Source organism: Triturus cristatus, chromosome 9 (genome assembly GCF_964204655.1).
Source record: "Triturus cristatus chromosome 9, aTriCri1.1, whole genome shotgun sequence".
Taxonomy (NCBI): domain Eukaryota; kingdom Metazoa; phylum Chordata; class Amphibia; order Caudata; family Salamandridae; genus Triturus; species Triturus cristatus.
The window spans coordinates 1,159,237,022-1,159,813,737 of NC_140592.1; the positions used below are offsets into that span (position 1 = coordinate 1,159,237,022).

A 576,716-nucleotide genomic window follows, 5' to 3' on the forward strand; every position below is an offset into this window, starting at 1 on the left:
ACTACAGGGCATTTCTAAGTAAACAATGCAAAAGTATGCTTTAAAGCCATTTGTTTTGCTTTCTTTATTTAGATGTACATGCAGGTCTCCATCAACAAAATCAGCCCCCAGCGCAGTGTAATCGGCCCACAGCTTGGCAACGCACCAAAACGACCGGTAGCCAGTCTGGCCTTGGGGGCAGCAGCTGCAGGCTGACAGCCAGAGCACAGGAAAGGCTGGGACAACCAGGGGCCGTAATATGCAAAGTGACCCCGGGGCGCAAAGGGCATGTATGACCCCCGAGGGACTTTGGTATTACAGAAACGGCCGAAGACATTTTTACGCCCCATTTGTAAAACAGATAGCACTCTTGCACATATAGTACCAGCACTATCACTAAAGGGTGTCTCCTCATTTGCATGGGGGCATTGCCCCATGCAATTGAGGGAACCCTTTTGCCTCTGCGCCCGTGCTGTATTATAGATGCGGACAGGGGCGTAAAACAGGCCCCCGCAGTCCCCGCTGTGTGGGGGGGCCCAAGCTACAGGGGGCCCCCTCAGCACAGCACACAGGCTGCAGGGCTCCTGATTGAGCCCAGAGGGGGCCCCCCCAGGTGCCTTGCAGGGAGGCCCCCTCAAGCTTCGTTACACCAGTGGATGCGGGCGCAGAGGCAAAAAAGCTTCCAGGAGGCATCAAAGGTGGCACCCTTGATGGCAACCCTCTAGAAGGGGGAATGGACCATCCAGACATCCCCTTACAGGCGAGTGTAGTTACTCACTGCACCCGCTGGCAAGGGGATATCTAAACTCCTTTAAAAGGGCAGGCGGGTTGCCACCTGCACAGTGAAACACGGAGAGGCTGCTTCCAAGCTGATCTGTTTTTCACTTGAATGTGCTGGCCCTAGGTCAGCGCAGGTTTGCAGCTGCCCTAAGACCAGCCAATTCAATATAATATGGCACACTGTCCTTGTAAGCGCTGAGTGCACCTTTTGAACGGTGCGCTCGGTGCTATGAAGGAGAGGGCGCATATTCTTTCATATGGCCCCTGATGGGCAACCTCTAGGGTAGCCACTTGGGTGCATTACCCTGGCATGAGAATCATGCAAGGGTTTATGAAACACGCTATTTGATACCAAAAATTACATATTTGGGCTGTACCATAATGGAGCTGGCAACCTTGGGGTGCCAACCCATCTTATCCTATAGACCGCTGATCACTTATAGTAGCCCTTAATGCAAAAAGCTGCTATAGGGACATGTAAGCTTGCACTTATATGTCCACACCTTTAATATTATGCTCCCTGCCTTCTGGGTTCAAGAGGCCTTCCTTAGGGGTACCTGGCATATATTAAAAATATTGCATTGACCTTGCCACATATGGTGAGGGCAAATTAGATTTTGAGTAGTTTGCACTGCTCCAGCAACCTCCAAAAGCAGGATATCTGTCATCTGTTTACCTGGGTCACTCAGAGTGGCACAAAAATCTTCTTAAGCCCCTGGTGACCCCTTTAACTCCCATACCCTTGGCACCACTGGTGCCCTTTACCAGGAACTTATAAGGGGGTTAAAGTCCTTGGCAATTGCGGTTACCAATTCACATGCATCAGTTTTAGGGAGTCAGCACTGGCTCTGGGGCCTGGGCAGCAGGCTCCAGTGCACTTTCAGAGCAATCACCATCAGCACTGGGGTAAAATTTGGGGTGGGGGGTAACCACACAAAAATGGTACTTTCTTTCACCAACTGCTCATCAAACACAACCGGAAACTCAGCCATAAATTCACATGGCATCTCACGATTTGATACAAGCATCACACATTTCAGTGAGTTGGGATTCAATGTTATCCCCATATCACTGTGGTGTCTCCATCCCAATGAATTATCACCACATTTGGCCACATACACCTTCCGCACAGTTTCCCTGTCCTTGAATTGAATTTTCATCACTGAGAAGCCCAGGACTTCAATCTACAAACTAACAGGATAAATAACTAGAGGAGACAACTCTTTAACAGCCACACCAAATATACTGTCCCAGTTCTTATCACAAGTCATGGTGTGAGGTGATCCTGAGTCTGCCAGAACCATGACACTCTTACCACCAATTTTCACTTCACACTCTGGCTAATCAATGGCTCACAATCAACCACACCATCATTCCAAATAACCAAATAATTTTCCTCTCATCATCCACACAATTCACCACTGACCCCTTAATGGAACTGCCACGACATACACAAGCATAGTGCTCCTTTTACAGCATTTTTGTATGCTGCAAATCTGGAAAACCATCCTTGACTTCTGGAAAGATGACCCTTGCTCCCACATAGATAACACTTTCACCGCTATAGCCTGTTTCCCTTACTTTTAACATCTTTACTTTCCTCCTTGACTCTCTGCACACACCCTGCTTCACCATTGATGGTCATTACAAAAATGGGGTTACCCAATCATGGTCATGGACCTGGGTTCAATGTGATGCAAAATACAATGGTCCTGGACCTCTATTTTCAAACTGATAGAAATCAAAATCACAGTAGTAAGTATGAAAAGCAGATTGGAGAGCCTGAATGAGTAAGCTCGCAGTAGTCAATACTTCACAGAAATTACTTTAAAGGAGAAGAAAAGTGCAACAAACATAATGCTTTATCATACACCCGGTATTTGTTATCACTAGGTGAACAGTTAAATATTCACTGTATTTTGTTTGAGGCGAGAGAGGGAAAATAAGGTTGCTCCAGTGGGAACGTGCAAGGAAAGGGGTGAGGGGTGCTCAAGTGTTTTAAGAAGTGAAATTAGAATCACAGAAAAATGAGGGAAAGAGCTTTAAAACCATTTACTCCTTGACTGGTTATACATCCCAGTCTTCTGAAGACCTGGTCACATCAAAAAGTAATCAACACTTTTTTCAATATAGTTCATAAACAAAAATGTATTAATTGAGTGGCACGACGTAAGGTAGAGCTAATGATCCAGGCCACTTATAGGGGCATCGACGTTTCGACCCGACTTGGGGCTATGAGGGAGATTCGTGGCCTCAGCCTTGCGGGTCTTCTTCAGGACTAGATGAGCAACCTAGATAGGCGTGATGGTTGAATCTTACACCTGTAGGGAAGAGGGGACCGGGATCAGGAAGTTGCACTAATGAAATGGACCTGTCTGATTAAATGCGTAGAACTCGCTTACCAACAGTGTATGTGTGGGATGCACGGTCATCATATGGAATAAATCACAAGTAGGCATGTCCTTCCAAGGTTGGAGTTCATGGCGTGGTATTGATTCCACTGTGCTGTGAAGGAGGAGAGGATAATTAGTGGTAGGTCCTCCCATCTTGTCGTGAAGCTAGTTAATAACATGAGAAAGGAACCAGCTAGTTCTGAATTAGAATTACCTGGTGGCGGTAATTATGACATCCAAACCATGTAAGGTTAACTTTAGTAGTAAATGAGCTCGATAGGGCGACTCCCTCCGTGAGACCCGTAGTGGCAGAGCCCGGGCAGCAAATGCAGGAGAGCTGAAGGGAAATTAAAAGGGGGGGGTTGTTTAGGGCTGGGAACTTAAAATTGCCATTGGTCTCATGTGTAAACTGAAGGGCCAACAGAGTCCCTGATTGAGAATTACCTTTTTGTGATGGTCTGCGCTCGGCAACCGTCTTCCGCTTGTGTCGGCTGGAGACTGCACCGATGAACCGCGAGGACGTTCTTTAAGAAGTCCTGCTTGCATGTGTCTCACACTGGGTACGCAGTGCGCGTGTTCGGGAGAAGAAAGACTACTTTCTCGTACGGGAAAATGACATGCGGATGCCACCCAGAGTGTAGAAGGATTATCCGCAATTGTAAAACTGAGCGTAGGCATTCAAATAATTACATACAAAATTCTCATAAGGCTCCTTGTTTAAAGAATGAAAACATTTGCTTACGGATGACGAGGCGGATTGCAAAAATTACTCGATCATCTACATGCCTACTTACATACATCACAGGCATATGTCAATACATTAATGTGCCAAAGCTTAAGTAACATCGAAATCGTAAATTACAAAACGAAAAACGTGTTATTAAAACGTATGAGGAAGTTGACAAATCATAGGACATCAGTCATTATAGATGTAACTGCAGAAACATGACCATATTAATGCCAGTGTGTTCGAAAGGTGCATACTCTAAAACATACATGAGGCGGCAAACTAGTCAATAGTAAGTAACATCGTGATCATGAATGTAATAAGGAAACACATAGTAGTCAGTTAACAAGGACTGGCCCCGATGTACATTAGTGATTATACATTTGACTCTAAAAGACTAGATTGTATTAATTCCTGTGTTCTTAGTAGTGCACTATCCAAAACTTGTGGCGCCAACAAAGTCAAGGAACGTAACAACCATCTGTTTGTGTATTCTGACAGGGAAAGTTGACAATTAAAAATTGTATTCTGACAGGGAAAGGTGACAATTAAAAACCTAAGACCAACCTGTGAGATCCAGGTCACGTGTGTTGTATGTATCCGGAATTAGGAGGAAACTGTCAAATAACAAGTGCTTAGCCATTATATAACACCGACACTTGTCTGCTGATCTCCTCATATTTGTTGAGGCCCCGTGATATGGTGTCAAGCAAATCTATCCACCTGCACTCCCGTGTACTGAGTATGTTGCTAAAATTACCACCTCTGAGGTTGGGTTTGGCCTTCTCTATTACCCACCATTTGAGACTGTCTGGGCTATGTCCAAAGGTAGTAAAGTGGTCCACTAACGGGGCACCCTGTACTTGGCATCTTCTGCGGCTGCAGTGTTGTAGAATGCGACATTTGATTTTTTGGGTGCTCTGGCCAAAGTACAGAAACCCACATGGACAGATGATGGCATAGATGACCCCTGTCGTGTTGCAGTTGTTGTGGTCCTGTAGTGTGTAAGTTTGGTCATTGTGGGTGAATTGAGTTCCTTCCTGAGTTAGAGGGCAAGCCTTACATTGGCCACATCTATGGTGACCCTTGATGGGTGGAATACCCCATAATGTTGTTTGACGAGGGGTACACTGAGTGGGTAACAGTGATTTTACAACATGGTCCCTCACATTCTTGCCTTTCTTGAATGCATGTAGGGGTGGTGGCATGCTCCCTAGTTCATCAGAGATCAGATGCCAATGTTTGTTGGTAAATTTCTTTATATCATTACTTTTAGTAGAAAAGGTCGTGGCACACACTAGACGTTCCTCATTCACTCTGTCCCTCTGTCTGGGTACAAGGAGGAACTCCCTGTGATTATGCCATGCACGTTTGCGTGCTTTCTTGAGAAGTCTGATTGGGCATCCCCTCTCTATCAGTCTGGACATGAGGCCCGTAGATTCCTCAAAGAATTCTTCTTTCTTGGAACAGTTCCGTCGCAACCTCAAAAATTGCCCAAAGGGGAGATTGTCCCTGAGGTTGCGTGGATAGTGGCTAGAGTAGCGTAATAGTGTGTTCCGTTCGCTGCTCTTTATACAGGCTGGTGTATAATGAGTGAAATTCCGCTTTAATCGTGATATCCAAAACGTTTATAGAACCTCTGTCAAACTCAAGGGTAAACTGTATATCATTCGAGCATGTGTTGAGCCAGTTATGAAAAGATCTTAATTGGTCCTCACGACCCTTCCAGATGATGAGCACGTCATCTATGTAACGCCGCCACAGTTCTATGCAGTCGTTGTACGGGTTTTGTTCATTAAGTACATATTGTTGTTCGTAGTCATCCATATAGATGATTGCCAGATTTGGGGCAAAGCTTGCCCCCATAGCCACACCCTTAGTTTGTAAATAGTATTGACCTTGAAAGAAAAAATAGTTCTTGGTCATAGCGATCCTCAAAAGGTCCACAATAAAGTCTGTGGGGACCCTATGTGGCACTGGTCGTCTATTGAGGGCCGCTTCTATACTGATTAAGGTGGCAGACAGTGGAATGTTGGTGTACAGCGCAGTAATGTCCATGGTAGCCATTATGTTGGTATTGTGGTCATGTGGACGTCCGTCCACCAGTTGGATAGTTTGCTTGGTACCTCTAAGGTATGTCTCAGTTTTCTCAGCGATAGGTTTGAGGAACACATCAATGTATTTGCATAAAGGTTCCAGGACTGAACCACATCCGGAGATGATCGGCCTACCTGGTGGATCGTGCATGCGCTTGTGTATCTTAGGGAGGGTGTAGATGGTGGGCATCCTGGGGTGTTTGTTGTTGAGGTAATCATGTTCATGTTTGCTAAGAAATCCCTCATCTAGTGCCTTTAATGTCATGTCTGCTATCATGTCACTGATCTCTGCAGTGGGATCTCCCCTAAGTCTCTCATAGTTTCCTTGGACTCCCAACTGTGATAGAATTTCTTTTCTATAGTCCTCAGAGTTCTGGACCACTATTGCACCGCCTTTGTCGGCGGGCTTGATGACTATACTGGTGTTGCTCTTTAGGGATTCCAAAGCTTCGCGTTCCAATCTGCTAATGTTGTATTTAACATACGGCCGGTTTGAGAGAGCTTTGGTAATGTCCCGCATCACCATCTGTTCATAGGCCAGGATTTTGTGTGGCATGGTATGTGTGGAGGGTTAAATTTAGAGGGCGGTCTCAGGCCACTTCCTGAAAAAATTGGGTTGGAAGGTACCTTTTGAAAATAGTGTCTCAACCTTATTTTCCTGAAAAACTGGTGGAGTTCCACCTTCAAGTTAAAACTATTTGGCATCGATGTATGTAATTATTTGAATGCCTACGCTCAGTTTAACAATTGCCTGTGATGTATGTAAGTAGGCATGTGGATGATCGAGTAATTTATTGCAATCCGCCTCGTCATCCGTAAGCAAATGTTTTCATTCTTTAAACAAGGAACCTCATGAGAATTTTGTATGTAATTATTTGAATGCCTACGCTCAGTTTTACAATTGCGGATAATCCTTCTACACTCTGGGTGGCATCCGCATGTCATTTTACCGTAACGAGCTGTCAGTAGTCTTTCTTCTCCCGAACATGTGCACCGTGTACCCAGCGTGAGACACACGCAAGCGGGACTTCTTAAAGAACGTCCTCGCGGTTCATCGGAGCAGTCTCCAGCCGACACGAGCGGAAGACGGTTGCCGAGCGCGGACCACCACAAAAAGGAAATTCTCAATCAGGGACTCTGTCGGCCCTTCAGTTTACACATGAGACCAACGGCAATTTTAAGTTCCCAGCCCTAAACAACCCCCCCCCCCCCTTTTAATTTCCCTTCAGCTCTCCTGCATTTGCTGCCCGGGCTCTGCCACTACGGGACTCATGGAGGGAGTCGCCCTATCGAGCTGATCTACTACTAAAGCTAACCTTACATGGTTTGGATGCCATAATTACCGCCACCAGGTAATTCTAATTCAGAACTAGCTGGTTCCTTGCCCATGTTATTAACTAGCTTAACTACAAGATTGGAGGACCTACCACTAACTATCCTCTCCTCCTTCACAGCACAGTGGAATCAATACCACGCCATGACCTCCACCCTTGGAAGGACATGCCTACTTGTGATTTATTCCATATGATGACCGCGCATCCCACATATACACTATTGGTAAGCGGGTTCTACGCATTTAATCAGACAGGTCCATTTCATTAGTGCAACTTCCTGATCCTGGTCCCCTCTTCCCTACAGGTGTAAGATTCAACCATCACGCCTATCTAGGTTGCTCATCTAGTCCTGAAGAAGACCCGCAAGGCTGAGGCCACGAATCTCCCTCATAGACCCAAGTCGGGTCGAAACGTCGACGCCCCTATAAGTGGCCTGGATCATTGGCTCTACCTTAAGACATGCCACTCAATTAATACGTTTTTGTTTATCAACTATATTGAAAAAGTGTTGATTACTTTTTTATGTGACCAGGTCTTCAGAAGACTGGGATGTATAACCAGTCCTGGAGTAAATGGTTTTAAAGCTCTTTCCTTCATTTTTCTGTGATTCTAATTTCACTTCTTAAAACACTTGAGCACCCCTCACCCCTTTCCTTGCACGTTCCCACTGGAGCAACCTTATTTTCCCTCTCTCGCCTCAAACAAAATACAGTGAATATTTAACTGTTCACCTAGTGATATATCCCAATAAATACCGGGTGTATGAAAAAGCATTATGTTTGTTGCACTTTTCTTCTCCTTTAAAGTAATTTCTGTGAAGTATTGACTACTGCGAGCTTACTCATTCAGGCTCTCCAATCTGCTTTTCATACTTACTACTGTGATTTTGATTTCTATCAGTTTGAAAATAGAGGTCCAGGACCATTGTATTCTGTATCAACATTGATGGTAGCAATTTGTTTAATCACATTCCTCATGCCCTCACCACCATTTTTGCATTCTCTCATCTCACACACCTATGAATCAGTGTTTTCCATGCACTCCATTTCAGATTCGAATTCATAGTAAGACGTTTTTCTTGTACTCTCTGGTTAGTGTTCCATCTCACTAACTGGTCCCTAATCAGTGAGCCAGTGAGATTCTCATAATCACAAGTTATTGCTAAAGTTTTCAAGGATACCACATTATTGGCAATCTTCTCAATGTTCCCTTAAACCCTTGTGAAGAACTTGTGACTTTCTAAAAACCACATTAATCTGTGGCCCAAAATGTTGTCTCAGTATTAAAACCATGATTTCATAGATATTCACAGGATCACCTTCAGCAGTTCCCAACTAAATTTCATCTAAGCTTTCATCAATGTATTCTGCCCTCCACACCAAGGTTGACAGCATGCTTCGTGATTTCAGAAATTATTTCACCTCCAATGGCCAGAGGATAAGAATTAAATAATTGTTTCCCGCGTTTCCAAGGTAAAACTGAACCACCCTTTTCCAATAAAAATTATGATGGCTGAGACATGCTTGAAACTTCCATGGTTGAAGCAATCAGAACAAAAATGAGCACAAAACGTTACCTTGCAGCTGCCTTTGTGCCACTAAATAACAGTTGTATTTTCCTTTATATATATATATATATTCCTAGCACGATGATCAGCAACTCCAACTCTGCATAAAATCCAACCCCAATCAAAAACAATTGCGCCAAGTGAAGAACTGTATTTGATTAACAAAATGATCCTGAGATTTAAAGCATTTCCCAGTTGAAAATGGCTGCCGAAGAAGGCGCATAAGGATAAATATAGTTTCAACATGTACAAGTGGCACTTAAAAACGTTGTCGGTGTACAGTTCCCCAAGTAAAAAATGTTTGCAGCGCTGCAGCGTAATCACCGTAATGACGTCATATTAGGGACGCTGAATGCCTACTCCAAAATGCTGCCCTCAAAAAAACGTAGGCACCCGGCATCCAAGATGACCATTGGGAAGTAGATACTACATTGCACTGCCTTTCACCACAATGGTCCCCCGCATTAGAGATCACCATTGGACGGCACCACAAGACCACATTTTTTTATTACACGGTGCTCCAGAATGTGCACCGGCCAGGCTGAGGATATCTTCCAACATGCGCGTCTCTGAAAAACTTGTGTGCAATGCAATCCATATAACTCAGTCTTGCCAATGAACGCAGCAGAATGGGTCTAGCTTGAGAAAACACTGGTGTCCCTTGAATACTCATCACCAGTGTTACATTCAAGCATCACACCTGATACCGTAAGTTGTTTTATCAGGTTTCTTTTGTACAGCCTAGCGGAGAAACTGCTGCTCAAACCTTCTTCCACTTCCAATACTTTTTATCCCCCAACCGTTGAACCCATCAGGTCACCCACTTCCACCACCCAAGATTCCAACCTCAAGATTCCCTGTTAGATTCTGTTAACACATATGCAGCACAGGTAAAAATATAACCCAGTGGCCTCAACCAGCTCAAATTTAGCATTGCTTCCGCTTACCCGGAATTTTGCAGAATGAATGTCCGGGGGCTTTGCGCTCTCTTAGATTCAGTTACTGGACAAACAAGCTCTTTCCTGTGAGTCTTGTCCAACCTGCTATTCCAGGTGGCATCCAAGCAGAGGGATTTAGGGGCATATTATCAAGGACGGCGTTAAAATTATCGCCGGTTTAGCGGCAGAAAACTGCCGCTAAAGCGGCGATAATGGGCGTGATAATATGCCCTGGAGAATTCCAATAGAAGCCCATGTTCACACCAGAACATGGACTTCTAGTGGAGTTCTCAAAGGCATATTATCATACCCATTATCGCCGCTTTAGCAGCAGTTTTCTGCCGCTAAACGGGCGATAATGTTTAACGCCGTCTTTGATAATATGCCCCTTATGTATTTATTTGCCTCTGCTTCTCCTGCCATGTACTTACCCTTGAGGTGGGACTTTCTCCTCAAAATATACACCCTCTGCAAAGCCATTCGCTTTCCAAACATTCCCCTTACATAAGTCACACACCTGCATGTGATGTAAAAGGCAGACCATTCACTTACTCTTTCTCTTCTTCGTACACTGTTGAATTGCTGTCCGTGTTTTTGTTTTTTATATATTACTGATGTCTTCTTCGGTGTCTTAGTGTTGTAAGCAGGTCCAGCTCTAGGGTGACGCAACTGTTGCAGTTGCATCTGGAGCTGACCTTGGAGGGCGCTGTGTTCAGAATTAACTAACAGGTTTAAAAAGCACCTGCTACAGAGCTCCTTGTGTGTCTAGCAGTTTTCAAGTAACAATAAAAATGTCAAGATAATGCTGATGATTAATGTTCCTGTTGGAAAGAGACCACATGTCTAGGGCAGTTTCTACTCATGATAAAGTAGCACAGAGGATTAATATACCTGCTGCAAAGAACGTGTCCCACACAAATCACCAAACTGTATTTTATGTGGATGACTCAGTAGTCTGAGATTGATGATGGGTATCATCTTTTTGTTTTTCTTTTGGACTAAACAGATGGAACTTAAGAACCCCGAAAGGTCTGGGGAGAAGTGTTGTATCACATGTTTTTGTAGTAGAGACTGTATTTCTTTTGAGATCATGTTGGACATTTCTGCTGAAAATTTTGGAGGAGGATACATAGTTTGGAAAAGCTTTGCGTAGAGCTCTATCACATAACCTTATATTGAGTTTTGTACTCAATGGTCTGATGTTAAGCTTTGCCACTTAGTTGGATAATATAACAGGCGACCACCTACCAGAGGTTAGCCAGTACAAAGACTTACCTGTCTGTGCGTTAGCTCTGAGACTCTGCTGTCCCCGACCTCGATAACGTCTTCATCTTTGAGGATAGAATTGAGGCTTGCAGTCTTGATAATAGGAGTGGTGAGAGTTATTGTTATTGTAGGAGCCTATGTAAACCCAGTAGCGGTAATTATGGCTGTTAAACCAGCCCCTGCCTCTACCAGCCTTTGCAAAAACCCATTGGCAAAAGACTTTATTAAGACATTGCTGTGCCTTATCAATAGAAGTAAAAGCTGTAACGTATTTACTGAGCTCTTTAATAAAAGAGTCGCCAAACAAAAGTCCTTCCATCTTGATGCCTGGGTTTAAAGAAGCCAAACTAGCAAACTTAGGAGCCAACTTGAGGAGAAGACCCTTCCGCCTTTCATGGGTAATGGCGGAGTTTGCATTGCCTGAAAGGCAAAAGGCTCTCTGGATCCATCAGGATAGTTCTTCCGGATCAACAGAATCATTTTCTAATCTTGCTGCTTCGGCCATTTGAAAGATGCCTGCCAGTGACCCAATAATATCAAGCAGCTTGTCCTGGCAGGCGGACCAGGCTTTTTCCACACCTTTACGGGATCTTTCACAAACTTCGAAAAGAAAGTGAGCAAGGTAGGGTTAATTGTGTGAGTGGAGGTAATATTAGAGGGTGACGAAGGCCTGGGACATTCTGATTTCAGTGTGGCCCTGGTTTGTTTGTCTAAGGTCAAGTGCAGTCTGTAAGAAGTATAATTCCCCACATGTTCAGCTGGAGACCATTTGGTTAAGTTAGGGTGGTGTATAAGACCGGGATCAATCATAGGAATGCCTTTTGCGCATTTTGCGATGCAGTGCGCGCTACGAAATTCGTTTTATTTATTTAATTGTTTACTTACCTGCAATTATCCATATTCCGGTTTTTAGAACCCCCCACCCTGCCTCTCCCCGCCCCACGGAACTCCCTCCACGGGCTGCGGCTGATCTTGACTGCGAGCAAGAAAAGAGGGCTGTTCTCAGTCAAGTGGACTGATATAGATGTTACTGTTACCCTATTGGTTCTAAGTCGTTCCGTTCGTCATCCCATTTACTAGTCTTCCCTATGCCCTATGGGATTTGTAGTTTTCGTTTGAGTTTCTTGACTGCTGCTATTAATAAAATGCAAGATTAGAGAAGCATAATAGGAGCCTTCGGTCTTGCAATAAAATGAGGATTACCAGCAGGTATTTCAGCTAATAAACCCAGTTTAGTAGGTGCCTCTTCGACTTCATTTTAATTCTTCTTTCATAAAGGTTTTTTTTTTTTTTTATATAATGTGACCTGGTGCGTGTTTTCCTTCTTGTTCTGTTGCTGCTCCTGTTATGTTTCCCTCTTGCCTGTGTGCCCACCCATCCTGAACAGGAGGTGGGTCTGATAAGGGTGCAGACTTTACAGGCCGCACTAGTCTGGGCCAGTGGAGCCCGCGTGAGCCCCAGGCAGGCCGTTATCGAAATCCGAACGGTCTGAAAATGTGCACAGAAAAAAAGACATTTCCTGCACCAGCTAAAAATACGCACAGCCTGAATGGGTGGACCCCTCAGCCTCAAAACCACAAAACACAGAACCAGCTGCAAATGGCAGAAGTTTGATTACTGACATTGTTGTAGTCTATTATTTGTACATTTAAAAAGGCATACAGCCGGCTCCGAAGCCTGTCATTAGCACATGGCGCATGCCTTTTAAGTTTTTTTCAGCTTGTCATAACTATGTTACACGTACGTTTTATCAGGCCTCGCGCGAAAAAGGGCGTGTCCCCGCTCATAATTTGATACGAACAAATTGATTTTAGTTTCTCGTCTTGCTTTGTACAAGCGCGCGCACACGTGTCTGCTAGTGAAGTGCAGAGTAGCAATGAGAACTACGCGCTACGGCGAAAACAATATATATTATCTGAACACATTTGAACAGAAGAAGATTATTTCGGTCAATATAGTTGTAAACATATTATACTGACGGCTTTTAATGGCCTCAAAATTACTTCTCAGTGGAGCCCCCTGGGTGGATCACTGACAACGCTGCGGTGTAATATTCCAGAGATGTAGGGCAGGTTTAAGCGTGACTGCAGAAACCTATCTAGAATGTTCTACAACTGCGTGGCGCGCACACATAACGTGTGACTGCAGAACCCTATCTAGAATGTTCTACAACTGCGTGGCGCGCACACATAACGTGTGACTGCAGAACACTATCTAGACTGTTCTAAAACTGCAGGATAAGCACACGTAACTTGTAACTGCAGAACTCTATCTAGACTGTTCTGCCAATACAGGGTAAGCACACCTAAAGTGTGACTACAGAACCCTATCTAGAATGTTCTACAACTGCAGGGTAAGCACACATAACGTGTGGCTGCAGAACCCTATCTAGAATGTTCTAAAAGTGCATGATAAGCAGGCGTAACATGTAACTGCAGAACCCTATCTAGAATGTTCTAAAACTGCAGGATAAGCACACGTAACGTGACTGCAGAACCCTATCTAGAATGTTCAAAAACTGCAGGATAAGCACACGTAACGTGACTGCAGAACCCTATCTAGAATGTTCATAACTGCAAGGTACGCACACGTAATGTGTGACTGCAGAACCCTATCTAGAATGTTCTAAACCTGCAGGATAAGCAAACGTAACATGTGACTGCAGAACCCTATCTAGAATGTTCATAACTGCAAGGTACGCACACGTAACGTGTGACTGCAGAACCCTATCTAGAATGTTCCACAACAGCAGGTTAAGCACACGTAACATGTTACTGCAGAACACTATCTAGACTGTCCTACAACTGCAGGGTAAGCAGGCATAACGTGTAACTGCAGAACCATATATGAAAAATTCTAAAACTGCAGGATAAGCACACGTAACGTGTGACTGCAGAACCTTATCTAGTATATCCTCAACGTGCTGGGTAAGCATACATAACGTGTGACTGCAGAACCCTATCTAGAATGTTCTACAACTGCAGGGTAAGCACACATAACGTGTGGCTGCAGAACCCTATCTAGAATGTTCTAAAAGTGCATGATAAGCAGGCGTAACATGTAACTGCAGAACCCTATCTAGAATCTTCTAAAACTGCAGGATAAGCACACGTAACGTGACTGCAGAACCCTATCTAGAATGTTCAAAAACTGCAGGATAAGCACACGTAACGTGACTGCAGAACCCTATCTAGAATGTTCATAACTGCAAGGTACACACACGTAATGTGTGACTGCAGAACCCTATCTAGAATGTTCTAAACCTGCAGGATAAGCAAACGTAACATGTGACTGCAGAACCCTATCTAGAATGTTCATAACTGCAAGGTACGCACACGTAACGTGTGACTGCAGAACCCTATCTAGAATGTTCCACAACAGCAGGTTAAGCACACGTAACATGTTACTGCAGAACACTATCTAGACTGTCCTACAACTGCAGGGTAAGCAGGCATAACGTGTAACTGCAGAACCATATATGAAAAATTCTAAAACTGCAGGATAAGCACACGTAACCTGTGACTGCAGAACCTTATCTGGTATATCCTCAACGTGCTGGGTAAGCATACATAACGTGTGACTGCAGAACCCTATCTAGAATGTTCTACAACTGCAGGGTAAGCACACATAACGTGTGGCTGCAGAACCCTATCTAGAATGTTCTAAAAGTGCATGATAAGCAGGCGTAACATGTAACTGCAGAACCCTATCTAGAATGTTCTAAAACTGCAGGATAAGCACACGTAACGTGACTGCAGAACCCTATCTAGAATGTTCAAAAACTGCAGGATAAGCACACGTAACGTGACTGCAGAACCCTATCTAGAATGTTCATAACTGCAAGGTACACACACGTAATGTGTGACTGCAGAACCCTATCTAGAATGTTCTAAACCTGCAGGATAAGCAAACGTAACATGTGACTGCAGAACCCTATCTAGAATGTTCATAACTGCAAGGTACGCACACGTAACGTGTGACTGCAGAACCCTATCTAGAATGTTCCACAACAGCAGGTTAAGCACACGTAACATGTTACTGCAGAACACTATCTAGACTGTCCTACAACTGCAGGGTAAGCAGGCATAACGTGTAACTGCAGAACCATATATGAAAAATTCTAAAACTGCAGGATAAGCACACGTAACCTGTGACTGCAGAACCTTATCTGGTATATCCTCAACGTGCTGGGTAAGCATACATAACGTGTGACTGCAGAACCCTATCTAGAATGTTCTACAACTGCAGGGTAAGCACACATAACGTGTGGCTGCAGAACCCTATCTAGAATGTTCTAAAAGTGCATGATAAGCAGGCGTAACATGTAACTGCAGAACCCTATCTAGAATGTTCTAAAACTGCAGGATAAGCACACGTAACGTGACTGCAGAACCCTATCTAGAATGTTCAAAAACTGCAGGATAAGCACACGTAACGTGACTGCAGAACCCTATCTAGAATGTTCATAACTGCAAGGTACACACACGTAATGTGTGACTGCAGAACCCTATCTAGAATGTTCTAAACCTGCAGGATAAGCAAACGTAACATGTGACTGCAGAACCCTATCTAGAATGTTCATAACTGCAAGGTACGCACACGTAACGTGTGACTGCAGAACCCTATCTAGAATGTTCCACAACAGCAGGTTAAGCACACGTAACATGTTACTGCAGAACACTATCTAGACTGTCCTACAACTGCAGGGTAAGCAGGCATAACGTGTAACTGCAGAACCATATATGAAAAATTCTAAAACTGCAGGATAAGCACACGTAACCTGTGACTGCAGAACCTTATCTGGTATATCCTCAACGTGCTGGGTAAGCATACATAACGTGTGACTGCAGAACCCTATCTAGAATGTTTAACAGCTGCATGGTAAGCACACATAATGTGTGACTGCAGAACCCTACTTAGAATGGTCTAAAACTGCAGGTTAAAAACCCTTAACGTGTGACTGCAGAACCCTTTCTAGAATGTTCTACAACTGCAGGGTAAGCACACATAACATGTGACTGCTGAACCCTATCTAGAATGCTCTAAAACTGCAGGATAAGCACACGTAACGTGTGACTGCAGAACATTATCTAGGATGTTCTACAACTGCGGGGTAAGCACACATAAGTTATGACTGCAGAGCCCAATCTAGAATGTTCTAGAACTGCAGGATAAGCACACGTAACATGTGACTGCAGAACCCTATCCAGAATGTTCTACAACTGCAGGATAAGCACACGTAACATGTGACTGTAGAACCCTATCTAGAATGTTCTACAACTGCAGGTTAAGCACACGTAACATGTGACTGCAGAACCATATCCAGAATTTTCTACAACTGCAGGATAAGCACACGTAACATGTGACTGCAGAACCCTATCCGGAATGTTCTAAAAGTGAAGGGTAAGCACACGTAACATGTGACTGAAGAACCCTATCTAGAATGTCCTACAACTGCAGGATAAGCACACGTAACATGTGACTGCAGAACCCTATCTGGAATGTTCTACAACTGCAGGTTAAGCACACATAACATGTGACTGCAGAACCCTATCTAGAATGTTCTACAACTGCAGGATAAGCACACTTAACATGTGACTGCAGAACCATATCCGGAATGTTCTATAACTGCAGGGTAAGCACATGTAACATGTGACTGCGAAACCCTATCCGGAATGTTCTACAACTGCAGGGTAAGCACACGTAACATGTGACTGCAGAAACCTATCCGAATGTTCTACAACTGCAGGTTAAGCACACGTAACATGTGACTGCAGAACACTATCTGGAATGATCTACAACTGCTGGGTAAGCACACGTAACATGTGGCTGAAGAACGCTATCCAGAATGTTCTACAACTGCAGGGTGAGAACACGTAACATGTGACTGCAGAACACTATCTAGAATGTTCTACAACTGCAGGGTAAGCAGCCATAACGTGTAACTACAGAACCATATATAGAAGATTCTAAAGCTGCAGGATAAGCACACATAACCTGTGACTGCAGAACCCTATCTGGAATATCCTCAACGTGCAGGGTAAGCATACATAATGTGTGACTGCAGAACCCTATCTAGAATGTTCTACAGCTGCCTGGTAAGCACACTTAACATGTGACTGCAGAACCCTATCTAGAATGTTCTACAACTGCAGGATAAGCACACGTAACATGTGACTGCAGGACTCTATCTAGAATGTTCTACAACTGCAGGATAAGCACACATAACATGTGACTGCAGAACCCTATCTAGAATGTTCTACAACTGCAGGGTAAGCACACGTAACATGTGACTGTAGAACACTATCTAGAGTGTTCTACATCTGCAGGGTAAGCAGGTGTAACGTGTAACTGCAGAACCATATGTAGAATATCCTCAGATTGCAGGATAAGCATAAACACAGCAGAACCCTGGGAAGGACATTTTAGACATGTAGGGTTAACATACATTCAAGGTTAATACAGTAGCTGGGTGAAATGTTCTATGCTCTAGAGTATGCATGCATACAATTTGACCACAGAACTTTATTGAGAGTATTCCTAAACTGCGGGGTGCGCCACCATGTACTGTGACTATGTAACTCTAAGAAAAGTGTTCTAGACCTGCAGGGTACGCACACATACAGAGTCTCTGCAGAAACTTTTAAATGATGCTCTAGACCTATGAGGTACGCATGCATGCAATGTCACTGCAGCACCCAGGGTGGAATGTTGTAGACTCTAGAGAATTGGTTCTTACCCTGTGGTCCGGGGTCCCCTTTAGGGTACACGACGCCTGTTCAGGGGGTCCGTGACTGCATGGAAAATTAAATATTATTAACAGATTGATAAAGTGTATAAATAAAGAAAGAAGGTGTAAAATTGAAACATTGAATACGTTCTGTAAGTGTAAAGGAATTTAAAATTGGAGACTCAATATAAATTGGCGTCCTCATGTTGATTTGTGGGAGCAGTAAGCACGATTGCGTCAAAGAGAGTCGTGTGTGGACGATGGGTGGCCTCAGTTGAAATTAGAAAAGCTCCAATCTTCCCATTAAAATTCAAACTTTGATTTTTTTTTTTATTTGTTTGTGGATTACATAAAATATTTCCTCATTTGGGTATTTGTTTGATGAATGCTTGTTTCTGCAGTTCTATGTATTGTTTTGCGGTTCAAATCATCCCAATCACTTAGGCATGGAGTCCTGGATTTATTGAAGACTCAGTCACCACCCACTCAGATGATCACGGACTCCAATAATGTTTCAGTGAGGGTCCCCAGATTCCAGCAATGATTACGTGGGGGTCCACAGAAGGCAAAAGATTAAGAACCACTGCTCTAGCGTATGCATAAATAAAACATGACTACAGAACCTTGTGTGGAGTGTTCAATTTCCGCATGATACAGTGTGACTGCAAAATCCAGGGTTAGAAGGATCTAGAATTGAATGGTACCCTGATTATTAAGAGAAGCCTGAATCCCTGGAAGCCATTAAAAGGAATGACTTGAAAGATGAATGTATGGAGCACCTTGAGAACCTTAGATCAACCACCTAAATATTAAAGCCTAGTGTGCTAAAAAATCAAGCCATTCTAACTACCTCTGAAATGCAACCTTACCTTGAATCGGTATCAAATCCTAGGCACAGATTCACCCTTAGACGTTAACGAATGGATATTTTTATTAGTTCGCTTTCCAGCAATGAACGACTGGTTGCAAACCTAACACATTATGCTTGTGATACTCTGATGACACAGAGTACTATGCACGTAGTCCTCTTCCGTGAATTATACAGTACTTTGAGAAAACGTTTCATTTTGCCTATTTTAAAACCGCTGAATTTCTCACAATTTTGCCCTGCTTATCTTTATTTGCAATCTTTGCCCACTATGGAGAAATGCTATAGTATGTCAAGATTTTATGGGCTGTATTTTATGCTAGAAAGAACATTTTAAACTGCTCCTGATTAGTATTGGGCTTTGCTTTTTTAAAGAAATGAATAGTTTTTCAGACTGTTTTTTTTTATTATATTGTGTTCAAGATTTTACAATGTAATGTATTGTACTTTTATGATTTTATTATGAAATTGAATAAAGTTTCTCATTGATTGAATGATATACTTGCAGTCTAACTTCAGAACTTAGGACATTATGTTCTAGAACTCAATCAATAAATCAGGTGGGTTTGTGAAGTGCGACTACTCACCTGCAAGGGTCCCAAAGTGCTGAGCGGGAAGGGGGTGGCTGATCCTTCTGGGTGAGGAGGTTCAGTCAAAGAGCCAGGTCTTAAGGTCCTTCCTGAACTGTGTCAATGACGTGGATTGTCTGAGGTGGAGGGGCAGGGTGTTTCAGCTCTTGGTAGCTACATAGGAGAAGGATCTTCCTCTGGTTCTAGAGTTGTGGATCAGTGAGACAAAGGCCAAGGCGAGTTGGGCGGAGCGGAGTTGTCTGACGGGTGTGTGGAAGGCGAGGCGGTGCTTCAGATATTCTGGTCCTGCATTGTGGAGAGCTTTGTAGGCATGTGTGAGGAGCTTGAAGGTGATTCTCTTTTGATTGGGAGCCAGTGGAGTTGTCGGAGGTGTTGTGTTATGTGGCTGCGGCGGGGGATATCGAGGACCAGTCTGGCTGCAGCATTTTAGGCTTTCTGTAGTTTCCTGGGATGTTTCTGGGTGACGCTGGCATAGAGTGCGTTGCTGTAGTCCAGTCTTCTGGTGATGAGTGCGTGGGTGACAGTCTTTCTAGATTCTGTGGGTAGCCATTTGAAAGTCTTTCGAAGTAGGCTGAGCGTGTGGAAACAGGATGAGGCTACTGCGTTGATTTGGTGGTTCATTAAGAGTGAGGAGTCCAGTATGATGCCAAGGTTGTGGGCATGGTCCGTAGGGTTTGGAGGGGTTCCTAGTGTAGCAGGCCACCAGGAGTCGTCCCAAGCTGAGGGGGTGGCTTCCAGGATGAGTACTTTGGACTTGTCTCAAGTTGAGCTTGAGGCAGCTGTCTTGCATCCAGATAGCGACTGCCTTCATTCCGTTGTGAAAGTTGATTCTGGCTGTTGTGGGTTCGTTGGTGAGGGAGACGGTCAGCTGGGTGTCATCAGCGTAGGAGACAATGTTGAGTCTATGGCTTCTGAACTGACTGATGTATGCCGAAAGTGTGTGCTAAACCTGAAGATTAATGTTCTAGGAGTGTAGGATCAGCACCAAGAGGGGTGGCGTTGGTAAATAAATCATATAATATAAAAATATACATATATTGAGCCTGATTGTAGTCATGGAGGTAGCATTTTCCTGACGGGTATAACATGCATACATGCATAGTGACTGAAAACTAAGTGGTGTGCTGTACAACTGTAAAATACACATACAGAGTGACCAATCAAGTGACATAATGTTCTAGAAATGTGAGCATTCATATATACACACACAATATGACAGCAGAACGCTGGGTAGAATGTTCTGGAACTAGGGCATATCATGGAAGTCATTTAGGGGTTACCAGGGGTCGCAGCGACCCCTGACTTGCCCCTTGCAACCCATGGCACTGCTTTTGTGAGCCCTGACCTAAGAGGTGTTAAAATCAGTGCCTGGAATACAGCATCTGCTCTGCCTTTTGGACGGCGTTTGGAGTTCCCTCTCCTTGTTTTTTGTCATTTTTTTATTACACTAATAGGAGTATTCCATTATTCACTATTAGTGTAGTAAAAATGGACTATCATTAGCTGAAATATTACCTTCCCTGGCAGCTGAAAGTAAAAAAAATGTTTTTAAATGTATGTTGCATGCATGCTTGCAGATGAGAGTGTGCTTATGTGAGAGTGCGGGTATGTGTGAATGTCTGCATGTGTTAGCATGTGTGTGTGAGTGAAAGTAAAGCTCAAATGGCGTGTGATGTCACTTCCGCTATCCTTGGGATTTTGTTAAATTGACTTCCATGAGGTATTTAGCTGCCTACAGCTATAGGACTTGGATCCGTACCAAAATTAGAAATTGCCTACAAACCCATGGAAATGCATACAAGCAATGTATTTGCATTTCCTTGTAGTACAATGTCCCACAACTGCAGGAAACGAGCACATGCATAAATACAGAATGCACATGGTGGCATGCGCATGTCATTGTAGAGGCACGCTTTACCTGGACCAACGGCCCTATCCACAAATGACACCCGAGTCAGTGGTGTAATGAAACTTGAGGGAGCCCCCCCCCCCCTTGCAAGGTACATGGAGGACCCCCCTCTGGACTTCATCAGGAACTCTCAAGTCAGGATACTGTGCTGAGGGGGCACCTGGAGCTTAGGGCCCCCAACACCACGGGGGCTGCGGGGGCCCATGTGAACCGGGTAACAGGAGGGCCGGGCTGTCTGCAGCGAAGTCCAGCACAGCATCTTGAAGCCCACGAATACCCCAATAGCAGATGTGCACCCGCTGCTTACCAATCGTTGACTCCCATGAGTCTCTGGGGGAGGGACATGGCTTGATGATGTCAGTAGTCGCCATTGTCCTTCCTCCTATGTTGTCATGGAGCGTATTTTAGTATCAGGCCTCAAAATGTCTGTCCGGGAAACTTAAAGATTAGAATCTAGGCATAATTTAGGGACTGTAATGGAATTAAGCACACTTAGGGCAACTTTACAGAAGCTTTACGCTTGTGCATATAAAGAGCCGGGCAAATCCATCTGTATCAGATTTTCCTGCTAGTGTTATTGAATTCAGCAAATGGCATTTGCACCGGGAAAATATGGCCCCAAATGAATCCACACTATATATGCTGTACTTGCATAGTCCACGGAGACCATGTATCCAGTTTTTAAATGTCAAAGAGGGAATTAGCTTTGAAACAAAACCTGTTGATAATCAGTTTGGCCTATTTTTTTTTATCATTCCTGTTTACGAAGTGCAGTTTTATTTGTTCTTAGTCTCAATGACACATTATGCAGGTTTAGCAATGGTTCTAATTTTTAAATCTTGCGGTAATAATGGTGGGGGCAGAATATGTCTGTTCCATTGCATGTAATACATGTAGCAACACGGTGCAAATTGGTTTTGCACAGCTGTTTCCATCCAGTGCAAAGTCCTGATATACTATCCTTTCTTGGAGGATGCAGGTTGTTGAGACAAACATATCCCTTGACTCGTATTGTATTCTTGTATTTGTATATCCATTCAGGCTCATGACGGTATAACAAAGCCCTCTGATTTCCTTTGGGTTGCTGGTTGAAAAGGGTATCGTTGTAGGTTTACATATATGTAGGGCCACTGAAATTATGCGATTATGCAGTTGTGGCTTTTCCCCACAATTATGGACTTTCTGCATGTGCCGCTCAATCCATAATCTGCTGCAAAATCTGTGAATTTTAGCAAACAAAAAATTGATTCTAGCTCAAACGGGTCAAAGGTTACTACAACGTAGTGACATGTTGCCGCGCACTGGAAGGTCCTTCACTATGGTTGACTTGTCACTTTTCAGTTGCTTTTTGATGGGGTTTGGTATTAAACTGATGCAAAAATGATCCAATGATAAAGTAATATTATCGAAAATGTTTTGCATTACCCCACATAATTTGCCTTTTTTCTTGCCGCCTAATGTATTCATTTGTTAGAGCAAAGGGTATACCCAAGGATCACTGGGACCTGGGTGTAGAGCAGTATAGAAGGATGGTCCCAGAGCACATATACTTAAAGAGCAAAATCAAAAAGAAGCATCAAAAAATAGAAAAGCGATAAAGTAGTGCCAAAGTGTTATTTAATCACACTTAGCAAAAAAATCATTTCTTTTCAGGAAAATATCTACAATACTTAAGCAAAATACAAAGCAACAAAGTGCCCGGAAAAGGCGGGGTGAGGGGGGGAAGTGATATGAGTAAGAAAAAGGGGGGCAAGTGACTTCAAATCTTAACAGTATCACAAATCAATTGTCCGGCATACTATTCTATGCCACATAATCAAACAGAAATGCATTCCTTGGATATACAATCGTTTGAGCAACCATGTACATTAGAACAAACACAGTGCAAAATACACTAATGATGGTACTGGTATCAGTTATATGTCGACGTTTCGACCCTTTAACACAGGTAGGGTGTTTAGGTTCTTACTGACGGGGTCTTCTTCAGGACATGGTGACAGTGGGGAGGGGGGGCACCATATAGAAGGAATAGAACCTAATAGGTACTGACTGGACGTCGAAGACAAAGGGGCTGTAAGGCTCCATGGGCGGTGGAAGTGAAAGACACTTAATCAAGATAGTTCTGGAAAGGTAAACTTTGAAGCAGCGTCGCTGGCCGTGGAAATACCATCGGTTGGAAACGTGAAATGAATCACAATAAGTTTTAGCCTCGTCAATCACACGGGGAGCTTGTTTCTTCCGAGAATGACACTGCCACTTAGGGCCTCAATATGATGGCAGTGGGACGAGCATCCGACCACCATCGCAGCGGGATTGAGACTGCCCGACAAGCAGACGGCGGTCCCACCTGCCATATTTTGATAAGACGGCTGTGTAGGTTGTAGTAAACTGCATCATTCAACTGCGGCTTGTGCTGCAGCCCGTAAAAGGGCGCAGCACAAGCCGCAGTAGAAAAAGGCATGTTTTCAAACATTCATGCACTGTGTGTCAGGCACTATGTGGTGTCTGGCACACAGAGCATTGATGTTTGGAGGGGAGCCACATGTGCCTCCTACTAGCCACTTAGCACTGGACCATGGGGGCCCTGCTTGGGGCTCGCAAAGTCCGTTTCCGTCTGCCTTTTGATGGCGGTGGGACAGCCTTAAAAAGGCATTCAGGAAGGGTCTATTGTGATCCTGACAGCGGTGCCTGAGCAGGCACCTCCTCCATTCAGGATCACGATTCCGACAGCCGCCCCGACTGATTATGTAGATCTTCTCCGAGGTGGCAGTCCATCCCCCGAGATTCAAGGGTCTGACTGCCTGCATCGTAATGCGGCGGTCAGCCCGAAGGGCTGTCTGTTGGTGGTACCACCACTGACGGCTTGTCGGTGGCAGTCCCGCCGGCATCGTTATGTGCCCCTTAGTTTGGTCCTTCCCTGTTGCATAACTCCAGCGGCTCTGCATACATGGAAGTGGTGGGTGTGGTGTCTGAAGTGCAGGGAGTTGCTGCACATAAGTAGGGAGACTTGTAGAATAGTGTGAGAATACACACACCTGGATCCATATCATGTTTTATTCCAGAGTTCATTATTTCATATTAGTGATTAGCCAGCCACGTACCAGGTTTCTAAAGCTTTCTGAAATAAAGATTGTTGTAAATTAGTCTTATTCTGGCAGGAATCTAGTTCCATGTCTTAAATGTTTGAACTGAGAGAAGTTTCCATCAGTGAAAGATTTTCGAAGGAAGAATTGTTCAAAAGTCCATCCAAACTAGATGGAAGAGCGCTGGTTGGTGATAGGTGCGGGGTTTGTGCTATTAAAGGAAGGTCTAGAGCTGTGAGTGGCATGATGAACTGTGCACATTGCGTTGAAAGTGAGACACCTGCTGCCCCCATGGAGCCAGCGTAGAGTCTGATGTGCTGGAGATGGGTGTCCATACATTAAGGTTAAGACACTGTGTTGCAGCTGCACTTTAGATTCTATGGACCTTCTGAATCACATGAGGGATGCTCCAAGGTATGTACCACTGGCATTGTCCACACTGGAGAGTACACAGTTTATGGTGGCCTGGAAGCTTCAAGTGAAACCCAGAGAAGGAATGTTCAATGTAGGCATCTCACCATGTACAAGGATCCACCCGTAACTTGATTCACTTGAGGAACAAGCGAAAGGTTTGAATCTGTTATCACACCCGGATGCTTCAGTCAGCACGATGGGTTTGGAGGTGGCCCAAGTTCTGTTGGCCAGATACTGGAGGATGATAGATGAGCCATTTACCACAAGACAGGATCTGAGTTTCTGACCTGTTTAGCTTGAGTTATAGAGGAGGGGTGATGGAGGTAGATGTTAAGGAGGAGAGGATGATGGAGGAAGACGTTAAAGAGGAGGGGTGATGGAGGTAGATGTTAATGAGGAGTGCGTGATGGAGGTAGATCTTAACGAGAAGGGGTGATCGAAGTAGACATTAAAAGGGAGTGGGTGATGTAGATAGACATTAAAGAGGAGGGGGTGATGGAGGAAAACATTAAAGAGGACAGGGTGATGGAGGTAGACATTAAAGAGGATATGGTGATGGAGGTAAACGTCAAAGAGGAGATGATGATGAAGGTATACATTAAAAAGGAGGGGTGATGGAGGTAGATGTTAAGAAGGACGGGGTGATGGAGGTAGACGTTAAGAAGGACGGGGTGATGGAGGTAGACGTTAAGGAGGATGGGGTCATGGAGGTAGATGTTGAAGAGGAGGTGGTGATAGAGGTAGACGTTAAAAAGCAGGGGTGATGGAGGCAGACGTTAAAGAGTAGAGAGTGATGAAGAAAGACATTAAAAAAGAGGGGGTGATGGAGGTAGATGTTAAAGAGGACGGAGGGATGGAGGTAGATGTATAAAAGGAGGGGGTGATGGATGTAGATGTTACAGATGACCGGGTGTTGGAGGTCAACATTAAAAAGGATGGGGTGATGGAGGTAGATGTTAAAGAGGTGTGGTGATGGAGGTAGATGTATAAAAGGAGGGGGTGATGGAGGTAGACGTAAAGGAGGATGGGGTGATGGAGGTAGATGTTGAAGAGGAGGTGGTGATAGAGGTAGACGTTAAAAAGCAGGGGTGATGGAGGTAGGCGTTAAAGAGGACAGAGAGTTGAAGATAGACATTAAAAAAGAGGGGGTGATGGAGGTAGATGTTACAGAGGACCGGGTGTTGAAGGTCGACATTAAAAAGAGGAGGGGTGATGGCCGATTCTTTGGGATCTCCAGCAGCTGCGCGGGAAGAGGTGAGTGTCAGTGCGAGGGATCTGCTGGAGAGATAGGGAAAGACCGTGCCTTGTGCTCTGATGGTGCCGAGTGCCCGCAGCAAGGTAGGACGATGTGCTGCTTCAACCGCAGAGGGAAGATGTAAGAGCAGAAGCGCTGGTACTTCATCATGCACCATCATCTTGATGCCATCCCATGCCACAATCAATGTTGATCCCTTGCCCGGACCAGGATGGGTGCTGTTGAGATGCCCACGAGTAGACGGCTCTTCTAGGAGGGCTGATGATAGGCTGTGGGCAGCTCTTTCTGTGACTGTGCCAAGGAAAGGACTATTGTTAACAGAACAATCATTAGAAGGAGTCATCGGGGTCCTGCCTGCCCTTGTGCCTTCCTCTGCATCAGAACCCAGGCAGGGAAAAGTTCGAATGGAGCCCAACGCCTGGTGCATGTCTCTTCAAACAAGGGACCTACCTGGCCTCAGGCAGCCATAGCAGTCACCTGTGCCAAGTGCAATCGTGTTCACAAATGCACGTGTTCACATCTATGTGTGCCCAAATAGTGGAAAATATTTGTACATATTCTAGACTTGCAGGATGTTCAAACCTAACAAAGTTGCTCTAGAATAGCACCTCGAAAGAGACTGCTGGACTATTTTAGTGACAGCTACAGAGGCATCCAGAAACTGGATAGCGCCGGAGTAACTTAAGCAGGTATGTTACAAAATGTCCTTACTGTGTGTGTCTGAGATTGAGTCTGCTCACACAACCTCTATGCATGTGTTCAAGAACACACTGTGCTACAGGGTGCAGCCAGAAGGCGAAGAGGACAACCTCAAAATGTTATTATCGTGGCTATATAAATATCAACTGTGGTCCGTGGTGTGCTTTTTGTGTACTCATGCCATCGGGTAAAGAAAGGTACCACCACTGTTGTGCTCGTGTGCGCCAAAATCCCTTCTGCAAAGCGCTTCGAGGCAGTACAAATTGTCGTTTCATTAGCAACCTAAATAAATACAAAATAAATGTGTCTCTCTTGAAATAACACGGCGAGAAACACCATGTGTTCTTAATTTACTAGTTCCTGAGGAGGTGTACTTAAAGCGCCACGCTGTTTGAGCAGCCGCCTCGGCGCGCTTTTAATATGTTATCCCTGCCTATTGAGCGTTTTGTGTCCACCCACAGTAACGCGGGTTATCCGTATGGCACATTTCAGGCAGACAGGGGGATAGAGGAGGACCCCACTGTCAGACCCCGGAGGAAGCAGCGCCCCCCTCCCTCCCTCCCCTTCTGAGGCAGCACATGCCCCCCGCAGCCCTGCTGCCTCACAGGATGACGGTGCTCAGTTTGTGGGCTGAGAGATTGGTTCCCGGGCCGGGTTGGTGTTCTTGCTGCAGTCACTGTGTGTGCATCCCCCACCCCTCTCCTCCTCCTCCCAGGTCTGCCTGCACCGCCTGAGATGCTTGCACTACTCAGCTGAATCCCGCCGCTGCCTGGCGCGCGCAAACAGGGGAAGCCCAGCAGAGATGGCTCTCGGCATCTAGCGTCCAGGAGCAGCACAGGAGGCGGGGGCAGCAGATCTGGGAAAATACACCGGCCCCCCTTCATCGTCATATTCCGCATCATCTTCGTCAGCCCCTGTCCTCGACCCCCTGCTTGAGAGAGGCGCGCGCTGCAAGGCAGAGGCCGGGGTGGATGGTCGCCTTTAACCCCTCACCTCCTGGCCCCTCTGCTCCAATCTCCGGCCGCCCTGACAGCTGCAGAGAGCAGAGTAGACGGGGAGGGCTTCGGCCGGGCTGGCAGACTGGAGTGACATGCGAGAGGAGCCGGGCGCAGAGGAGGCGAGCAGCCCTGCCTGAGGGGGACGGAGCAGCACGGAGGGGCGACACCCGAGGGACCGCCAGGAGGGGTGAGTAGCAGGCCGGGCAGAGGGGGAGGGGGGCAGCTCCAGCTGGGTTCATCCTCCTGGGGGCTGCAGCCATCTCTGCCGCCCAGTGCAGAAGGTGAGATATGTTCATCTGAGGGCGGCATGTCTGTATGTGTGTGGTTTAGAGGTGGACTGGCCTAGTGGGAGAGGGGTCACTTCCTGACAGCCGGTGACCCTGTAAGGACGGTTGGACCCGAGCAGTCACCTCCTGCAGAGGGAGTATAATTCGACTGTATTTGCCTCTGGATACTGAAATGGCCGGAGCAAAGTCAGTTACACGCAGAGAGGGTATGTGGCGGACTACATGCCACGGAGGAGGGCGCATAGGGATGGGGCAGTCAGTCACTGACAACGTGACTCACTGCGCGCAGCAAGCCTCAAAAGACTACCGTAGGGCCGGGTCAGAGTCAGTCAAACTGCAGTGCGTTGATTCACAAGCGGATCTGACCCCAGCCCTTTCAGCGTGCTCTGCAGTAGGCCAGTCCAGCTGTGCCGCTGAGAGTGCCTTGAGGGAAGCCACTCTTTCGTGGAGGGGGGGAGGGGGGCGCTGTATGCACCGGGATTTGGTGGGGAAACCCCTTTGCCTTGTCAGGGCTGCTGCTGGCAGGGGCTCTCTCTTAGGATGTGCTGCAGCTGCAAACACAGGTCGTTCTTACAAGCAGTAGTCACCAGTTTTATTTGGGGGGGGGGGGGGCGCTGGAATGACAATTGCGAGGGAATCTCCGCGCTCACGCCCCCAGAATTTGCTAGCGTAATCCGGGTGTCTCCAAGTGCACAGGCGAAAAGCGCTGCTTGTGAAGTGACTATATGGCCAAACAACGTGCATATTTGTGATGAGTTCATGTGTGTGAGATTCGCGGAAGTGGACGCCGGGCGTTGGACCACGTAGGCCTCTGTATATTTTGGCTGCGCATAAAACCGCGGTCCTGAGGGGCCGTCCGTGCTCATGTGTGGGCTACGCAGGTTTGGTACTGCGGTCTCAGGGACGCGGGGATGCGCGCTACAGAGACAGAGGGATGTGCGCATGGTGCGCTGGGGCAATTGCGGCGAGTTGCCTGCCCCGCCACTCCGTGACCGCCTCCTACCCCGGCAGCAGTAGTGACAGATCCGGGACAGCTGCGCTCCGGCTCCCGGAGACCTTGTTTACCGTGCCCGCTTCTCGGGTGTCAAATATAGTCGCTGCTGCGCCAGCCTCTTCCCTAAATAGGGCACGAGCGGGCACCTACGGCGGAGCAGGAGAAAGGGGTTCCGGGGCTCCCCTGAGAGAGAGTAGGAGGGGGGGTCTGGGGGAATCCTCTCCCTCCGCCAGGAATGTATCACGCAGCTGGCACTAGCGCAGCAGGTGCAGTGATACCGGGGCATAAGGCTGAGAGGGGCTGATTGCACACCAGATATAGTTGGCTTTTACTACCCAACCGATGGCCAGGACAGCATTTTCATTGCTTGCACGAGAGCTCATGGTCCTATCCAATCAGGTGTTCTTTATCCACATTAGCAAACGACTCGAGGCACGTTTTTAAAGGCCGTTCTGTAGGTGCACGGTTCTGACTCACAGCGCTGCGAATCCTGAAGGTAGCTATGCGCGTTTATAAGTCAAGACAAGATAAGATAAGCTGTTAGCAGAAATGGACACCCTCAGGTCGAGGTTCTGATCCAGTGGCCCTCAGGTTGAGGTTCTGATCCAGTGGCCCTCAGGTTGAGGCTCTGATCCAGTGACCCTCAGGTTGAGGTTCTGATCCTGTGGCCCTCAGGTTGAGGTTCTGATCCTGTGGCCCTCAGGTTGAGGTTTCGATCCAGTGGCCCTCAGGTTGAGGATCTGATCCAGTGGCCCTCAGGTTGAGGTTCTGATCCAGTGGCCCTCAGGTTGAGGTTCTGATCCTGTGGCCCTCAGGTTGAGGTTTCGATCCAGTGGCCCTCAGGTTGAGGTTTCGATCCAGTGACCCTCAGGTTGAGGCTCTGATCCAGTGGCCCTCAGGTTGAGGTTCTGATCCAGTGGCCCTCAGGTTGAGGTTCTGATCCAGTGGCCCTCAGGTTGAGGCTCTGATCCAGTGGCCCTCAGGTTGAGGTTCTGATCCTGTGGCCCTCAGGTTGAGGTGTCGATCCAGTGGCCCTCAGGTTGAGGCTCTGATCCAGTGGCCCTCAGGTTGATGTTCTGATCCAGTGGCCCTCAGGTTGAGGTTCTGATCCTGTGGCCCTCAGGTAGAGGTTTCGATCCAGTGGCCCTCAGGTTGAGGTTTCGATCCAGTGGCCCTCAGGTTGAGGCTCTGATCCAGTGGCCCTCAGGTTGAGGTTCTGATCCAGTGGCCCTCAGCTTGAGGCTCTGATCCAGTGGCCCTCAGGCTGAGGTTCTGATCCAGTGGCCCTCAGGTTGAGGTTCTGATCCAGTGGCCCTCAGGTTGAGGCTCTGATCCAGTGGCCCTCAGGTTGAGGTTCTGATCCTGTGGCCCTCAGGTTGAGGTTTCGATCCAGTGGCCCTCAGGTAGAGGTTCCGATCCAGTGGCCCTCGGGTTGAGGTTCTGATTCAGTGGCCCTCAGGTTGAGGTTCCGATCCTGTGGCCCTCAGGTTGAGGTTCCGATCCAGTGGCCCTCAGGTTGAGGTTCTGATCCAGTGGCCCTCAGTTTGAGGTTCCGATCCAGTGGCCCTCAGGTTGAGGCTCTGATCCAGTGGCCCTCAGGTTGAGGTTCTGATCCAGTGGCCCTCAGGTTGAGGTTCTGATCCTGTGGGCCTCAGGTTGAGGTTCTGATCCAGTGGCCCTCAGGTTGAGGTTCTGATCCAGTGGGCCCTAGAGTGAAGTTCTGATCCAGTGGCCCTCAGGTTGAGGTTCCGATCCTGTGGCCCTCAGGTTGAGGTTCCGATCCAGTGGCCCTCAGGTTGTGATTCTGATCCAGTGGCCCTCAGGTTGAGGTTTCGATCCAGTGGCCCTCAGGTTGAGACTCTTATCCAGTGGCCCTCAGGTTGAGGTTCAGATCCAGTGGCCCTCAGGTTGAGGTTCCGATCCAGTGGCCCTCAGGTTGATCCAGTGGCCCTCAGGTTGAGGTTCCGATCCACTGGCCCTCAGGTTGAGGCTCTGATCCACTGGCCCTCAGGTTGAGGTTTCGATCCAGTGGCCCTCAGGTTGAGGTTCTGATCCAGTGGCCCTCAGGTTGAGTTTCCGATCCAGTGGCCCTCAGGTTGAGGTTCTGATCCAGTGGCCCTGGCCCTCAGGTTGAGGTTCTGATTCAGTGGGCCTTAGGTTGAAGTTCTGATCCAGTGGGCCTCAGGTTGAAGTTCTGATCCAGTGGCCCTCAGGTTGAGCCTCATGTACAGATCCACTGGTCCTTGGCTGGAGAGGTTTTTCTTTCGTCAAAAGTAGAGCCTGTTGCACTGAACCTGAGGCTTCAGGTCAGGGGCAGAAACAGTGGCTCCTGGTTTGAGCAGTCAGCTGAACAATAGAACCCATGACCCTACGAAGAAGGATTTAAGAAAGCAAGAGAACTTATTAGGTTGCAGGGTCGAGTCACAAACACAACCTATGACTTTCAGGGTGAAAGACTGAGTCCAGAATCGCAGCTGAGACCCCGATGGTGAGGGACTGGATCACAGAACTTAACGCCCTGAGTTTGAGGGATTGAATAAAGAACTTAACTTTTGATCCCTGCCCGATCCTGTTGAGGAGGCCACGGATCACGCAGGGGTGACTGGGCCAGACCTGTAGGGGGTGAGACCTTTAACCACTGCTTTCTCGGGCCGTGCCTGCTGCCCTGCTATGGCTCTGCAAACTGGGCTACGTACAACCCTTTCTGCACTTGACTCTTAGTCGTAGCCTAGGCGAGCAGCCACAGGCTTCCCAGGGAGGGTGTAGCGTGGGGGTCACTCAGGATCAAAATCAATCCCGCTCCCTCGGCAGCGCAATGAGATCAATGTCCCGCCCAGTGCGTCTCCTTGTAGAAAAGAAAAGTACTTTATCACACCGAAAACAGAGAATTCCACTGCACAATCAATAACGCATGAAGGCCCGCTTCATGCAGGGTCCGCGTAAGTATTTGAGGGGCCCTGGGCAAGACATACTTTGGGGGCACCTGCAAGGCACACATTTGGAATGTTATTACCCATTTCCTGCTAACTCAAGCCCAGTAATTCTACACACGACAAATGTATCTGATAACCTCTGACAAGATAACACAAAAAAAGATGAAATATACCTTATAACCTGACATGGGGTAGAAATGATAGTGTCAGAGGTAGAGAGGAAGAAAGGCTTAGATAGAGAAATAGAATAGACAGAGGTCAAAGAAAGAAAGGTCATTTTCCCAGGAGGCCCTTTGGAAGGTGGGGTTCCTGGGCAATTGCCAGTTTGCCCATGTCTTAAAATGTCTGTGGGTTCGTGGGTATGCGTCTTTGTGCTCTAGCGACTTCAACCAGCTTCTCCACCTGCCCCTCATGGGTACCTCTGTCTCTGGGCTCCCCCCCCCCCCCCCCCCCTCCCTCAGGTTCAGTTCTCAAGGTGGATCGGTGGGCGCAGTTTGCACCCCTCCTTTCCTTGATCTAGTCTTAGCACTCAGACCTGGGCCTGTTAAGTCTCTCACTAACTTCCTAGTAGCGGCGCAGGGCCACATATCGGCCTCCTGCAGCAGCAGGCTCTCACCAGCAGCAGTATCCTCCAGACGGCACACAGCAGTCTTCTCAGGAGTGATGCTCTAGCCGGGCAGTCTTCTCAGGAGTGATGCTGTAGCCGGGCAGTCTTCTCAGGAGTGATGCTCTAGCCGGGCAGTCTTCTCAGGAGTGATGCTGTAGCCGGGCAGTCTTCTCAGGAGTGATGCTCTAGCCGGGCAGTCTTCTCAGGAGTGATGCTCTGGCCGGGCAGTCTTCTCAGGAGTGATGCTCTAGCCGGGCAGTCTTCTCAGGAGTGATGCTGTAGCCGGGCAGTCTTCTCAGGAGTAATGCTCTGGCCGGGCAGTCTTCTCAGGAGTGATGCTGTAGCCGGGCAGTCTTCTCAGGAGTGATGCTCTGGCCGGGCAGTCTTCTCAGGAGTGATGCTCTGGCCGGGCAGTCTTCTCAGGAGTGATGCTGTAGCCAGGCAGTCTTCTCAGGAGTGATGCTCTAGCCGGGCAGTCTTCTCAGGAGTGATGCTGTAGCCGGGCAGTCTTCTCAGGAGTGATGCTGTAGCCGGGCAGTCTTCTCAGGAGTGATGCTCTAGCCGGGCAGTCTTCTCAGGAGTGATGCTGTATCCGGGCAGTCTTCTCAGGAGTGATGCTCTAGCCGGGCAGTCTTCTCAGGAGTGATGCTCTGGCCGGGCAGTCTTCTCAGGAGTGATGCTGTAGCCGGGCAGTCTTCTCAGGAGTGATGCTGTAGCCGGGCAGTCTTCTCAGGAGTGATGCTCTAGCCGGGCAGTCTTCTCAGGAGTGATGCTCTAGCCGGGCAGTCTTCTCAGGAGTGATGCTCTAGCCGGGCACACAGTGTGTTGCTGAAAGGATAGCGGCAGGATCAGAGCCATCTGATGGGGTCCCTCTTCTGAGTGGTGGGCTGCAGACCGTGGTTCACTCTGGCGCTCCAGTGGGTACTTGATTCACTACACGGCTCACTCCATTACTCCAGTGAGTACTTGGCACTCCTTTTTGAGAGCTAAGGGCACACTCCCCCGGGGCGAAAACCTAAATACTTCACAAAGTGCTTCCAGGGCACCTTTCGGGTCACTTAATATTCCAGACTGGGTCTGACCCAATGAGACACTTGTCAGTGCTGCGGTCTTTCAGTCCACTTGTGGGACACACAGGTTACCAGGAGGCGCCTATCATGGCTTCGGTCGGGCCTACCACACTGGCACAGCACTCTCGGTGCCTGCCGATTCTGACAATGCTAAATAACAAGGATCGCACTACCCAATACAGCAGAACTACGAGTCTTTCAGCGCACTTTCTTTGCAAGTCTATGTCGGACATACCCTACACCAGGGTCAATTACAGCAGTCCCTTGTTATATTATATGTATTTGTAAAGCGTGCTGTCGCCCACCCATGAGGGTCAGCAGTTGCATGGGCCTTATCTCGGGGTAGTAGGGAATGGAGGGGTTACTCGAAGATCCGAGCCTACAACTTTTTACAGAACTCAAGTAGAGAGGAGGAGGCTCTGATGTGTAGTAGGAGGTCACCCAGCTGTGCGGAGGTGTCTGGCAGGTTGATGAAAGGAGATGCAATTGTTCAGGTAGTCCGGGCCAGTGTGTTGTGTAGAGCTTTGAATGTGTGAATGTGGGGGGGAGTAGTTTAAACTGTGCACAATGGTGTATTGGGAGCCAAGGCGTGGTGTGATATGAGTGCAGCGTGCTAAGTTGAGGATGAGACGTGTTGCTCTTGTTCTGGATGGTTTGTAGTGTTTTGATGAGTTGCTTGGTTGGTCCGGCATAGATAGCGTTCCTGTAGTCCAGCCTGTTGGTGGCAAGCGTGTGGGTGATGGTTTCTTTGCTATTGCTCGGGAGCCATTTGAAGATCTTCCTCAGCATCCGCAGGGTGAGGACCAGGGAGTTGAGGTGGCTTTGACCTTTGCAGTTAAGTCAAGCTTGTTATCAGTGATGATTCCCTGACCGTTAGCATGGGTGGGATTAGGTGTGGGTCCGAGGTCGGCCAGCCACCAGGGGAGTCCCATGAGGAGATGTTTCTCTAAAGATCACTACTTTTGTCTTGTCAGTGTTGAGTTTGAGACAGTCGGACTGTCTCAAGCTTAAGGAAATTATGACGCAGACTAAAGAGGAGCAAAGCACATAAAATGTCAGACAACTCAGATATGTGGCACCTCGCTTTCAAGCGCTGGTAAAATTGGGTAATATATCACCGATCGCTTACAGAGCTATACATGAGCAAACCAGCGGCTATAAGCACTATATCGTCATATTGAGTTAGATATCATCTGCAGGTGGTGAACTTGTTCCTTGATTAGGGGGATTTGTCCGAGAGGGACTGTATGAGTTGCGTGTCTTCAGCATATGAGAGGATGTTGATGTTGTGGGCACGGATGAGGTTGGCTTGTGGAGTCATGTATGTGTTGAAGAGGGTAGACCTGAGAGATGAACCTTGAGGCACTCCACTGATGAGTTTATGGGCTTCCGAAGTGTAAGGTGCTGGGCTTGCCATTTGAGATCTATCCATCAAAAAGGAGCAGAAACAGCTGTCCCTTCTATGATCCACTTCTCCTGCAGGGTTGGCGCTTCCTTCTCTCGCTCACAGGTAGGATATCTTGGCACCCAGGTCAGTTCAGTAATTCCTCCTTCAGACCGGACTCCAGGGTATGTTTCTTCACCTCAGGGGAGTTGGCTGTCAGTGCTAGTCCAACCCATAGCTGTGCAGTACCCCAGATCTCTGTGGAGTATCCCCTTCTCAGGAAAAAAGACCACAACAACAACAAACAACGATGGGTCTTACGCTCCCACCACTGTACTGGTTTTGCAGATGGAGGGTGTGTATTCCAGGAATGCTTCCTTGGAACCGGTTTAGGTCAGTTCCATGTCAATGTGTACTGGTCAGGTCATTTTCAGGCCCGGCCTCTGTCTGCAATGATGCTCTGCCCAACACGACAGTCTCCAGGTGTAGTGCCCATCTCAGAAGTACAAAGAGGTGAGAGCAGGCGTCACCCAGCTTCTTATGATCCCTTCTCAGAGATCAGGAAGAGAGACACGAATCTGTATCACTTCAAAGCATTCTTTAACTTAACAACAGATACTGCAGGTCCCACCCAGTACCTCTAGCCACCAACATACAGGCAGCTGCATTTCAGGGTAATTTATAGTCCAATATGTCAGGAAAGGCCCTGGAGCGCCTAAGGAAAGCCCGCCTTCTCTTTCCTCACCATTGCGCCTGGTCTCCACCCTCCAATCCAGGAGATGCCAGCAATACACATGTGCTATCTGGAAAACGCAACCTCTCCTCCATCTTCTACTATGGTCTCGTCTTCCAAAGCGGAGCCCGCAGGCCTGTATCACTCGTTCATGGCAAGTTTTTACATCTAGCACACACACACGCACACACACACACACGCACACATACAAGGCACATGATGTCACTTTCAGAAATCCAGCAGTAGAATTTTATATGAATGGGCCTGTAAGTGCGCATTCATGTCTCACAGGTACAAGGCTGTCACCAACCATGGTAGGCTGCCACCACCACGCTCCACACATCAAAACCCCACACAAAGATGGGGACTCCCCTCTGTCACTACGAGGGTTCATGGTGTGCAAGGTCACCAGTTCAGCACTTGGTCCAAACCCTATCATTGTGAAAAGACTTGGCGTAGGTCAAGGCTCACACGTGTCAATCAGTGTGTGTTTATCTGGCAGGGTCTGGTAACAAGGAGCCTTCTGGCTGGGTCTTCAAGGGACATATTGTTAGCTTGGAGAAATCCAAGGTTGGAGGTTTGGGCCAATAAACATTATGTTATTAGCATTTCTGTAGGACTTACTTATGGAATTTGGACTTCTGGGGTGCTCATTGACCAGAGTCAAAGTGGTCTCTCAGGCTTGTTTAGTTGTGTTTCGTTTGGTTTAGAGGTGAGTTGACAGCCAGGTTAGAATAGACTGCTGCAGATGCATTTGTAGTACAATGAGGATCAGCAGTGCTGTTTATGTGCTGTTTTCTGCGTCTGAAAAGCTCATTTGTCATTATTTCGTAACACTCTTTAAGAGGTGCAATGCTCTTCATTAAACCATCAGTGTCCTTTAAGGCAGCAACATTAACAGTATAACAAGGCGGCATCACGTGGGTCAGAAGCAAGTGGAGGGTGAGAGAAGTAGGGCGTACAGCACATGGAACCTGCACACAGGCACCAGCGCCTAGGGTCACCCCAACCCAAGGTCACCCCAACCTTTTATCCCAATCTTAGAGCCTCCTCTGTGCAGTGAGCAGCCAGTGCATCAGTGCATCAGTTTGTTTCTGCCAGCCAAGAGCCTGTTTGTGTTTGCGGCCTCTGGACTTTCATGTTTTCAGCCACCGTGGGATGGACCGAAGGGAAAACATTGGCCTTACAAAACGAACCCTTGTCAACACTGGCCAGAGTGGCTACTCTACAAAAGAAGCCATCAGCCGGCCTGCCACACTTGGCAGCAATAGCCAGAGTGGCTACTCTACAAAAGAAGCCATCAGCCGGCCTGCCACACTTGGCAGCAATAGCCAGAGTGGCTACTCTACAAAAGAAGCCATCAGCCGGCCTGCCACACTTGGCAGCAATAGCCAGAGTGGCTACTCTACAAAAGAAGCCATCAGCCGGCCTGCCACACTTGGCAGCAATAGCCAGAGTGGCTACTCTACAAAAGAAGCCATCAGCCGGCCTGCCACACTTGGCAGCAATAGCCAGAGTGGCTACTCTACAAAAGAAGCCATCAGCCGGCCTGCCACACTTGGCAGCAATGACCAGAGTGGCTACTCTACAAAAGAAGCCATCAGCCGGCCTCACACTTGGCAGCACTGGCCAGAGTGGCTACTCTACAAAAGAAGCCATCAGCCGGCCTGCCACACTTGGCAGCAATAGCCAGAGTGGCTACTCTACAAAAGAAGCCATCAGCCGGCCTGCCACACTTGACAGCAATAGCCAGAGCGGCTACTCTACAAAAGAAGCCATCAGCCGGCCTGCCACACTTGACAGCAATAGCCAGAGTGGCTACTCTACAAAAGAAGCCATCAGCCGGCCTGCCACACTTGGCAGCAATGGCCAGAGTGGCTACTCTACAAAAGAAGCCATCAGCCGGCCTGCCACACTTGGCAGCAATAGCCAGAGTGGCTACTCTACAAAAGAAGCCATCAGCCGGCCTGCCACACTTGGCAGCAATAGCCAGAGTGGCTACTCTACAAAAGAAGCCATCAGCCGGTCTGCCACACTTGGCAGCAATGGCCAGAGTGGCTACTCTACAAAAGAAGCCATCAGCCGGTCTGCCACACTTGGCAGCAATGGCCAGAGTGGCTACTCTACAAAAGAAGCCATCAGCCGGTCTGCCACACTTGACAGCACTGGCCAGAGTGGCTACTCTACAAAAGAAGCCATCAGCCGGCCTGCCACGAGGCTAATTCCTCCATTGGTACAATTCAGGAAATGTCTCAAAACCCTCCCTTTTACACTCTCATACCATCTTAGACCATCTCTCCCCCTCCCACCCCACTGTGATTAGGGATACCCCCTTGACCAGTATTTTACCAGTCTGATCTGTGCTTCCATTGCAATACAGGAACATCATTAAAATATGTTTTTTGGTCTTTAAAAAACTGAAAGCAACAAATACACCAAAAAGCAAAATATTTCTAATGCTGTTTATACCATTTTAAGCGTTTTTAACCTCTTCCCCGCTCATGACGGAACCGCTCCGTCATGAGCCATGGTTGCCGTGTGCTCATGACGGTGCGGTTCCGTCATGCCACGACCGTTGGCGGCCGCTACGCCCACGCAGCGCTGTTTCCCCGCCTGTGCGGGGGGACAACGCAACTGGGCAGAGTCATGACGGAACCGCTCTGTCATGAGCACAGCTCAACCGTGGCTCATGACGGAGTGGCTCCGTCATGAGCACAGCGCCACCGCGCTGCCCCCCGCACCCCCCAGCGCTGCGGCGGAATTCCCGCCGCAGCGAAAGGGTTAAAGCTAATAGAAGGAGAGGGGTATTTGTCAACAAAGCAATCCACGTTTTTCATGTTTTAATGTTATTGCTATTGCCAACCTATGTATGGCCTGGCATATTGTTTTTGAGACGTGTCATGATGTTTACAAGGACTTGGTCCAGGTTGGAGCTCCCTGTTTTTAAATTGGTTAAAACCCCGCACTTTACAATACCACATCTTTGCTGCTACTTTAGAGGTACTTGCTATCAAGGCGACCAACGTTTTTTATGTCCTAATGCTGTTGCTGTGGCCAATTTCTGATGACATGAAATATTTTAAATATTTTATCTATGTATAATTTGTTTTGATAATGAAATGTTTGATTTTGTTAAATGTCATGTTCTTTTGTGGATATTTTTATACCCGAATAAAGATTAATTGACTTGACTTGAAGAAGGAGATTTGCTGTGTTTAAAAGAGTTCAACAAATTTTAAAAATACTTCTGCTTGATTATGAACTCCTGGGCCTCCCAGAAACCCAAACACACTCATATCGGCAGTATGTTTTGTGGAAAGGGTTGTCACCATAACTAAAATGCTCTGGCACGGGTGCCTTCAGTACTTTTAGGCACCTATCGCCTGTACATTATCTGTTGTAATATCTACATATGTAAGCTGCAGACGTTGTTACTGTGTGCAGCACGCTCCTGCCCATTGTAACAAGGCTCACACTTTGCAACACTCCTAATAAAATAACAATTACATATTAGGGTCTTTAGATTATTCGCATCATGCGTGCCTTCAATGGTTTTCGTCCTGTTTGTCCATTTTATACATTTTTTCTAAATCTATCTGCATTTTCTACGGTTTTTTATGTGTTTGGTGTAATTCTTTGGCTATGAGAGAGTTTTGTAGTTAAGGTCAGAAACAGTTATATTAATGCACCTGAGGCTGGTAAAGCCCACTTCTCTAGTCTGTGAGTATCAGAGCCTGTTGATGTGCGTCTGCTGGCCCTGTGTAAAGAATAACAGCACCATCTATTCTTTGTAAACTGGGTCTAATCAGCTCTGCCCATGGATGTAGGCAGAGGAAAGAGGAGACATTTTCCTAGTTAACGAGACAATGGAACTAAATCTGATATCTTTAAAGTCAATCTCCCTAAAACCAGGGCCACTGGAATTATGCGGCATGAAAGCGTCAGATTCTGTGGCATAATGCAGCACATTTTGCAATAGTGTTACTTCATTATTTCATCATTTTTAAATTTAACAGTGTATGGGCATTGTGGCACCTCATTCGTACCCGTTTAACACCCAAATATAGCAACAAGCAACAGAAAGGTGACCAGTCCAGCTTTGCAAAGGGCAACATGAGCTGCTGCTCCTTTAGTAACTTTTGACCCGTCTAAACTAGAAGCAATTTTTTGTGTTAAAATCTGCAGATTATGCAGCAGATATGGATTATGTGGGAAATGCGGCCCATCTATAATTATGCGAAAACTGCCGCGGACGCACAGTCACATAATTCCTGCCTAAGACCTGAGTTCACAGTAACAAGCAGCCTCAATTCCCTTACACCAGCAGGGCATTTGCTTCCACAAGTAGGGAACTTAATCTGGGCTGCAAGCAGGTCCATCTCCAAGCTTCATCCGTCCCAGCGAAACGCACTTATCTGCTGCCTGAAGTTTCCCATGCAGCAGCAGTGTCCCCAGGCACAAGGCATCCATCTACCCACATACACACGCTCGCGCGCACAGGTGCATGTGCACGACTTTTCAGAATTCACTCTACTTCAATGAGTCAACATTTCCCAATACAATGAAGCATGAGCTTTTTATAAAACTGTTTTTAAAGTGCAAGCTTTTAACTGAACCAAAAAAAATTGGTTTGAAAGTTTTAGTGAACATTGAAGAATTAAAAAGACACTGTTCTGAAAGATACCTGAGAAGTCCCACGTCTCTAACCCCTCCCACTGGGAGTAACTATTTCTGCAGATGCTCTCTGGTTAGCGCACAGATCTTTCATCCATGGATCACTTCTGTGATCCTGCTGATACCAAAGCCCTGGTCGCCTTCCCTTGTGCAATCCTCAGCATGTCCACATGGACCCTTCCTGGTGTCTCTTTGGGCTGTGGTAGAAATGGCCCAGAGCCTTGGACTGGAGGCGCCCTCGTGGGACGGCCATGTTCTCCTGTGTCTCAGCTCGGAGTTGGGTGTGCCATGCAGGCCAGGCCTGAACACCTACTTATCCTGCTGAGCTGCTCTCAGCCTGCAGTACCCTTTTTCTCCCTTACGCATCGCCCAGACGATCAAGGTTGTCAGGTAGCACTCAATTTGCTCCTTAAAAGCTAGCATGGGAATGTTAGTGCAATCCATTTCCCAGCCTCCGTGCCCTTGAAGCAAAGCAAGAATGCAATAAGTCGTAGTCCAGTTTACAGGCTTCCCTCTCAGTGGGCTTTCTGCTCTGATGCAGCAGTACGGCTGGATGATGCACGGTGGTAGGGTCGAAGCCGGAACTCTGTCTCTGTGCCGCTGTTGGTTCTGGAAGGCCATCATTGCTCTGACGAGGACTTGCTGGACACGACCTATAGCACTAGCGCACAAATGTGGAGTTGGGGAGTTCAGTGGCGTAGCTAGAGCTTTTGCCACCCGGGGCGATCCCTGAGTGTGGTGCCCAGCGACGGCCAATGCAAGCATGAGTGGGGGTCGGGTGAGAGTCGATAGACGACGATGAGGGAAAATTAAATTAAAAAAAGAAAAACACTTACTTTACACTCACCAAAACTGCTCACCTCACGCAAAGTGACCCCGTGCACCTAATAGTGTCGCCCGGGGCTTACCGCCAATGGGGGAGTTGGGTGATAGCGCCTTCTTCCTCCATGTAGGCTCCAAGAGCAGTGCTGCCAGTCACTAGACAGGTTCACCCACAAGACACAAGACCTGTGAGGCCTCTCTGAGTCTTGCACCCCAGGGGTGCTGAGGTGACTGGTCATGGTGACTCCAGCACATGCGACTTGCTACCGCACCATCCAGCTGTGGTTTAAAGCATACAGCACACAATAGAGAATGAAACACTGGGCATATAGTTTGCAAACACAGTAAGATGCATGTCACCAAACAAATGCAACAGTTTCCCAACAGTGGGATGCTGGGGCCCGCCTCTGGCTCCAACCCTTCTATCTGTCACCTGCCTATGACAGCATCTACAACAAACAGTGAGAAGCAAAGCGTGGCTCCTCATTTCACCCATCAAGAAAACGCTGCATCTTATCACCCTTTGCTTCTCCTGTGTGGAATGAGGCTCAAGAAGCAGAAGTAAGATTTAGTTACCTGTCTGCTAGCATAAAGTCAGATTGCTGAAGCAATCTTGCGGAGATGAACAGAGGGCTCATCAGACTTAAGTGTAGGCATGCGCAGTACTGAGCAGCATTCTCAAACAACCACAATGAGATGGGATTTAGACATTATAGGAATCACACAATGGTTCAATTTCCTCCCAATAAGCAGAGCCACCATCTCAGTATAGGCCACCCCTTTATTGAGAAGTTACAGAGAGGTAAATATTTCTGTATGAGGTATTTATAGCTTGTCAGAAGCTGCAAGGTAGAGGTCCGCTGACTATAGTCAAAGGCAAAGACAATGTCACCTAGTGATAGGAGGGGTATCTGCGTTCTAAGAGCGCAAGTGGAGGGTTACTGCACAGTCCCTTTGTGTTCTTTAATGAGGTGCGACTTCAGATATTTCCTAAATTGGAGCAAAGCTGAGATGATTCTGATGGACTCAGGAAGTTGTTGGAGATCCTGGGTGCATAGATGAAGAAACATGTCCTAAATTGGAGCAAAGTTGAGATGATTCTGATGGACTCAGGAAGTTGTTGGAGATCCCGGGTGCATAGATGAAGAAACATGTCCTAAATTGGAGCAAAGCTGAGATGATTCTGATGGGCTCAGGAAGTTGTTGGAGATACTGGGTGCATAGATGAAGAAACATGTCCTAAATTGGCGCAAAGCTGACATGATTCTGATGGGCTCAGGAAGTTGTTGGAGATACTGGGTGCATAGATGAAGAAACATGTCCTAAATTGGAGCAAAGCTGAGATGATTCTGATGGATTCACGAAGTTGTTGGAGATCCTGGGTGCATAGATGAAGAAACATGTAGGAGACCTGTTACATCGTATTTTTTGTTGTTGCATTTCTTTGTCTCCAGTCTGATGGCTTCCAGGCTGCAGGTGTGCCGAGAGCCACTGGAGGCAGTGAGAGTGTCAGAAAGATCAGCAAGGGTGCCCATCATGGTAGCTTTGGAGGTGATTCAGCTGGTTTTAAAGATGGTACGGGCTGGCAAGTGGAGACAGTGGCGTTCCATCTGGGTGAGGATGTTATGGTCATATTTTTTCAAGCCCTTGGTAAGGCATGCTGTCACATGACGGGTGGGCCAGTGTGACATCTGGGAGTCATGAGCAGGGCACTGCCACTACCTAGATGCAAGAGTACAATGGTTTGAACAGCAATTCTGCAGTCACTTTCTGAGAGGCATGGTTTCACTTTCTTTAGTAGGGAAAGTTGGTACGAGGCTGTCTTGTATTCCTTGGGTATGTGTTCCTTGCGGTTGAGGTCGGTGTCCATGGTAAACCGGAGTGTCTTGGAACTTAGTAAAAGTTAAGATTCAAATTCTTCTAGGTTTATGTATTTGAGACAGTTTTTGACTAGATGGATTAGTTGGTATGTGTGCATATGGCATAGTCACACACGGACAAACCATATAGGGTGATGAGATTTATACGGGACTGGATCCCTGATAGAATATCGGAAACAGAAATATCATATAGACAGAATCTTGTGTCTAAAATATTGAGAGGCAAAATATCGAGAAGGGAAGTGCAGTATAGAATTACTATTCTTAACTCTACATCTACGTACCTTGAATATATATATATATATCAAAGAAACTTCCCAAATGTGCAGTCTCGCACAACGAAAGGAACGGACAACTTCAGTCGCCAGTGCTTAGAAATGGTGTTTATTCAAAAAGTTACGTGCCTAGTCCATGACGCGTTTCGAGCCACTCGGCCCTTGCTCACATGACCGCGTTACGTGCATCACAGTACATTTAAAGTGAAATCGCCCACTAGCACCTGAGAACAATCTGAAAGCATAACTAAGGAAATGGAAAAAACACTATTGCGTGTAAATTCATTGTATTGACGACTCAATGTCACATTGTTAAAAAAATCACAACAAATACTTCTACAACGTTGTAAACTTGAGCTTAAACACTGTCAACAAAATATAAAAATATATATATATATTGTCAAGGTACATATATGTGGAGTTACATATAGTAAAACTTTTCTTATCTATAGAAACTTACCTTCACGATATTTTGTCCCACTGTATTTTTGATTCTGATATTCTTTCTAAACACCCTCAGGACTGACACAGCATGCTCTCTTTATTAAGGGATATTACATCTATATGTCCTTCTGGGAACTACACATCTACTCACAGGATAGAGCACTGTAAGGGAGATGGCTCCTGGATTTCCTAAACTCCTGCATTCGGCTCCTCAGGCTTTCCATTGCTGGTACAGAATGTTCAATTTTCTTTTAAGTGAAGCATGACAATGCCTAATCCAAGATCAACAAACACAAAAAAGACCCATGAACATAGGACATATTATGCTGGTTACCCTGGGAACAAATGGGAACTTTTGGGGTGACGGAGCACCCAGAGATTCCAAGTGGCAACCGAGCAAATGGGGTTCAGAGCCTGGACCCAGTGACAAAGGTAAAGTGGTTCAAACGGTCCTAGAATGAGAGGAACCGGCATCAGCAAACAGGAGCCTACCCAAAATGATAACCTTTCCCCACAAAAGCCTTAATATTGCACGATCACACACTTGCAGCCTTTGATTATCTGCTGCAGGTTCCATGTTAGTGTGTACTTAGAACCCTGGTTCCAAGAGTGCAGATGTATATGATCTTCTAGAAAACCAAAATCCAAGTTAGAGTTGTGTTTAGTGGTAGACTTGTAGTCGTAAGTCAAGTGCTAGTTCGGGTTGGAGCGCATTTGGATTCAGACAGGTGCTGTGCACATTCAATCAGGAGCTCTCAGGACGGAGTACTGTGTGGAGGGGGCCCTCTGGAGCTTGCCCCCCCCCTCGCACCGCGAGGGATGCGGGGGCCTGTGTTACCCCCCTTCGGGTTGGAGCGCATTTGGATTCAGGCAGATGCTGTGCACATTCAGACATGGTCCATTCTGAACTAGCAGTCAGCCTCCGAATAAAAAAGTTTTAAAAACACTTATGATTATTTCATTGGGAATATATCTTTAGTGATTTTATTAAGACATACTGTCGTGTCGTGACACTACTCCAATAACGACCGACACCGTGTTCTGTCACATCAACTCTTTATTGTCAACCTTCCACTTCGCCGTCCCTACTCTAACTGCCGTCCCCTCACACGCTCCTCCTTTTCCTCCCTTACCCGGATACTCCGCCCCTCCAACCACTAGACTGCCACACACGCACACGACTGTACATCTCCCCCTTTGTTAACAAAACAAAGAACACAAGTTTATATTTCTTCAATTAGCCGCTTGGGTTGTCGAATTTCGTGCCGTGGTCTGAGGGACCGGCCTTCTGCCACCGCTCCAAGGTTGCCTCCATCTTCCTGTTCCTGATTAGCGGCACGCTCAGCTTGCTTCTCAGTTCGTTCAGTTCTCGGCGTTGTTAGCCGCAGCTCAAGGGCTTCCTGCAGGGCAGGACTGCATTTTTGAAAGTGCGACACGTTTCGCATGATGCGTCTGCTGTCCGATTCCGCAGTCAACATGGTGCCCTTTTGTCGAGTGACTGTCAGAGGTTCTGCTCTGAACCTACTGTCTGTCTTCTTGCTCTGCTCCTGCTTGACCACTACACAGTCCCCTTCTTGAAAAGAGAGAGACCGGGCTCGTCTCCTGCGGTCCGCATACTCTTTCATGTTCTCTTTACTGGCTCTATCAGCCACCATCACTTCTTGATGAGTGCGGCCTGGAGATACAGGTCGGAGTGCTCCTTCCCATGTAGGTATCCGTGTTCGAACAGGGCGTCCCAGCATAAGTGTTGCCGGACACTTGCCCGTGGTGGCATGAGGCGTTGTTCGGTATGATCGGAGCACATCGTTGAGGGCTGTTTGTGAGTCTCTTTTGTCAAGCGTGGCCTGCTGGAATGTCTTTTTGAGGGTGGCCATGAACCTTTCGGCAGCGCCATTGGCTTGTGGCCATAACGGCGTTATCCGCCGGTGTCGCACGTCCATTAGCTTCATGAAGTCACTGAACTCCCGCCCGGTGAAGGGAGGACCATTGTCTGTTTTCAGTTCCTTAGGTACACCCCAGGCTGCGAAGACTTCGTCTAGCGCAGCGATGGTAGTGGCTGCACCGGTCGATGGCACAAACTGAGCAATGGGAAATCGGGAATATTCATCGATGATTACCAGAACGTATTTGCCCGACTGCATCGGGCCATAGAAATCCATGGCTAACTCATGCCACACTCCAGGGGGCAATGGCGTCATTTGCAAGGGGGCCGGGGAGTCACCATGCCCCACTACCTGACACTGGGGGCAGTCCTTCAGGGTGTGTTCCACCATAGTGTCCAGGAACGGGAACCAGACGCGCTCGCGGAGGGCCCTCTTGGTCGCAACTACCCCTCGGTGGCTTTCGTGAGCCAGGTTGATTACTCCTTGACGCAATTGTCGGGGGATTACAATCCTGTGGTCTCTTAATAGCAGACCCTCAGTGGTGATAGACAGCTCCTCGCTCACATTCCTGAACGCCTGCAGTTCCTGGCGCATTGTCGGGTCACTCTCTTCATGGGGCTCTTCATGCCGCCATCGGTGTGTCTGCACCCTGCGGATCCCTCTTTGCAGCATCTCATCCTGCGAGGTGGCTTGTTGGATGACCTCTAGGGGAACCGCCGGTGGCCGCGCCTGGTCCACCACAAAGTGAATGTACTCGTCAGCGACAGACGGTTTGGAGAGTTGGGATGCCTCGGGGTGCCGCGACATATAGTCAGCGGGGTTGGCTAATTTCCCCGGCTTGTGGACAATGGTGAATGTGTATTCCTGCAGTCGCAGCCCCCAGCGTTCAATGCGGGGCGGCATTTTCGAGCGTGGATTCCCAAAGATAGTGACGAGCGCTTGGTGATCTGTCACCATGGTGAAGTGCTTTCCATAGATAAACACGTGAAAGTGCTCACAGGCCCATACTACTGCAAGGCTCTCCTTTTCAGGTTGAGAGTAGGCTTTTTCCGTGTCGGAGAGACTTCGGCTGGCATGTGCTATTATGTGACGCTGATCTGTGTCATTGTCATATTGGGCCAGGATGGCACCTAGGCCGACTGGGCTTGCGTCTACTGTAATTTCGGTCTTGCGGTCCGGGCTAAAGTATGCCAGGCTTTCAGCTGCTCCCACGGCTTGTTTAATTTCCTGGAAAGCTCGCTCACACTTGGAAGTCCACTCAAATGTCAGTCCATGCTTTGTCAGTGCTCGGAGTGGGTGGCTGAGCGTGGCGTAGTCTTTAATTTATCTTGAGCAGTAACTCACCATACCCAGGAATGACCGCACATCGCTGACATCTCGTGGGCTCTTGGTGTCGTTTAGTGTGCTCACTCTATCAGGGTCAGGCTTCATCCCGGCCCCCGAGAAGATGTGCCCGAAAAACTTCAGCTTTGATTGGTGAAACTCGCATTTCTCTTTATTGAGTGTCAGATTCGCTTCCAGAAGCGCGTGGCAGACTCGGTCCAAGGCCGTGTCATGCTCCTGGACGTTCGCCCCATACACCAGAATGTCATCACTGTAATTCAGTGTGTTAGGGATGTGATGGATAGTTTGGCGAATGGCTTCTTGGAATATCTCAGCGGCTGATGAGATGCCGAAATTCAACCTCTTATACCTGAATAGCCCCAGGTGCGTCGCGAAGGTTGTGATATATCGAGAGCTCTCATGGAGTTCCAGCTGGTGGTACCCTTTGTTAAGGTCTAGCTTGGAGAACACTCGCGCACCGTTGAGCGCCGCTATCATGTCACTCAGGTGGGGTCCTGGGTGACGCTCTCTCTCGATAGCGGTGTTGGGCATCCGCATGTCCACACACAACCGGACCTTTCCGGGAGTTCCTTTCTTTGGGACGATTACCACTGGCGACACCCACGGGGTGGGACCCTCTGTGCGTTCGATGATATCAGCCATCAGCAACTCTTGCAATTCGTCTTCCACAGCCTGTTGGAGGTGAAATGGCACTTTCCGAGGGTGCTGGGCAACCGGCTGGACCTGTTCATTGATGTGGAGGCGGATCCAGCCTCTGATCATCTTGCCAAGTCCCATGAATAACTTCGGGAATTTGTGAATGATGTCGCTGTCATTGCTGACACGGTATAGGATTTCCACCAGCCTGAGTCGTTCGGCCGTCGGCAGACTAAGGAGACAGTCCGCCTCCGGTCCTTCTATGACATGAATCACGGCGGGGACAGACGTTGTCTGGTGTCTCAGCATCGTTGAAAACTTCCCAAGGCAGGGAAGTGGCTTCCTGGACATCCAGGTGTAGACACGGACGTATGCCGGGCTCAGTTGAGGACGAGGGTTCATTTTGTTATACTCCGTCACTGGGATGTAGTTTAGCGACGCCCCACTGTCCATTACAAATTTTGTGTTGTGTTCACCGACACTGATGTCCAGCCGGGGGATATTTCTTTAGCTGATCAGGATCAGCAATCATGTTCGCATACTCCACCGAGTATTCACGTTCGTCTGAGGTCGATCTTGAGTCTCGAGAGGATGATCTCCTCGACTATCACGATGTCCGAGACTCCCTGCTGGTATGCGATGACCTTGATGACGACTTTGGGCGATCACGCACCGCTCGCGCATGATGCCGGCGAGTGTCGCTCCGCGACATTGCGGGCGAATTCTTTTCTTTCTCGCGTCGATACTCTCCGCACATGGCTTCAAAGTGGTTGCTCCGACTGCACTTGCGGCACTGCTGTCCCATGGCCGGGCACGCACCGGAGTGTGGGAAGTCATACCCACATCTGTAGCATTTCCGTGCTGCCGCCTTCTTCACGTGATCATGTCGTCTGCTCTTCCTCTCTGAGTCCGGTCGACGGTGCCCAGAGTTGCGCCGGCGCGATGGTGGCCGATCGTACCGCCCTCGCTCCCTGGACCCTCGATGAGAGCGGCCGGTTCGCACCTGACATATCTGTTCTCGGCGTTCCGTGCGCCCGGCTTCCATGGCCTTGGCCTGTTCCTCAGTCTGGTCATGCACTCTCGTCAGTTCTTCGATTTCGTCTAAGGTGTGACTTTTTTTTTGCAATTTTCTCCGGAGGGTCTCAGACTGACAGCCGTCAATGACGCGCAGCCGTATGGCGTCATCCGTTGAGAATGCTTCAAAATTGCAGTTGCGTGCCAACCTTCTTAGTCGAGTAATGTATGTGCTCATTGCTTCATCTTTTTCTTGGTGCGCCCGCTGGAACACATACCGCTCGTAGTCTACGTTCTTTTTGTGTACGAATTTCTTGTCCAACGCTTCCCGTACCTTGGCATACGTCCCTGCATCCGCAGCTGGGATTTCCTTGATCATTTTGCTGATGTCCTTCCCCACGAGGTTTCGAAGCGCAATCAGTTGATCCTCATCCCCGAGTACTTTGGAGCCTTTGATGTAGTCTTCAAAATCTTCGATCCACTATTTCCAGCGGGGGCCCATGCTACCTCCGACCATAAGCGCCAAAGGCTCTGGAGGGCGCAGGTGTGACAGTCCCATGACGATGGGTTTCGCCTCTTGGCGTACGGGTGATCCCTGATTTGACATTGCGCCTCACGTGGACTTGTCTCCGCTCACTTGTCTTTGCTTGGGCTTGTTTGATGTGTTTGCCGCCTTTGCTCATGCTCGTTCACCTCTTTTACTTGTCTTTGCTCGGGTTTGTTGCAAGATTATCCTGCTTTTGCTCGTGCTTGTTTATTTCTGTGCACGTGGACTTGTCTCCGCTCACTTGTCTTTGCTTGGGCTTGTTTGATGTGTTTGCCGCCTTTGCTCACGCTCGTTCACCTCTTTTACTTGTCTTTGCTCGGGTTTGTTGCAAGGTTATCCTGCTTTTGCTCGTGCTTGTTTATTTCTGTGCTTGTTTTGTGCTTGCCTTTGCTCGTGCTTGTTCGATCCCCCTTAGTAGCTCCTGAGCGCCTGACTTCAAGATGGCCGCCTATCCGATTTAATGGGGTTGTCCTCATAGAACTGCCTGGTTTCAAGATGGCCGCCGGACCGGCACCACACACAGGGCTTCACACGTGTCTCAGCCTTTGTTCACCCGCTAATCGTCATGCTCTGGGAGCCTCACTCACCAGCTCCGTGAGGCCTCAGTCGGTGTCAGGCAGGTGAGCTGCGCTGCCGCTTCCACCGGATCCGCTCGTCTTCCGCTTCGTGCCTGGGGGAGGCTCTCACACGGCGGGTCACTCGCTCGGAAGGGACCAAGCAGGGGGGGGCCAGGGTCTCTCTTTCACCCCGCACTCTCCGCTCCCTCAGGACAGACACTGAACACGGTTGCACGCGTAGCGCTGCTCCCGACGTCTTCTTCTGCTTTTCGCGCTCGGGCAGATTAGGTCGCACGTTGGGGGTTCAGGAGAGCACACCGCTCATCCCACCCTCGTCGCCAGCTGTCGTGTCGTGACACTACTCCAATAACGACCGACACCGTGTTCTGTCACATCAACTCTTTATTGTCAACCTTCCACTTCGCCGTCCCTACTCTAACTGCCGTCCCCTCACACGCTCCTCCTTTTCCTCCCTTACCCGGATACTCCGCCCCTCCAACCACTAGACTGCCACACACGCACACGACTGTACACATACATCAAATACATCCGAGAGGCAATAAGTAGACGTTGATGAAACTATTATGCTCATAGGAGAACCGTCTTTATACAGTTCTTGATCTCAAAACGTTTGATTATTGACAGAAAATAATCGCTAGAGGCCATATGGGTCTGCAGACCCCCTGAATAGGTGGCATGCAGTAAGTAGTCCACAGACATGGTTTAAGGGACCTCTGTTCTAGCTGGGCGGATCAAGTAAGAGTGGCAGCTTAAAACATGTTAAAGGGGAGCAGGAGTTCAGTCAAAAAACCTTAGGGCGATGAGGCGTTTTAGAAAGGCCATGGAAAGAGCCTGCTTCCTGCTTCACCCAAAAGCTATTCTTCTTTGACGATTGCAATGTGGGGTTCGCAGAGTGACAAGATCAGAATCAGAGCTGTGATCGCTCGGCCTGGGGGACCAGAGGTGTAAATAAAGCATCCTTTCTTGTACATGGCCAGGCCTGGTGTTTGTGAATCAGGTGTTAGGCCTATAAAGGAAGTCATCGGCCTTTTAATTAATGTCATGAATGATTTTTCAGCTTCGAGGCGCTTACTCGAAGCGGGCGGAAAGGAAGAGAATAAATAGAATCTGTTCACGAAATTCATTGAAAATTAATTGTTTTGATAGTTTGGTGCGCAGAGCTGTTTTTACTTGTATTTGCTGTTGATCTGTATTTTTTGCATGACAAAGTTTAATGGAATAATGTAACAAAAGGTGACTTTTGTATTAGCCCAAGGACACCACACAGGCTTAGGTGGACCAGGTTATGTGAGACTGAACAGCTTCTACCCAAAGATAGCCAGTAGACGCGCATTCATGTGCATATGTGGTACTTGCATAGCACGAACCTAGCCAGGAGGTGGCAGCTATCATTATAGGCATAAAGGGGAAACAGCATTTACCACACGGACGTACCAGCTTGCCTTTACTACGCATCTGCGTGGTAAAAGCAGTCAGCTCTAGAGATTCAGAGCGATGGGTGGGGAGAATGGAAGGGTCAGCACTTGGTGAGTAGGGATGGGGTCGGGGTGGTTTTTTGGCTGCGGGCCAGATTTTAGGGCTCAGGGCGGGGGAGTCAGGGCAGTTTTTAGGCCTGAGTACTGGTATTAGAGCTCAGGGCGATGTGCTGGGGTGTTTTTAGGGCTGTAGTCGAGGTAGTTTTTAGGGCTGGGGCGGGGATCGGGTAATTTTTAGGGCTGAGAGCCAGTTTCAGGGCAAGGAGCTTAGGTATTTTTAGGGCTGATGTCGAGGTCGTATTTAGGATTGGGGGTCGGTTTCAGGGTGGGGGACTGGGTGTTTTTAGGGCTGGGGTCGTTTTTCAGTGGTGGGGGCTGAGTTTTAGGGCTCAGGGCGGGGGGCTGGGGTGTAATCTTTACCACACATGCCTTTACTAATCATGCCTTTACAACGAAAATCTCTAGGCTCTCAACTGCCAACATATGTCTGTCTCTCCAGCCTGCTGTGGGGGCAGAAGTCACACTACCCTACAACCAGTGAGGTACCCTTGGGTGCACATTTATTCCAGCTGAGCCAGGTGCTCTCGGGCCAGGGTGACGTGGTTCTCAGATGTGCAAAATAACCCCCAGCCTTCCTGCACATATCTCCCATTTAAAAAAAATAAGACAATGTTTTAATCACTATTGGACGTGGTAGCTTGGGCCCTGGGTCAGTGTGGGGGGGGGGGGGCACAGTGTTGACATTCCACAGTGCAGAAAAATTGTTAGCACCATATTTGCTAATGTAATACCAAGTGGTAAATGTGCACCACAAAACCAAACATTATTAACATTTCACTGTAAAATATTTACTATGTGGTGTTGGTTTGCCTCTGAATTTGCTGATAGAATCATTTGTGGACAGTGGGAAGCATGAAACCACATTTAGCCCAAGTTATTACACAGAGGGAGGCTAGAGTGATTAAAATACCACACTCAGGCCCTTTTATCATGCTGTAAACACTATTTCAGTTGGCACCAGCAGACCTTGACGTACAGACATCTTTATCTCCTCCAGGAGTGAGCCATATCTGAAAAAGAAGGGGGCGCGCTACAAAGATGGGTTATGCAGCCAAAGGGAATCTTTTCTGCTTTTAGTGCTTTTGTAAAGGTCATTATATTTTAATTTTGTCTATTGCTGGATGCCCTGTTTGAAATCTTTTTCTCTTACATTTTAACTGTGTTTTATTACGTATGTCTCTTGTAGCTTTTATGACTTGAATAGTCGAAATAAAGCTTAAATAATGAAGATGATGATTTCAATTTTACATACTAAAACTAATATCCATATTCCATGCTTTTTGTTAAAAAAACAAAAATTCAGCCAGTGTGGCCAGTTAGTAAATGGTGCGTCAATTGACTATTTCTTTTTCTTTTTCTGTAGCTTCTTTTTTCCTTTAAATGCTTGATGAGAATTATAATCTGCCGTCCATAAAATTCAAACCTATTTGCCTACTTGTACTTTACAAATGAAATCCTGCTTTAGTGGTTGTTGTGTTTGCAAGTACCAGTGTAGCGCAGGCTTTGGAACTAAACAGAACGTTTACTGTTTTGAAGAGCTGTAAGGTTGTATAGAAAAAATGGCCAAAAGCAAAAAACATGTAACAACAAAAATCAGCGAAAAAGAATGTGTTAAATTTGATTCAGTTGATCCTCTGGATCCATTACGCAAGGCGACAATTTTTCAACCCCGGAGATACTGTTTGGGCTGGTAATGGTGTCCATGGGGGTGGGCCCTTTCTCAGGCCCCTCATAACCAGGGTCCAAGGCTTGTATGCGTATTTTATTGAAAGATTTAAAAAAAAAAACATTTTATTGACTTTATAAGGTACCTCCTTGGCAGCAGCCCTTCATATACATATTGAAATAATGGATAGTTCAAGAGTACCAGATTTGTATACAAAATTGAAAATAGTTTGCATATATAACAACGAAAACTTTGCGCAGACAATCCCATTTACCCGTATATTTTAGTGAGTATGTTTGAGTACCCGCTTCAGCGATGATAAGATATTGTGTGTGGTGTGTTGTGGTCAAGGACGTATGGTTTTATTGGCAGTTTAATCATAATTTGCAGCAGCACCCTTACGCCTTTCTCATCTGATGTCACTATTTTACAGTTGAATTGTGGACAGGCCAGCGCAAGGCAAAGACATTTGAGGAGTCTCTTTTGGCCCCTTCTGGCCTGGATATTTTTAGATTCAGAAGAACTCAGCGGCTAATAGGAGGTTAACATGTTCACGAGTTAATGGAACAGCGCGCGCTGGACAATGTTTAGAACTTTATGAAAGTCCCATGGTATAAATCCTATTAAGATGAGCACAGCTTACGTCAGAGGCACGAGGGCGTTCTATGGAGTATAAAAGGGACCTAACTTTGCAGCAAAATATTTGCCCCCAGCACTTGTCAGATGGCACCACAGCTCTTCGCATATTTTCATTAAAAAAAAAAGTATATTTAGCCGTTAACCTTGAACTCTCAGACAACAGGTAAATTGACTACAATAAAAAATGTTGACAGCAATACTGACTTGGAAATGGTTCAAATAAACCGCAGAGTCCAGACCAGACAATCACTCATGCACATTGATGAAATTATAGCCTTTTAACTGAGGTCTCCAATAACTTGTAATAACTGGGATATCACTGAGGATTTTTTTTGTTAAAAAAAATATACTTTTTTTATTAAATAGTAATTTCTTTATTCTTTCTTACTTTTTTTTTATATGTGTTTGCATATGTTTAGTATTTCCTCTTGTATCACTAATTATTGTTTATCAGTAGTTCTATTGTTTAATATTAATTAAATGTTATTATTTTGATTTTTTGTGCACTGCCGCTTTGACCATTAAGGTTGGAGGGCGCTTTTGCATTATTTTCTTCAAATAAATTTATATATATATTTTTTTACTGTTGTTACCACCTGAAAGACCATTTGCAGGTCAGCCAGTATTGTATTAAAGAAAACCCATAAACTAAAGAGTCTAGTCTTTATTTTTTTTAACATTTGCCATCTTTATATATTGCTCCTATACGATTGTGTAAGGGCGTTTAAAATTATATAATGTTTACATTCAGTAGCGAAAAGAGAATACATTTATAAATCAGAGTAAATAGGAAAACCGGAAGAGAAGATGCAAGTCTGGGAGGATTAAAAAGAAGATTGTAGATTAGGTAGATTCGGAAAAAGGAGGGACATGAGGAAAGGTTTGATCCTCAGATCACCTGGGAGACATGACCAGAAGGTGGCTGCACCTTGAGAGGAGGGCTGCTGTCCAGCCTCAGACGTTCTGCATCTTGGGACTTCGAAGGGATGGTGTTGACCCAAGCCTGAGTCCTCCCACCATTAACTGAGGAGCATAAGCTCAATCCTACAATTAGTTGTCCTCACGATTTACAACCCCAGGTTTTGAAAGACAGGTCAATTGGGACTTCTCTTGTGACGCTGTAATTAGGGTCCATGTCATACTTGTTCTACAACAGGAAGTAAAGGCATTTGCTGTAGGTGGGGAATGCTAGCTTAAAAATCATGTGTGTCTCTTCCCATCTCGCTCGCCGGATAAGCCCACAGGATACAGAGTTTAGCACTGAAGTGCAGCTCCGCGTGCCTCGAATAAGTAAAGCCTTACAGAAGTGCTGGTGAAAGGGATGGATTACATTGCACCTGTCTCATTCGTTGGCAACAAGTTGTGACAGCGGCCTTGGAAGGGCAGTCATTAATTGTGTTTTTGGGCTACGCGGGCTTAAAGCCTAAACACAGTTGATAAGGTTGATTGATTGTTGAATTTGTAACAAGTCAGTGTATCTTCCAGCGGGGTCGTGTGGCGCCTGGGACGATGGGGAAAAAGAAAGAGCAGAGGCTGCGGCTGGTGATAGACCCAGTGCCACTGAGAAAAGAACCTGTTGACGCCACAAATACATCTTGCATATGGAGTAAAAGTAGAGTGGGTTAATGCCATGTTCAGTCCAGGTGTAAACACCTCCAGTACATTCAGGAACATTTGATGTGAAATGGAGCATCAAAGAGGTTGAAATGTGAAACGGCATCACAAATTGTACACATCACATCACATATATTGCTTATACTGCTGCTTTATCAGGTGGTGCATATGTGACTGTTTCATACATGACCACCATCCACAGAAAACAAATGTGTGACATCTTCCACAACACTCATATTTGCAGGATGACTGCGCATTCTTTCTTTGATGAAGGGAATCTAGCACCGTAAACGGTAGAGTTCTTGGTTCACAGTAGGCACTGAGAACAACAGGCATACGTACTGTCATAAAACAGCAGAGGTGTTTAGGAAAATGCAAAGATTTTAACATCTATCTGGTGATTTGCACCTCTTAAGCTTTGGCATATCTACTTTTTAGACTCGATTGCATGGAATTTAATAGGTGCATACTTGTCATTACTGTACTCTCTATTTTAATTTAATGCTAACCCACCGCCTTCACACTGTGAATAGCTTAATTCTGCCCTTGACTCATGTCTTTAATTCACAGCCCAAAAGATTGCACAAGAGAAAGAAGGTACTGTCTTACATTGCCCTGAAATTTCCAGACATAGCCTTATTGCAAGAAACACATCTTTCAACTCAAGAATCTAGTAAATTAAACAGAGATTGTGTGTGTTGTGTTGTTAGTAGTAGAAAACTGGCCTCTGCCCCTTCTGATTCTCTGTTTTCTTCGAAAAGGTGTGGAGTTGCCATCCTGTTCCATAAAACTGTAGATGTCACCGTCCTGAAAATGTGGACGGACCCATTGGGCCGTTACGTCTTTGTAAAATTTAAAACTATTGATCAGATTTTGTTTCTGGGGTCAGTGTACTGTTCCAATCAAAATTGGGCATCTCTTTTTCAATGTTATCCAGGATGTTGACTGAGTTTGGTTCCACCAAGACAATTATTGGGAGAGACTGGAATATAGCACTTGATCCCCATTAGGGGCATATTATCAAGGACGGCGTTAAAATTATCGCTGCTTTAGCGGCAGAAAACTGCAGCTAAAACGGCGATGATGGGCTTGATAACATGCTCTATGGAATTAAAATTGAAGCTCAGGTTAGATGTCCTTCACATCTAACTTGGGCTTCAATTGGAATTAAATAGAGCATATTATCAAGCCCATTATCGCCGTTTTAGCGGCGCTAATTTTATCGCCTATCTTGATAATATGCCCCAAAGATCGTTCTGGCCCGATGGATAGAGCTAACTCTAGGGATGGAGCAATCCTGCATGATGTACTTAGTGATCATCACTTGAAAGATCGACGGCGTTTGACACACCCTAGAGATAGGGAGTAGACATTTATCTCCTGTGTCTAGTGCTTTAAATGGGCCGGTACTCACAGGTACTGAGTACCAGTACTTCTTATTTTTACCACTCTGATTACCGGCACTTCTCTGCTGCCAAGGAGAGTATCGGTACTCATAAACGGTAGGCGCCTTGCCTGACAGTCAAGGCACTTTTGTAGCAGTGAATGGTGCTGAGCCCCCACTGAACTATTCAGGGTGGGCTCATTTGCATAACGTCCGGTATTGACCATCCTGCTGTGTTGCAAACACAGGATTGAGGCAGCCAGGTGACAGTGCAATTAGGAAATCCAAAGAAGGTAACGAGGTTAAAAGGGCTTTAATCGTTCCTGATTCTTTTGCGTGAGTGTCTCTTATCTTTGTCTGTGGGCGGTTTTGTGTGAGGAAAAAAGTGAGAGAAAGGGGGGAGATTCGAGACACTCTTGGGAGGTATATTAAAGAAAATGTGTGGAAGGCTTTGTGTGTGCATGTCTGCTTGTTTCTGTGTGAGTGTGTGTGCGCGTGCACACTCGAGAATATATAGTATTGTGCCAAGCAGCACCAAATAACAGTATGGAAACTTCAAATATAAAACAAGGAAATGTTAAAACATCACCGCGTTTTGCTTTTGTTAGGAGTTAACCTGTTTTGTTTATAGAAACGCATTTCTTGTGTGTTTTGGTACCTGCTGCAACTAGTACTGAAGTCAATAGGTAACAGCATGTCTTGCTCTTATTCCCGCCCCTAGCCACGCCCACTCGCCCCATTTAAATGAGTACCTGCACTATTTTTTTCCCATTTAAAGCACTGCCTGTGTCCATGGCACTTGTTCCGGGATAGATTGTTTTTTAATGTCCCATGCTTTGTTGGCCTTCCTAAGTGCTTGTTCCATCGATCCTGGTGTAATCTCTGATCATGCCCTAACATTTCTGGAATTGAATCTAGGACATGTGTCCCCTGCATCCAAGTGATGGAGGTTGAATCTCTCACTTTTCCATACTCTGGAGAGTAAACAAAAACTTATTGGGAATCTTCATCAATTTCTATTAGATAATGAATCCTCTATAACTTCAGCACAGATGTTATGGGCATCAGGGAAGGCCACCGCATGAGGTATGCTCATGCGTTAATCAGTGATCCGCAAGCGACAAACGCATGATACACAAATTCATTTAGATAAAGTAGTATGCAATTTTACCAAGACGTATGTGAGGCATCCTACAACAGATTCCCTATGGACGTTAGATCGAGCAAAAAAAGATCTTATAATGCATCTTAAACACAAGCAGAATATGCCCTCCTTTGTCTGAAATGGTGTCACTATGAGCAAGGTGAAAAGGCAGGCAGGCTTCTTGTAGCTCTATTGAGCCAGCGGGAGGCATATTCTGCTATTCCAGTGATCCATTGTGAGACTCAAGAATTACTCTCACACCCGGTGAGGCCACAGGCAGGTTTGCAAGCTTCTTCTCTGCACTTTATAGCTCCAAGGCTCTTGTTTATACAGCCTTTGAACTAGATTTCCTGCAGGATCTTCATCTCCCTTCCTTGTCTGAAAAGAGTAGGCAGCACCTTGAGAGGGAGATCACAGAGGAGGAGATTTTGGAGACTATCAAGAGCATGCCTAACAACAATGCCCCAGGAGATGATAGATTCCCATTGATTTTTAAAAGATGAACAGAGAGCTGTTGGTCCAGATTTTTCATAGGCTTTTTAAGGCACTAGAAGGTGATGTCGTCATTCGGCCGTAGTTTAGTAGAGCACTCATCAGCCTTATCTTGAACCCCAGTAATGATCCTACTAATTGTACAAGTTACCGTATTATATCGCTTACTAAAGTGGACATGAGGATTCTCGCAAAGGTCCTTGCAACTTGCCTCATAAAAGTCCTTCCCAGCTTGATGCATAGCTCTCAGGTTGGTTTTGTGCCGGGGCATTCTTTGCTTAGTCACAATAGTCTTTTGTCCAATGCAATATGACAAGTACAAAATGATTCAGATGATAAGCTGCTGCTCTCTTTGGATGCTGAGAAGGCTTTTGACCGGGTTGAGTGGGCTTAGCTTTTTCGCTTAGCTTTTTTGCACCTTAATCAGGACAGGGATAAGTCCCAGCTTTTTGTTCAAAATCCATGACTGATTGTGAGGGTCATTTATCTAAGCCCCTTCATATCTCGTGAGACACGCAGCAGGGTTGCCCGCTGTCACCTTTTCTGTTTCTTTCAACAGTCGAGCCATTGGCGGCAGCAATTTGTCAGTCTCCCCTTGTTCAGGGAGTGGTAACGCCCATTGGCGCTTGCAAGATCCTCTTATATGTGGATGATATCTCATTGACTTTGAGTGAGCCAGCCTCCTTTGTTTGCCAATGTATAAATCTAATCAAGGCTTTTTCAGTCTTCTCTGGGAATAAGATAAATTGGTCTAAGTGTGAGGCATTGAGACTCACGTATAGGGATCGGAGAACTCCACAAGACACTTTTGGCTTCACATGGAAGGCCTCGGGTTTGAATTATATAGGTTTGCTGATAAATAGAGATTTGGACAATATAGCGGCTGATAATATCCAGCCTTTGGCGAATGGAATGGGAGAGGACTTTGCGAGATGATCTGTCTTACAGGTCTCTTTTTGAGGTGGTGTGCAGATGATTAAGAAGGTGACAACTCCCAGATGTAACTATGTTTTTGGTATGCTACCTTTGAATATTCCTGCGCATACCCATCACACTATAAATTAGAGTATAAAGAAGTTTGTCTGGGAGGCAGGAAACCATGACCTGAATATTCAATGCTGCTTGCAGATTCCAGATTGGGTGGTCTCATGCTCCCTGACATGACATGGGCTTTACTATTTAGATCTCAAGTCACAAGTATTTCCCTTAGGAACCACAATATATCAGTTTGCCAACTGTACATTCATACATCCAATGTACAGTTGCCGAAATGGTGTGGTATATTGTGGTTCCGAAGGAAAAACTTGTGACTTGATAGTTTTACAGGGAGCCCTGTCCCTTTGGGGTTGTGAGGTCCCTCACATTGCATTTACTTTTACTAGCTCAACATTTATCACAACTGGCCTTTTTATTGGTTCCTATCACTGATCAACCTAATTGGATGTCATGGGAGCGGAATATTGTGCAGACTTCTCTGGGGTAGGTATCTTGTACAATACTCGTGTCTTAGCAGCCCACGTTGTCCTCCTATCTTAAGGGCTAAGTGGGTCACACAGAAAGGCTTGCATCGACTCTTCAGAGTTAATAGTACAGTTCACAAGGATGCGCTACTTTGGTACAACGAGGGACTCATTGTGGCTTGACAGCCGATCAGTTGGGCTCTTTGAGAAGAGTGGGGAATTAAAGCAAATGGAGATCTTATCAAAGGGGATTCGTCTCATTCCTTTGAGTCATTAAAATTAGAAGTCTTGCTTCCCCAGTCACAATTCTGGAGGTATTGGCAAGTGTGGCATCGCTTGAGAGGTAAGCTCGGACGAGATCCAATGTTTCTCTCGGCTTTGCTGATTCTGGGCTACCTCAGATTGTGGGGCTCTTCCAAGGGTGGAGTGTCGAATATGTACCAAATACTCATTTTCAATGTCTACTCACATGATACTTGCTTTGCGGTTAAAACATATTGGTAGGAGCAGTTAGGAGTGCAGTACTCACAGGGCGACTGGAAAGGAATCTTAGAGTCTCATCATTGTTCGCTTAGAGAAGAGTGCTTAAAGTTTGCTTATTTCTAAATCCTCCATAATTGGCATTAGTCTTCTCTCGAATTGTATAGAGCTCGTCAGGTTCCTAGGGCGGTATGAGGTGAGCGAATGTTGCATGTGATTTGTACCACATACTTTGGTCATGCCCTGCTTTAGATACCTATTGAAGTTATGTATAGGAGGTGCAGCTAGTTTTATTCCTTTTGAGGAGTCATTCAAACTGGCCTTGTTACATGACTTTGTCACTTTGGATAGTACGACTTTCCATTGGCGTAGATTGATGTCAACGGGCCGTATGGCGACTAAGGTCTGCATACTGCGGCACTGGCGTACAGCACAGATGCTCAGACATCAACAGTGGCTAGCTGAGCTTTATACGGTTGGCTACATATCAACGCCAAATTTATATGGTACAAGATTAAATCCAGGTTTTTGGATGAGGTTTTTTTTTTAGCTTATGTGAAATCTGACTGTCTTCCTCTTGTATGGGGCTACTGCTTTTACACAATCAAAAGGGATGATTATTAGAGTGCTTTCATTTGGGATTATAGTCTGGGAGGATATGATTGGGGCATGTGGTGTAATCTGTTTTGTGTGGAGGATGGTTACCTTAGGTATTGCTTAAACTGTGCTGTCTAAGCGAGATGGCTCTTTTGTTTCTTATTGGGTTTTGTTTTCCTTTCTTCTTTCTTTCTTAGGTATTTTTTGTTGAAGTGAGGTACTTTGTGGAGTACTTCGTGTTATATTACAGTTGTTTTTCATGTATAATTAAAATTACAATAAAGAAATGTTAAAAAAGCAAAGATGCCATGCAGTCCCTCTCCCATGCTTTTTTTTAGAGACCCTTGGCAAACACTAGCAGAAGACAAAAACCTTTGCGTGTGTTACGTCACTCGGTGATGAGTATTTGTTAGGCAGCCACAGGGTCATTACTTATGTCTCTTGATCAGAGGATGTGTCACTACAATGCACACATGAGGCTGTGGCACAGTAGACTAGCCATGACACACGTGGGCGAGAGATGGTCCCTGTAAGGGAGAAGGGTACCTTTTACTAGTGAGGTATTGATCTGTTGTGTCCGAGGATATAATCACTTGACATGATTTAGGATTACAAAGTAACACAAGACTGTACCTGACATCTAATGGCCCAACTCAGGCTAGCACCGGAGGAACAGATAAGGCCCCCTTGGGTGTTAAGTCACTTTTCCTGCCTATTATGATCCTGGTCTTGCTGGTTTGTTTTGTCTATAGGGCAGTTTTTGTACCTCAGCTTTGTGATTCTGCCTGTTACACACTATGGTGCGGAAACATGGCAGAAAGTTCCACTGACGCCTGAAGTTGTGCACGAATGTGGACGATCACTGCTGTGGAACCTGTAAATGACTATGCCTAGGATCATCACATCCCCAGTGCCTGTGGCCTTCTTTGACTGAGCTGATTTGCCTTCCCAGAGAGGAGACAACCACCACAATCTTATCAGTGGAAACTTGCGGTAGATGTGACCTCTGAACAAGCTCAGTTCTAACCACAGTACGTGCTGAAGATTCACATGGAAAGTTGTCGTAGATGTGGTGGGATGTGGGACACCAGCTGATGTTTCTCAATCCACTGCAAGGGTTCACAACTGCTTAAAGAGCTAGATTCAGGTCTTCTGGTGGACTGCAGGGGCTTGCCTGCTATCATCTTTGGTGAATGTTGATCCAGCACGTGCCCTGCTATTAAATGTGTGAATCCACCATTTCATAATAAACTATATGGCTTCTATGCTCAAGATATACTTGTATATTGCCCCTGAGGGCCCGCCTCTGAAAAATGGTGCCTCTATGTAGACTCCTTGCATGATGTGCATTTGTATATGACATAGTGATGTCTTGTCTTGAGCCCATTGCTTTCTGGGGGACTTGCAAAGTACCATTCGTAACCTTCATTTCATAGTCCGCATCCCGTTTAAGATAGCTCAGTGAACTGCATGCCAGTGCTGCTTCTAAGAAAATGTTTACTTGGAAGGAATGACATACATGGGATAGGCACTGATCCATTACACTGCTGTCTGCTCCTCTTCATTCTGATTGCCACAATTCCTAGAGGAGAAGCTGTCTCAGTTGGACAACTTCCTCTTAGTGAATCATTTATGAATTACTGCTTTTGTGTTCACCTCTTGTATTTGTCTTGTATTTAAACCATTGATACATGGCATTGGAAGTTGCAAATAGGAGGGAAATGCCCCTTCATGCTTCCCTCCGATTTTGGAATGAGTGGCACATTTTATTTTGCAAATCTGTCATTTGTTTCTTCGCACAAAGTAACTTTTCTAAGTTGCCACATAACATTTTGCTGTCACAAACCTGTGATTATGTAAATCGCAAGCTGGATTTTAGAAATACCTAATTCTTTTACAACTGGCCTACAAATAATACATGTACATACATGGAGAGTCTTTGTGCCTGCCCTCGTCATCCATTCGTTGTTCAAGTGTCCTTACGTTTCTGCCAATGATAGCCTCAAATGTACGGTACTGGCTTCACCCACTTCAGCCATTGGTTCTTTTCCACGCTGTCAGTATTTTTCTTGATCACATTTTCACATCCGCCCAAAAATGTGTGCAGGGAGGGTTGCCCAATACTTTTATTTTCCACTTTATTTTCCAGTTTTTGTTCTTCTTTATTTCTTTAGATCGCCTGCACCTCCCCAGGACCTATTGCTTGTTTTACATGCAGTGTGCCACATTCCTCATTGAAAGTGCTTCTGAAGTATGTGTCCATTTTAAGATAGTATTATGCATAGTCCTTCATTCTTTTCATATACAAATAGCCACCACTTAATTCTAAACATAAGAGCCGGCTTGGAACAGGAAATTATTAGTACATTCTGCATAACGTCATACCAAGATAGCTACCATTTTGATAAGAAATATTGCAGCCGTTGTACATTGTGTTGATTACCACTTGAGTTCTATTTATGGTGCCAGGGTGTGCCCATCAGCATGAAGGTGGGCCATCCCTTCTGCTCCTTCAGTTGATTGTTGATAAGCCTGGACTAGGCCGCAGTAGAACGGAGGGATACCTTCTGCCATCATGCAAAAAGTGACAGCTGTAGATCTGTTGGTTTTACCAATGCTTGTGTATATAGCACTTACGGCTAACTTGCTACTAGCTTGGTAGGCCCAGAATTGCATTAAAGAAAGTTTTGAGGCTCGATTTTACTGAAGAGGACACTAAAACTTGCGAAAGATTTGATTGTTATTTTACATTGACTCCTACAAACAGGCGCTGTATGAAAGCTACACTGTGCTCAGTCCTTTCTGTGCTCCTCACGTCATCCAGCAGCACAAGTGCAGCCCTCCTTGTGGATACAAAAAAACACGAAACAAGAAAGATTTCTGCATACTGTGCCCGAGTCCCTGAAGTGTCTGAGCGAAACTCCCCGGATGGGAGGATTCCCATCTAATCTCGTAATCCCAGTGGAGCTACAAACTCCATGTACCAGCCCCCTCTGGATTACCGGGCCACATTTAATGACGCCCTATATGTGCAGTCACCAGAACTTGTATGCAGTTACCATGTTGAATTACGTGTGGCGCGCTCCACACGCTCACCGCTTGCAGCTCTGATAGGGTGCCGGTGCTATTAAATATGTGGAAGTAAATGCTTGGATGTGTAAAATGTCCCAAGTTCTGTGACTATCGAAAAAGGTTAAATAATGTCTCAAAAAACTTTAGGTGATGAAATTCTTGGTTTAGAACACCTTTTAATATTTATTTTAAACAAATTTTATTAGCATGTTGACAATAACAAGTTGGAGCGACATTAGTGAAACAATGCACTTTGCCTTTGGATACAGCATTTTGCACGGTGAGAATACTCAGCGCCTTACTAACTAAGTCAAACTCCCCCCATACCCCTAGGAGAGCGATGCCATATATTCTTCCACCAAGTCATACTGGTATCTTAGTACAACTGATCGGAGGGCCTGTGGTTAATTTGTAAAAAAAAGATAAGTGTAGGGACTCTCTTCAGGAGGCAGCTTGCACCAAACCATTTCTCCTGATAGCGCCCCTTAAAACAGAACCAACTACTAACCATGAAAGGGGGGGGAGGATGTGGTGTAATGGCCAGAGCTGCCGACTTCGGAACTGGGGAACCAGGTTCAAGTATCTGTGTCAGCTCAACACACCGTGATCTTGCACAAATTATCTCCCTGTGCCTGCCATAAATTGTATTGTGTTATAATTGCATTTATATAGCACTTACTACCCCTAACGAGGCGTTGAAGTGCTTTTTCAGCAAGTAGCACGCTACTCCAGAACCCATAAAGGATTAGTGGTGAATTAGTATAGTGAAATATGAAAGCAATTTGAGTGGCGGATATGTTAGTCAGTTATTTGGATTCCGAAGGATGGTGGAGGGATAGAAGAGGGAAAAAAGGTTGCATTTATATAGCGCTTTAAATGAATGTGTCCTTAACTGGTCCTTCTGAAAAGCACCAGTGTTGCTGATTAAGTGCTGGTGCTGAGCACCGGAAACCACTGTCTCAAATTAAGTACTGCATAGGGCTGCCTAGACAGTTAGCTTGGATAGTCATCATGGGAATTCTGTCGGGCTATTATTAGCATGCTGAAATACCATCAATCTGAATAGGCAGCCTTTCTCTAGAAGCTATTTCTTATAGAGGAATGGGATCACTCGGGCTAGTTTCCTTCTGATCTGTGTTGATCAGGTGATTGGGTCCCACTTAGGGGACTGCCCCCTCAGCATCTCAGGGTGGCCTAAGATGTTGCTCCCGCACACCTTAAATCTGTGGACCACCTCCTCCCAGCGGGCTGAAATCTGCTTTTTGCGGAGGCCATTTTGCTCTTCTCTCTGGAGCACCCTGTTTGTTACGTCTGCCCAGTGCAGCACTTCGTTTCTCCAGATATCTATGTTGGGAGCCGCAGATGCCTCGAATTTCTTACTACTGGCTCTCTTCATCAGCATCAGGGCCGGACTGGGAAACAAAAGCAGCCCTGGCAAAAATGTTCAAACCAGCCCGCGTTGTTGCTCCTTTCTAATCTCTCTCTCGCCTTCCCTCTTCTTTCTCTCTCCAAAGCCCCTGCCAAGCCTTCTGCGGTTGCCCGGGGAGCTGTAGAAGGTGGTAGAGGCACTGGCAGGGCTGCTGCCTTATAAAACCGGCCTCCAGAGCTCTAGGCCACTGGGGAAATGCCCGATGGAATAAACAGACAGTCCGGCCCCAGTCAGCATCCAATCCATATCCATGAACTTTGTGTCCAATTTATTTCCCTTGGACCATGTGTGCATAACTTCCAGGCTGATCTCAGTCATCCCTAATTCGTTCCTCGCTACTGTGCATCCTACTTCGGTTACGACTGCCTGCCAATAATCTTTCAGGAGCAGGCAATCCCAGAGCACATGTTGGAAGCGGATGTCTTCACTCCTCCATCTAGGGTGCATTACAAGAGCACTCAGATAAATCTGGCTCAACTTGTGAGGAGTAAGATAAGCCCTCTACAACAGTACTTACTGCACGTTTTAGAACAAGGACCCACTTTTTAGCATAACAAACTTTTGCGACCCACCGAGGTTTAATGGACATGAGGCGTGCAGTTTGTTGCATCATGTGGATGCGCACTGGCATTTGCAGACAGCATATTTTCGTTTGAAATGGGCACTAAATTTGCACAGCCATACAGTTTTACGGATAAAACTATATCGCATACCGATGATAATGTGTGGAAATGAGATTTTAGTGAATATTTATTATTTGTGTATCCCCAAGAAAAAGGGTCTTGATTTGGTTTGATCTATTATCAATGGAGAATGGATCACTTGTACCTGTGTAACCAGGGTCAGGTATTCCTGCCGTCTTTAAAAAACCTTCATTTACATACATTGGCAATCGGGCGGTATATCTTGACTCTTCGCCTAATTAAAAATGTGACAGCATCATCATTGGGTTTCTTTTGGTATGCTATCCTCCACCTGGAGGAAGATCCACTGGTTATAGCAGTAGTGAAAAAATTATAAAAAATTGCTCAAGTGAGGTGAGTTAAAATTACCTGCATTGCCAGAATTATATCTTTATTCAGTTCGGAATGGAGGAAAGTAAAAGCAGTGTGGTGCATAAGAAGAAAAGTTACCAGTCTAACACACTCATTCGTCCATGTGAGTGGTCGACATTTTTCATACCCATTTAATTGCACAGACGGGTTAAGGGGCTTTCTTCAGGACCTAAGGTTGTGCAGGCTGAGTGGTGTCACAGCCTAGGTGAATATATCACTGACTCACCGAACTTGTATTAGTCATGGGCCAGTTAGTACCTATAACTGTGGAAGCTCGTCATTATTCACAAAGGCTTTGCAATCGTAGATATACAAATTTAGAGAATATGGTGTACAAAACCATAGAAATTCAGCAGTTATAGTTACCGAAGCTAACTATAACTTAACGCCCCCACAATACACTGATTAGGACCTCACATATTACATTACTCATGACATGGTCAGTGACATCACTGACGACATCACAAATGACATTATTGATGATATCATCCTCAGAACCACTCACACACCCACTTACACCCCCATAGAACCTCTCATACACCCACTCCACACTACCCCTCACATACCCATTCACAAACACATACCAGTACTAACACAACCAAATACTGATCCATAGAGGCATTCCCACATCCACTTGCTCATACAGCCACTCACACACCCACTAAATTACCCATACAGCCACTCATGCACCCACTCACTCACCAATACAGCCACTGACATATCCAGTCATACAGACATACATACACTTACACACCCACTCATACACCCTTACAGCCACTCACACACCCACTCATACACCCTTACAGCCACTCACATACCCACTCAAACACACATACAGAAACTCACACAGCCACACACTCACCCATACAGCCACTCACTGCCATTCACTTACAATACAGCTACTCACACACCCACTCACTTACCCATACAGCCTCTGGCACAGCCATTCACACATCCATACAACCACTCACACACCCACTCACCCTTACATCCACTTACACAGAAATTCACTGTCCAATACAGCTACTCAGACCCACTCACTTACCTATAGACACACTCAAACAGCTACTCACACACCCATACAGCCCTTCACTCACTCCCTCACCCATACAGAGACTCACACAGCCACTCAATCACCCAGAAAACCACTCACACGCCTATGCAACCACTCACACAGCCACTAACTCACCCAAACAGCCACTCATAAACCCACTCACACACCCATACAGCCACTCAGACATCCACTCACACACTGAAACAGACGGTCACACAGCCACTCAGATGAGCTATGTCAGAAACAGTATGACTAATTACTAATACAGAAAGAATAGTAATTTAACTTATGCTGTAGCTTAGTAAATATCTTTAAGTCTCAGAAACGTTTATGAAACAAACTCACTGGATGATGTCATCACTGATATCATGAGTGATGTCACTTACCATTTGATTTGATTTGATTTATAAGTTTATATAGCGCATTGAATCACCCTCGGGAGGGTATCTCAGCGCTCTGGATTTGCAGAGAAGCATTGGTCGGAGTGTTAGTCTGTAAACAGGGCAGTTTTCAGGATTTTCCTGAACTTCCAGTGGTCCGGGCATTGTCTTAAGGCGAGGGGGAGTTGATTCCAGATGAGAGTAGCCAGGTAGGAAAAGCTTTTTCCTCCCGTTCTTGTTTTTTTAATCTTGGGAATAGTTAGGAGCGATTTGGAACTGGAGCGCAGAGTCCGGTGAGGGATGTAATGATGTAGTCTCTCCGCTAGATAGGAGGAGCCAGTACCCCAGATTGCTTTGTGTGTAAGACAACATATCTTGAACTTCACGCGTTGTCGAATGGGCAACCAGTGTAGTTGATGAAGGAGCGGTAGCGAGGCAGATCTGCAGGGCGCATTTAGGACCAGGTGAGCGGCGGTGTTCTGTATCATCTGTAAGCGGTCTAGTGAGGACTCATTGGCTGCAATCAGGAGGGCATTGCAGTAATCTAGCTTACTCAGTACCAGGGTCTGCGTCAGGGTCTTTCTAGTAGTGTCGGGGAGATAGGGGAACGCAGTGTCCCAAACAAAAAGATTAAAAAATTAGAAAAGAGGGCTAAAAAAATGTTTTTGAAAAACAATTGTAGCGAATTAGCAGCAAATTATTTCGAAAAAAACAAGTACGGGCTCCTGCGCTTGTTTTAAAAAAAGCCCCCGGGTTGGCCAGGTCCTGGGGGCATGCACATACATTTAGAAAATAAAGGAGGGGGCGCCCGGGCCCCCCTCCTGAGGCTCTTATGAGCCCCAGAAACCACCACCTCCACAGAGCTTTTTGTAATTAAGGAATTGGGCCACAGGGACCCCCCTTCATTGGGCTTTAAGAGCCTCGAGGACTGCCAGCTCAAGTTTCAAGGCATCAAGTTATTCTTGCCCAGGATTCTGGTACCACACTTGGGATCAGTGCTGCTCACTGTCTAGGCCAGTCTTGCCACCTTTTGGGTCTTCCCTGTTGGCCTGATGGAAAGGAACCTCCCGGGGGATCCGGCGGCAGCAGTAGAGATGTCAGAAAATCTTTTCCCTTTTCTATTTGTTATTTGGCAGTCTTGCTGGATGCCGCCGTTGGGGACCTCGTACGGGTGCGACTGAGGAGAGAAGAGAGGTGAGGTCAGGTGGGCGGATCCAGGGGGTGAGCATGTGGCACTGCAGTGTTACCTAGGCCTGGGCTAAATTTCCGTTCCGCTCGCGGAAATTGCGATAATTTGACATTTCCGCGTTCCGCGGAGAGCGCGAAAATGTCAAAATTTCCGCATTCCGCAGCTTAGCGATAATTTGTTTCTTGCTCACGCTTTAAAATAATACATTCTCGCGTGCGCGCGATCGCCTTACCTGAATCCCTGCGTTCGCCGTCAAGTTTTCCCAATCCGGTCGCGTTCTCCACGAGATGTTGAATTGTTGGTAGCCATTTGCACTGTGTCGCGACAGTTCGCGCCCGCAGTAATGTCATTGGTCGCACGATTTACGTCTTTCTTCTTGCGATCATGCACCGCGAGAAGAGTGAAAACAAGATGGCTGCACCCGCGAGCAACCGCATGGGTAAGTTGGCGAGCCGCGACCACGCAGAAAATACCGCGAAAGGGCGGGAGAAAAACTTCTGCATCTTCGCGATATTACCGCGTGTTTGCGGAGATTTTTAACAATTTCGTCATAATTTGCGAAAGTCACTTTCGCAAATTACGCCCACCCCTAGTGTTACCCTCAGAAGAGAATGCGGGACAGGAGACCGGCAGCTTTGACAGTAGCAGCACAAGGTTCTTGTTTGTTTGATGCTTTCTTTAGGATTAGGTGCTGTTTGCAAAAATGACCAATTTAATGGCATTTGTTTAGCCAGGGCAGCAGGTGGGACTAAAGTATGACTAACTAAGAATCTTTCGGTGGCACCAGCAGACTACAGTTATCGTCCCTCTGCAGTACCATGAACTGTTTTACTTCGTGCACATAACATTGGTGGCACTTTTAATTTCAGAGAGCACAATGGTCTTTTAGCCATTTGCCATAATCCTACCCTAATGGCTCCTTCTTATAAACTCATTGTTTTTCTTGTATTTACTGGCTAGTGAAAGAATAACGTTTGTTATGTTCAATGTTTTATTGCCAGTATTTTGCCTGCCACAACACATGACTGCAGCTACCCGATTGCCCATGCTTAAGGGGTTGTTCTTCATCTGATCGCATTCCCTTTGACCTTTAAGAACTTTTTCGGGTGTCTCATGAAGCTTGTATTCAGTGGCACAAAATTAGCTGAAAGTGTAAGGATGGGAATTCTATGCAGGCAGCGCCTCAACAGTAAGGAGACTTGAAAGCATGCTTGAGGGTTCAGGCAAAAGGTGCATGGTAGTGATTTTAAAGTGGGAGGTTGATCTTGGTTCGAGAAAGGGCTCCTGGCACACACCTCTGCTCAAAATTGGCCCCTCCTGGGCAAATAACTGAAACAGACATAATACCGTGTGTACTTTTCTGCATGTGATAACTGCGTAGTTTCAGTTAACTTTCCACTCCTTGTGAAACGTTGGTTGCCTTGGCTGTGATGGTTGGGTAAGTGAGGGGTGAATCACTGGTGATGTTTGGTGAATCGCTGGTGGTGTTTGGTGAATCGCTGGTGATGTTTGGAAAAAATATAGTAATAGTTGTGGTTTGGTCCATTACTCCAAATTCTGCAAGTGGTCAAGAAGAATGAGAGGCTAATTGATGATTCATTTGTCCTTGGTGTGGGTGAATTTGTTGTATAGCTTGGTTTTACGAGAATATTAAAGGAGTAAGGCACTGTTTCCAATTGAGCAATAGGTTATATTGCCAAACCATTGGTGCTCTGGGACCTTTTTAATTGGTCAAACAGTTCCCATATTGAAAACCCACCATTTCAATGTTTAGCATGCTCTGCAAGGTATAACCTACATAACCTTCTCCCACAAGAGGAACATTTCCCAGCCATCGTCTCCTGTCTCCACTAATATTGTAAGCCTACCAGAAGGGACTTTGTATATTTGTTTAATTGGTTTGTGTGTGTCTCCTGATTTTAACTTGGGGACATATGATCTGTTATTTAAAAAAAGTGTTTTTAGGCCATCGAACTATAATTGTAAAGCTTGGTGTGCAGACCTGTCTGAAGTGCAGTTGTAACTCCCCCCTGAACCATTACTCTAAAATTTTGATCTGAGCTATGGGTGTGTGACACTGCGTAATGTTTTCATGACATTTCATAAAGTTTCCTACAAAAGTCCCAGCAATACATAGAATTTTACTTCTAGAGCGAAATGTGGTTAACCTGTACCTTGCATGACTTGTTTCATGCAAATGTTCTTTGCATAAAGTACTGCTTGATATTGGCAGTAGAAATTGTTTAGTGAAATTTTGAAAAATTTCACAAACTACACGTAACACGAAGTGTAGTAAATACGTGAATTTTGATAATTAATATTTTAGTTAGACCTAATCTCAGCACTTAAGTCTGTTGCTTAAATGAGAAAAACAAGACGTGAGATCAGCTATTTTGTCCATTCACATACTAGAGAACAAAGGTGGAACTGTGAGAGATCCATCTCTGGATGGGAGAATTCTCTGTTATGCCAGGATCGCTTCATGGGGTTTGCAGAAGGTTCCCCAACCAGGGAGGTGGATGTCCAGAAGTTCAAATCCTCATGGTGGTGTTCCTGGATGGGTTAGTAGGCCTGTTTGCCACGCCCCCTTGAGAAAGCTAATCCTCTCCCACTTAGGGCATAAGGCTCAAGTTCAGAATGAGTAATTCATTCTCATCCATTACCCTGAGAGTGAGTTGATGTATGGTCAGTCCCTACATCTCAGACTCTTTTTGGATGGATTCTATCTTACAATATTTACAACTTGAAGAATCAGTTTCTTTTCCTGGAGTCTGGGCCAGTTTCTAAAGGGAGGGGATATGTGTGTTCCTTATCAGAGTAAGTGAGGTTATGAAGTTCAGACCGTGGGTAAGGTGCAGTTGGTCATTCTCCAACTCCTGGAAAGCATAGAGAGGGTTAGTGAATACAGCAACATGCTTCATGGTCTCAAAAGTAGGGTTGTTTTGGGGGAAGCTAGCATAGTGGTTGTTCAAGGTGAGAAGTGCCATATTGATGGATCTACACCAGTCTCTTTACACAGCTCTTACTGAAATTTGCACCTCAATGGACAAGGTTACCAGTTTACACTATGTTTCTTTTTGGGCGTATTTGCAGTTCTACAAATTATCTAGCTAGTGATACGGGGGAAGTGTGGCTGGACATGCAGCATTGTGGGACGACCAATTATGTGATCTGGAATGGGTCTGATCACTTCTCGATTTCTAATGCTTGACGCAAATTGTGACTGGTACACATGGGTGTTAAACCAATGTTCATATAGTTGGTTATTAGAGAAGTCCTACCCCCAGATCAGGCATTGGAGGAGTTTGAGACAAATTAATTTACAATTAACAGCAGTCGTAAACTAGTACTACAGGAAGGATGATAGCCAAGGACAACAGGAAGGAGGCTTATTTGCTAGCTTTAAGGCTGCTGTTGCTTGTGTGTGGAGTCAAATCTCAAGGTCAGTAGGAAATTCTTAGAGATGGTGCATAATCTCATCTTGAGGTTTGAAGTCCAACTGCAAAAATGCAGGATCTTTAACAGTCTAAAGTCAAAAGCAGCAATTCCATACCACAGAAAGGGTGATGAAGTTGGTGGCGTCCTGTTACCCGTCACGTGCAATGTGTTATGACTACACCTTCTTTTATGTCCCTGATTGTGAATAACGACTGGCAGTGGAGGAGCCTCACAATATATATGAAGACTGGGAACACGGATTAGAAGCCCCTGAGGAACATGGTTAAACTTTCATCGTCGGAGAGGGAGGTGATGTCTACATGGTACTTTCACCAGCCCCAACTGCACAGTCCACCCGTCTAATCCAACATGTCCGACTGCGCCCACTGTTGACGTTGACGGTGTTTGGATTCTAGGGCGACCCGTCGCAGTGTTGCATGTTGGTGATGTCCATTATGCAATGTGTGCTTAGCTTTGCCTAGTGGATGAACAATGTTTTCAAGACTTCACATAAATCTCCAGCCGCTTTACCTCCAACTCTTGGCATTGAGTGTTTGCTTATCCTGTCCTCTTCAGCTGCCCCCTGTGGGATACCCGAGGGGGGAGGGGGAGTGGGGGAAGGGTTTTGCTTTCTACCAAAGCAATCTTCCGGCTTCGTACCAGGAACAGTCCACTCAATAAGGTGCTAAGGTTTGTATTCCCAAGTCTGAGCCTGCGTGACTGAGAAGCAAACTATGCTTTTGCGTACAGCAAATTAATTTAAAAACGTGAATACAAGGGGAGATGATTAATATGACTTGCACAACGCTGCATCCCCCGTATTTATTTACTTCACCCCTACTGCAGTGATATCACACTCCTGACGAATGCCTCTACAGCATCTGGTCCATTACTGACATGCCTACATTCTGCTCAACGACCGGACTGGTGGATGTAATGTTGTCCCTTTCCTCACTAGTGGTGCCCCCCACAGATGACACTAGGCGTTGTTGTGAGTTGGAAGGGTTTTATTCTTTAAATAACTTTCCTTGCAGGAGCGCCGGCACGGGGCTCCGATCTCATTCGAATCGGCGCGCTAGTGCCGAATCCAAGATGGCCGCCGCCGGATGTCCGGTGACGTCGCACGTAGTGCGCGTTGCGGACTAGACCGCAACACCACATCTCCCTCCTTTATAAACACAACAATCACAGTCCCTCCTTCACACTTGAACAGTCTTACTTGTGGTCTAGGCTGAACTCCTCGAATCTTCGTGGCAGAATTATTCTCCTCCCGCAGCGTGTCCTCCTGCTTCCTGCGCCTGCGGTAGGGGTGGTGCCCCCCCCACTCGGGAACGCCGCTCCACTCGCCTCTCGAGGTTCAGGACCGCCCAACTCTGTCTCTCGGTCACTTAGTCCTGGAGTCTCGACTCCCCCTCCTCTCGGACTCCAGGTCCCTTGGGGAACACTTCCTGCTTCTCCATCTGGTCTCCTACTTTCGCCTTTTCCCGCCAGTGTGGACTCGGCTCCTTCCCTGCTGTCCAGTTCCGTCCTCTGCTCAGTCTCGTCGGCCCTGGTACATCTTGCCATACGATCTTGGGCCCATATTTTCCCGTCGCTCAGTAAGGCTGATGTGGAATAGGGTTCCACCACTTGGAATGGGGGCGTGAACTTACTGTCCCCTTTCCTCCCCGGTGTTGGCAGTTTCACCCTCACCCACTCTCCTTTCTCTAATGCGACTTCCTTGGTGTTATGCCTTGAGTCGTAGTAGTTTGTGTACACGGCTTGCGCCTTCTCCAAGTTCTTGCGCACCACTGCCGGCGACCAGTGACTCTGCACGGTGAGCTTCTTCCAGGCCACGTTGTCTCTGGTGAACGGTTCTCTTCCTCTCAGTATGCGGAACGGGCTATAGCCTGTGGAAGAGGGCGTTATCCGTTAAGCCCATAGCAGACGCTTGAGTTCCTTCTCCCAGCTTGCCCCCTGACCGATGGCCGCTTGCACCGACCCCATTATTACTCTGTTGAATCTCTCTACTGCTCCGTTCCCCGCGGGGTGGTAGACCGGTGTGCGTCTGACGGTTATCCCGTTTCTGTCCATGAAGGCCTCCCATTTGGTCGACGTGAACTGTGGGCCGTTGTCGCTGAGGATTCCTTTGGGGATCCCTTCTCTGATGAACACATCCGTGAGGAACCCCAAGATGGTATCTGTCTCCGCGTTTTCATCCACATGGACTTCTGGCCACTTCGAGTACCTGTCCACGACCACGGTGAGGTACTTCGGGTTACCATTGGCGTCTTGTATGGGGCCTAGGACGTCTATTGAGATTTCTTCCCACGGATTTTCCAGACAGTCGAAGCGTCCCAGCGGTGGTCGTAGTACTCTTTGCGTCTTGTCTGCATTGCTGCACTGCTCACACGTTCTGACATGTCTTTCCACTGCGAGGTCCAACCCTGGCCACCAATAGTCCTCTTTTACTCTTCCCTTCGTTTTAACGATTCCCAAATGCCCTTCGTGGGCAATGGCCACTACTCTAGGTCTCAGCGCCGTCGGGGGTACTACCTTGTTGCCCCGGAACAGGAAACAGGGGTCGTCCCCCAGCGACAGTTCTTCCCTGACCTCCCAGTACTGTTTGAGTTCTTCTCCGAGTAACCTCTTCTCCGGCCATCCCTGTGTCACATATGTTTTGACTGCCTTCACCTTCTCGTCTGATCCGTACTCTTCTTCCCATTCCTGCTTGCTGATGGCTTTTTCGTGATCGCCCATGAACGCCACTGCGTACTCTGCCCAATTTTCTGCGTCTTGCGCCTCTGCCGATTCCTTTGCAGCTGCCCTGCTCAGGTAGTCTGCCACGCGGTTCCCGGTGCCTGGGATGTACTCCACGTCGTACACGTAGTCGAGGAGTCGCAGCGTCATCTTGGCGATTCTTGGTGTTGCGTGCTCATGGCCATTGGACGTGAGAACTTTCACCAGGGGCTTGTGGTCTGTTCGTAAGAGGAACCTTCCTCCCCACAGGAACTGTCGGAACCTCTCCACCGCCCACACGACGGCCAGCATTTCTTTTTCAATCACGCTGAATTTTCGTTCATTGTCAGCCAACGTGCGGGACGCGAAGCTGATTGTGGCTGTCATTCCTCGTGCAGATCTTTGAGTTAGCACCGCCCCTAGGCCTCGGTCGCTCGCGTCTGTGGTCAGGGTCGTGGGAGCTGCTGGGTCGAACCCTTGAATGGGTACGGCTTCGCATATTTCTCTTTTCATCCCCTCGAACTCCCGCTGTTGTTCCTCCTTCCATGCAAACGCGGTTTTGTCCTTCAGGATCGACCTCAGGTGGTATGTCTTTGACGCAAAGTGGGATACAAACTTGCTGTAGAATTCAGCCATCCCTAAGAATGTCCGTACCTCCTCCTTGCTTGCGGGCGTAGGTGCATCCCTGATGGCTGCCACGTTGGATGCCTTGGGTTTTATGCCTTCCTGGCTGATTTCATGTCCCAGGTACGTGACGTTTTCCAGTCCAAACTTGCACTTGTCCCACTGGGCTGTGAGCCCATTCTGCTCAAGTACTGCCAGGACGTCTGCTAGCCTCCGGTCGTGCTCTTCCTTGGAGGCGCCCATCACCAAGATGTCGTCCTGGAAGAACTGGATTCCCTCCATCTTGTTGAACAGGCGGTACATCAATTTTTGGAAGACCGCCGCTGCCGAGGCCAGCCCGAACGGCATCCGTAAGAATTTGTAGCACCCGAACGGTGTTATGAATGATGTGAGATGGTTGCACGATTTGTGGAGTGCGATCTGGTGATACGCAGACGTCAAGTCTACAGTGGAGAACCACCTGGCGCCCTTGGTCTTGGCTAGCATCTCATTGATGCGGGGAAGGGGAAACTTGTCCACCACGATGTTCTTATTGAGTTCCCTGAGGTCCACACACAATCTCACCTTCCCGTTCGGCTTCTGCGCCACGACTAAGGGGGCCAACCATTCCGCATTGTCGATGGCTTCGATGATCCCGTTGTCCTCTAACCTCTGCAGTTCCTCCTGTACTGCCTCCCTGGTGCGGAACGGGATGTTTCGCACTTTGTGGGTCACTGGTCGGGCTCCTTCTTTCAGGTTTATTTTGTGCGTGAATTTGGTTAACTTCCCTATGTCGTCTCTGAAGACTTCGGGGAACTCCTCCTTCCACTGCCTTGCTCCCACTCCGGGGTCCTCTTCCATCATGAGCACTTGTACGCGTCCTCCCGGGTTCAACTTTATTCCTAACTTTCCTTGATCCTTCCATCCTAACACTGATGGCCCCTTTTCTGCCACATACAATTTCCCATCGCACGTTCTGCCCTTGAACTCGAATGTTAGGGGGCAATACCCTACCATGGGTATGGGTTCCCCCGTGAATGTCACAGGATGGATGTCCGTGGGACGCAGTTGGTGTGTAGTAACCGGTGCGAAGTCCTCCTCCCATATCTTCTTCCTTATGATCGTGTAGGGGGAACCCGAGTCTGCGACCATTGTGACTCCTACTCCCCCGATGGTCATGTCGCACCTGGGTTTCTTGTCGACCGCACCGTCGATCCCAAAAATCTGGTCCTCTATCATCAGGATCTCTTCGTCGTCCTCCTGGCTTTCTTGCTCTTCCTCCTTGCTCGTCTCCTGTGCCACGTACTTTACTTGCTGCCTTGGCGTTTTCCTTCGGCATACTCTTTCATAATGACCCATCAGACCACAGTACGTACACTTAGCTCGGAACGCTGGGCACACTTTGTCGTTGGCGGCATGTCTATCACTACCGCATCTGTAGCACGTGTTGGTGCTCCCTTGTCCCTGTGCCTGCTGTTTCGCGCCCCGGGTCATGGGCTTCCTGTGCGGCCGCGTGTTGTGCTGTTCTGCCGCCATCTGTCTCTCGCGGCTCTTCCGATCTTCTATCCTGCACACTGCTTGTTCTGGGAGCCGGTCTTTCTTAGCCGTCTCCGCACATCTCTTGGACATTTCTGCTTTCTTCACCATGGCTACCACTGTCTTAAGGGGTTCGTCTCCGTTAGCCCACAGCTTATCCTGGATGGATGCGTTCGCTGCGTGCATTACTATTTGATCCCTGATCAATTCTTCCTGGAAGGCTCCGAATTTGCACGTTAGGGCCAGCTTCTGTAACGCCGCCACATACTGGTCGATCGTTTCCCCTTTCTGTTGCGCCCTGTGGTAGAAGTTGTACCTGTCGACAGCTACACATATGGTCGGGCGGTAGTGGGCGTCCATATCATCGATCGCGTGCTGAAACACATCATCGTCTGCTGCGGGCCGCACTACCTTCACCAGATCGTCATATACTCTCTGACCTGCAGGGCCCAAATGGTGTAAGAGTATCCTCTTCCTGCGCGTGCTCGAGAACTCTGCGCCGCATTCCTCCTCTAGAGCGAACAAGTAGTTCAAGAAATACGGCTTCCAGTCCTCCCACGGCATCTCCGGAATCCCCGCCTTCGTGAGGAAGGGTACTGGGTTCGGCAATCCGGTCGATGTGGCACTCATACTGCTCCCTACTTCCGTTCGCCGCGGTCTTGGGCTCGAACTTCTCGACCCCCTGGTGCTGTCGAGGCTCCCGTCGCCTGGGTCGTCGTCTCGGTCTGATTTGCCGCCTCTCGCGTGTCTTCCTGTGACCCCCGCCACGTGGACTCTCCCTGGCGCCGTTCCTCGCCGCCGGGCTGCTGCCGTCCTGAACTGGGCTCGGGTGGTGCCCGTCTGACCTGATGCTCGCTCTCCGCCGCTCTCCGTGACACTGCCGCGCTCCTGCTGGTTCGGGGTGGTGACCGTGGGTGTAGACAGCGTGCTCACCACGAGGCACTCACCCTGGAGGCAGCGCAGGGCCGTTTCACCTCCTCGTCGCCATTGTAATGTTGTCCCTTTCCTCACTAGTGGTGCCCCCCACAGATGACACTAGGCGTTGTTGTGAGTTGGAAGGGTTTTATTCTTTAAATAACTTTCCTTGCAGGAGCGCCGGCACGGAGCTCCGATCTCATTCGAATCGGCGCGCTAGTGCCGAATCCAAGATGGCCGCCGCCGGATGTCCGGTGACGTCGCACGTAGTGCGCGTTGCGGACTAGACCGCAACACCACAGAGTTCTCTATTACCCATCTGACAAGGTCTGACCCATGCTATCTTTAGACAAGTACCGCAACCACATTTGTTCAGAGATTTTCCTTTTTTTTTTTTAAGTTCAATTGGTGTGTATTGCTTGCGCAGTAGACTGCACGAGAGTACACCTATTTTCAGCTTCACGTTTTTCATTTACACAAAAAAAAAAAATTTTTCCTCACTTTTAGAATTTCGGTTCTGATGTTAGATTAGCATTTCAAATCTTTGGTGGTTCATTTCCTGGTGTCATCGTGATTTTATTTTTTCCTTTCAAATTTGCTGGAAATTTGCTGTTCAGAGATTTTCTGACTGGTTACCTGTGTGGCAGGCTGCCTAGAAGTGATCCATTCTGTTCAATGTGCTATGCAACGATTTACACTGGTTCATTCATCTTCCATGCAGTCATACCTTTCTCATTTATGCTCATTCAATTATAGATTCGATGACTCACTCATTTACTTATTTGCTCACTTATGCACCTACTTACTTGCACATTTAGTCATTCATGCAATGATCACACACTTGCTCGTGCACTAATTCAATCACTCGTTTGTCCCTTTATGCATATATGTATGCCCTCGTTTAGGCACACACTCACTCAGTCATATATTCACTCATGAACTCACTTATTTCACAATGCGCTCACTCATGCCTTTTCCCATTTATGCTCTGACTCATATTCACTAATTTAGTCAACCACACATTCACTCATGCATTCACTTACTCACTTGTGCACTTATTCACTCATGCCATTTCTCTTTTAATATGCGCTGAACTATGCAGTCACACACTCATGTGATCAATTTTTCTCTCTAAAACACCTGCTGACTCACTTACTCTCTGACACTCATTTGCTCACTCAGTATTCTTTCGCCCTGTACTTTAATGAGAAAATTTAAATAATAGGAAATGTGACCTATAGAAAGAGCTGAAAAGGGAAAGAGAGAAACAGAATGAGAAAGAGAGAACGAGAGTGAGGGAGATAGAGTCAGAGGAAGAGAGAGAAAAAGAAAGACTCAGAGAGAGGAAGCGAGAGAAAGAGACAGGGCTGGGAGGGAAAACGAATACAGCTGGGAAGAAAAGGAAGTTTCTACTGAGGGTAAATCAATTTAAATTGATTTAAAAGGGGACCATATTCTGTGACATTTCGCCAGCAGTTGCAGTTGTTAATGCACCGAGGTTATTGAGTCATCCCTCTGTTTTGGTTCATGCCACCTGCATTTGTCCTGCTCTGAGTGGGCCAGGCACTTACCCACCCACTCATACAGTATTACTGCAGCCGGTGATTTGGATATGGTATTCATGTGGTATTTATGCGCCATGTCGCACTTGGACCTTACCTACAGATTCTAAAATCTAAGCACGAAATGGTTGCTATGACCCTCGAGCAGCGCCGCGGTAATTAAAGTAGAGGTGGGCGCTGTTCTAAGTGACGTATTGGAAGATGAAACATTGCGGGTAATTAACTTGTTTCTTCGCGGTTGCTATGGAACGGGTCTGCTTGGTAAATGACACATTAATGAAAAAACACTGATAGAGAAAGTCATGTTAGAAGAGCGTGGAACTAACAGCTTGACAGAGGGCAATGCAAGATTGGACATTGTGGGGGCGTAAGCAGGAAAAACACATTTTTACAGTACAGTAGATTTTTTTAAATACATAATCTTTACTCAAAGTTGTTGTCAATAAAGTGTCTCTGTTAAGCATAGAAGCAGCGCTAAGGGGCGTGTTGTCGAGAAGGAAACAGTGGGGCCTATTTACAAGGGCGTCGTGCCACTTTTTGTGACGCCCCGGTGGATCTGTGCTTTGCTCCATATTCTCTAAGCGGTGCTAAGCCACTTTGCGTGACTTAAATATGTAAATATGGTCCTCCTCGACGCAGTTTTCTGCTGCAGTGGGTGGTGCAGTGGGTGTTACCGTGCAACACCCATTGCATTTGGATACTGCCCCAGATTTACAAGGATGTGGAAATCTGAGGCAGTGCTAAAAACTTACGAGTGGCGCAACGAGGAGAAACACTTTCATTTCTCCTCGTTTTTTTGCTCTTTCTTTGTGTGCTGCAAAACGCCATTGATGATTGCTTTTGCGCAGGAAGGTGTCCCTTCTGCACAACAACAGTCATCCTTGCAACGCAGGTACCCTTGCCCCATGCTGCAAGGGCGCCTGCACTGGCGCTAGGTTGCTTTTCTTGCACCGGAGCAGGGGTGAGTACAGGAATGTGGCGTATTGTTGTAAATACGGCCCATTCCTGTACTTAGAACATGACGCAGGTCAGCGCAGCGTAATTGCTTGCGGCACCGCGCTGTGCCATTTTCTTGTATATATGCCCTAATTGTCCCGCATTAGTAATTTCCAGATTACTGACCCCTAATCTTCATTACACTAAGTCTCACCCTTTCTCCTCCCAGCCCTTACATCTTGAGTGTGATCCACACTCTCAAACATGCACCTTGTCGCCTCCTAAATATTTACATAAATATGTAACCTACTCACCAAGAGGAGGGTTCAAGATGGCCATCAGAATATCTCATGTATGAAAGAAGCTGAACAAAGGATGGGCCCATGAGACTCTAAATGGGAAGGCGGGTGAGGATGCAGGCCTGGGACGAGGAAGGGTTGAACTCAAGTCTAACCAAGAGTACTGGTAATTGTTCAGGGCCTTACCTCTTCAACCCACTCCTGGCCCTGGTGGACTTAGAAAGGAGTAAATTGATGCTGAATCACACTGATAAGATGCGTCAACACCACAGAGTGCGAAGGTTTAACACATTTGAACCCTAGCATATTAATGAGCCACAAAGACCAATGCAGATACCATATGTGATGCGGTTTGTGATCTTAGCCCAAATGAGAACACCAGAAAAAGGTGTCAAGGAAAGCCCAAGTGGAAAAACCTCCATATATCTACCATACGGACAGCTGCCCTTGCTGTTGCGCCCCCCCCCCAACACCTTACCTGACTCAGCGTAGAGGTAAGTCTGTTCACAGTCCTTTAAATGGTCAGAAATTGCCACCCTCAATCACTTCTTGAGCGGAGCCTGAGAAGGCCCTCAACCACTTCATGAATGGGGCCTGAGAAGGCCCTCAACCACTTCTTGAGCGGGGCCTGAGAAGGCCCTCAACCACTTCTTGAGCGGGGCCTGAGAAGGCCCTCAACCACTTCTTGAGCAGAGCCTGAGAAGGCCCTCAACCACTTCTTGAATGGGGCCTGAGAAGGCCCTCAACCATTTCTTGAGCGGGGCCTGAGAAGGCCCTCAACCACTTCTTGAGCGGTGCCTGAGAAGGCCCTCAACCATTTCTTGAGCGGAGCCAGAGAAGGCCCTCAACCACTTCTTGAGCGGAGCTGATCCAAAATTAACAAAATGAGATCAGAAGATCCAAAAATCAGAAGAGAATGGCTCTCCTCGATCCAGTGAAAGATCTGCCAACACTTCAAGTTTTTATGAAGCAATGGGAAGGAGGGGTAAAAGCAATATCTTGAATTAAAAGAAAATCTGACAGGACTCTGAGTACAGGGAGGGAAAATCACGAAATAGCAGCCCATCTTTGAGCAATGTTAGGAAGCGGCCATTAGAACGGAATGTTCCAGTTCGATGTGTGATTGGTCGATGTCATAGCTGCCAGGAAGATAACTTTGGCGAACAGGAACTTTAAAGGAACAATTTCTGCAATTTGAAAAAGCTTTAAATACTAAAGAGATATCCCAGCAGTGGATCTACATCTCACACTGGGCATGAAAGCTCATAATTGAGGAGTAAATGAGAAAGCTTCTAGCCGACTGATCCCCCAGGGCTCCCTAAGTGCGTAATGGTAGTACATTTGTTTGGGGAGGTCCAGCAAAACATTACATTGGGTCAAAAAAATTGATGACATCCAGGAGGGGTCAGAGCAAAGTTCAGCCTCAGACAGGATAGAGCAGCATGCTGTGAAGGAAGCCAGGTGGTTATGGCATGATGTGAGGATGTCAGCCTCATCACTAGTGTGTCAGCGAAGTCGTGGTGAGAGATGCTATTTTTGCCACAGTGATTTATTAAGTATTGTGTTAGGAGTAGTCACATACAAATGACTGCTGCTTCTACAGACCATTTCCTAAATGTACTCTTCAAAATTCCACAGTTTTGTATTGTTGTTGTTCACCAATAACTTTGCTCATGTAGTACGACAAGCTCACTAGAGGCATTCACGTCCTTCTAGGCACAGGGCATGGTTTCCCACAGCACTATCTGCAACAATACAATCAGGATAACCAGAGATGAAGGAGACAGAATCTCTGGGAACCATGCCCTGTGCTGCTTGGAGTTTGTGCCAGATGTGTTCACTGTCATCCTATCTGTAGGCAGCAGATGTGCACCATTGCCTCACAGAGTTCACCTAACTATATTGTTGAAACAGGATGCCGAATAAAGTCAGCCCTTCCTCAGCCAAATCAGAGAACAAAGGCCTGTGTAGGGCAGGAGATACCTGCTTCAGTGGACACAGAAAAATGCAGGGAAGAGGTTCTTCATGTACCTTCCTCTAGTGGAAGAGAGGGGTTCATTTTACAAGAATATTAAGAAAGCCTCAAGGAGGGTTTTAAATGGACCAGTCGCCCTCATGGCGTAAGGACTCAGCCAAGAAACAGGGGACCAGTGGTTCTAAGAGCCTAAGCGAGGCCAAACACAAGAGGGTGTGTTACTGGTATTCGCCTTTTTAGAGGTGCCTCTTTTGTTTCACGTTCAAGGAATAGGAAGGTGGAAAATGATACAGACTTTTAGACTTCTAATTGAATATGCATAATTTAAGATGATCGCTGGGAATTCCTAGACCGTACCCATGATGGTTCCAGTTCCCAGACACCTTGTTGCCTAAATCACTCATACCAACCCTTAGAAAAGATCATCCCATATCTTGTTAGTGGTGTCTCCTCTCCACTTCAACACTCTCCCTCCCCACATCTATCATTCCCTTACTCCCAAGTTTAACTTATCATCCTCAGCTGCGACCGAACACCACTGTTCCTCTGCTGTAATGCTTTCATCATTTATGTATTAATTTTTATTTATTTATATATTCAGACATAAATATGGTCTCTATAGCATGTGAGCGAAGGACTCAGTTGAACTCAACATTCTGTATATATCATAACAATACTATCAGAACTGCTGCGAGTGAAGTAAACATCATCGCACAGTCACATAGAAAGGAGGTAAGGTAATATTGATGCAATAAAGTTTGCCCAAATGTGAGGAATTTATAACACTCCATTGAGATTTAATGGCTGCTTTCCAGGGGCAGCCCTAGACTAGCTCTCAGCAACAGGCACCCTTGGTGTACCGTTAAGTCGCTTACACCACCTCCTGTTATTATTCATTTAATTTTGTCTCTTATATGAGTTTTCCCGTTGAATTTGGTGCTCCCCCATACCTTGGTGCCCTTGTTGTGTGCTTCACCTACATTGTCAGGTAGCATCTAGTGTTTTTTTGATAAACGACCACCTTTAGGCCTATATGTCTTCAGTTAAACCACCACTCTCTCAAATTTTATTTTGTTGACTAGACTCATTGGACATACTCAGATTGGCATCTACCCAATACCCGGTTTGTCTTTAAAATCGTACTTTCCATCATGTGATGGTCCTCATGATATGTTTGTTCTAATTGCATTATCGCATTTTATTATTTGGCTGCAATACTCTGTAGTTGGTAGCACCAGGACAATGATAACAGCTTTAGCTAATTTTCTATTGACCCACAAGATCACTAAATGTTAGTGATGAGATGGCAGACTTGTTTAAGGTAGAAGAAGTAGACATTTAACTGAACATAGTATAAAAGGAATGTCATAATCTGTGTTTTATGGCAAAATATTAGTTATTGTCTGACACAAATATTGTGTCATAAATATCATTTACAAACAATATAATTCCATTGGCTGTAGATTTTCTGTTATTAACTCCCATGGCACATGTTTTTGTAAACCATATTTTAGAGACAATAATTATATCGGACAACAATCTGACTTTGATATTCTACTACCATCCCATAATCTGGCCATTATTTTATCCACTTTACTTGTTTGGGAGATATATATTTTAACTCTATATCAGTAATTTCTTACGTTAAAGAACATTTGTTTTAATGGTGAATGTTTTTGGCTATATTTTTGCTAGAGTATGTCTTTGAATTCAATTGAAGAAAATTGACCACTACAATATCCTCATTTTTAATCAGAAAATAAATTAAAGCCAAGCCCAATATATTTTATGTCACCTTCATAGAGTGCAACTGTCCTCCTTCTGCTTCATGGTGTTGACAAGAGACAGTATACAGATTATACGGTGAACAACCAGTTTTTCTGGTTGCATTTGCTTTGGGTGTACATCTTTGATCAGACATTGTTGTGTTCCATAGTCGAGGAGCCTGGGTAAAAGATGGACAGTCAACCATGCGAGAGACATTAATCAGTGTTTGAGGGGGAGTTTCCTTGAGTTCTTAATGGACAGGATGCTGACATATTTGCCATATATGGCATTTCTTTTTCTCTGGGAGACCTAGGAGTTCTATGGAAATCCCATACACTATCCATGCAGCAGACTTTCAAAGCTGCCAAAGGCTTCTAAATCAAACAGGCTTAAAGCCAAGGGCACATTGCAGTAGTCTAGTCCAGCTTTGAAGATATTAGTGCAGTGTTTTGAATTCTCTGATCTTGCTCCAGGTAGGGAAATGATTTTTAGAAGGACGGAAAAACCAAATCTTGACTGTAACTGCTCATTGGGGCATAAATGTGGGGTCTGAGTTGAAAAAGACATATTAATTTTTTACTATCTTGATGGGCTGGTGGGAGTCCCCAGGAGGTGGGCCAAACAAGACTAAGATTCAGTGACCTTGAGTTTAATTTCAAGCATTTGTCACACAGCAATCACTATAACACAATCATTCATAGCCTGAATGAAGCTAGAGTGCCAGAAGAGGTGATATGCATTCTTTAACCAATGACAGCATCAAGCCTTAAATGATTCCATGGTTTTGTTTCAGAAGACTGAAAAAATTATAATAAAAAGTGAAAATAGATATCTTCTCAAAATAATCTAATCAAGGGCTAAATCAATGATTCAAGTCAATGGGCCAGATTTCGCTGATTACTGTTTTCAAATGACACCGGCAAGTCAAAAAATACTAGCATTTACACAGAGCATATCTGTTAGAGGTAATACAAACTCAACTCACCTTTGTCATATACGTATGAGAAATATGTAATGCACACCTATTGCATGATTAGCTTTAGAAGATGCATCAGGTTACATCAGACAGAAAAGTTGTCAGAGGTAAACAATCCTGTTAAAATAAAAAATACTGTAAAACTAAAAGAAGCATTTTATGTAAGGTGCTTTAAAATTAAATATTAGAGCTGTTGGTCTTTTTAATAATGCATCAGTGGTTGCATGTCATTAAAGATTGAAATAGTCAAATGTAAGTGTCTGCACCATGGCATTGCAGGACCTGTGAAACAGAATCAGGGAGTTAATCACCATGAGAAGTTTAGAGACAAGTCAGAGGTGTCTAAATGAGGTCAGTTAATTGAAAGGAGAGTCAGTGACAGGATGGCTATAACAAAGTTTGGGACAGTACCTGTTTAAGGGTGCCTCTACCTACCCTAGATGGTTACTGCCCCTATGTCCTCTGCATACTCAATATATGTTCAAAAGCCATCATAATACATAGTGCACTACTTGTCGGCATAGCCTTAACACAGTTACCATACTCTGCCTTGTCCTTCCATACAAGTAGATCCGGTAGTCATGCAGAAGTGCACAAATTAGAAGGAAGCCTCATCTGGCTCTCCCCCCTTGCCATGCTTGTTTCATGTGCAATTTGTACTGTAAAACTTGCATTTGTTTTTATTCCAAATAGGCCTGGGCTTGAAATTCCTTTCCACACGCGGTGTTTGATGAGTTCTGAAAACTCTGCTCTGCGTAGAGTTTTTTCCTCGCTCGCCAATGATAAGTTGGTGAGCACAAGCGAGGAAAATCTTACTCCAGGCCATCTCCTGGCGAGATTTCTCACCGCGGGCGGTCGCAAATGGCTGCCACTGCTCGCATTGAGAAGCCTTCTGTTCGCTTTGAGGAAGCAACCACATGAGTAGAACATCAACTAAAACAGCAGAAAGAAGCAGCATCCTATTGCGCTGCGCATGGTGTCGTTCGCAATGATTTTCCAGCACGGGACAAACACCCAGCGCTAAAAATAATCGCGAACAGCGCGACCTAATGCATTCTCCGCAAAGTGACAAGAAACTCTGCCGTGCTACGCGGAGTTCTGCCTGGCAGAACTAAGCAAACTCTGCCCAGGCCTAATTCCAAATCTGGTGAATCACCCACATCTTGAAACTCTGTTCCACCAGTCATTGGCAAAACTTTAAAGACAGAGAGAATAAACTCTCCTCAGTGGAGATAAATGTCACTGGACCAAGCATGGCAGAGCACACGCAACTGCTTTATCCATAGCTATAGGACTAAGAAATGATAACACCAAAAACCCCTGTGAAGCGCAGGACAGAAACCAGGGATAGACCCACGGTGCTGGGATGTGCTCAACATAGAGGAACAATTTAATCTGACCAATCATTATTGTGACTCAACTACTTCCTACCTAGCTACATGATGTAAAAATATACTACATTCGAAAGGTTAAAGAAAAGATTATAAAGACACTTACCACTGTCGTCATGGGTTGTTTTGTCCTGCCAAGGGCGCTATACAAAACCAGTAAGCAAAAACATTATATAAGTGGATGAACTCCAACATGAGTACTCAGTGTGAAGGGAAAGGAAGAATCAACGATAACCATGCAGGAATCTACGACGTTATTCCGCCGCCTTTTTCCCTGCTTGGAATCACAACGCGGTCGTTACAACGACAGCGTTGTGATTCCGCAAACCATTACTCCGCAAGTCAGAACAACGACTTGCGGAGGGGGGGCGCTGGATGTTGAAATAGTATAATTTACTATTCCAACTCCAGTCTGTGCGGACACTAGGGAAGGTGTTGGATTTTAAATCCAACACCCCCCCCCCCCTTCCCCCCGCAAGACCTTCTTCCGACTTGCGAAGTAATGGTGTGCGGAATCACAACGCGGTCGTTGTAACGACCACGTTGTGATTCCAAGCGGGGAAAAAGTTTCGGGGTAAACGTTGTTTACCCCATACAGGGAAGGCAGCAACAGTGTTGTATCTGTTAATGATTGTTCTTATGGCAGCTAAAGGGTTCTAGGATGTTATTATCCATGCATGAAAAAAAAATACACATTTGAGTGCACTTGAGCGTGTAAGCCGCAGATGATTAGAAATCAACCACAAGAAACAAATTATAAAGAAACTTCAGTAATAAAGGACATATGTGTCCGAAGTAAATCGAGAATGCTTTGGTGATATCAAACTCTTTCGTCATCCAACATATTTTGTGGATGTTTTAATAAATAAAAGGAATTAAATTCAATAGTATTAAGAAGGTTGGATTTTCAATCAAGGATTATAAATACAAGGTTGGGGCTTCATTCATGAAAAACCCATCACCTTATTCAGAAAGTAGCAAAAATAAGAACACTTACCTCCAAAGCTGAGTGTTCAGCGTAGACCTAGGGGCACCAGCTCCATGACAGATTTTGAGGATATCGTCTGACTTTTCGAATTAGATCACACTAGATCATTTCTAAGTAAATTGTATACAAATTTATCTCAATGTATTTTAATGTCCCGGAAATCCATCATTATCCTGTCCTGGAGCGACAAATGTTCTGAAGGAATAATCATAGGAGACGATGTGATTCTTCACTATCGGGTGGGAAGAAAGGGCACAAAATAGTTGTGAGGAGTTGGAAGAATCTGGATATGATGTAAAACTGGATAATAGCAGGAATTAAGATTTCCACAGGAACTGATAGATCAGGTGTATAATCCAGAGGTGGAATTTCCTTCTCTGCGGAGATAGTATAATGGAGAAAACTCCACTTGGGATTGTTTTCTGGATATAGCATTTTCTCATGAATGGTAGGACTTTTCAGTACGACTCAAAGCTAAATGACCAAGATTCTTGGACAACTATAATTAATAATTTAGATGATGTTGTACATCGCCTTTGTTTACAATAAACCAGTTTAAAATACTCATTATGAGGATATAATCTCAAGTAATTTCGTGTTGCACTTGTTATGCAAAATTCCTGAATGTACACTAGTATGCCACATCATGCAATTATATGCCAATCGCTGCAAAAATTGCGCTCAAGTGCATGGGATTAACACAATTGGCCAGGATGAGAGTGGTTGTTGTTTTGTGAATATGTTGTTTGTGTAATTTGTTTGGGTCAAAATGCATTCTTGCATCTCCAAAATGCCTTCTTCATCCAATCTTGATACAAGGAAGCACTTTGCGCTAAAATATAGCACCGAATGCTGTTTTCACATTTTGTATAATTATGCATAATTTCAGGAAATTTTGACCGAAATGTTTTGTAAATATACACAACCAAACTACATTACTTCTGCACACTGCTAGTTTATAGGAGTAGGAAAATACTGATGTACATTAAGCACAGACTGGATGTGGAGTGGGAAGAAATATGCTTAGGGGGAGCTGTCATTTCCCATATCTGTAGATTCCCATCCATGACTGTACTCAGATGTTTCCTTGTTACCTGAAACCAGTTTTTGACTTCAGTGTTACTTATGTATGTAAATAACAAAAATGCTGTTTAGCACAACTTTTCATTTTCAATTTTTGTCAACTGTATTCAACAAGAATTTGCTACGTTACCTTTGGCTATGTTCAGAAAAAAGAATGTGTGATTAAGGGTCTGCAGGCCATGCTGTCAACTTCTATCATTAGCAGTTAACGCAATGGGGAGTCGCAGATCTTCAACTATGGTGCGGTTCTCCAGACCGACAATGGTGGTCCATGAGTCAGACAGGATTGGATCTTACAACCACTCCCCATCTTAGTTCACAAGATGCCTCAACTGGGAGGCCTTGTGTTCACTTCCTCTTAGCATGACCATACCTCAGCAAGGCTTTAAGAATGAATGTACATTTGCTCCATATAAGCAGCATGGGCAAGTTGTACATTCTGTCAATGCATCAACCTACTTCCTATTATGGACCTGATTACAAGTTCAGGTCTAAATTCAGAAGTCTCCACTTAGGTCGCCAGTACGAGCTGTGTGATAATTTTCACATCCTTCTTGTTTTGCATTGACTGATTTCAGCACGTCTAGTCAAACTTTATCAGGGGAGAAAGGCTCCAAAAAAACGAAAAAAACATGGTGATTTTGGTGGGTTACATGCTGATTCTGCATGTTATGTCTCTTTTACAAGTTGAAAACTCCTGGTATTTACTGGGTGTGGTAAATACCCACTCCATGCTGCACATCTTGTAAAAAGAGCCTAAGAGTGCCCTCCTTTGCATGAAGTATTGATCAGCCCAGACTCTTTATAGATATAATAACCCTTGTCACTTGACCATGTGGCCAATGTTATCGAGAGCATAGTTCACTATCTTCCAGTCATTTTGAGATATCATCAAAGGAATGGACTGGATGAATTAATGCTTTCTGAAACTTCTCTCCATCAGAGTTGTCTGAAGATGGTGTTTTTGCATCTCTGCAGTCATGATGCACCACTACTGCCAAGAAAGGTCAACAATACACTCATACTGGTGCTTACACTTTTGGAGGCAAGCCAACGTCCATAGGGCGGGGGAACATGGTGGCCGGCTGAGAGCGCTGGTCGGGAGCTCTCACCCTCCAGTGTCTCTTACTGTGACAAGCAATGCGTGGTGCAGACTAGTGTTGGAAATCTTACCTCCTGCATTGCTTGAGGACTCACACTCTTTTTTAGTCTTTTTTTAGGCTAGACTTGAGGCTTTGGATGATCGTTGGGGGCACGGAGGATCAGCTCTCCCCACAGGAGAAAAGTAGGGCGTAGGTTTAGCAAGCTTTTTGGGGTCAGTAAGCGCGCTGTCAATTAAGTGCAGGCGCAGCTCTGGAAAACAATACTAAACAAGTGCTCCCATGCAATCAAGTTGTACAGCCCCTGATAGTCTGTTACCTCACTGCCCTTCACCCAGACATCCAGTGCTCTGCAGTAGAAATCAACATACTCAACCCAGGTTTGTGAACCAAGTTTAGAGCTCTCCCTAAACTTCACTCTGTGACTCTCTGGGGTGAGACCATACCTCCTGACCCGGGCTTCCTTCATGGCGGGGTACCTGATCTGATCCTCTATTGCTAAGGCCAACAAGGTGTCCCTCCCCTCCACAGTGAAGCGATTCCACAGACCTGCTCCGCAGTCTGTCTCATGCACCCTGTGTGCCCTTAAATCTACTTTATTGCCTGTAAACCACTGGTCAATCTCATCCTTCACAACATAATCCCTCACTAAATTCTTGGGTATATGTACCTTTCCTTCTGAGTGCACTGAAGAAACGGTACCACCATCTGTTATGGATTTGGCTTTTAAATCTAGCTCCTTCAAGCTCAACTCCTGAGCTAAAAACATCTTTCTTTCCTCCATGGCCCATTTATCTTTCTCCTACTCTCTCTTGAGTTTTGCTAGCTCCAACTGGAGCTTCTCATGCCTCATCTTGGGCTTTTCTAGCTCCATCTCATGCCTCCTGACTTCATGCTTGCCCTCCAGGTCCTCTGGGTTCAGACCTTTGGAAGAAACACTGCTGCCTGCCCTGAAGGGTACCTCCCCAACCCCCCAGCAGAGTCCGATCCATCACTTGATCACCAGCCATGTTTTCCCTCACACTATCCATCAGTTGCTCCTCATATTCCAGATGTCAACTTGCATTTCTTACTGTTACCCAGGCCCTCAGTGCCTTTTGGAGCTCCTCCATTTTAGTGAGGCTCTTAACCTGGACCATGAGGTCCTTTCAGATTGACTTAAGTTGAGACGCAGTGTAGGTTTCCAACCTCTTCTCCTCAAATACCAAATCTGTAGGTGCAATTGATGATTCTCTAGATTGAGACATGATGGTGTAGAAAGTCCACCAGTATCCAAAACTCAAAGAGGTGAAAAGACAAAAAGACCAAAAAGAAAAAAACAGTATGTGGTCATGTAATGGTCTGCAATATGGTAGTAGTGTACACCTATCACTGTATGCAAAGTATAAACACAAGTCCTATCCTCACCGCTGACCACCAGTGTTAGCTATGGGATCTCTAGTTGGCAGTTGGTATACACCCTGTTCAATTAGGCACCCTCACTCTAGTCAGGGTAAGTAGGTTACACAGCTAAGATAACCCCTGCTCACCCCCATGATAGCTTGGCACTAGTAGTCAGGTTTATCTCAGAGGCAATGTGTATAGCATTTGTACATACACACACAGTAACACAGTTAAAACACTGAAAAAGGAGTCCACACCAGTTTAGAAAAATAGCCAATATTGATCTGAATAGAACAAGACCAAAACGATAACTCCAACATACACAAGTAAAGATATGAATTTTGCAAGAATAAACTTAAAAATACAGTTTCTTGAAGTCAATAGTAGCAACCGGGGTCATCGCGGCATTGTGGACAGCACAAATCCAGCAGTTCAGTGAGACGGTGTCAGACAGACCTGCAAAACAGTGCCTTTGGAAGTGAAGAGGCCTCGAGGACCTTGCGATGAAATCCAAAGATGAGGCAATGGCGAACGTCGGTTCCGGAAGTTGGGCAGAAGTCGTTGAGGCCTTGGAGTCCCACATGCTGGGGATCGAGTTCTGCAATGTCGTGGTCAGGAGCGCTGGCGTCAGCGAGGTCAGGGCTGCAATATCATCGTGGTTGATGCATTGTACTCTTCACGAGCGGTGACTTCGGCTTCGGTGCAGGCGGCGGTGAGTCGTTGGTGCTGGGGCGGTCATTGGACGACCTAGGGCTGCGATGTGAGACGGGGCGATGCATCGTGCTCTTGACGAGCGTTAGCCACAGTGCAGGCAGCAGCGCCGGAGACGAAGTCAGAGTTGATGGCGCTGTTGTTGGCAAGCTTGGGGCTGGGATATCATAGAGGCGATGCGTCTTGCTCTTCATGACCGATGCTCTTGGATTCAGTGCAGACAGTGGCGTTGATGACGGCATGGAACGAGATCATCGATGAGGCTGTGGCTGCAATTCTGTCGCAGTCTATGCGTCATGTTCCTCACAAGCGGTGCCCACGGCTTCGGGCAGCAGAATCGGTGACGGCTTTAGGGTTGTGTTTGAGCACAACTACTCAGTTTCAAGGGCCTAAGACTGGTTTTAGAGCTACTTGGCTACTCAGGACTCACAGTAGAAGAGTCCAAATTCTGGCAACAATATGCAGATGAAGTTTTGGTGTCCCAGAGACTTCTGCAATAGGAGGCAAGCTCAACTCAAGCCCTTGGAGATCCTTGGAAGGCAGGATTCAAATAGCAAAGTGCAGTCCTTTCACCGCCCAAGAGAGGAGCAGCAACAGCAGGCCAACACAGCAAAGCAACCAGCAATGTGGTTGTCCCTCCTGACAGCAACACAGCTCTTCTTCCTGGCAGAATGTCCTCAATCCAGAAGTGTTCTGACGTTATGGTGCCACCGCTCTAATACTTATACCAGTTTCTTCCTTTGAAGCAGGCAAACTTCAAAGAAAAGTCAGTGCAGTGCACAAGACCCTGCTTTTACCTGACCTGGCTCCAAATACACTACAGGAGGTGGAGACAGCTCTGTGAGAGGACAGGCACAGCCCTATTCAGGTGTCAGTGACAACTCCTTCCATCACTCTAGCTCAGGAAAGCCCATCAGCCTGGTGATGGTCCATGAGGATATGCAAGGCGCACATCAGCTCCCTTTGTGTGACTGTCAAGAGTAAATGCACAAACAGCTCAACTGTCAGTCTAAGCCAGACGTGAATTCTACAGGAAGGCAGAGGCACAGAATGGTAAAGCAAGTAAATGCCCACTTTCTAAAAGTGGAATTTTCAAACATGCAATTTAAAAACCAACTTCACCAAAAGATGTATTTTTAAATTGTGAGTTCGTAGACCCAAAACTCTAAATCTCTATCTGTTCCCAATTGGAAGTTACACTTATTAGATGTTACAAGGCAGCTCAAATGATAACCTATGGGAGAGATAGTCCTTGCAATAGTGAGAAACAACATTAGCAGTATTTCACTATTAGGATATGTAAAACACCACTGTACATGCCCTACCTTTAAAATACATTGCACCCTGCCTATGGGGCTACTTTGGGCTTACCTTAGGGGTGCCTTACATGTAGTAAAAGGGAAGGTTTGGGCCTGGCAAGTGGTTGCACTTGCCAGATCGACATGGCAGTTTAAAACTGCAGACAGAGACACTGCAGTGGCAGGTCTGAGACATGATTGCAGGGCTACTCATGTGGGTGGCACAATCAGTGCTGCAGGCCCACTAGTAGCATTTGATTGAAAGGCCCTGGTCACACCAGATGTACTTTACTAGGGACTTACTAGAAAACCAAATATGCCAATCATGGATAACCAATTACAGATACAGTTTACACAGGAAGCACTTGCACTGTAGCACTGGTCAGCAATGGTAAAGTAGCCAGAGTCCTAAAACCAACAAAAACTAAATCCAGCATACAGTAAAAAAAACAGGCGGTCAGAAGCAAAAGGACAGGGGGGAAAACGGCCAAATATGCCAGGCCCAACAATACCTGTCCCACTCTTGCTCTTTCCTCAGTTCCAGGCTTGTAACTTGTTGTTCTTATGTTGAAGACATACCAATATATGTTTGTGTCAGAGATTGTGCCTTGTTACTTATGCTGCTTCTTGAGCTTTCGCATCATTGTTAAGGGTTTGTGCATGTGGCTTCCCTCTTTTTTTGGGAAACCAAATTGCTGCATGTAGGATAAAACACATAGGAAGGGTTTAGTGGCAATGAGTAAAGACATGTCCCTAGATGCCCAAGTAACAACCATCACCATGAGGTGCTCATGGCAACCAGTGCTCTTTTTTTCTATATGAATCCAAAAGACAGTGAAGCAATAGTCAGGCCTTTGTTAACGCTGGATTTGATTACAATAATGCCCCCATGGCAGACATCCCAGACACGCCCTTGAACCAACTGCAGGTCACTTGGAGTAAGTTGGTGAGATTGCCCTGTATCCTTAAGAAGGATCACATATATCAGGTGCAGAAACCTCCACGGTGGCTGACCATGAGAGGTTGGGAACGCTTTACATTAACCTGAACAAACAGTAAATACTAATATCAACTTGTTCTTGAATACCTACAGAATAGGCTGACCGCCTTACTCCATGTCATTATGTAACTTTTTTTCACTACTGGGCTTTTATGTGACAATTTGCTGCATTTTAAGTAATGTAATCTTGGTTTACAGCCATTAACCTAATTAGTATTACACCTGCAACAAATACTTGCAGGCAAAAAGTCCAGGACTGGAGACAGTGCCCACAATGGCATGGAGTAAAGTGTTTCCACTATTACAGAACAAAATCCAGAGGCACTGTCTAAGTAGGGCTGTTTAATCCGTATAATACGTCTTTTCTTCATTACCTTATATAGGGTTGCCACAAAAGAGAAAAGTATTTCTAATTTACATCCCTATTTGTCTGTAGCACAGCACTCCCTTTCCTACATCTGACGTAGTGCACATCGCTGTTGATGTTGAATAGGCCATTGATAGCTCTACGCTTACCCCAGAAATATATATATATATTTTTAAGAGTTCTATATAGCGTGAACCAGACCCGAGACATTGGGTATCAGAGCGCGTTACACGAGCACCACTTTCGTTATAGATGGACACATTATTTTTTTTTTTTTTTTAGGCATGGGGAGATTAAGTGATTTGCCCAGAATCACAGGATGTTGAGCGCCCCTGGCGAGACTCGAACTCGGCTCTCCGGGTCAACCACTCTAGCCGTAAGGCTACATCCTCTCCCCAACTTAGTCCCTTGTCTAGAGATGATTGAGTGTGTTAGGTATACTATACAAGTTCCTACACTCAACCATAGGCTTTATCCCTGTAGTCTTTATAAAGTTAATATTTGTATGTGAACCACCACACCATATCTAAAGCCAATGAAACTGGGCCATGCCTGCAGGAAAGATAAAAAGAACAGAGCTCGAGATTATATATATTTTGTTCGTGTTCGGGCACTGTAGTCGACTATGATTCCATAAGTTAGCACAAGGTATGAGTTAAAGGTGAAAAAATATGATATTTCTATGCAATGGAATACAGCCACCCTGGCGAAACTGGTAAGCGTGCCTATGTCAATAACTATGTTGAGTGAAATATTGAGCGAGTATCTGTTCCGGAGACAATCTGTGGATGGTAGCAGCCGTGTCTGTTATAAATAGACTGTTAAACCCTCAAAACACCCAACCCAGGCTTTATTCTCTGTATCAATCAGGAAATTCAGTTGATGTCCAGATAGAGTGTTTGTTCAGATATCTTTGTCAGAAATACATGCATATTGGATCCTAAACAGCATGTTCTAAAATATTGTCTCATAGGGTGTAGATTTCTAATACTAACTCTCGAAGGAATGTCTTTTAGAATGTCAGAAGCTACGAAATGTTGGTACCATTCTCCAAAGGGAAGACCACCGAATCCAAAACCATGGAGGCGGCCTCTTCAGCCAAATGTTCTTGCTGCTGAAGGAGTGGGGTTGGCATTGGGAAGGGTTTTGACAAGCCTGGCCTGTATTTTATTTCCCTGCCATTTAACAAATTGGGAAAAAGCCATACAATCCAATACTTTGTTCACCAATTTAAATCTAAACCTACTTCAGCAAACCCATCAAGAAATCACTTATAAAGTGGTTTGCAAGCTGTCTAAATAATATCCAAACGATTATAAAACATTACCATAATAGAAGCCAACACTCAACATTTAACAAAAAAAAATGTACCTACCATCACAATCCACAAACGTGTATTTTTGTCTGATAAAAAAGGCAAAGCTACAGAGGCAGTACAAAGCAGGTGGGTCACTAAAGGTAATTATTTCAGACAATTGCAATTGATTTAGGGAAATTATGATTAACATTAGTAGCACTGCGCCTCCAGATCATCGTTTAAATAAACCTTGGGGTCATAGACCACTCAGTATGACTTCTTAGAAGGTCAGTCTCTTCTTTGTTGCTGTGATTACAGCTACATTTATATCAGTCTGAGGCCCAATACATTTTAAATACTAAACTGGATCTTAAAAGGTAGCTAGCTAAGCTGCTTCAGCCCTGAAAACCCAAGGCACATTTGTGCCACAAAATGGCCCCCTTCCCGCACTGCATTGGTTTCAAGCAGTTTGTAATTAGCAACACTCGTTTACGAGAATCATGATTTGATTAGAGAAATTCGCGTTTGATTATAGATGTGCCACGTTCCCGGAAATGAATGCATTTGATATTTTAATGAGCGCTTGCTTGGTCGCAGCCCATATGGTATTGTTTGCGGATCAGACGGCGGTGTTGATAAAATACACCGTTTGATTAGGCGCGCGCCGGCCAAGTCTTCCTTAAATGTTCTGAGGCATGGGTGGCCATGGGCCGCGCGGCGCGTGCTTGCCGTTCCCGTGATTCATTTGGAGAACTACGGGTGCGCAGAGCTGTTTGTTGCAGTGCACGGCGGAGAACATTGGATCCCCAGAGTCTAGGGCCTGTTGCTTGCATTAATAAGCGTTAGCACATCGTGCATTTTGCTAATTGTTCTCTGCAAAAAAAAAAAAAAAATCGGTTGTTAATTGCAATCCCAGTTGAATAGTAATCCTTCAGATGCAGGCATCAAAGTTTGGAAATGTTTCAAATTAAGCGGTTTATTTTTAGAGTTTTTGAGCATTGTGAGCTTCACTATATCTGGTAGCTCTGGTCCATTCTAGAGCTATTAGGGACATTCGGTATCTAAGCCTCCATGGATTCGTTAATTCATGGAGGATTCATGACTTCATTTATAAAACATAAAAGCACAACTTTTTTTTAACTATCCGCCGCGTTCTGCCTTTACTCAACACAGTGCATTGAGCGCCATGTTGGGAAAAAAATACAAAGTAAAAAGGCAAAATGGGGCAGGGTAAACCCATGTGGAGGGGGAGGATTCAATATTTGCGACTCCTATGCTAAGCCACGGACTGCGGACCATCCCTTGGTCCCATAGACACTCCTTGGCCTCTGGGTTCGTGAATCCAATAGACCCATGAATCCTGTGAGAGGTTTGAAAAGAGCACTAATGCTGCTCTTGGCCAACGGCCACATGTGGGGGTTCGCTGCACGAGGTGGGGTGAAAGCAGGGTCTGGCTCGGGTGACCCCCAGCAGCACATGCCCAAAGGCAGAGGGTATGGTCCAATAACTGGCCAGAGGTAAGACCCTGCTGCCAACCCAAAGCCAAAGGCTGTAGGAGGTTTTCATCCAGTGGTGGGTTGGATGCAGGGCTTGGCCAGGAGCCAGAACCTGTGACAAACCCACGCTGTGCACTGTCAAAGACTGGCCATCTATGGAGTGTTGGGTGCAGGCCCTGGGCGGCGGACAGAACCTGCATCCAAACACTTCTGCGCATGGCCGAAGGCCATTGGCTGCCATTGTTGGCTGCCCATAAAGAGTTGGGTGCCTGGGATGGCAGAGCCCGGGGCCTGCAGTCAACCTTCGTGATGCACAATGGGTGTAACCTGCTGGCAGAGTGTTGGACACCAGCCAGGCCCAGGTTCCAATCCCTATTTAATCAAATAACAACAAAAATATCCTACACCTATATACTTGAATTTTAAGGCTATAAGTCCATATGAATAAAGTAATACCCACAGACTAGGTGTACAAAAATATATATGACAAAGTCATTTAATAAATTTTTTTCATTTTTTCTGAAAGACTGTTATTTATCCATTTTACATAAAAAATGAATTACAACATTTAGACAAAATCATTGTGTCAACAACAAAACACCATGTCAACAGAAGTATAAATACAAGACAGAAATGGTAAACATCAGAACATCATACAAAACTAACAAAGGTACAAAAAAGGTACATATAAAGCAATACAATTTTTATATAAAAACAGTTCATCATAAAAAGTGCAACCAAGTGTAACCGCCAAGACAAGCGCCAACGCGCGTTTCGGAGCTAAACAGTATATAGGCTCCTTCCTCAGGGCGTGTAAGGTAGGTCTTTCAGGCGACAGCACAAACTACGCACATATCCTTGACAAACGTCTGATGGTGTAGAAGTTGACAAAATTTCAAAGTTTGTAACCATAAGTCTGTGGGCAAAAAACATGAATGGGTAAATATGCTCTTAATCTATAACGAATAAGGCTGGAAAGAATGAAGAACAGGAGTAACAATCAGAAAAGATAATAGACAAACGACCCAAAGATTACAGTGACTTTTTTTCTAAGAAAAAATATATATACACACCAAAAGGGGGTCAAGTAGCCCGGTGGTCGAAAAAGTATATAGAACCAATGAATGTGTTAAAGAGATACGAATAGTAAAGATACCAATCACCAGATAGTGCGCTATTAAAAATGAGAATAACCTACTTTTAGCGTACTGAGTTACTGGGAAAACATCCAGACTAAGATAGCTAATCTAGTGAGCTATCTGTTGCTACAAAAAAGAAATAAAGCATAAGATACACTGATGATAATAGAAAAAAACGTAAATCGCTATGATAGTTACTTGCTGGACTTAAAAATAAACAATAGATCCCACTAAGAGCACTAAGGAGCAGATGGAAGGGATGACCCTAGTACGTGTTCAACATAAAGAGATTCCAAATGGACCATACATGTGTAGTTTTTAGAAGACTATAGGCAAGATATAACAAACTAGTGCCGGCCTACTAACGATAGATCTCCTGGTTCGAATGCACAACTATTTATATGTACAATGGACAGCATTATGAAGTAAAGGTATATATACTAGGGGCAAAGAATGAATGACGTCCCGGATTCCTCGATCTCAGTTCTATATAGAGGACTGCCCTATTCTACTAAACTAGTATGTGACAAGATGATTTTTAAATGTATACGTAGGGAGTACAATTCTATTTCAAAAAATGACAAAAGGAAAATTATCTCAAGCTATACTCCTATTGTTATTGAATTTGCATTACGGGATCCAAAATGCGATTTGAAATAGTAACAATACATTAACTTTAGGGATCTAATGGGGCTGTCTTACTTGTGATATCGACATGTTTAAGTTCCGCCGTTTAAGGTGCTTCCACTGGTTAGGAGGCTCATTATGAGATGGTGTAACCAATCAGCTTCTATGGCAAGAAAAAAACGAGTACCAGAAATAATCTATATACAGATCCGTTCCCTACGGTTTAAGGAAGAATTTAACGGAAAGACGTTAGTCGAATTAACTTACCAATAAAAAAGAATGAAAAAATAGAACCAGTGGAATCTGTAGTTACTCAGACCCGTAGAATTATCCCCGTATCATAAGCATCCTAATTGGGTAAATCGGTAAAGTATCTAGAAGGATTAGAATATTATGCACATAAGTCCGCCGGAAAGTTTAATAAAAGATGCCCCAGTGTAGCACTACAAAGAATAACTCAAACACGGTGGGCAGGCTAATAGAAATTTACCTGGATAAGCAGATTGACACGTCTAACGGGTACGGCGGTGTCCATGCAATTGGTAGAGATAGGCCAAGTCTTCCTTAAATGTTCTGAGGCATGGGTGGCCATGGGCCGCGCGGCGCGTGCTTGCCGTTCCCGTGATTCATTTGGAGAACTACGGGTGCGCAGAGCTGTTTGTTGCAGTGCACGGCGGTGAACATTGAATCCCCAGAGTATAGGGCCTGTTGCTTGCATTAATAAGCGTTAGCACATCGTGCATTTTGCTAATTGTTCTCTGCAAAAAAATAAAAAAAATCGGTTGTTAATTGCAATCCCAGTTGAATAGTAATCCTTCAGATGCAGGCATCAAAGTTTGGAAATGTTTCAAATTAAGCGGTTTATTTTTAGAGTTTTTGAGCATTGTGAGCTTCACTATATCTGGTAGCTCTGGTCCATTCTAGAGCTATTAGGGACATTCGTTATCTAAGCCTCCATGGATTCCTTAATTCATGGAGGATTCATGACTTCATTTATAAAACATAAAAGCACAACTTTTTTTAAACTATCCGCCGCGTTCTGTTGCGTCTGCCTTTACTCAACACAGTGCATTGAGCGCCATGTTGGGAAAAAAATACAAAGTAAAAGGCAAAATGGGGCAGGGTAAACCCATGTGGAGGGGGAGGATTCGATATTTGCAACTCCTATGCTAAGTCACGGATTGCGGACCATCCCTTGGTCCCATAGACACTCCTTGGCCTCTGGGTTCGTGAATCCAATAGACCCATGAATCCTGTGAGAGATTTGAAAAGAGCACTAATGCTGCTCTTGGCCAACGGCCACATGTGGGGGTTCGCTGCACGAGGTGGGGTGAAAGCAGGGTCTGGCTCGGGTGACCCCCAGCAGCACATGCCCAATGGCAGAGGGTATGGTCCAATAACTGGCCAGAGGTAAGGCCCTGCAGCCAACCCCGCTGCACACAGCCAAAGGCTGTAGGAGGCTTTCATCCAGTGGTGGGTTGGATGCAGGGCTTGGCCAGAAGCCAGAACCTGTGACAAACCCACGCTGTGCACTGTCAAAGACTGGCCATCTATGGAGTGTTGGGTGCAGGCCCTGGGCGGCGGACAGAATCTGCATCCAAACACTTCTGTGCATGGCCGAAGGCCATTGGCTGCCATTGTTGGCTGCCCATAAAGAGTTGGGTGCCTGGGATGGCAGAGCCCGGGGCCTGCAGTCAACCTTCGTGATGCACAATGGGTGTAACCTGCCGGCAGAGTGTAGGACACCAGTCAGGCCCAGGCTCCAATAACTATTTATACTGAAAAAAAGGGAAACTTTATTATCCCTTGGGCCTTGAGGTGTTTGGAGATGCCTCTTTCATACATTGTTGTTTTCTCCTCTTGGGAGGCGGTCCACCATGTCTGCGTACCCCTCAGCACTGCAGGTCACTGTAGTTTTATTTTCTTTCACTCCACACTTGGCAGACTGATCCTCAACCTGCCCAAGAGCCAAGAGGACCCACATCACCTAGTACCTGAGGGACCTCCACCGGCTCCCTATCCAGAAGAGATGCCAATTCAAGCTTCTGACCCAAGCCTACAAAGCCCTCCACAACCAAGTGCCTGCTTACACATGAACCACCGCTTGAATTTCCACCGACCTCCCAGGAACTGCCTTACATATACCAGGCATCCGCTGCTGCAGCTCTGGAGGACACTCCTGCTCCCATCTCACCATGAAGTCTTGGAACACCCTTCTCCTGCACCGCCGCACTTCACCCTCGCTGACCCAATTGAGGAAGGGACTCAAGACCTATCTCCTCAACTGATACCCGAGCTCAGCGCCTGGATACCCTTTTGAGTGACAAGCAGTGCTATACAAGTGCTGCTTAATTGAATGATTTATTGTCTCATTTAGAATTTTAATTTTACTAAGACCTGTCATCAAGAGACTATGGGATGCATGTGTTAAGTGTATTTTAAATTCTTTTGAATGATTCACCTGAACCTCATGTCCCATAGACTGAACTGCCCGCCCTTTTGAGGCTTACAGGTGGCCCATTAAACTGTGATCCTTGTGCAAACACTCCTATATGTATGTTTTTTTAATTTAATCTGTTTATTGAGTTTTCGTATATGAAAAATCATACCTGAGCAGTTACACCCATTTACAGTATGTATGCAATGGCCATATTCTTGCAGGGGTGTTACATATCCCCAGAGCAGTAATGATCCAGCACATTCACATTTACATGCTTCGTCTTATAACTGGTATTATCTCCCTTCAATTTCTTGTGTATGTTGTGTACATAATTTATTTTTGTAATGACAACACGTTGCTACATTCCTCAGTTTATTGTGCTGATTAAAGTGGGATTGTTAGTAGTGTGTGATATAGGGGTAGCTAAGCTATAGCTCTGTGGGTGCTTATGTGCGCATCTTTTCTTCCTTATTTTGTAATCCAGTCAGCCATGTGGTACCACCTGTGCCGGGTGTAGTTACCTGTGGCGGATACGTTCCAAACTCTCTTAAACTTATCGACTAATAACATCAACTTGTTCCCGGTTTATCTAGACCCTGTGTCTCCCTGGGTTGCTTTTACTGCCTTGTGGTCTTGTATTTGCTTGGTGTGCCTGTGGGCTTCACCCCTGCCAACTCACAGTATATTAGATATTGCTCAATTCACATCGGATACCGCTAACATGTGTTTTAGTTTCTCCTACCCCGTCCTATGCCTGGTCCTCCCCCAGGGACGCATTATTATTATTATTTAAACTTATAATGCGCAGCAGCTACCCAAAAAGGGTTTCCCGGCGCAGGGGCAGATCATAGACTGAGATGGAGAGGCTAGTAGGTGATTGTGTATCCGGCCACGCAGACTCCTGAAAGGGTCTAAGAATCTCATTCCAGCTATCCGCCATAGTCCTAATGTGTCCTCCCTGCGGAGGGATCACTCCTCTATGTATGTTAGCAGCCATTGAATATATTACAGAATGGGCTGGGCTACTCAGCAATCGTTGTCCCTCTGCTTAAAAGTTTACAATACATTTTCGTCTGTTGCATGCAAGAAAGCTGTTGTCGGCACCCAGCATTTTAGTGATTTTTTCTTAAATTGCTTTATCATCTTCAAATGTGCTGACATAAAAGGTGTTCAAGGAAATTACTCCTAGATATGAAAGTACTATATAGTGGTTGGGGTATCAATCACTTGCCTATTAATATCATTGTTTTATTCATGTTTTATTTTATTTTATAGTGATGATTGCTGATTAGCAGTGTTCTTGTTTGATGGATAAATTTAACAAGATGGTTTTAAGGATCGAATTGACACTTAGCACTTTAGTGATATTCGTTTTAAATGACTTTTGACACTTGGCACTTTAATGATGTAGGTTTTTAAAAGTTGTACTTTAGGACTGGCACTTTAGATTGAACGAGCCTTTAAATAAGTAGCTTTAAAAGGATGTCACCACTTGTATAGCACTCTAGTGATTTAGATCAAAGAGGGTGTAGCATCTTACTAATCCACCAGTGAGTGCATCTGGTTGAAGATTTTGTTTTGGCTGGTGGGAAACTCTATTTTAATTTACACCATACCCCTGGCTTTTAGGGGAATTAATTGTGTACATTGGTGAATGTAGATCTTTGTATTTTATTTTATTGTAATGTTTATGGTTTTTAGTAACTGTAAAAAAATTAACCTACCACAGTGTGCAGTGTTCACAGTTATAAGAGGTGTGGTAATTACCAGGTGCAATAAAACTCATACCCTGCATTAATTTTCAGCAGGTCAAATGTGCCAGCATTTAAAAAGGTGACTAGTCCAATATTTACTAGGACTTATGGATTTTGGCGCGGTAAGCACCAAAATCTGCATGTTATTCACCAAAACGTTGTGAAGGTGATAATGATCGCATCCAATAAATTCGAAGCACCTCATTGTCAGGTTTTATGAGGTGCAATAATTATCTCCTCCGATAGGGGGCACTGTAATCAGGCCGTAACTGTGATCGCCTTTCTCCTGTATGATTATCATACATATAAGGATGTTCTTAGTTACATGATGCAAAATTTATATTTTGTATTATAATTTCTACTTTGTGGGTTCAATTTACTACAAACAACACATTTCAATGTACTCTTCAGTCTTCATGTTGTGTGTTGACGTTGACCATTCTTTTGACTCACTGTGTTACTTATTAGTACTCCACTTTAAGAAATAGTAGTCATTATCGAGCGGTGAGGGTACCTTGGGTTAAAGTACTAGATTGGTCGTATTAGCGAATGCTTGGCATCTTTTGACCGCTGGCAGATAAGGAAGCAACCCTGGCATGAAACCCTTAAACACAAGCTGTTTACAAGGATTTTGCTTTCAGTAGCCAAGCCCTGCTACTACTAATTGAGGATTTAGCAGCATCATTTTTCATTCCTGTTTTATGAGTTTATGTATAAACATGCACACTGGCTTCTTTGATAGATCAAAAATGAGCTTCGACTTTATGCAAAGATTTGTGGCAGAGAAAAAGCTAGTTCCCATGAGACTCAAGCCGTTGACCAAGTCTGAATTCCAGAAGTTGACTCTGGAACCTTCTTAAAATGTTTTCAGAAACAAAGTTACGACTGTGCATGCACAACACCCCCAGCTTGAACATACATCTACCTTCTTTTTACTGGGTCAGCTCAGGTTTTTTACATTGTTCTAAGGGCTCAGGTTTGGATGGTGAAGGATTCACTGTCTTGTTAAAGATTGTTCTACATTTGTGGTCACTTTTAATCTGTTTTAGAGTTCTTCCATTCTTGTGTACATGCATTGCCAGGATGCTCCTCATAAGTGGATGCATAACTTGGAATGTTCATCGGTGTCTGTGACTCACACCAGTGTTATAGCTCCTACTCAGCCTATTGCCACCTTCTCCTATGGGGCTGGTGTCATTCAGTACTTACAGCCCATTATGGTGGACAAGAACTAGGGACTTAGGCCTGATAGTAGTCCTTCCCTTAAGTCCTTTTGGCCAGGGTGCCCTATTATTATCAATAATGTAATCAGCATTTCGATATTTACAGATGCTATACTTGACCACTTTTATTCTCCTAGATCCTGGGACTTCAACCTTTTCTTTAATAAGAGCTACTTATGTTCAATGAAAATGATGCTGAGCTACTACTAATGTTTTTGTTGTATAGAGACCATATAAGACAAGGTTACATTAGTGGCCACCTCGTGTAAGATTGTCAGCAGTGTTCACCTCCGTGATTCAGACAGGGTTGCCAGCAGTAATGCAAAAGAGGTTTATCAACTTGAAAGACCTCTACATGGATAATACATACCAGCCGTAGCTGCAATGCCCCTGGCACAAAGGTTGTAATGCGAGTATTAAGCCTCCTCTGCACTATGATTCATCACTCAAATTTCATCTTTTAATACACTTTGGAAGTTCAACTATGTTTCTCCAAATATTGGCTATTTCATCTTGAACACACCCTTTTAAATGTTGGTATACATATGTTGATTCATCCATGCAAAAACATCTAACTCAGTAGGCTGGGCTGCACACAGGAGAGCTACTCACAGGTAGCTGGAGAGCTACCACTAGCTCACAAGCTACTCATTGGAGAAGCCTGTCTAGATTGTTCCTTTTCCATTTTAGGTCCTTTTTGTGTGTATTTTTCTGAGGTTTAAATCATCAAAATTGCTTAAGCTGCGGTCCCCTGCTTCTAGTAATGATCCATTGGAGGTCCCAAGCAGCTATGTGGGGGTCCAAGGATTCCAGTAATGATTACGTAGGAATCCACAGAAGTCAAAAGGTTAAGAAGGTTAAGATCCAGTGCTCTACATGATTCCCTTAGAATCAGTCACAGTACAACATAATTCCGAATCATCCTTTCTGGTTTGTGCTATTTCTTTCAAAGATATAGGCCACCAGGTAATAAACGTATTTATGATTGCAAAGAGTCTGAATTGCTGCTTGCAGCTGCAAATATGTTTTTTGCTATGTACTAAAGTTGTATTAAGGCTGTACATTTTATACCACCTTTCCCAGTCCATACCAAATTGCTATTTGGAAGGGTAATGTTGTAGGCATTCCTTCCAAATAGTGATTCAGTATGAGATATATCAATGTTTTGCAACCAAAATCTGGTCATAAAACATTGACAAACTACTGATTTACAAATTAGAGGTCTATTACGATGGCGGGCGGACAAAGTCCACATGCCACCGCAACGGCTAAAGGGACCGCCCGCCATAGGTGCGGCGGTCCCGCCATACAGATCAGGATGCGCCCGACACACTGGCATTTTGTACATTGCGGTGGGCGGTGCTGTAGGCAGCACCCGCCGCAATGTACAAAATGCATGTAGTGCATTTGAATTCATAACGTGGCAGGCACCACGCGGTGCCTGCCACCTTGTGCATGCAAATGCAGGAGGGTACCATAGGTACCCCACATGTGCACCCCCCATCCCCCCAACATCCTGGGGGTCCACTACGGGCCCCCAACAGCAAAGACTGCATGACTTCCCATGGCGGCAACGCCGCCATGGAAAGGCCAATCTCCGCCTGCATGTTAATATGGATGGCGGTGTCTTGCAGACACTGACACCACATTAAGCCCCTTTTCCGCCTAGTCGACTCGTCGAAAGGCATAAAAGCGGCAGACGGTATTCCCGTCTGCCGCGGACCCCCCCAGCCATCCTAATGTGGCGGGGGGGTCATTCTGGCATGCATGGCGGGTGGATCACCCCCGCCGGGCGGGTGAGGCTGCCACCAGCCCGGCGTGGGCGATCCGCCTGCCATCCTAATAGGGCCCTTAGTGTGGTAATGTATTTGTATAAGGGAAGGTAATGTAACAACAAAAGTTGGTTGGGAAGTAAACTACTGGATGCAAGGACTACTGCTAACTCAAACAATTCCCCAAAAGAATCCTTTTTTTTCAAGCACAGCACAGTTTTCTTTAAAGAAAACAATCTCCGTTAAAAAAAAATTGTTATTGTTATTGAAAAGCAATCTTTGACATGGTTCTCTGCTCACCCTAGCAGGACACCATCCCTGTGATGGCCACCAATCAGAGTAACTTGCAATGTGTGACCTACCTCATTAATATTCATGAGATAGGTCAGATTGCGACCAACTCCGAATGGGAATTGAGCAAGCCAACCTATTAGTGCATAGGTCGGCTCGCTAAATTATTTATTACAATCAATAATTATTACATTGAGCACATAGAATTATATTTTACATAACCCTGGGCGTAGTTCGCATAGCAGCGCTACACGTAGCTACGCAAAGTACACTTCGCACTACACGAGAGACGCGTAACACTACGCGAACTGCGTAGTGCGCTGTTCGCGATTATTGCACAGTGCCGGATGCTTGTCTGCACTGTGCAATCATTGAAAACGGCATCTTGCACAGTGCGAGCTGTCGTTTTCTGCCACTCTAGTAGATTTTTACTGGAGCGGCACGTTTCTCAACGCAGACAGGTAGTTTCTCATCGCGAGCGGTCGCGAGCATACACGACCACTCACAATGAGAAACCTGACCTCCCCGCGTTGAGAATCTCGCCGGGAGGTTTATTTTCCATGCTCGCGATCGGCAACTTAATGTTGCTGATCGCGAACGAGGAAAAAGTCTCGCCGGGATGTCATTTTGCTCGTTCGCGGTTGCCAACTTGACGTTGAGGACCGCGAGCTAGCAAAAAATGCCAACTACTCTACGCTATGCGTTTTTGCACTGTGCTACATGCAATTCCCGTAGCGCGAAGTAGCACAAACTACGCAAACTACGCGAGCATAGCGTAGTTTTCCACCCAGGGTTAATATTGATGTTCCCTTCCGTTTCACGTTTGTTCTTTCTCTATATTGATACCTCTTTTGTATACTGCCTCACATTCTTCATAGTGTTGTTCCCTCAGTAGCCTGCCTCCACATTCTGTGGCATGAGTATTTGTCTTGCAATAAATATGTAAAACATCTTGAGGACAATAATTTTCTCTTAAAAAGAAAGATTTGGAATCTTCACAACATAGTGCTACTTTACCACAAGGCTTATTTCAAAAGGCAGAAGAATGCAATCAAGCTAACGCAGAGCTGTTCTGAGGTCTGACGTCTAGCGGGATCACACTGATGCAGAGCTGTTCCATGGCTTGACGTGTGCCGCGTAGAGTTGTGTCCAAAGCAGTGAGATGAGCTATAGGTATCTCACTAAAGAATAGCTGGTTGACCACAGTGCAGCCATTAAGAGCCACACTGAAGCAAGAGGGACATAGCCAAGAAGATCTACTGGGTCAAAGATGGATGTTGTTCATATGGTTGAGAGGTCAAACTTGGGATTTAGCTGCAATAACTGCCTCTTGGCATCCTCCACTGTTTCAAAGGCTAGTTTCTATCATGAACAAAGATGTGGTACCCCCTTAATACATTTCCACCTGTGGGAGACGTTTGCCTTACCTACTGGATGTCTAGAATTTCATTATAAAGTGACAGTGAATTTTTAGTCTAGCTACTTAGATCTTCTTCAAAGTCACTCAATTTGATATATGCTTCCTTTCACAGATACGCCAGTTATGGCCATGTAGAAAAAGCTATGTTTGGGGTAGGGTTTAGATTAACATTTTAATTTAATTGAAAGAATGTGCAAGTTTGCATGTGACCTATACTCATTTGTTGGGAATGGACACAGCTGCTTATTGCAGTCCGGAGAAAGACCAGAAGGACACCACACTCAACCCTGGCAAAGATGTTCAAACCAGCCCGACACTTGAGCACCTTGGGGCTCTGATGGGTGGTTCTTGGCACTCCATCCAGCTGTGAAAGCATGTCTTACCATCTGTTAGCATGTTCTGTCGATCTTTGGGAACATTTGCAACTTTGGAAAGTTTGCACGGTTTCGCACTTTGCATTTATTCTCAGTAGAATTGTGACTTTTGCAACGATTCATGCTGAATATGTTTTTAACAATTCAAGTAGTCATGCATAAAATATAGTTCACAGAAAATAGTCAGGCCCTTATTAGGAGAGTTATGGTAATCCTGATTCTGCCCTAAACATGGGGTGATGGCTGAATCGAAATTCCGAGTTATAGGGAAACATGGCTCTCCAGAATTTCACCCACACAGTTTTGTGGCCATCTTTGCCCTTATAGAAAAATGAGATGAAAAACAGTATGACATAAAGCCACATCTTTCTATTTTCTCACGAGCATTTTCTGAGAGTTGCACAGCAAACCCACCTTGCATCCAAAGCATTGGTTTCATGGCAGCTTTGCAATGAGAAAAACCTTTCACTGCCATAAGTTTTCCTATGACTGATGCAAGGTGCGATGAGGAAGTGGTTTCTCTTGACTCCTACCTCGTGGTGCAATAAAACCTGAATGTCAATGATCAGTCTGTCCTTCTGAGACTCTGTGGATCATTTTTCCCGAATACCCGTCGCCACAGATACAAGAAGGTACTTTGTCCCTCCTCCAATGTGGTGCTAGATGGGTCATATGGTGATGTAATTGCAGCAAAATAGAAAAAACACTTTTCCTACTGGCAAAGGCCTTGTGGCTGTACCACTCTTGGCCTGTAGAAGGCGATCTCCACAGTACCACAACGTTTATAAACCGGGGGGTCGGTCAACACGTTTAATCTTTTATAAGAAATGAAGATGTGTTACCAAATGAAGGTCATAGAATAAAACGTTGAGGTATTTATGCGGCCAAGTACATGCTCTGGAACCTGGGAGTGTATAGCTACTAAGGAAACTATAAATACACCCAATAATTGACAGGTAGAGGCTTTGAGATCACTCTGAAAGAGAGAGCTGGAAGTGAAACAGAAGGAGATCAAGCCCTTACAAAAGTGTGTAGAGTACAAACCAGAGAATGTACTGTAAGCATTGGAAGTCTGCACAGATTAGGCAGATTAGGATTAACAATATCAGTAATAAAGCAATTTCTATAGAGGGCTGGCTCACTCATTACACTCTCAATTGCCAATGACCCAGTAGTACTTATTTTATTGACATCATATACATGAGAGGCTCAATTGTGTCTGTGTGCTGGGATTGAAAGCAATTTTCTGCAAAGGCACATGAAAGCGGTGAGTGTCTCAGTGTGGCTGATACAGGGAAAAGGATTACAGAAGCCCTATTAATAAAATCAGGGGATTTGAGAATAATTTACCAGTCGCCCATGCGTTTTGGAAATAGTGGTTCACCAGCTGACGGCGAAGGGACAAAGAAGAAATAAGATATTATGTTGTTATGGAGATTTGCAGATTGCTCTATCACCCGGGAGGGTATCCTGGCGCTCAGCAGGTGTGATCTGAGCCAAACCCAGAGCCGAGTGGGACTAGTCGAAAAGTCAGGTCTTCAGCTTCAAGCAGAATTCAAGAAGTGAGGAGGAGGAAGCTCTTCTGTGTGGAGGAAGGTCGTTCCATGCTTTGGGAGCGATTGAGAAGGAGACTCGACCGCCACGTCTGGTTTGTTGTACGCATGAGTCCGGACGAGCAGAGGTGTCTGGAAGGTTTGTGAAAGTAGATGCAATTGTTTAGGTTTGCTGGGCCACCGTCATGTAGTGCCTTGAAAGTGTGGGTGAGGAGCTTGAATTGTGCCCGCTTGTGTAGTGGGAGGCATTGAAACCAGTGGTGTGGTGTGATGGAAACCAAGGCAGTTTTTTGCTGCTATAATTAGTGCCTATAATCAAGATCTCCAATGGATATCCTTGAACACTAACAAAATGCAATAGCAGAACCTTGAGTCATTGGGATATTCTGAACCCTAGTTGGTGTTTCACAAGCTATTTCTGGAGCTGATCATTTTCAGTTGAGTGGCCATGCCGTTCTGAATGGCTTTACCAAGGAAGGTGGAGCGCAATCAGTTTCTGTTAGTTAGATCATTTGATGTTTATAGTAGAAGGGAAAGGGGAAGGGGAGTAATCTGTCCTGCTTCCACCTTTTTACAAAATGTCTCAAGAGATACAGATGCAGAAATGACTTGGAGCTAGCACGGGCCTAGGCTTCAACAGGTCTAATTCACTTATCAGTGTGGATCGGGAGACCTAGGTTGCTTGATGGTTTCAGACAATTTTATTGCCGTTCAAAGGGATGCCAGACGTAAGGAGGGAGGGCATTTCTTTTTCTGGTGAATGTGAAATTGCTTTTTTAAGGGTCAGTGACTTCCTTGTAACTGTCTATGGCACCTTCATTTGGGATTTGAGATACTGCTTCAATTATGTTTTATTAACATTTTGTAGCTGCTCAAAGGTCTCTTATAGTGGTTTGGAGCAATTTTTTTATAACCTTCTTTGAAATATGTGAAAGGCTGTATTCTGTTTGTTCAATACCTCTGAGAAAGATGAATTAAATTATCTTGGAGAGCATTTAGAGGATGGAAGTAGCATGACTTTTGCCGAAAAAAGTAGTCAGTAATTTCAGATTTTTTAAAGTACGGGATATTAATCAATCGATGATGTTATCATCATGTGGTGGTAAAAAGTTTTAAACGATTTAATGTCACTGACTTCCTCCATTGGTTCCAGAAGCATCAAAATTATCAATCATTAAGAATGAATGCAGCACTAAAAAGGACACACATTGTTTTTGCACCTGTTTTCATTGCTGCATCAATTAAGAGTTAAGAGGTAATTATGCTTACTTAAATTCATTGTTTGGTTTTACCATCAAATGTATTCTGGTGATAAAACTGAGGCTATATACATAAAGTGTGGCAGCAGCCGAAGAAAGATGTGCACCAAACCCATTGGATCGCGATAGTCCGCATTTAGAGACATATGCCATGCAGGTACTGCCTTTGGCGTTCCCATTGCGGCACCCTAAAACTCCTAATTTGGCGAGCGGTTTGTACATGGTGTTGGTGGTGCGGGAGTGGGCTGTCCTGCTCCCGCACCGCCAAACTCATAATAAGGCCCTAAGCCTCTTGGATGCAGGCTCATGATGGTTTTCAAAGCTGGTTTTAGCCAAACCTCTGTGGAAGAATGCATTTTGGTTGTACCAATTTACTACATCCACTTGCTCTAAATCATGGCATGGTTAGATAATGTATTTCTTTAAGATGGGGTCCCTATGTCTCCGTGTGCAACAGCTGAATGAGAGTGTGTTTACATTTTTTGATCAATATGGATGTGAAATGTTTTGGTTAAAGGATCTGCAGCAAAATATTGTAGGAGTCTGGGACAGAGGGAGTTAACAGGCCCCAGCCAGCTTATGATATTATGGCCTTGTAGCTGCGTGAACACATTCAAAAGTGGTACTTCACTGGTTAAATCTAGAGTGGCCTCTCTTTGCCTACTCTCTTCACTACTTTATGTGGTTGAGACACCTATATTATCGCACTAGTGGATAATCAGTTTGGAACTGGGGGAAATATTTCGCCTAATGGTGTCCTTAGAGGAGTGACACTCAAAGTATGGCCCGGGGGCCGCTTGTGGCCCTCTTGACCTTTAAATGCAGCCTCCTTGTTGAACAGCAGCACCAGCTGCTGTTTAGTTACTGGCCACTAATATTCAGAAAATAAATGTTAAATAAATAGGCAAGCATTTATTAACCTACAAATAAATGCTTGTCTGTTTATTTAACATGGTTTTGAAGCCCCTTACACAGTCCCTGACCCACCCAGACCCCCTACTGCCACCCTGCTGGCATCAATGCGGCCCTCGGTCACACCACACACCATACTTTGTGGCCCCTGGGCAAATGTTTGTGAGTACCCATGCCTTAGAGTGTTACTGGTTTCCCTTTCAATGGGCAGCAATTACCTTTTGGGGTATATGTTTTCCTGGTTTGCTTTATGTTTAATCCTGAAGCAGTTTGTAGCCTCCTGGCTAGGATTGCACTATACAAATATATAATATATACATGTCCTAAAGCCCAGGTCCCATATTATGTAATGAGTGCGCCCATTCAGCAGGAGAGTGGAATTGGTATGTGGTATTTAGCCAGTGGAGCCTTTTGGAACACACTGTCACATATCTATCACTTTAACTGGCAGCACATTTTCCATTGAAATGGCCACAAATTTCTCACTGATCTGCAGTTTTATTTATAAAACTATAGCACACAAACGATAATGTGTGAAGATTGAGTTTCAGCAAATATAATGTGCACATCACTAAGGGGCTCATTATGATGGACGAAGGACTGCCACCGCCGTGCCGGCAGTGGCAGTCCTTGCGCCATCACAAAGGAAATTCCCACCGCCAAATTAGGATGGCGGTGGGGATCCCAATGTGCCTGCGGCGGACAGAAAGTCTGTCCACCACGGTTTCTCAAGGCGGTCCTTTTCTGCCCGCCTTGCGGAACCAGGACACAGGTCAGCATTGCGGCGGTGCCTTGCAGGCTCCGCCGTAGGGATTACGAAATCCCTTTCCGCCTTTCATTTTGCGGCAGTCATACCACCGCAAGAAGACAGGCAGAGGCTGGATTCGGGGGCCCGTTGCGGGCCCCCTCTGTGTAGGGGGGTGCACTGGGTGGGTACCTATGGTTCCCCCCTGCATTTCCATACACCACGTGGCAGGCACCGCGTGGTGCCTGCCACGTGTTGCAGGGAAATGCACTTCAGGCACTTTTAACATTGTGCGGTACTGCAACCAGCAGCACCGTCCGCAATGTTACAAAACTTACAGAATTATATTTGTGCTTTCCTAAATGCTGATATATTTTTAAATATTTCTACCGCTCGTTTACAGGAATTAAAATTTGGTTGTGTATTAAAAAATGCTGACATTCTTCAGCCTTTCTTTCCCTCTCAGCACCCAAGTATGATTGTCAGATAGTTCACCTTCCAAAATCAGAGGCATAGCAAGGGGGGGCGGGGAAGGGCGGTCTGCCCCAGGTGCCACAAGTTTTACCTGCAGTTGTGGGTCGGCTGTCGCGTGACTTGCCAGCACATCCCCCCCCCACTTTTTCATGCGGCTGACAGGTGGCAAACGCAGTGACCGCCACGGGTGGTCCAACGCTTAGCTACACCACTTTCCGAAATGCTCAAACTTTGAAGTTAGAGTGTAAACACCAAACTCCATGTTAAAAGAATAAGCAGCAATGGGTCGGAAGATATAGCCTTACATTTGATCTCTGTCTTTGAATGCACCACAAGTGTGTCAAGATAAAAACAAAATTACGGCCATTCGTCTTGCTCAATCACCGTCTGAACTTCATCATGGTTATTTTAGGAGTGCAGCACCCCTACTTCCAGTGCCTATGCCTTAAGTCAAAGACAGTAGGAAGGTCGGATAGTCTCAAAAATAGAGGAGAGTCAACGAGGACACAAGCGGGTAAAGTAGTCATGAATAGATAATAGGGCTGTTGCAGTTGAGCGTTCCAGATGATAACTAGATTGGACAGGCGAGAACGTAGAGTGGCTTGGAATGACAGCGGATAGGAATGTGACAAAGAGTTGAACTTTTAAAGAGAGGAGAAAAGAAAAGTGAGAAGCAATAGTAAAGAAGAACATCTGGAATTTGTGTTACTGAGAGGAGGAAGTATGACTTTTTGGAGAAGTGGAAATCCTAAAAGCTGAAAATAGTTTGATAATATTTCTGCTCTTCAATTTTCTCCTTTAATTTATTGTATTTTCGCTTTTAAGATTTACTACACTTTCTCCAATCTCCCCCTCCTCTTCTTTTGACAACACTCACTCATGGAAAGTTTATTTTGTGCATTAATATAACTAGACCACTTGTATTGCAAATGTAGTAATGAGAAGAACCCCTTATTGAGTGGTTAGACAATGGTTTACAAGTTAAGAGTTGGTGAATATTTTGAGTGGTGGTGGCAAATTAGATAGATGAGAGAAAGATTACATCTGCTGATAATGTTGATCTACACCATTGCTGAGTTTGCTACTGATGTCAGGAAGACCAGACTGGCTGCTGAGGGCCTGCAGCAGCAGCACGGATTCTCTCATGGGGTATTGTGGCCTTGTTCCATGTTAGTAAAAAAACTGCTGCCTACGCGTGCATGGTTTTTGCTTCTTCGTACCTGTGTGGACTGCTGCTGACCCGTATCTCTATGTTCCACCAAGGGCCCTAATGTCTGCATTTCAGGGAGGGTCTAGGGCTTCCTCCCAAAACCTGAACTTTGTGGCCTTTACCTGTAAAAAAGCATCCTCACACCGCACAGTTAAACAGGCAGAAAGAGGAGTTTGGAGTGTGTGTGGCTTCTAATTGTGGCTGCTGAGTGTGATGAAGATGGTGATGTAAGGTTCCTACTGAAGGTCGGAGCAAGTCCTCCACCTGTCTCCGTGAGTTCTACCTCACCTGCTATTAACTTGTGAACCTTCTTAAGCATTCACAACTTCTCAGTGGGTATAATATTGAGCACCATCATTGTTAAAGCAAAAAAATGGCAGTCACTAGCACACCTAGTCTAATTTATTTATTCAATTAATTTATGTATTTATATTATTTATAGAGTGCACTGTGACCAGACTGGCATCCTGTCGCTAAAGGCAGCAATTGTCTACAGGGGACAAAGAAAAACAAACAGTACAACAGCCTCACCATTTATTATTTATGGAACAACCAGGTCTTCAAAGCTTTCTTGAATTCCAGCAAGTCTGTCAAAGCTCTCAGATCAGTCGGTAACCTATTCCAAAGCTGAGCAGATTTTACTTTGAAGGCGCGATCCCCTTGTCGAACCTTCCAGAATTTGTGTTCCTGAATAAGATTAGCAGTTGCTGACCGAAGAACCTTCCCTGGGGTATATCTTCTCAGACTACGCTGCAGCAGTGCAGGGTCCTTTTTCTGTGGGGTTTAAATACAAAGCACATAGACTTAAGGAAAATCCTTTGCTCCACCAGGTGCCAATGAAGTTCCCTAAGAGCATTGGAAGCCAAGGATCTCCGTGATCTTTTTAGCGTCAATTTGGCTGCAGCCACCAGGACTCTGTACAGCCTTTTGATCAGGTAATCACAATAGTCCAGTCTACTGTAGATAACACTTCACACAAATAAGGCTTTAGCATGAGAATGTAAGACAGGGAACAGCTTTCTAAGACCACGAAGCAGTGCAAAGCAAACACCAGCCGCTTTGTTAACATGCTTCTTTAAAGACAGACAATCATCGAAGATAACTCCGAGATTGTGTACTGCCTCCGAGGAAGACAGCTCAGTCTTGGTAGTTAATGGCCAAAGTTTGAGGGTAGTGGCATTGGGATCTTTTTCACGAGGAGCATAAAAAGTATGTCTTATCCCGTTTAGTTTAAGGGAGTTTGCACTCATCCATTGTACAATGTCCACTAAACAGGTCAGAAACATTTTCACAGCCTCTGGCTATTTATTGTTGGGAGACAGGATCAGCTATGTAGCGTCCACAGAGTTAACCAAGGAAATATTAGGCGTTTTTGTCAAAGAGATCAATGTATTCATATAAATGTTGAACATCACCGGACTGAGTGCCAATCCTTATGGCACCCTCACTCACGTTTGATGCATCTAAAATCTGAGTGAAACGGGGGTAAGGCCACAGCCTGACAGCAATCTTGAGACTAGGATGTTATGCACTTCTATACGGTCCCACCAACACCCAAATCCACTAGCCCTGTCAGCAGGGTGTGGTGGTTGACTGTATCGAAAGTGACCGACAGATCCAACAGAACGAGAACCGCAGACTGGCCACTATCTATCCTCATGTGGATCTCATCAGTAGCCGTCACTAGAGCCGTCTCTGTGCTATGTCCCACTCTGAAACCAAATTGCTTCCTCAATCAAGGAGTATGACTCCAAGTAAGAAGATAGTATTCTACTAACATAACGCTCCAGAATTTTCACAGGAACGGGAAGGAGGGAGATGGGCCAGTAATTACCTGGGATAGCAATCCCAACACCAGGTCAGTGCTTCAGAGGCTGCAGACAGGGTAATATCTGGAGGAGGCACAGGACAGGCAGTGTCATTGAGATGACTAATAGTTATTGCTTCATGTATGGTCCAGGTCTCTACTGGGCAAAGCAGATGAAATGACTACATTCTCCCCCCACAAATAGCATGTAGTCCCGCTACACCCTATCTGCGCAGCCACCAGAAAAGCCCTGATTCCCAGGACCGACTGAAAATAGTTACGGTGAGATATGTACACCAAAAAAACAGGTTAGGGGCAGAAAATAGTCAATGTCTGAGTCTAACAGAGATCTCAGCATGATGGCTGATACACAGCAAGAACATAATAGTTGGATAAACGAATGACTTCGCTGACCACAAAAACCCAATATGGGATTTCCAACTACAATGTACAATTACATGAAGTGAGGGAACCTTTAAAACTGGCGCTGTATAGTCAGTTTCAGAAACTGAGGGCTACATGAGACCTCTAAAACTTTTAACTCATTTGTGACAGAGGTGTTTAGGTTTGTTCCTCCATTAATTGTCCACTGACAATTAATGGATGAGTAGGAGGTCTGTGCCATCTGGCTGTAAGTGGCTGCGATCTTCCACTGTAATATATCAAATTCACAAAATACTAAATGTTCCTAACATGAAAAGAACAGCCCTACAGCTGACTTCTTGTAATAACTTCTGAACAATTTATTGGTTCAACGTGACATATATCCTTATCTGACATTCAACAGGCTGTAAATCACAAACATCATTCGGCCACAACCGAAGTCACCTGTTTCAACCATTGCATGTCCTACATCAGGGTTTTGTGAGCAGTTGAACTGAGGTGGTATGGAGAAACACAATGCCCATGTTCATCTATAAATAGAAAAGTGTTACGTCCCAATTTTATTGTTATTCCTATTTAAGGAAACCACTAGAGTGGAGGACTATTTGCTTTGTCTCTGTGAACTGATGCTTTTGTGAGCTCTCTCCAGTTCATTCTCTGTGCACTCATACTTTGACAACACACTTTGGCGACGAGGCTCTCGTTGTTATCATCATCATGAAGTTTACTTGGTTCAAGCCAGTCTACATGAGGTGTTCTTGCAGTAGAACACTGAAGGTCCAAGGTTCAGTGGGAGCAGCAGACATCTCCAGCGCCAAGCTTGATAGTGCATAGCCTGGTACTTTGAGGTCCAATACCCTGGTCCGGTGACACACAACGGAGAATCGGAGGCTGTGGGTGCAATCCACAGCATGGTATTGAGACAGAATATCGGAAACACAAATATCGTGGGAAAGAACATTGTGTCAAAAATTTCAAGGTCAAAAATATTGTGAAGTTAATTTTCTATTGGTAAGTGAAGTCGTACAATATATAACTCCACATATATGTACCTCGACGATATATAGCTTCAGTGTAGGTAGATGCGGAGTTAAGGATAGTAAATTTGTACTTACCATTCGATAATCTGGTCCTCGATATTTTTGACACAATATTCTTTCCACACAATATTTGTGTTTCTGAAATTCTGTCAGTGATCCCTCCACAACAGGACTCAGTGTTGCCAAAAGGAACTAATAACAATTGCCTAATGATGACTTCCAAAAAGTAAATAAGATTACAGCCCTGTGTTGACTGGCTGTTTGCTTAAAGCAAATAAACAATGCTTCCTGTTTTCTCCATCTTATTAGATACACACTCTTGAGATGGGCGTATCCCCTGGTGTGCTGTATCATTCTGACAATACCACATTTGTGTTTGGTCCGGGATTCAGGTTGTGGGCGCACTAATACATATATTGGAGGGCGCGTACGTACCTCATCTTTATATTCATTTTGTGACCTTCTCTTTTGGGGGGAAATCTTGGTGGGGTGGTTGCTGGTAGCATTTGCTAACAGTACATTGTAGCTTGGAACCTCTGTGGACTGCTTTGCTACCTTTTTGAATTACCCATTCTAGCTACTACCATGTAAAGTTACTAATGTCTTTAGATTTGCAACTTTTTAGTAGCTAGTTGTTTGTGTCTGTTATTGATGCTATTGATTATTAATGTGTTGCAGACTTTAGTTCTCAGTAAAGGTTGTATTAAGAGACACATACAATCGACTTTTATCCGGAGGGAATTGTGTTGTGATAGCACTTTCTTTGACACCATAGGGGAGGTCAAAGGTCATGTGATGTAATTCTGTTCCCTCTATGACTTTGAGTGACTGATGCCATCATGCATATTTCTCCCAGGGCCTTACTCGCCTCGGAACAATAATCATTATTCCTTTCCTCCCTCCTCCTCTGCTGAGGGGACCCTTCTTCCTACCTCTCTGCTCTTCTCTGCTGAAGAGGGATTTGACCTGAAATGAACTGGCCTCGAGACAATTTCACGTGAATTGTCGAGACAAGGCAAGGCCTGGATTTCTGAGACTAACACGACCTTCCTGCCTTTCAGGGGCAACGTTATGAACTCCAGAATCCACCACAGGGTAATAATTCACCTATGTGAGGCGCACTCAGCCCCTATATGAGCAAACTGCAGTGCACGGGGTGTAGGGGAGGCCGGATGACCCGTGTTTCCCTGGACGGGCCCGGTGTTCAAGGACAGCCCTGGAAGCCCCACGCTTTGTTCAAAAGGAAACACATGCCCCAGTTTTCGTGAGAGAAGTGTTTGAGAGTGCATCAGTTTTATTGTGGCGCGTGATAACTTCTTTCGGTTCTCTCACGACACCGTGGGCACATTTTAGATTCTTTAAAGAGTCTCCTGCTATGTCGCCTCGTTTTATGAACACAGCACAGCAGGTTTTAATGAGGAGTGTGGGCGTCCAATCACCCTGTCAGCAAAGTCCCAGGCTTCCCAGGCTGCCCTTGGAACGTGGAACACATCACAACATGAGGGGGAAATGTTTCCATCTGATGGGTTTTCCCTAACAGAGGTCACCACAATTTGATATATCAAGTCAGAAAAGGAGACATGGTTGTTTTCTTTCCTGTTGCCAGGGAGACATGCAAATAATGCCCATCACAGATCCATAGACACCTCTCCAACCCTTCACACGGCCCCCTCTTAAAGACTGAAATTGAAGCATATCCGATTCGAAATGCAAAGCAGACAAGACTTGATGAGCTGCTCTTGAGTGACAGGAGGCATCTTGAGATCTCGTTCTCTCACTTTGCAAAAGAGAACTTTTGAAAGCACTAAAGTGCGCTAACTCTGAAACACTGCTCTTTTGTCATTCATATATGTATCCCTTTCCTATAGGTTTCTCTCAGGGCCAGTTCTAGGATTTTTGGGGCCCTGGGCAGAAGGGGAATGTGCGAGGGCCCTCTAATTTGCATAGAGTTGACCCATTCAGGGCTGTTTACATCTTAATGGATGCCCCTGCATCTGAAGCTGCTGCCCCTCCCCCTCAGCCACCTACAAGCCCCTCTTAACAGCTCATCAAGGGCTGAAGGTGTGAGGGTTGCTTATCTCCATACTGCCAGGGAGCTAAACAGCAGGGCAATAGCCATCCCGCTGTGCCTGTACATAAGTGGGGGGTGGAGGCCTAATTGCCGGACAAACCTAAGTTTGCAACTGTGAATGGGGAAGGGGGCCCCCTCAGGTTCCACTTGCTACACCATAGCAGTGAGGCATGGGAGGGGCCTCCAAAGATGGCGCACTGGTGCGGGCCCCACGATGGAGGGCTGACAACTGGGCCCTGGGCAGCTGCCCACACTGCCCATGCCGGGCCTGGTTTCTGTAACATGTCAGTAGGGTGTCGGTGGATGTTGTATTGCAGCCCTTGAGCCTCCACGGTTGGTGCTAACATTTAGTCCTACTTCTATGTGTGTGCCAGTCACGGTTTTTGGTACTGAAAATCTGGTCAACCTAAAAGAGGGGGGCTGGGGTATACATGAGGGAAACTGGGGTATAGATTCCCCCATCTAGGCAGGATCACTTTAGAGTCTACAAAAATGGTGTGGAAAACCAGTCACTTCGAAGTCGTAAATAGCGCGGCATCTATCTGACGTAAATAGAACAGAATTGTTATCCACTTCACGAGCGGGGGATAGTTCTATACACACCACAACAGCCGCCAGCACCGGAAGGTAAAGAGAGTGGTTAAATAATGGAAGCTGACAGGTGCTGCAAATCACAGGAGGAAATATCAGAGCAGCCCAGGAGGAGGGCAGCAGTGGGCACTCTCTGGCAGCCCGCGGAGCAGGTGGCACGACATCGGATGAGGCAACTCATCAGGGCCCGCTTGGAGCCAGCTGCCTGCAGTGTGATGAAAGCTGGTGTTTGGACCATAAAATCATGAGCTGTGATAAATCATCCAGCATCAGTGCCGCAATGCCCTCTAAGGAGAGCTGTTGCGCTCGTTGTGTGCTGCACTGGCGGCCATGTTGTAAGGGCTTAAGCTGTGGGTCTGGGCCCTGAGCAGCTTGCCTACTCCTGAGGCAATGGGGAGGAATTCTAGCACTGTAGGCAGAGTGACATTTTGCCATCTGTTTCCCTAATAAAGGAAATTTTGGGTCTGTGGTTCCATCAAAGTACGTCTACCATCTCGGCTAAATCAATGCAAAGCTCTCCTTTCCCCTCAGACTTTTGACCCCCCCCCTCTTTACAATCTTCCTTCCCCCCACTTCCTCCCTTTGCCATGATCATGTTTCTACTACGCTTTGTACTCTCATTACCTAACCTCTCATTGGAAGCACGTGCATGTGTGTTTTATTTGCTGTGTATAGTGCACAGCTCCCTTATAGTGCTAAACCCGCCTATATTGATACTCCTAGCGGGATGACATGCAGCTGACAGATGCTGCAGTCGAAAGGAAAGGGGAAGTGACCAGGAGAGTAACCCCGAGGTTGCAAGGAGAAGATACAGTGGTCAGTGCAATAATCATAGAAGTGCGACAATGCCTATGATTAGGGAGGGATCGCTGACCTTGTCACCGTGGAATATGTACATCTCAGAGCCAACACGACGCGGGCTGGCGACAGAAGAGAGTAACAGTGAGTGTTGAGTAAGCATTCTAGAGTCCCTAGGCTCTTGGTCCATGTTCATGCCCATGCCACAGAGTAGTTACTGAGTCCATCTGAGTCTTCCATGAGTCTGGAGGAATCCCACAAGTAGATGACGCGCTTCCTTCTGGATTCACGAGTGGCCCTGTGATGGGACCAGAATCCAGGAGGCCAGACAGCACACAGATGCGAGTCACGTAGTGTCAGTGCCTAGAGGCCACACTAGAGTCAAGGAACAGCAGGCAGAGATGGAAGAGGCAAGCATAGTTTATGTGGGAAGTTCATTCCACTGTCCAGTAATGGCAGGAAGTGTCCGGTCTGAGCAAAGCTGTGTCAAGGAGGCGATCAGGCCAATAACAGCAGGACAGACAACAGAAGACAAGAAGTGAATGGCAGCACTGCGAGGGATGTGGGGTGATTGGACGGACTGGAAGGTGCTCACTCTGAACTACAGATGGACATGTGGAACCTGGGCAATGTAGTTTGTGTCTTAGTACTACTGTCCAGGCGTACTAGAGACACTCTAGCAACCGTTTGTGCCACAGCATTGAAACAATGTGACTGACGGCGGGCTATCGACCCAAAGAGTGAGGCCACACCAGAAGGACTAATTCATCTGCCAGCACGCGTAACTGTAGAAGTCGTGTTCTGTGTCGTGATACGACTTGTTACTCCCAGGATCTGACATCCAAGTGGAAAGTTGGCCTTGTCCTGCAGGTGCCACTTTAGACCAGGGTTCTCCAAAGTCGGTCCTGGGGGCCGGATACATTCCAGAGTGTTAGCATATCCCCATTTAAAGAAATGTAGTTATCTTAAAAATCTAGCTTGGATCCGGCTCTCCAGGACCAACTTTGGAGAACCCTGCTTTTGAGCAGGTTCTTCCCCCCTCCTGACTCCCTTCTGGGAGAACATATATCTTGTGTGTTTTCTTCTTTTATACCAAGGGGCAGATGTGTGTTTCATAGCTCTTAATGTAGCTCAGTGGATCAATGTAGGGATGTGTGTGCAGCAAGCCAAACTTCAAAGAGAGTATGCTTCAGGGAGTGCGATATATGCATAAGATCACGCTTCCATCCATGCATCAATATCGCTGCCCCTGAGTTAGGCAACAGTAACAACATGCGTGCCGGCTATTTGCAAAATATAATTAGCACACTAGCCCTGTTTCTTGGCGCTGCTACCTGTGCGCCCCCGGCTTCCTCAGTGGGTCATGATGATCACTCCTGTTCTACTGACAAATTGAAGCGCGTTTTGGCGCCATTATACTCTGCACACTTAAATTCAATGTAGAGGTGTTATTTACGGATTTACATTACGTCCACATCTATATATACTGCAACATGTGTCACGATAATAGGATTAACATGTTTTTTAGGTCTCGCCTGACCCAGCGCATGCGCTGGTCTGGCGAGACTTTTTGAGAGGGCTCCAAAAAGTGCTACCAGGCCAGCCTAGAGCTACAGTGAATGTGCGCGGGCGTGAGCGCCGCGATTTTCCGCGATTACTTTCACTTTTGTGCGGCCGCTTTAATGTTTGATCGCGATCACTTTCGCGGGCGAACGGCCGCTTGGCATAGCCAATAGGTCTCGCTTTTAGGACCTTATAAGTATTTAGTTATGCAACTGTTGCATGGCTAAACACTTATAAGGTCCCAAAGGCGAGAACTATTGGCTATGCCAATGCTTGTTTATGTTTGTGTTCATCCAGAATCTATCATGATTTGGGCCCTGTGACAGCAGCACGAGGCTTGCCAAGAAGTCGTTACAGCAGTCTAAGAGGCGCTATCTGCCAGCAATGCCCGGCCTTAGTAGACGTGGGCGTTACACAGAGGCTTATGACAGAGTAAAGGGTGGGTGTGTACAAAGAACATAGCTTAACTAAACTTTATTAAACATCGCAATTACTGCGCAATTGTCAGGACGGGCACTGCATCACCACATTTGATCAGAGTTCAGGTTACAGTGGCGACCTGCACAGGCAAGAGCGGTGAGGCGGGGTCGGGGAAGTCGACAAACAACGGGATAAGTAAAATTAAATAAAAAAAACAAAAAAAACTACTTACCTTGCTCTCGCCGTATCGCCGAATTTCACTGGATAGAAAACCAAGTCCATAGGTTCACGGCTGTCAATCAAGCAGGGCGCCAAATGGCAAAGTCGATGCAAAGTGCACATGAAAATCACGGCAATTGTAGAATCATGACACACCCACAAACACAGTCCTAAAATACAATGGCGAACACCATGTCTATATCACAGCATTGAAGGGAATTGTCTCACCAAGGGGACCACATCAGGTGCACATTCAAGAAAGTTGTGCACCAATACTGTGCTTGCACAGCATTGTTACTCTGCAAAGTGAGCTTAATTGCTGCACAAAGTGAACACACGGAGGACAAATCAGTTATCACCATCAACACATATCATTGTGGACATCGCACCTTTTCCCTTTCAAGCTTAGATCTAATTGTAGCACAAGACATACACACGGCAATGCCACTAACATGACCTGCATCCTAGTGTCCCGTAGACTACAAGGCGAAAGCCCTGAAAACTGCAAACCTACACTACAATCACAGCACCCTGGCATGATGCATATTGAAAGGTAGTAAGTACCACAATACGAATATCTGTGTTGTCGAACGCCTGTCTCTACCTCTGGACAGATGACACCTATTCGGAGGATTCAAGGGTCGTTATCCTTTGCACGCCCAGGAGGCCCCATGTGAATCCATCCCCACCAACCGTCTATCATCCATTTAAGGCAAAGAACACAAATAAATAAAAGCGCAACACAAAAGTGCCTTGAATATGCATGCAGCCATTCCATTTCCACCCCAAGACAACAGATTATAGTGGATTGATGCAGTGGAGTGATGTGGAGAGTACAGCCCTGGGTTGGGTGTGGTTGTGCATCTGTTGGCATAGTCAAGAGTCCAAGAGACTTCCCGATACTCCGTTCAGTGTAGTAAGACATATTAGGGCCTGCATAGTCCTTGCATGTGCATGTGTCAGTCACTCGTTGCCATGGCTAGGGCTGTACCTCTCTGAATAGTGGCAGGCATGAGACAGTGTGCTAGCAACAGGATCATGATACAAACTTACAGTAGTCTCTCTGGCTTCATTGATTGGACTTGGCTCCTAGACAGTCCTTGATGCTGGTATTTACATTATTGATTGCCCTCCGCTGTGGCTCACTCAGTCGAGTATTGTCTCCGCTGACCCCTGGAGCTGCTGTAGTGTGGTGGAATAAGCATGCCTTTAAGGGGTATCTGCTGTCCCCTGTGGAATATGCAATCAAGCAGAAGCTGTTTGAGTAGCAGGGAGTGGCACAGTGTGTTCCTATATCCACGCCTCACCCAGTAGGGCACAGTTTCTGGATCTTAACCTCTGCATACATGTCCTTATGAAACTTATGCAGTGTATACCCGCCTGCAAAGCAACAGAGCTGCAGAGTGTGAGAGTTGTATGACGAAAGGTGCTGTTGAGGATGTCACAGGGGCACAGGTAGGCAAGAAGAAGGTAGCGAGAGACAGTATATGGGTGGGTTTGGCATGGGAAGAGTGGAGAAGCTGCAGGAGGAAGCTGGGAAGACAAAGAAAGAAGAGGGAGTGGGGACTTCTCAAGAGAGGTCTGGCCTAAAGGTCCAGACTCTACTGTGGAAGATGGCTGCAATTTACAAGGAGCTTGGGAAGCACATAGATGACGCAGGGTTGCATTGGTTGCAAACAAATTTATGTAAGTCTTTTGTGTTGTCGGATTGGAGGGGCGTCTGTGAGATCTTCTTGAGAGTAAAGTGCAATCAGAGGTCCTGATGGTGTGTGGGAAGCCATAAATGTTGTGGAAGGCCCTCTGTGCTTGTCAGATTTGCAGTGCTTCTCGGGGACGGTGATATGCTATGGCATCATGGAGTTGAAGCTTGTCTATGACTTGCTATAGAGCCTTGTGAATGGAGGATTGTTAAATGCTATTCGTGTTTACCCCGACCTCCTGAGTGAACCAGTGACACAGCATGAGAGAGCACAGAGCAGCAGTGTCTCAGCTGACATGACTTGCAGTCTGCCCTTCCTGGGTGTTATGTTATCAGTAATGTCATTGGTGAGTGGGATTCCCTTCAGACATTCCGAGTTGATTTAGTCAAGAAGTGCCACAGATGTTTGCATACACCTGAGGTTATGTCCTTCTCGCATGTTTACAGCGTCGTGGTAGTCGACATGCCTTCCACTTGCCTCTCACTCGTTCATCACTTAAGTTAAGTATGGTTGTTTCTGCTGGTTTGTGTTTCTATGGGGGTTAAAGGTCTGTTGGTTCAGGTGTTCATCAGCTTGCGGCTCCATCAGCACTGCCAGTGATGTTGCAGGAGTTTCCATTTATTTGCATAATGATCTGTTGATTTCTGGGTTCATATAATTGCAATGCCTAATATTTGCCTGTATTATTTTTTACACGTGCTTTGCTGTGACTAAACATTTTTATTTGCATTTTTTTCTGTGGCTATTCTCTCTTGGTCATTAGAAATTGTTTAGTAAACGTTTGTTTTCGGTGGCTGGATTTTTAACATGCTTTTCAAGGTATTTGCGACATTGAGATGTGTCTTATGTAAAGCTAGTATTTATGTTTTTATGGCTTTTGTTTGTAATTGTTTGATTGCAGTTTTTGCTTGCATTGGTGTGTGTTCACTAGTGTGTTAATGATTCCTGGAACTTACCTTCGATTTGGGAAGTTAAAGACTGCAAAATAAGCTTCACCTTTCTATTCAAAGGATGTGTTGTTCGCTTTGCGTGAGCGATGGCAGGGGATTTTGTGACCATGCCTTGCAAGGTTATTTTTAATGCACATTACCATTGATTGAGATTTTGGCCAATCTGATCCTTTCAGTTTTATCCATAGGTGCACATATTTCTAGGTATGGCGTTAGGTAACGCATTTTAATTTTGATAAAATTATATATACATAATATACTTTCTCAGAGTAGCTTTCAGCCAGTCACTTTTTCATTCATTGGTCTACTCTTATGCCATTCACATCTCTCTTCCACTTAGGCCAGCAGGGGGCAGTGAGTCAGCCCACTTCTGACATTGTCTAGCTTTACTGTAGGTGACAGCTTTCTGGTCTTTCCCGAGGAGCACATCCGCACACAAAGTAGTTCCCTTCAGTGCCAGGGAGTAGTGTGGCAATGTGTGTTTTATGAGATTCAAATAATTTTTGGTTTTATCCATTTGTGTTAATGTTTGCAAGGGCCCGGCGGGTCCCCAAACAAAGTAGGTTTCACAAAAACCATGACAAAGAAAAGATCGACAAAATTAAAAGGCTGGCAGCCAACGCCCGGTCTATAGTCATTTTCAAGTACAGGCCACTTATGTAGCTGTGTCCATACGTTTCAATAAACATATTAATGTGGTATTATAGCTGTTATGGCAGCGTTTCTTTATCTGTAGTCCGGAGAACCCTGGGGGTCTGCGACGCCTGCTTTGGTGGGGGCCGTGACTGCCTAGAAAATGTAATAATATTTAACATATTAATGAAGTGTATATAAATAAAAGTGAAATGTTTTAAACGTTCTGTTAATGTGAAGTCATTTGAAAATGGAGGCTAAAAACTGAGTTGGTTTCCACAGATTGGTTCGTGGGAACAGTGCAAGTGCATCGAACAGAATATAATATAGACACTGGGCAGCCGGTATTGAATTTAGAAAAGCTCTAAGCATCCCATTAAAATAAAAATAAAAATGGTATATTTGCTTATGAATTTAATTATTTCATAATTTGTCTGTTTGTTGGACGAATGATTGGTGTCTGTATTTTTGTGTATTGTTTTGAGGTTCAAATCATTGAAATTGGTTATGTCAGGGTCCCCGGCATCCAGTAATGACTCATCGGGGTCCCCAGATTCCAGTAATGATTAAGAGGGGGTCCACAGAAGTCAAAATGTTGAGAACCACTGTGCATGGTATGTTTAGTCTTTTCATATCTTAAAAGCAGCATTAGACGGCAGACTAGGGGAGGTGATCTACTCTGCACTGGTGCGCTTAGAGGTTGAGTCAGAAGGCGGTCTTACGGCAGCTTTTATGCGGGGTTTTAGGTTAACACATGAATCAAATAGATGATGACATTAAAGCTCTCAGGAACCACTGGCGCAGAAAATACGTCACCAAAGGGCTACCTGAAAGCTATATGATCGCTTCCAGCTTACATGTTTTCCCTGATAACACTGAGCAAAGAAGAAAATGCTAAAATATTCCTATCAGTCCAATTAATCCTGTTAGGTTGAGAGCAGCGATGCGGAAATTCTGTGTGGTTTCTGCCTTGCGGTTGCTCACTGGGTATGCACTTATCACTATGTTCTTTTAGTAACTTGCTCTGCTAGATTCGTTTTTTCTGCTTTTCATTTTTTTCTATGATTAGTCCTGGTTCTGATCAAGACGTGAAGTAGACAGTGACGTGAAGGTTGGAGTATATATGGAATCCTGGCCGCAGTTATGTTTCGTCTGGCTCTTTTTGGTTTGGTCAGATGAATTATTGGGGATTCAGCCTTCGGGCCATTGAAACTGTGTTCAGAAAAGCGTGCAAGAAAGACTAAATAAAAGATGGGTTGTCTCTTGTAAGTCTGCTGAATTCTCAGAAGAACATCAAGTACTGCAGGAGGAGTTCATCAACTTTCAAAGTTTAATTAGTTCTCAGGGTTATTGCAAATTATATTCCTCTTTGTCTTTCTATCACTCTTTACCACCTAGTGTGTATTACTTTTCCAGATTTTCTTTCTCTTTTGGGATTAGCTGCAGTTTCCCTTTGCTCAGCCTCCAGTTTCTCTTTCCTTGACTCCTGCTTTGTCCCTGTTCATCAGGTTAGATACCCCTGGAATGTATATGTAAGTTGCTAGTATTTTTACAGCACTAATCTAGCCAAAATGCCGCGGATAAACTTGACTATGCGTTCCTGCTGGCTCCCCAGATCAGCGCTATGGACAAATCCGGATTTTACTATTTAAAAATCTTACATAAGTTTCCATCCACTGAGAAAGAAACCACCATTCAAAAAATTGTTACTTCCAAGTTAGGCCATGCTTCTGTCTCATTTAAATGCCCATAAATGCCTCATCTAGGAGCTCCAGTCAGTATATAATGCAAAGGTCTGCCTATGCAGGTGTGCTGACCAAAAGTACCCTTCTCAGGTCAGTCCTCAAATAAAGACACTGGCCTCCCGTAGGAAGGCGAGTGGTAGTTTACCGCCTCATGCACTGGTCCATTTCTACTTACATGTCTCAGGAGCTACATTTCTACGCCCAACCTGTGATCAACCATTTTAAATTTCTGATATGTCGAAGTTGGGCCAACCATCTTCAGTAATGGTCCCTTTGCTCTGGATTCCCCTGTCTCTGCCACTCAAGGTAATTGAAGATGATTCTGACATGATCCAAAACACCTCTGACTTTTCTTGTTCCCTGCCCCTTGAACACGCTGGCCTCTAATGCTACACCTGCCTCTCTGTTCTAGAGCTAAGAGGCCACAAGGTTTACTAGTGTGCTCAGTGAACTTCGGAATGTAAGGATGTTTACCATTATAACCTCTCTGGGCACCTTGGCAATGCAACAGTTACGATCAATGAACATTCTATTAAAATATCTAAATTCTAATATATGTTTTGTAACTCATTTTAAAGTGTAGCATCCTTCATCAGCTGTCGGACTAAGCTTGTTTAGAAAAGACAATTGTCACAGGTTCACAAGATCATTACAAGGGCCCTCTTGTCTTGTCTCAACCGCGTGCCATCGACACGTTGGTAAATTCCACAAACAGGGATAAGTTTCCTATCATATGTTTATTGAGGTCTGGGAGAAGCCCAATCCCAGCCACGTGAAAGTCCGAAAATCCACCATGTTATCTGATTTATTTTCATTTACCATTTTTTGGTGGCATTATGTTTTTGAGCCAGTTCAACATATTTCAGATCCTTCGAGTGTCAATGTTTGGGTTAAGGAATTAGCTTTAGTAATAGAAAATACAGCCCCAGAATTAGCAGAGATGCTGCTAAACTCGGGCAGTCTGTTTCCGGGTTCAAAGCTGGTCTGTCAGAAACATCCACCCTGTCTGGCAACAGCCTTAATAACTGCTTGCTTCTCTTCCTTTCCATGTGGATGGTTGTTCCTGTGCAGAAACCTTTATAGTTTTACATAGATTTTTGTTACAAGGGTGTGCTTATCCCTGTTCCTATTCCTGGGGACATTTGTTTTACTAACCAGGGTCTGGTGAGCTCGGTTTGTTGAAGATTGTCCCTGTTCCGGTAATGCCAGCTGGCCAGGGGAGGCATTAATGAGAGCCAGGTGACTATAGTTAGATGCAAGAGAGGTACCAAGCTGGATTGAAATCTGACAGAAGCAGGAACACTGCTGAGCCATTGTCGGCAGTAAATCCGTTGGCCGAAGAAGAAAGACTAATGAACGGGCATGCGTTGAGGCAAAACACTACAGGCCTGATTCCCAAAAGCATATTCCGCTATAAAAGACCATACAAGCTGAAGGGTCATATCCAAACTTTTTGCCTTCACCCTCCTTTTCTTCTGAAATCATTTTTGTTGGCTTTTAGGACTCCACGCACTTCACCACTGCTAACAAGTGCAAAAACGTTTGTACTCTCTCCTTCAAACATGGTAAAATTGACTTATGCCCAATTGGCACATTTATTTTACTTGTAAGTCCTAAGTTAAGTGGTACTACTTGTACCCATGACTTGCACATTAAATGCTACTGGTGGGCCTGGAGCACCCAAGTAGCCCTTTCAAACAAGTCTCAGACCTGCCGTTGCGCCCTGTGTGTGCGGTTTTAAACTGCCATTTTGACCTAGCAAAATAAAGCTTTTGCCAATTTCCTACACCAGCCATAAAAGGGTGGATTTACGTCTATTAGTTAATCACGAGAGGTTACCCAGCGGACTTAAATTTAGTTACTCCTGTGTAATTGTACTCCAAAAATAAGTACGTGTGTGAGTGTAGTTCCAGTGCAAGAGATGGAATAAAGGTGTGGTTTCGTTAGCCTTGTGAGCTTGTGAATGCATACAGAGATGTCATTACACACTGCTTTCTGACACTTTCCCACCCCGGAAATGGTAGTAGATTTGCTCTGGCCAAAGGATGGAGTAAATTCCCTTCAAGGGATAAGGGGTATAGAGCCCTCCCAAATTGATGAGGCTTAGCATAAGGAGTTTCTGCGCATGAAAAACATATTTCCTGTCGGAGGAAACAATGTGCAGTGATACATCAGCATTATATTTTCCCAAACAGAAAAGGCAGTGTGCAGGTAAGTATGCATTGGGAAAATGTCTAATCCTAAAAAAGTCAAATAATTTCCCAGGAGTATGGCTGGAACCCTCCAGTTTAATACCAGAATTTATATGGAAAAATGTCATCCTGCAAAACCTCTGGAGCAAAAATATGGACTATCACAATATTGTCAAGGTAATTAAATGCTGGTAGGTATAAATTTGCAACTCTTAACTCTATATCTATGTACCATGACAATATATGTATTTCAAGGTACATAAATGTATAGTTGCCTATATCTAGTTACCTTTGTATATTTACCTTGATGATATTTTGGTATTCAGTATTTTGGATATAATATGTTTGAGACAAGCTTACTATGTTTCGATATACAAGAAAACGCGTCCGGCAGGTCTTTGAAGGCGTACTTCTGGGAATGTATGTTAATTGTTATAAAGTGCAAACATGTTGTCGCAGGTGTGTTAATCTCTGCATGTAGTTGTGCACTTTTTGTGAACCAGACACTGCTAATTTACAGACAGGAGTAAAATGAAATTGCATAAGGAATAGTCTGGAATGCAAGGACACCTGTTTGATACAATCGAGTTTGTATCATTACTCATCCAAATTATGCAAAATTGTGCACAAATTGTAAAAGATAAATTAGAAACTTCATGTGCGCTACTTGTGTAACAGGCGATGGGACAAACAGCATTTGTCCCAAACTAAAGTGTTGCACCAGCGCACAAAGCCAAGCCAACTGATTCTGAACTATTGTAAAACATCTTTGACTAATGGGAAACGGAGCAAAAACATTTTTCAAATTGGAAACATGGGGCTAAGTTTGAGGCACCGTCAGTCTGTGTCTCTTCCAACTACAGAAGCCCCAGAAACAGTTCAACGTCCAGCTGCTCCACTTTCATAGTGAAAGTGACTCAAAGAGGTTTTTGTTATAAATCCATCGATGCAGATAGTTGCTACTTAACTCCTGATGTGTTGTATGTTTCTGCAATGGATTCCTTATATATTTTCTATAGTTTGCCTCTGCCACAATACTGATATTTGAGATCCAGCAAACTGCATTGGCGCCACTCCCACTAGCTTGCAAACAGCACAAAAAAGCAAAACATGAAGTTCCCCTGAATTTTTCACCACTGCAAAGTAGCAAACTATGTCCAAGTGTGTATCTAAAAGCATCCCGAGGGCAATGAACAGTGGTGGCTGGGAAGGGAATCAATCTCCCTTGATTCCGTAGCCGAAGGAAGCAGGAAGCACACAGACTCCCTCCCCTCAGCTAATCACAATGCTGCATTGCAGTGTTGTGATTGGTCTCAGCGCCGTGGTGTGCTCTCAGATGGGGACTGTGAGGCTTTGCATGTTCCTCACCAGGCTGTGTGAAGCAAGCCTGATAGGGAAGATGCAAAGTGCACAGGACTGTTTGTCCTGCCCAAGAGGGCCGGCCAAGCAGTCATGCGCACTTGGAGTGGGGAAACCACTCCTCCCCTATAACTCCAGTCCCACCCCGCCCTCACCCGGCCCATAGTGAAAAATAAAATTATAATAACCAGGTTATTATCATTTTATTTTTCCACTGCACTGCTCTTAAAGCAGTGGGGCGACGCTCCTCCGCCTTAGCGGAAGAGCCGCCACTGGCAATGAAGCAGCGGATCGGACGTCATCATTTGACACTTTAGGCGGAACCAAAATCAAAACAGGTTTGATGATATTTGGGTCTCGGTATTATAATATGTGAATCTGGATAATTGTAACAACTGCATCTATGGCGTTGAGGGATAGCGCAACTACTATGAGTATGATGAATAATTTTGTTATCAGAGAAGATTTTAATATTTATTAATATTATATTAATAGTTATTCTTAGTATTAACAGTGATAGCGTTAATAATAACAGTGACAATGGTCATTATAATACCATTAATACAAATAGTAATACTAACATTTATAATTATATTATTATAATTATTGGTATTATTATTAGCAGTAGTAGAACCAGTATTAGTAGTATTATTACCATCATTATCATTATTACCGCTAGCATTATTATTATTACTAATAAGGAGGAGCAGGTGGTATCATGGAAAAGTGCGGGGCAGAGCAGCGTGGGTGGGGGGGCAGATGACAACAACAGCACAATAAAAAAAACGTACATATCGCCCGCTGCATCACCGTTCTTCTGCTCCTCTGCAGCATAGGTTGAGGCTCACAGGCAATCCTATGGCCAATCCAGACGATGCTCTCATGCTGTTGGCAGCAGGAGAGGTGCGCCAGGATTGGCCTGGGCGCCATGGATTTGCGCTCCCACAGGGACTGGGAGCCTGTGCCTGCTGTCTCCAACCCGGCAACACAGCTTGGGTTGGAGACATCTCAGTGCGCATGTCGGTTTGGCCGTCCTAGTGCCCACAAGTGCTCTGTGCAGCAGTGCCCACCACTCCTCCTATGCCCCTCATCATGATGGCCCCGCCCCCTAAACTCGGACCTATGAAGTAAAATAAAATGATAATAAACCTGTGTTATTATCATTTTATTTTACACGTTTTGTATTTGTTCTGGCAGGAGGGGCGACGCTCGTCCACCATAACGGAGGAGCCGGCGCTGCTGATAATAACCCTACTACGAATAATAATGTCCTTATTATTATTATTGTTTTTGTTGTTTTTTTTGTTATTATTTAGAGAAGTAGGAATCGAGTAGTCAGCAGTGTTGGTGGTAAACAGGAATGCGCATCCATATACAAAAAATAAATATCAGAAAATCAAAACCCTAAAATCACGAGCAGATACCGATATCTGGGAGAACACATCAACCTCCAGCACACAACACAACAAACTCCAGGACACAACAGAACAAACCCCAGCACGCAACACAAGAAACTCCAGCACACAACACAACAAAATCCAGCACAAGACACAACAAACTCCAGCACAAGACACAACAAACTCCAGCACAAGACACAACAAACTCCAGCACGGGCAGCAGCCATGCTAACGCACAGGGTAAGGGCAGTTGAAGTCTGGTCAGCACGGCACAGGCTCAGAACGCTGCCAGCCCACCACAGACGGGCTTCGGTGTCACACAGCACTCAGTAGTTGCTTCCAACACCAGGACTGCTGCAAATACAGCTCACAGATCCTTTCCAAACATTCTTAGCTGGGATCACCACTAGCACAGGCAGCACTGATGCCAACAGACCACCAGCAGAGCTTGCTACCAGCACAGCAGAGGCAGGAACGCAGGAGAAAACAGAGATCAGTCTGGGGTCTGGGGCAAAAGGAAACGTCATCAATGCGTCGTGGCAGTGTGGCAGGCAGGGGTGGAAGAGTGTGGAGACACAGAGGCATGAGAAGCACAGGAAACAGGGTTTGGGATGAAGTCTACATTTATACAACACTTGAGAAACAGGTTTGGAAGGCGCAGGACCTGGCACCCGCGATTGTTGTGATGCGCTGCGGAACCGTGGGATTTACCATGAAGCACCAGCGGATGCTCATTGAACAGCGTCCTCTGAGAAATGTTAGTTGTAACGATGCTGATTTTGTGCAAATAAGACGTTTATAAATAATATCCAAATGCCATCGGTCAGGAGTGATTGGCTTGTTGCCCAAAGTATATAAACTGGCACCTGATAGCCTGTAGTTAGGTTAGGAAACTGGAATTTCGCTAAATAAAAATATTGCTTCACTACAGTGAATATAAACACCATGGCAGTGCTTAGGAAGTTACTGACTGTCATGTCTTATGCAAGCATGTGCAGTGGCTTTGATGGCAGTTATGGTGCTCCCTTGCACAGCCATTGCAAACTATAAATTGAGGGGATTTCTTTCTTTATTTATTTAAGCGTTTTATATAGTGCTGGCCAGACCCAAAGGTATCAGAGCGCTTTACAATATTAGTAGCGGGGGAATCACAAAATATAACAGTAGTATACACATTTACTCGTGACGAATCGGAAGTCTCAGAGCGCTGTACTACATTAATAGCAGGAAATCACATAATAAAGCAGTAATATACACATTGACTCATGATGAGACCCGTTCAGGGGGGGTGGGGGGGGGGAGGTAGAAGTCTTAATGTCAAAGTGGCTGTGTGCTGCAATGGGCAAGAATTTGTGATTTGGCGGCGGCTATCCATTCGGAAGAGATCGGTTGAGGAATGAGGAAGAGGTCTTTGAGCTGCCTTTTGAATTTTAAAAAGGAGGTGGTTGTCCTGATATGGACTGGGATGGAGTTCCAGATTTTGGGCGCATTTCCTGAGAAGGATCGGGATGAGGTTTTTTGTTTGTGTGTTTTCGGAGGGATGAGGAGTAGAGTGTTGGTATTCCTGAGGCTTCTTGTCTGACCGGCCTTCTTGAGTTTGGAGGCCAGGTAGGCGCGTTTCCCAGTATGCAGAGCTTTGTGCGTGAGACAGGCAGTTCTGAAGTTAGCACACATTTCGATTGGGAGCCATTTTAGCTCTCTGACTGCGGGCAAGATGTGTTCATATTTCTTTACTCCGGTGACCATTCTGGCTGCTGCATTAAGTGTTGATCTCAGGGAAGCTAAGTGAGATTTTGCTGTTCCTGTGAGAGTTGCATTCCCGTAGTCCAGGCTGGATAACACCAGGGATTGAGTAGCTTGTTTGAGGTCGTTGGGAGGGATGAAGGGTTTTATTTTGTTGAGTAGTTTTAGGTTGAGGAAGGCGCTCTTTGCGGTGTTCTTGATGTGTTTGGCCATGTTTAATTTTGGGTCCAGACTGATTCCCAGCGATTTTAAGGAATTGGCCAAGGTGAGATTGCAGTTGAGAGCATCAATAGCTTTTAGCCATTCTGTGATTTGGGGGTTCTGCTCCTTGTTGGAGATGAGGAGGATTTGCGTCTTGTCTTGGTTGAGTTTCAGGTGGTTGAGTGAAAGCCAGTGTTGGACTTCTCTTAGAGTATCGTTTAGTCTCTGATCAATAGGACCCTGGTGGGCTGTCCTCCGTTCTGCCGGGGCAGAGGAGGGGTGTCCTCCTCTGCCCTGAGAGACATTCAGTCAGCCGTATTGAGAGATCTACACCTGCCTGGTGAAGATCTCCATGCCTTCAGAAGGCTTGGTGCCATGGTGGCTTCTCTGAAAGCACAGAGCGTTTGCTGAGTCGTCGCATGAACATGCCCTCTCTGTCAAATTCTAATAGAGAACATTAATTTCTTTCGCTCTTTTCATTTAATTCACCCTTAAATAACATTGACTTTTAAAGGTAAAGACATTTAAAAAGTCAACGGACATAAGCCTAAACCCAGAATTGTTCTTATCTTATACTGGATGGTGCAAGTGGAGACAAAGACGCGTCTACCTTGGGTGGTGGTCTGGGGGGCAATTCCACATCCAAAAGGAGGGTCAGACAGGTCCCTCGCTAGCGCATGGATCCAAGCCAACCCTGCCACTCCGCAGCAACAGTGCCACTTATCAGTCCTGTGGATCGCAGGCTGTAAAGGGCTGAGCAGGCAACAAATGGCCGACCTGGTGGGTTGGAGTTCTTTACATAATCACTCAGGCAGTATGACCTGGCCTTAAAGCAGACTACTTACTTACATTGTGCTTATTGATGGCTATGGTGTTTACAGACAGCACAACAGTTCCATTTTCTGCGTGTTTCATAAAAAAGTCAACTAATGGAGCAAATCTTTGGACACATAGCTATTTCGCTTAGTGCTTAATATGAGCCAGTTGTTTCCGGTGCTCAGCACCGGCACTTAATTGTCAACACTAGCACCTACGACAGCCTGCCAAATGGTGGTGGTGTTTGTCTAATTTAGAGATTAGCACAACATCAGTTGTTTTATATTTCAATCTGTATTAAAAATTACTAATACCTGCCACACAAAGCCATTCTTATAGCTTTGGGGGCCTGGGATCGTCTAAATTGTCACAACTGTAGGGGTGTTATGGTTGTTAGTTGTATTAGTGCTGCCTTTGGCAGTGCTGTAGGGGCAATGGGTGATGCCAGCTCCAATGGCCGCTTGACGAGGGCCCTGGTATTTATATTATTACAAATTAAGCACTGCCCTCAACGTTCCAGTCTGGAATCTCAGACGGAGCTCCGCCTCCTATTGACAGGCGTAGCGCCTTTTGCCACCTTGAGGTCATTGTGGCGCCCATGCCTGTGGTTGTCATGCCAAGCCAAAAAAGTAAAAATCTCAGTGGAAATCGCCAGACTTTGTAAAACCCTTGGGAATCAGTCAAATCGATTTTCAGGAAACTTTAGAGATAAGCTAGCTGTTTAATAATAATTTCCCAGAATTCCTGAAAGCTCTGGGGAATGAGCATTCTTTCCCCCCCACCTTCTCCATAGACTGAAGGCCCCTTGCGAGCCCGAGTTCGCAGAGAAGGTATCCGAATGGCATTACTTAGCAGTCCATAGAAAATAAAGCGCCATTTTGGTCGGCGGCTTTTCATCAGACAACTGGCAAGTGAGACCCAGAGTCGTGTGCATGGAAAGTCACAGGCAGTAATGAAGCCAGAAGGGCGAACAGCAGGTGCTGTTATCAGATTAAAGCAGGATTCTGTAATTGGTTGTCACCCACAGCGGGTCAGATCTAAGTGGCGTGTACTTACCATGGGGGAGATCCAGGCAATGGAACAGAGCAAAACATCTCCGCATCTTATTATGCACGAGAAAAGCCACACATTTTACACGGTGCACATGGACCCGCTGCGTGCTTCGAACAATTAATTCACATATATTCTAATCACTTCTTTAAATCTGGGAATTTAAAGGGAAATTCCGGTTAGAGATAACAGGCTTTTTAAGAGTCGATTTGTACATCTTTTTGTGCATGCAACTCGAAATTATATGTGCAAAAAGTTGCATCTGCTCTTAAATGCAGAACCCCAAGACGAGAGGGAGTAACGACACACAATGCACCTCAAAAACCTGCACTTTTAGGGGCGAGGGTCTACATTAGCACAGCTGGCAACCCTTAGTACAGGGTCAGATGACTAACCCATCACTAATTTGCATCTCACAGGGAAGACCCAAAAACACATTTGACACAGGTTTGGAAGGCTGCCCTTGTGCCGCCCCACCCCCTTTTGGAACACAACCATAGAAAAAAAACATGACCCCAAACCTCATGACGCCTTACTCAACTGGGCCAGGACCTGGAGAAGGCCCCCTCACTGAGTACTCTAGGGAAACCTGTGCTTGGAAATGGCAGACACTGGATGGCACACCAGAAGTGCCAGCGTGGTGGCATTGCCAGTGTGGTGAACCATAAGGTGTGTAGTTATATCAATTACTGGCAACGCTGTTTCTCACACTCCCTGCAGTCCTCAATGTAGAGTTCAGGAGTGCATTGAGTGACAAAGGGCCTTAAATTCTTCCATTTGTAGAAGGTGTCGAGGAAGATTTGTCTTTAGATGGAAGGATGCTTTATATGTGAAAAAGTGGAAGGAGGGATTTACAAGCCCTAGGTGCACAGTTTCTGCTCATCAAACCATAGCATGTTGTGGAAGAGGTGTGGCGCAGCGGCCAGGGCACCTAACTCCCGACCACGGGGTTCACGGTTCGATTGCCGGTGGCATGTAAGCCCAGCACCTTATGACTCTGGGCAATTGCTCACTTAATCTTCCCGATGGCCCCCAGCGCCTTGACACCCTCTAGTATTTGTTCGCACTTTACAAATACAGGGATTGGTCGCAAATAACTGCCCAGAGAACTCACGAAAGAAGGCCCTACATGAGGAACCATAGTGGCCAGCATCTCCGATCACATGATCTTTTAAAGCATAACCTTGTCCTTCCCTGAACATTGCCCTGACAGGTTAGAGTGAGGCATTCTCAACTAAAAACACCCATTTTGAATGGATTTCGCCTTTAGCATTACATTTCTTGGTTGATCTTTTTCGAATAGAGGTAACATATGCTGTCTACGTAACATGACCAATTGACTTTGAAACTATGCCTGACTTAAGAGGGATATGAGCTTTTAGCTACACTGTATGGCTATGTAGTGAGAAATTGCACCTAGTTTTGTACCGAGGTTGTGGCAACTTTCTTGAATTATTTTTGCATCTAAAAAGTTCATGAGTTAAGGATCCGAAGAGTATGTGCTAATAGCATTGCGTTCGAATCCCCCTACGTTCACACCTACAAGTATATAGATCATTTATTTCTAAGTTCTTTCACTTATGTATTCTGTTTTGTCTTACAACTTTTTTTGTCTTTTCTAGATTCTTGTCCCGGCTACAACAACCATTGCAGCTACGGAAAGCGTGAAGAATACGCCTTTGTATGGCGTGGTTACGGTTGCACTCCCTTCCACTGGCCTTTCTCCACTTTGGCCTGGTTACATTTGTACTGTTTTTACAAGGTTTGTGCGTAGATGCTGGTGCAACTGGGGAGCAGCCGAGCACAGAACCAAACAACACATGTACAGGAACGGACGAATGCAAACCAGGCGTCATTTTGCCAATATGGTACCCCGAGAATCCGTCGCTGGGGGACAAAATTGCAAGGGTGATTGTTTACTTTGTGGCCATGATATACATGTTCCTTGGGGTGTCGATTATTGCAGACCGTTTCATGGCATCGATAGAGGTCATCACATCGCAGGAGAGAGAGATCACAATGAAAAAGCCAAATGGAGAGACAACTACGACAACTATCCGGGTCTGGAACGAAACTGTATCCAACCTGACTTTAATGGCTCTGGGATCTTCTGCTCCAGAGATTCTTCTGTCCTTGATTGAAGTGTGTGGCCATGGATTTGTGGCTGGAGATTTGGGACCTTCCACCATTGTTGGCAGTGCAGCTTTTAATATGTTCATCATTCTGGCAATCTGTGTTTATGTCATTCCTGACGGGGAAGCCAGGAAGATCAAACACCTGAGGGTCTTCTTTGTGACAGCGGCGTGGAGCATTTTTGCCTATATATGGTTGTACATGATTCTGGCAGTCTTCTCACCAGGGGTGGTCCAGGTTTGGGAAGGCTTACTGACCCTTTTCTTTTTCCCAGTTTGTGTTTTCCTGGCCTGGGTAGCAGACAGGCGGTTACTTTTTTACAAGTACATGCACAAAAAGTACAGAACTGACAAACACAGAGGGATAATGATAGAGACAGAAGGAGAACATCCCAAAGGCATTGAGATGGATGGTAAAATGATGAATTCACACTTTCTAGATGGCAGTCTTGTAAATATGGAAGGGAAAGAGGTGGATGAGTCTCGCAGAGAAATGATTCGCATTTTGAAGGACTTAAAACAAAAACATCCTGAAAAAGACTTGGACCAGCTTGTAGAAATGGCAAACTACTATGCGTTATCACACCAACAAAAGAGCAGAGCTTTCTACCGAATCCAGGCCACAAGAATGATGACTGGAGCAGGCAATATCTTAAAAAAGCACGCAGCGGAGCAAGCAAAGAAGAGCTTGAGTTTGCATGAAGTGCAGACCGATCAACCTGAAGAATTTGTGTCCAAGATCTTTTTTGATCCTTGCTCTTACCAATGCCTGGAAAACTGCGGCGCTGTCATGTTAACTGTGGTTCGCAAAGGTGGTGATATTTCCAAAACGGTTTACGTGGACTACAAAACTGAGGATGGCTCAGCCAATGCAGGGGCAGATTATGAGTTCACAGAAGGCATGTTGGTCTTCAAAGCGGGGGAAACTCAAAAGGAGTTCTCTGTGGGTGTCATCGATGACGATATCTTTGAAGAGGACGAACATTTTTTTGTGCGACTTAATAATGTGCGCGTAGCCGAGGCAAACGACAGGTTGGACCACAACAACCTTCATCATCCCAAAGCCATTTTGGTCACACCCTGTTTTGCCACAGTGACTATCTTGGACGATGACCATGCTGGCATCTTCACCTTTGAGTGCGATGTCGTACATGCAAGTGAAAGCATTGGTGTGATGGAAGTCAAGGTTTTGCGGACTTCAGGGGCACGTGGCACAGTTATTGTCCCCTTTAGGACAGTGGAAGGGACAGCGAAAGGTGGCGGGGAAGACTTTGAAGACACTTATGGAGAACTGGAGTTCAAGAACGATGAAACTGTGTAAGTAAAAATCCTCAATTCTTAATCTATTGATGTAAATATTTCTCATTGGCATGTAATGGTTGGTTCTATCACATCTTTAATACCAGGCAAGTCTCTTTTGTTTCTTTCCTCCTACTCTCCTTCATGTTTTTCCTCCTCCCGTCTCCCATCAGCAGCCCTTCAGCACGACAAACCTCAAACCTCAAAAGAAAAAAAAACTAGCATTACTGTTTCTGCAATACATAACATTTGGACCTCACAGATTTGAAATTAACTCCTGGCTTTGTCTTGTGTGTTGACATATTTTCCATCACCAATTTTTCTAAATTGTTTGCATTTGGAAACTTGTTTATTTTTGTACATATGAAGGAAAGTTTGTGAGGTGGAGGGACACCCGGTAAATAGCGACAAAGCATGGTGTGGTACTGGCCAGTTGTGGTAGTTCCTCCCATTGCAGTGATACCACATGTTTTCCACTTCTGCACTGCAAAACTCGGACCTTATGGCATTTCCTATTAACAAATTACGAAAGGTTTCACCGGCCAAGCTTTATGCAGGTATCTGAGCAGTATTTTTCTTGCACAAATTGTAATCGCAATTAGGATCCGATGGAGATTAGCATACCTGTGGGAAGAGAGTCTACATTTCTAAAATTGTCACGCTATATCGTGACCATAAACCTAACAAGAAAAAGATGTAGTTTTGCGGTTACGATACATAGTTTCAACATTATTCGCCCCTAAGATAGAAGCATGCATTTCACAGTTACAGGCGTGTGACCCTCAGTGGTGTGATGTTGACGTGCCACGTGCGCCTTCCGTTTCAGTGACGCTCCGGGGTTAAAAGGTCATTCCTTGGCCTCGATATGTGTGTTCTCTTCGCCGGATACCGTTATCTCTGTGACAGGGTCTACTTCCGGTATGGTCTCAGCTTAGCAAGGGCAGCAAGTTAGTTCTTATCTGGTGCATAGACATTAATTTATGATTACACAGTTTAAGGAACGTTTTGGAAATCTAATATTTATCAGTCAGACACAGTCAGTCACGGGATATATTCTTCTACTAAACAGTACGGCATGGTTTTTAACGACATAAATGTGACCTCCTAATATATTTTGAAGGCAATTGAGTTACTACCACCCCTTCGCTTAGCTGCTTTAAAACAATGTTTAAAATATGTATACAGTTGTTTTAAATTAAGAAAAATCCAATGAAAAGGTAAATGGCAACACACACAGGACAAGAAAAGTAAAGACTGACACATGTCAATAATGCATTAAAATATGAATTAACTATTTGTTCTAACATAAGCAATAACATTGGTCCATGGATTCGTTTTTTAACAAATTTAAGCTGTTGGAAATGTTTTCTATGGGAGTCGAGAGTAAGAGCAGGCAGAAAATGGTAAAAGTTAGGAAACAGGTGGTGAAGGGTCAAAGGGCATAGAGTGGGATAGGCCACACCCCAAATTTACAAGAGTCCATTGGGTGAACATTGCAACAGTAGGACTCAGAACCCAACACGCGTCGCCAGAGGGACCCTCTAGAATTCCTGTGGACTTAGATTGTGGGGAATGCAGGATTGCATGAGGGGAGCTTGATGTGTATATTTTCATTGGAAGTCCCAACAAGGGGCCTTCCAGCGAACAGTGTCACGTTCGGTCCCAAAACCAAAGCAGACAACGTCAAACAAAGGCGCGTTCTAGGATTCCAATCTCTGATCATTCTTGCAGGCACACGAGGCGCTAAGTAGAACTGTTTTTCTTTTCGCTTTAAAACCGAGACCATATATACACAATGGTTTCTGTATTATTTCGAGCTCCGTGAGGCTGGCATCTTCTATAACCTTCGAACCTGCACTGTCTCCTCAAGCTTTGTTTCTACGCGTCCTTCTGCCTGTTTATTAACCTGATCACCCGGGATGAGACACGTACTCCCCTTATTTCGGTGGCAAAGCGTTATTACTTTGAGTAGGCCCACACTCTAGCTATGCTTCATTATGCTACACTGCCTCCGTACTTGCCCGGTGTGCCCAAATAATGAAGCACACAGCATGTGCATTACCAGTTGTGCACCTATTGAACCCCGAGAAAAGCATTAAAAAAGTGCCTGCTGTAGCGTAATACACATAAAAAGAAATGCCTGCTGCTGTACAAGACAATTTAAAAAAAATTGTGTATGCAATGCATGAATGAACAGTGCACTTTTTAGATGTAAAATAGACCTTCATCCATTCCAAAGAAGGCGGAAGGATACAACCAAACAGCCAATAGAATTATGGTGAGACGGGAATACTCCTATGGGTTGATCCAGGATGTGTCTGACAATGTCTCAGACCAGTGGCCGATGGTTCCTGAGCCAAAGAAGCAAATAGCTGAAGGAGCAGCGCCGCATTCTGTTAGAGAATGTTAGTGTGTAGATTTATATAGCACAGCTTGGCACCCCTGAGGGTATCCATATTTAAAATAGAATACATTTAGTATGAGTGGCCCAAGCACCCAGTTACATTCATACTGAGATTGGTGCAGGGGATGGTACCAAGAGCTTACATAAGACCACCTTGGTTTAGAAGGAGAGGTTTTTCATGCAATCCCCATGAACATGTTACCAAATGCCAAGTGCAGACCGATGATGAGAGTCAGTGCCACATTAGCCGTTTAGGTGTTTCTGTGCTTGTAGTGACCCGAATGAGTTTTCCACAGGCCATGTAGAGCACAGAGGGTGGCACCAGGATTCCAGTTTTTCTGCACGGCACATAGGATGACAGCCCTGGTTCTTCCGTAATCAAATGAACACCATGAGCTCTTAGAAGTGGGCAGAACCAAATCTTACAAAGAGCCCCTTTGAACTATTCTCAACCATAAGTAATTACTCTGTGCCATATTTCAGTCCATTTGTTTTTTTGTTCAATCTGCCACTCAAGACAGGGGCCAACCATATTTTTTTTTTCTTATTGTTAATTTGCATTGTATTTTCAAATCACTCTTGGAATCGTCCCAAATGGACAGTCCAATGTCAATTCCTATACCGCGTCCTCTGGGACTTTTGGGGATGCTACGCCTGCTGCCGAGCCTCTTTGGAAATGGCTGGTTGGATTGCTGCACTTGCTTCTAAATTGCTCAATCCGTTTGTTACAGATCCAGCACAGTATATGGAATTATTGGCGGCATTTTAGAGTACAAGATTAGGGTCTTGCTCTCTGAATGTACATTATGGACTACTAATCTGGCACTAATCTCGTGGCAGTGTCCTTCGAAGTGGCGGACCGTCATTTATAGGCAGTGATGTAACAAGGGTGCCATGGGCTCTAATGCAAGCAAGAAAAGTGTCCCACCCATTACAGGTTGAGCAGCAAAAGACAATCATAACTGGGTGTTGTGGCCCTCACACCTCTGGGTGCTGGTGCCACTGTACCTGTGCACTAATGTTAGCTACGCCCCTGTTCATAGAATCAGTCGCACTCCTCCTGTTAAGGTGACTCCTAGACAAAGCCTCTGTTAGGGCTTGCCAAGAAACAAAAATAACCTTAAACAAGCATTGGCATAGCCAATAGGTCTCGCCTTTGGGACCTTGTAAGCGTTTAGCTATGCAACAGTTGCATAACTAAATACTTATAAGGTCCCAAAAGCGAGACCTATTGGCTATGCCAAGCGGCCGCGAAAGTGATCACGATCGCGATCAAACATCAAAGCACATGCACTGTAGCTCTAGGCTGGCCTGGTAGCACTTTTTGGAGCCCTCTCAAAAAGTCTCGAAAGACCAGCGCATGCGCTGGATCAGGCGAGACCTAAAAAGGAACTGTTACTTTGACCGAGGCACCGCCCACTTTTTACTCACGCTAACTCAAATCAAACTAATGTACAGAGGACAGAGTGTGCTGCACCACCTACAAATATGTTTAAAGAACGAAACAGCCTTGCACGTTTAATTTGAGCTCTTTCTTGGCAGTAGGGAGAGTGCGCAGATCTCCTCGGAGCTCATGTGTGTTGTCGAGATGCCCTTCAAGGGACTTGCTAACAGGAAACAGAGCCAAAATGCATCCATTCTCTTCCATCTCAGTTGAGGCGACGCCTCATTGCCAGTTCTGGCCAGCAAGGCTAGAGTGCTTATCTTGAAAAGGAGCCCATTTATAATGGATATCCCAGCTGAATAGCAATGCTATGCTGCACTGCAAGGGATGCCTTTAGGAGCAGTGCAACTGAACGCAGAGATACATTGAGGACTTAGAATGAGACAATGACATTATTTATTGCAATGGAGTGAATTATTCTAGATGTAGGTCTTTGCACAATATCTTCAAACAACTGACTTTCTGTGAATGTACATCCCTCTTTGATAATAGGAAAGTTGCATTTACATGACCTGTTATACAACTAACCATCCATAGGTATCTTAAAGCAAATATAAAAATACAAACATTTACCAGCTGAAAGTGGCGAACCGACAACCCTCAAACATGGAAAAGTTAGAGGAGCCTTTCTAGTCCTAAAGTTAATTTGTTTATCAAAAAACAAGGCATTATCTGTCTATGACATCAACAAGAGTTAGTGCAATGGGAACACAACAGCTGACAGCCTCATGTGAACGTGTAAACAAGCAAAATCAGTGACAATTATTTTAATTAGTAATCAACAAATGGGTCCAAGTAGATATAGGTTTTTGAGCGAGTGAGCTGTTTGAGGATTTGCTCATTGACACACGGAGAATAATTAAGAATGTAGGTTCATCTGAAAAGAAACTCAGCCCTCATTTTGAGATTGACAGCTAATTCAGGAGCACTCTGGCTTTGGATGTGAAGCAGCAGTAAGGATATCCTGGACTGGCAAGCAAGGGGAGAGGGAAGGAGAGAAAAAGTTGAATTTCAGTGGTATTATAAGTTGTCCACTCTGATTATATTCTCGAATCAAAGTTCTCTCTTTTCATTTATACTCAGAAGTGCCTTTTAATGACGGTAGATTGCCCGCAGATGCGTGACTAACACCTGTTGTTTTCCCACCCATCAATTACCTATAACGAGGTGTGTGGTTATTGCCTGAAAGCTAGGGGTAGTGAGGCTGGTAACACCCTTCTGGTCCCCAACGAAAAAAGGGTCAGACTGCAGTGCAAGGGTCCTCTGTGAGTCCATGCGCAGCATGGCGTGTTTAGAGTCACACGCTGGACCACAGCGGGTTCCCTTCGCCACAAGACATGAGTAGACCCTCTTATCACATATGGATTTAGCATGGTGACTGGGGGATGGCCATTAAAATCAGTTTGTATAAGAAAAAAGCTTCTGAATTAAAAAGAGAAACACAAAACGGAGTGTGCAGGTCACGCCTCTCCTCACACACAAGGCTTCATAGACCGCCCTAAAAAAAACATAAGCAAAAGCCCTCTGTTGACCAAACAATCCTGAGAGCTGGGGTCCAGGACCTGTACATGCAGCCATGGTAATGCATCTCCTCCACTCTCAGAGAAAAATAATTAGCACTAACGCCATAAAATAAACAAGCATTGCCAAAGCCACTAAATCTGGCTTGCATTCAAATCCTAAGTAAAACTTTTAAAAATGCCTGCTGCAGTGAATAAATAAAACACAAAATCTTGTTTTCTTTGTACTGTGCATCTAGCAGATAACAATTTTAATCTGTGATGATTCACAGTTCCTTTGAGATATAAAATGGTACCTCATGCATTGCAGTGCAACCACTCCATAGGTTGCAGAATGATACATCAAGTAGCCAATAGCATGAGGAGAGACGGTAGGGCGCCTCTGGGTTGAACTCAAGTTCACACTGGTAACATTACGCCTTGCAGGCAACGGCACTGTCAAGTCGAACCTAAAAGATGGACAAGTGAGCAAACAGTTTAACCACGCCCATCGCAACTGTAATAAATAGGAAGGGTTCACTGAGTGATTGACGTCCAGTTCAGAACGTTCCATACTTTGTGCTAATATCAGTGCAAGTCTTAGCATCTCATTCAAAATATCACCAACGTACTCTGTACTTGGTCTTCTCTATGCATACCAAATTCTTCTACAGCTACCAGGAAGGTATTCCCTCCACCAAGAAGAAATTGTATTTTGTGCGTAAAAAATAAAGAAGCAGCAAAGAAAAGATAACACGTTTCTGACAAAATATCACTTTGTCCCTTACTCTTTGCTTCTCCAGTACACTTTGTCTTGGATAGAGTATCTGGTATTACGCCCATCAACGCCCAAGCTGGTAAAGTGTTTAGATTTGGCCAGGACTTAGAAGACGTTCAGTGACAGCTTTCTTATTATTGAAGTAGGCCGCCCTATGGGCATATGTATGATTCTTGGAGGGGTTCCCCAAATTTGCATTTCATATTCTTTGCCACTCCCACAGCTACGATCACTTTTTCATGCCACTTGGACGGTATGTGCATGTGTGGTTTATGCGCATGCACATTACTCTACCCTCTGAGCCACTTGTGTACACACACGGCACTTATGCATCTGCACTTTGCAACCTTTTCTTGTTGATTATTCTTCTCACAGCGTGCTTTGTGAATTGGCTATAGCAGTCCTAGGCACATGAAAATTCCCAGGTAAAAATTGGCAAAGTCAAAAGCCCGGGCAGCCAACTTTTGCTTTGAAAATGTTCAAGACATTTTTTCAAAAAACTTTACAATAGCACATTTTTTGTGTGTAAGTACACAATGTTCAAGAGCAGAATGAGTGGGCTGCCTCTTGGCCCCATGTTGTATGCTGTGGTGACCGGAGCAAACATTTGAATGACACACTAACAGACCAATGAATGAAGAGAGTAGACCGAAAGCCGCTATAAGTAAATATATTAAATAAGTAAAGAGTGTTAGATGGAAAGGGGATATGTGGCGGGATACTTGAGAGGTATGTCAGATGGAGAACACTGCTGAGTACATAGAACTTCTTGAAAGGGAGAAATGAGAGACATGGAGCCAAGACGTCTGCCTATTTTGAAATTCTTTTTTCGCCACTAAAAATGTATTCAGAAGGCAAAGACTTTATACCTGACTTTTAGAACGTCAGTGCCACTCCCTATTGATATGGGAATTAGTTGTTTATCTACTTAATGATGTCATATGTGATGTACTCAGTGATGTCCTAGATAATGACTCTTGTGACGTCAAGAGTGATGCCATTGGTTAACCATTGAGCACAAGGTCGGGCTGGCCTTTCTTCCACTCTGGCATTTTCCCATTGGGTTGTAGGCTAGGGGGTCTCTTTCAAAAGAGTTGGAGGGGCTATGATGACCCAACCATGGACGCCCTTTGACCTTTTCTAACCTCTGCCTTCTGCAGTGCTGGGGCGATTTTCGTTTCCAGTCCGCCCTTGGTTGAAAGGGGGAAGTTAGAAGGGTGTTGCTCCTTAAAGTTCATATTTCCTGTTTGATCGATATCTCTTTATTCTACACTCATGGGAGACAATAAACATGCAACTCTTGCACAAAGGACTGAATCTCATGGCAGTGTTTCATTTTGCAAACAAGAGTGTACAACAAAGACCCTCCGTGGATGTAATAAATATGTTGATACACAAAGCAAAGCCTTCGCTGTAAACATCAGGGTCCTGCTGATGGGCTCTGGTGGATTGGTTGTCTGTCTTCTGAAGGAGGGAATGGTCAAAGTTTGCTTCCTTCGCTAAGGGATGCTTCAGTATTTTGATGTAAAGGTGTCATAGCTTCAAACTAGTTGGACTTCACTGGAGGGGCTCCAAGGGACCTGGGAAAGAAGAGTTAGCACCAACACTCTCAGCTCATACAAAGTGCTGCTTTTTATATTTAATATTTCAGCATTCATTGTGGACCTTTGATAAAAACCTTTCTCAAGTCATTTTCTCACCAATGTGTATCCTTAACCCCCATGAGGTGGAGATTCCCACTGCGTTAATGGGATGTTTTGATCTACGGTAACAATATATAGGCTTCGATTAGGTGGTGGCCAGTTTGTAGTGGGACGATAGTGCTTTGAGGGGGTGGTACCTGGAAGTGGTGGGACAATGAGGGTGGAGCTGGGAAGTGGAGGGTGGGGATGGGATCTGAGGATGGCAGAGGCTGTGGGCTGACAGGGTTGAGTGTTCTGTGCTCCTCTCTGCCATTTCAGGGGAGTTGAAAGAAGCTAGGAAACAAAGCCAGGCTACACTTCCAGGCAATAGCCTCATGTGAATTTACTGGCCAGATTTTCCAGATGGTAAAATCAGGTCCAATGTTCCAGCACTGGAGAAATCCTGGTGCTTGAACACTGGACTGGTAATGATTGTAGCCATATCCTACTGTGATACTGCTCTCCCAACATATAACCAGGCCTAACTTGAGGAAACGTCATTGAAGCTGGCACACCCAGGCCCCTCCCCTTTTCTGATATGTGTAAGATCAAGAGCCAGTTTCCCAGCCTTTGATATGATGTAAAGGTTACATGGTGGAGCCGAGGTGGAGAATCTTCTTACACACGCATTTATCACACTCTACCGGGAAAACGTGTCTCGTCTCCCTCCTGTGAAGATAGGTCTTGGGAGATCCCACAATAACATTAAATAGGTGCAGGGAGTACATGTAACCAGGCAGAGTGTCAGGTTGTGTAAACAACTCCCCAGAACGTTGATCCATTCCATATTATACATGGAAAGGGAAATCCAGGTTGAAATCGCCAGGCCCTAGAGATCTCGATGTGTGACTGGAGAAGAGTCAAAGAAGGGATAACAGGAATATTTGAGTTTTTATCTGCATCCTGCACTTCAGTGCACAGCTACTACCTTAACATACTGAAACATGTAATTTCAAAGTCAGCTCTCCAGCACTCATGTTTTGCATGTGCGTTGTTCCAGTTTGTCATTTGCTATTTTATTTTGTCATTACTGTATGTTGCCTCTTTACTTTTTCGTTTGAGCTGGGTGGTTTGCTATTGTGCTTAGTTTTTACAATTTTATTTCATGTTCCTCTTGGGTATGTTTTTTTTCTGACGTCTTTGGAATCCAGGAGACACAGGGACAAGTTCCACCTTTGAGTCCAGGCCCAATGGCTGAGATAAGCAGTTTTAGACCCTCACAATAAGGGAAGTTAGTCAAACTAAGCGAGTTCTAGAAAAGTTTGAATTATAAGCACACAGTTTTATTGTGAAATGTTCAATGCCAATGAGCCTGATTTATATATTGACACTAATATAAAAAATGTCAGTTCACAGCGATCTAAATTCAACACCTGCGCAATTACCGCCAGCATAATGGCCGCCACCATTTTATACCATAGCCGCGGTAATTCTGCTGGTAGAATTGGTCTAGCAGTGATTTTGCTTATAGCAGAATTTCTGGTTCCTCTGGAAATCATCTTATTTTGTGTCATCGCTCACCTCTAAATCAGTCCCTATTTTCAGTAGTTTCTTATAACTTTTTATAGCACTTCATAGCCTAATAGTCCCATTTGTAAGCGTTGTAAATTATTTGTTAATATCAATGAGTTTTGGATAGAGCACCTCAAAGCACACTTCTCCCATTCCTAAACGCCGTAGATAATCAATTAAAAAAACAGCACACCATAACACATATCTCCCAAGGGCTGCTGTTATTATTACCAAGACCATGGTGCTCTGTTCACAGGCGTAGGAGGGATGGAAGGCTGAGTTCGCTTAGCTGGAATTCCGACTCAAGACATACAAGTCACTGCAGGTGTCAGGGACGAGGGTTCAACTTGCTGGGTCATCTTGCAAGACGACACAGACGTAAGTGTGTTCTTAGCGTTGTTTCAGAATGCGCAGTGGCTTTTAGATGCTAAAAGCACCTTTTCAAATGGCCAGTTTACTCGCATTGTTTGAGCTTACGCCAGAATACAAAGGGTTCAGAGTGTAAGTGAGCAGGAGTGTTCTCAAGCTGCCAGAAAGCCTGCTTTTGGGGACCAGTGGCTTGTTTAACCAACCATTCAACTGAACAATGACAGCGATTGCTTGTTCTCTGTTTGGCAGAGCCCATCATTGCCCCCTCATCTAGATCCTCCTCGTCCCAGTCCTAGCATGTGGACTGGGACCAGGAGGATTCCGAAACGGGGTGATGAAGATTACTGGTAAGTAATAAGGACATTGCCAACAATCTCTGTAAAACCTGAACCAAGTGACATGCTCGCCGTTCTCATCCACACTCTCGTTAGGCGTCTACCTCTGGGAGCCACTGTGGTCATTTCCATTTTAATTACAGTTTTATCTCTGGAAGACTTAGGGTTGATCACTTTAGTAGATGAGTGGATGAGGCCAAAATTGGTCTGTGGTTGCTTGTGTTGCCTTCTTGAGGTGTTGTCGCTAGGCAGTTTGGCATGGATTGTTCCCATGAGGCGCAGGGTCAGTGCTGATTTGCGTAAGGCAAACTTCTGTCTTGACTGGCACAGGGAGACAAGATTCTGGCTTGGAATGCTACCCAGAGGGCTTGCCAGTGGCTTAAACTATTTGCAACAAGTCCTCCCATCACCTTTTGAGCATTTGATGTAACGCCCTAAGTGGCCAAGATGTGCCCAGACATTGTTCTCATGCTCACTGTGCCACAGGATCCAAGCTACACCTCATCATGAAGTCTAGTAAGGCTGATACTGGATTGTGGTTGCGTATGGTTCCCTCTGGCAGTTTGTGATTGGCTGCTCCCATGATGAGCGGGATCAGTACTGATTTCACGTTTGGTGGGCCTCAGTTTAGAGTGGCACCATGGGTGAGAAACGGGTTATGGTTACCACATAACCTCCACCTTAACGCGCCCATGCATGATACACCCATAACATTTTCTTAAAGTTTGGCCTTGGGTGTGTTATGATTCCCGTGATGTGCTTTAACATAGATGTGTGTTACCCATGTTGTTATTTTTAGGCCACATACATTTTTCCATCAGATCCATCCAGGGTGTGCCCCTGATATAAAATGAGTCATTGGCCTCAGGTTACTGTTCTCATTAAACTTACGTTTTGGTTTTCCTTTCTCCACCCGATTTTATTCAGAGCATAAGGGGAAGCTGCAGCTCTGAGGGTTGTACTTTACATCGGAAACAAAGAAGAACTGCCCATGCTGTGCTCTGTCCCTGTGAAATTTCAGGGGCAACATCTGTTTTGCATTAGCAAGTCTGCATATTTGACCTTTCCTCCCAGAGTCGCTCAGGCACAGCAGACTACAATGTTCATGGCCTGTTCACGTATAGAATTACCACTAGCAAGACCATAGGACTCACTCGCCAAATACCAGTAACTCATGTACATTTTTCATCTTTAATTGGGCCGCAACACACGTTCCCATTGTGCATGTTTGTGTCATGTTCATATTGATCGAGGTAGGAAAATATGTTCAATGAAAACCTTAAGTTAAATATTGGTCTATGATGTTTGGTTGCATAACAATGCAATAAAAAGAATAGAAAATGTTATATTGTTCAGAAGGTGTGGATTTGTAGAAAGCATTGGCCACTGAATAAGAGACACATTTGTCTCCTGCAGTGAAGGCTCTGCAGCTGCTCTCTGCAGTGTTCTGCTAGCAGTGGCCACTGAATAAGAGGCGCATTTGTCTCCTGAAGTGAAGGCTTTGCAGCTGCTCTCTGCAGTGTTCTGCTAGCATTGGCCACTGAATAAGAGGCGCATTTGTCTCCTGAAGTGAAGGCTTTGCAGCTGCTCTCTGCAGTGTTCTGCTAGCAGTGGCCACTGAATAAGAGGCGCATTTGTCTCCTGCAGTGAAGGCTTTGCAGCTGCTCTCTGCAGTGTTCTGCTAGCAGTGGCCACTGAATAAGAGACGCATTTGTCTCCTGAAGTGAAGGCTCTGCAGCTGCTCTCTGCAGTGTTCTCCTAGCAGTGGCCACTGAATAAGAGACGCATTTGTCTCCTGAAGTGAAGGCTCTGCAGCTGCTCTCTGCAGTGTTCTGCTAACAGTGGCCACTGAATAGGAGACGCATTTGTCTCCTGCAGTGAAGGCTTTGCAGCTGCTCTCTGCAGTGTTCTGCTAACAGTGCCCACTGAATAGGAGACGCATTTGTCTCCTGCAGTGAAGGCTTTGCAGCTGCTCTCTGCAGTGTTCTGCTAACAGTGCCCACTGAATAGGAGACGCATTTGTCTCCTGCAGTGAAAGCTTTGCAGCTGCTCTCTGCAGTGTTCTGCTAACAGTGCCCACTGAATAGGAGACGCATTTGTCTCCTGCAGTGAAGGCTTTGCAGCTGCTCTCTGCAGTGTTCTGCTAGCAGTGGCCACTGAATAAGAGGCGCATTTGTCTCCTGCAGTGAAGGCTTTGCAGCTGCTCTCTGCAGTGTTCTGCTAGCAGTGGCCACTGAATAAGAGACGCATTTGTCTCCTGAAGTGAAGGCTCTGCAGCTGCTCTCTGCAGTGTTCTGCTAGCAGTGGCCACTGAATAAGAGACGCATTTGTCTCCTGAAGTGAAGGCTCTGCAGCTGCTCTCTGCAGTGTTCTGCTAGCAGTGTCCACTGAATAAGAGACACATTTACCTCCTGCAGTGAAGGCTCTGCAGCTGCTCTCTGCAGTGGCCACTGAATAAGAGACGCATTTGTCTCCTGCAGTGAAGGCTTTGCAGCTGCTCTCTGCAGTGTTCTGCTAGCAGTGGCCACTGAATAAGAGACGCATTTGTCTCCTGCAGTGAAGGCTTTGCAGCTTCTCTCTGCAGTGTTCTGCTAGCAGTGGCCACTGAATAAGAGACGCATTTGTCTCCTGCAGTGAAGGCTTTGCAGCTGCTCTCTGCAGTGTTCTGCTAGCAGTGGCCACTGAATAAGAGACGCATTTGTCTCCTGAAGTGAAGGCTTTGCAGCTGCTCTCTGCAGTGTTCTGCTAGCAGTGGCCACTGAATAAGAGACGCATTTGTCTCCTGAAGTGAAGGCTCTGCAGCTGCTCTCTGCAGTGTTCTGCTAGCAGTGTCCACTGAATAAGAGACATATTTGTCTCCTGCAGTGAAGGCTTTGCAGCTGCTCTCTGCAGTGTTCTGCTAGCAGTGTCCACTGAATAAGAGACGCATTTGTCTCCTGCAGTGAAGGCTTTGCAGCTGCTCTCTGCAGTGTTCTGCTAACAGTGGCCACTGAATAAGAGACGCATTTGTCTCCTGCAGTGAAAGCTTTGCAGCTGCTCTCTGCAGTGTTCTGCTAGCAGTAGCCACTGAATAAGAGACGCATTTGTCTCCTGCAGTGAAGGCTTTGCAGCTGCTCTCTGCAGTGTTCTGCTAGCAGTGGCCACTGAATAAGAGGCGCATTTGTCTCCTGCAGTGAAGGCTTTGCAGCTGCTCTCTGCAGTGTTCTGCTAGCAGTGGCCACTGAATAAGAGACGCATTTGTCTCCTGCAGTGAAGGCTTTGCAGCTGCTCTCTGCAGTGTTCTGCTAGCAGTGGCCACTGAATAAGAGACGCATTTGTCTCCTGCAGTGAAGGCTTTGCAGCTGCTCTCTGCAGTGTTCTGCTAGCAGTGGCCACTGAATAAGAGGCGCATTTGTCTCCTGCAGTGAAGGCTTTGCAGCTGCTCTCTGCAGTGTTCTGCTAGCAGTGGCCACTGAATAAGAGACGCATTTGTCTCCTGAAGTGAAGGCTTTGCAGCTGCTCTCTCTAGTGTTCTGCTAGCAGTGGCCACTGAATAAGAGACACATTTGTCTCCTGAAGTGAAGGCTTTGCAGCTGCTCTCTCTAGTGTTCTGCTAGCAGTGGCCACTGAATAAGAGGCGCATTTGTCTCCTGCAGTGAAGGCTTTGCAGCTGCTCTCTGCAGTGTTCTGCTAGCAGTGGCCACTGTTTGTAAATGATGCACTCAGGGGTTCTTCCCTTTCATGACACTGACAATAATTCGGCACACGTTCACCATCAATATGGGCAGTCGGTTTTGATGTTTTAATTAGCTAAATCCTTTATTCTACTATGGGTGATGATGAGAAGGAGCTCAGTCTGATTTTCTAAAACTCCCATTGGATGAAACACTTATTTCATGGGTGTTATGTGATTCCACGGATTTATGGAAAACAATTCTCACGTGTGATATCACCGTCTTGGAGGATAGGTATGAAGCAAGTGCATTTTGTGCAATAGCAATGGCGATTCTTGCAGTATACTATATATTTAGAATAAACGATCCAGCTGGGTCTGGTGGCTCAGTGGACTAATGCACCCAATGCAGGGGCTGTGTTTGACCTCTTGGTCACAGGTTCAAATCCCGGTGGGTCCGCTCAGCCATTCATACTGTTGAGGTCAATTAAAATGAGTACCATTGAGTGTTGTAACAACAAGCATCTGTTATTCAGCCCCAAGATGCCCATGGGTAAACATGAGCTTTATAAATGCCCGTTATATTTTGTATAGTATAATGAAGCAATATAATTACTTACAGATTGACCAAGAAACACTCATGATCTAATGAAGGAAGGAGGACCATTCCAGGTACATCTAAGATTGCACACTCAAAGAAGATAACCAAAACATTTACCTAGAGGCATTGACCAAACTTTCTGCACCTTGCTTGGGCCTGTGTCCATAAAAATACGTCTATATTGCATGCTCCCTGAGCAGTTTCTGCACACATTAAATTCGCGAGTCGAACTTACACCAGAGAAATGGCCAGTCCTTGCCAGAAGTAATCTTATTTCTGGCTCTCGCTGTGAAGCCCAGGAGCTCACCAGATCACAAGGAATGAAAGACAATCCGGTTGGTCAGAAATATGCTGAGCAGGCATGGGGCTCCTTTTCCACACAGTAACTTGACGCCTACTGTATTCAGGGGTTGCAGGGTAGCCAGAGTATTTTAATCCTCAGTTCTGAGTGACGGGGGTGGTTGGCAGGCAGGGGATGTCCTGGAAGCTGGCATGGTCCTGAAATAAAAGGTATGCAGGAAAGGCTCAGCGCTGGGGTGTTCTGCGAGACTGGCATGGGCCTTTAAAAGCCTCACACAAGCATTCTTGATAAATTGCTTCCTTGTGGCATTATGTAAGTACATTTTGTGGTCTTGGGACTATCCACAGTTCTCCTAAAAGTGGATCCTTTTTTTTACTCTTCTGGAGCACCTGTTTAGAGTAGCTGCAGCGACTTTCGAAGCTGCGCCTGGCAAATATTGGAGGGATCGCCTGCTGCAAGAGGCATTGGAGACCCTCACTGATCTCCTTAAAGCCCCTACATTCCAGTTAGCCTTGCCCCTGGATGATAATTGTAGTTAGGTACATTTTAGCTTCAAACAGGGAGCGTGTACCACACCATGAGCGCACCAAAGATATACTTGGAACATATGTTTATTATTTATTTTGTTGTTAAAGCTCATACTGCACAACTCAATTGCTTCCCGGTGCTCATAAGAAGACTGCAGAGTCACGTGTATGACTATTAGAGTTCCACATTTTCTTGGCTGCTGTCTTTATTAACTTCGCTATTCTAGATGGCGTCTTCACGATGCGGTTTGCATTCTCTGGGTGACTCAGGTTTCGAGCGCTTGTTTGACACTAAGAGTTTCCATCCTTGGTCAGCTGATATTGTCCACAGAGTGCTGCATAGCACCACAGTCGTCTCAACATTTGAAAACTTACCCGCTTACTACAGTGTGTGCTTGGACCTTGCTGTTGTCCTAAGGAGCCCTTATCTTAAAAGCCGAAACCCGTCGACACCTGTTTTAGGAGCACAGTAACATATTTGTATGGACATTAGGAACATAGGGTTAGTGCCTTTGTTGCTGCCCAGTGGGTGGATATTCCAGAGTTCCTTTGCCATTCCTGGCTTCACAGTCAACTTTCTTTCTTTCTCTATGGATAACCCTTCCACCGCACTTCTATTAAATATGGGGGTGTTTTCCTTCTAGTCTCATTCTAGAAATGCTTGTGCCTTTGATATCCATACTTTTGGGAGCATTTCCAGTTGTTGATTAATTTGAGGGCACTCACCAACATTTACAGCATTTACAGGTAGACCCACCTCTACCACAATGGCCAACTTTTAGCATTTGTAGCTGGGGTTTCCAAGTAGAAAATCCCACCAGCCCCACTTTGTGACTCAGGACTAGGAATTTCTCTGTACATTAAGTGAACATTTTTAGCAGCTTGAGCTTAGCTTCGCGTCGCAGGGAGTGAAAAGCTAGCACCCTACTTTGAGGAATGTTCATCTTAGAGTTGGAGTTAAAGATGGCTGAAGTGTTGCTGTCTTGCTCCTTAGGGTTGTTTCTTTTGCAAGCATTGTGAGTTTAAAAAAAAAATGTGTTTATTCAATTTTTCAAGTCAATACAAAAAATCGACAATGTCGCATAGTTTTGTACAGCAATTCGACACCACGGTTGTGGTATGCACCAAAGCCGGAGCCCCCAAGAGAGGACAAAGGTCTAAGGAGAGGGGGAAGGAAAAAAGGGAGGAAGCATTCAAAGACAACACATCCATCCAGTCATTCATGATCATGAGGAACAGTGCTTAATTTGAGCCGGAGCTTTCCGGTGCTGAGCACCGGCACCTAATTGGTTTCCGGTGCTTGGCACCGGGACCTAATTGTCAACCCCACACTTAGGGCAGTCTGCCACAAGGTGGCGCTGCTCATGTAATTTAGAGATCAGCAGATTAACAGTTGTTTAGGAAAACAATATACATAATACCTGCCTCCCCATCCATTCCTTTAGCTTTGGGGACCTAGAATAATCTGAACTGTTGCATTTACATGTGAGAGAGATGGTTAGTGGTTGTTTTGGCAGCGATGACAGGGGTCATGGGTGGTGCAAGCTGCTGTTGCCTCCTGGTCAGAGCCCTGGCACTTAATATTTTACAAATTAAGCACTGATGAGGAAGTTATACATGAACCAAGGCCAGTTACATTGCAGAGGTCATCTCGCCATCTGCGGACGGTGTAGGTGAGCGCACTGGCAAAACCTGCAGCTGTTTGATCAGACCAGCCTCAGTGTCAGTGTCAAGTATCACCGAGGTCGTCCATCCACTCTCTGATATGGCCGACTCCAGGTCGCTTCCTAGGTCCGTGTCATTCCTGCCCAATATTTCTAGATTATTACCCCAACACTCAAGTTCTCTTTCCGCGTGTTCGTCTGTGTGTATTCTCTGGAGCTGACATTCCTCGGTAGCTGCCCACTGAAAATAATCAGCCCTCCATTTCAGAAGAGTTGGGAGGTTAGGGCTGGCCCAGTGTACGGCGTCACGTCGCCGGGCCAGTACTATGCCCAACTGGGCGAACTTGTATCTAATTTTTCTCCCCATTTGGGAAGAGACAACAGCCCTAATAAACAATGTCAAGCTGTGTGGTCCACCGCCACTTTCGTCAATCTACGCACTTCCTGACTTACTCCACCCCAAAATGTCCGTAACCGTGCGCCGTCCCATGCAACATGCCCAAAATCTGTTGGGATATCACTGCATCTGGCACAGGACATGTAGGACCATATGTAAACGCTTCGGGGTCAAGTAGGCCCTCTAGAGAAAGTAAAAGTGTTCTAACTTACAAGGGGCATTGCTAGCTACTTCCCGCATTTATGCCTGAGTTCCATGCCACTCCCTGTCCGTTCGGGGCGATTCCAACCCTCCATCCCAAGCGGCCCGTTTCTAATTGGTGTTCATCTGCCTTTCCTTCGCACACATTGTGAGTTGACGGTGTGCAGCCAATTGACATACAGTTAACAACCAAATGCAGTACAAACATGGAATTTTTCTTTAAGGTAGCTTCGCACTAGAGGATATATTCCAATTTTATATAGAAATACAGCTACTATTCAGCAGTAACATGGATATGATTGGGAGTATTAATAACCACCTGTTAGTTGTGTCATCTTTTTTATTCTTAAAATTGTTTTATCTGTATCTTTGCATGTGCAATAATTCTGTATGTATGATAAATGCTGCTATTGTTTTTACTTCTGTAAACTTTTTACGGCTTCTTTGCCGAAATAAAATATATTATATATAATCCCCATGATCCTTTATTTCCTTGCTAAGGGGCTAGCTGTTCTGTTTAGCGATGTGTTGGAAATTGACTGCATTGTCTGTGCAGTCACAGCACCATGCTTCCGTTGCCATGGCAACAGGGCAGCGCCGCGCTCTGCTGCACCGTCTCATTTGAAGCCTGAAGTGGTGTGGGGCAGTGCTGGGCCCGGCTGCCATCACGGGGATGCGTTAACAGTCGCAGCACAGCTGTGTGCTGTTCAGCTGTTTGAAGGAGCGCTGATTAACAGGCCCCATCCCCATCCGTAGCTCGTCTCAGCAGCCCGTGTTCTTGGCTATCCCATCACTGTCAGCAAACGTGCTGTGACTCTGTCATTTGCTTTGAATGTATCTCTGACAACAGCAGGAAATGCTTGTTGGCATTTCCTTCAATATGGAGCGTTTTATTAGAATCTTTGGAATAAAGGTTAGAACTCTGAGTTTATAAAGGGAGAGCAGTGCTCAGTAATGGCACGACTGTTTTGCTACAACTACGTTCAGCTTTTCATTCTACTGTGTTCGGAATGGATGGCTCTGGAATAGGGGTGGGCGGAATTTGCGAAATTCACTTTCGCAAATTATCGCGAAAATGTTAAAAATCTCCGCAAACACGCGGGAATATCGCGAAGATGCGGAAGTTTTTTTCCCGCCCGTTCACGGTATTTTCTGCGTGGTCGCGGCTCGCCAACTTACCCATGCGGTTGCTCACGGGCGCGGCCATCTTGTTTTCACTTGTCTTGCGTTGCATGATCGCGAGAAGAAAGACGTGATCGCGCGACGAATGACGTTACTGCGTGCGCGAACTGTTGCGAGACAGCGCAAATGGCTACCAACAATCCAACATCTCGTGGAGAACGGGACCGGATCGGGAAAACTTGTCAGCGAACGCGGGGATTCAGGTAAGGCGATCGCGCGCACGCGAGAATGTATTATTTTACAGCGCGAGCAAGCAAAAAATTTCCGGTAAAATGCGGATTGCGGAAATTTTTACATTTTTGCGCTCCGCAGAACGCGAAAATGTCAAATTATCGCAATTTCCGCGAGCGGAAAGGAATTTTAGCCCAGGCCTACTCTGGAACAGGCAGTATTCGTATTACATTTGGGCTGCTGTAGGCATCTGACTTACTGTGCCACGCTTAGATGCCACAAGAGGGCGCCAGATTTAAAAAATGGCTTTGGTGTTAGAGGAATGTACCATGATTAATCCATAAAAGAATAAAAAAAGTTGAAACATTTATTGAAGAATAAGAGAACAACACCTAACAATGATGACTGCTGCAGCTGGTTTCAGCATCAAGAACATTTGCACATGAACATTCTGTCATGGCACTCAGACAAGACTACAAACCGAGTAACAAATGATAAAACTGGTGCCTCGTAACAATAAAAGAAAATCAAAACAAGGTGATACATAACACAGCGAGTCTGCGAAAGAAAACTCTAAGGAAATTTCTGAACACATAGGGGCAGATGTAACAAGCATTTTTGCATTCGCAAATGGGCAGATTACTTTTCCGATGCAGCAAACCTAATTTTGCGATTCGGTAACCTGTTACCGAATAGCAAAATGGTTTAGCGATTCGGTATTAGGAAGGGGCGTGTTTAGGCCGTCCCTTCCTAATACCGAATCGCATCGGTATGTATGAAAGTTTTGTGACCGCATTTGCGTTCCCAAAACATTTGCATGTTACCACCTACTTCAAGTAGGTGGTAACCAATTTGCAAATGGGAATGGGTCCACAAGGGACCCCTTCCCCTTTGTGAATGTTTGTAAAACATTTTTAAGGGCAGACACTGGTCCCACGGACCATTGTGTGCTCTTCAAAAATGAGAAGACAACTTTTCATTTTTCATTTTGTAAAGCATCTCGTTTTCTTATAAGGAAAAAGGGCTGTTTTACAGAAAAAAGATTGCTTTATTTAAAAGCAATCACGGACATGGTGGTCTGCTGATCTTAGCAGGCCACCATCTCCGGGATTTTTGTAATTCCTAGGGGGTCGCAAATTGCGACCTACCTAAATAATATTCATGCGGTAGGTCATTTGCGACCACTAGGAATCGCAAAAGGTGTACTATACACCTTCATACGTGGCATTTTGCGATTCCTTAATTGCCAATCCTTGTTATTCGCTATTAGGGAATCGCAAATAACTATCCTAATACATCTGGCCCATAGTGAACACTGTCATGAGAAAAACTTCCATCCTTGCACGTCATTTCTTGGGAAAGATGTTTTTCTCCTCTTTGCGATTCAATGCAACTCTTCTCCTCTCATACAGTCCAATAGCACCTTCACCGAATAGCAAAATGGTTTAGCGATTCGGTATTAGGAAGGGGCGTGTTTAGGCCGTCCCTTCCTAATACCGAATCGCATCGGTATGTATGAATGTTTTGTGACCGCATTTGCGTTCCCAAAACATTTGCATGTTACCACCTACTTCAAGTAGGTGGTAACCAATTTGCAAATGGGAATGGGTCCACAAGGGACCCCTTCCCCTTTGTGAATGTTTGTAAAACATTTTTAAGAGCAGACACTGGTCCCACGGACCATTGTGTGCTCTTCAAAAATGAGAAGACAACTTTTCATTTTTCATTTTGTAAAGCATCTCGTTTTCTTATAAGGAAAAAGGGCTGTTTTACAGAAAAAAGATTGCTTTATTTAAAAGCAATCACGGACATGGTGGTCTGCTGATCTTAGCAGGCCACCATCTCCGGGATTTTTGTAATTCCTAGGGGGTCGCAAATTGCGACCTACCTAAATAATATTCATGCGGTAGGTCATTTGCGACCACTAGGAATCGCAAAAGGTGTACTATACACCTTCATACGTGGCATTTTGCGATTCCTTAATTGCCAATCCTTGTTATTCGCTATTAGGGAATCGCAAATAACTATCCTAATACATCTGGCCCATAGTGAACACTGTCATGAGAAAAACTTCCATCCTTGCACGTCATTTCTTGGGAAAGATGTTTTTCTCCTCTTTGCGATTCAATGCAACTCTTCTCCTCTCATACACTCCAATAGCACCTTCACCACTACTTCAATATTATGATTTTCTTTCTTCAGCTAATCAAATACCACTATTTTTGTCTTTACGGATAAAATTTCACTGGACTCAGCTATCTGAGAGTCTTAGTGTCTTTAATCCGGAAATCTTCACAAAAACCTACTCGAACCTTCTGGGTATTAGACTTCACACACTTTTTGTCATTGAATGTCAACTTTTTCTTAGCCTTCTTCTTCAATACTTTTTCCCTCATTGTTCTGTCTCTTCTTCTGTATAATATTGGTGCCAGATGAGGAAGCCAGAAACCAACTAAACACCCCCTCAAACTCTCAAATGGATTCACATCTGTCACTGCATTCGGCAAGACCCTATGCACCTACTACTTGTCTCGCAAAACTTTCCTCAATATGCAGTACCGGCTACACCTATATCTACACACATTTTAGCCACTAGTTCATTCTTCAAAAAGCCTATTCGTTTGGGATAAGTAGAATGTATTCTTTGATTGACATCTGCCATGCTGTCCATAAGCATTCAGTTGAACTCACCTGTCAATAATTATGGTTTTAAGCAATACTTCACTCGCAAGTACACCTTTCAGAAATTGATTTGTGGTGGCAGTATTCACCAAGCTTTCTCACTTTACTTCCACCCGCTTGGAACTGGACTCTGTCAGAACCAGCATGAACCTATTTGTGCCAGAAAAGATACCAAATGGGCCTGCAATGTTTGAACCTAATTTATTCACAGGTTTTACTTTACCAGAGGACAAGGGTGCAGTCTGCCTCACCTTCAATAAACACTGGCTGCACTTTGAATGCACAAGTTCAGCCATCTCCACCACCTTTGCACTTTTACATCCATATTTGGCCACCGATTGACTACTCTTGCTTTAGCCTTTGTAAGACTTCTTCCAGAGCATTCCTCATGTGCTAGACACTTTCTGGAAGAACGAACATGTCATCTCTACATCTCACATTCGTCCTCCTCATATTTGTTCTTATCTAGCCATGTAGCCACATTCTTCTTCACCTCACATTTTGTGTTTTCCATATCCCATTCTTTCTTACCTACACCCACCCATGTAAACTTTCTTGCTTCTCCCATCTCTTGACCTTCTTTACTCTGTACTCCATCTCATGTTAAAAATCGTATTCGGGCACAACAATCGTCGACCATCCCATTCCATTATCCAAGATGTTGCTGCCTCTGAACATTTACAAGAAAATCCTTGAAGTTTTAGTTTATGGTCCAACTTGACAGTAAATGATAAGCCCCATGAAAAGCTCTTAGAATATCGAATAGCTCATCAGGGAGGCCAAGCTTCTCTTTCCACAATTCAGTAGTTTTACTTCACTCCCTTCAAATCCCTTGAATCCAATGCTGTCACAAGATGTTTGACATCCTTACCCACTTATGGCTACAATTCTTCTACATCATTCACACTTGCATCAATTGTCTGCATGCCTTTTGTCTTTACATCAAAATGATCCAGTTATGTTGGACTATTTTGTTCATACCAGATAGTCTCAAAGGCCTCCTGCCACTCTTGGGGCTATTCAAAACTCACACATTTCTTCATTATTTCACTCAAGCATTATTCTTTCTTGGCAGAAGAGCTTGAAAACTAGTAGCCCTAGCCCATGAGTCTCTGAAAAGACCTCACCTGCTCCTTATCTTCATGGATTGGGGCCTTCTGTACTACTTCCACAATATATATTTTAAAAAAATGAAACTTTTTTTTATAAACTTCACAACAAACTGAGCGGTCATATACAGAATCCTTCGAGACATTACCCATCAACTTATTTCCATTTCACGCATGAGAATCCCAAGCACATGGCACAGCTGAATACACTTTACATTTTACCATGACATTTAGCAGCAGATTCATCATCCTGTACACTCGGGGTTGACACCAGCACCAACGTGTGCATGTTATTATCACCATCAGACTCATTTGTCTGTTCACTACCTGGCCCCTTTGGATTCAACAATTCTCTGCATAACTCTCTCCAACTTTCTACATCCTCATCCAACTTTTCGTCCCTGCGGCAGGCCTTCATATGCAGTTCCTCCACCAAAGACCATTCTCCCACATCTTTCATCCAATTTATAAAAGAGGGGGCCCGCTCACCCATCCAGCAGATGGCAACCCTCTGTTTAGCCAACACCAACACTAGTTGTAGTAGCTTGTTGGTCATTTTCCTCTTCTTATGCTGCGGTGCCAGCCCTAGTAGGCACTGCTCAAGCATGGCCTCCAGTGCAATTCTGACCCTCCCACCAAGCTGTGCTACTACCTCAATCCAGTACTGATGGACTTCTGGGCATTCCCACGCCAAATGCACAAACCCTGTATAGGCACCATGACATCTAGGGCATTCATGTGAACAGGAGGCATCAAGGCGATGGAGCCTCACCGGGGTCATATACACCCGTTGCAAGAGGCTATAATGCAGCAGCTTCAACTGGGCATTGCAAGACACCTTGCGCGTTAGCGTACATGCTCTCACCCAGTCCTTTTCCAGCAACGGCATCTGCAAATCCTCCTTCCAAGCATCCCACGCCCTAAGAGCTAGAGATCCCAAGCCTGCCCTCATAGCCTTGTACAATAAAGACACCAATCTGCTCCCCCCTCCACATGTTAGCAATATGTCCAAGGTCTCAGTGGTCCGGGGCATATCAGGATACGTGGGCCATGTCACCTTGGCCATCTCCATCAGGCCAGCAAATTGCAGGTATTGCCCCTGTCCCAAATCAAACCCTTCACACGCCTGCTCAAACGTGAGGTAGACGTCATTTATATACAGATCCCCCAATACCATGTAGCCACCCTCTCTCCATGCCTGAAAAGACATGTTTTCCACCATTCTGCGCACAGGGACCAACTGACAAATGGACAATTCTGGGTGGAAGGGAGCCCACCCCAACACTCGTTCCACAACTTTCTGCCACAAGCAGGCCATTTGCCTAACCACATAAGGCAGCTCCGCTCTCGCCCCAGCACCCTCCATCAAAATCATAGGGAGCTCCTCAGACTGCACTCGCCCATCAAGCAATGGCTTTTCCCCGTCATCACCCTCATCCAACCACTGCACAGCATACTGTAGATGGGCCCCATAATAGTAAAGATCAAATTTGGGCACCCCTAGCCCACCCTCTTCATACCGTTTAGGGAGCACCTGCAGTGCAACCCTACAGCGCTTTCCTGCCCAGAGCAGAGTCACCAGGAGAGAATTCAACTGCCAAAACACTTTCGGGGGGATCGGGCACAACGCGTTTTGCAAGGCATATAGGCATCTTGGTAGCCTTACAATCTTGGCCATCACTATTCTGCCCATTAGGGACAATGGGAGCGTATTCCAGAGTTCCACAGAGCGCCTCAGCGCCTCAACCACCCTGCTCATATTCAGCTGGAGCAACTTAGCATCCCCATGAGTCGCCTGCACCCCTAGGTATCTAAAATGGCCCGTCTTCCACTTCAGTCCCAGGCTAGGCAGCTCCCCATCCTCGTTCTCTCTCAGTCCTGGGGGAACGCCAGGGTTTTGTCCCTATTTATACGCAGCCCTGAATAAATTGCAAACTGGTCCATCAACCTCAGCAATTGCAGTATGGCCTCACGCGGTGACGTAACATAGAACAATGCACTATTCGCTTAGAGTGAGATAAGGTGCGTACTGTGTCCAATTTGTATACCCCAGCGGCCCAGTTCCCGTCTTGCCTATATCACCATGGGCTCTATGGCAAGTGCAAACAGCAGTGGTGACAGCGGGCACCCCAGCTGCGTGCCCCGCCCCAACAACCACTGCACCGATCTGGTTTGACCTAGTCGCACACATACCGCAGGATTAGTAAATAGTTGTTTAACCCATTTACAGAAGCAGGGTCCAATCCCCAGCCTTCCAAGGATTTCTAGCAGGTACCCCCAATCCACTGCGTCAAATGCTATTTCAAGATCGATCGACACCAGCGCCATCTCCTCAGGGGCCTCGTGCGTCGCATGCAGTATATGCGCCAGCCGTCATAAGTTCATAGATGTGCTATGGCCTGGGATGAAGCCGCACTGGTCCTCATGAACCATATGGGCCATGTGCGGTCCCAACCATTTGGCCAGCACTTTACATAAGATTTTTATATATGAATTGATCATCGTCAGGGGTCGTATTTCTTCCACAATATTTAACTTGGAATATACCCCTTTCTTGTTTGGAGGTAGCGTGGGCCAAATAATTCAACGATGGTAGGTACTAGGATTTGTCAGTTTGCTTTATCTAATGTGAGCCTACTCCGCTGTATTCCTTCTGCACATGACATGAAACCACATCAGGTTCTTCTATTCCTTGCCCGTAAACAAGCCATCCAGTTGAACAGCTTGCCATTTCTTTAGCATGTTCTTCAACTGGATGACTTACAAACATTTTGCACAACTTTCTGAAAGGCAGCTGCTGCTGACAGTAAGTCAATGTGTTGAAATCAATAGAGCCCCAATAGTGTCACAAATGACGTGAGATGTTTTGAATCCTCATAGAGGCTTACCTGATGAATGCATATGATAAATCTATCACAGTGTTTACAGCAGCCTGTCCCAGATGTGTCAATACTTGTAGAATATTTCTAAGTGGATGCCTACCCACCCATGTGCTTTTTTTAAAATCTCTGAGATCCACACATATGCAAAAGCCACTTTCCTCACATTAGCTGCCGGAGCCCTTGGACCAACTATTCTGATGATTCTATTTCCTCAATTACTTTTGCCCTAATGTCTCCAGTCCCACCCTCAGTGGCTCTCTCTCAGCCAATATGTCATATTCTGACACTTTTGCACTTAGGGATTTGACCATTTCTACAAAATTATCTGAGGCTCCAATCACTTCACCAGTCCTAATCTGTCTACTGGCACTTCTGGAAATGTTCCCATCATGTTCTTCTCACCCAGTGCCCTAGACACTCATAAGAATAGACTTGGTGCTTAGTGTTGTGTAGTCCAGATCTATTTCTAAATTCCTTTGGTGACCCTACCCTAGCAGATTCTCTGACTTTTTCCATATACACTTAAAATAATATACTCCTCTCTTTAAACCTAATGTTCCTAAAGTTAATTCTGCTTGTACCCCTGTCTACAGGATTAATATCCAGTTCTTTTAAGAAATCTTTTTGCTCATTAAGCATTCCCTCGAACACCATGTCACTCAACAGAATATACAAGAACCCTGAGTTCACCAACACCATAATGGTCTTACCACCCATCAAGACTGCACACTCAGGCATCACCCCTTTCAACATCTTCCTTGGAACTACCAAATTGCAAAACCACTCTCCTCACCTGTTTACTTACCTCATTTATCTGTTCCATCTTCCCAGTTTTATACATTTGGGCAAGTGACCTCTGTTACCACATTATGCAACATAAAGATTTGTTTGGTTAACTCACCATGGTGTTAAAGCTGTGTCCAACAAAAATATCTGCTCCTGCTATCAATGGCCATAACACAGCCTGCTAGGTTGTCACTTCTTCCTTTCAGCAACATATTTCCCTCTTCCTTCTTACTATCTTACATTTCCTACTGCACTTTACTATCTCTTCTAATTTCCTTCACCAAGACAGCCACATGCCTATTAACATAGCTACGACTACAGCTTTTTTATGTTTGGAAAGTTTTTCAACAACTCCACTTGTACCCTTCAATCAATCAATCAATAAATCAATAAGGGATTTATAAAGTGCAGCAAATCACCCCTGAGGGTCTCAAACCGCTGGCATTGCTAACAGCTTTGTGGCGATCTTTTCAATCGAACAGCCAGGTCTTGAGTTCTTTCCTCAATTGCTGGAGCAATTAAACTGTCCTGAGGTGCAAGCGAAGGTCGTTAAAAGCTTTGGGTACCAGGTGTGAGAGGGAGCATCCTCCGCTGTTGCTTTGACGGATTTGGGGGGGTCCACGAGGAAGGGAAGTAGATCTTAGGTGTCTGGTCAGTTGGTGGAAGGTAAAGAGTTTGTTGAAGTATGCTGGTCCTTCATTGTGCAGGGCCTTGAATGCGTGGGTCAACATCTTGAACTGGCATCTCTTCTGGATTGGGAGCCAGTGTAGCTTCCTGAAGTGGGGTGTAATGTGGGTCCATCTGGTGATGTTGAGGACGAGTCGTGCAGATGGGTTTTGTAATATTTGTAGTCTCTTCAGGAGGCGTGCAGTGATTCCTATGTAGAGTGTGTTCCCGTAGTCCAGCCTGCTGGGGTCAAGTGCCTGCATGACGGTCCTTCTGGTGTTGACTGGGAGCCACCTGGAGATCTTGCGGAGCATGCGTAGGGTGTGGAAGCAAGCGGATGAGACTGAGTTTAACCACTTCTTCATAGATAGCTTGCTGTCCAAGATGATGCTGAGGTTGTGAGCGTGGTCTGTCTGGGTGGAGGATGGGCCAAGTTCAGCACTCCACCATGTATCATTCCATGGTGAGGTGATGTTCTCAAGGATGAGTACTTCTGTCTAGTCCAAGGTGAGCTTGAGACAGTTGTCCTTCATTCAGTCAGCGACGTTTATCATGCAACTGTGGAAGTTGACTCTGGTGGTGGAGGGTCTTCTGACAACAAGAGGATGAGCTGGGTGTCATTGGTGTAAGAGATGATATTTTTTTTTTTTTTTATTTTTTTTTTTTTTGAAAACCTTTATTGACCGTTCAAGAAGAACAAGTATGGGCCTACAACCCCCCAGGGCCGGCCGCTAAGCAATCAGAGCAAGAACGACAAGTATAAACACAGGCAGCACTTCGGGGAACAAAATCGTACTGCTTATACTGTGGACAGCGTAAGTAGGGCACCAGGAGAAAGAGGTTTTCATTTTATGATGAAACAAGGCAGAAGGATCAGGTGACAAGCAATTTTAAAACAACGATCACGGATATACAGAATAATGAACGTTGGCGATTTACAGCAATCTATTCGGTCAATGGCGCAAATACAAGAACATCAGGATGGAGAAAAACATAGTCTACAGCTGCGCCCGCAGTCCCCCGCCAGAACTCCCCAAGAACACCCCGGAAGTTGTGAACACCTGGAACGGCAACAAGGCATAGTAAAAGGAGGTGTATCACGCTGATCCCAGAAAAAGAAAGACAAAAAGAATCAGAGAAGAAAAAGGAGGCCATGGAAAAAGATGAAGGAATACAGAGTCCCCTCCCCCAACCCCCCACCCTGCACCTCTGCAGATGAGTACGGCCCCCCCCCCAGCAGTGTGCCTGTCGCCCTGGAACCAGACCCGAAATGTAGGAGAATAGGGAAAAAGAAGTAGGAAAGGACCCCCACCAGACGGGGGGGTTGAGAAAGCATTTATAAACTGGCGGAGGGCCTTCATAACAGACCCCCGGCTTCTCCCTCCCGCACGGTAAGGTTCCCCTAAAGTGAACAAGGAACAGCACAAAAACAATCTTCTCAAACCACAATGGGGAGCATTATGCACCTATTGTGCCAGTAGCCATGTCAGGAGAGCACACCACCCCAAGCCCGCCCGTCCACTAGGCGACCACCCCCGAGGGGCCAGCCTCATCCCTGACCACTCTGTGGAATGCTGCCCATGCCAACCCCGCGACCCAGCACCATACCCAATGTTCCTAGGCAGAGGAATGTCCAACAATGACAGAGAAGCGACGCACACAGGTGGGGTGGAAGTCTCTGAGCATCGACACAGTCCGCCGCGTGAGGAAACAGGCTTCCCAGTGCTGCCCTAGGGTCTGGACTGCACGCAAGGCTCAGGAAGGCAGAAGCAGCCAAAACAGACATTAGTTGCTGGAGTTGTCTCTGGGTCGCAGGAGGGCATGCACGGGATGAGGCCACCACATCCCACTCAGGTCCAACGCCTCCGGGACAGATCAGGCCCTCAGAAGGTCGAACACACTGTAGCATCCTGGCCGGGGCGTCCAGTCGTGTACTAACCTCAGGGGGGGCCGCCACAGCGTCTTCCTGCGCGCAGTGTGGGTAGACTCTGTTGTTCGTGCGGACAGGCGGGCCGCCACTGCCCCAACTCCGACGCCACACCATCGAGCTTACTCCCCAAGATCACGAAACCATGAACCATGGAGGAGTGAAGAGCACCAAGAGCCTCGAGGAGGTCGCCGTACCCCAGCTCAGCTCTCTGTGATCTCGCCGCCACACTCCCAAGAATCGTACGCTCACAGGCCCGCTGCGGCCCAGCGGACAGGATGGTAGGCTTCATCGACCCAAGATGGCCGCCAAGTATGCCCGACCCTCACCGGGGCCGGGACCCCGGGACAAGCGTCGCGATGTCCACGTCGCGGGTGATCGGGTTCCGGGGGCAGGCAAAAAACTATCCGTGGTCACGGGCAACAGTCGTCCCCACCACGGACCAGCTCCCGTAGAAATCCGGGGGCGGCCCGCAATGATCGGGGCAGGATACGGACGGCGGCCGGGCAGCTCACCAGCAAGGCAGGGGCAGTCACCGGAGGATCTAAGATTTGCACCCCCGGTCATGCACTCGGTCAGCTACACTAAGCAGTAGAAGTGACCACGCCGAAAGGTAGGCCGAGTTTAACACCGCTTCGGGGGGCCGACTCCACCCAGTCACCACCGGCCGCTGTTGTCGCACTGCCACCCGGCCACGGCGCCCACTCGATGTCCCGGCTCTAGGGCTGCACAGGCCGCAAAGTTCAGATGCAGTTTTCTCCGGCGATAGCACGGCTAGAAACCTCGGAGTCACACAGTCGGGAGCCCCTCTCCTTCAGAAACACGACCACGTAGCACAAGTTGAGGATCTCAGGCAGGATATCCGTGCGGGGTGCGGAGGTTCACGGAGCCGGGAGTCTACGCTGCCGTCCCGGTCGCCATCTTGGCTCCTCCTGTAAGAGATGATATTGAGTCCGTGCAATCTAACGGTGATGGCCAAGGGGTCTTGTAAGTGTTGAAGAGGGTGGGTCCTTGGGGGATGCAGCAGATAATCTTTTTGGGTTCTGAGGTAAATGGTGGGTGTCGGATTCTCTGGGTTCTTCTGATGAGGTATAAGGTGATCCATTTGAGGGCGTCTCACTGTATTATGATGTAGTGGAGTCTGTTGACCAAGATGTGATGTGAGACGGTGTCGAAGGTGCTGACAGGTCCAGAAAGAGGAGGGCTGCTGTTTCGCCTTGGTCCAGGAGAGCCCTGATGTTGTTGGGGGCTGCGATCAGGGCTTTCTCAGTGCTGTGGTTGGTTTGAAATCTGAATTGAGAGGGGTCCAGGAGGTCGTTGTGTTCCAGGTGTTTAGTGAGCTGCTGGCTGATTACCCTCTCGAGAACCTTCACTGGAAAGGGGAGCAGGGAGATGGGCCGATAGTTCTTTGGATCCACTGGGTCAGTGGATCTTTTTCCAGGAGGGGCGTCACTTCACCCTTGTGTTGCTTGTGCACCTCACAAGCTGATCTTGAATAAGGGATTCAGTCAAATCCCTAAACTCACACATTAGTAACAAATCTCCTTTAAATGCCTGTCTAAAAACCCATGTCTTCTACCTTTTCCTTTAATTATGATTCCTTTCTTCCCTATTAATCTACAAATTGTTCAGTCTAATTAATTACATATGTGGCTTTTCCCTCGCTTCACTACACTGACATTTGACAATAACCTGCACATTTTTCATGATCTTTTCCCCCAGTGTAGTGGTATTTCTCTGCTACACCCAACTACTACCAATTTGTTTATCCCATGTTTTATTGAACCATGTGATTTGTTGAGTCATACAGAAATGGCCCAAATAACTTCCATGCTGGAGTGCTATATAATACTGTTAAATAAATAAATAACATGTTTGCTTCCCTCAATATAGATTACCATGCTTTCTTGCAAACAATTTGCACCTTTCCAGCATTATATTGATTAACAGGGAAAAATGTCTTTCCAACATTTTAAAGAAATTGTCTAGAGCTCCAGTTAATTGTGACACACTTGCCTGGATATTTCCTCCTTATTATATATAGGTTACATCAAAGTACCCACTGTTGCCTTGCCAGAGATAATTTCTCATATCTTATGGCAACCAAATAGCAGTCAATTTCAGCCACTGTTTTGGATTTAGTAGTGCTTGCCCAGCTTCTGACAAAACAACTGTGACGTGCTGGCTGTTGCTATCTGAACACAATAAAAAAAAAATAATAAGAGTAACATAAGAAAACAGCTGTCACAATGCATTAATCTTCTGCTCGAAATCCCACAGAATCTAATGTGTGAGATACGGTCTTATGTCTCTCTTACCTCCACCAATGACCAATATACAGGAATATGAGGGAAAGTGATTGAAATGGGCCAAGGAGAATGGGATAAGAGAGAAAATAGAGACAGTGGACTCTACAACCGCTTGATTAATAATTTGTTTTTTCCCAGTCTTAGCAATTTGTAGGCACATACCAGAACTCAAATGCCTTCTTCCTTGACATGCATAATAGCATTCACAACATAACCCAGGCTAAGAATCCTTCCTGTTCCAAAACAGAGTTCATACAAATGTTCAACCAATAGGTCAAAATGTATTTCCCAACAACATGACTTTCTGAAATACTCTGTCATATTCCTAATGTCCTTCAATTCAAATCCATAGGAAAAGAAATGGGTCTTGGAAAAGGAGATACCAAGATCCTTGTAGTAAGTTTGGGTCCTCATGATTATTTACCAAAGGTGAAATGGCCCATGATGGAAGTTATACACAGATATCCAAGATAGATGTCATCTCTCTAAACTGTGCAATAGTTTGTGGCCTGCTGAGGATTTTAGTTCATTGTCGAGATGATACCACATAGCATATTTGTCCGAGGTTATGTTAATAAGACACAGTGACAAATAATGGTTATGTCTAAAGAATACATCCTATTACCCAAACCTCAGATATTTCCTGTGGTATGCATAATAAATGAGTGGATCTATTGCTGAATGGCTCTGATCCTTCTTCTGTTCTATATTCTCTGCCTGTCCCTCTCTTCCCAGGTAGCAGGGTTCACTGATATCTATCCATTACCGCACCATTCTCCAGCCACGATCATGAGGGCATGGTGCCTAGGACGCACCTGTGACATTTATTGCCTATGTCTAACAGACACATCAACCGCTTGCATACCGCTAGTATTACCCCGTTCAAAAACAGGTCTTGTGGTGGAGAACTTGTGTTGTAGGGATGCGTTCGTTGGCATGTTCCTCAACTCACACCAACTTCACTGCCACACATACCATGTCCTAATGAGTGTCCCATCCCTCTTGACGTTTTTGCAGATTTTAAGTACCTTTACTGTAGCTGCCTTCAGTTCTCCACAACAGTCAGTCATTGTAGTCTGCAATATTTTTGTAGATGTTTCTCACATTCAAGGGTTAAAGGCCTCCACAAAGCTTGCCACCGAGGTGGGCAACATAACAACATGTCAAGTTACTCATATTGTCCAACTTTACTCATTCTCAAAATGTACGTGATTGATCCACAAAAGACTTAAAGAAGTTGAAGAATTTATTTAACACCATTATAAGAGTGTGGCAACACCAAAATGGCAACATTTCATTTTGCCTGGGCCGCTGCAAATCCTGGAACTAGTCACAGTCACGTCATGCCGTCCTATATTCGGAGGGAGGAAACCAAGCTAAGTTAATACAATCCTAGATTTTACTGAGGTGAGTAGGCACAATAAATAACATACAACTACCCATAGCCCCAAAGAGCCTGGGAAATAACATACAACTGTAGATAAAACAAGCAGTGCCACTATATCTTAAATTAAGCATGCCTCTGCCATGCATGACACTATAGCAAACACCATGTCGAGTGGATTTGAAGAAAGACAGGCCTGTTATGAAGATATTGAGTTTAATATCTTAAAAGTTCCTGGACAAGAGCCAGCAGAGATGGGGACTGACTCGGGTGGGTCAGGTGTAAATTAACCAGAGATCAATGAAAAGATTAGTATTGAGTTGGGTAATAACATATATTTCTAATAAAGCACATTTATTACGCCCGGTGAGGATGATCAATACAAACACACATTCAATGCAACGTTTATGAATAGCAACAGAAGCTGTCATTTCCCCAGAAGCTGCAAGTCTAGTTTCTTCAATCGAAGGACTACCACACCCGAATAAAGGATCTATCTGCCCGTTGAAGTCTGCCCTCTGCTGGCAAGGTATCTCAATCAATCAATCAATCAATCAATTAATCAGTAGATCTGTTGATCGCTACTTGTCACCAGGTATCTAGTCCGTCTGGGGAAAAAATGGCCCTTTTGGGTCAGACTGGGTGGGTTTGCTGGTAGGTAGAAGAGAGAAGCGCCTTTGGCACCTCTAGTACATTTAACACAACAAGGTATATAAAGTAGGCGATCGAATGTGATAAACAGCCACAGGAGTCACATGGGAAGACTGCACTGGCCCCACGTGTCTATTTACCACCTGATCAGACATCATCAGTGAGACGCAGGTGGAGGCGTATTTTACGCAACAGAGACTCTACAGCCCTGACCAAGATAGTGCCTGGCCTAGAGTCGTTTAAAAAGCCGCGACCCGTGCAGGTACGAGCGGTACGACCGGGTGGGAGGGGGGTATTTTAACAAGGGAAAATTAATTATTTCTTTTATTTTCCCTCGTGGTCATCTGTCAAATCCCCCCTCAACCTGACCCCACCGCTCTTACCTGCACGGGCCACAGCTGCTTTCAAAGGAATCTGCTGAAGGCGCATGAAGTAAGTCTTGTGGAAACTGTAAAGTTCCAGCCATCAGCTTCTCTGCAGGCACTGTACTTGGATACCAGGAGCAGGCCTGCCTAGTAACAGACAGTGTAAGAACTCTTATGTGCGCCTGGCCATCAAACATGCAAACCAGTCTTTCCTTCCAACTTGATGAGAGCAGCCAGAGAAGCGCTTGGCTCTTCCAGGATGTGACTCCATCTGCTTCCCCCTCCTGGTGCTAGCAGTGATGAGCGCATCCGTGTGAGTCAGCAGATGTGATGCAAACTCTCTGGCAAGTATCTAGCTGTCAACAAAAGCACCTAAAGGCTTGCTAAAATCTCTGCCTTTTTCCTCAATGTGAACGCCAACACAAGTCCGCAAGGGTCTTGGCGCCAAACACCCAATGCCCTTTTTTTTATTGAAAATCTTTTTTGTGTTTGAAGGTCAAACTCAGGGGGCTCTTGCTTCTTGTATGAACACTATTGTTCTGCCTGCTGTGGGCGATAGGAAAGGTTGTGCTGCGTGTGGCTGTCTGCAGGGGTAACCTGTTCAACAAGATAAGTGACATTACATTAGCTGCCCTTTTGTAGTCCACCAGAGACCACAGAATACCCCACGCCCTCTATAAAGCTCTGACTAACAAAGGTGTGAAGTAGAAATGAAAGGATGCAGATAAGAAACAGCCAAGATTATTTAAGACTCAGAAAGGTGGTAAACATCAATCTCTTCCCAAAAAGATGATGCTAGATCGCATCGAGCAAGCCCCAGCATAAATCTTCCTGGCACATATGGTATGCACAACATGTGCTCATGAGCGTTCCCACTAGCGTGACCACCTCTCACCACATCTTTACGAACACTGGGCCCGATTCACAAAAGTAATCTGAGACAAAATCCTAACTTTACGACTTTCGGTATTCACTGAAGGCATTTAGGAGTACTAAAGTTAGGATTTTGTCTCAGTTAAACTTAAGTTTTGGTCTTAAGTTAAATTTAAGAAAAACTTAAGTTTAACTGAGACAAAATCCTAGTCATAAAGTTAGGATTTTGTCTCAGTTAAACTTAAGCTTGTCTTAAATTTACCTTAAGACCAAAACTTAAGATTGACCGAGACAAAATTCTAACTTTAGTACTCCTAAATGCCTTCTGTGAATACCGAAAGTCGTGAAGTTAGGATTTTGTCCCAGATTACTTTTGTGAATCGGGCCCACTGCCTCCAGTCCTAAACTTTGGACATGAAAGTCAGTATTTTCAGGTGTGTTAGTCTATTTTATTTAATGGAAGTAAGACAGTGCAATAACATCCATAATGCATTAGGTTATCACATGAAATTCGAGGGCCTGAAATACTCTTTTGTAATGAGCTGGAGGAAGGTGGCTACGCTAGTTCCTGGCCAAGAATCACAGCTTATCCTCTCCCAAAGGGAAGGTGGGTATGTTCACATGTGCAGTTATCATCATGCATGACAGCAAAGCACTGCAGGACACTAGGAGTGTCTTGGCAGTGCCCCAATGCAGTGTGTCACTAACTATGGCGGCTCCTCAGCTATAGCGGAGGAGCATCGCTCAGCCTACCAGCCTCAAACTTTTAAAAACGAAACAATAATAAAGTGTTTATGATAGTTTTCTTTTTCTTCCATTGGGTGAGTCTTAGGCGTGGCGCCATCGCAGGGGGCAGTCACGAGGGGGAGTGATGGGCAATGCTGTTAGTGCGCATGACGAAGACAGCTGGCCAAACCGCCATGCGCACAGAAGCTGTCTCCAACCCAGCTGCGTTGCCGCATTGGTGACAGCAGTCACAGGCTCCCACTCTCCCTGGGAGCACAAATCGAGGGTGCTCGGGCCAATCCTGATGCTGCTCTCATGCATGAGTGCAGCGTTCGGATTCGCCGCAGGGAAGTCTGGGAGTCTGTGCTTCAGTGAAGACTTGCAGCAGAGAAGCGGCGTTACGGAAGGCGGTGATGCGGCAGGTAAGTTCTTTTTTACCTTTTTATTTTAGTGTTTTCTTCGTCCGTCCTTCCGCCCCACCTTGCTACTCCGCCGGTACACCAGCCACTACAGGTCACTAACTTGCTTAGAAGAGGTGTTTGCAAATGGGCAGCTTGGTCTATAACGGGATGATGCTCCGAAAAGCCTTCAGGTTTCCCCAACTGTACAGAGTCTTTGTTAGACCTGGTACCATTGGCATGGGTCTCCCTTCCATTTTTGCTGTTGCCTCCTCTGTTTTTGCTATATGGTTTGCTGGTCTAGATGCTTTGGGCACTGTGCCACTGCTATTCAGTGCCACAGTGCAAGTGCTCCCTATTGTAAAATGTTGTATTGGATTAGTGACTCCATGATTGGTTTATTTGATTTACTTGTCAGACCCTAGTACAGTGCACCATGTGTGCCCAAGGGCCTGTAAATCAAATGCTCCTGGTGAGGAAATATGAATTTTGTGATCAGTTATGTCCCCTATCGTAGACCCCAACGGCTCCATGTACAACACTACAAGTACATGTATGTTCCCTCCAGTTCCAGCTCTGAAGACGCAAATACATGTGCGTCCACCGTCAACATGTCCTCTTTCAGATCCACCATGAATGGGTCAGATATTCCATTCCTAAGTATGAAAGGCCACCGACTTTATGTGGTTCACTTTCCACATTTTACAGATTCAGGCGAGTAGGCCCTGAATTCTGTCATCAAGCCTTTTCCTGTCTTCTGCCTCTGAAAGCTCCAGTCTGAGCCTGCATCTGTATCCATGAACTTTGTCCTACTCCCTGCGCGGCTAACGGTGCCTGATCTAGCATATTGCCTGCCAAAAAACTGTATTTCACCTTCAAGATTATCTACTTCGCTCCTCATCCGATGCATTCCTGTCTAGCAGTTTAGGTAAACATTCCTCCAGCTACCGTGCAAAGGGGCCAGGCCTCACTGTCCTCGTGCAAGTAATTCATAGCCCCGTTACCATGGAAGATTCCTGCCCCCTCGCATCTCATGTAGACACTTAGACGCCCGTACACGCACTAACAGTCAGTATAGAATAGATTCCGTCCGAGAGACCTTTCCTTTTGGATAATACAGTTCTTTAAACATAGGATACTAGATATGATTTGGGATTAGGTTGACATGACCCTCAGACTTCTGTCTCCACATGTAGAGCTAAATGTCAAGTCCCCTTCACCCTCTAGTTGCACGTCAATCACACGTCATGCGGCTGCGCGCGCATCTCTGCCAAATATTTCTGCTGACATTGCAGGATTCTCTTATGGATCCACCCACTTGTGACATCATGTTTAATGACGTATTTTAGTTACACCCATGTATACGCCTCTATTAGTTACGTATGCACAGTTTATCTGTATTATCAGCTGTTACGCCTCTTGCATCTGTTTCACTGTAATGCATTTTCTATAAAACTGCTTATCTGTCAATAATATATGCCCTTCCTTCCTGAACTTTCGTGGTGATGGAATAGAATGCCTACAATTCGAATTGTATTCCTTTGTATAGGAATAAAGCCTTTTAAAACCTCTAATACCACGGATTCTGCCTCTTATTTTTACTGAGTTATTCTCACTAAGACTTTACCGCATAAAAATAGTACCGGTAACGAAATATTTACCACATAAATTGGCGCCCGAATAGGGACACTTTCTCATCTCACGCGCCGGCGGTGCGTTGCAGGCCCGGTCTCCTGCCACAGCTGAACGGACAAAAACGCGTACCCGCAGGATTTCCTGTATCTCCCTCCGGCCGAGCGGGGGTGACTGAGGCTGCGATCAACACCCAGACGAGGCGGTGAGAAGTGCGAAGTATCCCGACCAGAGCCTAGCTGAGAGAGCAAGATCCGAGGTATACAGAGGCCCACCAGGTTCCGAAGTTCCGAGTCCAGTCGAGTCGAGTCCAGTCCGGTCCAGTTTCAGTTCCGTTCCGAGGCCTTCCGTTCCGAGCTACCCGGTGAGTACCATTACCGGGGAGGCACTTAACGTGCACATAGTCTGTGCCGGTCAAGACGGGTTTGGGTACACAAATCCGGTCTGCACTGTTTCAGCAGTGTATCTGTACTGTTTAGCAGTATATATAGTATGTCTTGCATATAAATAAGTATTATCTAGTGTCCGTATTATGTCAGTAACTAGTTTTCTATTAGTTATCATTGTTCGTTAAAACTGTTAAATGTTAAATGTTTTAATACGTTCTATACATTGTGGTGTGAATGACTGTTCATTATTGTGTTTACTGTATTAAGTATGTTCTAATAATAAGATCTAAAAATGCCGCTCTTTTCGAAACTAAGACAGATCAAAACTAGAAAAGGGGTACTCGAAGAAGCTGTTCCCATTCCACCTAGGGACACTCCAGGATACTTTATGTATCATAAGCATGGCCTAGACGCCGTATTATTTCTTGATTTATGGGTGGACTACACCAAAGAATTACCAGAAAGTCAGAGATGGCCCGCAGCGGGGACCTGGGATGCAGATTGCATCATGAGAGTAGAAGAAGAATTATGGAAAAAGAAAGCCAGACAGTCACAGAAAGATGCCATTGAATTATGGCGTAAAGAATCATACAGACGTACAGAAAAAGCACTCAGACAAGAAGAGAAAGGTAGAGAGAATTCAAACAAAACTCGAGAAAATCTATTACTTGAGGAAGGTACCCGAGTAAACTCAGAACAAATAGATAGACAAAGAAATACTCTTATGAATGGTATGTATCCTCTTCTGGCCGAAGGGTTACCTAAGGCTATCCCGGAAATACCAAAAGACTTAACTTCTCCATTACTCCCGATAAAAGCACATCCCAAAACACATCCCAAAACAGCAAAGGACGTTTTCCTTTCCTCTTATTTAGATGACGTAGCTCCCGAGTATGCTAATGCCATACCGCACATACCGCTTGCCGATGGTGTTCAACACCAAGAGCATCCGTCTGTATCCCCGCAACTACAAACTCCTACACAAGTTCCCACAGGTCCGTCCGTTTCTACAGTCTTTCCCACATCCACAATCTCTATCCTACGTCCAACGAATCCTTTCGTGCCTAGCACCTCAGACGGTGCTACCGGAGGTACGACAGACATGTTTGCTACCCCGCCGAGAAATAAACAGACCCTTAGAGATTTAGCACTCCAACGTACCCCCCAATTAGCGACATCCGACATGTTTAAAGAACAGCTTGTGGATTGTAGATACGACCCAGTACCAGGTAGACAGGATAAACTGCTCATATCATCACTACGTATAAGACGAGCTACATTATATTTAATGACGATACCAGTTATGGGTGAACACCTAGACGAAATATATCGCTTTGTCCAAACAGGGCGAGGTCCAGAAAGTATTAACGAAGCTATGGAATATCAGAAAGTGGATGTCCAAAGACAACTACTACGTTTTTTCATAAATTGTGTAATTAGGAATCAAGACAGGTCCGGGGCAGATCACGATACCATGCAAAGACTTGTCAAATGGGGTCAGAACATATCAGAAGAGAAACACGATAGACAGGCGTGTATAATCGCCATGAGTCGAAAGATCCGCAAGGAAGTAGAACGTATACATAAAGAAAGACGGGAAACAGACAGAGTAGAATCAGAAGAAGAGGAGGAGCAAGATTCAGAACAAGTGGAGACGATAGCTTACGTAGGTAGAGGAAGACCCCATAATAATACTAGAGGCTTTAATGATCAGATACGTCCACTACGTCCAGAATATAATAGACATTTTCCAAATCCTATGTTAAATACAAAATCCCCCGAACACCTATTCCAAGCCGCTGATAAATTACTCCGAGATCGAAGGGGGTACCATGTGCTCGATTCCATGGACGAACAAGAATTAGCTAGGTCAGCAGTACAATGGGCTGACAGTCCCAGCGACTACAATGATGATGTACTTGCACACACGTTTCTGAATCTTGACCCATACGAACAGCGTTTAGCTAGTATATACATGATTCAACACCTCCTTATATTATATAAAAGTCAACACTCCGATCCAGGACCCTTACCTGACATATTGACAGAACTACTCACGAATATATGGAGAGGGTCAGGTACTGATTTGATTAAAGAGATTCTAGAATTCCGAAACCAATATTTAACTTTCGTATGTCCAGAACACGTTCCAGTTCCCATCATGGGAAGAAAAATGTATCACATAGATAGACAGAACCCGTTACGCGAAGTACACCCAATCAGAGGTGACGGTAATAACTTTACACGCGTGTTTGTGTACACGCCTATAACTAAACTAGAATTATTAGAAATGAAGAAAGTAGTACCCAGCCATGACAAGGATCCAGCAGGTTTCCACCGTTAAATAAAGGACATGTTACTCATGGGAGAGTATACCTACCCCGATATTATGAAAATATTAAAAGTCCTATTACCCTCCGGTGTTTATGAGAAACTTAAAGAAAAGGAATGGGAGGTGGGAGACCAAAAGATAGATTGGACAGCATTAGAAAACGAAGAAAAGGCCCGAGCTGCAGGAGCAGGACTTGGGGAAAAGACTACAGCACTAGCAGGACTACTAGTACAGGTACTGCCATGTTTATTAACTACGAAAAAGGAAGACTGGGGTGCAATATCAGCCTGTAAACAAAAGCCAGATGAAGACACTAGTGATTTCTATTCGCGATTTGAAAAATGTTTTGGTATAAATAGTGGCATAAAAGCCAGTAGTGAGTCATATCCACATCTGTTTGTGACAAAATTAGTTGAAAATTCTCTGCTACAAGTTAAGAATAGAGTATTGAAATTCGAAAGTACCTGGCAAGGTAATACCCCATCACAGATGTTACAGATGTTACAATATCATCACAATAGAATTAGAGAAGAACAAGAACACGAACAAAGACGTATGAAAGATACAAAAATGAAAATGCTTGTTGCTCAGTCAGTCCCAGCTAATGGTCATCAAAAGGGTGATCCCGCAGGTCCTACAAAGGGGACATGCAACTATTGTAAACAACCAGGTCATTATATACACGATTGTCCAGTCCTGAAACATAATATTGCTACAGGTAAAACCCAGGAGAGACCACGTCCACCTAGACAGGATCAGAATCAACAACAAATCCCTCAGCATGCACAACCTAGGTTAGCTCCGCAACAACTAGCTCCGCAACAGGGAGCTCCACAACAGACCATAGCACCACCACAAGCGCAGCCTATTGCTGCCACACAAGCAACAACACAACAAATGTATCAGTATGCACAAGCAGATTATCCCGAGTATCAGCGATACACATGAAATAGCCTAGAGAGGGAAGTTGGCTTACCCCTTATTGAGGTTCCTGTAGACCAAGAGGGACCTTATGTACATAGTGAACTATTAGGGGAAGACAGAAAGTTTTTACTTGATACAGGGGCAAGCAGAACAACTATAAGACGCAGTGAAGTTCCAGGGGCACCCCTCTCAGGCTCACAAAATATTTCCCTTGGATTTTCAGGAAAACCTATAATAAATGACGTTACACAACCTCTTCCACTTACGATTGGTCCATTGAAATGTACTACAGATTTATTGCTTACCAAATCCTGTCCAGAAAACTTGTTAGGTATAAAAACACTGAAAGCTCTAGGAGCCATAATATGTTGTTCTCCGGAAGGAGTACGACTATTTTTACGTGACTTTAAAGGTCACTACGTGTCCAGAGACATGGATCACCGACTGCAGAATTTACCTACACATTTATGGGCACAAGGCCCCACTGATGTTGGTTGCATGAATATTACACCATATCGTGTCACACTAAAAACAGGAGTAATACTACCACGAATACGACAATACAAATTACCACCCGATGCTGTTGTGGCTTTACTGCAAATTATTGACGAGCTCATTGCACAAGGAGTGATTGTCGAAACCGACTCCAATGTATGTAATTCCCCGATAATTCCGATTCTTAAAAGAACGGATCCAAAAGCACCACCAGTATATCGATTAGTTATTGATCTGCGCGAATTAAATAAATGTATTGTACCACAATACCCTGTGGTCCCAGATATCTCTTCATTACTAACAGCTATTGACTCAGAAGCAACGTTCTTCACTGTAATTGATCTCAAGAATGCTTTCTTTAGCGTCCCAATAGATCCGGAAAGTCAATACTTGTTCGGGTTCAGTTTAAATGGACGAAGCTTTAAATTCACACGCGCACCTCAAGGATTTACAGAAAGCCCTAGCATCTATAGCCAAGCACTGAAACGAGAACTTGACAGTATCCACATGCCAGTTAACACTGCCTTGCTTCAATATGTCGATGATCTGCTGATCACCGCCCGAAGCGAACATGAATGTGAAAAAGCGTCACTGATGGTTTTAAAATTTCTGGCCGACAAGGGGCACAAGGTGTCCCCTTCTAAGCTGCAATTCTGTGTTCAGCGAGTTGTTTACCTTGGGCACTCGCTGTCCAAGGAGGGAAGGCAGCTTACATCTGACCGCATCCAGTTAATCGCTAACATGCCACCACCCAAGACACAAAAAGAGGTACGGGCTTTTATAGGCCTCACTTCATACTGTAGGCAGTGGATCCCTCAATATGCATTTCTAGCAAAACCACTCCTCCAGTTGACAACACAGGAGGCAGCCACATCGACTGTCCTCCCTTGGACTCAAGAACATACACACGCCTTTGAAAGCTTAAAGAAAGCTTTATGCCAAGCACCTGTTTTAGCAACACCATGTTACAGTAAACAGTTTACACTCTTTGTTACAGAACGCGAAGGTACTGCCTTGTCAGTACTCACTCAGGAACAAGCAGGATCACACAAACCATGTGCTTATTTCTCTAGTACATTAGATCCAGTAGCTCAGGCTCTTCCTGCGTGCCTGAAATCGGTGGCAGCAACAGCTTTAGCAATCAGACAAAGCGATGCCATAGTGTTAGGACACCAATTGACAGTACAAGTACCACATGCAGTAGAGGTTCTCTTGAACCGCACACAAACACAACACTTGACTATAGCGAGACTCACCGGTTACGAACTGACATTGTTTCAGCCACATATAGAAATCAGACGTTGTAATACATTAAACCCTGCCACACTGTTACCAGTGGGCGGAACAGATCCATTGGCACATGATTGTGTCGAAGTCATTACTATCACGACGAAACCCAGACAAGACTTGACAGACATCCCTTTGTCAGATCCAGACTTGACATTGTATGTAGATGGGTCATGTATGAGAACAAGTACAGGAGAGTTAGTGGCCGCTTACGCAGTCACAACAGACACTGAAGTCATTGAAACAAACTGTATTAACACTTTGTCAGCTCAAGCAGCAGAGCTTATCGCTCTGACACAAGCCTGTATTCAAGCCACAAATAAGAAAGTCAACATATACACAGATTCGCGTTATGCATTCGGAGTCGTCCATGACTTCGGCGTACTGTGGCGAGAGAGAGGTTATTTAACTTCTCACGGTGCCCACATCCAACACGGACCCCTCATTCAAGCCCTATTAGACGCGATTCATCTCCCTACTGCAATATCGATTATGAAATGCAAAGCCCATACAAAAGTTACCGATATCATTTCTCAGGGTAATGACCTAGCTGACAGAACAGCTAAACAGACTGCTCAGAATCAGACTCTCACAACTGACATGACAAAGACAATAGTTCCGACACTAACACATTGCATGACAGTTAAGGATCCCGCCCTTGATGTAATTGACATACAGACACATGCTACACCAGAAGAAATAAAGAAATGGACTGAATTAGGAGGGATCCAAACGGATCAAGGATGGATGACGAAGGAAAAATCTATATGGTTTCTTCCCGACTCTATGGTTCAAGTCATCATTAACACAATACATAGTCCAGCGCACCTAGGAGAAAAAGCTATGCTAGACAGCATTCAACACATTTGGTTCAACAAACACTTGCGAGCAGCAGCTAAACAAAAAGTTCGTACCTGTATGATATGTTGTCAGTTTAATCCAGGTAAAAGTATCCCCGTAGAGCAGGGTGGATTTCAACTTCCCGATCATGCTTTTGAAGTCCTCCAGATGGATTATATCCAGATGGAACGATGTCGAGGATTCAAATATGTTCTCGTAGTTGTCTGTGCTCTTTCCCGTTGGACAGAAGCATACCCGGTTTCAGATTACACTGCCCCGACTACTGCCAAACAGTTAGTTCGAGAATTTTTCCCACGGTACGGTTTACCACGTGTTGTCTACTCAGATAACGGCCAGCCTTTCTCATCCGAACTAATGAAACACGTTTCCCTTTTGTTAGGCTACCAATGGAAATTCCACTGTGTCCGCCATAATCAAACTCTGAAAATTAGATTGTCCAAAATATGTAGGGAAAAAGGTGTCGACTGGATAGTAGCCTTACCAGTTGCGCTCTTTTACATGAGAATGGTAGCACATTCTCGAACTGGGCTATCCCCGTACGAGGTGATCTTCGGTAGACCACCAAATATGTGGGGGACGCCTATACCTCGCAAAATAACTGATGTTGACTGTAATATGCTGACAGATTACCTGGCTTCCTTGATGTCTGCACTACAATCTTGTCGTTCACAGGTAACCGCAGCTTTTCCCGATAATACAGAGGGGAAGCCCCATGACGTGGTTCCTGGTGACCTGGTTTTGGTCAGGAATTTCGACCGGAAGACCCAACTGGATCCTAGGTGGAAGTCGCCTAAGTTGGTTCTACTGACTACAAGGACTGCCGTGAAGATTGAGGGTCGCAAATGGTGGTTGCACTCGAGTCATATCAAGAAATTTTATGGACTACCATCCAGTGTCAATATTCAACCTTGTATTCCCTCACAGACAGACTCAAAGCTCCCCTTGGTTGAGAAATCAAAACCAGAACTTTATAAACTAAAATTGAGGTCTAGTAAGTCAGACAATTTGATTGTTTAAGTCCTCTCCAAGGTGAATCGGTTGAATTTGTCTCTGACATGTATCCTCTAGACCGGAATAGAGAAAGAAATCAACAGACACAGCTTAAAAAGCATGCGTATTGTAAATCACTTCGTAGTCATTGCACAGTAACACTATTAATTTTGTTTTTTCTAAGTCTTCTGATCATCGTTTTCAGCGTACTATTGCATATGTATTATCCTATTTCTAAACGTGCTTACAATGTAACCGCAGAACATTCTTTTAGCGAATTACCTCCGCATGAATTGTCCTATAGATTTGCGCTGCGCAACAACACATTCATTAGTATGTTACATCATTCCCATCAGACCAGCAATGCTACCAATTGTTGGATATGTGGCCGACTCCCTCCCTATCAAAACTATAAGGGAGTTTTGCCCCTCTTTCCATATCCGTTCACACATAATGGCTCCTGTGGAGCATGGTTTAGTTTGATTAATTCCTTAGATTCAAATTCCGCAGTTTACCAAGACAACTGGGTGTGGGGAAACCTGAACCTAGTTTTGCTTAAAGTCTGCTACCCTAACAAGGAGGGACTTCCCAAAAGAACAGGAACTGATCTAGAAAATGAAGTATATGGATTAGGTAATTTTACACTTAACCTCATGATCCTGAACGTTGAATCTGAAGCTACACCAATCTTGCCCGCCATGTCAGTATTCCCAGTAAAAGGGGAATTATGTATAAGAAAGAATGGTTCCATACACATGGGCCATAGTAAATTCACCACTGTAATAAAATTCAGTGATCAAGGCAAGTCTACATTTAGAGCTTCCCATCATTCCTACTTCATATGTGGCCAGGCCGCATATATATGTCTACCTCTAGATTGGGATGGTACTTGTTACATAGCATTCCTTCTGCCACCTGTTTTCCTAGCTCCTCCTGATTATCATAGAAATACCCATTTAGTACACAATAGACAACAGAGAGATCTCCCAATTGTCGATTACACTGAAACAGCATGGGAAAAATACACAGATTTCAATAAAGGATTCTTCCCCTATATAGGTACAGTCACTAATAGTAAGCTGATACGTAGATTAACCAGAACCCTTGAAGCAGTAGTGAACGAGACTATTTCCGCCCTAGGCAATTTAACAGAAGAGCAGTCTGCTATGCGGATTGTAGTGCTTCAAAATCGTCTTGTCCTTGACGTCATCCTGGCCGATAGGGGCGGAGCTTGTAGGGTCATCGGATCAAGTTGCTGCATTTTCATACCAGAAAATTCGCCGTCAGTATATAAAGCCATAACCCGCCTTCATAAGATTATAAGCCAGATACACCAGAGTCCAGGCACCTGGACTTGGTCCGGTTGGTTCTGGGGCGTGTTGTCAGCCTGGGGATGGAGAATCCTATCCTTCCTAGGTATTGGCTTTCTCGTACTATTCAGTTGCTGTTTATGTCTACAATGTGGGCCAGCGATTTGTGGTCTGTGTGCCACATCGTGTATCCCACATCCAAGTTTTCGTTCAAAATCCCGGAAGAAGAAAGAAGAACAAATGATGCTATATGAACAGATCGATGGATTGATGAAGATCGATATCTCCTGAGGGTCCGTAGGGGACAAGGAGGGAATGAGGAAATATTAATTTTGTGATCAGTTATGTCCCCTATCGTAGACCCCAACGGCTCCATGTACAACACTACAAGTACATGTATGTTCCCTCCAGTTCCAGCTCTGAAGACGCAAATACATGTGCGTCCACCGTCAACATGTCCTCTTTCAGATCCACCATGAATGGGTCAGATATTCCATTCCTAAGTATGAAAGGCCACCGACTTTATGTGGTTCACTTTCCACATTTTACAGATTCAGGCGAGTAGGCCCTGAATTCTGTCATCAAGCCTTTTCCTGTCTTCTGCCTTTGAAAGCTCCAGTCTGAGCCTGCATCTGTATCCATGAACTTTGTCCTACTCCCTGCGCGGCTAACGGTGCCTGATCTAGCATATTGCCTGCCAAAAAACTGTATTTCACCTTCAAGATTATCTACTTCGCTCCTCATCCGATGCATTCCTGTCTAGCAGTTTAGGTAAACATTCCTCCAGCTACCGTGCAAAGGGGCCAGGCCTCACTGTCCTCGTGCAAGTAATTCATAGCCCCGTTACCATGGAAGATTCCTGCCCCCTCGCATCTCATGTAGACACTTAGACGCCCGTACACGCACTAACAGTCAGTATAGAATAGATTCCGTCCGAGAGACCTTTCCTTTTGGATAATACAGTTCTTTAAACATAGGATACTAGATATGATTTGGGATTAGGTTGACATGACCCTCAGACTTCTGTCTCCACATGTAGAGCTAAATGTCAAGTCCCCTTCACCCTCTAGTTGCACGTCAATCACACGTCATGCGGCTGCGCGCGCATCTCTGCCAAATATTTCTGCTGACATTGCAGGATTCTCTTATGGATCCACCCACTTGTGACATCATGTTTAGTGACGTATTTTAGTTACACCCATGTATACGCCTCTATTAGTTACGTATGCACAGTTTATCTGTATTATCAGCTGTTACGCCTCTTGCATCTGTTTCACTGTAATGCATTTTCTATAAAACTGCTTATCTGTCAATAATATATGCCCTTCCTTCCTGAACTTTCGTGGTGATGGAATAGAATGCCTACAATTCGAATTGTATTCCTTTGTATAGGAATAAAGCCTTTTAAAACCTCTAATACCACGGATTCTGCCTCTTATTTTTACTGAGTTATTCTCACTAAGACTTTACCGCATAAAAATAGTACCGGTAACGAAATATTTACCACACTGGAGGGCTCGCAGCACTGGTTGTGCCACCCACAGAAGCAGTTTGTAAAATGTAACTCAGGCCTGCCATTGCAAAGCCTGTGTGCAGCCTGGGGCTGCCATGCCGACTTGGCTAGTCCACCCACTTGCCAGTCCCTAAACCTTCCCTTTTCTACATATTAGTCACCCCTAAGGTAGGCCCATGGGCAGGGTGCATTGTATGTAAAAGGTAGGACATGCCCTGAGGTGTGTGGCATGTCCTGATAGTGAATTACAGCCAATTTTGTTTTTCACTATTGCAAGGCTACCTGTTCCCATAGGCCAGAATGGGCAGTTTGATTATAACATCTTTTAATCCTAACTGAGTCAGGGAAGTAGGTAGAAATTCGAGTTTAATATGCCTGAACTCAGAATGATAAAATACATCTTTTAGTGAAGTTGGTTTTAACATTCTAATTTGAAAATACCATTTTTAGAAAGTAGGTATTTTCTTGCCTAACCATCCAATCCTGTCTCTGCTAGGTTGTGTATTCTATGTCTGGTTTGTGAGTGGCAGGGGCTGAGGTGGGGTGGTTCCAGGAGACAGGGTGAGTTAGCACAAGGCTGAATAGACCTATCTGCATGAGGAGTAGCACCTGGGCCTGAATAGGGCTGTGCCTGCCATCCACAATGCTGGCTCCATCTCATGTGGTGTGTCCGATGAGGCTGGCCCACACTGACAAAGGAAGAAGTCGTGCACTGGCAGAATGGACCCAGAACTGGTTTGGACTAGGTACAGATACTCTCTGCCTTCAGAGACAAAGGATTTGTGTGTATAAAAAGGGCTACCCAGACCCCAGAACTTTAGATCACTTCTGGGAATCAAGACAACCCTTTTCCAAGGAGAAGATTCAAGGAAGCTTAAGGAGGAGACTGCCCCTGTGCTGTGCTGTTGGGGTTGGCCTGCAGTGGTTACTTTATTGCCAAGGAAAGGAGAAAGGGAACTTTGTGTGTACTTTTGCAATCTTGAAGAAGAATCTCCAAGTGCTTGAACTGTGCTTGCCTCCTGCCTGAAGTCTCAGGGATACAAGACTTCACTACTAGCTCCCCTGAATTCCCTTGCTGAGCAATTCTGCCTGCAGAGGTGCCTACTGTTGTTTGGGCCCTCTGAGAAGACTACGAGTCTCTGGGAGCTGGAAGCGCGACGCAATGAGGAGAGGCGTGTCGCCGCCACAGCAGTTGCCGTTGCATCGCTGAAAAAGCATGCCTCCGCCGCAGCTGTTCGCCGTCGCATCATCGATGAAGCGTGTCGCATCCCCAGGAAAAGTGTGTCGCCGCTGCAGAGGTCGCCGTCGCATCACCGGAGAAGCGCCTCGCAGGGCCTATCGTGGCTCAGAAGTTACCGAGTTCGCCGCACGACCGTCGGGCGTACACGCATCACTTCCAACATTCTTGCATCGCATCAAGATGCCATTTCGTCGCACCGCACCGGATCGTTGCATCGGGGGACCGTCTTGTCGCATCGCACCGGATCACAGTAAGAAACCGACCCATCACCTCCCCTCCGGTAAGGAACCAACGCATCCCCTCTCCTGCACTGATTCACTGATTTTCATCTCTCATTTTTTTCCAAATGTCCCTCGTCTTCCCTTCCTATGCATGCCTCCTTTTCTGAGCACAATCTACTGTCACGTTTATGTTTGCCTCAATCCCCATTATTGTAGTTTTGTAAATTGCTCACATCTCATTTACAAGATCACAACCTCTATTACTTTCTCTGAAAATCAGACCCCTGCAACCTAACAATACCAAAAATTCTTCATCCCTTCTATTAATCCCACCAACTATGGGCTGGGCTCACATACCCCCCTCCCACAACTAATGATCACAACTAACTACTGTTAATGTAATCCCCCACAGAAAACTGAAGTGGATGCTTGAAATGGTTTGCTTGGGCACGAAAGACCCAACAACAACCCATAATACTGGAGTAACCACTAACCTATGGTTCCGGAGCAGCATGCTGCCCGGCATAAAGCGCTTCCACACATCGTCAGGGGTAGTAAGTGCTATATAAAAGCAATTGCAAATACAATACTATCACCATTTTATAGCGCAAGCCTGACCCAACGACATTAGAACACATACAATAAAAAGCGAATTATGTTACACTTTTTTTCCTTTTTTAGGTACAGGGAGATTTGCCCAGAATCAAAGGTTGTTGAGCCTGGTTCCCCCGCATTCCAAAGTCACCAGCTTCAGCAACTTCCCATAGTTCCTCCCCTGTGAAAGTATGAGGCGCAATTAATAGGTGGTGGGTATAATTATGTATAAGTAGATGGTGTAATTAAATTGTACGTTAAAAATACTCATTTAATCAGCCACAAGAGACGCATCACCTCCCCCGAACCAAGGAACCGACGCATCACCTTCCCTGCGACCCTTTTGTTTGTATTGCGTGACGCATACAAGGTACTTTGAGAGTTAATTGTCGCATTTACCATCTACATTGAACTAAGCTATTTCTACCATTTTAAAGTCTATTTTTGATTGCAGTATTGTGGATTTTTGTTGTTTGGTCTTTTGTTAAGTCTAGTAAATAATACTTATTTTTCTAAACTGTTGTGGTGTCCATTTGTAGTGTTTTCACTGTATTGCTGTATGTGTTCACAAATGCTTACACACTGCCTCTGAGATAAGCCTGTCTGCTCGTACCAAGCTACCAAGGGGGTGAGCAGGGGTTATTTTAGAAGTGTGGCCCCTTACCCTGACTAGAAGCAAGGGTCCCTATTTGACATGAAATAAGAAATATCAGTATTTGTAAAGCGCACAGCTACCCCCGAAGTGGTGTCCCGGCGCTGGGGGCACTCGGGAAGATTAAGCAAGCTATTGCCCAGAGCCACATGGTGCTGGGCTAACCTGCCGCCGGCGCCGGGGATCGAACCGTGAACCCCGTAGTCAGGCACCCGGCCGCTGCGCCACACCTCTTACACTATTTGGTCAAAGGTACCTACCTCTGGCAACTAGATACCCCAGTTCTAACAGTTGTCTTAAGGATTTTTGGGGCCCTGGGTAAGACATGTTTTGGGGCCCCCTGCTCGTAATTTTGCTGACCATTTTCTGCTAATTGAAGCCCGTGTGATGCCAAATAAACTTTCAAAAACGAGGATCACACTTTCCAGGATCCCCAAAATGTTTAAGATGCCACATGGCTTCGAGAGAGAGAGACTCAAGGGGGCCCGTTGGAATGTGGGGGCGCTGGGCAATTGCCCACTTTGCTCATACCTTAAAACATACCTGCATCTATAACTCTCTGCTGGTTATTCACTAAGGTTTTATACACAGTGATGCTCACCGTGTCGATTTATTGACCATTATAAAAGCCTGCGGGTGCAGCTTAATTTGTGATGCACTGCACAAGCGCCCAAGCAACCCTTGGTAAAAAAAAAAACTGTCTCTATCACGTGACATCTGTAGGCTTGCTAAATTCAAAAGCTTTCTTTAACACTGACCCAGAAAAATATACCACCTCCTGACGCATCACCAGTAAAAGAAAGCTATAAACGCACCAATCGTACCCAGAGTTGAATTGCGAAATGCCTTTATGGCAGAATCCTCTCTTGCCCCAACCAGTTACCCAAGGCTGTTTTCTACGCCCTGGACCAACACGTTTGCATCCACAGAACATTGACAACATCTCTCCAGTTCTACATAAACTGCCCTGATCTCCACTCTAGCCCAGAATTACATTTAAATTTGACTGACTGACTTACAAGGTTCTACACCTGGGAAATCCACACAGCTTGGCGAAACTCTTTACCGTGTGCTGCAGACAATGAGGTCTTAGCAGCAAAGGCACACTGCAGCTGGAAATCACAACTTTCAAAATTCTCTGGCCCTGAATCAAGAGGGGGCTGCAACCAACCTTCGCACAGAGGTGGGCGAGCCAAAAAATTAACAGGGAGAGCCAAGCCAGAACCAAGACAACGGTCTGGCTCGGATCTTACAGCTAGTGCACGAGCCAAGTCCTGAAAATATTTGCTATGTAAATCATACAGCAAACATCACATAAAATATAATAATTTCTTCAAAATTCAAAAAAGTGTATTTCTTTATCATGAGGAAGTTTGGACATTAATTGGGCATATTATAGCACTGCACTGAGGTTCTTATTAAAAGTGATAGTTTTGTACAAATGATATTCTGAACTCACATATATGAAAATGCTTTCATAACAATGAAATGAAAAAAAGAGTTTTGGTGAAATAAACTGTTTGCCTAAGGTCACACTATTTAAGCGGGAGCTGTGATCTATTCAGGTTTTCTGGTTTCATTTTGTACAAATCAGCCACTACATGGGTAGCTATCTGTCCATTATGTTAAGGCATTGTTTTTACTTCTTAGTGCATTCTTCTGCAGTTTTTGAAATATAGCACAAACTTGACCCAAAGGTATTGGAGTGCTTTACATTGCAGTTAGATTACACAAGGTCACATGCATTGTTTATAGGCATGTGGAGATTTATTGATTTTCCCAGAATCACAGGATGCTGATCCAATTCTGAGACTCAAAACTGGTTCCCCAGATTCACAATCTGCAGCTCTTTGCATAAAATTTGATACGGTCAACCACAAAGTGCTGATTGGCCGTCTCTCCAAGATTGGACTAAAATGAAATGCTTTAGCCCTCCTGAGCTCACCTCTCAGTGGGAGAGTACAGGCAGTGTTATCCGGGGAGTTTGAATCAGAACCCTTTTCACTTCCTTGCGGAGTCCCTCAGGAGTCATCGCTGAGCCCAACGTCATTTAACATTTATGTACGATTATTGGCCAGTCTGATCAGATTATTTGGTTTCTCCCTTACATCCTACACAGATGACACTGAGATAGTAGTCTCCACAACCAACACTGACGAAAACATCAGCAAAGGAGATTCAGCAACTGTATGCTGGCAGGCAGCGAGTGGATGAGCAAGAATTGCCTTAAACTAAACTCAGGAAAGACGGAAGTCACCCTCTTTGGAAAAGAGGTCTCCTTCTGGTCTCCATCTTGTTAGTGTCAAGAACCAGGTAACCTCCCAATACCTGCCAAGAAAGTAAAACACCTTTGAGTTATGGTAGATAATAACTTGCATATGGTGACCAAACCAACGCAACCATCTCCTTTGCTTTCTACAAGATAAAAATAGTGAAGAAAATTCAACACTACATTCCAGAGACCCTACAGAAAACAATTGTGACAGCCTTAGTCACGTAGAAACCTGACTCCTGCAATGGTCTCTATGTAGATGTGCAGCAGCAAATCCTTCACAAGCTTCAGGTTCTCCTTAAATCCGACAGCACGTATGCTACTCGGCATTCCTAAATACCAATTCTTAAGACGTTAGACGCGCATTGTGTGAGCCGCACTGGCTGCCCGTTAAGCAGAGAATAAGTTTCAAGGCTTTGCGTATTGCCCATAAGGCAGTTCATAATACAGGCCCTGCAACCCTGAAAAACAGCCTCAAATGGTACTGTCCTACCAGGAAATTGCCAAAAATGCTGTTGTCTCCAAATTCAGACGTCCCTCATGGGCTGGAAGAAGCTTTTGGTCAGTGCCTCTAAACTATGGAATACTTTCCCTTCACATTTCAGATCCATGGCTGACCACTTATTGTTCAGGAGAGCAGTAGAAACATGTCTCCAGTATATGATCGTCTTTCTTTCTTTAAAAGGTTTATTCGGCTTATACACATAATAAAGCATAAAAGAACAACAATACATTCCATCATTTTGCTAGTGAATGCCAATAGGAGAAATGTCAATAGGGCTGTCAATCCTTGTAATGGAAGCAGCGCTAAAACACCCCATGGTACACGCTGCACTTAACAATAACACCCCATCCTGGCCAGAGGGAGGAAGGCAGACAGAAGCCACATGAAAGCTCGGCTCTTTATGGGCTCAGCGTTCCAACAGAACCTAGAGCTCAGCTCAGCCAGAGCCAGGCTTCAGTCTCGAGCCTGCTCAAGCTTTTCAGTGGCTCGCCCACCTCTACCTTTGCAGCCCTCTTCCTCGCCCACTAGTAGCCGAACTAATGTCCCATCAATGATTAAACTGCTGAAAACATATCTTTTCCATCTGCACCTGAACTAATCCTGAGGGATGCAAGGCTTATCTGTTTTGCATCTTCTACATCTCTGCTGTTTCATGACTATTGCTTTTCGAGTTTTCACATTTTGACAAGTTTTTGCTTATAACCTTTCAATGTTTCGTGTAATGCGCGCTGGTACCCTTTAGGTGCGCCTGGCTATAGAGAAATATCAAATGGAATCCGCCAAATAGTGTGTGTTGTTCTGCACCAGTGGTGGCCTGAGCTACAGGGAAATCAGATTTTTTGAAAGACCAGTGCCAGTAGAAGGCGCTAGGGCTCTGGTTGCCACAGACAGATACATCGTGGTCACCTGACATGAAACATACGCTGCTGAGTTTTGGAGGCCTTTCCGAAAGTCTAACCTGTCCAGTGGCGGCTGGCACAGGTAAACGCGTTGAGGCGGGGGTGGGTCGGTGAGGTGGGAGGTGAGTCGGTGAGGTGGGAGGTGAGGGAAGTTGGCAGGCGACGGAATGGGTATATTTAAATAAATAAATAATGCCTATTCCATTGTCCGTCGACTTCCCCCCTGCTGCGTCCTGCCCCGCCCCTCTGCGCTTACCTGTGCCGGCCGCTGCAGAGCCTTAGTCACTGTCCGTAAATCCCCTATGCATATGTGTGCCCTTCCTTCACTGTGCGTCAGCTGGACTAAGGCTTTTGCTGTTTCATATATTTTTTATTATGCACTACATTCTTATAATCTGTCGTGAAATACTAACTTTTACTTAAAACGACTGATTGTCATCTCTCCTTTTTTTGCAAATGTCCCTCGTCTTCCCTTCCTATGCACGCCTCCTCTTTCGGAGCACAATCCACTGTCACGTTGATGTTTGCCTCAATCCCCATCATTGTAGTCCTGTAAATTGCTCACAACTCATTTACAAGATCACAACCTCTCCTACTTCCTCTGAAAATCAGACCCCTGCAACCTAACAATACCAACAATTCTTCATCCCTTCTATTAATCCCACCAACTATGGGTGGGGCTCACATGCCCCCCTCCCACAACTAGTGATCACAACTAACTACTATTAATGTAATCCACAACAAATAACTGAGGTGAATGCTTGAAATGGTTTGCTTGGGCACGAAAGACCCAACAACAACCCATAATACTGGAGTAACCACTAACCTATGGTTCCGGAGCAGCATGCTGCCCGGCATAAAGCGCTTCCACACATCGTCAAGGGTAGTAAGTGCTATATGAATGCAATTGCAAATACAATACAATCACCATTTTATAGCGCAAGCCTGACCCAACGACATTAGAACACATACAATAAAAAGCGAACTATGTTACACTTTTTTTCCTTTTTTAGGTACAGGGAGATTTGCCCAGAATCAAAGGTTGTTGAGCCTGGTTCCCCCGCATTCCAAAGTCACCAGCTTCAGCAACTTCCCATAGTTCCTCCCCTGTGCAAGTATGAGGTGCAATTAATAGGTGGTGGGTATAATTATGTATAAGTAGCTAATGTGATTATTTTGTAAGTTAAAGATACTCATTTAATCAGCCACAAGAGATGAAAGGAATGAGTTGACCCTGCTGGAATTCAAATCTGTGGCTTCGTCTGTGCACACAGTAGCGAGCACTGAGCTCACTAAGCCATCTTACTTACAACACGCATTGGCAAAGCTAATAGGTCTCACCTATGCAAGAGCTAATACCTTTGTCAATATGTTTTAAAAATGTTGTACACCAGAATGACTGCTGTTCAGCATGGCTAAAAGTTAGTGGGTTAAAGTAGAGTGGAGTACAGTGGAGTGTCAGTGTCAGAGCTGAGTACAGTGTTGTGGCATAAAGTGTTGTGGATTGGTGTAGAGCAAAGTGGATTAGCATAAAGGATGTTGCATAGAGTGGAGCACAGTTGAATGGAGAAGAGCATCATATAGTGGAGTATCATTGAGTGGAGTGTCGTAGAGTGAAGTATAGTAGAGTGGCCTAGAGTGAAGTGGGTAAAGTACAGTGATACAAAGCAGATTGGCATAGAGTGCATTGGCGTAGAGTGCAGTGGCATAGAGTAGAGCGGTGCAGAGTAGATTTCAGTGGCATAGAGTGCAGTGGCATAGAGTGAAGTGGTACAGAGTGGAGTAGAGTGGCATAGAGTGAAGTGGCATAGAGTGGAGTTGTGCAGGGCAGAGTAGAGCAGTGCAGGGTGAGTGTAGAGATGTAGAGTAGATTGGCGTAGAGTGCAGTGATGTAGTGTGCAGTAGTGTGGCGTAGAGTTGAGTGGTGCAGAGAAGAGTGCAGTCATGCGGAATAGAATATCAGAGTGCAGGGAAGTAGAATGCAGGGTCATAGAGAGGTGCAAAGTAGAGTGGTCCAGAGTTGAGGGGTGCAGAGAGCAGTGACATAGGTTACAGTGGTGTAGAGTAGAGTGCAGTGACGTAGAGTGCAGTGGTGTAGAGTGATGTAGCGTGGACTGGTGTACAGTACAGTGGCATAAAGTGGAATATTGTACAGTATAATAGCGTAAAGTGCAGTGGGACCAAGTATCTGGCGTAGATGGAGTGGCATAGGAGGAATTGGTTTCGAGTAAAGTGGTGTAGAGTGCATTGACATAGAGTGCAGTGGTTTAGAGTACAGCTGTGGCATAGCATAGACTGCAGAGGCAAAGAGTGATGCAGCATGTAGTGCAGTGGCATAGAGTGGCGTAGAGTGCAGCTGCATAGACGGCAGTGGTGTAGAAAAGATTGTTTCAGAGTAGAGGGGTGTGGTGCAGAGTAGAGTATAGTGGTGCAGGTTAGAACACAGTGGCTTAGAGTAGAGTGCTGCAGCATTGCATATTTTGCAGTGGCATAGAGTGTAGTGGCTTAGAGTTGATTGTTTCAGCGTGAAGTGGTGTAGAGCTTGGTGGTGCAGGGTAGAGTGAAGTGGTATAGAGTAGTGGCATACAGTACATTGGCTTAGAGTGAAGTATTGCAGAGTGAAGTGGTGCAGAGTGGAGTGGCGTAGACTCAGGTGGAGTAGAGTGCAGTGGTGAAGAGTGCAGTAGTACATATTAGTGTGGGGTAGAGTACACTGCATAGAATAGAGAGGTGCAGAGTAGAGTAGAGAGGTGTAGAGTGAAGTGGTGTAGAGTGCAGTGTCCTAGAGTGCCGTGGTGTACAGTAGATTAAAGTGGCATAAAGTGCATTGGCGTAGAGTGGCGTATTGTGGTGCAGAGTAGAGTGCAGTGTTTTGAAGAACAAGGGAACCCAAATAAGGTGGGTCAGAGACCTTGGGTAATCAATTAGTTCTAAAGATAGTGGTCCCTAGACAAGGATTAATGAGAGCAAACAATAAATATAGACCCAATCAATACTATATTTTACAGCTGTCCAGCCGGGCAGGTGTTTTTAATATATAGTTGCTTAAATATACACAAAATTCAGCAAGAAACAAATAAAGTGGGACACAAGCCTGTATCCAACTTAGTGGGAAAGACGCACAACATGAAACGAAAAGGCTCAGGCAGAGTAAATTGTTTGTATGAGACACATTTTGGTAGGACAAACAAATTATAGTAGAGACACCATTACACATAATAAGTATTAAATAAAGAGGTGTATATTGCGTACAACAAGTCAACGGCGTTTCTATCCTTACAAAAGATATAGGATCATCATTAGGACATTAACAAAGGTATGCCTGTATAGATTTTGCATAGATCCAGGTCAGAGTGACTTAGAGGAGGTTTGTTTCAGGCGAAGACCGAGTGGAAGTCCAGGCCAAGTATAAGGAGAGTAAAGGATGCAGACAGGTGTGGCCGCGGTCTGTGCAGTTGGATGCTGGGTCAGAGTCGACCTAATAAAGGCTGTAACAGCTTAAAGGAGGCGTTTGAAATGTTCACGCCGCGGTGCGGAGCCAAAATCAGAGTGGCCTATTGCAGTGGGCTGCTGTATGTCTTGCCTGTCGGGATCAGGGATATGAAGGAACGTTCCTTAATATCCCCGATTCCGATCCCCAATCCCGACATTCAAGACATGCTGTAACAGAGGTTGTTCACAGATTGGCCTTGACCCCATTCCTTGTCACTAGAGACCGCAGACGCAGCTCACGGGTTACTCGCTTGCCGTTCCTGATATACAGCAGCCCACTGCAATAGGCCACTCTGATTTTGAGACTGCTCCGTGGCGCGAACATTTCAAACGGTTCCTTTAAGCTGTTACAGCCTTTATTAGGTCGACTCTGACCCAGCATCCAACTGCACAGACCGCAGCCGCGGCTGTCTGCAACCTTTACTCTCCTTGTACTTGGCCTGGACTTCTACTCGGTATTCGCCTGAAACAAACCCCCTCCAAGTCACTTTGACCTGGAACTAGGCAAAATGTATACAGGCATACCTTTGTTAATGTCCTAATGATGGTCCTATATCTTTTGTAAGGATCAAAACGCCGTCGACTTGTTGTACGCAATATACACCTCTTTATTTAATACGTATTATGTGTAATGGTTTCTCCACTATAATTTGTTTGTCCTACCAAAATGTGTCTCATACAAACAATTTACTCTGCCTGAGCCTTTTTATTTCATGTTGTATGTCCTTCCCACTAAGTTGGATACAGGCTTGTGTCCCGCTTTATTTGTATCTTGCTGAATTTTGTGTATATTTAAGCAACTATATATTAAAAACACCTGTCCGGCTGGACATGTGTAAAATATAGTACTGATTGGGTCTATATTTATTGTTTACTCTCATTAATCCTTGTCTAGGGACCACTGTCTTTAGAAAGAGTAGAGTTCAGTGGCACAGAGTAAAGTGGCTCAGAGTAGAGTGGCATAGAGTTCAGTGGCAGAGAGTGCAGTGCTGCAGAGTAGAGTGTAGTAGAGTGCAGTGGTGTAGAGTAGAGTGCATTGGTGTAGAGTGCAGTGGCTTAGAGTGGTGCAGAGTAAAGTGAGAGAGTGCAATGGTGTAGAGTGGCATAGAGTGCAATGACATAGAGTATATAATAGTGGCGCACAGTGCAGTGGTGCAGAGTAGATTGGCATAGAGTGCAGTGGCGTATAGAGTATTGATTTTGAGTAAAGTGGAGAAGAGAGCATAGGTGTAGAGTGGAGTGGCATAGAGTGCAGTGGTGCAGAATAGAGTGGCGTAGTGTGGAGTGGCGTAGAGTGGAGCGGCGCAGAGTAGATTAGAGTGACATAGAGTAGATTGTTTCAGAGTAGACTGAAATGCAGTGGTATAGAGAAGACTGCAGTAGTGCAGAGTAGATTGGAGTAGAAAAAAGTGGCTTAGAGTGGACTGGTGTAGAGTGCAGTGCATAGAGTGAAGCTCAGCAGAGTTCAGTGGCATAGTGTTCAGTGGCATGAATGGCAGAGTGCAGTGTTCCAGAGTATATTGTCAGAGAGTGCATTAGTGCATAGTAGAGTGGCGTGGAGTGCATTGGCATAGAGTGCAATGACTCAGAGTAGAGTGGCATAGAGTGCAGTGGCACAGAGTAGAGTGGCATAGAGAGCAGTGGCACAGAGTATAGTGGTGCAGAATAGAATAGAGTGGCGTAGAATGCAGTGTCAGAGTACAATGGGGTAGAGTGCAATGGCACATAGAGTATAGTGGCGTAGAGTGCAGTGATGCATAGTAGATTGGTGTAAGGTGCATTGGTTTTGAGTAAAGTGGTGTAGAGTGCATTGGCATAGAGTGCTGTGGCGTTGAGTGGTGCAGAGTAGAGTGAAGTGGCCGAGTGCAGTGCCGTCAAGTAGATTGTTTCGGAGTAGAATGCAATGGTGCAGAGTAAAGTGGCATAGAGGGGATTGGCATAGAGTGCACTGGCATACAGTGGAGCAGTACAGAGTAGAGTGCATTTGGCATAGAGTGCAGTGGCATGAGTGCAGTGTTGCAGAGTAAGTTGGCATAGAGTGGAGTGGTGAGTAGTGGTGTAGAGTGCAGTGGCGAAGAGTGCTGTGGTGCATAGTAGAGTAGTGTGGGGTTTGGCATTGGCATAGAATACAGTGCAGTGGTGTAGAGTATAGAGGCCTTGAGTGGAGTAATACAGAGAAGAGTGCAGTGACGCAGTGTGGAGTGGAGTGGCGGAGTTTGGAGATGTGTAGAGTAGAGTGCAGTAGCATGGATGTAGTGCAGAGTACGTGGAGTGGGGTAACGAGGAGTATGGATGGTATGGTAGCATACTGCCACTACAGACAACAATTACATTTGCACTCACATACAGTTTTACTGATAAAACGTACACAGCGCACAAACAATGTCATCACTTAGTGTATTGGTTTGACTGATTTTCATTTACAGACATTTGAATTTTGATGTGTGCTAGAAAAAAAAAATAACATCCTAAAGCCTTCCTCAAGCACTTCTCCAGAGCCACCATGATTGTCACATAAATCCTCTCGCTTTGAAGTCAGAGAAAGAAAAATAAACAGCAAGCTCCCTGGATGACACAGCTTGACATTTGACCTCTGTCTTTGAATGCACAGCAAATGAGACAAGTTAAGAACAAGATTTAAAGGTCTGTGTACAGAAAGCAAGTTTTTGGAAGTATAGGGTAAACATGGTTTAGGCACTGGGAAGGACAAACTCAAGCTGAACAGCCTAAAGCAAATAAAGCCATGAAATAGAAAGCCAGAAAATATGAGTTACAAACCACAAAGCCATTGGAAAACAATTGGCGGAATGCATTCCTAGGTCAACTTTCTGTAAGTCCCCAAGATGTCTTTAGCAAACCAGACATTCTGGTAGGCTGTGACCTAAAAAGAGTCGTGGGACGAGAGTGTTTGCTTTGATTGAATCTGGGCCCTGTCTAGAAATCCTTGCACTCGATGAGAACGCCTGCTCCATGAAGCTGGAGTCAGTGAAGCAGGCGTACAGAAGCCTGACAGGAATTAAGGAGACCAGCACTTCCGACACCACATGATACCGTCCCATTCCCCTCACTTGAACAGACAGAGGCGCCTGGCTGCACGCTCAGGTTTCTGCTGAGACTTTTATATTCAGGGCGCTGCACTAGAAGGAAGCATCTGAGAATAGATGTGCTTAGCTGCTTTTTTTCAAGTGTTGAGAGGGTGCCGGGTGCGAATCACCAAGAGATGTGTCCTAGACTCTCAAGTATGCACAACCTGAGTTAATAATACTGTTTTTACTCCACAGAACTCTCAAGTAGGCAGACGTAATTATCACTTGCGCCGCTGTAAAATGAGTGCATGGTAAATGCGCATGTTTTAAATAGCAACACATTGTGCAAGTGAGGATGCAACTGGGATGAGGGGGTGAGTGATAACAATAGTGCACACTGGTGATTCATCACTGGAGGACCTGTCCTACGCACCTCTACCATGTGACTAGATGGGTTGTGAGGGTAGTGCACACTGATAACTCTACAATGGTGCTTATCACTTGTGAACCGTAACTGGGTTGCTGATGTGAGCAATGGTGCGCAGTCTTGACTCACTGGTGTTCATGTCCCGGGAACATCAATTGGGTTGAGTAGGTGCGCAGAGATAAGTCATTTTGGGTGCTCATGCTTGCTGACCCACTTATGGGTTGCGGCGGTCCTCTGTGATGATTGATTGCGGGTTCGCATCGCCTGTGAGCCTTAACGGAGTTGTGTAGGTGCACAGTGAGGACTCAGTAGGGGTGCTTTTGCCTCATAAACCTCTCATGCCCTGTGGACGTCTACTAGTTGCATAGGTGCCCAATGATGGTTCATGAGTCAACACTGGTGACATGTCCGTGAACCTAAATTGGGTAGCGTAGGTGCACAGTGATGATTCATTACTGGTGCTCATGCTTTATGAACCCCAACTGGGGTGTGTAGGTGCGCAGTGATGATACACACTTCCTGCCCCATGAACCTCTACTGGTTGTGTAGTTCTGCAGTGATGATTCACTCTTCCTGGCCCATGAACCTCTACTGGTTGTGTAGTTCTGCAGTGATGATTCACTCTTCCTGGCCCATGAACCTCTACTGGTTGTGTATGTGCGCAGTGATGATTCACTCTTCCTGGCCCATGAACCTCTACTGGTTGTGTAGGTGCGCAGTGATGATTCACTCTTCCTGGCCCATGAACCTCTACTGGTTGTGTAGGTGCGCAGTGATGATTCACTCTTCCTGCCCCATGAACCTCTACTAGTTGTGTAGGTGCGCAGTGATGATTCACTCTTCTGCCCCATGAACCTCTACTGGTTGTGTAGGTGCGCAGTGATGATTCACTCATCCTGCCCCATGAACCTCTACTGGTTGTGTAGGTGCGCAGTGATGATTCACTCATCCTGCCCCATGAACCTCTACTGGTTGTGTAGGTGCGCAGTGATGATTCATTCTTCCTGCCCCATGAACCTCTACTGGTTGTGTAGGTGCGCAGTGATGATTCACTCTTCCTGCCTCATGAACCTCTACTGGTTGTGTAGGTGCGCAGTGATGATTCACTCTTCCTGCCCCATGAACCTCTACTGGGTTGTGTAGGTGCGCAGTGATGATTCACTCTTCTGCCCCATGAACCTCTACTGGTTGTGTAGATGCGCAGTGATGATTCACTCTTCCTGCCCCATGAACCTCTACTGGGTTGTGTAGATGCGCAGTGATGATTCACTCTTCTGCCCCATGAACCTCTACTGGTTGTGTAGGTGCACAGTGATGATTCATTCTTCCTGCCCCATGAACCTCTACTGGTTGTGTAGGTGTGCAGTGATGATTCACTCTTCTGCCCCATGAACCTCTACTGGTTGTGTAGGTGCGCAGTGATGATTCACTCTTCCTGGCCCATGAACCTCTACTGGTTGTGTAGTTCTGCAGTGATGATTCACTCTTCCTGGCCCATGAACCTCTACTGGTTGTGTATGTGCGCAGTGATGATTCACTCTTCCTGGCCCATGAACCTCTACTGGTTGTGTAGGTGCGCAGTGATGATTCACTCTTCCTGGCCCATGAACCTCTACTGGTTGTGTAGGTGCGCAGTGATGATTCACTCTTCCTGCCCCATGAACCTCTACTAGTTGTGTAGGTGCGCAGTGATGATTCACTCTTCCTGCCCCATGAACCTCTACTGGTTGTGTAGGTGCGCAGTGATGATTCACTCTTCCTGCCCCATGAACCTCTACTGGTTGTGTAGGTGCGCAGTGATGATTCACTCATCCTGCCCCATGAACCTCTACTGGTTGTGTAGGTGCGCAGTGATGATTCACTCATCCTGCCCCATGAACCTCTACTGGTTGTGTAGGTGCGCAGTGATGATTCATTCTTCCTGCCCCATGAACCTCTACTGGTTGTGTAGGTGCGCAGTGATGATTCACTCTTCCTGCCTCATGAACCTCTACTGGTTGTGTAGGTGCGCAGTGATGATTCACTCTTCCTGCCCCATGAACCTCTACTGGGTTGTGTAGGTGCGCAGTGATGATTCACTCTTCTGCCCCATGAACCTCTACTGGTTGTGTAGATGCGCAGTGATGATTCACTCTTCCTGCCCCATGAACCTCTACTGGGTTGTGTAGATGCGCAGTGATGATTCACTCTTCTGCCCCATGAACCTCTACTGGTTGTGTAGGTGCACAGTGATGATTCATTCTTCCTGCCCCATGAACCTCTACTGGTTGTGTAGGTGTGCAGTGATGATTCACTCTTCTGCCCCATGAACCTCTACTGGTTGTGTAGGTGCGCAGTGATGATTCATTCTTCCTGCCCCATGAACCTCTACTGGTTGTGTAGGTGCGCAGTGATGATTCGCTCTTCTGCCCCATGAACCTCTACTGGTTGTGTAGGTGCGCAGTGATGATTCACTCTTCCTGCCCCATGAACCTCTACTGGTTGTGTAGGTGCGCAGTGATGATTCATTCTTCCTGCCCCATGAACCTCTACTGGTTGTGTAGGTGCGCAGTGATGATTCGCTCTTCCTGCCCCATGAACCTCTACTGGGTTGTGTAGGTGCGCAGTGATGATTCACTCTTCCTGGCCCATGAACCTCTACTGGTTGTGTAGGTGCGCAGTGATGATTCACTCTTCTGCCCCATGAACCTCTACTGGTTGTGTAGGTGCGCGGTGATGATTCACTCTTCCTGCCCCATGAACCTCTACTGGTTGTGTAGATGCGCAGTGATTATTCACTCTTCTGCCCCATGAACCTCTACTGGTTGTGTAGGTGCGCAGTGATGAGTCACTCATCCTGCCCCATGAACCTCTACTGGTTGTGTAGGTGCGCAGTGATGATTCACTCATCCTGTCCCATGAACCTCTACTGGTTGTGTAGGTGCGCAGTGATGATTCACTCTTCCTGGCCCATGAACCTCTCTGGTTGTGTAGGTGCGCAGTGATGATTTGCTCTTCCTGCCCCATGAACCTCTACTGGGTTGTGTAGGTGCGTAGTGATGATTCACTCTTCCTGGCCCATGAACCTCTTCTGGTTGTGTAGGTGCGCAATGATGATTCACTCTTCCTGGCCCATGAACCTCTACTGGTTGTGTAGGTGCGCAGTGATGATTCACTCTTCCTGCCCCATGAACCTCTACTGGGTTGTGTAGGTGCACAGTGATGATTCACTCTTCCTGCCCCATGAACCTCTACTGGTTGTGTAGGTGCGCAGTGATGATTCACTCTTCCTGCCCCATGAACCTCTACTGGTTGTGTAGGTGTGCAGTGATGATTCACTCTTCTGCCCCATGAACCTCTACTGGTTGTGTAGGTGCGCAGTGATGATTCACTCTTCTGCTCCATGAACCTCTACTGGTTGTGTAGGTGCGCAGTGATGATTCATTCTTCCTGCCCCATGAACCTCTAATGGTTGTGTAGGTGTGCAGTGATGATTCACTCTTCTGCCCCATGAACCTCTACTGGTTGTGTAGGTGTGCAGTGATGATTCACTCTTCTGCCCCATGAACCTCTACTGGTTGTGTAGATGCGCAGTGATGATTCACTCTTCTGCCCCATGAACCTCTACTGGTTGTGTAGGTGCGCAGTGATGATTCACTCTTCTGCCCCATGAACCTCTACTGGTTGTGTAGGTGTGCAGTGATGATTCACTCTTCTGCCCCATGAACCTCTACTGGTTGTGTAGGTGCGCAGTGATGATTCACTCTTCTGTCCCATGAACCTCTACTGGTTGTGTAGATGCGCAGTGATGATTCACTCTTCCTGCCCCATGAATCTCTACTGGGTTGTGTAGATGCGCAGTGATGATTCACTCTTCTGCCCCATGAACCTCTACTGGTTGTGTAGGTGCGCAGTGATGATTCACTCTTCCTTCCCCATGAACCTCTACTGGTTGTGTAGGTGCGCAGTGATGATTCACTCTTCTGCCCCATGAACCTCTACTGGTTGTGTAGGTGCGCGTGATGATTCACTCTTCCTGCCCCATGAACCTCTACTGGTTGTGTAGGTGCGCGGTGATGATTCACTCTTCCTGCCCCATGAACCTCTACTGGTTGTGTAGATGCGCAGTGATGATTCACTCTTCTGCCCCATGAACCTCTACTGGTTGTGTAGGTGCGCAGTGATGAGTCACTCATCCTGCCCCATGAACCTCTACTGGTTGTGTAGGTGCACAGTGATGAGTCACTCTTCCTGCCCCATGAACCTCTACTGGTTGTGTAGATGCGCGGTGATGATTCACTCATCCTGCCCCATGAACCTCTACTGGTTGTGTAGATGCGCAGTGATGATTCATTAATGGCGCTCATGACCCACACTGGGGCGTTCAAGCCAGAGTGCATTTATGATTTAACACAGATGCTTACCAACTGTTAGCCTCTAAGGGCAGAGCAGAATGGTTTATTTAACAATGGCATTCATGACTTGATAAGTTACCTCAACTGGGGAGAGGGAGTGTTCAAAGGTTCATTACTGGTGCTCATGCCCCATGAACCAGAACTGGGGTGTTTAGGGCAGTGCACGTTGAGGACTCATCACTAATGCTCATGCCCCATGAACCACAACTTGGGTGTTCAGAGAGTGTAAATTGATTATTGATCGCTGGTGTGCATGCCTCATGGATCATGAATGAGGTGTTCAGGGCAGAGCGCACTGATAGCGTATCGCTGGTGTGCATGCCTCATGAATGAGGTGTTCGTGGGCAGTGCGCATTGATTACGTATCGCTGGTGTGCATGCCTCCTGGATCATGAATGAGGTGTTCAGGGCAGAGCGCACTGATAGCGTATCGCTGGTGTGCATGCCTCATGAACCATGAATGAGGTGTTCGTGGGCAGTGCGCATTGATAACGTATCGCTGGTGTGCATGCCTCATGGATCATAAATGAGGTGTTCAGGGCAGAGTGCACTGATAGCGTATCGCTGGTGTGCATGCCTCATGAACCATGAATGAGGTGTTCGTGGGCAGTGCGCACTGATAGCGTATCGCTGGTGTGCATGCCTCATGAACCATGAATGAGGTGTTCGTGGGCAGTGCGCATTGATAACGTATCGCTGGTGTGCATGCCTCATGGATCATGAGTGAGGTGTTCAGGGCTGAGCGCACTGATAGCGTATCGCTGGTGTGCATGCCTCATGGATCATGAATGAGGTGTTCAGGGCAGAGCGCACTGATAGCGTATCGCTGGTGTGCATACCTCATGAACCATCAATGAGGTACTCGTGGGCAGTGCGCACTGATAGCGTATCGCTGGTGTGCATGCCCCATGAACCATGAATGAGGTGTTCGTGGGCAGAATGCACTGATAGCGTATCGCTGGTGTGCATGCCTCATGAACCATGAATGAGGTGCTCGTGGGCAGTGCGCACTGATAGCGTATCGCTGGTGTGCATGCCTCATGAACCATGAATGAGGTGCTCGTGGGCAGTGCGCACTGATAGCGTATTGCTGGTGTGCATGCATCATGGATCATGAATGAGGTGTTCGTGGACAGTGCGCACTGATAGCGTATCGCTGGTGTGCATGCCTCATGAACCATGAATGAGGTGCTCGTGGGCAGTGCGCACTGATAGCGTATTGCTGGTGTGCATACATCATGGATCATGAATGAGGTGTTCGTGGACAGTGCGCACTGATAGCGTATCGCTGGTGTGCATGCCTCATGGATCATGAATGAGGTGTTCAGGGCAGAGCGCACTGATAGCGTATCACTGGTGTGCATGCCCCATGAACCATGAATGAGGTGTTCGCGGGCAGTGCGCATTGATAGCGTATCGCTGGTGTGCATGCCCTGTGACGTTTCTCCTTTAGTCTGCACTTCCTTGCAGAGAATGACTAGACCAGCCGAATCAGAAAGGAAGGTGGAATGACTGCAGCCAAAGAGGCAGGGCAACATTGAGTGCAGGGGTGATCGCTGCACTGAGCTCGGGTTCTCATGCAGAAGTCGCCCAGCTGGAGACATTCAGTTGCTCCTGTCAGCTAGAGCGGCAGATTAGGAATGTTCTAAATTTGTGTAATTTCCTAGAACGCGAAATTTCTGGGAAAGTATGCGAAATTACACATAGGGTACATTCCAGTGTAGTTGCTCAAAATTTTTGCTGCACACCGCATATAATTATGTGACGTAGTGTAATAGAGTAATTTCTGGATCTGCTTGTATAAGCATAATGCATAATTACTGAAATTACATGGAATTTCGCCAGCGTAATTTAAGATTTGCCCGGGCCTATTCTTGATAACGTTTGCGGAATGGGGCAAAATGATTCTTAAAGCCTTACACACACACTTTAAGGGGGGCCGCGCAAGGTGTGTGATGGGGAAAGAGCGCGAATCAAGACACTGGGAGACTGACTCATGATACTTCAGGGCGAGGGGGCCTAGCGTTTTAAGAGTGTTCAAAATAGGCAAAGACAGTAAGATCATTTGTTTTCTTATTTTTGTCATGCAGTTGAGAAACAGGCATGTACGTGTGTGCTGGGAGAGGTTCACTGATGAATGATTCTCCAGTACACATACTTCTAGTGAAGGGTCTGCTTCTCACTTTAAGCCTTATTTTATGCACTAGTCATGTTCAGCAGCGTTGATTCGACATGTCCACATAGATGAAAAAGGCCCTGATCTCAGTTAAAATGTTGTGATTTTGTCCCCTTTTAGATTCAGCTTAGAAAATGTATTATATCAGGAATATCGCAGGAAAAGAGTCTTGAAAGCATCCGTGCTCTTTTTATGCACCTCGTACAGCAAAGCTATAATGAATTGTGTGCTTGACTCCAGTTACACCATGTATACAAAAAAGTGACGGATGGAATGCCTGGATTAATCTCAGCCACTGGTAATCACTCGGGCCGCATTCCAACGCATCGTTATTGTGCACATCATGTCATCTCAGTTTGGAATCAGCTCTATGCAAATCAGTCTTGAAGCTGCTCCAATGGGAACAGTCCAGCTCGAAATGCCAAGCCATGTCCTCCCTTAACAGGAGCACAAGCAGTTTCACTCTAGTTAGGGCTCAGTAGCTAGTTATAGCTTGGTTCCAGAGACACCGTGTGCATGGGACCCATGTCTGGGCATATCCCTCCCACTTAGGGTGGCACACTAAGTATACATGTTTACTGATTTGCATATAGCCGGGTCCAAACTGAGGTGGTATGGTGTGCAAAATCCAGGTGCTGCCCATGCAGATAAGTGTGGGGTGGGGTGAGGAAGAGAGGTCGACAGACGACAACAAGGGAAACTTAAATTTAAAAAAAAAAGAAGACACTTACCTTGCGCTTGGCAATGCGGTGAGTGCCAGGTAAATGGTTTTTGTTTTTTTCAATTAAGTTTCCCTCGTCCCCTGCCCGCCCCCCACTACACCGCTCCTACCTGCATGGGTCGCAGCTAGTAAGACTTCATGATCCCACAGGACATGCTTCAATAAATACTTTTTTTCTTTAGAGTTGATCAGGATAGTTTCTCGTCTTCTATATTCACTATCCATATTTAATGTTAGTCTTTTTAAGCTCTCACTGACACAATTAAGACTATCGCACCTCCCATCGCCTTTGTGTTTTTGCTGTACCACCCTGCGTAACAAGGGCATGCCCTGACGTGGGTCCTGTGCTCATTGTGCCCCTGGAAACAAGCTTAATGAGCCCTAATCTGGCCGAAAGTGGTCTTGGGTTGCTTGTATTCAGGGTCAGGGAGGACCTGCCCTCGCAATTTGGGCTGGGCAGTACCTATTTGAGCAGGGTTAAGACTGATTTGCATTTGGCTAGGTCCAAACTGAGGTGGCATGGTGGGCAAAAGAGCAAAGGGTTGGAATGCTACACCTAGCAAATTATTGCAAGCATTCCTCTCATTACCTTTTTATGTTTGATGTACCGCCCTAAGTGGCGCAGGTATGCCCTGACGTGGGTACCATGCTCACTGTGTCACTGTAACCAACCTACACCCTGCTGATGAGACCCAATCAGGGTGAAACAGGTCTTGAGTTGCTTGTGTCCTAGTTCAGGAAGGGCCAGGCCTGGCAGTTCCTTCTGTTCCTATTGAGGCAGGGTCAACACTGATTTGCATATGAGTTGGTCTAAACTGAGGTGGCATGGTGGATAAAAGAATGATAGGTTGGAATACTACCCCAAGCAATTGCCCGTGATTAGATTAATTAAAAGCATTGCTCCCATCATCTTTATGTGTTTGATAACTCAGACGTGTGGCTGGCAGCCCGCAGATGAGTAAATGAGGCCTTTAACAACCATAAAGGTTTTTTTTTTTAAACAATTTTTTATTGATTTCAGTTGCACCACATAACACAGAAACTTAGAGTGGAGATCACATATGATGATACAGACTTTGACAATGTTTCATATATATAGAAAATAAAGCACAGTTTCTATCGGAACATGTCGGCCAACATCTATGGGATTTTTCATATGAAGACCAATGTGTTCGACCCTAGAGTTCAAAATGTTGCATGTTTGTGTGTGCCAGCCTTTGCAAGTTTCTAACATGGCCCATATATCCATGCTGCACTGCCATTCCTGCCCCAGAGGTCCTTCTGGTGACAGCCACTACATGGATATCTTGGCAACCAAGCGGCCCAGGCATATCAATGTTCACATGTATCTAGGGCATGGGTACTCATAGTACGGCCCGCGGGCCGCCTGCGGCCCGGCAAGCCTTCCTTGGCGGCCCGCGGACCTTTCAGACATCGTAAGTGTTTAAAAAAAAAAAATTGAGGAGTGTTCACAAACACTGCCAGTTGCACCAGCGCGACTCTGACTCTGCTCTGTGGGGGCCGGGCGGTTCCAGGGACAGTCAGAGCGCAGAGTGGAGCTGCGGGCCTCAGAAGAGGTGAAATACAACAAAGCCTCATTAACATGCAAATGGTTTGTTTAAAGACCTGTGAAGTGTGTTGTTTTTGTGCCCGGGAAGCTGTCTCAGCCCCTGCTGACACACACGCAGGGTGAGATGACAGAGGGAGGTAGGGGGAGGGAGACAGAGGGAGAGGGAGGGAGAGTGAGACAGTCAGAGGAAGGGAGAGGGAGTGAGACAGTCAGAGTGAGGGAGACCGAGGGAGGGAGACAGACTGAGTGAGAGGGAGACAGAGTGAGAGGGAGACGAAGTGAGACAGTCAGAGGGAGGGAGAGGGAGTGAGACAGTCAGAGTGAGGGAGACCGAATGAGGGAGAAGGAATGAGGGAGACCGAGGGAGGGAGACCGAGGGAGACAGAGACTGAGGGAGACAGAGACTGAGTGTGAGGGAGACAGAGACTGAGTGAGAGGGAGACAGAGACAGAGGGAGACAGAGACAGAGTGAGAGGGAGACAGAGACAGAGACAGAATGAGAGGGAGACGGAGTGAGACAGTCAGAGTGAGACAGTCAGAGTGAGACAGACCGAGTAAGGGAGGGAGACGGATGGAGGGAGGGAGACAGACGGAGGGAGGGAGACAGACAGAGGGAGGTAGACAGACAGACAGAGGGAGGGAGACAGAGGGAGAGAGAGAGAGAGATGGGTGTATGCCGGGTTTGGTGGCTCAGTGGACGAAGGCGTCCGCTGCAGGGACCTGTGTTCAACCTCATGGTCACAGTTTTTTTGTGGCTCTAGCCCCGCCCCCCTCCCCCACTGACCCTGCCCCCACCAGTGCAGCCCTCTGCCACAAACCACACTGTGAATTTGGCCCCCGAGAAAAAGTTTGTGAGTACCCATGATCTAGGGTATCCCTCCTCCTCTATTATTCCTTGTAGCATTCATTTTGGTAACAAAGTTACCGGTAGAGGTGCCACATTGACAAGGATCCATGTGACAATACCTCTGTATTACCATACATGGCCAAGTCATGTGAAAGAAGTCAGCCCTTTCTGTTTGGCAGCTTAATTATATTGGAGATTGGCATTGCTTAATTTGAGCCGGTGGTTTCTGATGCTAGACACCGCACTTAATTGTCACCACCAGCACTTATTATAGTGTGCCGCATGGTGGCGCTGTTTAATTTAAAGTTGAATACAACAGATGTTTCTTAATACGATATACACAGTATACATAAAGAATGACTAATACCTGTTGCCAAAGCCATTCTTATAGCTTTGGAGTTCAGGGGCAGTCTGAATCCTCACACTTGTAGGGGTGTGGCGATTAGCAGTAGTGTAGGTACCGTCAGTGGCAGCAATGGCGGGGGAAATGGGTGGTGCACGCTGTAGTTGCCTCTTGACAACGGGTTGGCACTTATGTTTTTTACACAAATTATGCACTGGAAAGGGGCCTTTGTTCATATTCCAAACTCTCTCTGTAGCGTAGCTTATTCTGTGCATATATATGTGGTGAGCTGCAAAAGTCTGCGTTTTGAAGGGATTGCTAGAGTTCGAGCTGCCATTGTAGTCTCCTGCCAACCCTCCACATCCGGAGACACCGCATCTGCCTCCATGCTGGTTTGAGGGTCGCCATTCTATCTGGGCCCATGTTGCTATGGGGTGCGTTACCCGTGAAACGTATTTCCAACCTTCGATGGGACCCAAAGGGATCTTGCTTCTCACAGGGTAAAGCACGTATGAGCGGAAGGCATTGTTTCGCGTCCGAGGGACACACCTCCCACTCCCTGGAAAGGTCAACAGTGCCCCGTCGCGAGAACCCGACCATACCATTGTGGATGCCCTAAGGAACAGCAGGGGCCTTGCACCACCAGCAGAGTAGCAAGGATGCCATGGGCCCTGGCGCAGCAAAGAATATGGCCCCTTCGGCTGCTGTTGGTCTGGTAAATACAGCAATTATCAGGGTACCATGGTCCGCTCTGGGCCCCGGTGCCACTGCACCTGCTGCACTAATAGTAGCTACGCCCCCGTGCATCTCACCAGCTTCAGGAGTCCCATTCCCCACACTGGCTCCCGCCTCAAATCTCATAAACTATCTCTTGAGCATTAAAGAGTGAATACAACGCTGAGGGTCCCCACTCCAAAGGCAAGCATGGAGTGAGTACGGGTGGTTCCCGAGGTCGCTGGTAAATCCGTGTACGTCCTCCCGTGTAACACCGGTGATAAAACCTGTAAACAGTAATAATTTTAATAAGTCTTAAGGCCTGCTTTCAGCGACAGAGATCGCGATGTTTCTGGATTTAATTTCTTTTTAATTCGCTTTTTATTGCCGCCTGTCAAGCCTGAGAAGATGAATACTGCACGCTGGGGGGAGTGGGGGCTCACCTGCTTCCTTGCAGGATGGCGGCTGCTCCACGCGCTGTGCAGGGAGGCGTTAAATTGAAAAAACAGGTCTTGCATGAACAGAACGCGTTCCGTGTCTCCGGAAATAGTCTGCGGCAGGCGGCGGAGGAGCGTAGACCAGGTCAGCTCTACCTGGAGGACAGAACCCCCTCCCTCCCGCCTGGCGCTACCTGTAAGTGCCCTTAGTGAGCAATTCGTAGACAGGAGTCGCCCCGCCGCCGCGCAAGACGCTTTATTAGGTCTTCTTCGGCGGTGTGGGCACTTACATTCTCGACCTGTCAAAAAGCGACGTGCCGAGAGATGACAGGGTGCAGGGCCGAGCATCCTTAACAGGCACGGCCTTGGAAGCCCCACGCACCCTTTCATATGCCAGTTAGATCTCTGCGAACCCGCCTTGGTCTACAGAGCCGTGCCCCTTTCAGCTGCCCCTGCTGAACACAAAGCACTTAAGGACCCTGGTCAGCAAACTGTGATATAATAGTAGCTCTGATCAGTTTTATATAGTGTTTCATGGAGCAGGTGTGTCGTTTCTAAGCGCTGTAAATAGCAGGTGTTTCTATGAACTAAATGCAGTGGTGCTCAATTTACTCGGCCTCAAAGAATGGAACTTGTGACGTGTGGACCACGCATGTTCCAGTAGCAACTGTTTAACTTTATAAGCCACCCTGTATGTAATGTGCAACTCTCAGATGTGCAACCAAGAGGAGTTCACACTCCAGTCCAGTGCCTGATACCTACTTTGGGCCACGCTTCACATGAGTGTGCGGGGTGCCCTCCTTGCATAAGCACGCCGTAGACCTCCACCCCTGTGGGTGCTGCCGCACATCTCAAGGAATAGACTTTAAATAGGAATTTCTGTGAAATGCACCTTATTTTCCAGCCTCACTCCGAAGGATACCGCTTCCTCCTACCAGCAACATACAAACAGTTGGGTCTGAGACTGGTTCTCCCTCAGGCACCACTCTTATGCGCTCTCGCCTCAAGGAGGATTTCAGGAAATATCTCAAATGACTGAAGACCATCCTTCTCTGACAAGCCTTCCAGCTAGATGATTAAACCCCCTCACCCTTCCATGCTTACCACTACATAGACTCTCCATTTCTGTAGTGTTATCAATTCACAAACAATATTTCCAACCCCAGGAAAAGTCGAAAATCAATATTCTCCATCTCTCTCATGCAAGGTAGGATAATCCATCATCGCGATCCTTTTAATTGTCCTTTCACATTCGCTCTACCCTGATGGAAATTTACGCAATCCGAGCCAGTGCTCGTTCCTTCACACCGGGTCCCACCATGCCCAAGCAGACGTGTATTTTGACTTCGCCACAATCCATGAATTTGCTGCTTCTGTGGCTGTCGCCATAAAAAATAATCACACTTAATTTGAGAGACAGCAAAAGACCGGGTGCGTTATCGACTTTAGATCTTATAGTGAAATACAGTGTCGGCTCCTCCGCAGTGGCGGAGGAGCGTCGCCCCACTGGCTCAGAGCCAGCAGCTGCAAAATAAAATTATATCTTACAATCGTTTTATTTTTTAGCTGTTGGCTCTGATCTACCATGTGCAGAGAGGGGCGGGGCCTGGGATGGGGTAGGAGGACTGGTATGTGCACTTGTAAGTGCGCATTTCAATTTGAATAGCCGTCTCAGGCTGGCCAAATTGACATATGCACTTAGGCTTACTTAGGTTTCTCCAACCCGGCAGCATTGCATAGCTTGATTGGAGAAACAGCACAGACTACCTGTGCCTGAGCGAGCGTTGATCCAGCCCGCTCAGGCCAATCCCCAAGATGCTTTCATGCTTGAGAGCAGCACGGGGATTGGATGGGAGTTGTGATGCTGTCCAGGGACTGCTGGGACCAGGCACTGCAGCATAGTAGCACAAGGCGGCCGGCAGCAGCAGGTAAGTGTTTTTACATTTTATTTTATTTTTATCATTAACCACCGCGTTCTTCCGGCTGGTACCCTTTCCCTTCACCACAACTCCTCCACACACCTACCAGTAAATTTCTGTGTCAGCCGCCACTGCTGATATACCTGTCCAAATCCAGCCAAAGTTCTCCATGGTCTCCTCCACTCGCCAAAAGGTCCTCAAATCCACAAACCAAAAGTCCTTAACCCTCACCCTCAATCCATTCAAGCCTACAGCATTGTACAATTATAGATGACCAAACCCTGCACAGAGAACAACCTCCTGGATCAGAAAAAAAAGATAAAAGACAAATAATTTGGTCCGACGTACTTTGTCTTCGAAGTCAGCATGATCACAAGCCCATTTAATCGTCAGGCCAACAGGAAGACAGGGAAGAGACAATCCTATTGCCACAAAAATAATACAAAAGAAAGGTTGTAAATGTTAGAAAATTTACAACCAGCAAGAAATACTAAAAGCAAATAGTCAATCAACAGTGCTTGAAATGGGGATAAAAAAGGGCCGGTGCTCACTATACCAGACCAGTTTGCGCCTGAGAAGTTCTGGTACTCTCCCAATAAACGTACTGCCCCCTGCTGGATTGTGCTCATACTCTCCTTTTCAACAAGTAGAGTATGTTCTCAGTTCCTGTGAGTACCTGCCTACTCAATTCACTGTCTATTAAGAAATATGTCCAAACGACACTCAAATAGCAGCCTCCTCCACAAACGGAGCAAATGAAGGCTTCACCAAAATTGGCTTTTAGGAAGTAAAAAACTAGATAAGCAAAACAGCCTAATCTGGGTCCAAGTAGCAATCTATCGCTACTCTCCAGGGGGTGCTGTTTCCAAAGTCATGCTATGGTTTTTTAGTGATTCTCAGTTCAATTCTATGTGACTCATAATGTCAGAAGCGGTCAATAAACATCAAATATAAATTATCAATCTGTAGTATACCAGTAGCTAAAATGTAAATTTATAAATTTCGCATTTAAAAATTCCTTAAAAAAGTTAAAGAGATGATAGCAGTTCCTTGATTTGAAGGGGCATTGTTCTACAAGACAGATTATTTAATAGTGCAAATTGTGTTATCAGTAGAGATAGGATGTAAATATTTGTAATGTGCCAGTTTTAGGCAAGGACAACAACAAGTGTTGTGCCAAATCCTGAACCCTTTTTTACACAAATGACATAGGCTTTATTCTAGATTCAAGTATGACCAGTGGATCCATTTTGGCTACGCCCAGAGGAGGTTTTCCTGCTCACCTCCCATGTAGGCTGTTTGGTGTATCAATCCAATGCCTAAGACAACAAAGTGATGGCTGGAATGCTTGAATTAATCTTAGCCACTGGCAATCGCCTGGGCCGCATCCCAATCCATAGTTTTTTGCCCACCATGCCACCTCAGTATCAGCCTTGACTCTGCTCAAACGGGGTCAGTCCAGACTGAACTGCCAGGCCAGTTCCTCCCTGAACTGGAACACAAGCTACCCAGGACCAGTTTCACCCTTATAATAGCCTCATCAGCTAGATATAGCTTGATTCCAAAGGCACAGTGGGCACGGAAGCCACGTATTGGCACACCCATCACACTTAGGGCATCAGAAAACAAAGTGATGGATGGAATGCTTGGATTAATCTCAGCTACTTGTGATCACTCGAGCCAATATCCCAATCCATCCTTTTTCTACTACCATACAACCTCAGTTTAGACTCAGCCATAAGCAAATCAGCCTTGACCCTGCTCCAATAGGAACAGTCCAGACCGAAATGCCAGGCCGGGTGCTCCGTGAACTGGAACACAAGCAACCCAGGGCCAATGGACTGGGATGTGGCTCGAGTAATTACCAGTGACTGAGATTAATTGAAGCATTGCACTCATCTCTTTTTTGTATACTTTAGTCAATCCAATCCCTATGCATCAGGGACTATTTTACATCTCAAAATTACACTGAATCATAAAACATTTAACTCTTTATCACAAGGACGCAGTGTATTCAGAAATTCATCATTTTTGCTTTGTGTTTTTTCCTGTAGCACATTTGTTTTTAAATGTATTAGTAAGGGCTCAAAACGCAAGCCAGACTGATTGGCTTTGCTTTTTTTTCAGATGGGAAAGGACAGAAATAGATAGCACTGGATGTTGCAGAGCAGTGAAGGCACACTACTTTCAACATCCTATGGGTCCAGTGATGCCTAATATCAGGCAGCACATTGCAACATCCACTCCCTCCCAAAAAGGCTGTTGTTACCAGTCTGCAGCCGTCCAGTGGCTGATGAAACGTCTGACCCAACCATCCAGATAATATTTGGCCTGTGCTTAGGCTGGGTGTGGCACAATAAGCAGTGGTGTAACAATCTTGAGGGTGTCCCCCTGCAAAGTACATGCAGGAGGCCCGACGCTCTGGCTCCTGTTGTGAGCTCTCAGGCCAGGGACCTGCTAGTGCCAGAGGCCCCTTCCCCGGAGCTCAGTGGTCCCCTGCACGATGGGGGCTGCTTAGCTTTTGTTACGCCACTGACATAAGGCTTTTGATTATAAACACCTAACTCCAGTGGCATAACCCAAAATGATGCCTTGCCCCTGCAGAATGTAAAGCCGGCAGGGGACGTAACAAAGGCCCCAGCAGCCCCTGCGGTGCGGGGGGGGGGGCTGAGCTCCAGGGGACCCCTTCAGCCCAGTACCCTGTCAGCAGAGCTCCTGAGTGTTGTTGGAGGGGTCCCCCTTCATGCACTTTGTAGGTGGGCCCCCTCAATTTTCGTTATCCCACTGAAAGAGGGGCCCTTGAGTTTCACATATCTCACAGATATTCATTGACCTTGGGTTGAATGGGGGCCCTTGGATAGTTGGTGGCCTCCTGCACCTCAGGGTCTGAAGAGGCCGGCTCTACGCCCCTGCCTAACACACAGTTTAGGATCTTCCTGTCAGTCAGACTTCTTGTTCAACATGGCTGACATGCTAATTGGCCTTGTGGCAAACAATTGCACGGTCGTTCCTTTGTGGTATTGCTTTTGAATCCTGTGAAATGTTGAAACGGTTGAATATGGGTATACAGTCTCTATATAAAACCATACATATGTTAAAAAAACATAAATCCTTAGATATATAGTACATGTACTTAATATTTGTTGAGATCTATTTTAAATAATCAAAGGGGGAGGGATCACTAGTTACTGGCACCAGGGTTCAAGTGGTTGTCTCTGGTATAGGTAAAAAACCCTCAATCACGTTAAACGTATGTCGGGGCGGTATATCTTGATTCTCCGCCGTTTAAATACGTGATAGCATCATCATTGGGTTGATTCCATGCATCCTCCACCCGGAGGGAACCACTGGGTTTTTCAGCAGTGATCAGGGAAAAAATGATAAAATAAAAAAGTGAAGAGTGCTCAAGTGAGTGATAAAAAAGGAGTTATTCCTCATGCTACCTATAAAAAACTTTATTCTGATAGGTGCTGGGGAGACGTTAAAAAGAGATAAAGTTGCAGGTAGGATGAGTAATGGACCCTCTGCAACTTTAATCGTGGTGATTGGTCGACATGTTTCAGCTCATACATAGCCCAAAGGTCAGGGAGCTTTCTTCAGGACCACAGGTGAGTAATGTGAATTGAGGAAGTACATCAATTGGAAGTTCTAAGGTTGATTCAAATGAACTTCAAACAGGACTAATACCTGAATGTTTCAAAGTACGAACTCCGTACGAAGATACAAGGCTGCGTAAATACGCATGGTCCGCTACGACTTGTGCTGACTCTAGTTTATACATTCATGTCAGCCACACAAGCATGGTTCCATATATAAACATTACATATCTTAGACACCTACATGGATATACGTACATTTCACAACTAGACGTTTTTACAAATTTCCAATTAGAGGGAATTTAAGAAAATTATCAAACACAATTAAGCTGAAGTAATGCAAGAGTGAGTCCAGAACCCAAATCTGAGGACGAGCAACTTTGCGTTATTCGCTAGAGATCAAAAATGCCTAATACTCCTGCCACTCCAGCAAAGCTCTGTCAATGCCCTGGCTGCTTGAGTGGCTTCTGTCACGTTCCAGAGAAGGCATATTTAATCAAAAAGTCATGCCTGTGGCTAGGTCACATTAAAGAATGGTTAATTGGAAAAGGATGAGTCATCATGCAAGGTCCATATTCAGGTCACACATCTATGTGCAGTAATTGTGACGACACTGGCACAGATAGAGCTATGCCTGACACTGGTCTTCTATCGCGAGCACCCCCAGATCTGCGAAGCCCGATTATCCGCAATCCACCAAAATCTTGTGACGTTGTGACCTTGCGGAAAAGCATATCCTTCACCCTCATATCAACTTGGTCTTGAGTCCATGACGACAATAATATATGGCAGACAGCCAAACCCTTGGCGTGTATTGAGGTAATGAACATCTCGGGAGAGACTAAATGACCACAAAGACCAATAATGAGTGAGACATGTAATAAATCATTATGTCACCAGTCTGCCTGTGCTAAATGCAAGCAGAGCTCATCACCTTTAATGGTGACTGATGATGCACTGGCTTGTTATACTAAGTGACCAGCGTTGATTGCCACAGAGCAGTAATGATGATGGAGGTTAGAGAATTATTTTATTTCTATCCATTGTTGAAGACATATGCCGGATCAATAAAAATGGTAATGCTTAATTACAACATCACATATATGGTAACATATTACACTGAAGTTGCAATCTTTTGGTCACCGGCCGTTCTGTTCCTCCATGAGTGAATCCTTTCTGTAGACTGACTTTGAGATCTGATATTGATTCTTTGAAATGTAGTGCACAAGGTTATGTTCTAGGTGTTGATGTTTGGTGGCATATTCTTATATGTACCAAAAAATTATCCACTCCCCTAGGTAAAATAGTTACACCAACCCTCACACTTCACAACACAAACAATCCATATTATTGAGTAAATGCAATACAGCACAATATCACAGAGGTTTAGAAAAATATATATGGCTTTGATCCATTCACATAAACAAAATAAAACATTTTTACATTTGTAATTTCATGGGTATAACACATTTATGACTGCAACACATATACATAACATAAGGGAGATCATTTGAAACTGATATAGTCAACTGGTATAGTCCTTCTGCTCCAACATTACAAAGTTTTAATTTAGAATATTATATCCTCAGTGGATGAAATGTTCTAATAGCATTATAGGTCTTCTGCCTTGGGCTACACCGGCTGTTAAAAGCCCACTCTCTCGTTATTGACCCCGGCTAACCGGGTTCGGGGCCTTTAACAAATAGAATAGTCTGAAGCAGTGGGCTTTAATGCTATAGTAGAAAAGGAATGAAAGAAAAAATAAAAACAGGTGGAGCAAACTTCTGAAGGTCAAAACTGGAGGTCTTAGTGCTACATTAAAACATGCACTGCAGAATTAGATTTATTTATTTATAAAGTTTTATATAGCGCGAACGTGATCCCGAAGGATATCAGAGCGCTTTACAATTTGAGGGAGAGGAAGGTAATAGTTGCAGTACAGTCATCGTTTTAAGTTTTCTCCCAAAGATCAACTGATTTTGCTTTGATCGGAAGGTAACTGGACGTGCATTCCATGTACAGCGAGAATGCTGTATCTAAAGAGGACACAATCCACACCCTGTGTTGGGTAAGTAGGCCAGATGGACCGCTCTACCATTAGGGTATAGTTGCTGCATTCAGTCAGTTGATGACAATATTAGGTATTTGGGGCAGTATTAATCTAGCAAGCTATTCCAATGTGCATTCGTTCCTCCAGTTCACTGTTCAGCAGACACTGGTTTTTTTTGGTGCAAAATACAGAGGGATATTCATTTTCATGAAATAAATTCTTATTGTCGTTATATCTTAATGAACTTTATCCGAATTGTCTCAGTAGGATCAATGTCTGGTGCACTCGTCTGAGGTGTAGTATTCCTCCTGGCATGGCATTGCAAGGGGTGATGCCTCAATTGATGTTAGGTGGCAGTTTTTCTTTATCCCTCCACAGTCTATCCAAGTAAGTTTGTTGAAACTAAGCAGTCAATAGAGATACCCTTGCTTAGCACTCCTACCTGTGTTCCACAGCACCCTGACTCTCACACGCAGCCAGGTTATGCAGCTTCATAATCTCAAGAATAAGGCCTCTTCTGTTGCAATTATTCGTAAATGGAAAGGTTGATGGTAGAGTTTTCTGTATTGTTGGAAAGTAATTTTACAAATTGATGCTTGCAATCAAATATGTCCGATCTTTCTGCTTAGTGGGTGCAATTTGGTTTGTATACAATGTCTTAGAACCTGTTCAAATGAGCTGGGCAGCACCTTTGTCATTTTAAGTTTAACCAATAAAAGGAGGTCTTCCTGGCAGAGTGAGGTGCAAGGCTTTTAGATATATTTTAGCGGTCAGGAGAGCGTCACACAAGCAAGTGAAAATATATTCTTAGAGTGTCTTTGTATCCCCTCTTAGTATTGTAGGTCGAGTACAAGACACTTGTAAAGAGCCTCTAAGGTGTGCTAGGAAGAACAATTCAAAAAGCAGTATAGTTACAAGAATAAAGATAGTTAGAAACAAGCAGGCTTATGGAAATGTAATAACTGTGACAACTAGCATTGGTAAAGTCAATAGGTCTCGCCTTTACGAGTCTATTGGCCTTGTCCTTCCTTTTTTGGCCAGGTTGCACAGCAGTGTGGCCGCTGTGCAACATGGCAGAAAGTATAGAAAAAATGCAATGAAGTGGTCAGTGTTGACCGTGTCATGATGCTTTTATTTTGCTTACTTTCGGTGATGTTACACAGCAGGGCCCCCTAAGCCTACACACCAGACTGGGTGGGATGTTCAAAGTGGACATTATGATGAAGATGCATGGAAAAATGTCAAACTCTTGGCGTACCAAAGATCCTCTGGTGGTCAGTGCCGGCGGGCAGGAAATGTGCTGGCCCTTTTGTTGTCATGGGTCTTTTATTCACTTGTGGTTTATGTGCTTGAATATCTTCAGAAGGTGGTGTGTCTGGCTGAAATGAGAAGGAAGCTCCAGGGTCTTCGGTTACGCTTGTGTGAAAATGAGACTAAGAGATGCTGGAAGATTGAAAAAGCTCTGAGAGTAATGATGGACCAGCAGTGGGTGATGAGGTCAGTGGTGAAGCAAATGTGTCATGATCCTAATACAAAAAAATGCTTCCCCCATGTTGGGTAGTAAAATGCTTGCATTGGATGCCTGGGCGTCTCCTACACTTTGCCATTGGACCTTCCACACTAAAGATGGCAAGGATGTTAGATGAAGTCCCACTGGTGATTGGATCAGTCCATAGTTTTGTTGGCACAAACGTCTGCGGAAATAGAATCCATCACTTGGTTTTGTTGTTGAAGATTCTGATCCCCCAACACCTACTCCTACACTTTTAGAAATGTTTAGAGTAGTTGCAAGACGAAATCCACAGAGAAACACTTTGGCCAGTGCCAGTCAATGTTTGCAACTTCTCACAGTTCCTAGCTCTAAACTGGAACATCTATGGGCAGACGGGTTCTCAGCCTCAACTCTTCAAGTCCTGCTGGCTCCTCTAACCATAGGTCCCAAGGCTGGGGTTCCAAACAACAGTCAGGCACACCGCTATCTGCAGAGAAAAGCACCACTTTGGGTATTCCTCGGATAGGTCAGAGTGTTGGGTCTCCCTCCTCTTGAAACCGTTTTAAATAAGGAAATAGACTTTGGCTAGATGTGTTTCTTCTTCAAAGCTGCCACCAAAAGGAGTCTAATTCAATAAATACTGTTAATTTATTGCAAAGATTAAACGGCACAATTTCCTGTAGGCTCAATGTGCACTGTGTGTCACGTTGTCCCAGAACAAACAACGAGGATGTGGCCTAATGGCTTAGGCGGTCAACCTCAAATCTGGGGAACCCGTTCGAGTCTCTGCAAGGATGCTCAACATCCTGTGATTCTGGGCAAATCACGTAATATACCAGTGCCTAACAAAAATGAATGTATCCTTATGTAACACAACTGGTGCTTATGTAAAGTGCTCTGATACCCCATACCTACGGGTCATATTGGCGCTATATAAAAGTACGAGAAGAAACAGACAGCAGATTCAGGCAACTAAAGCAAGGTGTAAGTGTTTCTCCTTTGGCCTATATAGAAGCTGTTTGTTTTTTGCATAACTATCTCCCGTACCCTTTTAAATGTAAAATATCATCATGTCCATGCCAGCAGACTTGTCGTGTGTCAAGTCACATTCTTTTCACCATGTAGAACAATTCTGCTGAATGTGTCATCCTTTAGTCACACATTGACTGCTACAGTAATACAGGAGTCAAGCTAAAAACCTGGAGTTCCAATTAGGCAGAGGGGATTCATCACAGCTATTGTTTTAATATTTTTTGACAATGTTGCTTCCTAATTAATTATCAGCGGAATTTGAGCCTGAAGGGACCTTGGCGGGACTGCATACAGGTTACTTCCATCTGACGTCCAGCGTGGTTGGGACATCATTAGACTGCCTTTGCCACAGGCGTATAAGCTTTTCAAGAATGTCTGTCTAGATAGTATGTCTGTCTAGATAGTATGTCTGTCTAGAAATCACCCACGAGAGTCATAGTGAATGGGCAAGAGGAGACCCAGACTTTTAATCAGGGATGACCACCACGTGGAATTACCGCAAAAAGTCTCTTGAACTGCCACAATCACAGTCCCACACCGCATAAGAGTCAAAACGTATGGCAATGAGTAACACAAATAGAAGAAGAAAATACAACCTATGCTTTCCTGAAAAAAAGTGACCAAACCGAAAAGGCGCCAAGGGAAATACCTATAATTTAGTGGTTGCTAGTCTTGGGAATAGCTTTACAGCACCAGCGATCTCTTTGTTCTTTTAACAGGCCTTTTCAAAGTCACATTGTAATTAGTCTTCCATAGTTTTTTTCTGTCTTTGACCAATCTCTGTTCATTATTATGTTGTAGCCTTGGCTTTTCAATAAAGATTGTTTATTAAAATGGATCCATTGGCCACCACTGGGGTCACAGGGCATATGATGTGTCTTTCAGTGATGTGCACGCGGTGGTCAGAAGCCCTGTGATGTTACTCCAGCTATCCCTCTGATTCAAGTGAACTGACATCACTGCTTGGACAGAGGTGGAGACTGGAGGGAGGTGAAAATAGAACGCGTCCTCATCCAATTACTTGCTATCACTCTTGGACTTCACCTGTCCTTTCCGTCTTTGCTAATCGGCGTGAGCCTTAAGCCCGAGTTGTTATCTCTGGGCTTTTCCTGTAGCATCTTCTTTATCACCTGTGGACAGCAGCAGTCGCCGAGCAGTGAATTCTAGCAATCTATACCGGTCGTGAGACAGGAGCGATGATCACATTCTGAGTTTAAGCAGATTGGATCTCTTCCTGGCTGGGAACCAACTTGCCCGCTCTTCGAGCAATGCGATATTATCTGGTGGATGGCCTGGTAGAGAACACTGACGTCTGCTGAGGCTCCTCACTCTAGCTGTACAGAAGGGTGCCAACATGCTTATTTCCCTGTCTTTTGGATTGTAACTAGAGGCCGCAGTGGCTGGGCATGAGGACCATAGGAACCATGCAAGCTGATGACCTGAGCTTGGTGCATGCGTGGACTACGGGTGCATTGGTCCGGCGACCCTATCCCTATGTAGGAGGGCACGGAAATTGGAAGAAACACACTTTTACCAACACTGAGGGGCGCATACATACAGCACAGGAATATCCGTCTCTACTTTCCTCCCCTCTTTGCCTGAGCCCGTTTATACAATGAATAGAACAGATAGCAGCTTGTGAAGAAGTGCGGACCATGCAAGGCCGCTGGAGCCCGTGGCCGTCTCTGTTTCACCACTACCGATGGCAGGTGCTGTACTTGACATCCCTTGCCATAGGCTCGACGGATGCACCGGAAGAGGTCGGCAGCTGCTTCCTGCAGCACTCCACCTCCCCAACCGAGGAATGCCAGTGCTCCAGCACCATGTGCCTGGGTCCTACGCAGTGGCGGCTCGCAGAGGGAGTGCTGCGGGGCGGGGGAGGGGCAGGGTGGGGGGTTAGTGGAGTCTGACACACGACGGCAAGGAGTAAAGTAAATTAATAAATAAATACAACTATTTACCTTGCTCTCACTGCATCGTCGAGTTGGCAATGCAGCGAGCACAAGGTAAATAGTTTTATTTATTTATTTACTTACTTTACTCCTTACCATCGTATGCTCTACTCCACTACCCCCCACACCTTGCTCCTTCCCCGCCGCCCCGCAGCACTCCCTCTGCGAGCCACCACTGGTCCTACGTCCACCCCATCTCTCTGAGACCAGCCTGCACGGCTGGAAAATACTGCCTGGCACAGAACATAAAGAAAACATGAGCATGGTATATAAGGGAGTGGGCATGGCAAGTTATTATGTGTATGTGAATGTGTGAATGAGAAAGAGAGAGCGACTGGCAGAAAGTCATAGAGAGATAGAAAAAAAGAGAGAGAGGAAGATTTGTCCTGTGGATATGATCACTGACACACAGAACAAGCATTGGCATAGCCAATAGGTCTCGCCTTTGGGACCTTATAAGTGGTTAGCCATGCAACAGTTCATGTTGTTGCACCAAGGATATTGTGCTGCATAACTAAACACTTATAAGGTCCCAAAGGCGAGACCTATTGGCTATGCCAATGCTTGTTTAACTAAAGTGCCCTAAAACCTTCATAAAATAAACAAACAGCCTAGACAGCTTTATCATGGCCACTTTAGCAGCCTATCCACAGCATTTCAAAAGACTCAAACTTCAACTATCAAGAGAAAGCACACTGTAAAGCCCCAAATGGGCCATCATATCTCAGATTTCTTGCCCAAGTGTGGACGTAAAGGTACTTGACAAGTAAGCCTGAGTTGGGTAGGAGGATGGGTCGCATGAGAATCAATGAAACATACCAATACTGGAAATCTACAGTTACAGAGAAGTAATTTTTTTCTTTTCTAGTATTGGATCTATCACAGTCACATACTTGAATCAGAGTAGCACTGAACTAAACAAAAAGGGATGGATAGAATGCTTTAATTATTCAGTCACTGGTATTTGCTCAGACTGCAGCCCAATCCATTGTTATTTTGCACAGCATGCCATCTCAGTTTAGACCCAGCAGTATGCAAATCAATCTTGACCCTGCTCCAATGGGAACAGTCCAGCCCGAACTGTCAGGCCAGGTCCTCCCCGAACCAGAACACAAGCAAGCCAGTATCAGTTTCGCCCTTATTGCCTCATCATTCGTCATCCACCATCTCAACAGAAAGGCAATTACCATGAAATCTTATCCTCTCATAAGCCAAACCTATAGCTGTAGGATGTTTGCACATAGACTTACAACCTTGCTCTAGTCATGTGAAACCATAATAGGAAATTGGTAATGCACAATAAGTGCAACTGAAATAGCATACTTATCCCTGGTCATTCTTTGCCTCTAGAATTATTACCATCCCAGATCTTCTGTGTCCTATGCAGAAACCTCAGTGGGAAAGAGTAAATTAGATGAATGACCAAGGGATAGATACTGCATCCCATATTTTGTAAAAACAAATCACCTGTGGCTACTTCAACAAAACTCGAAATAGTGGTTATATATTTCCCAATCTAGGCTTTTCTCATGCAATATTAAATAAAGCATCCACTTACTCACTGCTCTCCGTCACCAAACGGAATGATTACATAGAAGTTCCACCAATAGAATCTACTACAACCAAACCACTTTCTTTTTCACACTAGATTACCAGACACACCAAATAGGTTATGAAGGAACCCGGTTATTGCCCATGATCAGTATACATTAATCCTTTAAATTATTAGGAAAAATTGATTATCGCCATTAGCCAACCCTGATGTGAAATTGTTTTTTGTGGAGCCGTGACTTTTTGGCCGATCAAACAGCTCTCTTCTGGGTCACTAACCAGTGAGGAACACATCAGTCACCAGATGCACTTGACAGTCCACCAACTGAAGCACCTGTCCGGTCACGTTGTCTCATATTTACTATTGCAGGTACCACATATTCTCAGATGCTGACAGCAATCACTCAGTGGCCACCAGTGCTACTTCAACTTTGATTACAGAAGCCACTGAAGAGCCTGAATTCTCATATTTCCTTATAATCCCAAAATAATGCAAGAGGTAATTAGCACGAATAACCTGTTGACTCCTTTCTTATTCAAACAGCGGAATCTCCTTTCCTACTTCTCTCTTTCTGGACACTAAACATTGTTTTTAATGTGTATTACTGAACCATTAAAACAAACCTTTTGTGAGCAAGTTCTCCTTTAATGGACTTTTTTTGCTGTTTTTTGTAGAACGAAGCCTGGCACAAAAGCATGAGAGCGCTTTACTATAGAAGCAGAGTACGGTACACGTTTCTTTCCTTCTTAGGCACAGGGAGATTTAGCCATTTGCCCAGGATCAAAAAATGGTGACCGAGAGATTCGAATGCGGTTCCCCATTTTACAATGCCAACATTTCTAGCCACTAGGCCACATTCCCAACACTTGCAACATAAACAGTCTTGCGAAGTAATAAAATCCTTTTTTTAAACCCGTAGGGTTAGGTTCGTGATAGGGACGTTATCTCAATACTTTTAATTGGCAATGACACTTCACTAAATATCACAAGCATTTGCAATGCAATCAGTCTCGCATTTGTGAAAGTTAGAGCTATTGGTGTAAATAATAATGTTTCTCATTTATGTTTTTTGTTTGTAGTGAAGCGGATGTATGTTTTTGTAGTGGTATTATGTGGTTTGAATTGGAATTATTAGTGGTGGAACTGTGTGGTGTATTCGTGTACTGGATTTATGTGGTGTGGTGAATCTATAGGGGAGAGAGTTGTATAAAATAGAAAGAAATAGTGCATGAGAAAGAGAGAAAGAAGGGAAAAGAAGGTTATAGATGTATAAAGAAGCTGAGTTTGTGTATGCAGAAGAGACCAAATGAAGAGGTATGATTTTTGTTTTTAAGTTATTGTAAAGAAACTGTGCTGAAACTCAAAGTTAATGAATATGAGAAATGCTGGATTAGTGCATGAGAGGGAGACAGAGAGAGAGTACGAGAACAAGAGAGAGTACAAGAGAGATTATGAGAGAGAGAGTAAGAGTATGAGAGAGAGAGTACGAGAGAGAAAGAGTATGATAGAGAAACAGTACGAGAGGGAGAGTACAAAAGAGAGAGTACAAGAGAGAGAGAGTGAGAGAGAGGGAGAGAGAGGGAGTAGCGGGAGGGGCACTGGGGGGAGGAGACTTCCCTATAAAGGGTAGTCTCATAGATTATTGCCAGGCCCCCTGTACTACTTGCACCCGATTCATGTATACGTAGGTTTGTTTACAAGCATGGGTGAGTAGCATAGAAAACAAACATCAATAAATTACAGTAATTGTGCCTTTCACCTACAAAATGCAGCTGGATGTACAAAATCCCTTTACATGTAACAGTTCTAATCTCAGATCAAATCACTGTTTTCCAGTGAAGTGTTGTTTATATTATTACGCTGCAGACCTGTTAGGCAAGAACAGAGATGGGTGACGCACAGAACTTCAGTCAATGATATTGCATCTCTTCAGAGGCGGACTGGCCACTGTGCCATTCTGTGGCAGGAGCAGCTCCAATCATGGGACCAGCTGAGAGCAGATTACAACTACGGTTATCATCCCGCGCAACCCATGAATCACTGTGTTGGAACAATCGGCGCCTCCGGTTGGGGCCATGCGCAGATGAAATTCTATGTGCGCGCACATGACTTTCCAGCTCTCAAAGTGCGCCCATGCCAACACAAAACAAAAGTTTATGGCATGGGGGCGGGGGGAGGACGCAAAGGCGTGTTCTCAGAGAAGAGACACGAGGTAATTAATGCCGAACATGCGCCGCATGTGGAATACCATCGGGTCACTCACAGGAAACATTTCCATGTGAGAATAAAAGGCGGAGAAAGTGCCCAAAGTGTTAATTTGCTGCACCCTTATAACTCAAACGGGCTGATGTTCCTTCTATGACTGAAAATAGCCTGCGCCCCACAATCAGGCAATGGCGGCGGCCCCAATGAATAACGTAGACATGCGGAGAATCCCTCCACACCACAAAGGCACATGGCTATGGATGCCTGATTTGGCGCTGGGGGCACCGGACAGTGTACAAAGAACACGGGAGTCCACAAGGAGGTCCCCGCTTATGCCCCAGAGTAACATTGCAGTAAACTGCCTTAAGTGACAATAAATTAGATTTAAAGGGACCACACACAAAGCTTCACAGTAGGCTAATTGGGTTGGTATTATGGTGCACAAGCTGCAGGAAAAAAGATACATAAAAAAGGAATATTTAGAAAAAACATACACACTATAGTATATTATACAAAGAAAGCAATCCAAAACATCACGCACAAGCTTCATGAAAAAAGTGGCATTCTGAATTAAAAAACAAATGTGCAGGCTGCAACCGAAACAAGCTTCCGGGAAACAGTGACAACTATCCCAAAACATAAATAATTTGTATGTGCTATAAGGAACAGGAACATTCAGAAAAAAACCATGCAGGTGGCAAATAAGAATAAAACAAGCATTGGCAGCAAACTACTGCGCGTGACACACGCAAAAAAGTGAAGCGGGGGAGAAATAGTAGACCAGGTAGGGGATATAAAGCTACAACAAGCATCGCGGCACCGGCGCTTTACTTTGAACATTAAAAGTAAGGCGCGGGTGCCGCGATTATAGTAAAAGTAAAGAAATTGATTTTTTTTCTATTTCTTTACTTTTGCTATAATCACGGCACCCGCGCTGTACTTTTAATGTTTAAAGTAAAGTGCGGGTGCCGCGATTATAGCAAAAGTAAAGAAATAGATGGTTTTTTTCTATTTCTTTACTTTTGCGAAAGTGAAAGTCATTACGGTACTAATGACCCGTGAAAGACAGATGGCGGCCGGCTGCGCGCGTGCACGCTCGCGTGAACGCAAGCGCTAGGCCAGCCAGCAGCACTTTGAAAACTCACCTACTAAATGTCTCGCAGCGCATGCGCGCTGACTCAGCAAGACCTAAAAATGGCATGAGAGTAGACAGGTGAGTACCCAACTACGAAGGTGTCCAACATACTGCAAGGAGCCTCAGATCCATGCCAGATTTTCGGGACCACTACTGATTGTGTAAAGTTCAGTTAGATTCATTATATGTAAATATACTTTAGGTGTCTATTTTGAAAAAATGGCATATATCTACCTCTCCTTGGACTACACTGCACGTTCCTGTGGCACAATTACTGGAATTATGAGAGGAAGAGATGGTGCTTGCTCAGTGAAAATGAAGCAAATATAAGTTGTGGAGGGTGTGGGTGGTGGTAGTGTAAGTTTTGAAGTGACTTTCTCTTTATGGTTACAGGAACCCTTTTTAACCTGCGGACAGTGGGCTCGTGGGGGTGTGTGATGCCCATTCACGGGGTACGCAGACCCATTTGACCTCTAAACATTCTGTCAATAATCATAAGCCTTTTTAGCTAAATAACTATACAAAGGTGGTTCCTCTTACGAGGATAATAGCTTCTTAACGTAACAATAATACTTACTTGAAGTCTGCTGTATTGCGTTGCCAATGTATTTAATATATGTATTAATAAAATCAATAAAGCGTTTTAAAAGCATTATTAATCAGAAGGTGATTGCTAGTTCACCACCGAGCATGTGTAACACAAATTCTTCTGAGAGTTCAGCTCTCCCATTATTGCTTATTGATTTGTGAATATGACCTGGGCTGTCTGGTGCTGGCTAGTCGCTCTCACATTAAATATGCAGTTGGAGAAGAAAATTCGATGTGCTTAGTTGATATGTTATGCATTTCTTAGTGTAGTTTGTTTTATAATGTTAGATATATGTATGTATGCTTATATATTTATATATATACATATATAAGTGTGTATAGATATATGTGTGTGTGCGTATATATATATCATGTGATCAAGGCTCCACGGAGCCGAAACGTTATGGCCGTCGCTCTGGGCAAATAAAGTAACCAGCACAGATTCCAGGCTCGTGTACTCTTTCCTGTAGCAGTTGAAGGATCCTCAAGGCTGTTGGAAGTGGTATTTCTGATATATATATATATATATATGAAGCAACTCGCAATTCTTTTTCCTGAAGGAAAATTACGGGCACAGACCACTGTTACACCAGAACAGTTTGCTTTTTTCATTTCCCATTTTCGATGTCCAGTATATATATATATATATATATATATATATATATATATATATATATATATATATATCATTTATGCCTGAGTTGCTGGTCTCCAAAACAGGTACGGACCACAAAAGTCTTCAAAATAATAAATCAATCCAAGAAATGGGGGTTACTTCTTAATGCCAGTTTGTTAACATCACCAAAGTAAGTGCAGACAAGTATAGTGATATATATATCACTGAGGTTCAAATCGTAGCAATGGCTTTGGGGTCCCTGGCTTCCAGTTGTGATTCAAAGGGCTCACTTACAGCATACCTCAACCCTCCATGGAGGTTGAGAAGTACCCGGAGCGCCAGGCCGATGAGAAACGCGAATCCGCGGCCAGGGGGCAAGCAGTCCTGGACTATCCGAGGTAGTACACACCAACCTATACCGAGGGTTGAGGTATGCTGTAAGTGAGCAACCCTTACGGTGCTGACAGACATAATACTGGTCAGAACTAGCAAAGCTGAGAGGCCAGTCGACCCTGGCCCTGAAGAAGTTGCCGCCAATTTAAACAGGCAACGAAACATGTTAGTTTTATTGGACAGACACACAGCACAGAATAAAGTTTCATATAGCTAGTGTGGTCTTGCCCGGTTTTAATTGGGAGCGACGTGGGTCCTGATCAGACTCAGTCTCCCTTGTTTTTGGGGTCGACACTCACTTTATCATTTTTTGGAACATAGACACAGTTTAGATTATTAGTTCCACTAGACACTAGTTATTAGGGTTGACATGAGAACTCTTGATTTATTCCTTTTCTTCATTTTGGACGGCAGTTGCCTATGATGAGAACGTGAGGTAGCAGACGAGTACCTGTCTGCACATCCTCGTTGGGGTTACTTCCGTGAGGCACTGCCGGCCCCCTCACTTTTTTGCACTTCTCTCTTCGTGGTATTTGAACAGGTACCATATTACAGGGTCCTGTCGAGCTTTCCTTTTCATATATATCATTGGGGAAATAGATTACCAGGGAAACACTTTTGTAAATACACCTAGACACTCAGGAGTTTCAAGAGCTAGTGACACTAGACCCATTTGGCGATGGGCAAATAGTGCCGCACAGATGGTGCAAATCGAAATAGGTTTTGTAAGTGCCAGGGCCTTTGAGTAGGATGTGTTCACTGTGCTTATAAAAACAAAAATTATTGTTCAAGGCAGGTCTTGTTGTGTATATATTTTTTTTGGCAAAACTGGAAAAAATTTAATTGGAGGAAAAAATAGTGCACCAATGTTTTTTGGGCAAACTGATAGTCATTGAAAATCGATTAATTAAGTACAAATGATAAGCGGCAGGGGACAGCATGAGTAGACTTTTAGGTCGAGGCTGGGTAGCGCCTGCGCTGCTCTGCGTGGCATGCTGTGTTCGTTATATGGGTTATCAGGGACTTTGGACATGCCCACCACTTTTGGTTGGTTAGTTGGCCTGATTTTTAAAATTCCTTTTCTGGTTTATTAATATTGTGCATCTGTCCCATCTTTCGGTGCTTAATTTCTTCCCAGCGGACATCACCAATTGATTATTTTGGTTGGCCAGCTCCTCACTCGCACACCCTCCCCCCTCCTGTCATTGCTGCTGGCATGAAACTATTAATGGGGTAACTGTTCTAATGGCACTGTCTGTTGATCATCGAAACTCGACCTAATAAAATAATTTAGTGAGCTCTCGCCCACACTCTGAGCTCAAATACAGCATCCATCCATGTCGTTATCTAGAGGGGGAACATTGAGGCCCTTTTCTACAGGCCACTGGCCTGCTGTTGAACTTCATGGGCTCCCAGAGGTAAGATCAAGTTTAAACAAGCATTTGCAATGTAATAGGTCTCGCATTACTGAACATTTGACCTATTGGCGTTGCAATATTATTTGCAACGCCAATAGGTCAACCTTTCAGTAATGCAAGATCTTTTGCATTGCAAATGCTTATTAGAAAATGGTGAGCTTTTATGTTAGGACAAAATTATTGTGTCTTTAAAATATTCTTTTTTTATTTTTTATATTTTATTTGTACATTTTCAAGAAAAAGAACAAAGTACAGTTATTCAAAGCAGAGCATTTGGTAAGGCATTCACATATTGTAGAAGTCATTTGGCATAACAGAGCAGTTCACAATTTGGCATTACAGATATACATAGACATGGCAGTAAGTTAAAGTGCATTATACAATAGGTCAGGTAAAACATTATTGCAAAAAGATCGGACATCAGACATTAGTTACCGTTAGCAGATAAGCAGTGAGCAGACCCCAAATATCACGAGGCTTTGATGTTGTGGGCAATTCCTCCGCATAGCACGTGAGCTGATCCCGACAGTATGCCAGGTCCTGTAACCATAGTTTAGTGAAAGGTGCAGACCTGCCCCCCAACCCATGGAGACTCTGTGTTTAGCGAAAAGCAATGTTATAGCTTCAAACTTCCTATGAGACGCCTTAATATTAGCTACCGCGCCCAGTAGGCACAGCTGTCGAGTACATGCTAAGGGCTGCTCTACCATCTGGCGCAGAATATGTGTGACTGACCTCCAATATGCATGTACCTGTGGGCACTCCCAAGCTAAGTGATAGAGATTGGCATCAGAGACACTGCAGCGCTTGCAATGGTCAGTATCTCAACCCATACCTATATATATATATATATATATATATATATATATATATATATATATATATATATATATATATATACGTGTCTTTAAAATATTCTTAAATACAATATTTGTATGATAATTCATTTTGAGTAAGAACCAAGTGTGTTATGTTATGTTAAAATGACTTGTTAGGTGCACATACACCAAACGGTGTGCCTGATGTTATGGTATAATTTACTTGCTGCTTAATTAATATTTATTTCAAGGCTGATGGAGGCATTCTTTTAACTGTATTGATAGCTTTTATGACACTATCTGGGGTTCGACCGTGTGATGTCAGTGGCACAGAAGAGAGAGGCCTGCTGTCTCACCCTATACGGTCTCTGCGGCCTAATGAATTCCTCTGCAGACTGAGTGCATGCCATCACTGTACACTGAGGGAAATCTCAATCGTTTTCCCAGATTAATGGGACTTACGTGTTAAACCTATGACTTTTCCTGTGATATTATCTGGAAATTATGCTTCAAAATGTACTGTTTATTTCATTTACACTTACGTTTGGCAGTAGCGTAGCAAGAATACCATGGGCCCTGGTGCAAACATTTGGTTAATAAATGCAGCAACTATAAGAATTCAATGGGCCCCACAGGGCTCTGGGCCCTGGTGCCACTGCACCTGCTTAATGAACGGTAGATATGCCCCTGGTATTGGGAAACCTCTCACACCACCAAGCACCAGCAAGTATGCAAAGCCTTAGTCAGTAGAACATAATCTTGAAATTTGCCAGAGGTTTCAGAATTGCCCACACCAACTACTTAATTAAATTCCTAGAGAGCCTGGGTCACAAAAGGTACCATTGACCACATTTCGTTTGAAATTGTCTCAGCAGGAGAACCCACCCCAAATCCAACTTCGGGACGTTGGACACATAGGTGTGGTGCTGTTTATGGTGGGGTAGGTGGAGAGGGCACTGAGTGCGGAAGGCGGAGTATGCGGTGTGGTTGATAATAACAATAAAAAATTAAAAGGCCTTACCTTAAATTACCGGCTGCCTCGTGCCTGGGTATTCCTCTGCATCCTGCTCCCAGCAGACACTGGGACAGCAGCAAAGACTCCTTGTGCACTCCCACGCTGCTTTCATGCTATGAGAGCAGGGCGGGGATTTGCCTGAGCAGGCTGGTTTAACAATCACTCAGGCACAGGGAGTCTGTGCTGTTTCTCCAACCTGACTGTGTAATACAGCTGGGTTGGAAAAACCTAACTGCGCATGTGTAGGCAAAACACACATGCGCACTTAGAAGTGCACTTCACTCCACTCCTACTACCCCCTTCCAAGGCCCGGCCTCGCCCAAACCCTCCCTAAACACACGCTGGCTTAGCCAGCAGCTGAAAAATAAAAAGATAATAAAATCTAATTTTATTTTTCAACTGCTGGCTCTGAGCTAGTGGTACAATGCTCCTCTGCTATTGTGGAGTAGCCTCCCCTGCCTACGGCAGTACATTTAAAGGTTCACCCGTCTCTACTGACCACAAGTAATAATACATTAAATGTTGTGCCCAGGAGAGCTTCCTCTGCATCTCTCATACCCAAACTTCTCAGTCTGAAGTAAAACATTGTTTTGAAGCCACAATATTTAAAGTAATAATAACCAAAGGGGACAGATTAGCTCCGTTGACCATAGCTGCACACTCCTCCCATTTGTCGTATCACTGACCTCATGACCGTGCAACAGAGATGGGCAGCCCTTGTAAAAAGGTCTGATTATAGTTCCCAGTTATTATTTGCAAATTTCTACCATCTGCAACGGGCACTGCTAGGGATTTGCTGTCCGCAAACAAACACAAGCCCCGTACATCCACTTTTTAATGTCTTAATTGAAGCCTCTCCAGAATAAAAATACATTGTTTCACAATTATTCTATAAAATTGGCAATTTTTAAATATGTATAAATGCACTTAAACATTGCAGTTATTCCTTTTAAAAATACAATCAAATACGTGATTGCAAACATACTATTCTGGTCAGCAAGGTCTTACTAAAGTGTAAAAGTATCATTTGGAGGCCCTCCCCCTTTGACACCTACTCCCAGCCAAGATATGAACGAGACAAAATATGTTTGGAATGGCCAATTAGAGAGTACCCTAGTCCTTCACAAAACGCTGTCATCAGCATGACGATTCTCTTGCTCAGTGCCTGGCACCCTCCCTGGGATCATTCATGCCCCCCCTCAGGTGGGCCCGCCACCCAGTTTGAAGACCTCTGCCTTAGACCTTCATGATGAATGCCACAGGAATCCCCATTGGGCCACAAAAAGGAATTTTTCCCCCGAATCTAATTTATAAGATTTGTGATAAAAACATAACAGCCCTTTGGCCTGATTCACAAAGGCTTCCTTACACTTTTGTGCAAGTTTGCTATTATTTTGCTATTCACAAACTACGAGTTAATAGTACGTTTACGACTATGGAGATTCTGCAGTCAGGGCAGAGTACTCCGTAGATACAAATGTAGGACAGTCCTATCTTTCTATCTATTCTGCAGGGCTATTTATTAATGGGACTAGGTTCATCCAGCTATCTTCTAATGTAAAGATATGATCAACCCAAACCTGAATACCACAAAATTTCACGGGGATGCGCAGAACCATAGAAAAGTTCTTTAAATAAAGAATCTAGTCACACAATATTGCCGCATGCGTAATCTGAGATTTGCTGCTGCTCTACACCTTTTGTATTGTAATTGTAGTATTAATGTAGTTGTTAATACTCATAGGTGGGGTCCTGAAGTGCTTGTGAGCACAGGTAGCATTCTACACCATGTAGGGTGTGGGGTTGGCAGGGTGTAAAAAAGCCTATCCAGGACAGTGCTTAATTTGTAAATATAAAAATAAGTTCCAGGGCTCCCATCAGGAGGCCACTGCAGCTTGCACCAAACATTGCCCCTGCCATGCTGCTGATGATAGTAACAACCCATCTACCAACCCTCACATGCCTACAAATTTGACAATTCGGACTATTTCAGGCCCCTAAAGCTATAAGAGCGGCTTGGGAAGCATTTTTAATGTATAGTGAATTAATAATTAACTGTTGTGATGGTCCTCTCAAAATTAGCCACACAGTGCCAACTTGTGGCAGACTGTCACAAGCCCCGGCGTTGATAATTAAGTGCTGGTGCTGAGCACTGGAAACCACCGGCTCAAATTAAGCACTGATCCAGGAGGTGATTCAGTGTGGATGATGACCAACAAAGTGTGGTCATTGTGTTATGGGATGCAGTGCTTACCAGTGTGGAGAGTTAAATACGTTTAAAGGATAGATATGTGATTTATGTTTTGAGGGATGCTGGCAGCATTCTTTAGGTCTGCAGGTCCCTCTGTGGTATTTGCAGTTATTATAAGAGAGAATGCAGCCCTGTTTTCAGTGCTTAATTTGAGCCAATGGTTGGTGGTGGAGTCCACAGCCACTCATTTTTGGGGACTGGCACTTATTTCTCTTCATCAGATTCAGAGCATGTGAGTTAAAAAACGCAATTTGTGAAGAAGTAGGAAGAGAAAGAGAAAAACAATGCCAAAGGGAGACAGTAAGGATGTAAAATAACCCACAGGGAGTGAAATAAAGACACAGGGAGTGTCTGGTGATGGATTAAAGAGGCATAAGGTGGAATTAGGACTACACTGTTTTATTATTTGACACTCTCACATGCAATGCACAAACCACAGGCTTCTGAGCAACAGTTAAGGCTCAGCACTCATTATTTTACAAATAAGGCACTGCCTATATCTGTATTGGTTGCTGCATTAAAGTCAATCACACTATGATAATAAAAGGCTGGATAGTGGGAGAGAACTATGAGTCAAAGATTGGCCTGGATTGACTTTGAAACAATCCTCTTATGTTATCAGCATGGTAGTATAATAAGTGAAGATCAGAGTATGAATGAATGATAGTTTTGTAGAGCGCAAACTTTGCCCAAAGGCGTCAAGGCGCAAGGGAAAGAACCGGCGGTCATAAGTAGGAGGGATGGGTTTTAGCTGTTAAAGTGCAAACAGACATGTTTTTAAAGACTTGCGAAAAGGTAGATGCAACTCTTGCCAAGATCGTTAGAGGGAGAGTGTTCCAGAGCTTAGAAGCTGCAACGGCAAAGGCTCTTCCCACCCACCTGGCCCTCCTGAACCTAGGGACTCCCATTCAGTTTTTATTGGCAGACTGCAGCTGTTTGGTGGGGATGTACCATTGGAAGAGTATTTTAATACCTTTGGGATCAGAATTATGGAGAGCCCTATGGACTAGGCATAGGGCCTTACACGGAATTCTATTTTCTAGAGGAAGCCAATGTAATTTACAAATTACTGCAGAGACTCTGTGGAATTTAGGAAGATCCATCACAAGTCTTGCTGCTGCATTCTGTACAAGTTGCAGTTTGTGGATGGATCCCTTGTTGCTGTCCAGGTAGAGAGTGTTACAATAATCCAACCTGGACAAAAGCAAGGCACCAGCTGCCTGCTTTCGAGAAGAGAAAGACATTAAAAGATCTTCCTCAGGACCCTGATAACACCAAAATAGGTAGACACAGTTCTGTTGATCTGGGGGTCAAAAGAGACTGAGTTGTCTACTATAACACCAAGATTGTTTGCTGATACAGCAGGGCAGGGGCATGGGCCGAGCATTTAAGGCCACCATGAGTGAGACCATATGGATTGTTGACTGCCAAAGATCAGGACTTCTGTTTTGTCCCCATTGAGTCAGTAGTAGTTATCTACCATCCAAGTGGCCAAGGTCCACATGCAGCTTTTAAAATTTGCTGCAGAAGCCTCAGTGCTGTTAGTGATTGACACAATTATTTGTGTGTCATCCGCATAGACAACGCCTCCATCCCAAAAGATCTAATTACCTTGGCCAATGGAGAGACATAGATGTTGAATAAGGTTGGACTCAGTGAGGAGCCCTGTGGAACCCCACAGAAGGTGTGAGTGGAGTCAGAATAAAATTGGCCTATTTTTACTATTTGTGACATATCTGTAAGCACGATTTCTTGAAGGTGGTTGAACAGTCTTGTTGGCGAGATGGTATGAAAGGCCGCAGATAGGTCTAAGAGAATTAATGGAGAAGTATTCCCAGCATCTACTTGAGTACGTATGTTATTTACTGCAGATGTTAAGGCAGTCTCCGAGCTATGGCCACTCCTGGAGCCATACTGGGAGCCATCAAGTAGGTGATGTTGCTCCAAGTAGGTGCTAAATTGGGTACTTAAATGCTTCTCCAGAATCTTGCAGGGACTGGTAGCAGCGAGTTTGTAGCTAGTGAGACTGGCAGTCTTGGATTAAGTAAAGACTCCGAACAACGTTGCTTGCAAATTTTTCTATATTGGGCCTACCTTGAAGTCTGTCTGTCCAGTTATGGTAAGGTGTTCAGTTGCAACCGACAGGCATAGGAAACTGTATCATGGAGTCGCTCTGAAGTCATTCCAGTACGCTTGGTAATTGGTCAGGGATACAGGCAACAGAGCCTGGGCCTAGGAAACAGCACATGGGCTATGCCTTTTGAATAGGTGCTGCTAGCCCTTTGAATAGGTGGATTTTACGACAGATAGAGTGCAGATTGTGGCTAGATATACAGAGTCATACCAAGATACAGAGAGAGAGAGAGAGGAAGAGATAGATGGACAGACAGACAGACAGACAGACAGACAGACAGACAGACAGACAGACAGACAGACAGACAGACAGACAGACTTATTAGAGAGGCCAGAGAGACAACAAGCTCAGTCGACAAGAAAGAAAATCACAAAGTCCTGGGCCCTTGCATCTGGAAGGAACTCGAGCCAGCCTTAAGAGACCAACTGAACTAGCTCAAATTTAGGAAAGACCATACACCCTACCTTTCTAGAGATGCACACTCCTACCTTCAAAGGAATCACAGGGCTGGGCCCTATCACTATTGGGAACTCCTATGCCCAGACTTCTTCGCAGCTCACAGCCTTCATTTCAATGTCCGCCCAAACCTCTGCAGTAGTGTAGGTCATCCTGATATGTTCTCATCTGTCTGTCTTGTACTGTACTTCTCCAGACTCTTTTCAGCACCACCTAGTGCTCTGAAGTGGGGAGAAGATGTGGCCTAATGGCTAGAGTGGTCGATCTCTAATCCGGGGAACTGGGTTTGAGTCTTGGCAGGGACGCTCAACATCCTGTGATTCTGGGCAAATCACTTAATCTCCCTGCGCCTAACAAAATGAATATGTCCGCCTGTACCACAACTGGTGCATATGTAAAAGGACTCTGATACCTTCGGGTCAAGTTCACGCTATATAAATCTCCCCCCCCCCAAAAAAAATAGTGCCCACCAGCTGACATGTTGGCGGCATACAAAACTCCAGAAATGAATAAGAGCTAGATAAAAAAGAGACACAGATTTTATTGGAAAAAGTCTGCATATCTAGGTTTATTTCTTGCTGAATGCTAGCTACATTGTATCGTTAAAAAAACACTTTACTCTAATGTTAATAAGGACAGTGTTAAAAGAAGGGTGTTTGTGTGCCTCCATGCAAGATAAGCCGGTATTTGGAAAAAATATTGGAAACTGGAATATAGTGGGACAGAATACTGTGTCAAAAATATTGAGGATAGGAATATTGTGTAGGTCATTGTCTATGGGTAAGTAAACTTTTACTAGTTATATCTCCACATATATGTACCTTCAGAATATATGCATCTTCAAGTATTAAGGCTCAGAACAAAGGCATTGAAGGAAATAATTAGTTGTGAGTAAGTGATAAACACTACATCCCAGTTTCAAGATAGAATTCTATATTTTGTGGTTTAATGTTTTTAAATGCGCAATATAATGTATTTTTTATTTAATATGTTTTAATGTTCTGTGAGCAGTGTTCCAAAGAAACAGAATATAGTGATTAATTGATTGTAAAATTATTTTGCATGGGGCACAGACCTTTATTTAAAAATACGGTCCGTGGATCAGCGATGTACTATAAAGAACAGTTGCAACAATTATGTTTTCGCATGAGCATGCGCACACACTTTTCTCAGGTGATGTCAGAACATATTAAAGCACACAATGCAAAGCTTGCTGAGGTGCGAGGAGTCGTCTTGGTACGGGGGATTTCAGTCAGTGCCGGACAGGGAACCCAGAGCCGCCCTGGCCATTCTGTCGGACCGGCTCCCACCCCCAGGTGCGCGGGGTGCAAGTGTGAATCACTGCTGCTTTGTCACTGGGGGCTGATATTGCAGCATCCCAAACAGGCCCCCACCCTTTCAGCCTCCCGGGTAAACGCCCGACGCCCGCTACGGCCCGTCCGGCCTGATTCCAGTCTATTTTTAGCACAGGGATAAATGTCGGGAGCTAAGAAATGTTTTTTGCTTTTTTTAAAGTATGAAAACAAGCATTTTCATTTGGTAAAATCAGTATTAAAACACATTTTATACTGATATATTGATAGTTAAGGACCAGTCTAAATTACAGGCACATCCCATACTAAATTACCACACAAGCACGTCCTCGCTGGGTTTGGTCACCAGAAATAGTATTCGCAAGACACAGTCAAACTGTTTGTGCGTACAAGAAAGTTGCACTGCACAGTCTTACCGTAAATAGAAACGTTTCCTTAATTTCCATACATACAATTATCAGAGTGACTCATCCATTCCCTTGGTTTTCTGCATGTTTCATGGGTGCAGAGACAGTGCATTCTCTGAAGATGCCCAGCACAAACCCGATCTGAGGATGCCCTGCGGCCCATGCAGTGTCACATGGGTAATGGAAAGGATGGAAGTCTCACAAGTACATTAGAAGATGCACAACACAACCTCAAACAAACAACCCAGCAGCAAAGTCATGCATCGCCGTTACCCCTGGCACCTGAACAACCTCACAAGACCTCACCTCACATAAGTGAGTCAGCTCTAAATAGACTAGACCACACCCACATGTGCAATGCAGCTCTGTAGCTATATAAATGGCAAACAGTATCGTTGAACAGCACTAAAGATTGTATGTCAGAATATCAAGGACTGAAATATTGTGATACAAAGAAATTGTGAGAAGCAAAGTATCATGAAGGTAAGCAGACATAGGTATGTATAGATTTAATATTCTTAGCTCCATATCCACGTAGCTTAAATCAATCTGTGTGTGTATATGTATATATATTATACCTACTGGCAGTCCCCAGTAGATAGTTATTGTTAGGACCTAGTTTCCATAGGAAAAGCTTTTTCTGACTTGCCTATATCTTTGGCGCCCTTAGACAAATCCTCACGAAATGTTCCCAAAAAGTGTGTCAGTGATTTTAATTGTGTAAGGAAGGTTTTGGGGTGATTCGTCAGGCGGGGGCCGAGAAAAAAGGAGGGTCAAAAAGTGTGTTTCCCATGTAATTTCCTATAGGAATTACACCAAATCTGGCAGAAAGGTAGCTCCTGGTTCAGAAAGAGCACTTTTTGTTATTTGGCATACATCCATTCAGAAGTTTCCGAGATACTTAAAAAAAATACATTTGTATGTCAGGTGATGAGGCTCCTCCTCGGATCTGACAGTCCCCGTGCTGAAATCTGATTGGTTGCCAACGCTTCAACCATAAAGTGTTGGCAGCCATCTTGGGACTCGGACTTAGCCGAATCCCAAAAAAAGGTTAAAAATAAAGAAAAGGGGGCAGGGTAGGAATATTCTGCCCCCCTGGGTCTGGTGGTGGGGCTCCCCAGGGACCCCAAGGGGGTTAAAAATACTTTTTTTCAATTTTGAAATCGCAGGTAGATCCACGCACTTTTTTTTATTAAAGCCCCCGGATGGGCCATGTCATCAGTGGTGTCATTTCGGATGACATCAGCGATGTCACTGACCATGTCATGCGTGATGTAATATGTGGGGTCATGCATTCGGGAGTCGTAAGTTATAGTTAGCTCAGGTAACTACATTTGCTGAATTTCACTGGTTTTGTACAAGTGAAATCTGAGCCTAACTATATCCTTTGTTTTTTTCAGTGAATTACTACGTTTTTTTCAATTCTTTTTCCTAACTATAACGTCCTTGTAACCTTTTTTTCCAGTGAAAATATATATATGTGTGTGTGTGTGTGTATATATATATATATACATCAGCGCTACCAACAAAGTCCACACTTTCGGACAAAGTACAGCACTCCGGGGAGATTCCGTATGTTTGTTTATTCAGCAACAAACAATAAGACAGACGCGTTTCAGATTGTCCTTCTTCAGTGTCTCATTACGCTAGCCGCGCGAGAGCATTTTGAAATCAAAATGCCATTGACGTCACTTCCCCCACCGACATAGCTAATACAATATTCAGCTATTACATGGCGGCCATCTTAACAGGGTGAAGTCAATGTACCAGCTCATTAGGATAAACCCTTATCGTTATTTATCACTCGACATTCAAGGGTAAAATCAAAATCATAAAGACAACACATTTGTTACAATTCCAGCTATAAAAAGCATGAATGCAATCACGATATAATAGTATCTATACATATTATAAATATCGCTTCACAATTGTGTGTCATGAGAGGCTACACATGTTCATTAGATTAAGCCGTGGATCGGCGAACATATTGTAGCAGAAAGCTGCATATCGTCAAATTGATCTAAGAATAGATATGCTGTGGATTGGATAATTCATTAAACATTCGAAGCCGTGTATCGGCCTTAGCTTATTGTTCATGATTACAATGATTGATAATCCAATGGCATCTATTGAATGCAAACTCATAGCTGTGTAAAAGAGTCATGACATGCTCAGGAAAAACTGATAATAATGACCAAAAAAGAAATAAAATATTCTTTCATCTTATAATCCATGAAATTCCTGAAAAACAAAGAAGGAAGAAAGAAGAAGAAGAAATGATGTATTGAAATCTCCCTGATTACCTCCCCAGATGCACAGCTAGTTCCTCTCCGCTGTTCAGCCCAAAAGGTGTTTTGGTGTGTAAATCAATTATGTAGCGGGATTCAAGTCTCCGCAAACGTTGCACTCTATCCCCACCTCTTGGATTAGTAAATACACAGTCCAAACCAAAATACTGTAACAGCTCCCTGTTACTGTTATGTTTGAGGGCGAAATGTCTGGCTACTGGGTAATTACTGTCATTATTCATAATTGCACGCTGATGTTCCAAAATGCGCATTTTCACACTGTGGATAGTGCTGCCAATGAACTTTAGTCCACAAGGACACAAGAGGCAGTAAACTACATGTGTGGTGGTGCATGTAATGAATTTATCTATGAGTTTAGGTCTTTTTATCCCATCGATAGTGTAGCTCAGGGTTCTTTTACTGTTAATGCAAGCTTTACATTTCCCACATGGGAAAAAACCTTTCATGTCTTTCAGAACACCTTTAGATTGACTTACAGGTGGTAGGTAGCTCTGAACCAATTTATCCCTCAAAGACCGTGATTTGCGGAAAGTAATCAGTGGCACTACTGGGATATCTTTACCCACTACGGAATCAGTTTGAAGAATGTGCCAATTCCTTTTCATTATTCTCCTCAAAATATTAGCGTCATCTGAGAAGGTTGTTATCATCCGAAATTTGCTACCTTCCAAATTTTTTCTTTTTTTGCTGTTAGTCTGGATGTCAGTCCGGATTAACAGATCTTTTCTCTGGATATTGTTGACTTTCAAAAATGCTGAATTTAAAACTTCCTGACTATAGCCTCTAGTTTGGAATCTTGCCATGCAATTTAAGGCAGCAGACACAAAATCAGCCTCTCTAGAACAGTTTCGTTTCAGCCAGAGAAGTTCCCCATAGGGTATACTGTTTATCAGCTTGGGGGGGTGATTACTGCTGCCATGTAAGATTGAATTACCGGCAGTTGGTTTCCGATATAATTCGGTTCCAAGGTTGCCATCCCTCACCTGCACCTTCAAGTCTAGATAGTTAACTTCTGTGGAGCTGATTTCATATGTGAACTCGAGATTGAGGTTGTTATCATTGAGTTCAGAAATGAAATCCTCCGCCTGTTTGACTGATCCTCTCCAAACTAGAAAAAGATCGTCGATGTAACGGTGCCAAACGACTATGTGTTCTGCCCATTTTAGTCTTTCATTACTAAGAGCCACCTGCTCCTCCCACCAGCCTACGAAAAGATTCGCATAGCTGGGGGCGAAGCAGGTGCCCATAGCTGTCCCGGAGATTTGTTTAAATAATTGACCCTGAAATAGGAAAATATTGTTGTAGAGACAAAATTCAATGAATTCAAGCAGCATGATACTATGTTCTGCGAATTTTAGGGGCCTTTTATTGAGGAAGTATCGAATTGCCATTATACCCTGATGGTAATCAATACAGGTGTATAGGCTAGTAATATCCATGGCAATTAGTATAAAGGTAGGTTCCCAGTGAATGTCCATCAGATGAAAAATAAAGTCTTTAGTGTCCTTAACATATGACTTGAGTTGTATTTCTTCTTCTTCTTCTTCTTTCATGGATTATAAGATGAAAGAATATTTTATTTCTTTTTTGGTCATTATTATCAGTTTTTCCTGAGCATGTCATGACTCTTTTACACAGCTATGAGTTTGCATTCAATAGATGCCATTGGATTATCAATCATTGTAATCATGAACAATAAGCTAAGGCCGATACACGGCTTCGAATGTTTAATGAATTATCCAATCCACAGCATATCTATTCTTAGATCAATTTGACGATATGCAGCTTTCTGCTACAATATGTTCGCCGATCCACGGCTTAATCTAATGAACATGTGTAGCCTCTCATGACACACAATTGTGAAGCGATATTTATAATATGTATAGATACTATTATATCGTGATTGCATTCATGCTTTTTATAGCTGGAATTGTAACAAATGTGTTGTCTTTATGATTTTGATTTTACCCTTGAATGTCGAGTGATAAATAACGATAAGGGTTTATCCTAATGAGCTGGTACATTGACTTCACCCTGTTAAGATGGCCGCCATGTAATAGCTGAATATTGTATTAGCTATGTCGGTGGGGGAAGTGACGTCAATGGCTTTTTGATTTCAAAATGCTCTCGCGCGGCTAGCGTAATGAGACACTGAAGAAGTACAATCTGAAACGCGTCTGTCTTATTGTTTGTTGCTGAATAAACAAACATACGGAATCTCCCCGGAGTGCTGTACTTTGTCCGAAAGTGTGGACTTTGTTGGTAGCGCTGATTTTGAACGCGGGGCACCTCCGCGTCACAGCACCCGCCTACGAGTGCCTTGGCTCTTGGTGTAATTTGGTAGCGGTATATATATATACATATACATATATATGTGTGTGTGTGTATACATATATAGTGATGGATTGAATGCTTGAATTAATCTCAGCCACAGCACAGTCACGTTAAATCCTCCTTGAACCGGAATGCAAGCAGCCCAGGGCTGGTTTCACCCTTTTTATGGGCTGGTCAGCCTGGTATAGCTTGGTTCCAGTGACAGGTGTAAATACAATGGTTGCAGATCTTACTTTCAGAAACGGTTTGGTCGGAGGTATTTAGGTCTGTGATTTACTTGAGAGGATATTATTTTAGATTTATATGTTTTACATTGTCAGACAATTTCTTTGGATGCTTTTAAATAGTTGACTTCTCACCACCCTTAAACACCACCCATCCCTGACCCCTCACACCCCTAAAAGCTACCAATACCTGTCCCCTAAAAACCACTCACCACACCTAAACTACACCTGTCCCTGAACTCTAAAAGACCTTTCTCCCGCTAAACTCCACCCATCTCAGAAACCTAAAAACTTCTCACTACACGTAAACTACACCCATCCCTGACCCCTAACCAACACCCATTCCTGACCCATAAAAGACCTTTCTACCCTTATGTTCCACCCAACCCTGAACCGTAAAAACCCTCACTATCCTGAAACTCTACCCATTCATGTACCCTAAAAACTTGCCTCTATGCCTAAACCTCACCACGTCTCTGAATCTTTGAAACCCCTCACCACCCTAAACCCCACCTAATCCTGAATCTAAAAACGTTTTCCCACCCCTAACCTCTACCCATCACTGTACCTGAAAGACCTTCATCAGCCCTAAACTCCACCCATCTGTTAACCCCTAAAACCCTGCAACACCTCTAAACTCCACCCATCCAGTGGCATAACATAAGCCCCTGCAGCCCCATGATGCAGGGGGGCCCAAGCTCCAGAGGGCGCCTCAACAAAAGTGGTAGGTGGTGAGCCAGGGAGGGGTGCCTTCTGTGTACTTTGCAGCTGGGCCCCTCAGCTTTGTTATGCCACTGTGACCCATCCCTAAATCCTAACACCTCATCCCCTTAACTTCATTCCTCCATGAAAACTAAAAACTTCTCAACACTTCTAATCTCTACCCAATTGTGATACCTAATAAAACACCTAGACTCCACTCATCCCTGAACACAAAAAAACTGTTTCTATGCCTGAACTCTATCCATTTCTGAGCCCTTAAACGCTATGATTAACCAACCTTGAACCCAAAAAAACCCTCACTAGCCCTAAACTCCACTCATGTTTACTGTAATTTTAGATTTTTCTTCAAAATGATGTTTCCTTTAAAATGTTTCCTTTCATTTGCGACTTATTTGTATTCCCTTACAATTCCCTTTCTTTGAAACTGGTTTTCCATGATTTGCTTTTCTCCACTGTGATTTCTCAGTTTTTGTTTTTCCTGTAATTCACATATATCACATAAACAGTGCATCATAGTGGTGCAAGTTTTACTTTTGTTACTTAAATTTTGACAATTGAGATCGTATATGTAAAGAAAGATTGGTGTGCATTGTGATGTGATTGTGAGTGAAAGGGTTTTTACTCCCGCACCCCAACGTCCTCGGCTAGATTCTTGAGACCCTTAGACGTATGTAAATAGCCTGTGAGCCAGAGAGATCTCACTGACCTTCTATGAGCTGAATCGCTGGGACCGCGGTCAGTACTGAGATCAGTTCAGACCTGCCAGAAACTCATGCAGGGTTATTTGCACCATTAAGGCGCCCTAATTTCGAATATGAAAAGTCAAGAAATAACACAATAATATGGTTAGCAGTTCTTTATTACTTGCTAAGCTAGAGCATTAAAAATCACAAACAATTATGGTAATGATCATTAAAGAATTAGCACAGGCGATTATTGGAAATATTGCATAGGGGCTACTACAATATTGTTTCAAGAATTGTGCCCCACCCCCCATATCTTTACTCGGGCTAGCCATACAGAACACAGCGCGTATGTTGCCAATGTTCTGACTTCATTGACAGACAGCTCACAGCTACATTATAGAACTCCCCGTAGTCTCTAACCGGCATATGCATCAAAAGAAAAACCGGTCAAAAGAAAAACCAGTCGCAAACGGGCAGATTCTCAGAATCTGCCCCTTTGCGACCGGTATTTTTGCATTTCGAATGCATCATCCCAAATGCAAAAATCGCAATTTAAGTAATTTCTAAATTGCGATTACTTAAATTACGATTGCATTTAAGGAATCGCAAATTGAGATTCCTTAAATGCAATGCATTAAAGTAAAATAATTAGCAGTTGAACTTCATGGTAATTTGCAAAACCTTTGGAAAATGCACTTATGTGCATTATTCAAAGTTTCATGTTGCGCACACACATGCCCTTAGGGCATGTGTGTGCGCAACATATGTGCACAGATCAATTTCAGTGGTGCAACAGGGTGTCCTTTCGACACCCTTGCACCCTGAAAAGTGCATGCGCAATTTGCGAGGACATATTGGTACTCTCAAATTGCGCTTGCTATTTCCCATTCATTCCTAGGCCCATAGCAATGAATGGAAAGCTATTCCTTATTTGCGACTTGCAATTTGAGGGTCGCAAATAAGGAATGTGTAGGAATCGCTATTATTATAGCGATTCCTACATGCATAGGATTTTGCGAGTCCTTAATTGTGAATCCTTAATATTCGCAATTGAGGACTCGCAAAATCCTAGCTTGATGCATGTGCCTGTAAGGTGCTAAAACTAGACATTTCTAAACACTTTCATATGACCTCACTTTCCTACACACACATTTCAATGACCTCACTTTCCCACATTTCCAATGATGAGTAAATGCTTGACCGGACTTTGTCACCCTTGCAAGGTTGTACATAGGAAATATATGGACATGAAGGATTGAGAAAAGAAACCAAGGATGTACATTGAAACAGTAAGTGTATAACATTATGCCTCTTAGGTACTAAATATGCATCTTATGAATTTCCTATTTCAGAGGTACTATGTAAACCTAGAATCATTATTGCTACGCAATAAGCATCATCAAAATTTGTTCATATATATTTGACTTCTAGGCAGGCCGAATTAGATGATTTAAAAAAAAGAGAAATAAAGGAGATGTAATATGCACGGTATTAACAAGGAGGGGTCCCCTCATCCAACTGCCTGGATCAGAACCCCAAGCCCAGAACCTTCAAATTGTAACGCGCTTGAGGGTACCATAAGAGGACAGTTATGTTACGTTGTTATGATATTGGTGTTTTGACCCATAAGGGTATCCCGGTGCTCTGTAGCAGGTGTTTAAGGCTGGCCCTGGAGGGGCTTACTTGAAAGCTAGTTCTTCAGCTTCTTGGGAATACAAAGAAGAGAGGAGCAGACTCTGATGTGTTGTGGGAGATCAATTAAGGGTTTAAGGGTCAGCGGGAGAAAGTGCAGCCCCCTTCTCTGCTTTTGTGTATGTGTGGTGTGTGTGCTAGTGAGAGCGCGGCAGGGGGAAGTTGTCTGGAAGTGTGGTGGAAATAAATGCGGATGTTCAGGTAAGCAGGGCCAGTGGTGCTGTGGAGAGCTTTGTACGTCTGGGTGAGGACTTTGAAGTGTGCGCCTTTGTGCATCAGGAACCAGTGGAGTTACTTAAGGTGTAATGTGGGCTGGGCGTGGGAGGTTGGGGACTAGTCTGGCTGCTGCGTTTTGGATGATCTGAAATCTTCTTGTGGTCTGGTTGGTAATCCCTGCATACAGAATGTTTCCATAATCTAATCTGCTGGTGATGAGGGCTTCTGTGAGCATTTTCCTTGTGTTGTCTAGTAGCCACTTGAAGATTTTCTTCAGCATCCTTAGGGTGTTGAAGCAGGACGAGACCATTGCATTGACTTAAGTGGTCATGGTAAGTTTGTTGTCTATGATGATTCAGAGGTTTCCTGCTTACGAGCAGGGTGTTGGGGTAGGACTAAAGTCTGTGAGCCATTAGGTAGAGTCCCATAGTGACGTGTTCCTCCCGAAGATTACCACCTCGATTTTCTCTGAGTAAACTTTGAGGCATTTGGATTTCATCCAGGTGTTATGCATGTGGTGACTTTTTAGCTGGTGTTGAGTGTTTTGTCTGAGAGGGACAGTATCAATTGAGTGTCGCCGACATAAGAGAGGATGTTCATATTGTGAGCTCGTATGATGTCGGCCAGTGGAGTCATGTAGATATTGAAGGGCATTGGGCTGTGTGAGGAGCCCTGCTGGATGCGGCAAATGAGATCTCGTGTTTCAGAGGCATAGGGGAACAGTGATAATATGCCAGAAGGATTATACATAGCATGCCCCCTTAAAACAAAGAAAGAATGATGCAAGGAAGTAACAGTTAAACACTACATACAACATTATAGTAAAATAAACATAATGGCTTACGCTGACGGACTTTAATGAGAGCTAATTAGGATGTTATTGAAGCACATATTATTGCATCAAAGTAGTCCTTTTCTACACTCTTGCACTGTAACATCTCAGATTCTCCTTGGATATACTACCTTTTTTTCCTTGGACAGGACATCCTCTTTGGTTTGAGGCAAGTCATTGACTTCCTCACTTTGAAGCAAATACTCTGGCACTTCGACAATGTTTTTACGATTCCACACAGTACCATCGCTCAACTGCAACTTAAAATTACTTTTAATTTGGGGCAGTTCAGAGAAACGTAACCACTCTTTTCCAACCTTCCTACCTCTGTTCACCCTTACCCAGACTGCAGTCTGAAATTCCCAATGAGGGTCAGTGTAAAACTCACACCTGGAAAAGCCCTTTACACTCTTCTTCACTGCAACATCAACACTATCTCACCTCAATCAGCATAACTGAGTTCTCTGCTTCCTACCTCCCATCTATTCATGTGGCCTTTACTGGTGTGGTGCAGTACACCCCAACAGCTTCCTGATGTAAATCCTAAAAGTCACATTCCTCAAAATGTGCCATTTGTATGCCTTCTTTCAAAACCCTGTTCTACCTCTCAACATGTCTGTGATTCTGGGGGTAGTAAAGAGAGGTCCTGATTTGCTAGACACTTCTTCCATCAAGATATTCCTTTATTTCCTTGGAAACTCACAGTACCCCTATTATATGTCACTAAAAGGTCTGGGAGGCCCTCTCAGGTGAATAATGTGTTCATAAATTCACTGGTGGCATCACCAGCCAATGTGGTTAGTAATTTATCACCACCACATCATATTTAGTCAACCCCCCTAGTCTGAAAAATGAATCTCACTTGTCCCCCTTCTCTCTGTTATTCGACAGTAGGAAAGTTGTCAGTTTTCTGTGACTTGTCACTGCATGTACATGGTCCATGCACAATGTCCGACGTTATGCTGCACGTTAAGGTCAGGGCTTGCCACCAGAAACTCTCTGTTATGCGACACCTAGCGCCACTCATCTCCAAGTGTCTCAAATGTGCACTAGTGAGGATCTTTTCCATCAGTTCACTAGGCACAACCAATACATTCTTCCTGAACAATATACCCCCTTCATGCAGCAGTTCTACGATGCTAATTCCTGAATGCTTCCACTTCATCACTTAGCACAACTTTACTTGGCCATCCGCAACAAATTAACCAAAACAGTTCAGACAGCACTCAGTCCTGTACTACAGCACAGGTCCACTCTTCCTGTTAAATATGCCCAACATTCACTTTCTGGACCCTGGCAATGGCCCATTCTTCCACATTTTCTGCAATTCGTCTGTTGGGCTCTACATTACCGGCATTCTTTTTTTTTTTGGAATGTATTTATTTGCATTTTTCCAATTACATTACAAAAACACTTCAAATAGTCAGAGCAACTCATTTTCTTGTTCCTCACATTCAGAGCGGAGATCAACATTACTGTTACACAATCAATCAACATTACCAAAATATTGCGTGTCAACGTGATCTCTTGTTTCCCTCTCCCCTTCCTCACATCCTCTCTCTCCCTCAATTCACTGTGAGTCCGTGAGTGTAAGTCCGTAGTAAGTCCACCAAGGCTTCCATATTGTTTTTTCCCCCAACATATACATGTCCATACTCCTCCGCCATTCTTCTAGCGTTGGATTAGATACAGCACCCCACGCTTTTGCCAAGTCCCTTTTGGCCACCACCAGTCCCAGCTGGAGCAATGTTAGTTTCGCCTTGGGTAGATTTACCGGCATTCTTAATCATTAGTCAACTAAAGCATGTTTCTTCCGTGGTCTATATTCAACTTTGAAACAAAATGCTTGTAATCACAGTAACCTCCTTGGTATTTTTTTATGTAGGTTTGCCCACACCCTTTCTTGGTAAACACTTCAACTGTCGGCTGATGGTCTGTCCTCACCATTATCTCTGTTCCCCACACATACCTCCTGAAATAACCTGCTCCCCACCAACAAGCTAGATCCTCCTTTTCAATGATGAATTAGTTTTCCCCCCATCTTTCAGAGGCCTGGAATCATAAGCAATGATAACTTCCTTTGCGTCTCTAAGTTGCAAGAAACCAGACCTGAGACAATATTACTAGCATCCGTGGTTATAACAGGGTTATTCCTTGCGTCAAATTGCTGTAGTGCCAGCGCAGAGGGCGTGTCCCTCTTCAACTCCCCGAACTTTCTTTCACACATCATGCACTAAACAAACCTCTCATTTTTTCATGAGACCTCTTTTACGCACAGTCTTGTCAGCAAAGTTTGTTAAAATGCACAAGTAGTACTTAGCTATCCCCCCCCCCAAAATCAAAGTTAATCTTTACCCTGAGGTGATGAAGCTCCCTCTATTACTCTTACTAATTTAAGTTTTAATTTAAACTTAAATTTAAGTAATTAAGAAAACCTTAAGGAAGTTACTCCCTCTCCTGCGTAGCACGGTGAAAGAAACTGTCATCTGCGCTCTTATTCTGTCTCGGCTGGACTACGCCAACGCCATTTACGTTGGCATCCCGGGTTATCTGCTAAAAAAGCTCCAGGTGGTCCAAAATGCCGCAGCCAGACTTCTTCTTGAGATTCCCTCCAGGATTAGCGTGAGATCTCACTTACGCTCTCTGCACTGGCTTCCCGTAGCCGAACGGGTCAAATTTAAATCTTTAGTTATGGCTCATCGCGCTCTTCCTGGTCATGGCCCTATCTACCTGCAAAACGCTTGTCTTTTTATGCTCCAGCACGACACTTGCGTTCCATGTCCCAGTGCCTCTCCAGGTCCCTCGCTTTAAATGTCAGATGCTTTGAGGCAGCTCTCTTGCCCGGAAAACTGCTGTTGCATGGAACGCTCTTCCTTTCGCTCTTCGGAACATTCAGGACCCGTTGATTTTCAAGAAGAACCTGAAAACACATCTCTTTGTTTAATACCAGACTCTTGCCCCTCATTGCTCGCACCGGGACACTCTTGAGTATCTGTGCGCGTTACAAATCAAAATAACATAATATAACAATAACAAGTATGGGTGAAGTTCCACTTTTGTCAAGCCTATGCCCCAAATACTCCATCCTGCCCACTCCAGTCCTACATTTTTTCCTCTTTATTATGACCACTTTTCCGTAAAATCTCTAACTCCTCAGTCATGTTGTACTTTATCTGTCCCAAAACTCAAGATGTCATCTTGGAAGTACATCCTTTATATAAATTAAGCCTAGCACGCTGAAACACTGCAGATGCGGAACCCAATCCTAAGGGCATGTATTTATATCAATATGCCTATTCAGGCCTAGACTCTGGGTGGAGATATATATATATATATTTTTCTTTTTGCAGTTTATATAGCGCAAACTCAACCCAAAGGTATTTGAGCGCTTTACATGAGTACCAGTTACATTACACAAGGACGCATTCCTTTTTGGTTGGCACAGGGAGATTAAATGATTTGCCGAGCCAGAATCACAGGGTGTTGAGCCGACGCCTAGACTCGAACCTGGTTTCCCAGTTCCAAAATCGGCAGCTTTGGCCATTACGCCATATCCATCATATCTGATGATACACTGAGCACATTGGCTCGTTTTGTTATTCTCAGCATCTCCCTGATGTTGGGTAAGGGATTTATATCCACCCACATAGTATGTCCTCCAGTTCATGCAACTTGGTTACTGGTCTCACTACCTGTGGGGGGATCCTGTTAGTGGTGTCGTCCTCCCTTTTTGTCACCAGTGAAATAGCTAGAGGCTTCAAAAATAGAGAAACTCATGAGCTTTAACCAGCACATTATTAACGAGGGGGCCAGCGGCCAACTTCCTGGACTAGAAGCCTCAGCCCAGAGGCTTTCAATTGGAGGGCTCCAACATGTAGGATAACAATAAGGGAACAGTGGTATTGTGCCAGCAGGATGCTACACAGGCATACTGTTAATATCTTTATTTGACAGTATCTCAGAAGCAGTCACTGTGATACGTCTATGTCAGTAAATCTTGAACACCAGTATCATATCATAACATCGCCTGTAAAGAAATCTTTCACAACCGATAAATCAAGTACAGAAAACATTAACTCCTGCAGATCGAGGGTCCAAAGAATCGTGAAAATAGGACAATACTGTGGGATGGCAGAGGCAGTGGAGGCCAGTGGAGAATACACCCACAGGGAGTGCGCAGTGGTGATCAGAGGTTGTAGAAGGATGGATGGAGGGCAGACCAATGCTCATCTCAAATGAAGGAGATGAGAGTCAGACTCACAGCTGTCGGGCGGGGGGCTGGGAAGGCCACAGCTGGGAGGTAACAGGTTACTGGGCACATTACAGGTGTAGAACAGGACAGTGGAGATTTAAAAAATGCATGGGAGGGACTATTTGGTCACTGCAGTACTAGCAGGGCAGTGTAAATGTTACAGAGGAAAGAGGAATGTAGTTTGGAGAGGACGGATGCAGGGGGCTGACTTGTGGACGTCTTACAGGGGGAAAATGCAGTTTTACAATAATAGGTCTGAAAAAGATCAGCATCGAGTCGCAGATATAGTGTTCAGTTGAATTACAAGTAGATGCTAAGTGTAGGGTGAAGCTCACAGATTTGGTGATGTCACAGATGTAAGTGATAAACAGCACCGAGATCACTTTTTGGGGCGAGTGGGTTCGGGACGAGAACCACGGGTGCATGGTAAAATAATGTCACAGAGGGCAGCGTGGCGATGGCACATGCTGGATAGGGAACGGGCTGGTGCAGGATAATTGCGATCCATGTGCCGGGCAGAAGATGCTGGAAGGACAGACGGTGTGACTCGTCTCTAGGACACTTTGTCATGATAGAGAGTAGTGATTAATGACACTGGCCTGTTATCACCTCCGCCTCCACCCCACACACACACATTCACTCAGACACAGCAGGGCACACAGGAGCACTCATTGCTGCAACAAAGACACAGGATGCGAGCTCCCAGAACAAGGTAATAAAGGAAGGAGGCAGTCTTCATTAAAGTGCCCTCAACAGCAGATTTCAATGACTGTGAATAGAACTGAGTACTTGTTAGGAAAAGAGATGTATATTTAGTGTGCTTTGTTCTTCTTGTGCTATTTTAAATCAATACTATACTAAAAATGGGAGCAAAAATAGCAAATCTTTCAAGTTCCTAAAATGTGGAAGGAATATCTATTAAATCTAAACGATGTGCATGCATAAAATAGCTTTGAAAAACATGTAACCTACAAGTCAATGGCTTGAATCCCAGTAGAGGCTTACTCAACCTTTCATCCTTCATAAATGGAGAAAAGAATTCCAAATAGGCATAACTGATATAAGATGCAGACTCAGGGAAGGTGGCAACAAATGCATGTTCATGGGCAGACTGGGAACCCAAAGCCGCCCTCGCAGTTTTGTCAGACTGGCCCCCCACCCCCAGGGTTCGAGGGGTGGGGGAGAGGAATGTGAAGCACTGCTGTTCAACAAAACCGACCCCCAGCACTGCTGCTTTTGTTACTCGGGCCGATATTGCAGCATCACTCCAAAACCGGCCTCCACCTTTCCAGCCTCCCGGGCAAACGCCTGATGCCCGCTACGGCAAGTCCGGCCCTGTGCATGTTGGAGAAAGGGGAGTGAGACGAAAGATGTGTGCAGAGTGTAATTTATACTGCACAGTCTCGGCTGGGCAGTAGAGAACAACACTCTACCTGTCCATGTGTGATGGAGAGTGTGGATCCTGCCTCTGAGGAAGTGCGGGGTGCTGGATACACTATATATGTGCTGGGAGGTCCACTGGAGCAGGCGCTCAAACTTCCGAACTATTTCAACGCAAAGGATAAAAGCCTGCCTCCACTTATATAGTTCTGTCTTGCTAGTCCTGTCCTCTAAAACACACCCTGCACCTTCACATGCCACCTATGGCTTCAAGGAGGAGATGTGACTCAGTGGCTGGACATTGGAACTGTGGATCAAGGCTCGAATCCCAGCTTCGGCTCATCCTCCTATGTTTCTGGACAAATCACTTAATCTCCCCCTGCTTAAAAAATGTGAAATGTCTGTTTCCCATGTAAGGTGTTCTAACGCCGTTGGGCCACGTTTGCTCAATATAAAAGAGCAAGAAAGGCCGTAGGCAAGCTACCCCTTCTTTACCCTGCATAAGTCTAAGACCACAGCTACCCGTCCTCGACAGCAGTATGTACTTTGTCTATATATAGGCTCTCAGCGACAGGATACCTGTATGGTGATAGTACGCTTTCTAAGTGTTTTAAATAAATACATTCCATCCACCTTCCTTTGTGCATGTCACCCTCTCGCGTACAGAGCGGCGGCACCCCCGCTAGGGCAGATGAGCATCGCCCTCTGCTCTCAGAACACTGGAAAAGGGAAAATTAAAATGATAATAACAAAGTTATTATCATTTTATTTTTCGTTTCCGCTGGGCTGGGTTAGGGCGCGTGGGACTGGTGACTCAGGGAGGAGGAGTGGACTGTGCACACTAAGTGCACAGGACTGCTTGGCCGGCCATCTCGGGCCAGCCCAACAGTCCTGTGCAGTTTGCGTGTCACCCACCCAGGCTGCATTACAGCCTGGGTGGGAAAGTTGCACAGGCTCCCTGTCCCACTCTTAGCGCCGAACCAGTGTATTGCAGCGTTGTGATTGGCTCAGGGGAGCCTGTGTGCTTCCGGACACTTTAACAACAGGGGGGAAGAAAGGGAGGCACAGCGGGGCGAGGAGGTAAGTATTTTGTTTTTAAATATTTTGTACACCCAACCCCCTGACCCTCTCTGCTTGCCCCCACCCCTGTTCTCTGCCAGCCGCCACAGCCCATACACCAGTCTTAAGTACACCAGCAGTACCACATAGCTCAGCTGACGCAGTCTGCCATCGTGGCCCATCACCTCTGTTCACCTTTTGCCACATCTGCCAATGCTACGGAGTAATAGAGGCCTGGAAATAGTGTTGCAGCTAGAGTAGGCAGAAAGGCACATCTCACTTAAGGGAAGAACTGTAGTGTTGTGGTGGAAGTTGGAGACAGGTGGGCCTCATGCAAAACGAACAAACGCAAACCTAGAAGAACATGAAAACATTGAGACAAAAAAAACACATATTTTTCTTTCAAATTAGAGGGATGAAATTAAGGCGAAATGTACAAAAAATAAGAAAACAGTAACAAAACAATATGAAGGTGATAGTGACAAAATTATCAAAAGGCATGAGCTCACGTCACACTTATTGTTTCAAAAGAGACCATGTATGTGATGGAGGATACTGTTGTGAGTGTATATATGGGCACGGCGTGTAGGCGTTTTGTGAGGGGATCAAATGTGTCATGGGTGAGTGATGTGTGTGAGAGGTGAGAGGTGAATATGGGCAGTATGTGTATTAGTGTGACCTTTGAGTGTAATGTGTGTAAGTGTGGTGCTTCTACATTGGGGTTGAGTGTATTTGTTGGGAGTTTGGGGCATTGATATGGGGATAGTGCATGCTTTGTGTGCTTTTGTTTATGCATGCAGCATGTGTTCATTTGGTGGAAGATGGTGGGTGCGTGCTTACAGGAGCATTTACATTTTTGTGTTAGAGAATCTATCTTTCGAACTTGGAGAGCTACCATCTTTTCACCTGCACCTGGTGAAGTCTGTGTTTAAGGTTCATGAAGGGATTACTTGTGACCAGTCCAAACCCACACCACTATGTCCAAACCGTAGTAATCCACACCCTTGTTACGCTGTCAGGACCCAACCCGCTCCATCTAAACCCTACAAACTCTGGCACATCACATCTTTAGCTCGTTGGCGGTACGTTGAAAATGTTCAAAATAGCCTCTCATGGAATTTTCCACCATGCTCACGAAAGTTTGAACCGGTAAAGGTTTTAGCACACATGTAGCAATATTTGTGAACTTTTGCAAACGTTGGTCCGATATTTCTTTTTAAGGTGATGGTCATAAAATCCAGATTTGAAGGAACTCCGCAAAAATGTTAGCCCTAAATTTGACTAAATTAGGTATGTAGTAGGTTGAACTAGTATGGGGCCGATTCCGATCCTGTATTTTTTTTTTCCGTCCGACTCGTAACGGTACATTTTTCCATACAAATCGTACAAGTCCCGTCCGACCCGTGAAGTACGATTCGTACGGGAAAAATACAACTTTTCCCGATCTGATTTGTACGGATCGGCCCGATCCTTACAAATCGGATCGGGAAAAGTTGTACCAGACGGACCCGGACACTTTTCCGTACAAATTGTAAAAATGCAGTCCAACCGTACTAGTACGATCCGGACCGGCTTTCCGATTTACGATTTGTACGGAAAACGTCCCGTACATGGGGAATACCATTACCCGCTATGAAGCGAACTTTATACGACTCGTATTCCGGGAAAAGTTGTTCCCGGGGTGCGAGTCGTACAGGGGTGCGAGTCATACAGGCATACACCCCCATGCGTTGTGTATGTACGGTGCGTACCCCAACATCGCGTATGTACTGTGCGTACCCCCAACAACGCGTATGTACTGTGCGTACCCCCAACATCGCGTACCCAACATCGCGTACCCCAAGATCGCGCACCCCAAAATCGCATACCCCAACATCGCGTATGTACGGTGCATACATACGCGATGTTGGGGTATGCGATGTTGGGGGTACGCACAGTACATACGCGATGTTGGGGTATGCGATGTTGGAGGTAAGCACAGTACATACGCGATGTTGGAGTATGCGATGTTGGGGTACGCAATGTTGGGGGTACGCACAGTACATATGCGATATTGGGGTACGTGATGTTGGGTATGCGATGTTGGGGTACGCGATGTTGGGGGTATGCACAGTACATACACGATCTTGGGGTACGCACCGTACATACACAATGCACGGGGTGTATGCCTGTATGACTCGTAGCCCTGGGGGCTCTGCTTTTACAGCTGTTTTTGGCTCCCGTGTGATGTTGGGGTACGCGATGTTGGGGGTACGCACAGTACATACGCGATGTTGGGGTACGCGATGTTGGGGGTATGCACAGTACATACGCGATGTTGCGGTATGCAATGTTGGGGTACGCGATGTTGGGGGTACGCACAGTACATACGCGATGTTGGGGTACGCGATGTTGGGGTACACAATGTTGGGGGTACACACAGTACATACGCGATGTTGGGGTACGCGATGTTGGGGTATGCGATGTTGGGGTATGCGATGTTGGGGGTACGCACAGTACATACGCGATGTTGGGGTACGCACAGTACATACGCGATGTTGGGGTACGCACCGTACATACACAACGCACGGGGTGTATGCCTGTACGACTCGTAGCCCTGGGGACTCTGCTTTTACAGCTGTTTTTGGCTCCCGTAAGAAAAGAGCCGTACGGAGTGCCGTAGGGACGAATCGTACTTGCTGGGCTGGAAACCGCTGCTTAAATACATACAGACGTCGCGTGCAAGCTGTTCCGGATCAGAATCGTTGGTTTATTTTAGCTGTATGGTCTTTTGTACGATTTGTATGGAAAGAGGCTTTCTGTACGAATCGTACTTCCTAGGTTGTAAGAAAAGTTTACCGGGTACGAGTTGTACGGGAAAAACGCTCCATACAACGATTTGTACAGCCTTTTTCCAGGATTGGAATCGGCCCCTATATGTTTAAAAAGTGGTGAAAATGGTGCACCCAATAGAGAATAAAATAGACCTTAAATGGATGGCAAATGCATCATAATATCTACAATTTCGCAGTACAATGTAAGGCATTTTAACACAGACCATAAATCATGACATGGAAAGTATCAAAAGCATGAGAACAAAGTGCCTTTTTGTTATTTCTCAACAATTACATTGTCTGTAATGAAGAAAATTTTAAAGTGTTATTCTATTAATGTATTTCCAGTTTTGAGGTTAATTTGAGAAAACAAACTAACTTCCAATTTTTATTTTTACTTTTTTTTAGAGCTATAGAGATCAATAGAGTGGGGTATCATGCAAGAGTAGATAAAGTTATTTTCACTCATATAGCAAAATGTTCTGAACTTCAAAATAGTTTTAGTTAAATTGTATCAATCTTATAGGTGGAATAACTTAATATCTACTTACCAATTTACAAATTACGAATTCGAATTTACTAATAAATTATTAACAGATTAGTAACCCATAGTTGAAATGGGCCTCAAATATTTTAAATTTCCACCCAAAACCCTGCCATTTGTAATAACTCTCTTTTAATTCCATCACATTTTTAATTTTTCGAATCCACTCTTGTATATTAGTGGGTTTTGTACCTCCGTTTCTGAGAGAGTGAAGAAGAGGTAATCAAGGAACCGAAAAAGAGCAGATATAATTACCCTTTTGTCATCCATTCTCTGTTTCACCATCCTAACAGAGATGTTCTACTTTTTGATTTTCCACCTTTCTTAAACATTCAGAATTTGCCTCCAATATTCCTTTAACTTTACAAAATCCCAAAATATATGTTTCCATGAATCAACAGTATTAGCACACCTTCATCAAAGCCTACCATATTCAGCCGAAATATTATATAGCACGTTAGGGTCGTAATACAGTCTGTAAACCCAAAATATTGTATTTGCCTCAGATCTGAGCTCACAGGTATCACGCAGATAACTAGATTTAAATTTCACCATCAGTCCTCCATCATTTGCAATTTTAGCTCCATTATCAATTTTAATGTAAATTTAGAAGGAGCTGATGTCTGTAGATCAGATAGCGGTTTATAGGAAAGATTGATAAGATCTTATTGGAACAGGTTTTTTTCTGTCTTCTTATTTTACTTGAAAATAGTGTCTTAACTTCGTACAATTTAATAATGTGCTATTTTGTCTCTTCCAATTTATCTAACACCACAGAACTAACATCTTGATATACTTGTGAGTATTTTTGGCTCACTTTAGAAACTGTCTATCCATAATAATAGATGTGGCTAACTTCTGATATTTAAGAGTGAGTCACACATAAGGGCCTCATTACTTGTTAGCTCGCCCCTCAATTTAGTAACAGATACCGATGACATTGATAAGTCTGGGGCGAAGACAGCAGGGATTACAGGAGGGACTTTGAGGGTCCCCTTAGAAATGAGTAATTACTGGTGAATCAGTAGTTCTGGTTCTGCTTAGCCCGATAATGTGTCATTTTCCCCTGATAATTCAATTGGAGATGCTGACTGCTGACTGACTTTAGTTTAGTGGAGTCTCTGGGAGAACGACACCAGACAAGTCAGGAGTAAGACAGATCTTCTCACTAATAGGGGAATAATGTTCTCTCTTTTTTTGATAATCAACTTTATTGATTTTGAAAGAACGAAAGGAAGTCAGCATTAACAGCACAGTGCACAGGTCCATGTACATATGACAGTGCTAACATACAGAGAAAAACAGTACACAATATGCACATCGATCGAGCACATCACATGGTAAATCAAGCAGTCCATCAGAAGTAAAGAGCTAATAGTAGGGGCCCCATTATCCCAGTTGGTTCGTCCATTTACCCCATATCTTTTGGTATCTGGCCGGGCAGCCCAATAATGTTCTTTCTTATGACTTATTTTCATATTTTGATTACTTTATTATTGTTTTGTACGGCTCATAAAGAGCCACTAGTGTGAACAAATAGATGCCACATCCGGTAATTTTTAGCTATGACGTAGCAAAAGTGTGTAGCAAAACTTGTTAGCCACTGTTTGTACATCATTAAGGAATTCCAGGCTGCTCTGGCTGAGCTGTGTGAGAGCCTGTCAGTGGAGCACTGCACAGCAGGGCTCACAGCTTCTGAAAGAGAGGGAAGGGAAGGCACAGAGTGGCGGGGGTTGGTACAGGAAGCCATTTAAGAAAAAAAATCTGGACAGGGTGGAGAGGCTGTGTCATGTATAGTTCCCCTGTTACTCCTCTGCCCCTGTGTAGCGGTTGAATGCTGAACAGATGGTTTTGGGGGCCATAAATAATATAAAATGACAGCTGGGTAAACAGCGGAGTGCCAGGATGTTTTCCAAATCAGGTTCTGAGAGACACAATAGACAATGGAGACTCGCTCTTGTTGTCTATTTGAAGTCACTCAAATCTCCTCGGCAGAAAGGATCCGCAATTCACTGTTACCCATCTATAATTCTACACAACATAGAAGACAGCACTGGCCAGTCTGTGATACCTCATGAAACGAGCAGCATTTAATAACATTAAATAAGTGATACACAAGAAGCAAAGCAAAGGAACTTTCCCAGGAGTTGTGTAAATTGAGTGTGTTAACTTTAAGGGAAATGCTTCCCTTCATTATAACCCATTTACCTGAAACATGACAGGAGGACAAGTTTTATTTTTAGCATCCACGAGAAGTTAGCAGCCAGCCATTGCAGAAATATTTCGGGTCATGTTTCGCAGAAGCCTGCAGCTGTGAGAAATGCAGGATCAGTTACTCGCCAGATTTCATTCAAGCAGTGAAGCTGTGTAGTGTAAGTCAGCAGTCCCTCAGACGTTTGGCAAACAAGAACTGAATGTGCTTTGAGGGGAATACACCAAAATAACTGGGCTGAACCCAGGCACTCCCGGTGCTGCCTGCAGTGCAGCCAGTCTGCTACTGAAACTACCACTTTGACATAAGTGGTGTGAGTTTGCAATTCTACATCAAGAATACACTGAAAACATTTGCAATCTGTAGGGGTCAGTGTGACCATTTATGGGACATGTGAAGAAATCCTTCCATGAATTTTCGCAAAAATTATTTTCTTAGGACTGCTTCCCTGACTTATTTCACCACTTACACTCGTGATTAAGTTTACACATGTAGTAAATGCGGGGGTTTTATGCCTGAATATCGACACTAACAATATCGATATAAAAGAATATTGAGGACAGAATATCAAGGGACAAAACATTGAAAGGTTAACTCATATACCGAAGTATATATTTACTATTGGTAACTCCACATCTATGTACCTTGAAGATAATATGTACCATGTAGGTACAGATATGTGGAGTTAGGTATAGAAAAACTAGGCTTTCTTACCTGTCAATATTTTTTTTAGATATTTTGTCCTCGCTGTTCTGTCCCACTGGTATTATGGGTTTGATAATCAACATGCAACCCAATATAGGGTGGTTTATGCAAATGTTTGTAGATACACACAAAATTATGACGCCGTAAATGTTCACATTTTATTTCCTTCTCCCACGGATGAAACAATTTCCCATTCTGGGGTCAATTTAGAATTGAAGATTAATCCAGACATCGTGTAGATTTTCTACAGTCGTAAATGCATTCTCCATGTGTAAACAGCTGATCCTGAGTTCATGGATCAGAATGTGTGAATGTCTCATAAGAGATCCCAGTTTTTCACACACACACACAGCACTTCAGTGTGCTAAACGTCTTGCGAACTGGTCTATAAATAAATTAACAAGCACAAATTTATTTAATAGAACATAGCTATAAAGAGCTATTTCAATTAGTAATTCTTATTCCCTTAGCATCAGACTTGGCCACTTTCCTACCCGTCTATCGAGTGTGGTGCACAGAGTGATCCAAGTGGCTTTCATATCAATCTGTAATTAATCACTGTTGTGTGTACAGGGTGTTCCATGGAGCTCAGAGTTCCCATTTTGTAATTTGCTTGATGATATGATTAATGAACCTAGGGCTTGCTTGTAATTAATAAAATCTATTTTTCCCATAGTAACACATTTTGGAATCTTACCTGACATGAGGTTTTTATTTTCGGTTTGCACAAAAACAACGAGTTCAGTGAAGATTGGGTGTAGGTCATATCCTTGTTTGTCACACGCCGTTAAAGGTCATTATCGAGTTCTGTGGTCTGAAAAATAAATATAAATATATATATATAAATATATATATTTATATATATATATATATATATATATATATATATATGTGTGTGTGTGTGTGATAGATGAATAGCTATTCACTTAAACATACAGAAAAGTACAATTATGGTTAGAAAAAACCTAAAAACCACTAAAATGTACCTTATATAGTTAGGTTAATTAACCATGGGTTGCACCATTGGCATGCACTTCTTCTGACTTGACGTATGACATGTTAAATGACGTTGATGATATCCCTTATGACATCATTCTACAATACCACTACTCTATTTTGTTCACATTGAGGAAATCATTATTAGATACATTTATATTTACCAACTGCACCAAGCCCACTGTGCTTTGAGCTCAAGCCTGGCTGAAGGCCAGGACATGTGGCCAGCCCCCAATCTGCATGCAGCTGAAGGCTTTGAGCAGTGGGGGTTAGCCAGGCAAAAAGCCATGGTCTACGATTAGGCCCAACTATACACTACTAAAAGCTGAAGGCCATGTGCAGTTGTGGTTGGTCACCCACAGCAGCTTGGGCCGCTTGGGCACCGGGCCTCGCCAAAGACTAGTTCCTGCCACCAACCCCTTTTGCCGGATGCAGCGGTCAGGGGTTTGATCTTGGACCAAACCTTCACCCATCTGTGACGATCCCACAACCCCTGTGCCCAGGGATGTTGGCTTTGTGCTGTGGGGGTTAACCAAAGGGCCAGGCCTTCAACTGGGACCTGTGCCATAGCCACCGCAACCAGCCAACCCTTGTTGCACAAGCCCTTCAGCCTTTAGCGAGGGCCTGCACCATTCCTGCCATGCTCTCCAAACTCCTGCTGTGCACAATATGCAGATGTGCAGAGTAATATCCTATTTACTACCATTGTTTAGTAGGGATAGGGACCATAACTTAGAAAAGCCGGAGCTTCTCCTGATGCCTTGATCCTTTTGCACTCCCCTCCTTCAGTAATGGTAATCAATAGCATGTTACACTGGGTGCCATTGCATACGTAGTATATGCCTTTCTGGTTTTCATGTGTATTGTTTAAGAAAAGGTATTTCATTGCACAGTGTGACAAAATCACATTGAAGAATACTTCAGAGACTTGTTACCTATGTGAAGTCATTGTAACATGCAATACGACAGGTAGTGTTTCTCTTATGTCAATTTTGCTGAACTGTGGTAGTAATATAAATGTGAGCTTTGCACTGCAGTAATCTGTGGCTGCCGGTTGTTTAGTACAGATACTGTAAGTTACAAGTGCTACTGACTCACCAGCATTGAAAAGGGGAATTGCCGTGATCCCACAGGACTCCCGAGGGCCTCCCAAGGGACTGGGAAAATTAATTTAACAAAATGTGTGGTAAGATGTTGCCCACCTGTGGGAGTTTGGGTGCAGGCCAAGCCCAGTGCCTATCCCCACACTGTGCATGGCCAAAAGCTGTGTGCAGTGGGTGGAGTTGGCTGTGTGTGGGTAGTTGGATATGGTAATAAAAATCTCACTTTACATTTACAAAAACCTAGAAATTCACTAAAGAAAACAAAGGTTAATGTAATGCTATAGTTAGGTGAAAATGTTAGTTAACACATAAAATTCTAACCTGAAAAAACACTGGAAACAATGAAGTCCACTTGTGTCCTGAGGTCCTCAGTACACAAGAGGACCTCATTGCCCCACCAGCAGTGCACCTGAAGCCATGTTTGCAGAGTGGTGTAAAAAGGGGCGTGGCCTCGGACCATTTCTCTGCAACGCAGCTCTGTGGCACTTACCGGAGGTACCTGGTGGGCTGGTTGGCCCCCGGGGACCCTCAGGATTCAAGGGGACTTAATCCCCCAATTAACAATTGGCCAGGGGGTGATTTTGCACACTTGTCCTATCAGGCCCCGCCCCCTCCCTGCACCACTGTGCAAACGCACCCCCCTGGGCCCCCAGGACACTGCAGGAGCCGGCCCTAGGGGGTGGCGGTCCCCTGGGCCATCAAGGGCTCCAGGAGGGGGGCCACGTGGCCCCCCTCCCAATGTTTGGGAGGTGGTTGTCCCCGGGGCACGTATTAAATATAGAATGCCCGGAGAGGTGGTGGACCCCGGGGCGCGTGGGGGGGCTCGAGCCCCGGACACATCTTTTCAAATATTTAAATAGAGCCCCAGGGAGATGGCGGTCCCCGGGGCAGCGTGGGGGGAATGGGACACCCCACGTATTTTTTTCACAGGGGAGGGGGCAGATCCCGGGGCTGCGGGGGGCCGCAGTGCCCCCCACATACAATGTAATAAGCATCGGGGAGGTGGCGGTCTCTGGGGCTGCAGGGGTCCCCACGGGCTCCCTCTAATGAATTGGCGAGTGCCCCCGGGACCTGGCACACCCGGGGGCTTTATGAAATTTCGTCGGGATTCGCGACCCCAACGCAATTTCTGCCCCCAATTTTTTTTTAATGCTTTTTTTGGCCCTGGGGGTCCTTGTGAGACCCCCTGAGCAGACCTAGGGGGTCAGAGTGTTTATACCCTGCCCCCTTTTCTTGTTTTTTTAACCTTTATTTTGCTGTTTTCTTGTGACTCAGTTCTACCGAGTCACAAGATGGCTGCCAACACTTCCTAGTTTGGAGTGTTGGCAGCCAATCAGAGTGAAGCTCGTGCTCGGGAGGGTTAGCGAACCCACCGCGCCCACAGATATCGATATTTTTTCTTTTTCTAATATCTGAGCAACTACTGAACGGATTTACACCATTTAACAAAAAGGGCTCTTCCTGAACCAAGGGCTACCTTTTTGCTAAATTTGGTGTAATTCCGTTCAGCAGTTCAGGCTGTTGCTTTGTCTAAAGTTTCCTATGGAAATTAGCATGGGGAAAACGTGTTTTGGGACCCCCCTTTTTTCTCGGCCCTCGCTTGACGAGTCACCCTGAAACTTTCAAGACAGGAGCTAACCGGAGCGCCACACTAGTTTTGTTAAGCAGCAGTGCTTCACACTTGCGTCCTCTGCTCCTGGGGGTGGGGGCCGATCCAACAGAATTGCCAGGGATGCTCTGGGTTCCTAGCCTGGCCCTGACTGAAATCCCCCCTTACCGAGAACACTCCTCGCACCCCAGAAAGCTTTGCATTGCATGCTTTAAAAAGTTCTGACATCACCTGAGCAAAGTGTGTGCGCATGCTCGTGCAAGAACATCATTGTTGCAACTGTCCTGCTTTATAGTTATTGTTGATCCACAGACCGTCTACAGTATTTTTAAATAAACGTCAGTGCGCCACCCAAAAAATGTTTACAATCAAATAATCACTTCATTTTGACGAAGGCTTATGCTAAAACGCATCTGTTTCATATTTTAAGTGCACGTTAATAAATCCCGATTTGGATTTACACCAATGCGAGTGCTGGTTCTTACTGTTGTGGAGGCAGTGGAGCAGGAGATATATATATATATATATGCAAAAACTCCTCCAATGCTGAAAGGAAAGAGGCCACACGGGGAAATATCTTCAGAAGCCCTTTATTCACGCAGCTGTCAGGCACAATGCATTTTGGCTTTGTCAGCCTTCCTCAGGTGCCGCTGTCTTTCCAGGATGCTGCCCCACCCATGTTTAAATCAGTCCTGCATCTCTCCCATTGGTGGGAGTACTCAGAGCTCCTGGTCATGTGATCGCCCCTCACAATGTAATGTAGTGAACACTACATCTCCCAGAGTTCTTCTTGCCTGGGTGGAAGTTGCGCGGAGCTGGATTAGGTGAAAAACTGGTGCTATGCAGGACAAACACGGATGACTGAATGGAATTGTCCCGGTTGTCGTACGTCCAAAGCGCTTCCTTGGGTCCCCTTACGTTCCAGCCTCATAAAATAAGTATCCACCGGGCTGCGGGTTTTAATTACAGTGAACAAAACCCCCTGTGAAGTCACAAGCTGCATCTGGCAGCAGCCCTTGCTTCTCCTACTCGTTGAGGCGGGCTGGAGCAAATCCGATACCTCGGAGAGAAAGAAGCGCTGCAAACGCAGAAGCCAGCAACGCTACAGCCAACTTGCAGAACGGGGCCTCTTGACACGCCTCTGGCTGGCGTGGAAATATGCAAAAAATCCTCCAATGCTGAAAGGAAAGAGGCCACACGGGGAAATATCTTCAGAAGCCCTTTATTCACGCAGCTGTCAGGCACAATGCATTTCGGCTTTGTCAGCCTTCCTCAGGTGCCTCTGTCTTTCTAGGATGCTGCCCCACCCATGTTTAAATCAGTCCTGCATCTCTCCCATTGGTGGGAGTACTCAGACCTCCTGGTCATGTGATCGCCCCTCACAATGTAATGTAGTGAACACTACATCTCCCAGAGTTCTTCTTGCCTGGGTGGAAGTTGCGCGGAGCTGGATTAGGTGAAAAACTGGTGCTATGCAGGACAAACACAGATGACTGAATGGAATTGTCCTAGTTGTCGTACGTCCAAAGCGCTTCCTTGGGTCCCCTTACGTTCCAGCCTCATAAAATAAGTATCCACCGGGTATATATATATATATATATATATATATATATATATATATATATATATATATATAAAACAATTGGACTAGAGTTGCAGTATGTTGTGCATGTCTAGGGAGGTCAAAGTGTTAACATTGCCCAGGGTCGCACGGCAAAGGCTACATGGGCACTGTGACCTCCCGAGGACCCCCAAGCGACCCATGCAGACCCCAATGCATTGAGTTCTTTGGACAATATCTAACCTGCTCTTGGTGCCTCTTGGATTCCAGTAATACTCTCTTAAGTTGCTTATCGATACAATAAGGATCTTTTGCCTGCTGCACTTTACAGCACGCAGTGGGAACACCACGGGTTGAAGCTCGTTCTAAAACAGTTTATTGCACAAAAAGGTTATTCGTTTTTGTCCACTGTGTGACAAGGTTAGAGCCCCCACAACCCTTCCCTGTGGCTAGAGTAGTGGAATGAGAGGCACTGCTGGAAAAGCACAGAGAAATCTCAGCACAGAAAATTACGACTGCATGCATTCCTGAAGGCATTTCCAATTGAGAGGACTCCATGCCAGGGAGAGGTGTGGCGCAGTGGCTATTGCGGCTGACTTGGGAGCACAGGGCTCACGGTTCGATCCCCAGCGGCAGCTTAGCACCATGTGACTCTGGGCAATAGCTCGTTTAATCTCCCCCAGCACCTTGAAATCCTTACGGGTGAGTAGTTTGCACTTTACAAATTCCAGATTTATTTATTTATGATGGCATGAGACCGACACATTTTGTGTATGACTGTGTTTTTAGAGCCTTTCTATCGTCCATACACTTCCGCACCAGTCTCGATCATCACCACCCTTTTTACATTCAATGCCTACTCCAAAGTATTCAAGTTGCGTTTTGCATCTTTCCATTTTGAATTGTATTACATTTGTTGCGGTATACACCACTGTCAGGAAGAGAAGACTTCTGCTTGGCCTAGCTACCAGAAGGTGTGCAGAACTTGACTTTAAGTGTTTCTATTCTTTCTAAGGACAATGTCCTCAGAACTGCATGAATAATCCCTTAGAAGGAGACAAATATTATTAGGGTGTAAGGTGATGCAGTTCAGCTAGAGATGCTAGACAGCTGTCAGACTCAGAATTGGACAGACACTGAAAAGTACTTCAAAGATGCAAGTTTCATGGGCTCAGGTCGTGAACAGGCTTTTTCTGTGTGAGTTGTGTTTTCGCTTCTCACATTAAAGAGTCCACTGAGACAGAGCATGGTAAATATTTAACAACATAGAAAGATGTTAAGACCTGGCGGGGTCGCCAAGGCTTGTTGCCCCCTTGTGGGAAGGAACACTGCAGAGGCTGGAAATGAGGTGGGGTGACAGTGTGCCTCTCTCTATTTGCTTATCCTTTCTGCCTTTGGCTTTCATAATATATATATATACAGAGGGATTGGTAGCTCCGGCCCGCCTCGGACTGCAGAGCGGGGACAGGGCTGTTGCCAGGAGCAGCTTGTCACTGCACGAGGAGCCGGGAATCATTGCATCCCGACTCGCGGCCCGCCCGGTTCCTGCAGGAGGGGCTGGAACGTCAGTGGGGGCCTGAGGAAGTCAGAGGACACCATTCCTAAACGGGGCCAGCCATCATAACAGCACTCACCATTTCTCCCCATGGACATTGACAACTATTTTGTTTCCCCCGTGCATTGCCTTTCCCTTACTGGTGAATTCTGGGTACTGTAGTGAAGATCTAAAGACTACAGAAGGTGTGCAATTGTGGGTGGAGCTCTCCGACCAATGAGAGAGCGGTAGGACATTAAAAGGCGGAGATGTAATAGTGATTCGTTTTTGGAGGCATCTAACGAGGCGAAGGGTCGCCGAAATGCATAATCCCCAGTGTCCAATAAAAGGCTTCCAACAGGATTCCCCCGTGTGGCTTCTTGCTTCTCGGCTTCGGAGGGGTGTTTTTGTATATATATATATTCACTGAAAAAACCATAGGTTTCACACATGTTATAGTTAGCTGGACATTTTACTGATAAAAAACCAATGAAATTCCCCCGTTATAGTTAGGCCTGGGCGAAGCACTACGCTACGCTCGCGTAGTTTGCGAAGTTCGCGCTACTTCGCGCTACGCGAACTGCACGTAGCACAGTGCGAACACGCGTAGCGTAGTATTGCGTAGTGCTGCGGTCATTTTTTGCTTGCTCGCGGTCCTCAACGTCAAGTTGGCGACCGCGAGCAAGCAAAATGACATCCTGGCGAGACTTTTTCCTTGTTCGCGATCGCAAGCATGGAAAATAAACCTCCCGGCGAGATTCCCAACGCGAGAAGGTCAGGTTTCTCATTGCGAGGGGTCGCGTATGCTCGCGACCGCTCGCGATGAGAAACTACCAGTTCGCGTTGAGAAAGCTGCAGCTCGAGTAAAAATCTACTCGAGCAACAGAAAACTACAGCTCGCACTGTGCAAGATGCCATTTTCAATGATTGCACAGTGCCGGTTGCTTGTCCGCACTGTGCAATCATTGAAAACAACATCTTGCACAGTGCGAACATGTTACTTCGCAGTTCGCGAAGTGCTACGCGTAGCTCGCGTAGTGCGAACTTCACTTTGCGTAGCTTCGCGAAGTGCTACTTCGCGAACTACGCCCACCCTTAGTTATAGTTAGTGCAGGCAACTATAACTCACGCGACCGCAATCCTCTGCTGATGCTAATACTGTATTTAGACACTTATTTGCCCATGTCTTCTTCCATTAAATTTTAGCTATACATATATTACAAATATTTTTTTTTCATAAAGACACATATGTCATCAGCAGAGGATTGCGGTCGCGTGAGTTATAGTTGCCTGCACTAACTATAACGGGGGAATTTCATTGGTTTTTTATCAGTAAAATGTCCAGCTAACTATAACATGTGTGAAACCTATGGTTTTTTCACTGAATTTGCAAGGTTTTTTAAATGCTAATTCCTAACTATAACGTGTGTGAAACCTATGGTTTTTTCAGTGAATTTGTACGGTTTTTTAAATGCTAAGTTACTTTACGCCATTCGTGGCGTGCGCGCCCACTTAACGCAGTTCGTTCCGTGAACGCACGGTGCGCTTCGCGCACCGTGCGCGCACAGTGAGCACGCGGTGCGCTTCGCGCACCGCGCGCCCACTTTACGCAGTTAGTGCCGTGCACGCACGGTGGGCACGCGGTGCACTACGCGCACCGCGTGCCCACGTTACGCTGGATGGGCCATGTACGCACGATGCGCTTCGCGCACCGTGCGCCCATGGAGGACATATTATGCGCTTCGTTGTGAAAGGTAATGTTTGCTTTTTTACTTGGAAATAATATGCAATGCACAAATGGTACCCTTCGGACACCATTTGCACACGGGGTGTGGAGAGTGTGGATATTTTTTTTTTTTTTTTTTTTTTTTACCGTACGCGTACGGTAAGCGTAATCGGCGATTTTTCAAAAAAAATTAACATTGAATTTTTTGCCTTGGGGCTTCTTAGGGGACACCTTCATCATGGCTAGGTGGTTGGGAGCAGTCTAAACAGCCCCTTTACATGTTTTTTCCCTTTGTTTTTCATCTTCCCCCTCAGAGTGCGAGATAGAAAATGGCGGCCGCAGCTTCCTGGTTTCGACCGATTCGAATGTTTACTAAGATGTAACAGCCAATCAGAATCGCGCTCGCGCACGTCACCTTACGCGTACGGTAAGCTTACCGTAAGCGCACGGTAAGCGCACCGTAAGCTGCCACAGATATATATATTGATTTAAAGGCTATTTTCTCAGGATCTACTGAACAGATTTACACCAAACCTACAAAAGGCACTTCCTTGACCTGTAGACTACCTCTCTGCCAAATTTCAAGTAACTCTGTTCAGCCGTTCGGTCTGTAGCTGTGTCTAAAAGTCCTATGGAAAAATGCGTGGGAAAAACGCGTTTTGGGACCCCCCTTTTTTCTCAGCCCCCGCTTGACGAATCCCCCTGGGACTTTCAGGGTAGGAGCGGAGCGTAGCGCCCCATTAGTTTTGAAAATTTCGCGAAGATTCGTCGACCGGCGCCAAAGTTATTCCAAATAGAATGTTGCGGATTTCCTATGGAAACGTGGTCCTAACTATAACTATCTACTGGCGACCGCCAGTAGATAATATATATATATATATATATATATATATATATATATATATAAATAAAAGAAAGAGTTTGCCCCTCGGTGGGACCGCACTTGCAGGTAGGATTAATGCCATAGCACAGGCAGTCTGTTGAAAACTGCAACCTTTATTTTCTTCCTGCTATACGCGTTTCGGGCCACCGCCCTCCTCAGTAACAGATAGTTTGTGTTTGGCAGCGCACGAGTAACCGCCAGTTCATCCCCGGTTCATATTCCACAGGTGCAACTGCTTGCAAAGATTCTTGGGACTGGTAGTTCATCAAACCCATGTGGGTCGTTGCTGCAAAACACAATTTCAAAGTTCAACACAAGGCACGGCAAAGTTCATTCAGGCGCCCATGCACATAAACAGCACCTCCTGCTCCGCTTAAACACTGCATTCCTTTGCTCAGTAGCGGACCCACAAATATTTCGCAGTAGTGCAGTCCCGCGGCCGGGCCGACCGCTATGTATGAAAGAAAGAGTTTGCCCCTCGGTGGGACCGCACTTGCAGGTAGGATTAATGCCATAGCACAGGCACTCTGTTGAAAACTGCAACCTTTATTTTCTTCCTGCTATACGCGCTTCGGGCCACCGCCCTCCTCAGTAGCAGACACTACGTGTAGTGCGGTCCCACCGAGGGGCAAACTCTTTCTTTCATATATATACATACATACATACATACTTACATACATATACATTCAATGTTGTGGTACTTGCAGCAATATTAACATTACACAATATTGATTTTTCTGCCGCATTGATGCACCCTCTCTCTCCACTGTTTGTTATGATGCCTAAAATACACCACGCTAGGCGAGGGTATTACACAGTCAAGAAGGTTGTTGTTCTGATATTTGTATATAGTTTGTCACTGCTTTCATAGAAGCACAAACAAAACGCGGTTAGTAATGATAATATCATTGCCCTTGAGGAAAGCGGCGCCCTCTGCCTCTTTCAGCTCCCAAAACATCATCCATCATTGAGATGCTGCAGTTAATGAGCCTTACTGGAAATGGAGAACAGCACCCCTCAGTTTACTAAATACAGCAAAGCAGGTTGCCATGGGATTCCAGCCTCTCTGCCATGTATGACCCTTACTGGCTCCCAAAGGGTCCTGTTATGATATGGAGTCTCATAATTTGCATGTATCTGCAGAGACCCTCACTAGAGAGTTCAAGTAAATTGTGCAGGGCTTCTTTTTGCATGGGATTCGACTAAAGCCAAATTATTGAACTATTTAAACCTAAGGCTGAAGAACATTTTCTTATTAAGTGTCCAATTCGGGGCATGTCCAAGATGGTGACGGAATAGGAGCGTCCTCCAGTGGCGTAACGAACGTTGAGGGGGCCCCCTGCCACGTACACGGAGGGGCCCCCACTCCGGATCTAACCCGAGCTCTTGGGTCAGAGTATTGTGCTGTGAGGGCCGCCCTGCAGCTTGGGCCCCCCCCCCGCACCGCAGGGGCTGCAGGGGCCTGTGTTACGCCCCTGGCGTCCTCTCCCTGTTCCGCACCGCACCAGAGGAAATGTCTCCGTGCCCACAAGCCCAGATCCTCCAAACGATCCCCATGGCCCTGCTGACACCTGGGGACCCCGGGGAGAGCAGTAGTTGTGCAGAGGGAGACACAGTTGTGGCCCGCAGGGTTGGATTGGGATTTAAAATAAGCCCGGGCACGCTAAATAAAAGCAAAACACATTTGCATATTGCTTTTTGCAAAACACAGCTTCGGCGAAGTTTTATAAAATGAAGGGGGGGGTGTTTCTGACAGAGGCATGTTTTCTTAACTTTACTTAGATTTTAAAAATGCACGGATTAGTTCACACTGGTGAAACACACCTGAAAACAAGTGAGGCCACTTCTCTTCAGGCCCACTGCCCCCGCTCACATTAATGGTCCGGCCCAGGGAGAGTAAAGGAGTGACATCTCTGCCTGTTTATAAAAGGGAGGTAATGGACGCCCATCTGCCTCCACTCAGGCACCCACTGGGACACTGGCGGTATCCGAACAACACAGACAGTCCAAATCAGTCCCCCAGGCTGCCCAAAAAAGCGGCCCACAGCTGTAACTTGGACACCGGCCCCTCGGCCATTGCCCAAGTGCCCACGTTACCAATCTGACCCTGCCTGCAATGCTGCAGCCAATCCACCACCGGGAAGTACAAGTTGGATTAAACGAAGGCGCAGCAACGGCCTGTAATCGGCCGGGACAGTGGCCGGAGAGGAGGGACAGTGTGGTGCTGCAAAGGTGAAGGCTTGCCTGGGGCCTCCGGGGGTGGAGCCGAGCCAGGGACTGGTGGATGCCGATGAAGACCGGGAGGCTGGGCCTGGAATTGCACTCTGTGGGGCCTTTGATAAGACCGGCCCATTGGTGTGCTCCCGTACCCTTTGGGCGGTTATGATGCCCCCATAGGAGCCCGGGGGTCCAGAGAGAGCTGCGGGGAGGGAATTGCTGGACCTTCAGTGTCACCTCCAGCCTACAGGAAAGCAGCAGACCCGGACCTGAGAGAAGAACAGCACCCATGAGGGCCTAGACCCTGTGCTGCCACTTGTGGGAACCTCCCCTTTGTGTGTAAAAAGAAAGCAAGGACCTGGCTTCACCATACTTGGACTAGGCCGGGCAGAGGTCCCATCGTTGGCCTACCCCCTCGGCCTTCCCTCTTGAGCCTGTCGGACTGAGGAGCTACCAGTCGGCGACCAGGGCTTCCCATATTGACTGACATTAGGGGGGCAGAAGCTGTGACCCTCCAACGCAACTGGACTGTGAAGTCAGTGAGTTAACCGCTGATTGGTCCCCGGGAGTCTTCGGGTGGTAGTGCTGGGACGAGGGGTAGTCCCTAAGGAGACGAGCTAGCTACATTTACACTACTGCCAGGGGAACCATGTTGAATACGGCGGCCCTCCCTGACACAGTGACCGGCTGACAAAGATGGCCTCCTCCAAACACAAGAAGAACGCAAACTTGAAAGACATTCTCACTAAAGTGTCAGTAAAAAAAGAAGAGAGAGGTTGAGACATCAAGGGAGATGGGGAACAGAGTCAAGACCCCACACCTTATAGGTGGCCCCAAAACACAGGTGAGGCACCCCTAACCCACAACTATATAGAGAAACTCTTTGGCAAATTACACAACAACATAGCTGCTTTGCGAGAGGACTTTTCCAAAGACCTAAAAGAGGTGAAACTGTAACTGGGGGACCTTGGGCAGCGAGTTTTCTCTTTAGAAACCTCAGGGGACTCCCAGGAAGGGGAACTCGAACTGCTCAGACAAGAGGTACTCAAGCTCCATGATCAGAATATTGATCTCCAATATCTCCTGGATGACCTGAAAAACAGATCCTGCATATCCAGCACCCATATATGAGGCATCCCTAGCAAGATAGAAACATGCTCACTGGAGGACTATGTGAAGTGACTTTTCCTTACGTGGTTTTCGTTCTTGCACAGGAGAATGTACAGTTTGACCGCACACAGAGTTGGTAGGCCCTCAGACTCCGAAAAGACCCCACTAGATGCTCTTACCTGTGTCCATCATTTTAAGCAAAATGAATTGTCCATGGTGGCATCCCTATAGTTAGAACAATATTCTATAAGGTGGCCACAATACACCTTTATCAGGACCTCTCTATCAACATCCTCCCATGGAGGCGACAGCAGCATCCAGTGAGAAAGGTATGTAATACCGCTCGGGTTTCCTGTTCAACCTCTCGTTTACCATCTCTGACAAGAAGCACACAGTCTTTCGGGCCAGGTTTAATGGTGTAGTTTCGCGTTGGACCTCACCTTTAGTAACCTCTGAAGTGGACCCGGGGAGTGGGAAGTGAGCGTGAATGCGAAGGAAGGTCTGTTGGGCGTAGGCTTGTTGGTTGGTACTTTATTGGAAATGTGTATTGAAGTGGCTCACCTCCCTTATTGCAATATTGTATTATGCACCAGCGTGGTGCCTCTAGTGACCTGAGTTGTAACTGCTAATTTGCGTGATGTCGAAAACTCAATAAACAGATTTAAATCTAAATGTTCAATGCATGTAGAGATGCTAATGACCTGGAACTATAATGTTAATGTTGGGAAACAGATAACGAAGACAAAGGTCAGAGCCTTTCTGCTGGATGCAGGAGAAGCAAACTGTCTCAGTAGCAGAATTTAAGAATGTTATGTTATCCGTACTTGTATAGCACACAATTCACCCAGAAAGTTATCCTTGAGCTGAAGCAGGAGCTGTACGGGCTGTACCATGGCCACAGCCTGGCGAAGAGACGGGTCTTCAGTTTCCTGCAGAATTCAAGAACTGAGGAGGCAGCTTTGATGTGCAGGGGCAGGTCGTTTCAGGCTTTAGGATCGAGGTAGGAGAAGACACTTCCACTGAATGTGGTTCTGCACCTACAGCATGGTGTGTGCGAGTAGTAGTTTTGCTGAGAAGAAGTGTCTGTTAGGTGTGTTGAAGTTTATCCCGTTGTAGAGGTATGTGGGTCACTAGGGTTTGTATGTGTGTCGGAATAGTGCTCATTTGTGGATTTGGAGGCACATTCATGTTGGCTTGGGAACATTTTCAAGTTCCTGCGATGCAGCCTCCGTGGAAACTTTCATGCACCTATTGTTCTTCTGTACTTTTTGTACACAATCCTACAGAAAAAATACGCCATGAAGGCGTTGGGTTTTAGACCTTGTTGACTCCTTTACATGGACATGCTTAGAACATGTAAAACACACTCTCTGAGCTACAAGAAATCAAACAGGTTGTTATCCATGGAAATGTGTCTAGTTTTTTATTTATATAAGGGATAAGGAACTCCCTGTCATACCTTATAAGCATATTGAAAGTCACCGAGGAGTTTTATAACCATATAGAGGAACAAGACTGAAGGCCGAGCTCCTTTATAAGGTAATGGAACTCCGAGGTGACTTGAAATATCTTTATCATGTACGCCGGGGGTCAATTATCCCATATATTACATGATCACACCGTCACCTTTCCATAAGCCACTTTGGTACACAGCTCTTCCACATGAAAGAGCAAGCATGTCTGCAAACATGAAAAGTGAAAATAAACCCTCTAGTGCCAAATAAAACACATCAAAAACCTGTTAGATATTTGTGGCGAAGAGATATTAGAAACAGTTTAATACAAGTTAGGATTTTTTATTTTTTTTAAACTGCAGTAGCTCAGAATGTGTAGAAACATCCAGAAAGATTCTAGCTTTTCCTTAACTATCTAAGGAATGCAAAATGTAAGCATGCTCTCTCTGCTTGTCACTGTAAGCTAGAAAGATAAAGCAGAAGAAAAAAAAGCATTTTTCTGTTTTCCTTGCTTTAAACAGCTGCTTCAGTTATGTTCTGTGACCTGACCTGCCTTTCACTTCGGATGGTGGTGTGAGAACTGGGCTGTGATAACTTATGATAGTCGCGTCCTGACATGCTTCACAAGTCGATTATAAAGACATTAGAGACTGGTGTTCGTAGAAGAGATTACAGAATCACATGTATTAAAAATATGTTATGTATATTCTAGTTAATGAATTTACAGTGTAATTTTGATTTTATGGAGTCTAGTTACTTCTGAAAACATATGTGATTGTTTCATTCTTATCTAAAGGAGTCAAATTGCCTATAGCTAGATGGTGAATATAGCATCAAAGAAGCAGGAAAGACACCCCCTTTATTGAACGAAACCAGCTCATTATCTGTGCCTACAGACAATTTGCTTGCAATTTGAGAGCTTTATAATAATTAAGATGCTCTTGTATCCAAAGCGATGACAGGTTTTTTTATCGATAAAGGGATGGATCCAGTCAGAAGAGGATTTTATTATCTGAAAATGCCATTTCTGCCTTCTGTTGTCCCTGCATTTATATGGACAGATTTCATCTTGTGAAACACGTCCAATGCATAACTTCTGAGACACATCTTGCGGAGCATGGAGCCCTGCAATGAAAACAGAACCTATACAGAGGACCATTTGAATGATCAGGCCTCAGAGCACCAAATTATGTGGGAGCGCAAATTATACGACAAGCTAAAATGGGTTGTGCAGCATAATCATCAACTGGAAGCAAATTATGTTGCACATTAGGTGGCATTGTTGTCTTGCTACTTTGACATTTACCAGACACTGTCACAAAAGCATCCACGGCCCATGCAGGTAAGAGCGGTGAGGCTGGGTTGAGGAGGATTCGACAGATGCCCACTAGGTAAAAGTAAATAAATAATGCATTTTCCCTCATAGTCGTCTGGCGAAATCCCCCCCACCCGGACCTCACTGCTCCACGCTCTTACCTGCACGGGTCGCTGCTGCACAAAAGTTATCCCAGTGATACAGAAGAATACATAGTTTTCTTCTGAAGAACAAAAGTGGCACAATAAACAGATCAATTTAAAGTTGGCATTCACCACTGTTTTATGATTTTACTATGTATGTGAGCACTAGGGGTGGGCGGAACTCGCGGAGTTTCACTGGAGCTGGGTCACCGTCTGCTCTAATGGACTCTCTGATCTTTGTGTCCCTTTCAGTCTCAAAGCATGCAATGTCATACTACTGGGTTACCTTAACTATCACCTAGAGTTCACGTTGAATCCTAACTCTATATCTTTGATACTGGATCTCGTCTTCCTAGGACTGATTACAATTGTGATCCATCTTACACACTCAGCAGACCATTTATTGGACCCTGTATTTCCTAATATTACCAATCATCAGGCAGCAGTGTCTTTTTCGGGATCACTGTGCTGTCCCATTCTGGTCCCTCGATCACATCCATTCCCCAGGAAATATCCATAATAATTTCTCTCTCTCCCACCGTTTGTCTAAAATGTCCTATGCTTCTTTCTCTGTGTGAGGCACTTAAAAATTCGCCCTTCAAACTAAATTCAGGGTTTCTAATGCGGCCTCCAACTTTAATAATTGGATCACCAGTGCGTTTAATGTTATTGTCCCTAAGAGATTCCATGTTTGTTGTGAGTCACCCTCTGTCCTTTGTTTTACGGATTAGCGGCACACTGCTAAAACTCACAAGTCTTTAGGGCTCATAAGAAGAGCTTTTTTACCATCGTGCAGACAAAATCCTTTACAGGCTAGCCACCTGACAATATCATTGGCTCTGCCACATTAACATTGTTTTTAAAAATTGTCAAAAGCTTCAGGCAATCACGGGCTTGCACCCATCCTATTAGCCTCTCGTGGGAACTCTTGTTCTATTCTGACAAACTAGCAAAAATCTACAGTAATTTTGATACACAACTTCCTCTATTTTCCTAGCGTAACACAGGGGGAGGGTTGAGCTATACTGTAAATGGTTGTGGGGGCATTTGGCACTCCGAGCGAAGGACATCCCTCCATCCCATGCAGTGTGTCCATAGCGGGCATCCAACCTGCATCACCATGATGTGGCACCAGCCCAGTGCTTAATTTGAGCCAGTGGTTTCCGGTGCTCAGCACTAGCACTTGATTGTCAACACTGGTGCTTGTGACAGCTGCCACATGGTGGTGTTGTCTGGCAAAAACAGAGATGACCTCAACAAAAGTTAGTTATTCATTGAATATGCATTAAAAATGACGTTTATATTCCACCCAAACCATTCTTATAGCTTTGGGGCATGAAATATTCTGAACTGTTGCACTTGTGGGAGTGTGATGGTGAATAGTTGTGTTGTACCTGTAATTGGAAGCATGGCAGGGGCAATGTGTGGTGCAAGCTGCAGTGGCCTCCTGACAAGAGCCCCAGCACTTACGTTTCTTACAAAGTAAGCACTGCACCGGACCTTTGTAGAGGGTTCCAATGTACATTGCCATATGCCCATCGTAGGCAGCAGTGTACTGTGTAGATGTTGAATAGTTAAGATTGGAATCTTGGTCCTCGAGAGCAATACGCTGTGGTTAGTACCTAGCATATTGAAAGTTACCCTCTGTTTGAAGAGCAACCAATGTAAGCTTTGGAGGGCGGAGGCGATGTGATCCATTTATTTTAGTGCTAGTACTGGTTTTGCAGCCCAGTTTTGAAGTTATTGCAGACCTGGTTACATGTTGTTACAATAATCTAGGAGTGATAGAACCAATGCCAGTGGTCGAACAATGGTTGACTTTGTGGTAGAACATTAACATATGTGCAACCTCTCTAAGACTACTAGGGTACTGTGATCGCATTTATCCAGTCGCTTTATGTCAAGTCGCAAACATTGGACATACAGAGCAGTGTAGGCATAAGGTTAACAAGTGTGATAGTGCTGTGCTCATTGACCCTTCGAATTTAGGGACCATGTTTTCAGGATAACAAATAAACATGAAAAACGAATGTTAAATGGATTTGATTTGTGATGAATTGCGTCATTTCTGGTCACTTTGGACACCCAGATATGGATTTCGGTGGCTAGACAAGTGTAGCCATAAGATAGGTATTATCTCAGAGGTACATAACCATGATCGCTGTACTATTCGCATTCTAGCTTTGCTTTGTGTTTTTTAATCAGTTGACTAAATTGGATATTTGTGTATCGAAAAGAAAGTTAGTTTTTGTTGGAAATGACCATTTGCTTCCGTGATGCTCCCTCATATTTTCGCCCTCTCTGTTTTTCTGGCTTTAGCACTTCCTGCTGTTTACACCTGCTAACCAGTAGAAAAGTGCTTGTGCTCATGTTTTGAACATGGGCGAACGGGCATCCTCCTAATTGGTGCATTTAACTTGCCTATAAATCCCAACTATATGATACAAAGTGTGCACAGAGCCTAGAAGTTAAAAGCCACTACTAGACTTCAGCACCTATTGTGCCATCCACTACAGTAGCAGTGCAAACATGTCTTTAGGCCTACCATTGTAGCATACTTTTAGCAGTGTAAAAACTGCAGTTCAACTTGTTAAAATAAACCATTTTGCTAGGTCAAAACCTTCTTTTTAAATATCAATCAGTCATCAGTATGTAGGCTTTCTGGCCCACTAAGCTGGGTACATAGTATTTAAAAGTAGGACATTTAAAATTGTAATGATGACATGTCTTTACAGTGAATAGCACGCAAAACCTTTTTTCACTGTAGAACCACTAGCTGGCCAAAATGAAACACTGGAAAGCAATATTAAATTATAATTCTGCTGTATCAGGGCAGGGACGAGCTACAAAAGTGATTCAGAAACTGTTTTTAATATTTATTAACAGACCAACTCAATGGTAAAGTCGGATGTTTAATACATTTTAAGGATAAGTAGCTTCTAGCTGTCACCCAGCTCGTGTTTGGCCCTGAATGATGTGTGAAAACTTGTTCCATTTGCATGATGGCCCTTTGGAGTGGGCCCAGGAACTTAATTTACGTGAAAGAGGAATCCCCAAATGTTAGTTGACACCTGGACAACAACCTTCCTTTGTTTTCTCTGTCAGGCAGGCACCAAATCCAATGGGAGGACAGCTGCCCCCAGAACTGGTTTGAAGTAACTGCAGGGCTGCTCACTACAATAGCCACACCTCTGGGTGGGCTAACAGGCTCTGCACAAGGGAAAAAGGGATTCGCCATATCAGATTTTAGGAGTGAAGGGCACGGTGGGATTTTTTGCAGTCGGCTGCCCCTGAGAACTTTTGCATCTTTTGTTAGGGAGGAGCCAGGAGTCACCCCTACCAACAAGCTAGTGCAAGACATAAAGGTGAAATCTCCTGGTACTCTTTTTGGAACATTACTGGAACTGCGGAAGATATGAAGTAAACTTAAGTAAGTAAAATATTTGTAGAGCGCACGAATGCCGAGGTGTTTTGGCGCTGAGAGTAACATCTGTCGTACGTTATCCAGATATAGTAGCAGAATTATTTTGTTTTGACCATTTTCCTAAACTGAAGTCTAATAGGCTATAGCCTAATAGTGACCGGCAGCTTGTTCCAGAGTTTGGCTGCCCGGTAGGATAGGAAGCCAGTGAATCTGCCTGATGCTACTAGAGGTGGAGTGGAATTTAGTAATGTTAAGCAACACTCACGCTGCGGCACTCTGTAGAGACAAGTTTAACTACCTAGTACTTCTCAATGCCAAGAAACAGTACATTACCATAGTCTATTTTTGAGATAATTAGTGCGGCTATTACTGTTCTTCTTAGATCCTGGGGAATAAAAGGCAGAATCTTACGCAGGATCTTCAATAAGTAAAAACGGGAGGAGGTCAGGAGGTTGATCTGTCCTGCAAAATGTAACTGGTCGTCGAACATCACTCCCAAATTCCTAGCCTCAGCAGACAGGAGTGGGCAGCTACCCGCCTCAGTTTGCCACCATGCTTGGTTCTATATGGGTGGACCTTTCCCAAACTCCATGACCTCTGTTTGACTACATGGTAGACAGCGGGAGAGCGGCGGGGAGGTACGTTTTTTTCTTTTTTTTTTACATCCCTCCCCCCCCCCCCCCCCCCATCCCAGGGCGTGCCTCGCCGCCCCGATCTGTGTCGCTGCTACTGTTGGATAAATGCAAAAAGAAAAATTGATGGACAAAATGCTGCACACTGCCAAACATTCACCCCGGTACAGGGAACTGGGCCTTAATCCATCGTGTTTTTGCTCCCCATGCCATTCCAGTTCAGACCTAACCATATGCAAATTAGTCTTGACCCTGTTCCCCATGGGAACAGTCCAGCCTGATCTGCCATTCCAGGTCCTCCCTGGACTGGAAACAAGAATTCCGAGACCGGTTTCGGGGCATCACCCCTTATCATCCAGGCTAGCTTGACTCCAGTGGCATGGAGAGCACGGTACCCACGTATGTGCATACCTGTCCCATTCGGGGTGACAAACGCAAAAAGAGCAATTGATGGACAGAATGCTGCACAATGTCAAACATTCACCCCAGTACAGAGATCTGGGCCTAAATCCATCGTTTTTTTGCTCCCCATGCCATTCCAGTTCAGACCCAGCCATATGCCAACCAGTCTTGACCCTGTTCCCCACGGGAACAGTCCAGATAGGCTGTTGTGACTATCAGATCTGAGCCCAGTGCCCTAAACTAGAGTTGAAACAAATTTACATGAATGAGATTAAATGTTGTGTACAATACTTAATACAAGCCTCAGCCAAAAAAAGTGATTTTAATAGTCGGAAGTCAGACTTCCTCTGCACTCTCACCTTTTTAGGGCATCTCAAAGGACATTTTTCTAAAACTCTGAACAAACAGTATATGCTTGGAAACTGAAATGTGATTTTTTTACAAACGTGCATGCTAAACTGCATGTTTAATCTCAGCCTTACTCCCTATTACAATTCCAGGGGCAATGATAAAGCTTCAGGAGGCTTCTTCTAATACTGAAACTGTAAAAGAGAGAGAGGGGCCATGCCCTGGACAGATATCAGGCTGTAATCCAGAATATATTTTCTGTTGAAATAGAACGAATCAGTTAAAAAGTTAACTTCTGTTTTCTAAGTACTGGATGATTTATTTGACTCCAAAAGATCATCCAGCTTATATTTCTTAAAAGTTACCATGACCATTGATAGATGACTAACCTCCTAAAAATGAATTTAGAAATAACTCAAAAATGTTTTTGATCCCATAAAACCAGTGTAGAAAGTGGCAATAAAAGGTCATAGCCATAACAAAAATGATGCTTTATTGATATGTGATCTAATTTGATCAAACATTGATATGAGACAGCTAAGATAATGTCTTTTGCCGCCATGGATCATTTAATTAGAAGGATTATCCTTATTGCATTGGAGAGCCTGAAGCAATTCCCAGTTCGACCTCTGGGTCCCAGAAATGGTCCAGCTGATGGGTACATTGAAAACCAGTACTTGGCAGCGAGTAGTGCCAATAATATTGAATCCCTCATTGAAACTGTGAGTTTAGCCCTTGGTGCCAAATGAGCTTGGGTTTCTGCTTGGCGGCCTCTGAAGGCATTACCAAGCACATTGCCTTGTCTGAATCTGGACTGACCTACTGGGCACCAGAGACAATACTTACAGAAATGATGTGCAGCATTGTATAGAGTGGCTGGTGTGTTTTGATTTACTATCTGATTTTAGGGGCAATATTGTTCCATTATCATTAGCTTCCGATTAGATTGAAAAGGCATTCCGATACAAAGTTGGACACAGCACATGTTTCTGTGATTGTGTCAAGCAGATTTTTTAGATGCTACGTTTGTTTTACACTGGAAACCTGTATGGTTTATGAAAAATTAAGTTGCTCTGTGTCAATTAAAACATGTTTACCATTAAAGACTGGACAGGTGCTTTTAGTCGACCTAAGATTTTGCTGCTTTTGTAATCGCAAAAAAAGTATCTCAAACACATCTTGGCTAAAAAGGTACTATATGTCATATGGTGCAGCTATAAATGTTGATGTTAAAAAAATAATAATAATCGTGATTAATTCAGATAGTTGTATTCTCATATCACGGTTAACCGATTTTTGTACCTTTTATTTTTGATAGAAGCTTTTGATTTGTGTGCTTGACGTTTATCAATTGCCTGTACTATTAATTGAATTTGATGAGTTCATGTGGATATAGGTTATTTTCAATAAAGAATAATCGATAAAGAAATGAAAAGAAAATCGAAGGTAGTAATATGTCACAAGTTGGTCTGAAATTGCTCAGCGTATAACTATATATTCACTTAAACGTTTTTTGTAGTTTAGAATCAAAAATGCACTAATTTCCAAGTCGGCAAAAGGTTTGCCTGAATGAAAATTTGAAATAATTATTTGTCTTCTTTTCACCACATAATGCTAATTGTCAATTATTGCCAGTCTTCAGTTAGATAGGAACCCCTCCCTAAGACTACAGCAGAGGCAGTGAAGGTGCAGCATTAATGAAGCAAATACTGTTTGTATCACCAATATTAATGTGTGTGCCTTGTGAGCCAGCCCGCGGAAAGGGTTATGGAAACCACGCCTGAATTGCCGCGTCAACAGCATGTTTCACTTCTCATATGTGATCAGTTTCTAAGAGAAACAAGAGAGATTTTAATTCTGGTTGTGTGTCACAATATCCTTGAAAAAAATGAATTACACAAATATCTTGTCCTAAGTATTGTTTGCAAAAACATTGTCCTATTGGGTGAAGACTTTGTATTAATAACTCTATTTTTTGTAAATTATATTTGGGACACAATATGTTAGGCAGATGGTAGTCTGATACCAGACCATAGTGCCATATTACAAGTCCGAAAGTCCCTTTGTGATGGGATCTTCTGCTCAGTGTGTAGAGTGTCTACCCAAGGCTTCAAAATGTTTCAAGATTCTCTCATACATTGAGAAACACACATAGTATGAGAAAGGGGAACAAATAGTGCATTTGAAGGATAAAGTTTTCTAAACTTTCCAACTATTTATTGGCTACCACTGGTGTACTTGCTGTTCTGAAGGCAATCTAATGACATACCCCTTTATGGCGTGTCTCACCACCCAGGAGCAATCTTTCCCTGAGCAGCCAATCATGAGTGTAGTTCTAAGGAAATTGTGTGTGCCAACACAATCCTCAGAAGACACAGAAACTTAAGGATCAGGGGTTTGGAAACACACTTAGCATCATTGAATTTAGAGGGCAGAGCTATCTGTCAGATTGCAAAGATCTAACAGGCACTGGATGTCAACAGTAGGACTATGTCTCCAGCGACACAGAGCATACAAGCTTTTTCAATAGAAAGCTGAGTTATCTCTCACTCTATAACAATTCACTGGTTCAAGGCTCAAAAAGCCAAGCACTCCCTCGTGAGGCTCTACAAAGGGTCAGTCCTCAGAGGGACTATCTCACAAGTTCAAGCCTCAGTCAGCACAGCTATCTTTTTAAGCAGAGTCCTCCTTGAGTTGTTCTTCTTTTGTAAAGCTACTGAGCATTTGATGGGCCAAAACGAAGTGAAAGCATGGTCGCGTGGATCCCCGATGACATCACAAGATGCATACAAAACCCCCCCTGTTATCCTTCAACTACCTTCTATTAGCTGAAGATGGCTAGAGGAAGGCAGGGATTGGAAACAACAGGAAGTAGACATGGGTCTTAGAGTCCTCTGTTACCTGATGCTTCCTTAACAGCTCCTAAGGCCAGGGTGAACAAGGGCACGGACAAGGGTGCCAAAGACCCACCAAAGATTGTAATACTGTATAACTAATTGCTTCACGATATATGTTCTAAAGCGCTCTGATACCTCTGGGTCTAACTAGCGCTATATAAAATTCTTAAATAAATAAATAAAGAGTAGCTCCACTCTGGCTTTGACTGTTTGATTCCCGCGAAAGCTGCCTCTCCTGTGCCAATGTATGCAAATCCCACACCTGCTAATGATGAATGGACAAGCAGCTGGATGCTATCTAACTGTTATTGATAAGACATGACAGCCAAATATGTAATCCTGACCTAGTGAACAATGTAACAAAGCAATTAAACGGTATCTAGATGCCAAGTTGGAAATGTTTGTCTTGATACAAAATGCAAAACAAAAGAGATTTTAAAAAGGGAGACAGTAGTAAGAACTGAAACAAGCCATTTCGAATGATTCAAACCCAGGATCATACTATAAATCAATGGTATGCAGAAGGGTATTCCTCAAAGAGACAGATTCGCCAGTGGCGTAACACAGGCCCCCGCAGCCCCCACGGTGCGGAGGCCCCCTCAGCACAATTCTCAGGCTGGGGATTGAGTCCGAAGGTGGCCCCTCCACGTACCTTGCAGGAGGGCCCCCTCAAGCTTTGTTACACCACTGAGATTCACCTTGGGATACACTTACGCTTACAGTACGTTTGCACAGCCCTACTCTCTCCATATAGTTATGACCCAGCCCCTGCTTGGTCACATGTGGCAGCCGCGTATCTAAAAGCTCCAAATCCTGGGATCACAATTTGCTACTCAGATCATTTAAACTACATCTTATTACATCCTTTCAGGCATCCTGCATTTAATTCCTTCTCACCTCAAGATGCCTCAGTGGACTAGTGCAGCCACTGCAGGGATCTGTGTTTGATCTCATGGACACAGCTTCAAATCCAAGTGGATCCACTCAGCCTTTTATCCCTTTGAGGGCGATACAATGAGTGCCATTGAGTTAGTTAACAATAAACATCTGTTATTTGAACACTAAGATGCTCCTCATGGTGAACTGTGCTTTACAAATACAATGTATATTATCCCACATAAGAGCAGGTCTGGTCCTGAACACATTTAAAGTTGGATCTTTGTCTTTAGGTATTGAAAATTGCAGACAGTGGAGCCAAAAATATATGAATGTATGAGGCTCTGTCATAGGGAATTATGCTTACTGACAAAACTGTCTCCTGAGCAATAGAACATGTCACAAGACAAAAGAGAAGCTGAGTTGCTTCCACTTCTCCCAGGACGGAGCCCCTGAGGAAAATACATTAATGGTGTGTCATTTACAGTTCTTCCACTTCACTTGTCCTCGCTTTTCCTTAGCACCTTGAAGCTCATCTTGACAAGGCTACGTGCTCAGTGGGCGCCTTCAACCTGCCAGCTGCTCACTGAGTGTGGCTTCCTGTGTTACCCACTTCAGGACACTTCTGCAGCCCATCATTTGCAGTATGTCAAACTATTTATGTCAATGCCACAAATGTTGTACCAGCACCTGTTTTCATGGTATCGGTGCAAATTTTAATTTAATGGAGCATGCCATAATCGTTCATAGCCAACCCATTCTAAGATTGTTGGTTATGTGTGTGCATGCATCTTGACACATTTGTACTGGAGCACTTGATATTACTCAGGCCACATTCCAGTTTATTGTTATTTTGCAAACCATGTCACCTCAGTTTCAATAGGAACACTCCAGTTCTTACTACCAAGTCAGGTCCTTCCTGCGCTAGAAAACAAGCAACCGATGACAGGTTTCGCCCTTATTAGGGCTCATCAGTCGTGTACAACTTGGTTCCAGTGGCACAGTGTGCACGGGACCCATGTCTGGAGATAACCATCACACTTTTAAGGTGTTGCACTGAAGTATACAAAAAAGTGGTGGATGGAATTCTTTAATTATTCTCAACAACTGGTAATTATTCGAGGCTGCATCCTAGTCCATTGTTATTTTGCACACCACTGAATATCAGTATACCTTACAGTGGTTTATATCCGGGGCTAGTGGAATTATGCAGCGATGTGAGTCAAAATTATGTGGCAAGGTTGACTAAATTATGCAAGAAAAGGTACATTATGCTGCAAAGAAATGCAAATTATGAAGCATATTTTGCAATTAAATTAAATGCAAATTATGCAATGCATTATGTTTTAGTTACTAAGGGCATGATTACCATGTCGTACAGACCGCGTCACGGATTGGAACTGCCCGACCATAGGTCGGCAGTCCTGACCGCACAATTTGGATGCAATTACCCTATCGGCGGTCTGAAACATCCATTTTTTAAAGGCAGCTTGTGCGAGAGGCTTAAAAGGCCCGCAGCACAAGCTGCCATTGAAAAATGGATGTATGTAAACATCCCTGGTGCAGGGATGTTTAGGTGGGCACCATAGGTGCCCCCCCCCCAGACCCCATAGCTAGTGGCCCCCAAAGTCAATTTCCTACAGCCTACAGAAAGACCGACATGGAAAGGCTGTTGGAAAGTGACATAATTCCAACGACGGAGCCGAGGCTGGCTCTGACGTCATTATGGGATTGTGATTCTTCCCGACGCTCCGTCTGGCTCCTTGAGCCTGTCAGAACAGCTGATCACTCCACCCGATGCCTCGGCCTGCCCCATCATAATGCTGTGGGTGGCCCGCAGGGGCAGATGTCGGGTGGACCACAACCAACAGTCGGTCGGTTCCGGTCAACCCGTCATCGTAATCAGGCCCTAAGACATTTTAAACAAGCTTATTTATTGTACCAAAAGTGTGACTCATCTATTTTGCACATACCTCCTACATTTTAACACTTTTCATCTGCTTTCGATTTAACCTGTGTTGACATCATAAAGTCCGTGGCAGCAGCGACATTGAAAACACTACTGCAGACAGTTTTGTATTTTACACACTTTTTATGATGTCATTCTGGAAGGCCCCATAGGATCAAAGATATTGAACCTTAAAAAGATGCGTTGATCCTTCAACAAGCCGGAGTAACTCTTGAAACTACTACCGTTTCGAAAGTAGTGCCAATAATGTAAACATTCATTTCTGTGAATCGCAAATGTAAACAATTTCAAAAAAGGAATAATTCGTTACACCTAGGTTAAATTGCATTTTTGATTTAACGTTTTTGTTTCCTGCTTCAGAGAAAAGTTATTTCCCAATCTATTAATTTGCGATGTTTGCACCATGTGTGCAGGATTGCCATCGTGTAGCATGTCCTAATACAGTGGCTGGCAGCGGACAGGTGATCAGTAAACCTATGCAAAGTGTGATGCATGGTGTTGTGCCGAGTCGCCAGTGATTTTATAACTTTTGAACCGTTTGAGCTTGAAGCATTGTTGTTAACATCTGCAGATTACAACGTAGAGAATGGCTTATGTGGCAAATTCCTATTGCCACCTCGGAAGGATCATATTTTTTCCAGTGACTTTCCTTATGCTGCATAATCATTCGTAAACTGGATGGGATAGAAATGCATGTTTTTTGAGATCTGGTTTAAAATGTCTGTCACTTTTCTTGCTTTATTTATGGAACACGATTCATTTAAAGGTTAGCCCGGTTGTCTTGTTTCTTACAGTGCATTACTGTGGGAAAACATACTTTGCAAATTCTGCTTCAGTCAAGCAGCATCCCTTTCTCCCTAGACACATACGCACACACTCACTCCCCTTCCTTTTGCAAAATGAAGTATGTCACCATGGAAACCTCATTAAATTTGCATTTTTCTCAGCTTGGGCTTTACCTCTGCAGCAAGTTTTATTTTTAGTCCACGGCAGTTACATAATGCTAGACAGAGGCAAAGGAAGAGAGACAGATAGAGGAGGCTCTCTTCAAAACTGCTCTCCGGTACCTCTGCGGGCATGCAGTGGCAGCAACTGAACAGAATGAGGCCATGACAGACCCTGGCCTGGGCTCTCCTCATTATAAACTACTGGTATCCATCATTCATTCTGTATTTTTAATTGTTGTACTCGGGTGGACAATATTTATGGTTATCCAAAGATTTCCCTGTCAAACGTAGCTGAGCATATACTCAATGCATGTAGTCTTTTTTTGCAAAGTAGTATCAACCTTGGTGGAAAAGCCGGTTGACTTCATTCCGTATCAGCAGATATGGGTTTGTACATTTGTGTCTGGTAGGGACACCAAAGGAAATTCTACTGGTTGAATAAATTTTTAGGTCTCGCCTGACCCAGCGCATGCGCTGGTCTGGCGAGACTTATTGAGAGGTCTCCAAAAAGTGCTACCAGGCAAGCCTGGAGCTACAGTGCATGTGCGCGGGCGCACGCGCCGCGCTTTACCGCGATTACCTTCACTTTAGGGGCCGCACGGCCGCTTTGATGTTTGATCGTGATCGCGATCACTTTCGCGGCCGCTCGGTCGCTTTGCATAGCCAATAGGTCTCACTTTTGGGACCTTATAAGTATTTAGTTATGCAACTGTTGCATGGCTAAACACTTATAAAGTCCCAAAGGCGAGACTTATTGGCTATGCCAATGCTTGTTCTAAGTGTTTTGCTGAAGTGTAGCCTACATCCAATAAGAAGCCAGAATCAGTTGTGTGGGGAAGCAAACTAGGTAGAGACCAAATTTCACCTCCAAGCAGTAAAGGTGGTCCAATTGCCAAGGAATGTGGCAGCTAAATGCCACTATGATGAAGGCGGCAACATTCTAAGACTATCACTGGAGCCAACAGAGCACTTTGTAAAGAATTTCTTTTCGATAGCAGGAGTGCTCTGCAAAGAATGTGTTGAATCCAATGGAGACCAGATTGTAGAAACCGGGAATTGATTGCAAGTGTGTAAGGGTCGGAATAGGCTTTTCGGATGCCATATAGTCGTTTTTGGAGAAATTACTTTTCATATGTTTACAGTTTATTTAGAGTTTTAAGGCATAGAGGAATACATTGATTTGCTCATTACCTCACTAGGGGCCATATGTAGGTAAATTACATTTACCGATTCTTAAATACCGAATTTTACCGATTCGGTATTTATGAATCGGTAAATGTAATGTAGGTAAAATATTACCGATTCGGTGTCTGTCGGTATTTTAGAATCGGTATTTACCGATTCGGTAATGGCAACTGGCTTCCCATTCATTCCTATGGGCCTGGAGGCCCATAGGAATGAATGGGAAGCCAGTTGCCATTACCGAATCGGTAAATACCGAATCGGTAATGGGGGAGGCATCATCATGGGTGGCAGGGTGTCACATTGACACCCTGTTGCACCCCTGATACGTCCATGTGTGCACATGTGGCACACATACATGCCCTAAGGGCATGTATGTCTGCCACATTGCACACTTCAAAGTGCACAAAAATGCTTTTTTACAGCTATTCGTCATTTACCACCAACTTTTAGTTGGTGGTAAATAACGAATCCCCACACCAACGACACACTCCCCCTACATCTCATTTCAGGATTCGGTATTTACCGAATCGGTAAAATTACCGATTCGGTAATTTTACCGATTCGGTAAATTACCGGATCCTGAAATATGCCCCCTACTTACCAAAAGCCTAAATACCGGTCGGTAACGGGATATTTACCGAAAACCGGCCGTTACCGACCGGTATTAGGCTTCCTACATATGGCCCTATGTGCTTAGTCAAGTCAATCAATATCTTTATTCGGTGAAATACAAGACCATAAAAGCACGTTTTAAAACGAGACATAGCAAACTCATAGCATATTAAAAACATAAAATCAAATATGAATATGCACACCTTTAACCCAGTAGCTAATAAGTGACTTCATGATGCATACGTTTTCCATAAAATTCGCACCCGGGTTATGAAATTTGAAACTGAAATGCAGATCATAGTGGACTCAAGGTGCAAAAAAGTCAAGCCCTCTTGGTGTGTACTAAAAGGTTTTCCATTAACGATAGGGCGGAGAAACCGTAGTCTAGGAAACGAATACAATTTGCAAAATAGCATACAGTGCTTAGTAGATTGGCAGGAGACCCCGTCACATGGGCAACTTAGTAAAGAAACAAACCAAGCTCCAGTAACGGGAAATCCCACTAAAAAGTGAATCATATTAACTCTTAATCGGGATAAGTAAAACCTGTGTTCTAGTACCTTTACACATAATAAATAGGGCTCCATGCCTTAAATAGTTAAACGTGGTATATAGGATTGGACTGCTACCTTATCAATTTCTTTCCTGAGTCGCAAATTCTCTTCATATTCTAGATACTTTTTCTTAATCTGAATCTTGGAATGAGAGCTGATATTTCCTGTGTTCTCCCAAAGATTGCTCAAACCTAAATCTCGCAAGGTGCTTTTTACGAACTTGATCCAGGGAATGGCAGACACATTGCGTTGGTTCAAACATTCATCCACTACACTACGTGTGAAGTTTAATTCAGGTGTTGCCCAAATTTTGACCCATAACAGGATGGGAGCGAGTCCTGCCAGATCTTCTAAAAAGCCCACCCCCACTCAATTATGGGGTATGAGACTCGTGGTGGATCTGGGAAGTCCTAAAAGCCTATTCAAAAATCTGTTTTCTACAGACTGTAGAGCGTCCCCACACTCCTGCTCTGTATGTAGCCACCGAGATGCACTTGCTTTTGACGAGCATAACATTTTCTTTGGGAGGCTTGTGTCCCAATTTCTTTGCAAACCTAAAAAAAGTGATTCACATGAATTGATTGAGACCTCTGGTTTATTAAAACTCCCAGGTCAAATTAGCATTAAAAAAATCGCTAGGTAGCTACAATTTGATACTTTGCACATTGGGAGTACCTCCAATTAAAAGAAAATTGTAACAGGTATTCTTTGGGCCGTCAAGTCAGGTTATATGATTTATTGTGGTTAACCTTAAGCTTCAACCCCTGCATAAAGCTATTAAATCCATATATTGGGCTTGTAAACCATTAGCAGTGCGAGCTTAAAGAACTGCGTCATCCGCGTATCAGAGTACAAGGACGACACGCAAGCCAATTTTGGGAACATCAGGTGTGAAAGCACTTAAAAAGGTATCTAAAGCATTTATATAAAATAAGAATAAAAAGGGGGACAATATACAGCCTTATCTTACCCCAAGGGTAACTTGAATGGGAGACATCAAGTCCCCGAGCTGTGTATATCGAACACTTAGTCAAGTAGTGAATCGTGGACTGGTGCTCTAGTATGAATTTTCCAGGAGAAGCAGACTAGTCAAAAGACCACCAACAATCATGGCCTTGAAACCTCCATGTACCCTAGTCACAGACACAATAAACAACAAGAACTGTCCTATAACAGTTTAGCAGAGGTGCAAGTACCCCTTTGGCAGGAACGTATCCAGAAGTCAATGATTGTAACTACCCATCTGCTATTTCCACCAGGGTAAGGTGGCATTACTCCTTTCAAAGCTGCGGTTTTATAGAAGAATGTGTAAAAGGCATAGAAGGCAACCTTCAATGATGCATCTGTTAAACATATTTGAAGTACAATGTGGTTAAGATGCTGGGTGCCCTTTACCAAAAGGTCTCACTACTATGCCTGAACCTGCAATAAAAATAGAGGATCATTTGCACAGGAAAGATTACACTGGTGGGACTTCCAGACAAATGCATCTCGGTGCAGGAGATAAGCTTTAGATACTGGACTGTATGTTTGTCCATCAAGAACATTAGAAGAAATTCTACTACTGGAATTCGTTAATTGTCTATACTTCATAAATAATGCACAAACCTAGCTACAGTTAGAAGTGAAGAGTGTTAAGGATAACAATTTTATTGTAGCAGGAGATTCTTGAACCTATCTACTGTACAAAGATCAGTATGATGTGGGTGGCTCATTTGAGACCAGATTACAGAAGCTTGAAATTTTAGGAACATATTTCAGGTTCCTACAACAGGTGCACTCAGTTTAGCAGGTAGGCACATTCTTTTATAGACGTGCCATTATAATTTTCCCTATGCTTAAATATTGTGTTACATATGTTACATAGCTCTTAAAATATGCATATACAACTCTGAGGGTCTCCTAACACTAGACAACTTAGCAAGGCAAACAGAGGAGTAATTAGTAAGCATAGTAGAAAGCAACAGAGGGGCATATCATCAAGGGCCGGCGTTAAAATTATTGCCGCTTTTGCGTCCGTTTTTGGACGAAAAGCGGTGATAATTTTATCGCCCTATCAGCATGGACACGCTAACGCGTGAATCCATGCTTTAGCGCCCATTTTCTTTTCGCCTCGCCTCGTTAATGAGATGCGAGGTAGGCGTTCCCGTGAGAAATACAGCGAAAATAATCGCAAACGAAGGATCTCCCTATCAACAAGGGAATCGCTAACCGGCCTAGCGACATTAAAAGTAGCACTAACTGCCTATATCGCCGGTTCCTTACGCCTGCTAATTCTTTGACTTAGCCATGTTTAACATGGGAGGTGGATCGTCATGCTGAGTCCACATCTCCCTATCACCAATGTTTTTACTCTCGCTGCCTTTTTATCGCAGGTAATCCTGCGATATTGCCCCTTATCGCCGCTATTGCATGGATTCCTATCGCCTCGGCGATGCGCCTTGCTGATAGCGCGCTCACCGGGCCATAGAATCCGGCGATAGGTGGCGTTATTATTGTGAACGCTAAACACGGCCAGCGATAATTATCGCTGCACGTTGATGATATGCCCCCAAGTTTTTAGATACTTCTTGTACGTTTGTTGGTCTGTGATAAAAACAGGTGTAACCTAGATGATTGTCTTTGGCTCGGGCCTTTAATGCTGGAGTGGGCCTTTAATTGCCAGTATAACCCACTACGGGAAGGCTATAAACAATTTTAAAAATTCTAAAAAAGGAAATAGCAGATCATACATTGGGAGATGGACAATGCCCTGATTCTAAGAATGACACTAGCAGACTGGCATCAAGTCCAGTGAACTAACGGCATTGTCACAGGGTCAAACCTCAGCACTCCAGTAAACAAGCGGGCTGCCACATTTTGAACTGAAGGTGAAGGGGAAAGGGGTCAGTTAAGAAGACAATATGCAAAGAATTTCCATTATTCAGTGTGGATCAGCCATCCTTGACAACCAGGACGTCCTGATAGTGTCAGGTACTAACACATGTTCTAAAAGAAAGCACCTGATGGGCTTTAGACAACTGGACTTATTCAGGCAAGTTATTAATATTTTATCAGCGAACAAGTCTTAACTCAAAGCATCAATGACTTATAATGTAGAAGTCTCTACGCTCTCCGTGTAGTCAATGTTTATTCACTTAAACGCTCGTTTACAACTATCTTTCTGAGAGTAGGTCTGACTTGCTCCTGACTTATGGAGCAAATTGAAGGTGGGTCAGAAGCTGGTGGATATAACAGCTGCCCGTTTAGCCTCATTTAGAGTTCGTGGGATAATGGAGTTCTGATGGCAGACCCACAGCTGCCTCCACCGTCCAGAAAAGTCTCTTGTCAGGGGCACGCACGTGCATACAGGGCTAGATATGTTCACCAACAGTTTTTTTCTGTCTGGGACCACCATGTCTACAATGCCGGCTGCCACAGGAAAAATGCTCAAATATCCTCCCAGCATTGAGAGAAAGTCCATAGTTTGTTGGACAAGTTATGTTTTATACGATGAATGCCCCCTATCTTCGACCTCTTTTTTTATGAAAAAAACAAGTGCTGTCCAATCCGCCATGCCACCACCGAATGGTGGACAGACGATCACTTTCTTTTTACACCCAAGCAGATTTCACCATTGAGGTGGGAGCTGCTTGTGAAAGAATGTATCGACCACCTTTTCTGTAGTAAGGGCTACTAAAGTTCAATGAAAATTATCCCGAGCTACTAATATTATTAGTATTGTATTAACCCCTTCGCCGCGGCAGGAATTCCGCCGCTGCACTGGGGGGGGTTTGGGGGCAGCGCGGTGGCGCTGTGCTCGTGACGGAACCGCTCCGTCACGAGCCACGGTTGAGCTGTGCTCATGACGGAGTGGTTCCGTCACGTCTCCGCCCACTGCGCTAATCGCCCGCACAGGCGGGGAATTAGCGCCGCGTGGGCGGAGCGGCGGCCAACGGCCGCAGCATGACGGAACCACTCCGTCATGAGCACAGCGCAACCGTGGCTCATGACGGAGTGGTTCCGTCATGAGCGGGGAAGGGGTTAAGGACCACATCAGACAACATTACATTAGTAGCCACAATATGCAAGATTACCAGCTTAATCCCCTCAAGTCATCAGGCACAGTTGCTAGTAGTAATTCTAAAAAGGCACTGTTCATGTGGAATCCTCTACATGAGCACTATGTAACAGCCATAGCTGCATTGCCCCTGGCACGAAGGTAATTATGTTAGTAGTAAGTTTCCACATCACCACATACATTTTCGCTCAAATAGAGTTTTAAATGTATTTTGCAAATTCAGCCATTTTGCTCCAAACATCAGCTTTGGTGTTCTAAAAATACACAAAGGTTCATCTCCAATACATGGTTTTCAATGTTGGTATACGTGTATTAATTCAACCAAGCAAAACTACTAATTTTGGAGGCTGGACTGCATACAAGAGAGCTACTTACAGGTAGGTGGAGATCTACCAGTAGCTCATGAGCTACTACTTGGAGAAACCTGCTTTAAAGAGTACCATACTGTTGAATTTCCAAGAGGAAGTCATAAGACACAGATGTATGAAGTGCTTCATTATTTAGCACAATTAGTAAAATATGTGGTGGTGCAGCCAATTAAAATCCTCAGAATGCAGCCTACAGCAATGGGCATTGATCTGCATTATCAACAGCACTGCCGCGGTGATTCATCACCCTGCAGAAGAGAGAGCTGAAAAGGAATCGAGAAAGAAAGAGACACAAATGGCACATTTGCTGATCACTTGTGACTTTTGGTGCATGAATAGAACAGTAGCTATTAGCACCTACGTCTTTGTGGGCTCTGCTCTGAGACTCAAGTTCACTCTATATAATCCTATATTAAGCTTCTTTATTTGCATTTGCATCTTGGCTACAACAGTTGTCACAGAAACAGCAGGTAGTCTTGTACACACTGAGAAAAGTGTGTGGGAGAAGAGAACTGAGAGCTGCATTACACCTAAATTGATGCCTACATTAAATGCACAGCACGTGGCTTTGTTGGTTTCCTCCATGGAAAAGTACTGTAAATAAATAGTAGTAACAATAATAATAATCATAATAACAACACGAATTATTAAAATTATAATATTAACTATAACAACGATGTTAGCAATAACAAAACCAAAAGTATTATCACTTAGTATATCGTTATAATTATGATAATAAAATAATAATAATTATAACAATAAAAACGATAATAACAGTGCTAATAATAATAATCTTAGTTTCTTATCATTATTGTTGCGGTTATTTTTTTTAATTAATATTATTATTAATATTTTAAAAAATAACAATAATAATATTAATAATAATAACAACAACAAATATAATAACACTTATAATAATAATAATATTAATAATAATGTTCTTGTTATTAATATTAATGAATAATACATTGTGCAGATTTTTTTACTTGTCTTGTAAAGCTTCAACATGTGGTCTGCAGTGCCATCATGCCACTGTTACGTGGAGGGACCCACTGCCAGAGGGAAAGGACTGTTGATGGTTTGGTGTCAGTATTTAAGTAAGGTCTGTACGTGACTTCAACGGGGCCCTGTAAATGGCTTGCTCTTCCTTAGAGGTAAGAGGGTACTAGCAATGACTGACTGAGGTGAACAGTCTCCTCACAGCCTTTTTGAAGGGAGAGGTGTGGCACAGCGGCCAGAGTGGCATACTCCAGAGCGCGGGGCTCATGGTTTGAAAGTCGGTAGAAGCTCAGCTCAGCATCATGTGACTCTGGGCAATAGCTCACTTAATCTCCCCGTTGGCCCTCAGCGTCTGGATACCCTTAGGGGTTATATGTTTGCGCTTTACAAATGTGGATGTGGAAGGAAAGAAAGCTCGACAGGGTCCACCTCACTCTAGATGTTTTCGGAGAGGACTGGGCCCTCTATTCTATTTACTTCTCTGGTTGTTTAGGTCTCGCCTAGGCAGCGCTTGCACTGTCTCTTCGAGACATGCAGTATCTGGGATTGAAAAAAACGCCCATCTTTTTCATTGGTTCCTGTTGCTGTCATTTAGAATTCTGGCTTTTCATTGGTGAGTACACTTAGTAATGCCTCCTTTTGTAATTTTTTATCCTCCCATGAGGACTGGCCCTCTTACATTTGTTCTTACTGTTCAGGTTATTTATACTTAGAGAGAATCTTTTTTTTGGTTGGGTTGCGTCTTTGCTCAAGTGTTCTGTTTACTTGTGCAATTAAACTTTTGTTGCTTCATTTGCTTGCAGTCAGTCCTTTCATTTACTTGATCCCTTGATCTCCCTACCCCCCCCCCATCCCCCACCAGCCCCAAAAAAGGTCCCACTGGACACCTAGTGACAGCCTGTGGTACTGCACCTTCACAACACCGCTTGTTGTTAATGCTGGGATATTTTTGGCCCAAAAAATAAATTCTAACAAACATTTTCTTTTTAATACCATGGCAGCCACTTCACGGGCCGCCATGCGCCTAACTTTTATATGCACGGGTACCGTGCTTTGTTTGAACAATGTGCCCTTTTTAGGTCTCGCCTAGCTATTGCGTTTACGCAATCGCTAGGCGAGACTCTAGTAAGAGGGGCATTTCAAAGTGCTCCCAAAAGTGGATTGCATGGCGAGCACGCGCACAATCACGTGCATCGTGCCACCATGCAATCCGTTTGGGGAAGCGCTTCAGCCCACTGGCGCCCTCGGCATCATACTTCAAAGGGTCCGCTCCCCTGCCTGGAATGCGCGCCCCCGCCAAGCGCGCGCGCCACGCTCCGCCGCGTCTCGCCGTGACAAATTTGCTTTCATTTTCGCGCGGCGAGCGCTCGCTCGTGTCCGGAGCACTTTAGAAGCCAGGCTTGTCTTGTTTTCTTCGTAATGCGCATTTGTTCTCTACCTGGCTCCCCTCCTTTTCCTAGGCCTCTGTCTCTCTTACGACCCCATTCCCTTTCGCTTATGTCTGTATTTACTGCTCTCTCTCTCTTCGCTTATGTCTGTATTTACTGCTCTCTCTCTCTCTTCGCTTATGTCTGAATTTACTGCTCTTTGTCTCTCCCGCTCTCCCCATTCTATCCTGCTCTCTCTCATGAGCCTTCCATCATTTCCTATATCTAACCTGTGGTCCCCGTTTACCTCGCGCCCTCTCCCCTCTTTGTGCCCGCTCCCTTTCTCGCGTCGCCACCTCTTCCATCATTGTACCTCGCTGTCCCTGTCTAACCTGCAGTCCTCGTCTACCTCGCGCCCTCTCCCCTCTTTGTGCCCGCTCCGTCGCCACCTCTTCCATCATTGTACCTCGCTGTCCCTTTCTTTCTAGCGCCCCCTCCCTTCCAGATCTCTGTGTCGCTGTGTCTACTTCCCTGTCAGGCCTCTTCTTTCCTCCCGGTGTCTGACATTTGAGGGTCGCTAATGAGCGCCTCCGCAGTCCGGCTCTCACTGATTCCTCGTAGGCTGCCGGGGGTATGGGATCCTTTCCCTGCAAATAATTAATTTAGCTACGTGTTGCGTAAGAGCCTAAAAGGCTTTCTGCTGCTACCGTGCTGCCATTAATATTATATCAGGGCCGGTGCTGTTGCTGTAGTGCAGTTTCATTAAAAATGTGATCTGTAGCTTTAAACATGCAGCTTTCCATGCAGAATTATGCCAAGTAATTCTTGGGCTGCAAACTCGTAATTGCGTACAGAGATTCCCGTCGGTACCGGAAATTCAGAACGCCTGGACGGCTGCATATAGTTCCTCAATACTTTGTTCATTTCTACTAGTTGTGTTTCATCAGCTTTTAAGAGTAGCGTTCGAGCCACTCCTTCCCCCCCCCCCCTCTTATCTAGTCTCTTTCAAGGCCACTTTTTCCTTTTGGCTTGGACATTTAATCCTCGTCTTTTGGCTGCCTCATTCTCTTATTAATATTTATACTATAATATAATTCTTGGATTTGTATAGCGCCGCTAATAACCCGTGAGGGTCTGTAGGCACTGTCCGTAGGCAGGGGGAAGTGATTTGCCCAGAATCACAGGATGTTGAGCACACAACAAGACTTAAACCTGGATCTCTCAGCCCCCAAGTCGGCTGCACTGGCCGTTAAGCCACACCCTCCCCCTTCTGAACGTAGCATTTGGACCACTTCTTTGTCATTGACTCGACTCTGGAACACGTCCAGGGCCGGACTGGTAATTTAAAACAGCCCTGTCAAAAAGTATAAACTTAGACCCCATGTGCACCAAGTGAGTAACCCCCAGCACATTGCTCAGTAGGATTTTATGTAGGATAATTTTGGAAAAGTGAAACCAAAAGGTGCATGTTAACCGCTCAATTTTTCAATTATATTTGCCACTTTTACTGACTGCTCCTATAAGGATTCAAATAAAGATTCCAGTACATTAGTGTTTACCACAGTACCTCGAAGCACCATTTCTACACAGCTTCTAATCATGCATGCCATGTGCCTGGTGAGAAAAAGGACCTATTTGTTGGTACAGTTATGAGAGGTTTTCTTTTAATGCTTCCATTCAAAAGTCTTTGAAGCTCATCTAACAAGCATTGATAATGCAACAGGTCTCGCATTTACGCGAAAAAGCTATTGGCATTGTAAATGACAATGCCTTTTATTTTATGTTTTAAAAACCAAAACATAAATAAAAGGCATTGTCATTTACAATGCCAATAGCTCAAACTCCCGTAAATGCGAGACCTATTGCATTGCAAATGCTTGTTTACATTTATTAAAGCAATTGCTCTTAGTCTCGCATATGTGAGACCGATTTCACTGCAAATGCTTGTTTTATTCGGCGTTGCGCACCTGACCGGTCTGGTATAGCATAATCTGAGTTCAGAAGATTCAGGACCTCTGAAATTAACTGCCTTTAGTGAACCAAATTATGTTTCAGCTGTTACTAAATTAGGCATCAAAGTAAAGTCAAATTGGGCGACATTGAAATGCAAATAAATTACACAATTCTTCCTATGACATTACCTACCTATCTCGAGTTTTTAAATACACTGACACAAATGTAAATCCCAATTCAATAGTAAATACTTTGAGTGATTAAGAAATAAAAGGGGTTTCAGCAGATCCTGTTCAAAATGTTATTCACAAACAATTCATAATTTTATCTTGCATGGACGCCCAGGCGCAGAACTGGATTAACACTGACGTAAAATATTTTGCATAGAAAATATTTAACGTTGCACTCTGCAAAATACATGCAGCACCTGCACACATTTTATTATAGAAGGTGTGCCACTTTTATCCTGCGCATCCATTATTTTTTTTAACTTGTCTCTGGTAGCACTATATTACACCATGATACAAAACTGCTGAACCGTATTAAACATATTTTATTTATTTAGTAGGTATCTAAGTAGGAAGCTCTTAAACATTAAACATGTCATACCTTGTAAGGGGATACATGTTTGGAATGCTTCTTAAAATAACTGTTGCACTGTGAACAGTGCCCATGACATAACTATCACAGTGTAAGGGGTTTTAACATATACTTACATGAACAGTGATATGTAACATTTTCATAACAAAGAAGTAATCATTCTTTACGCTCTAATTAAATTACATTTACATGTTTCCTTGTGCAGAGGATGTTAACATCATCTGGGCACATCTGTCACCTTTTAAATACTAAATACACCAATCAACATCTTAGCGGTGTCCAGTTAACTCCTGACACATATATGGCACAGCCTTGCACTCAATGTGCAGCATGTGTTTATAATATTTGATCTTGCTTAACGTAGAACCAATTATTTTGGCAGAAATCTGCAAGTAATCGAATATGTAGCAAATCCATATTTACACGGCTGCAGCCCTGGAATCTCAGATGCTGCAGACCTTTGAAAACTTTGGGCCCTATGCACAGTGGACTCCAGAGGTTACTCCATAGATGTGTATGGCTTGCACTCTGTAAAGCAAGGACCAGAAACCATGATCAAGACACCTTGCTAAACCCTTGTTAAGAATATTTGCCTTTGAAAGTTACCTGTAAGAACAGGTAAGTCCTCGCTTGTTGTAATTAACTATGATAAAGGGACCTGTGCTCAGTCCTCTTTCGCTAAATCCTCCCATTCATCATGACTTCCACTTAAGTCCCAATATCCATCAGTTATTTGCAGGTGCGAAGGTGAACCAGTAACAATATGTTAATTTGCCAGCATCGAATGTTTTTTTTAATTTGTAGGGGAAAAGTAGATTTCACTTGGGAACCCTCCTTTCTCCAAAAATGTTTTATGGTGTGGAAGAATTCTCTAAAGGTGTTTTCACAGGCAAATCCTTTTGGCCAGAATGGTCATCCTCAAGCAAACAATGGTGAAGGTAAGATACCTTAATCATAATTTTGCACATCGCAAAACAATAAACCGGAAGATGGAGAGGGGGCTGTATAGGTTGCAAGATAAATCATCAGCTTTCTAGTGGAGTTGAATTTGATAGCAGCAAAGTTCAATAACGCCGAGTCCCTAACTCAACACATGGTCTATGGAATAACCATCTCTTCTTGTACCGAAGAAACAACAGCAAATCGTTATTTTGTTCCTCAAAGCCCCATTATCGCCTGTTTGCCTAAATATCTGTAAATTCTCATTTAAAATGTCATTAAAGCATTAAATAAAATTAAAAAGATAAATGTCGGACAATGGCGTGAGTGTTGGTGGGGAAAACTGAAAAAGGGATGCAGTTCTGAGATTTTCCTTTGCTGTTTGGTCTCCAAGTAAGGTTACTTTGCAGTGATTAGTGTTGTTAAAAGAGTTGAGGTTTGTGGTGGTCCTGATGGATAATGGATGTTGTTTCAAGTCCTCGGTGCATAGAGGGATATGAGGAACTGGGTTGTTGGTTGAGGGCGGGGTTGAACTCTCCTCAAGTAGCGGCTCCTCCGCTATGGAGGAGGGGCGTCGCTCCGCTGCTTTTTAGCAGTGAAATAAAGGGAAAATAAAATGATAATACATCACGTTATTATCATTTTATTTTGTCCTACTTCTGTCAGCTTTATGTGAGGGGGCAGGGGAGGAGTGGTAGCACCCTCCTAAGTGTGCAATGACTGCTTGGCCGGCCCTCTTAGGCCGGCCAAACAGTCTTGCGTACTACGCATGTTCTCTATGCAGGCTGCATTACAGCCTGCATGGAAAACATCTGAGCGCTGAAACACGGCGCTCGGACCGATTACAATGCTGCTAAGGCAGCATTGTGATTGGCTGACTGGGAGCCTGGGTGTGCTTCCTGTTCAGGCCAGCGAGGGGGGACTACGGAGGAGAGACATGGCGAGGAATTGGCGAGAAGGTACGTTTATTATTTTAATTTTATTTTTGAGTCACTCTGTGTTGGTTCCAGTGAAGCTGGCAGCTGTGCAGTGACGCTTTGCCAGTTTCACGTGGCTCCACCCAAGGACAACATCAGGAGTCTTGGGGTGTGGCTCGATAAATCCCTGTCATTCGACACACAAGCTACCAAACTTTCCGCCACCTGTTTTGGCCTTCTTAAAATGCTCAAAAAAATTCTTCATCTTTTACCCATGGAGGCAAAACAAGTGGCCATCCAGGGTCTGATCCAGTCCCGCCTGGACTTCAATAACGTCCTATACCTCGCTGCACCAGACTACACACTGCGGAGACTTCAAACAGTGCAGAACTGGGCAGCTCGGACACTGCTCCAGCTCCCACGCCGACAATCCGTCAGAGCTAGTCTGACCAGTCTACACTGGCTGCCAGTCCGCCAAAGAATCCACTTCAAAGCCTTGTGTATTGCCCACCTGGCTTTCTGGGACAAAGGCCCAATCATCACCCGCGACCTAATCTCTCACTACCATCCAAGCAGAAACCTACGGTCAAACCAGACTTTTCTGGCCACCGCACCCACAATAAAAAGAGCCAGAGCAGGCGGTAGGACCTTCACCCATAATGCTTCCAAGCTATGGAACGCCCTTCCTCTTCATCTGAGAGCCAATTCTAATCTTACCTCATTCCGGAAACAGCTCAAGACTCTTCTTTTCAACTCCCCACAATAATTCTGGTAACTATCCCCGCCTCTGCCTATACATCTGTCGGTCCCTCAGCGCTTGGACGCCCCCGGGCATCAATCGCGCTTAATAAATCCACATACAAATACAAAATACAAATTTGGTTGAACCTTCAATTAGGTCAGAAGTAGCTCTCTCTGATGCCAGCCAAAAACCCTGAGCTTGGGAGAGGCACTACTTGAGGATTAGGAATTCACTTCAGCACAGGCCAGCAGGGCTCAGATAGGCCAGCTGCGGGTCCAGTGCAGCAAGTCAGCTGGGCAGTTTGTATCCCTGTATCTCAGAACAGGAGTTCAGTCAGTGGACCCTGGCAGTCACTCTGATAGCCTGGGATGATGGGAGCAGGTCCAGTCTTCCTTTTCAGGCAGCAGGCCTCAGGCAGCAGGGTAGTCCCCTGGCAGCAAGGCAGTTCTTCTTTAGTAGCCACAGGTCCAGGAATGTACTGAAGAGTGGGTCTGAAGGTCTCCTTTTTTTACCTGGTTCCCACTTTGAGGAGGGAAGAAACTTCTAGAGCCTTCCCCTTATGGAAGTGTCTGGAATTTCCTGCTTCCATGTCCTCGTCTCAGTCTGATTGCAGGCAAAATAGGCCAGTGTGAAGTCCTTTGTGTGTGACCTGAGGGCAGTGTCTTTGAAGTGCTAGTGTGACAGGTGACAGCTCCTCCCCCTTATCCAGCAAAGGCCAAATGCCAATTACACTTATTAATGTGACCCAGTAACAGTCTGGAAGCACCAAATGGTTAGGGCAGAGAATGCCAACTTTCTAAAAGTGGTGTTTTCAGAATTGTTACTTAATATCGAACTTTACCATTAAAAAGTTTGTAAGTTACAATTCCTCAGAAAGCAAACATGATATTCATACGTGATCCCAAACAAAAGTTATCACTTATTAAATGTAATATGTTAACCCAATGTTATCCTATTAGAGAGGTAGGCCTTGCAATAGTGAGAAACCAGTTTGAGAGTTTTTCACTACCAGGACATGTAAAACTTAAAACTACATGTCCAACTTTTTAAATACAATGCATCCTGCCCTTTGGGCTGTTTAGGGCCTACTCTAGAGGTGACTTATATGTATTAAAAAGGAAGGTTTAGGCCTGGCAAACTGTTTATTTTGCCAGGTCAAAATAGCAGTTTAAAACTGTACTGAGGCTGCAATGGCAGGCCTGAGACAAGTTTTAAAGGGCGTTTGAAAGTGCTACTGAAGTGGGTGGCACAATAAGTGCTGCAGGCCCACTGGTAGGCTTTAATGTACCTGACCTGGGCTCCTGTAGTGACACTTTACTAGGGACTTCCAAGTAAATTAAATGTTCCAATTTGGTACAAGCCAAATTCACCATGTTTAGAGAAGAGAGCACAAGCACTTTAGCATTGATTAGAGGTGGTAAAGTGCACAGAGTCCTAAAAGCCAGCAGAAACTGGTTAAGAGAATAGGAGGGGTTTGGGGGTGAACCAGCAGAGACGGTGTGGCCAAACAAGGGAGAAGACATTGCACGTTGTTTTTTGCACTTCTTTGTCTCCAATCTGATGGTGCCACTGCGGTGGATGTGTCAAGAGCCGCCGGAGTTGGGGAGTTTGACAACTAGATAAACAGGTGCCAGTGATGTTTCTCCAGATACTGTAGTTGGCTTTGGTAATGTTGCGGGCCAGAAGGAGAACTCGTCATTTTCCATCAAAGTGGGGGTAATGAGTTATTTTGCTGTAAGCCTTTGATGAGGATTCTACAGCTCGGGGTCCATAAGTGGGGCCAGTGCTGTCGATGACCTTTTGAGAATCTATTTTTTTTATTTGGGGTATTACTAAAGCTCAGGCATAGCATTGAAACGTACTGGAGTAAGGCGGCCATATAGTAAAGATAGAGTCTAAAAAACAGTGTTCAGTATGATTGGCACCACTAGCAAAGATTTTAAAGTTTACAGCACGAGGGAAGAGGCCATCAGAGTGTGACTACCTAGCGAAATACAGGTCAAATCATGTTGCAGGGGAAATGGTTGTGTGACACAATTCATGGAACCAGGGGGATATTGAACTTAGGGTGTCTGCAAGGTGGTGTGGCTGCTTTTGTTGAACCGCCTTGAGCATAATGCAGAAAATTGTGACCCAGATGTAGGCTGATACGCAGAACCAGCACAGCTCCTACAAGGTGGGCAGAGAGGCTTGAATTTCCCTCAGCCTATTATCAGGCGGTAGCACTGAAAATTGATTTCTTTGAAGATTGGCTGCGGTGTCTTGTAAATATGTTAGGAGTGTGTGGCCCCTGTCGATACTAGACAGGACTATGGCCCACTATGCAGAAGTCAATGGCGTTGAGGGAGGGCTTTACTCTTCAAAGGAGACTGAGCTGAGATCAAGCTGTTTGTTTCTTTTGCTGAGATGATTTGTAAAGCACAGCAGACGGCCAATGTGGAATTCTGTAGAATCTTGTTCGACAACCTTTGCGAAAGCTCTGATCACAAAGCTGGAGGGTATCATTGTTATGCAGCTGGCGCGTCCAGGTCTGATGTGTCAGTGCCCATCTCCACCGCTTCAGCTATCCCCTGTGATTAGAAATAATGTGAGGGGCGGCTGTCTTAGTGCAAATCTATGCTAACATGTCATCCGCGGATGCCCCAACCCCAGACCTGTCTGCACCCGCTGCATATCAATGGTAGACTCGAGCACAATGTGGTGGCAGCTTGTGCTGTTGAGATTTGTAACTTAACCATATATATTAAGAATGTTTGTAGCTACACGTCAAGTGCTACCCTACCTGTGTGTTCTGTTTCTAAGACAAAATATATATATATATATATATATATATATATATATATATATATATATATTCAGCATACGGTTCAAGTCGATTTCAGCAGAAACCACACTGCACTCCCAGGGGGATTGTTTCATTCGGCTTTTTTATTGATGAGTTCACATCAACGCGTTTCGATGGCCTCTCGCCACCTTGTTCACGATAATGAAAAACCATTCGTTCTTCCTTTTAAAACAGACATGTGACGTACAAAACATAAATGAGGGACTATCAAATTGTTTCATCAACATGGTAAAAGGTCGGTCAAAAGCTCCCGCCATTTTGGAATGTGTTTCCATTTCAATGCCTTGTACTTATTCACTACAGTGACATTATGAATAGTTATTCCAACATAACATTTTCATTGGCGTAAATTACTTGCAATTATTTACACATGCCATTTCTTAATCCTCTATGAATTTATATATATATATATATATATATATACATATTACTTTTTAATGATGTGCCATTTTTATGTAGCTCCTAATACTGATAACCTGCTTTTTATTTCTCACATTATAAGACCTCATTGTTGTTTTCATGGACTGTAAGAAGTGGGTGTTACTATTACCCAGTTTACCTGTTTTGAATTCGTGACCCCGACTTTACAGCAGGTGTCATCAATGAGTGCTTATATCTTGCCCGCTCATTGGGTTTCAGGTTGATTTTGTTTCAAAGTGTTCCCAAGACGTTTGGCAGGTAAGAGAACTGAGACAAAGTAATTTGCCCACGATCAAACAATTTCGCCAACTTGGAAAGGCAGAATTAAAATGATTGCCAATATCCAAGAAACCTCCTTATGAGGGGTGGTCTATGCAACTAAGGAGATGAATACTTGGGAAGGAGAATCCTATGATTCATAAATAGATAAAGAATAACCTAAATCAAGAGCCAACAAGATATTTAACAGTCTAAATATCACCCTTATTCAATCCCAGGTCATTAACAATTAAACAATTGATATGGTCAGTACTAGGTGACAATTTGTTATTGCTACCCTTGGAGAGTCAAGTGTACAAAAGGGACAACTTCATTATTTATTTGTAATAAAATAGTATCTTAGTTCCTGGGACACCAATGGTAAATGACAGTATCAATGTTTATCTTCTTCCCTGTGTCATAAAAGAAAATTTCAGTGATGTTATGTGCAGCTCCCAGGTGTGACGGGCGGGTACAAGTTTTTTGCTCACGCAGCAATGGAGAGAAATAGAGAACCCAGAGGGTGTCTGAATCAAGTTCCCTTTTTTGCTTTTCCACGCCATAGAATTAGCAAAAATTGAAAATAAAGATTGTTTTGTCAACATAGACATGAATCATTAAGCCCTGTGTAGAATACCCTCTGTTCTTGGAGCCACACCACACAGACACAAAAAGGTTGAACAGAGTCCAGTGGCTGGTTCTTATAATGATAGTGGCTTAGAGTCCAATGGCAGTGATGCGCCAGATTCTATACTTAAGGAAAGAGAGGTTGCAGAGGAAATGATATGAACACTGACGTTCTTAAAGGATTATATAGCATCGCGGCTGTGTAGCTGTCACTCATCAACATGGCATGCTAGATAGCAATAGTGCATCTTAAATTAAAAACCCAGAGATAAATGCCTCCCTCTGTTTAACAGCTGGCTATCTATTATTGTTTTTATATTATTTGCTTTCAATTTACAATTTCTTTTTGTTTGTTTGAAATGTGTTCCTGTTTAACAGGGTGGAGAGCTTGTGGTTTTTATTCCAGGTTTTATGTGAAAAAATGCTTTCTACATATTGCATTTTGGAGTTACCCGACTCGAAATGTGCTTATTGACTGCTCTTATGTCACTGCATTGGGGGAAAAAAACATTTGTTCGAAGGTCATGACATGATTTTGCCAATCTTTGTTGTCCTTGCCCAAATTCTCCATGTGCCAATCAGTGTAGGAAAGGTGAAGATTAGCTGGTGTTCCTCCTGGCCTCTAGAGACCTAGAGGAGGAAGAGGTGGAATGGCAGACCATCGCCCCTCACCCATCACCTCCCTCAGTTCTCCAGGGACTCCATAAGGAATGTAGGTGACGGTCCAGCATCACCATCCGCCATCTCCTCTGTTAGTCACCCATCTGGACAGACACTCAGTTTACAAGGACTATCACTCCTGGATGTTAGTGGCCCTAAAGGAGCTGCTGTCAGCACTGCGTCTGTTCCTCAACCTCTCATTGGCATCAGAGTGGACGGCACAGGACTTGAAGGGGAAGTGAAGGCCACAAACGTGATAGGGGATTGTGGCAGGTGGAACTGGCATGAGGATGGGAAATTCGTGTGTGGTTTCACCTTGAATCTTCTCTCTCTCCACCACTGATGCCTGGCATTAGTTTTGAGTGTGTTATATGTCATATACACTATAGCATTTTAGAGAGTTAGCTATTATTAATGGATAGATTTCCACCCAAGGTTTCAGTTTACATCATAGATCTTTGAGCTTCAATATTGCTCACTACGATGTCACTTGGACCTCCATGTTGGAAAGTAACCCTCTTCTTGTTGCTATCCATGTATAATTCAATACTTTTCTTTAAGTGGTTGTGATGTTTATGTCTGCAATGTCAGGACAGCTGTCTGCACACTTATTGTAACTTTTTCTTTATAAATATACATAGAGGGGATCTTTGGCTTCACCCAGATGAGCATCACTCTCTCACTTCATGCTGTTGGCTATTTTCTATGGTATGCCACCTTCTATGACAAGGAAAGAGGGACTATTTTATATCTCAAAAAGTAAAGTGAATAATCACACATGAAATTCTTTATCGCATAAAAACTTATTATAGAAGTAATTATTTTCGTTTTGTGTTTTTTCGTTGCTGCAGGATTTTCTTAAAACTTTTACTCAGGACTCGAAACTCAAGCCAGACCTATTGACATTGCCAATGCTTGTTTTCGTTGTAGACTTGCCTAAGTTTAATACTAGCTTAAGCTTCCTCTGCTTTTAGAAAGCAGAGCCCAGTAGGAAGCATTTCAAAGGCACAACTGTGACGTCTGAGAGGTGAAAACGTAATTTGGTCATTCAATGATATGTTGACAATAAGGTCGGGGACCGCACAGGGCAGATGTGTCAAGAGTGGGTAGAAAGATGGGCCTTACAGGGCTAACCTGGCATCGACTGTTTCTGTGATTCCATTTCAATGCATTCGCGTCCCTCCCTAGATTTAATACTGGTTGTGCAGGCATGCAAGAGATAATTCAGAACCATCTACTTGTTTGCTCCATCTTTCCTGGGTCAGTGGCTGATTTGTGCTGCTGCCATAAAAACTTTTAGCTTTTGTCAGAGGGCCTGGTCCCTTGCTTCCCTGAGTGCTTCATGTCTAATCCTTGGCAGTCCCTTTGCTAGCATGTTCCATCTGACATACTGTTACCGAATAACCAGCAGAGCTTAACAACACCGAGTGCACATCACTTCATTTACAAACTGAATCTCGCAGAATTCCATAAAAAATAAATGCTCAACATTTTTAAGTCAATAATCGCTTGCTTTAATCTAAAAAAATTATGCCTAATAGGATCTTCTGGAGTACATTTGTGGCGGCTATTCCTCTCATCTTTGAGCCCTCCCCATTTGGTCAAAACATGTTAATTCGCATTGCACCCGTCATTCAAACATCTAGTTAATTCCTTTGTTCAGCACAACTAGAAATGCAAGATTTGAACGAGAACATTTCTATACTAATTAAACTCCCTCTACTTCATACAAAATACATTTACGTGCAATGAACAAAGCAAGTCTCGAGGGAGAATTTACTGTCCTCATTGTCAGAGTGAGCGGTTCCTTTCAGGCAGAGTCAATGCATCAGCTCTTCTAGATTACTGGAATGTGTAGTAATCACGCAAGTCCAAGAAGTGATGAGTTGGTAGTTTATTAGCTACATACAGAGCAGAGAGACAGGACCCACTCTGCCAACAGCTCCAGCATTAATGTAATCACATCATTGCCTGGCAACACATCAACATTCTAGAATACTTACAAGAATACAGCTAAACTGCAATACAACATATCTTCTCTTCTTCCAAAAAAAACGAAAATAAAATACAAAATAAACTACATACACATCATGTCCTGTACCTAGCAGGTTTAACAATTTTTCTTGAACTTTTCCTTAGATGAACTTGATCACCCACAGGAAAAGAATTATTCATAAGACGAGAGTCCAAGGTACTGTCACGAACCTTGACCACTCTGTTGAGATTCCACCAATGCCCCCCATCAACCATAACAGCATTACCAAGAATTTTGATGACTTTAACAGGAGGACTAAACTTGCTGTCTCCTTTCTTAGCATGAAGACCACTCTTGATTCTGACAATATCCCCCACTTCCAGTGAAGTCACTTTAACACCTTTGCGAGAATCAAACCACACCTTTTGCTTGGATTGAGCTGCAGACGTATTCCTCCTCACTAAAGACAACAAATGGGCAACATCTGATTCAGACCTAACCCATCTGCTCATCCAAGCGGGTCTGAAACTGGAGTTAGGTTTACGTCCTCTCAACAACTCAAACGGAGAAATTTTGGTAACAGAATGAGGTGTAGTTCTATAAAACCACAACATGGCATTGAGTGCCTTACAAACATCATGACCACCAGCCCTGGCCCACTTAACACACTCCCGTACCACCCTATTCATCCTCTCCACCAAACCATTACTCTGTGGGTGATAGAGTGAGCTTTTATGATGTTTTACCCCACAATCTTTCAGAAAGGATTCAAATTCTGTACTAATAAACTGTTTCCCATTGTCTGAAATCAATGTCTCTGGAAAACCCTCTCTCAACCACACATCTTTAAGAAAATTTATAACTACAATGGTGTTTGCCTCTTTCACCATTTTGATCTCCGGCCATTTGGATGTATAATCCATCAAAACTAGTATACAACGGAAACCACCTGGGAGAACTTCATTAGGACCCATGACATCAATTCCCAGTTTGGACCACGGGCTTTTTGGACATTCAATGGGCATTAATGGAGGAACCGAGACCTTCAAACTTTTGTCAGAAGAGCCACAAACACAACAACTGGAAACCATCAAATCAATCTCAGAGTCCATCCCTGGCCACCAATATACATCCCTGATACGCCGCTTGGTGAGCGTTGAGCCCAGATGACCCTCATGAGCCCTTTCAATAATAGTTTTCCGGAAAATGATAGGAGGAACAAACGTACAACAGAATGTTTGTTATAGAAATTGTACTGCTTTGTAAGCATTAATACACCCAAGGGTTGAAAATTTCTACCTCTAATACCCGCTGGAGCCATACATTCTATCTTAATAATATTCATAAATTATATCTTACTATATATATTATATTTAATTATATCTTAATATTATTCACAGCTGCATCCTATAAATTGTTTCTAGAGTGTGGTAAAGTAACCTTGGCTTAGACTAATGTTACCTTTAATGGCTCAATCCTTGTGTTCTCATGTGTTCAACTCGAATGTTTAATCTTTTCTCTAGGTATTCCCCTTTTGCAAATATATGGGTGCAGATGACGTGGAGTCTCTCCAGTCTGCTGAAGGGGCCCACTCCAAAAAGTACTCAGCAATCCCTGCAGGAGTAGGCTCCAATATCAATGTTGTTGTCATCGGTCACCCTTTCAGTTTACTCGAGGCCTGCTTGTCTGTGGTCTACTTATGGGCATTGAGGATATTTTCATTGCTCAGCTCCGTGGAGCTTACACAGCGCAGGTAAAATTGATTGTGATCCATCATTAAATTCAAGTTCAAAATACTTATAAAGCAGTCCTTCAAAAATCACTGGCAAGATCCGGAAATTAATTCATACTGTGCATCTCAAATAGGATACTAAGATTTTCTGATAGAAAGCTGTTAATTCCTCCTAAGAGCAGGAGGAGGAAGACAAGAGTGTAAAACCATTCTGGCAAAACCATGTTACTTGTAAAATGCTTCCTGAGAACTTTAGGAGCATTGATGTGTTGTTCGGGAAAGCTTCAACGCTTTTCCTTTTTGAGGGTCTTCATGAAGTTGCAGAGCATAGGTGTTGATCTAAAGCGCTATAGGAAACAACTACTTGAATGTTTGATTGATTGGAAATTATCCTGTTGTCAAAAGAACGCCAAGACATGTGCCTTCCCTGCTGTGGATGCTGAGATAAAGAGCATTATGTGGTAGAGTGAAAGCATTCTGAGAACCTGATATGTCGCTTGGTAGGATCCTTGTCGTGGCACAAGTAGATGAGCTGATGCATGTCAGAGCATCATGCATGTAAAATGTGATATTGATTCTCGATTGTAGCCATGACCTTACGACTGCCAAGCATATGTGTCTGGCTGGTCCTGGGGAGTCAAGGTGGTGTGCCCAGGGAAGCAGCGAGGTAGTCGAGCAGGACAGCTGCATACTTTTCCGCCCCCTTTGCCCATGCTACTTTAATGGTCATAGGTGGGCAACGCTAATCTCCTCCACATAGCTTCTAGTTTTCCATGGGTATCAAGTCTAGTCTGCAAGCTGACGCTGCACCATTTTATCCCCATACCAACGGTGTGCCTGGTTCAGAAACTTCTCCCGAGGTTGCGTGAGGCGTATAGCAGATGACGAACTGCAGCATGCCTTGTTTGAGGCTATCCGCGGCCACTCTAAATGTACAGACAGCTCAGTGAAACAAATTGAGGGGCATGCCAAATGGGAGAAGTGAAGCAGATGAAAGCACATAGATCATTGAGCTAGAGAGAAAGCCATGAAAGACGAATCAGGAGGGACTATCAACATGTCACAACAAGCATTTGCGATGCAATCGGTCTCGCCTTTGGGACCTCATATGTATTTAGCTATGCAGCACATTAGCCTGGGTGCTGAAACATCTACTGTTCTTTAACATGGAGGGAAAGTAAGCACCAAACTGCGTAACACTCCAGGTATGGGAACACATGGAGGGAAATATTGCCTTTCAGCGGGAAATGGTATAGTCCAAAGCTCTGTTTTTAATATAAAATCAGGGCATTCGGTGGTCATATCACTGAAAATACAAGATTTGAAAAAAATATTATTGTCTACGGGTGCTCGTGGAAGACAATTTCTATGGACTGGAATATAGAGAATGCTAAAGTGATTCTGGTATTTTACTGACCTCTGCTGGTTGTTTTCTATCAAGGAAGTTAAATAGGGGCAGTTGCCAGAAAAATTAAAATAAAGAAAGTCCCTCAGCAGAAAGCAATTCTGGTATTTTACTGACCTCTATTGGTCTTTTTCTATCAAGACAGTTAAATAGAGGCAGTTGAACAGAACAACAGTCCCTAAGCGGACGCAGACAAGTCCTAGGGCTGATCTCCAGAGCCAACAAAGTACATCCACATATAAGTATATGGTAAAGTATATACAATAGGTCTCAAATGCCCAACCTAAAAACTGACAGAGAGGCACCCAAATGCTGGTTACGTGGCATGCTGTGTGAAGCACAGGATTTCAGTTTACATGTTTAAACTCACGCCATTAAATATATAGCCCGGGCCTCTTTGAAGAAATTGCTAGTAACACTTCTTTGGCCACGCCCCTTTTAGAGACCCTTCCCCATTCCACCTAAAGCAGTGAGTCTGACCTATATTGATATATATGAAATGAATCCAATAGCATACAATTTCAGCCTACATTAACAAATGCAGCAAGCTGAACTCAGATATTGTGATGTTATAAGGCGTAAGGTTATGTGACATGACCTTGTTGGAAAATTCAGGGTCAAAGGGTCTGTGATGTTACACCAGTGATGTTATTCAGGTCAAAGGGTGTATGATGTCCCTTCTGCTATACCTAGCATTTTGGTGAATCACATGCATGGAGCCAAGTAAAATTATCATGACTTCAAAAGAAAATGTAACCTGCATGCATGTTAATAACCCCAACCTGTAATCATGCACGTACTTGAATGTAAATTGATAAATCCACGTTTCAAACATTCCTCCACACCACTACAGATCGCGTATGTCTAGGTGAAAAAGACTCGCTCTCAGTAGTATTAGCACCTTACATGTTGCATTGCAATTTTAGGTATGTTCTTAATAAACGTATCGGATCCGGACAGTGCTTGAAATAAAATAATAAAGAGTAGGTACTTCCTATCCCAGAATGCCTGTTTGCTATTGAGAAGTGCCAGTATGCTACCATTAAAAAGATATTGCACCCCTGCTGAAAAGTGCCTTTGAAATTAAATTGCAGGTACCTCATTGCACCCCACTTTAAGCACTGGATTCCGAGAATTCTTTCACCAGGCTTCACGATCCTGGGTTCCCTGTAAACTTATTTGCGACTCTGCAGAATCGATCTACGAAATAGAGACACATGCATTGTGAGAGTGCTCCTGCCCGAGTTTTGGTGAAGTGCCATGCTGCCTGCACTCGCAGCAGCTGATCTGCCATGGAAATAGCAGTGGTTACTTACAGCACAAGCCATGTGCCCAAGGTGCCCATGCACACTGCAAGGAAGCAAGCAATGGCAGCTCTTTATTTTCCCACCACTACTACGTATTGCTTCTTTATGAAGCAAGGCATAGCTGAGCCTACCTTCGAGGAATACACACAGGTAACTTTACTCCTGCAAGCGCAGCTGACAGGAGGCAGCAAAGCGCCAAAATAACGGGGACAAATCTTTTTAAAGTCCACATAACTTCCGGATTTCGTAGCTCGCCATGGGTCCGTGAGATTGTCCCTTCTCTAGGGATCTGCTTCACCTCTGGTCGCCATCTCTGTTCCATCCTGCCCATCCACTACTGGGAGCCCCTCCATGCACGGAGCGCACTGTGTCAGAAGCCCCCTCCCGTGGGTAACTATGGAACTTTAAAGAATGCCAACCTCAACATGGTCACCTCTGTTGCCTCCCCACACACACGCCCGTTTCCATGTTGGAGCTGGCAACTCCTCTACGTACATTTAAATGACCTTTCATGTACCAAAGTAATGATATCAACGTTGAATTGGGTTACACTTTACAGAGAGCGATAGTTGAGGGAGTTTCATGCTTTTAAAGTTGCATTTTTAAAATTATTGTACAGGCAAGACTTTTTTTAGAATGCAAAAATATTCCTAAGTATAAAAAGCGGTAGGTTATCAATTACAGCCAGATCGTGAGAGAGAAGTATTGCTACCTCACCTGAAACATTACATATGCAGTATTGGGGGGAAGGAGGGGTATTTAGCCTCTCATCGTTTCCATGCTATGGCAAATTAAGTTTTAGAGTATTTCATACTTGGAGCGGTGGTGGGGGTGGGCATGCACTGTTGTGCGAGGGGTGTGAGGTGGAGTGGGAAACGGCAAAAGGAGATTAAGAGATTAAAGAAGCAGGAGGGGGAAGTGTACAGCGCCCGCGTCTGCTGCGATGCAAATGTCTTGTGTCACTATGGGAGGGGGAAGTGCAGCGTCGTCCTTGGAAGCATCTGATGAGTCAGATTTGAGAGGGGTGCCTAACTGTGCTTCCAGTTTAGCAAATAGAGCTGCCGACTTTAGTCCTAAGGAACCAGGTTCGAGTCTCAGTGTCTGCTCTACAACAAGAGGGGAACAAAAGAGAGGACATTGCGGGAAAGCAGGGGGCCATCTGTTTTCACGCAGCCGCATATTTATATTTGCATCGCGCTTTCACTTTCACTTTAAGTGAAAGCGCGATGCAAAAAAAAACACGGGGCTGAGTGAAAACAGATGGCCCCCATAAAGATAAGAAATTGCTTCACGACAGCCGTGGAGCAGACGAGCCTGACCGAATGGGCCATCTGAAAAGGAGAAAGGGCAGGGACAAAAAAAACACATTTCCAATGGCAGGCCACCGTGTAGCATAAATAGTGACGCAAGCCAATGGAAATGAGGGGCGGGCTTTGAGCCCCCTTCTAAAATCTCCTCTCTAACTATAGGTCTCGCAGAGCGAGACAGCGCATGCGCTGCAACGCTAGGCGAGACCTAAAAAGGAGGATCAATTCAGGAAGAAAAACATGGATCAGTGGTTTGAGAGCGGTCAAAAGAAAACATTCCTGTCAGTGCCTACGCATGCGTGCTCACGCACAGTGGCTATCTTGTAATAATGTTTGCTGCAATTTGTTATTCATTTATCATTCCAAGACCGCAGACAACCATTTTAGAATGGCAAATTAAGAAATAAAATATGTTGTGCAAATAAACAGAAACGAATGGATGGTTGGTAATGTGCAGCTTCCAGGTCCCTGCAAAAAATGTGTACAATTAAAAAAAAAGTTTAGGTAGGAATGGTGTGTGCAAGGGAGAAACATACAAAAGGAAAAAGCCAGTGACCCTGGAGCAATGTGCAGCTGAGGGTTCCTCGCAAAAGTAATTTTTTTTAAACATTTAAAAAAACAATGACGCTGCGGGTGGGAAGGCGAGTGGCAGGGGAGCAACGGGCGTAGGCATGGTGTGAAGCAAGAAGGGAGTCAACATAGGACAGAACAAGGAAAGCCACGTGCTCCTGTAAGGTGCTAAAACATAAACTAAATAATAGTTTTGTGATGTCAGCAGTGGAGGGATACACCTCCTCCAGTCAAAACGATTGTAAAAAAGCTAAGCTCCACACCCAGGACAAAAACAAGAATATGGAGAAAAGCCATTGAATTAAGATCATCGAAGATGAGAAATCTATCCAAGCATGAGAAAAATGGCTGACCCAAAGTCTACTCTAAGTCGACACACCAGTATACTAAGAGTTGTGGTCATGGTTCTTCTCAGTGGACCCAATTGATCTACGTCACCTGAAAACAGTGATTTATAAAAAGAGAAGGTCATGGCTGAAGTACTGCATCCTTGGTTGCATGGACTCAGTCTTAGTTAGAGGCCATTTTTAAGCACACTGAGAGCCAAATCATAGCGTGGCATTCAAAGAGTCATATGGCGAAAACTATGAGACAATTTATAGGTCCTTCTCTCTGTTTCCCTATTACGGTTGTTCAAGGCTGTGGTGGATACAGATCATGATGTATTTCGCTACGGTTTTTCCATATGCATGAATGTCTATCTGTTTAATAGGCACTTTGAGCAGAGATGAAAATTCCGTGACAGTGAAGGTTTACACGCTTTATGGAACAAACCACAGGGTAATAGAATATCAATAGCTTCAGTGCTTCATGCTCTATTGTGGTGTTGTGGTTTGATTGATTTTCTAAGCTCAATTTTCCAGCAAATGGGGATCTTACACAAAGCATGGATTGCATCTAAAAAACTGTTTTATTTTAGGAATATGCCATACAGTGTTGAGGCTGGTGTCCTCTCGTAGCCGGATTTGCTCATATACATGGTCTGATTTGTTTACGCTCTTAAACCCAAACCTACTTAACTTTTGCACAACACAAAGAATAGCGTCAATTTACTTACTGTCATAAAGACCGGCACCTGCAGTAGTAAAGTCCCTCGAGCAGCACAAATGTGGGCATTAGTAAAATCAAGAAACTAGCTCATGGAACCTGTTCTAATGGATACTTCCCATTTGTTCTCCTCTCAGGGATTAAATTATCTCTACTTTCTTCCGTATATTACATAAAACAAACAGTTGTTAAATTAGACAAAGGGGTCAGTTGTCTTTTACTTAATAATAACCTACAATACTTAAATGTCTTATACTTGATTTAAAGATCAGTTTTGAGAGGAAAAATGTCCAAAAATATCATTGTCCCTCATGCACTGGGACTACCCTGTGCCTTCCGTGGCCACAAGCTCTATAATATGTTCCCCTTAGTGTTCACCTCCTCAGGGTTATGGTGATAATCAGAGAAGATCTGGCAAATGCTGAAATAACCAATATTATTTCTGCTTCTATGAGACACATCCCCTCCGTGATGGATGGGGCGTGGAGGTTGACCAGCGGTTTTGCATGGGATCTCTGAATAATTGGTGGCTCAGTTTCAGCTTTGCCAGGAGCCTTCAACTTTACATAGCGGCACTACAATTGCTGTGTTCGTAGTTGTGGAGCTACAGATCTTCCGTTTGTTTCTTCCAGTGTTATTATATTCTGACAATCCTGTTAGATAGATTCAATCTGGGCATATCTATTTCAATTTTAAGAACTCTCTGATAAGCTGTCAGGTATTTCAGGGTCTAGCGTGGGAATGCCGGTTGCAGGCAATGGTCTGCTGGCTGAGCATTTGTTCAGCTTTTGGCTGGTGCCAAAACCAGTATTTCTGGCTTGAGAACTGCCCCTTGTCATTGAAGCCCTTCTATCTCATCCGTAATTGACAGCAGTAATGCTAAATTTATATCCATGAAATCTTGTTATCTTGTGACAATGAGATAGAGGGAGATAGATGCCTTGATGTGTAGGGAACCATTCCTAGTTGTGCACCAGGAAAGGTTAGTTTTAAGGCAGACCCTTCCTTTCAACCTAAGGGCATGTGGCTGGCCTAATTGAAATAGTGTTGGATTTTGCTTTTTGTGGTGTCCGTCAACACCAGTAAGACTCCGTTGTCACCTTGGGGAGATGGACCTGATTTATTTGGCTTCGACCTTGGTGGAGCTTCCAATGATAGATGGCATTCATGGTGGATAGACAATAGATGTTGCTGCTGCTATGCTGGAGATGTGAGACTTCCTGTCAGGGAATATTTGGAGAAACCTTGCTCTGAGGCTCCTCAGCCATACTTATATTGGTAGAGCTTGGACTCACTAGATCCTGGTTGGGGGTCTTGTACACATTGGCAATTAATGTTATTTCACTTATGCGGTAACATCACTGGTGAAACCAGTTGAAGTTGTGTGTGGTTTATGGTGTTATCTGAATCCATGACATCTTTGCAGTGGCGCATTCTGTAAGCACAGGTACTGGGAGGAGGGACTTAGGTCTAATGCTTTAATCAGTTAACAGCACACTTCACCAGTCTTATTCTTACGTCCCACCTGCATTTTCCAGTATTTGAAATTTGCAGCTTGGTTGTTTTCGGGAAGTGAGAGACAGGATGTCCTACCTATGGAACTATGGAAGGAGGTAGGTTGGAAGAAAAATTGGTTTGCATTTAATGTCCAGACAAGGTGAGTAAGCAGCATTCTTGTGCACGAGGGGGACCTCCACCTTCAGTAACGATTGTAATGAGGAAGAGCAGAATTTGCAGTAATACCGATGACAAGGCGAACAGTAAACAGAAATCTGCATTTGTTTTAACGATTAATCCTTTGAGGCAGCAGGCCCTGTGGGAGTCTTTAATACATAGTGACAGGCCAAACAACTCCCAGATTACTCGTTCTCTCTCTCTGAAACCTCTCAGTTGAATTAATTTAGTTTTCCAACTATTTGCACGGGCGCCGGGTTCCAAGGGTGTACCTTAACCAGACCAGCAATCAAGAACCAGGTTCACAAGCCTCTACCTTTTGATGTAAGGCCCCATCTCAAATGAACATTTGTGAGGTGAACATTTACATTACCTTAACTCCACCTGAACTGTTACGGTGGTCTTGCAGTCGCTGCTATGAAGAAAACTAGATGTTTCAATGTTATTTTACCAGCATTTTTATAGCACTTTTCTTCCACTGGTAGGGACTCGTAGCGCTTTCTATGCTAAGCACTGTGCCCACTTTGATTGGATGCTACTGACAGATGGATGAAGATGTAATAGCCTATCTCGTCAGTGGAGAACTTCTGCTACGGGTGCGTGGCTGATTACAGCTTCTCAAGCACCCTCTGGATTACCTTGTAAATCCGCCTCCATCTTTAAAACACCGCCGGCTGACCCTGCTCACTCCCCCTGTCAACAAGAGACCCGAACCGAAGTCCCGATTCACTTCAGTGCACTCGCATGTGTGCAATTGGCAGACTTGTGCATACAGCCTACACACAGGCCCCCTTCCAAGATGCCTGCAGGCGCTGGCTCTCCTCGCATCTGTGTAAAGGGCGCGTGCATTTCACCTGATGGACTTAAAAATGCACATGTGCTCATTCAGTGAAATATCACTGGTTTCTTTGCTGCTTCTAATGAAGGTCACTGCCACATTAGTGGTCCAAGGTGACTAGCAGGCCCTTCTGAAACGGAAACAGAGCAGGCATGCAGTTCTGGAATTGCCAAAAGTCAACTGGAAGACGAATTTAAAGCCCAAAGCAGAAATGTCGAATAAAGGGCTATACAAAGAATTTTCAGACACGATTCACTAAGCATTTTATGAGAGTAGTTATGAATTACTCATGAATTTCCAGCCCCAGGAAATGCAAAGGTAGCCCTCAGAAATGGCTTCTGTGACCTTGGCCTTACAAAGAGTGCGCCTCTATCATTTTGGATATTTTTTGGTTCTGACTTGTCCTGTGTCTAGTTGGACCTTAGACAGAGTTCAGGGATTCTGCACATTTCAAGTCCTCTAGCGTCCAGGGGTGGCCCAGACCTCCAATCCTTTGATGATTGAGATCTCTTGTCTGTTTGTACTCCTTAAGAATGGATCTTTTGATCGCATGGCGGGGGAGTTTTTTTTTTATATATCGCAAACTAGACCGGAAGGTATCAGAGCTCTTTACATGAGCACCAGTTGCATCACAGACCGACACGTTCATTTATTGGGGGGATTTTTTTTGTTAGGCACGGGAAGATTACGTGATTTGCCCAGAATCACAGGATGTTGAGCGTCCCTGCTGAGACTCGAACCCGGTTCGCCAGCTTCGAGGTCGACCGGCCTAGCATTTAGGCCACATCCTCTCATGACATTGCGCTATTACAGGACTTTCAGCGCAATGACACAATGGAAATCGGCACTTACTGGAACGCATAATCAGCTGGCTCAATAGCCTCATCGGTAGTTTCGGACAGCGTGCTACTCGCCGAAAAAGTGCTTCAATGCCTCGTCAGGGGTAGTAAGCGCTATATAAATGCAAATACAATACAATACATCTTGCACACCTTTTAAGATGCTTGATTGAACATGTCTTAAAAGCTCACTTTGACTTGGCCTATTACTTATTGTTTTATCCCCTTTTTCACTACTGTTTTTGAGTATGCTGTTTCTATCATGTAAGGTTCTAATTAACTGCACCATGATTAATACATTAATTTATGATATTTCTTGTCACTATATGAAGGTCTCCAGAATGCCTGCTAACAGTCGCACCTCCCAATATTCAATGAGTTTTGGTGGTGATGGCTGCCGTAGAGACAGACCCCTATAATAGCGATTCTTAATAAAAAAAGATTAGCTACTTTTTTCTCTGCTCAGAGCTGTTTTTAACTGCTTTTTCATACTGGCGGCCTTCAGATGTACCTGAACAAACAGTGTCCGCTCTTTCTTTCTCCTTTTACGGTCCCATTTTATCAGGAAAGGCAGCCGCGTAGAGAGTAAATTGGCGTAAAGGAACAACTTTCGCCTGCGTGGCTCCTATTTGCAGCATTATTATGTTGACATATACAAGTTGTAGGCCCCTGATGGGTTTAATCAGCCGAAAGATTATTTTTCTTCACACCTCACCAAAGGCTGACAATTTAAAATTGGTAAAATCCCACACAGTACTACAAGGTGCTGTGAACAAATGGACGTCACTATTTTTGGACAATGAGGCAGACAGGATGTGAACAAAATTGTGCTGGCTCCCCACAGTGGCTATAATTTGAGCATGGCACTTTCTAGTTTTTTCCAGTCTTTTTTGTTTGCCGGAAAAGGGAAAAACTTTGGTTGCAATTCCTTGGGAAAGGCAATGTATCGAGGGGTGTGTTAAATCTGAGTTATTTGCTTTCGCGTTCTTACATTAAATTTCGGGAAAATTACACAAAATTATGCTTAATGATGCAAAACGTGAATCCATCATTTAGCACTATATTTCTGACAAAATGCGTCCTTGGGTGAGCTTTTGAAACAAGGACACATTTTGCGCTGAAAAATAGCACAAAATCACATCTGCTGCAAACAACAGCCACTTATGTTCTGGTTGTTCTTGCTTTTCCCGTGCTCCGAGCTATAATTTTGCAGCAAACGGTGATGGAAGTATGCGGCGTGGTGTAATTTCAGGAATTTTGTATAACAAACAATGCAAAATTCCCCAAATTATGAGAATTACAGCATGGAATTTAAATTTCACTTGGGCCTAATTGTTCCTAGAATCGATGCGATGGCTGTGTCCATTTTACTGACATGAAGAGACATCACAACACTTCTTCAGACGACGTATCGAGAAGGTCTGGAGAACCACTGTCTCTGTAGTGAGTTGCATAGAGACTGAGTGAATGTGATCTAATTGTATGTAAGTATCCTGTACATATGGAATGAATCGGGCCACCTCAGGCCTCCATTGGACAACCCATGCATCATATCCAGATTCTCCTTGAAGATTACCACTCAAACATGCACTAGTTCTACCACTGCATGCAGTTTTACTTCCCACCATGTACTATTGTTATCTTATGGTAAATATTTTTTATAGAGTGCACTTACACCTCAGAGTGATCTCTGTACACTGAGAACGTTACATGAATGAATGCACACATAAGTAAAAAGATTTTAGTGGGAGATAGGGGAAGAGGTGTGGCGCCGCGGCCAGTGCGACTGACTCGGAATCTGGGGATCACGGTTTGATCCCTGGCGCCGGCAGCAGATTAGCCCAGCACCATGTAACTCTGGGCAATAGCTTGCTTAATCTTCCCGAAGGTCCCCAGCGCCTAGAGACCCTTATGGGTGATTGTTCGCGCTTTACAAATGTGGATTATTATTATTATTATAGAATAGCTTTCTGAAGAAGGGGGAGTTTTAACTTACGTTTAAACAGGTAAGGTTTTTAGGTTCTTCCAAAGGTTGAGTGAGTGTGTTCACAGTCTTGACATGTTGAATGATAAAAAAATGTGCCCTTCGCATTTGCCTCATCAGAACCTTGGGGGGATGGGGTACACAGAGGAAACCCATGTGCAGATTGGAAGGCTCTGGAGGGCCTGTTTAATTGTTAGCATTGTTTGAGAAATACTGGTCCCCAAACAGCAATTTGAGCAAGATGTTGGGGGTCATTCAGAATCTGGTGAAGTGGTGATTCCTGCTACAAATCGGCTGCTATCCCGCCCCGCCAAACTCTTGGTTCCACTTCCCAATTAGAGTTGGAGGAACTGTTGATTGTGCGCTGGTGGAGCCTTCAATTGTGGAGCCAACAAACAATCACAGGTGCCACATAAGGACCACCTTTAGCACATCTGGAGGGCCACCTTATTTAGAGTGGTCCCACGATTACTCATTGTTCCTCTGCCTGGGTCCACCGTGTGAGCCATGGGTGACAGTGGCACTTATTTTCAGTGCTTAGACGCAGCAGTAATATAGTACAATTAGCGTTATATAAAAAACAGGTTGTTAATTTTAAAAGTAATCTCAGTATAGGGGCAACCTTCTTTTAGAATTTTTGATTTGCCTATAATAAGACAAAGGCAGAACAAATATCACTGGTCGGTAATCTGCATGAACAGGTTGTGCAAAATGCATGTTCTGCATTAGCTATAGATATAGTCCTGTTCCATTGTGGGATAAGACATTGTTAATAGCAGATATCTGAAAAAGCATTTCAGCAGACGTGGGTATAACACAAAAAATCTTCAAAGAAAAAAACCTTTATTAAACCCAACTGCCTCTGCTTTTACCCATTGACCCATCCCCATCAACAACCCACAGCATCAATCAATCAGGTTTTTTTTAGCGCGCTACTCGCCCGTGAGGGTCTCAGGGTGCTGGGGGGTGGGGGTGCAGCTCAGCCGAAAAGCCAGGTCTTGAGGCTCTTCCTGAAGGTGTGAAGGGTAGGGGAGCGTCTGATGTTGACTGGGCGCTCGTTCCAGGCCTTGGCCGTGACGTAGGAGAAAGCTCTTCCGCCCGCTCTGGTTCTGCGGATGCGCAGGGTCTCTGCTTGGGCAAGGTCGGCGGAGCGTAGGTTTCTTTTGGGTACGTGGAATGAGACTCTTGTTGAGGTATTTGAGTCTGATGTTGTGGAGGGATTTGGTATGTGTGAGTGAGTAGCTTGAACGCCACTCTCTTCTCGACGGGGAGCCAGTGGAGGTCTCGCAGGTGCTGGGTCATGTGCTCATGTCGTGGGGCTCCGAGGACGAGTCTGGCTGCAGTGTTCTGGTTGGTCTGGAGTTTGTGTAGTAGGGATTTGTTGATACCAGCATAGAGGGCGTTCCTATAGACCAATCTGCTGGTTATGAGTGCATGGGTGACGGTCTTTCTTACTTCGGGGGGGATCCACTTGAAGGTCTTGCGGAGGATGCAGAGGGAGTTGAAGCAGGTGGAGGTGACAGCGTTGATCTGGCGAGGCATGGTGAGGGAGGAGTCTAGAAGGATGCTGAGGTTCCAGGCGTGGTCCATCGGGGTGGGTGGGTTTCCAAGGGCCACCAGGTGTTGTTCCAGGCGGTGGGGGAGGGTCCAAGGAGGAGGACCATTGTCTTCGAGTTGAGCTTTAGGCAACTGTTGCTCATCCAGGCTGCAACGTCTTTCATTCCTTCCTGAAAACTGAGTCTGGTGTCTTTGGGGTTCTTCGTGAGGGAGAGGATGAGCTGGGTTTCGTCGGCGTAGGATACTATACTGAGCCCATGCTATCTGACGATGGCGGCGAGGGGGTCCATGTAGATGTTGAAGAGCGTGGGGCTGTGAAAGAATACTTGGGGTACTCCACAGTTTATCTCTGTGGGTTCGGAGAGGAGAGTGGGAGTCTGATCCTTTGGGTTCTGCCGGTGAGGAAGGAGCAAAGCCAGTCGAGGGCGGTTCCCTGTATGCCGGCGTCGTGGAGTCTGGCTGTAAGAGTGCGGTGGGAGACGGTGTTGAAGGCTACGGAGAGGTCTAGCAGGATGAGGGCCGTGGGGTGGCCCTGGTGGAGTAGCACGTGGATATCGTCAGTGGCAGTGAGGAGGGCAGTTTTGCTGTTGTGGTTACTGCAGAACCCAGACTGGGAGGAGTCGAGGATGGTGTTCTCTTCAATGAACGCAATAATATACAAATCGGTCTTAGCCTGAAGTACTGTCCACTCCCCCGCTAAACCACTCCCACTCTAAACGCCGCATCTGAGAATCGCCAGCCCAATTAGGGCCACTTTCAAAGAAAAACAAAAAAGTAATGAACGCTTCAAAGTATTAAAACCCCTAACACATAGGAATCAACCACACAGGTATGCCCAGAGGTGGCTAAGGTAGCTCAACAAAATGATGGACTGGAATGCAGCCCAGAGTAATTACTAGTTGCTGAAACTGATTACAGGATTGCATAAAGCATGCATCACTTTTTGCACAGGATTTTTCTCCTCAAGTACTGTTGCCATAACGAAATTCATAAGTGAAGTAGTCCATGGTATATATAACTATTGACCCTACTCCCATGCAAGACAACTGAAGCAAAACCTTTGAGAGGACAAAAACGGCAGTACCCCATGTCACTCATCATCTCCCCTCGTGATGCACATCCTTAACACCCCCACCCACAACTCCCAGCCTCCCCTTCATTTTCTCACTAACATTTCCATAGCAACAGCCGAATTCCCAAAGACAAGCGCACTAAATATAGCCCTCCGATCTCCGTGCCTCTAGCCCGAGGCCTAAACCCCGCGCCGCCGACAGCTTGAAGACTCGGGCCTCGGTCCGATGCAGGAGGCAGCGCGGACGGTGGTTTTGGCGGGAAAGTGGATTGACAGCCGAGACCCCCGGGTCGTTTCCGACGGCGCGCGCTGACGCAAGGCCTACCTCTCGTCGGCCCAGCGGCTCAGCGCCACAGTTTAATTTCTCTGATTTTTTTCCGGCCCACTGTGATATAATTAATGCTCTGCATTTCAGAGAGCGCTCGTGTGTTTAGTCAGCCTATCATGTGTCATTGAGGGTCGCGGCGCTCGTTGACCTCGGCTCATCTCTAATAAGACGCGGGTGAAGCGCTTCTCTGAAGAGGTAAATAATTGCCTTCACGAGCTGGAAGTCGCCAAGTGTGATTAAAGTCGCCCTTTTTTTCTAATATTGCATCTCTATATTGCGCAAGTCAGGTGAATTGTTTGGAGACAATATCCCCGGGTCTGTGAGACAGGGATTAAAATATTAAATATGGAGTGTTTGCTTCCTCCCCCCTGTTTTGTTGGCTCAGTGGTCGGGTCGGCCTTCTGCCTCGCGCACAGCAGTCCTTGCATGATGGGTGCATTCATTTGCAGAATTATAGCCGCGCATGAATCGCGCCTACAGCCTTCTTTCTAGAGAAACGCTGCCCACGGTGACACTAACTCCTGCCCGAGGCCCTCGCGAGGAATTAAAACAGAATGGACTTAACTAGGAGGAATTATATGGTTAAGGAGATTTTAAAGACAGAACGTGGTTTACAGCCATTTCCCGCAATAATGACTAATATGGGCGGCTCGCTAATTTATTTAAAGTAGTTCATAGAAAAGGCGGTTTGAAGGAATTTGTCACGTTTTATGCCTTAAATGTTCATTGCAGAATGTGAGGTTTGAAATCATTTGTAATTTGATACCCTATTAACTACGGTGTAAGATGTAACACTTTGTAGACTGGAGATCTCCCATCAGTGGCAAGGTACCCTTTGTTTGGGGTGATGGGGGCAAGGGAGGAGTCTTGTTCAAGGGAATTATGTCCCTTCTGTGAGGTTATGTTTATAGCCGAGTTGTATGTGATCAGGTTTGCTTCGGCCTGTTGTTCTTTACAAAAGTATGAGGAGCCACTCAGAGAAGACAGAAGTCCTCGTCCTCGGACCCTCCCGTTCTGCATGGGACAACACCTGGTGGCTCACCGCCCTCAGCAGCCCTCCCACACCCACTGAAAATGCTCGGAACCTCCGCATTATACTCAACTCCTCCCTCTCCGTGACCCAACAGATCAACGCCGTCGCCTCTACCTGCTTCAACACCCTCCGCAACCTTCGCAAGACCTTCAAATGGATCCCCCCCCCGACTCAAGAAAGGCCGTCACCCATGCACTCATAACCAGTAGATTAGACTACGGAAAGGGGATCAACAAATCCCTGCTCTACAAGCTCCAGACCATACAGAACACCACAGCCAGACTCGTCCCCGTCGTCCCCCTATACGAACACATCACCCCACACCTGTGAGACCTTCACTGGCTCCCCGTCAAGAAGAGAGTAACTTTCAAGATACTCACCCACGCATACAAATGCCTCCACAACATCGGACCCCAATATCTCAACGAAAGAATCGCCTTCCACCTACCCAAGTGAAACCTCCAATAACTCCGACCTTGCACTCGCCGAAACCCCACACATCCGCAGAGCCAGAACAGGTGGAAGAGCCTTCTTCTACGTCGCAGCAAAGACCTGGAACGCAACATCCTTTACAACGCATCATTTTACATCGCATGCCATTACAACGCATTTTTAAAACTACATTTACAACGTATTCCATTACATCGCATTATACCATTACAACGCATACCATTCCAACGCATAACATTACATTGCATTTAAGGTAAGTGTTGGATAGTGTAGGGGTAAAAATTACTATTCTTACTCCAGTGGGTGCAACAGTAGGGCAAGTGTTGGATCGTGTAGGGGTAAAAATTGTGTGTTTTGCTATTCTAACTCCAGTGGGTGCACCAGCAGGGTAAGTGTTGGATAGTGTAGGGGTTCTATGTGTTGTGTAATGGTTTTCTTTGTAATGACATGCAATGTAATGCCTGCGTGGTAGTAACATGCATTGCAATGACATGCAATGTAATGGCTGCGTTGTAAAGGATGTTGCGATGTAATGACTGCGTTGTAAATGTAGTGCGATGTAATGACTGCGTTGTAAAGGTCGTTTCCCGTTTGACATAGAGACATGCACTATGAGCAACATCCTGCTGTCAAGATGACCACTCGTAAATGTCTACTGCCTTCTAATCTTGGGAGACGATGTGGCCTAATGGCTAGAGCGTTCGACCTTGAAGCTGGGGAAGCGGGTTTGAGCCTTGGCAAGAACGCTCAACATGCTGTGAATCTGGGCAAATCAGCACTTAATCTCCTTGTGCCTAGCAAAATGAATGTGTCTGTCTGTAACGCAACTGGTGCTCATGTAAAGTGCTTTGATACCTTCGGGTCGAGTTTGTGCTAAATAAAACTCCCCCAAAAATGTGTGAGCCACAGTGGCTTTTAGCAATGATTTGTGACTGCAATTGTGGTAACTAAACACTGCTAAGTTAATCGCACCTCAAAGGCTGTGGTAGCGTATTTGCAAATGAGAAGCGGTTGCCGGGGGACTAGTTCCTCTTTGGGAATTGCGTGTGGTAGCCCAGAGTGAGTGAGGGTCAGACAGTAGTCCAGTAGACAACAGTCTGCTCTCCTCCTGCTACCCAATCGTCTTCACAGTTGGGAAAATATTTTTTTAAAACATCGCCTTTTCCTTTTAGAGACACAAGATGATTTTACAATTTGTTTGCCCTCTGGGAATGCAAACGCAGAAATAATGGTCTGCTGTCCTTTGTAGGCCACAGTTCATGCATTCTTAGCCAGTCGCAGGGAGTCCCAAATGACTGTTGCTGAGTTAAATACCTCAGGCATTATTGAGAATAATAACTTCTGCTTGTCATCGGTCAGTCTCTTCATTTCACTCAACATGCATCTTACTGCATCACTTCACTGTCTGTTATCATTACTGTTTAGCAAAGACCACAACAGTTGTTTCCAAGTTGTTATAAGTGATGGACAAAGTCCTAGAAGGTGGGTTAGAGTTTCCTTTATTTTTGTCTGGGGATGTATGTATTATTCATTTTAAAAAAAGGTAATTAAAGGAACTAGCCTCCGATTCCCCTTCCCATTTTAATTGTGGTTTTAAATAAATTATTAGTATACATATATATTTTATTACTGTTTATTGACAGGAGTACACCACCTATTCCCGTTCCTCACATAATTACAATTTTTAGGTACTGTCAGTCTTCCCTTTTGTTTTTCCTTCCCTCAACATAGACCGTACAGTTTACCAGTGGTTAGTTTGTGCCAGTGGCCAGTACTCAGGAGACTGGTACTCTTTTTGACAGCCAATTAGTGCTGTGTAAACAATGCGAGACTGATGCTGTCCTGTTTAATAAACATTAATGGGCTGTGGGTCTTTGTAGCCTGGCAGAGCATGAGTGAGAAAGAGAGAGACAGTGAAAGAGAGTGTGTGAAAGAAAGCATACATGAACATGAATGTGCTTTATGTGGAGTGAGTGTTCAGCATTTGAAAACAGACTTTGAAATGGGCGCCTACCGGGTCTTGTCTATAAAATCCCTAACTTCACTAGCAAATGGAATCAATTCTTTCCTGACAATGTGTGCGAGAGCACTTAAGGTAATTTAAGTCAACAATGCATTCACTGTTACATCTCACACATTTTACTTCATGTTGCATGGTAGAGATGACCCTACTTCCTAAGTGTGTTTTTCCCCATATGTGCTTCTGCAGTTTTGTTTTTCGTGTAACATATCAGTCTTGCTTCCTGCATACTGCAAATTGAGTTGCCTCTTTGTGTCTGGGAGAGTTCAAGAAACAGAGAGGCATTCATGAGGGCACAACTCTGCGCTCTGGAACTCTGTCTGGAAGCAGTGTGAGTTCCTGAAAGTGCCAGACGATGTGTCACAAAGGTATTCTTACCACAATCTCATCCAGCCCTTGGCCTCTCTTCAGGGTGCACACACTGATGGTCACATTCGTGTCTATAGTAATTAAGATTCTAGGGGATAGTGTGTGAAGGAAATACCAAGATTTTGAAATATGAAAGCACCAAGGGAAATTTATTCTGAATGGGAAAAGTCCCTCTGCATCGCTGACTGTGGGAATCTGTCGCACTCATTTCACCTGCTCGCTGCAATCTAACTCCGGCATTTTCTATGCAAACGGTGGATGCTGCCAGTAAGCAGAAGTGAACTTTAAGAGTGAACTTTAAGAGATCTGCACTTATATATTTGTTTTTTTTACAAATGAAGCACTTCTGTTTTTAACTTTTATACATACCTGTTTCCTTACCATAGTCGTTGTATGCAATTGTTTTCTCATTTTTTTTGTCCCAATTATTTTTTTGCTCCTGAAGAGATTTTGCCATTTAAACAGATTCCAGCCGTAGTAGTTGGAGGTTTCTGTGTTGAATATCAGAGAGGGGCTACTATCACTGATTGGGCTCCAGCTCTTCCCAGTTTATTGCTAACACAACTTCTCTGTTAAATGCCCGAGATGAAAATAATGAGGCCCAACAACAACGTTTTCCATGTGTTTGAAAGAAAACATATGTTTATTCATTACCATGGGCATTTCTTGCATCACTCAAGTCAGATTGGATATAGCAATTGCTTTTCAGGTACTCCACATATGGTGGGCAGCCATTTCTCAGACAGTCTCTTTCAGTCTGGTGAGCCAGGGTTTTTAGAGGAAGCCAAAGGCACTATTACTGTCTCTTAATTTCTTTTATTCAATATGTATCCTCTCTGCTGCTGCATGTTAACTTTGATACAGGCTCCTCATCCATTCCTATATTAATAATGCAAACATTTTTCAAAATAAGTGTTAACTCGTACTGTGACACAGCATCATTTCCTCAGTCTCTCTTTGCTTAGCCATAGTTGTGCCTATCTGTGAAAATACATAACTCAATTAATATTCTAGTCCCTTACTTGCCACATCCAGCAAATCAATGAAGCAGAGTCCATGACAATCAGGACCGGCATAGACAAACTTCACTGAACATCAACAGAACTGCAAAAGAAAACAGATGTCAATCAATCAAATACACAGAAGACTAAATCCACATGATTAAAGGCAACAGCCACAAGAACATGTCATTGTCCTGCTAATCAAGAGCAACAATAGACCTAGAAACGCACCCCTCAGAAAAGTGTAATGCTTAAATGTTATGTCATATACATGCATGGGCACAAGGGCAAGATTTATTTCAACCCTGAACAGACTACAAGTGACTATTACAAACCTTCAAACACAACTTCCAGGTGCCTTGGTGCACCGCCTTGGCTTTGAGGGGATCCGTTTCTTGCCTTATTGCCTGGTGGGCAAATGGTGGAAAGAAACTGATTGTATCCTCTTGGTGACACTCTTTGGGGACCCAGTCACATAGTTTTATAGTGCAATGAGTAGCTTTGTCGCTGCAGTTATTGCAAAAGGCATCTTTGTTTTGGTGCAGTGTCTGGTGTGGTGTCTGGTGTTTTCAGTAGTAGAAGGTTATTGATGTGTCCTTGATCAGTCTGAATCACTCTGTGTATTTCTAGTCACTATCACAATTGAAGTGTATCCTTGACATTAACCCGCTATTCCTCCTATTCCCGGGGTGTCTCGTCAGAACGCCAGGCACAATCGTTGATTTGCTACTTCTATATGCTACTATTACTGCATGCTGAAAGGGAGAATTTGGTAATAAAACCTGTACCGGTATGGTGTATGCATGTAGGTGATTATAGGTGCACTCCACCCAGAGATAATAATGATGATGCCACGTTCTCCTATCAGCAGACAAGCACTTCTTTAAGTTTTCTCCTACTTGCTTACAACATGTCTTTGTTTTGTGTTTTGTATTTGTTTGTTTGCATTTGAGCGAGCGAATAGCTACATTTTGAGTGGAAAATCTATGTGTGCAGTTCATTTTTCATTGCAAATCACGCGTTGGAGTTTGAATATCGGTGGCTTTCAGTGTGATATAGATTTTGCAGGTGGCAGTGTCATTTTGTGGGTCTAAGATTCAAGAATTAGTGCATTGTGTCTCACAGCTTTAGCTTTACCTGACTCACTAGGCTATTGACATAAAAAAAATAATAACACTACATACAGAAAGGGGCTTAGGGACAGCTTCCTTAAGCCAATGCTCGTTTGCAGTGTCTGTCATCCACAGTTTGTTTCAGAAAATAACAAGTCTGGCCCGCTTCAAGCATTTGCTTGTAGGCATTTTGTACGAGAACACAGGACAGTCATTGTCGTTTGCCAGTTGGGTGACAGGATTTTGCTGTGTATCTGTCTGCTGGCCTCTCTCTCTCTCTCTAGCTTCATCACCTGCGCTTCCTCCTGCTACAGCTCCAGTCTACCATGGAGCTCGGGGTGGAGCTGCCTCTCTGGGCACTGTTAATAGGGCTGGCTTTTTAGACTACCAGTGCAGTTTGGCCCCTCACGTTTAATGCAGCGCGCCAAATGTCAAAATGTCCACTGCGTTTTCTAGCGTAGCCAATTTACAGTGGTATTGTCCATCATCAATCATTTTTTTACCATTCCAAGATGGCTGCCAAGTTTACAAGGAATGCAGTGGCCACCTTGGAACAGCAAAACACTGATACACTATGTGCAGTACCATTCCAAAATAACCGTCCAGTTTTTAGTTACCAGAGTGCCATCTTGGAATGGTATTTTTGATATCACTTTACTTTTTAATAATGACTGTCACATTGCTTCTAAACTTGACAGCCACCTTGCCACACTGGGTGCTTTCTGACATCAAAAAGTTTCTGGCAGGGAGTTGTTGTTTGCATCACAATTGTGGTTTGATGAGTGACAAATAGGGTGGTAAGGTGATGGAAAGTGCTTGCCTAGGTGAACCTGTACAGTCAGCAGTCATATTCTTGGTAAAAAGCTTTCAGACATAGGGTTTCAGTGAGGTCTCGAGTATCCTTCCATAGGCATGTATGCTCAATTGAAATACCATTGAATGTGCAACCTGCCTCTATCTGTGTCTCTTATGTTTGTGCCCTATTTTTATTCCATAAGCTTGCGGTGCTGCATGGGCCCTGTGCTGCAAGCTTAATGAATAAAAGAGAGAAGCACCTCAAGCTGAGGAAATAAACAACCATGCACAGAAAATGGAGACACAAAAAGAGACAGATTGCCCCAAACCATGGCATAAATAGCCGGTACACATTTGTATATGCTTGTGTTTGCATGCATTAGCATTTTAAATCCATGACTATTGGCTTTGCTCATGTTTCTTTTAGATGAAGTGATGGCTTTCTTGGGTCTTATCTTATGTTAATGAATACTTGATATAGTGCAACGACTTGTCCCTGAAGGGGCATCTCAGCACTGAGGCAACATAAAAGTCAGGCGCACTTGTTAGAACAGCCAGGTTTTGAGATGATTTTTTAAATCTACAAATTCAGTGCAAGCCCTAATAAAGAGGGGGAGTTTATTCCAGTGGTAAGGGGCAAGGTATGGAGGGCCCGTCCACTGTACTTGGATGTGCGAATACGTCGGGGACAGAGAAGACGCTGACTTCTTGATCTGAGGTTTCTATCCCGAAGATAAGGAACCAATTTGTTCTGTAGGTATTAAGGTCAATTACCTGACGGCTTTATACGTCAGGCAAAGGTTTGAAAATTGCTCTCTTCTTCATGCCAAGGCAAGGCTTTGGGCAGGGGGCTGATGAGGTGCCCTGTGGCTGTTTATTAACCAGTCAGGCTGCTGTATTTTGTACCACCTGCATCTTGGAATGAAGAGATGCATTTGATGCAACCTCAAGTGCATTTCCGTAGTCCAGGCAGCTGATTATCAGGGCCTGGACGAGAGTCTTGCGAGAGGCCAGTGGAAGCCACTGACAAATCCTCCTAAGAAGGCGCATTGTCCCAAAGCACATGCCACAGATAGATGACAGATCCATAGCTTATTTTCGAAAAGAATACCCAAGTTTCTCACTGTGCTTCTGGGAGAGGGACCAGGGCCCAGTTCCGCCGGCTACCAGTTCTCTGTTCAGTGGAGGCGTGCTTTGCCAAACAGTAGAATCTCAGTCTTGTGCCCATTTAACTGAAGACAGTTTTGGGACATCCACTTGGCAACTTGGCATACTTATGGAAATACATTGAAAACTACTGCTCTAAAATTAATTTTGGGGAAGATGGGTTAATCCCCTCTTGCTAGCCTTTTAGATATATAATTCACTTTCCTTGGACAGACAGAGAAATTGCCCTTAGCTCGGTCTGAATCTATTAATGTGAAAGCGACCTTCTTCATCCCTGGAATCCTCAAAGTACTGACACGAAGAAGCAGTTGCCGGTGTCCTGGTGCTCCCCAGTTAGGTTCTTGCTATAGAAATACCAGTGCCTACAGGCAAACATTTTCTCATTATCCGACCCTGACAGGGTTGATGTTAATTAAAATTGCTGATGGATTGCTAATGGATAGAAACATTAATCCATAAATCAAGGATTAAAATACCATGCAACTAGCAATAACTATTATTTTTGAGTAAATATTGGTCTCTTAATTCTTTTTCTGGGCTTCAAATTCATACCTGTTATTACCCCCAGCAAACCCATAACAGTTCAAATTAACACATTAATTTGTTATGGGTAAGTCTGTATTGCAAATTGATTGTAAGACTGTTAGATTGCTTTTCTGATTTCTAATCAATTTAAATCATTTAGGGGGTTGGTTATGTTGTGTGCAGGTGTGTGTGTTTATTCCTACCATAGTAAAAAAAACACATGCTCAGGATTTACACAGAACATTTATAACATTCACAATTATTATTTCAGAAAGACTTGTGTTTAAGCTGTTGATTTGAAACCAAGTGAGTTGCGTTTCAGTCCAAGAATCCTCAATGAATTACATTGTTTGCTTCTAAACAAATCACTTTATTACTCCAGTTCTCCAGTGCCAACAACAGTATTTAATTGCTTTCTAAAAACCTGCATCATCATCAGGGGACATAATATTGTGTCAAAAATATGGAGGCTAAAAATATTGCAAAGGTAAGTTTCTATAGGTTGGCAAAGTTTTACTATGTATAACTCCACATATATGTTCCTTGATGATATGTATATATTCAAGGTAGGTAGACGTGGAGTTAAAAGTAGTACATCTATTCTTACCTATTTGTACTTACCTTCTCGCTATTTTGGTCCTCGATGTTTCTGACCCAATACTATGTCCACATGATATTTATATTCTCAATATTCTGTCAGTAATCCCATCATTCTTTGTAGTTGATTCTGGGTGTAGTCTTGTCAATCAATCAATAAACTTGGAATTGTGGAGCACGGCTAACCACCCACAAGGGTATCCAGTTTCTAAGTTCTTGCTAGGATCAGTCGAACCATCAATGTCACTCATTCATGAACTCGCCTGTTCAGATTATCCGGTATATCCTCAGGGAATCAAGATTATACTTGAGGGCAAACATTGGGCAGTAATAATAATAGCTCAGGGAAAGCCCTCTATGTTGTCGACCCCCGCACCTGCAGACAATATAAATGGCATTTGGTGTTCATTGCTGGTGTGAGGGGTTAGGAGTAAGCAGCATGAGTAGTTGGTCTGATGGTATGGGGAACTTTAGTTTAAACTAGACCACTTGCAACCTTTTGCTTCAGTTAGTTTTGTTTGTCTTTCCATACCACCTAAACTGCCATTCAATGTACACAGAGATTGTTGTATGTTGGATTATCATATACAAAAATATCTTCAGACATCAATATTATGTCCTAAATATCGTTTACAGAAATATTGTCCCAGTGGGTATAGATTTCTATTATTGACTTCGCAAAATTGCAAATAGTTTTGTAAATGATATTTTGGACTCTATATTTATGTCAAAAGATATTATGTACCACACCCACAGAGTGGATGACTAACAAGTTATATCAAAGTACGTTAGTAAGTAGTTACAGGCTGGATAGGCTGGGTAGGCTGGGTAGATGGGCACATTCTCTGCAGAGAAGGTGACATTTCAGATACTCATTTTTGCTGTGAAATTTTCTAATTTGTTTGTGTTTATTTGCGCTATAAACATAACATGGGCCTTGCCATGTGGGCAGCAGGGCATTTCACAGGAACCTACATCAAAAATAACAAATCCGAAGACTATATAGGTAGAGGTATTAATGAATTGAACATTACAACTGATCCATCATGCGTTACAGGAGATAGCAGAATATCTAAATTGACTTCAATTTCAAACGTCTGAGCTTGCTCCCAAGCAATTGATCAGTAGTTAGACCATATTTGAATATAGCTCTACTATATTCCAGTATTGAAGTCTATGGATCGACTTCTTTCTAATATGAAAATTCAGGGTTGTGACAAATTAGGTTGCTGGTTATGGGGGGGGGATCCTATTCAAGCAACAACCACAATTCTTGCCAGGGTGAAACTCAAGAAGACCCCAATTTAACCTGTGCTTAACCCTCTGGTAGCTTGGCACAAAAGCAATTACGCTTAGCTTAGATGCAATGTGTAAAGTATTTATGCAGCACGTAAACAGAAAAAAGTGAAAATACAAGACAAATCCCACACCAAAATAGAGTAAAGTAAAAAAAAGTATTTGGCACCCAAACAACAAATATCCAATCAGTAGAACCACAGATATGCAATTTGAAAGGTTTTGAAGAAACCAGGCGCTAAGAAGCAAAAGGCGCCAACCGTGATTATCTGGTCGCAGCTGACCGGGTCTAAGTCACAATTTCAGGCCAATCACGAGCGAACGTGGGCCTGAACTGAATTCAGTCTGCTAATAAAGTATCGAGTGGCCTCGACATCGAGCTGCGGAGACCTTACGTCAAGCTGTGTGGGCTGACATAGAGGAGACTTCGACGAGGAACTTGCAATGCAAGGTCCAGTGTCGAGATGCATTGCACAGCGGTGGAGCTGATGAAGCTGTCGACAGGAGCTTGCACCGTCATCAAGGAAGCCGTAGATGGGAGTTTGCGTGGACTTGCGTTGTGCTGCGTTGGTACTGAGGACAAGATGTGTCATGCTGGGCCGATGCCGGCGTCGAGGTGCATTGTCATTGAAGTAGCCACCTAGGCTTGTGGGGTCTTGTGTTGTGATGCGTTGGCGCCGAGGACGAGATGATTCGCACTGGGCCGGTGATGAGCTGCTCCACGCGACATCGGTATACGTGGAGTTGCATCAATTTTGAAGAAGCCTGTTGTGTTCCTGTGACTTTGAACAGGGGGCTAGACGACAGACAGATGGAGACTTCTGAGAGTCCTGAGTCCACAAAGGCAGGCTGGGTTCAGCATGGCAGCTCACAGCAGTAGAAGAGTTCTGGGCAGCAACAGCAGTCATTGGTTAGCAAAGCCGAGCTTGGTCATAGAGACAAACCACACCTGGCCAGTCCTTCTTCCTTTTTAAAGTAAAGATTGGTTCTGTCGGGATTTTCAATAACTTAGGGCAAGTAGGAAAAGCTTACTTATAACACATATCAATGATTTGCAAAGGAAGAATAAATATATAACACACACCAAAATTAGAATTAAATAATGTATTCAGAAAAAATCAGTTAATCATGGCTGTCGCAATTTACAATTTCAATTGCAATATGAAATACGTGACTGTGGTGAAAAAGTGACATGTGGTGGTTGGTGATAAAGACAGTACACTATATACAGAAACTATTGAGCGTGCAATAAAAGTGGAAGAAAGATTTTTCCGTATGTCCCTATTATTTTAGCACATATGCTTCAGGATCCAATGACAAATGAGACTGTGATCATGAGCGTTGTGTAGACATATGCAGTATGCCGACGTTTCGACCCTGTGAGTTGCGCAAAAGTAAAATGCGTCAAGGTGGGTCGCATTTTACTTTTGGATCCTGAAGCATATGTGCTAAAATAATAAGGACATATGAAAAAATCTTTCTCCCCTCCTTTTATTGCACGCTCAATTGTTTCTGTATATAGTGTACTGTTTTTATCACCAACCACCACAAGTCACTTTTTCACCACAGTCACGTATTTCATATTGCAATTGAAATTGTAAATAGCGACAGCCATGATTATCTGATTTTTTCTGAATACATTATTGAATTCTAATTTGGATGTGTGTTATATATTAATTCTTCCTTTGCAAATCATTGATATGTGTTATAAGTAAGCTGTTGCTACTTGCTCTAAGTAATTGAAAATCCTGACAGAACCAATCTTTACTTTAATATGTATACCCAGGTTCTGAGGGACACTGGGTTGCCCTATTACGTTTACCACAGTTCTTCTTCCTGGCAGAATCCACAAGTCCAGAAATTATCTGAAGACTTGGATCTGAGGGTCCACTATTTATACCTGGTGCCCACTGTGAAGTGGGGACAGCTTCTAGAGTCCTCCCCCTACAGAGGTGTCTGGGATTTCCTTCCTTCCTACCCTGGCCCCAGGTTTTTTGCGGGGCACAAAAGAGAAGTGTGAAACCCTTTGTGAGTATGCTGAGGCTGAGTCTTTGTGATGTGCAAGTATGGTTACCCCCCTCAGCCTGACAGAGATGGCCTAATCTGACAACACATATTCCGACTTTGACTCATTGTCTGGGAGTAATATACATAGACCAATTGCCTGCTACACCTAGTCATTTGACCTAGTATTCAGGCTGCAGTCCCCAAATAGTTAAGAAAAGAAGATGCTAACTCTCTGAAAGTACTTAGAACAATTGCTCCAGACACAGTGTGCATTTCGAATTCCCAAATTTGAGATAAACAATAATTCAACAATGTATCAAGGTCAGGGCTGGACTGGCCGTAGCGGGCAGCGGGCATTTCCCTGGTGGGCCGCCAGTGTTGGGGGCTGGTTTTGGGCCCCTGGGGAGCGATTTTGTTACAGGGCCATTTTTGCAGCATAGCTGCAATATCGGCCGCTGTAACGAAATCGTCTGAAACCGTCCATGGCAAACAGCTCGGCCGCACTCCCAATACCCCATGGGGCCGGCCAAGCACTTTGCCAGGGTCGGTTTTTGTTCCCAGTCCGGCCCTGATCAAGGTATCTAAATCAAATATTGGTATCTTGACCAAACATTCAAAATGATTGTCCATGTACATGAACTTATATATAATGTAACACACGCAGACAACGTCTTCCATCAGATCATTTTAATGTGCAGGATGTACACTTTGTCAAATGATTTCAAAATAATCAACTAGTCTTGTCATTCTTCATAGACTAGCTGAGAAAAGACTCCCAATGCATTTCGGGCTGTCGAAGTGCCCTTCGTCAGGGGTATCTCTAAACAGAAACATATATACAGTACTTAATATTATGCACAATATAACTCAGAATGTAAACAAGGTGACTAGACAACCTCATATCAAGAGGGACATTCGGCAATATGAGACAATACCGACAACCATCAAAGAAAAGAAAGAGAAGAAACTGTGGAATACATGATAGAAAGTTATGTAATCCTCAGTCTGAATGTGAAAAAAGTGAATAAAGGTCATGGCCCCAGTTAAACTACAAGAGTAAACGTTCGATTCATGCAAGCGCCAAACGAATAGTGATCCACGTGATGTGAAAAGTGGAGAATATAAGAAAAACTATATGCTCGTGAAACAAGTGTAATAACAGGGAGCACTTTAACGCTATCTGAATGGTAGTCGATCACAATGTTGAGGACCGACGATAACACTAATTATGATCCAAGTCTGTGCCTATAAATAAAAGGGTGGATCTTAATAAGGAAATCCTGTACCCAACAGTGCTGTGCCACCTCAAAAACCAATGCAGTAAATCTTACCGAAGAGCTTCACAAGTGTGATACGCACTACTGATAATTGAATCGGAGATCCAACTGTCAACTAGCCAACCAAATTAAAAAAGAAAGAGGAAAACCACATCATTCAATGCCCAAAGTGTAAAACTCTAGCCATTAAACAATAGATAATCGTGGACGAGCGCTTCTTACTTGTCAGTCATCCCGGTGTGTCGGACAAAAAGCCATAAAACGGTGTATAGCGTGAAGCGTGAGGACCCAGGAAACGAGGTTATAAAAAGGCAAAAGTAAAAAGGGACTTGATGGAGAGAGGCGAAAAAGGAAGTGAGGAAAGACTACACAGCTAGTCAATGAAGAATAACAATACTAGTTGATTATTTTGAAAATAATGTGACAAAGCGTACATCCTGGATATTAAAATTATCTGATGGAAGACGTCGTCTACGTGTGTTTCATCATACATGATTTCATGTACATGGACAATCATTTTGAATGCTTGGTCAAGATACCAATATTTGATTAAGTTACCATGATACATCGTTGAATTATTGTTTATCCAAAATGTGGGTCTCCATAGTGCACACTGTGTCTGGAACAATGGTTCTAGGTACTTTCTCTATTTTGAAATGGGGACGTGGGTAAAGCCCCCTCACAGAGTGCACACAAAATTCATTTAAGTGGTCTACTTTTGCTTACACTTGATTACTATTTGTTTATTAGCTGAGTGCAACACTAGACTTTATTTGTTCTCTAACTCTCTGAAAGTGGCATTTTCGGAAGTGTGACTTGAAATCCAACTTTGACATTGACTTACAATTCGTTTGAGACCATACTCGACTTTCCTACCTGCTCCCAAATGAAAGTTAACACTTATTAAATGTAATAAGGTAACACAACGTCATTTTATGCGAGAGGCAGGTCTTGCAGTAGTGAAAAACGGAATTAAGAGTTTCCCACTACCAGGACACACAAAAGTTAAAAGCACATGTCCACCTTTGTAATACACTGCACCCTGCCCTATGGGCTGTTTAGGGCCTACCCTGTAAGTGACTTATATATTTGAAAAAGGAAAGTTTAGGTCTGGCAAAATGTTTGTTTTCCCAGGTCAGAATGGAAGTTTAAAACTGCACACACATGCTGCAATGGCAGGCCTTAGACATGTTTAAACGGCTAATTAAGTGTGTGGCAGGCCCACTAGTAGCATTTAATTTACAGACCCTTGGGGCATGTAGTACCACTTTACTAGGGATTTACCCTCAACCTTCCCACACTACCCACATCACCCCTCACCTCAGAAAACCTCACTGGCTCCCCACTCAGAAGAGATGTCACTTCAAGATGCTGAACCCCACATACAAGGCCCTGCACAACCAAGGACCAGCACACATCAACCATCGCCTGAACTTCCACCAACCCTCCAAACACTTGCGCTACACATCCCTTCACCTCGCTCACAGCCCTCGCATACTTCAAAGCTACAGCTGAGGTCATTCCTTCTCCTCCTTGCGGCCAGGTCCTGAAATGACCTCCCTCTACACCTCCATACTCACCCTCTCTGCTGGAATTCGGGAAAGGATTCAAGACCTGACTATTTGACTGAGTCTCCGCAGCATTATCCTCAGCACCAGGTTACCCTCATGGGTAATTAGCTGCGGTGTACATACATTTAGTTGACTGATTGATTGATTGACTTACAAGTAAATTAAATGTGCCAATTGGGGCATGACAATTTCGATATGTTTAAAGGAGGGAGTTCAAGCACTTTAGCACTGGTTAGGTGAGGTAATGTACACAGTCCTAAGGCCAACAGAGATGATTTCAGCAAAAGAAGAGAAGTAAAGTAAAATGGTTTGGAGAAGACCATGCTAAGGCTGACAGGTCTAACATGTGGTATATTGTAATACGTTAGACCAGGACTAACTATGTTTTAATTAGAATAATGTTTTCATCGTAGCACCCACACTAAAGATTGCTATGAAACACTAAGCATGGTGAAACAGAATCTACTTTGTTAATTATTTTGTGTAATGTTTTTAGGTGTACAGATTTAAATTAGTACTACTAGGCAACTATAAACGAATTGATGTAAAATGTATATCATCCATCTACAGTCTGACTCTGCATTCTGAAATATGAAAAACCTGATGATGCAGCTATTGTAACCTGAAATTTTTTACCTTAGAATCAGATCAGAAACCTCAAAAATCTTCCAAATTTAATATGGATTTTTCTAAGCGAAAGGGGGAATATTTTGTTAATGCCATACCCCAAGACTCGACACCCGCCTATATTGAAAAATATATTCAATCTATACAATATTATTTTAAGATTAAAGATATTGGAATTGTGAATCATGCTACTTAAATTGCTGAATAGATCTATGTCAGTGGCATACAATAAATCAATATCTCCAGATGGAAAGGTGCTATTTCAAATTCTTCATACATCAATTATTTTATTCTTATTGCACAATGATGGGAAAGATTTTCGTGATGACAAAGGACAGCCCCACATTGCCTTTACTTTTCAAATTAGGGTGCATTTGTATTAGCTGACTGATTTTGATTCTAGAAAGTGTGCAACTTTGTTGTTATATATTATTTGGCTGCATGTCTTGGTGTCTTTTTGTCTCTGTCCTAAGATGCAATATATTCTTTGAAAGGGACCTTTGGGTCCTGTGGTTGAAAATAATCATTCTGATCAGTTATCAATGAGTTATACTGGGTTCAGTGACACCAAATAGTTCTGTGGAAACAGAAGATATATGTCTAAGAAAAAAAAACACTGAAATGCTACTAGTTAAAGAATACTGACTTTGATGCAACTGGAGTCAGTTGGAGACTTATTAATACCAATTCTGTAGGTCCGCAAAACCTATATATTGATAACCATTATAAACCATTTGGCTGTCTTTCCTGGATGAGAATGTCATTTATTGATATCTGTGATGCTCTGTATCTAATCTACACGTTTTCTGCTACCAAAGAGTAAATTAAATGAGCTAAATGTGGGAGCACATATGAACTTTGCAGTTTGACAAGTGAACATTCTTAACAAATAAATGCATCTTGCAGTCACCAATAATGTGCCTAGGATGCGAGAGCCAAAAAATGTAAGTTTATTCTGGCTCTGATTTCACATCTTCAGAGCCACTCCGCTCATATAAAATTGATCTTCCATCCCAGTGGAATAGCATGACCTCTGACACTGACAAACAAGCTTGGAAGAAAATGTGACTCTGTGGTGTGCCAGACTGGCACTAGTTTACAGGCTTCTGGTAGCCCTACTAAGGAACACAGCTGCCACATTGACATATAGCCAGTTGGCAGGGCCGGACTAGAACCCAGCCATGGCAAAATGTTCAAACCAGCCCTACACTGCGGGAAGCCCCAAGTAGAAAGATGCTCTGGAGTATGGCCGGACAGTGGCACCTCACTCTGCTCTAAAAGCAGACCCCTAGCCTGAAGCCCAATGGGGAAATACCAGAGTGTAAGATTGGCCAGTCCGGCCCTGGCCATTTTGGTGGAATGGTAGAGCAAAAGAAGGTTCTTCTGAAGACTACATGAAGTTATTGCCATCTCGCCACTGCTGAAAAAACCAGGCCTAGACTCAAACGATCTAAACAACTTTAGACTGGTCTCCAACCTACCTCTTCTTGCCAAAACCTTAGAAAGATGCGTACTCCTTCAACTAACACAGCACATGGATAGCATCAACCTTCTTGACTCCCACCAATCGGGTTTCAGAAAAGGCTGCAGCACAGAAACCGCGATCCTCAACGTCATCGATGATATCCACAAATCACTTGATGCAGACCAATGCTGCCTTCTCATTCTCCTAGACCTATCGGCAGCCTTCGATACGGTTGACCACAAACTCCTCATTAAAGTTTTCAAAGAAAGGGCTGGGCTGGATGAGGTAGTCCTCCAGTGGTTCTCCTCCTTCCTTCACAACCGCACTCAAAGAATTAAAATCAAAAACTTTGAGTTTGACTTACACCTTGTCTGCAGTGCTCTCCCCACAACTCTTCAACATCTACATGGAACCTCTCACCACCCTACTCAAAAAAGCTAACATCCCCTTCCATCTGTATGCAGACGACACACAGATATATTTGGAAACCACCTCCATGTCTGACATCCAGAGACTCAATGACACGCTCAGAGATGTACAAAGCTGGCTTTCAAGTAACCACCTAAACTTAATCAAGACAAAACAGAAATACTCCTCATCTCCAACAAGGAAGAAAACCTCCAAATTGCGGAATGGATAAAAGCGATCGATACGCTCAACAGTAACCTCACCCTAGCAGACTCTGTAAAATCACTAGGCATCACCCTAGACCCGAAGCTGGACATGACCAAACACATTAAGATCTCTGCCAAGAGCGCCTTCCTAAACCTCAAGCTATTGAACAAAATAAAACCTTTCATCCCTCCCAAGGACCTCAAAAAAGACACTCAACCATTGGTGCTATCTAGATTAGACTATGGGATTGCAGCCCTCTCAGGCTCATCAAATACACACCTTGCTCCCCTCAAAACTACTCTGAACGCAGCAGCCAGAATGGTCACAGAAGTGAAGAAATTCGACCACATATCACCCGCATTTAGAGATCTAAAATGGCTTCTAGTTGATATGCGAGCTAGTTTCAGAACAGCCTGCCTCACACACAAAGCCCTCCACACAGGCAAACCAGATAACCTGGCTTCCAAACTCAAAAAAGCTGGCCAGACCAGGTCCCGCAGGAGCTCGAACACTGGCGTAGCTAGGGGGGGGCGGTGGGGGCGGTCCGCCCCAGGCGGCACTATTTTGGGGGCGTCGGCCTTTATAATTTATTTGGGGACACTCACAGTAGTGTCAGTGTCCCCAAATAAATTATAAAGGTCGCCGCCACTGGGGCCCTCGCGCGGAAGAGCAAGCACACCTGATTGTAAATTGTGCTGCCTGCAGTGCAGCATGCGTGCGTGACGTACCTTGTATGTGGTGGGTCCCATCCCAGGGCCGTCAATCTGGTAGCGCGCGAAAGCGCTACCAATGACGGCCCTGGGCATAATGTTTAGTCAACCCTTGCGTTGCGGTAAAAAAAAGTAGCGCGGCAGTGACGTCACACGCTCCACCACCACGCGCTCGCCTCTTTTCCGGCACAGGCAGCACAGGGATATTGGTGCAGCCATCAGGATGATTTTTGTTGATTCAGAATACTTCAGGTGAGTCGTGACCAGAGGCGCAACTAGAGCCAAATTTCGGGGGGGGCTGAGCAAAAATTTCGGGGGGGGCTGAACTTTAAGCAATAGGCAGAGTGGAGCTGCAGGGGCTCTTAGAAGGGGCGACACAACAGCAAGGCCTCATTAACATTCAAATGGTCTTTTAAAGACCTGTAAAGTGCTCGGGTGCGGCTGCTTTTTTGCCCGGGAAGGTGTCTCATCCCGATGATCCCGGGCTGCCACACACGACGGGGGGTGGGGGAGCGGAAGCCCTGTGAGTCCAATGGGTGTTGCGCGCCTGGTCGTGACTATACAGGAAGCTGAAATGTGCCTGTTGTGGTAGACAATGAAACAGTGTGCCATTGAAAAGGAATTCGTTTCGGGTGATTAAAAAAAATAATTTTCTTTATTTAGTTGAAAAATTGTTATTGGTTTTCCACTGAATACACGTTTGTCACTTAAGCATAGTCATTACAAGATGTACGTACCATTAATTGGTGCAACGAGGGGTACTTCCGGACAGAGAAGTGTCATAGGTGGCCTTTTCGCTACCAATCTGTATTTTTAGTAAATCAAACGTAGTTTCTGTTTTGTATTGCCCTACAAACATTTCCAGTCAGCGTGTGCTATGTTATATGAAGAATCAGGTGCTTGCGTGTGTCCGACTATATTAATTCTTTGAGATTCTCTGTATGTTTAAATATGACTATTGTATGTGGACCTAGAGCAGGTGGGGTCTGAAAAAGAGGGCTCTGACATCCCTCAATGTATCACAGACCGCAGCTAATCGCGGACAGCGTTTTTGGTGGGCGTTTTCACACTAAGCTGGCATGGAACTTTCCATTCCCAGACAAAGCATAATGAGAAATAGCTCATAACACTATCTACTATTGATTCCTCTAGAACTTTCTAACTTGCGAGTGGAATGTTTATTTGAAAAAAAACAACAGGTTCTCTCTATCCCTGGTGCTTGAATATATAGTTCATTTTACACTTCATGCCCGTTGCTGAGGCAGTGCAGTACCCTTCACATATTGAAGGATATAAAAATCGAAATATTGAATATAATAAACCGTCAGAGGGTGGGGGGAGAGGAAAGAGGGCACAGAGATGCTTTTTTTGGCAAGATTCTTAGTGATTCAGCACCTTAGAGCAGGGAATGCGAGCACATTTCAGGGGATAGTTTTAGGAAGGGTATGTAGGTACTGTATTGTACTGCATTGATGAATGAATATAGCGCTTTATATCGCCGATGAGGCTGTGAAGATCTTTAGTTCACATCGACTTCCTGGGGCCCTTTCAGACAGCATGGTTGAAGGGTGTAGGTTGCCGTTCGGCCCCCATGGGAGATGTTGGGTATATTGTCAGTGGCGTAGCTAGTGGGGGGGGGGGGGGGGGGGGGCGGTCCGCCCCAGGCGGCACTATTTTGGGGGCAGACGCGCGGCATAGGTGGCCTGTTGCGGCGGCCTTTATAATTTATTTGGGGACACTCACTGACACTACTATCAGTCATTGTAGCGTCAGTGTCCCCAAATAAATTTTAAAGGCAGCCGCAACGGACCACCAGTGCTGCGCGCACGGCCCAGGCTGTTAAAGTTTGAAAGTGCAAGCAGCGCGCACCTGTCCTGACCTGCTTGCTTTTGTTGGAACTGCTGCGCCAGTCAGTCAGTGCGCCTGCAGTGTTGCCAAAATTGCCGCCGCGACGTCCCGCGTTGTTTGTGCGAAAACTTGCTTGTTGGTCCGTCCCAGGGCCGTCATTGGTAGCGCGCGAGCGTTACCAATGAGGGCCCTGGGCTACATTTTGGCCAGCCCTTGCGATGAGAACGTAGCAGTGACACGTCACACGCTTCACCACTACGCGCTCTCGTGAGGAGTCAATTCTGGCCTGGGGCAGTGGCAGTGCTGCTGCTGGGCGATTTTGCTTTGCTGGCTGCTGCAGTGCAGCAGAAGTGAAAGAAGTTCGAACCAATCCCTGCCTGCCATAGTGTGAGACCCTGAAGTGAGTGAGGTAAGAAAGAGGAGAGCAGCAGGAGCTAGCTGAACGTTTTCAGAGGGGTGGAATCATCACCTAGGCTCCGCCACAAATCCACTTTCATAGATATTACGATGAAAACAGTTGCTCATATTAAGCACTGCATTAACTTACCACCGGGCACACGAATAATGCCAGATAATAATGTTTACTGATCCAGCCCTAGAGCTCCCTTCAAGTGACGAGGCCCCAGGGGTTGCATCACAGAACATTTTTGACTGGCCGTATGTCCTTGGGGGAACTTAAAGCAATTCTTGATGCAAAGACTTTTTCCACTGTATCACGAAAGCATGATTCTGGAGGTGTTAATGTGTGGCAAGAATATTTCTGTGCATGTTTGTTGTGTGACATTTTGCTTCGGGGGTGATGTCTACTGTCGTTCTGGATGGTGTAGCATTGTGCTGTCTCCTCCCTTCAAATGATTGCAGCAGGAAACGCGAAATCATCATTCTAAGATGTCTTACTCATGTATAACATTAGTTCAGTGCAATGTTATTAGAAACCCTGCACAATAGGGCTACTAACCTCGGTGTGTGTTTGTGTGTTTGTGTGTTTGTGTGTATGTGTGTGTGTGTCTGTTTTGTGCGTGTCTGTGTGTGGTGTGTGTCTATGTGTGTGTGGTGTGTGTCTGTGTGTGTGTGCTGTCTGTGTGGTGTGTGTGTGTCTCTGTGTGTATGTGTGGTGTGCATGTGTGTATATGTGTGTTTTTTTCCAGAGCCCAAGGACAGCGCATCCATGTTATCCAGTCATATCTATGAACAATTCAAGTGACTAGTAATAGTTTATTAGTTAATTAAAAGCATAAACATGTAAAAAGCGCGCATCTAACATATTTACAAAATTTAAAAAGCTGTGCAAGAATGACATTGCATTTCAGGCTAAAAAAATATCCCAGTTAGAAAAGCCAATGGCGTATTTCAAGATTAAAAAAAGTTACAAATCCCAGCCAGAGAACTTGCCCATGCAGTTGTATTCCGTTTGAAGAGAGCTTGGGTGGAGGGGTACCCTTTGGTCTGGGTTCACAATCACATCATGAATTCGCAATGATCTTAATTAAGTCTGTGGGAAGTGGTGCAGTGGAGCAGAAACGGTGCTTCCGTCTCGGGATCTTTTTATGTGATCAGGTGCCTGCTATCAGTGGAAGAATCTGTAAGATGGTACCCTATCTTGCTAATCCTATGAAAGTAGTAAGCGTGTTAACCGCCCATTGTCATAAGTGACACCTTCATCCATTCTTGGCTTTTTAGCCAAGACCATTTTGCTTCTGTGGATCCTAGAACAGCAGAAAGCAAAGTTCTGTTTGTCACAAAAGCAGGACTTGATGAAGGTGTCACTGATGTCAAAGGGTCACTTGAAGATGTGAAGTACTGCGTCCCTCCTTCCCCATAATGCTTTGTTGCTCTTAAACTGTACCACTAGTAAGTAGTATGATCCGTCACCGGTTTTGAAGCCTGCATCTCTGCAGTGATTTCAAGAACAATTCAAGGAAAAAAAGGTTTAGCCTAGGTCTGGGCATAGGGGCATTGGTCTCTACTCAGTTTTAACCGAATTGGGCCCCCACCCAGTCTTACTGAGAAGCCCAGCCCCCACGAGAAGCCAAAACTCTACTCCTGCCATGGCTTCTTACCTTAGTCTAGCCCGCCTCAGCCTGAGATACGTCACACTACAACACAGAAGGACATTGCCAACTGGGCACTGGGGAGGTCTGTGAGGTCCATATTGTTCTGTGAATAATAATGGGGTTTAAGTCATTTTCCCGTGTGTTTCTAACTGCTTCCCATGCACACATGAGGATTTTTGCTTTTATTTGCTAGTATCCTTTCAATTTTTTCGGGCTCCTCCTGTGAACCCCTTGGCTTCTGTTTTCTGGCATAATCCGCATTTGTTCTCTGTGGTTTGGAACAAAGCTGCAACATATCTAAGAGGAGGCCGAGGTGCAGCACCTCATATATCTAACAACTTTAACCTAAAGTCTAGCTTAACCCAGAATTTGGGCCAGATGTGGTTGATTTCATGTAGCTTCAATATTGCCTTTGACACACTGATATGGACCAACGTTCTTTGTGGAGGTCGGGAGTTTGGAAGAATGGGTTTAAATTTGGTTGCATAGTTTCCCTTTGCCTGGTTGCTTGAGGGTGTTGATGGCACTTTTGCAATTATTTTTTGTATTGTATTGTAATTGAATTTATATAGCACTCACTACCCATAAGGAGGCATCGAAGCGCTTTTTCAGCGAGTGGCACGCTACTCCGGAACCCATAAATGATTAGTGGTGAATTAGTATAGTGAATATTTGAAAGTAATTTGAGTGGTGGATATGTTAGTCAGATTATGTGGATTGAGAAGGATAGTGGAGATATGGAGAAGGGAAAAAAGGTTTGGATTTATCTAGAACTTGCTACCTCTGATGGGGGGGTTGAAGCGTTTTTCGGCGAGTAGCACACTACTCTGGAACCCGTACAGTGTTAGTGGTGAAGTAGTATAGTGAAATATGCAAGTCATTTTTAATAATTTGAGTGGTAGGTATGTTAGTCAATTATTTGGATTAAGAAGGATACCGAAGGGGTAGAAGAGGTAAAAAGGTTTGCATTTATATAGCGCTTGCTACCCCTGTTGAGGTGTTAATGTGCTTTTTCGGCGAGTAGCACGCTACTCCGAAACCCATAAAGGATTAGTGGCGAATTAGTATAGTGAAATAGGACATTTATTTGAGTAGTGGACATGTTAGTCTGTTATTTGGATTGAAAAAGTGTAGTGGAGGGATAGAAGGGAAGGATTTTGAATTTTTTGTTGTTGCTATACCCTTCATTACGAGTGGTTATTCCCCCAGTAATAAGGACTAACATTCAGATCTTGCTGCTTACTGCACCTAAATGCCATCTTCTGCTTTTCTCCTGATAGATATCAGTAGATTTGGCCTGAAAGCATTTATCAAGGGAACATGATTCTCATTCCAAAACTCATAAGTCCAATCAGTGTGGTTCCAGGAGTTACCGCACATAGCAGAATTTAATGAAAACTCGTAAGGAAGGTAAAGACAAACTTACCTTGGAAAATTTTTCAGACAGCATAAAATTGAAATTTCTCAAAACTTTAGCAGCATAAAACAGGATTTCAAAAATTCTAACTTCATGTAGAGGTGATATGGGGTATGCAGTCCTTTCGTGTTGTAATTGTTCACACAGCTCTCTGATGGATGTCGCATGTAGTTTTTCTGAGTCCCCAGATAAATCAAGCAGTGTGTGTGTTCTCTTTTGTACTGCCGGTCACTGGTGTATTCAACTGTGTAGCTTTGGACCGTGTCATGTATGTGCATGTAACTTGCATGATCGAGGTAACTATTAGCAGCGATTACTATGCGTCTCTCGGACCTCTTTCAAGTGCTCGCCGTCCTTTTTCCCCAGCACCCCTCCCCCCAGGGGCGGCAATCTGAGGGATAGCCCCGGGCGCCACAAGCTCTTGCTACGCCTCTGAGCTCGAACACCCTACTTCTCATCCCATTGAAAGCGCGCAAACAAAGAAACGTGGCACGATCCTTCGCGGGTAATGCTCCCAAAATCTGGAACTCTATTCCACCCCAATATTAGAATTATCCCCTCCTTTGCAAAATTCAAAGGTCAGCACAAAACCCTTTTCCTAGATCGCTCTTGGGGAAGGGATAGGAGCCACTGAATCGATGAGGACACCACCTCCGGATTCTCATCTCTCTGAAACTCTCCCGCCTTGTTTTATTCTTGAACTGTTCTCTGTATTCCTCTGCTTCTCGATTGCTGTAAAGTTCTCCGATACCCTCGGGTCTGGCTAGCGCTATATAAAACTTCGAAATAAATAGCGCACACCCTTGTCCCCTGCAGCAGGGAAAGCACTTGAAGGTAATTCTGCTGGAGTTCAACTAGGCATCCTAGGTAGTGGTTGAGGTAGCCAGATAGAGGAGGAAGCACACATTAAAGAGGCTAAGAACACAAGGAGCAACTAAAACATAATTGTAATTTACTAGTGCCTGCTCACCGGGGGATCTGGATAGCCACAGTGCAGAGTATGAGAGGTAGAGAGTAGCAGCAGTGATTGACTTGTTTGACTGACTAGAAGAATAGGTTAAAAATGTTTGCCTCATCTAAAAATGAAACTGATGCTCTGAAATCGATCCATACAACCCTTAAAAAGTTCAATTTCCTATTCAATCAAAGCATTCCTAGGTACGATAAAATAACAAGAATAAGAGGCAAAGATTTAGACAGAAAGGAATGGGTTAAAGTTGTCCAGTGGTTTCTTATATCTTCAAGGATGCCAGGGTAAATGTATATAGGGGCATATGCATCAACAATGCCATTTGCGATTCCTTATTAGCGAAAAATAAGGATTCGCTAATAAGGAATAGCAAAAGGCTATGCATGTAGGAATCGCTATTCAAATAGCGATTCCTTAACTTTCCTTAATTGCGACTAGCAAATAGCGAGTAGCAATTAAGGAATGCCGTCCCAATCATTCCTATGGGCCTCCAGGCCCATAGGAATGAATTGGAGATTGCATGAGCAAATTGCGAGTACCAGTAGGTTCTCGCAAATTGTTCATGCAATTTCAAGGGTGCAAGGGTGTCAAAATGACACCCTATAGCAGCCCTGAAATTGATATGTGCACATATGTTGCACACACACATGCTCTAAGGGCATGTGTGTGCGCAACATGAAACTTTGAAAAATGCACAAAAGTGCATTTTTCAAAGTTTTAGCAAATTACCATGCAGTTCATCTTCATGGTAATTTGCTCCCCCTATTAGCAAAATCGCTAATTTTTTAACTTTGATGCATTGCATTTAAGGAATCTCACTTTGGGATTCCTTAAATGCAATCGCTATTTAAGGAATCGCTATTTAAGGAATCCCTATTTAAAGAATCGCTATTTAAGGATTCCTTAAATAGCGATTTTTGCTTTTGGGTTGATGCATTGGGATTGGGTATTTTTAACTCGCTAACGGGAGTTATTAACGAATCGGTATTTTACCGACGGATTTTTGGCTTGATGCATGAGGCTGATAGTGGCTTACTTTATATTTGGGGCTCCAAAGTTAAATGACTACTTTCTATACCTTAAGGCCATAGGGTCAATGGTGACCGAATTGCTTCTGCTTCGTCTATCTTGGGGTGCAGGGTTACATGTTAGCAGACTGCTACCGTTGCTTTCAAGGGCACAGGATTAAAATTGGCCAAATAGCATCCTTGTGAGGCTGCAGCGTTGGAGGTGAACAGATTACGTCCATTATTGATGTAGGGCTAAGTATGAGCAGGCCGAGTCATGTATGTTTGAGGCTATGGGATGAAGGGAGAAACAGACTACATCCTACACCTTCAGATCACAAGATTCACGACGCCCAAGAAGCTTCCTGTCCCTCTCGCTCTGCAGGCTTCACTATGACAAGCCCACAGACATGATTGTGTTCTTTATTTGAAATACGTTTTTTGAATAGTAGCACAGATGCACAGACAGGAATTTTGACCAGTAACACTGAAAATGCAGGCTTTATTCTGTGTTGCCAAAGTTTATTCACTGAACAAAACAGAAGTAACATTTAAAATAAATGTTTTGCTTCTATTTTGAAATAAGATTGTAGATAGTAGCATTATAATGTATAGTGTATGAGATGCATGTTCACTCAGAACTGTATAGTTGACTAAAAGGTGCAGCTGTCTCACAAAAATACCGATCATAGGGCCATATGTACAAATCAGTTTTGCGGTCGTAAACAATTGGGCCATTTTCCGACTGCAAAATGTGCCAATCACAAACTGTGATTCAGTAACACATTACCCAATCGCAATTTTTGTTTGCGATTCAGTATTTGGAAGTGGCATGTTAAGGGAGTCCCTTCCAAATACAGAATCGCAGTGTATGTATGAATGTTTTGCGACCGAATTACAGTCGCAAAACATTCATTTTTACCGATCCATCAAAGGAGTTTGTAAACATTCGCACATGGGAAAGGGGTCCCCAAGGAACCACTTTGCCTTTGTGAATGTTAAATTAAAAATGTATTTTAAGAGCAGGCAGTCGTCCCACGGTCCACTGCCTACCTTAAGAATGAAATTTAAAAGTTTAATTTCTTTTTTTTTTAAACATATCCTGTTTTCTTTGAAGGAAAACGAGCTGCATTTAAAAAACATGAGAGATTGCTTTATTAATAAGCAATCACAGACATGGTGATCTGCTGATCTCAGCAGGCCACTGTCCTCGTGAGGGCCACGATTCCTAATGGGTTGCAAAGTGTGACCTACCTCAATATACATGAGGTAGGTATATTTGCGAACCCATTAGGAATAGGTATTTTTTAAATCTTTATTTTGTAAATTAGGAATTGCGATGTATTAATTAGGGAAGAGAGGGCAAAGGGGCGCTAGTGGGAGTGTAGGCTATGTTGGGAGAGAAAGTGTAGGGTGATATTTCTAGGGTAGTCTGGAGTAGGGTGGATAGTAGGAGTGAGTGTGGAAGTGTAGGCCATGATAGGTGTGGTGAAGAGGTAAGGGGAAATGTTCAGTGGGCCTTTGGGGTACAGAAGGGGTGAGTATGATGGTAACATCTATTAGAGGAGGAAGTTGATAGACATGGTAGTGTGAGTGCACATTGACAGGGTCGAGAGAATGTAGGCATGACAGTGAAAGTGATGGGGTGGAGAGGAGTGGAGGCTGTGGGAGTAGAGTAGGGGTAATAGTGGGAGTGCAGGTTGTTGTAGTGGTGATCAGGCAGTGTCATTTTAAGGCTTGTATGGTATGCAGACGAGGTGAGTTTAAGTCACTGTAGACATAGGAACTGAGCGACATCACCAGGTATGAGTGTGAGTGTAGCAAGAAATGATGAAGGGTGCATGAGTTTATGGTCAACCCATCTTCTACATACAAATAAATGTGTGATAACAATTTGGTGTTAATGCATAGTTTATTTGGATGATAAACTAATTATAATCAATGCAAAACCTCACTTAAAGGCCGACAGAAAAGCCTCTAACACCCACTCACCTGTCTGAGAACCTATTGATACATTGGCCTGGGTCCTAGAAAACAGAAGAAGACCCTTATATTCGGCATTTAATAAATGCATTAAACAGCCATTATTTCATGGCTAGGGTAGCTCCTCCCAGATGACACAACTTCCACCTGTCTATTATACACCATGGACAGTTAAAACTGGTCAGAGAAGTTTTCTCCCCAGACCACCATTTGTCAACAAGCCCAGGTGATGTTTAGCAGATGGAGGGAGGGAAAGAGGTATTGGTTTTGGTTTCTGAGTTTAGCATGCACCAGTAATTGACATGGGATAACTGATGCAAACCAGGCCTAGCGTGGAGAAGTTGGAAGAACTTTAGCAGTGGATAGTCTTGGGAGTGAACTTTGACCTTTCCTTCCTCCTGCTCCCCCGCCCTTCCTTGTCTTTGATCCTTCCTTTCCCTCTCCATGTGACACGTTGTTTTTCCATCCACAGCAAAACAGTTCAGATCAAAATTATTGATGACGAGGAGTATGAGAAAAACAAGAATTTCTTCATTGAGCTGATGGAACCCCACATGGTGGATATGAGTATTCAGAAAGGTGTAGTACCTGCTGCTCCGGACTAATGCTAACACTCTCTTCTCTCCTCCCTCGCTCCTTACTTCCTCTTTCCTTTCCTCCTCATTTTTTCCTGCCTTATAATTTGCTTTGCCTCTTCGACTGCCATATTAACGCTGCTTTGAATGTTCGATCTTGCCTCATTGCTCCTGTGGTCTTGTGAAAAGAGACTGAAGATAACTGATTGCTTCTGCGCTGGGGGATGGGCTTGCATGTGGGAGGCTGGGCTGCCTGCCTTGAGTTATGAGTAGTAATTTAGGGGGCTCTTTCCAATATCTGCAATGCTTTATCAGAGTAAACTTTCACAGTCAACAGATCATTAGAGGAGCTCACTGATTACTTTTCCCTGATCAATAAGCAATTTGGCGAGGTGTGTAACAAGAACAAATCTGCCCTCGCATTGTTTTAAAGGCACCTCTTGCTGGTGCTGGTGCCATTTTGAAATAGAGCTGAACATACAACTACCCAGAAACCTGCCTTGAATAGGGATTGAGGGATTCCTTGTTGGTTCAGAGGCCTCTCTGCTGCCCATGATTGCAAGAACTGGCAACATAAGGTAGTCACATGTGGAGGGAAAAAATGTGACCATCGTTCATGGCTAGCGGATCTGAAGATTCTCAGTACGTGCACCAGGGCACTCTGTGCACCACAACTCTTTTTTGTTCCATCCTTGGAAATAGTACGCGATGTATTAGCATGCGCTGTAACATGCTATATTCCTTTGATTACCTATCATTTGGTAGCGGTGGTATTCATTTGTAATCCTGGTGTAATTTCAAGTTGTCCAATGGCTACTACTTTGCCCAGCTGCAAAACTTGTGAACATGCAATTAAATGAGTGAAAGCAAATTCTATTTTAGTTGTTACTCCTTATTTGTGTCCAACGGTATCTGTCTTTCTCACATAATACAGTTTTTGTGACCAGTAGAACTTCCCTTAATTTTCTGATAAACACTGGGCTCATGTAAACTGCCCTGGTAGGTGTTTAGGCGGTGATCTCTGCTGATTTGCCCAGTGTGTATAGTTTTGCCCTTGATAACAGACTTCTTTTATCTTCAGTATTTTCAGAGCTAAATTGCTCTGTGTGAGATGTTATTTTTGTCCTCCCGTGAAGTAGAAGTGTTTTTTTCAAGTCAAGCCTATGTCGTGCGAGATTCAACCCATTAATTTCGCACAGTGCTGCCTTGATTCGAAAAGCATTTCTGCTTCATTGGAGGACAAAAAACACTTGTCGCAGAGCAATTTAGCACCACCAAAACGGAAGTTAAAAAGCAGCATGTAATCAAAGGGCAAAATGACACACAAAGGGCACACTAGGACAGATCACGGTGTTTGCACCAACCAGCCTAGTTTGAGCAACCTAGCCCCTCTCTCCAAACTTTAGAAAGCCATATGCGGTAACTGGTCAGCTGGAACTAGCACCAGAACCTTTGAATGCACTAGTTAAAGTCGCCACCTCTCTGGTTTGACCTGAACGGCTGGGTGGGTTGAGCCATTCGGGACAGAAGGAACGCCTGGGTTGGGTTCAAGTCTGAAGTTGTCTTGTGTTCACTTCACAAAGGTATCTTATACCATTAGCCACATGGTACGGCTGGATCTGGTCAAAGCTGAATGCATTATGATTTGAGACTGGCTTGAACAATGTATGGGAGCTTTTTCTTTGGATTCCTGTTTGGGACTGTGAGGGTGTCCACATTGTTTTCCTGAGCAGAAAAAAACTATCTGGAAATGTCCACCCTATGAAGGGAGAATGGCTTGAGGTACTTTGACCGACAGCCCAATGTCTGACAGGCCATCGGCTAAAGATTTCCACTGGCAGACGCAGCAAAGGCTTCATAGTCAGAAACATAGCATTTTCCCTGACTAAATATTGTGGGGACTGTGAATTTGGCAGATGAGAATCCACCACAGTACTCTAGCCACTAAACTGTATGTCAGACCCGTGGTCTTCTGTCCATTGTAGCTGTAGGATTATCACCATTCATCATTTAAGTTCTCTTAGTGAGCATCACCGCAATCCCTATACTTTTGAGCTTATGGCCTTAAAAACAACAATCACCACACATTGGCAAAGCTAGTGTTGTGTAATTTCCACCTATCAGTAGGAACTACCCATTTGGGGGCAGCATAAACTTAGGATGGTGCCAGACTGATTCCATGCACCCCGCAGGAAATGTTGTCCTCTGGACCAGCTAGCTCGCAGGGCCACCATTATCCCCCCAAATCTAAACAGTGAGCAAACAGTTCTGGCAACCACTGAGCATGACAACTCTGCCACCACGGTTCCTGAGGGAACAGACTTCCAACTTTTCGCTCAGTCGCTCGTGCTCTCTTTCAAAGAAATATGCAAAGAATACTCAGAGCAGCCTTTTCAATATTGATTGAACCTTAGTGATGCGTGCATAGAAAAAGTGGGCTGCGATTATTAATGGACAAAAGCAGACAGCAGTTATATTGAATGTCAGAACAGTGAACAAAATTAATAGCTCAACCATTTTGTTGACACAACTTATATATGTATACATATACAATAGTACAACAGTGTAGCACACTCCTAAAATATGAAACCCTAACCTACGTGTTTAGGATGCAGATGTATGTTTTGTCAAGAAGCCTTCTTCTGGATGACCCAACCCCATTACCTGATGGTTAAGAGTTTAAGACCCCGTCCTGGTCATGAACTGGACACCCCTCACAGAGATGTTGGTCAGCTGCTAGGTGAAAGCTTCGGCGTGCAGGGTCCCCCCGAATTCAGTTGAAGTGTCTCCTCTGATTATGTTAGGAAACAAAAGGTCATATATAGAAAATGGTATCCTTGCCTAGGGCCTATATTGGTATCGGCTCGCCTTTGTTTGTATTTCACAGATAGCTGCATCACCATATGGACGCAATAATAAAGCACATTTGTGTCACGCACATGAGGGCCATGTCTAATGTCAAGGCAGTATGATAGTGTGCTCATAAAGTTTTTGGGTGTCAGCAAGGCCAGTGTTTCCAAGAAACTAGTCTAGGAGTCACAAATGCAAATGTGTGCCAAAGGTCAATGTACCAAAGAGAAGGCAACTTTAGGAAAGGACAATGTGCATGTGAAAATTGTGTTAATTCCTACAGGCCTAACTCGGGCACATGACACTAGGTTAACTAGCATTAGGCGCTAGACTAGCTACTGGCATTTTCTTTATTTTCTGTCTTCTAGCATTTTCTTTATTTTCTGCCTTTTAGCTGTTTTACGCAAGGATGTGCTTCTTCCCCTAATACTAAGCTGCAAAGGGGACTACTGTATGTGTAGCCTGTCTCCATGATCCATGGAACTGGTAGTCTATCCTTTATGTCTATTATGTTTGAAACTGATCCTTCATTTGACACAAGGAAAGCATTAGAAGTATAGTTCAAAGCACTCCTCTTTGGTCAGATAGCCTCTGAGCTCATCCCTGTCAGTCCTAAGAATAAACATGCCCCTGCCTGAACAATGAACGCTTTCTAGATGCTTTGCTAGTTCACCGACAATTTACATTGCATGTGCTATTTGCATTTATTGAAATATAGAAGCAACTCTAACAATTTTTGTTTAGAGCATCTGGACAGTATATAAACATGGTATTTCAGATGGGGTGATTACACTGAGAAGAGATGATGGCAAATTAGGGTTGAAACATCAACTCATAATACAAAACATACCATCATATAACCTTTTCTATGTTCAGTAAGAGGGCTGTCAAGTCGGGCTTGGTCAGGGCATTCATGAGGGACATAGGTATAACCGGCGAAGTGACTGAGGTTGTCAGGTGACCAGCCTCCTGAGGGCAGCAAGTAGGGTTTAGGGATTTGTTAGATAATTTCAAGTTGATTAGGGAGGGCCCTCAAGAGAAAGGGTCAAAGCGGCTGAAATAATCTGAACTGACAGGCAGGGGGTTGAGGTAAAAGCGAGGAACACCAAATAAAATCAAGTATTGAGATAGAAAAATAATTATGCCAATTCCACCCCTACCTTCGCTGTACTTCCCCCACCGCCCCACAATCCCGGGAGCCAAAAAGGCAACATCCATGATCCGGGTAGTTTTATCATCAGTACCAAATACTGCAGCGATTAGAAAAATGTTTTAGACATTGAATGAAATGGGAAATTGAGAAACTGGTTGATATTTTGATGTGGAGGAAAGGTGACCTGTCTGCCTCAGATACATACAGACTTGAAGCATTGGGGTTAGTAGGCAGAGAGTGATTGAACCGGTAAAAAATACTTGACAGATCCCTGGACAGTAGAGCTGGACATTTTATTAGTTTGGGTATTAAAGAGGTTGGAGGAACACATGATGGGTTGACTGACTGGAGAATAGTGATCAGATTCATAGGTGAGGTTAAGGGTCTAATTGAAAGGAGTGAATAGTGAAGGAAGGTGCGGCGCAGGATAGAGTAGAGGTGGTGAAAAGGGTGTTGAGTGTTCTTGTTATGATGCAGGTTCTGGCAGAAAAATGTAACTCTACGTCATGTGAGGCTGGACAGATTTTGGATGACTTAAAGTATTTCGGTTTCGAGGATTATGGTCCAGTTTCTGCTTTACTTTTTCTTCTACAGTATCATGAGTTGAGCGGAACTGTTCTCACTACGTATGTTCCCGCCCCATCATATTTCTATTTACTGAGAGCATTGCTGATATTGAAAAACATTAAATATGGGGTGGAACTCTTTTCAAGCGTATATTAGCTGTTTTCCTGAGCTCAGACAGAATTGTTTGCCTTCAGTAGCGATCCGTGGAGGGAGTTCCGTGGGACGGTGAGGCGGGGTAGGGGAGGGGCAGGGTGGGGAAATGTAAACACCGGAATATGGATGAACGGAGGTAAGTACACATTTAAATAAATAAAACGAATTTCGTTGCGCGAGCTGCATCGCATTTTGCTATGCAGCGTGCGCATCGCCCACCCTGCCCCTCCCCCGCCCCGCCTCACCGCCCCACGGAACTCCCTCCACGGACCGCTACAGTTTGCCTTGCAGTCTTCCAAGTCACTCACCTCTGCGGTATTTTAAGAGATGGTGGCATTGCACCTGGTAATCCATTCTTCCCAGTTGGCTGAAAGGGCGCATTTTCCTTTCAAGCACTTTCTTTTTTTCTAATCTGCATAATCAATAATATGTGCCAAGCACAGTTGATGCCAAAGTGGCTAAATTGTTTGCTAAATGACAGCGATTAGTTAATCCCCTTGAAAGTAGCATGAGATCTTGGCCAATACGGCTTTGCCCAGTGTGCTGAAATGATTACCTGTGGACATTGGCAGGTGGTCCGACTTGGGCGGATGAAGCAACTCTAGGTTGTATGAGGCTCATTTGTTAGTTAGGGAAATATCCAAAAAGGCTTGTTGTGGTAGGAGATATCTAAGCCAGAATATTGAAAGGGACAAAATATCAAAGAGGGAAGTGCACAGAGAGAGCTATGGATTTACTATTATGAACTCCACATTTGCGTACCTTGAAGATATATCTCACCAATGCATGTATATGTGGAGTTAGGTATAGAAAATCTATACACACTTAACCTTCTGATATTTAGTCCATCGATATGCTTGGCACGATATTGTGATGCACTGATATTCTGGCTTCGATATTTCCAGCCCACACTAAAAGGCCTACTACACAATTACCCAGAACAGCCCCAACAGTGTATGAACCACTCTTCTTATCATGCAGTAGTCCCCCATAGTGATTGCATTATCCACCAGTAGTCTTCTCAGTAGTCAGTAGCCTGTAATCCGCCAGTAATCGCCCATTAGCCAGCACCCACTTCAGCAGTCACTGGTTGCCCTAAGCCAGGAGACCCACAAATTATTAGTCCTTTACCAGCCAGTAGTCCCGTATTAGCAAGAGGCGAGACCCTCATCAGTCAGTAATTACCCATTACCGAGAAGCCTCCTCATCAACCAGTAGCTACCCTAGTAGACCCCTGCAGCCACTAGTTCCCCATAAGCAAGAATTCCCATCAGCCAAGTCACTTAATTAGTAATTAGCTCCATCATTCACCATTAGTCGTCTCATTAGTCAAAAGCCCCCTAATCAGCCAGCACTCCACCATTGGCGAGCCGCCCCTTTACTACCAGTAGCCCTAATCAACGTGTAGACCACTATTAAACTGTATTCGTCTCATCAGCAAGTATTCCCCCATTAGCCGATAGTTTCTTGTGAGCTAGTGGTGCTCTCATCTGCCAGTAGTCCACTCAGGCACACACCAGCCAGTAGCATCCCAGCCACACCACCAGTCATTAGTGGGCTTTGCAACTCATCAATTAATAGCCTATCCCGCCAGATCCGACAATGCCGTCTCCACCAGAGGTTTCAGAACTTAATGGGGTATGCTCCAGCCCATCTGATCCTTTCTTATGGTGGTGCCTCTATGCTAATTGTCCAATGGCCTTGGTGTGAGGTAGGTCTTGACTTGGACTCCAATGGAACAGGGCTACAGGGCTCCTTGGATATCGGCACTCAACTCCTGTATCAGTGAAAGTGCTTCAGCAGTCTGCCACAATTCCCTCACTGACCCAGAGGGCTACCAAGGGGAAGTGCATTGAGATCGACTGTAACAGAGGGATGTGCTCTGGAGCCACAAGTGGCACTGGCAGTACTGTGCGGGTCATCATCCCATTTCCACCGTTCTGTGTGTACGCTGGACCTTATATAGGAATAAGAAACCACTCCGAGCATGAACACCAGTTCACTGCGCTTCACTCATCTAAACTGGGTGCAGGACGAAGGGATCTGAAGAACTCTTTGTTGGGCCATCTGTGGTCCACCAGGTCTAGGCGCCACAGGATTTTCACTAGAGCTTTCTGTGGTGGAACATGGCTATATTTGGGGGCTTGTATGGATTTGAGGCACAGGACTCTTGAGTATGGGTGCAGGAGTGAGGAGGTGAAATAATGTTTGCCCAGATGTTCACTTGCCCCACGTTTGGTGCAAGAGGCTGGCTGTTCTGGCAGGAACACACACGTATTTTTTCCTGGCACTTAATGTAGCAGAGCAGTCAAGTCTGTGAGTGACCTGCAGAAAATCTGAGGAACAAAAAAGGAACTTTGCAATGTAAACTAATGGTGCTGCAGAAGAGCTCTATGTGTGGTGGGAAATCTGCCTGCAAGATTATTGTCCCACTATATCCCCTCTCCCCCTCTGTTGCGCAACAAACATTTGCTTTACTGTGCTCCGTACCTATGTGGGCCCTTGCTGGTGAGAGCCTTGGGCTGCTGCCAAATTCACACATTGGGTTGGTCATCCCTCCACACACACAAAAAGCATATGTACTAAATGCAATCTATTTAAAGAGTGGGCCTGGTTATGATGCTGACCTCCATCACTTTTCATAGTTAATAACTGCTACAGAAGAGGAAAGTGAGGACCATTTGTAAACATTTCAGAGAAAACTGGAACATGTTCAGCACGTTTTGGTGGTAAGTTTGATTAACTGGGCTGGGCTGTGTTATCGCACACACGCATAATATATATGCGCCTCGGTCACACACTCACGCACACACGCATACACTCATATGCACCTCGAGGGGGGTTATGATGGCTTTCCACTCCCTCGACAATGCTAATAAAACGCCCTTTACATTCTGCGTATCTACATATATGATTTATTCCATGGCATGTTTATTTCCTTCTTTAATTGCTTATTGGTTTAAATAAGATATTTAACCAAAACAGGACTCAAGGTGTTACAATTGTGCCATGAGGTAAATTCACACTGGAAAGGCTTTGTGGCATTAGGTTAATTGTTTCCATGCGTTAAGTGATCTGTGAGACAAGTGAGACAGTAAACCGCGTTTTTTAGTGGTAAATTCGCTCTGCTGTGGTAATAAACTGCAACTTGATCTTTGCACTTTGCAGCAAATGTGTGAATGTGCATTTATTAGTAGAGTTGCTTTAAATAATGTGCTTTTGAGCCACATTTACGTTCACTGCCTTAGCCTGAAATGAATAAATAAACAAACACATAAATACATATATACATATATGATTTGTAAAATATTTAATTGAAAATAAGCTATACTTTTCATTGTATGTAGTCCATCCTCATGGTGTCCATTTTGAAATGCTGAGATGTGTGCGCTTGAAGATAGCCCTCTAAGCTTCTCCATGGACCCCCCAAGGGATCCCTCAGTGCAGAGTGCACTGCGGACGACTTGTAGGGTTCACGGGGTTCAGAAGCGCCCTAGAGATTTGGCGGCAATCTATGTTTTTTTAGCTATTGTTTCCAACCCCACTGCCTAGAGGGCCTTCCCAAGGGCAATCCCGTGTTCATTGACAGTGCCTCATCCGGTGGCAATTTCCCGTCCAGTAACAGGGCTGTTTTGAGTAAAAGCGCCCAAACCAATCACGCTCGATTCCTGGTCAGAGTCTCCTCCAGGGATACTGCTACACCCAGTGATGGATCAGAGGATTGGAGTCATGTTCTCACCCCACCGTGTCAGTCTTACCCGGGTGTGGTATATGGTCATTGAAATAAGGCTCGGTGTGTCTCTTAGTGGTTGGCATGCGCTTGTATGAGTGCACAGGAATGCCAATTTTCCTTGTTTGTGGTGAGAGCACATTTTGTTGAATGGCACTGGATGCCAGTCGTGGCCGCTGTTACTGGTGTCTCTGGGCCTCTCCCTGCATTCTTCACTTAGAGGCACCGATGGCGCGGACACCAGCCACAGCCTCTTTTATAACGTGTTTGCATTGAGGCCTGTGACTCAGCCTCACATTCGTACACTAAGTGGAAATCATACTCCTGGACTCTCAACTGGTAAACTCCCTTAGATGACTATATTAGAGGGAGTTGAGACCACTTGCACATTTGTGCAATGTCCGTCGCAGGTTTGAATTTATTTATCGACTTTTCATTTATGTATTTCCTTACAGAAATCAAGAATGCACCTTTAAGACAAGCTACGTGGCAGAAGTGTAGCAGCAACGCCAAGCTGCAGTTTAACGTGGGTTGCATCTTTAGTCTTCCTACGTTGTGAGCACACGCAGTGCAAGTTCAGGGTGGCATTCAACTCGCCGAGCGAGGGGCAAGCTCATATCTCGGGAAGTAGTCTGTTCCGGTGATAGTGCCTCGAAGCTGTGCTTGGTGGTTTGGGGGCGATCAACCGGCCGTGGTCGGCAGATCTCTGATTCCTGGTGGGTGTGCAGCGTGTCAGATTTATAAGTATTCCCGGCAGGATTGGCAGCTTTTCATCCTAGCACCTGATTGGTATATAAAAAACTGATAATTAGTAGGTAAACGTGTAATTTGTGAACTAAGGTGTTTAAAAAATATATACAATGTTTGCATATAAAGATGTTCAAATTATCCAGCTATTGTTTTGACAGGCCGCGCTCTGCTGTCGATGTCATGCATGCTGAAAATTAAATGGGGCGCCATATTTTTTGTTTAAAATGCTTTTGCTTTTCACAACCAGTCTTATTAGAGCACAGTTAATAGGGAAACTGAGAAAATCTATGGGGAGAGAATATGCGTTGACATGGATGGTTCATGCGCACTCCCACTTTGCAGAGACGTCCTTAATACCCTCCTCATAGCAACCTTGTTTTTATTTTCAAATGCTTTTACTACTCAAAGGAAGTAAAATATGAATGGCAACACAGGTGCTGTGCACTGTACTTATATTCAAAGTGTGAATAGTGTGTGTGTGTGTGTGTGTGTGTGAGTAACATTCATATTGCACAGTGAATTTCTTTGTCTACTTTGTGCTTGTTTTTGATTAGCTATATGTATGTGTGTTTGTGTTTGTGTGTGTGTATGTATGTATATGTGTGTGTACATATATATAAAGTGACTCAAACAGATGGACTCACCAAAGAACAAAAATATATTTCCACTACAATATTTCAGCTTCCGCCTTCCTCAGGTAGTACAAGATTGTTTGCTCAGTGGCTGCACAGACGACACTGCTGGATTTTCAAAAAGCATCATGAGAGAAGACTCCATTAGGAATAAAACAATACCGCCTGATTACTGCATATCTCAAGAGAACTTGGGACTGTATTGATTCCACATTCCAAGTGGAGTCTTCACTCATGATGCTTTTTGAAAATCTAGTAGTGTCATCTGTGTAAACCCTGAGCAAACCATTGTGTACTACCTGAGGAAGGCGGAAGCTGAAACGTTGTAGTAGAAATATATTTGTGTTATTTGATGAGTCCAACTGTTTGAGTCAATTCTTTCTTGGATATTTAATTTCTTTGTTACTCATTGTATCCTTTGGGATCCAGATTTTTTTAAATATATCTATCTATCTATATATATGTGTGTGTGTGTATATATACACATATATATGTGTGTGTGTGTATATATACACACACACATATATATATATATATATATATATATATATATATATATATATATATATATATATATATATATATATATATATATATATATATATATATATATAGAGAGAGAGAGAGAGAGAGAGAGAGAGAGAGAGAGAGAGAGAGAGAGAGACAGAGAGAGAGAGAGAGAGTACAGGGTTGGGAACCCTTTGCAATCTCAGGGTAGCGAAGCAGAGCAGTCCAAGGCATAATGTGGGTAGGTGGTGTGGGCTTTTAATCTCAATTCTCTGGCACGCAACAACAACATGCAATAGATTATTGATCATTCAGTGCTTTTTCTGTGAAAAAGAAAAAAAATGCATATATTACACACACACTACTAAACACCACACACTGAATTACAAATTACAGTGTTCATAATCATTGATAATAAAGCATTTAAATAATACATTTTGAAAACAGTCACAAGCCTGTTACAGAGTCATTCATTAACACATTCAGGCCACATAAAATGCAAGCATAGGGCCAATCACTAGATCTCCTTGCATTCCCACAGTGAAGAGCACCATACGCCAGCTCCAAAAATGTTAAACTAACCTTAAATCATCTCTGGGGTTCATAGTTGTTATGCCCTTTGAAACCTAGGGTGACTTTTAATATAGCCTTGTGCAGTTAGGGCAGATGCCATTCTGCTGCCACTCAAACACTTCTTGGTAAAAGGTGGTGGTGCCCCTGCACTTCCTTGGGGTACCACAAGGACCAGAAATCATGTAAATAGGCATTGCAAGGCATTATGGGGCACTTCAACGTGTAAAAAAAATGAATATTTTGTGAATAGCTTTTCCCGAAAACAGGTAAGGTGGCTTTGTGCCGCACAAGGGTATTTTGTTTTAGCTGACTTAGGTGTCTGCAGGTGCGCGGTCCCACACGGGACACCTGCACACAGGCGGGGCCATTGGGGGCTCACATGGGGATCACCAAGGCCTTTGTCTCCCTGTTGCCTCCCGCACTGGGAAGGAGCCAGCCTCCTCACTAATCCACTCCCGTCTACGCTGCTGTCAGCTGCAGCAGGGCCCAGCATTAGTTTCTCCCGCTAGCTGTGGGTGGGACACTTAGACCAGCATGCACCCTTCGTCCCACTAGACACAAGCATATGGGGGGGGGGGTGAGGCTCCAAATAGACCTTCCTTGGTGTCCTGTAATGTCCAGAGGATGGGGTTCCTGGGGCATGAGTTGCACTCGGTGAGACTGCCAGCCTTGACCTTTCTTCTTTGCTTCAGGCCTCAGAGGATGAGGTCTCTTTTGCCGAAATTTGGGTGAGGGAGGGGGGATCCATGCCTGCCACTCTACCACAAAAAATGAAATAAGTTAAGTCACGCCAAGCCTGAGCTCACTCTTCGGATAATTCAAAAAAGTAACAGCAGATCCCCACATGCTACTTTTTCCTTTCCGGCATGTTTAAATGGGCGTAGATTCAAAGGTGCGTAACTCGGGCCCTGTTAGGCTGATTTCCTTGATCTTGGGCTCATTGCACTCCTGGTGGTGGACACGTCTCCTGGCCTGTAACAAGTGCATTTTTCATATAGCTGGACTTACTGGCTCCCCTGGCTCCAGGTGCACCTCTCCTGCTGATGAGGGCTTCTTGCGCAGCCCATCCACTGCCAGTGGCAGAACACCTTCCTGCCTACACTCTCAAGTCCTAGAGCTCCTGGCTGTCTTGCAGGGCACCTGGGGTGGCAGCATAGTACAGCTTTTCCCCTTATTGATCCTCAGGGGGCATAAGTGCACTGGCCCTGGATAGACCCATCTAGTCCAGGGGGTAAACAGGGCTCAACGTCCTCTTAGAGCATCAGGTGGCTTCTTCGTCCAGTTGGCCATGGTTCTGCTGCTGTCGCCTCCCAGGTCTAGAGTCTTGTTCAGTCTCTGCCTTGTGCAGAGGTTATAAGTGTTAGTTGAAAGTTCTAGATGCCAGGCACCTATGGCCAGGCCCAGGATGCCACATTATCCCTCCACCCCAGTCCAAGCCCCCATGTACAGCATTCTGGGACAACCCAAAATAGCAGAACCCATCCTCCTCTGACCAGAGCTTTATGTGCCCACCCAGAGGTGTGGCTGTGTTAATGGGCAAATCCTCTCTTGTGGTCACTCAAAATCAGTTCTGGGCCAGCTCCATCTCCTACTGGTTGTGAAGCCAAGTTGGCTAGAGGTACAAAGGAAGGAGACGAGCCTGTGTCAGGTTCATCTGCTTGTGACAGGGTAGGCCTCTTTGAAGTTAATTCAGTTACTGGCACAGCCCCCAGGTCACCCTTTCAAGGTGGAACACCCTCCCTACACCTAGGGCCCTTTGTCTACTGCCTGGGAGCAATCCACATTTCACCACACGGGAGCCATCCAGCTGCCAGGTGACAGTTGGATACATACAATACATTTGTATACTTAGGCTTTCAAAGCAGTTGAATACTAGCAAGGCAGGAAAATTGTACGTTTTTAATGTAGCTGTTGCTTAATAGTTAGACAAAATTCAATTTTACTATTAAATTGGATTTTGGATAACTATAAAAATGAGTGCTTGAATTTTTCTCTAGATGCTACCAATCTGATTTAGCATTTATTATATGTAACAATGTAGCCCTGTGTTTCCCTATGGGAGCAGCCGACCTTGCTTCAGCGTAAATAGCTTTTGGGTATAATTAACTGTAAGGTCAATAGTTACATTTTACATGTCCTACTTTAAAATATCATGCACCCTGCCTTTATGGAAAATAAGGCCTACTTATGGTTGACTTATTAATATTTAAAATGAAGGCTTAGGCTTGTCAAAAGGGGCTATTTTGGCAGGTCAAATTCACAGTTTAAAACTGAAACGGGCCTGTTACTTGTGTGCAGCCACATTGCTGCGCGCAAAAGTAGTCTCTCGCGCACAACACACACACATGCGTGTGCAAATGGGTTCACGTGTAACAAACCCAGTGGCCCTTATCTTTAAAAAGTGAACACTGGCCGTAAACATGCTGGGCCCGATTCACAGAATTAACTTAAGACTAAATTCTAAACTTACTACTTTGTGCTATTCACAGAATGCACTTACTACTTTTGGTATTCACAGACTGCACTTACTACTTTTGGTATTCACAGAATGGATTTACGACTACTAACTTTACGTCCGCCTCTGGGCCGGAAACTCCGCCTCCGGCCCGGAAGCCCCGCCTCCGGGCCGGAGGCGGAGTTTCCGGCCCAGAGGCGGAGCTTCCGGCCCGGAGGTGGAGATTTTGGCCATGGCTAAATGTCCGCCACTGGCCGGAATCCCCACCTCCGTCCCGGAAGCCCCGCCTCCGGGCCGGAAGCCCCGCCTCTGGGCCGGAATTTCCAGCCCGAGTGCGGACGTAAAGTTAGTAGTCGTAAATCCATTCTGTGAATACCAAAAGTAGTAAGTGCAGTCTGTGAATACCAAAAGTAGTAAGTGCATTCTGTGAATACCACAAAGTAGTAAGTTTAGGATTTAGTCTTAAATTAATTCTGTGAATCAGGCCCGCTCAGTCTAATTACCATGAAATTACTGTGAATGAGACTCAGGTGGTGAGACTCACCCACAGTAAAAGTCCAAAACCCGGGGGATTAAAAGCAAAATATCCTGGCGTACTAAATGGGCGATAACCATTTACAACATATGCGTGTGTGCGTGGGTGTGTGTTTGTGTCTGTGTGTTTATCTTTGTGTGTGTGTATGTACTGTAAGCTTAATTTCAATTAATTTGATTATTTTAATGTTGAGGATGACCCTAGCTCTTATTGTCAATATAATTGATTTATTTCAAATTAAATATATCTAGATTGATAATATTAAATGATTTTAATAAAATGAGTTTTTAATTAATTACAATACTAGTCACCCACAAAGTTAAATTAAACAAAATTATGTTATTATATCAATGATGAACTAATATCCATAATACTAAGTTATCCTTTCTTTCCAAGTGTTTTTACTGATGCCTTGGGCAAAGAAATGATACAATTCAGTCAATGCAGACAAAGTCAATGTGCTGTCAAATTAATTGCAGAGAAGTAGGTGTGAGGGCAAAAAAAAGGATTAAAAAAGGGCAGACCACATCTGATGGTGAATTGTGTGCCGCACAAAAAAACAGGTGTATTGAGACCAGATAGACTTCTTCTCCCATTCCACGCCAATCAGCTCTCTCCTTTCTCCCACTGTTCACATCTCTTGAGCTGACTGACTTGGACATCATACACAACTGGTTCTGTGTCATGTGGCAAGGAGACTAATTCACTTTACGCAACAGCCTGAAATATTAGCACAACAACCAGAAATAACAGCAGAGTCGTATTTATCAAATTTAGGCCTAGGACGGGTACGAATATTTTAATGGCTGACTAGAGAAGGAAAGAAATGGCCATGAAACCCCACATGCATATACCGGAAAATAGGAAGTAGAAGTGTTTGTATAAAATCAAGATGTCTGTTGTCAGTAGGATCCTGAGAAAATATTGTCCACCACCTTTGGCATTAACCTTGATAATAGCCACTGATCCATCGCTACTACAAATGTGAACAGAAAAAAATAATTTACATGAGTAGTATTAGTAGATTTTGTTGCTTCTAACTTCTATTCCAGGACCCTGTGAACTTTGCCCTTTGGCAATGATATGACCGTTTTCATTAATCTTATCTGTAAGTTCACACTTGAGTGGTATCTTTGCTGTTTCTCCATCTTTAAAATCGATTTGAAGATACAACAACCTGATTTGTCTTTTCTCTTTGTCATTAATTCCTGCTTATTCCCAAAGAAAGACCCATTATCAGAAATGTGCAAGTGATCCTGCAATGTGAAGCATTGCTGTGTATTTGTTTTTTCCTAATTTATTGTTTCTTTTGGAGGATGGTAACAGAATTATGTGCTCATGACATTACACATGACTTGTCAAAGAAGGTACTCAATATGAGTTTCAATCAGGGCAAAGCACAATCTTTTCGACTCCATTCTTTTTATTCCTTCCGCCCCACTTCTTTCTTTTCTTCTCCACTCATCTCAAACGGCAGCAACTGGTGCACCAGACAACGGGAGTGGGGCTGCATGTTGCAAAGTCCTGAGTCCATTACAAACCCACTGTACACCATTGTCTCTCTTATGTTCCTACAGGAAAACCATAAGGGTTAAAATAATAGATGAGGAGGAATACGAAAGGCAAGAGAATTTCTTCATTGCCCTTGGTGAACCGAAATGGATGAAACGCGGAATATCAGGTGTGAGACCCTTAATCCAGAAAAATATAAATCTATATACCAGCTTTCTATTTTTATTTTTTATTTTATTTTTTCCCAACCCCTTTTTTGGCAAACTGGTTGTTTGTTTTCCCTCCTGTGTATTCCCGCTCTCACCCTGTTTCGGTCATCTATGCCTATTAGCTTATTCTGATCCTCCTTACATTCTGCGCACTTACACAGGCCTTATTTTTGTTAATAAATTAATTTCAGTTTTTTTCGCCTTCATCGCTTCCACCCTTCTAATGGAAAAGTCCTCCAAAAACCTAGCAGTATAATATGTTGCATGGCTCCCTTCTCCGCTCATACCCAAGACACATCTCCCTCCCCTCCCCGCACTGTTCTTGTGATTCTCTGTTGAATTATGGTATTTTATTGTATGACTTTTATTTTAAAAGTCAACTGGGTGACATACAGATGGTAGAATGATGCAATATTTATTAAAATGGTAATCAACTACTGTGTTAAATATGCCAAAAGCCACTTTTGAGCATTTCTATATATGAGTCAATGGTTTGTGGTACATTGTTTCTTTACTTTAGGATTGTGTGAAGGGTAGATGCCTAATGTATGTACAATCTTATGGGGCAATATTCCACTACAAAGGTTGAACAATTCTCACAATCTATGAATAAAACCAAAGGAGCATGTCATATTTAATTGGCCATTGCTCGTCTGACAACATAATGTACATTATAGATCACATTGAGGGTGTTAGTAATTTGACCATCTCATTAGCACGTGTGGTTATTATGCATGATGTGCCAACATTTAGAAAAGTCATCATGCATCATTTACACTCACACCTCCACCACTTCTCGTGAGGGCAGCACACACATGCTGTGTACAGTGGTATACAGACGTGACACAGCAACAACCATAGTTATGTCCCAGACTCCAACCCAAAGTGTTGAGGGTAGGGTCTCTATTTTGATCAAGGAGGTATAGAGGACATTGCAGTATGGGATAAGGCAACAAGTTTCTCCAACACGCCAGATTTGTTTTTGTAATCTCCATGACCAAGACTTCCCAAATTCTGCAGTAATTGCCTGCCTTGACTATGACTCTAAAGTTGATTCTTCGCCCTGTGAAGCTGTAGCTTCCCTGACAATTGCTAATATAGATCAAGACTGTCTGCGGAGGAGATGCCACAAAACAGAGGCATGTGTTGAATTCTTCTCCCACTAACAGTTCTGCTTGTTTGTGCCCTCAACAGTTCACAACACACTCTCAGTATTCCCTGCATTTCACCTAAGCACAATAGTCCCACTCTAAGGTTATGAGCTCAGACAGGACTCAGGGTAGTGCTCCTCCAGATCTGAAGGCCAACTTGGGCAGAAGATGCATCAAGAATTTATTCTATATATTTTAGCTTATCTTGCTAGTAGTACCTAAAGACATGGCCTACTCAGCAGTGCTGTTATGTATTGTAATTCTCTCCAAAAACGTGGTGCACTGTCACTAAAGAGAACGAACAGAATTTTTAGGCCGATTAGTTATAGGTATTGTTGAAACTACTCTTTGGCTTGCTTTCAGGTGTTAAAAACATGAAAATCTAATCCAGGTATTTCCTTTTGCTTGTAAAACCATGCTTGATACCGCCAAGAGATCTAGGGTTTCCTGGGTGTATCATGTGAAATTTTCACGTAGCACAAAGATGCCCAACATTGGTCCACCAAGGATGATCCATGCCAACACTCTTAGGATAGCCAGTAAGGATCTTACTTAGAGATCGCACCTAAATTGTGTGCAGATTTAGAAGTAATTTTCTCATTTACCCAAGCACTGAGTAGGCAGGATGTATGACGTTACAACGCACACTTTTACAACGCATGCACTTACAACGCATTTTTTACAACGCATAATCCATTACAACGCATGACATTACAACGCATGACACTACAACGCATTTTAAAAAAATACCTTTACAACGCATTTCCATTACAACGCATACTACCTTTACAACGCATACCATTACAACGCATAATATTAAATTACATTTAAGGTAAGTATTAGATAGTATAGGGGTAAAAGTTACTTTACTAACTCCAGGGGGTGCAAAAGTAGGGTAAGTGTTGGATAGTATAGGGGTAAAAATTACTATTCTAACTCCAGGGGGTGCAACAGTGGGGTAAGTGTTGGATAGTATAGGGGTAAAAATTACTATTCTAACTCCAGGGGGTGCAACAGTAGGGTAAGTGTTGGATAGTATAGGGGTAAAAATTACTATTCTAACTCCAGGGGGTGCAACAGTAGGGTAAGTGTTGGATAGTATAGGGGTAAAAATTACTATTCTAACTCCAGGGGGTGCATCAGTAGGGTAAGTGTTGGATAGTATAGGGGTAAAAATTACTATTCTAACTCCAGGGGGTGCAACAGTAGGGTAAGTGTTGGATAGTATAGGGGTAAAAATTACTATTCTAACTCCAGGGGGTGCAACAGTAGGGTAAGTGTTGGATAGTATAGGGGTAAAAATTACTATTCTAACTCCATCGGGTGCAACAGTAGGGTAAGTGTTGGATAGTATAGGGGTAAAAATTACTATTCTAACTCCAGGGGGTGCATCAGTAGGGTAAGTGTTGGATAGTATAGGGGTACAAATTACTATTCTAACTCCAGGGGGTGCAACAGTAGGGTAAGTGTTGGATAGTGTAGTGTAATATTATGCGTTGTAATGGTATGCGTTGTAATGGTAGTATGCGTTGTAATGGAATGCGTTGTAAAGGTATTTTTTGAAAATGTGTTGTAGTGTCATGCGTTGTAATTTTTATGCGTTGTAATGGATTATGCGTTGTAAAAAATGCGTTGTAAAGGTAGTACGTTGTAACAGTTGCGTTGTAAAGGTTGTTCCCCGAGTAGGCAATGTGTATTTTCACTCCGTTTATAATTTTGTAGAAAAAAGAGACACTAGATAAGCAGAACACTTGTATCACACTCAGAAGAACTGAGTGCTAAACCTGACCAAGTTAGGTCAATTATTGCTCAGCCCGCGGTAGACACAAGTTTATAAACAGCAGTAAATATAGGCTGAAATGAGGCACTGCCTCTGTGCACTGAAGCAATTCAGACTCTATAAAAAATATTGAGTGCAGAATATCGAATACCATGTTACGGTCAAGATTTATAGATTTACTGTTCTTAACTCCACATCTACTTACTTTGACGATAAGGTCTGAAGACGCAATGTTATAAATAGTGAATCTACACTTACCTATATATACTTATTTTGACAATTTAATAGTAGTTGTTATTTTTGTAGGTCAATTAATAATGCGATATTTGGACATACAACTGTAAATTCATACCACGTGTCCTAAAAACCTGTCTGGGACCTTTCCTCAGAACCAAGGGTGTGCATCCCTGTTAGAGTGCATATGAGTAGGACTTCGCTTCAAGGTCGTGTCCTTGAGAGGGATCTCTCCTTCTCGAACTATATGATGATAACATGAATGGCACACAGATTAGTAATTTTTGATTAATCTCCAAATAATGGTAAAAGGGATAGATGACTAAATTTCAGTTGTATATTAGAAGATGTTTAGAATGTAGTAGCCATAACTTTCCGCAGTAGCAGATACATTCAGATTAGATACCAACTTTTTAACACAAGGGTAATTTCACATTGATGGCGCATGTCAGGAGTTCGTTTTCCAAGCTAAACCACTTGACAACATTAGGAGAATGACGCGAGAAAAATTGAAAACATTTTGTGCAAATGTGTCATGAAAATGAAGGTCTTGCGGTGGAGGCTGTGCAGACATCAGTGGTCGGGTAAATGTACTGACTACAGGATCTCATAGGTATCTTGCTTGTTTCCTTGCCTTCTTCTGTACTTATCAAGATGTTTTCTTTGCCTAATGTGCACTGACAGTAATACAGCGCAGACCTGCTTGAAATCTAGTGAGACAAGGCTTTCAGCTCGCTCAGCGGACAATGTAACACGTGTGCCCACATGTCCCTCCGGTAAAGAAAGTTCTACTTTTACAAAATGTCAGATTTTGGTTTCTTGTTCCAGGCTCAGTGAGGTGAGTGCCATATTGGCTTACGTTCTTCTCAAGGGTCTTTTTTGGCCTGAATTATCAGAATCCTAGGGAAAAACTACCCCTCTCTGCTCTGTTGATATAAAATAAATCCCCTAAAAGTAGAGTAAATCCTCTATTTCTGTAAGGGTTCTCATAGTAGTGTTCCTTCCATTCTGCTTGGCCTTTGTTCCTGATGTGAAGTCAAAGGTGAATTCCAATTGACTTGAGAAGAAGCAGCAATCAATAGTTCATGTCATGTGGTCTAGTAGGTTAATCAATTTGCTTGAGCGTAGGAACAAGAGGCTGCTTTGAAAGAGAGGGAGGGCACGTGGATTCAAGTTCGCGGACATGAGACCGGGTCAATTTTGGGGCAATTCATTTGTGGTTGAGCACAAACTGTTTACTTTCTGGAAATACACTTTTGGAATCAAACAGTTCACAAAGGGTCACATTAGTGAGGTTGAGCATTTGCTGATTAATTGATCGAGTGATTGATTAGTCATATTTATATAGATGTCACATGTGCAATGGAGCTCTTCACATGAAACAAAAAATACAGCTTTAGATAATATTTAACATGAGCAATGAGCGTGGAGGAGGAACAGTTAGTTGGTGAGCAGGTTAGGGGTATCAAGGTTAATCTTTCAGATACATGTGAATAAATGGATTTTCAGGTTTTTCCTGAAGAATAGCAGGGTGTGACTCTGTCTCAGACCCTCGGGGAGACGCTTCCAATGGTGAAACAGTTCTCTCAGGACCACGTAGAAAGGAGGTTCAAAACAGCTGCCGCTAGTCCTTCAATTTTTCACCTCAGTCTGCACTCTCATTTCGCTTTTAGCCTACCAACAGAAAGCAAAGTTTATGACCCAGTTTGTTTATTGGAAACATCAGGCAGTCTCCAGAGCAAGGCAAGTGAGTTTATTACTCTCTTGCAATATGAAATGCCACCCTCAGTGACTGTGATCCAAGCACTCTGGTGTTTTGTACTGCCATTTATGTGTGAGACTAGTGGAACTCAACCCTAGACACTTGTTCATCCTAAGTGGTCAACTTTGTGTGTGACCTCTTTTTCTCTTTTAGACTGTCTGATTCTGTTTGACACAAATTCCCATGTTGGCGCTCATGCACTTCGTTTCGCCTCCTTCCTTGAATCCTAGTTATTTCCGTCAGCTTTTTACCGATTAAACGTGTTGGGACGATTGTTCTGCTCATGTTTTTTCTGTTATAATAAATATACAGAACTTACAAAACTACTTAAACTCAGTACCAAATCTCCATGGAATTAAATATGTCACTGGATGGTAAACCCTCACTCAGATGCTGTGACCTTCTTCATCATTGGGATCTCCGTGTAGAACTGGGAAAAAAGAACCTGCATTTCTTTCCCGTCTACACGTTTCAGCGCTCTCTAATTGCCCTCAGAGCGTCAGGTGCCTTCCTCAGGACGTAGTTTCCCGTTTTCCAGTTAGTGCAGTGAAACAACCCTTATTCATACGGTGTATTTTAGAAAAGAAAGGCTATTCCAAAAGCCGATGCATTCACCCCGCAACCAGCACAATGTTGCTGTAATATTCAAAATAGAACATTAGGTCCAGATCTTATTGGCTTTGCAATGAAAGCTAGAAGTGATTCTGCTTTCTCAGTAGGGTAATGTGTTTCTGAATAACTGGTTAATGACTACTCAGGGTACATGCACTTCTCGAGTAGTGGCAGGGCTGTGGTCAAGCAACACATGGCAGTTTATTCTGTTTATGCCAGTGTCATTGCATTCCATGTGTCCTTATATGTCAGAGTTACTCAGAAAGTACCCTTGCCTCTGGAGGGGAGAGTGGTGATCAGGGATCTTTTTATAAGAGCTTTGAACGTGGATAAGCTAATACCTAAGTGCCTGGTACTTATTCTTTTGGGAATAGCTTGGAGAGCGACCATGTGATTGTGTACATTTATTATCGCCCCTTCTGAAAAATAAAATAATGCTATTACTATTTGACGTAACCAAATACCAATAGCGACAGTTGCGCCATTTTTTAATTCTGATCCTTTTTAAAGCCATAATGCAACATTTGTTGATACCACCAGAATGGCAGAAGACAGTTCTGAAATCTTTTGATCCCACCAAATTCTTGAAGGGGCTGCGGCTTCTTGTTTAATCTCTTCCTTTTTTGAAGGACAATAACAATTGTCTCATGTCAAACCCAATCCAATCCAAGTAGTATTGTTAAAGACTACGCGTAGAGATTATTCAATAACTGACAGAAAGCTTCATGGAGGAAGCCAAAACAAAACAATTACTGCTAAAATATTTGCTGCATGTTTTTTTTTTTAGTTAATCTGTTGACAATATGTGTAAGTCCAAACAAAAACAGAAGAAGGTGAAGCAGGACTTGACTCCATCCTGCCACTCTTGCTCTAAAGAGAAGGTGTGAGGGCTTTGAAGTCCCCATTCTAGGAACCCATTCCTTAACTGGTCCCAACGCACCCAGAGGTTAACGGGCAATTTTCGACTCAGCATCAGATAGTGTCCTTCAGTCAATCAATCAATCTATCAGGGGTTTGTATAGCGCGCTACTCACCCGTGAGGGTCTCAAGGCGCTGGGAGGAGGGGATGGAGGCAGTACCGGATCAGTCGAAGAGCCAGGTCTTAAGGTCCTTTCTGAACGTGTGCAGGGTCGGGGAGCGTCTGATGTTGAGAGGGAGCTTGTTCCAGGTCTTCAGTGAGTCCATGCTGCAGATCTTTGGTGTGATTCCAGCTCCTTCTGGCATGCCTTCGTGTTTTACAGTGCCGCTTATCACTGACATTACAGACATCCACACCAGGCTTAAGACCCATTCTGCCTCCTTCCTCTCCAACGCTGATGCAAACTCCACTGGCAGTAATGGATGCCACAATTCCAGTGCCCATGTCGGCCCTGAACCTGTGTCCACCCAAGCGCGGCCGATGTTGCTCTACGAAATCTGATGCCACAGCTATGACACAGCTATCAGGAGAGGCTTGTCTCTTTTTTGCTCTGACCCTGCACAAGAGGCACATAGGGTCTGATGATCAGGGAGGGTTATTGATTTACTCACTGTCACCATTATACTGAGGAGGTCTTTTAATTTAATTTTCAAAGTGCCAGTGGACTACACACTTCTCCTGAAATGGAGCTCTAATCGCTACTTGGCCCACTTTGGAAGAAGGTACGTAATTTGCAGCTGAGGTGCTAGATCTGCGGTTGCACCTTAATGAAGCAAAATCAAAACTTTTGGAATTTTCCAACCAAGGCCAACAATAAGTGAGAAGAAAGCATTCCGTAGCCTCCTGGTTTAAAGGGAGACATGACATACACCTAGTGGCGCAACCAATGTGGATTAAGGTGAGTGTAGAAGTCTGGACCCTAGTGCAACAAGGTAGGATATAGCCCATACCACTTTCTAATCCAGGTGCAGGTACAGAAATGATGATACCTCTAGGCAGGGACTGGAGGAAGGTGTCAATGTGGAAGATCCAGGACGTATAACTTGATGATGGGTGGATGAAAACAGTTCATGTAGTGCACTGTGAAAGCTGAGCAGCCCAGGCAAAGCTAAAAATTATGATGAGGATTGCAGAGAGTAGCCTTAGAGACAGAGGGGAGGGAGCAGGCAGGGCCACAGGCAGTGCAAACATGAAGATAACGAATTCCGAGCTATTCAGTAGACAAGATTCCTAGAGGAAATGAGTCAGGCAGAATTGTAGCTCTGGTCCATAGAATAGGTGGGAGTTCAGTAAAAACAAAGGAAATAGAATTCTGCAAGGGTTTGCAAAATTCCTAGTGGAGCAGGCAATATGTTAAAAAACAAAGATGCTTACCAGCTTTTTTATGTATTTATTTATTTTAATGAAACCATTAAAAGTCAATGCTTTATGAATGGGCTGTATCCAGCTGGTGACCAACAGTAGAAGTATCAACAGCACTGCAGACCAGCTGCACTCCCCATTTTAGTATTCAGCAGCTAGTGTCAGAGAAAGAAGTGCAATGGTTGTGTAAGGGAGACTGAACAGAATTGTGTAGGCTTTTTTCTGATGTTGCCATGTAGTGTAGTGTGCCAGTCCAAAGCACACAGTTGCCTTCTTTAATGGAATACGTATGCAATGAGGCGGTGTATGCTTGAACTATAGATAGTGGAGGATGACAGCCCATCCTCCTCCATTAGTGACCTCATTAGAGAGTGAGAACATGTATGTCCCATTGGAATCAGCTCTCCCTTGGACCTGGACATTAGTCTTTTTCTGGGCGAATGTAAAAACAGACTGACTGTTTACATGTTTTAGGTCGCCTCCTTTGTTAGAGCCTTGTCGTTTGCACTGGCACTGTGATACCTACTTGTTTTAGCGCCCTATAAACCCCGTTTGAAGTGGATTTATGAAGTCATGCACCCAGCAACGTCACGAAGAGTGTACTGATCATGACACTCTTCTTTCGTTGATGCTATATCCTCTGAATGCTGGGTGTAATCCCACCTGATGGTTCGATTCTATAGTTTGCACTTGGATTGAACCTTTGGTTATTTCAAAAATGAGTGGCAAACTAAGTCCAAAATTGAAATCTTACGGTTTCTACAATGTGTAAAAGAATTAGACTTTAGTGTAATTCAGGTTTATAATTCCAGGTTCTGAAGTTCTTTTCACACTCTGGTTGCTATCTCACAAACTTGAAAAGGACATTTTTTGTTAGAAAGGGGAAAGGGGGTAAATCCAAATGTATATGAATTGGGCAGGTTCGACATTAGGAGAGAGAAAACAACACCCCCGTGACAAATTACAAACTTCGAGATGTCTGATGCTGGGTTTACCATCCCAAGAACTAGAGAGCCAGATGTAGGACATGCACTGTTGTGCAATGAAACAGCGCCCTAATCAGAAGTGACAAGATTATTGCAAAGTGTCGCCTCAACAAACAAATCGAATCATACCCCCCAATGCTCTGCACACATGCTTTAGTGCAGCAAAATATCTCACGCCCATGTATCTGATACAGGTTAAGAACTTCTTCATTAGATATGTGGAAATAGAACACTCCCTGTCACCACACACACACCTATCTGCTCCATGATGAGTGAGCTCGTTGTTCATGTCCCAGAGAACTCATTGGATTCTGTACACATCGCTAAAGACAGGAACAGGGTAGCCTGCAAGGAGTCTAAGCCTGAAATGGCCTGTGCAACAACATCTCTGGAGAAATAACCCTCACAAAACAGGCGATAAACGATGCTGCCGCTGAATAGGCATGGCATAATGGTCTAAAGTCTCTAAACTTTGAGAATGTTGACTCTGCAGACTTACAAGGGGCGCTGTGCCCTTTTTTGAGGAGATAATTAAAATCTAAAATGCAGACATTGATATAATTCAACAGGAATCTGTGTGACCGGGAGTAAAAAAAAGAGTAAGGAAATGTTGTGATACTGTCCATTCAACAGCATCCTGCTCTTGTTGATGCAGTACCTCTGCAGTTCAGACCCTGGCTTTCTGCCTATACAAGGAGGCCTGGCCAGGACTTTGGTAGTTATTTGAAGTTGGTGGATAAGAGATAGCTTTCAAAACATGCTAGCTGTCCCGTCCGCCCTAATTAGAGTGTGTACCCATCTGTACACTCTAAATAAGGCGAACAGGACATCGACCTCTTTCTAAAATGCATGCCAGTGTATGAACTCTGAATAGGATGGATTATGTGGTTTTTTTTGGTGGATATCCTGCATCCGCCAAGCTCTAAGTTCATGTTAAAGGAAATCAGGAAGTAGCAGGAAATACAATAATAAATTAGCCCAGTTTGGAATTAAAAAGTGCAAGTTGTTCTGCATGCCACTGTTCATAAATAAAGATGACCAGGTTCAGCGACACAAACTGCCTCCGAAGGCGACTCACGGGCACTCCCTATGCAAGTAGCAATAAAAGCTTCTATATCAATTTTAGAGTCAATTTAAACTAAATTTGAGCCTTAAAAGCCCGCACTCAAAAGCCTTATTCCTTTCCAGCCACTACACCGTGTGCCCATCATTAAAAAAAACACGTCTTCGTAGAAGGTACTATATAAATGGTATAATCATGAACAGCATCGCTTTTCGTCAGATTACAGGTTACATAGCCATCAGTAAATCCACTAGATTACGGGAGTACAATTCAACAAACTTCCTATAGCAGACCAGTGCAATTTGAAGCAAAGTTCACTTGAACTTTCTTGTCCCAAGAGTGGGACAGACAGAATGAAAGGGGCCATCCGGTGAATGACCTCACAGTACGTCTCAAACCCCAAGCACAAATGCAAAACAACAGTTGATGGACAGAATGCAGAACAATGTCATATATTCACCCCAGTACAGAGATCTGGGCCTAAATCCATCGTTTTTGTGCTCACCATGCCGTTCCAGTTTGAACCCAGCCATCTGCAAATCAGTCTTGACCCTGTGCCTCATGGGAACAGTCCAGCCCGAACTGCCAAGCCAGGTCCTCCCTGGACTGGAAACAAGCATCCTAGGACCTGTTTCGGGGTTTCACTCCTCTTCAGCCAGGATAGCTTGATTCCAGTGGCATGGAGAGCACAGGAACCACGTCTGGGCATACCCTTCCCACTCGGGGTGACAAATGCAAAACAACAGTTGATGGACAGAATGCAGAACAAGTCATACATTCACCCCAGTACAGAGATCTGGGCCTAAATCCATCGTTTTTTTGCTCACCATGCCATTCCAGTTTGAACCCAGTCTTGACCCTATGCCTCATGGGAACAGTCCAGCCTGAACTGCCAAGCCAGGTCCTCCCCTTTGGTTTTGCTTTGTTCGCCCTAAGTTGGCAGGATATCGCCCAGACGTGGGTCCCTTTCTCACTTTGCCACTGGATTCAAGCAAGCCTGGCTGAAGACGGCTGAAATGCCAGAAACCGGTCCCAGGATGCTTGTTTCCGGTCCAGGGAAGACATGGCTTGGCAGTTCGGGCTGGACTGATCCCATGAGGCACAGGGTCAGACTGATTTGCATATGGCCATGTCTGAACTGGGGTGGCGGAGAGAGCTAAAGAATGATGATGGATTAAACCCAGATCAGTTGACTGGGGGTGAGTGCTTGCAATGTTCAACACTCCGTCCATCATCCCCTTTGGTTTTGCTTTGTTCACCCTAAGTTGGCAGGGTATGCCCAAATGTGGGTCCCTTGCTCACGTTGCCACTGGATTCAAGCTAGCCTGGCTGATGACGGCTGATTAGCCAATAACCGGTCTCAGGATGCTTGTTTCCGGTCCAGGGAAGACATGGCTTGGCAGTTCGGGCTGGACTGTTCCCATGAGGCACAGGGTCAGACTGATTTGCATATGGCCATGTCTGAACTGGGGTGGCGGAGTGAGCTAAAGAATGATGATGGATTAAACCCAGATCAGTTGACTGGGGGTGAGTGCTTGCAATGTTCAAAACTCCGTCCATCATCCCCTTTGGTTTTGGTCAAACCCCAAGCAGACATCATCAAACAAATCAACATTCTAGAATGCCTATTGTTGGTGATTGTTTGTGATGCAGACTAAAGAGAACTGTTTTTTTCCCCCTACAGTGAATGCCCCCCTTAAGGTTCTTCTCATTTAAAGCACCACCATAGTTCTAGTGGAAGTGAAATAGGGCCTCAATGTGATCCCGCCAGTCTGTTACATCAGAAATATTATTAATGAGTGACTGGAATGAACAAAACGCGTTGGCTGGAGCTCATGTTGTCTGATGACATTTAAAATAAAGGATTGCCTTACATAAAGGAATTGGTCAGTGTTACTGACACTTTGGGAGTGCAGCTCTCCACGCATGTACAGTTTCTATTCTGCTTAGCAGTTGGCACCTAACAGCGGCAGGTGCAGGAGTTGTATGTGCACACCAACTCTCATCACTTTCGGATAATTACAAGAGGAGCATAGCAGTGAGGTGCGGCTATTACGGTCCGCCATTGTTTGTTGCTCATTAGTGACTGGGATGTGATTTATGCAGCTCAAACAGCTATTCAGCCGGCCCCTACAACTTCAAGGAGAAACCTTTGAGTTAAATAATCATGGCTCTAGCTGTTTCTGGGAGCTACGCATATCTGGAAGGATTTTCGGTGCACGTGGAAGAGAGTTCTGGCTAGGTGGCAAAAGGCTCTACCCCCACGTCCAATACAATTAATTCTGTAAAAAGTGAAAAGACTAGGTGAAACTGACCTGAGGCAGCACGTCAGATGGTATCTAAAAAGATAGGCAAGGAGGGTAGGGGGGGGCTAGAAATGTGAGGTAGAACTAAATGCACCCGTGGCCGACATGGTAGACTTTGTTCTGTTAACCAAAACACCTTAAGAAATATTTTGACATTACTTCGAGGTTGGAACCTGACATTTCAATGCTACGCGAGTAGGAAAGGAAAATGCACCCTCGCGGCAGTATTTAAAAGACTATTTCATTTCCCCCGCAGAAGCCCTGGCATTCCCAGTAGAATAGATGGGGCAAAGTGGTCTCCGACCCAGCAGGGCTGGAATAGGGGTCTTAATTATACTTCATCATAAAGGGTTTAATAGCATTTCTTTTCTGCCTGCCCCCACGAGGTCACTTTCATATTACTTACTTATTTTGATTCGGAGCAATGCTATGCAATCAACCAATCATACTCGCGGCCCTGCATTCTCTTTGTAAAGCGCTTGGATGTACGAGCAGATAGCGACTAGAAACATTCTCAAGTCCTCAGTGGGAGCTAAAAAAAAAAAAGCTTTACTCCATTTACACTTAGAAAGGGACGTTTTTGAGGAGCAAATTAAGCATGGTAAGATGTTGCTTTTTAATTGTTCAAAAAACATGCTTTGCTCATGTTTTTTAACTGTGATTAATTGTACGATGCTGAGTTCGAGTAAGAAGAAACAGCAGAGTGGACATAAAGCGATTGTGCCCAAAGGAAACTATCACTGAGGGGAAAAAAACCTATAAAGGCTAGCACGCGCATGTGCACAAAAAGTACAGACCATCTTCTTAGAAGCACCGAAGGAGTATGTAGAAGAGATTGGTGAATGAGGAATAGCATTCTGCAATGAGCCTGCACACCACTGTTCCAGTGGGTTACATGCGTCCCACCAAGCTGTCTGCAAGCTACACCAATAGTTGTAATATCAATAAATAATAACCTGTTTTTATATAGCACTCATACATATTTTTTGCAGTCTTTTAAGCGCTGTAAATAAGAATTATAACAATAGAATGGTACCCAATCTATCAAGGACAAAGGGATGAGTTAGAGTTAAAGAGATTCAAACGTGTTATTTGTAGGTTATAACAGATGTCAGCAGCGGGTGTTTAACTCACTAAGCCATCTTGCTAATCAAGTGAAAGAACTGGGCGTGACACACAAGGCTTCTTTTGTAAAGGCAAAGCCACATGTGCAGTTCCTGGGATACGAGAACTGCTGGTTGAAGGGCAAGGCTGTTTGCCAATGAGAGTAGGAGCCATTAGGAACTTTATAGGGCCAGCCATAAATTTACAGCCCGATTCTTCTACATCGCTTCTGCTACCTTAGTGTTGGAAGATGCCTATTGTGGGAGCCCACAATTTCATTTCTACTCTCACGATTTGTGCTCTTTAATCACATATAAATGGGACTCATGCTGATGTTTTTGATATGTGAGGCAAAAATAAAACAGAAATATAACAAAAATAAAACAGAAATATAACAAAAATAAAACATCTCTTTATTTGTACAGTGGCTATGAACACCTTTTCCACCATAGCGATAGTGAAGTCGGACTCTTATTTTTGACTCTTTTACATTTGCAATGTCAAGGCCAGATGAATGCAAAAAAATGCAATTATGTGAAGTATATTTTAGAGCAAGAAGAATTCAACCCTGCCTCTAAAGTATGAAACTAGAAAGTGATCAAGAGGTGTAACAAAAGCAAATTGCCAAAGTCTCTTTTTCACCAGAGAACCCTTAAAGCCCTGATTTGAATTGCGCTATTCTGTGTTTAGCATTTCCCGTCGTCTCTTTCAAGTGCCTTATGTTTTAGTTCTGCTAAGCTACCGAGCAGTGAGCTAAAGCTGAGGCACGGAAGACTTGGTTCATCACATCACTGTCCATCAATGGCTGTTTACACATGTGGTGGGAACTCAGACATTGTATGTTAGTGTACGCGAAAACATGTGACATCTATCTTAACTTTCGTCTTGTAGAAAATTGAATCTGGAAAGACTTGACTCAAAAAGACTGTTCAAGGCATATGGGCTGTAGATCATATGCTTTAGCATTGATCGGCATCTGGTGTAGGGTCCGGATGTTTGCACTTTGTTTTTCTTCGAAGAAGTCTTTGCAGTCACGAGGTAGGTGACTCCTCCTTTTGGTGATAGTGAGCATGGGCATCGACTCCATCCCCAGATTTTTTTTTTCCGCCATCGGGTTCAGATGTGTATTGCTGCGCTCCGGTTCCGTATCATTTTCGAACCTCTTCGACGCTCAATCCTCTACCCTCGACGGTATTGTCTTTTGATCACGGTTTCCCATTCAACGGGTATCATGTACACTGTGAAAACCTTCAATTGGGAACTTCGAGGTGGGCCGTCTGGCGTACCCGTACCGACCACGCCAGCAGTCCATGGAACAGACTCCGTTCAAGCTATGTCCCGGATGTCATGCTAAATTTCGACGCATCGACTTGCACGAGGTCTTCAACCTGTGCTTATCCCCAGAACACAAAGAAAAATCCTGCGAAGCGTGTCGATCATTCCGATCGAAAAAGACCATCCGTGATCATCGGGCTCGACGCCACACGATACAACGCTGCAGCAGCTCCGTACTGGACCTCTATGGCGAAGACCTAGAATACCACTGTCCTGCCACAGAAGCCGAAGAAGAACAAGAACTGAATTCCATGTCCGAAGCCGTCTCCGACATGGAAGAAAACCTGAATGTCACTATGGGTCAATGTACCGTGAGTACAGATCTCCCTGTGCCCACTCAAACAAAAGATAAGGCTCTGGTGTCACCCTCGCCCTCGGGCTCCGGTAGACACCGAGAAAAAGTTTCAGATGCCCCGCCCTCCAGCCTGGCTATAAAACATAAATACAAGCCTTCCGGCTCGGGCTAGAGCCGGCCCCATTCCGGTGCCGAACCAACACCTTCATCACCAAAACATAAGGAGAAACAAGTGCCACTTCCTATGCCTTTGGCACCAAAGATACCTTAGGCACCGAAAACCTCGGAAGCAAAACCCTCCAAAACAAAGGATTCAGAACAGAAATCGTCAAGCCTAAAGCCTCGGAGCAGAAACGCTCCACACCGAAAAGCTGGGAGCCAACACCCTCCGCACCGAAAAGTTTGGAGCTGAAACTTGCCTTTCCGAAAACTCCAGAGCCTAAATCAGCTAAAACTAAGCATTCAGATTTGAAACACTTGACACCCAAAGACACTGAACCCAAATCTTCGATGCCAAAATCCACTCCTAAAGGGAAAATGCTCCCTCCAAGATACTTCCATGCGAAGACACACCTCTCGATCCAAAACGGAAATACTTAGTATTGATCCGGAAACTGGACCGCTTCGGACTACTCTTCCAAAAAAACGGAAGTTACACCTCTCAGAAGATTGCCTCTATACCTCTGAAAAAAAAAGAGATATGGGAACTAACCCTTCTCCCCCTTACATACCTCCCTCTCCTCCTCATATTCCCAATCTACAGATTACACCATCAAATTCACCACCACCTCCAAATTCACCTGACCCACAGGATGACCATTTTGGGGATGGGGATGGGAATGGGGATGAGGAGGACGATCATGATATCCCACAAGATCCGGACATACCACATGACACTGATCCCTGGGAAGATTATAATAAGGATCCAGATCAACCCAATGATCCTGACCTGTATCCCTCCAGATCCTCCCCACCTGATGACAACATTGGCTTTGCACAAGTTATCAACAGGGCTGCCCAATATCACGGGGTGGAGCGGCATACAGACCCTCTAGAAGAGGATTTTCTTGTAGAAACATTCACACACTCACAAAGGTCGACTAACACTTTGCCCATGCTAAAGGGCATGTTAAAACATACCGACAAGGTATTCAAAGACCCAGTTAAAGCTAGGATACTGACACCTAGAGTGGATAAATAATATAAGCCCGCTCCTACAGACCCTGCATACATAAAAGGCCAGTTGCCTTTAGACTCTCTTGGAGTATCTAACGCCCTCAAGAGAGCTAACTCTCAATCTACAGGCGATGCCCCTCCTCCTGATAAGGAGTCTAAACTTATTGACGCCTCTGGCAAGGGAGTAGCTTCACAGGCTGCTAATTATTGGCGTATTGCCAATGCTCAGTCTCTGTTGGCACACTACGACAGGGCCCACTATGATGAGTTGGAAAAACTCATGCAACATTTACCAGAGAAGTATAAAACTAAAGCTAATGACCTCATTCAGGAAGGGAAGCTCATCACCAACACTTCTCGTGCTATCAACACTAGAATACTGTTGCGGAAGCATGCTTGGATTCGAATCTCTGGATTCAAGCAGGAGGTACAATCCTCCATACTTAATCAGCCATTTCATAAAGAGAATCTTTTTGGGCCAACAGTAGATACTTCATTAGAAAATGTAAAGAAAGACACCGAAACTGCAAAATCCATGGGAGCCCTACAATTACCTTCTAGCAGGGGGTCCTTTTGTCGCTTCTTTTACAGGGGTGGCTCAAAAACACTATTGTCAGAAAATCCCTCCTCCTCTTACAAAGGGAACAACCAATCTAACTCCTCCAGAGGATTTTTACAAGGAGGTTACAGAGGAAATACTAACAAGGGAAGAGGCAGAGGTAACTCCACCGCACTTCCACTGCAAATAAACAGTGACTTCCCTCCGCTACCACCGATCATTCCACTCCTGTCGGGGGACGTCTCTCATAGTTCCTACCTGTCTGGAATTCAATCACCTCAGACAAGTGGGTAATACAAATTATCCAATATGGTTATTGCTTGGAACTTACCAACAATCCTTCAGAGGGAGCGTGCGATGTCACCAGAACATCTCATCCTAATAAAACAAGAGGTCCCCTCTCTGTTAGACAACCATGCAATAGAACCGGTCCCATTACGCAATCAAGGGACGGAAGTGTACCCCCTATACTTTTTGATTCCAAAAAAGGACGGCTCCCTCAGGTCCTTACTGGACCACAGAAAGCTAAATGTCTACATTCAATCAGACCACTTCCACATGATCACCCTTCAACAGGTGCTCCCCTTCAGCAAGGCGACTTTCTTTCCTCTCTAGACTTAAAGGACGCCTACTTCCATATTCCCATTTACCCAGCTCACAGGAAATATCTCAGGTTTGTGGTAGATGGACAACATTACCAATTCAAAGTCCTCCCATTTGGGGTAACTACAGCACCAAGAGTCTTCACCAAGTGTCTAGCAGTGGTCGCAGCTCATTTAAGAAGATACCACATTTATGTCTTCCCTTAATTGGACGACTGGCTAATAAAAGCCAATTCGCAACACAGCTGCATACACCACACTCACAAAACAGTTCAGCTGGTTCACGACTTGGGATTTACTGTCAACTTCACCAAGTCTCATCTTCAACCCTCCAACATGCAAGTGTACCTAGGAGCCACAATAGACACTTGCAAAGCTCTAGCGTACCCTAACCCAGTCAGAATATGCAACATGCAAACCCTAATATCACAATTTCAACCGCTTCACTCACTATCAGCCCGAGTGTTTATGCAGTTGATCAGAATGATGGCGTCTTGCATTCTAATTGTTCCTTACGCAAGACTCCAAATGCGTCCCCTACAGGAATGCTTAGCACGTCAGTGGAACCAGGCTCAAAGTCAGTTAACTGATCTGGTGTTGGCGGACGGCCGCACTCATCGCTCTCTGCAGTGGTGGAATACACAAAACCTTGCCAAAGGGCGGCCATTCATCGACCCGGTTCCACAGATAGTGCTCACAGTAGACGCATTGCTCACTGGTTGGGGAGCTCATCTTCAAAAACATACCATTCAGGGTATGTGAACTCTACAACAAAGACAACTCCACATAAACCATCTGGAGCTGCTAGCAATTTTTCTAGCATTGATAGTTTTTCAGATACATCTAGTAGGCAAAGCTGTCCTAGTTAGTTCTGACAACATGACAGCAATATACTACATATAAAAAGAGGGGAGGGGCGCACTCTCTACAGCTTTCACACCTAGGTCAAAGCATATGGGGATGGGCCATACCTAAAAAAATATATCTCCTTGCAGAACATCTCCTAGGAGTATTCAATCAAATTGCAGATCTGCTCAGTCATCAAAGACAACAGATCCACAAATGGGAACTACAACCTCAAGTTCTTCTCCCATTCTTCCAAATGTGCAACTACCCAGAGATAGATCTTTTCGCCACACACCTCAACCCAAAATGCCCAAACTTCGCGTCCAGGTATCCACACCCATTGTCCAAATACAATGCACTATGTATCAATTTGTCAGGGATATTTGCTTATGCTTTTCCACCTCTCCCGCTAATTCCATTAGTGGTTCAGAATCTCAAACAGCATTCCCTCACAATGATCCTAGTTGCTCCCACATGGGCTCGACAATCATGGTTCACAACCCTGTTGGAACTATCAGTAGTTCCTCATCAAAAACTACACCTCTCCCCCAAGCTTCTCACTCAGAACCATGGAGAGATAAGGCATCCAGATCCCAGTCAACTGCTGGCACCTGAAATCATAGAGTTTGGCTACCTTAAGCTCCCGCCAGACTGCATGAACATCATTAGAGAGGCTATACGCTCTACCACAAGAGCATGCTATGCAGCAAAATGGAAACAATTTGCAATTTATTGTAATAACAATCAAATCAATCCGCTGGATGCTTCAGTTCAAAACATCATTTGCTATCTGTTACACCTACAGCGGGATAACTTAGCATATACATTAATAAGACTGCATCTTGCTGCAATAGCGGCTTACCTACAAAACAGACAACACTTGTCCTTGTTTCGGGTACCCGCTATCAAAGCATTTATGGAAGGACTCAAAAGAATCATTCCACCTAGACTTCCACCTTCTCCTTTGTGGAATCTTAATATAGTCCTTACAAGACTCATGGGCCAACCATTTGAGCAGCTGCACAAATGTGAACTACAATTCCTAACTTGGAAGGTAGCCTTCCTCATAGCCATCACATCTCTTAGGAGAGTTGGTGAGCTCCAGGCACTATGCATACAAGAACCATTCTTACAAATTCATCAAAATAAAGTGATTTTTAGGACTAATCCCACATTTTTACCCAAAGTCATGTATGCCTTTCATCTCAACCAGTCTGTTGAGTAACCCGTGTTTTTTCCTCAACCAGACTCGGTGGCAAAACGCACTCTTCACACATTAGATGTTAAGAGAGCATTACTTTATTACATTGAAAGAACTAAATCCCTTAGGAAAACCAAACAACTCTTTGTTGCTTTTTCGCCACCGCATAAAGGCAATATGATATCAAAAGTAGGTATTGCACGGTGGATAGGTAAGTGCACACAAATATGCTACATTAAAGCTAAACGCACATTAACAGTTCTCCCCTATAACACACTCTACGCGCAAACTAGGGGCTTCCATGGCATTCTTAGGGAACATACCCTTAAATGATATTTGCAAGGCTGCAACATGGTCTACACCACACACTTTCACAAAACACTATTGTGTAGATGTGTTAACGAAACAACAAGCTAGTGTGGGCCAGGCTGTTTTAAGAACACTATTTCAGACTGCTGCAACAGATACAGATTAGCCACTGCTTGGGAGTAACTGCTGTATAGTCTATGCTAAAGCATATGATCTACAGCTCATATGCCTCGAACGGAGAATGCTACTTACCCAGTATGCATCTGTTCTTGGCATGCAGAGCTGTAGATCCATATGCGCCCACCCACCTCCCCAGATACCTTTATTTGTTGCAGTATTATCTGACTTAGATACACTATACATGGACATCTCTTTCTACTCTTACTAACTCCATCATCACCCTTATGGCAAAACAATCTGGAGATGGAGTCGATGCCCATGCGCACTATCATCAAAAGGAGGAGTCACTGCAAAGACTTCTTCGAACAAAAACAAAGTGCAAACATCCAGACCCAACACCTGATGGTGATCTATGCTAAAGCATATGGATCTACAGCTCTACATGCCAAGAACAGATGCATACTGAGTAAGTAGCATTCTCCTTTTTGGAGTAGGGGATTTGCTTTTTAAAGGTGCTGAATCGAGACCTGCAGAAGTGTGACACGAGCTTGAGGTTGATACTGCTCAAGATTCATCTGGACGGCTCTGGCATTCTTCCTCACTGTTCTGCCCTAATAAGAGGTCCCTATGACGGATTATTCAGTATATGGAAAAATTATTTTGACAGCAGGTCCAGAAAGAAAAGAAGAAAGAGAAGGGAAGAGAGAGAGAAGGAATGAAAGAAGGAAAGGAAAGCAGGAAGACATACAGACAAGGCAAGAGAGGATGAAAGAGCAAGAGAAAGAAAGAGAGAGATGGAAGGAAAGAAACAAGGAAAGAGAGAAGGAATTAAAGAATGAAAAGGCAAAAAGAATAAAAAGAAGGAAAAAGAAAGAACAAAAAAAGAAAAGAGAAAGAAAGAAAGAAAGGAAAGAAAGAAAAAAGTAAAAAGAGGATGACTTAATAAAGCACAGTTACAAATGGACATACTCTGGTATGTTGTGAAATAGTAGCCGTCAGAAAAGCAAAACACGCCAAAAGAAATTTACAAGAGCATCAGCAGGAGATGGGATCTAATAAAGACGGAATGTGATTCAGAAGTGTCTTGCTATCATATCAGGCTCTAAACACAAAGACAAAACGAAAGTAATTATGAAGCTAAAGCAAATACACTGGCACTGAAAGGAACAAACTTGTGTGTGGATGTGCTCCTTGTGGGAGAGAAAAATGTAGTCACTCAAAGTGAACTTAGTCAGTGGCTTATGTAGGCAAATATGTCTCTTTACTACGAATGCCCTACAACGAAATTCCATTACAACGCGGTCGTTACAATGAGGTTTGAATGAAACCTTCAGCAACATTTTTTTAGAACAATTTTATCAAATTATTGTTCATCTGTGACATGTATATATGTCATTCTCGCAAACTCAGGTGATTCCAGTGACTTGTCACACTGTCTGGGTTCATCTCTCTTATACTAGGTTTAAAAAACAATACATTTACAAGTACAAACAAGACTAAATTACTGAGTAAACAGAGGAAAGAGAACACTCTATCTGTAGTCACCTAGTGTGTTCTCTTTCTGTTTGTGTTTTGTATGGAGAGGGCCACTGGGAGTAGACCTGTTGAGATAGAAGCAGATCCATTTATTTTAATAGGATTTACACACATGCCATGTCTAAGTCCTGTGGCAGACATTTAAGTGCCGACAGTGTATGTTATTGCTATAATATTCACTATACCAGCATGATGTCCTGGCCAGGAAACTAAACAATCTCAGTTTCCCGTTGATAGCATACCAGGAGAACAAGAGGGAGTGCACTAATGACAGTAGCAGGCAGCATTTACCCTGCACCGTGAGATGCTGCATTTCAAATTCTTATGTTGTCTACGGTCATAATTTAGCCTGACCAGCACAGCCCTATTTAAAATTCAATAGTTGACCTTGAGTGGTAGCTCTTTGCTTGCGCTTGGATCACTATTATGGTTTTTTTCCTTAAATCGAATTTGAGGAGGTCCTTCTGTGCTTCTTTATAGCTCACAATTATGAATTTTTGTCCCTGACTTGAAATTTAGTCTCCTGACATTAAGATGTATACATTGAATGACCCTCAATAACCTTAGACACTTAGACTGGAAGGCCACAAATTAACATTTGGCCAAAAGGAGATGTTTTTCGAGTTGAGTCTTAAATATAGAATTACATAACTGCTTTTATGACCATGGAATGCACCACGTTCAGCTTGTGTGCTCTCTACTCATCAGGTTGGTGATGGAAAGAAGTCCATAATGTAGTACTAATATTGTGATGCAACACACTTAACTTTTTATTTGTGAAGACAAATTGGCAACCATAGAGGTAATGAAATATCAGTCACTTGACTGACCACTGAAGATGCTATGAGTACTACACCTGTTGCTCATTCCATCACAGCATTTGTTGTGATGTACAAATGATCCAAACACAGCTAGATGTGCTATCTTTTCTGTATTTCTGATAAATATACCATGAAGCCTTGACATGTCTCTACTATAGAGCACTGATTAACAACTGGTCAACAGACTCAAATGGAATGAAAGCACCAGAATAAAACATGCATTCCGACAGAGCTCAAGAAGTCACTCAAACGCTGTGATCCGGACAATAATGTTGTATCATAACCATTACAATTACATTAGTAACAATTACCTTAATCAAGATAATACAAATATAACACTATTTCCATGCCTTCTTTGGAAAAGGGAATGACATCACTGTTCAAGCTCAAAACCAAAACAGCATCCTTCATGAGTGTGTAAGGGATCCTACGGCAGTAGTATTTTTATAATGAGATTATGTTAATTGAAAACTCTCTTTCATCACCAATCTGATCATCAATAATGTAATACCTCTGTGTATCCTCAGGGTCTCCCATATTGTGGTGTGATCACAAGCTCCGCTTTACTTCTGGCACTACCAAGTCTTTCTCCTTATGCCCTAGATACCAATTGTAAGCCTTCAGTGCCATTTCAATAAGTGGGATTTCATCTATCTCTTTTAATATTCTGGATATTAATTTCTACTGTTCCTTACACACAAGGCAAGGATAAGTGGGCATCATAAACACAGGCTGTGTATTAGAAAGATAGGTTTTCCCTGAGGACATTAAATACAGCGATTACTGCAAAGTACTCAAGAACACCACCGCATTCTAAAACACTGCTCAGGGACTTAGCAATGGGCCGCAACTTCGAGGCAAGCTAAAATGAATAGGACACTTCACCCTGCACGCATTTATAATGCGTGCCATTACCCAACGTTTTTAACTCCGCAAAAACATTTACAAACCAGAGCTTTACAATGCAATCCATTACAACGTGTTGTCCATTACAACGCAATTTACTATTCTAACTCCACCGGGACGTTGTAATGGGTAATGCGTTTTAATGGTTTGCGGTGTAAAGCTCTGCTTTGTTAAAAGCTTTTGCGGAGTAAAAATGTGGGGTAATGACATGTGTTGTAACGCATGCGGAGTAAAGGATATTTCCCAGCTAAAATAGCATGCATTCACCAAAACATTCTGCAAACCCTCTGTTGCACTTGGCCCTCTCTGCATGGTCATCCCAAACTCCTTTGACTTCATCCTCCTGTTTTTTAACCTGTTTTTGTTAGCGTTTAGGACTCTGCACACTTTACTATTGCTAACCAGCGTTAAAGTGCTTGTGCTCTCTCCTTTAAACATGGGGAAATTGGCACATTTACTTTATTTGTAAGTCCCTTCTAACGTGGTACTACATGTACCCAGGGCCTGTAAGTTTAATTCTACTAGTGGGCCTCCATTACTCATTGTGCCACCCACTTAAGTAGCATTATAAACATGTCTCAGTCCTGCCACTGTTGCCTGTTTGTGCAGTTTTAAAATGCCAATATAACCTGGCAAAATAAACTTTTTGCCAGGCCAAACCTTCTTTTTTAATACACCCTTTAATTCACCCTTATGGTAGGTCTTAAACAGCTCATGGAGCAGGGTGCAATGTATTTTAAAAGTTGAACATGTACTTTTATGTTTTACATGTCCTGGTAATGAAAAAACTCTTATATTTGTTTTTCAATACTGCAAGGACTACCTCTCCCATGGGATAATATTGAGTTACCTAATTACATTTAATAAGTGATAACTTTGAAATGGGAGCAGGTTGGATGTTGAGTTTTATGTCTGAAGAATTGTAATGTAAAAACCTCCTTAATAGTAAAGTTACATTCACAAATCTTTTAGAAAGCTGTAATTGTCTTGTCTCAAACATTTGGTGTCTGCAGCCTGTCCTGGATCACATTTGGTGGTTAAGCTGGCAGTTGGTCTTTGTGTGTTGCTCCCAGACAGTGAGATAAACGGACTAGATGTTGGCAGGATGGGCCATTTATGACTTGATGCTACCACATTTGCATAGTACAAAGCCTTTGTCTGAGCACTCTCACAAAGGGCTTGATACTAATCCTTTGTGCCCCCATACAAGCTAGGCCAAGGGCAGGGAGGCAGGAATTTCCAGACACCTCTAGGGGTGCAAATCTCCAGAACCTTCTCATACTTCAAAGCTGGCACTAAGGACAAATATTCGACCCTAATACCTAACTCATCAGTACTCCTCTAGACCTGTGGAAGACTCAGAAGGACTGCTTAGCTGCTGTGCAAGAAGGACAACTTTTCAGCTGCCTCAGTGAGAAGGACTGGACCTGCATCTTGAACCCAGAACCACCAGAGAGACTCCAAGGGCTAATTTGCTGGCCTCCTGATTAGAGCCGCAGGAACAGAAAAGGCTCCAACGTACCTTAAACCCAGGACCTGAGCTTTGCCTGCTGTGAGTCATGTCCCCTTACTTGTGCAACCACAGTCTTGGACCCTTGGAAGTGGGCCCGAAGGTGCTTGCCAACCCAGCTGTGATCCTTTGGCCGAACCAATGCAGCGCGATGCATTGCCTCGCAGCCTTACATCAGAACTTTGCTGCAGCAAGATGCATCCTCAATGAATCCTCGACGCAGGACCCCGAAGCTCCTCTGAACCACCACTGTGCGACCCATCCTCGGCTCACGACTTCCCATAGCAGCCATGCAGCTCCTCAGAACTGCTGCTGTACGACATATCCTTGACGCAGGACCTCACATCGCAGGGAAGCACCACTGAGTGACGCATCCTCAACGCAGGAACTCGTAGCCGCCGCAGTGTGACACATCTTCAAGGAGGGACCTCGCAACACTCCGAACCCCGGATTTAAGGTACTTCGCTCAGCAGGTCCAACTTCTTTCTTTGATTATCCATATTTCCCACACATATTAGTAGTCTTTATTACATATGAGAATAAGGAAAAAATGCAAATATGAATTGTTCTGCTATATTTTTGTTTCTTTAGTCTATGCACCATTTTGCCCAACAGGCCATACACAATGTCACCAGCAGGTGCCTGACTCCATTTACTTATTTGGTCAACTTAAACAGTCATTACCAAGGCTTTCAAAATCCATAGCACCAACATGCATTTTTGGCTATAATTATTAATGAAATCCATTACTAAGCTGCTTTGTGTTCTGAACCTGAAACATTCAAAGAGATTAGTATGGAGGTACACTCTAGAAATTTGATATTCTTGGCGCTGTCTGATGCGGTCTTTATCTCCCGCCCAGAGTTGGTTGGCTACAGTTCCCTTTGGCGTCAGTGAAGAGGAAACTCTATGGAAGTTTTCAAGGAAAAGCCACCATACTTGCTTATAACTACATAAACTGCCCAGCATATTAATTGTCCACTACAACTATAGACAAGTAGAAGCCTGAAGAATCTGAACTCATGTATTATGTCTCGAATTGGATATCTCACTGGTTGCCCCTTCCATGCTTGTCGCATACACTGAACATAAAGTCCTATGGTTCTAGCTAGCTTTATTGCCCAGACTGGAACAGTCTCAGCTTATTCTGTCTTAGCCTAGCCTGTAAATTAAAAAATGTTACAAACAGGCCTGCCTACCTGGCATTAACTTTAACAAATCATTACAGTACTAGCTAGAGCAAAAAAACGGGTTGCTAAAAAAATGTGAAGCATTTACGTATTACATTAAACACTATTTTGTATGCAGCCTCCGGAACTCCAGCAAAACTACCTCCTGATAAGTGTGAATCTATTCTGAAAAATAACTGACGTCTGAGGGCGTGGCTTCAACAGACAGCTGTAACAAATATTAAAAATCTCTGTGCCAAATCGTCTGATTGAAACACCGGAGACCCCGAAACTAACATGATATCATGTGAATAGGGAGGAAATAGATTTGTATTGCTAGCGATCACACCCAAGATGGCAGCTCTGTACAATACTGAGCAGTCAGTGCAGTTACTTTGAATATTTTGCCACTAGAAGTGTCGGATACCACACAGATGAAAACTCTGACACCCGATTCGCTGTTCCCTGCTATGTTGGTACTTGAGTTTTAGTTGCAACTTTGTGCAGCAGCTCTCACTTTCTCAATTGTACAATGCACTTGCACTGCTCAAACTGCACTCTCAGTGACTCGAGTTGCGCTTGGTGTCTCCCGGCAGTGTTGACTGTGCTGTGTTTTCCCTTGCGCCTTCTGGAGCTATAAGTATGTTTCCAACAAGCAGTCCGAATTGATCACCCTACTCCACACGCCTCTTTCATTGCATACCTACGAGAGCAACCTCGCATTCACATCATGATGCTTCAATTACGCGCAGATCAGCAATGAATACAATACTTGTCTCTATGGCTGATTAGGGCAAGACACGACTACCTAAATCTAGCTTGCAGAAAATAACAAAAGAGCAGTAACTGTTCACCAATTTATCCTAATCAAACTGATTGAAACCAGAACTGTTTCAAGAAATAAGTGTATCAGCGCATTTCAATGCAAAGTGCATTCCTGATCTTCTATATGTGTGATTGTGAAATATTGGTTTGTGACATTCTACTGTCTCCGCAGTGGAAGTGCTATGGTCTGGGACATTCTGCTTGGCAGCAACCAATGCTACCTGCTGATCATGTGAGCACTGAGACATACACACCAGCAGCACGATAAGTCCCAAATGAATATCATTAAACATCTCTCCCGCAATGTTCCTGTCACTCAAAGTATCACAACGTTTACTACAGACTACAGTAAATCAGTTAATCCAATTCTAAAGTTTTCCATTCCATCACTGCTGTATCCGTACAACATACTAAGAATGGCCGACAAGGAACCAAATGGAGCTAAAAACAATCTAACACTGAGCTGCCTAACCGTGACTCTCTGGTCAAGATCAATAGCACCATGGACATGATATTGAAAAAATTTGCAGAAGTACATAAATTAGCTAAGTCAACCATAACTAATACCGATGTAATGCAAAATTAAATCTCCACCATTAGAACAGACTTGAAATCGATCAACAATAGAATTGCAGAAACAGAAGACTGGATTAGTACTCTTGAAGACTCAGAAGCAAAATTCACAAAGGATTTCTATTCTCTGGAATCTAAAACTTTTCTTCTTCATAAAGAAAGCTTTGATTTGGAAGATCAGAATAGAAGAGGGAACCTATGCATTTTTGGAGTCCCCGAGGGTGTCAAAGACTCTGTAGCCTTATGCATCACCTTCTTAGAAAAATGGATCCCTCTAACAACAGTTATTCACTTCAATAAAGAGCGGGAACTGGAAGGAGCATATCATGAGTCTTCCCATAGAAAACCACACAAAAATAACTTAGGCCTATAGTATGTAAACCTTTGAGGTATCAACATGTCAAAAGGATTCTTGAATTAATAAGAAAAAAACCAACCACATTAGCTGGAATGGTAACAAGATTTACTAATCTCAAGATTAACCACATTAGCTGTAATGGTAATAAGATTTACTAATCTCAAGATTATCCACATTAGCTGGAATTGTAGCATGATTTACACATCTCAAGATTATTCTAAGGCTGCAGTAGTTATGAGGAAAGGTTTCCTAGCCCTCTACCCCAGACAGAAATCTAGGAACATACAATTATTTTTTACTCGACCACCGTATCTCTGTAGAGGGTATAACTCATATGTTCTCATATAGACAACAGAGACTGAACACAATTCCTGGATGATAAATCAGCCACTCCGAAATATATATCCCTAAATGTATATTTTGATAAACTCATATCTATAATGATACCATAGAACTAACCAGTGCTTATTTGAGCCAGTGGTTTCCGGTCCTCTGTACCAGTACTTAATTGTCAACACCAGCACTTGTGACAGTCTGCCACAAGGTGGCGATGTTTGGCTAATTTAGAGATGACCACGGCAACAGTTAGCTATCAATTCAATATACTTTAGAAATTACTATTTCCTGCCGCCCAAGCCATTCTTATAGCTTTGGGGGCCTGGAATAGTCTGAATTGTCACACTGGTAGGAGTGTGGTGGTTAGTAGTAGTGTTGTTACTATCATTGGTAGCATGGAAGGGGCAATTTGTGGTTCAAGCTGTAGTGGGCTCCTGGCGAGAGCCCTGGCACTTATTTGTTTACAAATTAAGCACTGGAACTTACATGATCTCTTCACTTCACTAAGACATCTGACTACTTATCTTGCGCTTCTCTAGATCTACCTACAATTATTCTACTGGACCAATATATTTATCTATTTTTGTGACTCCGCTCCCAGTAATGGACTCTATTATCTTGTCCCTACTAACACTCAGTAATAGTAATAAAGGAATCTTACAGAACTAACCAATGATACTAACCAAGGTAAGCTACTCACAAGTAACTCTTAGGCCTATTTCTAACTCGTGACAACATCCAACATTGCATTTCTATGCCATTTTATTAGTATAGCTGATATTTTGGAATTATCACATTTCTTCCTAATTCTAGCACTACAAGTTTGAGCAGTACGTATCTGCTCTGTTATAACCTGTTATATGCCAATTTCTAGAACTGGTATAATGTGAACTAGACCATAAGTAGATCATAAAATATGTACACACTCAGTGATGATCAGTGATCTTCTCTATAGCCACTCTTGATCAGTACATCTTGGGGATAAATGGGAGAGAGGTTGGGGACTCAAGACCATTTGGGGATGTTTCTCTTTTTATTCTGTTTTATTATGTAGTAGCAGTGTATTATTAGTTTTGGAGCTTTTTATGCCTTCTTGGTTTCCTAAGGCTGTTTTGAACTTGTTTATAGCTATATTGTTTGTCATCTTGTTACACCTAAAGCACAGACTCTAGGCCACTATGATAGAAGGCTTCTTACTCCTACTATTATATTTATAACAACAAGATATTACTGTTAGTATGGCTTTGTCGAGGAATAATTTCAGAATAGTCTCCTTGAATACAAAGTGTATGACTCCCCTGATCAAGAGAAAGAAAGTCCTGGATTACCTACACAAATTATATGTTGACTTTATCTTACTCCAAGAGTGTAAACTATATATGAAAACTGCACTTTCTTTAAAAAATAGAGGGATCAGTGACATAGCATGTTACCCTTTTATGGGCAAAAAGAATGGTGGCATAACCGTAATTATTCAGAATACTAAAATAAACATAATATCTAGCATCACAGATAACAAAGGCAGATATATTATTTTCAAGATAAATAAGGATGGAGTAGACTTTTCTGTAGGTAATAATATTAGCATAATAGTGACAATCCATCATTTTGGGGAAACCTAGCTCATAAACCTATGTCTATTTCTGATCATGTGTTACTCATATTGGCAGGTGACTTTAACTTACCTCTAGATCTGACTATTCATAGGAACTCTTCCTGCAAGTATCATCCTCCTAAGTCACATAAAGCAAAGATAAACCTCTGTACAAAATATATACTAAAAGACACGTGGAGATTACAACAGCTGGGCACAAATCACTATGCTTTCTTTTTGAACCTACACAATTTGTATTCATGAATTGACTATATCCTAAATTCAGGTAATGTCATTCACAATATCAACCAAACCTCAATCAAACAGAGGTTAATATCTGAGCAATCACGTACCATATTTTCCTTAACAGGTTTCATCTCTAAGTCCAAGAGTAGGCTTTGGTGTTAAAATGATGAAATATTAAAGTCTCTGGAAAACATGAAGGCAATCAATTCAGCTATTGAAAACTAGGTAGTTGAGAAGCCCAAATTAGAATCTTCCCCAATGACTAAACTAGAAGCACTTAGAACCACAATCAGATGTGTATTAATTAAGATTAGATCTAGGATGAATAAAGAGGTGAACTCCAAATTTCAAGACTTAGAAGAAAAGAGATAAAAAAAATTAGAATCACAACACATTAGGACAGATTGTCACAATTTCTCTTACAAATATAATGTACAAATGTAATAAAATAATAATTAAAAGGGCTAGTATTTGGATTATTAAACCTATACGAAGCCAAGAAATGGGTGGTGTCTGAACGTACTCTCAACAGAGAAAAATCAAAAGTAAAATTATTAAATAACCACGGTACTAAGGAAATATTGGTTAACTCTGATCTGGTATGGCAAGGCAAACACATAAAATATTTAGGCATAGAATTCACGGACAACCTTATCAACATCATTAGACAGAACGAGCCTGTGACAATAAAAAAACTTGTTAGATAATTGATCAGCAACATTTTTATCATGGTGGGGAAGTCTTGAAACTTTAATAATGAAGTATGCATGTATTAAGTATGATTCCCCCTAACTCTCTCAAATGATTTCTTATATTAAATAGACATAATATTTAACAAATTCTTCCAGCAAAACAAAAGGCCTAGAATCTTTCTAAAGAAACCAAGACTTCCAAAAGATCTGGGTGGGTTTGATTTATCAAATTTTAGAAATGATCAAATGCACTTCCTTTTTACACAAGGCACTACATTGCTGAATCAGAAAAAGAGTTACCGCCCAGTATGGTTTGAAATAGAAACTTAGATACTGCATATTGGTAATCAAGTCTTGTATCTCTCCATAACAAAAACTAATCCCTTGCACTCTAAATATATTTTAGATAACACTAAAATGGTAATCTTAAAAGATAGATTCACTTCTCGAAAAGAAAAAACAAACTTCTAATATGGCTTAAATTTGGAAAAAACTGAAAATTAAAATAAACATTGAATCGCTTCACTGACTTGAATGGACCTCCCAAAGTATTGTAGTGAACAAACACCTAGGCACAAACAAAAACCTGCTATCCTTCTTTAATTTTAATTTACAAGACACTTATGCTTTGAAAAACATTGATTTTGATAAATTCTTAAAACTAAAAGCCTGTTTGAATAAATTAACACTTTTGGCTATACAGATCCTTCTGTATCTCAATTTGTTTATAATCTAATCATAATCAGACAGGTTGGATTCAAAACCTAGAAGTTTCTACAGACAAAATCAACAACTAAATACGGAAAACGCAGGAAAATGAGAGGAAGAATATCCGGTCTGATCGGAAGGGGTCGGTAAGACTGCCGGATTTCGATGTATGCCTCCTGTACTCCGACAGTCTTTCTCTGACTGCCAAGATAGCGGTCATAGAAAAACAGCATTCATAGGGCAGTACAGGGATCTCTGACCGCCGTCCGGATTACGATGTGTGTTTCCGACAACCCGACCATGGCGGTCGACCATCTCCCTTCAGTTGTCGGCGGTCGACCATCTCCCTTCAGTTGTCAGAAAAAATTGATTTGAGGTGCTTACTCACCCAAATCTGCTTCTGTCCAACAGTCTCTGGAGTGGATCCCTTTCTCCAGGCCCCCCACACTGCTGCAGCTGATCCCTGAAGACGACGTCCCTGTGGGCACCAGAATGCATGTAAGTCCATAGGTGGCATCTATCCCCATAGACTGGACTGGGCACAGATCGCCACACTCCAGCAATGGGGTACATAATCAGGCCCAAGTATTTAATTGGGCACAAATATGGAAATCCCCACCATCATTATCACAAACTAAATATATACTTATTCATGGACTCCACATTGTTTACACAAATTGAATCTAAGAGGAATCTCATGTGTAAGAACTGCTATTCACAAATAGTTAACCTACCTCACATGCTTTGCTACTGCCCCACACTAGAAAAGCATTTGGAAACATGTATTTTAGTTATTCAAAAACGTTTTTAAATTTCAAACAGAGATAGAGTTTATACATATCATCATTGATCTACTTGAACCTGGACTTAAACACAGTAAAAATAAAGACCTGTTGAACCTAATGCTTTTCTTTGCATGTAAGATTATCCTCACAAATTGGAAAAACAATGTGTCGCTTTGAGGGAATGTCTCTCGTTGATTAGAGTTGTAGAAAATGTCTCCTTACAACATTCTCCATGGAAATCCCTCAGAAATCCCATCTGGGAAGCCCTGGATGAATTTATTGCAAACAAGAAGCCTCCTTGAAGGGTCAGATTATTCAATAATATAGACCCTTCAGATTTCTAACGCACATAAGCTTTGTTAGCTCATAAATAAAATACCTTTGGGAGTCTATGCAGAGTAGTCAGAACTCTGATATTTTTTTCATTAACACGATAAAGAGATACAATATATATGTATATATATATATGTGTATATATATATTTCTCAGTGTGACCTTTCTGAGGATTACAAGTGTATTACCCTATGTATATGGCAACACACTCACTGCACTATGTTTATTTTATATCCTACAGTTGTTTCCAATGAAACAAATGAATTCTTCTGAGCAAAGAAAGGTCATGAAAAATTTGTTGAGGGAGAATCCTTTCTACATCCTTGAAAAACAAATAGCACAGCTCTCTCAGCTTCTCTGATTTGAGACTTCAACTAAATCTAGGGCCATACAATATCTGTATTATTATTTAATAAGGAAGGTCAATCAAAAAGCCATCATGTTTCAGCAAATCACATAAAAGAAGAGGATTTGCTAGCCTTCCGACTCCCTGCACTTGTGCCCCGAATATGGTTGGTATGGTTTATCAAGCAAAGCTCTTACAGTTAGTATTTGACTTGATTCTACAAATGTAACAAACAAGAGTCCGATGCAGGTGAAGATCAGAGCACTAAAAGAAACAAATATATTAAACATCTCCCAGGAATGAAAAGTAATATTCTGGCTCCAATCTCCTGTCTTTAGACACTGAGATATCAAAGAAGGAATAGATATGCAAAGATTAATCTTCAAAAAGATTTAAATACATTAAAAATACTTATTTTAGGCACAAGGTTGGATGTCACTTGTGGAGATAGCACACATGTCTTTAAATGTGGACACTTATTTTAAATTATATAATCTATTTTAACAACAAAAACCTTTTAAATACAAACTTATGTAATGTCTTCAAACATTTTCTATAACGTCATTAAATAATAAAATAGCTCACAAAGACTTGAGGAATGAAGAAAAGTTCTAATATTCTATAATTCTGAGATAGAGTAGTCTAGTAAAAGGAAAGCTAATATTGTTTCTCACAACAGACACAAATCTGAATTCATTTATATCATTACAGTGCTAAATATTAAATATATTAAAAAAAAGTCAACTATCCACTTAGAGACATTCACCCAGTCTTTGACTAAGAACGGAACAGATTACTCCTGCAGCAGTCTGCCATTCTGAGTGTCACCTTTGTTCATTCAGCAAGGTCTGGCTCCCTTTAATTTCCATACAGATTACTACTGCCAAAGGTTTTATGTCAGAATATCAAATACAAAATGTAGTATTCCAGAAAGCAGTATTTTACATATCATCCTACAAAAATAGTCTAACTGGAGTATCAACTAACACAACATTGGTATATCTAGGTGAGTATATTTTTACTATATACTATTCTTAGCTGCACATATATGTGGACGATATGTAGATCTCAAAGAACAAAGAAGTGGAGTTACTGAAAAACAAATCTATGCTTATCTATGTGTGCTTACCTTCACAATACTGAGGTAGTAGATATTGTGGCCCATATTTTTGTTTTGGAAATTCTGACATAAACGCCTACAAAAATATGTCAAAATATTTTGTTCCTGATATCAACTAGAAAATTGTGAAGGTACGTGTGTCCTTGGTAAGCATACATTTATTTTTCTTAACTTTTCATCTATGTACCTTGACAATATACATATATGCATATACATATCACCAAGGTACAATAGATGCAGCTTTAAATATAGAAAACATATACTTACCTATATATATTTCCCTTTTACAGTGTAGTAAAATGAAAACTTTCTTTTATGTATGGTTACCTTCATGATATTCTGGTAGTAGATAATATGCCCATGATATTTTGGTTTATCAATATTTAAAACTCAGTATTCTGTGGTGGGGTGCAGAAGGTTAATTACCAATTTATACACTGTCTTAGTATGTGACAGGGATGGTGGCACACAGCAAGCATGAAAGTGATGGTCACTGGAGTGCTTAGAGTCTCTAACTGACACAGACTGGGAAAAGGCCTGTGCACAGGTTAAATATATCTTTCCGAATGCACGTTTTAAATTAATCCAATTTCACTATCTACATCAAACTTATCTCACACCACTAGAACTGGCCCATATTTATCAGGGTGGGTCATCAGCTTGTCTGTGATGTAGCAACATGGGCGCAGACTTTCTTCATATGGTGTTGTTGTGTCCCTGGATAGCCGAAATTTGGAAAAAGGTGGTGTGTGAATTATGAAAAATAACAATTACATTACCCACTAAATCTAGTCAACAATTTTTACTGGGTGTTTTCCCTACTAGGAAAAGTTAGAATGACAGCTTTGGGTGCAATATTAGCTAAAAGATCAATACCAACTGATTGGGTGCACCTAGACGCACCGGCAAATGCGAAATAGAAGACAGACCTTATAGAATAGGCCATAGCAAATGAAAAAGACATGAAATGCATCAGGAGAGAAGAAAAATGTGTTTTCAGGAAAGGGAAAAAAGACAGATTTTGACTAAGAATCATTTCACGATAAGGAAAAATTGACTAATAAATGTTTCTAATAGATAAGATTTATCATCGTTCGTATTTGGTAAAAAATACAATACATTTTATATTTAAAAAAAGCTTAATCTTCTGATCCTATTCCACAGCCAAACAGCTTCACTGTTTAACAAATGTGTTGTCAGATCATTTGGAATCACTAAGTAGGATTGCAGTGAAAGATGAGTTAGTGAAAGCAGAAGGTCAGAAACGGAATTAACCAAATTTATTAAAATCCCACCACTGACAATAATGTCCATGCACTCCATCTGTTTTATTATGGTGGATTCAGCACTCTATGACCAAACTTAATCCTGACTCCTCTACACGCTGGCCTACACAGAGCTGCATGTATGATCACCATTCAGTTGAAATCAGTAGACCACATCACTCCATCCAGAGGCAACACAACCTGTGTCAGACTCATGCAACACTGCAAAATGTGTATGGTAAACAACACAAAAGGCCATTCTTCCTTGCACATAAGCTGTAAGTCTGCAGTTGTTTCCACATCAGTTCCGCACCTTCCTAGCACTGGTCAAGATTTATTTTTTCTAGAAAGTAGACCCTCTAACCCCTCCCCCCAAAAATTCAGAAAAGATCTCAAAAGTCAGCTTTTCAAATAGTTCCGACATCATCGATCCCACGCTTTCATGGTCTGTATTAGTCATTGTTCCACAGCATCCCTCGCACAAATGCATATAAAGTTTGCGTGCTGTGTAACAAGTTAGCATATTTTATGTATTTTCTTCTTCTGCGTAATGTGTTTTAATTTCTTCACATAAGTATAACTATAACTGCTGAATTTATATGGTTTTGTGTGGGTAAAACGTAAACCTACCTTTAACATCCCTGTAACCTATATATATATACATAGGTTTTAATATATATTTAGGTTTTTATATAATGCCTAACCATGCTACCAGAAGGTTGCTTAAGAGGTCGCTTCGGAAATACTGAATCTGAGACTTTTCAAATACAGAATATAGAAGTCAGAAAGGGAGCACGGAACAAGGTAGGTTGTAGATAAGTAGTAGTGCCCTGATCTACCTCCATGTGTACCCATTCAATATCCTACCATTCGCCAGTGGTGGTAGCTACACTTAGGTGCCTCTCATGTTCAGTGACATGACAGCACGTATTACCCAGAGTAATCTTTAATAAGAATTTCTACATTATGATGATATGAAGATTATCATGATGGCTACCGTTTGGTCTAAACTGAACTTCTAAATTGTCAATATTTTGTATTTCCTTCATGAAATAGGATTGCTTGCAGGTTTGGAAAAATGTGGTAGCTGAACCTGCTGAGTAATATAAGATAAATCTAAAAGTGTCAATCAGGTTTGATGAAGGAGATAAAGGACGTGCTGTCATTGTTCTTATTCACATATCCATCAAAATCTGTGTCATATTTGTCAAAGAATATCCTCCTGATTCAGTTGGGTGGAGGGGTTACTTCCTCACAAACGTGGCGGATATCATGTCTGACATATTACAAGTGCCATTAGACATAATGCACTTGTTATATGGTGGGTCTGACATATTATAAATGCCATTAGACAAAAGGCACTTGTAATATGGCGGAGGGGATATCCGTCACGTTTGTGACTGAGTAACCCTTCAGCCGAGCTCTAAATCAGGCCTTGTGTCTAGTAAGCCACAAAGGGGCTAATATAGTTTGATTTTACATAGCAAGGGAACGTGCAGTCATCAGGGACCTTGGGTAAACACTGTAATACAAAACAATGTCCCCTAGAAATATGAATGCAATACTGATAGGAGAACCAAATGGTTATTTATTCCGAACAATAATTAGGAAAATGTTTCTTTATAAATGCATTGTATAGTAGTGCAGTGGGTGTGTGAAAAAAGCGCTTATCGTGATACACACAAGTGGGAATAGCACTGTGGAAAGTACAAATGTATAGTATTATAATATATGTGAAATTGCCCAAATATCTTTGAACATAGATTTTTCTTCACTAGAAACATCTTCTACTTTATGTACTTGTGAATATTGGGGATACTTTTCCCACACATGCAGCCACCTATGATTTGTGTAACTGAAAGTGTAGAAGTGCATCAATGCATGCAAAAGGCCATGGAAATGTTTGTAAATACCCATTAATTTATGACTAAGTGGGGAGGTGATTTCGACAGACAATATAACACGTAATAAATAATTAATTTTCCCTCATCATCGTCACGCGAAATCCCCCCCTCCCAACCAGCCCCACCGCCCTGCCACTCTTACCCGCACGGGCCACAGCTGATGATTTGTGATTTCAAAATCAGGAATCAAGATCTGATTGGGTGTGCCGATGTTTCCATTTTTCCCTAGGGTTCCGTCACATACACTGAGAAACGTTTTTGTGAATCATGCTTGTAAAGAACTTTGACTGGATATGGTTGCTCTTGAGTGAGTGTGCTAGAACAGCTTACATAGTACAAGAAACATGTAAGACTAGGTATGTCCTCTGTGGGTGTCTCAGACACCAATACCCAGATAATTCACTTTAATATATTTTGGTAGTGATTTCAGAAATGAATTGGACTGTCATTTCCATTCTCACTTCTTTTAGTGATTCCATTTTGCAACATGCATTGGTCAGTAACATTGTCAGAGCTTGCGTTTATCCCTCCTTATGCATTGTTTTGTAATTGCATTTATAGTGCTTACTACCCCTGACAAGGTGGTGAAGCACTTTGCAGTATGGTGCACGCTGTCCTGCATGTTTAGTGGTTAATCCAGTGGTTATTGGTTATTGTTGATTGTTGAAATTAGGTTTGTGCTTCCAAGGAAACCATTCCAGGCACTTACTCCATTTCTTTGTGGTAGATTAAGTTAGCTGGAATTAAATCAAATCATTAGTGTGATTAATAGACTTAATGGGATTTGTTATCTTTAAGGTGCAGGGTAAGATTTCAAAGAGGAGAGGCTGTAATCTATGAGGTGAGGTATGGCCAATGTGTAGCAATACAATAATAGAAAGTAAGGCAGACAGGTATGCAGCTTAGATATGTATTTAAGCAGCTGGTTCATAAATGTACTTAGAATTAGTTTGGAGGATGCATTGTCCTATTTCAGATACAATTAGAGAAGCAACTCCCATTCACTTTTCAGGTCATGTTACTCATATCATGAAACAGAAATTCTAATCTGTCCGACATGTAGTACACTGCATGTCATTATAGATCGGGTATCATCAACATTCTGGTAGTGTAGGCAGGAGTACTGTGCTAGCTATATGAAATCCACTCCACTCAGTAATTAGCCATTACATCAAGGTTATCTGAAGATCTTTAAAGACTTTTCAGAACTTTAGTTACTCTAATTGTTGGTGGTATTATAAACTTCAGACTGTGCACCAAACCCATATCCTTGCAAGCTGACATTCCGCTCTACTTACTGGTTGAATGCAATTAAGGCTGTGTCAGACCCTGGCAAAATGCCTAGAGTATTAAAAATGTATCAGGGACACCTGTTACAAATTATTCATGGGGAGCTTCTGATTTATCAAATTACATTTTGGTGCCAGAAATGAAAGACTGGCAAGAGGACCACGTCACTGTCCGTCTTTTTTGTGTGCATCAAAAATCATGCACGGCAACCCTTATTTTTTGATTCCCTCAATTTAACTTTGTGTGACCAAAATCCTCATTCCTCCATCGTGAACAACTCCTATAAGCCCTAACTTTCTCACCTGTAGGTTTTTATCTGAAGTATACATTGATAATCTCCACATCTGTCGGAAAGTCCTATTGCCAGCCTATAGAACAAACAGCCCATTGTAGTCCACCGAGCCTGTGACCTAAAAGATGACACTGCGTTTTCACCCTCTGCCGGTATGGACCTCTTCATTGGCTCTTCTTGCGGTAAGCAGTGGAGGAGTGACCAGGTGGTGTGGGTACCTTCCTAAGAGAACGGATGTATGCTAAAAGATCACAGCAATGAAGTACCATGAAGGTACGATGGACTTCATGGAAGCCGGCCTTTAACCAGGTATGCAGAAATGAGATACAAGTAAAATTCACATAGGAAACAATTAACTGTGGTGGGCGGAGATGAAGTGAGCAACACTGAATATGCATGAGGCACCAATGACAATTGAAAAGGTGTATATAACAGCCTAGATACATAAAGACAGTTTGCCTTGAGCTGGTCACTCAGATGGATTCTTCCCAGTGGTGACCATTCAGATAGTATGTATTTCCAAATATCTGCATTTCCAGATATTAGCCAAAGTGATATAGGAAAGATCAGATACCTGCAAGGCACTGAGTGAGGTCGCTCAGATATCTTAATTTTGGAGTATGGTGATAGCAGTATGAAATGGTGAGAAAACAAATAATGAGAGAATAAAAAATATCACCATATTTGAAGTTAACCAAAATGTGGTGTTAATTCCGCATTACAGATATAACCTCATGATACGACCCAGCAAACGCATTTCTATTGATAAGACACATTTGGTGCAATGGACAGATGATTTCAAGCTTATGTTAATGTTTTAAAAATGTACTTATTGCAGTTAAAACTTTCCGCCAATCACATTCCAAAAACGTAAAGAAATTCTATATTGCAGCTATGTAAATTGATGGAATCAACTGCAGGCTTTTTCTTGACTCCCAGAAACATAACTAACCATGGACCATCATGCAGAGGAGAAGGCGGAGAAAGTAGGATGGGGACACATGGCAAGGAAAAGGCACATGACTTCAACTCTCAGCTCAGCTCAAATCTATGACCAGATTCTAAAAATGTATTATCTTGATTAGGGCACTATAAATGACGTCCTAATAGCTAACTAGATGAGCCTTTTGAATGTCATATTTAGCCATTGGATCATAAAATTGACTGAAACTCTTGCCGGGCTTCCGTTTCTGGGCCACTAGATTTGCAAAAACACGTTTGCAATGGCTCATCCAACAGCAGGTCTGTATGATACTGCTAACGTTCCTGACATCCTTTTATGAATGACTGTACACATATACAAGTTGTACAACCACAGTCACATGATGAGCAACTGAGAAAAGGGTACATGGACTCCTCATTCAACTGCCTTGTCACTTTACAGCCAAATATGCGGCAGATTGCCACAATTGTGTCCACCAGTTTCTGTGACTACTTCCTTTGTGGTGCCCTATGGTGGTGGTCGTCCCTAAAGTTTTTTGGCACCACCAGCTTCTGCGAAGTGTTCTTCTTCCCAGTACTCAATAGAGCTGTGGCGTGTCCCAGGCTCTCTCTTGTGACTGTTCATCAGAGTCTTCTCTTGGTGCCCATTATCCAGGGATGTAGTAGAGGTATTGTTCTTACTCTTTGGTGACACTGTTTTAGGGGCCTTACTAAGTAGATTCTCTGGCAGCTGCGTGGGGTCCTAGGAGGACGGCTGGCAGTCTACTGGGAACTCATGGAGGAGTAATAGATAGGGTTGTGTGAGTTGTGTGAGAGCATCTGGGACCTTTGGGAATTTCTTAGTGGCTCACTCCATTTGGTCCATTTTGTGTAGACAGTAGCCAACACTCTGAACGATTATTCACCGCACTGCCCCCAACTATAGCAGATGTCATGCAAGACACAGTGATGTTTGGTGGAAAAATTAGTATTTAAATGATGCAATCGTGTATTCAATGAGTATGTCATATATGGCTTCTGGCTAAACATCTAGACACCTTCTCTACTGCATTTACTTGGGTGGAAAAATTGCTGGCTGTAGTCTGGATATTATGTTTGCATTATCAACACCTGAGAGGGGGACATGTCTAGAAAAAAACAAGAGAAAATAAGTGCTACACACTTTAAAACAGCGGAAGACCAAACCACTACATGTGAGATCCTGATGTGGAAGGCAGTCCATGCTAGCTGCAAGTAAAATAGGTGATCGCCATTTTGAAGATTTAGAGAAAATCAGATCCAGCTATGCTGTCATGATGGGAAAGACTGTTATTCCCTGTCATACAGTGGAGAGCTTGTAAACCTGATTGGGCTGTTTATTCCCAGCAGTTATTGATAGAGTTAGAAGTCTTGAGAATGATGGTTTTATGCAATCCAAAATATTCTCATCAAACCAGAATGTAGTAGTAATGATGTCTATTTTATATGATGTCAAATCAACAATAAATAGTCACTATAAAAATAACAAATAAAAGTCACACAGGCCGTGCCTTAAATGGGTATGCAGAAATTAAAAGGAAATTCAATTATCAAGAGCAAGAAATCCGGAGCTATAAGAGGAGCTACAGTATATAAAGTGCACACACAGGGTACAACAATATCTGTAATTTAGTCTGGGATTAGGTAATGGAGGAATGGGAAATTACTGGAGGTGGGTCTCAAATTGCCTAACCATAATTCCCTGACATGTTCCTGAAGTCCCCTGAAATAGACACAAGTCTAATAGCCGTTTGGGGAACGGAAGAGGTTCTTTCAACCCAAACTTCATTGTGGCTCTTCATTAAAGAAGACATTTTTTTCATACTGTAAAATGGAAGCTCCACTGTCTGAAGATAGCTAGCTCTGTCTTATTCCCATCTTGGCTAAAGGATATGGAGAATAGATATGCTGAACAAGCGTTTATGTCTTTAGTTTTGTCTGGTTCTAGGGCAGATATGTACTCACTGTCTCTAGATTTGCCAGAGAACCCTAAGAGGAGATTTCAAGATGTGGCTTGTTCTATGCGCATTCACAAAAAGAATGTTCTTAACATATTTCATTCACATTTAAATCAGCTCACATATTTTGCTATGTCATTAAACATTATTATGACTTACGGGACCACACTCTAGCTTGGGAGTGAGACTTTAAGCAGATGTTTGACATAATGTTACATTGTTTGACTTACAATATATGCAGGGGCATTTTAGTTTAACAATTTATGATGGGCTTGATAGCGTGTGGATGTAGGTATATCATCACAGGAATATTTGTGTTAACCTATAGTTTATTATTCCTTTACCCTCATTTACAGTGTGTGGATCTCAGGCTCGTAATTATCTATGTTGCAAGCCTTCCTTTGTGTTCTTGCAGATCATTCATTCTTTTGGGTGGTATCTAAGGTTATAGCTGAGAGATCACAATGGTAATTTAAAGTGAACTCACATGTCTTGTGTTCATGCAGCCAAGACAGATAAAATCAATCGTAAACTAGCATTAAATATTTAGAAATTGATTAGGATTTTTCGAGTAGGTGATTTGTGTTCCTAAAAATCAAAAGGGAACAGGGAGAATTCTCATAGAAAGTTTCAGTGTAAATGATAATCCTGTATAAGAAATGATTGCGCTCCCCTAGCTTTCCAATTTAGAGAGGGACCAGGCAGGGATGCCCCTTGTCTCCCCTTTTATTTAATCTCTACATAGAGCCCGTAGCTCAAACAATTAGACTAGATAAAGCTATTATCCCATTTAGATCATTAGGATATGAATGCAAACTGGCACTCTATGCTGATGACGTGATAGTCTATACCAGCGATCCAGAACATACAATCCCACACTTGGTCTCTATGCTGAGGGAATTTGGCAAGGTTTCAGGCTATAGCGTCAACTCTGACAAAACTGAAATAATGCGTTGGAACACCATATACATGAGAGGCCCCATAAGCAAGGAATTTAGGTACTTGGGTATTAAAATAGTTAAAGACCTAAATAATATTCCTTCTTTAAACCTTGGGAAAATCGAAAAAGAACTAGACTATCTCTTTGCTAAATGGAAGAACCTCCCCTTGACAATATATGGTAGGGTTAACCTTGTTAAAATGTCTGTACTCCCTAAATTGACCTACTTATTCAATGCAATCCCCTTAACATTCCCTGGAAAAACTATAACCAAGATACAGGGTAAAATAGGCAGTTTTATATGGGGTCATAAAAATGCCAGAATGTCATGGAAAAAGCTTAGAAGGAAGCTCCTTAAGGGAGGACTAGCCCTACCTGACATAAACTGGTATCTGATGGCCTTTCAGTTTAAAGGTATAAGAATGCTATTATCTTACCCCGAACGAACATCCTGGGGGAGAGTACTAGGAGAAATGGTTACGGTTGGAGGTGCCAACAGTCAAGACGGGTTTTTGTACAAATTTGGTGCTCCAAGGTTTTTTAAAAAGGTTCGGCTAAAGGTATTGAAATCAGCATTACAAACCTGGTACAATTTAAGGAGGGTATGGGGAATTGGATATTTCTCGGATTTTGCTCCAATATGGGACTCGCCTGGGACACCGCTCCTTATGTGTGTTAGCCTGGCGATTCCGATTAAAAATTCAGGTATGGAGCGATGGCTAGATCTGGTGGACTTAGAGGGCATTCTGCCGTGGGCAGTACTATCAGCTAAAATAGGCCCTACCTTTTCAAGGTTTAAATATCTTCAATTGAAAAGTTGGTATGAGTCTGAAAAAGGGGATATAGGAGGAAATAGGGAATTAGAACAACTATTTCAAGATCCGTCCCCAAAGAAGAAGGAAATAGCCTTATGGTATGCCCAAATTCAAGATGCTGAGGAAGCCAGGATCCCCTCCCCTATTTCAGTTTGGAATGACTCACCACTGGCCGCCCAAATTGAGGAACTATTTTATCCATCATTAAAGACACTGTATAAATACATAAAGCCTGCTTCCTTGAAGAAAAATCACTTTTTTGTAATAAACAGGCTATATTATACTCCGGCCAAAATAGCCAAATTTGCACCTACCCCGCCGCCAAGGTGCCCAAGATGTAGTCTCACAAATGCAAACGACATACATATTTTTTTTCAGTGTCCGGTGTTAACCACATTTTGGAAAGGAGTGGGGGAAGTGTTGACATCTATACTGGAGGTGGACATAGTAGTAGATCTCTCTTTGGTGTTCTTTGGTAAAAATGATTCTACTGGTGATGTACCTTCACAGATACATATGGCCTTAATATTATATTTAATCATCTTGGCAAGGAGAGAAATATGTATCAAGTGGAAAGACAAAACTGCCCCTGGTAATGAAGATTGGCTCAGAGCCGCCTTTAATTCGGCACGATTAGATCAAGACACCGGAGTAGACAATCAACCCAGTACTTGGCAACCACTGATACGTTGGGCACAACAGAGGTATTTGATCTGATGGATTAATGCAATATCCCCAAAAATGTTCCATTCCCCCATGGTCCTATGATTACACCAGTCCTCTAACACAGGAGGAAGGCCATGGGGCCTAGACAGAAACAGTGAGGTAAAGAGGCCCTCAGGAATCGAGAACAAAACTTGGCTTGTTAAATCTGTGGAAGTTTTTGGTGAGATGAGGACAACATGTCTTTTTTTTTTAAATGATTGCGTGGTAGGTGCTATGTGGAATGATTGATGATCCGCACATCCCTGGCTTTGTTAATTTGCAAAGAGGTGTAGAATGATATAATTGTTCAGTTGACAATCAAGTCACAGGCCCAGCTGGGACAAATGATCCGTTTGTGGGCATTTATAAATTACACATCTACGTGTCCATTAGGCATTGCTTCCATTTTAGATATCTTGATATTTAAAAGACTAGACTGAAATTGCAGCTCTTCTGGAAAAATATGTTTTTGGCTTTTATTGACAAGAAAACATTGTGACATTGTGGGTCATAAGATTTGATTTGTTTCTTGCAGAAGATTGTAGGGGATATGATAATATACTGGCTAGTGTAGAAACTTTTGTTTGACACCTTAACCCTGATACAATACTGTAAAATGATTACCTACAGCTTTCCCTCAACATCTGCCATGACTCCTATCAATTAGGCTTCAATCTAGATCACGTTGCACTTAGAGTAGGGGTATAATGAGGAATCCCCAGAGTCGGGAGCCTGGATGCAGAGTATAACAATGTTTCCTGTGGGTTGATTTGAGCCCTACATAGTTGCACATTTGTCTTAGTTCATGAGTATGTTTTAGGATCCATGCACAGCCACATATCCAAGAGTATTAATCAATTTAACAAATGGGAATCTGAAAATAACAAAAATCCACTGTTGTCATCTACTGTACAAATGAATTTACCATGTATTACCTCTATATCCCTATTCTTTCCGGAAAGGTAGTTTTAACACTGGCCATCAGTGCCAGCCTGAATTGGAGGGAGACCTTAAAGCATCAAAAACTGTTCAGAATGGTAGAAATTATCCTTATAGAGGGAAATATGCCTCGTTCCAGCAATGCAAATGTAACACCATCCTGTAGTTCAAACATGTAGAAATCAAGGCATAATCAAATGACTTGAGATCACATGACAAAGAAGTTCCCATAGTGAACAGTGCTTCTGGACGCAATATTCCAGTGATTTGACTACAGCTATGAAGTAAAAATATTTATTGAGGCCGTATTCATATACAGTTTCCATGTTGCATTCTTCCAACAAATAGGGAAGGGTAAAGGCAGTGCTGGTGCATCACTTCAATTGTCCTTACACTTACTTTTGCTGATTGCATTGTTTCCATCTGAGCATTTTGGGCCAGAGTACCAAAAGGTGACTGAACTATCAAACATCTGCAAAATGGACACCCAACCCTCTCCATTATTTGAAGATTGATGTTACCAATATACGCAGGAGTAGACTTTGTGTATTCCCATGGAGAGGTTTGAAATAATGTATGAAGGTGTTGGATGGCAACTTCATTCCAGATATATACAATAGTAACAAATAGATTAAAAAACTGTGAGAGCAGTAGTGTTGAATCTAAAAATTCTGATAGACAACCTACAGCCAAAATTGTTACTTACTTCCTCTTCATCTTCTTTTGTTAAAAGTCCAAACTCTTGTTTCAAAATAAGTGTTATCTCCTGCTGCACAAGAAGCATTACCAAGTCATACTTCTAAATCCACATTTTCTGCTGAAACTGTTCTTGAAGTTACAAAAAGAAGAGCAATATTTAAAAGAGAAAAAAAGTTCAGATCTTCGGAGGATTTAAAGGAGGCCAAGTAACTAAATAAGCTGACCTTCGAAACTTAGAGGTGGTGTTTTTTGATTGGTGCTTCCATAGTTCAACCGATGATGGTTGCTTTTTACACCTTAGCTTGCAGTTGAATAATGAAAACATGATTGATTAAAATGGCTTTTGCAAACCTCTTCTAATACCCTGGAAGAATGGTATTGTCATTGTAGAGGCAGTATGAATAACTCTCATGAACTGCATGAGATACGTATTTAGTTTTGACAATGGTGGTTGATCTTGAAGGTCAAGGTTGATGTAGATTGGTTATATAAATGAAGGATTGTTTGCAGTTTTAAAAAAAAATGCTTTTAATATGTTCTCTGTTCTTTTTAACACCGTGCTTTATATACTACCTATTAACAAATTTCAACCAGCAGATGAACCTTTCTTGAGAATCCCCATTTCGGTACAACTAAAGAAATAAAGCCGACTTCCATTAGCACACTAGTGCCACAAACAACGATGACCATTGTGTCATTGATCCTTCACTCATTGTATCCAGAGTTAGTTCTAGACAAATGTCATAGATGACATTATCAAAATCATGAGCTAATGAAGCTTTTAGTGGGTGCATTCTGACCTTGTGATAGCACTAATTCTCTCAAAGTGCAAATCAAATCGGTAATATGTGGTTCTTCTATGAATGTGTATATGTGGCATTTGTATAGCGCTAACCTAGCCATAAAGGCAGTGGAGCGCTGTAAGCGGTCAAAAGCAAGCATACAGTCAGTGATGAGACTTAGCTGGTTATTGAATCGTTTCTGCATTGTTATGTAGTGTCTTTAAAGAGATGTGTATTCAACTGTTTCCTAAGTTAAAGCAGTGTTGGAGTGGTCCTTATTGATATGGGGATGTTATTGCTAATGTTGAGTGAATAGATGAGAAAGGACTGCTGCCTTGTTTTTTATTTTTTTACACGTCTAAGGGTCTGATTTAGGGTTTGGCCGACATATTATGCACCATCACCATTGTGGAGTACTTTACTCCTGCCATTCCTAGGGTACTCCGCCCACCAAATTTTGAAATATCCGCCGGCCCAGCAGACATCCTTTGCATTTCCATGAACCGCCATCATGGCGGTAAATTTATTGAAAGTTTGACAGATGGCTCCATCAATAAGACGGAGCTGTACGTCAAACTTTCAACTTTTTTTATTATTAAAAACAAAATGCTAAAGAAGCATTATGTTTAAAAAAATAAACCTTATGTAGAAAGTTGACGTGCAGGTCTGGATCAGGTGCAGGAAGTGCTTGAGACATTGCTTGTCTGGAGTAGAGGGAAACTTCAAGTGGAGTTGTGCATCATCAGTATAGTGGCGAATCTTGATAATGCTATTGTGAAAAGATCTCCAGAAAGTCAATTTAGAGGAACCAATTCTTGTTCTTAGTGGACAAGATAAGGTTATGGTCCCCTTTATTATTTACGTTCACGCCATGAATTTTCTGAATATAGCATGTCACTACGCATTCTTTCACATCGCGTTCCTTTACAACGTGGCCGTTACAATGACCGCGTTGTTAGAACGCGATACCTTTACAACACAAGTCATTAGATCGACTTGCTTTATGGGGCGCGCTGGATTTTGGAATAGTATAATTTACTATTCCAACTCCAGTCTGCGCAACAGTAGGGAAGGTGTTGGAATAGTAAATTATACTATTCCTGATGTTAGAGTGCCCCTACAGTAAGTCGATCTAATGACTTACATTGTAAAAGCATCACGTTCTAACAACGCAGTCGTTGTAACAACTGCGTTGTAAAGGAACTGCGATGTGATGACTGCGTTGTTAACGCTGTCTCCCGAATTTCCTATGCTTTATATTATTTGCTACACAGGTATCTGGAAGGAACATGGTCAGATGTGGCCTGTGTACTCTGAGGAAGATCCTGATTTGAGAGGGTCCCACAAGGTAATTTAGAGATAGAGATGGTGGGTATGGCTTACAAACAGTGGCTTTGCTCATTTTTAGATATATATTTTACAAGTAGCCAAAATAATACCCATTTTTTCCTTCCCCTGAATTACCATTACTTGGTGTAGGGAGATAAGAAGTATTACAAGTGTTTGGTGGCTGACAAATGGGAATCGGGTTTACTATTCTGATCCCCACGTGTTTATCTCTGATATTTCCTCCAGAGAGGCGAAACACCACTATGCTGTTTGCTTCCTGCAAAATGTAGCCTCTCCATTGGAATTATAAGGCCACTCATAATGAGTATTACTTAGTACTTGTATGATTTAGAAGCACTATAGAGATAGCTCAGAAGATTCATGCATGCTACTGACAGATGCAGGCAACCTGCCAGCATCTAACCACAACAGGAGTTACTCAGTATTTCACCATTCAGAGGTCAATAAATTGTGCATCAATGTAATTTGTAATACTAGCCAATGACAATTACACTGCTAGGAGCTGCAAGATTGATGCTACAAACACTGTGTTAATATAAGCTAGTATTTCTCTTTTAGACATCAGTAAACAGCAGAGACTCTACCAATGCTATACATTGTTGTATTTAAAACTAGGTTTAAAAGTTGTCTTTTAATATGAAGGCTATGAATAAAGTTAGTGTGAGTTTACAAATTGCTATATAATAACATAGTCTATTGTTTTTTTTGTTTTTTTGTTAGAGTATGAACTGTTAGATCTTCCCATAGATATATTCTCAAATAGAATATCCCCTTTTAACATGCCATTAAATTATATTTTTCCATCCACCACGTTTTTTCTGGTATGCTAAACTTTGTATATTGTGTTGGCTGGTTTCTTACAATCTGAGTACAATTATCTTCTTTCCCACACAGCCTGGTACAGAAATCCTGCTCTATTTATAATTTTCATCAGCAGATGACTCAAGGTGAAGTGCCACTCTGGATAGAAATCTGAGGGAACAATGGCATGACTTAGGAGAACTCTCCTCAGGCAAATGAAGCACTCTCCTTGCATTCACAGTCAAACATGTCGCACACACTTGATCTAGTGCGTCGGCGCTTACAATGAACCAGAGCGAACTCTTAAAAGAACATCAGTGCTATTCACCATGCTTCAGACACTAGGATTTTTTTAGGGAACAATAACTACAAAAAGGTTCCAATTAGTCTGACAACTCTTGTCTAATGAGTGCTTTCTGAGAATTGGAATGCCTATGGCAATTTTAATTTGTGGCGGGACTTCATCATTGCTAGAAAGTGCAGCTGTAATTGAAATTCTTGAGTAAAAAAAATTACAAGCAACCAACCAGATTTAAGTAGCAAGGAACAAGATTTGTCAAAGATCGGATAGCTTGTGTCCCAAAGTCTAATTTTCCTAATTATTTCTGTGAACTTGGCAAGCATGGAGCCTATTCGTGCTGGAGAAGAGGTTATTTTGCCAGTGTGGAGTCAGAAGTTCAGCCTTTTTCTTGAGATGTTTTATGGGCCTTCTCATATACGTCCACATTATGTGACACTTAGAAGGTGCAAATTCTTTCTAAAGTGGACGAGCTAAGCTTTGAAAGAAGGTCAAGCAAAATCTTCCTTTTCTTGATGTACTATTCTTTCTCCCCCTCTTCCATGTAGAGTTGGAGTCCATAAGTCAGTAACCCCCACTGTTCACCGAATGCCACATCACTTGGATCCAGCCATTACACCAATCTCACCTCCATGGAACACATTGAAAAATAAAGACGGCCTGGTACCTGCTCGTGCTTCAAAAGAAAGTGAAACAGTTTCTGCCAGAAACAACTTCAGAACTGTGGTACAAGCACTCTCACTTCTGGATGGTGATAATATCCTACTATACAGCCTTCCAGACTCCACACAGGCCCCTTTTAAGAGTGTTTTATGCACTGCAGCACGTCTCATCAAGGGTCTGAAGAAATATTATCACATCACCCTTATCCATAGGCTCCTCCTACAAGCCCTCGCCATCTTCAAGATCAGCTGCATCATTTAAAAACCATCACAACGATTAGACCCGTTTATCTTGCAGATAAGCCTACCATTCCTGATCGTTCTCCGCAGCCAGGACACCATCAGACTTCAAACTATGAAGTTTAAAAAAAGAAAATAACAAGGCAGCTGGCCTTCTCCAACTATGCACCAAAGGATCTGGAACCATCAGGGTGCCCCAACGCTGCTCCAATTTAGGTAAGAACTGAAGATGCACTTCTTTAAAGAGACATCACAGTGCAATAACAGTCCACAACAAGGCTCCTGTCTGTGCCTCATCCCTGGTGGTCCAGCGGAAGAGCCTGCTGTTCTGCTGATCTGCTCTCTTATGCCTTTCTCCCCTTTGCCTCTTCCCTCTTTTTTCCTGCCTTTTTACCTGCCACTGCTGCCCCCGCGTCCCCTCTCCCCAGTGTAATCCCACTCTCGCCTCCTAGCTGCTCACCCTCACCTGACCCCTACTTAATGGTGGGCACAGCAGGCGCGCCAAGGCAAGCCTGTCTGCAACCCAACTGCGACCAGCGCCAGGGACCCTGGTTCCCCGACCCCCGCCACTATGACCCCAGCACTCTCCTCGCTGTCAACCCTGGACGCAACAACAACTGCCAGTTATTGACGCCAAGCAACACCCACGGACTGATCTCCTGCTGACACTGCTGCCGCACCTTCACCCACCTCTGGACCAGACAGCCATCCTCAACCCATCGGACGCCACCGCACTCAAGCCACTGGGCTGCATCCTCCTCAACGTACGCTCCCTGCACAGACACGCCGTAGAAATCTAAGACCTCCTCAACACTCACCCACCCGATGTCGCCTTTCTCACCTAGACCTGGACCAATGGCAGCTCTGCTCCAGACATTGCAACCGCCATCCCAGATGGATACAAGATCCTGAGGAAAGACCACCCAGGAGGAGGCCTCGCCATCGTCCACAAAAGCACCCTCCATCTAACAACCACCAACCTGGACGACGCCTCGCCCCTCATGGAACACATCCACTTCCAGATACAGCCCAACCCTAGAACAACGCCCTGCGGAACACTCACCTACAGACCTCCCGGAACCCACACTCCTTTCACCAACGTCATCACAGACGACATCACTCCCCACGCCCTTGCCTCCATGGACTACATACTGCTTGGAGACCTGAACTTCCACCTAGAAAACCTCAACGATCCCAACACCACCGCCCTCCTGGAGAACCTCACCAAAATAGGACTGAAGCAACTTATCTCCACCCCCACACACAAGGAAGGACACACACTCAACCCAATCTACGCCGGAGGAAACAACATTCGCCTCAGCCACACCACAGAACCGCTCTTGACAGCCTACCACTGCATCCATTTCTCCTTCTCGAAACCCACTGCACACAAGCAAACGCCATGCCTCCCATGCAGAAACTGGAACAAAGTCTACGAAGAATGCCTCAACTCCACCCTCAGCTGCACCCCTCCCCTACTACGACAGACACCAACACACCAGCAAGCAAATTCCACCACTGGATCGGCAACTGCGCCAACACTCTCGCCCCCTCCAGAACACCACCAGACAACACAACACACAAGATATTTGGTTCCCCGCAGAGCTCTGAGAACCCAAGCGCTGTTGCAGACGACTGGAGAAAACGTGGAGAAACAGCAAAACCCCGTTAGCACGCTCCACCTACAAGGCCGCCATCACGGCACACCACCAACTCATCAAATCAACAAAGAGAAACTTCATCCTAGACAGAATACTCTCCAAATCCCACAACTCCAAGGAACTCTTTGCCATAATACAGCAATTCACCAGACCCAACAGCAAAACTACTGACGTCCCGCCCTCCCAAGACCTCTGCAACAAACTCAGCTCCTTCTTCCACTGCAAGATCAAGTCGCTCTACAACAACTTTGACGACCAAGCCCTCGGCACTCCCCCTTAACCCCCAGCAAGGCCATATAACAGACCCTCCTCACCTGGACCCCTCTGCCCACAGAAGACACCGCTAAGACTATAAAAAACAACCACTCCAGAGCACCTACTGACCCCTGCCTGCCACACATCTTCCTCAGGGCTGCCACCGTCTTCGCACCCAAACTACGCCTAACTATCAACTGCTCCCTCAAGACCACTACATTCCCTGACGTCTTGAAATGCACCGAAGTCAAGACTCTCCTCAAGAAGCCATCCGCAGACCCAACAGATCTCAAGAACTTCAGGCACATCTCACTACTCCCTTTCGCCACCAAAGTCATGGAGAAAGCCGTCAACACCCAGTTAGCACACTCTATAGAAACGAACAACATCCTAGAAACCTCTCAATCCGGATTCCGCAGCAACCACAGCACTGAGACCACACTCATAGCCGCCACGGACGACATCCGCGCCCTCCACGACCAAGGCCACACAGCAACCCTCATCCTCCTGGACCTTTCAGCAGCCTTCGACACCTTCTCCCACCGCACACTAGCCGCCAGACTCCACAACTCCGGCATCCAGGGAACAGCCTTAGACTGGATTTGATCTTTCCTCTCATGCAGAACACAAAGAATAGGACTCCAGTTTACTATTGTCCCGGACGCACTGGCCTGAAGTAATATGAACATCTTGCTACCATTTACTATGCAAAGGTATACCTATTGATGTCACCTGTTTAAATATTTAGATATGGTCTTGGTGAAAATATACAGTAAAGCACTGCTAAGGCACTTTCTATTAAATGTGAAACCATAATTTTCTCTAGATGCAACGTTATAAAATTTTATATCTCTTGAGTGTCTGGTTGCACAGAAAAACATTAAGTTGTGTGTTAACTGAAAAAGATTTTTTAGCAGTGTAATATACATCAGTGACTGGTTGTGTGCCTGTGGCACCTAAACGTAGTGAACGGTGAACTCAACAGAGTGATTTGTGGTGTCCAACATCGGTGGGCAATTGTTAGAATATATCATTTTTTCCTGCAGTTGTTAGGGTTCCTTCTCTCGTGTTTTTTCAAAGCTTAAGGTAGGTCAGATTGCAGCTCAATTCGATTCTGCTTTTTAAATTGTTACTGGTCACATTTTGCCACCACTATCTGAAATGTAAATAGTACATCTGGCCCCAGGTCCCTAAACCCCTTAGCTGTTGGGCATTTAAACTCTCTTTGGCACAGTGTTTCTATCGGCACAAATGGGACAATGCTTGGCAGAAGGAGTTATGTGGATTCCTTTGCCATCCGGAAGTTGCCATCACAGAAATGTAGACAAAATATGTGAGTTCAGGCAAAGTGTGATGTTTGCAGGGCATTGTGGGTATGAAAACCTCATGGGATTCATATAAGGCACTCCACCCTGGAATCCTGTTGTTGTTTACTTTTAAAAAATGTCTGGGGTTGGTAGGTTTCAATGGGTAGCATGGCCCCAAATCTAGCAGCGACCCCTATTTGCTGACCTCTCCACATAGCACTTTAGGGCCTTTTGCATCAAGGTCTCTTGGCCCACCCACACAAGTGCGGTACTATTTTTATCTGGAGGCTTGGGGGAATGCTGTTTGGTAGGAAATGTGTGGCTCCCCGCAGATTCCACAAGTGTTCCTCACAAAAATGTGAAGTTAATGTGTGTATTTAATCAATGATTGAGGTTTACAAGGCATTGTGGGTAAGAAAATGGTGTGGGATGCATGCAAAGCACACCACCCTAGACACCCCCAGATGTCTAACTTTCAGAACTGCATGGGTCTGGTAGGTTTTTCCAAGTAGCAGCTTGCCCAAGCCCAAAAAGTGCAGCCATTCACCATTGCAAGTGGGATGATACTGGGAGTTAGACAAACTCCACTGGTCCATTTGTAAAACAACATCCAAAAGAATCAAATGCCCTCCTGCTTGCCATTGGGATGGGATGCTTTAGCCCGCAGGAGGGCAGAAAGATTGTTGAGGTTTTAGGGGTGAGGGTGGGGCTTGATGTAGGCTGCAAAAAACACACCCCATTATTTTATAAAAAATATATATTGCTACCATCCAGTGGGCTTTCTAGCGTAGGAAACTATCCCATCTGCTCCTGGGGGGGAAGGCAGAAACACTGTTGTCCCATTTACTTGTGGTGAGGGCATAGCCATGCCCTTGTTGGGCTGCCCCCACCCCATATTTAAAAAAAGAATCCCTGGCTTCTATTGGACTTTCTGGCCCCCCTGGGGGGCAGATCAGTGGTGATTATCCCAATCCGCTCCCCAGGGGGGGGGCAATAAGGCTGTTTTCACATTTTTAGAGGGATGGGAGCATGCCCATGCCCATGCTGGGCAGTCCCCACCCCTACAATTCTAAAACAAAAGTAATCCCTGGGGTCTAGTGGGCTTTCTGCCCCCGGAGTTAGGGGGGCAGAAAGACTGTTTCTCCATTTTAATGGTGGTGGGGGCATGTCCATGCCCATTCTGGGCAGACCTAGTCCCTACAATTCTAGAAAGAAAAATAAATTTATGATGTCTATTAGGATTTCTACCTCCCCTCCCCCCCCGCCCCCCCGGGGTCAGATGAGGGTAATTGCCCCAATCTGCTCCCCACAGTGGGAAAGAAAGACCGCATTAGAAAAACAGCAAGGGGGAGCACAAGTTCTTGCCCAAAGGGCTGCTCCCCCTCTCCCTGGTGTCTTGTGAGCGGATCCCGGCTTGGGGATCGTCCTTCTGCAGCGATCCCTAAGCCGGGATCCACTGGGCAGAGGCACCATTGGAAAGGAGAGATTCTCCTTTTTCCAACGATACCTCTTCTGTTAGAATCAGTGCTTAGGGGGCTGAGATAACGGCTCGTTTTACTTTCACTTTTTCTGTAATTGCGTCTGTGCACCCTGCGCGCTGATCATCATTACAGTAAAAAAAAACTTCCTGAGCAATGTGAGCTTAAAAAGTGATAAAGGACTCACTCTGCGCCAGATGGGCCTTTATTTAAATCCCCAGTGTCAGCCAATGGCCGATGCATGCACCCAAAAAGTTTAACATCAATGTTTGTAAACAACTGTTTTTAGATACCTGATAGGTTTTGAAATAATTCCAATAAATAGGTTTTGTACCTGTTAAACAGTGATACGTACAGATGTCCTAGTGACTGAGACATGAACCGAGAACAGATAAATGAGAGCGCAATTCAATGAAATAATTTAATAATAAAATAATTTGTAAAAATAGAGGGTGTGCCACAGAGTGTGTTCATTATCATAATCTAGTTTTACTTGCAGTATCACCTCAATGGCACTATCGAGGCCAACAGTAGAATGACACATTTTGGCAATTTTAAAAATGAGCAAGGAAACAAATTTATATTCTACGTTAATGTATGATAGAAGAGCGCTGAATGCAGGGGATTCATAGTCACAACTAACCATAGCTTGCAAAGGTACAGCTAGTTCATTTCTATTTTGGATTACTAAGGCAAATGAGCACCCAGAAAATTGTCAATTGTCAACATATGACACACCAGTCTTGGCCCAAGCATTGTAAATTAAGCAGATATGTCTACCATGTTTTTCTTTGAAATGTTTATTGTCTAAGAAAATAATATTGTTGAATATTCATTCCAGGGATTAATTGTCTCTACAAACTGCTTGTCCAAAACAAATGAAACAACTATTCCTCAAAAATAAATTGCAACATCTCTTCCGCATACTCTTAGCACAGGAAGAGTGGACTTTGATTAATGAAGCACTTTGATCACTCAGAATAGAGCTCACAAGGAAGTGGAACTTTGGGGTGCAGGAATGGATGAGGAAAGGAATCCAGCAGTCCAATAGGTTGACCAAAGTAGAAGGAGGTTTAGGGTCTTAAGCTCTAATATTACACTTAGATTCAGATTCTGAACTATGCTAAATAAGGTGGTGTGTTTACCACAACCAATAAAGAGCGATATTTGCCAGTGCAGGAATATGTTATATTCCGAGTTTCGAACGTAGAAATAGGCATATCATAGAGATTTAGGGGACTGTACACAAATTTTATTTTGTATTACGTTGAATAATACAACAATAGTCTTACTCACGTACAAGATGCCATTTAAAACGTACAACTAGTTTGTGTGGAGGACCCAGCCCCGACTGCAGAGATCCCCACACATGTATTTACATGTTTTTGGTTGTAAATGTGGGGGGGTTTAGGAAGGGCTAAGTAGGGTTTTAGGGAGAGACATGAACCCACACAGTAAGCCCATTCCGATTCACAAGCTGCACTTATAGAACTACTACAGCCAAAAAGGTTCCAAAATATTAGTAAATGTCTCGAGCTCAGGCCTGGAATAAAACCAGTACACCACATTTCCACCAACTAGTACTGCAAAATCCTGCATATAAAATAATGGAGACATGGATCTAAAATAACACCCCATATGAACTAATGTTAAAATATACTAAATTATTTTACATTTAAAAAAATATATACACATTTTATTTAATGTTGAAAATTGCATATAAGTATTATTTTATTATAAACTATTTGAATAGCCTTTACACTGCATTTAAAAAAAATTGTTTAAATTATTTTCATAAATAGCTTTTAGTAATTTATATTAGTTTATAAATAGATATAAACATTTTGCTTTAGGTGGGTTTTTTAATAAATCCTTAAGAAAATAATTTTAATTTATTATATTTAAATTAATTACATTGCTGATTCAAAAATAAGTTAATAGTGTTGTAGTTTTTAAAATGTTTGTTCTGCATTTAAAATAAATATATAAGTTACATTAATATTTAACATGAAAACATTTTTGTTTTTTCAAAACGTTTATTCAACTTTCCCTATACTTTACTATAGCGATATTCCCTTCCACTGGTGGAGACTCTGTCAACTTGTGAAAACGTACTAGTGGTGTCAGTGTCTAACATAAAAATGTCAGAAATGTAATATTTCCCTTCGAGTGAAGCTTAGCTGAAGATATATGCTACCACCCTCATTGCTCCAGTCAAGAGTAGATCAGGATTGTTTGGTGCTAGAGGGAGCCTAAGACGGTAATGGGATACAAGCAACAAATTTAGAAGAACAAGGACCCTATCTGCTGTAAGGCTCTTGATCCGATTTAGAAGAACAAATAGCTGAATTTAATGATGCAAGGTATATACAGATGGATACCTACAAGGTGAAAATGATCTTACTGCTGTGTCATTGTACACCACATTTTTATAATTATGCATTAGAAAACCCCATGTGAGGGGTGGAAAGTGGGCGAATCAAGGCATGGTTTGTTATGTGAGTATATGAACCCCCACAAATGCCCCAGCTTGCGGTAGGCTAATCTGTTCTATGATTGGAAGCGGAATGGAACACCCGCAAAGTGTAGAGAATGGGGATTCTCCATTCAACAAAAAATATTTTCTTCATGGAGAAAAAAAGTTGTAAGCACACAATGAGTCTGCCTCTCCCCACTGCGGAATTGTGCTGGGTATACAATTAAGTAGTGCGGAAATAACGGTGTTTTGAGTGTCATATGACATTACAAGTATTGTGCCTGGAAACCTGAAACTAGCGCAGCAACCCAGGCACACTACTGAGAATGTTTGTAAATTGCTAAAAGTAGAAACTCTGCACCCATTCGTAGGATTAATTTTACTTTTTTGTTACTCGGGCTTTCAAGATCAAAGTGAGGAATCAATTGTAGAACTCAAATAGTCTGTAGAAGCAGGAGGAACAAAACATACCACTGCATATTCTCAGAAATGATTTTACAGAATTTTCAGTACAACAGTAAAGTAGTCAATAAGAAACAATTTGAAAGTAAAAATTATTTTGCGTTATTGAAGGACAGACATTCAATCGAAAGTATATTTGGGAAGTTGCATGAAAGTTTCTTTTAAGAACTTGCTAGCATTATAATTCGCTGTGAGTCATCATTTAATCAGACTAGAAAACTAATCTTATCAATGTAGGACCGTGATATAATATTGCCCTAAAGGCAATGGAACAAGTCATAGATATGAGTCTCAAGAGTAGTGATGATTTCCAAGCCACAATATGTACCTTATGCTTTCGTGAGAACCAGAATATAAAATGAAGGAGCTCACAACCATGTATCTAATCCACAATGGCTGGAAGCTAAGAGATCTTCATTACCAATGTGCATCTGTCTTCGAAGAATACTGGAAAACATGCTAGTAAATAACATCCCACATCGCACCAATCCATTATCATGACCATGATGCTGGAAGGAGACGTGAGATTACTGAGAAGAAAATAAATTGCATATCCCTATTCTACATGTACCAGCAGCAATCACAATTTATTTAGGTTGAACTATATTTCTAAACATGAATACTATTTGCCCCATTAATGGTGTAGATCCAGCCAAACAGCATAGCCAGTTCTTAACACTATGAGAACGAATACTCACAAATTGCAAAATGTAAAACTGGCCCCCAGTATGGGTCCTGTTTCATCAATTTGTTGATTGACTTGTCTACCGCATGGCTATAAAACTAGAAACCATATATAATAAATAATATGTAATAATCTTTGGGCAAAACAATTAATAGTGGAATTAAAGCAATACTGAATTTTTTTCAGGTGTGTGTGGATGTCTGCAGTGTTTGTTTGCTTTGTGCTCTGGCAGTATATTCTGTTTCTTATTTTATTGAACAGTAAAAATTAGATTTTCCAACTATCCTCTGTATTGTTTGCCTAACCACCCTTTCCCATACACCAAATTGTCTTCTATACATGTATAGTTTCACAAAGTATAATGCTTGAAACCATTTCCTAAACAATTTGATATTACATATGTTAATTTAGGGTAATTGAGCAATAATGGAGTACCACTGAGCACACTTTCTCAATGCATTTTGAATAAGAATGATCTCACATTATCTTTAAGATGCTTTCTAAAGATGGAATTCATCAAAATGATGGCATCTTCATTAATTTACTTAATTTAAGAATTGGTGCAAGATCAGTTTACAGATACTGATAGAACGTGGAGCTATATAGTATTTTACAAGAATCATCCAAATAAGGGCCCGAGTACGATCTCGCTAGGAAAGCCCTCCATATGACTCGGATCCAGATTGTTTTCCTAGCGAATTTTGCTCTGCGAGTCCTAGCGTCCGAGTACAATGCACCCGTATGGTGACGGACTCGGTTCGCTCGGACTTCCATTGATGGGAGCCTGTATACCGAACGCGTACACAGGCTCACATAGCAAAAAGGGGTGGGTGGGGAAAAGCATACACCCTGTGGCAGGCACTCCATGGTGCCCTGCTACTGTGCATGCATAGAAAGGGGGGTATCCATGGGTACCCCCACAGGACCGATTCAAAGCACCCCAGGTGAAGGGGGGCCTGCTACAGCCCCCCGAAATCCTATTCCCCCAGCCGTTTTGTCTGACTGAGACCGAGTTGATACAGCTGTCCAAATCGTGCATTGTACTCGCTCGTTCAGAAGCTGGCTCAATTGTGTGGCACGATTCGGCTGCGAACAAGTCAGACCGACAGCATCGGGTTCGGAAATGATTTGGTCGACGTGGACGAGATCTTCGCATCGTACTTGGTCGTTTGGAATGGGGGACGAATTGGTTGGAAACATTAGCTCCGAATCGGATTTGCTCATTCCGGAACCCGTCTAGAGGCCTTCCTAGCCAGATCGTACTCAGGCCCTAAATTGGAAAAGTGAAGTAAAGAGACATACGGCAAAGTTTCAGTGGACTGTGACAAGTTTTATTAAAATAACTCAATATATACTCTCCTGTGTGATAAGCATTGTTATATTGTTCAAGAGGTTTGTAAACTTAACACTTCATTGAGAGCACTGAGAATTTGATAATTCTGTGAAATAAATATCCAAATAGTTGCAACAAAAATAAGAAGAAACATAATATGAAGAGCACCACAACTGTAGAGGATGCAGCGAAGGAGATAAAACAGAGCACAAAAGTTGTCAAGAAAATGGGATTGAGGGTCTGATTTTAAAAGCATTTGAAAAGCCACTGTAAAGTAATTTTCTATTGAAGAATAATTTGTACCAGAGGTGGCATGGAAGGATACTTTTTTCAGCAAATAATTCTCTATTGGTAGTTACAGATTTAGGGAAAATACCGCTTAGTGTGATTATCTGAGAATAATACATTACCACCACTTTAAATAAGGCCCATTTTCTGGGTTTGAGAGTTTATCAGGGATGTGTAGGTATGAAATTTCGGTCATTCTAAACGTCATGTTTGCTAAGTCAGTGCCTCCCTTTTGATGCCACTTTTTCTAATTGGTCAAATTTTACATGCTTCAAATACATTATAATGCTAATATAAACAAACTTTTAAAACTGATGGTTCTTTTCGAATACATTCTTTTCAATTCTGTTTAAACAGCATTCTCTATTTTGAGTTTCACTTCCACTCCTTCGTATAGATTGCTTGCTCAGCATGATGTGACCCTTTGTTAATATTTTATAGTATATTACTAATTGACTTACAATTTAGCCTCATGAAAAAACGTGAAAGCAAATCTATTTTCGGACCATGAATGCTGCATGTTTTATTTGAAATTAAATAAAGAGATCACCGCAAACAGTATTATTTTTCAAATTTGAAAATTTTAAAAATATTCAATATCTGTTTTGGTCTATTCCCTAATAGGCTTGAAAAACGTTTGCAATCAGTTTATACCATTTTGCGTCTCATGCAAAGGTATATTTTCTCCTTTCATTTATATTCTTTAAATGAAGGCGACACCAGAACAATCTCGTCCAGATATTATAAAGTTCAGTTCTAAAAACCATCCTTGAAATTAAGTAATGAAACAATGCTAGACAAAGGGCGTCATTGAATGAAAGAAGATAGGAATATCCATGCAAGTTGTGGGCACATTTGTATATATATCCCTGTATGCAGACAGCCTCAACTTTAATTCTTCTGTCTGATCTGTGAAAAATCCAAATTTGTATCTAGTCAACATTGCAGAGACAAACGAATATATTATTCAGCCATGTGTTACAATAAAACTTAATGCATAATGTTGAAATCATGCATTATTTTTTTTCATATTAATTTATATTTTGAATGATGATTGAAAGAATCAAAGAGATGTAGTGTTGGGGGTTAAGCAAACAAAATTCAAAAAGTAAATGTAAACCACCAGTGCTACGGGAAAGGCGTATGTCTATTTCTGTAAGCGTGGGTACTGGGAAGTGACATGCCTGCTGTAATCCCACAGCCTAAAGTTGCATACTAAGGACGAGGGAAGTGGCATTGATGATAGATTTGCATTCTTACAGAGATCAAGGATAGCTCTTAGTCCTCTTTTACCTCATTGCAGTTTTTATACTTTGCAGATCCTCAAGCTTTCACTTAGCATGTGTGACTTAACATTGCATTGATTGCTTATTAATTCATTTTTGCAAGCTTTGAAGCTACTCCACGTAGAAGCTTTAACTCTCTTCCTTCTCTTCTTTCTTCTCCCTCTCTCCTTATATAACAGCCCTCCTGTTAACACAAGGTAAGACATGCTTCCAAGATGAACTTTGAACTCAATTTCATTGGGATGCTTGTGATAGTTGGAGTCTCTTGCTAAGTGCTACATTGTCTGAACATACTGCACATCTCATATCCTCGCAAAGACCTTACCATCCGCTATAAAATGCCAACAAAACCCACTGGATGAAACAGTAAACCACAAAATGTTATATGCCCTTGAAATGTTGAAAGAATTGTATATGTTAATAGAATTTAGCTGTAGAAAAATGGTTAGAGACAGAGCAATGCTAAATTACTCATGTTCATGGTAAGTACAGTCCATTAGGCGGTAGAAACTTGGATCTTCTTTGTTCTTTACAATAAATATGTGGCCTTTTTAGTTCTTCTGTTTTTCACATTGTGTCACCCTGAACACTCTTAGGAGCTTGAGGACTTACTTTTGTAAGTCCCAAGTTCTGATCACATGAATACATCATCCACTAGGGCTGTAAGCCAGGGACAAATTGTCTTGTGAAAAAGAAAACACAATGAAAGAGTATCTCTGCTGAACACTTATATTTTCCAGGTTACATTTTGGGGTGCTCACTTTAGAATGCTGCAAGATGATGTCACCTGTTCCGTATGTGTTATATGATGTATTTAACTCATGGGGTTTCACCTAACCATATATTGCAAATTAAGGACTTCTTTTGTACTAGAACACATGGCACATCTTGCAAATTTTTGCAACATTAGTCTGGATAATTAACAGGTAAAAAGAGCATCTTTCACTCTCCCTCTCTTGTCTATTCTACTTTAGTTTTAGTATGCAGATGAAACGTCTAGTTATTATGATTCTCTAATGCATTTCTGTTGCTAATGATATATCATATTTGAGCTGTGCTGCAGCAATTGTGTGTATTATTACAGATCATGAAATTATTTTCTTCTATTAATGTGGGAACAGTGCTCTGTAGCTCTATGGTATACTGCAGGCTCACTTGTGTGCAAAAACTTGAAAGAGTCAGAGTTTTGAGGAAATGAATTCCCCTACAATAACTTTTATTTAGTTAAATTGTCTAAGGTTTCTAGGTTGGGTTCCTAGTCCTTTGATGTCTCTACTCTATGGTCTCCCTCTGCCTTCATTTGCCTCCTACCCTTTGTTAACAGGCACTTTGATATATACAATTGTTATGAATTAAGACCTGCTTTGTCTTCAGGTCATTGTAAACATCTGGCATCAGGTTTTTTTTCACCTACATCCCCTGCAATTCCTCTGTGTTATTGGGAAGTTATTGATTAGACATACTCTTGTGGCCATCATTTCTAGAACCTTCCAACTCTTCAACCATGCTCTAGGATCAGTTCTGTCAAAGGCCTCCGGTACGTCTAATATGAATGTAAGGTAAATTCATCCACCGTCATTGACACTTGAAAACATCATTAAACACATTGCTCTGTTCTGGCTTCATGCACTGCTGAAACCTGAATGCAGTTCAAATCTACTCCAAGAATACACAGCCTCCAAGACAAGCTACACACGCATATTCTTATTAGAAGGAGTCATATATGTGTTCTGTAATGAGATTAAAGATTTCTGATAATGATTTTAGAGACAATGGTGATTTTGTCATTTTGCAGGAGGAAACACATTCCTCTGTGGTTATGGGGGGGGGGGGATTGTTTATATAAACATCTTCTTTTCTACTCACTTTTCAATTACTCGTGCAAGGAGAGTACGGTTGCATATCGATGAATTGATGATATAGTGCATTGACAACCAAATTATGTCCAGGACAGTCAGATCCATTTCATAGTTTCTGGGTATCCAAAGAAAATAGACTTACATGTAGTGCATCTAAAGCAAACTCATTCGAATAGATTACACGAGAAATGTGTAAAGAGTCGAATACTGCTTCAAGTGATAACATGAATCATTTATTAAAAGAATCCCAGTCACACAGACCGGATAATCCGGGTCCAGGTTCAACTGACTTTGAGTTCAAATCTCAGTCAGATGATCAGAGACACAGGATATCCTCCGCACAACTTTCTTTTGGACTATTAGTAAACAAGTAAATACCGCACCCTGCTTTACCTAGTCCTTTGCAGAATATGTGACTATTGTGTGTTTGTATGTCCACTTGAGTGTGTGTGTTCATCTGCGTTGGTATGTGAAAATCAGTGTGGAGGGAAATGGAAAGGAATTCAATTTTTGTCAGGATCACTTCGGGACATACCCTAAAAAGTATTTCGTTTTTACTTTCAACTTCTCATCAGTATCCAAGATAATATCACACTGACCAAATATTTGGAGAACAATCAGATCTGAGATAAATCTCAGAATGGATTCCGTCCCAGGCACAGCACAGAATAAGCCCTTTTGTCAGTCACGGAGCATCTGTGGGCTACGTTATACGACGGCAAAACTCCAGCTCTATTTTTACTTGACCTTAGCGCGGCCTTTGACATGGTCTCCCACAAAATCCTTCTCCAATGACTCGAGGAGATCAGGGCCAAAAGCACGTCTTTGGCCTGGTTTGCCTCTTTTTTATCAGAACGTTCCTCCAGGTTAATGCCCCCCTACCAGTCCAGTAACTACCCTCTTAGCTGTGGTGTCCCACAGGGCTCAGCCTTAAGGCCCACGTTGTTTAACGTGTACGTCCGACCTCTGGCCCTCCTGGCTAAAGAGCGAGACATTAAAATGGCATCGTACGCGGATGACACCCAGCTGGTGTTCAACTTCTCCAACAACCCTGCTTTGGACCAATTGAAATTTCGTGCCGATGTTCTGGCCATTGCAGAGTGGATGACAAACAACTATTTACAGCTTAATTCGGCAAAGACTGAGCTACTCGAGGTCGGCCGGGACACCCACAAGTGGGATTACCAGTGGTGGCCTGCGACCCTGGGCACCCCTCCCACACTGAAAAAACACAGTTAAAGACCTAGGGAACCGCCCTCTTATTTGAGCCCCACGCTAAAAAAGTGTCTGGCTCCTGTTTTGTTCTTCTGCGCGGCCTAAAACCCATCTTAGGTTTTTTTGACGCCACCACCCGCCAACTGATAGTCCAATCAGCGGTCCAGTCACACCTGGATTACTGTAATGGCCTTCTACTTGGCGTGAATAAAACAGTCACTGCAAGACTCCAATGGGTACAAAATGCAGCTGCTCGCACTCTGTTTGTCCTCCGTAGGAAATTTCATACCTCCTTCGCCACTTACACTGGCTGCTAATTAAGCAGAGAGTTCAGTTCAAAACCCTCTGCACCACGCACAAGATTGTACACGGCCAAGGCCCCCAAATCTTGCAGGAACTTTGCTTCCCCTATACGCCTCTGTGTATGTTGCGCTCTACTGATCAGCATCTGCTGTGTATCCCACAAGTCCACCGTTGTAGAGCCGGGGGTCGATCCTTTAAATATCTGGCCCCCACACTATGGAATTCCATCCCTCTGGATGCCCGCCGTACACCTGACCACTGGGCCTTCAGGAAACTGATCAAAACCTGGCTGTTTGCTTCTATCTAGCTTCACACCCCTCCGGTCTCCGGCCCGCCAGCACTGGGACGCCCTGTTGCTGGGGCAGCCATTCGCTATACAAACCCACTTAACATAACATAATACTATGAATGTTAGTTAAGACTGTGCTGTGTACTTGATGCCTACACTCAACAGTTAGATAAGAATATCCTTCGTCGGTTAAAGAAAATAGTTCTTCATATTTGCCTACGGTAACGGTCATTAGTCATCAACTCTACGGTGGCCAACAGGCTAGATTGTACCAACAGACTAGCTATCTTGAGACTCGGACAAAAGAAGGACTCAGATGGTCTCAGTCAACTACAATAGTTACCTGTAGAGATAATGTAAGAGTCAAGCTGCCAACGTTTCTCTCAAGTGCACCTTCAGCCTAACAGTGGTGTAGCTGAGCATGGAAAATGAAGGTCTGTTGGCATCCACCTCCCTTCCCCCCGAACACCCACAAATAACAGTGCTCCGTCCAGCTCTACATCCACTCATACTGACATCCAATCTAAAATAGGTTATTCACCAAACTGGGAAAGCAACAATCCCACCCCATACAAATCAGAAAAGTGAAACTATTGTCTCATATTGGAAAATCCCAAGAGCCTCCTTATGTAGTGATCTCAAGCAGAACATGTGTTCTCTGGTCCAATATCAGAATATCACCAACTAACTATCACCTAACAAAAATATTACAAAACTTTCCGCCATTGGCGTAAATAATAGAAAGGTTACACTCAAAGGATTATGATAGATTTGTGAACAATATTTAGGACACAATTTTTCTGTCAGACAGCATTTTTGTCAATGATGTTCAGACATACAATCGTGTTCTCTATCGTCCGACTGTCTAAAGGTAGTAAAAAACAGTGCGCAGAGATAGGGGGACTATGTAGACCACACCACAGAAGTGTCCCTATCCATTCATTTATCTAGTTACAGGAGTGTGCATTTTATGTGCTGTTTGACCAGGAAAAATAGTATGTGGTGGCAAGCCACAGGTCCTTAATGATAGACTTTGTGACCTTGGCCAAATGTGAGACTTCTGGGAACTATCCTCTTAGAATAGCAATTATAACCATACTATTAAAATGCCTGCTTTCATTAGTGAGGGCCAAGAGGCCCTACGCAGGTTTTTAAAATAATTATGCTCCTTTCAATCTGTACATAAATATTAGTGCAATAGGACTAGATCTTAACTTCGTCTTTAATTGGAAAAACATAACCAGTGTTAAATAAGAAGTTCCATACCCCCCCCCCCCCCACCACCACAGAGTGCTAATGAATCACTAATGAAGCAAAGGTGATAATAAACTCTGCATTTAAAGGTGATAATAAGCTATGTAATTAAAGGTGCTAATGAAGTACACAATACAAGGTGCTAATGAGCATGTTCAAAGTATTCACTCCAGAATGCTTTGATTGTGGACTTTACAACTCTGTCAGCTCCTATTCTTGAGATGAAGGAAGGAACCTTTCTGAGCCTGTTTATTGCTTGTATCAGGATGGTAGATCATATTCAGCGCAACCTTTTGTGTGCACCTGCAAAACTCAGTAATCACCCCAAGATTTTAAATATTAATTGCCTCTTTGTCATGTAGTGGTAAAAGACCAATATTGTTATGGACTCAGTAGCTTTTTCATCCATGCTGCAACCTTCTGAAACATTCCCCCTGATTGAAGCACAAAATCATCTTTTACTTGAAACCCCTCAAAATCTAGTAATTCATAACTCATGCTCTTTCCAGCCGGCAGGGCGGAGCATGATTGCCCTTTGGACTTTGTTGCACTATACATACCTCAAATTGATGAAGGTAAGTAGTAATGACAGATTAAGTAATGCCATGCCCAACCAGCCTGCCTATTGCTATACCTGCATACATAGCCTAATCTCTCTTTAGCCTTCGGGGTATATCTTTGATCTTACATTATGATTTCTCCCTTGTGTGTGCCCCATACCCTTTTATTCTGCTTTTTTTCCTCCACTGATCCTGAAGTAGAGTACATTTTATTAAATTATTTGATACCAAAACAGCAAAATTCCAATCAGTGGAACCAGAGAAATGAAATACAAATATTTTTTGTAAAATCTAGCACAATAAAGGTCAAAGTGCCATCCGTGGACATCTAGTCGCGCGAGACCAGGCCAACATCGAAAAATATAGCCAACCGCCATCGAGCGGGGTTCAGATACACAAACTGGATTGGGCCCAGCCAGCGCATAGCTTTGGACTTAGAAGAAACTCTGAGAAGAAAAGTTTGAGAGGTAAAGTTCAGTGGGGCAAGGCTGCAGGAGGTGTTTGGAGAGGGAGCGTTGTTGTGGAATAGCCTTGGGTCAAACCACGGTGAAGATTTGCTGCTGCTCAAAAGAATGTAGGTGGAGAAGTCGCACAGTCAATCTGGCCGGCGATACAGGTTGTTCCCGGTTTCCTCTGGTTCTCAGAGTACGTTTGGACCAGAGTTTGTCCAAGTGCTCACTTCTGGATTTAGGCTATCTGGGCACCTTTATCACCCCTTCCCAGGGTCCAGACCTGAAGAGGCACCACTTGGAGGGTCAGGACTCACACAGGCTGGGTCCAGGTGCTGGTTGAAGATGGACCCTGGCTTTTGTGTCCCTGCAACCCAGCAGGGCAGCAGTCCTTCAGACTTGCAGTCCAGCAGAGGAGCAATCCTCCCAGTAGCACAGCAGTACTTCTTCCTGGCAGAGTATCCACATGTCCAGATGTGTACTGAAGAGTTGGTGACTGAGGTTCCATTTTTATATCATGGTGCCCTGGTTCTGAAATGTAGGAGAAACTTCTAGACAGTGGCTTTGAAATGCATGGAATTTCCTGACTCCAAACTGGCTGCAGTGACAATATGGAGTTGTTAGAGCTTTTGTGTGGAGGCATGGCACACCCTATTCAGTTGCAAGTGTCTGGGCCAGCAGATGGCCCATTGAGGCACATCTAATCCTTCTATTGTGTGATTGTCTTTAAAGAATTCACAAAGTCTGTCAGTGACACCCAGTCATGTGACCCAAGAAAGGCTACTAGCACAAAAGGGCTAAGCACAGAAAAATGCCAATTTCTAAAAGTGGCATTTTCAAATGTGTAATCACAAACCCAATTTAAATAGGGCTTTTCATTACAATTCCAAAGACACCAAGACTACCTGTTCCAAATTGGAAATTACAGCTTATTTAATGTAATAAGGAATCTCCAATGCTATCCTATGGGAGGGGTAAGCCTCACAGAAGTGGAGAACAAATGTAGGTATAGTTCACTTCCAGGACATGTAAACCTTAGACGTACATGTCCAACATTTTAATTACACAGCACCCTGCCCTGTGGGCTATTTAGGACCCATCTGGGATAACATATGTAATAAAAGGGGAGTTTAAAGCTTGGCAAGGGGGTTTAAATGCCATGTCGACATTGCAGTTTAACACTGCATTCAGGCTGAATTGGCAGGCCTGGGACATGTTTTAAAGTGCTACTTAAGTGGCTGGAACAATAGGTGCTACAGGGCCACTAGTAGCATATAATGTACAGGCCCAGGGTATATTGTATACCACTTTACAAGTGACTTAGAGTTAAAATAAATCTGCCAAAAGGGTATAAGCCAATGTAAACATGTTTTTGGGGAGAGCACTTTAGCACTGGTAAGGCAGTGATAAAGCACACAGCCCTTAGGCTAACAAAAATGAATTCAGCAAAAAGTGGAGGGTAAAAGACAAAAGGTTTGGGGGTGATCCTGCTGTAAGGGCCAACACCAACAATTGTTTTTTTTATGTAATGGAGTAATTCATAATTGATTATATATATTTTAATGCTGCACATTTAGGTGCCGATTCCGATCCGAAAAAAAAAATTCCCCGTACGACTCGTATCCGGATTTTTTTCCGTACGAATCGTACAAGTACCGTACAAACTGGCAAGTACGATTTGTATGGGAAAAAGTCCATACGAATCGCAGTGGGAAAATTCCCCCACACGTTCTCGGGTCGGAAAACGTGTCCGACACGTCCCCGGACGATTTTACGTACAAATGTGATAACCTAAGTCCGAGCGCGCAAGTACGATCCGTACGGTGCGTCCGAAGTTACAACCGTAAGGAAAAAACACCGTACGAACCGAACTGCAATTGCAACCATGGAGACATGTGCCCGCATACGCGACGAACACCCCCCCAGGCCCCCTATGTACGGTGCGTACCCCCACCCGTGTATGTACACCCGTGTATGTACGAGTCGAACCCCCACCTGTGTATGTACACCCGTGTATGTACACCCGTGTATGTACGAGTCGTACCCCCACCCGTGTATGTACACCCGTGTATGTACGAGTCGTACCCCTACCTGTGTATGTACACCCGTGTATGTACGAGTCGAACCCCCACCCGTGTATGTACACCCGTGTATGTACGAGTCGAACCCCCACCCGTGTATGTACACCTGTGTATGTACGAGTCGAACCCCCACCCGTGTATGTACACCCGTGTATGTACACCCGTGTATGTACGAGTCGAACCCCCACCCGTGTCTGTACACCCTTGTATGTACGAGTCGTACCCCCACCCGTGTATGGTAGCACTGGGGGTACGCACCGTACATACACGGGTGGGGGTACGACTCGTACATACAAGGGTGTACATACACGGGTGGGGGTTCGACTCGAACATACACGGGTGTACATACACGGGTGTACATACACGGGTGGGGGTTCGACTCGTACATACACGGGTGTACATACACGGGTGTACATACACAGGTGGGGGTTCGACTCGTACATACACGGGTGTACATACACGGGTGGGGGTACGCACCGTACATGGGGGGGCTGGAGGGGGTGTTCGGCGCGTACCGGGCCCCCTTTTCCTCACGCTGCGCGGCGTACTTAGCTTTTCCGGCACTTTTTGGGTGCCGTAAAAATATTGCCGTCCGGAGTGCTGTCGGTACGAATCGTACTTGCTGGTACGTAAACGGCTGTCTCACTCCGTACAAATGTCGCGTATGCACTGTCCCGGATCACATTCGTATGTATTTTTCAGTCGGTCGGTGTTTTTTCCGATTCGTACGGAAATGGTGTTTCCGTACGAATCGTACTTGCATGTTTGTAGGGTCTTTTTCCCGGGTACGAGTCGGACGGAGAAAACGCTCCGTCCGACGATTCGTACCGGGTTTCTCCAGAATTGGAATCGGCACCTTTATGTTACTTTTTTTAATGATTAACTAAAAAGAAAAATACTTGGATTACATTTTTATTTCATGTTCTACCCATTTTCATATCTTTATTACATAATATTCTTTTTATTTTTGTATGTCCTATCATTTATTTTCTATTACTTATTGAGATTTATTTTAGGAAATATTTGGACTTGTTTTATTATTTGTAACCTTCTGAAGTTGAACACTTTTCCTACTGTTGGTTAGACTGGAGTGGGAATGATAAATCTAACCCTTTCAAAGTCCAACGCTTTCTCTACTGTTGCTTAGACTGGAGTTGGAATAGTAAATCTAGCCCGTCCGAAATTCAACACTTTCCCTAATGTTGCTTAGACTGTAGTGGGGATAATTAATCTAACTCCTCCGTATTCCAATTATTTCCCTACTGTTGCTTAGACTGGAGTGGAATTAGTAAATCTAACCTCTCCAAAGTCCAACCCTTCCCCTACTGTTACTTAGACTGGAATTGGAATCGTAAATCTAACCCCTCCAAATGCCAATGCTTTCCATACTGTTGCTTAGATTGCAGTGGGAATAGTAAATCTAGCCCCTCCGATGTGCAACGCTATTCCTACTGTTGCTTAGACTGTTCAACATTGTTCTTGCTGTTGTATAGCCTGGAGTGGAAATAGTACATTTAAACCCTTACAATTCCAATTATTTCACTACTGTTGCTTAGACTGGAGTGGAAATAGTAAATGTAACCCCTCTATAGTCCAGGGCTTTGTGTGCTGTTGCTCAGATTCGATTTTGAATAATCTAGAATTTTATGGTAATTTTTTATATAATTTTTTAGGTTTAGAAATGTGTATTTGTTTAGAGTAATGTTTTTATAATTTTAGTTATTAATTGTTTGATGTATATAGTTTTTTAGTAGATTTTTTTTGATTCTGATATCTTTTGAACATTTCTAAATGAATTAAAATATAAATATTATATGTTAAAAAGTTATTTCTCAATTTAATTCATAATATACCTATTACAACTAAATTTAATATGTTTATTTTAATTGAGTTAAATATTTTTGTTGCTTGTTTTTAAATTTGTAATTTATTTTACTGTTAGTATATAAATTGAAAATATTTGAAACATTTTATTTTCATTGAGAATCTTATTAATGTATATATGTATAATTTATAGGTATACTTAAATATATATATATATTTTAAATATATATATACCTTTATTAATAATAAAATGCAGTAAATGTATTAAACAATCAATTTATTACTTTTAAATAATAGGGTGCTTAAAATATATTGCATTGAAAAACTATATGTGTGCCTATTTCTGTTGATATGCTTGTAAATGATATTTTGACACTGTATTTTTGTATTTTACATTATGTGTATAGAATCACAATATTTTTGCTAGCAATATTTTTGTCACAATATCTTTGTCTCCTGATAGCAATTGTTCACAATATATTGTCAGTGATTCCTCTATATTGCATCTGTGCTCTGTCATTTGCTAGTATTTTTTACGTTTCACTTGTACATTTAACTGGAGATGTGCTTCCACTCTCTTTGTTTGCCAAGACTAGGACACCCGAGCCTTTGTACTGAAGATTACGTTTACCATGCATACCAATCGCAAAACTAAAAGCGCACAAGTGATTGCTTTATGAAGTACTGTAAGTTGAATCTCGGTTGCCTCCATAGTGCCTAATAACACAAGGTGCACAGGCAATTGCCAGAAATACAAACTGTAGCTGTGAATATACATGAAGACATAGTAAAAATACTCCTTGACCTTGGTATGAAACACACATTTTCATTTAGAAAAGGAGCTATGCGCATATACCCAATCAGTTCCTGACAGGCAGATGTGTATGCCTCGACTATATACCACAGTATTTAATTTGCATACAGTGTCATAGTTTCTCACCAGCAAAGTCAAAGTTGCATTTTTCTGTTTTGTGGCTCCTCCCCCATTAAAGGGGCAGCTCCAATCTGGCAACCCCAGATTCCCATCTGGTGGTGCTATAAAAGTCTGGGCTAGCTAAGTGTTACAAAAAGGGTTGTTGGTTGATTGGGCTATAAGTCCTACTCAAGCAGAAACCACAATCCTAGACAAGTTAGGAAGCAGGCAAACCTCAAATTAACCTGTGCTCACCCTCTGGTAGATAGGCATAGAGCAGTCAGGCTTTAGAGGCAATGTTCAAAATAGTTGTGCACCACTTCAGACAGTAAAACTTTGAAAACACAATACAAAAAATATTCCACACCAATTTAAAAAAAGAACTTAATTTAATAAATAAAAAAAGAACAAAACATCAGAAATCCAATAAGTAGAACTCGAGATATGAATGTTTAAAGAATAAACTATAAAATAGCGTTTAGAATTATACTTACTTGGTATAGCTAGTCATGCGGGACCGCCACAAAGTCAAAAGTTGAGGCCGACCGCAATAAAATGCAGGCCGGATACAGGGACCCAGTGAGGCCGGCTGAACAAAAGGAAGCAGTCCAGCAAAGCAACAATCCAGCAGAGTGGCAGTCCTTCAGACGCACAGTAGTCCTTCTTCCTGGCAGAGTATCCACAGGTCCTGAAGTGTACTGAAGTGGTGGTGTCAGAGGTCTAGTACTTATATCCAGTTGTTCCTTTGAAGTGAGGGTGATTTTAAAGATAGGTATTTGAAGTGCACAGAGGTCCTCCCTTCCTGCCCTGGCTCCCGACTCACTACAAGGGGGTATGCAGCTCATTGTGTGGAGACAGGCACAGCCTTTTCAGGTGTAAGTGAGGCTGGGTCCAGCTTGTCCCTCCCATCCTGCCAGGAGGGCCCATTAATTCACACCTAAGCTCCCATTGTGCGTGGCTATCTGGAGGGAATACAAAACGCTCAGCTGTCACCCTCTCTGGACGTGTATCACAGACAGCCAGCCAGCACCAAATGGCTAAAGAAAGAAAAGGCCACCTTTCTAAAAGTGGAGAGATAGGCCTTGCCTTAGTGTAAAAATTAATTTGAGGGTTTTTCACCACCAGGACTTAAAACATTTTAAAGTACATATCCTACTTTTTAAACACATTACACACTGCCCTCCAGGCTGTTCAGGGCCCTACCCTAAAGGGTTTGGGCCTGGCAAAAATGTTAGCTGGTTGAAATGGCAGTTTAAACTGCATGCACAGGCTCTGCAATGGCAGACCTGATACATGGTTAGAGGGCTACTTAAGTGGGTGGCACAAGCACTGCTGCAGACCCACTAGTTGAATTTAATTTATAGGCGCTAAGAACATGTAGTGCAGTTCACTAGGGACTTATAAGTAAATTAAATATGCCGATTAGGTATGAGTCAATATACCATGTTTAGAGGAGAGTGCATGCACTTCAGCACTGGTAAGTAGTAGTAAAGTGCTCTAAGTGCTAAAGCCAACAAAAACGATGCCCAGATTCTGAACAGTGTGACGCAGTGCAGCCTCCCAAAATGATGCTCTGCATTGCATGACAGGGAGAGAGCAGAAGAGCACCATATTCACAGAATAATGGCACTCACCTCCCCTCTCCCTAGCGCTGATTTCAGCTGCCATGTCCCAGGCACACACCTTAGCGCCTAGGCGCCAGAGTGCGTGCCTGAGTCTAGCAAAGGATTTGTACAGGAAGGATACCCATTCCTGTAAAAAATACTATGCCTAGACATGTCCAAAAGCCTTTCCTACTTTGTATGTGTGCTGTACAGTGCAGCACGCATGCAAAGTTGGAAATGCACGGAGAAATGTAAACATTTCTCCGTTTATTGTCTGCTTTTCAGCGGCGTTCATTTTTGGTGCTAACCCCTTTCATTTTTGCCTCTAAACCCTTTCCACTAATGTTAGGGAATCGGGTTTAGCGTCAAAAATCATGGGTGGTTTCATGGGAACGCCCATGTACCATTCATGTAACACCCCCTTAACACAAAGTAATGCACGTCAGCATTTTTCGATGCTTTGCGTTACTTTTCCGTACAAATCAATGCACATATATATTTGCGTTGGTTTGTGAATCCCAAAACGTGTTAAGCATCGAGTTAGCATTAAAAAAGTAATGCTAACCCGACGCTAAATCTTTCAGAATCTGGATTAAATATTTTATTTCTATTGTTAACTCCACATTACGTACCTTTAATATATATGTATATATTTTCAAGGTACCGTAATTGTAGATCAATATTGCCTGATATTGTGATGGTAAACCTCCTAATAACCTAATAACACTGTTGTCAAGGATGTCAATCAACATTTCTACTTGCTCATGAAAAGCATCCTCCCTATCATCCAAAACCACAAATTGAGACAAGCTGAGTTGAGTGTCAGTGATGGGACGAGTAGATCACTATAACTTAGTCTGTGCAGATCTCTCTAAAATCCTCAAAGAAAGACAGCAAAGGCTACCAATCAGGCACATACTTTAAAAAATGAGAAGCAAGAACAATGAAACATGTACTGAAACCATTTTTCTGGATCCCAGGAGAATTGAGGATGGAATTCAAAACTAAATTCACTATACACAAAGCCTTCTGGAACAAAAACCTAGGCCTCTTGAACAAGCTGGCTCACCATTGTACTTCAGACTGAAACCTACAGTCAGCCAGCTCATATCTGCTTCGTGAACAAATGGTCAAATGCAGTTGCGGCTGGTAATTGTACCAGGGAGAGGCACGGGGGCCAAGCACACACACATACATACTCACTCACACCCATGCACTCACACAGGCACACAGGCACTCACAAATGCACACACGCACCAAACTTACAAAAAAACATAAAGTCACCATCACTTTAGAGAGGGAAGCCTCAGAGATCCCAGGAAGGTTTGAGCTGCTGCCTTCCCTCATTGGCTGACCTAAGGTGCGCCAATAAAAGAAGGCAGCAATCCCTCACTCCTCACAAAGTGGGGTCAGTGAGACTGCTGATGCCACCCCACTCTGTGATGAGGTGTCACTGACTGAACTCGACCCTTAGCACTTCAGGGCTTAAAACTGAAGTGCTCAGGTCTGAGGCAATCAGTGACACTCCCCCTCACCACGAGGGGCAGGGCCACAAGGCACTTTTGCCAGGCTGAGGAGGACATGCACATAGGGCTGTGAAATTCTCAGCCTTGCAAAGTTCAGCTCAGGCAGTCAGGAGCCTGAGTATTTAGCACATGTCTAGCTCCTGGCTGCATGACCTGAACAAGAAGAGTGTCTGTTAGGCTGACCTTTGCTCAGCCTGACAGACATCCTTCTTGCTGGGAAAAAGGTGAGGGACATGCCCCATCAGCCATATGGACATTCCGCTGCTTTTCAAATGAGAGATGCATGTCATTAGATGTTCAGGGCTGCAGACTCTGGAATGCTTTGAAACCCACCATCAGAGCAGGACCCATCCATTTCATTTCTGCTTACGAAACTCTTATGAATAACACATTTTAACATCTTCATTTTTGCAAAATCCTAGCCATTAATCATGATTAAAGTCGAGAATATTATGATCAACCGCACGTTCATACAAATTCTCAAATATTGCCCTATTTCTTTCACATTACCATCCTAGTCTTCAGTTGGGCATCCTTTTTACACTACTCTATATGGAAGGGTTCTGCTGAAGATATGCAACTACAGTGGCTTTGAATGATGAATACCAGATGGTGGCATATAGCTCATGCTGTATTATACTTTTAACTGCACCAATTTCTGTTGTTAGCCTTCAGACTCTCAATTGATTCCTCTTGCACCTTGAAGTAGCCAGGGTGACTTGAGGCACTTTATAAAAACACCAAATAAATAAATATAGTCAAGTCAAGTAATCTTTATTTGATCAAAAAAGACAATAAAAGCACATGGTAAAAGCAAATTACAAAGAGATCACTCACATTAAAATCACAAAGGTCAATTGCCTAATTGCACATCATCATTGCCTTTCTGTGATGTCAGAACTTAGTCGTACTACATATTTATTCTGTAAACTCCTCGCCTGAGTAATACAATTAAAGTAATCCTGTTCCTTTTTTTCATCTCCATCCCTCCAGATAAATATTTTTGTAGCTTTAAGGATGAGGTCCGATTGTAATGTTATGGGGCACACTATGATTTCATCTATCACTCCCGAACACGTCAGATGTCACACTTGTATGCTGACCATAATACTATAACTCTGCTGAGTGTCGTCTAATTGTGGGGAGTAGTAGTAGTAGTAGTGTGTGTGTGTGTGTATGTGTGTGTGTGTGTGCGCACACGCACACACATTTAATGACTAATGAGACAGCTAACATGTCCTTTCATCTCTAGTTCTCCTTCACTGTAATCCAGGCAACATGTTCCTGTTACGTCTAAAAAGGGTCTTAGAAGCATCGTTGTGGATTTATTATATTTTACCCCAAACCATTGTGCTCTGAATGCTTTTTCTAGTCGTCCACTATTCCTGGACTGGAACTCTTTAAATCTGTCACAAACATCTCCACATAGAGGTAGAAACTTTTCACTATTCCTTGTACATGAACGGTGGAATAGCTTTGACCAACTGCACTAGACTATATATTTCTCTGGTTATTACAGGCGGCAAATGCAGCTTATGCCAGAAAATCGTTTTAAAAGTATTTTAACTCTTTATTCCAGGTTGTGGAAAATGTTGTACCCTTTAGTAGGACAAAAATGCATAAACAGTTTGAGTTTTGTTCATGAGGAGAGAGTATTTGTTGGCAGTCATTGTCTACCTAGATATACGTGGCTGATTGGTAGAAATGGCTAAAAAGAAACATGCATTGCAAATTCCAATTTCAAATAGCTTTATTCGACAGTTTTGTCATAAAAGCAACATACATTACAACATAATGTTAAGATAATAAATATTCTGAAGTCTTAAACATTTAATAACAAATTAAACAGTAGATACTGCCGAGTAAATTAGTTCTAAAAACAATTTCATAGTTGTACGCTCAAAATATCCCAGGCAATTCATACCAGGATTTAACCTATCTTCATAACTGAGACTAATTCAATCAGACAACCTGAGACAACGCCCTAGATCTAATGGTCCAGGCCCAGCCTAAAAACTTAGCCATGGCGATTGCTATTGGCTGTGATGGGTCTGTTGTGAGGATTCTTAAGGCCTCATCATGCTTCCTAAAGCCCAAAAGCTTACAAATAGGTTTAACCCACATTGCACAAGGCTTTTTATACAGTGGGCAAAAAAACAACAAATGACTAACAGTTTCTTACTTCTCAATACATTTTGGGCAGACTTTCATAGTAACCCCAACCCAGTTGCCAGAGAATGATCTAACGGGTAGGGTACCAATCCTCATTTGGAAGTATAACTTCCTGTCTAGAGGTTTCTCAATAAAGTCCCAAAAAGGTTCTAGTGCAGGTTTTAACTTCAGTTCAAGGAACCGACCAGACAGTTGTTTTACTGCACCCTTCGCTAGTGTTGATGCAGTTATCATATCCCAATACATCTCCTTCAATATCTTCTTTGATGGAAAAGAAGCATTTTGGGGATCCTCCCAGAGATCTCTCAGACCTAGGTTCACCAGCAACAACCTTATCTCCCCTAGCCATTTAATCCTATGAAAACAGTCTGTGTCCATTACATCTTTTAGTCCTCTTGCGTAATGTGAAAGTTCGACCGTACACCACAATCTTCGCCAATATAAAGGAGGGCGAAGTTTAGCCAAATCCCTTATTGTTTTCCTTCCCAAGTCAAACAATAGTGGGGACATAGGAGTACTTTTCGGGACGCCGGTAACCTTGCGCAAAAAAGAATTTTCGGCAACTGTTATGGTAGATACATTCTGGAACCCCCATAATTCCGCACCATACAGAGTGGAGCTTAGAACTTTCAGGCCATAAATCTCCAACAATGGGCTAATTGGTTTGGAGAAAGAGGTTTTAAAGTTAACTGAGAGAATCCCAGCCTGTTGCTTATGCTTTAGGGTAGCTGTATTAATTTGTTTAGACCAGCTCATGTCTGACTGAAGCATAACCCCCAAATATGTAAAAGCATCTACTTTTTCAAGAGGGACATTATTCATAAAAACATTGCCCCGAAAAGATTTGTGCTCATTAAATGTCATAAATTTTGTCTTCTCTGTATTGATTACAAGGCCCCGGATCGAGCAGAAAGCCTCAAACCTACTAAGGGCTTTTTGTAAGCCACTAGGGGTCTTAGAAACTATCAAAGTATCATCCGCGAACATGAGGATAGCTATGCGTTCTTTCGCCAGCACAGGGGCATCGGTGGGGGTCTCCAAGAGGAAATCAGCCACCCCGTTCACGAAGAGCGAGAACAGGGTGGGCGCAAGCACGCAACCCTGGCGCACTCTCCTGTCAACGGGGAATGAATCAGTGACCTCACCCTTTGCCCCCCACCGGACCCGCGCATGGTTATCCTCATGTAAGCGGATGACCAGAGACAGCAAATCATCAGGTATCGCCATTCCACTTAGAACAGCCCACAGCCTACGTCGTGGCACCAGATCGAAGGCTGCTTTCAAATCAACAAATACCACATACAGTGCTCCTTTCTCCAAAACCACTGTCTTCCAATATATGTTAATGAAGCGGAAAACCTGGTCGATGGTACTTGTACGGGGTCGAAAGCCTGCTTGCAGTGGGGTAAGAATATGTTCATCATCCATCCATGACTGAAGCTTCTGTAAGATCAGTCTGCCCATGATCTTTTGGATGGAGTCTATAAGACTTATTGGTCTATAGTTGGCTGCAACAGATTTATCCCCCTTTTTAAAGTTTGAGTTTTGTTCATGAGGAGAGAGTATTTGTTGGCAGTCATTGTCTACCTAGATATACGTGGCTGATTGGTAGAAATGCCTAAAAAGAAACATGCATTGCAAACTCCATTCCAGAGCTCAAGCTGTTCAGTGTGCAATTTTAATATATCCATAAGGTCCTCAAGTGACAGACACACCATCTTCTTCCTGTTGGAAGAAACAATGATTTTGTTATCCGTTATAAAGACATATATATATAGATATATATATCTGTATATATTTATATGCAGATATATATATCAAGTTGGAAAAATTACATTTTTGAGCAAGCCTAGGGCATCTGTGATCCCCTAAAGGAAGGAGAGTTTCTTATGTTGACAACAATCATTCCTGACTGCTTCGAGGTGGGTCAACAATTCTAGCAGAAGGGAGACTCAAGTTTTTCCAGGTGGTCAGATGGAGTGAATGTCAATGTGTACTATAGTTAATATAATACGGTTGCCCAGTTGAGTTTGCCTTTCTTCCCTCCAAAACAGGTATGTTAACCACTGCATGACTGCAATAGTCAATAAAAAGAAAATCTGCAAGAATGGATTTATATTCTTTTTAGACAAGTGAACAAGCAAGTTCTTCAGAAGCAATAATACAAGGGGTATATTTGATTATCTCACTTGCCTTGAAGATCAGCAGGGGTCACTAGTGGTCCTTTTGGTGACGTAAAGTCCACAGTTCAAAGCCCCAACTATCACACGTTTGTCGTTTCTTGCAGTGGTGGCTGGATTGCACCAGGAAGGAATAACTCTACACATGATCAATCACTCAATAATTCAGGACTTGTAAAGCGCGACTAATCACCCATGAGGGGATTCAGGCGCTGGGAACCCTGCAGCTGAAAGGTTTCTGTTGAACAGTCAGGTCTTGTATCCTTTCCTGAATTGCAGCAGAGAGGATGATGTCCGGCAGTGAAGGGGGAGGTTGTTCCAGGACTTCACAGTGAGGTAATAGAAGGAGCGTCCTTCAGTTTTACTTCGGTGAATTCGGGAGTGGTGAGAGAAGAAGAGGGAGCCAGAGCGCAGGTGTCTGGAGGGTTCATGGAAGTTCAGGTGTGGCTGGTGTATGCTGGTCCTTGGTTGTGTAGGGCTTTGTAGGTGATGATTAGCACCTTGAATTTACATCTCTCCTGAACGGAGAGCCAGTGGTGCTTCTTAAGGTGCGGAGTGATGTGGGTCAGTTTAGAGAGGTCGGTATGTGTCTGGCTGCAGAATTCTGTATGGTCTGCAGTATCTTTAGGAGGTGCAAGGTGATCCCTATGTAGAGTGTGTTGCTGTAGTCCAGCCGGCTGGTAAGTAGGGCTTGAGTGATGGTACATCTGGTGTTGAAAGGGAGCCATTTGAAGATCTTGCGGAGAATACGGAGAGTGAGGAAGCAGGCAGAGGAGACTGCATTGTCCTGGCTTCTCATGTTGGAGTGGGTGCAGGTCCTAGTTTGGATGGCCATCAGCTGTCGCTCCAACGGGAGGTGATGTTCCAGAAGATCAGTACTTTCTTGCTGTCTGTGTTGAGTTTTAGTCAGTTGTCCTTCATCCAGTTGGCGGCGCTTATTATGCATCTGTGGTGTTGTCGGTATAGGATATGATGTTAAGTCCATGGGATCTGACAATGTCGGTCAGGGGGTCATTTAGGTGTTGAACAGTGTAGGGCTGAGCGTTGAGGGACACTGCAGATGATGTTCTTAGGTTCCGAGGTGAAAGGTGGTTGACAGATTCTCTGGGTTCTTTTTGTGAGGAAGGAGATGGTCGATATGAGAGCGTCTCCCTGGATTCCAATGTGGTGAAGCCTCTCAATAAGGGTGTGGTGGGATACCGTGTCTAATGCTGCTGAGAGGTTGAGGAGGATCAGGGCTGCCATTTCTCCTCAGTCGAGGTGGGTTCTGATGCCACTGGGCAGCGATCAGGGCGGTCTTGGTGCTATTTAGAGTTTCCAGAAGATTGTTGTTCTTCAGGTGGTCTGTGAGTTGGCAGCTGAAGGCCTTTTAGAGGACGTTGGCGGGTAAGGGGAGCAGAGAGATGGGATGGTAGTTCTTGAATTGACTGGGGTCGGTGGAAAGTTTCTTGAGCAGGGGTTTTACTACTGCATGTTTCCATTCCTCAGAGAAGGTGGCCATGGTAATGGATGCTTTTGAGGATGGTGGTGAACTCGTAGCCCATCGTCTTGCTCCCAAAGTTGAACATGTGGTGGGGGCAGGGGTCCGAGGGAGCTCCTGAGTGGACACACTTCATGATGGCTGTGGTGTGCTGAGCTTTATCTGATCTCAGGTAGTGAGCAGGCAGTCGGGGTTAGCATCTGTTGGGGCAGGGAAGCTGAAGACATCGCGGCAGTGGGGTGGTGTTCTAAGTTTTTGTAGATGGTGGCGATCTTGTCGTGGAAGAAGTCTGACCGGGTGTTGCAGAGTTCCTGGTAGGGGGGTGATGGTGTTCTCAGTGGCTGCCAGGTTGGAGAACTCTCTGTCGATGTTAAGAGTTCTTTGTTGTGGTTGAAACTGACTTCGATGCAGTTGGCTAGGGCACTACTTTTCATTTCTTTCAGGAGTTGGTGGTATTGGTTGAGGGATGGCTTGAACATGGCTCGGTCTGTGTGCTCCTTGCTGGTGCGCCATTTCCTTTCAAGTCGTTTGCAGTTGCATTTGGAGGTCCTGTGGGTCTGTAGGCAATGGGGCTTTGATGGTGGTTTTACCTCAGTTTGAAGTTGGAAGTTGAGGTCTTCCAAGATAGGGGTTGTGGCGTCAGCAGTAGTGGTGTAGTGGATGTTCTCTTTGTGGATGATGGCAAATCAATCTCTGTCTTTGTTGGTGTGTTCTCGGTGTTCTAATATGTAACCGTTGCTGCGGCGATGTTGAGGGCGGATGCAGAGTTGAGCCAGGTCTTTCTTAGGTCTTAATGTCAGGCAAGGGAGGTGATGGTGGTGTGCTTGCAGAGAGATAGTGCATTAAGAAGGAGGCAGTGGAATTGTCCTGATGGGGTCGGGGTAGGTTTGCTGGTGGTTGTTGTACGTGCAGGTGCTCTGGTGTTGCAGGAGAAGAGACAGTGCCGGCAAGATAAAGATCCTACCATTGGTCGTGGAGAGGTGTGGCAGCAGCTGTTGCTGAGAAGTCTGGGGTCCACGGCTTGGACCTCATGGCGGTGTCACAGGAGAGGCAGGGTTTCTGGTGCTGAACACGGTCCGGGCGCATTTGGACTTACCTTTGGCATGCCTCCAGTGGCCCAGTGGCAATCTCGCTGTGCGTATCTACTGCGTGGCCTTGCAGCAGCCTCCATTAAGTAGATCCTGAGAGGGGGAGTCAAAGGGGTACTAGGAGTTGGTGAGCGGGGCGGGTGGATAGCTGGAGGAAAACAGTGGGAGGAACAGGCAGGAGAGCGGCAGGTGGCAAAAGAAGGAGGGAAGAAACAATATAGCAATCTGACAATGAGGGCAACAATATGACATGGAGGAAAAGCAATGTGAGGATATGTACATGAAGGAACAGCAAAAGAGCAACAATAGAACACGGAAGAAAAGCAAACAACCAAAACAAGGTGGAAATGCAAGAAAAGCAGTGAAATTAATCGTACAATTCAAATCTTGGCGAACAGCAAAGTATAGAAACAAAGTAACAGTGATACACTATGGGCAACAATAGTCGATCAACAAGACCAGGAGAGATGTTGCAGCAAGCTGCGGGCAGAGAGTCAGGGAAAAGGCACGAAACACTGTTCGGGCAGCAGTGAGAGCTGGGATAAGGAATGATTGATTAATCAAAGCTGCTTCTTCTCATCATCATGCAGATCATGCATGTTGTCCAGGTGGAGTGCAGGGTGCTACATCAATTTAGGTTCTTGATCAGTCTGCTCACATCTTGACAGAGCAAAATTAGGCCGTGCATTGCATCATACCATCCAAACTGGCAAGAGGCTTCCAGCTAACTCCTAATCCACAAGTCACCATGGTAACAGATGCCACTGCTCCAGGCTGTGGATTCTCAGTGAGCCTGAAGAGGGCTCAGGGGTGTTGAGAAAGAGAATATCAAAATAATGAAATAAGTAAATTAATCTCCCAACTGGAAATATTTTGCAGCACTATTCCAGGATCTGCAGGCATTTTACCATAATTTGCACCAAAAGGAGAATTTGTGAAGATGGCCAGTGTGTCAATGGAAATTTACATCAAATTATCCTAGTCCATTCATTTAGTTGCTCTAAGAATTTGGTGAGACTTGAGGGTGTGGGGGGCAGTAAGGGGGCAGGGGGAAACATATATTGTCACTGATAGTGGGCCATATCGGCTTCTCCACTTTGGAATTCCATTCGTATCACCTTATTTTGCATACTTAGCACCAATACCACAGTGCTGCCTATGCTGTATTGCAGTACATGATTGCTGGTTACAAGTAGATACCCAAACAGAAGAGGCATTACATTCCATCAACACTACCTTTTGCAGAGTGCTTGTATCTGGCCCTTCCTGTTCAGTTTCTTCCTAACTGCAGAATAATAACTGCCAAAAACCACAGGGACATCTAGATCCTGGGTATGTAGAACATTCCTAAGGGAATCCTGCAGTCTTCCCCAGACTCCGCATTGCCCTTAGCAGCCCTCTCGTTCCTTGTGTGTCTCAATATACATGTGGTGCACACATATATTCCTCACTGCAATTTGGCTAGGTTTGTGATAGATGAATGCAATACGGATTCACACATAGACCTGCCTTTTCAGTTTTGCCTATGCTGCTCTCCCATCTTCCCTAATGAGCAGCCATGCAAGTGAAAGAGACAAAGCAGGGTCCATTGAGAAGGCTAAAGCACCTAGAAACATTTTAGATCAAGGACAAGCCTACACTTCGTGCGTGCATTTCTGATGCCCGTTTCCAGGTGTGTGCAACTTGTGAGGTGGTCACTCAGGAGACATTGGAGCAGCGTCCTATCTATAAGCATTATACCTGCTTGAATGGAAGCCCTACTTTTGAGACATATATTTTATTGCCTTGCTAATAGTACAGAAAAGCTACAATATGGTGGCCCCTCTAAAGGCACAGCGATAATTATCTCAAACGGAAGATAGATCACATGCCTTGGGTGCAGTAGGTGGGTGTATTTTTGTGTTTGTGTGGAGGCATATTGGGGCGTCTCTCTCCAGAAAGAATATCATATCTTCCCTTTAGTGACACAGAGTCAAAGCCCAGCAATATGGAACCAATTCATTTGGTAGCTTATAACAAGCCACTGAATAATTACTTCCTCAAATATGCTCTCTTACAAAATTCTCTGCCCTCCCTTGCAGGCTTCCAATGTAGGTCACTAGTCTCAGCCAATTCACAACACTGCCACTTCTCCTTTCCTTCATAGAGTGATGTCCATCCCCCGACCAGGTCACAGTACCCATGGCACACCTTATAGGGCTCGCAGGAATAGCCTATTTCAATAGTCAGGGGCAAACATGTAACCTAATCTCCAGACATACATTTACTCACCTCTATAGGAAAGAAATTTGCACACATTATTAGACTTGTTTGCATGCTCAGACAGTCCCTATTTAATCTGTTTTTTCACAAGGTTCTCAAAACCCAAAGCATTTCAGCAGATGTGCTAAAAGTGAAATGCCCAAAAGGCCAGCTGTTTGAGTTTCTGACATCATACTAAAAAGGAGAAGACCGATTTGGCATTTGTAGTTCCTTACTCAACGTGAATGTAGTGGATCCCGTTACTAATTCAGATGGGAGAGGCACCAGTGTAGAGATGCCTGCCAAACTATCTCTTTTCTGTCTAGAACAGCTGCAGATATTTTACCCCATGTCAGTAGCTCAGTTATATGGAGACTGAACGGAGGGGAATAGGAGTCTTCTACAGAGCTGGAGTCCAATAGTCCCAGAGACCAGTTACTCTCTAGTCCAATGATAAGGATTGGTCTACCTTATAGAAATGGTGTGATATTATGGGTTTGCAACTTCTTAGATGTAGGATTCCATTGAAATTGGAATCCTCATAGAACGGGTTTTGTCCGGAGTTGACCATTTCAACCCTCCTGCTCTAGTGAGCGGCAGTAAAAGTTTATAGAGAACCCTGGGTAGAGTGAGTTCTTGAGGGAGATCCATGTTGGTCAGGCTACTCAGTTTTGGAACATCCGATCAGCTAGAAGGGCTGTTAAAGCCTTCATGGGTTGTCCTACTTGTTTAGGTAGCTATCACAATCTTGACCGTGAGGAGTTCGATTACATCAGCAAGAAGGTTAGGGAACTTAATTCTAGGGTCTATAGAGATCCATCCCTGGTCTTACAGTCTTACTCAGTGTTCAGATAAAAAGTGCATTCTGATTCTCACAGGACATAAGAGACTGCCTTATCAGATTTTCAAAAGGCCCTTTCTTCAGCTGAAGGGGAGACACATCGTTGTTTAGCTGTCTACAGAGTAGTCTGGCTTACCTTGGAAGATCCAATAACTTTCAGAAGACATAGAAACTTTTCAAAACCTTCAACATGGCAGGCCAAAGCAGGAAGACTTTTACCCTGTGACAGTGAAGAAGGTGGAAAGGAGATGGATTAATCTTTTCAGAGCCTTGGAAAGACCATGAATATCTTGCGAAGGAGGTCTCTTAAGGCCATCAGTTACGTCACAAGGTTCCTGTTGGAGAGGTGTGTCCACCTCTGTTGGTAAGGAGAGTAACTAGAAGGAGTCTGATTGTGAGTAATGACGATTGTGTAATTAAGAGTTTACTCCTGATAAGGATGTAGGAAATTTGTAAATTGTTCTAATCGCCACCCTAAAACCCTCCTGCAGTTGAACATGCCTCAAAATGTCAGAATAGTAAGCTCCATTTGATTAAGGCTAAGTCCTTCTGTTAGTCTAAAGCAGGTTAATACCAGGAGAACTTAGATGAGTGACTGATTTTTGTTATTTTTATGTTGTATTTTGCATAAACCACAGATATGCTTTCTCAGATAAAAGGTTCTCTATAAAAGTAATCTTTAATTTATGATTTAGTGAAGGAACAAGATTTGAACTTGCATAGTCTCTTTTAATTCTTTCCGCCTTGTTTATGTAAGATGTACGAACAATCTAAAAACATGGAAGAGTTGTCATAGCAGTAGTTGTTGCAAAATCTCTCTTCACTGAATGCACAAGCTTTTGAATTGCAGCACAATTTACTTTTGGTTTTCAAGTATCTCACATGACAACACTTTTCTAACATACATTTCCAAATGTTGAACCTTTTATGTGATCTGTCTACATGACACAACGTTACCCTCAAAATGGGTAGCAACATCTGGATGTAGAATTAAATTATGCAACAATTGGTGCACCAACTGAAAGGTTAGGTTTCCAAATGAGCCCGGATAATGTTATCATGCAAAGCAGAAGAACAAAAAAGAGCCTATTTGTAAATTGAATTGAGGCATGGTAAAATACCCCACATTATTTTCTAAATCAAGATTTCTGGTGTCTGGAGGTAACTGTTAAATTAAACATTTAAATAAGTGTTATGCTTTTAGGGAAAATTTTCCGTCAGTAAGTAAGTAATAATCTTTATTTGTATCAGTTAATTAAAACCATTAAAAAAGAGAAACAGCAAATTAGCTCATACCAATAGCAAGATACAAATTTACCTAGACATATAAAACAATGATGTTAGAAACAAATGACTTAACAAATGCTTAATCAATTAGACATCAATGTATTAATTATTTAAGCCCCATGTATCGGTAAAGTGGCAAAGTGCATAAACAAAATGCGTGGTTCTATGAATTCTATTACTTGGATAGGGTTCATTTATGGTGTCATCCATATTGATTTACAATCCCGTTAGTATAATATATGTGCCAAAGCTCAAAATAATCCAGTAGGGTACATATGTTTTCAACTTAGTTATCCAATTCCTATGTCTATGACTCAGTGAGTAAACCAGAAATCCTAAAAATACATTCCATAAAAACAAGGGGTACAGTATAGATAACTGGATAAAAAGTCCCTTCATTAGTTGTTACGTTCATTAATGCAATCGCTTGCAACTTGTACTGTATTCTTCACCGACCCCTCTTACCGCTTACGAGAATATATTATTCAATTGCTTGACTGCCAGTTGCATTAATTTAAAGTAGTGGGCAGACAGTTGCGGAAAATTCCCAGATTGGCATGCGGCTACTGCATATTTACATACCTTTATATCTGCAATTCTCCTTATATCGGTTAGAGCTAGAAATAAGCCTGTTTACTATCAGTCTCAGAGCTCTGAAGTAGTCTAGTTGTCATTACCAGCATGCCTCAGTGTGTATCAGTATGTTTAAAATAGAGTTGTGAGTGACTCTGAATTATAATAGCAGTGCTTAATTTGAGCTGGTGGTTTCCGGCGTACAGCAGTGGCACTTAACTGTCACTTATGACCATTAGCCACATGTTGGTGCTGTTTGACTAATTTGTAGATGAGTGCAACAACAGTTGCTTATTAATTTAATACACATTAAAAGTGACTAATACCTGCTGCTCAAGCCCTTCTTACAGCTTTGGGGGCCCAGAACTGTCGGAACTGTCACACTAGTAGGAGCATGATGGAAATGTGTTGTGTTGGTACTGTCATTGGTAGTTCTTGCAGTGACAATGTGTACTGCAAGCCGCATTGGTCGTCTAACGAGGCCCTGGCACTTATTGTTTTAGAAATTAAGAACTGATTAAAGCTTTGAGTGGGTTTGGCTATTTCTTTAGAGGTCAGTCCACAATACTAGATCTCATAGCTACCAAATGAGGAATTTATACTTCATAATGTATCAGTAGACCCATTTTTGCAAAAATCTCTTGGAGCACCACATTATCCCAAGACATACAGGCACACACACAATCAAACACCCAAACACGCAATATGACTTGAAGGTACTTATTCATTTGCTACCTTGCTCCTTCAGTGACAGGGAGATTTTGTAGCATCACGCACTCTGAAAATTGCTTCAGACCTAGTGCTGCCGCTTTCTGATGCAGTAGAACTTTTATTGTTTTCAAGGGGCTTCGCGACAGTTATCAAATTCCTGTGCTAGACAAGACTTGCTTTTTACAACTCATGCGGTGGTTTTTCAAAGAACAGATTGTACTGTATGCACAAGAAGTGGGACGCATTGATAAAAGCTCCTTCAAGTCTGATTAGGAAGAACGAACAACATCAGGACTGCACTTCACATCTTGTTATGTTATTTTTCAGACATGGCAGAAAGAAAACTATCCATGGAGGAGGAGGAAGCCAAGCGAATTGCAGAAATGGGCAAACCGGTCCTAGGCGAGCATCCGAAACTGGAAGTCATCATAGAAGAGTCGTACGAATTCAAGGTATGTTTCTGGCAGGGCATGGGGGCTTGGTCACAAACAAGTAATTGGAGTGAATTGGGAGTGAAGGCATAATTCAGAGCTTGATTCACAAATGTATTTGTCCAGCAAAATAAGATTTCTGAGCCCAGGCACCACCATTTATGAGCAGACATTCACATCAGTAAATAACAAAAGTCCTCACTCATAAATGGATTTGCTGTCACTTACAATATCTCTACTGTTGCAGAATTTTACATCCGAGTAAATCTGCTAACTGTGCAAGTCGTGGGTACATATGGGTGGAGCGAAAACTATGTGAACCCCCACAACTCAATATAGTTGTATTTACAAATCGTTGTCAGGCTAATTGCAAACACATATAAATTCAGATATTAACCATTAAAATTGGCCGGGTGGAATGAAAGAGAACTCTCCATAGGAAAAATATTTTCCTCTGGAGAAAAACAAAGAACGAGTCAAATTGCTGAACTGCAATTGGGAGATGTTATATATCTGTATCCATAAATGTTTACACATGTCAAGACTCCTTGGAAAAGTAGCCTATTTCCCGAAGTTTTGCAGGTATTATTTTCAACATGCCACAGATGACATCAGAACTCTCCTCAACCATGGGGAAACTGTGGCCCTGATCCTCCTCGACCTCCCTGCTACATTCAACACCATCTCCCACCACACCCTCGTTGACAGACTCTACAACATCTGCATACAGCAAAACGCCCTCCATTGGATCACCTCCTTCCTTACAAGATGCACACAGAGCATCCATCTGCCTCCCTTCACCTCCGCAACCAAGGACATCATATGTGGCGTACCACAAGGATTATTCCTCAGCCCCACCCTGTTCAACATCTACATGACCCCCCCCCCCCTCCTCGCAGACGTCGTCAGATCCCAGGGACTCAACATAATCTCCAACGCAGACGACACTCAACTAATCCTCTCGCTCACTGAGGACCCCCTCAACACCAAAATCAACTTCCTCAACGCCATGACCAATGTAATCAAATGTATGAGAGACAACTGCCTCAAACTCAAGTCTGACAAAACAGAAGTGCTGGGACCACAGCTGGTGGCCAGCAGAACTCGGACCCACACCCACCAACCTCGCACGCAAACTCAGCATCATCCTCGACAGCCAACTGTCCATGGATCAAGTCAATGCACTCACCTCCTTCTGCTTCCACACCCTTCGCATGCTCCGCAGAATCTTCCGATGGATCCCAATCAACACAAGAAAAACCATTACTCAGGCCCTCGTCACCAGCCCCCTCGACGACAGCAACGCTATCTATGCCGGAATCTCCACCCTGCTCCTCAGAAGACTCCAGACCCTAAAGAACGCTGCAACCCGACTCATTCTGGACCTCCCCAGATGGACCCACATTACTCCTCAGCTCATAAACCTCCACTGGCTCCCAATCCAGAAAAGATGCCAATTCAAGATCCTCACACACACCTACAAACCTGATGACAAAGGACCATCCTAAATCCTAAAACTTCCATGTTCCCTCTGCCTCACTCACCGTCGCGCACCCCCGTATCTGCTGCAGCGGGGTCACTCCTTCTCATACAATGCCACCAAGACCTGGAACAACCTGCATCTCCACCTCTGAAAAGCACCCACCCTAGCGGACTTACGAAAGAAATTCATGGCCTGGCTTTTCGAAGGAGACTCGGCATCCTCAGTGCCTAGATATCCTTAGGGGTGCCAGTGTTGCGCTTCACAAATGATTAATTGATTTCCAGTAAAACTAAAAATGTCCACGAATCGTACGCATACATACACATGTGTAAATTTGCAACTTTCCAGTCATAATCTTCACTGAAGCTTTTTCAACCTTAATTGCAGGGTAGTTTTTATTTATCACATTTTACACTTTTAGGTGCATCAGAATGGCTTTTATGGTTTTAGTTATGAGCACATATCTATATGAGGTAATGTGTATACACGTCTAAAAGATATTACATGTAAACATTTCTGTAGGATCTAATTTCTGTACGCATACATATATAATGTTGTTTGTGTGCACCTATCTAAATGCTAGTTTATAGGGTTTTATTTGTCTCTTTATATGTCACTTTCTATGCTTTGACCTGACCATGGGGATGTCTGGAAGAGAATGAGGCAGTACTTACATGATTTGAGTTAATGAGGTGTGCAATCCCAAAATCTAGTGCTCTCAAAGTTCGAAGCAAAATGTAAACTATTAAGCAACATAAAGTGTCAAGGGATTCCAATGCAGCTTTTGCAGGCCTCTTTTCTAGATGAGAATGTATCTCTAAACTTAAGTACCCATGGCTTTGGCAGGTTTATACACCTCTTTTGCACCTGGCTGATGTAAAATGGACATTTTAATTAGGCAAGCTATTGGATTGATTGGATCTTTGCTATGCAGGCAATCCTCCAGGGACATACCTACAACTCAATTGCAAGGTGAGCGAGGAGAGGGTAATGACTTTCAATATTTATACTCTAACTCAAGGTTGTAATAATTTTCCTTAAAATGGCAGCAATTCTGGAATGCACTTGATCTAATTATGTTAACTACAGATCTGAGTTTAACCCCTTACTCATTCCTTGTATTGATAAAGCCTCTAAATGTAGATTTCTTATGAATAACTAAATACTAAATCTTCAGACTTAAATAGGTCATGGCAAGGGGAGCATATATGCTGATTTTGCTGGAACCCAGATAACCACGCAAGCAAAAGCTGTTGGATTAAACGTTATCTATAACTTCATCTTTGTCAGGCCCTGCCTTTGGAGTTCTGAATAAGGACTGAATTCAACTCTATCATTGTGGTTAGGTTAGACTTTCCATTGATTTGGCATGGCAAGTTTTGTGCAGACCCATATACGGAAGCAAAAATACTGTTTCCCATTATAACTTCCAATGGAAATCTTTGCTCTCTGCTACAGAAAATAATGCTGCATGGAAATATGTCAAACATGGGATTAAACTAAACCCTTACTCTGAGGAGTGCCTTGGCTTGGTTTGGTGTAAATCTGTGCAGTGTTGTTTTTAAGAATCTGCATTACCAAAGTGGTGCACTTTGAAGGGTTAAACGTTTGTGACATCTTGACTGTTGAAATTTAGTTTTTTGATTTTTCCTATAATTTTACCACCATTTGCCGAATTTGCATAAAATTTGGCACATGCATGTTTAGTTTACTCTTGGTATTTTTAAATTTGCCAGATCTGTTGGGGAAGGAGGAATCACAGTTATAAGGAGGGGGTCAAAAACGTTCCTTTGCAAATACATTTGGCTTCGTTTGACAAATCCGCATGAAATTGGCTAAACATTTAGCTGCAGTCCTTTTAAGGCATGGGCAAAGTGGGCCATTGACCAGGGCTCCCACCTTCCAAGGTCACCCCTGACAAAGAGATTCGAACATTAAGAAGACTCTATTTACTCTTTCTTTTATTCTATCTCAACCTCTCTGCCTCTCTCTCGACTACTCCTGTCATTGTCTCTCTCTACCTATCCCTACCTCACCGCTCTACTTTTCAATCTAGTCCTTCCTTAAGACACCTATTTGTTGCTATTTCATCTGTCTCACCCTACCTTGCTTATCCCTCTTTACCTCTCTAATTCTACCTTCCTCTAATTTAATCTCCAATCTCTTTAGCCACACAAACAATGTCCTTTGTTCCCTGTAGAATAAATGTACATATGCCTGATAGTCACAAACAATGTCCTTTGTTCCCTGTTATGGGAGTAGAAAAATATACCACTTGTATATCTTAAGAACTTTAGAATGTAATAGTTATCGCTCCTTGAGCTCACACGAGCGGTGTAGGGCGCCTTCAAATAGACAATGCTGGAAGGAGCGCGATCACCAACGAAAGTACCTTCTCGTGGCTCAGGTGGAGAAATGTTTATAGTGTGTGTTTGCTCTGAGATGTACGCATGTAGCCACTGTATGTCCAAACTGTTGATCCTCACATCTTTCAGCTTTGTGAGAAGAAAAGAGTGATCAAAGTCAAGCACAGATGTTACTATTGGTGGATGTGGCCTGAAGATGGAAGGCGCCTCCATTAAATACAGCCCTTCTTTGTAGAACATACAGAAGGCTACTTATCGCTGTATGGTAGTGGATGTTGGTATGTTTCCTTGAGAAGCAGGTTTCTCTGAATTTTGGGGAGCACTGAAATATCAATGTCTGGAGCCACTTGAGATAACCCTGTATCTTCTCAGTGGACAAAAGAGTGGCACTGATATGTATGACTTTTAACCATGCCCGGTGCACTCTCTCCTTACTAAACCCCAAGGTAGGGTTACCAATACACTACTTTATTTGATCGTGGCCCCTGTTGAAGAGGGGCATGCAAAATTCTGGTATGTGTGGTAACTTTTGTTGCACATATTGAAATTCCAAGCTTTGCAGCTAACGTCGTACATTCACAATTTTTACTGGGAAAGTTTTAGCAGTTCAAACCTGCCTAAATTTACAGAGGGAAAAATTCCCAGAAAATAACGAGTCAGTGGGATTTAAGGGCCACATGCATCAAACTGCATTTGCGATTCTTAAATTGCGATTTTTTAGAAATCGCAATTTAGGAATCGCAAATGCTTATGCATGTAGGAATTGCAAAAAAAAATTGCGATTCCTACACATTCCTTATTTGCGATTCGCAAATAAGAAATTGCTTTCCATTCATTCCTAATGGCCTAGAGGCCCATAGGAATTAATGGGAATTGCATGCGCAGGTACTCACAAATTGCGCATGCAATTTCAAGGGTGCCAAAAGGACACCCTGATGCACCCCTGAAATTGCAATTTCAACACATGTTGCACACACACTTGCCCCAAGGACATGTATGTGTGCAACAAGAATTTTGAAAAATGCACTTTTGTGCATTTTTCGAAGTTCTCGCAAATTACCATCAACTTTAAATTTATGTTAATTTGCGTTTCTTAATTGCAAAATCGCAATTTTTGGGGGTTGTTGCATTGCATTTAGGGAATCACAATTTAAGTAATCGCAATTTTAGAAATTTCTTAAATAGTGATTTTTGCATTTGAGATGCTGGATCCCAAAGGCAAAGTTTGCGGTTGCAAAGGGGATCTGCCCCTTTGCGACCGCAATTTACAATGATGCATATGGCCCTTAGTGCACTAAGCAACAGAATCTGCATATTATGGGCCATTTTGCAGGGCTGAACTCGAAATAGCGATCCTTTTTGCATCTGTTAAGTTCCAATCCCCGGGAGTCAGAGTTCAGCAGGTGCGATAATCATTTGCATCTGAGACAGGGCGGGACACTCGCACTGAGTTCCCGAGTGTTACCAGCAAGTACAGACTTGCAGCAGCAGCATTGCTCCTCCAAAGTGGGTTCCTAAATTTGTATTTATACAAAGCTGTTTGGGGAGGGGGTGGTTGAGGGAGGCCCAATAGATAGAGAGAAGCAACCAGTGGCAGTTCTGTTTCTGTCTTGGTGACATCTCACTGTATGCCTCTTTAACTGTTAGGTGCATTTTTAATCCATATGAGGGCAATTGAAACAATGGTATGCACTAAAGGACATTTCTTCATAGTTAAGAGCAAGATACTGCTTACCAGTTACTTGTTGCTTTAGTAGAGCGCTCATACTAGATAAAGCAGCTTCTGAGCACTTTGGGGGAAGAGTGAATGGTTAGCATAAGAGTTGGTGAAGGGGCAAAGCAACAAGGAGAGAAGTCAGCTTCAGGAGACTCAGCATATTCAGATCTTTTAAGTGACAGCCGAGGAAGGTGTTCAGAGTGTGTGCTGTTTCCTGATATTAATGTCCAGGTGGAGAGGTGGTGGCAGGCTATCTAGGGCCCATCAGTTTGGAATAGTGCACCCTAATTTTCACATTTATTTGTTGAGTTTTATGACGCATTCAAGAATGAACATGTGCAGTCGCGCCTAGTTTTTGATGTTGCGGGGTGATTGCCTGTATCTGATAATGTCTCTGCATTGAGTGATTGATCTGTTTGTGATGAGGTAAATAAACTCTGTGAGCAGTGCAGAAAACCCAAACTCACAGCTATGTGACTTTTTCCTGGACACACCTGTCTTTCACTTCCAACCTTGTCAGAACTTTTCATACTGTTTCCCTTCTTCCTACCAACTTCACGTGTTGTTTGTTAACAGAGCACAGTTGACAAACTGATTAAGAAGACGAACCTGGCTCTGGTTGTGGGGACACATTCCTGGAGGGATCAGTTTCTGGAAGCAATCACTGTCAGCGCAGGTGAGTCAGTCACAGTCAACGCAAGTAAGTCAGTCACTGTCAACGCAGATGAGTCAATCACTGTCAGCGCAGGTGAGTCAATCACTGTCAGCGCAAGTAAGTCAATCACTGTCAGCGCAAGTAAGTCAATCACTGTCAGCGCAGGTGAGTCAATCACTGTTAGCGCAAGTAAGTCAATCACTGTCAGCGCAAGTAAGTCAATCACTGTCAGCGCAGGTGAGTCAATCACTGTCAGCTTAGGTGAGTCAATCACTGTCAGCGCAGGTGAGTCAATCACTGTCAGCTCAGGTGAGTCAATCACTGTCAGCTTAGGTGAGTCAATCACTGTCAGCTCAGGTGAGTCAATCACTATCAGCGCAGGTGAATGGGGAGAAGTTTTCAATGTTCTACTGTTGTGCACCAAAAGCACCTATGGGACAGCCTAGAGCAAAGCCGTTGAGGATTGGACCTTTCCAGGGCTAATAATCTCTGAAAGTATATTTATTTTTTAATTCATTTATTAGCAGTTTTCGATAGCACAGACTAGACCCAACGGGTAACAAAGTGCTTTCGAAGTATCCAACTTACTGATAGCAATTTACCAATTAGTAGTTCCATTAGGCAGATTGTGTATAGTCTATGGTAAATATAGTAAAACATGGAGAATTAAAATATCAAATAATAAAGCATGTTACATTCCCGTTTACATAACTTAGACATATAAGCAAAGAATGAATGGTCTATTTATAATGACATAGTATAATCGTGTAGTAATAAATAGTAAGTGAAAAAATTACAAAGAGTGGGCCTTGAGACTCAGTGACGACCATAACTTCCTAGCAGCCTTCATAAAGTTTCAGTTTCTTTTCGACAATTTTTCTATTCCATAAAAAACTCCATTGCGTTGCCCGTCTGAAGCTCTGCTCACTCTTACAGTAGGTATCCTACCACCCTATACTCAAGTTAAAAAGAGATGATCTGGACCTGTTGGTCCAATGGGAATATTAATTATTTTTTTATGGACCCTCCCACACCCTATTGGTGACATGCTTCATCAGTGGGTCGGATCCTGGTCCGTATAAACAAAGGTGGGCTCAACCATCTTCCCAGAAGCACTTTGACTAGTGATCTAATCCTGACCGGTTGAGTACAGGGCTGATATTAGCGCTTTGGCACCCAGTGCGACAATCAATTTTGGAGCCCCACCCCCCCATGACCTCCTTGTCGAATTCCCTCATGACCACCGGGCAAAAATGCCCCTCATCTCTCTATAAACACACTCTCACATACATTTAATTTATCTTAAAGCACCGGTAAAGGCTGGCTTTGCTAATAAGAATGTTAATCTACCCAAACAAACCCTTTTCAGCAGCAATAGGAATAGATAATGAAAAACTGGGGGGAAAAACATAACGTCCTAATCTATTTTATGCAATAAGCATGCAGCTCTCTGATTGTAGTGCATAACAGTGTCTGTTCTATATTAGGGTTTTATCTTATGAACTGCGGTACAAAAGGATATCTGTGGCAAAAGCAGTAATCCACTCAGCTATCCATATGAAATACAGATCTCTGATCTGCACGGTACGAGCTCTTTCCACCAGGTATATTAACCTTCTGCACTACTTTATGGCAAGTGAGGACAGCCACTAGACACAACTCTGATCTCTCTCTCTTGCAGGAACATTAATCACAAGAGGTATCTTGACATTTTTAATGCTGCCTGAAAATTGGATGCATAAGAAACTCTGCTGCAGGTGTTTGTAAATTATAGGTTATTGCTAAACACAATGGCCCCCCTGAGGTCAGCACCCCCCTCCCCAAGTCAGCACCCAGTGTGGCCACAGCAGCAGTGGCACTGCCCTAAAGCCGTCCCTGAGTAAGTGTATATTGAAAATACTTCATGGTTACCCCAGTATCCTTTTATTTTGGGTTCCACTCGTATGACTAAAAATTCTGGTCATTTAGGGGGAGAGTTACTATCCCTATACCATTGAGCTAAGTCGACATGTTTCAGCACTTTTTTACGGCACTCATGGGATCCCAGGCTTTCATCAGGACGGATTGTGAATCCCTGTTTTTCCAAATTTTGTTATTACTGATTTAAGATTTTAATGTTGAGTCTGTCACATGTAAAAATTAGACTTAGACAAACATACAAAAAAGTGCGAAGCTTGCCTACTTGCCTGAGCCTCTGATAGAGAGGCATGCAATTTTGCCTTGCCTTCTAGGTGTATCCAATCTCCATATACGGGCTGGTTGGATAGGTCCCTGTAGTCACACTCATTCCAAGGATTGTGTGTCACCGACATCCTATAATGCCACCAAAGACGCCTGTGTCATGCACTGTTCACCCATGAGTGACGCCTTGGTGCAGGTGAGGGGAAAACTCGTGAGGAGCTTCCAGGTGGGAAGCAGCAATGCGCAGATCAGACTTTTTTTGTAGAAGCATTGAAATACATAGAGGCTCAGGCTTCTGGCTAGATAGTTTCAAAATGTTTCACTGCATAGTTCTGTAGCTTATTGCAAATAAGCATAACAATGCATACATGTTATTGTTATTTCATGTAAAGGCACAAAACAGGACAATACTGAAATGGAAAAGTGGTACCAGCAGAAGCTAATGTGACAGACCTTTTTCCCTGCAAATAGCCCAAGTGGTCTTCACTGTATTCCTTATTGTCTAGTTCTTTGACATCAGATAAAGCCCAGTCGATGCGCCTAAAAAAACAACCATATAAATAACTAAACTTAATTCTGCCATGGCATAAACTTACATAAAGGTACTCAATTATAGTACTTGAAAATATACGAAAATTATTCCTATCTTTATATAATTTAGCCACTGGATGTACAGAAGACGTAAACTATGGTGACTTAGGGCCCTTGGAGTTGCAGCTCCAGCCCACCATCTGCGACGAGGAGCAGATGAAGCGGAATAAAGTAGTCTGAATTGTGGCCAAAGACTACCAAAGATCAAAGTGGGCCGCAGCAGGGTCTCCTACTTCAGTGGTTATGATGAGACCACCAGGGGTTTCGAAGGACCAAGGGAACTATTCAGCATCTAAGGTTTTACACAAGACGTCCAATGCTTCAGCAGTATTGCAAAGAAGGAACATGAAAGGATGGCGGGATTCAAAGAAGAAGATACCACTTAAAATGAGTGAATTATGAAATAAAGGAAAGCAGGACTCATTTTCCCAAGATTTCTTTGAGCTTTCAAGGATTACAAATGTTGGTCCTATCAGTGTCCACCTCCTACTCTTCTTCTTTTGTGGGCAGTTCTAGTCTAAGGACAGCAGAGTCGAGGAGTACATATGGAGAGAAAGGAGAAACACAAAATAAATGAATTACAAAGTGAAGAAAGTTGAATGTAATGGGTTGAAGCAATTGTTACCACTATTCACTGTTTGAATTTGACCTTAACTCAGGTGTTATCCAAATGTCCTTTGTCTGGGCACATGTAGGGACCTGAAGTGGGTGCCGGCGGACTTATTGTGAGGGAGTAGTAACATTGGTTTCCATAAATGCCAAAGCATTTCCCTCAAGGGGTTACCTGTATGTCCAGATGTCTGTAAAAAACATGCAGCAGGCTGGTACTATTGGAAGAAGGTCGCACACTGAAGGACAGCTTGGATCTTTGAACATCCTTCTTGGTGTTTCTACTGCTTTTCACTTTGCTGCTGATCATCTCAAATTTGTCAGAGAGACCTGTGATTTGTATGTAGATTTCATTTTGGCCCTTTAAGGTTCTAGTTTCCAGCTGCATCGGAGTTCATTAACTCTTTCATGTTCTATTCAGCATGAGTGATGACTGAATCAGGTCAATTTTCCACGTTTTTACAGGACAGTTGAGTACTACTTATTTCTGATATGGTGAATTTTCACCTCATTAAATGCAAACCCCCTTTCGACACATGCAAACCAATGCAGGCCACGTGGCTTCGTCTACCTTTCACATTTTCCATGACAAAATAATAATGACAGTGATTACAAACAGGAAGTCATCAAAGATGGAGGCTGCAGTCTAAGTAAGCTCATCTGGGCTAAGGCACAATGCATCCTATCTGGAGTGGGTGCACAACTAGCAAAGGTATCTGGTTGTATGGTAACCAGGAGTTTGTGTTTAACAGTCATGCAGTTTATTGGGATGCTGTATGTTATAGAGTGGGTATGTGTAGAAGGCAGTCTACCTGGTTTCAGCAAGATGCAATCAAGCTTGAACAGATCGTGGTCTAAGGGGAAGTAACAGACACAAAACAGAAGTAATGAGAAATAGTCCATACTGTAAAGACATCATGGCTTCACAAGGAACAGTGGGTCAATGATCATGTAACGCTGCCGAACTGCAAATTCATAGGGCATCAAGTAGGCAGCAGGTGAGTGCAAAGCAAAGTAAAAGAAAAACGAAGAACACAGAAGATGAGAAAGCAGCTGTGCTTCCTCGAAGGATAATGTTCACACTGTGACCCTCAACATGTGACATCCTCTTCTTCAAGGCCAGGTTTAAGCCCTGGATACATGTTCCCTTACTGCATATATAATGCTGCAGTGCTTTTCTTAAGCCTCCTCTCCCTTGCAGTATCGCTGTGCTTCCCGTGTTCATCAGACAGGCAGCCACATACTCACAGAGCAGCTTTGTGACTCGACAGGTACTTCACTCGTAACATATGTTCCAAGCGATGAAACAGAGAACTCGAGGTCATGCATATGGGAGTTCAGACAGTGAGATGGACCTCTGAGCACTATTCAGGCGTGTCCCAGCCTTTCACTCAACCCTCGCCCACAGAAGCAGGAGCAGGAAGCTCTCACTTGGCTTGCACCATTCAGATAGGCTGTCTGCAGCAGAGAAGGATCAGCCTGTCCACAACCAAGTCTCACCAAGGGCAAAGAACCAGCTGATATAAACAGATATCACAGCATATACAGCCAGTTACAGAATCACTCATATATTCAGAGATTGTGTAATATGGGAGAATTGCAAAAGTGAGAATTGTGCAAGAGAAAGAACAGTGGCTAGTTGATGTGCATTCTCATCGGTCACCTCCATGGCCATGCCCCCTCATCCTATTCTGAAAGGAGTTGTATGTGTTACACTGAGTTTTCCATCATTCTATGCGAACATCCCGAAGATGGGGTTAAATGCCTTAACAATAGGACAATACTTTATGCAACAATAACTTAGGGAGAACCGTCTTGCCCAACATGAAACCCATGATGAAATATTGACTAAAAATGAATTGTGAAGCCAAATTAGGTTACTTCTTGAAGACTTCACATGTCTCGGCTCATGCTGGCTTGGATTTAGAAAAGGATGCAATGGTTAGACTGATAACAATGTCTGTCTGTGTGTAGACCTTGTTAGGCCATGTTCACAAACAACACAGAATGAAGAACATAAGGCAAGAGACAAGTAGTGGAAGAAAAGCTATGTAAAAAGACTCAAATCATTTTGGGATCGATAAGTTGAGAATTTGGTCATATAATAGAAGCACTGACGATATAGGATGTTATCGGAATTGAGAAAAGGGTAGAACGTAGGCACAGCAGTGAATAAAACTAGATGTTATGTTAAAAAAAAACTTAAAAGGATTAAAAAGGAGCAACATTTGTCATTGTTGCAGACTTTAAACTTTTATAAAAATAATACCTTTTTTAACACTGTTAACTATTTTCGTGTTAACCCCAAATTATTGGGGGGGGGGGGTACACTCAGTACATTCATGTAAAGGGTCCCTACGTATCTCATATGTAACTAGTTGATTCTGGTGTTTAATGCTTTTGAGCATTTAAATGAGTACACAGTACAAAATTAACCCGAATATATTTCCCAAAATGTGTGAATTTATACTTGACTTTTGTAAGCACACGAAGCTTGAACCATGGTGGTAGTCCTTGATTACTGTTGTCCTCTCTTTCTTTCTTCTTGCACCAGGAGACGAGGACGAGGATGAATCGGGGGAAGAGCGGCTGCCATCTTGTTTTGACTATGTCATGCACTTCTTGACAGTCTTCTGGAAGGTGCTGTTTGCCTGCGTCCCGCCTACGGAATACTGGAACGGCTGGGCTTGCTTCGTCGTGTCCATCATGATCATTGGCATCCTCACCGCCATCATAGGAGACCTCGCGTCTCACTTCGGCTGCACGATAGGGCTGAAGGATTCTGTGACTGCTGTCGTCTTTGTTGCATTTGGCACTTCAGTCCCAGGTGAGAGTAGAGTGTGTGTGTTGTGACTGTTTTGAAATATCTATGGCTATCATTCAGAATTTAGCCAATCACTTTACTTGGTGAGGCAGATGTTATGAACATTAAACTTCTTAAGGTTCTAAAAGTAGTTTTGTAGAATAAGAGTTGTATATTTTTTTACCTTTTCTACTGCAGGAATTCACAATTAGGAAGAAAGATATTTCACCTATATTATGAAGTTTTAGCAGCTGTCTCACTAAGTTCTCCAGCTCATCTAACCATTAAAAATCCTGCGACACTTGCTGTGCATAGCACGTTAAACCCAACTTAGACCATCTCCTGCAAATTAAACTTAACATTAAAGTTGGCGCTAGGCCTTAATAGCGCAGTTAACAATACCGCCAAAAAGGGTTTAAACACTTTAGTGGGCACCCACCTATTGTGAACCCAAAAAATAAATATATACATTGCGCTTAAAGGAAGAAATGAACTAGATGATGCATCTGATCTCTAGAAGGCAAACAATAAGGTATGTGATGTATTTCTATCAATTCTAACATATGCAGCCGTGAAGGAGGTCACTGTGGTCACATGGCAAAGGTAACTCAAAGCACCACCAAACTCACAGCTGTTTTTGGGTCATGTGACATGCTGCACACTCGCTGCTCCATCAGAGCCTTGCGTATGTAATTTATGCTGCCTTGTAAATATGGAGGAGGACACAGCGCCACTATAGCATCGCATAAAGTAACACGGTGGTGCAGAGGGACCTTGTAAATGAGGCCCCAGGTGGTTTCTCCCAATGCATGTGGGGACAATTCCAAGTGTTTTTGTCCTGGACCCTTATGTTGGAAATGGCAGACCCATAATGAAGAGTGGGAATAAAAATAGTATCCTTTTCCTTTAAGAATTTCTTTATTGACTGTGGTTTGACAGCAAAAACACAAAATAGCTTTTCTTGGGGAAGGAAGGGGTGGGAAAAGAAGGAGTCTAACATTAAAAAAGTATAAATTAAGCGGAAGGATGAATGGGAATGGTTGAGACAATGGACCTGGGTTTCTTCCATTTTAATCTACAAAATGAAAAACGTAAAACAACCCTCATCCTCAAATCAAATTTCGTAATGCCATTCAAAAAGAAGAGATGTTAATCATCATCAGTTCTTTTAATTCCACACGACAGCTATGAATCAGGACATGCGCAGTAGACCCTTGCAACCAGCAATAACATATGCCTCCCGAAACCTTAGGACAAATGCCTGCCATGCTGCCTTTATGGGTGTCCCATTGGCAGTCTCGTAAGCAGCTGGAGCAGAGTGCCCTTCACACTTTTCTACAAACCGTCCGGTAATTGAGCAGGACTACCAGGTCTTATTTAAGAGTTCGAAACATCTCCAGGGTATTGAAACCCATAAATAAGTTTTTGGTTTACATTGTTTATCTACTACAGGAAGAATGATGTTATTTGTGGCTGATCGCTTTCATCTCGTAAAGCATTAAAAATGTGGAGGTGACATTCAAAGCAATTGATGATCTCAGTAAAGCTCTTTTCTGTACCTCATACTGCCTAAGGTACTGAGGGGCATATTCACAAAGACTTAACTCCGATTTATCTCCACCTTAACGCATCAAAAGTGGAGATAGAACTAACACCCCATTCACAAGCTGGTGCAAACTGCAGACATCGCCAGTAGTCCCGCGATAACTGCCCCAAAATTTATCTCCACGGTGGACACCACCAACTAACCCTAATGAGATGCAGAGTAGGCGTTCCCGTGCAAAAACACCCGAAAAAATCACAACACCACTTTCACAACGAACTGCCAGATCTGCGAAGCGAACCAAAAACAGGCGATAAGCTACGGTAGCCGCAGGTATTTAACACCTGCCTTTTGCTGGTGTTAAGCAGGACGACTACCTGCAGCACGAAAGGGAGCCCAGCCCAGAGCCACACCGGAAGACCCACAGATGCCCTGGAGACAATGATCATGCAACACGGATACCCATGAGAGCACAACACCCACCGCAACCACCCCAGGCCCACCACCAGCCCCAGGACCCGTCCCGCCCCCCCCCCCCAGGAACACCGCAGAGGCAGCATACACACGTGTGGGGGCTCGTGGGAGTGAGGAACAGCTGTGTGGCAACGTAACACATAGTGAGGCCGCTCATGTGCCCTGTGATTGGCATATCATCCATGATGCAGACATCCCACCACACCCACAACAGGCCTCTGTTCATCTCCTGTATGCATGCATATGGTGAAGTCACTGTAGGGATGAAAGGTCCTTTGTCTGAACTATCAGGGGGTAGCACATCTTCCGCTCTGAGCAGGAACTTGCATGTGGGCAGCACCCCCTGACAGATACGATAGCATTTGCTTGTGACTCCCGCACTATGCACTGCCCGACGTGAGACCAACCTGTACACATCCCGCATGCAGAAGTCCTCGGTCGTAGTTACCGTGCGTGAAATGGCCACAAGTACTTCCACCCCACCCTTGGCCTGCACCCGTTGCACACAGACACTGCTCATAGCACCGAGCTGTGCCATTTCATCCACAGGACTGGCGCTGGGCAAGCCTGTGCCGCTTCAAGCAGAGCCACTGACGCAACGGCAGACCATCCCGGACACATGCTCGACTCCAGTCACGTGGAGCTGTACAGTGCATGTCTGCTGCATGTATTGGGGGCACTGCCGTTGACAGTGCTGCAGATCAGTTACCGGCTGAGCTTCCGCCTTGCGGACGCCACCTGTGTTGCATTGTCGCTCGTGCACATTCGAGTGGTCCATGGATGTCTGCATCTCTAAAGTGAAGGTAGCTGACCTGGATTACGACGTGTGTGTGCGCCCCCTGTTGGACCATGACCTGGAGTGTCACCGTGATGCCTGTTTATGGCATGCATGGATGTTTGGCATGCAGGCTGGAAACTGGACCTGGGAGATTGCACGAGTCGTCTTATGCAGTGAGCACATTGAGCCACTACCCAATTGGGCTTTGGTGCACATTGGGTCCAGTGGTTTGAGTCTGCACATCTGTCTGGGTCAGCTGATGGATTACGTCGACATGTCAGATGTGATGGGCAGCGATCGCTCATTGGAGATGTTGGCCTACACAGCTGCACTCGCGTTCATGGACGAGTGACAAGTTACCTGCAGCCACAACTGGATGTGACCCATTGCACGTGACCTGACGCCTGGTTGCGTGTTTGGAATCTGGTCACATGTCCCAAAACGACAGTGGACATGGCTGTATTGGCCTGGACTTATGTTCCCGGCGCGGACAATCAACGCGGGTTGGCACTGACTTGTGTTAGTAATGGACTCCCCCGAGGTGGACATGGGCGTTTTCCCACGTTCCTCATTCAGACATGCTGCTGAATTGGTCTGCATTTCATGGCACTTCTCTTGGCCGTAATGACACGCACTTGTTGATAAGGTTTTCTCATTTTCACTTGTCTCTAACTGTGTTATGTCTTGATTTCTATGCCAATGTGTGTGCCACAGACTCACTGGCTCCCTGCCATACGTGCATTGCTACCCTATCAGGACTGTGGGTTTGGACTTGTGCATTATCATGTCCCTGTTTCGTGCTAAGCCAGATGCGTATGGCCGTTTACCGGCCACAGGCAGGTGCACTTGTGTCCTGTGTTAGGTTGTGCAGATGGTGTTTGTACCACATTGTGTTCGATATTGGAGTGCACTGCTTCCTATATGTGTGTGCTGCATTGTGTGTGAGATGTCCCTTCAGCTTTGATTTGGCTCACCCTTCTCCCTTTCAGGCAGTGTGGTTTTCACTTATGTGCTTGTTCAGTGGTGCGATTTTGCTGGGCTGTGTGACTTGTGCTCCTGGTTGGTGTTGTTACTCTTGGGCATGGTTTGTCTGCAGTTGTGCTGTGCTTAATTGTGCATGTGTGCCATTGTGGCCATCTCCCCTGTCCCCCCAGTCCCTGCCTCTTCCTCTTCCTGTTGCTGTTGTGTCTGTTGTTTTGGGCAGTTTGCGGTCCCCGAGTCCTGCCACCATCTCCAGACTGATGTGGTGGACACCATTTCCTCCATGTCATCCAACTCCTGGTGTGGCGCTGGACTGCCACCTCCAGTGTGCATTGCTGCCTTCCAGTTGTTGGCGTGTTTCTGCTTGTTTGTGCCTTTCACATCATTCCGGATGTTCTGGTTTTCTTCCATTATCCTCCTCCGCTCTCAGGCTGCATTCACCTTGTCCAAGATGGCCTGCCATGTACAATGTTTTGTTGCCAGTGGGGCTTGTGTGGTTGTCTGCTGGCTCGGGTTGCCTCCATTGTGCTTGGCTGTTATTTTCTGTGTGGTTTGTCTTTTTTTCAGGCTTTTATTTTGCTTATTCCCGCCTTTCATGTGTATCGCGGGCCTGGCGGTGCTTATCCCTGCTTTCCTCATCGCGAATGGGCTCATCACATGTTTTTTCACGTTGTGGTTTGTGTTTTTATCTCCGTCGAGGTGGTTGTATCACGGATATTGTCTGCGGTGTTGGCAGACTATCGCATGGTACCACCTAGTTGTGAATTCTACGTTGACACAGGGTTCTTTTTCCGCGATAGGCTGCGATGTGTAAAATTGCGTTAACATATTTTGGTGCTATTTATCACACGTTCTTGTGAATATACCCCTTAGTTGCTTCTTAAGGACAAGTGTTGGGATTCCCATGAGGACATTTTCCAAGTGGTTCTCCATTTATTAGAAAAATGCGGTTGGAGATGGCTGGACTTTACTCCACAAAGAAGGCATATGCTGGGCTGGGGGAGTGGTTCTAGTTAGGCATTTGACATAATCACAATAGATGTATTAAAGTCAGTGCACCAGCTACCGAACAGAACTCCTCAATGCCTGACCAAATATATGCGTTAGTGGCGGATGGATGCTCCCTGCTGAATAGAATCTTCAGCATGAATAAACTAACGTCAGTCTAGTCAGGTCCACCATGCAGAGAATGGCGAGGCGAACACAGAGAAAATCAATTTGTTATAAAAATGTGACATGCATTAGTGTGAAAGATAACTAAATGGTTATGGTGCCACTGAAGCTAGTGAGGCATGACTGGTTTGCAACCATTTTACATTCTAAAATGGAATGTTTTGATGATTCTCCAGCACTGTTTGCCTTATTTTGAGCATAGACAAAAATACATAAGTTGTAATCCGAGTGTTTGGATGGGAAATAGTTTGAGAGCAGTTGGCTAAATGATAGCCAAATTGACCAGACTTCCACGACATTCGAGTATGCTCCTAATTAAAATTATTTGCATATTTCACAAATATCATCAGTACCACCATTGCTCTGATAATGTTTCCATGTACCTTTTCCAAAGCTTCCAGGTGACAAGTACGTCATTAACGAAGTCCTTTATTCTGCATTTTGGCTCAGTCTAGAAACAGGCATGTTTTATGCAGGCTGTTTCGTACTTGTTTCTACTTCTTGTATTTATAAGTCTGAAATATCAAACACAGTGGCGGCTCGCATAGGGCGTGCTGCGGGGCTGTGGGGCGGGGGAGGGGCAGGGTGAGGGTTAGGGGGTAGTAAACCCGGACATACGACGGAGCGGAGGAAAGTTTCCTCCTTTCTGAGGTATGTCCGAGTTTACTACCCCTCCACCATGCCCCTCCCCGCCCCACCTCACCGCCCCGCAGCACGCCCTATGCAAGCCGCAAACATATTGATCTCCCTGAAGAAAACAAGTGTAGACTTAAATGTACATAAATCTAGTCTCATGTCTACAAAACTGACTAGAGCATGTTCACTTGAGGAACATTTTGCAATGAGTACTTCAGTCATTTGGCAATAAGATTAGATTTTATAGAAAAATCAAAACCAAGACATAAAATATAAAAGGGAACAGCTTACCTTTTATGTGATGTTCCATTTTATATTTTATATGGTAGGAACATATCCAGGGGGTTAGATGTCACCCTGATAGCCAAAAATACCATTGAGCATACTCATTCTTTTCCAAACTCACTGATCTGGCACAAGAATCCATACGTCCCTGTAACCTGCTGGCTGAGAGACAATGCGAAGACCCAAGAAATCCTAGAAAGAGTGTACATTCATAGATCTAGCAGTATTGCTGGTCAGGTGCCTGATATCTATACTTTGAAGACAACCTCTGTCCTCAAGGGTTGCTGGTTGGGCAGCAGAATTGAGGATATGGGTTGAAACGCACATAAAGTGGATTACATTAGAAAAGAAGACGAGTGTCACTCAAACGGTGCAGCCGTAGGATGCTGTGCTAACAGGATTCCCACGGGGCACCTATGGCTCGGGAAGTTAAAATGGTGGAACAAAGACCCCTCCAATCTATTGATATGTGCCATGGTGAAGAAGATCTATATGGTAGGGAGCAGGACCAGTACATGATCCGATGGAAAAGGTGGATCTATGGGTTTGCAATTAATGCGGTGCTGTCGATGACAATAGATCCCGCTGTGAAGTTGAGCACAATACGCGGCTGGGAATGGCCAGCACTGTACCAGCACAATGACCCAGATTCAAATATAAAAGGTCATAATTCATGCGCGACAATGGAATGTGTTCTGGGGCGAGCCAGTCGGAGTTTGATACATCTAAAGTTCACTTTGATGCAGTTGTTTCCTTTTTTCTGACCTGTTCTGTATTATACAACTTTTTTTCATGCTGATTTTCTGCACCCTTTAAAAGACTTTATACGGGATATAAAATGTCAATCCGATATTAAAAGAAAATCATTCTTGTCAGAAATTTTATTTTTTTCGAAACATATGAAAAACTTTGGTTCCTTTTTTCTGTATCGTTTTATATTTTGTTCTCTCCGACATATCTACGTTTTAGAGGTTTTACACTCAGACAACAGAATATAACTTGGCAAATAGAAAATGTATGGAGCACCAAAAATTGCTGAACGGCATGCAGAAAAAATAAAGTAGTTCTAATGAATTATCTGCAAACTTTATATTATATATTAAAACTTTTTTTAAATACTAACTGTATATGTTTAAGTCTTGGACAGTGACAAATGTGAAGTCTGTGGTGTCTTACATCGATGCAAGATGGGTTTTTAGGATAAGCACATTAGATAAATTTACTTGCAACTAATCTAAATGTATCATATTCAAATAGGGTATGGTTTTGGCACTATAGGACCTATGTTGGAAACTGCTGGGTTACATATATTATATCAGGCTCTAGGGAAACAGTCATATCAAATGTTATTTAAATTATGTAAAGAGAGATTCCCAATGCAACAATTTCAGATAATGTTTAACAGGGTATTTATACAAAGTTGTGCATCGTCATCAATCTTGTACCTCAAAGTCAAAAAATATATAAATAAATAAAGATCCTTACCAAGACTAACACGTGCAAATGTAGTTGGATCAATAACAGAAATGATCTCTTGTCATTTGCCTCATGTACCGTTAGGGCAGGCAAAATCTAACGATTTATGCTAGTTTGTCGATATCTATAAAACTACTCATTAGAGGTTCAGCTTTCCAAGAAATTTAATTCATGCCATATTTTTTTTCTCCCCATAGATACGTTTGCCAGCAAAGTTGCTGCCACTCAGGATGTTTATGCAGATGCCTCAATTGGCAATGTCACGGGAAGTAATGCAGTGAACGTGTTCCTGGGCATCGGACTGGCCTGGTCAGTGGCTGCAATCTACTGGGCTTATAAGGGCGAAGAGTTCCACGTATCCGCCGGGACGCTAGCCTTCTCAGTCACTCTTTTCACCATATTTGCATTCGTCTGCATCAGCGTCCTGCTGTACAGGAGGAGACCGCGATACGGTGGGGAACTCGGCGGCCCCAGGGGCTGCCGGCTCGCCACGACTTTGCTCTTTGTAACCCTGTGGCTTCTCTACATCCTGTTTGCCTCCCTGGAGGCCTACTGCTACATCAAAGGCTTCTGAGGTCAGAGAATAGAGAAGGAGAGAGGTCGCTCCAAAGTTACCTCACTGGACTCCTGGACTCCTGCCCTCAAAGACTCTTCTCGCCGAAAATACATTGTTCGATCAGATTCAGCGTATCACGTGAAGAAGAACATTCGGCGAATTATAGAGAGCGCAACACATTTTTATAAAAAGCAGAAAAAAGAAAGCAAACGTCTTTACAGACCCTCACTAGGCCATTTACCAAAATAAAGCTGCAACAGCGCAGTTTGGGTGCAATTCGCAAGTCAGTCAGTCGCTTTCCTAACCATGGTGTATGTTTTTTGACAACCTACCCTATTGATATCAGAGAAAGCTTTTGACTGCCCTTAATGCTGGAACCCAGAGCCTATTTTAAAACAAAGATACAAGAGCACCTCTATGCTCAGCAATGTAATCAGGCCATATTTTCAGGATATTTTATAAGTACAGTATGTGAATCTTTACTTATTTTAATTATAACAACACACACACGCAGACACAATTTTTAAAAAACTTAAGGCTGACGCATGAAGCAACTTTCTCAAATTTTCCTCAGCTAAATGAACTTCTTAACTTCTTATATACAACATATTCTGTATATTTTGAATATGATATTTTATGCACATTGCAAAGGGTACACACGAAAACCTCTTGTGTCAGAACGGAGGATGTAGGGGAAGACGCTAGCTATTTTGTCACCCTATTTCTTCTACCTTCCCGCCAACGCTGGGCAAGTGAATAGCTGTAAAAACATGCTGTCACATTATCATTGTGGTGCTTTTGGATGAGAGTCACTCAAGATAGAGTCTTAAGCAGTTTTATTGAATTAAAGGATACTTTGCAAAGTGATTGGGTTAGTTCAAGTACGCTCTTGATCCATCATCTCGCTCCATGGCTAAGTCTTTCCTTGCATTTAGAGCCATTCTGTCACGCAGTGAGGTGGCAATGTGTCCCAAGTAACTTCATCCACCAATCAAATTGTTTTGAATTGAGACATTTTATTGCACCAAATGAAAGTGTGCGTTTGTTCAAGAGTGCACTGTGTCCACCATTTTGGCCGACACACCTTACTTATGTCAGACATCTTTTCTACGCTGATCTCCATGTCCTGCCATTGACAAGGTTGTTAATTTTCACATTGCCATGCTTTAGACAGTAGGCCAAAATGTCTTGAAAGCAATTCAATTTAAAATTCCACGTGATTCTGCAAATACTATGGTATGTGTTTCCAGCTGACTCTACATCAGTGATCATAAACTGAAATATTGAACTGGGATTAATTCTTATCTATTTAAACATATATTTTATGATGATATATTTTGTTTGTTGCAAAACTTAAGTTCAACATGAAAGTCTTTTCATTAAACAAAACCATATATGAGAGCAACCAACTTGAGACAAAGGTTGTACGTAGAAAAAGCAGAAAGTGTTAAATATCTCTGCAAATAAGCTGTACTATTTATCACAAAAGGCAGTAGGCGCTATCGAACTCTCAATGTACAGTATACAACGTATATGGCTGTATCAAGATGTACAATACTGTACAGTGTATCACAAATGTGGCTGTTAACCTCTCTTCAGTATAACACGTGTCTCTCTCTTTCTCCAGGTGTGCACTGCAACACACGTGTGGTTGTTGGTCCCCCTTGCGGGATTTACTCTGTATCACGTGTGGTTGTTTTTTCACACTCTCTGGGTATGTTCAGTTTATCAGACGTGCGGCTGTATCTCTTTCTCTGGATGTAGTGTGTCACACGCGTGGCTGGTTTCCGCTATCCGGATGTATAGTGTGTATCACACATGTGACTCTTTCTGTCTGGCTGTAACACTGAGACATCCGTCTCTGTCCCCGGATGTACAGTGAATGGTACAATCCTTGCATACTGTATTCCTTTCTCACTATTTCAGGGTTCAGGATGAGCAAACTGTACTGTTGATGTTGCCCTACTACAGGAAGGAAAGGAGGTCACAAATAAGAGCTGAAGTTCTTCGAAAGAGGATTTTTACAATCTGTGATGAAGGACAAGGAGAATAACAAATATAGTCTTCATTAAAATATAAATATATATATATTTATTTTCTTACAAAGAGTCCGTCAGATGGAGAAAGAAAGTGAAGAAGCTTCCTGGTGATAAGATTTGCCTGTTTAAGCCTGCCAAGGGTACTAAAAGTGCTCTTACCAAGTACCCTGTAGCTCGCGCTGCATCACCCTGCCTGTCTGCATCAAGCGGCTTCTCTATTAAAGTAGTTCTTCCTGTGTTCCTCACAACATGAACTTGCTTGTTTCTTGGCCATGGTCAACCCATCTAAGTTTCTTTTGCATTGTTCTTAGTTCATGCTCCAGGCTTTTTTTTTTTACAGTTAGATGTGTTTATTTTGCCAAAGTCATGTACATCTTACGAATCTTCGCATTTTGTAGCTCCTCCAAAATTCGTACTTAAAGTTCGGTTGTAAGAACAAACGTCTGATGATGACCGTTATGGAAGCATATCGAGTAAAGTGGGGTCCTGTGTTAAAAAAGAATCAATGAATGTGCCGTCTTGACTAGCAGAGTTGCTGTGGCTCTCCTTGGGAGGCTCACTTCACAAATCTCTTACCACTTTTCCTGTCACAGTGTTTAAAAGAATAAAGTTTTATTTGTATTACAACGTTACTCCATCCATGATTGGAAGAGATTTATAGATAAATGTTCAACTTCGAATATCAATTTCAGTGTACCACCAAAGGGAGTAAAACAGCTGAGATTTACTGTTAACAGTAAGAGAAAAGTCAAGAGAAAGAATGTGACACAATCAGAGCGGTAGGACCACCCTACGTTGAGTTTGGTAACATGACAAGGAAATCTAATGACTTCTGTACTAGCTTTGAGTCTAATTCTGGTAGCCAAGAGCCAGTCTCAGATTCACAGGTGGCGATGATCCCCCTGACCATCTACACCTGTGAATTTCAGGCAGTCGTCATGGATCCTACACCCTTCTCAGGCCTCTGTGATGCATGTATGCTTTTCATATTGATAACCACTGTAACTTTGGGGCTCATTAGGATGGCAGACGAACTGGAGTCCGTACGCCATCCTGATGTAAACCGGGACCGTCCGCCATACATGCTACGTTCCCGCACACCGGGTCAGGATGCGACCGCCACTGTGGCGGTTAGAACCTGCATCTTAACATTTCAGCGGTTGCTGCTGACAGCAGCACCCGCCGCGATGCAAAAATGCCATGTTGTGCATTTCACAGCACTACGTGGTAGGCACCACACAGTGCCTGCATGTAGTGCTGTGAAACGTAGGGGGGTACCATAGGTACCCCCAAAGTGCACCCTGGCCTCCCCCAACCCCAGGGGGCCCGCAACTGGCCACCAAACACAATCCCTGCCAGCCTTTCCATGGCGGTTCCACTGCCATGGAAAGGCTGACTACAGCCTTCATCATAATTTGGCGGACAGTGCCTGCTAGGCACCGCCCCCATTTTATTGGTGAAGACTGCTCCGCCAGGCAATCAGGAGGATTGGCTGTGGCGGTTCCGTGGCGGACGGTCTTTGCGACTGCCACGGTCGCGGTGAGATTCCCCCCGCCATCCAAATTTGGTGGGGGCAAACTCACGGTCGGCGTATGGAAGGACCGCCACCGCATGGGTGGCGGCGGCAGTCCTTCCGCCATCGTCATTGACCCCTATGTTTAAAGCCCTTTCCATATAAAATGTTAATAAAACAACTTCGCCCAAGCCTTAAGTTAAACCTGGAGTTTGATGCTGCTAAATCATGTAGGAATTATCACACCCACGGTCATATCCTGCCTGTTACTACTAGTGCAAAAAGGCACATGGGAACCAGCCACCTATGATGCACGTAACTGTATATTTTCACTTTCCTAAAAGTGCCACATATGAGAGCTTTCTTCTGCTTGTGTCAAAAAGCAGGGCTGCATATTTAGGTCTATAAACTGCCCTTGCTCATGTGAAGAGTTGTGCAGAAGGACCATACATAGATGTTCAATACACAAGTCAACCTTTGCGATGAAAACGATGGTAGGCAGACACTCCAGCAAAGCGGTCTTTTCATTTATGTTCCTTTTGCTCATTGAATAAATTATGTCATTTAAATTTTGTTCCATCTAGTGATGGGTCAAATTAAATTCTTTAAAGTTTTTTCCTTCTGCATATTGGTTTATTTTCTTTTTTTTCTTCTGCTGTTTGGTACAGTTAGGCACTACTATTGTGGTGAAATTATCTTGACTAAGCGTTTCAGTGCAGTCAGGTGAGGACAGGAAAGAGGGCAGTGCAGAGAGAGGGATTGAGAAGCAGAATCACATATTTCATCCCCAGCTGCACTGATATTGTTGGGAGTGCATTTATTCTTATGTTTAATATAAATAAAAAAGTATGATTGTTTTTTGATGGTCAGGGTATTTGCATGACATAAATGTAATTGTTATTGTTCTTTTAAATTTAAACTGATTAGAGTTTTAATTGAATATTTTATTGCCATATGAGCTAGGTTCCTATTTACAAACTTGTTTACCTTCATTCTCATTTCCATTGCTTCTTTGCTTTTTGAGTAACTGAGCCGAAGCACTGTAAAAAGGTCCTTTTTTTGTGCTGCTCCCTAATAAAGCCTGCTTTTATGTTTCTGTTGCATTCATGTCTCAAAGCCATCACAATTGAGTTTGTTTTCTGTTTTGTCCATCATTGTCTTTGCCATTTTTAGCTTTCTTGAGGTCACGTTACTCCAGACACTGTGCTTTTTGCATTTTTATACAATGATGAGATATTTGTTGCCGTTTTATACAGTGTTTTCATTTCACTTCGTAGAGCATAATCATCACACCTAGAAAATCAACATTACCTCATCAATTAGAAACCATCACCAAAAAAGGTTTTTATGAAACCATTTGTTTGTGTATCTTTACTGATATCATTATGTGCCACCCAGCCCTTAATTGCTTGTTCCTCTAGCATTGAAATCTAGAAATGATTCTTCCTGGATTCAGCTACTCCCATTTCCCTCTGCATATTTATTAAAAAGCTCAAAATGTATGCTTTTCACAGCACATGTGAGGATACTGCCTGTCACAATAGAAATGCAGCACCCTAATTATTACTGTTGGTAAATCAGAATATTAAAATGATGTACAACAGACAAGTATGTGGAATGCATAAGCTAACTAGTCTAGGCAGTTCCTTAGCAAAGAAATTATGTTCCGAAAACACAAATAGCAAAATCTCAGTTTCCAGGACCATCTTAGGAGGATTTGTGCACCGACACTCCAAGCGATTGTTTTTTTTTACCTTTCATTTGAAAAATTCCATGTAAACAACTGAAAAACCTTCAAATTGTTATTGTTATTGTTATCAGAACTTATAAAGCGCACTGTGACGCTGCGGGTATCCTGGCGCTAAGATACGTGTGCCCTACCGATCCCAGGTGCTGTAAAAGGGACAAAATTCCAGTAAGAATGGAAAAACTAGCGTTATACTGGGAGAGAGCCAGGTCTTTAATTTCTTCCTAAACTGCAGCAGGTTTTCCATCTGTCTAAGGTCGGTTGGAAGCTTATTCCAGAGCTGTGCCACTGCAATATTAAAGGCCCTCCCTCCTGATTTTTTTCTTCTGAACCTGGGTACTCTCACCAGTTTAGTTGTCGAGGAACGGAGACTGCGGGATGGGGGATTCCATTCAAATTTGTTCTGCAGTGGTTTGGGCCCAAGGCCGTGCAGGGCTTTAAAAACAATACAGAGTGACTTAAATTGTATCCTCTGTAGTGCTGGGAGCCAGTGGAGCTCCAAAAGGGCCTGAGAGGCTGATGAACGTCGTGGTCTCACTAGAGCTAGCTTGGCCGCCATTATCTGGATCCTCTGGAGTCTCCCAATCAAATACCTTGGGGACTCCAGTAGCAAAGCATCGCAATAGTCCAGTCGACTCCTAACTATCAGTGCTCTGGCCTGTGTTGACGACAGCGGAAGAACCTTCCGAAGCCCTCTTATAAGGGAGAAGCAGCTCCCGACTGTTTTGTTCACTTGAGTTTCTAGACTCAACTTGTTATCGAGACAAACTCCCAAGTTGCGCACCGTCTCAGAGGGTATCAGTGGTGCAGCCGTAGGAATAGGCCAGAACTTTCCCAGCTGCACAACATAAGATCTCCGTCTTATCGCCATTGAATTGTAAATAGTTATTTTTAACCATTGTGCGGTGTCCTGCATAGAAACATGGACGTTATCCAATGACATGACAAGACAAGATGTGTGTCATCTGCATAGTTCACAAGATCAATATTATGTGACTTAATAACACAAATCAGCGGGCTCATATATGCATTGAACAAAATTGGGCGAACCGCGGTCCCCTGAGGGACATAATGCTGGATTTTGGTGAATTCTGATTGGTAGGGGGGAGAGCTACTGCCTGTCGTCTATTAGCCAAGTAAGACTGAAACCACTTCAATGCAGTACCCTCCACCCCAACTCCTGCAAGCCTAGCCAGTAAGACCTCGTGGATAACCAAATGGTTTTGATTAATGTTGCCCTGGTTCAGCTTTCCTTGAGACCAGTCATCATTATAGCCATTGTTTCGGCCTTGAAACCTGCCCATCTGCTCCCATTACACAGCCCTACTATTGCACTGACCTGAGTGCCCAGAAAGACAAAAGATTTGAACTGCTAGAAACAAACATCACCAAACATAAGCAGAAAGGGGGCTGAGCAAACTGCTCTTCCCTTCTCTGTGGACTCTCATTACCCTTGAATAGCAATTCTCCATATTGATTTGATGATGAATCCTGCAGCTCTCTCCAAGGTCAATCACCACAACGGCCACCATCTTTGAATGGGAACTTTTTCATTTGAACTTACAGGCACAAGCATCAAAGGAAAAACCGGTCGCAAACGTGCAGATTCTCAGAATCTGCCCCTTTGCGACCGGTATTTTTGCATTTGGGATGCATCATCCCAAATGCAAAAATCGCAATTTAAGGAATCTCTAAATTACTTAAATTGCGATTGCATTTAAGGAATCCCAAATTGAGATTCCTTAAATGCAATGCATTAAAGTAAAAAAATTAGCGATTTCGCTAATAGGGGGAGCAAATTATCATGAAGTTGAACTTCATGGTAATTTGCAAAAACTTTGAAAAATGCACTTTTGTGCATTTTTCAAAGTTTCATGTTGCGCACACACATGCCCTTAGAGCATGTGTGTGTGCAACATATGTGCACAGATCAATTTCAGGGGTGCAATAGGGTGTCATTTTGACACCCTTGCACCCTTGAAATTGCATGAGCAATTTGCGAGTACTAACTGGTACTCGCAAATTGCTAATGCAATCTCCAGTTCATTCCTATGGGCCTGGAGGCCCATAGGAATGAATGGGACGGCATTCCTTAATTGCGACTCGCAATTTGCGAGTCGCAATTAAGGAATGTGTAGGAATCGCTATTTTTATAGCGATTCCTACATGCATAGGCTTTTGCAATTCCTTAATTGCAATTCCTTAATAATCGCAATTAAGGAATCGCAAAAGTCTACGTTGATGCATGTGCCTGTTAGTTCTTAATCTGTTCCTCTTATTGACCGTCCAACCAAGAAAATAGATTTTTTTCTTTTTTAAAGTGATGTATCCCGGAAGGCATGACAGTCGTAAGAGGTTGTGTGACACTTTTATGCCATTTTTCCTCTGCTCCACCTTTACCTAGTAACCCAAAGAAATCCAGCTCCCAATGACAGTGACTACTAACTCAAATTTTAGTTCCTGCAACAGCCATATGAGGACACCAGATATTGCGCTTGCTAGAAACCCCTTCAGGCACCAGTACATTAGCGCCCAGGTATTTCTCCTAAAATACAGGTGAGGTATGCTGGTGCAGTCTCTTAGAACACATTAATACCCAGTGCACATTACTGGAAAGTATGACTACTATTGGTGCAAAGAAAAGGTACGATTGCCCTCGACTCACTGCAGTCTGAAAGCATCGTTCAAATACTCAAAGATGACCAAAAAAAGTGTAAAATATTGGTCTTCCCACCCTGACACTGAAATTAACTTCTTTCTGAGCGAATGTGCACACATGATCAGAAAAATACCATCACTCACGGTAGAAGAGAGCCACTCTGTACGCTGCAGTGGGCAGAAGCAAAATGGAATGAAACTTGAACATACCAGTGGCGAGAAGTCCTGACCCAAAGCCCTTTTATGTGTGTATATATGTATTTTTTATTTATGATGTTTTAAAACTTTTTATTACATGAGGAACTGAGACTGTAGTCTCTAGGCCAGGTCTAAAAATAGCACTCTGCTTTATCCAACATTTCCACGCCTATGTCATCTCCAGTGAAGCCATATTTTACCAGGATCATACCACTGACTTCCCCATTGGCCTCGCAAAACCAAACAGAATAACTATGCAAAGTACAGAATATCTCCACCGTACCGGTGAAGGAACTCAAGAAAAAATCATATAAAAATTATTTTGACTCAGTATTAGAATATCAGTACTTTACGTAAAAAATCCTTGCAGAAGCACCCCAACCCCGAAATACATGAACAAAAGATTAACACGTAACACACCCACCAGACAAATCTAGTCCACCACCATGTATCCACCATATATCTAACTTCACCGATATTCTGTTCTATTCTGAGATTCTTGTAAAGTGGATAGCTACCCGAAGGCCTCCCAGCACTAGAACTGTCATTATTATAGCCAGCTCACCACCAAGAGAGAACTAATTACAATAAAGCCAGGTTTCCAGGGCCTTATGAAAAGAAAATGTGTTGCTCAACTGACTTAATTCAAGTGGGAGAGTATTCCAAAGTTTGGGGGCCAGATGAGGCAATGAACTACCTCCCCAAGGATATCTACTGATCTTAGGAACCTGTAGCAAGTATGCTGAAGAGGATCTAAGTGGCCGCTCAGGAATGGATGTGGTAGCTAATCATCTTAGCAGAATAGGGTCTCTCTTATGAAGTGATCTGTGCAAAATGCATAAGGCCTTAAATTGCACTTGCTGCTCCACTGGGAACCAGTGAAGACCTTTCTGGGCTTTTTTGCAAGTTGGTGCCTTGAGAGGTTCATAGGGAGCCATGCAGCAGCCTTTTGATCACATATTGGAGCGGCCCAAGGTATAGGGCATTACCATAATCAAGGCGTGAAATAACAGGAGCCTGGACGAATAATCTTCTAGCTAAAAAGAGAAGAAGATTGAGAACCTTTCTTAACAGTCTCAGTGCACCAAAACAATTAGCAGCATGCTCTTTGGCTTGGTGCTCCATTGTGAGGCTGGAATCCAGCCTCATTTCAAGACTCTTTATTACACATCTGGAGCTGGGGAGCATATCCAGGCAGTCCTGCACAGGGTGTGGGACTTTCTAACTGAAATTCTTACCCAATAGCATAACCTCAATCATGTCTTTGTTGAGCTTCAGTTTACCATCCATCTGGCTTCTTCCTGAAGGTCTGGGACCAGATAGAGGTGGCTAGAGCTGGGGTCGGGGGAGATGGAAATCACCAGCTGGGTGTCATAAGTATATGAAACCAATGACAAACCCTAAGAGCGCACAATTTCAGATAGTGGGTACAAATAAAGATGAAAATGGATGGGACTCAGGGAAGACCCCTGAGGCACCACACAGCTGAAAGGTAGACTGTCGGAGTAACAGGAATTATCTAACACCTGGAATGTTCTTTTCTCCAAAAAGGAGGCAAGCCATTTCAGTGCGTGGCCATTGATACCCCCTTCTGATATCCTATGAATAAGTGAGGCATGATCTACCATGTCGAAGGCCGTACTGAAGTCTAAAAGACTAATGGCTGCCGAACCTCCTTGATCCAACAGTAGTCTTAGTTCCTTGTCCACTGTCAGCAAGGCTATTTATGTGCTGTGTGTGAACCCCATTTGTGTGGGCTCGAGGATTTCATAGGACTCGAGGAAGGCAGCGAGATGTTTGTTAACATGTTTTTCCTGGAGCTTCGAGGCTCCTTGCGACAGAGAGATCAGCCTGTAGTTACTCAGGCAAAAGGGGTCCATACCGGGCTTTCTTAAAAGGGGTTTAACCACTGCATGCTTCCATTGTGGGGGGTGCCTGCCGGCTAATGAGGGAAAGATTAATCAGATCTACCAGGGTGGGAGCTATACTTTCAGCCCCCTGGCAAAGAGGTAGCGGGGAGCAGGGTCAAAGGGAGAGTCTGACTTTATTGCCCTTAGGAGATCTGTGAGAAAGCTCACAGTAAGATCAGGAAAGACCGTGAGACTCTCTTATAACTGCACTAAAGGGGGCTTACTACCTGAGGACTCCTGAATGTTTGAACCGTCTGGGAAGGTGGAGTAAATGTCCAACATCTTCTTTTGAAAGAATAGAGTCAAATTGTTGCTGTGCCCAGTCAAGGCTTCTGGGACAGAGCCAGCTGACTTAGGCTCTGTGATACCTTTAAGGATCTGAAAGATATCTTTGGGGAAGTTAGTTGAGTGCTCAATTTTAGAGGAGAAATAGGCTGATTGAGAAACGTTTATTTCCACATGATAAAACCTAATAGCACTCCTGTAAATAAGTTTGCAGGCTTCGTCATATGATAAAATATAACTAGATACAATCTAACTATACAGTAATAGCAAACACACTTTTCCTATTGTGAACAGTCATTCTGTGGAACAAATTCCTGACCAAAATCAAGCTATTCAGTTGAAGGATGTCTTTTGCTAAAGCTCTCAAAACTTTACTCTTACCCCAATATCATTTGCCTTTTTACTAACCCTGGAAGTTGCAGGAACTCTTAGCTGTGCTAGTTTGTTTTCTAGCTGGTGTACCAGCTCCCACTTCCCTGCGCTTTGTCGATGTTTCTTGATGTGTTAAGCATCTTGAGGTGTTTACGTTTCACTGTTCTGGAGATAGCGCACACATATGGCCTATGGATCATAGAAGGACAACTTGTTAATATATACCCGGACTATGCAGCACAGGTTAAAAGACAGTGAGAGTCCTTTATCCGGGTCGAAAAACACCTCAGAACCGTGGAAATCAAATACGCTTTATTATTTCCGGCAAAATTGAGGTTCATTGAAAAGGATTGTACTCACTTCTTCACCTCAACGACTGAGGTATGGTTCGAAAAGAGGAGAAACCAAATACCTACTGAGATGAGAGAAACAACTCTTGACAGGAAGAACGAAGATGTCAAAGAAAAAAGACTCGGGTACAGGCAACACCGATGAAGACCCAGGCGGAGTCTGAGAGGGCGAGAGTTGTTGCTAACATGCGAGGGACTCCCTGGCCAGAGGCCGAGAATAGATGGATGTCACTGGCTGAGGTAGTGAGGCTGGTCTGCGGGCTGTGATGCCATCTTGATTCACATCTATGACAGCGGAGGAGGTCCTTAGAGATGCTGACTCTTATCTGCAGTTATGGTGCATCATGGACCACATTGGCCACCTCGTGAGTGCCAGAGAGGACACAATGACGCTACGGGCCACTTCCTGCCTGGAATATGGGACCTGTCTATACAGTCACCTGATGTTTCTGTTATACTCAGTTAACATTCTGTTAACATTCAAGGGCTACAGACATACCGTGAATTGAGGGCGGCGGCCAGTTTAGGGGCCGCAGCACGGAAAGATAGGGTTTAATGGTTTGCAGTGATGTGGGTTTGCCTGCCTACTGGGAGGGTCATCTAGACCATGACAGGTTACTGGGACACAGGGAGGGGGTACTGCAATGTTAGGAATTAAATGTCATACCCTTAATTGTTTTAGTTGGAATGTGAACAACCTAAGAAATAAGATAAAGAGGGGCCTGGTGGAGAAAGTATTGGGCAGATATGATGCCAACCTAGTCTTCTTACAGGAGATGCATATGAAAGGTACCGGGGGGCAATATTGACTTGAACAAAGTATGCAATCCTGAGTCAAGCTGGTTACTCCTCTAGTGTGAGGGGAGAGGCAATTCATGTTAAGAAATCAGTGACCTTCCACGACACAAGATATGGGTGGATGAGCTGTGTCGCTGCACACCAGTATTAGGAGAATGGGAAGGAGAACAGTTCTCCCTAGTCAATGTTTATGTCCCACCAGGACTCCAATTGGACATATTAGCCTACTTAGGTAACCTGATAACTGGGTTGTCACAGGACACCACAGAGGTAGGGGGTGATTTTGTTGGACGCCCGCCTAGACAGAGCCCAGAGCAGACAGACTCATCAGGGTGGTCACGAAAAATCGGATGATTTCCTCCAAGCTATGGTGATGGGAGATGTCTGGAGAGTGCTACATGGGACCCGTAAGTGCTACTCCTTTAACTCAGGAGCAGACAACACAGACTCTCGCATTGACTACTTCGCCCCGGCAGGGACCATACATAGATTTGTAGAAGCCGACTGTAAGACGAGAGGGATCTCGGATCACTCCCCACTTGCTATGATAATAAACGTGCCTCATAGGTGGGGTCGGGTGAATGGAGGATGGCGATACGGAGACTTACAAATGAGAAGGAGGTAGCCAGATTACAGGAAGTCACAACCCACTATTTCAGGGAAAACGCAGAGTCAGTACAGGAGGCATCAACGATATGGAAGGCATGTAAGGTCACCATCTGGGGTGGGATTATTGCTGGTGAGGTGAGAAATAGGAGTAGGAGGAAGGAATGCTGTTCAGACTTAGAGAGGGGCCTGCAACACCTAGAGGAGGGACAAATACCCTTCAAAGAAAGGGAAGGTGTGCCTACTTCGTAAATTGGAAGAATACCGCTTACTGGTAACAGCTAGAGTTAAATTGGAAAAATACAAGCAAAACGCATATATGAAGCAGGAGACCAGGGGGGGAAGATATTGGCATGGCTCAGCAGGTGGGACCAGGGCAGGAACCCCATAAAAGAGATGCAAGGACCAGAGGGTGGGCTAGTGGGGGATCTGAGGCTATTGCGGAGAAATTTCTATGGGAGTAAGCTGTGGTTGGATATGGAGGACCTACATGGTTTTGTGTGGAATTGCCTGTGCAGGTGGCTTGAACGCTAAAGGTCGCTTGCCCTTGAGGGAGATTTAACTGTGGAGGAAGTGCAGTTAGCAATTAACCAGCTGCATTCCTGGAAAACCTTAGGCCCGAATGGATTAACAGTCTAATTCTTTAAGAAGTTGGTTCATGTGGTGACCCCACACCTTCATGAGATGTATGTAGAAGCATATCAACAGGAGGGGGGCTCCCTCAGGATGCTAACCTGGTGACCATAGACTTAACACTAAACCAACGATTCATACAGTCTGATTTGCCTTCTAAACTCGGATGCCAGGATAATTTCCAAGGTTGTGGTGACTTGACTGTGGGCAGTAATCCTGTACCTGTACATGCAGATCAGAATTTCTTTATGCCGCATAGATTGACAAGGCTAAATCTCCATCAGCTTCACAACAATATTGCGGATGGCACCAGGGATGTTGAACTCCCGTTAGTGGTGGTGTCACTAAACACAAACAAAGAATTTGACTCAGTGAAGCAACCCTTCCTTTTTGCACTAGATGCATTTAGATGTTAGGTTGGACTCTATGGAGCCCATTCTCTCAGGAATTTCCCATATGCCGAGGGACCAGACAGATTTGTCCCCTGTCACCAATGTTGTTTGCCTTGGCTATAGAGGAACTGACGGAATGGATTTAGATTGACCTACAAGTCTGCGGATGAAGATGGGGGAAACTTGGGAGGAAAAGATATTACAATATACCGATGACGTGCTATTGTACCTGTGGGAGCTGGAGCTATCCCTGGGAAGATAAACTTTTCAGGATCTATGGGGTATATTCAGGATTAGACATAAATTGGGAGAAGTCACTTCTATTCCTCCTGGGTACATGAGAGGCAGATGAAACTCTTCCTATGCCGCTCAAGGTGGTATGTGGTTGGTTCAGATACTTGGGTCTTTGGATATCTAGGAATGCGCCGACTCACTTTGGCGATAACATGCCCCCTTTCTGCATAGACTAGAAGAGGATGCCTCCCAATGGAGGACCTCCCGATCTCACTGCTGGACAGGACTGTGCTGTTTAAAACGGTTGTTCTTCCTAAAATTACATATGTTCTGCAGAAGCTCACCATCGGGTACTAGTGACATTTTTCCGCAAAATAGATAGCTGCGTGCAGACCCTGTTGTTGTCGAATGGACCATTGCAAGTATCACCGCACGCCCTCCAGAGGTCTACATATGATGGGGCAATAGCTCTACCAGATGTTCGCAAATATTATGAGGCTGTGCAGTTTAGTATAGTAAATGAGTGGGCATATGTGTCATTAGAGGACCCCGTCTATCGTTATAATTGGGATGACTTTGGGGGCCAAGGGAATATCTCCATGTCCTCTATGGTGTTAAAATTAGTCCCAATGTCCCGTAGGCAACCAAAACAGTATGCAGAGTATGGAAGGCCCTCCTAATGGAAATGGACTGGGGGGAAAGGGTGACTTCTAAGACCCCGCTGTGGCTGGGCAGGAAATTGGGTACAGTCCTGACCCTACCAGGATTTTGAGGATGGGATCTTATTGGCTTATCTACACTGCAGGATGTATGGGATTCAAATGGTAAAGTGTGATTGACTCATCTTTGAAAGGAATATGATATGGTACCCTAAAAGATTCTCAAATATTAACAGTTGAGAAATTCCCTACTGGGGAGGATCACACCGGAGGATCCTCTCCAGTAGGGAAGATTCCCCCCCTTTGAAAGAAGACACGTTGATGGCCATATGATGACTAAAGCAATTTCCTTTACGTATAAGACATTTATGAACACACAGGGGGAGTTAACACATATAAGGGGAGAATGGCAGATTATTGTGGGTGGATTGTGAGAGGTCGAGCTGCAGGAAGCATTACCGTTCCCCAGAGAGGTGGTCACACAAGCAAGATACCGCCTGATTCCATTTAAAATCCTCCATAGAATATATTATACAAGGAAAATCCTACATAAAATCGGTACAGCAGAGAATTATAAATGCCTGCATGCTTGTGGCCAGAGAGGGTCCTTTATACACAAACTGTGGGTTTGCCCTGAGATCCGTAGGTTCTGGGAGGGACTGACAACTGGAATGAAAGCGACAGTAGGGGTTTCCATTTCGAAGCAAGCCTCACTGTTGTTACTGGGGGTATACAGAGCCTCCGACCTCACCTCCTATCAGAAGACTCTGAGAAATCTGGGATTTCTTTTGGCAAAAAGGGCGATTGCGTGGAATTGGGGAAGCGCTGTGAGACTCCGAATACAAGACTGGGAACACCTTATGCATATTTGTTGTGGGAGGGAATAATTAGTCTATGAAGGATGGGGCTCCCCAAGGGAATTTGAGAGAGTGTGGGGAGGATGGACCACAGGAGAATAGGGAGAAGAAGCGGTGAATTGAAGGAAGGACCTCCAGTAGACAGTAGGCAGAGGAAGAATGCTGGGATCTCAGACATTGGTAGTGAAGTGCCTCGATCTGTGGCTCTGGAGGAAAACTGAGTCTTTGTGGCACCCAGAGACATGGTTTTTCTATCATGAAGGGAGGGGGAGGCATTGGGTGGGGGAGACGGACATAGCTGCATGTTTTTGTTTGTTTTGAATATGTCATCTAAACAAATACATATATTGTTGCCCAAAAAAGCGTGGAAATCCTACTGCATGCTAGGACTCTGCTTCGCTTCCAATAACAAAAAACATAAAGAACAAAAGAATCATCAGATATGAAGGAAGTGTTTTAGTTACAATGGTCTGTTGAAATATCACCTTTTTGTATGGTAGTGTAAGAAATCCCCATTGGAAAGAAATGGGATTTGGGTAAAGACCGTAATATAGTCTAAGGATATGGCCTATTCTAGTGTTAACAAATACTAGACAACTCCCAAGTTAACAATCAGAAGATGGAAGTCAGACTGCTGCATAAACTAGTGCTAGGCACTTCCAAGTTACCCGTTAGAAAAGAACGGCAGATTGCTGCTAAAAGCGGCAAAACTCAAAATGTTTTCCTTGTTTCCAGATATTTGATGTGTAATTTTGCAAAACGAATCCTTGCCTGAGCTTTCAGGTACCTGATCAGGGCTGAGATGGACAGCCTAGAACCAGCTTCAGATAACAGGTACTTCCACCATAGCCAAGGCTCAGTGACCTCTCGATCACAGTAAGAACAGAGAATCTAGGAGGACTGAGACCAGCGATTGGGGCATCTGCAACAAGGTGGACACCCCTGGAGGTAAATAAACCAGCAGACACAGAGGCTACACAACGCAAAAGAAAGGTATAAGTGTCAGAGTTCAAGAAAGGAGTATTCTAAGAAGGGCACCCTTCTCCTCAGCCCAACACCACCTGCATAGCAATAGTTTGTAGTCCAAGAACAAGGACTATGTTGTTCTTGAAATACCAATTGCAGTACAGGACAAATTGCAGTAGAAATAATGCAAAATCAACAAAAGAGTTCAAAGCAAGGATAGAGAATTCGTTTTGTAGATTCAGGGGTCCAGAACAGTCATAATAAAACTTTGAGGATTTCAAGAAACCAACGGTATTTTTAGAGGAAGTTCAACAATCTAGTTCACCTCAGTTGAGCTAGTTTTGAAAGTAGGGAGTGAGTGGATTGGGAAAGCCACCGTTTTCTATTTCTGTCACCACTTAGTTTTGGAAAACCTTTCTTGTTGCTCTGTAAATGTAAATCCAGTACTTGTATAGCGCACGAATCACCCCCGGAGGGGTATCTCGGCGCTAGGGGCTGTCGCATGGTGCTGGGCAGACCCCTGCCGCCGGGGATCGAACCGTGATCCACAGCATCCAGCATCAGTCGCCCTGGCCCCGGCGCCACACCTCTTCCTGACAGTGGAAGTGGAAGCCACTATCCTAGTTTGGGGCTGCCATCTCGATTGGGGTCAGAATCTTGAGATTACTTTGAAGTAAGTTCCACCCCTTTTCTGCTGCAGCTGTTGTCCTGGCCCACTGTCACCTGCTACCTGTAACTTGGCCACCCTCTGGGGAACCTAGCCACCATCCACTGTGTCCAGAGCAAGATCATATACTCACGTCTGATATCATGTCTGATCCCTAACACCACCTCTATCTTTGCCAAGCTTCTACTAGATACTCACCATGAAAGTCCCCCATTAAGGGGATGCTCGACTCTGTTCAGGTCAACACTTGAAAAAGCAATGCAAGAATATGTGGGTGTTGGATTATAAGGTCCCTTTGTTAGTACAGCCATCTTTCCTAGCCTTAAGTGCCTAACTGTGTGTATCTTCTATCCTGCTTTTTGATTCTGGCCCCAGTCCCACACAAATCTAGTGTGTGCATGAAGGCCTAGGTCTGTCACTTAACACAATTATCAGGACTAGGGCATCAAAAACGTATAATTGTGATTCGCACGAAGGAGAGAGACGGAAGGTGGTAATTCTGTACCGTGGATGAGATGGAGAGTTGAAATTCAAAGTTGTTACAAGTGCCCTCCCACATATCGGAAAACAGTAAAGGTTACGAGTCTTCCGCTACGGTTCAATATTAACGTGCAAGCTCGCCAAGAGATATATATAGAAATACATAAAGTAAGAAGGAAAAGAACGTTCCCTTGTCAAAGAAGATTGTAGTTAGACAAGAGGTTGAAGTGTACAAAATTATACGTTTTTGATGCCCTAGTCATGATGAGGCCGAAAAAGTTGTTTGGCTGAAACGCGTCGACATTTATTTTGAAGACACTCGCTGGATTTTGTTTGGTGTTATAGATAAATTTGAAAAGAGCACTTTAATAATTTGGAGGTTATAATAACAAAATCTCAAAGTGTCTCGAAAAGAGTGATCTTCGGTATATGGAATGCTGTAAAAAAATAAGCCCATAGGCATCCTGGTTGAAAACAGGGCTATTTGTTGATATGTACATGTTTGAGGAGAGTTGTCGTATGTAAGTATTGTAAATATTGTATGTGTTTATGTATATATAGATCCAAGAAAAGAATTCTATGAAATCAAGAGAATAAGAAGTGGGGTATAAAATAAATATACTTATACTTACACTATCAAACAATAGTTAAAATTGTGTTTTTTTCTTAAAAAATTGTGTTTATTGGAATTGCCATTGACTCGGCCACAAAAACATAGCAACAAAGGTTGTGTTGGAGAAAGAATATTTCCCAGAAGAGGAGATATTTGATTTATCTTCTCGTCAAAATTCATGTCACATTATTAGTCCCGAGGCATTGTTGTTTTTTCTTAGATTGTTTATATACCCAGATGCCGAAGGGTTATAGTTTTGGGTTTCCCCCTGTTTTTGAAGAAATACATATTTACATCATGTATAATCATTTTGACAGAGACAGTATACCTGAAAAACACCCACAGGCTTACATGGGAGAAACCTTTGAGTCTGTACATTACATTCTATAAATAGACAAACAACAATATCTTTTTATATGTCGTTTAATTCACTGCGCTTGCCTCAAAGGAGATCTAATTATCATTTGCAAGTTCATCTGGTGTATAATTATAATAAATGAAATGATATAAGCTATACCAATTAATAAACAGAATAAGAAAAACTTGAAAATAATGAGATATTTGTCATTTAACTTCGAAAAACCTTTCATTCGTTGGTTTTACGTCTAGAAACACCGGGGCATATTATCAAGAAAAGGCGCTAAAATTATCGCCGCTTTAGCGGCAGAAAACTGCTGCTAAAGCGGCGATAATGACTTTGATAATATGCCCTTGAGATTTCCCATAAAAGCCCATGTTCTGGTGTCAACATGGGCTTCTATTGGAATTCTCTGTGGCATATTATCAAGCCCATTATCGCCGCTTTAGCAACAGTTTTCTGCCGCTAAAGCGGCGATAATTTTAACGCCGTGCTTGATAATATGCCCCTAAAAGATTAAACTAAGTGGTCGTTCCCTATTTCTTAATCAAATATTAGTGATTAAGTAAAAATTAACCAAGAGCAAGGCAAGCACTTTAGCAACCATCACACAATCAAACCTCCTACCTTGGAGATCATAGCTTTACGCATATATCCTCTAATGTTTGTCATTCCAAATCCTTTATAAGAGCAGTTCATTCGCTCTCATCATAAAATCTATTTTTTCAGGTCCTTGGTTTAAGATGCAACATTTAAATGAGAGAAAAATGTGCCTGTTAAAGATGCAGCCTTTTTTCTTCTCCCTTTGGCATAATTCCAGTCAGAATCCAGAGCAGGCTTCTCCAACAAGTAGATCAGGAACTACTGGTAACTCTATAGCTACCTGGGAGTAAATCTCCTGTGTACAGCGCAGTCTATTAAATTAGAAGATTTTGGGGCATATTTACAAGGGCTTTATCTCCGCTTTTTTGGCTTTTAAAGCCAAAACAGCTGAGATAAAACTATTGCCCTATTAACAAGAGGGTGCTAACATGCATTAGCGCATGTTAGCACCCTTTTACCCAACGCCTCCCTTTGCATCTCTAATGTTCACATCGCAATATTTACAAGGCTGCCCCAGCATTTTAGCACACGTTAGTTTTTGGAGAAAACCGCTGTTTTCTCCAAAAACTAACGTAAGTCTGCTAAAATGCAGACTTACCTATCCCTAACATTGGGGCGGATTATGCTTATACGACCCTGTGGGTCGTAGCAGCAAGGTTATCGCCGTTTTTCAGGGAACATCGCTGGAAAACCAGCGATGTTCCCTGCAAAATGGCGATAACCTCGCTATCTCTGGAATTTTTATCGCCCTGGAAAAACGCGTTGTTAATAACCCGCTACCAGGGCGATAAATTCCAGAGATAGCCTGCGATAACAAAATTATCGCTAAGCACGGCCAGCGATAATTATCGCTGGCCGTTGATAATATGCCCCTTTGTTTGATTGAATTAATATATGTATCTCAAAATTGAAAAAGATTATTTTCTTTAGATGAAATGTGTGTATTTTTAGAACTTATAAGTGGATGTTTGGAGAAAAACTGATTTCCAAAATATATTCAGAGCCAATATTTGAGTGATCAATCAAGCAGGATTACTAATATTGGTGCCAGCAGGACTGCAGCTATGACTGTCATGTATTGCCCATGTAAAGGCATTCCCCATTGAAAAAGCCTTTGTACATTTCTGCTGGCAACACTTCCCAATGGCACTGAGGTGATCACTGCTGGTAATATCTCATGGGGTGGCCACTTATGCATCTTGTTGGGCATGGTCACTATTTCAACACTAAGAATATTAGTAGGTTGTGATGATTTTCATTGAACATAAGTAACTCCTATTACAGGAATGGTTGGAGACCCCTCACTCCAGAGCATCCTTCTGGCAGCTTCCTAGCCAGCCTCCACATCTCTCCGCCTAGCTTCAACATCCAGGGGCGTAAAGGTAGATTAGGTCCACTCGCTGAGTCTGACAATAATACCTGCTCACTTGTGATTGCTCTTGCTCTTATCAAATGTATATCCCATAAGAACCAAGAAATACATATTACATATACACAAGCTTGAAAATTTAACATTTCGTATTCTAGCCAATAGAAAACACTCTACACTGAATCTCCAGTGGCAGACCTGGTCTAACAAGAACGTATGGGCCAAGACGACCTGTCTTTTACCCTTGTGTTTCCCAGGGAACTGTGTAACTTTGCATCTGAAATGACCTAACCAATTGCAAGTCATTCTAAATTACTATTCTTTTAATTGTAAACAGTCACGCTTCTGAAATAAACTAAAATATTGGCTCGGATCCTAGACCCTTTGCTCTTCCAGTGACCTTGGACTTTTCATCTCAATGTATATGGACTTCTCTGACTCTCATTTTCTAAGTAAAGCAGCATTTAGTAATTGTGTTAGCACAGTTGGTTAAGGCATTCAAGACTATTCAAGCAACACTCCTACATTCTAAAGCTATATACATAAAAACAATAACATTAGATGTTAAGATTGTAATAGCTCTATCATGCTACTTAAAAAGTGTTTACAACAGGGAAGCCAGTTGAGTTGAGATGCCAGCTAGAAGGGATATTCCATAATTAGGCTGGAGAGGACTGGGGCTTGGACCACCATCTTGAAGTGTTCAGGCGGGATTATGTGCTTCATTTCCTCAAGTGGGTTGATTGGCTATTTAATATTTTTCACAGATGCGCTAATGTGGACCAAAAGGTACAGGTTTTTGTAAGAAATGAAGCCCCACGATTTAGACCTTACAATAATGGTTGATTTGGAATCTAGTGGTAGGGCATCATCGAGCGAGTCCTTCATTGGAGTCGAACATTTTGTGGGGGAGAGTAGGAGGAACTCAGTTTTCGGTGGTGAAAATGCATCCAGGTTCTGAGGGTATTCAGTGTGTGTGCTAGGTTTTTAATCTCTTCTGTGGAAGTAACGCTTAAGTACAATTGTGTCTCATGTATAAAGGTGAAATGTTATGTAAGAGACAACAAGAAGCAAAGTTCCTACATGTACAGGCTGAGCAGGTTGGAGAGAGAATCAACTACTTGGGGACTCATTGAGTAATGGAATAAATGCTTGCAGGAATATTTGCTAGTTTTATTTCCTTTTAGCGGTTAGTTAGGATTAAAACCATTTTAGAACACCTCAAGTTAGTCCCATTGGTACTTCAAAGATAGAGGAAAACTAGGAGGCAAGACATTACATTGGCTAGTGTTCAAAGGGTAACATCAACTATGTGAGGTATGGGTCCTTCAGCGATGCATTCTGATCTGAAACTTGATTGTAGCTCTTCCATGAGTTTGCTTTCCTTGGTGTGGAGGCAAGCACATTAGTCACTGCTTGAAAGGTGTTGAGGTGCTCAGGGTCTGCACCCCATTTTTAGTAGAGGGGTGACCTGGCTCGTTTTCAGGGAGTCAGGGGCAATGCTTTGACACAGAAAGCAGTTTACTGTAAGTATTATGAATGGGTTGAGTTGCTGGTGCATTTTAGAACAGTGGCTAGTATAAGGGCTGAGAATTGGGAGGATGGGTTCAGATCTGAGATCATATTCTTACCTCCATCAATGAGACCTCTTAGAAGGAAGACCATGTTGTGTGTGTTTACCCTGTAAGTCATTAAATGGTATTTGAGATAGACCAAAAGGTAGGGAAAAGTCCAGGAGTCATATTTTATTGTGGAAGAAGTATGGAAGTTTCTCAGAGTGCTCCTTTGAGTGTGGAATAAAGAGAGCAGAGGAGGGATTGGTATATTGTTTAATAATATTAAAGAGTTTTTGAGTTGGTTTATCGCTTCAATATTTAATTTCTAATGAAGGAGGCTTTGACTTTGAATATGTGTGTTTCGTGAAATTTCTGGCTCTTAGGTTTTCGAGGTTAGGGATAACGAATGGATCCACCACAATTTCTCTATCACTCATAGTAGTTTCCTCTTTTCCTGTAAGTCTTTCTCGGACCTTTTTTTACAATATAAACTCTCTAGTCTTAATGCTTTAAATGGGACTAACTCATCTGCTACCTCTGTCACAGTAGAGTTGTCGGCATTCACCAGAGCTGTAGAATGGGCTGATGTTTACCGGATGAGTTGAGAGCTTGAATTCAAGCATATTCTTGTCAGTGTCTTTCGGTTTCCTTTCAAGATCTTAGGTTTTTGAGATTGACTCATCTTGAGAATTTTAGAGCAGTGGAGTTAGAAAGGTACAAGAAACTAATAAGACCTGTACGTACACCAGTATAGGGTTGTTGCAAGTGATAGTATCTGTTTTGCGAGATGGCGCAGTCCAAAGTGGAGACTTTTATGTAGACAGGACACTGAGCATACTTGTTAGAGGTCATTATATTTAAGAAACAACTGGGCTAGATTTGATGCTTCCATGTCCTCTTTGTCCCCAGTGCAAATTGAAATCACCAAAGAAGATGTTTTTGGAATTTAAGTAGGATATTTTGGCTATGAATTCAAGTACATATTAAGTGAATAGGGAATTGTCTCCTGGACGGTGAAATATTGTGAGGAAAATGCACTTTTATTGTCAGTTTTTTTTTTGTCTCTATGGAAGAGGACTGAAAGGTGGACAATTGATCTTGCCAATGCCACCACCTTTTCTAGGTTTGCAGTCTAGGCAAATTATGTTGTAGTCCTAAAGTAGTGAAAGGTCCAGAATTGTTTGAGAGGAGGTGTTGAGCTATGTTCCCGTAAGGAAGAGCAAGTAAAGACTTTTAGATTCAGTCAGGCCTTCTATTCCAAAATGGTGTTCTGCTGCCAACCTTTAGTTGTGTACTATACAATTGAGGTGGGAGTGGTTGTCCTTGACACTTGGGCAAATTAAAAGAGGAATGTGAGCCAGATTCATAGGGTTTACACACATTCTCTTTTGTCTGGATCATGAATCTCTTGATCTCGAGATAATTTGTTTGTTCATTGCAGAGCGATTCAGAATGTGGTCATCCAAAGAGCTGAAGAATAGTAGTAGATCATTGATGTCTTCATCAGACAGGGATTGGCAACTCTCCTTGAACAATGCTTCTTTGTATTGCAAGGGATAAGTGAGGATATTCCGATTTTGAAAGATGGACATATTGGCCATTTTGTGGATGAGTGAGGAGTTGCTTGTAGAGAGTTTCTTTTCATAGGGAAGTGTCTTGATTTTCGTGACATTTAATTACTTTAAGATATTCCCAATGAGAGTGGTTGTAAGTGAAGAAGAGAAGATGGGTTTTCAGGCTGCATATGCTTTCAGAGTGTGATTGAGCAGCAATAAAACATTTCTAAACATTTCTAGAAAAGTTTGAGATTTTCCATTGCACATCTAGAAATGTTGGGGGAAAGGATTTGAAGGAGTTATGTCCATGTTTAGAGAGGTGAAACAGCTGAAGGTCAGTAGTATGAGGTGGATGAGGACTGGTGTGGCCATGAACATGTAATAAGAAGGTGTCGGGATAGGGACCTCTCTAAATCAAGACTCCTGTAAATTTGAAGACCTTAAGCCATTTTGTGGGCATGAGAACAATAAGGGAAGGCCAGTAAATAAAGAATAATGTCTGTTTAGAATGTAGATAGTATTTATTATTGGCATCAAGGCATGCATGGCATAGGTGATATCAGTCTGAAGGTGTTACTTCCATAAAGGGGGTCTAAAGAGCAGGTGATGAAAGTGCAGAGACCAACAAAGATCTCAATACAGGACTTGAGACAGGGGACATGAAATGTGAGAGCATATATTGCAGCCGATGATTATTATTATGTGGTTGAGAATGATTTAAGGCTATTTTGGGGGAGGATTGGCCTTGTTCCACCGTTCCTGGAGATGTTGGAGCATTCTTCCAAATGTTGATGAGCCTTGTTTTTACTGGGGGAAAGGACACTTGAGAGAAGCAGCTGGTCTAGTAGTTACTAGCCTGTGACCAGATGTGTGGGTGGTGGGAGGCGGGAGCAGTGCATTCTGCAGAAGAGAAGTAAATGTATGTATGTAAATGTATGTAAATGTATGGATACTTGTATAGCGCACGACTACCCGGAGGCCTCTCGGCGCTTGTACGAATACCGCTGTGGAACCCATCCTGGCTTTTCCCTGTGAGGCGTCCACTCCTGAGCACCCCCAAGGTGAAGGCCAGGCATCCTTAGCGTTGTGGGGGCCGTTGTGGAGATTAAGCAAGCTATTGCCCAGAGTTGCAGAGTGGGACTCCATGATTAGAATGGCACCGAGGTGAGAATTATCAGGTCCGTGGAATTTTTGAGCCCAAGACCCGCCGAGTCAGGGAATTGAACCCTGGTCCTGGGCTAGACCTCTGCATCAGGGTCTGCCGCTTTAATCATTGAGCCACACTTCTACACTCACCTCAACTAATGTTGAAGCTAGCCAAAGTCAGAAGACCTCCCATGGGCATGCCTGCATATTGTTCAACAAAATCCTCCAGATAGATAGACATGAAGGGGTTCCCACAGTTGCACATCAGCCTGGACCAATACAGTCCTCTGATGGAGACTCAGCAACTCTGGACCAATACAGAAGTCAATGGCAGACTTGGCAACTCCGAGGTACAACGGCAAGTAGATGCCCCAAATTTCTCTGCAATGATGGCAAAGCCAGGCAAGGATGGCAGAGGTATGCAGAGATATAACCAGATTTGGGACTCCTTACCCCGAAGCTTACTGCAGAGCCCCAGTTTTTTGACGCTGCTATCTTGGGGAGCTATGGTAACAGCCAGAGTTAAATTGGAATAATACAATCAAAACGCATATATGAAGCAGGAGACAAGGGGGGAAAGATGTTGGCATGGCTCAGTAGATGGGACCAGGGCAGGAACCTCATAAAAGAGATGCAAGGACCAGAGGGTGTGCTAGTGGGGGGATCTGAGGCTTTTGCGGAGAAAGTTCTACGGGAGTAAGCTGTGGTTGGATATGGAGGACCTACATGGGGTTGTGTGGAATTGCCTGTGCAGGTGGCTTGAACGCTAAAGGTTGCTTGCCCTTGAGGGAGATTTAACTGTGGAGGAAGTGCAGTTAGCAATAAACCATCTGCATTCCTGGAAAACCTCAGGCCCCAATGGATTAACAGTCTAATTCTTTAAGAAGGTGGCTCAAGTGGTGACCCCACACCTTCATAAGATGTATGTAGAAGCATATCAAAAGGGGGGGGGCTCCCTCAGGATGCTAACCTGGTGACCATAGACTTAACACTAAACCGACGATTCATACAGTCTGATTTGCCTTCTAAACTCAGACGCCAGGATACTTTCCAAGGTTGTGGTGACTTGACTGTGGGCAGTAATCCTGTACTTGGTACATGCAGATCAGAATTTATTTATGCCGCATAGATCGACAAGGCTAAATCTCCATCAGCTTCACAACAATATTGCGGCTGCCAGGGATGTTGAACTCCCGTTAGTGGTGGTGTCACTAAACACGAACAAAGCATTTGACTCAGTGAAGCAGCCCTTCATTTTTGCACTACTGGAAAAAATGGCTTTGGACCCAAATTTAGATGTTAGGTTAGACTCAATGGAGCCCATTCTCTCAGGAATTCCTCATATGCCGAGGGACCAGACATTTTTGTCCCCTGTCACCAATGTTATTTGCCTTGGCTATAGAGGAACTGACGGAATGGATTTAGGTTGACCTAGAAGTCTGCGGATGGAGATGGGGGAAACTTGGGAGGGAAAGATATTACTATATGCCGATGATGTGCTATCCCTGGGGAGATAAACTTTTCAGGATCTATGGGATATATTCAGGGTTAGACATACTTTGGGAGAACTCACTTCTATTCTTCCTGGGTACATGAGAGGCAGATGAAACTCTTCCTATGCTGCTCAAGGTGGTATGTGGTTGGTTCAGATACTTGGGTCTTAAAATATCTAGGAATGGGCCGACTCACTTTGGCGATAACATGCCCCCCTTCTGCATAGACTAGAGGTGGATGCCTTCCAATGGCGGACCACCTGGTCTCACTGCTGGACAGGACTGCGCTGTTTAAAAAGGTTGTTCTTCCTAAAATTACATATGTGCTACAGAACAGCCCCCATCGGGTACTAGTGAAATGTTTCCACAAAAAAGATACCTGCGTGCAGATCCTGTTGTGGTCGAATGGACCACTGCAAGTATCACCAGAGGTCTACATATGATGGGGCAATAGCTCTACCAGATGTTCGCAAATATTATGAGGCTGTGCAGGTTAGTATAGTATACAAGTGGGCATATGTGTCATTAGAGGACCCCGTCTATCGTCATAATTGGGATGACTTTGGGGGCCAAGGGAATATCTCCATGTCCTCTACGGTGGTAAAATTAGTCCTAATGCCCCGTAGGCAACCAAAACAGTATGCAGAGTATGGAAGGCCCTCCTAATGGAAATGGACTAGGGAAAAAGACTGACTCCTAAGGCCCTGCTGTGGCTGAGCACGAAATTGGGTACAGTCCTGACCCTGCCAGGATTTTGAGGATGGGATCTTATTGGCTTATCTACACTGCAGGATGTATGGGATTCAAATGGTATAGTGCCATTGACTCATCTTTGAGAGGAATATGATATGGTGCCCTAACAGATTCTCAAATATTATCAGTTGAGACATTCCCTACTGTAGAGGATCACACCGGAGGATCCTCTCCAGTAGGGAAGAGTCCCCCCTTGAAAGAAGACACGTTGATGGCCATATGATGACTAAAGCACTTTCCTTTACTTATAAGACATTTATGAACAACACACAGGGGGAGTTAACACATATATGGGGAAAATGGCAGATAATTGTGGGTGCATTGTGGGATGACGAATACAGTTCCCCAGAGAGGTGGTCACACAAGCTAGATACCGCCTGATTCGATTTAAAATTCTCCATAGAATGTATTATACTAGGAAAATCCTACATAAAATTGGTACAGCAGAGAATGATAAATGCCTGCATGCTTGTAGCCAGAGAGGGCCCTTTATATACAAACTGTGAGATTGCCCTAAGATCCGTAGGTTCTGGGAGGGAGTGACAACTGGAATGGAAGCAACAGTAGGGGTTTCCATTACGAAACAAGCCTCACTGTTGTTACTGGGGTATACGGAGCCTCCAGCCTCACCTCCTATCAGAAGACTCTGAGAAATCTGGGATTTCTTTTGGCAAAAAGGGCGATTGCGTGGAATTGGGGAAGCGCTGTGAGACTCCGAATACAAGACTGGGAACAGCATATGCATATTTGTTGTGGGGGGGAATAATTAGTCTATGAAGGATGGGGCTCCCCAAGGAAACTTGAGAGAGTGTGGGGAGGATGGACCCCAGGAGAATAGGGAGAAGAAGTGGTGAATTGAAGGAAGGACCTCCAGTAGACAGTAGGCAGAGGAAGAATACTTGGATCTCAGATATTGGTAGTGAACTGCCTCGATCTGTGGCTCTGGAGCAAAACTAAGTCTTTGTGGCACCCAGAGACATGTGTTCGAGGCATATGAGTTGCAGATTGTACACAATGCATAGATCGCAAACTGGTGTTGGGCTCGGATGCTTGCACTCTGTTGTTGTCTTGGAAGAGTCTTTTGTAGTCACGAGATAGGTGACTCCTCCCTTGGACGACAGTGCGCATGGGCATCGACTTCATCCTCAGATTGTTTTTTTCCGCCATCGGGTTTGGATGTAACTTCTGCGCTCCGGTTAGGCACCATATTCTCCAAACCTTTTCAATGCGCAAACTATCTAAAACTCGACGGTATTGTTTTCGATCGCGTGAGTTTCGACGCGCACCTCAACTACTCGATTCCAGTCATCGACGCGTGCCGCTGGTCCTATCGACGCCATTCGGGCCTACAGCTAATGGAAAGGACTCCATTTAAAAAATGACCCCAGTGTGGAGCTAAATTCCCACACAGTGACCACCACAAGGTCTATAACCTGTGTCTCTCGCCTGAGCACGACGAGAACAATTGCCATGCCTGCGCCTCTTTTAGATCCAAAAGGACCATCCGTGATCGCCAGGCCCGACGACATATCATGGCGCAGCAAGCAGCTCCGGTACCGGTGGACATCTTCAATGAAGGCCCGATGTCCCGGAGGAGGATTCTGAGGACCTGGAAATCGTGTCCGAAGGAGACGACTCAGACGACCACATAACTCCTGGTCCACGAGTGAGTACAATTGCCCCTACCCCAACTCCACCCAAAAAAAAGAAGGCCCTGGTCAAGATTTCGCCTGCTGGCCCCAGTTGCGACCGAAAACAAGCTTCAGAAGCCCCACCCCCGGGCCCAGCTCCGAACATAAGGGACAAGCCTTGCAGTAACTCGGGACCGAGCAAACCGCATCTCAGTGTCCCGCAGGCGCCTTCGGCACCGAAGACGAGAGCGCAGCCTACTCCCAAAAAGACATCGGCACCGACCACTTCCACGCCCAAAGAAAAGACATCGGATCCGAAACCAAAGCATTCGGAACCGAAAAAGATTTGCGCCTCCACCGCCAAGCCGAAGGAGCCCAAACCACCTCTCAAAGCCTCGGAGCAGAAATCCAAACCCCGCTCGGACCCGAAAAAATTGGCGCCGAAAGCGCTTACCGAACAGGAAGAACTTTTTCGATCGGATCCTATCGATCCAAAACAAAAAACTCTCCACATAGACCCCAAAACAGGACATGTGGCTGCTGTTCCACACAGGAAGCTGGACACACCAGACACTCCTCCAATACCTGTGAAGAGAAAACACTGTGCCACTTCACCTATATGACCCTCTTCTCCTGATCTTCCTCCTAAGCCTGTCTCTCCTCCACATTCTCCAAAGCTTCCACCACAGTCACCACCACCACAGGATGATGATGATTTAGAGGGTGGAGGAGGCAACAATGACCCTTTCACTGACCCTGATGACGACACGGATGTACCACAGGACGATTGGGACGATTATGATGACCCAATAGATCCTCCAGACCTCCCTGATCCCCAGGCATATCCAACAAAGCCATCTCCCCCAGATGAGAAAATGGGCTTTGGTCAGCTTGTAAATAGGGCTGCTCTCTACCATGGTCTTCAGATGCATTCTGACCTGGCAGATGAGGACTTTCTTCTAGACATCTTTGAACAGTCACAAAAGACTGTATAAACCCTGCCAATACTAAAGAGTGTCATTAAACATGCCCCGACATATTCAAGGACCCTGTGAGAGCTAGGATTCTCAATCCCAGGATTGACAAAAAATATAAACCCGCTCCCAATGATCCCACTTACATTAAGGGTCAACTACCTTTAGACTCACTAGTGTTAACTAATGCTAGAAAACGTGCCAACTCTCAGACCTCCGGTGATGCACCACCTCCGGATAAAGAGTATAAGTTGTTAGATGCCTCTGGCAGGAGAGTTGCTGCCCAAGCATCTAATCACTGGCGGATAGCCAACACACAGGCATTACTTGCTATGTACGATAGGGCTCACTATGACCAACTAGAATCCCTTTTACAACATTTACCTGATCAATATAAAACCAAGGAAAATGATTTAATTCAGGAGGGCAAATAAATAACCAATGCATCAATCAAGTGTGCCCTTGATGCAGCTGACACAGCCTCTAGGTCCATTAACACTAGTGGGTTACTCAGACGACATGCCTAGTTACGCATCTCAGGCTTCAAACAGGAGGTACAGACTACTATCCTCAATCAGCCGTTTAATCAAGAACAACTTTTTGGACCAGCTGTAGACACCACTCCAGAGAATATGAAAAAGGACATGGAGACTGCTAAATCCATGGGGTCATTACAGTCTCCATCCACACATGGTTCCTTTAGTCGCTCCTTCTATAGAGGAGCATCCAAAAATATCGGAACAGACACCTGTGAGAAAGTGCCATCTTTCTTGCATGGTATGCCCCCACTTTTTGCTGAATTGCTGAATGTACTTTGACTGAGTGTGCCCTGGGCTCCTGCCAATCAGGTGCCCAGGGCCTATGTTCCTTCCCTAAATCCCTAAAACCCAAATTGGCAAACCCTGGCCACATGTCAGCCCCTGGTAAATGGTACCCAGGGCCTTGTGACCAGGGAAGGCCTCTAAGGGCTGCAGCACTTGTTGTGCCACCCTTAGAGGCCCTGTACCCTAACACACACACACTGCCCTTGCAGGCTGAGTGTCTGGGTACAAAACAAAACAGAGAGTCGACATGGCACACATCCCTGTGTGCCATGCCCACCACCTACACTGCCCTGGCATACATCAGCCACCCCTCTAGCTGGGTTCCCTATGCCAGTGGTGTGGGTACAGGAGCATGAGCCCTGTGCCCCTACAGTACCCAGGTCCGTTCCTTGGCACTGTAAGTGCAGTGCTGCCATTTAAGAATACATGGTGCTGAGAGCTCGTCAAACACGAACTCCACAGCACCATAATGGCAACACTGAAGACTGAGAAGTTTGGTATCAAACTTCTCAGCACATTAAACCCGCACTGATGCCAGTGTGGAATTTAATGTACCAAGCACCCCAGAGGGCATCTTAGAGATGCCCCCTGAAACCTAACCTACAATCCACGTCTGGTCTGGGAGTCTGCCTAGGCTGCCACACAGCAGACATGTTGCTGGACCCCTGGGTTGGAGAGCCCCTGTTCTCCTGGGCCTGCAACAATGCACATCCTGGGCGAGGTGCTAGATCTCCTCCCCCAGGATGGGCAGGGGGAAGCTTCAAAGGCATGCCGCCTCTGTGAGCTTCCCCAGGCCACTGGCAGCCCCCACTCTGGCGGGAAACCTGGCCGGAAACCCCAAATAAGGACAGGGGATGTGCCAGCCTGCCAACCCCACCCCTAAGGAGGGGGAGGCGAGGTGAAGCACATCTCCGGGCACTCGCCATCTTGAAGATGGGAGGCCCTACCCAATCAGGACTAGGCTACTGCCCCCTTCCCACAGGAGAGAGGCAGGATAGGGGGTGTACCCACCCCAGGACAGGGACCCATTGATCCCTGCCCTTCACCTACCTGTAACGCCCCTAAATCTAGTATTTAGGGGCACCCTGAACCTTACTTTCCCAGATTCCAGATTCCAAAATACAAAGAAGAGCAAGAAGAAAGAAGACCTGCCCTGCAGCTGCTAAGAAGAGGAAGACATCAACTGCTTTGGCCCCAGCCCTACCGGCCTGTCGACCCTCGAACCTGCTCCTGCTACAACCCGGCATCTCTTGTGGCCAGCAACCTCACAAACCCCGGAGGACCTGGCTACCTTTTGGCTCTAAGCACCTGGGAATCCATGAGTAGAGGCTCTACTCAAAATCAGCTTCTAATCCCTGGCATCAGCCCAGAACCGCGAACCCTGCACACTCTGCACCCGCCAAGCCTGGCCTGTGCCAGAGTGAACAAAGGCCCGAGAACGACCCCCCTACGACTGTGACCCCGAGTCCGGCACCCAAGGACTTCCCTCGGCGCTCCTGACGACGCCTGCAGCCTCAGAACCAGGTACCCCCAACCGCGATCAACAGAGGGTAAGAGTTCCCGACACCAAAAGGCACCCCTGCACCCGGCGCCCTGCGGCCCCCTGTGCCCAACTCCTGGTACCTACCTATCCTCCAACTACCCCACTTACCTCTTGAAGTGGTGGTGGCACCTGTAGAATCTTCATCCCCGAGCTTGCAGTCTTTTTCTAAACTGGAGCTTTCCCATTGAAACCAATTGAGCGCCCGAAGGCTTAAAAGCACCCTGCACCCAGCCGCCCGAGTGGCCCTGGCAGTGTAACCTTTGCACCTATCTACTTCCCCATTTGCCCGGAGCAAGTGACCAGGAGCCCAGCTCCCACAGCCGCGTCAGCAGCCACCAACCAAGGCCCCCCTGCCTCCCATAGGATAATATTGGGCCTAACTCACTCTGCACCTGGCTGCCCCTGTGCCGCTGAGGGTGTAACAACTGTACCTACCTGACCCTGGGAGACCCCTGAGTCTGTGCCCAGAACCTTAACTTTGCCAGTCGAGTACTTACCTGAAAGCCGATAACTCAATTTTCCCCATGGGGTAACATTGACTGGTTTCTTCTGAAATTTCTTCTAAGTGTGGAGTTTTCAAAACTTAAAATATTCACCAAAAATCAGCCGAGTAACGAAAATACTCACCTGCTATTAGGTGAGCTCCCAGTGCTGGATCTTGGTGCCCAGCACTGACCCTGAAAAATATTCACAACCGTACTTACCAGTAACCCAATTTTCTTCCGTAGGGAATCATTGTCTGTTTTTTCTGTGAAATTTCTTCTAAGTGTCGATTTTTGCAAACTTCAAATATTCTTTAAATATCGTACAAACTGTGAAAACATAATTACTTACCTGCTTTAGATAGAGGTCCCAGTACTGAGTATAGGCACCCAGTACTGGATTACAAAATTAACGAGAACATACTATACCTGCAACTTGAATTTTCTTCCATAGGGAATCATTGACTGTTTTCTAGGAAATATTTTCCAAGTGTCAACATTTAAAATGGCAAAATTTTGTCTAAAAATCATAACAGCAACTAAGTCGACTTTTATCACTTGTTTCTGAGAACTGACCCAGGAATGAATCTAGGATCCAGTCCTGGAATTACAAAAGTAATCCTGAAAGTAATCTATTGCAAATAACTTAAAACTTCCATTGAACTCAATGCATTATTGTGTTTGAACTTGTGTTGCCTATTACAACAAACTGTAACTCTCTACAAAAGCCAATTTCATATTGCAAAAGTATTTATCGAAAGCATCTCATTCTGAGAAAGTATATTTTGATACCTATTGTTGGTTCTAAAATAAAACAAGCATATATTTTATTATATATAAACCATTGGCCTAGAGTTCAGTTATTGAGTGTGTGAAACCTTTTGCTGACTGAGTGTGTACAACAAGTGCTTTACACTGTCCTCTGATAGTGCCTTACTGCTCAACCAAGCTACCACTTTAGAGAGTAAGGTTATATCTAACTTTAGCCTCTGCCAAACCTCTGGGGACTGTGGACTCTGTACACACTGTACCTATTTGGGAACAGTATATACAGAACCACTTTCTCACAACACCGCCTCTTCTTCCTACAAAAACACCACACAAACATCCCCCAACAGAGGATATTTTAGAGGTGGATACAGGGAAAATAACAACAAAGGGAGAGGCCGAGGTAACAACAACACTTGCGCCTCTCCCACTAATAAACAGTGACTTCCCTCCACTCCCTCAGACCATTCCACCCCAGTCGGAGGGAGACTATCACAGTTCCTACCTGTCTGGAATTCCATCACTACGGACAAGTGGGTAAGACAAATTATCCAGTATGGTTACTGCCTGGAACTTACAAAAACCCCACCCAACATACCACCCAAACAGCGTCCAATGTCCACAGAACATCTCACAGTCTTAAAATAAAAGATCCTCTCACTGCTTCAAAAGCAGGCAATAGAACAAGTTCCCTTACAGCGTCAAGGAACAGGGGTGTACTCAATGTATTTCCTAATCCCCAAAAAGGACGGCACCCTAAGGCCAATACTCGACCACAGACCCCTCAATGTCTACATACATTCAGATCATTTTCACATGATCACTCTTCAACAGGTCCTCCCACTACTTCAACAAGGCGACTTCCTTGCCACACTAGACCTCAAGGACGCCTACTTCCACATTCCCATACACCCTGCTCACAGGAAATATCTAAGATTCATAGTGGACAGACAACACTATCAGTTCAAAGTCATCCCATTCAGGGCGACCACCGCACACAGGGTGTTCACAAAGTGCCTTGCAGTAGTAGCAGCACACTTAAGAAGACAACAAATTCATGTCTTTCCATACCTCGATGACTGGCTAATAAAAGCCAAGTCATTCAACCAGTGTGTTCATCACACTCATCAAACCATCCAGCTGCTACACGACTTGGGATTCACAGTAAACTACACCAAGTCACATCTTCAGCCCTCGCACATACATCAGTATCTAGGGGCCACATTGGACACCTCCAGAGCTCTGTCATATCCCAATCAAGCCAGAATAACCAGTATACAAACACTAATCACCAAATTTCAGCCACAGCATTACCTCCCAGCAAGGGTATTCATGCAACTCATAGGAATGATGGCTTCTTGCATTTTTATCGTACTTCATGCAAGACTTCAGATGCGCCCCTTACAAGAATGTCTAGCACGTCAGTGGAACCAGGCTCAAGGACCACTTACAGATCTGGTGTTGGTGGACAGCCGCACACATCGCTCTCTGCAGTGGTGGAACACACAAAACCTTTCTAAAGGGCGGCCATTTCTAGAGCCAGTTCCACAGATAGTGCTAACAGCAGATGCATCACTCACTGGCTGGGGAGCCCATCTCCTAAACCACACAATTCAAGGCAAATGGACCACTCAACAGAAAGTGTTCCACATCAATCACCTAGAATTACTGGCAATCTTTCTAGCATTAAAATCAATCCAACTACATCTACATCACAAGACTGTCCTAGTCCAGACGGACAACATGACAGCCATGTATAACATACAAAAACAAGGAGGCACACATTCTTTGCAGCTGTCTCAGCTGGCGCAAAACATTTGGAGATGGGCCATTCCACAAAACATATACCTTCTGTCAGAACATCTTCCAGGAGTTCACAATCAGATTGCGGATCTGCTCAGTCGACAGACACAGCAGATACACGAATGGGAACTTCATTCCCAAGTTCTTCAACCATTTTTCCAAATGTGGGGTCAACCAGACATAGATTTGTTCGCCACACACGCAAATGCAAAATGCCCAACCTTCGCCGCCAGGTTTCCACACCCGTTGTCCAAAGGCAATGTGATATGGATGAACTGGTCAGGCAAATTTGCGTACGCTTTTCCGCCACTCCCACTGATTCCCCTAGTACTACGCAAGCTCAGACAACAGTCTCTCAGGATGATCCTGGTAGTTCCCAAATGGGCACGGCAACCGTAGTTCACAACACTACTGGAACTTTCAGTAGATCCACACTAAAAACTACGTCTCTCCCCAACGTTGCTAACGCAGAACCATGGAGACATAAGGCACCCCTATCCAGGTCAACTGAATCTAGCGATCTGGCTCCTGAAGTTCTAGAGTTCGGTTATCTTAACCGGACTGTATGAACATCATTAAACAAGCCAGACGCCCAACTACTAGAGCTTGTTATGGAAACGATTTTTCATATACTGCAATAACAATAACATCGGGACATCATTTGCTATTTACTACACTTACAAAGCTGTAATCTAGCATATTCATCCATAAGATTACACCTAGCGGCACTTGCCGCTTATTTACAAAACAGACAACACTTGTCACTATTTAGAGTACCTGCGATTAAAGCATTTATGGAGGGCCTTAAAAAGGATAATTCCCCCCAGACTGCCACCCTCTCTGGTGTGGAATTTAAACATTATTCTTACCAGGCTCATAGGTCCCCCATTTGAACCTCTACACAAATGTGAACTGCAGGTCCTCACATGGAAAGTAGCTTTCCTTGTCGCAATTACCTCTCTTTGGAGAGTAAGTGAGATCAAGGCTTTAACCATACAAGAACCATTCGTACAAATACATCATAACAAGGAGGTTCTTAAAACAAATCCAAAATTCCTTCCCAAAGTAATCTCTGTTTTTCATCTTAACCAATCAGTTGAGTTACCGGTGTTTTTCCGGTAGCAGAGAGAGCTCTTCACACACTCGACGTTAAAAGAGCCCTATTTTATTACATTGACAGAACTAAGCCCTTTAGAAAGACAAAACAACTGTTTGTAGCCTTCTCACCACCTCATAAAGGTAACCTCATCTCCAAAGCTGGGATCGCTAGGTGGATAGTAAAATGCATTCAAATATGCTACTGTTGCAGCGTGGAACATCAAATTCCCCCTTCGTCACAGACCAAATACCTCAGCATCAAATTCACTCATATACATTCATTGGTGGGGCCCATAACACCAATACTTACACTCCGTTGATCTGCTTTCCTAGGGAAATAAGCTTCCAAACGCTGACATGAAAGGAATACCTTTACCTTACACTAAACACATTGACTTCAGACCTAAGATATCCCTCTCATAAGGAGATGGATCATTTAGTTGTTTGTAGGTTTAGCTTCACAATCATTTATCTTAGTCTTTAAAGCCCTCTAAATTCTCTTCTTAAAATAATCGACACAACACATTTGTCAATTAATCAAGTATTCTTTATCTAAGAAATATTGCAAGAAATGTTAAAAATCATCATCAACATTTCAGAGCATCATATTTACCTATTCTGGCTAAAAGTCGTCCTCTAAGTCAGTCAGTCAAGGAAGAATTTTATTCAGCAAAGTTAGGCCGCAATTCAGTCTCTCAAAGATTCAGGATAACAGCTGTCCAGCAGTGTCACCGTCCTCTCCGTCAGCATAATGTCAGGAAATCGAGTTCGTCAAAGAAGGGCGTTAGCAATTTGTTCAATTCCCTACCTACTTTTATAATGATAATAATGTAAAAAAGTATCAAGATCGGGATTTAGAAAGTCCTGATTGGTCGACTTGGGGTTGTGAGGTACAGTTTCTCAGGGTGTCAAACGATGAACTCATCGGACTTGCTAGTTCCGGTTTTTAAATCAAGCATTGTCTTTGGTATTGGCTAGGTTCCCGGAGCGTCCTTGAAGGGTACATGTTCTCCCGGGGTCAGGTCCAGGTCACTGCTGCTGGTGGTGACGCCTGTGCACTTCACCCAGAACCTCGTGTTGTCAGGGCAGTCACGTTTAACGTCTCGTTCAGCCATCTTGTATAGGCCGAAATGGTCAACTTAAGCAAAAGAAGCACAAAAACGTAATTAAAACATAGAAATGACTAATAAAATGTTATCCCCTTGCTAATACCCATATGTGTGTGTATTTATCTAGCAGAAGCAACACTCAGAGCGGTTTATACTTACGAAATAAAGCACAAATCACAAATACATCACCGAAGCAACATATAACATGAAATATTCTAATTTTCTACTGTTAGTATGCGTACTCAAGTTAGTTTACAATTAGTATAGCCATGCAAAGTGCAATTCCCACGTGTAATTCTTTTGTTCATCTAGTTGATGAGTTATCACTTCAAACAGATTAATAATATTACAATTAATAGATTATTCGGATTAATATAAACATGTAGAATGGGGGGGGTATACAACATTTTGTACTACCCGCTCCAGCACTACCAGAAGGCTAAACGCACATTTACAATTCCCCCTAGAGCGCACTCAACATGCAAAGTAGGGGCTTCCATGGCATTCTTAGGGAACATTCCCTTCAATGACATCTGTAAAGCAGCAACATGGTCTACACCACATACCTTCACCAAACACTATTCTGTTGACATGCAGGCTAAGCAACAGGCTTCCGTAGGCCAAGCTGTTCTTAAAACACTGTTTTAAACCACTGCAACAGATACAGGTGACCACCGCTAGGGGAGATACTGCTGTACAGTCTATGCACAGTGTACAATCTGCAGCTCATATGCCTCGGACGGAAAATTCTACTTACCAGTATGCATCTGTTCTTGACAATTAGAGCTGCAGAGTTGTACATGCCCAGCCGCCTCCCCGGAACCTGTGTCTGTTCCAGTACAATCTTAATTAGATACATTCACATGGACATCTCTTTATTTCTTACTGACTCCATCATTTCCCATCATCGCGAAAAACAATCTGAGGATGGAGTCGATGGATGCCCATGCGCACTATCGTCCAAGGGAGGAGTCACCTATCTCGTGACTACAAAAGACAGTTCCAAGACAACAACAAAGTGCCCAACACCAGTTTGCGATCTATGCACAGTGTACAACTCTGCAGCTCTACATGCCAAGAACAGATGCATACTGGTGAGTAGCATTTTCCTTTCTCTGTAATGAAGGGAGGGGGAGGCATTGGGTGGGGGAGACGGACATAGCTGCATGTTTTTGTTTGTTTTGAATATGTGATCTAAAAAAATACATATATTTTTGCCCAAAAAAGCGTGGAAATCCTACTGCATGCTAGGACTCTGCTTTGCTTCCAATAAAAAAAAACATAAAGATAAAAAGAATCATCAGATATGAAGGAAATATTTTAGTTATAATGGTTTGTTGAAATATCACCTTTTTGTATGGTAGTGTAAGAAATCCGCATTGGAGAGGAATGAGATTTGGGTAAAGACCATAATATAGTCTAAGGATATGGCCTATTCTAGTGTTGACAAATACTAGATAGCTCCCAAGTTAACAATCAGAAGATGGAAGTCAGACTGCTGCATAAACAAGTGCTAGGCACTGCCAAGTTACCCGTTAGAAAAGAACGGCAGATTGCTGCTAAAAGCTGCAAAACTTAAAATGTTTTCCTTGTTTCCAGATATTTCATGTGTAATTTTGCAAAACAAATCCTTGCCTGATCTTTCAGGTATTTGATCAGGGCTGAGATGGACAGCCTAGAACCAGCTTCAGATAACAGGTACTTCCACCATAGACAAGGCTCAGTGACCTCTCCATCACAGTAAGAACAGAGAATCTAGGAGGACTGAGACCAGGGATTGGGGCATCTGCAACAAGGTGGACACCCCTGGGGGTACATAAACCAGCAGACACAGAGGCTACACAACACAAAGGAAAGGTATAAGTGTCAGACAGAGGGCACCCTTCTCCTCAGCCCAACACAACCTGCATAGTAATCGTTCTTAGTCCAAGAACAAGGACTATGTTGTTCTTGAAATAACAATTGCAGTACAGGACAAATTGCAGTAGAAATAATGCAAAATCAACAAAAGAGTTCAAAGCAAGGATAGAGAATTTGTTTGTAGATTCAGGGGTCCAGAACAGTCATAAAAAAACATTGAGGATTTCAAGAAACCAACGGTATTTTTAGAGGAAGTTCAAGAATCTAGTTCACCTCAGTTGAGCTAGTTTTGAAAGTAGGGAGTGGATTGGGAAAGCCACCGTTTTCTATTTCTGGCACCACTTAGTTTTGGAAAACCTTTCTTGTTGCTCTGTAAAGGTAAATGTAAAATGTAAACCCAGTACTTGTATAGCGCACGAATCACCCCCGAAGGGGTATCTCAGCGCTGGGGGCCGTTGGGAAGATTAAGCAAGCTATTGCCCAGAGTGACATGGTGCTGGGCAGACCCCTGCCGCCAGAGCCGGGGTTCGAACCGTGATCCCCAGCATCCAGCGTCAGTCGCCCTGGTCGCGGCGCCACACCTCTCCCTGACAGGGGAAGTGGAAGCCACTATCCTAGTTTGGGGCCACCATCTCGATTGGGGTCAGGATCTTGAGATTACTTTGAAGTAAGTTCCACCCCTTTTCTGCTGCAGCTGTTGTCCTGGACCACTGTCACCTGCTACCTGTAACTTGGCCACCCTCTGGGAACCTAGCCTCCATCCACTGTGTCCAAAGCAAGCTCATATACTCACATCTGATATCATATCTGATCCCTAACACCACCTCTATCTTTGCCAAGCTTCTACTAGATACTCACCATGAAAGTCCCCCATTAAGGGGATGCTCGACTCTGCTCAGGTCAACACTTGAAAAAGCAATGCAAGAATATGTGGGTGTTTGATAGTAAGGTCCCTTGGTTAGTACAGCCATATTTCCTAGCCCTAAGTGCCTAACTGTGTGTATCTTCTATCCTGCTTTTTGATTTTGGCCCCAGTCCCACACTAATCTAGTGTGTGCATGAAGGCCTAGGTCTGTCACTTAACCCAAGTGAGTACCTGGTCCTTTCCTGTGCAATGTTGGGACGGACCAAGGATGCCCTCACTTGACTGACAGTGGACTAGCATCCGAATCACATGTTTAGCATATAGAGCCATGGTGATAGCGTAAGGTGTTTTGTAAATCAGTAGTTGTGACAAGACCTTTTTATCTATGTCAAAGAAGTGCAGGCTTGGTGACCTGCTCATGTAAAGTTTCCCTACCACCGCTAACACAGATGCGAGTGCTAACATTCTGCTTGCATGCTATGCATGTGTATGCACATGGCCTATGCAGTACATGCATCGTGTGTATACGTGAACCACAGAAATGGAGACATGTGGGTTCCTCTGTTCATGTGCACAAGATGAAGGTGAGATTTGTTTTCCAGTCCGTGGAAGAGTATTGGAGACCTAGAAGTGAGAAAGATGAGTCCAGGCTACTTTAGAAATTCTACGGGGCTCTTTTACTGAGAGGGACTGCTGATTAGTCTTCTGAGAAATGCCATTTGGTAGATGGGGGAGGTTGGAACTGCAGACTCTTTTGTGAAAGGTGAGAAGGATCCTTTAGGTGAGGACAGCCTTTTGTCTCCTTCCTTGATCACTATCAGTGTGCCGGTTGATGAGATAGGTGCAGAAAGCTCACACTTCATTGTAATTCTATTTCTGGGTACACAAATAAGAAGCCTACTCTGCTGTGAGCACCATCACTCTGCACAAAGGGAGTGCTTGGGAGGGCAGATGAAAGAAGAACCACCCTAAACCTTTCAGAAAGCAGTTTTCATTTATATTCCCCAAACTTCAGCTTGTAAATTTTGAGTACTCACACGTACAACTACTTCATATGGACCTCAAGTGCCCAGGAATTACAATCATAGGTCATGAATGCTAACATTATCACATTAACACCAAGGATGCCTGCATTATGCCAAAAATGCCCGCACCTATACCAGGACCATCATTGTGCCAAAGCTGGACACTTAACAGATTCCCAACATATATCATTCATGGCCATTATGCAAGGGGCAGCCACCATTATGTCAGGGATGGCTTAAAATAGGCCAGACATACTATCTGCTTTCACTGTATAAACGTGGGAGCCAATGACCCACTTGTTCAAGGTCCCAATTCTCTTCAACCAAGGAAGGTACTTGTAAGGCTGCTAAAGTCTGCCTGACAGCCAGCTTCAGGCCTTGCTACATGAACCAGAATCTCTGCCCTGAAGTGCCATAGAGCCACCCTGCTGCTGAGAGATGGGAAGCCAACCCTACAGAGGTGTGAATGATCTGAAGCACCAGAGCAGGTATACCCCAGGAGCTCTGTGGGGGTGTCCACTGAAGGAAATTAAGGAGAGCAATTTGAATGCTCTGAGGTTTGTGGGTTGAAGATACACCATGAGGACAATTCCCAGTAGAATAACGGAGAGCTGCCTTTACTACTGTCCCCAAAAAGACTCTGCCCAAGACATGCTTAAGAAGCTCGTTTGAAGGTGGAGTTCACCATTATCAAGAAGTTGTGCAAAGTTGGAGGCTACCACCAGCAAGATATTAGTGTGTCTGCAGTACAGCATGCTGCAGTTCCGAAGATTGTGCCCAGACTGGCCATGCCACTGCTTTTGAAACAACTGCAGCTGAGGTAGGAGATGCTCACAAGAGCAGACAATGAGGCACAGTAGTCTTAGCACCTAGACAAGAATTGTTCTTATACTTGATGACTGTAAAGTAATAACTTTTAAGTGTATAGACAGAAGATTTTTTTGTTATCAAAGTAAAGCACTGGGTTGGACATTCAGTTACTGCGCTGCTGGGTAACTGTTGAGAGACAAGCTTGTATCTGCCCACACTACCTCAATGAGTAGCCTGTGGCGGCTAGCCAGCACTACCACTGAAAGTCAAGCGCTGAAGGGGTTCAGAAGCAGAGCCATAGTAGGACAGGCCCCAAGACATGAAAGGCAAATAACACCAGCCCCCAGGGCTGAGGTGCAGTAGCCCCTGCTTGCCTCGTGGCTCCCCACTCGGGGTATGACAGTGGCTACACTGAGTTCATATTTTGTAATTATTAATATTTGTGATTATATAAAGCGCACATCAAACTGTCTGGGGTATCAGAGCAGTTTTACAATTAATATAATTGAATATGGTGGATATGTACAACTGAGGGACCAAGATCAGGTAAGTGTATTATATACAGGAAGAGACAGTAATTGATGCATATATTTGCTTTACAGTTAATAAACTGCAGTAGGTATGTACAGCTGAGTTCAAAAGTAGTAGCTGAAGTAAATATACATGACGAGGTACAATTGACACAAAAAAGCTAGTTGTGTTCCTAGGGCAGAGATGTGTAAGCTCAGAGCCTCAGGTGCTGGTGAAAGAGTTGGGTTTGATGCTTTCTTTTGAGGTCAATGAACGAAAGATTCGTTCTGATGGAGAAAGGATTGGCATACTAGATTTGGGGTCTACTTCCAGAGAAGGATTAATGTGGCGTTTCTTCTTCTTCTTGAAGGCCTGAGTTTTCTAGGAGGAGGTTGTTAGTGGTTCAAAGTGGGCAGAATGCTCCTGAGATTTTCAGTTTCTTTGCTAGATGGGTGGGGAGACTGAGTGAGTAGCTCTGTGAACAAAGCACTCCATTCGGAAGACGCTTCTTGCCTCTAAAGGATGTCATGACTTTCACCCCAAATAACCTTATTGTGGATAAAGCACATCCAAACCAAAGGCCCTACTTATCAAGGGGGTTGCATCGCTTTTGCACCATGCATTGTAGTGCATGCATGCTGCAACCCCAAAACGAGATTTATCAAGCTAGGTAGGACCACTTTGCGTGGCCCTGAGTGGCTTGATAAATCAGGACTAACGTAACACAGCGCAAATCATTGCATTGCATTACTCTGCATCAATGGGTGTTGTGTGGGTGTTCCCATGCAACTCTTATGGATTTTGACCCATCCCCAGATTTATCATTACTGGTAGACCTGGGAATGCGACAAAATGCTACGCCTTCCCAGGGGAGGTGTAATGAGGAGAAATATCTTTATTTCTCCCCATTACTTCCTCTATCTATGTGTGCTGCATTATGCAGCCCACATAAATAGAGGAAAATCCCTCAGCGGGTTAGTTTTTGTGCAGGAAGGTGCCCCTTCCTGCACAAAAACAATCCTGGAAGCAACGCATGAGCACTTGCACCATGGTGCAAGAGTGCCTGCATTAGCGCAAGGCAGCCCATTGTACGCCAGCATTGGGAAAAGGCAGGAGTGACTTGTATTGTGATAAATACTGCACATTCCTGCCCTTTTCCTGTAATGCGGCGCATACATGGCCCCCAGTTTCTTAACCCAGGAGAATAACATGTCATTGACGTTTATTCGTGCCATAAGGAAGGTAAACTAAACATGTGCATGCCGAAATACATATTTACATCATGTATAATCATTTTGACAGAGACAGTATACCTGAAAAACACCCACAGGCTTACATGGGAGAAACCTTGGAGTCTGGACATTACATTCTATAAATAGACAAACAACAATATCTTTTTATATGTCGTTTAATTCACTGCGCTTGCCTCAAAGGAGATCTAATTATCATTTGCAAGTTCATCTGGTGTATAATTATAATAAATGAAATGATATAAGCTATACCAATTAATAAACAGAATAAGAAAAACTTGAAAATAATGAGATATTTGTCATTTAACTTCGAAAAACCTTTCATTCGTTGGTTTTACGTCTAGAAACACCGGGCATATTATCAAGAAAAGGCGTTAAAATTATCGCCGCTTTAGCGGCAGAAAACTGCCGCTAAAGCGGCGATAATGACTTTGATAATATGCCCTTGAGAATTCCCATAAAAGCCCATATTCTGGTGTCAACATGGGCTTCTATTGGAATTCTCTGCGGCATATTATCAAGCCCATTATCGCTGCTTTAGCAACAGTTTTCTGCCGCTAAAGCGGCGATAATTTTAACGCCGTGCTTGATAATATGCCCCTAAAAGATTAAACTAAGTGGTCGTTCCCTATTTCTTAATCAAATATTAGTGATTAAGTAAAAATTAACCAAGAGCAACGCAAGCACTTTAGCAACCATCACACAATCAAACCTCCTACCTTGGAGATCATAGCTTTACGCATATATCCTCTAATGTTTGTCATTCCAAATCCTTTATAAGAGCAGTTCATTCGCTCTCATCATAAAATCTATTTTTTCAGGTCCTTGGTTTAAGATGCAACATTTAAATGAGAGAAAAATGTGCCTGTTAAAGATGCAGCCATTCTTCTTCTCCCTTTGGCATAATTCCAGTCAGAATCCAGAGCAGGCTTCTCCAAGAAGTAGATCAGGAACTACTGGTAACTCTATAGCTACCTGGGAGTAAATCTCCTGTGTACAACCAAGTCTATTAAATTAGAAGATTTTGGGGCATTTTTACAAGGGCTTTATCTCCGCTTTTTTGGCTTTTAAAGCCAAAAAAGCTGAGATAAAACTATCGCCCTATTAACAAGAGGGTGCTAACATGCATTAGCGCATGTTAGCACCCTTTTACCCAACGCCTCCCTTTGCATCTCTGCACCAGCATTTTAGCACACGTTAGTTTTTGGAGAAAACCGCTGTTTTCTCCAAAAACTAACGTAAGTCTGCTAAAATGCAGACTTACCTATCCCTAACATTGGGGCGGATTATGCTTATACGACCCTGTGGGTCGTAGCAGCAAGGTTATCGCCGTTTTTCAGGGAACATCGCTGGAAAACCAGCGATGTTCCCTGCAAAATGGCGATAACCTCGCTATCTCTGGAATTTATATAGCCCTGGAGAAACGCGTTGTTAATAACCCGCTACCAGGGCGATAAATTCCAGAGATAGCCTGCTATAACAAAATTATCGCTAAGCACGGCCACCGATAATTATCGCTGGCCGTTGATAATATGCCCCTTTGTTTGATTGAATTAATATATGTATCTCAAAATTGAAAAAGATTATTTTCTTTAGATGAAATGTGTGTATTTTTAGAACTTATAAGTGGATGTTTGGAGAAAAACTGATTTCCAAAATATATTCAGAGCTAATATTTGAGTGATAAATCAAGCAGGATTACTAATATTAGTACCTTGGTGCCAGCAGGACTGCAGCTATGACTGTCATGTATTGCCCATGTAAAGGCATTCCACATTGAAAAAAAATTTGTACAGTTCTGCTGGCAACACTTCCCAATGGCACTGAGGTGATCACTGATGGTAATATCTCATGGGGTGGCCACTAATGCATCTTGTTGGGCATGGTCACTATTTCAACACTAAGAATATTAGTAGGTTGTGATGATTTTCATTGAACATAAGTAGCTCCTATTACAGGAAAGGTTGGAGACCCCTGACTCCAGAGCATCCTTCTGGCAGCTTCCTAGCCATCCTCCACATCTCTCCGCCTAGCTTCAATATCCAGGGGCGTAAAGGTAGATTAGGTCCACTCGAGGAGTCTGACAATAATACCTGCTCACTTGTGATTGCTCTTGCTCTTATCAAATGTATATCCCATAAGAACCAAGAAATACATACTACATATACACAAGCTTGAAAATTTAACATTTAGTTTTCTAGCCAATAGAAAACACTCTACACTGAATCTCCAGTGGCAGACCATGTCTAACAAGAACGAATGGGCCAAGATGACCTGTCTTTTACCCTTGTGTTTCCCAGGGAACTGTGTACCATTGCATCTGAAATGACCTAACCAATTGCAAGTCATTCGAAATGACTATTCTTTTCATTGTAAACAGTCACGCTTCTGAAATAAACTAGAATATTGGCTCGGATCCTAGACCCTTTGCTGTTCCAGTGACCTTGGACTTTTCATCTCAATGTATATGGACTTCTCTGACTCTCATTTTCTAAGTAAAGCAGCATTTAGTAATTGTGTTAGCACAGTTGGTTAAGGCATTCAAGACTATTCAAGCAACACTCCTACATTCTAAAGCTATATACATAAAAACAATAACATTAGATGTTAAGATTGTAATAGCTCTATCATGCTACTTAAAAAGTATTTACAACAGGGGAGCCAGTTGAGTTGAGATGCCAGCTAGAAGGGATATTCCATAATTAGGCTGGAGAGGACTGGGGTTTGGACCACCATCTTGAAGTGTTCAGGCGGGATTATGTGCTTCATTCCCTCAAGTGGGTTGATTGGGTATTGAATATGTTTCACAGATGCACTAATGTGGACCAAAAGGTACAGGGTTTTGTATGAAATGAAGCCCCACCATTCAGCCCTGACAATAATGGTTGATTTGGAATCTAGTGGTAGGGCATCGTCGAGCGAGTCGTTCATTGGAGTCGAACATTTTGTGGGGGAGAGTAGGAGGAACTCAGTTTTCGGTGGTGAAAATGCATCCAGGTTCTGAGGGTTCAGTGTGTGTGCTAGGTGTTTAATGTCTTCTGTGGAAGTAACGCTTAAGTACAATTGTGTGTCATGTATAAAGGTGAAATGTTATGTAAGAGACAGCAAGAAGCAAAGATGCTACATGTACAGGCTGAGCAGGTTGGAGAGAGAATCAACTGCTTGGGGACTCATCGAGTAATGAGTAATTGAGCTTGAGGGAATTTTTGCTAGTTTTATTTGCTTTTAGCGGTTAGTTAGGATTCAAACCATTTTAGAACACCTCAAGTTAGTCCCATTGGTACTTCAAAGATAGAGGACAACTAGGAAGCAAGACTTTACATTGGCTAGTGTTCAAAGGGCATCATCAACTATGTGAGGTATGGCTCCTTCAGTGAAACTTGATTGTAGGTCTTTCATGAGTTTGCTTTCCTTGATGTGGAGGCAAGCACATTAGTCACTGCTTGAAAGGTGTTGAGGTGGTCAGGGTCAAGGTTTTTTAGTAGAGGGGTGACCTGGCTCATTTTCAGGGAGTCAAGGGCAAGGCTTTGACCCAGAAAGGAGTTTACTGTAGGTATTATGAATTGGTTGAGTTGCTGATGCATTTTAGAACAGTGGCTAGTATAAGGTCTGAGAAGTGGGAGGATGGGTTCAGATCTGAGATCATATTCTTACCTTCCGTCAATGAGACCTCTCGGAAGGAAGACCATGTTGTTTGTGTTTACCCTGTAAGCATTAAATGGTATTTGAGATGGACCAAAAGGTAGGGAAAAATCCAGGACTTATATGTTATTGTGGAAGAAGTATGGGAGTTTCACAGAGTTCTCCTTTGAGTGTGGACTAAAGAGAGCAGAGGAGGGATTGGTATATTGTTTAATAATATTAAAGAGTTTTTGAGTTGGTTTATCGCTTCAATATTTAATTTCTAATGAAGGATGCTTTGACATTGAATATGTGTGTTTTGTGAAATTTCTGGCTCTTAGGGTTTCGAGGTTAGAAATAACGAATGGATCCACCACAATTTCTCTATCACTCATAGTAGTTTCCTCTTTTCCTGTAAATCTTTCTAGAACCTTTTTTTATAATATAAACTCTCTAGTCTTAATGCTTTCAATGGGACTAACTCATCTGCTACCTCAGTCACAGTAGAGTTGTAGGCATTCACCAGAGCTGTAGAATGGGCTGATGTTTACCGGATGTATTGAGAGCTTGAATTCCAGATCTTAGGTTTCTGAGATTGACTCATCTTGAGAATTTTAGAGCAGCGGAGTTAGAAAGGTACAAGAAAGTAATAAGACCTGTACACCGGTACAGGGTTGTTGCAAGTGATGGTATCTGTTTCAGAGATGGTGTAGTCCAAAGTGGAGACTTTAATGTAGACAGGACACTGAGCATACTTGTTAGAGGTCATTATATTTAAGAAACAACTGGGCTAGATTTGATACTTCCATGTCCTCTTTGTGTCCCCAGTGCAAATTGAAATCACCAAAGAAGATGTTTTTGGAATTTAAGTATGATATTTTGGCTATGAATTCAAGTACATTTTAAGTGACTAGTGAATTGTCTCCTGGACGGTGAAAGATTGTGAGGAAAATGCACTTTTATTGTAAGTTTTAAAAAAAATCTCTACGGAAAGGGACTGAAAGGTGGAGAATTGATCATGCCAATGCCACCTCCTATTCTAGGTTTGCAGTCTAGGCAAATTATGTTGTAGTCCGAAAGTAGTGAAAGGTCTAGAATTGTTTGAGAGGAGGTGTTGAGCTATGTTTCCGTAAGGATGAGCAAGACAAGACTTTTAGATTCAGTCAGGCCTTCTATTCCAAAATGGTGTTCCGCTGCCAACCTTCAGTTGTGTACTATACAATTGAGGTGTGAGTGGTTGTCCTTGACACTTGGACAAATTAAAAGAGGAACGTGAGCCAGATTCATAGGGTTTACACACATTCTCTTTTGTCTGGGTCATGGATCTCTTGATCTCGAGATAATTTGTTTGTTCATTGGAGAGCTATTCAGTATGTGGTCATCCAAAGAGCTGAAGAATAGTAGTAGATCATTGATATCTTCATCAGATAGGGATTGGGCAACTCTCCTTGAACTATGCTTCTTTGTATTGCAAGGGATAAGTGAGGATATTCCGATTTTGAAAGATGGACATATTGGCCATTTTGTGGATGAGTGAGGAGTTGCTTGTAGAGAGTTTCTTTTCATAGGGGAGAGTCTTGATTTTCGTGACATTTAATTACTTTAAGATATGCCCAAATGAGAGTGGTTGTAAGTGAAGAAGAGAAGATGGGTTTTCCGGCTCCATATGATTTCAGAGTGTGATTGGGCAGCAATCAAAAATTTCTAAACATTTCTAGAAAAGTTTGAGGTTTTCCATTGCACATCTAGAAATGTTGGGGGGAAAGGATTTGAAGGAGTTATGTCCATGTTTAGAGAGGTGAAGCAGCTGAAGGTCAGTAGTATGAGGTGGATGAGGACTGGTGTGGGCATGAACAAGTAATAAGAAGGTGTCGGGATAGGGACCTCTCTAAATCAAGACTCCTGTAAAGTTGAAGGTCTTAAGCCATTTTGTGGGCTTGAGAACAATAAGGGAAGGCCAGTAAATGAAGAATAATGTCTGTTTAGAATGTAGATAGTATTTATTATTGGCATCAAGGCGTGCAGGGCATAGGCGATATCAGTATGAAGGTGCTACTTCCATAAAGGGGGGTCTAAAGAGCAGGTGATGAAAGTGCAGAGACCAACAAAGCTCTCAATACAGGAATTGAGACACAGGACATGACATGTGAGAGCATATATTGCAGCCGATGAATATTATTATGTGGTTGAGAATGATTTAAGGCTATTTTGGGGGAAGATTGGCCTTGTTTCACCGTTCCTGGAGATGTTGGAGCATTCTTCCAAATGTTGATGAGCCTTGTTTTTACTGGGGGAAAGGACACTTGAGAGAAGTAGCTGGTCTAGTAGCCACTAGCAGGTGACCAGATGTGTGGGTGGTGGGAGGAGGGAGCAGTGCATTCTGTAGAAGAGAAGTACACTCACTGTACACTCACCTCAACTAATGCTGAAGCTAGCCAAAGTCAGAAGACCTCCCATGGGCATGCGAGCATATTGTTCAACAAAATTCTCCAGATAGATAGACATGAAGGGGATCCCACAGTTGCACATCAGCCTGGACCAATACTGTCCTCTGATGGAGACTCAGCAACTCTGGACCAATACAGGCCTCCATGGCAGACTTGGCAACTCCGAGGTACAACGGCAAGTAGATGCACCAGATTTCTCTGCAATAATGGAAAAGCCAGGCATGGATGGCAGAGGTATGCAGAGATATAACCAGATTCAGGACTCCTTGCCCTGAAGCTTAGTGCAGAGCCCCAGTTTTTGACGCTGCTATCTTGGGAAGCTCATAAAAACTAATATCAAATAACCAAATGACATAAAATGTTTGATAAAAAATAATACTTGTTATTAGGCTTACAATTTTCAATAGTTAGTGGGAGTAGCCATTATCAAAGCCCTAAAATCATCTAAGAGGAACTATGGGTCTTTTTAAAAAGCGTATGGTAAAAGTCACTTTTCCCTTCAAATCTAAATGTTTTCATCGAGCTTAATTTTCTTTGGTGGCAAATGTCTTAATACTTTATCTCACAAGGGCTCCACAATATCAGTTTGGTTTTATGGGAGCTTCCGGTGAGGAAGGCTTACAGAGAGGATAAAGCTTTCAGCAGGTTGTAAAGGCTGGGAAGATTGTACTTTTTTGGACTAGGCTGAAATCCTGTTCCTGGTTTTGCAATGAGTCTTCCAACTGGTTGACTTTGGAACGAGCCTCAGCATGATACTGAGCTAATTAATGTGCTCCAGAATCCTCATGAGTCAGGGAATAAAAAAACCCAATCCAGGCTTTTCCCTTACTTAGTCTGTACCCACTTCAACTACAGTATGGCACATTAACAATATATAGTGATTTTGTTTGGGCCTGTCATGGTCAAGCTTCACATTTTCTTGTCCTCCTAAGACACTGCAGGTTCTTCAGTTCCTGTTAAGAACTATGGGCCTCATTTAGACATTGGCACGTGGCCTGCCATCCACCAGTGGAGCAGAAATTGCCACTCATTGACATAATTCAGAAAAGTGGCCCTGATGGACTAAGACTGTGTGGAACTCTAGCCGTTTTGGAATAAGGTTCTCCTCACATGCTGTGTGGTGCCCTGGTTACTTACCGGTAATCTTCATTACTCCAAGTCCTAGTCTTCCTTGATGCAGTCCTGAGTCCCGCCCTCCCACCACGGGCATGGCGGTTGAGTATTTCCAGTTTGGTGTGTTATACTTCTTTAATTTGTGTGGTATATTACATGATGTGCATCCTTAGTTCAGCCCTTTTGTGGTGGCTTCTGGGTATTGGGGGCCATGATGGAGGAACATTTTTGCTACAGCTAGGGAATTGGTTCTGTCGGAGAGGAGCGGCGTCTTGAGCTTAAAGACTGCATGCTGGAAGACGAATGAGGAGGTAATCCCTGGTGCTGGCAGTGGAACAAGTCAATGACTGAGTCAATAAGCGCAGTTGCATTGGGGAGGACGAGTGGAGTATGCACTCTATTAGCTGAGGAGTGGTGTGTCGCTACATTTCATTTTTTCAATTCAGAGTCTGGGTAGCTGCTAGAATGTGCATGCATCAACCGAAAGATCATTTAACAACTCATGAAGTTTTTGGCAAGCGCCTCAGCATGATCTGTTGGCATCCTCAGAGTCAGAAGTACGTCCTGCGGCAGCCCCACTTTGTGCTGGACTGCTTGAAGTAAACCTCATTAGTCTGCTGCCATTCTTACGTGGTAGAGTTGCTGTAAAAGAAACACTGAGCAGATTGCTTCCAACAACAACTAGAAAATAAATTGATTTTGGTTTTCATTGTCCAATTTTCCATATGCAAGAACAATGCATGATAGATGACAAGTGCTAAAATTCCATATTTAACTTCAGTAACAGGTGGAAATGTAATAGTGTGTGTGTGTGAGTATTATATTGAGCAGTTGAAATATTTATATGTACACAGTTGATAACAATTAGGAAATGTTTAAAAGGAAGTGATCACGATTCTTAATTTGTAAAAGAATAAGGGCTGGGGCCCAAAGTTTTGATCACAAACCCACGACTGATGCAGCTGGATATCGGCATGCCAAAACACCAAGGCTGCATAAATTCCACCTCTTGTCTCTTTAATCTACCACTATACACTCTCTGTCCCTTTATCTCTCTCATTCAGGTTCCTGCTTTCTCCCTTTGCCACAAACATTCCATCTTTCTATTCCTCTCTCTTTCCTCTTCTGTATTTTCCCTTTCTTGCTCTGGGTCAAAGTCTGATGAGAAAAAAGAAAGTGCTGTTAGTGTAAAATGAGTGCTGATGGGCCCCACCTGCAACCATAGCTCAAATGGGAAGGACTCCAAGACCTGGCTCTTCAACTGAAACACAGACCCCCCCCCCCCACACACACTCAGCGCCTTGAGACCCTCAATGGTGAATAGTCGCGCTTTATAAAATTACTGATTGATTAATTGAAATGAAGGACTAATAGCACCTTTAAAAAGAGTAGCTGTCAGAAAAAGAGAGCAGTTTTACCAGAACAGTACAAAGTAAATATGTCAGGAGTAATGAATCCAGCATCACTGCCTGAAACCTGTTTTTGGATGTGCCAGAAGCAAGAGTTGATAAAATGTTTTGAAATGCTTTTAACTGGGATTGATGGAACAAAGTATAGTGCAGCAAGGAATTAAGCTCAGGTATACAACAGGTGAGGCGCCGAGGGAATACTGCTATTTTGATCATTTATGCACAGCCAAGAAATAAGAGGGAAAAGAGCGGTACACATGCGTTGGAGCAAACAAGGCTAATGGGAATGCATGTTGATTCTAGGATGACCATCATCATAGTAAGATATCATTTCTACTACTGGAACCAAGCACCAGCAGAGTCAGTAAAAGCATATGCTGCCACTAGAATGTCAGCAACAACATATACTTTGTTTTTAATGGTTTTATTCTGCATTTCCAAAAAAGAACACAGTACATTTCGAAAACATGTAGTGAGAATTACATAAGACAGAAAGCAAGGCAATTAGCATCCATGACATATCGTTTCACTCAGAGCGCATACAGAAAAACATAATTCCCTTCATACAACTCCAATAGAACATTGTCAGCCAATGGGAAGGTCAGTTCTTGATGAGATCCTGTCAGTGTCAGATGGAGTCATGACGTGCATATCAGATGCCCTTATAGTGCTAGCCATTGTCATGTGGAGCCCGCCCACCCGCTGCAGGTGTCATATGTAAGTAGTGAAGGGGTGCCATGTGACATTGAACTTGGCCACAAGATCCCATATAGTAGCAGTTCATTTTTCCAAGGCGTAAGGGGGCCAGATCTGTCCCCACGACATATTCACATATTCAGAGAGGGGGACAAAGGCTGCTTCCACATCTGGGCCACACACCATCGTGCTGCCAACACTCAGTGAAAAGAACAGGCGGCCCTGTGGGGTCGTTGAAGGAAAGAGCCTATCTGTCTTAAGTTTGTCTTAAGTCTGTCTCAAGTCTGTCTTAAGTCTGTCTTAAGTTTGTCTTAAGTCTGTCACAAGTCTGTCTTAAGTCTGTCTTAAGCCAAACTTAAGACAAAATCCTAACTTTACTACTACTAAATGCCTTCTGTGAATACCAAAAGTAGTAAGTTTAGGATTTTGTCTCAGATTAGTTCTGTGAATCGGCCTCCCTAAGAGGATCATGAGTGGATCGAGCGGTAGCAAGAAATTTGTGACGGTGTGTATTGTGCTTTGGTTCTCCATCCAAAATGTACAGACCAGTGGGCAGGACCACTAAGTGTTCAAAAATGTGCCTTGTTTGCCACACCCCTTCCAACATAGGTCGGAGCCCCTAAACAACTTTGCAAGCCTGACGGGTATGAAGTACCAACAAGTCACTATCTCATAAGCGTTCTCTTTTAAACAAATGCAAATCGAGGACTTAGCCGCTCTCTAACATATGGCGCCCCATGTGTTGTCAGAAATCCCGACATCCCTTTCCTTTTCCTATTGTAGGACATAAGCGTGTTGTTTATGGAGGATCCAATTGCAGAATGTATCGGTACAGCCACAAAATGCCTCTTTGGCGGACATTATTAAGATAAAGGAACTCTATAGAGGTAGTCTTATGCTGCAGGGCCAGTCGTGACGGGGGCCTTCCTGCCCAGGGGAGGGCCTGGCTTAACCTATAGGTGCCTCACCTGGTCAATGTGAACTTAGTGGCCAAGTATCCCTGAGAACGTAAGTCGCCATTGTCATAAAAGTAGCATAGAGCAGGGAATCGGCCCTGCATTCCATCAAAGAAGCCTGGATTTACCCTGCCTGGGGGGACGTCTGGGTTATGTTTTAGGGGGGCAAGCTGGAAGGGATAGGACATAAATGCCTTACGCTGGCGCACCTTTCTTCAGTAAGCTAGCAGGATAGCTGTCAAAGCCAGTAGTTGGGGAGCCTCGGTCCGCCACGAGACTGGCAGCCCTAAAAGCCCCGATAAAGGTAAGGGGGAGAAAGCCTGCTCCACCTGGACCCAGGGTTTGCCATCGGGCACATGATTCCAATCAAGGGAAGGAGGGAATTGAGCTGCTAAACTGTAAGTTGAAACATCTGGGAACCCCAGGCCACCCTCTGTTACTGGTTTACACAGGGATGCTTTTGCTTATCTCTAGGATTTATCACCCCACACAAAGTTGAGCATTTTAGCACAAATCTGCAAGCAGGTCACTTGGGGGATGGCCAGAGGGAGAGTCTGTCGAACATATAGGAGACGGGGCATGAAGTTCATTTTCAGGCTATTAAGCCTGCCCAGCCAAGAGATCTCTGATTTTCCCCAACAGTGAAGGACCTTGAAGAGGGGGGGAGTTGCTAGTGTAGATGTTTCTAGTCAGGGGCAGGAGTCAAATTCCCAGGTAGGTAATGGCTGATGTCTCCCATTTGAAACCACTTCTTTGGACGGGATCCTTGAGGCTATGCAGGGGGTCCGCAACGCCCAGGCCCCTTGATTTGGAGAAGTTGATCTTAAAGCGTGACACTTGGGAAAAAGTGTCTAGCGCACCCATCAATACCGGGTTAGTAGTGTTCGCTACCATTAACTGTCACTCCTGGTATTGCGGGGTTGGATTAGATTTTTGCCACTAGAGGCTCCTTCATGAAGGCACAAATCAGGGGTGACAAGGGGTATCCCTGTCGTGTGCCCCGGGTGAGTATGATTTTTGGGTAGAAAGTTGCGTTGATTTTAAGTTTAGCAGTAGGTTTCTGCAAGTTAGCGTGAATAAAAGCTTTCATTTTAGGCCCCAAGTGGACTTTATTCAGGACCTCAGAAAGGTTACTCCAATTGATCCTATCGAACGCCTTCTTGGCTTCAAGAGAGAGAAGGGCCATTGGTTGCTTCGGCCACCTCTGACAGGGACACCATTAGCCATGTATTATCGCTTGCCTGCCAATTGCGGATGAAGCCAGATTGTGTTGGTGCAATAAGACAAGGCAAAACCTGATGCAGACGGGCCACAAGGAATGAAGCAAATACCTCTACATTGCAGTTCAACAGCGCTATGGGCATATAGGAGGGGCATTGATGGCGGGCTTGCCCGGTTTTAGGAAGAGAGTATTATGTGATTCCAACATGGTATTCGTAACTACAACAGAGACGAAGAATAAATTGAATACTTTCACTAAGGGCTCAATCAGGAGAATGTGGCTGTGGATACATCAGGGCCCTGAGCTTTATGTGAGGGCAGACTGCCAAACCTAATCTGGGGCAATATCCTCTTCCAAGAGGTGCAACTCCTCGGCCCTGTCTGGTGGGGCAGATGAGTGTAAGTAGTCTTCCTAAAATAAGCATCAAACTGTTGGGTCTGGTAGAGGGTGGAATAGTAGCAGTAGCAGTTGAAGAACCCAATTATATCATCAGTCTCCTATTGGAGATGACCCTCCTCGTCCTTTATCTCTCTCACATGATTGCGTGTGGAGCCGACCCACAGCTTGTGTGCCAAGAACCTATCCGCTTTATCCCCTTCTCGTAGTCGGTTTGATTGATGTACAGCAGCTTCTTAGTGGCCGCTTTCATCAAAAGATATTCGAGTTTGCCCCTAAGTGGCCGTAGGTCTTGCAGGGTTCTGTGGGAACCACCTTCCCTCTACCTCGCCTCTGCCTGTTGAATCTGTGTCTCCAATTCCTGTTGTTGGAGTTTAGCTGCATGTTCAAACATCGCCGTATGGGTGATAAGTTCTCCATGAAAGATCACCTTCGCAGCATCCCATAGAGTCTCTCGAGACACCTAGCCAGTGTCATTTACAGGGAAGTAGTGCTCAATAACGTCTTCGATATGGTCGCATAGGACTGGATCGCTGAGTGCGCCTTCATTGATGACCCATGAACCAGGAAGAGGTAGTTGAGGGATGATTGGGCTTAGGGTCAGCCAAACTGGGACGTGATCAGAAATGGCTCGAACATCTATCTTTGAGTCAAGCAGTCTAGGGAGTAAGGACTGGGCGACTAAGAAGTAGTCTAGTGGGAAATATGTCCTATAGACATTAGACTAAAACATATAGTCGTATTCTTGGTCTATGAGTGTCAGGTCTAGGATCCCCTTTGCTAGGGCTGCGGGTGTGCGAGGCTCATCCTGTCTGGTGGTACGAGTGGTCATGCTGGGGGTCCAATGATACATTATGGTCACCGCCCAATATCAACTTACCTCTCTGAAGTGAGAGAATCTTGGAAAGAGTTCAGCCTAACTTTCTTCTCTATCCTCATTGGGACCATAAATTGAAGTTACTGTCACCAGCTTGGTGCCAAACATGCCTCGCAGCCCTATCTGTCTCCCTTCCATATCCCTGTAGGGACTATCTAACTTGAGAAAATGTCTTGGTGGAGAAGGATAGCCACCCCTGGGATTTGCGGGTGTGGCATGAATAAAATTGTGTAAGGTACCAGTATAAGTAGAGATATTTGGTGTCTGCTCAAAGGAGGTGTATCTCCTGTAGGAGCACCACATCCACCTCGTTATGGAGGAGTCAGTTTGTTAACACTCTAAGGGGCATATTCTCAAGAACGCATGATAACTACCGCAAGATTAACTTAACGCAACTCTTCACATCGCAGTCTATCGCGACAAATTAACACCATGTTAACGTTGTATTACCAACCCGGTGGCACTATGCGATAGTAGCAGGATAACGTGCCAAATGTCTCCCTAAAAACTAACGCCACGCCGACAAAATGCAAAACACGAACGCCAAAAAACCTGCAATGCCCCAAATCGTGATACAAAAATCAGCGACAACCAGCGACAGGCCTGCAATTCCCACGCGTCATGCGGGAAAATGCACTATAAAAGCCACAAAAAAACACACCAAAAACAAATCAAACTGCATAGGACCATGGATGCACCCGGACCGAGTGCAGAGGACAACCCGAACCCCACAAGCCCCACGGAGGACCAGCCAGGAACCCCGTGTTCGGGGAAGGGCACGGAGAGGAGGAAGACAGGGTTCAGTCCGCAGGAAGACCGGATCCTCATCACGGAGGTGATAGAACACTACCAACAACTGTTCGTCACCTCCGCTGCGTCATTGACAACACAAACGGAAATATGGCAGTCCATCGTCAACAACGTGAATGCAGCCGGAGTGTCGAGGAGGTCAATGGAGGAGGTCAAGCGGCGCTGGCATGAAGTGCACAGCCTATCCAAACAGAAACTCGCTGCCAACAGGAAGGAAGCAAAGGCGACTGGAGGTGGAAGTCCTGTGCCACAGGAGGAGCTGGATAAGCTGGAGGAAATGGTGGCCACAATCACCAGTGTGGAGACGGTGGAAGGAGTTGGGGGTCTGGACACAGCTCGATATGACCTGACCCAACAGCAACAGGGTTAGTAACGACCAGGGACTGGGGGGCTGGGGGAGATGGGCACAATGGCACACATGCACAATCATGTGCAGCACCCTGCACACCCACAATAAGTGTGGAACATGTCCCTGATACCCTTGGCACACTGCAGCACACATTGAAACACCAAGTAGGCCCCCGTCCACTATGGGCACCAAGGGGCCCCCTCCACAACCTACACGTGCACATGTGCATAATCCAGAAAAGCAGTGGCTCTGTGAGCCACACTGACAATGCAAGTGACACTGCATGACAGATAGCATGGCTGCAGTCACAGTACATGACATGGTGTACAAGACGACATGGAGGTGGCTGAGTGTGGACCATGTCCGTAAATGAGCAGGTCACACTCTGTCACATCCGCGTGCACATACAACCCATGACGTCAAAAACACATCTGCAGACAAACAATGCACAAGAGTACAAAATTTGTTCAAGTGCACAAATGACCCTAGTCGCAAACATCCCAGCACCCAAAAAGCACACAAGTCAAAGGCACACAGATTCAAAGGGATAAGGGTTCGCCAAATCAGAGCTGCAGGGGCGACTCGCCAACAATGCAGCACACACACATAGCAATCACAGTACATCAACATTGACGACAATGTGGTACAAAGTGCAACCCTTACATCACAGGACAGAGGACACAACTGGTGCCGCACATGCGTAGAAACTGGCCAATAACATCTGGCATTGCATGACACTGTGAGATGATAATGTACGAGTACAACCACACATCCGTCATGTAGTCGAAATGTCCACTGTCTCCCATCAAATAGCCAGCTTCACCATAACAGTCATAATGTACATTGTCATGCAGTCTGAATGTAAACATCTACAATGTGTCTACATACATGGAACACACTGTTAACCTGCATCTCCCCTTTACATTGCAGAGGGAGAATCAACACCTCATGCAGAGCAGACCACACATCTCTTCAGTGACGATGAAGAGGACACCCTGCACATTTGCCCAGACACCCTCCAACAGCTCGTGGACAGCCTCCGCACCACACCTCCAGGAGCAGGGCAGCCCAGTTGCATCGAGGTGACCCCACACCCTGCACAGACCACACAGCAGGAAGCACACACTACCATGGCTGGCTCCCAGGACCCCAAGTCCAACACACGGAATTCCAACGCCGTGTGTTAGGGTGCCAGGAGCAGATGGCTGATCAGCTGCGGGTGGGGTTCGACCTCATGGCAGCCAAACTCAATGCCATTCATGGGTGTCTGAGTCCCATTAGGGGACCACTTACAGTCCCTAACGGACACCCACTGTCTGCACCATGCTTACTAACAATCCTTGGCTGACATCGCTGGGGCCATTACTCGGATACAAGAACTGTCTAGTCATACAGGCACCAGCGATTACAGCACAGAGTTGGCACAGATGCGAAGGACAATGGAGACCATGGAGCCGATGCAGCCTGGAAGTATGGCTGCCACGGCTGAATACCAGCGAGATGTAGCTGGGATCTTTCATGCCTTGCAGATCCTCATCTTGCCATTGCTGCCCCTGAGCCTGTACCAGATGACTGCTGCAGGAACCTCGACACACACATCTCCGCCCCCTGACGTGTCAGTGGCATACAGTGATGCAGCCCTATCACCTTCGCACCCTGATGGGTCAGTGGTACACAGTGATGCAGCCATAACACCACCACACACACCTGACACAACGGACACAGAAGACGTCTCAGAGGAGTAAGATGTGGAGGGTAATGACTGTGTGAGGAAGGAGGTAGTAGCATCCGTTCCCTCCATCTGGCCTGTCCCTGTCTGGTTCAGCCCTTTGCATCATTCCCTGGAACAACACCTCCCACTGTCCCCCGAAACACTCTGCAACATTCACCTGGACCCCGACATGGACTGCCATATCGGCTCTGGTACCAATGACACAGCAATCCGGCTGCGGACTGAACTCTTCCTCTTCAGATTAACTTTGCATTCCCCCAAGGACTCTGGTTGGCCCACCACTGGGCAACCATGTATGTGGTCTTGAAATGGCCATGTATTGCTCCTACTCCGACACTCCCCAGAATGTGAATAAAACATTCCAAATCACACAGATGTGTCATGTCTATGTTCACTCACGTATAAACGTTAGGATGAATGTAGGGACATTGATTGCACTAAAAGGTACACCCTGGTAAATGTCATCAATGCGCATGTTTGACCCTGACCCACATGGCCAATGAGATGACTGTGAAGGTGTGAACTAGCTGTGGCCTCATAGCACATGAACAACAATCTCGTTACCCCCCAACGCATCCCCGCGTCCATGTCTTAAATAGGGTTGTGTGTAGAAATGTCAAAGTCGGTAGCAGTCCTGAAGTGGTGTCCCCCATCCACATGTAACAATAGAACGTCACTTCGCATACCTACTCACTCACATCTGTGTGGACACAGTCTGTTTTGATGGATAACCTTGATCTGCATGGCAAGACGTTGGACACCATACTCACATTGCTGGAGACACGTCAGAGCTCAGGTCTGCCAGCAACTATCCCAACCACAATGTCTGGCTCACAGAGATGGAGCTGTCAATATGGACTCACCCCCAATCTACAAGCGTCAAGCAATCCCTCCCTGTGTACGGAAAATGCACATGGAGGCACACGATTTGACATTATAATCAACACTCATCACAGTTGTACACTAGTGTTGTTGGGTAGACTTTATTAGCATGTGCGTGTCAGTACGGGCAAGGCAAGGGCCACAACATGCAGACTAATGTTTAAGACACTTATAGGCAGTTTAAGAACATGTCGAGGTGCAAGAAATGGGGTGGCAAAAATGAACACAGCTCATGATGATTGTCAACGGTCTCAGCCCACCTTGCTTTGCTGGACGAGTAATGTGATGTTTGGCATCTGCTCATTGCCCCGTGTCAGGGGACACGACTCACAGCCCATGGGATCTGCATGGTGCTGTACCACCGGACTGCGCTGATTGTGTGCTTTGCTGATAGTGAGCAGGTGAAAGGGTCCTACATGGTCACATGTCGTACTACATTGCCATGTGTGTACTCTCCCCACAGCGGTTTCTCCGATTTTGGAACGTTGCCAAATGACGCTGTGCAGCTCCGTCCATGGGACTGCATCACCTTGCACAGGTGTGTGTACACACACGTAGGTCCACGCACATGCATTCTGAGTCCAGGCGAAGGCAGACATGTCCACTGTTGTGGTGGGATATGTGACCATTCCTCCAAGATACTACAAGGTGTGGGGACCTGTGCTGTGGGTGACAATCAGTTGTGGCTGCAGGAACGTAGTCACTTGTCCATAAATGCAAGCGCAGCTTCATGGGCAATCTGTTCCAAGAGTACATCGTTGTCGAGTTCAAGGAACGCGAGGGCGAGCCAATCGATTAACTGGTCCGGGCAGCTGTGCTCCGTCCACTCCGTTTCACCAATCCGCAACACAGCCCAATAGGGGAGCACCTCGATGTGGTCACTGCACACGAGGAGTTGTGCAATCTCCCATGCCCAACTGCCTGCACATACGCCAAATATCAGGGCATCCCATGCACGGGTATCACGGTTACACTCCTGTTCGTGGGCCAACAGGGGGCGCACACACAAGTCATAATCCAGTTCAGCTACCATTGTGTTGGATAGGCAGACATCCATGGGCCACTTGAATGTGCATGTTCGACAGTGGAACCAGGGCTGGACGCAGGTGACGTACGCAAGACGGAAACTGATGCGCAACACTGCCAGTGGCAGTGATCCCAACAGATGCAGCATTCGTGCACGGTACAGTTCCACGTGACAGGGGTTGTGCATGTGCCCAGGATTGCCAGCCACTGCCTTTGTTGGTCTCGTAGCACCAGCACTCTTCTGACAGGCGGCAGTTATGTGGATCATATGCCACTGCTCGGAGCAATGAGTCGTATTTGTGTGCAACGTTTGGACGTATGGGTTGTTTTTTACTTATGTCTCAAGGGCATCCCATGCTGGTGTACCTCGAACAGGGACAAGTGTGTGTGGGGTGTGGACATGTTGGTCTTTCATTCGCACAGTTCGTGGTGTGGGAGTCGTCAAGCTCTGCTATGGTATCTCTTGCAGGGAGTACCAGACGCATTCAAGACCAAGGTCAGGGGTTCAGATGTCCTTCCGCCTTTTTGTATTGAGACAAAAGAGCTTTCATAGCTAATGTTAGTTTGACTACTACTAGCATTTTTGAAATGTGATGTGGCCTTTGCATTGCAATTTATGCCAGACCTTTAACTTAGTGTGCACCAATAGCGATGCACAAAAAACTGTCATGTATGAGCCAAGAGCCCGATTGCCCTTGCGCTCCTTGTACAATCTCTCGCCTCCTCTCTATTTCTCTCTCTCTCTCTTTCTCTCTCTTTCTCTCTCTCCCTCTCCCTCTCTGACTCTCCCTCTTCCTCTCTTACTCTCTCCATCTCTGTCTCTATCTCTCTGTCTTTCGGTCTCTCTCTCTCTCTGTCCTTTGATGAGCGCATGACGCACCTTCTTATGTAGAATTTTGTTTTGCAAACCGTGACTTGCAGGTTGTCCAGAGAGGACCCGCCATGGCTCTTCATAATGGTTGTTTTATGTTTATTCTGAATGAAACAAATTATTTGGAAATTCAGAGATGAATGTATGATTCTCATTTTTCTGACCACACATGTATGATAGGTGTTGTTATTGTGCAACATCAGGCACATTGTTTTATTCATGATTTCGTAACGTTTATGTGACATATCTTTGTCCTGGGGTGGGTGGGGGGGTTCCAGCAGTGGGGCCCCGGGGGGAGAGGTCCTGGGGGGGAGGGGTGGTGGTGGTTGTTGTTGCCCTTTTGGGGCTCCGTTATGTATGGTCAGTGGCTCAATGGCATCTGTTCTTCACGTGTGGCTCTGGGCTGGGTTCCCTTTGATAGTGCAGGTATCGTCCAACTTTGCACCAGGTCAGAGCAGGTGTTAAAATCCTGCTGCTAATGCGCCTTATCGCATGTTTTGTGATCTTATCGCCAATCTGGCTGGTCGCTGAGAATGTTGTGGAGTGGTGTTGTCGCGGCTTTTTGCACGGAAACGCCTATTCTGCATATCATTAGCATTAGTTGCCGGGGTCATCTGTGGCAATGTTTTTTGCGACTGCTATCGCACGTAAACTGGTGATATGGGCTGTTAGCACCAGCTTGTGAATGGGGCGATATATTTATCGCGACTTTGGTTGCGATAAAGTGCCAATAACTCGACAATAGATCCATGAAAATATCCCCCTATGTTTGAGCAGGATATTCAAACCTTGGACATTGAGGGAGATGATGTGGAGGGTGGTAATGAATAAGATAGTTGACAAACCCTCAACGTGTCCAGAGTGAGGTGGCCAGAGCCCAGCTCCCATTTGTCAAGACAGAGTATAATGCACCGGTGTGTGAATAACAATACCAGAAAAATACAAAAATACAAGAACAACAAAATCACAAAGAACAACCATTCAAAGTACTGAAGAAAATCAGTGAGAAAGTTCACAAGTGGCAATGACATAATTCAGCGAAGCAAGGGGCAAGCTCATGGGTAAACTGTTGCACGGAGCGAGATCAATGTTCGTCAGGAAGAAAAAAGCAGAAGAAAGGGAAAGCAACCCCCATGATAATAAAACCTCAAAGCCATAATACAGATATAAGTTTGTAGGCTACAAGAGAGAGGTAAAGCTGGAGTATCTTCTTCTGAAGAAGAGGACACCGTCCTCTATCAACTTGCCACCGTTGCTTGGGTGCTTTCTTCTTTGCTTGCCGTGATGCCTGGTAACCTCACGCCGCCCCGCCATGTCCACCAAGGCGAGGTCTCTCAATTTACAGGGGTGATCTGTGTCAGAAGTGAGTGCAGACCCAGGGCCTTGCAGGCTTTCTGAGGCATGGGGGCAGCAATCCTCTTGTCCTGGTGTGTGAAGTGGATGCAGAGTGGAAACTCCCAGTGGTACGGAATCTTGTTTTGTTGTAGATGGTGGGTAATGTCCTTAATGTATTTTCAGTGGGCTAATATATGAGCAGAGATATCTTGATTTAGGGAGATGGAGTCTCCATGGAAGACAATCGGTTCTTGTTGACGGGCATCATGCAATATCTGCTCCTTCTGGTGGAAATAATGCACCCTGGTTAGGGAGATTGGCGCCAGGTTTTTCTGCTGTTGGAAGGTGGAAAATACCATATGGGATCCAATAGGACCTGAGAAGTGTCCAGCAAAGAAGATGTGCAACAAGGGCTTGGGCGTGAGCTGTGAGGTCTATTGGCGTGATGGAGGATGCAAGGCCTCTGATGCGAAGTTGGTTACGCCATGAACGATTCTCAAAATCATTGATTTTATCGTAAAGCGCCTCTTCTAACCATATCAATTTGTCAATGTGGGTTGTTCGATCAACGTTGTCAATAGAATGTTCTGCTACGTCCATCTCCACAGACATAAAAAGGGCGTCAGTTTGACATAAGGACCGGTTGAAGTCAGACATAGCCCTAGTGAAGTCCTGTCGAAGCAAGATAAGGTCCTTGCGAAATTCGGTGAGAAGCTTAATGTCTTCTTTAGTCACAGGAGCCTGGGAGTCTGAGCCTGTTCCCTAACTAGGAGGTTGAGACTGAGGCTGAGGGTCTTCCTCTGTGAGGCGAGGTGGATCAGGTTTTTGAAGCATGTCTTGTAATGAGGAGGAACGGAGTGGGTTTGTCCTGTTTGTCACCATTATAATGAGAGGTTAGTCTTCACTGGCCACTCTGCAGGAGAGTCCAGGTCACAACAACGGCAGTAGAGGTCTAATCTACTCCCCCAAATATTGTATAAACACCCAGAGCAGCCTACAGGTATTGATTGCCAATGTAGCGCTCTCCAGTACCTTAAAGGTCTCAAGCAGGGTTGATACACATGAGGATGCGAGGTGAGTGGCCTTCCATCTGGAGAGCGAGCAGTGTTACCGTCTTGGGCTGGCTATGTAGGAAAAGAGAGCCAGCTATTAGCTACTCGCACGTACTCCCTGGCCGTCTGTAGACTATTGTTTGTGACATGTTATGGGAAGGCTTGTTATGGACAGGACGACCCCCTGAAGAGAGCACGTTGAGCACTCCAATATCCCTAGGCCAGCGAAGCAAGCAAGAGAGGCTGGAGAGTATCTGTTAAGTAGCTCAAGTGAGATAGGGCCCAGGCATGCAGTGTTTTATCAGTAGGCTCCCCTCCCCCATTGGGCTCTTTAATGATGACCCCCTTGCCACTGTGCCACAGTTATTCTTGCATCCAGGATGGACAGGAGATAATCTGGGTCTCTATAGTGGAAGGGGACAGCTGATAAGCCCCCATGAAGTGCCGTCACACCTCCAGGCCGTCTCTCCCATTACCGTGCTGCCTTCTGGTGCAGTTTTAGCCTAGCCCCAGTGCCTCACTCTCCTCCACATCATTGGTGCTAGGTAGGTTAGGACCGCAGCGGGTCTTTAGGGAAAAAAGACACGTTTGTGCAGAGGGCTGCCAGACTTCTGATTCGGGCATGCTGCTCCATGTGCGGCCCATGCTTCAAGTCAGGCACGGACTTGATTTAGTCACCATGCCCATCATACCACTTCAGTTGTAGGCCCGGGGAGGTTTCAATGGGAAGGAGTCAGCTTGTTTGGCAGGCCGACGTACCCCCAGGGCAGACACTGGGCCTCCAGGCGAGGTCTCAGCCCACGTTATATCCCGGGCTCCGCTCAAAGATGGCTGCCGCAACTCCGCCGCTCCCTCTGAGAGAATGTCTCAGGTCATGGAGTGACTGTAAGGGTCAGCGCTCGGGGCCTCCAGGCGTCTTTTCGCTGTCAGGGCTGAAGGGGCTTCGGGAGGGAAGTAATTATCTGATTAATTTAGCACATTTATGGGGGGGGAGGATTGGGGCCGCACATGGAGAGCTCAAGGCAGATGTGTCTTCTGGGTCTCCTCCCTGGCCAGTGGCCACGCTCCCCAACAACATATAGTTTTAAAGACACTGAGGAGATAAGAGACCAGGTAGTCATCTAAACAACATCTGGAAAAGCACAGGAAAGGCTGTTCAGTGGCTTTGATTCAAACCAGGAAAAGTTCGTAGGAACTATTAAAAGCATTAAGTAATCTCCTAGAGGAGTTAGAATACTGAAAAAACACAGAAGACCAAACCGGCTCACTGACACAATAGCGAGGTAAACAATATTGCTTGACACAAATATCGTGCCAAAATATAGTTTACCAAAATATTGTATACTCCTACTTATAATGGTAAGTACAAAAATATCAGAAAAAAAATATCGCTGATACTAATTCGTCCAAAGATATACAAAATATTGATTTTTTAATATAAATAGAGTTCAAAGTAGTAAATGTTCAATATTTTCATATTTAAAAAATTAACAGAATGTAAATTAAATAAATTCCACTAACATTTAATATTATATATATAAATATAATTATATAAACATATAAACACACAGATATATATGTGTGTGACTGTGGATCTTTAAAATTATCGACTGGCGGTCGCCAGTAGATAGTTATAGTTAGGACCTATTTTCCATAGGAAATCCGCAACATTCTATTGGGAATTTCTTTTGCGCCGATTGACGAATCTTCGCGAAATTCTCCAAACTTTTGGCCAGCTCCGCGCCGCTCCTACCCTGAAAGTTTCGTGGTGATTCGTCAAGCGGGGGCCGAGAAAAAAGGGGGGTCCCAAAACGCATTTTCCCCATGCAATTTCCCATAGGATCTGTTGTCGCAGCTACAGCCCGAACCACTGAACAGAATGACACCAAATTTGGCAAAGAAGTAGTCCTCAGTTCGGACTCGTACCTTTTGCATATTTGGTGTGAATCTGTTCAGTAGTTCCTGAGAAAATTAGGGTAAAAAAGTTAGTGATATCTATGGCCGGGGAGGATCCGCAGACCCTACCCGCACCGTAAGCGAACCCTCCCCGAACGGAGCGCGCACCCTCCCGATCGCGTGCTGAATGCTAATTGGCTGTCGAGCGTCTCTCTACATTCGAAACCAGGAACTGCTGGCGGCCATTTTCTGCCTCGGTAGAAGCGAGGCTGAAGAAGCAAGGGGAATAAGTGCGTAAAACATATAAAGGGGGCAGAGTGGAAATACTCTGACCCTCTAGAGGTGCTTAGGGGGTCCCAGAAGGACCCCCTGGGCCCCCCTTTTTTTATTAAAAAAATCGGCGAAATGCGCGCACGGTGCGCGCATCCTATCGCGTTGGATGCACGGATTCTCTCGCGGTGGGTGCGCGGATCCACGACAACGTTTTTTGAAAAACAACAAGAAATCATTGGTTGTATAAGAACTTTCTACACTGAAAGGTAGGGTGTATATTTTTGTTTTTTAAAGGTATGATTGTTATTGGTTAACAAAAACAGATTGTAAGGAACATTATATATGATAAGCTGATATGTTGAAAAGTCAAGCACACTTCCTGTCTTGTGTAGGAACATTGTGTGCTGAACTTGTGACCTGTGAGCTCAGTGCAGTGTTCCATGACCTGTTTCTATGGTAACAGGCAGAAGGCAGATTGGGGGAAGGGTTGAAATGTATTTCAGTTGGAAAGGGTTGAAATGTTTAACCAATAGAAATGTGTGTTTGCTTTTGAGTTTATGTGCGAAGGATTGTGATTTGATGTTTACATGTATATGTGTGGAAAATGAAAGGGAAACTTTTTCATTCTTTGCTTTTGCTGAGAGGTGCACAGTGCAGAGATTCTGTACAAGAAAATATGGTGAGTGATTGATATACTCCTTAATCTACAAAAGAACTAATGTATGTTTCCTGCTAAAGTGTAGGGAGTACTTTTTTTCTCTACAATGTGTGTGCATGTAGAAACCATTCTGTGATAGGCATTTGTGTTTTTCATGTGTTTGTAGACAGATAACTGTGCAGTTTTTATATTTTGGTAGAATTAGAAACCAGTCATTGTTTATGAATTTGTGAAATGAGTTATATTATATTTCTATACTAAAATGTAGTACTACTTCTAGATGAAGAAATGTGTTTTGATATAGTGCAAGGGATAGTGTTGTTTGTCTAGAATCATACAGTGAGTCTGTGTGCATTTGGGAACCACTGTGAGAGAAGCATTTGGTAACATTGTGTATTTGCTGACAGATAACTGTTTTAAAACATGTTATGTTGTCAAGTTTTAGTAGCATTAGAAGACAGTTATGGCTTATGCTTTCATTAAATGAGTCAGGCTTTGACATAAAAGTGCAGTCCTGAAATATGTAGATTGTGTGCAGTTCCCTTACCACTTGAACTGTAGTGGATGAGTTTTGGTAAACTGATTGGGATAGTGGTGCTTGTCTAGAATCACACTGTGAGTTAGTGTGTATTTGGGATCAGTGTTAGAGAATCATTTGGTAAAATCATGTATTTGCTGACAGATAACTGTTTTAAAATCTGTCATGTTGTGAAGTTTTAGTAGCATTAGAATCCAGTCTTTGCTTATATGTTGATTAAATGAGTCATGCCTTGACACTGATGTGCTGTACTTAAATATGTAGATTGTGTGCAGTCCCCTTACCCCTTCCACAGTAGTGAATGATTTTTGGTGAAGTCCTAGGATAGTGTTGATTGTCTAAAATCACACTGTGAGTCTGTGTGCATTTGGGTAAGGATTGTGAGAGAAGCATTTGGTAACATCGTGTGTTTACTGACATAGTAATGAGTTTTGGTAAACTCCTAGGGATAGTGTTGTTTGTCTAGAATCACACTGTGAGTCTGTGTGCATTTGGGAACCACTGTGAGAGAAGTGTTTGGTAAGATCGTGTATTTGCTGACAGATAAGTGTTACAAAACATGTCATGTTGTCAAGTTTTAGTAGCATTAGAAGACAGTTATGGCTTATGCTTTCATTATATGAGTCAGGCATTGACAGTAAATTGCAGTTGTGAAATATGTAGATTGTGTGCAGTTCGCTTACCACTTGCATTGTAGTGAATGAGTTTTGGTAAACTCATAGGGATAGTGGTGCTTGTCTAGAATCATACTGTGAGTTAGTGTGTATTTGGGATCACTGTGAGAGAAGCATTTGGTAACATCATGTATTTGCTGACAGATAACTGTTTTAAAACCTGTCATGTTGTGAAGTTTTAGTAGGATTAGAATCCAGTCTTTGCTTATGCGTTGATTAAATGAGTCATGCTTTGACACTGATGTGGTGTACTTAAATATGTAGATTGTGTGCAGTACCATTAACTCTTCCAGAGTAGTGAATGAGTTTTGGTAAACTCCTAGGATAGTGTTGCTTGTCTAAAATCACACTGTGAGTCTGTGTGCATTTGGGTAAGGATTGTGAGAGAAGCATTTGGTAACATTGTGTATTTGCTGACATATACCTGTTTTAAAACCTGTCATGTTGTGAAGTTTTAGTAGGATTAGAATCCAGTCTTTGCTTATGCGTTGATTAAATGAGTCATGCTTTGACACTGATGTGGTGTACTTAAATATGTAGATTGTGTACAGTGTCATTAACTCTTCCAGAGTAGTGAATGAGTTTTGGTAAACTCATAGGGATATTGGTGCTTGTCTAGACTCACACTGTGAGTCTGTGTGCATTTGGGAACCACTGTGAGAGAATCATTTGGTAACATCATGTATTTGTTGACAGATAACTGTTTTAAAATCTGTCATGTTGTGAAGTTTTAGTAGCATTAGAATCCACTCTTTGTTTATATGTTGATTAAATGAGTCATGCCTTGACACTGATGTGCTGTACTTACATATGTAGATTGTGTGCAGTCCCCTTACCCCTTCCACAGTAGTGAATGAGTTTTGGTAAAGTGCTAGGATAGTGTTGCTTGTCTAAAATAACACTGTGAGTCTGTGTGCATTTGGGTAAGGATTGTGAGAGAAGCATTTGGTAACATCGTGTATTTGCTGACAGATAACTGGTTTAAAACCTGTATTGTTGTGAAGTTTTAGTAACATTAGAAGCCAGTCTTTGCTTATGCGTTGATTAAATTAGTCAGGCATTGACATTAAAGTGTAGTCGTGAAATATGTAGATTGTATGCAGTTCCTTTACCACTTCCACTGTAGTGAATGAGTTTTGGTAAACTCCTAGGGATAGTGTTGTTTGTCTAGAATCACACTGTGAGTCTGTGTGCATTTGGTAACCACTGTGCGAGAAGTGTTTGGTAACATCGTGTATTTTCTGACAGATAAGTGTTATAAAACATGTTATGTTGTCAAGTTTTAGTAGCATTAGAAGACAGTTATGGCTTATGCTTTCATTATATGAGTCAGGCATTGACAGTAAATTGCAATTGTGAAATATGTAGATTGTGTGCAGTTCCCTTACCACTTGCACTGTAGTGAATGAGTTTTGGTAAACTCATAGGGATAGTGGTGCTTGTCTAGAATCACACTGTGAGTCTGTGTGCATTTGGGAACCACTGTGAGAGAAGTGTTTGGTAAGATCGTGTATTTGCTGACAGATAAGTGTTACAAAACATGTCATGTTGTCAAGTTTTAGTAGCATTAGAAGACAGTTATGGCTTATGCTTTCATTATATGAGTCAGGCATTGACAGTAAATTGCAGTTGTGAAATATGTAGATTGTGTGCAGTTCGCTTACCACTTGCATTGTAGTGAATGAGTTTTGGTAAACTCATAGGGATAGTGGTGCTTGTCTAGAATCATACTGTGAGTTAGTGTGTATTTGGGATCACTGTGAGAGAAGCATTTGGTAACATCATGTATTTGCTGACAGATAACTGTTTTAAAACCTGTCATGTTGTGAAGTTTTAGTAGGATTAGAATCCAGTCTTTGCTTATGCGTTGATTAAATGAGTCATGCTTTGACACTGATGTGGTGTACTTAAATATGTAGATTGTGTGCAGTACCAGTAACTCTTCCAGAGTAGTGAATGAGTTTTGGTAAACTCCTAGGATAGTGTTGCTTGTCTAAAATCACACTGTGAGTCTGTGTGCATTTGGGTAAGGATTGTGAGAGAAGCATTTGGTAACATTGTGTATTTGCTGACATATACCTGTTTTAAAACCTGTCATGTTGTGAAGTTTTAGTAGGATTAGAATCCAGTCTTTGCTTATGCGTTGATTAAATGAGTCATGCTTTGACACTGATGTGGTGTACTTAAATATGTAGATTGTGTGCAGTGTCATTAACTCTTCCAGAGTAGTGAATGAGTTTTGGTAAACTCATAGGGATATTGGTGCTTGTCTAGACTCACACTGTGAGTCTGTGTGCATTTGGGAACCACTGTGAGAGAATCATTTGGTAACATCATGTATTTGTTGACAGATAACTGTTTTAAAATCTGTCATGTTGTGAAGTTTTAGTAGCATTAGAATCCACTCTTTGTTTATATGTTGATTAAATGAGTCATGCCTTGACACTGATGTGCTGTACTTACATATGTAGATTGTGTGCAGTCCCCTTACCCCTTCCACAGTAGTGAATGAGTTTTGGTAAAGTGCTAGGATAGTGTTGCTTGTCTAAAATAACACTGTGAGTCTGTGTGCATTTGGGTAAGGATTGTGAGAGAAGCATTTGGTAACATTGTGTATTTGCTGACAGATAACTGGTTTAAAACCTGTATTGTTGTGAAGTTTTAGTAACATTAGAAGCCAGTCTTTGCTTATGCGTTGATTAAATTAGTCAGGCATTGACATTAAAGTGTAGTCGTGAAATATGTAGATTGTATGCAGTTCCTTTACCACTTCCACTGTAGTGAATGAGTTTTGGTAAACTCCTAGGGATAGTGTTGTTTGTCTAGAATCACACTGTGAGTCTGTGTGCATTTGGTAACCACTGTGCGAGAAGTGTTTGGTAACATCGTGTATTTTCTGACAGATAAGTGTTGTAAAACATGTTATGTTGTCAAGTTTTAGTAGCATTAGAAGACAGTTATGGCTTATGCTTTCATTATATGAGTCAGGCATTGACAGTAAATTGCAATTGTGAAATATGTAGATTGTGTGCAGTTCCCTTACCACTTGCACTGTAGTGAATGAGTTTTGGTAAACTCATAGGGATAGTGGTGCTTGTCTAGAATCACACTGTGAGTTAGTGTGTATTTGGGATCACTGTGAGAGAAGCATTTGGTAACATCATGTATTTGCTGACAGATAACTGTTTTAAAACCTGTCATGTTGTGAAGTTTTAGTAGGATTAGAATCCAGTCTTTGCTTATGCGTTGATTAAATGAGTCATGCTTTGACACTGATGTGGTGTACTTAAATATGTAGATTGTGTGCAGTACCATTAACTCTTCCAGAGTACTGAATAAGTTTTGGTAAACTCCTAGGATAGTGTTGCTTGTCTAAAATCACACTGTGAGTCTGTGTGCATTTGGGTAAGGATTGTGAGAGAAGCATTAGGTAACATCGTGTATTTGCTGACATATACCTGTTTTAAAACTGGTCATGTTGTGAAGTTTTAGTAGAATTAGAAGCCAATCTTTGCTTATGCTTTGATTATATGAGTCAGGCTTTGACATAAAAGTGCAGTCCTGAAATATGAAGATTGTATGCAGTTCGCTTACCACTTCCACAGTAGTGAATGATTTTTGGTAAACTTCTAGGTATAGTGGTTGTTGTGTAGAATCACACTGTGAGTCTGTGTGCATTTGAGAACCACTGTGAGAGAGGCATTTGGTAACATTGTGTATTTGCTGACACATAACTAATTTAAAACCAGTTATGTTGTCAAGTTTTAGTAGCATTAGAAGCTAGTCTTTGCTTATGCATTGATAAAAATGAGTCAGGGTTTGACACTAAGGTGTAGTACCATGTACTATTCTGTTCACTGTGGCAGAACTGAAAATTTAAAAGTTTTACCTAAGCGCTGTCCTAGAAGTAGTCTGATTATTTAGTCAGAATCTAAGTACCAAATAGACTGCTTCAAATGTCTATGCAGTATGCATGCAGTTTTCTAACATACTAAACACTTGTCTTTTACACCTTCAATTCCCTAGTCAGTATCCATACACTTCCAGGAAACATCCTGTCACTTCCTTTGCAGTCCTCTAGAGACCCATTCAACAGCATGTACTAATCCATTCACTGTGCCAAAACCCAAACACTTATAAATTCACCCAGACACTCTCTTTCCAGTACGCTAATGATTCAGTCACTGCCTAAGTATTCATGCACAGAGCCAGGTTTTGCATATGGACTTCTTCAAACCCCTATCCACTATGCATGCAGTCCTCTAAGCACCTACACACTTGTCTTTCACTCCTTCAATTCCCCAGTCAGTATCCGTTCACTTCCAGCAAACACCCTGTCACTCCATTTGCACTCCTCTAGTGACCCATTCAGCATAATGTACTGATCCATTCACTGCGCCAAACCCTAATAAATTAATTCACCCAGGCACTCTCCTTGCAGTACTCTAATCATTCAGTCAGTACCCAAGTACTCATTCAGTGACCCAGGCCTTAGTATATGGACTGCTTCAAACCGTTATCCACTACACATGCAGTCCTCTAACCACCTACACAATTGTCTTTCTCACCTTCAATTCCCTAGTCAGTATCCATACACTTTCAGGAAATACCCTGTCACTCCCTTTGCAGTCCTCTACTGACCCATTCAGCATCATGTACTAATCCATTCACTGTGCTAAAACCCAAACACTTATAAATTTACCAAGATACTATCTTTGCAGTACTCTAATCATTCAGTCAGTGCCTAAGTATTCATACACTGAGCCAGGCCTTAGCACATGGACTGCTTCAAACCCCTATGCACTATGCATGCAGTCTTCTAACCACCTAGATACGTGTCTTTCACACTTTCAATTTCCTAGTCAGTATCCATACAGTCCAGCACTTGTGACTGCCTTTGCACTCCTCTAGTGAGTCATTCAGTACCAAGTACTAATCCATTCCCTGTGCGAAAAGCCTAGCACTAATAAATTCACCTAGGCACTCTCTTTGTTGTAGTCTAATCATTCAGTCAGTACCCAAGTAGTCATGCAGTGAGCCAGGCCTTAGCACATGGACTGCTTTAAATGCCTATGCAGTATTGATGCAGTCCTCTAATCACCTACACAGTTGTGTTTCACACCTAGAATTCCCTAGTTAGTATTCATACTCTTCTAGCAAACACCCTGTCACTCACCCAGTGTGTCTCCTTATAGTACTGTAATCATTTACTAAGTTAGCATGTAGTCTTTTAGGGCCTCATGTAGGTCGCCAAATACCGGTCGGTAACGGGCGATTTTCGGTAAATATGCCGTTACCGACCGGTATTTAGACAAGTGAGATGTAGGAGTCCAAAAACAACTTTTCGGTAAATATGAAGCGGTAAATACCGAATCATAATTACCGAATCCAAAAATACCGATTCATATTTACCGAATACATATTTACCGATTCGGTAAATATGAAGTGGTAAATATGAAGTGGTAAAACGGAAAATGACATGTAGGAACCATCGGTAATTAAGAAATCTATGAAAATCGGTAATTAAGAGTCGGTAATTAACACGGATTGAAAGCAGGTGGTAACCATCAACAGTGCATATAAGCAATCCCAAAATGCAACAGCGTGGACAACATGGCCGCTCTGTATGTCATTGCAAGGCGCCTACGTCTACAGGCAGCAGGTCTGAGGATATGGAGACGGGAGGAACAAATCTACAGACAGCGCATCACACTCTTCCAACTGACTGATGCAGAGATACATGAAAGGTACAGGCTACACCCCCAAACCATCATGGACCTGATAAGGGACCTGCACCCACTCCTGGACCAGCCAACTAGAAGGGCGCATGCCATACCACCACATGTGCAGGTGCTCTGCAGCCTACATCTACTGGCATCCGGCAGTTATCAGGTGGTGATAGCTGCGGTGGGTGGTGTATCCCAGAGTTGCCTGTCCCGTTTCTTCAGGAAGTTCCTGGATGCCATGATGCAGAGAATGCACCACTACATCAGCTTCCCAAACACACAGGCTGAACTGCAGAAAACTAAAACTGACTTTTATCACATGGCACAGTTCCCCCATGTCATTGGCTGTATTGATGGCACACACATCCCAATCTGCCCACCAGCTGACACTGAGCACATCTACAGGAACAGAAAGTCCACCCACTCCATCAATGTGCAGGTGATCTGTGATGCAGGGAACATCATCACTGATATTGTCGCGAAGTTTCCTGGGAGCACCCACGACTCTTACATCTTCCAGAACAGTGGGATCTACACACGACTGAGTGCCGGAGAATTTGGAGAGGGATACCTGCTAGGTAAGTAACAGTGACGCCCCTTGAAACCTGCAAATCATAGTGTATAGAGGCATGTGACTGATGTTTCCCTTTTACTCACCTAGGCGACAGTGCATATGCCTGCCGGTCATTCATCCTCACTCCCTACCTACACCCATCAACCCAGAGTGAGAGACGATATAACGTGGCACACAAATCTACACGCAACGTGGTGGAGCGCACGTTTGGACTACTGAAAAGCAGGTTCCGCTGCCTCCACAAGAGCGGAGGCGCACGCCAGTACACACCCATCAACTGCTGCAAGATCATTGCCACTTGTGCAATGCTGCACAACCTTGCCACGAAGAAAGGTACAGATGTGGAACTAATACATTTTGAGGACAACGAGGATGAGTCAGGCCAGCCAGAGGGCAACGCAGCTAGAGTGCCAACTGCAATAGATGGGAGAGAGAGACGGGCAGTGATCACATGCAACTATTTCTGAGTAAGTAAGGGGACACAGCCAGTTGTGGTATGTAATGACGTAGTTTTAATGCGGCACTACGCCATGAACACAAGATCAAGCCAATCTGGCAACATAGCATATATACAAGGAGTAAGTCCAGGGTTACGTCACCCATTGGGTAGTGGCCACGCAGGGCTGCATCAATGTTTGCGCATACGCGCTGCAGTGTTGGATGGCACGGCTTGAGCATCCTCACTAGAGCCAACCCCAAGCCGCCTGCTGCTCCTGCGTCCTTCTGGAACAGGGGGTGTGATGCTGCTCCGGCTGCTGGTGTCGATGCTCTCCGCAGCATCCCCTGCAGCAGTTGTCGCCGCCTGACTAGTTAATAGCACCTCTAATGCACTTGTCACCTGCACCATCCCCCGAGACACGTCGCTGCAGCAGTGTGTCAGGCCCTCCTGCATCGACACAGAGCGCCGGCAGAGTAGAGAAGTGGCAGTTGCCAGACGGTTGAGTGCCCTGGTGGTAGTGTCCCTCCTCTGCCGTTCCCGGCGCCGTGCATCTATGTCAGCATCTAATTTGCTGCACAACTGCTGGATTGAGTGGGACATGTCCCGAATGCCCGCTGCCATAGCGCTTATGTTATTGTCCATGTTGACTAATGTAGATTTCATGACCCGCATGTGCCTCTGGACTGACATGACTGCCTTTGTTTGCAGGCGCTGTTGTTTCAACATTTGGCCCTCAAGCCCCGAGAAGACACCATGGCTGTCAATGGTTGCTGGTGGACTCTGGACACGCGACCTGCGGCGCCCTCTTGCTCCCGTCTGTGCTGCCTGTGAGGTGTAGGGCACAGTGGCATGGCTCCCATCCTGGGGCATGGTGATTTGTTCAGGGCCCCTGCTGTCGTCAGACGAGGTGTCTGAGGCTCGCAGCCTGGCTGCAGGACGCCTCCTCATTCTCACACCTGCAGGCGGTGATGTGGCCGGTGACTCAAACATGAGTGGCGATGCTGGCTCTGGGTGAGGTGATGCTGGCTCTGGGTGAGGTGATGCTGGCTCTGGGTGAGGTGATGCTGGCTCTGGGTGCGGTGATGCTGGCTCTGGGTGAGGCGAGGCTGCCTGTGTTGGTGGTGCGGCTGCCTGTGGCCCTGCTCCCTGGGCTGAACTTGTGCTGGCCAGAGGTGATCTTTGTGGCCGGTGTGCCCTCTCTCCTGCAGCATGACCTGTCCTGCGTGATGTCACATCTGTGGACAGAAATGCAACATCGGCTCAGTGTCCCCGAAGGGCTGCATTGCAAGCATCACAATAAATCATTTCACATTCCAAAATGTCCTCTGCCTCCTTGTGCCTCATGTGTGTGACATGCCTTGTTGCCCTGTGCCATTAACTTCATGGTTGGTGTTTCCCTGACTACATCTCCCAGAATGCATTGCCTGTCTGCACTAACACATGTGGACTGGAGTGGGATTCTCCTTTCACAATGGGGGATGTGGGATAGGGGTAGGGGGGGCTACATTGCTGTGCATTCGTCTTACCTTGTTGGGTGGCGGCTCTGGCAGAGCTGTCAGCATCCCCAAGACCCACGACGCTCTCTTGCTCGATTGTGGCCCCCACCAGCTCCTCCAGTTCGGTGAGGGCAGGTGCCCTGTTGGTTCCACCTCCAGTCTGGCTGGCCTCCTTCTGGATGTCCCCCATCTTCCTCTTGGTTACACTCCTCAGGTCATACCAGCGCTTTCTGAGGACCTCTATGTCCCTGTGGGTCACTCCCACAGCATTGACCTGCGCCTGGATGGCCAGCCAAATGTTGCGCTTTTCAGCTTCAGGCACTTGCAGGGATTGCCTCCCAAACAGCTTCTGGTGCTGCTTCACCACCTCCTCCACCAGCACCTGGAGTTCCTTGGGGCTGAATTTCAGCTTCCTCCTCCTTTCCCCTCCATCTCTCTGTGTCCTCTGGCTGGACATGATGTTATTTTTGCTGCACGAACAGGCACTGGCTCCCTGCCTCTCCTCTGCACTCCAAGCCTCTCCAGGGTCTGTTAATTATGTGCACCTGCCTGGGTGTGGCCACTTCCTGGTTGGGTGGGGTGTGGTTGCACAGGATTGGCTATTTCCTCAAGTCATGTGATATTATTTACCGATTGGGTAAATACCGAATCGGTATTTTCCGATTCGGTAAATACCACCTCGGTATTTTCCGATTCGGTAAATACCACCTCGGTATTTACCGAATCGGTGATTTCCGATTCTTGATTACCGAACGTTACCGATTCGGTAATTGTTACCGAATTTTTACCTACATATAACTTACCGATTCTTAAATACCGATTCGGTACGGCTCGGTATTTAAGAAGTGGTAACTGGTATGCTACCTACATGAGGCCCTAAGTGAGGTAGGCTTTAGGGCATGAACTGCTTCAAAGTAGTATGCACTATGCATGTAGTGTTTTAACGATCGTCACACTTGTGGTTCAGGGCTATAGTTTCTTAGTCAGTTTTTATATAAAATGTGTTTGTACAGTAATGGAATAGTATAAATTTGAAAGTTATTAATATACATTTATTTGTGATTCTTTTTTACAGATACAGAATAGGAGTGTTTCTCATCCGTTTGCACTCTTCTCGTGCAAGATTGTTTGGATGAAGGGTCCTTCGGTGATTCATCATACTTGCCGTGCCGTACGAGTATTTCTTGTTAGGATCCCCTCGCAACAGAACTCTTTTGCAAATCTTGCACGTGACCAAGGTGGCATTGATCTTTGTTTGCCCCTTGGGAAAAGTAAAAAATTTCCACACCACTGAAGGAACACATTGTGGGAGTGGTGCCGTCTGCAAAAAAAATTCCTCAGATTCGGTAAATATTTTAAAGCGGCAACAATTACAGTTTTTGTAAGTTAAACTTATAAAATTTTGTTAGCTGTATACATTTTATATATCTGTGATTTGTTTCTTGTGGTATTTTGTTAAGAATACCATGTTGTTGTTTTTTTAACAATCTTTTTGATTTTGCAGGTCTGTCATCGACATCCGTGGTTCCCACAGGAGTGTTCCTCTTTGTTGTTTTGTATTATGGTTGTTACATTTTGTTTATTAGTTTATTGTTTATATTGATGTTAATAAAAATATAAAGTTTGAAAATAGTTTAACGTTTATATATTTATTATTATAAAAAATAAAGTTTGAAAAAAAATGTAATAATGTTTTTGGTTGTTCTCTTAAGTGCTGTGTGACTCTTTCTTGTTCTTATTACTGTTATTTGATGGAGTCCACCATGGTGTTAAATTTTGGGGCACTTATCGCTGGAATACTAGTGATATCTGCAGTTTGCACCAACTTCTGAATAGTGTGTTAGATTTTTCTGAACTTTACTTCCCTTAAAGTGCTGATAATGAAATAGAGAGTAGCCGTTCCCGTGCAAAAAGACATGAGGTGCACGTTTGCAATTTATTCTAAATACTAAAATCCTGTATTGTATTGCACTGAGGTATTGGCTGCACTTACAGTGTACACACGAAATCTATTAAGAAATCTCATTGTATTTATATTGATTGGGAATAGTGCGTCAGGTGCTGGATCTTGACGAGATACACTGCTCAGTTCGTATATTGTTCTGCACACGAAAAAAATCATATCACAACTTTCACAGCAATTGCAATGCAAAACAAATTCCGGCGATAAGACACGTTAGCACCAGGGATTTTACACCTGCTTTCTGCTGGTGTTAAGCAGGACAACTTCCTGCACCATGAAAGGGAACACAGCCAAGAGCCACACCAGAACACCCACAGGTGCCATAGAGTCAATGAGCATGATACAGGGATACCCATGAGGGCCAGAAGACTCATCGCAACAACTCCAGGACCACCAATGCCCCCCAAACCCATATCTTAGTAAGTGTGTCCCTGTGGTCATTCTCTTAGCATGATAGGCACGAGCCCTGCAACATCACAGTGTGCTGTCACCTCAGCGTTGGCAGTGAGCCTGGATGTGTAGCTACGTACGCATCCTCCTGCATGCACAACTGGCGTGTGCTGGTCTGGGGCTCACAGGTCAGTGCAGGGGTGTGCCTATCCGGCAGGGGAAACGGGGTGTCTCGGACATGTCAGTGTTCAGGAAGTGCGGTAAGTGTGTCTCTGTTTTCTGGTGTGGCCTGTTGCAAGAGCTGCAGCAGTCGATGTTGTAAAGTGGCATGCACCACCTCCAAACGGCACTGTGATGTTGTAGTTGGAATGTAGCAGGACATGCGCAAATAGGCATTACAAAGGCGTGCTGTACGAGTGCACGAGATACAACAGCTCACCGTACAAAAGTGTGGGGGCTCGTGGGAGGGAGGAGCAGCCGTTTGGCAACATAACACACAGTGAACTCAACCATGTGCCACATGCTGGGCATCTCATCCATGATGACCACGGTCGCAGACATCCCACAACACCAACGACTGGCCTTTGTACACATCCTGTATGAATGCAGCGTGGTTTTCACTTCTATGCTCGTTCAGTGGTGTGATGTTGGCGGGTTGTGTGACTTGTGCTCCTTGTTGGTGTGTTTCATTTTGGACATTGTTAGTCTATATGTGTGTTGTACTTAATTGTGCAAGTGTGCCATTCTGCCCATCTACCCCCCTCCCCCCACTCCCTGCTTCTTCCTCTTCCTAGTGCTGTTGTGCCTATAATTTTGTTGCTGCACACATAAATACATGTAAACAATAAATTAGAATAGTTCCTTGATTCTTTTAGGTTTGAAAACTTCTCTATTGGTTTCTTTTTAATTTTCCATATGAACCGTTTTTTTAATATTCAACAACACATAGAAGTCAGAAGTGCAACATATTCTATCAACACACTTTCTAGAACATTCTACAACACATGCAGCTTAAAAGTTCATCAATTGTTTAAAACTTAACGATATTTTTTTGTAACATTTTCTTGAATATTTAACGACACATGCAGGTTAAAAGTTGATGATTGTTTTAAGTTCCAACAGTGCCTTCCAAATGCAAGTAGATGGTGTGGTTGATCTGAGCAAATTTTATCCTATGATATGTACTCCACGTTGAAACTGCTTTTTCTTAACCAATCACAAAGAAGCTTTTCCACAAAACTAATGTGCACCCTACTTTTAAAAAAGAATGCTTTTCATGATATCTTTAGAGATAAGTTATAGATAGGAATTAGCATTTAAAAAACCTTTGAAATTCACTGAAAAAAACATAGGTTTCAGGGGCGTTATAGTTAGGAATTGGCATTTAAAAAACCTTTGAAATTCACTGAAAAACCCATAGGTTTCAGGGGCGTTATAGTTAGGAATTGGCATTTAAAAAACCTTAGAAATTCACTGAAAAAACCATAGGTTTCAGGGGCGTTATAGTTAGCTGGACATTACCCTCGTACAAAACCCTAAAAATTCCCCTGTTATAGTTAGTTCAGCTAACTATAACTAGCGCCCCCGCAATGCACTGCTGATGACGTCACATATTACATCACTCATGACATGGTCAGTGACATCACTGATGACATCACTGATGACATCTCAAATGACATCACTGATGACATCACTGATGACGTCATCCATGTGATAAATTACCGCATCTTCTCACACCCTAATATAACCTTTGATACACCGACTCAAAATTTCAGACTTCCATTCTCAAAACCATAGATACTCAAAAACCAATATCTACATACCCACTCATTAACTCTTAGGTGGAGAAGTGTGGCTCACTGGTTAGAGGCGGCAGACCCGTAAGCAGAGGACGGCCTGGGACCAGGGTTCAATTCCCGCTTCGGTGCCTTCCTTAGTCAGGGACCACACTCGGCAACTCTGGGCATTAGCTTGCCTCATCTTCACAACGGCCCCCCCAGACCGCCAGGGATGCTTGGTCGCACCTTGGAGATACCCATTAGGGACCATCTCTCAGGGTGAGCCAGGACGGGTTCCCCAGCGGTCGAAGCGCAGAGATACTCCTCCGTGAGTCGATTCTAGCGCTATATAAACCCACAATTAAATTAAATTAAATTAGGTCTACATACACACCCACTCATTCACCTGTACAGTCACTCATACTTACAGTCACTCCGTACAAGACTATCATATGCATTTATACACCTACATAGACACTCACACACCACCAATCATCCATAGAGGTACTCTCACACCTAGTCAGTCATGCAAATAATTAATTACACTCCCATTTACTCACCTATGCAGTTATACACACTCAAGTTCACTTACTCATAAAAATAGTACCACATTCTTACGCTCTTATACAATCATTGATACAAGCACACACTTATCCATACAGCCACTCTCACAATCACACACTCTTACATATACCCACTTATATACTCTTACAAGCATATATACTGCCTTTAACATATGTAGTTAGTCACAAATGTACCACTGAGATATACATTCAATCCCTAACACACCCATACATACACTCACTCAACTATACAGTTCATCACAGATGTACTCTTAAAACCATGCACCCATAGAATCACCCACTCACACATCTATGCACAGAGTCACACACAGCCTACGCACACAAACACTCAGGCACCCATACAGATACTCAGACAACCAATCAATAACCCATATAGACACTCATATAGCTATTCACAAAACCATGCAGCCACTTATACACCAACACACAGACACATACAGACATTCACACAGTTTAGTCACTAGTCTGCAGTAAGATACATTTAATGACTCACTTATAGAGTCAGTTATGCACCTAGAAAATCATCCATTCACACACTTGGACACCCACTCATTCTTCAACAGGCCTTTCAATATATATATTAAACATATTAAAACTTTACAGAAACACAGACTCACTGGATGACATCATCAGTGATGTCATCAGTGATGTCATTTCAGATGTCATCAGTGATGTCATCAGTGATGTCACTGACCATGTCATGAGTGATGTAATATGTGACGTCATCAGCAGTGCATTACGGGGGTGCGAGTTATAGTTAGCTGAACTAACTATAACAGGGGAATTTCTAGGGTTTTGTACGAGGGAAATGTCCAGCTAACTATAACGCCCCTGAAACCTATGGTTTTTTCAGTGAATATATATAATGTATATATAGTGTAATATAATTAACAAAATTACTTATTTTACATTATATAAATTTTTTAAATATGTACAGTGTTTTACTATGATTAAACATATAGATATATATAAATATATACATATATATATGTATATATATATATATATATATATATATATATATATATATATATATATATAAACTGAAACCATAAAAAACATATACAATTCAAAAATATAATTCATATAATAAATTAAATATTACAAATTTAAAACCCAAAAATACACATTCATTAAAAATACTATAAACAGTAGGGAAAGCGTTGAACTTCGGAGGGGTTAAATTTACTATTCCCACTCCAGTCTGTACAACAGAAGGGAAAGCATTCAACCTCGGAGGGGCAAGATTTAGGGCCTTATTACGAGTTTGGAGTCATGTGGACCGTCGTATCATTGGTGGCGGTCCGAGCACGGTGAGCTCAGCGTCCTGGCTGATGTATTACGAGTTGTATGGATAGGCTTTGCAAAGACCACGGCTGGCCTTTCAAGACCGCCAGCAGACCGCCGACAGCCACGTTTGCAGTCGGGGAAAGGCAGCCACCTTGGGCAGTAGAAGGGAACTGCACTGCCATCTGTATTACGAGCTGTCTGTCCAACGAGCGGACCGCAGTGGACCGAATGCCTGCTTCAAGGTGGGGTGACAAAGGATTTGGTGTGCATACTCATCCCTTTCTTCTTCTTCCAGGTAAATTCCTTTTCAAACCATATAACTATTGCCAGAACTGCCCACATATGGGCTGAACCCTGGTAATGGGTATATGGTATTTTTCCACATATTTCATGCAGATGTGTGCATCCAACACATCTACATTCGAAATGCACACACAGGCATCTATATAGGTGTGAAACGTTATCACCACCGCTTCAAGATCCCCGCCTCCCCGTGGTCAACTTATAATACGACAGTCTTTGGACCGCCAGCGCCGTGGGCTACTGGCGGAGGCAGACATGGTTCTACGGCGGGTCGACCACCAAACTCGTAAAAAGGCCCTAAATATTCTCGCTCCAGTCTGTGCTACAGTTGGGAAAGCATTGGACTTCGGAGGAGTAAGAATTACTATTCCCTCTCCAGTGTGTGCAACAGTAGGGAAGGTATTGGCCTTCAGAGGGAGTAAGATTTACTATTCCTGCAGCCGTCTGTGCAAGAGTTTTGAAAGGTTTGGACTTCAGAGGGGTTCATTTTACTATTCCCACTTTAGTCTCTGCAAGAGTAGGAAAAGCGCTGGACTACGGAGGGATTACATTTACTATTCCCACTCATTCTGAGCAACTGTATGGATAATACTTGTCTCCAAACACAATACATATTTGAATAACCCTATTAATTTATAAAAAATCTAAAACTGTTAATATTAACAATATTAAGTAACATAATAATATATATCTATATTAAAAAATAAAAAACAAATTGAACAATTTACATAATTATTATATAATTTAATTATTAGTTATCAATTAAAAATAATTGTTTGATCAATTATTACTTAATACATTTCCCACCCCATACCCCACAAACCTAGCAGCCTACACCTAAAATATAACTAAAAGAAAATGGTTATTTACATAATTGATAACCATTTAAATAATTCATTAGTAATTAATTGTTTATTATTACTTAATACATTTCCCACCTTATACCCCAACAAACTCAGCAGCAGATGCCTAAATAATAACTTAAATATATAATTATTACACAGTGTACATAATTATTAATTAGCTAAAATATTTATAATAATTAATAACTCATTATCATTAATTATTACATGATGTACTAAATTAATATGAATCACAAACTTGCTTAAAAATTATTAACTAATAAATAATGAATTATTTCTTAAACAACTTCCCAGCCTATCTCTCTACAAATCCAGCAACCCACTACAACACTATAAATTACTATAGCAAATAAATTAAAAAATCTAACTCACTTAAAATTACAAACTATATTTAAAAAAAAATAATAAGTATTATACAAACAATAATAACACATAAAATCAATATATAAACTAAAACACATTAAAATAATTACAAAATTATTTTTTTACAACTATAATTTTGAAAACCATATTAACAATGATGTTCTGAACAACGATATTACTCACCTAAAAAACATTATTCTTGACAACAATAGTTCTGCATCACGATATTTTTTTCACTATATATCTGTCTCCCGATATAAAAATCTCAATATTTTGTTCAAATACCCCAGTTACCAAAAAAAGCTGGATTTAAAAGAAAATGGACAATAGCAAGAACAAGAACAATAGGTTCACCAAAAATAAGGAGAGCGCTCTACTAATAAGATCTGAACCATGGTGTGGAAAGACAGCAGTAAATGTGGGAAGAAATGTTACCTTTCAAAGGTTTCAAGCGCTCACAAATTGAAGAAGTCTACCATGTCGAAGAAAAGAATATTCTAGGCCTTGAAGAAAACATGGAATACCTATTCCGTCTGGTGGCAACCCTGGGCAAGGAAGACTCCAGCAGCCAACAAAGATGCATTATGCAAGTCAATTCAGTGGATGTGGTAGTACATGTTGGCACAGATTGTAGAATAATCCAAATCTCAAAGAACACATGAGAATCTGAGATGCAGCAGAATACCAGGTGCATATGGTGGTCATAAGATAAAACTTGAATGGATGTTCAAGGCTAAAATGGAATTTGAAGTCAGAAGCACATTAACGCTATATAGTATAGATCATGGTAAAAACATTCAACAATGCTTAAGACAACAGAACTTATGAATACTCATAAATCTATTGTGGGAACCATGTCTGTTTAGCATCCCAAAAAAATATATTATGACACAGTTCTACACACCTATAAGGAGGTTTCCTATAAGTACAGCTGATTAAACAAAAGAATTGAAATGTACCACTGTCAGTTGGAAGGTGCAAACAATTACCTCAAAATGGTTATCGCCAGTTGTAATAGAAATGAAAAAGTGTGGCGGGATTAGGTTGTATATATACTTAAGACAAGTGAATCATCACATAGCATGATGTGGGGCACTCTAGGAACGCACTCGATTGTCATCGTTAGCTACTATGGCCCCAACACTGACAACCCTGACACACTGACTGCACTTTGGGGACAGATCCTGGACATAGGGGCCACTCACGTGCTCTGGGCCGGGGACTTCAATACTGTCTGTGATCCTACTAAAGACAGGTCTTCTCACCTGCCCCATCACTATACATGCAGCCAGGGGGCATTGAGGGGTTTGTTAGAGGACGGCGGGCTGGTGGACATCTGGAGACACTGGCATTCAGAGAGGCGGGAGGGCACCTTCCACTCTTCGATCCATGAGTCCTGGTCGAGACTAGATTACTGGCTTGGGTCCCGGGGGATCTGCCCGTGGGTGCGAGGCGCGGAGCACTTGGCTCGCACGCTGTCTGACCATGCCCCGGTGTGCCTCTCCATGGCTGTCCCCAGCTTGCGCGCTGACTCCAGGGGATGGAGGCTAGCTCCTGAGGCGCTGCTGGATGAAGTATTTAAGACTGCGCTTGGGGAGGCCATAACAGAATTTTTTGAGCGGAATAGAGGTTCGGTTGAGCGGGTGGGGACGATGTGGGAGGCGTTCAAGGTGACCATGCGAGGGGTGTGCATCTCCAAGAGTTTCGGGGTGTTGAGGGACATCCGTTGGCGCCTTCGACGGCTTGAGGAGGAGCTTAAGGAGCTAGAGGGGAGTGTCTGGCAGACAGAGACCGGGGAAAGGAGGGCCAAATTGAGAGAAGTGCTGACCGAGTACACAGAAACGGCGGACAGGGAGGCGAAATTCAGAGGGAAATACGCCCAGGCGCGACGCTACGGGGAGGGGGGTAGGCCTGGGAAGGCATTAGCTCAGGACATCAGAACGCCCCGGTACGCTAATTATATCCTTGAAGTTGAGGATGCGGGAGGTCAATGCCACAAAGATAGTGCCCGGATACTACAGACCTTTACTGATTTTTACGCTGAGCTGTACAGGTCCAAGGTGGTCAATGCAGAGGACCTTCCATGTTTTTTGGGGACATTACACTTGGGTACCTGGGAGACAGGCAGAGGGAGTTCCTATGTGAGCCTTTCTCAAATGGCGAACTCTGGAAGGCGGTCTTTCAGCTGCAGTCGGGAAAGGCGCCGGGCCGGACAGACTCCCGAGCGACTATTATAAACTATACATAGACCAGCTCGCCCCCGTTTTGCAGGCGGTATACGCAGAGGCACTGGAGGTGCAGTCTCTGCCTCCCACAATGAGAGAAGCCCTCATCATTTCCATTCAGAAGCCGGGAAAGCCAGCTGACGGGTGTGACTCCTACCGACCCTTGTCCCTCATCAATGTGGATAGTAAAATCCTCACTAAACTGTTGGCCAATCGACTGAACCTTCTCATGGACAAGTTAATCCTGCCAGACCAGGCGGGGTTCATCCCCGGAAGGTCCACGTCGCACAACCTCCGCACCCTCTTTTCAATTATTCAGCAGGTGGATCCGCAGATCCCATTGGCGGCTATATTTTTGGACGCCACTAAGGCGTTCGACTCGGTGGAGTGGGAGTATTTGCATGCGGTGCTCCGCTGTATGGGATTCCCGGTGGGTTTTTCTGCTTGGATCCAACTGCTCTACACTGCCCCGGTGGCCTGCGTGCACATTAATGGTCAAACATCCAGGGCTATACCACTGTCTCGAGGTACTAGACAGGGGTGCCCGTTATCGCCACTGCTATTTGCGCTGGCGATGGAGCCGCTGGCGGCTAGGGTGCGCCAGTACCATCAGGTAAAGGCCTTGAAATGCCTGCAGCGCCCCATCCTGATCTCGCTGTACGCGGACGATGTCACCTTGTATGTCAAGGACCCGAAGCACAACCTCAACCCGCTCCTACGGGAGTTTGTGAGGTTTGGGGGTTCTCGGGAATACAGATCAATTGGTCAAAATCGCGGATACTCCCCCTCACACCGGCTGCTGCCCCCTTTGGGGTTGACTACCCGTTGGAATGGTGCGACACCTCGGTCCGATACTTGGGCGTGACCGTTACCCTTGATAGTGAGGAATTGATTCGCGACCTCAAGAACCCCGGAGGACCTGCCTGCCTTCACTTCCAAAGACTGCTTCTTCCGCGATCACCGGATTTGTTCAACTGCAACCTCTGGCAGCAGCCGGAGACCGCAAATCCGCCCCACTCTGCCCCCGCAGTCCACGGCCTGAGTTCGAGTGGGCAAACACCACGAGGAGGTCACCCAGGCAATCCTGAACCGAGATCCAGCAACCCCTGACCTGCCTCAAGCCTTCAGCCGACGCCTGCAGTCTAAATCCAGCAGGCCCCCCTAACCGCAGCCAGGAGCTGGTAAGAAAATCCTACCCCAAAAGGCACCCCAGCACCCGACACCCCACAGCCTTGTGTGTCCAAACCGACGGTGCCTAACCAACCCCTAACTTCCCAACTTACCTCTCGAAGTGGTAGTCACACCCAGAAGTCCTTCGTCTCCTTGCCTGAAGTGCTTTTGCAAACCAGAGGTTCACCATTGGAAACAACAGGGCATCCGACGTCAAAACAGCACCCTGCACCCAGCCGCCCTAGTGCCGCTGAGGATGCACCTTAGGTGCTAATTTGTTTCCCCATTTGCCCTGAGCTAAAGTCGAGGAGCTTTGCTCCCACAACCCAGTGGCCTGCTTGCCAGCAGTCACCAATCAGAGGCCCCCTAGCCCCCATTGGATAACATTGGACCTCAGCACTCTGCACCCGGCCGCCCTAGTGCCGCTGAGGGTGTAACAAGGGTGCATCCTTGACCCTGGGGGAACCCTTGTTCTAACCCCAGAACCTCAACTCCAAAGACCGAATACTTACCTAAAAACCGATAACCATACTTTCCTCCGTAGGATAACATTGACACTCTTTCCTGAAAAAGTTTGTAAGTGTGGAGTTTTGAAACCTAAAGAAAATCTTTAAAATTGTACGATTTAACAAAAACGCTTTCACTCACTTGTTTACAGGAAATGTTCCAGTGCTGCATCCAGGCATACAGCACTGAGTAAGAAAAGTAATCCAAAAGTAACTTACCTGCTATTTTACTGAAAATCCCATTCAAGTCTATGTAGTGTATTTACAAGGGATTGCATTTCTCTGTAACAATACTGTAAGTCAAACCCTAGTACATTTACAATTGAAATTGAACTGTTTTACAATCAGCATTTACTACTGTAAAGTATTTATTGCTTACCTGTGCCAGGCTTGCTTGGTTCTAGAAATACAATAACTAAAAGAATATTTTTATACAAAAACAATGGGTCTGAAGTTCAGTCTTTGAATGTGTGAATGTATTTGCTGACTGAGTGTGTACAACAAATGCTTAACACTGTCCTCTGATACTGCCTTACTGCTTGATCACACTGCCACAAATAGAGAGTAAGGTTCTATCTAATTTTACCCCTACCTACCTTTGGGGTTCCACTGGACTCTGTGCATACCATACCTCACTTTGGTATAGCATATACAGAGCCAGCTTCCTACACCTAGGGCCTTATTACGAGTTTGGCGGTTGACTACTGTAGGACAGAGTCCACCCCCACCAGCAGCCCATGGCGCTGGCAGTCCAAAGACTGCTGTATTACGACTGACCACAGGGCCAGCGGTATGGAGACAGGGATCTTGCAGCGCTGGTAAGTACTTTTCACAAATATATCAATGTCTGTGTGTGCATTTCTACTGCAGATATGTTGGATGTACACAAATGCATGATATATGTGGAAAAATATCATATACCGATTACCGGGGTTCAGTATTTATGTGGGCAGTCCTGGCAATGGGTTTATGGTTCAAAAAGGACTCACCTGTAGATTGCCGCAAACAGGGTCGTAATCCTTGGCGTGAAGCAGGGCCGGACTCGGAACTGAAACCGGCCCTGGCAAACTGCTCGTCCGGCCCGCATTTTTGCGATGCAGCACACGCAATGAAATTCGTTTTATTTATTTAAATGTGTACTTACCTCTGTTCATCCATATTCCGGTGTTTACATTCCCCCACCCTGCCCCTCCCCCTCACCGCCCCACGGAACTCCCTCCACGGACCGCTACTGGTAGCAGGGCTCTACGTTCAATCACGCTTTGACAGGGGTCTAAGCAGTTCCCAGTTTTTCCACCGTTCGGGTGATAAAGGCCTCAGGTACTTTAGCTACTGTGTTAGCACGGGGGTTCACAGGGCTGCATCCCGCCTAAAGAGGAGAAGCGCTGCTTCTCATTCACAGTACATTGTTCTTCGGTATTTTCACATCTTAGGGCAAGAGGAATTGTCTCATTTATGAAATAACCGGGATTTGGTTCATCTACTATGATTTTGTTATTTGCTTTCCAGATGGATTGGTGTTCATTGTGAACGTGAAGACGTGCAAGGAGCACAAACTTAACTATTTAAGGGATATTGCTACATGGTATTTTGATTGTACTCTTAAGATCAATTTCCATAGGATCACTATTTCATTTATTATCCTTTATAGTTCTTTTTCTTTACATCTTCATGGGGGTATGTATGAGCGATGAGATGGTTATATGAATGCTTAGGTTTGCATGTTTTTCACACATAAGAAGGCTGATAATCTTTTTACCCTTGTCTTGTTAGGTATATGCAGGGAAACATACACAGATGGTTTAACTCAGGGTTTCACCTTTACTGAGAACATCTGCTATATATTCCAGGTATATATGTGTATTCTTAGTGAGACATTTACTGAGAGTAGATTTGTAGTGTGTCTGTACTCATATCGTGTCCTTCTGTCTTCACAGGTTATATTCCCTGCTGTACCCTTCCTATCCCGTATCCCTTGCTTGATCACTTCACTATTCTGTGTATTTATAACAACAGAGTTGGGGAGGTCAGGCGGTGGAATCTTTGCACATCGTTCCAGTCCTGACGAGCTGTTGAGATACGGGTCGTGACCGAATTACGCACCCACGAGAGTTAGCTACTCCCGGCTGGAACGTGGTGTTAAGGATGGCCACATTAGAGGATGCTTTGCAGGCCTTGGTATTAGTTCATCAGGAGCAAGCCACATCCAAGGCAGAAGCAGCCACTCTTAGGGAGAGACTAGATAGACAGACAAGCAATCCCTTTGACATAAACCCTTCCTCGTCACAAATACAGGTACAAATTCCACCACCCATTCCCTTAGCTACTCCAGAAAGGTTTTCAGGCGATCCTCACAAGATTCAGACATTTTTGACGCAGGTGATGCTGCATTTTTCTTGTAAACCGTCCTCGTTCCCTAATAACTATTCAAGAGTGGCTTTTGCCATATCTTATTTGATAGGGGATGCTGCAAACTGGGCAGTGCCTCTAGTTAAACACGATGACCCAATCCTGTCAGATTGGGATGCTTTTCGTAAAGAGTTAGAAAGGGTATTCGACAGAAGAGCTACCACCTTCAGTGCTGACAAAGAATTGGTGGAATTAAGACAGGGAAAGAAGGACTTGGTGACTTACTTAACTGCTTTCAACCATTTAGTAGCAGAGACAGCATGGCCTGAAGAAAAGAGAATGTCATTGTATTATCAGGGGTTGCGTGATGAGATGAAAGACGTTCTCGCACAAATAGATCCACAACCCACCAACTGCACTGATTTGATGAATCTCACCCTTAGGTTAGATCATCGACTATCAGAAAGAGGGGGAGATAAAAGAAAGGGAAAGAGATTTAATACTAGATATGATCAGGGGTTTAGAAGGCCTTTGGTAGATCAGGAATCCGCTGTCGAGCCAATGGAAGTGGGGGCCATTAGATCCCCTCTCTCTAAAGAAGAAAGAGATGCCCGTAGGGTTAATGGGCAATGTATGTACTGTGGTAAAAAGGGCACTTTCTACGTGAATGCCCTACAAAACCCAAAACCTCTAAAACATTTTCCACTGGTAAAAAGATGGCAGTCACGGTACTTCAGGAGGGTCAGGATGCTATAGAGCATATACCTATAGCTTTGGAGGTGTCAGACACAGAGGGAAAAGAATGGAAAGTACCTTCTTTATTCGTATCTGAAGTTAGAGATAGAGTCTCATATTGTGCTTCAGATGGAGTTAAAGGTTCTAGACTCCTCTCATAAAGTGATGGTGATGATTGATTCAGGGGCCACGGGTAACTTTATAGATGAAGAATTAGTGCAGAAATTATCACTGACTCGTGTTCCCAGAGGAATTCCGGAGAGAATATTGGCTGTCGATGGAAAACCCTTAAAATCTGGGCCAGTAACAGAACAGACAGAATTGATGGAATTGTCGGTACCGGATGGTACGCATCTTCAAGTTGAGTCCCTCTCATTGAATATCACAGTAGCTCCTCAATATGAGATTATTTTGGGTATGTCATGGCTCTGGCATCACAACCACACCTTAGATTGGAAAACCAAAACGGTGCACTTTCTATCTGAAGAGTGCCAGACATGTTTCTTACGAAGTTGACCGTCACAGGCAGCTGCCTTGGCCCATCCATTCTGTATAGCCACTGCAGCAGAAACAAAAGTGGTGTTACCATCTATTTATCACTATTATCAGGATGTGTTCAGTGAGTCACAGGCTGAAGAACTTCCGCCTCACAGAATATATGATTGTCAGATTGACCTTATTGCAGGGGCCACAATACCCTCTTGTAGGGTGTATGCATTGTACGTAACAGAAACCAAGCACCTTCGGGAGTACTTAGACCATTACCTATATATTGGGTTTATACGTCCATCACTTCTCCTGTGGCCTCTCCGCTTTTTTTCATCTCTAAAGCTAATGGAGATCAGAGAATGTGTATAGATTACCGCATGTTGAATAAAAACACGGTTCGAACAGGTATCCTCTCCCCCTAGTGTCTGTACTATTGGACCAAGTGAAAGACGGCACAATGTATACCAAACTAGACTTAAGAGGTGCTTATCACTTGGTTAGGATACGAGAAGGGGATGAATGGAAGACCGCATTTAAAACTTGTTGTGGCCTGTATGAATATACTGTTTTGACGTTTGGGTTATGCAACGCCCCGGCGGCCTTTCAGTATTTTCTGAACGATGTGTTGAAAGAATATGTGGATTCTTTTGTGGTGTCTATATAGACGACATGTGGGTCTATTCTGAAAACGACAAGGTACATGAGCATCGTGTTCTGTTGGTGTTACAGAAACTGAGAGAACACCATTTATTTTGTAAACTAAGTAAGTGTGACTTCCATGTGTGTGAGGTAGAATTTTTGGGAGTAATGTTATGCCCAGCTGGGCTAAGCATGATCAAGAGAAAGGTGAAAGCGGTATTGGAATGGCCAGTTCCAACGAATGTGCATGATGTACAAAGTTTCTTGGGATTCACTAACTATTACCGTAGGTTCATTCTGTACTTCTCACATGTGGTAGCCCCGATCACAAGACTCCTGAGAAAAAGGGAGCCATTTGTGTTGACAAGCGATGCTACGGAAGCATTTGTTCAATTAAAAAAGGCCATCACTTCCGCCCCTGTTTTGAGGCACCGTCAACCTGAAAACCCCTTTATAGTGGAAGCTGATGCTTCGGATGTCGCTGTAGGGGCAGTGCTCTCACAAAGAGATCAGCAAACGGGACAATTACATCCAGTGGCCTATATGTCTTAAAAACGGTATGCTGCAGAATTAAATTACACTATCGCTGATAAAGAGTTGCTAGTGATACAACAGGCCTTTTCAGAAAGGAGGCACTACTTATGGGGGTCACAGAATCCAGTAACTGTATATACAGATCACAGAAACTTACAGTCCATGAAAACAACTAGACTGCTCTCACAGCGTCAGATGAGGTGGATTCTTGTCTTTGCCGAATATGGCTTCATCATTACCGAAATAGAAAGGCAGACACTTTATCTAGGTTAGGCATTGACAGTTGCCAAAGGAAGGTGCTCAACGAGGCTATCATCCCATCTACTAATGTGATATGTGCAGTAACGGTTGACAACTTCTTGGATAAAGTAAAAAGAGCTCACCAATCCGAAACATGGGAAGAGTGGGTAGGTACACATGAACGCAGAAGCCTCATACAAGGATTGCCCTTTCATAATCAGAAACGGTATCTCCCTTCAGTTGCAATCCAACGCAAAGCTTTCGATTGGTGTCACAGTTCTGTTCTGGACGGTCATCAGGGAGTAACAAAGACCAAACAATTGGTACAAAGATCATTTTGGTGGAATACAATATCTAAGGATATTGAAACCTGGGTAACTGAATGTAAAGTTTGTGCCAGATCCAAGGGAGAGCCCACGAAAGCCAAAGGAAAGCTAGTACCTATGCCAACACCCAAGCAACCTTGGCAAAACATAAGCCTGGATTTTGTCACGGGACTGCCAAACAACCACGGCAACACAGCCATATTAGTTGTAGTGGATAGCCTTACCAAAATGGGGCATTTTATTCCTTGTTCCAACCTCCCTACAGCAGGCCAGACCGCAAAGCTGTTGCTTGTAAATGTGGTGCGTCTCCACGGATTACTAGAAGTCATTGTTTCAGACCGTGGCCCCAGTTTATCGCACATTTTTGGAGAATGTGGTGTAAGGCATTACAGGTTACACCAGCTCTGTCCACTAGTTTCCATCCCCAAACCGACGGACAGACAGAGAGGCTAAATCAGATGCTGAAGAAGTATCTACGTTGCTATTCCAAGGAAGCTGAGGAATCTTGGGTCTCGTTGTTGTGGTTGGCCAAAGTGGCCTATAATAATGCATGGCATTCTTCCATAGGGGTATCCCCATTCTACGCTAATCATGGGTACAATGCTCGAATCCTTCCTATAGCTATGCCTCGAGATCTTGACGAACAACCGACTGTGAAAAAACGTATTCAGGAAATTCACTACATTCGCAAGAAAGTCCAGGTGCACTTGAATAAAGTCAAATTGCAGTACAGGAAATTGGCTGATAGACATCGCAGAGATGGACCCTGTTACCAACCGGGTGATAAAGTATGGCTGTCCACTAAAAACATACGTTTTAGAGTGCGCAGTATTTTTCATCCCAGGTTTATAGGTCTGTATGCTATAATCAAGCAAGTTAATCCTGTGGCAAACAAACTTCGGTTACCTGTCCACCTACATATTCATCCTGTTTATCACTGCAGTTTATTAAAACCAGCGAAGGGGGTGCGGAGGAGAGCTGCTCGACCTTTATTGCGTGATGGGCAGTTGAAGTATGAAGCTAAGCGCATTCTAGATTCTAAATTCAGAGGTAACAAGTTGTGGTATTTGGTCTCCTGGAAAGGGTACACGGCTGAAGACGATTCATGGGAGCTTGTAACTAACATTCATGCCCCAGGAGCGATCCAAGCCTTTCCTGCTTCTCATCCTGCCAAGCCTGGAGCTAAGAGGCGCTTGGGAGAGGGACCTACTGTCAGGCACGGTCGGCCTCTGCGCCTACCACGTCCGGATTAGGAACCGCTGCCAGAAACTACAAATCCCATGAGGCCTTAGGTCGAGGCTCATGGGTATTTTAGGACGTCGCGCACGTCGGCTAACGTGCGTAATTCTCGTTTCCTGCTGTTCGTGTTTGGAGTCATTAGAGGAATCGTTGTCGAGAAGGAGGTTCGGAGCATCAAAGTCTGGATTACAGGAGTGTAGCAGGGGCTGCATCCTGCCTAAAGAGGAGAAGCACTGCTTCTCATTCACAGTACATTGTTTTTCGATATTTTTGCATCTTAGGGCAAGAGGAATTGTCTCATTATGAAATAACCGGGATTTGATTCATCTACTATGTTTTTGTTATTTGCTTTCCGGATGGATTGGTGTTCATTGTGAACGTGAAGACGTGCAAGGAGCACGAACTTAACTATTTAGGGGATATTGCTACATGGTATTTTGATTGTACTCTTAAGATCAATTTCCATAGGATCACCATTTCATTTATTATTCTCTATTGTTCTTTTTCTTTACATCTTCATGGGGTATGTATGAGCGATGAGATGGTTATATGGATGCTTAGGTTTGCATGTTTTTCACACAGAAGAAGGCTGATAATCTTTCTACCCTTGTCTTGTTAGGTATATGCAGGGAACCACACACAGATGGTTTAACTCAGGGTTTCAACTTTACTGAGAACACCTGCTATATATTCCAGGTATATATATATGTATTCTTAGTGAGACATTTACTGAGAGTATATTTGTAGTGTGTACTCATATTGTGTCTTCCTGTCTTCACTGGTTCTATTTCCTGCTGTACCCTTTCTATCCCTTATCCCTCGCTTGCTCACTTCACTATTTCATGTATTTCTCAAAAAATTTTAAATTCCTCAAATAAAACTAAAGATATTTTTAACATAGTCAACGAGCTCTGTGACGATGATAGGACAGCCCCATCAATAGCTCCTACCCAGAAGTTGTGTGACTCTCTGAATGATTTTTTCAGAGAGAAAATTGTAAATATAAAACGCAACATTGCTAGCTCTCCTAAATCGTCTCTTTTAGATGATATTTTTAATAACCCCACTACATTAGACACCCTTCCTGCTATAGATGCTAAAACTTTTTCAACTCTCTTGGCACGGGTTAAGTCTGGATCACCCGATGATATCTGCCCACCCCACATTTTTACAGAGATTGGGCACTCTATCCCTCACGGGATCCTCTCTCTGCTTAACGACTCACTTAACCAGGGAAAGGTACCGGCAGGATTTAAGCATGCTCTATTGATTCCCCTGATCAAAAAACCCAGTCTTGATCCTCACGATCCATCTAATTACCGCCCGATATCCCTGCTGCCATTCCTATCAAAAATCCTGGAGGCACACGTTGCTAGCTGTCTTTCTAGCTTCGTTGAAACCACTGGATATCTGGAGCATAACCAAGCTGGGTTTCGACCAGGGCATTCAACCGAGATGGTGACACTGGCGGTCCAGAATGTACTAAGAAGCAATGCAGATAGGGACATTCACCAAGCATTGGTACTTCTCGACCTATCGGCCGCATTCGACACGGTCGACCACACCATCTTGGTCGACCGTGTCGAACAGGCTGGCCTGAGAGGCTCGGCACTTAGATGGCTGAAGTCATTTATCTCGGAGCGTACCCAGGCAGTGAGATTGGGAACTTTTACAGCGCCCAAAATCAAAAATGAATGTGGAGTCCCCCAAGGCTCGTCCCTGTCCCCACTTTTGTTTAATTTGTACTTACGACCCTTGTTATTTTCATTAAAAAAGTTTAGCGCCTTAATTTTTAACTATGCAGATGATCTGCAACTGATCTTCTGTCTGGACTCCCCTGGCGCTGCCACCGAATTTCGGGAGGTCATGGTTCACATTCAGAGATGGATGGGCCTAAATCATCTGAAACTCAACCCAGGCAAAACTGAACTGATTTTGCCTGGGAAGAGTGAACTGCATTGGGGACCACACTTCTGGCCTCCAGAAATGGGAGATCCACCAGCTAAATCCCAAACAGTTAAGAGCTTAGGTATCACTTTTAATGAAGATCTTTCGCTCAAAAGCCAGGTAGGGACTGTGGTATCTGCAAGTTTCTTCCAACTTCGCAAGATTAAGAAGATCGCCCACCTTTTAACCCACCCTGCTCTGATTCAGGTCATCATTGCTCTTGTGCTGTCCCGTTTGGATTATTCCAATAGTTTATATCTGGGCCTACCGGCGGGGCAGCTCAAGAGACTCCAACTGGTTCAGAACCAAGCGGCCAGGTTGATCTGTAAAATTCCTAAGTGGCAGTCTATTAGACCTGGACTGGCCAGTCTCCACTGGCTGCCTGTAGCGCAGAGAGCAGCATTTAAAGCGGGATGCATTATCTTCAGGGCTCTACAAGGTAAGGGCCCTGGATTCATTAGCTGCCTGCTGGTCAGTTACACTCCCTCCCGTGCTCTCCGTTCTGGCCAAAAGAATTTGTTAGTCGTGCCCCGGATCAGGAAACAACGCCAGGGAGGAGGATCTTTCCACTTCCTAGCTTCCTCCCTGTGGAACTCCTTGCCACTGCCACTAAGACTCCACGAAGATCTGTTAGCCTTTAGACAGGCTTTTAAGACTTGGCTCTTTAAGCAAGCTTATCCTTAGTTAAATTTTCTTTCTTTCTGTCACATGTTATGTTTTGCTAGTCTTCCACAGCGCCATGAAGCCTACGGGCGTACGTGCGCTTAATAAATTTAATTTAACATAACATAACATAACATATTTATACCAACGTAGTTGGGGAGGTCAGGAGGTGGAATCTTTACACATCGTTACAGTCCTGAGGAGCTGTTGAGATGCGGGTCGTGACACAAAGTCCTCCTGGTTCAGTACTATGTCTGGTGGGTGACCACTCACTGCTGGATTCAATCTGGGTGTTATTTTTAGTTTATTTTCACCGCTTGCTGCTGGCTGTATTTTAACTCGTTTTACACTTTATTTAACCTTTATTTAAAACTTGGATTTGTTTGTGTTATTGTGGCTCTGTCCACTTTGGGACTATTCTGTTTGTTGGCAGTTCCTGCTATTTTCTTCCCGCTGGTTCCCGCCAACTGCCGTCTCGCCTCCCAGCCAGCCCCTCCCACCTCCCAGGACTATTAATGTAGGCCGCTGCATGGCAGCGCTGCCGGTGTGTCAAAGGTATGCCCGTCTGATCTCGTCCACGCCTGGACCGCACCCAGGGCCAAGACCCATGGACCTCCCGCCACCTGCCACTCCACCGTGAGGAGCTCCTTGCCCTAGACC

At 44.0% G+C, this 576,716-nt stretch overlaps 1 protein-coding gene across 4 annotated transcripts; it reads left to right on the forward strand.

The window, feature by feature from the left end:
* Window positions 1-27,297: 27,297 nt before the first annotated feature.
* On the forward strand, window positions 27,298-481,691 carry SLC8A3 (solute carrier family 8 member A3). 4 transcript variants are annotated; one of them, XM_085627127.1, is made up of 8 exons: window positions 27,298-27,813; window positions 139,255-141,081; window positions 355,402-355,508; window positions 432,021-432,038; window positions 458,619-458,743; window positions 464,865-464,964; window positions 470,879-471,151; window positions 478,671-481,691. In XM_085627127.1, exons 2-8 carry the CDS (start codon window positions 139,316-139,318, stop codon window positions 479,045-479,047), a joined length of 2,766 nt encoding a protein of 921 aa, XP_085483253.1. In that variant the 5' UTR covers window positions 27,298-27,813; window positions 139,255-139,315; the 3' UTR covers window positions 479,048-481,691. The 4 variants fall into 4 exon arrangements, with proteins under 4 accessions (XP_085483253.1, XP_085483254.1, XP_085483255.1 ...); XM_085627128.1 differs by lacking the exon at window positions 355,402-355,508 and adding an exon at window positions 370,987-371,090 and having other exon boundaries at window positions 478,671-480,426; XM_085627129.1 differs by lacking the exon at window positions 432,021-432,038 and having other exon boundaries at window positions 478,671-480,426.
* Window positions 481,692-576,716: the final 95,025 nt, after the last annotated feature.

Coding starts and splice junctions, on each gene's coding strand:
- SLC8A3 (XM_085627127.1), top strand. CDS start 139,316: ATGGCGTGGTTACGGTTGCACTCCCTTCCACTGGCCTTTCTCCACTTT. Junction 458,744..464,864: donor AAGAGTCGTACGAATTCAAG/GTATGTTTCTGG, acceptor GTTTGTTAACAG/AGCACAGTTGACAAACTGAT. Junction 464,965..470,878: donor AGCAATCACTGTCAGCGCAG/GTGAGTCAGTCA, acceptor TTCTTGCACCAG/GAGACGAGGACGAGGATGAA.